The 576,716-nt window shown below is 39.1% G+C and overlaps 1 protein-coding gene and 1 pseudogene across 3 annotated transcripts; one reads left to right on the forward strand and one right to left on the reverse strand.

Moving 5' to 3' along the window:
• Nucleotides 1-80,149: 80,149 nt before the first annotated feature.
• Nucleotides 80,150-446,428, reverse strand: KCNN2 (potassium calcium-activated channel subfamily N member 2). 2 transcript variants are annotated; one of them, XM_079760741.1, is made up of 11 exons: nucleotides 446,390-446,428; nucleotides 336,618-336,703; nucleotides 223,329-223,531; nucleotides 221,227-222,497; nucleotides 220,483-220,578; nucleotides 178,261-178,679; nucleotides 111,618-111,759; nucleotides 97,568-97,678; nucleotides 89,458-89,585; nucleotides 83,223-83,292; nucleotides 80,150-80,711 (listed from the first exon to the last, which is right to left on the reverse strand). In XM_079760741.1, exons 3-11 carry the CDS (start codon nucleotides 223,348-223,350, stop codon nucleotides 80,424-80,426), a joined length of 2,547 nt encoding a protein of 848 aa, XP_079616867.1. In that variant the 5' UTR covers nucleotides 223,351-223,531; nucleotides 336,618-336,703; nucleotides 446,390-446,428; the 3' UTR covers nucleotides 80,150-80,423. The 2 variants fall into 2 exon arrangements, with proteins under 2 accessions (XP_079616867.1, XP_079616868.1); XM_079760742.1 differs by lacking the exons at nucleotides 336,618-336,703; nucleotides 446,390-446,428 and having other exon boundaries at nucleotides 223,329-223,535.
• Nucleotides 446,429-546,110: 99,682 nt separating this feature from the next.
• LOC307110745 (ragulator complex protein LAMTOR5-like) lies at nucleotides 546,111-546,648 on the forward strand (annotated as a pseudogene). Its single transcript has 2 exons — nucleotides 546,111-546,374; nucleotides 546,581-546,648. The product of its transcript is annotated as a ragulator complex protein LAMTOR5-like (transcript).
• Nucleotides 546,649-576,716: the final 30,068 nt, after the last annotated feature.

A 576,716-nucleotide genomic window follows, 5' to 3' on the forward strand; every position in this document is an offset into this window, starting at 1 on the left:
TATTTATTCTTGAAGCCCACATGCATCTCCCTGTAGTACTTTTAGTAATGTTTGCATTTGTAACCTTTGTATCCTCCATGTAAGCCACATGATGATGGAAACTGGGTCGCTTCTTTCTCTACTCACTATTGTATTCTTGGCACATAGCGGACATTCAGAATTACCTACCCGTTGTGTAAAGAGGACAGGCACACACAAAGTGTTAGGTGAATATAGAGGCAATAGATGATTCTGCCCAGAGATTTCAGGCAAACTGACATTCGAATAAGGGTTTCAGATGCAGATGGTGGGAAAGAGCTCTTTAGGTGAAGGTTATTGGTATATATAAAAGCACAGATGCACATAAGCACAGAGCTTGCCTAGAGTATTCTGGGGTGCTTAGAGCATGACGTGTGCTGAATGGGGAGAAGGCTGTGATATTGGAGTGTGGGGATAAAGATGAGAAGATAGACTGTGAGTTAAAAGTCCTCAGATGCCACACTAAGGAGTTTAGTTTTATCACCTCTAGATTGAAAGTCATTCATTCTATCTATTAATAGGAAGTCATTAAATCGTTTATAGCAGTAGAATACATTATTAAATTTGATTTTGTCAAAGATAATTGATGATGATGTGGAGTTGAGATTGACAGGGTCAAGGTGGGAGGTTTTTGGAAAGGTTTGCTTCATGAGTACATGACTGGCCAGGGGGGTGGAAAGGAAGAGGTGGATTAGAGAGGTATTTAGAACTTGGCAGCTCCTGGATGTGGCTCCCAAAGTCTTGGAATGTGGGGATCTGAGGATGAGGAGAGGATGATAGATATATACTAGAGGCCTGATACACGAAATTCGTGTAAGGGGCTTGACCCTGGCAGCCACAGCCGTGGTGGCTTGCCTCGGCCCTCGCAGCCCTGGCTTCATCTGGAAGGTTGTCCAGAAGGTCATTCAGCTGTCCGGTCTAATTAGCATATTATGCTTTTATTATTATAGATGTTTCTGCTTTATTGTTCCAGTTCCCTAACCCTGGTACTCTTTGCCTTGCCAGAGTGTAGAAGTAAGTTCTTGGAGTATACCTTTCTTAAGCCCCACAGTTATAATACTAGCGCAATCCACTAGCTGATTGGAAGTAATGATAAAATAGTTATGCTTTATCCTTTGGACATGATGCACATCTTTATCAAAGATCATTTCCTCTAAAGAATAATAGGCAATGGTAAAAGTAGTCTCTTATGGCTGGATGATGATCGGATACTTTTACATCGATCTATGGCTCCACGGCCTCTAAAGTGTCAGCATCAGAGTTGCGATATTGTACCTCCCAGGTTTTGGCGAAGTTGTCTCATGCCCCCCAGATCTCATCTTAGCTTGGTCAGTCATTCTATGCTGCTCCAGGAGAACTGGTGGTGACTTTCACCAGCCATGGGTCCCCAGACCAGAGCTAGGATACCACCTAGAAAGGCAGACTGGAGAAAGGCAGGGTGGAGCGGGCATCACTACCTCTGTGTGCTGCATTCCTGAGCTCTCACATGTGGTTAATAATGCCTGCCTCCAGCCCAAATTGCAAGATGCTATTACCACCTATTTCTGCTGCCTTACTATAGTAAAAGTTGCCTCATACTCTCTTCAGATGTTTGGGAGAGGGGTGTACTTTATACATAAATATCTTCACCATCTTAATCATCATGGATATTGCGTATAAATAACACTGCATCCTTTGACATAATCTGATGTACTGGCTTTTTAAGGAAAGAGCTGGTGTTATTCTAACTCCCACCTTTGATACCTTTCATGGGAGCTGGAAGAAATGGGCTGAAGCTAAACCAGAGACATTTTTAGGAAATTGTTGTGGAAAAAATTGGTAGACACTTATGAGCTGGTTCAGTGTGGTGCTCAGGGAAATATTTGCTGTGCCTTGCCTAAGTGATGCTCACTGCTTCCTGATGCACTTCTGTGTCCTGGTGGAACCAGACCTGAGTTTGCCTCCCTAAATGGGAACTGCCAGGTATTAAGATAATGAGGTGAAGGTGGGGAGAGCTAGGGAGAAAGCCTAGGATCCTGAAGGGTAGGTAGGGTCTCCAACTCTTTCTTATTTTCACTACGTGGATTTCTGTTGCCTAGGAGGAGCTTATATTCTGGGATTCTCCCTGCTGCTGCCCCAGTGGATCCTTTAGCTCTTTTTCAGATTCCCTGGCAGCTAAGTGAGGCTTTTGCTTTGATGCCCTATTGCTTCCCAGATGGAGACCAACCCTGAAAAGCAAACCAAGCAGCTTCTCCAGCCTTGGGAGGCAGCGGAATTCTCCTTAGTTTGACATCGAGGAAGAGAGTCGGCAGATTGCGTCCTGGTGACTGCTGTGGACTCGCACTCCTGTTTGGGAAAAGTCAGGGGTGAAGGTGCAGAAAGGCCCTTCCTTTCTCTGTAGCAGCAGGTTTCTGGGAATGAAGGCAGGCAGTGCTCACAAGGTATTAAAAAGAAAGTCACAGCTGCCTCCCTGCCTGTTGCAGGGAAGTATCCCAACTCCTCATTCAGCTAACCTGAGTTAAATCGTCCTCCTAGTAAAGTAGCATTTCGCACACAGGTTTGGACAAGAATATGGAGAATCCAGACTCAGTTTAAAAAGTCAGATCTTTCGGCCTGTTTGGTGTGGCTCAGTGGTTAAGCATAGACCCATGAACCAAGAGGTCACTGGTTCAATTCCCAGTCAGGGCACATCCCCGGGTTTTGGGCTCAATCCCCATTGGGGGTGTGTGCAGGAGGCAGCTGATGGATGAAGTTTTTCTCTCATCAATGATTCTATCTATCCCACCCCCTTCCTAACTCTCTAAAAATCAATAAAAACATTTTTTTAAAGTCAGACCTTTTGTCATGGGATAGTCTACTAAAGCAAACAACATTGGATGTCTCTCTGTCTACCAGGAAAGGCTGAAACAAGTTCTCCATCTCGTTTGCAATCAGATAGTTATCTCAGAACACAGTGCCGGAGCAAGCAGTCTCTTCCTCTGTGGTCCCATGATACTTGGCCACTGGGTTCATGTGACACATCACATTGTATGATCAGATCTCCTTCTTCAACTGGGGCCCCTTGAGCTGCTGCGTAGTCATCTTTGTGTACGCACAGGGAGCAAGGCCCAGAGTTTGCATTCTCTAAGCATTTGTGGAATTAGTTTAATGATACTGACTGTTCTTGAAAGCCCAAGGAGTGATCTCAAGACCACCTTTGTTGTTGATAGTGCTGTGGACTCTCTGTGGGAGGGGGTCATTAAGACTCTATCTGGAAGTAGGGTCACTCATCTCTGATGACACATTCTGAACTGAGTCATATTTAAGTGCTCTGTTCTGGAAAATCTACAAGGTTCTCCTCTAACCACTTAGAGCCCACATTGTAATCCAAGCCAATGTGCATTTGCATGCCTCAGAAAAGATGGGGTTATTCAAGTTCTGTGGCTCAGGAATGGAATTTAGGAATTAAATGACAAAGGTAATATTCGTCTGGTGCTCCTTGCATCTAGAGGTAATGCAACTAACAATCACATTGGTTCTCATTAATTAACTTACTTGTGTGATTATTTTATTAATGTTAGCCTCCCACAATAGCATGTATACTCTGTGAGAGTAAAAACCATGTCACTTGTTGTTCATCATTGTTCAAAGTGTCTCACGCAATCCTGACAAGATAGCAGTCATTCAATAACTATTTTGGGAGAAAGGGGAGAAGGGAAGAAAGACATATGATAGCCTACTTTGGCTCAGATCTTTGTTTTTATCCACTGCCTCTTTTCCAAATCCAACCACTTGATATCCTCCTAAGTCACAGAATTCCACAGGTATTACTTGTGCTTAGAGAAGGATTTTCTCCTAGTATTCTCTATTCCCCAGGTTTACCCATCACTCAAGTAATTCCTCTGATCCCTTTGAATGGGACAGGGTAGAGTTGAATTGCAGACTTTCACTTAATTAAAAATGAGGAGGAGATATGACTTTCCAATATGGTGACTCAATTTGTTCATCCAGATAAGCAGACAGCTGTCTAATGTAGTATCATTCCATAAGGATGCTCTCAATGCTATTTCAGTTAGGAAATTCTCCACTATGCAGCACCCTTCTATGGCTCATTGCAGAACATTTAGCAACACTGGCTAAGAGTCATTAACGCCAGCAGTACCTCTCAATCATTGTGAGCACTCATGGAAGCTCCACGTGTATTTCTAGTCGCCGCTTAGTGGGAGGAGCATAGTGCTGAGCTGGGTTGGAAACCACTAGAGGGCAACTCTACAGGAGGTGAAGATGCTTTTGCTTCCTCTGGATGAATTGCAGAGGAATTTAGGGTTACCTTTTGGAAACTTCATTTCTCATTCCGAATGTATGATTTGCTTCAATTAACTCAAAGCCATATCGTAGGGCAGGAAGTTCTCTCACTGGATTTTAAATGCTGAATACTACAGTTCCATCCCAATAAGCAAAGCTCCTAATCTTCAGACTTAGTGCTTTCAAGCATTAACAATTTACGAATAGAGATTGATGATGGTACATTTGTGATACTCCTGCCTTCTCTGGCTAAAATCTAACTTTGATTTCTATTAAATTAGTCTAAGTGGCTAGATCTAATGGTGGCAATCGATGGAAGTAATTTTACTTAAAGTTTTGAGCTCTTCTCTCACCTAAGCAAAATGACTGAATCTTTTCACCATTTGAGGAGAAGGTTGGTTGGTCAGGGGAAGAAAGGGAGAGGAGTAGTAGAGAACCTGATAGATGAAGATTAAACCTCATCTCTGGCATTTATAGTTGACCAAATACCTAACCAACAAGAAATAGAGAGAGGTACATTTTCAGAACTGGCCTTGGGTTCTGCTGTGTGTATTGCTCTCGCCCTTGCCAAGAGGCCTCCTGAAACCCAGCCAGGTCAAACTGGTCACAATCCATGAGGTGCATTGGGGTGTCAAGTATGCCCAGGCATCAGGCAGCTGGACTTTGTGACACAACCTTTGGTTTAAGAAAATAAGGCAAGCCCTGGTTGGGTGGCTAAGTTGGTTGGAGCATCATCCTGTACACCACAAGGTCGTTGGTTCGATTCCCAGTCATAGCACATACCCAGATTGTGGATTCGATTCCCACTCGGGTACAAGAGGCAACTGATTGATATTTCTCTCTCACATCAATGTCTATCTCTATATCTCTCTCCCCCTCTTCCTTCCTCTCTCTCTAAAATCAGTTTTAAAAATCCTCTGGTGAGGATTAAAAAAGAGAGAGAGAGAAAAGAAGGGAAGAAATGATGCTTCTCAGAGGTGGAGATTTGATTTAACTTTCTAGCAGTTTTTTCATTATTGACCATGAATTTTGGGTCACTTTAACTAAATATTAGAAAAGTAATTTATAGAAAAATATTGTTATTTTTGAAGGAAACATTATGTTAATATTACTTTTTATTTTATAAATGTAAAACACACCCAATAAAAATTCTAATAATACTAATAGTAATTCAATAAGAAATAACACCAGATTCAAATTTTTCTTTTCTCAGAGGGAAGAACTGACAACAGTTCCTGCATATGTAAGCACTTGGATACATTATGGTCCCTGGCAAGCACACAGTGTAGTGATAAAGGGAGATTCTGAGTTCTAGCTGTCCAAATGCCTGGGTTCAAATTCTGGCTTTACTATTTACTAGCTGTGACACCCTGAAAAGTCTGTTTGCTTTCCTGGCCTCAGTTTTCCCATCTCAAAAATGGGAATAGTAAGAGCGCCTACATCACAGGACTTTTGCAATGACCAAATAAACTAATATGTATAAAGTTTACAGAATATAATATGACTCATGGAATATATCATATAAGTATTAGCTTTTTGGTTTACAATCTTTTTTGCACTTTTCCTGTGTGGGGATAAAGCTTAAGTCAAAAATTCCTCTTTTAATTCTCTTTGCTATGCACATGGATTCCTTCAAGTTTTTCGTCATGGTTTTAACAATAGTGATGGAAAATAGAAAATTATTGAAAAGGTAACTTTGGGAGAATGTACTTGCAATGTACCCTTTTAATTTTCTTTCCCTTCCTCTTCTCTCCTGTGCCTTCTCTTTCCCTCCCACAAACAATCTTCAGAACATTTTGAAATTAAGGAGGCATGCCCTGCTTCTTCATCCTTCTTTACCCTTGGGGTGCCCCTGCCTCCAGGCACATTTAGCTTGTCTAAGGAGACACACCCACCTTTCTGGCCCTCACAGACCCCCAGCTCTTCTTGGGTTTTCCTCGCTGTTCAGAGGCCCTGGTTTAGTCATTGACACCATGTTGGGAAGCTAATGCATGATAATGATGCCATGTGTTCCCATATCCTAAGGTCTTTGAATTCTGTCCTTAGATCGCAGGAGAGTCAGTACCATAACTGAATGAAATAAATCTCTGTGGTGGAATATCAGGCATCATATCTCGGCAGCTGTGAGGATTATTTTTGGGTAGGGCCCTTTCTTTGCATCTATCAAAACAGACTACATGGGCAGCTCCCCAATCTACTCAATCTTTCCCTTATCCTTCATATCATGAATGAGGCAAGAAGAAGAGCTGGTTCCTTTAAGGGAAGGTGATAATACTATTAAATCAATATTTAGCTTTCTCCCTTGGAGCTGTCTAAATCCAGCCTGAGAGGTCACTTGGACTCTATAAGGAGAATACTTGCTTATTCATTGGGAAGGAGTGTAAGTGAGGCATGAAAACATGAACCAAATTAGAAGTTTAATTTATAATTTACTGAGTAGCCAGGAAATACAATTTTTCCAAAATGGAATTTACTGTTAATCCAGGATAAATTATTCTAGTCACCTCTTAAGGAATTAACTTTAGAAATTGAGAGAATAGAATGAATTCGGTGCTCCATTAGTCTCTACTGGAGGGGTCAGTCATGTTTTTTCTTTGTCTTTCTAAAGGATCATCTAGTTTGATAAAAAACGACCAAGTTTTGAATTTGCTTTAATAGGGCCCTCTTTGTTGGAATAATGTTGACTTTTTTTTTCCTGTTTGCTACCAACTGAAGCTGTGGAATGTGAAGTGTTGGATGTTTTGATAGATGGTCTTCAAACCACCCACAACCTTCGTATCCCTATGTGAATGCTTCTCTCATATCAAGAGGTGAGGTTTGGACCCGTAAATCTGGGCTGGCCTTGCAACGTGCCTTGGCCAATAGAATGTATCACAAATGGTGTTCTGCAATTTCTGAGCTGAGGCCATAAGATAACTGGGAGCTCTTACCTTCTCTTGGAGCCCAGTTGCCCTGCTATACGGAAGTCCAGACTAGATGAGCAATGGTGTGAGAGACCTGGAGGTTAAGTGGATACCTTAAATATTCCAGTTCCAGGTGCATGCAGCCACATGAGTGGCCTCAGTTATACAACATGAAGCAAAAGATTTGCACAGCTGAGACCAGCCAAGTCACAAAACTGTGCGCAATAATAAATCATTGCTTTACACCTCTAAGTGCTAGAGTGATTTTTAATGAAGCAATAGCTAACTAAACAGAGCTTGATCTCCCCCAGTTCCCCACATTTCTCTTGCACTTCACCCCAGGGACTTGCCTGAACTGAATCATAAATCCTTTAGGGTCCAGCTGAAAGGTAACCCAAGAAGGTGGTGCTGGGCCAGTGATTCATCAGGAAGGGACTGCTGTTCAAGCCAGTCAGAGCTGAGTTTTTCCAATGGGCCTGAGGGATGTGAAAAAAAGAGCTCTTCTCTTGTATGTCTGGGGATCAGCTATAAACTGTCCAGTTATAAATCTGTGTAGTGTGCTTCAGCCTACTAATTTCTGGCATGTTTGGCTACTCAATCATAACTATAGTCATTCACACATAGTAGCAATAAATTGAATCTCTCAGATGTGCCTATAGGAAAAGCCCTCCATTCTCCTTTCCTACTCTCCCCTCTCCATCAGCATTTGGGATAGGAGATGAGAGTCAAGTCACCCACACATACTTCCAATCTCCTTGTGCCTATAAAGCTACAGGACAGATGGCAGAGGGAAGAGGGGAGGGACTTGGTGAAAGAAGGTGAAGAGATTAGCCAAAGAACATATATACATAACCCATGGCCACAGACAACAGAGTGGTGAAAGCCAGAGTGGGGGTCAGGGTCAGGTTCAGCATCAGGGTGGAGGTTGGAAAAGTGGATGAAAATGGGGGACAGCTGTAATAGTGTCAACAATTAAAAAAAGCTACAGAATAGAGTTTTCCAATATATGCCCCTCTCAATGTGCTAATATCTGTTATGTGGAAAAGAGATATTGATGGGCACTCAGGCTTCAGGAAACACTAAGTTAAAATTATTCATCAGATGTTTTGGGGTTTTATGGCTATATTTTTTAAAGCCTTTGACATATTAACATGCCTTGTGAATCTCCAGGAGGCGTTTGTTATTTTGCTTTTTCAAATTACATTTGACTATTGCAAGCTTTCTCTTCACCTCAAAAAAAAAAAAAAAAAAAAAAGACATCTCTAGGGACAAATATTTCACAGAAGATCCTTTGGGCCCTGCCCATTTGTAACAGGAGATAGTTGATGGAGTGTGGAGACATACTGTTGGATCCATCTCTGATGTCCTCCACTGTAGCTCCTCCCCTCCCCCTTATAACTTATAACTGAGCCTAGAGCTAGGAGAGAGTTGTAATCAATGGAGATCAAGGACAGGTTCACAGAGAGCTTACTCACAGAGCCTGTCTGTCGTAGGTTGGATGCCTAATCTTGGGCTGGTCTGTATCTGCTGAAAGCTGTTCTGTTGGTTCTGTCCTATACCATGGGAGTCCATTCCCACAGATGATATGGGGGAGGGTAGAGTATTTCTAGTCGGTCTACCTCTCATATAAGAGAGGAAACTATTTCTTCAATGGAGGTGAGCAAAAGGCTAATGGAAGCGTAATGGAAAGTCCCAGCCTTCCTGGTAGCTTCTTATAAAACTAACCTTAAAAGGCAAAAGGGAGAGTGAAGATAAACTCTTCCAGCTTTGGGTCTGCAATTGAGGGTCTGTCACACAGAAGGCCTGGCAAGTACAAAGTTAGTTCATTGTATTTATTTTCTTTCTCTGTGATCTGGGATCAGTGAGAGGTGAACAGAACCACTTGTAATTTGTTTTTCAAAACATATCAGACTTTGATGGAGACACAAAGGAGCAGGATATTCTTTTTGAAGCTTCGATTTTAAAACCTGTAATTTTAAAGAAAAGCTAAAACAAACTCTCCTCATTTTGCATGATTTTCTCACACAAAATTGAAAGGCTTATTGCAGATATCATATTTTGCCTTGGCAGGGAGCAGAATGAGAAGTCTACTGAGAAGGAAGAGCTTTATAGCATTTTGTAAAAGGTGTTGGTAATTATGTGGGTTAAACCATCCTCTTGGTGAATCAGATCCCAATTCCAGATAACACACGTATTTTTAAAGTACTAAATGATTGAAAGAGAAAAGTATAGAGTAAAACAATGAACTCTTTCCTCGCCATTATCAGAGTCTACCATTTTTCCATGTTTATTTTGGTATAATTTAAAATAAATGAAACATTACAGCGACAGGGAAGTCCACTGGTACCTCTCCCCCTGTACAGTGCCCACGCTCCTTTTCTTCAATGTGCCAGTATCCAGAAGTGATTGTTCATTTCCCAGTGCTTGTTGGATTTTTGGGGGTAAACCTTTTCATTGAATCACACATAGAGAAGTGCGTAAATTGTGACATATGTTGATATATAACATATACCTCATGGTCATATCCATCTCAATCAGTGTTTACTAAGTGAATATACCCATGGAACTTGCACACTAAGATACAGAATTTTGCCAGGACTTCAGGAGCCTCCCTTGTGCACCCTCAAAATTAGTATCCCTTCCAAAACTAATCATTATTCTGACTAAAATTGATTAGCTTTGCCTATTTTTAATCTTCTGTGAATAGAATCATGTACTATTTTGTGACAGGCTTCTTATGATTCACATTATGTTTGTAATACGTGCCATTGCACATTACTAGTCCATTCTTTTCACTGCTATATAGTGAATTTTATAAACATAACACAGTTTACTTAGCTATTGGATGTTCTGGCTAGTATAAATACTGCTGCCAGGACCAGAACAGAGACTAGGGGGAGGCAAAAATGGTACCTGAGGTACAAAATTTAAAGAAGCACTCATTCTCATGATCACACTGGCACTTTTATCACCCTGACAGTGAGACCTCCTTAAATTTTGAGCATTACCCATTTCTCTTATTTATCCTCCTCCTGTTCCTGGCCAGGAGCACCCTTGCCTATGTCTTTATATGCCTACATTGCTGTTAGTAAATAATGGAATGGAATTGATAGATCATTGGACCTGTGAATATTTAGCTTTTAAAGTGAGAGTTCCACAGTTCCACATCTTTGCAACACTTGATATTGTCAGGGATTTTGTTGCTGTCGATTGGTCATTTGGGTATTCTTTTTTCTTTTTTTTTGAGGTGTCTAAGTCCCGCCCCCTCCCCCCACCCCCAATTACTGTTATTCATTTTTTCTTATTTATTTGTAGGAATTCTTTATATACTTTGGACACTAGTCTTTCTTTTTTCTATTGTTCTATATAGATTTTAATGTCATCTTCCTCTCCTTGGCTTGGCTTTTCATTCATGAATGGCTCATTTTGATGAACAGAAATTGTGTATTCTTAATAAATTCTAATTCTCAGTCTTTCATTTATGGTTAGTGTCTTTTTTTCCTGATAAGGAAATCTTTGCCTAACTCAAGGTCATGAGAATATCCTCCTATTTTAGCTTCTAAAACCTTTTTTCTTTAATATTTATACGTAGAATCCATGTGAAGTTAACTTTTGTGTATTATGTGAGGAAGGAATCAAAGCTATTTTTTTCATGTTAGCCAATTGATTTAGCATCATTTATTGAAGAGATTAACCTGTAGTAACTTTGTTATAAATTAGGATGTTTCTAGACATTATATTTAGTCTAAATGGTCTATTTATATTTGCACCAATTAAAGAAAATTTGACTTTTTTTTCTGTCCAATTTTTCTTTCTTTTTATTTTTTCCCCTCTTGCCTAATTGCAATGGCTACCCCTCCCTGCACACTGCCTGCACACTAATACAATGTTGAATAGAAGTGGTAAGAATAGGCATCTGATCTTAGGGAGAAAAGTGTTCAGTATTTCAAAGTTAGGTATCTTAGTAGCTGTTTGTCTTCCTTAGATACTCTATTTTGTTGAGAAATTTGCTTCTAAATTTGTAAGTATTTTTTATCATGAATGGATGTGTCAAATACTTTTTCTATACCTATTTAAATGATAATATAATTGTTCTGTAATACATTACTCTGATGAATTATATTGTTTAAGTTTCATAAATTAAGCCAATCTTTATTCTTGAGATAAGATCCTATTGTTCATTTTATCCCTTTTATACATGTCTATATTCTATTTGATAATATCATTAATCACTTTGAGTCTGTTAACGAGGGATACTGGTCCTTAATATGCTTTTGTAACTCTCCTTTGTGGCCTTGATATCAGCATTATGCAGGTAATAGTTATACAACTACCCCTCACTTGTGGAGCCAGTGACAATGAAGCCATAGCTCTCTCAGGAGGGATTTTTCATGGTGGTAAAATTCTGTCAAAAGTTCTTTGCCTTGCTAAAGATGAGGTATTTCTCCTTCATCCTTCTAAATGTACTGGCCTAAAGGATCCTTAAGTTTCTCCTTTAATGGCTTAAAATCAACATAAATACCAAGTTTATATCCACTATTAACCTTTTCCTCGTATTTCTTTTCATGGTATTTTTCAGGGGCTGATCAATAAGATCCCTGACTAAGCCCCTTGAGTAATCCAAGAGTTGTTGCTAATTATATCAATTAATCTTCCAGCAGAAGAGAAATGCCACAGCTTTGACAGGGAGTTGTAGACTTCTTGGAATCACTCAGACAAACTTGCTAGCCAACAAATACTCTTCTCAAGTTCATAGACATCATTGATTTGGGTAGGGGTGAGTTTTTGAGCAATAACAGCTGAAAATGAGAACTAAATTATTTACTATCATTAAGACTGTGTCTACTATGGTCAAAGGAGACCATCAGAACTAACAAGTGCCTTAAAGGCCTAAATTTTTATGCAGTAAGAGATTTGCTGAGGCTTTCTGCCTAAGAAATTCTCAGCAATAACCAATCTGGTCATATCAGTATTTCCTACTATGTGCTGGGCAATATGTCAAGTACTGGGAATAGAATGGTGAACAAGACCATAATAATCATGGAGTTCATGGAGTTTTCGGTGCATAGGGGATAGAGACATTATACAAGTTATAATTTGTATATGGTTTTAAAAGAGCATAGGAAATTTTGCAAGCATTAAGCAGATTTCTCTGTCCAATTTTGGGGGAAAAGATTAGCTGAAGGATATTTCATGTTAGTCTGAGGAGAAGACAAAAGTGTTTTAGGTCAAAATAGCATGAGAGAAGGCCATAGAAGGGTAGAAATGGGCTTGGTACATTCAGGAAACTGAAAGGTAAGAGTCTTGGTATATGGTGTGGTAAAGGAAAGGGGGGGGGGGTTACTATATGATTTGGGGAGAATGTTCAAGGTCCATTTATGTTTAAGCCATTTGGTACAGCATTATCAATATTAATAATAGCCAATTGAGACTTTTTGGAGCTGGCTGAATTGGAAGGACGTGTGTTTGATAGAGCCATGGATACTCTAAGTTATGTAAACTACCTGTGCTTTGCTCCATTAAATATTTTTTAAAGTGTTATAATTAAGCATATTAATCTAAGACATGTTGTTTGTAAGTGCTATTAACTTTTAAGATTATTTTATGCTGGGGCTGAGATGGGGGCTCTCTTGGTAAATGAACTAAGGGTTAATGCCTTTGGTTGGTAATGGTCTTGGCTTGCGATTAACTTTCAATGAGAAAGGGACCTGACACATTTCTAACATGCTTCTTGGCACGATGAAGTAGTCGCCTTAAGCACACAGCATGGAAAAGTCTTTTCAGAATGGGCTTCTGGGCACTTGTTTATTCTGAGACTCACACTTTACACCATTTTTAGTGGTTTGTATAGAGAAAAGTGTTTGTTTCAACCCAGTAGGTTAAGCTCTGGTCATCATTATAAAATTTTATCATTTTTAAAGACTAACACATAGATTAAAACTTTCCACTGGGGAAGAGGCTCTGACCCCAGCTTCATCTGTTTGTTCAGGCCAACTTATTTTGTTAGAGGGCAATGGACCAACTGGAAAAGGCTTGAATGTTGGGCCCAGCAGTGTTATCAAAACCTGCTTGGATGCATTTCCTTTGAAGTATTCTAATTCTTTGTTTTCTAACTCTCAGTGCCTCTCAGGTTGCTAGAAAAAGATCTTAAATGTGGAAAGGTAAGACCAATTGCCCAGGCTCTTCATAAGACAGCAGTATGCTGGGGATGCAGTCCTGTGTCTTTAAGTCTCAGAGGAGACTCCTAGCTAGCAGTCACCACAGTCAGCATCTTCTTAATGGCCTTTCTGCTTTCGCTTTTTTGTTGTTGTCATTATTGTTTGTTTTTGCTTGGATGTCTAAAATGTTATAGATGCCATAATGGTTATAGAAAAGTGCTTTCTAAAACTCCATCTGCTTTCATATGTGTCAGGATAGCCATTTTAGTATGTGCTCCCAGTTATGAAGGGTGGGAGGGAGAAAGGCAGATAATGCAGTCTATTCGGGAAGAGTCAAGATGGGGTGAAGTATGGTATATGAATTGAAAACTTTGCTTTGAGGAGGTTGGAGGAGATGGACATGAGTGTATTTGTGTAAAAAGCAAATAATTGGTGGACTGGTAGTGAGAAGGTGGAGCACAGAATTAATCATCTTAATTTTCTCAGTGAACTGTTGGCAGGATCATCTAGGTGTGAGGTGAGATTTAGGAATGATCAGAAATCTTGAAGAAACCAAATGTCTGCAAGGTACTTTCATTTAGAGTCATTATAATTTATACTAGAGGCCTGGTGCACAAAATCGTACGTGGGTATGGTCCCTAGGCCTAGCCTGCGATCGGCCATCCTCGCCAGCAGCCAGCCCTGCCCCCTGCTGCCACCCACCCCGGTTTCCCATTCGCCATTGACAATCGGAGCCTGCTGGCCGGGGAAAGGACCAAGAGGTGGTCAGTGCACCTCATAGTGACTGGTCGAGCAGTCGTTCTGGTAGTTCTGCAGTTAGTGTCTCTGAGCTTTTATTATATAGGATATTTTGAGATATTACTAGTAATCTAATATGTAAATATTCGTATTGCTAGGTATTAACTGATGTAAACTGCAGTTTAGATATTTTTTTGATTGATTGTAAAAGAGCTCTTTATTATTGCAAAAGCTATTTATTATTACCCTAGAAAATATGCATGTATATTAGAAATTCTACATTGGATCTTTTCTTATCTACATTATAATTCCATTATATATTCTGGCTGATTGATCTTTAATTGACGGTGACTTCTATCTAGCACACTAGTTTTAATTTCACTTTTCATGGCCCCCACCCAGCATTTCTATTAAATATGTAAGTGTCACTAAGCAAGAAAGTATTTTACAAGTGCAAAAACCTGAATTCTACCAATAATCTAAATGAGCTTGGAAGGGGACCCCATGCCTCGGGTGAAATTACAGCCTTGGTCAGCACCTGATTTCAGCCCATTGAGGCCCTGAGCCAGAACACCCAGCTCACCAATGCTTGGACATCTGACCTACAGAATCTGGGAGATAACACATGGGTATTGTTTTGAATCTTAAATAAGTTTGTGGTAATTCTTGCCCAGCAATAGAAAACGAATATGGTACTTAAACCACAAGCATCTTATTCTACATTTGAATTATGTCCATATGAAGTGGGATCTTAGGAACTTCTGTTTCACTCTTTGAGACTCCTCAGATGGGGTATACAGTACCAAATGAAGACAGGGCTTCTCATGAATAGACTTACATTTTGGCAGACTAGGAAGTACCCATAGGATGGAGTGCAGTGATGGCCAGCCCAGCGCCAGCAGGAGTGAGAGAAGAAATGGGGCACGTGTAGGGATTGGAGAAAACTAAGTGAAACGACTTGGTAGGCATACGCCTATCCTGTCTGTAGCTGAGAATATGAAAAACCAGTTTACAATCCCAGGCTGGCTAATCAAGTTCAGTGTTTCTAACAAAGGTAGTAATTAGTTCTGGGAGTGTATAGTGTACACAGTGTATACAGCACAAGGTAAACATGGTCTCTTGATACTGCTTTTAGATAAAGTGGGCACATCAGGCTTAAGAGTTCCTATTTTATAGACTACCACTCTGAATTTAAAACAGAAATCTTGCCCCAGCCAGGTGGTGGCTCAGTTGGTTGAGTGCCATCCCCTGCACCAAAACGGTTGCCGGTTCCATTCCCAGTCAGGGCCTATACTTGGGTTGTGGGTTCGATCCCTGGTTTGGGTGCATATGGGAGGCAACTAACTGATCAATGTTTCTCACATAAATTTCTCTCTCCCCCTCCCTCAAACTGGCAAACACATCCTCAGGTGAGGATTAAAAAAATATATATATATATATAGAAATCTTTAAAATGCCAGTCTATTTTGCATTGTAATTCCTGTTTGTTTAGAAGACGGAGGCAGAGCTGCTCTTTTCTTTCACTTTCCTCCCAGCACTCAAAACGGTTCAGGGAGCCGCAGCGTTGGCTCTCCTGGTATCGGACAAGGGGCAGTGGGGTGTTCAACCCCTGCCAGGCTCTTCTACGAGCCCAGCTTGGTTTTGTTTCTCAGCCGCCCATTCCCGGGGCTGGCAGTGGACCTTCCTGCCAGGAGCCACGGTCATTGTCCTGGGAGTGATTCCATGTCACCGTGTTCCTAGACTTCCTGCTTCCCCTTGGCACTGTTTTCACTAACATGTCAGCTCTGATTCTCACACAAGTAAAATGACAGAAAAACAGAAAAATTATTGGGATTAATTCATCCTGATGGTGGCATCCTAAAAACAGTGCCTATTAGTTTCTGTCTTGTGGTTTCACGAAGCTGATCTGGTTCCCGGCCTTTCCGATTAAAATTAAAAATCTTAATATTGTCTTCATTTCTGTGAACTATTCTGTAGCCTTCCAATAAACTCACTTTTTGATCAAGTTGGCTACTTGCCTGGAGTCCAGATAGCTTCTCTGACTTATGTGATCCCTTTGCTCCCAGAGGCTGGATTCTGTGTCTTTCCATGCCCCACTCTTCCCAACAATGGATTTCCTCATCTGGCTTATGTACATGCTGCACGTGAGCCCACATTTGTTCTCTTTCTAAGTGGAAAGTGCTCCTCCCTCACCCTGCACCCCACATCATTTCCTACATGAAGCAGAGCTGAACACATCTGTTGAATACTACACCTGGGAACACAGGTGTCCCACTGTACGTGGTCTCTGCATCTGAGATGGTAAATACAGCCCTCACTCTGTCTCTTGTCTATTAGCTCTTCTGCATTCCAGTCTCAGCTCCTTTATAGCTCCTATCTCATGTGAGAGAGAGAGAAAAAAAGAAAAGACTGGGGTGCTTATGCTGACAGGAGGGTAAAATGAAGGGATAATAGAACTTTATAGCAGGGCAAATTATTTTGGATGAGAGAATGAGATAAAAAATAAGGAGACAAGGAAAACTAGGGGCAGGAGGATGGCGGGGGGGGGGGGGAGAGTATACATGGGATATTGGGTAGAAGGATATGTAAACAAGAATTTCAGAAATAATTTGCTTTCTGACTTTCCTGTATGCTGCCTTCTTAAGAAAACTTCAATAAAGAAGGACTTTTCAGGGTTTAGCAAGTGAGATTTATTTTTCTTAAAGTGTTTCCATACTGGGATGGACCTGAGGAGAGAGCATATAGGGCTAGTTTAATTGTTGATCCATTTCTTATGGTGCATTCTTCCCTCCACGACTGGAAGGTGGTAAGGATGAAGAATACCTGGCCAAGGTTGAAGTGGCAAGAATTCTGATATTTTATGCTGTTATTCTGCTCAGGACATTGCATTCTACTGAAAGTTATAAATGAACTCCTACCTCCTTCCAAATTATATCCAACTAGAGGCCCAGTGCACGAAATTTGTGCACGGGTGAGGGTGTCCCTCAGCCCAGCCTGCACCCTCTCCAATCTGGGACCCCTAGAGGGATGTCCGACCGCCCGTTTAGGCCTGATCCCAGTGGGCTGGCTCCCAACTGCCCTCCCCTGCAGGCCTGGTCCCCCCCAACTGCTCTCCCCTACAGGCCTGGGTCCCCCCAAACTGTCCTCCACTGTATGCCTGGTCCCCCCCATCAATAGCCCTCCTCTGCTGGCACGGTCACCCCTAACTACCCTCCCTGCTGGCCTAATCACCCACAACTGCCCTCCCCTGCAGGCCTGGTCCCCTCCAACTGCCCTCCCCTGCAGGCCTGGTGCCCTCCAACTGCCCTCCACTGCAGGCCTGGTCCCCCCCCCCCAAACTATCCTCCCCTGCATGCCTTGTCCCCCCCGCCAACTACCTTCCCCTGCAGGCCTGGTCCCCCCCCCCCAACTGCCCTCCACTGCAGGCCTGGTGCCCCCCCCCAAATGCCCTCCATTGCAGGCCTGGTCCCCCCCCCCCAACTGCCTTCCACTGCAGGCCTGGTCCTTCCCCCCTCAAACTATCCTCCCCTGCATGCCTTGTCCCCTCCACCCAACTACCCTCCACTGCAGGCCTGGTCCCCCCCCCCCCCAACTGCCCTCCACTGCAGGCCTGGTCCCCCCCAACTGCTCTCCCCTGTAGGCCTACCCTCTCCACTGCCCTCCCCTGCAGTCCTGGTCCCCCCAACTGCCCTCCCCTGCAGGCCTGGTCCCCCCCAACTGCCCTCCCCTGTAGGCCTGGTCCCCCCCAACTGCCCTCCCCTGTAGGCCTGGTCACCCCCTGAACTGCCCTCCCTGTAGGCCTGGGTCCCCCCCAACTGCCCTCCCTTGCTGGCCTGGTCTCCCCCAACTGCCCTCCTCTGCTGGCCTGGTCACTCCTAACTTCCTACAACTGCCCTTCCCTGCAGGCCATCTTGTGGTGGCCATCTTGTGGTGGCATCTTGTGTCCACATGGGGGCAGCCATGTTTGACCACATGGGGGCAGCCATCTTGTGTCTTGGTGTGATGGTCAATTTGCATATTACTCTTTTATTAGATAGGATCTCAGAAGTATTTTAGTTTTAATCACACACATATATGCAGGATCTGTGGTGAACATAGGCCCAGGCAGGGTGCCTCAGTGCTCTAGGAAGGAAACCCACTTGGCTCCTGCCTCACTGTCCTCAGTGAATGTCCTAGAGAACTCTAAGGGTACAGCACTGCTGGGAGGTAGACATGGGCATTACGGTCACCTCTGCCTTTCAAAGAGAAGAGAGAGTTTTAGAATTTGGCGCATATGGTGGGTGGCCACCGGAAGTGCCTGAGCACATGCTGATGTGGAGAGTGGTGTTAGGAAGGCCCAGAGGCTCTCCTGAGAGAACCAGTCCTGAGCAAGACCCTTTGCTATCATTATCCCTGAATAGCTGGGAGCCATGAAAGGTTTCGGTAACCAGTGTTTTAGCGATGGTTTTATAAATGCCCATCTTGTAATGATTAGGGCATGAAATAATTAGATTCATTCGTGTGGTGCTAAACTTAGAAACGGAAAATTAAAAATCTTAAAAAAAATTTAAGGCTCAGAAAACCTTCCTGAGAAGACAATTTTCCATTTTAGTGAGAGAAAAAGGTACAAAGAATGTCAGTTAAAAATTCATAAAGGCTGCATTATGCTCACTGAAAACATTTCTTTGAATAAGAGAAGAGGTTGGTACTTAGAGATACAGGCATGAACATTTTATAGAGCCTTTCCAAGAAACTAGATGAAGCCTTTCCCCAAATGGAAAGAGTTTTAAATAAAAAGGAAGTGATTGATTTTAAAATAAGTATATGAGCAAAGCAGGAGTTTTCTAATCAAAAGCAGGGACATTTTTGATAAAAGAATGTGTATTGTGCATTGCCATTCACTCTTAGTGATGGTTATTTGAGGGCATTCTGCAGACATGTGAACAATTCCATCCATGTGGCTGTAGTTCATCATGAACAGTCACATCAGAATTTCCTGGCCCCTGCTTCTCAACAGTTGTGCAAAAACACTGCAGGGAGTTGGAATGCATTTTAGTTCTACATATTGTCATATGAACAAATAGATACCTATAAGGTCACCTCAACTTGTGTGCCATTGACCTAAGTTGAAACTGGGGTGCCAATGCTCAATATAACCAAGTAAAAACAAGGCAGGTAGGACTGAATGATCAACTCTTCCTTGATTCCAAGTCTTTCATGGGGAAAAACACACCCACAGGTGCTTCCTGGTAACTCTCACCCAAATTTCTTCCTATGTCAGTAGATGAGCCTTTCTCAGACCGTGATGTAGCCCGGGGGCCTGTCTCACAGATTCTGCTTGAGTGCTTCACTATTTTTACAGCATTGTCTCAGATGCTGGATGCAAGTAAGTCTCCACCAAATCCAAGAGCTAAACATAACTTAGGGATAATTTTTGATGTTGACCTCTTAGTGAAGATGAGAGATCTGAGACCTGGGGGTGGGAAAATTATTACCCTAGGTCCGTGGTTGGCAAACTGTGGCTCGCAAGCCACATACAGCTCTTTGGCCCCTTGAGTGTGGCTCTTTCACAAAATACCATGGCCTGGGCGAGTCTATTTTGAAGAAGTGGTGTTAGAAGAAGTTTAAGTTTAAAAAATTTGGCTCTCAAAAGAAATTTCAATCTTTGTACTGTTGATATTTGGCTCTGTTGACTAATGAGTTTGCCGACCACTGCCCTTGGTCATACAAGTAGAAGAATTGGTGACTTGGGCTAGAACTTTAAAGATTGTTTTTCCTATTTTGTCCTACATGCTAAATCTTAAACTCTTCACTACCCATTTTTGGCTGTGATCTGAAACTGATTTAGAAGAAGAAGGCCCTTTGTTATTGATTTAAAGACTGATACAGGATTGGAGAGAGGCAAAGCTGACCCGAAACAGTATTTTGCAGATTGATTTTATTATTATCTATCCAACAAGAAGAGCTATCTAATAGCTGATGATTTTGTTTTGGAAGAGCTTTATCCAGTGGAATATTACCAGCAACATGATAATTTTGTGTTTATATGTCCAGAAGCAGCACCACCCCTGCTTTTATGCAATGTGCCTCGTAAGGGGCTTTTTTAGAAAGCCATTTGGAGGGGCTCCCTTTTCATAGATAACATTTAAAACAACAAAACAAGAAAAACACTATTTTCCTGTCCTTCTGTCCTAAATCAAACATAGTTACAGAGAAAGTAATTATGTTAATCTTCAGGAAACATTAATATTTCTCTTTTAAGAAAATAAACTCTTGTCTACATTGAAGATATTTGTTCCTTGTAAAAATTTAACAGTATTGAAATGTAGTTAGGATCTAGTGTTCAGATCCTAACTACAAACTAGAAATACCTTTTCTTTTTGAGCTTTTTATTCTCTATGATACAATCCCACCTAATCCTGACATAGCCTAAGGATCAGTGTGCTTTTTCATGAACCACATTTCCTTTCTTAGGGTTTTGCCTAGAGATATTTCTGTGGAGTTTTCAAAGTACCAACCTCTGACTCCTCCCCTTGTCCACCTTTATTGATTCATTCATCAAACATTTATGGAGAGCCTAAGCTGCTTCTATTGTTTCTCAACCATATCTGTCTCTCTTATAAGATCCTAAGAGAATGGATTCTGTGCCAGGAGAGTACAGTAGGGGTATAGTAGGGAGCAAAGACAAGTAAGATTCCTCCTGCCAGTGAGCTTACATTTTAATGAGATGAGACTCATTATACATAAGCAAACAAATAGGTAAACAACACAATTTTGGGTAGTTATAAGCTGTAGAAGGAAATAAAAGAGTGGCCTGTGTGAGGAGATGACATTGACACAGACATGAATGCGAAGAAGGAGCTCATTAGAACAAATTTGGGGAAAGAGGATTTGGGGTAGAGGCGACAGCAAATACAGAGATCCCAGGGAGGAAAGTCCTTCCTAAGTTCTAGTTATTAACAGAGACCCTGAGCACAGGGGAGTGTAGTACCAGATGAGGTCAGAGAAGCAGGGGGCAGTCAGATCAGGCTGGCTTTGTAGGCCATGGTAAGGATTTTAAACTTCCTTCTAAGGCAGTGAGAAATCTGTCAGAAGGATTCTGGGAAATGGGCATTTGTAGCTAGGCATGCTACAAAGGGAAGGCATATGCTCCTCAGGAACACCTGGGTGGTGACCCTGCTTTCCCCCTCTGGAATGAGTGAGTTTTGCTTTGCTGATGCAGATTCAAGAACTAGGCAGCTTGATGTCTGTGGATATTACCTTAAATGGAAGCCTGTAGCTGGGGCATTTAATCTAGGGGTTAAAAAAATCACTCTGAGTGCTATGTAGAGTGGATTATAAGAGAACAATAATGGGAATACTTAAAAGGGACTTGCTGAAGATTGAATGGGAGGAGACAGGGATAGAGAAGAATCAAATTTGGCTCTTAGTTTTTTGGTATTACCATGGGCTAAGGTAGGGAAGAATTGGGGAGGAGCAAGTTTGGGGTGGGGGTGGGGGATCATGAGTTCGATTTGATGTAGTAAGATTAAGCTGCCTGTGAGAGATGCTGTTGTTCCTTTACTTTGAGACATGTTTGATTGGCTTGTTCTGAATTCCTGTAAAGCCTATTTACACAGTGCCGATTCTTGTTCCTTCCTGTCTCCATATATACCCATTAGCATGTATCCAATCCCTTAGAAGCACATTAGCAAGGTTATTGACAATATCTTAAAACTAAGATTTTGGTGATCATGCCTCAAGTAGAAACTGACTCTCTAGGTTTCATTTCAGAAAATTAATTTTGTTCTAAATGCTTTCAAATATAATAAATGAACCCCTTGTGAGCATCAGTATGTAAAGAGGGAAATAACCTAACTTTGCAAGGATATTTTAAGATTTAGATTTTAATTATTTACCTAATTTAAATTGAGATGATCTGGAGTGTGAAGCTATGGTGTATGATAGGAATTTTAAAATTGTAGCAGGTGATGTAATGAATGAGATAAACTTCTGTGCTTTAATTAATGATTATATGTATGAGTGAGAGGAGCATAAGAGAGGAGGTTCTGAGTACTGTCTAGAAAATATTTTTACTATTTAGTGTGAGTACTTACTGAAGATAATAGGGGCATATGATATAAAGCTTTCATTGTACTGGTCACTATGGATCAGAAGAAGCTGAAGTAAAATGTATGAAATCATATTTTAAAGGAACCAGCACAGAGAAATAGGGAAAAAACAGGGTGGACAAAGACTAAGACAAGACGAACCAAGAATACAGTTGCAGTTTGACCAATTGAAGACCAAACTGTTCCTAGTTGCCCAGGAAATGGGACTCTCTTCTCATGACAATGACATAACAAGAAAAACCACATGTAAATGGAGTAAATTGTAATTAGAGGAAGAGGCTCCACTTTGGTGGAAATTCTAGGGAGGATATTGGGAAGACAGATCTAAGTAATCATTTGAGCTAAGACTTTCTGTGTAGAATAATATGCCTTTTGTTTCCCTTACAATTCAAAGTCTATGTAAATTACACATCATTTAGATGCATATCTACTTTGTCACCTTTTCTACTTCTCAGCCTCATTGCCTGGTGGAAGTATGGACTGGGGAATGTTGGGAGTTTACTCTATTGTCTTGGTGACTGTGCAGCCTGCTTCATAGATTGCTATTTTTGCCTCTTATACCATGAGAGAATTAGGGCAGGTCAGAGTGGGCAGTTAACACAGAACAATACAGGGAGTCAGAGTAATGATTATTACAATGTTATTGAAAGAAAATTAGCCACCCAGCTTCAGAATTGTGATCTTTCCAAACCTGGATGCTTCTAGTGTCCTGTTTTTGTGGTTTCAGGAGGCTCCGGGAAAGACAGCTTTCATGGAGGACAGCATAGTCATGTGATTCAGAACTTGAAAAGTGTCTGGCTGTTCCAGGCCTCCTGTAGCTCCATATGGTGTTCAACTGATAGCTTTGTTTCTTCCTGATTTTTTTTTTTCCTAAAGAAAAGATATAAACAGGGTGATGCCTGATTAATCTTGGCGCACATTTAGAGTTTCCTTACAGTTGGTCGTGTTGTTTTTTAAAGCAGAGAAATTCAGTCTTCTCACACTCATTACAAATAAAATCAATAGAGATGTGGGTTCAACTGAAAATACCAGGTTCTTGGGATTTGCTATAATAGTTGGAGATACCATGGTTAAAATCATCACTATCTCAGTGTTTCTGGTCCTTTTAGGATCTTCATAGTGAGATTAGTAGAAAGTTAGTCTATCGAAGACTAACCAATAGAAATAATGTAAAGTCATAGTTAATTCCTAACCAAATAGTATTTATTTAAATATGTATTAGCATTAAACAGGAAATAGAAAGATTTAGAGCAGCTAAAATACCCAGGAAACATAATCTCAAAAACCAGTACAACCACTCACTGTATATAGTGGTCAATAAATTGCAGCCCCTGGACCAAATCCAGCCCTCCACTGTTTATATATGATCCCAAAGCCAAGAGTGGTTTTTGCATTTTACATGATTGAAAACAAAATAGAAGGATACTGTTTTGCAACATTAAAATTATACAGCATTCACCTTTCAGTGTCTATAAACAAAGATTTATTAGAGTACAGCCATGTTCTTTCATTTATGTATTGTCTGTCTATGGCTACTTTCACACTGCAGTGGTAGAACTATCCTGTGTCCTAGTTGTGATAGACACCATCTGGTCCACAAAACAAAAAATGCTTACTACTCAGCCCTTGACGGGAAAATTGGTTTTCTGACCTCTGCTCTAAGAGCAAGACAATAAGTTGAAAAGCATGTTTAACCTAAAGTAGAATTATTGGAACAGAGCTTAAAATAACTATAATAAATATATTTAAGAGATAAAGGAGGCTATAAACAATATGAAAAAACAATGAGTTATATTTTAAAAATAACTGGAAATATTAGGTATGGAAAACATAATAGTTAATATGAAGACCTACTAGATGAGATAGTTACCAAGGTAGACAGTGCTGAAGAATGAGTCAGTAAGTGATGCTCACAACTATTGGTTAACCAAAATAAATGCTTGATTCTTTTATTTATCAATTTAGTAGATGATTAATTGATTCCTTATGATCCTCTGAGTTAGTGAATTAGTATATTATCATTATAAGCTCATGTCTATACACATATTTGATGGGTGTTAATCTATCTCAATTATTATCCTTATTGAAACTCAAAATTTCCCATATGTATATTTATATACAGAGCCAGGAGAAGCCTCTTCAAGTTGGCTCTTAAGTCTTTTGACATGACTGGAATAGTCTTAAGGATTGCTTCCTCCCTATGTGCTATGACAAGATTTTCAAGGGTCATCTTGTCCACTTTCTGCTTTATACCTGGAATCAATCCTTGTCCAAGAAGCCCTGTTTCCTTGTGATTGGAGCTAGGATTTCAAGACTATCATCTGTGTCCTAGGGATGTTCAGTACTACTGTGTTGATCATTGTCTTGAGGGTATTCCAGTGATCAGAACTACAGTGTATGCAAGTGTGCTTGTATGAGTACATGTGTAAAATAGATTGTGAAAGAAAGCTACTTTTCCCAGTTCACATTCAGGACTACAGAAATATTAACATCTTCTGTATTACTTATGTATCTCTTTGTTTCATGATAGGAATATTCCAGAAATGTTCAGTTGTTTTATCTCATGTTATATACAAAACATGATAGTCTCAGAATAACAGTACAAATACTTCACCATCAATGTGGTTAATGAAAATATATGTATATGCTTTTCCTACTCTCCCTCTATTTTATATAGTTTTGCTTAATCTGCACTGTTGGAGTATATAACCATTAATTGCTAAACTTTCACCTTTAATGCTTATTTAGAATAATATTTAATATAGTTAATACTTATCACCAGACTTTATGTTAATGTCTCTTTAGATATTTTGGTTGTTTGAACCTTTTTCTCTAGTTGATTCCTCACAAAGTATTCATGAGAATAATAGTCCCTGAGTTCATAGCATTAAGTTTATTTGTTCCCTTTATACTTGAAAGTACTTTTGTAGAACATGTTCTCTGAAGTTAGATTTCCTAGATTTGCATTTTCACTCTTTTCCTTCATAGCTATAAGATACTATGCATATATTTTAATTTTTTGACCCCCAGTCTCTTCATGTATGAAGTACTAATATAGATAGAGTATTATCTATACTAATAAAAGCCTAGGTGGTGTCACGCCCTCATGTGTGACATTGTCACAAGATGGCCACCACAAAGATGGCCACCACAAGATGGCCACCACAAGATGGCTACTTGCACAGCAGAGACAGGGCCCAGTGGCCGCTCTTCACCGTGAGGCCTGGGGGTCCCATGGCTCTGCGCAGCGCAGAGGAGGCTTGTCCCGGCGTCTCCGCCACCTCGTGTGGAGGAGGTGGGTCGCAGCAGGGGAGGGCAGTTGGGGGTTATCAGGCTGGAAGGGGGGGCAGTTAGGAGTCCATGAGGCTGGCAGGGGAGCGGTTAGGGGGTGATCAGGTTGGCAGGCAGGCGAACCGTTAGGCGACAGTGGTCCTGGATAGTGAGAGGGATGTCCGACTGCCGGTTTAGGCCCGATCCGGGATCAGGCCTAAACCGGCAGTCGGACATCCCCTGAGGGTTCCCAGATTGGAGAGGGTGAAGTCTGGGCTGAGGGAACCCCCCACCCCCAACCCCCATGTATGAATTCTGTGCACCAGGCCTCTAGTGTCTCTATAATATACTTATAGAATACTCTATAAAATTGTTGCTAGAATGAAATTAGAAAGGGCACTTATAAAATACTAACAAAATGACTGGTACATAGAACTAATTTTAATGTTAAGTACAGCTATATAGTAGATATTTAAACCCACTGGCTTTTATTTTTATTACTGATGTTTGGAATAATTTCAACCTATTAAAGGTTTCTCTTCTAGTAATTGTACTAGTGAATAGACAACTCCTAAAGTAGCAATAAAATGTGCAGGTAAAATCTTAGATATATGAAGCAAACATTCTATGTCCTAGATCTTTGAGAGGTTCCCTGCTAATTTGTTTCTTTTCTTATTTGAATATATGAAAGTCTTTATTTTGTTCTCACAACTAAATAATTCGTTATTTGGCATGAAATTCTAGGATCAAAACCAATTTTCCTTCAGAACTAGGCAAATTCTTGCTTCTATTATAACTGATAGAAATTATGTTAATCTACTTCAAATTTCTTTTTAAAAAGAGACTTTCCCCCCTATGCTAGAAGCTTTTGGGGGGCTTCTTTAACTGCTGGTAACCACTAGTCTCTCCTCCATTTCTGTTATTTTGTTTTTGCCAGAGTGTTATATAAATGAAATCATACAGTATGTAGGTTTTTGAAATTGGCTTTTTTCATCCACTCAGCATCTTTCCTTTGTGGTCTATCCGAGTTGTTGTGTATGAATCAATGGTTCATTTTCTTTTATTGAGTGGTATTCCATGGTTGGGATGTACCACCATTTGTTTAACCATTCACCTGTTGAAGGACATCTGAGTTGTTCCCAGTTTGGGACTAATGGATAAGGCTGTTATGAGCATTTGTATGCAAATGGAGGGCAGATCTATGGCAGCCATCTCCTTAGAATAATTCCACTCAAAATTGATGGAGTGTTCCAAGTTCTACTCTTGGTGATCAAATTGGTCTAGTTAATGCATTTTCCTCATTGTTCACTTAGAGTGCAGTGTTTTTTGCTCTATCACACTGAGACACCCTCTGAAAACCCTGCACTATTTTTTTGTCTTAGAATGTGAAACTTTTCCTCAGCTTCCTTGTTCCCAAACATTTTGTACATCAGGATCAACCAGGGAGAATGCTAAGTCATGGGGTCTGGAGTAAGACTCAGGCATTTGTATTCTTAACATTCTCCCAGGTGACTCTTACTAATATTGAGAGGCAGCAGCTAATCAAGATGCAGGGGTGGTTGTCTGATCCCCTAAGAAAGAAATAAAACTATATATTAGGAAAAGGGGTTCATTTCTCTCTTTATATAAATCCTTGCCAGAGCATTTTGGCTCTAGCTTGGTACCTTCTGTGTGCTCATTATCCTGTTTTCCTGTCAGACATATAATCACAACTCCTCTTAAGATTCTTTTAACTTACTTTGGGATCAAAAAGGGCCACAGCTACTGAAAAGGATAAGCAGTTAACAGAGCATAAGCATCAGAAAGAGCAATAACGTTAAAACATTTCAGAAAGAGTTTCTGAAATTAAACTTTCTGCTGAAAGGAGAGGAGGTCCACTGCATTGTTTTGTTCTTTGTCCTTCCCCCTGCCTTTCCACGCCCCCCCACCCCCCCACCCACCCCCCGCAGCCACTCTCAGCTCTCATTCCTGTCTGCCAGGTCTAAGTTTTCTGTTATCCATACCTAATCTTCATCAGCATGACTAATCTTTTCCTGGGCAACCTTGATTAGTGAACATATGAGATGGAAAGTTCTAAAATGCTGGGAGAGGCTCAGGAGAAAATTACTGTGCCAGGCGAGCTTGATGGTAAGATGGAATTAAAAAAAAAATTTCACCTTTGAGCACTCCCCAGCCCCTTGGGTCATATTGTGAAAGATCCAGGAAGTAGACCTCTTAGAAGCTGAAGATTCATTGAGTACTTTCACGCAAAGAGAAGTGTGTGCTCACCTCTGCTCTTCTTTCCCTGAGTGGCAGCGAGTGGCATTACTTTGTTAGCACACTGCATTTCCAGGAGAAAGGCTATCAAGAGCCAAAAGAAAATGTTTATGTGATTGAGATAAAGGTTATGTGACAAACAACATTAGGAAGATGTACTAAAAGGAGAGGCCCCGGAAGACAGCAACCTGGTTTCTTGCTCCTGATACTGACTAGCCCTGTTTCTTCTCTTGGTATATTTTCCCCATCTGTGAAAGCAGTAGGTAGACTAGAGCAAGGGTGGAAACAGGTGGTCCACAGACATTTTTGTGTTTGTTTCACAATGTTTCTTTCTTCCCTTCCTTCCCCTACCCCTGTCCTTTTAAATTTATTTTTCCTCATTCTCCATCAAATTAGAATAACATCTAAATATTGGGAAAACCCACCTAACAATACATGTTGTTTAGGTTCTCTTAGGAAATGGGGAGGGATGGTGGCACCAGATCTGCTTTCTGTATGGCACCTGCCTCCCGTTAGAAGTGGCATAACCAGTTTTGTGACGTCTCCATCACACTCTACTGCCTCCCAACACCAACACCTAGTGCCAGCATCTACTCATCACTACATTGTCCTGCATAGAGAAGTACTATTCTGTACCCATGTCCCTATATAAAGGGCGAAAATGAAAGATAGACCATACAGTCTGCATTAAAAAAGGAGTGGTGAGAGGGGGCATTCCATTTGCTCTCTTCTCTATTAACTTGATCACATTAATGTTTTCCTCAAAAGAAACAAATGTTATGAGTATGTCAAATTTGCCATTTTAGTTTAGCACATGTTATATATGTACAGTATCATTTTAATGACTAAGATGAATTCTGTGACTTGATATCTGTGAGAACATTTGCTATGATCCCTGCCCATGACCATGAAGCATGGCTCCAGTTCTTTCCTGTTGGCATGCTGTTCTCTCTTCTCTCAAGAGAACATTCTTGGCATCTTGTTCTGTTCCCGTGTTCTTTGCCTTTGCTTCTATTCTTTCACTGAGTAGGCAAAGACATGTGGGCTCAGGTATTTAATTTCTCATTAAAACAAACTGCAAACTAAACTGCAGATGCTACATTTTAAATCTCCCAACTTTTAATCTTGAATAAATTCAGTCACTTAATAAGCATTTAGGGTCTACTACATTCCAGGATTTGTGCTCCCCTTGGTGCTATAGAGAAAAATTGAGTCATAGGCTAGTGAGAGGGAGGGAGGGAGGGAGGGAGGGAGGGAGGGAGGGAGGGAGGGAGAGAGAGAGAGAGAGAGAGAGAGAGAGAGAGAGAGAGAGAGAGAGAGAAAGGAAGAAGAAGGAGGAGGAGGAGGAGGAGGAGGAGGAGGAGGAGGAGGAGGAGGAGGAGGAGGAGGAGGAGGAGAAGAAGAGGATGATGACGAAGAAGAAGACGACGACGAAGAAGAAGAAGACGAAGACGAAGACGACCAGCAGGGAGGCCCACTGATCACGCAAAGCTGTGTTTATTAGACTTGCTGAACCAGGAAGAGCATCACTCTAACAGTCTCAACCTTGTCTACAAAAGGCAAAGTTGGAGAAACATTCTCACAGAAATGGTGGTGGTGGGAGGGGGGACAAGGACTTAGCTTTGTCATGAGGTGGTTTTAGGGCAGAAATTGTAAGTAAGATCTGAATAAAGATCAGTCAAAATTTGCAAACTAGGTGAGTGCTGGGCCATTGAGTGGTCTTACTTTTTAGAATTCATGTAGTGCAAGTGATCAGCCAGCATCAGCTAGGCCAGTGGTCAGCAAACTGCGGCTCGTGAGCCACATGCGGTTTGCCGCTCTGTTGCCGACCACTGACCTAAACTCTCGATTCCAATAATTACAGGCTGTTGTTGTTCCTTGTGATTAAGCCCCTATCCCAGTGGTCGGCAAACTCATTAGTCAACAGAGCGGCAAACTGCGGCTCACGAGCCGCAGTTTGCCGACCACTGAGCTAGGCTGATGGCTTTCATTGCTAGCATGGTTGTGAAGCTTCTGATTTTCAAAGCTACCACAGAGCTATGGAGAAGAGTAGGGAGCCATGAATCTTGCTGTTTCTGCTAAATAAATGCTGCTTGGAGTTATTGCAGATCATTGGTTAATTTCTAGAGTTGTAAAGGAGTTGATTTGGATCATTGCTTTTATATAGGAGTAGATTTTTAGAGTGGATTTCCATTTTGAAGTGTTTCTCTTGGACTTTTAAATCTGTTGGTCTGGGGTCTTCTCTCATAACATATGAATCTGAACGAGTTGATGTTAAAACGTTTTCAGCTTAGTTGTTTTGACATTTTGTTTTGGTGCAGATCATCTGTTTTGTGAGTCACAGTACATTTTGAAAGTTGTGGTCTATTTCTTTTCTCAGCAACCAGGTGCTATGATGGAAAGGTAATGAACTGAGCCTGGGTTTGGAGGGGGATAAACGTGAAAAGGCCAGGCAGTGCTTCCTGGAGGAAATGATGTTGAAGAAGAAGAGGAACAAGTCATGTGGAAGTGTTAGTGATGTACTGTGGTGTTGCAGAATCATCCAGGCCATGATGATTGAGCAGCTGCTATGTGCCAGGCTCTGTCACAGGCCCGGAGGATACAGCAGTGAACAAAAAACCCCTACTTTTGTGGAATTGACATTCTGGTGCTGGGACCCGGTAGGGGACAGAAAGTAAACAAATGTGACAGGTAGTGAAATGTGCTATGTAGAAAATAATCTGATGGTTGATGCATACTGAAGGGGGTGCTATTCTCACAGAAAGATCGGGAAATTCCCCTCTGATGAGACATTCCAGCAGAGACCTGAAAGAAGTGGGCCCCATGATTTTCCAGGGCAGAGTTTTCTGAGCATAGCAATGGTGAGTGCAAAGGCCTGGGGTGGGAACTGAGGAGTGAATAATCCTGGTTTTAGAGAAGTGGCAAATTGGGGGCTTGAGGATTTGGGGGAGAGGAGAAATCCTCCAGAAAAGAAGCTGAGGCTGTCAACTCGGGCAAGGAGAGACGAGGATGAGCACAATTCAGGCGTACCTCAAGAGATACTGCACTGCGGTTCTAGAGCATCGCAACAAAGTGAGTATCGCAATAAAGTGAGTCACACAAATGTATTGGTTTCCCAGTGCACAGAGAAGTTATATTTACACCATACTATAGTCTAGTAAGTGAGCAATAGCATGGTGCCTATAAAAACAATGTGCATACCTTCATTTAAAAATACTTTATTGCTAAAAACTACTAACCATCATCTGAGCCTGCTGGAGAAATGGCGCTGACAGATGTGCAGAAGACAGCGTTGCCACAAACCTTCAATTTGTAAAAAGAAAAAAAAAAGGGCAGTATCTGTGGAGCATAATAAAGCAAAGTAATACAGAGGAGTATGGGTGTAGTAGGAGCTAAGAGTAAGGAGTGTAGATCCTCAGAAAGGCTTGTGTTGCTGCATTTAGGAGGGACCTATGCTTAGAAGTGAGAGACAGTGGAAGCAGTTGCTACAAGGTTCCCTAAGGTTTCTCGATCTGAAGTTGTTAGTCACGTGGGTGATGGCTCTAGGAGGGGCTGGAGGCCTGACCACAGTGCTTAGGATGCCATGGCTTTTGTAACCTAAAGACTACTCTGCCTTTCTGAAACAGAGAAAACTTCGCAGCATCAGGTTTACAGAAACTTCTCTTCTAGTTCTATTCTGATATCCTAATCTTAAAGTGGTTCCTCTGCTTGGTCTGAGAGGACCCAGAATTCCACTGCCCCCCCCCCCCACCCAAAAAAAAAAGGAGGCCATTAGTGCCTCAAGGGACAGGTATTCAAAACAGCCATAGGAATATACAGGGGTGGGCACAAGTAAGTTTACAGTCGGGAGTATGGAAGACATGGAGTTCTATTCTTGTATTATGTATTAAATCTGTGTTATTTATTTGTATTACAACTATAACTATTATTCATGGGGCTTCTCCACTGAGATAACGTCTAAGCTTTTCCAATTTTCCTAGCAAGATCTACAGTTTCTAGAACTGTAAGTAAGAGATATGTATCATTGATTTCTTATTAGAATTAATTTGAGTAGCCATAATGTTTTACTAGAAAAATAGTGTTTATCGGTTTATTCCCTGCTATTGACCCAGGGTTGCAATAGTCCACTCAAACAATTTTTGTTAAATTAATTATGTCTATCAGAAGTGACTTTAAAGAAGTTTACTATATTATTAATTGTGATTATTATCTCCTCTCCTGTTGTTTTCAAACCTCTTTTATCTCTAAATGCTCCGTCTGTGCAGCCTATACAGATGCTTGGGACTGCCAATCCTCTAAACCAATGTCCCCTCTTAATCCTTACTCCCTCTGGCTACTCTAATGTCTCTAGTTCTCAATCTCTAAACTCGCATCATTCTCTCCTGAAGCCACTGTTATCTTTCTTTCACATCTATAATGCCAGCTCCCATTAAATAGTCTATTTTTTATTGCTAAAATGAATTGATGACATCGGAACCTCATTTTATTTAGTATATACTACTCTCTTACTTTAAATATGTATTTCCTTAACCTTCATGACATATTTCTCTTTTGGTTCCAATATTTCTCTCTCTGAACATTTTTTTCCCCTGTTCATTTCCTTATGGTTGAGTTTTTTTCCTTATTCTTTCCTTCTCTCTTTCATTCTCCTCCTCGAGAAAGATGTTAAGTCTTGGGAAGCATCTGAGCTGAACGCCAAACACAGACTCAAACAGGAACTTCAAATGTAACTGTCCACAAGCTTGGATTCATAATCTCTCATTTCTCCCCTGGAAATGTTGTCCTTTTCTCCTTTACCATCTACATCCAGTCACTAGCAGCTGCTAATTCTGCCTGTTACTCATGTCTTAAATTACACTTCAGCATTATTCTCTCTGTATTGATTCAGTAACTTAATTGGCTCTAGTCTGTACTATTTAGTCACCTTCTCTTCTGTTTCCCTCATGCCTCTGATCCAATAAGATAAAAAAAGATTATCTAGGACAGATCAGGTTGATATCTACTATACTATTATTTAAAAATTGTTTTACTAATCTATCAGAAACTGTAAAGAGGCAGAAATCATCTTGGTATTATACTTAATTTGCTAAGTATGCCCTTCTAAGATAATGGCAAATTTGAGCAGTATCCAATTTTATAATAATGGATCATTGATCTAGCTAATTCCTATAAAGTAATGTATGGTTCGGAGACCTTCCCTATGTAGCGATTTTGGTTCCCCCTCAAAAGAAGTTCCCCCACTTCTTTCCTAATAGCACCCATTTCCCACACAGCAATGACTTTAGGGGAAGCCAGCCACATTTCCAGGACCAGGACTGGGAATCTATAATTGCACTAAGCCAAACTTCCTGGCCCATTTTTACTTTCAAACGGGTGGTGTGAGTAAAGGCAAATGTCAACCTTTTTTTTTTTTTTCTTTTTTCTTCTGAGACTTGAATGAGAATTTGCTTGGAACTTTTGGGAATTTCTTCTTTTTGCTGATATAATGAAACACACCAAAAAGGGAAAATGTGGCTCCTGTTTTTCTACTGGACATTGTCATGAGGATGTGATTCCTAGAGCTGCTGTAGTCACCTGTAAGCATTAGAAAAGCTAAATGGAGTAAAAGGCTCATTTCCTGGGGGTGACAGTTTGGCAAAATGTAAAGAATGTGGGTCTTGGGTAACATTTTTCAGTTGCACTAAATTTTTTAAATCTTCTAATAAGAGAGGAAAATGTTTTCCTCTTATTTAATACAGTTGCATTGAGGATATCTATTTCTTGAGGTCAAACGCATCCTGATATCCTAATTGGTGGCTTTGCTATGGTGGCATTTGCTTGGTGACTGAGAATCTCATTTGTCATCATAGAAGTATTGTCTCAAGAGCTATTATTCTCACTTAATTTGATTTTGTTCAAAAGAACAAAATCATGTAAGAACTAAAAGTAAATTTAGAAATCCTACTAGTTCAATTCCTTTTCTGGAGCTGGTGAGGTGTAAAATATAACTAAATCAATACTAATAGTTCAACTTCTTTATTTTTACACATTAAAAAACAGGGGCCCAAAGAGTTTAATGACTTGCTAGTGATCTCACCACAGTAGCAAACCTATAGCAAACAGTAGCAAAATCCAGGTTCCTTCTTTATTCTCCACTGTTCTGTACACTTGATTTCACCCAAACTTCTATATTCTGAGTAATCCTGTGATTAATCCTGCTTTGAATCAGGAAGGGTCCACTTGTTCCAAGTGCTGCTCCTCCATATATGCCTACAGATGGCCACTCTCAATCTTCATGACACCAAGAATGCATATGTGGAAGTGGACTTGACCCACACACAAAGCCTTTTGGATTTTTTGAAAAGTGACATCTGAATCACTCCGAGTGAAGGTCAAGCACTGACACCTCAGAGTTTAAGAAGGTTGCTAGATTTACTTTAAATTAGTCTATGCTAGATTTACCTTAAATTAGTCTATACACGTAAGTAAACTAGCCAATCCAGGCAGTTGTCCAAAAAAGTATATCCAGGAAAAGTAATTGGCTTTCATGTTTTTGATGTTAGAGACTGGGGTTTTATTTTTGTTTTTGTCTCCAATATCATATGCTAGTCTAGTCCTGGATCCATGCTTGAATCTCCCTGGAAGGTCTCTCATGGAGATATTTCTAAAATAGATGGGACAAAAGTAGTCTGACGACATGAAGCCAGGCTGGGCCATGTGTATGGCCAGGGAAGCAGGCTCCAGCAGTATGGCCCCTGACCTCCAGGCACAAGCATGGAGTTTGGCCTATTCAGTTTCAGTCTGATTCTTCACTGGTTCAAGTTTCATGGAGGTCCCAGCGAGCCTTGATTAGCAGCTGCTGTGCTCAGAAAGAAAGAGGTCTTGCTTCTGACATTCTCTGAACTTTCCCTCTGATGTGCTGACTAAATGCTCCATCTAAATACTCACGTAGCATTCCATCATTACCTCCTTTGCTCTAGGGCTCGTTTTCTTGAATAGGGAGTGGAGTGAAAAAAGTTATGGGGACAGTGTTGGTGTGAGTAATTGAATTGTACACATATTTAACATTGAGATCCTGGAGCAATCTAATTTAAGCTTTCATTTGTTCAAATGGATAAGACGTTCATTAAGTTTCAAGATGTACTTTGAATTTTGCTGGAGGTACAATTTCCTTGTCCGGAGATGTCTGTGTTGAACACCAGCTTGCCAACTGTTGTGACAGCTTGGTGACCAAAACTAACGTGTGGAGGATTGGAGCAGGAGTTGGGGTGCAAAGAAGTAGTTATGTTTCCTGAGATGTTGCTGCCTTTGGAGTGTTTATAACCTAGAATAGTGTTTATAACGCCCCCCCGCCCCCCCCAAAAAACACACAACAACATTCAATAGTTTATAATTAAATACATCAGAATGTGTTATTGGGTCTAAGCAGACTTTAAGTTTATTTTGGTATAAGGTAAAAATTCCTTTGATTTTTATTGCTAATAGCATTTCCCTTTCTTAGTCACATGACAAAGACATTTGTAAGACAGAAGTAGAAAAGAAGGTGTCACATTTTAATATTTCTATTTCCTAAGATGAAAGCTGATATCATTTTGTTTGTGGCTATAAATGGCAGGGAGTGGTTTGCCTTTACGAATTACATCTTAAGATGTTTTTTCTTCTTGCTTTCCTGTGCATAATAACCCACTGCAGATCTCTACAGTTATGCTAATACTTTGAGAAATATAAACTAAAGTTTTAAGTTCTTTTTGCTTTGTTTTTAGTTTATAAAGGGTTTTCTTATGCAAATTCTGATACCAAGGGATATGATGGTGGAGAGTGTTTAGCTTTTGTCAGGTCCAAATTTTGTCCTGTTCCCATTAAACACACTCTTTAAGGAAGAGGACAGAAAGTGATTGTGAGTTGGGAGGAAAGAATGAGGACTAATTAGCTGTAATAGTCATGGTTGGAGTCTAAGGGGAGAAGGAAGCTTAAGATGCTTATATAATATTGTTAAATATAAGAACCCCTACCCCTGAGAAATTACCAGCATGTCAAGGCCTTAGCACCTTAAATGAGCCAGGCCAGGCTGGATTAGTAAGTATTTTTATTGTCCTCTCATATATGGCAGGTCATTTCTTCTCCTTCAAGCCCCATTTTCTTAGTGATCTGATCATTCTATTGAGTGCAGTTCTTACTATGTTCATAGTTCCAATACTTAGGAGTTTTAGTTCCCTTATGGAACTAGATGCCATCTCATGCATTGCTACATATGCACCCATGTGTATATTGTTAACTCCCTTTTCCCCCTCAGTCATTCATTCACTCACTCACTCATCCATCCATCGATAAAGACTGCTTGTATTTGCAAAGCAGACAATGTGTATCAGGGATAAATAAAGAAGCCCTGGTCTACCAAGGAAGATAACATTTGTATTCATATAATTATTTAATAGTATGGAAAGTGATGTGGGCTGTGTGAGAGGTAGGAGGGCCAGCAGGAATTGAGAGAATGGAGAGGCCTCTTCTAGTAAAGGAAATCAGGGAAGTCTTCATGTTTTTGCTTAGAAGTTGAAAGGTTTGTGGCAAAGAAACATATAATTGATTTGAATGGGAAACACATCCAGAGCTGGAATCTGGTATCCTGATGGCCTGAGATAACTTGCCCTTTTCTTTCTACTTGATTTCATAAGGGGATTTTTGACTTTTTATTCTTTTATTTAGACCAAACTATCCCAAATTGCAATTAATCTATATAAATAAAGATTTGTTGTAATACCCCTTTCTCTACTATAAATATTTGCATAACATCTGTGAAAAGAATTCCAGGTGTTCTAGTAGAGAAACACTTCTTAAGACTTTTCTTAAAACCATTGGAATGTCTCTAACTAGTACCATAAATTTTGGAGTCACAAGGGTCTGCACAGATTATTATCTAGTACAGTGGTTGGCAAACTCATTAGGCAACAGAGCCAAATATCAACAGTACAATGATTGAAATTTCTTTTGAGAGCCAAATTTTTTAAACTTCTTCTAACGCCACTTCTTCAAAATAGACTCGCCAGGCTGTGGTATTTTGTGGAAGAGCCACACTCAAAGGGCCAAAGAGCCGCATGTGGCTCGCGAGCCGCAGTTTGTCGACCACTGATCTAGGCTAACTGCCTCTACTTCATAGATGAAGAAAATCAGGCCCAGAGAGGCAAAGTGACCTGGTGTCTTGTAAATGACCTAGTTAGAAGCAGAGTGTAGATTAGAACCAAGGGGCCCTGTCTACCCTTTCCACTTTACCAGTTTCCTCTGTTTTAAGCTTCTGTAATTTGGATCAAGTCAGCATGAGTAATACATAAAGGAGAACTAGGAGAAAAGGCAGCTGCAGGAAGATCATTCATTCATTCATTCATTCATTCATTCATTAGAATTTCTATGACTGCAGAAAGGGTAGACAGTTTTTGTGAAAGTAGCTTCCTTTTTTTCTTCCTTTGCTTAATGTTATTCTTTCACATTGTTGCCACAAATTGAGAAAAAGGCTATTCCAGTTATCAAAATGATACCCAACTAGACAAAGTTGTTTTGCAGTATCCTAGGTTGTTTTCCACACTCAACACTTCTCATTTACTCAAGGTCTAGTTTGGATTTTGTTTCACCTTCACTTATTTGTCCTCTGATGCTCTTTCTTTATGTAGGTCTGAGATTCTGAGCAGTATCATTTACCTTCTCTCTGAAGAACTTATTTTAACATTTCTTGCCAGACAGCATTTCTTTTTGGTTCTTTCTCAATCTACTGGCAAAAAAATTTCCTCAGTTTTTATTTGTCTAGGAAAGTCTTTATTTCTCCTTTACTTTTTTTTATTTTAATATATTTTATTGATTTTTTACAGAGAGGAAGGGAGAGGGATAGAAAGCTAGAAACATCAATGAGAGAGAAACATCGACCAGCTGCCTCCTGCACATCCCCCACTGGGGACGTGCCCGCAACCAATGTACATGCCCTTGACCGGAATCGAACCTGGGACCTTTCAGTCCGCAGACCGACGCTCTATCCACTGAGCCAAACCGGTTTCGGCTATTTCTCCTTTACTTTTGACAGATAATATCACAGGGTACAGAATTCTAGGTTGCTTTTCTTCTTCTCAAAAATTTAAATATTTCACTCCTCTCTTCTTGTTTGCATGGTTTCTGAAGAGAAGTTGAACGTAATTCTTAACTTTGTTTTTCTAAAGGTAAGGTATGTTTCTTTCAGGATTTTTTTAATCTTTGATTTTCTGTAATTTGAAAATGATACAGCTCAGTGTTATTTTGGGGCATTTATCCTGCTTAGTGTTCTCTGAGTTCCCTGGATCTGTTTTGGTGTTTGACATTAATTTTGGGAAAATTCTCAATCATTATTACTTGAAATATTTCTTCTGTTTCTTTCTCTCTTTCTTCTTCTTCTCCTAGTATTCCCATTACACATATATTACACATTTTTCAATTGTCCCAATATCCTTATATTTGATCTTTTTTTCAGTTTTTGTTTTTTCTGCTTTTCAGTTTTTGAGAATTTTTATGATATAGTTGTACCTCAGGGATTCTGTCCTCAGCTGTATTCAGCCTACTAAAAAGCCCATCAAAAGCATTCTTCATTTCTGGTACAGTGTTTTGATCGCCAGCATTTCTTTTTGGTTCTTTCTCAATTTTTCTCTTTGCTTACATTGCCCATCTGTTCTTGCAGGCTGTCTACTTTATCCATTAGAACCCATACATATTAATTATATTTGTTTTAAATTATCTGTCCGATAATTTCAACATTCCTGCTGTGTCTGGTTCTGATACTTTGTTGCTTCAAATTGTAGATGTGTTTTTTTGCCTTTTGGTATGCTTTGTAATTTTTTTTTTTGGTAGCCAGACATGATGTACCTGGTAAAAGTAATTGCTTTAAATGTGCCATCAGTAATGTGATTATGAGGTGTTGGGGGTGGTAAAGCATTCCAAAGTCCTGTAATTTCTCGGTCTTTTAGTGATTTTTGTGTGCTGGACTGTGAATTTCACAAGTATTTCTAAGTTTTTTCCTCCTTTAGGGCAGACAGGATGGCTAGAGGGAGCTGGAGTTGGCCTTTTCCCTTTCCAGTTGGTTAAGCTCTGATAATATTCTAGTAGGTTAGGCTCTGGTTAAATAGTTTATCTTGAGGCCAGGCCTGGTTAAGAAGAATAGAGTGATCTGGTATATTTCAAAATAGTTCCTTTTCTCCACTTTCTGCCCGAAGCTTGAGAAAATTTTTTCCCCTCGATATTTCCTAAGGGAACCTGGTTGAGCTGCTGGAAATAAATCTCACAGTATTGCGAAGGCCCCATTATGACTGGGTTCCCCTGAAGTTTTTAACTCTGAGAGTTGTCCACACTGAACCTCTGACAATTCATCAATTGCAGCTCAGGCTTCCCTCTCTCAGCACTGCTTCCCATGGTGGTTTCCCCTCGAGAGTCTCTGCGGTGGTAAGCCAGGGCTCCCTACATTTGCCTGTCTGTTTCTCTAATCTTGGGGGCAGTGGTTTGTTCTGTGTCCTTTCTTTAATGGATCCAAGAAAAGTTGTTGATTTTCTTCAGTGTGTTCAGCTTTTTACTTGTTCTTAGGACAGAGTGGTGATTCCAAGATCATTACATATAGAACCAGAAGCTAGAATATTAAGTATGGATTTTGAAAGTTTCTTCTTTATGGCTTATTTCACTAAGATTATAATAGTTAGACCCAGAATAAGTACAATGAACTCCCTCCTGATATACTAATATGTATGTGTTTATATGTATATCTATTTTTATTTAGAAGCTCAAAGGGCATAGCTGCTTCATCCCAGACCAAATTTATTGAGCAGTTATTTTCTAAAGTAATAGAATTATTTAGAAATATATTTGTATTCACCAGCACACATTGAATTAAGGGTCATGCTGTAGCTTGGTGATGCAGCTGTAAAAAATCTAGGCACAACAAATAATAGGGGTGAAATAAACAAGGAACTTGGCATATATATTTTTGTGTCAGAAATAATTTTTAACTTTGCTGGTCTTAAAAGTCTCTTTGCTTTGAGAATATTTAGAATAATTGGGGCCACTCTTATGACACTTAGAGAATGCTTGGCCTGGAGAAAGTGTTCAGGATTCAGCTCACAAAATTTAGTAAAATGTGGTAAATTTGTTCTGGAACTCAAACCGTACTGAGTATAATGAATGCATAGCACTGTTAGTAGGCATTATGGCAATTTCGCCAACTACAAAGAAATGAAGTCTTCCGCAAGGATACAAACATCTATGTATAATGGTGAGAAAATAGCAAACCAAGCTCTGACTTTTGGACTAACGTAAGTAAGATGCTGTGGTGCTCAGCACTTAGCAAGTTCTTTCTTATTATTTACTGATTATAAGCTATTCTTTGCTGGATGGGTTGGTCTTTTATTACTTAGAGTCAACAATCTGGGCTTCATCACAAATTTTCTCCTGTAGTCAATCATTTCTGAAGATTCTCAGATCCTGACCCTTTTCTTTTGTCTATGGCAACTACTCGAGGCTAAGTTTTTCTACTTATTGAGCAGTTCTTACCCTTTCTGGTCACCAGCTTAGCCTGTATGCTATTTCTAGCCTAATCTACTAACCCCCGTCTTAATTTGCTCAACATGTACTCTTCCAGGGGCATCTCTACTGTGCCCTTGAATTAGAACAACATCACACCTCGCTGACCCAGCCCTGTCTTTTCCTTCATGTGTGAGTCTTTATAGAGCCACCTCCTTCACAGCGTTTTTTTAAAATACAACTGACTTACAATATTATGTTAGCTTCAGCTGTACAACATAGTGAATAGACATTTCTATAGCTTATGAAATGATCATCCTGGTAAGTCTAGTACCACCTGACACCATACATAGTTATTAAATAGTATTGACTATATTACCTATGCTGTACTTTGATTTTTCTTTTTTCATGCACTTCTTCCATTTGCTCCTGAGCACATGATATCTTTCCATCATATAAAGTGAAAGCTTCATTTAGTTAATTATCTTCATAGTTGATTGTCACAGTAGCTATTTCTCTATGTTTTTATGTATTTGATTATGGTAAAATGGGTAGTTACAAGATTTAATATATTTTTTTAGGGCTGGTTTTCTTTTTCTTTGTATTTTTTTCTTTATTGATTAAGGTATTACATATGAATCCTTATTCCCCCGTTGCGCACCCCCCCCCCCCACTCAGACCCTCACCCCCCTGGTGTCTGTGTCCATTGGTTAGGCTTATATGCAGGCATACAAGTCCTTTGGTTGATCTCTCCCCCTTCCCTACCTTCCCTCTGAGGTTTGATGGTCTGATTGATGCTTCTCTGTCTCTGGATCTGTTTTTGTCCATCAGTTTATGTTGTTCATTATATTCCACAAATGAGTGAGATCATGTGATATTTATCTTTCTCCGACTGGCTTGTTTTGCTTAGCATAATGCTCTCCAGTTCCATCCATGCTGTTGCAAATGGTAAGAATTCCTTCTTTTTTTACCGCAGCGTAGTATTCCATTGTGTAGATATACACAGTTTTTTAATCCACTCATCTGCTGATGGGCACTTAGGCTATTTCCAAATCTTAGCTATGGTAAATTGTGCTGCTATGAACATGGGGGTGCATATATCCTTTCTGATTGGTGTTTCTAGTTTCATGGGCCAAGATTTAATATTTCAAAGATTTCATTTGTGTGGAGAGGTGGAGGGGAGTGAATTATTTGCCCAGCAATTTATTAACTAAATTACAGCAGTTACTAAGAACTTCCATGATACACAGGAAGGACCTCTGTCTAGTTCCAAATCCTTCAAGTATTAAGGCCTGGGTCAAATTCCATTCTCAGAAGGGTGCATGTGATTCTATGGCTATAACTCATTCTCATAATAATTAATGACCCTCTTTGTAGCCAAACTCAACCAAGTGAGCCAAAGATATTCCCTATTTTAATGTATTCTGAATTATAAAATTTTCTCACCACAATTTATAACTTGACCAGTACAGCAACACCTATAAGGTATTAATTTTTTTTTTCCGGTTGCAACTATTTTTAACAATCTCAGGATGGGAAAGAATTCTAAAAGGCAGAACCCATAAGTTTTAATATTGATAAATTTTACTAAGATGAAATCTAATTTGGTATTAATTTTCCCAGTGGGGTGTTCCAAGGAGGCAAAATCCTGTTGGAGTCAACAAAAGTAAAAATTCTCATTAGACCATTGCCCTTTTATACTCAGGCTTATATCACCGTTTTCAAAAGTGCTTACAGCAAAAATTATACACTCCTGTTCAAGGAATATTTAACACATGGGGCTGTCCTTGTTCTTGAACCAAACTGAGCACCAGGAAGGCCATGTACTTATCATTGGAGGGGAAAGAGACAAGGATAAAGGCAGCTTCATTGTCTCTGGATCATATTTCTGCCCTCAACTTTCTAGATTTTTCATCTCCCTAAAGTCTTCTATTTCCAATTTAATTTTATATGAGATTACTTCTTTATCACCTCAAATACAGATTTTATTTCTTTTACTATTACTTTGTTTTAATCCAGTCTTTTCCATTTTTGTTTTTTTTTCAATCTTTCTCCTTCCTTCCACTCTCCCTTCCCCATGCTTCCTTTCTTTCTGACAACCTTCTTTCTTTCCTCCTTTCTTCTCTTCCTTCCTTGGTTGCAGATGGTTGAGTCAATCAGATATTTCAGATATTTTACTTATCACTTCATTGCTCCATGAAAATCTTCTGTATTTATTCTCCACTCTCATTTGTCACCTCTACCCCATGGGAAATGCCTTTCAGTATATATCCTTTATATGTACAAATTATTGCAAAATCTAGACTATTTTTTGTGTGCATGTGGGAGGGGTGATAGCCCTCATTCTGCTTTACCTTTTTTTCATACAGTTTTGAATATTTATGATCTATTTTACATTTTTATCTTAACTATAAATTACTTAAGACTTCTTTGGATTCAATGAATCCATGTTTCTTATATGTCAGGGATTATGGATCCACATTTCTTCAGGGATCATATTTGTCATGCAAATGAAATAATGAGCTGTGATAAGATTCTATGGAGTGGTGTGGGGTATCATTGAGCTCATCTCAAGGGCTGGTTTTTGGGTCCAAACCAGTGGTCCACATTTGGGAACAGGGAGTAAATATTGTCAGATAACTCAATTTATTAAAAAACAAGGAAATCCAGAATTTTTAAAACAGGGAACACCTATAATTTACATATGTCACACACATTATTTTGTAAAGCCAAATAGCACACTCCTATGGACCCTATTTCACTGACAGGTCCCTGACTTGTATCTCTTATTAAACACTAGGGTTCCAGTGCATGAATTCATACACCTTGAAAGGAATGGTGGGCTGTGAGGCTGCAGTAGGCACAGGGGCGGTTCTCAGCCCATCCTCCACATCCCCGCCCATCCCCTCCCGCTGTGGCCCCCCCACATCCCCTGTCTGCCAGCAGCCCCACTCCCACTGCTGCCACTCTCACGCGCCGAAGGCACTGGCCCCGCTCATACCCGCTGATGGCACGGAGCGATTGGGGCTGGCGCCAGCAGCCGGTGTGAGTGGCAGCTGCTGCCCCAATCACCCCTCAGGAGCAGAGGGAGGTGGAGAAACCCTCAGGCGCTATCAGGGCTGGCAGTCACCACTCGCACCCACTGATGGCACTGAGTGATTAGGACCGGCGCCAGGCACTGGCAGTGGGTGTGAGCGCTGGGCAGGACCACGGCGTGCAGGAGCAAAGAATTTTCAGTAACCACCAGATGCTCGCCCTGATGATAGTGACCGGTGCCCTGCCTTGGTCTGGTGTCCCTGCTCACCTGCTCCGCCATCCTGCCACGGCCAAAGCCCACCATGTTCTGCACACACACCTTGATGGTCAGCGCACATCATAGCGATGGGTTGTTCAGTCTATTTGCATATTAGCCTTTTATTATATAGGATTAGTGATGGTATGCACTAGGCATTATCCTCACATTTAGTTTTTGTTTTTAGTTTTTAATCCTCACACAAGGATATGCTTAGAAAGAGGAAGGGAGAGAGAGACATTGAGGTGGGAGAGAAACATTCAATCGGTTGCCTCTCGCACACGCTCCCACCATTGAACCCACAACTGGGCATGTGCCCTGACAGGGAATTGAACTGGCAACTTTTCACTGCATGGGAGAACACTCCAACTAACTGAACTGCTCTGGCTGGGCCGTATTTATTTGTTCTTATAGAAAATATTAAGTTACATGCTTTTCTTTAGAGTGATTGTCGTCTTTTTATGTAGGAAAAAATTTTTTTATAAGCCCTGTATTACGGGTTTTGTTTGTAACTCATTTTTTTGTTTGTTTAAAGTATTACAAATAGTAGAACATATGTCTCCTTTTTCCCCTATTGATCTCCTTCCCCTGGCCTTCCCCAGCCCCCCCAGCACATACCTTCACCCCACTAGTGTCTGTGTCCATTGGTTATGTTTATATGCATACAAGTCATTTGTTTGATCTCTTACCGTCCCCCCCCCAACCCTCCCCTGCCTTCCCACTGAAGTTTGACAGTCTATTCGATGCTTCTTTGTCTCTGTATCTATTTTTGTTCATCAGTTTATGATGTTCATTATATTCCACAAATGAGTGAGATCACGTGATGTTTATCTTCCTCTGACTGGCTTATTTCGCTTAGCATAATGCTCTCCAGGTCCATCCATGCTGTTGCAAATGGTAAGAATTCCTTTTTTTTTTTTTTTACAGCAGTGTAGTATTCCAGTATGTAGATGTACCACAGTTTTCTAACTCATTTGTAATGAGGAGTGGTCTACCCTTTTGGAGTTTCCTGAGAGGCCTCATGAATTGCTTATAAATAACTTCCTTTCCATCACTCCTACCCCTAGGACTCTCTCAATCTGATCTGAATGTGTAGACCCGGGTAGGATTCTGTGTGTCTTCAGCAACAAAGTACTTAGTTCCAGATGATGATGATATGATTCTGATGGGATCTTGAGTGTGAGCTGCCCTTTCCAGCCAAAGCTCTCCCTGCTGAAATATTCAGTGCTTAACTGCAGCCACAACAAAGGACAACACCTCCTGTAAAGAAAATAATTGGCAGGAAGGTTCTGCTTTCTTTGTATTTAACCAGGACCCATTTAAATAATCACGTACCTAATAGAATGTTTTCTGGGCTTAGTTCAGTCACTAATTCTAGGAAATGGTAAACATTGAGCTTTGTATCCCTGTCAAGTGTGACAGTTTTCCCTGAAACCTTGAGTATTCAGAAAAGACAAGCAGTTGGTTTTCATTCTAATCTAGGCAAACGAATCCCTACCTTGCTCATGCTAGGGATTCCCTGTGTTAGTCTTTATTATGTTGTTCCTTCCTTTGGTCAGTGCCATTGCTCCCGGACAAATCTCCTATAATCTTCTAATGAGGCATTGTAAAATAGGAATGACTCTCCGTTCTCTTCCCTATCATAAGTTTATGCGTTTCTCTGTAGGATGCATGGCCTTAATGCCAAAGTGATCTCTCTTTATGGCCGTCCCACTAATAAACCTTAAGAGAGTATTTTGCCATAAAGTCAAATAATAGCTGAGCAGCTTGGGGTATGATATGCTTTCCAACTCTCCTAGTTATTACACACAGAAGTCAATTTATTGCTGATCTCTGGCAAAAATCAGTTGGATGCCAAAACCTATCAATTTTGAAATGGGTAGGAAAAGAAAAAATGAAATGGTTGATAATAAAAGAGAGGAGCTAAAGTTTTAGCCAAATTAATTTATGAATGAGGTAATTTTGGGGTGTATAAAATACCTGTCTTTCTGAATGGGGGAGGATCCAGAAAATCTTTCTCCTAGAATAATAAATTGGGTAGATGTGCACCATCACTGAAGAGACAGACTACCAAAAAATATCCTGTTCTCCCAAACAAGCACATTTTTCTATGAAAAATAAAGCTCAGTGTGTCAAAGTGTGGAAGCAAACCATGTTCTGGGAGAAAATATTTGCAAAAGACGTACCTGATAAAAGCCTGTTATCCTAAATACACAAAGAATTCTAAAAGTTGTTGAGAAAACAAACCCAGTTAAAAAATGAACAAAAGTTCTGGACAAGCACCTCACCCAAAAGATATACAGCTGACAAATAAACATGAAAACATGATCAACATCCTATGTTATCAGGGAATTGCAAATCAAAATAACAATGGAATACTCCTACACACCTATTTAGAATGGCCCTACACACCTATTTAGAATGGCCAAAATTCAAAATACTGACACCAAATGCTGGTGAGGATGTGGAGCAACAGGAACATTCATGCAGAAAAGTACAGTCATTTTAGAAGGCAGTTTGGCTGTTAATTAAAAAAATTGACATATTCTCACCACACGATCCAGCAGTTGTACTCCTTGATACTTACGCAATGGAGTTGAAAACTTCATCCACACAAAATCCTGCATTGGATGTTTATAGAAGCTTTGTTCATAATTACCCAAACTTGGACGCAACTAAGATGTTCTACAGTAGAGGAATGGACAAATGAACTAGATGTGGTACATCTAAACCAGGGATGGGGAACATCTGGCCTGCTGACTGTATAAGGCCCATGAAATCATTGGTCTGGCTCTGCCAAGGCAACCGCAGGCAGGTCTCAAAATTCAATAAATCTAGGAGCTTTTTTTTTATCATCTATATATATACTAGTGGCCTGTTGCAGGAAGATTCCTGCAATAGGGCTTCCTGCTGCAGTCACTGCCCCGCCTGCTTTCCTCCCTTCTCCCCCGGCTCTGCCTGCTTCCCTCCCTTCTACCCTGGCCCCGCCTGCTTCCCTCCCTTCTCCCCCGGCCCCACCTGCTTTCCTCCCTTCTCCCCCGGCCCCGGCTGCTTTCCTCCCTTTTCCACCAGCCCTGCCTGCTTCCCTTCCTTCTCCGCCACCCCGCTTGCTTGCTTTTCCGCAGCTTCACTCCCTTCTGCAGGCTTGGCTTCTTTCTACACTGTCTTGATAAGCAAATTAACCGCCATCTTGGTTGGGTTAATTTGCATACTCGCCCTGATTGGCTGGTGGGCATGGCTTGGGCATAGCAAAGGTGCGGTCAATTTGCATATTACTCTTTTATTAGGTAGGATAAAAGCCTAAGCGACCAAATGACCAAATGACTGAACAACCGGTCGACCGGTCACTATGATGCGCACTGACCACCAGGGGCCAGATGCTCAATGCAGGAGCTGCCCCCTGGTGATCAGTGCACTCCCACAGCCAACCTCTCTGGCGGCTGGCCCCGATTGGCCCCATTGGGACAACTGGCCAACCTCCGCGGCCCCTCCCCGCAGCTGGCCAACCTCCCATGGCCCCTACTCTAGGCCGGCCCCAATCAGCCCGATCAGGACTGGGCAAGATGCCATGATCTGCCCTGATCGCTAGCCAGGCCAAGGTACTGCACCCGTGCATGAATTGGTGCACTGGGCCTCTAGTAGCATTATAAATTTAAATTAAGTGACTTATATAAAGCGAATGATGCTATAAATATCCAAATGGCCCCTGGCAGAAAAAAAGGTTCCCCATCCCTTATAAACAATGGAATATTACTCAGAAGAAATTTATAAGCTTTCAAACTATGAAAAGATTTGGAGGAACCTTAAATGCATATTATTAAGTGAAAGAAGCCAATCTGAAAAGGCAACATATTGTGTGCCAACTATATGACATTCTGGAAGAGGCAAAACTATGAAGACAGTAAAAAGGTCAGTGGTTGCCCAGCGGGTAGGGGAAGGGAGGAGATGAATAGGTGGAGCACAGGAGACTTTTAGGGCAGTTAAACTATTCTGTATGATATTATTGTGGGTACATGTTGTTACACTTTTGCCCAAATCCATAGAATGTACAACTGCAAGAGTGAACTCTAATTTAGACTATGGACTGTGAGTGATTATGGTATATCACTGTAGATTCATTGTTATAACAAATGTACCACTCTGTTGTGGTTATATTAATAATGTGAGAGGCTGTGCATATGTGAGGGCAGGGGTATATTGGAGCCCTCTGTACTCACCACTCTATTTTGATGTGAACCTAAAACTGCTGTAAAAAAAGTTTTGTTTTTTTCCCAAAAAAACTTTAGTTTGTAGCATGAGGCCGTGTTGTTATACACATTTCAAAAAATTAGAGAAGCAATTATCAGGGGTGAACCAATCATCTAAAAGCTTGTTTTTGTCTTTATCCCAAATTGTGTTAAAGTTCAGAGAAAACTGAAATAATAAACAGAGTCGAGCAAATGGGCAGGAAGTATGATAAGCAACTTTTGAATGAAAAACACTAAGTTCTCCCATGTGGCATTTGAAAAGGTTCCTCTTCTCTCCTTTCAGTCTTTAAATGTGAGTACATTCATCATTCTCTTTTATTTCTTCACATTTTCTATCCATGTATTTTTTATAAAGGTAGTGGTGCTAAGAGCAAAGGCACAGATCTATTGGTAGCCTGATGTAGGACAATTAATTAAAGCTTTTAAGTTAGGATCAATGTCTCAAAACCCCACCCTCAGTGCTGGGCTCTTTTATTTCACTGGAGTTTCCATGGCCTGAATCTGCCCATTAAAAACAACAACAAAAACAAAACCCAGTATGTCCAGCTTCTGGTTATAATTAGGTGCCATTAAAATGGGGGATAGCAATCCTAGATGATATACAGAAATCCTCTGTGAATGCTTTATTTTACTCCTTTAGTTGATCAGAAAGGAGCTTGGTAATAAATCTTGTATAAATCTTTTTTTTTTTTTTTTAACATCTCAGAGGCAGAAGCATTGCAAGATGTTCGTAAGACCCCTTGAACCAAATATATCTGAAGTTAGAATGATCCCGGTATGCTCTCTTCTAACCCCAAGCTGAAATGCATCTGCTGACCCTCTCTTGCTTTACTTGTCACTTTAGTTACACTTGAGGCCCGGGGTCTAGGAGGTATATTCTTGGTACATTCAGAGTTAGCCAGACTGGCACAAAAGATTGGATCCATTCCGGCATCCCGATACCCAGGAAAGGATTTAGATTCCTTGATGTATTTTCTTTTCTTTTTATTATTTTTGTTGTTGAAAGTATTACAGATATTCCCCCTTCCCCCCATTAACCCCCTCCGCCTGCCCCTTCCTAGGCCTTCACCGCACTATTGTCTATGTCCATGGGTTATGCATATATACATGTAAGTCCTTGTTGTATTTTCATCTCCCGCATAAAGGAGATAAAACAGGCTTGGGAAAGTTCTAGGCACAAGACCTTTACAGACTGTCACCAGAATGGGAAGGAAGGATCCTCTGGTTATTTTCTAGATGGCTCTAGACTGGATCACACATGGATGATTTAAAATAAGATATTTAGACACAACATTATACAACTTACACTCTGGGTGAGGATTCACTTTGTATTTAGGTAAGCCTTTTTGTTAGGCTAGCGTTGAGGTCTTGGTTGCATTTGTCTCTCCAGTAGGGCAGTTTCTCTCCACTTCCAGTGAAGATGTGAGAGCATTAGTCGTTCTCTATTTTCAACCTAGCACTTTGAGTGACCTTGAAGAAAAGAGATGTAGGAACAAAGTCCACAGTAGTCACCATTCAGATACTGACACTCTCGTAAAAGTTTTGTAGCATAATCCCTGGAATAATACAAGATTTTAAAATAAAAAATTATGGCTGGAATCTGCTTATTAAAATAACTACAGAATCTTGAGGCTATGTCTTCCTTAATATTTTGGGTGTCTGTACATTTATGACTTGACATATATAATTGCTGGTGACCACCCAAAAAATGGATGACAGCTTAGGAAAATAGGTGGAAATGTTTACCTAGCTCATGAAAGGAAGAAAAGATAGATAAATATTTACTTGTTAGTTATAAAATACATCAGGCCACACATTTCCTGGAAACTCAATCCTGTACCACTATTTAAAATGCTTGTTAAAATAATAAAAATTATTACTATTTTAATAAAATACTAAAAGTATTAAAGTAGTGACCAGTCAGGGGGTGGTGGGATTTGAGGGTTTTTGAGAGGGTGATATATTTCTATTAGTGCTTCACTCTGTGAATAAACTGTATGTTTTTATTATTATTTTATTTCTAGCACCTGAAAAATTGATACAAATACTATTACCTTTTACCTATTTCACCAAATCATTCTCTATTTTCAATCTAACACTTTAAGTACCTTGAAGAAAGGTGATGTAGGAATATAGCCCTATCCCTTTCCCCAAATCTAGTATTTTTTTCTGGGTTCCTGGTAGGATTCTTACCCACAGTGACTAAAGCCAGGGAAACACCCACCATACACATTCTGCTCCAGTGTGTTTGCCACTGATCATTTCACATATGGTTGAGCCCAACCAAGGCAATTGTTTCCCTCTCTCCTTCTTGATGGCATATGTGCTGCTGTATAAAAGAAAGAAATAAATTCTGTATTAGGATTGGAACCATATTTTTAAGAATTATTTTAAGTGGGAAAGCTTAAAGAAAATGTGAAACTTTATTTTTATTTTTTTTTAGTTTCTGACCTTTGGATAGAGGCTTAATGGCCCAACAATGTTTGATTTGGGTGATGCTAGGCAAACATTATATGGTATGCATTCCCTTTTTGTTGTTGTTTTGTTAGTCCTCAGCTGAGGATATTTTTTCCATTGATTTTTAAAGAGAATAGAAGGAAGGGACAGAGGGGGAGAAAGAAAGAAACATCGTCTTTAGAAAGACACATTGGTGGGTTGCCTCCCACACAAGCCCCGAATGGGCTGGAGTCGAACCTGTAACCCAGGTACATGCCCTTGACAGGAAATCAAATGTGAGACCCTTCGGAGGTGGGCTGACACTCTAACCACTGAGTACCACCGGCCAACGCTGTACATTTCTTTTTAAGTGATACTCTTGCTCTTTCTCTTCTTGCTTTTAGCAAATGTACCTGCAAACATAATGGATTTCCTCATTCTCAGTCAACTAAGACTAGAGCTCATACACATGATTCTGAGACATGGCTGCAATTTCTTTTCTGTGGAGGTGCCAAGAATTTCCATTCTGTGAACCTCTGACTTCCCTTTCTCTCCCCGATGTCCAGTCATTCCCCCAAAAGATGATGTTAGTATTGTAGATCTGAGGAAATCTTTACGGTGTTGTTACCAAAAGGTTGAGACTTGTTATAGATGAGAAGGGTGAGGAAGAGAATGGCTCTTTCTTTATTCTGAAGAAAATAACTTTCTAGGAATGGAATGATACCTTCCTGCCACATTTACCCACCTTTTTGCCTATAGGACCTCTACCTTCAAGTACCCTTCACTGCTGTGACCTGCATCTGTCAGAGACTCACCTATTCTTTGTATTCAGATAAAAGCATACTAAAATGGAAAAAGTTAGCCTAAACAGAGCTCAGTCATTATCTCTTCAATAAAGCATATTTTGAACTTGTAGGCTGGGTCCTTCTAGCCCCTGGTATGTATCTCTGACTTAGACACTCACCATTGAAGTGGTCTGATGATATGTTCATCTTATGTATCAGTTGCTAGGATGTTGTGTACTTTGGACACTGCACAGCGCCAGAGCAACCATTCATATCTGTAGTCATCTTAGATTTGTATATTTCTCACAACATTTTTTTTTAGGTGGATGGCAGTAAATCATCTTGAGAAAGGAGTGGCACTTCCTATTTCTCAAAATGGCAGCATTTGGGTTGGTGACAGGGCTGGTCTTTTCATTGCTTTATCCTTACATCATAGAAGTTGACAGTGTAATCTGAAATTTAAATAAAAGGTTTGTAGGTTAAATAGGTGAAGGAACATATTATGCTCTCAATAAGTAAGTTTCAAACCAAATTAAGAGGTCCAGGTTTTTGTTTTACTCCAAATCTATGTCCTCTTTCCAAATATTTCTCCAAGTGGCTATATGTTGTACATCACCATTTATCATTTCCTATTCTTCTGAGTGTGCCTCAATGGAGTCAGATCTTCTCAAGATGTGGCTCTTTTCATCATATTAATTTATCTCATTCCCAGAAAATCCCCCATCTACAACCAAAAGCCACACCTTGAACTGGCTTCTGGCATTGCTACAAACTGATCCAGCGTGGCCTAGAGTTAGGAGAACATCAATGAAGATTCCCTTAGGCCCATTAAGCTGTTTTAATTAGCTTCCATCAACAGGATTGATTAGAAGTCAACAAGAGCAGCTTTGGTGAACTCATGGGCAGTACATATTGCTCTGAGTTGTGTTATGAATGTAATGAGTATAAACATGCATTTGTTCAAAAGCTTTTTTTTACCCTTCATTATAAACCTGTAAATTACGGCATTTAATAAAAACAGCATGGGTATAAAAATACATACTAAATATTGAATAGGCATGCATTTATGATTACCAGAAAATAAACTTTCCCTATTACAAAAAAAATATTTTTTTTAATAGCAAGTAATAAAAGTAATATGTCAGACCCTAAAAATATGTATGCTATTTCTTGCTATTGGAATAAAAATCATTTTAATGTCAGGTTTTTTAATTAGAAAGAAATATATGGTTAATATAACAAGTAAAGGAATATAAAAATATGTAAATAATTAAGTAATCTCCCCCTTTACCTCCATAAGATAACCTAGTGTGTACTTTTTCCATTATTCTTACTCATTCAAAAGTAAATCCAGATATAGAGATGTTTATAAAAAATGAGATTTTATTGTACATGTTTTCTACTGCTTGAATTTATTTTAAATTCATTTTTTATTTCAGTTGACATACAATATTATATTAGTTTTAGGTGTATAATGTTGTGATTAGATAACTTATAAAGTGACCAGTCTGATAAGTTTAGCAGCCATATGACACCATACATAGTTATTACAGTATTGTCGACTATATCCCCTATGCTGTACTTTACATCTCTGTGACTATTTTTATTACTGGCAAATTGTAATCTGTAAGTTTCCAAACCAACTGTCTACCTGTTTGTTGTTTTGTTTTGTTTTTTTTCATATAATCATAGTCTCATTATCTTTCATGAAAAAAATTGTACTTAAATTCTTCACCTTTTTCATTCAGCTCCCCAACAACCCTCCTACTTCACAACCATCAGTTTGTCCTCTGTATCTATAAGTTTGTTTCTGTTTTGCTTGTTTGTTTTTTAGATTTCACACATATGTAACATGATATGGTATTTTTCTTTCTGTATGACTTATTTCACTTAGCATAATACCCTCTAGGTCCATCTATGTTATTACAAATGGTGAGATTTCATTATTTTTTTATGGGCAAGTAATATTCCATTGTGTATATGCACCACCTCTTCTTTATCCAGTCATCTATTGATATACACTTAGCTTGTTTCATATCTTGGCAATTATAAATAATGCAATGACTTAGGACTGTATATGTCTTTTCAAATTAGTGTTTGGTATTTCTTTGGATAAACACTCAAAAGTGGAATTGATGAGTCATATAGTAGTTCTATTTTAATTATTTGTGGAATCTCCATACTATTTTCCATAGTGGCTGTACCATGAGGGTTCCCTTTCTTCCAGATCCTCACCAACACTTATTGTTTATTGGTTTATTGATAATAACTATTCTGACAGGGGTGAGGTGATATTTCACTGTGGTTTTAATCGGCATTTCCCTGATGACTAGTGATGTTGACTATCTTTTCATGTTTATTGGCATCTGTATGTCCTCTTTGAAGAAATGTCTTTTCAGATTCTCTGATCATTTTTAAATTGGTTTGTATGTTTTTTTTTAGTGTTGTCTGAGTTTCTTATATATTTTGGATATTAACCCTTCTCTGATGTATCATTTGCAAATATCCTCTCCCATTTTGTAGGTTATATTTTTGTTTTGTTGATGTTTTCCTTTGCTGTGCAAAAACTGTTTTTGTTTGATGTAGTCCTATTTATTTATTTATTTATTTATTTATTTATTTATTTATTATTTATTTATTTATTTATTTATTTATTTTCTTGTTTCCCTTGCCTGGCGGAGATACCCAAAAGATATGGCTAAGAGTGACATAAAAGAGTTTTCCTACCTATATTTTCATCTAGGAGTTTTATAGTTTCCAGTCTGACATTTAAATCTTTAATCCATTTTGAGTTTATTTTCACATAAGCTGTAAGAAAGTGATTCAGTTTTATTCCTTTCTTCACCTGTATCTGTCTAGTTTTTGCAACACCATTTATTGAAGAGACTATCTTTACCCCATTGTATATTCTTTCATCCTGTGTCATGAATTAATTGTCCATATAGACGTGGGTTTATTTCTGGGTTCTCTATACTATTCCATTGGTCTATGTGTCTGATTTTATGCAAGTACCATATTGTTTTTAAAAAATATATATTTTCATTGATTTCAGAGAGAGGAAGGGAGAGGTAGAGGGAGAGAGAGAGAAACATTACTCGCTGCCTCCTGCATGCCCCCTATTGGGGATCAAGCCTGAAACCTGGGCATGGGCCCAGATCAGATATGGAATGGGCAACCTTTTGGTGCACAGGACGATGTCCAGCCAACTGAGCCACACAGGCTGGGCCGTGCTGTTTTGAGTACTGTAGCATTGTGGTATAGTTTGATATCAGGTAGTGTGATACTTTAAACTTTGCTCTTCTTTTTCAATGTTGCTTTGGGTCTTTTGTGGTTCCATATAAATTTTATAATTATTTGTTATAGTTCTGTGAAAAATGCCATTGACATTTTGATAGGGATTGCATTGAATTTGTAGATTGCTTTGAGGAGTGTGGGCATTTTTAATTATTTTAATTATTCCTATTCATTAGCATGGTATATGCTTCCATTTATTTGTATCTTCTTCACTTCATTTTTCCAATGTCTTATAGTTTTCTGAGTATAGGTCTTTTACCTCCTTGGTTAAATGTACTCTTAGGTGTTTTACTCCTTTTGATGCAATTGTAAATGGGATTGTTGTTTTAATTACTCTTTCTGATAGTTTGTTTATTGGTGTACAAAAATACAATTGATTTCTGAATATTAACTTTGTACTTGCTTCTTTGCTGAATTCATTTATTAGTTCTAATTGTTGGTAGAATCATTAACAGTTCTCTCTTTGTAGTATCACTTTATCTGCAAATAATGACATTTTAAATTTTTTCTTTCCAATTGAAAGGTAACAGATATTAATGAAATATCTCAGATATTTAACATTTTAGTCTGTGATAAGAGGAATAAAGGAAAAACATACAAGAACACAATACATACATACATAGGACTTATATAGTGTGGTGAAATGACACACGAGAATTAGTTACACCTGAATTCAAATCCCAACTCTGCTTCTTATTGACTATGTCATTTTGGACATATCACTTTGGACCTGTAATTGTTTTCTCTTCTGTTATGAGAATTGTGAAAATTAAAATGCAGTGATACATGAAGTGCCTGGCATAAATAAACAGTTAATGACAATGACATTATGAAATTACTGAAAAATACTTAGTAACACAAAGTTGTGATTCACTTTATGTAGCAGATAAGGACCTGTAAATTTGGGGTAAAGCAACTTCAAAGGTATTTCCTTACTTTATGAATCATCAATCTGATTATCGTTACAAATTTCACTCTAAGATATAGGAATTTTGGCTATAAACGAACTTAACTCAGGATATTGTATTGTCTATGTGCATATATGTGTAATTGTAAATCAGATAACATTTTCTTATTGACTTATCCTGTAATTTTAGAGAATATTTAACTCTTTTACTGGTTGATTAATTTGTAGCTTTTATCTTACCTCACCCCAAGTTTTTACTTCCCCTTTTCTATGTAGTGTCTAGTTATCTACTCTATAGCAACACTTTTATGAAATTGGGAAGTTTTCTGTTAGAGTAGAGAAGATTCATGTAATGCAAACCATCACTTTATATCCACAGATTTACTTAAATCAGGGCACACCACTGTATATTGCAAAGCAATTTTTCCTTTACTCTGGGGTATGCTTAAAGCTGTGATATCAAACAGAAATATATTTAATGTATTTATTGCAGTTTTTCTTAGCATGGTGTTATTTTTGTGAGGAACATAATGTTTTGCTTTTTCCCTTAAGATGTGGTTTTTCTCTCAAAAGACTTGACAAGTTATTTTTTAAATCTGGAGTAGGGAGGCGGGACTATACATTGGAAGAAGTTAGGTATATGGGAAAGGTCAATAATCAAACTGTTTCATTGCTTCTCATATGAAGTATCAATAAAGATTTTTAGAGATTTGGAAAAAATAAAATATATTTTAAAAGTTGGGGAAAATATATATATACAGGTTAGAAAGCAGTTTTATCTAAAATAGTCTTCATTTTTTTTGTTCTAAATTAAATATAAGTGATAAAATGGCTTCTTAGGAAATACAGATTGTTTTTTAAATCCTCACCAGAGGATATTTTTTAAAATTTTTGATTTTAAAGAGAGGGTAAGGGAAGGAGAGAGGGAGGGAGGGAGGGAGGGAGGGAGAGAGAGAGAGAGAGAGAGAGAGAGAGAGAGGGAGAGAGAGAGAAAGAAAGAAAGAAAGAAAGAAGAAAGAAAGAAAGAAAAAGAAAGGAAGGAAGGAAGGAAGGAAGGAAGAAAGAAACATTAATAGGTTGACTCCCTTATGTACCCTGATCAGGGATCAAACCTGCAACCTGGGTATGTGCCCTGACCAGGAATCGAACCACAACCTCTGGTGTATAGGATAACCCTCCAACCAACTGAGCCATACTGCTCAGGCAGGAAATACAGATTTTTCTTCAATACATATTTATGTTTGTTGTTTTTTAAGCAAAATATTTATTTTATTAATGATAGGGGATTCTCTATGGTTGTCTTTATTGGAAAATCTTTTTAATGATGTATTTTATCATCTTAGAATACAATAACTAAAATAATTGAGATAATTTTTTAAGCAATCAAAGGTATTTCCGTACTTATGAGTCATCAATCTGATTATCACTACAAATTTCACTCTAAGATATAGGAATTTTGGCTAACAATGAACTTAACTCAGGATATTGTATTGTCTATGCAAGAGGGTCACATCAGCTAAATTCTTAGGTGTGGAATTACTAGTGTAAAGATTACAAGTGTCTTTATAGGTTGTGTGTTGTTGTTTTGTTGTTGTTGTTTTTTTACAGTAGAGTACCTGTATAATTCCAATAATGTCTAAAAGCAAGGTATTAAATCTCTCTCAGACTTAGTTTCTTTTTCTGCAAAAGGAGGAGGCTGGAAATAAAAGCATCATATATTTATCATAGGACATTGGGGAACAAAATAATCTGTGTCAAAGACTCTGTAATGCATGACTCAATGTAGGAATGTTAATCATTACTGAAAAGCTATTTGCAGTTAGGTCTTCAATGTCTGGACCTCCATGACCACCTTTATGAATCTTTATAACATGTTTGACACTGCTATCGCTAAATGGTCTTTATTTGTGAATTTATCTGCCTATTGAATTCTGTACTCTTTGAAAGAAGTAACTTTCTCTTTTTCTTTATTCATCTTTGCATCCTCACCTTAATTTGATTCCTAGTTCTGCAAATATTTGAGTAAATTAATAATGTTAAAGTAGAGGATAGAGGATTTATGCTTACACCATTTTTGTTTCTGTCACTGACCATTTACCTATTAATTGTTTTACATTCTCCAGCTTCCAAAAGGAATTGTGTAAGTGAGGATGAGCTTGTATTTTGACCTTGATAGGAGGAAACAACAAGTTCCTAATTGGAGAGCTGTAGAATTTGTTTAGGAAATTAATTTATGAAAAGAGGATGAGAAGGAACAAAATGTCCCTTTTAAGAAATATTAGTACCTCTCTCCTTGTCCAGGATCCTGTAATGGTTGGGTATTTATTTCCCAAAGCTTAGAGCATCCACATTTGGCACTGCATCATACATTTATCATGGACTCCATAAATTTTGAGATGATTGGAAAGAATCATGAAAACTGTTCAGTACAATTTTATACAGATCAGAAAATGGAAGCCCAGTGATCTCACATCTCACATTAACTTAATGGTAGAACCTAACTTGATTACTCACCGGCCATTTCCGGTGCTGTGCTCCAGCGTCCCATCTCATTCAACTTGATGATTTCTGGATAATTGCTTCTGTCTGTTGAGCTAGAATGATCGGCTATGAGAGCCAGTATGTACTTATCTAATTTTTCAGAGCCTTGAAAATTGACAGCATCTTGGATGTACACATGTCCTATTCTTTCACCTTCCTGATGGATAAGGAATAAGAGGAGCAAGAGATGGTAGCTATTGCTAGAGAGACTCCTCTCTGTTGGACAATATCCCACTTGAAGGACCAAAAATAAAAATAAAAAAATCATACAGCCGGTAGGTTTAGGGAGATTATATGAATCCAGATCCTTAAACATAGAACATAGAGTGCAGGATCCTGATGAAATGTTTCAGTGAGACAAACATGGGGTTTTCCTCAATTATCAATAAAAAGTGGTTTATGCAGCTTAGAAGTTCATTAACTCTGTCCAATTGTTTTGCTCTTAAGGAAATGTGTACAGCTGTACAGCTCAGGCTGTACTCAGTGGCTTCTGTCTCTGTTCCTGTTGCCTGTCTCCTGCCTGGCTGAGGGGAGAGTGAATGTTCTATAACAGACATCAGAAGAAAAATGGGACTTGTACATAGTTTGGAAACTTCTTAGCCCCACTCTTATGCAATCAGAGTACAGGGTTAGAGACAGGAATCTCAGAAGAAAACATCAACCAATCCACCACTGTCTTTACTCTTATCTATTGGCCTTAAATGCTTTATAAAAGCCAGGTAACTTCAGCTTGTGATAAAGTTCCTCTCCCGTGGTTCTAGGAAAGACACTGGAGTGTAATGTGGCAGGTAAAAAGCACCTACCTTGCAATGTAGGTGGTCTCATTCATGAATTTCTCAAACGTGGTGGTAATTGTTTGCCATTTGAAGAGCTATAGTTGATTTCATCCTTCCTGTGTTCAGGTGCTTTGCCATATGACATTGCAGCTCCTTCCACAAAAGATGTTTTTCTACCCCTTAATTTGAAATTCCTATGTGATTTCCATTAGTCAGTGGAATATTAGTGGGCATGATGTGATAAAAAAAATCTTGGGAAATATCATGCATTTGGTCTTGCTCTCTGCCACCACTATGAGGAGATGATGCCTATGTTAGCCACTGAGTCTGAGAAAAAGGATGAGAGAGAGGTGAAAAAGTCTACCCCGGCTTAACTTAGCTAACCAGCAGCCAGTGCCCATACTTGTGAACTAAACAAATACTTGTATGCCACTGACATTGTGTGGTTGTTACACAATATTATTGTGGCTATGGTTAGCTGGTACAAAAACATTTCTTGAAGTGGAGTAACCATTCAAACTGCTGTACAAACTGGGAATGTAAGGAAAATAGAAACTATTAATAGTTACATGGGATAAAACATGTAAACTAAAACTGTCCTATGTAACCCAGGGATATATGACCATCCTAAACCTAAGGATCTCTAAGCTTTTGTTAGTCCGAGGAGAATTCTTCATGTGTCACAATTAAATAAGTTAAAAATAAATAGGCATACTCTATTTTTATTCATTTGCTTATTCTATAAAAATTATTTATAAGTAGCATTTTAGAAAAATGAACCTAATACAATACTGTCACAGCATATTATATCTGATTCCAAGAAAAGACCTCAGTCTCACAGGAAATACTTTACATTTTGAATACCATCATCTTGCCCAAACCTTATTTTCTATAAGCATCCCTTATTATAGACTTTGGAATCAGAAGTATTTTGGCTAATGGGCTATTCCCAGTATTTAAGTTATGTTAAAAGTCAAATAACCATTGGAGAGAGAGGCTATTGCTTTCTTACACATTGGAAAGCTCAAGAGTCCTGAAATGTATGAACTCTAAATCTGATTTTGGACTCCTGCTATCTGCACGGTGTTTAATGATTTTAAAAAAATTATTAAATCTTTACAATGCTTAATGCTCCCCTCCTATGTAAATAAAGTCATTACTTGTATTTCACAAATTCCTTCTTTCATCAGAGAAATTACAATGCTTTGGAAATGAGAATTTCAGAGACATAAGGAACTTCAGAAATTATCTTATTAGTTCAACCTCCCTAATTTACAAGTCTGGAACTGAAGCCCAGATTGTGTATGGAACTCATCCAAAGTCACACAGCTGATTAATGGTAGAGCTAGAAATATAACCAATATAATTTGGATAGTAGCCTTCTAGAGCATTTTTCATTCCAAAGCAAATTTTAAGAGATCTGACAGGCTAAATAGCAGATTATTAATTTATAGACAAGAAAATACATATTAATTTTAAAACTTTCTATATAAAATTAATATGTAGACCACAGAATGAGCTTCACAGTATCCCTAAAACAGTGGTCGGCAAACTGCGGCTCGCGAGCTACCGTTTGCTGCTCCGTTGACTAATGAGTTTGCCGACCACTGCCTTAAAATTACATGCACATTACTGCATTATATGCATTTGTTTCTGGTAAAGATAAATTTTTTCCAATGAGTTTATGAATCAAAAAGGATTAAGAACGACAACTTATAACTCTAGATAGTTGGAGTTAAATGCATCTTTCATTCATTCAACAGTGTTAATTTAATGCCTGCTAGTGCTAACACTTAGATAGAGGTGGGGGTTATAAAGATAAATGATGCATTTTCCTCCATGAATTACCTCATGTTGTAGTTGGGAGGATAAATAGGATGTGAAGTAGCAAGTAAGTGATATAAAATACTGGCTAGATGATCTGATTCCCAGTTCAGTGCTTTATCAGATCAAGATCACACCGAATAGAGAACTGAAGCACTTACAGAACTACTGGAATTCTAAGGTGTCTACATATACTTTGAGACATGTGGATATATTTGACATTATCCACATACATTTTTACTTGAATTCTGCAGAGACACTGGTAGATTCCTACAGAAGAGATCATGCCTTATTTATTTCTGAATCTCACACCCCATGGAATATCTGGCATATAGGAGATTTCTAATAAATAGCTATTAACTTTTGCCAATATTTTCTTTAATCAATGACTCATGGACTCCATCTTACTGCCATACCTGAAAGTTGGTGAATTAGTTGATTTTTCCTTAGGGATCATGAAGAATTTTTATTTTTCTCTGGATATACTGTGGCAGTAAAGAAACTGATGACTTGAATAGGCAATCACAATGTCAGAATGGTCATTCAGCAAAACTTACATGCTTGGACAATTTTTAACAACACCAAGTACAACATTTCTTAAATCCACAATCCCAGAGGCTATTGGCTTATGTAGGTGCCACAGTGTCCTAAATTACTAGTTTTATGAAGGTAACAAAAACAACATTAAAATCTAAACACTTCCAAGGCTTTTCACTGTTACTTTAGAATACAACGAAGGACTATATAGCAAATGTGGGTTTAATAATTGGAGTCCATGAAATTGCGAAGTATTTTCTCTGACTAAAAGTGACATTTTCCTTTATCCTTAAGGGTAAAAAGTAAGTAGCATAAAAAGTAAAATCTCCACTGATGCTTTTAGAGAAAATACTTTTCTCCAAGAATGGCATTGAACTTGTAGTATTTGTTTACTTTGAACAGAATTGACTGTAGTAGACCCATTAGAGAATATGTATAATCTTATGGAGAGAAAAATATTTTTTGACTACCAAACCCCATGACATTTTGGAAAACCAAAAACCAGTGCCCTAGTTTCGTTGATGTCATTTAACATCATGTTAAGTAAAGAGCAGCTGCTCTGATCTACCTTTAAGTTCAGCATGAGTCTGGCTCATGTAACAAGCATCCATTGAGTAGTGCTAACTATGAACTCAAGGATAGGAAAAAAAACATATGTCACCTACTTTTAAGACTGAAAATCCAGTAGAGATAAAATGATTTCCTCAGCTCCATCATTAGATTGAACTGCAATGTGATTACACTTTTAAAAATCCAATGAAATGTAATTTGTATACAATAATACATATTCATTTTAAGTGTGCATATGTATGTTGATATATGTATGCACTCATGTAACCACCATCCAAATCAAGATACAGAAAATTTTCATCACCCAGGAAGGTTTCTTCATGCCCCTCGGTAGTCAATTCATCTCCTCTCTCCCTGCCCCAGGCAACAACAGATCTAATTTCATCACAGTGGATTAATTTTGTCTCCCATAAGTGGAGCCAAAATATGAACTCTTTTGTGTCTGGCTTTTGTTGCTCTGCCTACTATATTTGAGAGTCATCCATGATTCTGTGTATGTAGTTCATTTTTCTTTTCTTGCTGAGTAGTATTTCATTTATGAATATGTGACAATTTGTTTAACAATTGACCTGTTGGTGGATTTTTTTTCCAGTTTTTAACTTCTACAAACATCCATACAAAAGTGTTTTCTAGACATATGCTGTCATTTCTCTTGGGCACAGTACAATTTCTGCATTATTTGATGAGTATCTATTTAATTTTAGAAGAAAATGTCAAGATGTTTCCCAAAGTAATTATACATGCATTATAATGTAAAATGTGACAATAGTGTCTTGACTACCATAAATTTTTTATAAAGTCCAGTTTATCAATTTTTTATTTTGATTCTTGCTTTTGTGTCCTGTCTGTGAAATCTTTGCTAATTCCAAGGTCAGAAAGACTTTTTACTGTGTTTTATTTTAGCAGTTTTATTGTTCAGTGTATGATCAATTTCTAGTTATTTTTTGTATGTGGTATGAACTAAGTCATTACTTTTTAAAAATATGGCTATCCAATTGCTATATACACATACACACACAAAACATATTATATATATGTGTATATTTATTCATATTCTCTCTGAATATATATTTATGAATTCTCTTCCATTTTTGTACATGATATATCATTATGCCAAAATCACACTAATTTTAAGTAAACCTTAAAGTCAGGTGATTTGATTTTTTCATCTCTGTTCTTATTTTTCAATGTTGTCTTAGCTATAGTAGGTTCTTTGCATTTTCATATACATTTTAAAGTCAGCTTGTCAATTTATATAGAATTACCTGCTGAGGTTTTGATGGGAAATCATTGAATCTATAGCTTAATTTAAGGAGAATTAATGCCTTAACTCAGTGGTCGGCAAACTCATTAGTCAACAGAGTGGCAAACCGCGGCTTGCGAGCCGCATGTGGCTCGCGAGCCACAGTTTACTGACCACTGCCTTAACCCAATATTAAGTACTGTAATGCATGATCATAGTGTACTTGAAATATTAGAGAACCAGAAGAATGCCCTGGTAGTTTACACAGTCAGTTGATGGCACAGAGGGAGAAAGTCAAGTATGCTAGACAACCTGCAGACTGTAGGAACTTTCAGCCCAACACACTTAAATGTGTGCGGACCATTCAATGCCTTTCGCTGGTTCATGTTTGAATGTATGGTCATCTCTTGCCTTTCAGAGCCACTTCCTTACCTCTTTGAGCCACTTCTGAATCATTATTTTAATGACAATAGAAAGGTATTCTCATTATGCACTACACTGCCTGATATCTAAAGGAAGGAAAATATAGTTATCAAATGAAACGTTTCCGAAAACATTGATACTAGAATGTTTGCTATGATCTTAACTTGATCCAGAAATGGATGGATTAGAGATAGCTGATGAAACAAACAGTAATGATTCTATGCATTAGTGAAGCATTTTATTGGGTACATATGTTTTTCAGGCATTGCTTCCTTTGCCCTTCCTTGATATTAAAGGGCAGGGATGCAGCAATTGATGGGATTACAAATCCCATCAAACAGAGGAGCAACCTTCTTCCTTCTTCATGGATGAAAATTTCAGTTTTCACTCAAAGAATTTTTTTCTTTAATTCACCATGCTTATAATTTATTTCTTAGCACCCTGGAGGATCCTAGCTCTTCATTCTATCTTTAGGTGGCTCTTGCTCAGCATCCAAAACAAACTTTTTTGGGGGGTAGATTCTTCTCTGACTTTGTAAGGAACTAAAAAGTTAAGTAGTTTCTCTCAACTGCTGCTTTAATATCTGATGATTCCTAAGTTTGATAGAATATGGAATAATAGGCAATGATGCTACCAAAAATGACCCTGAGTCTTTATATTGTTATTTTGCATAACACTGTGACACAACCCAAACAACCCCCAAAGTGACTCCTATGGCTTGGAGGGTTCACAGAGCCTCCCATGGTGAAGGCCTTTTTCAGGGGAGGAGTGAGGCAGGAACTTAGACAACATCACGTAGAGCAAAATTTTCTCAAAATTCTTTTGAGCCATGTTGTTCACCAAATCCGCTATGACCCAGTAGATTTTCTTCCCATCTTTTTACTTCTGAATATTTTCTTCTCTAGGTGCCTCCAGTTATTCTCTTAAAACCATCAAGCCCCTCCTTTCAGCTGATTTCTTCATTTCTGCTTCCTTACATTGCCCTCTGAAGTACAACAATGGACCGACAGCTAATCTCATTAGAAGGTGAGGGAAGGAGAAAGTTTGGGAATATTTATATTTTTTTGCCATTGTCTACACCACAAATGTCACATGGAATTAATCGATGTTTTAGTTATACCTCCCATGATATACAGACCCAGCTATACTCAGTGAAGATGGTTGACTAGAATAAATAACTGGTGGTTGTTTGGGTTCTGTGGCTCTGGGAGTGTATGAACCTCTGAAAAACCTGGTGTTAGAGTTAGAAGATAAGGACTCAACTTGAGGTGGTGCCAGTTACAAGGTCTATGCCATTGAATATGCTTAACCAACTCGAGACCTGGTTTTGCCACCGCCTGTAAAATGGTGATCATTGATCCAACAAATGTTTATTCAGTCCAGCACTTTGCTAGTCAGTGTGTATGTAGAAATTTTTAAGATTGACTTTTTCCAAGGAAGCTGACAATATGGTGGAGTAGAGGGACATACACACTAATTATCACTGTTTCATCCATGCTATTGTAGAGGAATGAAAAGAGGGGGAGGAACACCAGCAAATGCAGCAGCCGCCTTACTGGGCAAGCCATTCCACATTTTGAATTGGTAGTAATATTTGCTCTAGGTTACGAAAGGTGGGGATTTAATTACCAGGAAGGAAATGCTGTTCCTGTTCAAGAGATATGAATTAAATGCCTTTAGGGGCCAGGCAAATGATAAAAATATGCAGAGTGGAGGGAGGGAAGCAGAATACTAAAGGGGCCTGTGTCCAACTAGAGGAACATGCCTGTTTAAAGCTCTTTAAGCTCGAAATAATTGTTTAAAAGCTTTTCTGCTCGAATAAAAATCTGTGGCCATATAATGATAATTCTGTGCATAATGTTTGAGGAGCACACTGTAGGATGCTGTGGGGAAGGGGGAAGGCGCAGCCAGCACTGTCAGGGGAATGAGCAAGGAGGAAAGGACATTTAGAACTAGAAGTAAAGGACCTTCTATGTTGTCCTAAAGAGTTTGGATTTTATCTTTTAGACAGCAGGGAGGCAGTTGAGTTCTTTAGTTAGGCGGAGTGACATAAAAAGGTTTGTTTTACAGGGTAATTTATTGCCCTTGAGAAAAGCAAAAAAGAGTGGGTTAAATGCCCAGGGATTACAGGCACATTGCACAAATTCATGTGAGCAGTGATGAGGCCTGAACCAAGGCAGTAACAGTGAGAATGAGGAGGGGGCTTAGTAAAAGGAGAGACTTCTGATGTAGAATGAAGCCAGTCTCCTTGGAGTTATTTGTAAGAGATAATGTGAGTGAAAACAATTTGTAACCAGCAGTGTGGTGCAGATGGTGATGTCAACCTCTTAGATGGAGAGTGGCTGGGGTCAGGGTTGTAGAGCCTGTTGATACCTTATTTCATTGATGCGGCCTCACTGGGAACTCAGAGCTCTGGGGGAGGAGACCTGGGACTAGACACTTCTGAGACTGACTTATTTTTCTACAGAAGACAGATCCTAACACCAGCCTAAACTCAACCATTTCATCTGGGCCTGGGTGCTCAGGACTTCCTACTATCCCCCTGGATGGCTTCTTCTATGAGTATTCCATTTTCTTCACTAAGAGAAAAAGCTAAAAAGAGCAGACACTTTTATCTGCAGGAATGTTACTCCATGTAAAAAAATACACTAATACATCTTACAACTTCTAGCCAGAATCTGCTAGGCTGCTGCTATAGCAACCCCAGCAAAGAGGACGCAACGAACCCCCCCACCCGCTCCCCTCCCGAATCCGTATACCTGACAGTCACCCTCCTAGTAAGGCTGTCTCTCTTACATTACACCCACTAAGTGAAGATCCAAAGCAAAGAGACAGAAAATAACATCTAACAATCTGCTTGTCATTTAGAAAAAGCTCCCTGTCTAAATGTCATGGAAACAAGCTGCTCTTGCAGAAAGAAAAGAAGAAAGCCCTGCCTCACTTGCTTCCCTTTCAATTTTAATCTTTGGAATAAAAGGGTAACACAAAGCAAATGTTAAGTGTTTGAAAGCAAATATCCCTGGCACTTGGCCATAATGTGGTTCAGCCACATCCAGCCTGCTGCTTGGCTCCACGCAGCAGAAGCGCCAGATCAAGCTCTCAGTGTGAAGATAACTGACTGCTCAAGATGCCATCCCGAGAACACAAAGAGCTCAAAACAGGCTGATCTGAGACGATGAGTATTTTTCTTCTAATCAAGACCAAGGACCCTTGCTAGGATACTGGCTGCAAGGCCAACACACTTCTGTTCAGTTAGTAAACATTCATGGGCACGTACCATATACAATTCATTGTTTGTTGATTCTCCGAGGGAAGCCCTAAATAAACACGACTCTGTTCTCTGTTCGTGGGTGAGGGGTCTTGATTATCTCACCTGCTGCAGGAGGCAGGGTATGTTAAGAACTCAAGGAGAATGTTGTGGAAGCTGTCTGAGAGCCTGAGGAAGAAGCCCTTATTTTCAGCTGGGATTAGCAAGGAAGGCTACAGAGGAAGTAGCATTGGAACTGAGCCCCAGACAAAAGGTAGGAGTATAACAGCAGGATTAGGGGAGGAAAAGGGAATTCCAAGGACACATTAAAGGAAAACAAGGTCAAGAAAGTGAAAGTGTTAACTGCTCCAAAGTTCGTGTGCCCGAAGCTGCAAAGGCCAAAACTCAAAATGTCAGAATTTGGAGTAAGGAGAGGTTTATTGATCAAGAAGGAACCAATTGAGAAGATGGGAGACTTAGTGGTGCCTCAAATCCATCTTCAGAAAGTAGAGTCCAGGCTTCTTTTATATCAAGGGAAGGGGGAATAGGAAGTCCAAGAGGTGATGGATGACCACCTCCAGCACGGGTTTGAGGAAGATTGTGCTTAGTCTGTTGACCTAGTTGATGTGAGTCCAGTCAATAGGTTTCTGAAGAGGCAGTTTCTAGTAACTGACTATTTTTGTAAAATTCAAGCCACAAGCAGAATTCCTCTACTGATTAATATGTTTATATGCAACAAGCTACAGGTTGTGGGAACAAAGCAGGCTTGAACAAGATGGAGTGAGAGAGGCCAAGCATTTCATTCTGCTACAAAAGGGCAAAATTGAAGAAAAACATGGAAGGTCTTGAATAACATATAAGCATCGTCCTATCTGGATGGGATTCAGATAGATCTAGGGTACTTGTGGTTAGTCAATATCCATCCCAGAATCTCCTGATTTGCTTAGGAACAAAGGAGTTTCCTGGACAAGGAACTTGAGTCATGTCACTGCTTGGGGTTGACCTATATACACATGCATAGCCAAGTGGTGGGAGAGGCCATAAGGAACTAAATTATATAAAGAACGTGCAGAGCCTCTGAAGAACCTCCAGAAAGTTATTGTAATTGTTCTATTTTATTATTAATTATTGTTAACCTTTACTTGCCTAATTTATAAATTAAACTTTATCATAGGTATGCATGTATAGGAAAAGCATATAATATATAAGGTTTGGTATATTCCAAGGTTTCAGGCATCCACTGGGGGTCTTGGAATGTATCCCCTGTGAATAAGAGGGAATTACTATAAATAAGATGTCTATGGTAGATCTTGTAGAGATTCCTTCAATTGGATTAAGGAAGAAACTTTCTCCTCCTAGTTTGCCAAATTCTTTTAATCAATAGATGTTTAGGTTTATCAAGTGCTTTTTATAAATCTATTGAAATAATCATATTTTCCCCTTTATTCTGTTAATGTGATGAATTACTCTGGTTGAATTTCAAATTACTCTGATTGAATTTTTAATGTTAAACCACCTTTGCAATTCTTGAATAAACTCAGATAGATGGGTAAATAGATACATGCATAGACTTAACTTAGATTTAGTGTGTCGATATATTGTTTCATAATTTTTGAATTGGTACTCATAAGAGAGATTGGTGGATAGTATTTTTTCTCGTAATATACTTTGCAGGTTTTAATATGAAGGTTTTTCTGTCCTGAAAGAATGAACTAAGAAGTATTTTGTATGTCTATTCTTGTTATTACTTATTTAAATGTTTGGAAGAATCCATTGGTAAGTTTATCTAACCTTGGACTTGTCTATGGTGAAATTTCTAATTATAAATATAATTTCTTTAGTAATATAGGCCTCTTCATACTTTCTATTTTTATTTTAGTGAGTCTTTGAAAGTTATATTTTTCTAAAAACATCATTTTGTCTAAATTTTCAAATGTACTGCTTATATATTTTTTATAATATCTTAATATCTTTTTAAGGTCTGTGGTATCTTTTGTGATTTCTTCTTTATCATAAGTTATGTTGACTGTTTGGTTTTGTGTTAGTCTTAATCACATTAACTAAAGGTTTATTAATTTTATAAACATGTTTAAAAACCCCCCACATATTTTGGTGCTGAGGAACCTCCATACTTGTTTACTACCTCATTAATTTATGATAGTCTGTCTTTCTAATATCAGCACCCCCCCAATTTAAAACCATATTTTCGTTGATGGTTTCTTTTGCTGTGAAAAAGCTTTTTATTTTTATGTAGTCCCATTTGTTAATTTTCTCTTTAGCTTCCATTGCCCTAGGGGCAGTGTCAGTGAAGAAGTTCTTTTGGCATATGTCTGAGATTTTGCTGCCTGTGGATTGCTCTAGTATTTTTATGGTTTCCCGTCTTATGTTTAAGTCCTGTATCCATTTTGAGTTTATTTTTGTGTATGGCGTAAGTTGGTGATCAAGCTTCATTTTTTTGCATGTATCTGTCCAATTTTCCCAACACCATTTATTGAAGAGACTGTCTTTATTCCATTGTATGTTCATGCCTCCTTTGTCAAATATTAATTGAGCATAGTGGTTTGGGTCAATATCTGGATTCTCTATTCTGTTCCATTGATCTATATGTCTGTTCTTGTGCCAGTACCAGGCTGTTTTGAGAATAGTGGCTTTGTAATACAGCTTGAAATCTGGTATTGAGATCCCTCCTACTTTATTCTTCTTTCTCAGGATTGTTGTGGCTATTCGGGGTCTTTTTTTATTCCAGATGAATTTTTGGAGAGTTCTTTCAAGGTCTGTGAAATATGCCGTTGGTATTTTAATGGGGAGTGCATTGAATCTATAGATTGCTTTGGGTAGTATGGACATTTTAATGATGTTGATTCTACCAATCCATGAACATGGTATGTTCTTCCATCTGTTTACGTCTTCCTCTATCTCTTTTTTCAATGTCCTGTAGTTTTCCGTGTATAGGTCTTTTACCTCCTTAGTTAAGTTTATTCCTAGGTATCTTAATTTTTTTGGTGCGATGGTAAATGGGATTGCCTTTTTAGTCTCTCTGTCTGTAAGTTCACTATTGGTGTATAGAAAGGCCATAGATTTCTTGGCGTTAATTTTGTATCCTGCTACATTGCCGAATTCATTTATTAAGTCTATTAGTTTTTTGACAGAGTCTTTTGGATTTTTTATGTACAATATCATGTCGTCTGCAAATAAAGACAGCTTTACTTGTTCTTTTCAAATTTGGATGCCTTTTATTTCTTCTTCTTGTCTAATTGCAATGGCTAAAACTTCCAGTACTATGTCAAACAGGAGTGGTGATAGTGGGCATCCCTGTCTTGTTCCTGTTCTTAGGGGAAATGTTTTTAGTAAAACCATATTTTCTTTTAAGTATAGATTTAACTGCATAATACAATTTTGATGTTGTATTTTCATTATTAGTCACTTCTGAGAAGGCTACACTAAAATTGAGGCCTAAATGATGAAGAATTAGCGGTACCCAGAGAGCTATTTTCTGTGTCTGCGAGACAGAGCTTTCAAGTAAAAGGCAGCAGCCTGTGTAAACTCTAAGGCAGAAAATAGCTCAGAAAGTTCCAAGAAGATAAAGAAGGCCAGTGCTAATGAAGAAAAGAGCAGAATGTTACCTAAAGCACAGATTAAACACTAAAAGAATTACTAAGCTTCAAAATAGAGCTGAAGAGAATATCCAGAATGCTGTATAAAGTAACAAAGTGAGGTTAAGAGAGAGAATATAAAATGCGGATGTCTAATATTCAACTAATTGGAATTTCAGTAAAAGAGAATAGAGAGACATGAAGAAACAATATTCAAAAATAAAAAAATACTTTTCAGAACTGCAGAAATTATGATTTTTTTAAATTCAGAAATTATATCAAGTCTCAAGCAAAATACATAATAGAAATTGATACCTAGATAAATCATGACACTGCAGATCATCATAGAATTAGATTCAAACTTAGCAAGAGAAAAAAGTTGAATTGTATTTTGAAAAACTGACAAAAAGTTGCCTTTTAATTGTAACAATATAAGTCAAAAGGCAATGGATTTTTACTAGTAACTGGCATGTATAAAAGAATTCCAACAAATCATATATATATATATATATATATATATATATATGCTTAACTTCACTTTTAATCAGAGAAATGTAAATTTATACTAAGCGATTGCTATATACCCACCAGAAATAGCCAATATTAAACAGAACAACTATAGCTAGTATTTCTGACAATGTAGAAGAATTGGAATTCTCATATACCACTTTGGGGAATGCAAATAAATACAACCTGTTTGGAAAATTATTTGTCAGTAACTACTTCAGCTACTGAAGTTGAACATATTCACGTGCCCCATGTTTCAATAATTCCATTCCTACATTTATATCAAACAGAAATGCATGCATATGTTCCCTAAAATACATATATAGGAATGTTTGTGGTAGCACTATTCTTAGTAAAAAATTCAATACAACCCAGATGAACATTAACATTAGAAAAGATAAGCCAATTGTGATATAAGTATATAATGGAACTACTATAGCAATAAACATGAACAAACTCCGGCAACCAGTACACCATAGATGGATGTCACAGACATAATGTTGGATGAAAAATGCAACTCATCAATGCATACTTACTCTATAAAGTTCAAAATAAGCTAAAGTAATCTCTGTTGTTAGCAGTTGGAATAATAATTACCTTTGGAAAGGAGAGGGAATAATGTCTAAAGAGATAGATCATGATGGGAGTATCTGGACTCCAGTAAAATGTATCGAGTTGTAATTTTACGATTTGTGTACCATTCTGTGTGTCTATGATACTTCAAAAAGGTTTATTTAACAAAATGTAAACACAATTAACTAGTTCTTGAAGGGGGAAATTTTAGGTTGAACATTGAGCTAAGGGTCCAACTTAGAAAGTATGAAAAAGAATACCATTAAAAAAACCCACAAAAATAAAGATGAAAGAAAATACAGATAGAGGAAGAAATAGATATATAAGGTGGGGCAAAAGTTGTGAGTATGCAAAACAAAGTTTATTCTTGTATTATTATTTATTAAAGAGTTTAAATAGAAGTTATGCCAATGGACATAGATTTAAAGAAAAAAATTAAATGATACCATGAGAAACTTTATTCAAATAAAACCGAAAGTATAATGGAATTGTTGTTAGAAAATAAAAAATTTTAACTGACTCAGAAAAGAAAACTCTTCAGTAAACTCAAAACTAATTTTTTAAAAATGAATCAATTAGTCGTAAATTATCTTCCCATAGAAAATTGGAGCCTGATAATTTTCTATGCAAGTTCAAGTAAACTCTCAACTATTTTTAAGTGCAATTTAACCAATTTAAAAAGAGAAAATCCGCCCTAACTGGTTTGGCTCAGTGGATAGAGCATCAACCTGCAGACTGAAGGGTCCCAGGTTCGATTCCAGTCAAGGGCAATACCTTGGTTGCGGGCACATCCCCAGTAGGGGGTGTGCAGGAGGCAGCTGATCGATGTTTCTCTCTCATCGATGTTTCTAACTCTCTATCCCTCTCCCTTCTTCTCTGTAAAAAAACAATAAAATATATAAAAATAAATAAAATAAAAAGAGAAAATCCTAAAATAAGACAAAAGGGGTCACTTCGGTTCTCAACAGTCACAATGTTAATTCAGTATAAGAAAATAAAATTATAGGCCAATATCATGTAAAAACATAAAGCAAAACTTCTAAATGAACTATTAGCAAATTAAAGCCTGCAATGAATCTATAGCTTAACAATCATAACCAAAATTCAATGAGGAATTTCAAAACATATGAAGACCTGTAAATCAGTTAAACAAAATACTGCTAAATAGGAAAAAATGAGCAAAGGAATGAATAGGCAACTAAAAAGTAGAAACCTACACATCTAATGAACATGAAAAGGTGTTCCAACTCAAAACCACAAGGGATAGAACTTCATGCCTATCAGATTGCAAAAGTTAAAAATTGTACCAATACTAATAGTTGGTAACTATATGATATAGTGTGAACAGTTTTCTCGCATCAATAGGATGCAAATTGGTTCCAGTACTTTGAAGAGTAATTTGACCAAATTAGTAAATTTGAAGATGTGCAAATTCTATTTGCACAGCAGTTCAACTCCTAGGTATATAATCTAGAACGGTGCTACTTGGAGTGTGGTCCTCTTAGATAAGTAGCAATCTGGAAATTGTTGTGACCAATTTATGAAGACATCATAACAAAAACTAGGTGAAAGCATTTAGAATCTTTGAGAGGAATTTGATGCTGCCATGTCATCTATTTTGTATTTTATGCAAGTACTATCAGCAGACAATTAGGACTTTAAAATCCTTCTTTGTAGAGTTTCAGAAGCATTGCTCTAAATCAGCTCTTAACACTCGCACGTGACTTGAGAAATAGAGACAATGATAATAGTTCATGAAACACTAGAGTATATGGAGATGGTAATCTTACCCCAGGCCACACCTGGTCAACGTCAAGCCTAAGCGGGGTCACCATCTCATCTCACTAATAAAGCAGTCATGGCAAACGGGGGACCATATCGCAATGGCTGGCAAGCTGGGCTCTAGCAACCCTCACACGTATATGTACACGATATTGTGCACAAGAATTTTATATCAGCATCATGTGTAGGGATGATAATACTGAAATTGACTTAAATGTCCATCACCAAAATAAAGATATTATAATAAGCTATCCAACTTCCCACACACAGTTATGAATTTCATAATGTTGAGCTGAAAAGGGAATTAACAAAAAATAACACATAGTGAAATATATTAAACTAGATGCCCGATGCATGAAGATGCATGCAGAATTGGCCTTCTTTACCCTGGCTGCTGGCACAGCGTTTGGTCCGGCCCGGAGCCACCTTTCCGCCTTCCCATGCTGCCCAGAGGCCCAGAGCAGCTGGGGTGGTGTGAAATGCCTACGTTGTCTCCATGGGGATTATGCAAGCATCCCACCCCCGGCCGCTGGGCACCTGTGTATGCAAATTAACCTGCCATCTTTGTTGGGTTAATTTGCATACTCACTCCTGATTGGCTGGTGGGCATCACGAAGGTATGGTCAATTTGAATCTTTCTCTTTTATTAGTGTAGATACTATTTTTTAAAAATGTAAAGTTATAATAAGTCATAAAATAAATACAAATAGAGAATACATGTTATAAAAATATTTAAAAAGCAAGAGCAAGAGGAAGATAGACATTTAGTTAAGGATAACGATTAGCTCTGGTAGGGGAGATGGAGATGCAGTGAAAAGGGCGTACAATATGAGAAATACAATGGATTTCAAGTTTGAGATGTTTTAGTTTTTAAGATAGGTGGTAGATAGAGTGTATTTTTAAATATATTTTAGTATCATTAGAAATAGCTTATAACCGTGGTCGGCAAACTGCGGCTCGCGAGCCACATGCGGCTCTTTGGCCCCTTGAGTGTGGCTCTTCCACAAAATACCACGGACTGGGCAAGTCTATTTTGAAGAAGTGGCCTTAGAAGAAGTTTAAGTTTAAAAAATTTGGCTCTCAAAAGAAATTTCAATCATTGTACTGTTGATATTTGGCTCTGTTGACTAATGAGTTTGCCGACCACTGGCTTATAATAATATTTTTAAAGATATGCATTCTGGAGTCAAGTAATTTGGCAATGGGAAGGCCTTACGATATAGCTTCTTCACTTCTGACAGAAAACTGGTGAGAGTGGTTGGACCATCAGCAAGAGGCAGAGACTTGACATATTTTGATACACACCGAATGTGGTCGATAATATCCTCAAACCTCTGCTTAAGCAATTCTGATGCCAGGGACCTATTACCAGTCAAGACTGCCTGTTCCATTGTTGGAAATCCATGATTTTGAGCCAAAACCTTTTAAGATCTAGATGGTTCTCAAAGCCTTCCAAGTATTTGTAGACAAACTATCATGTCTCCTATTCAGTTGTTTTCTTCAGACTATGTTTATTCTGAAAGCCCCCTCTTTAACTTATTTAGTAGTTGACCTTGTTTTCAATTGCTTAGAGAGGCAGAGGTCTTTAGATATGAGTTTCCCTCACCCAGACCTCCAAACATGCCTATACCTGTGTCTAGCTTCAGAAAACCTCTTTCTGGGGATTAGAACAAACATAATTGTTCTATTCAAAAGTAATCCTTTCCCAGTACTTGTGAGTCCATACTTTCCCATTTTCTCCTGTTTTATCCCTTATCCACTTTCTAGTATGTTTTAAACATTTTTCCTTTTATTTGGTTTTAATTACTACAAGAACACATTTTTCTTAAAAAAATTAAATGCCACTGATGAAGTAGATGTCTTCTTTGATCACTCCCTTTTCACTCCTGCTCAGAGATAACCAAGACTATATTTTTAAATATAGTCTTTCATAATTTTTCTATGCACATGGTTATATGAATGCAGAGACATATATGGTTTTGTATGTTACATATGTGGGATAATAATCCATTTATTTTCCAAACTTAAAAAGATCTATAATACTCTACATTGGCAAGCTTTCCATAACTGTATGTAGACCTATCCCATTCTTTTTACTTTCTGTAAAGAATTATTATATCTATCTTCTATCGGTGGTCCTTTATTTTGTAATCTTTTATTTTATATTATTTCAAACTTACACAAAAGTTGTAGGAATAATACAAAGAACTTATATGTGCCTCTAACTAAATTATTGTTAACGTTTTTCCCACTGCTTTATCATTCTCCCTCCTTCCATCCACCTTCTTTTCCACCTCATGTACAGGTGATATTTTTCTAAACCATTTGAGAGTAAGTTGAAGACAGTATGCTCCATTATAATAAATTCTTGAATGTGTATTTTTTGAGAACAAAGACTTGTCCTTTATAACTACAATATAGTTAGAAAAAGAAGAAAATTTGAGATAGAAAACTGTTGCCTAATCCATAGTCCATTTTCAAATTTTGCCAGTTGTCCCTGTAAAGTCATTTATGTATTTTCCTCCTGGACTAGAATCTAATCCAGAAAGATGATGTGCACTTAGTTGTCATGTCTATTAAGTTTCCCTTCATCTGGAACATTTCCTAATTTTTTGTTTTTGTCTTTTCTAAAATTGACATTTTTGAAGAGTAGGGCTTGTTTTAAAAAAATCAATTTACATTTTTTTATTCATTGTTGGTCTATGTCTTTGGATTTGTTTGATAGTTCCTCATTACTAGATTCAGGTTATGCATTTTTGGCAGGAATATGTTAGAAGTGTCCTTATTACATCATTTCAGGAGGCATATGACATAGGTCTACATCATTATTGGTGATGTTACTTGGTTTCCATGGGTAAAGAGCTGGTCCCTAGTTTTTCCTTTCCTTTTTCTTAAAAGTGAAATTACCATTAACCTTTAGTAATTAGTAAAATAAATGTATTGAAAGATATTCTGATACTATGTAAATATACATCGTGTTCTTCACAGACTTTAACCCACTATGCGGAAGAGTTTTCCCTTTTTATTTATTAAGCAAGGACTATTAGATATTTTTATTTTATGGGTCATAAGCTATTAATATTGTTTATGCTCCGATGATCCCATATTTATGATTTTATGATTTGTGAAGGCTAGCCTTTGTGTCCTCATGTCCTCATTTATATGTTCCTTACTTTCTGGTATACGATGTTCTAGGCTCATTTGAATTTCTCTGGTACACTCCTGAAATCTGCCATTTTTACAAGGAGAATAGTATTTAGCATCCAAGGACAAAGCAATAGGTTTGGGATATTTTTGCTTCTAGGTCTTTTCAGCAAATGAAATTAAAATAAGTATACAAACATACATTTATATAAACATGCATCTGTATCTATTTCTATATCCATGAGTTCATACTGATGCCTTCAATTCCAATTCAGTACCACAGGATTCTTCCTAGCTTAATTCCATTCTGCATTTGTAACCCCTTCTCCAACAATTATTCCCCCCTCCCCCCAATTAATACTTATGCAGTTGGGCTCTAAAGAGAGAGAAGAGCTGCTTTCTGAACAAGTAGAGGAGTCAGGTTATTATAAAGTTGGAAGGTGGGAGAAAGCATCCCTCTGTTCAGATCTTTGGCCACAGTCAGCTGACCATGGCCTTCCTCACACTCAGCTTTTAGCTGCTCCAAATATTGAGCGAACTCCAATCTGGTGCTCCTAACACCAGCCGGTAGGCATCTAGTAATGTCTTTTAAAAAAAGTTTTATCTTTATTGTTTAAAGTATTTTAGATGTCCCCTTTTTTTTCCTCATCCCCCATCCCATTACCATCTGGGGACTGTAAAGATTGGGGCAGAAGAAAATACATAAGTAGAGAAAAGACAATTTTCTGGGGGGAAAATTCAGAGTATTTCTAAAAATTAAGAGGGGACATATCTCTGAAGTTATAATACATATTTTCTAATTCTGGATTCCCTGATTCAGGACATATTTAACAGAAGCACTAGAAAGCAGCCTTGACAGGCTTTTTTCTTCCTCTTTCTTTTCTTCATTGGCCTAAGAACCCAACTCTAGCAATAGTGACAGTGAGATGGGCAGAAGTTCCTGTGGTCATGGCCCTTATTCCAGGGGACTCCAAGCCCAACAACATTTACTAGGATTCTATTAATCAAACAACCAGTTTGGTACTTTTTTTCTTAGTGGTTTAACTTGACAATTCAGTTAAAACACACAAACTGGACCACTGTGTTACTCAGGCTGGGAGAAGTACATGGAGGCTCATGAACTTTAGGGATGGATATGGAAAAGGAGTTGAGCCCTTTGGTCCACTTCCTGGGTGACTGTACCAGCACATCCCCAAGTGAGTACCCCAAGTCCTAGGCACAGAGGACAAGAACCCGCTACATTCCCAGATCATATTCATGAACAGATCTTGTGAGATGCCAAGAAGAAGAAAAAGTATGTCAGAATCACAAAGACAACACATACCTATTGGTATTCTAGATCACATTAAACAAAAATCGGTGCTAGGACCAGGAACTGAACAGCTAATCCAGAATCCAGTCACTTGATTTAAGAATTAGATAGGTGAGAGAGAGATAAACTATACTGCCAGCTGTTAAAAGGTATAATAAAATAGGCATGTAATGGGGTATTTAATGTTTGTCGCCTTATACTGGAAATAGTAACAAAAAGGATCTACCATGATTTGGTAAAACATCAGGTTTTTCAAGAGTCTCACTGATACTATCTTTGAATACTCATTTTGTAGATGAGAAAAAGGGGCAGAAGGATTAAGGCTGTTCAAATACATAGAGCTATCAAGAGGCAGAACTAATTTCCAAACCCAGACCTGACTTTTAACCTCATATTTTTTCCCTTCATCATTCTATTTTTCAAGACTGGGCAAAGTGGCAAAATAGGAAGGCTCTAGTATTTTAATCCATCTTTGAAGATTCATATTAACTCTAATTGGTTTTTCTCCAAATTTCATATTCTGTTTGGAATAAAATTGATTATTCCAGATGCTTTGATGGGGAGTCTCTGTAAAACAGTCACCAAGGGAGGAGAAATTAGGGAGAAATCATGTGAAATTTAGTAGATCTGCTACCTGTTATGAATTTGGTTTATTTTTATTGTAATCTTCTGTCAACTGTGAACAAGAAGGGGAAATTAAGAAAATTATTGAGGAAGGTGGTGTCACTGTAATTCAAAGTGATTTGTTCTAGCCATATGCTCTTGTACTGGCTGTGGAGAAATAGTGAGGCCAAGGTGTGGTAGGCTGAGGTGTAACAAGACAGTTATTATTAGAAAATTTGAAAAACAAAGTGCAAATTATAGCAAGGCATATGTCACCACAAAAGAGGAGTCATTTTAGGAGACTTCAGAGGATTTTGCGTAATGTTCATGGAGGAGTCTTGGTAATGTAGGGTGAAGTGGGGTTCATTCAGCATATTGCCAACCATAATGTCTATGCAAAACATGGGTCCTCTCTTCCTCTTTTAAATTGTGACTTTCTTGGTACTTAGAAAAAAAATAGACAAAAGATCCTACACTTTTTTTGAATCTCTACTAGCCTTCATGTACTTTGCATAGAGGAACAGGAAAAGAAAGATCAATTTAGAAGACAAAGGAATGACATCTTACCTGAATTGCTGCTAATTTGGAAGAAGAGAATAAACACAAGATAATGACATCAAAATTAAAACGTTTTCTCCTCTTTCCTTCAACAGAAGAAAATACTATTTTTTCCTTAGTCTTCTAGTAGTTTGGGATGGTAGAGCTAATTCATCAGTAAAATGATAATTAGACTTAATTATCTGCTACTTTGCCTTTTAGTCACAATAGAGGTAGAATATACACAAGAATTAACTGCATCAGTTGCAGGAACAAATTATCTTTCAAAATTTTTCTTTCTTACATCCAATGTTTACACCAAATACTTGATGTATTTTTGTATGCAACCCAGAATACATAAAGGAAATTTTAGTTTCACTCATGAAGTAGAAATCCTGATAATGCAGGCTTTTGAAGCAGTATACTCCTATAAGCGTGCTCTAATAGTTTTTCTTTCACTTATTAAAGGACATTCCAAACCTTGTCCTCATCCTACATAGACATATAGAAGATGTGTAAGTGACCTTTATTTTCAGCCACTTTGGATGGGTAATAATGTTAAGTTATTCTCAGGCATTTGAAAGGAATCAGTTTTATATCCTTGATTTTGAGTGGAAATGTTAGATTTTGCATCAATTATGGAGACTAGCTATGAAAGTGACTTTATTTATTGAACTATGGAAGATGATGAAATATATCATTGTAGTTTTATGTTACAGAAGAAAAATACTTCGTATCCTAGCAACTTGCAATGTTGTAAGGTAGACCCTAAAGATAATGGTGTGAAATAAAGGGGAGGATGGCATAGCAGAATTCTCTGCAAATAAAGGGGTCATTTTTAGGTTTAGGGCAACCAAGCAGCTGGGTTTACAGCTGTGTAAGTGAAGCCTTATTTTTATAATGTGTTACCCCTACCACCACAGGTCAGTTCTTTCTGCAGACTCAGCAAGTACCACCATGTGAGGGAATCCCACATTGCTATCATTTCAAGGATGGTTGTTCTAAAACCAATGGAAAAGAGATGTGTTTGCAGCAGTAACTATCCAGATCTCTTTTACAGAAACCAACCTTAACCACTCATGAAACAAGTGTAATGAAGCTCATTAAATTTACCAGATGCCATTTACTTCCTTGTACCAAGTAAGGAAGTACAGACCAAATGGGGACCATTTGTTAGGTGATATGTACCACGTTAAAAGTTATGCTCATTTATGTGCATTAAGTTGTAGGAAGTATGTAAATGCATGTGTATAACCCCAACACGTAGAGTGTATCATGGGCCCAAATAAAAACAAATATATGGAAAGAGATGCCAACTAATTTAGACCTAAATTCTGCAATATCACTTCACAGACAATGGTGTACCCTGATAATTTCTTCAAGTTAAAATTTTTTTTGTAAACTTGGAATGAAATAATTATTGAAAACATTTGTACCTCTTATTTTTATATGTTTTGATAGAACCACCTCATTTTCCACATAATTTGGAAACAAAACTAGAACTGAGGCTATAAACTCAAATAGTAAACTGGGCTGGGTCAAATGATTGTGACTATAATATTTCATAATGATGGAACATCTGAGTAAATAGGTTATATAATAATTGAAAGTTTTTCTCCAACCTGCCAAACTTCCGGAAATCAAAATTATCAACATGTATCAGGTAATAATCAGTCATTTTACCTGAAAATAAGGAGAGACATGAATCTTTAGAAATATCAATTGACCAAACCAGTATGTGCAGAAATTAACTTTTTTTTTTATTATATATCATATAATGTAGTAGTAAAGTTTGTTTGAAGTGCATGAATAAAAAGTTAGTGAAATTACAGGAGGAACAATCTATATAGCAATAATAGGTGCATTCCCTGTGCATCTGAAAGAAAAAAAAAAAAGAGTTTTCACTCATTTTGGCCTAAAACTTAGTGTTCAGGTTCCCAGGATTCTGACATCAGAACCCGGATAACACTGATTAGAACCATAGGGGCTTTACAATAAAAGCTAAAATATTGACCATATGATGGCAAAAAGTCTTAGTTTGTGGTTAACGGATTCTCTTCTAGCTACTCTCTGATGAAGTTGGTGGCGCTGTGGAGGAGGACCGCCGCCTCCTGGACGAGGACCGGGACCGCTCGGCATTGTAGGCGACATGCTTGTCATAGTTCTCCATCTGAGCCTCAATGAAATCTCTCTGCTGCTGTCTGATGGTCTGGCTGATGAGCCCAGGAAGGGCGTGGATGCTACCAATCAAAGTCTCTAATTTCGTTTCCAGGGTAACAATCCTCTTCTCAAAGTCTTCACTCCTTTCATTTAAGTCGGAAATCATGTCATACATGATATTCTGGGTCTGGAAAACAGGATTGAGAGGAATAGAAAAACAAAGAACTAGGTCTTAATTACACGGGTCCTGGAAGAAACGGTCAATTCTGAGCTTGAGGGCTGGTCTCCTTTAAGGAACAATCAGTGCAACAGGAGTGGGGCGTCAGCTAACTGGACACTTTATCTTGCCAAGAAAATTTCAGGTTATGTGTGTGTTCGATGCCAGGACTTAGAGTTGTAATATCTTAGGCATTAATTAGATCCAGCTGCAGAAAATACTGTGAAGGTACTGTAGGTGGTATGCCCAATGATTTCTGGTATACAGATAGACAAACATGTTTTGATTTAATATTTATATATATTTAAACGATTATACAAACGTTAGTGCACCGCATTCATTTTGTAACATGTAATAGTAATTAGGGCAAGGCTAATTCTTAAAAACAGGAGATTTTAGAAAAATAAATAATAGTGTGGATGGTATTGGGAAGTAGCACAAATTCTAAGGGTGGGAAATGAAGTTTAGAACAAAACTGATTTGATTGTGTAATTTAGGAACTTAAAGCTGTAAAAAATTTCTGAATATCTTTTGCTGTCCCATGTTTCAAATTATGGCTCTGTGTGGGTTAAGGAGCATTTTTACAGATAATCATTGAGAGACTAAAAGTTGGCGATACTGAAGTTACCAGGCTAGCTTGTTGGCTATGGTTTAATCAGATGCTAAATGGTTTGAAATGGAAGATGTTTTTGGTATCCTAGTGAATTTTGCAATTGATTGTCTTGGTCAGAGGCTGTTCATGACTCTTGAATCCCAGTTATATTTCCAGAAGTATCCCAGAGGCTCTCCAGGATGATTGGCATAGAGGTAGAGAGGGGAGAGGGTGGCCAGGAAGGGAAGACTGGAGAGGTAAGCCTTAGGGCCATGCCGTTTTCCCCAAGTCTCAGTCCCCTTTCTTCAAGCCTCCTTCTTTTACCTCATTTCCCTTTGCAACATGTGCTCTTTTCCTGCTGAACCAGCCTGTGGAACATTCTCCTAATGATGATAAATGGACTGATTATATAAGGAAGTTACTATTCAGAACACATGCAGCTAGTTTGAGTTTGGCCATGGAGACAAAATGCATTAACTTTATGTTTACTATGTAGTATTGAGACTATGTGAGCAATATCCATTCATTCAGAAAATATTAAACCCTTGTGGCATAGACAATGCTGCAGTCATAATAACAAGCATGGCACCAAAGAATTAGAAACAGTATCTTTTCTCACAGATATACTCTTAAAGAATATAAAGTAAAATTATATAGCTATTATATATAACAAATATTATATCATAAGTAAAATTATATGTTATATATATCATGATATAACATATATATTATTTCCAAGTGGTCTGTTTTATTTTTTCATAAAAATATCTAATTTTATCATTTGACATAGGAGTGATAAAAGAGCTTGCCTCATCTTTGTTCATGAAGTATCCAAGCAAGGGTCATGTGTAAATATTAATCAAGGATGTTTCCGAGTCTCATATGTGTGCTTCCCAGCTTAAATGCATGATATTCTCCCAGAGGTAAGTCATTAAATACTTCACTTATATTCTATTTATGAGATATCAACTATTCATCTTCAACATTTATATCTTATGTGTTACTGATATACATTAAAGTGAATATACTTTAGATGTATTATTTCATGATACCAGAAATAGTATGTGTGGATTTTATAGATTATACTTGAGGCTTTACAAATGACATAGCTGATTTATCAAAAAACTGAACATACAGGTCCAATTGAGAGTTGCCTCTTTTAAAGCATTTGTATTAAAAGGCTGAACACACAAAAATGCTATCCTAATCCCATCTTTAGAATTAGTCCAAGAAAATGCAATGTTGTAATTGTTGACAAATATTCATATTTTAAAAGTGGAGTTTACTTGGAAGAACAAGGAAGAACAAGCAAAAATCAACCAGATACAGCTTATAAATATATCAGAAGAATTTGGGGACTATTAATTTTTAAATTATGAAATGGAGAAATAACCATAAATTATAAAAAAGTGATACTTTTTTTTGAAAGACAACTTTCATTTTAAGATGTAATTTCTGGTATTTTAATTTAAATTTACATTCTTCTGATTTTGCTTAAAATTCATTTAAAAATATTTATTGTTGAGTCCTACTTAGCCTCATAGTTAAACCCAAGATGTAGTTTTATTCTCATAGGGATGAGATTGAACTACAAATAACAATCCCAAGGTATTGTCTCCTATTCCACTTATGTTTCTTAATGTTGGTCCAAATCACTGCAAGTAGAAAAGCTTTTAGAATGCAATTGAATAATGTATATAGGCAGGAAAAGAACATAATAAGTAAAAGAGTTTTAAAAATTTTTTTCTAAGTTGGACCATCATTTTTGGGCAGTTGGTTGGCTGACTTATTAAATAAATTTAGGGTGGCCCCCTGTGTCAGCATTATTAATTATTGTGCCATGGTTAATTCCAACAGATGCAATCATGAGGGCTGAGACCCCAGCTTACCTTTGCCAGGTCCACCAAGGTATTTGCTTGGTCATTCAGTTTCCTCTGCTCCATTTTTACACTTCTTAATCTAAAAGACAGAATCTGAAGTCAGAAATGTTTCTTTCTTTCTATGGCTATCATATGTCTTCCAAAGAGCATGCACAAAATTGACAAAGGCGATAACTGCATGGATAATGCCTTAAATATTTGGGGGTAAAGTCCAAACTGGTTATGTATCTGCTACAATGAGAAGCATGCTTCCCCAACACCGCAAAAAGGAAAGGAGAGAGAGTAAGGGATGAGGTGTCCATAGGACAACTGTTCACCAGGTAGTTAACATTGAATTAAGAAAGGCTCATAAGGAATTAACCATATGAGAAAAGCCAAAACATTCCTTAAAGCCCCAGTATCGTGGCAAATAGACATAGGAAGAAATATGCAAAGCAACTGGAATTGCATCACTGTTGGAGCAGTGAGCACCTTCCTATGCCTATGTGACTAGATACAGGTGTTAGCCCTGTTTAGTCTGAAATGGATTGGGTTAGGTATTTGAACCTGATGAAACACAGTGATAAGTGAGATTCTTATTAGCAAAAATACAACTTTTATTCAACCAGCAGCAAGATAACTCAAAACACATAATTCTCTTATTCTTCACTTGACTTTTATCTTAAACTGCCATTGAACTTGAAGAGAAGCCAGACCATTTCCTTGGGAGAATTTCCCTTGCTTTTTATTGTACATAAAAGTCAGAGACAATTAAAGTGTCTGACAGATGGGATCGTTACTTATAAAGTTACTTTTAGATACTTTTAAATACCATTGCTCATAAGGAATACCTTTGACTATATCTGATAGTCAAAAAGCCACTGTTAAAAAAAATCACTCTGAATGAGAACTATTCCTTAATTTATTGTAATATTTTAACAAATACTTAATTCAGTCTTTACTATGGCACCAAGAAATTAAGATTTTCCAACAAAAAGTGCTGTTTTGTTTTTTAAGCCAACAATTCAAAGTCTTGCTCCAAAAGAGAAGCAGGTCTCTCTGAACCACCTAATAAAAAATATGTATCTATGCTAACCTTATTACTTTGCTTATGAATCACTTTACAAAGTGTAGCGGCAATGCTAGAGAGAATACTTTTTATTATTTCCAAAATTAATTTAAAGGTAATTACAAAGAAGGAAAAAATATTCACAGGGCAAGATTTTACTGCCAGGGAGATTTTTGTAACAAATGTTCACAATGCTCAGTGATTTTGTTCTGAAACTAGGGTATCCAATATGTCACCAAATCTGCTCTAGTGAAGATATAGTTCCTTCTGCCAGGAAGAATTTAACTGACACCTGCCTACATCACGCTCTTTAACAATCTAAAACAGTTTAAGGTTATAACTTGTCATTGCGACTGTGTTTATAAGAATGGCTCCTTTTCATGCTATTATAGAGATGGAATATGTCCTAGTTTAAAAGAGATTTACAAACATAGATTTAAATGTAATATATTGTTGAGAAATGTTTCCTTCAGTATTTACAAGGGTTTCAAGTCTTGATGTCTGCCTTTTAAAAAACAAGTCAAAACCAAAAACAATCCCCCTTAAAAAAAAAACAAAACACCACACAAACTTTAAATATGTGTGATTTACTATAGAGAAATGTAGCAGAGAGAACCACAATGTCAGACATGGATTCCATCCTTTCCCTAGCCCTAAACTGACCATCAATTTCTTCATGTATGAAATAAAGTGGGCTAGGTTATTGTAATGTTTCCAAAGTGCTGGATTTTTACCAAGAAGGTACTCTAGATGACTAAGTGATGCTCAAATAAGACATTAAACAATACTAAAACAGATGGAGAGAAAGTAATTCCCTTTAATTCTTTTCTAATTCCTGATTATTATAAGAAAAAGGTGTTAGGCCAGCCCTATACTGTTTCTATCGCTCTCAGCTCAGAGAGTTTCTACAGATAACAGCCTGAGGGCAGAATTCAGTACCAGTGTTTAATTGTCAATTGATACTGCTTTTACCTCTCTTGGCTGCGAAGGATATATGTCTTATCCATTTATGACAGGGATTTACACCAAGCTTTCTTTTCAAATGTAAGTAAGTAATCGTAGAGTTGGCACAGAATGCCTGAAGTTTGGGGTCACCAGACCAGAAACCTCCAGCAACTTATACATGCAGAGGAAGTACTGGTCACAGCAAGTCTGAAGGAGGGTCCAGAGCTGGTCCCTTGGCTGAGGTGAGTGCATCATATTCCAATCAATGGAGCCTAATTTTCTTCTCCTGGGTTACTAGATTATGTTTCTGACAGTAGAATTTTGCCCATTTTAGTTTCTACTAATCTGGAAAGCTGACCTAGAGTAGCCCTATTTGATTGGACTCCCTTTCGCTGCTCCCTGAACTTAAAGCATCTCGCTTTGTTGCTGCTTAGACTGCCTGTGATGGAGAACTGGTAGAAAAAGCCTACTTAAGCTGCAGCTGCCAGAATAAAAGGTAACACGCAGATGTGTATTTTACATTTTTCTCCCCCCACCAAAGGAATAAGAAACATGTTGATTTCTTCCTTGTGAACTTCACTTATCACAGGAAAATATCATGATTTTGGATCACATTTCCATAGCAGCAATCAGACTACTAAAATTCACAAATAAAGGATCCGCTTGGGTGCATGCAGCCGGTAGAGAATTCTGCAAATGTTGAAGGAGCGGCTCACACAACTTACTTCCGAGCTCTATTTTCATTTTGTTGAAATAAAAAGACAAAACAAAAGAAAAGAAACTGTGAAATACTCTGGAACAAAATAACACAGTGTGGTGTTCAGTGGTGCACAAGGGGCTCGATTCATTGGCTGGAAGATCCTGTTAAGATTCTGTAGGATTTTGGCATATTGATCAAAGAGAAACACTATTCAATATATTATCATCCCTCTTCATTGCTGCTATTCTTCCCCCACCCGAAAGCCCATAGTTTCCTCCAGAACTAGAGTTCGGAAGGAAGAACTTGTATCATGACATCTTGGCCTCTTTGAGACAGAATGTTTAAGTAAACAATAGGAAACATTTTTGCCTAATATGAATGCACAGGGTTAAAAAGACAATGTTCTAAACAATAGGATTATAATGATGTTTTTGTTTTTTTTTTGAAGGGGTATATCTTTTCTGAGGTGGGGCTGTTCAGAAGCCTGGCTTTCTGAAAGGTAGGTAATGCAACACTCTATGTTATAAAAACCATGTTTGTTGAATTTCTTGGCTCTGAGACAAGTTATACTGATTGATGGGTCTATAGAGGTGAGATAGAAGAATGATAAACTTTAAAAGTTAAAGCTGCTACCAGACAAAGGGTGAAATGTTATAGAAACAGATTGCTTCGTGGCACTGAGTGACTATCCACAAAGACAGATACGTTACTGAGAAGAGGACACAGCCCACAGAGTTCGGCTTCCATCCGAGACTAGAGAGGGCACGTGTCGGGGAGAAAGGCTATGAAGCTTGGAAAAGAGAAAGATTTGAAGTAGAGGGGGGCTGGCAGAAGGGGAGAGAGAGAGCTATTGACAAAGCTCTCAGGACAAATCAGAGAATAGGAGAGGCCAGGAGAGCTCTAGCAAATGAATTTGTCAATTTTTCCTCAACTAGCAAAGTCTGACTTCACCCAGTGCTGACACACAAGGCTGACAGTCTCACTGGGTGGGGACAGTGGGCAATAAAGGCCTTGCCCTTAGGAATCGAGCCCTATGTGCTTTCCTGTGTGACTTCACTAACTTAAAATGAAAGATAGTTAGTGCATGGTTAGAATAAACTAGCCAAACCCAGCCCACATAAGTTCTCAGGTGCACTTCCTCACAAAGGACAAGGTCCCTCCCACCTCAAAGGAAACCCAATCACCCAAAGACTAATTTATAAAACAATTCAGAACATTTTTGAGTTGCTTGAAGCTCATCTGCTTTAGAAGTATACACTGCCTCAGAAGAAACAGAGTAAGAAATATCTGCAAGAAGCAGAGGAATAACATGTTTTTCTCCTCTATTAGTCTATCTCTATCCAAAAGAAGTATGCTGAAGGAGCCACGAAACGCTTACGATCAGGTCAATGCCCCAACAGCTTAGGGACAGTTTTTAAACTTAGTTCACTGAAAGATATTTCTCCTAACATTTGACTATGAAAAATTTCAAACCCATAGCAAAGTTGAAAAGATTGTATAGTGAATACCCTTAAATTGTCCCCCAAATTTTTGAGTGTGAATATATTCAGACTTAAGAGCTCTGTGACAACATAAATACCCACCATTTACACATGGCTACAGAATTATATTACAAAAAAAAACCCTGTCAAAGCACTTTAAAAAAGAATATGAAAATTTATCCAAGGCATCAAAGGCAAATCACATTTAATTATACATTTAGTAGGTCACAATGACAGAGAGGGACACAAATACAATCCTGGAGGAAAGGGGATGTATGGCTGCTGGACACGTACAGTGACTGAACCCGCCCACTTCCATGTCATCTCACTCCCACACAGGTGAGTTTTCTTTTTAATATATTTAATATATATTAGTATGTGTTAATCTTAGAAAATTAAGAGTGCAGAGAATGATTTCTCCACAGCCCACCATGAGAGTCCCTTGTGCGAATGTTGGAGTTACTGTGTTACATGGTGACCCTTGGGGAAGAAGCTTGTCCTCAGAAAGGATGAAAGGCCTGATGAGAGCAGAGGTGACGGCTCAGCATCCGTCAGGGGACTCACTCTCTTAGCTCCAAGCTTCAGGGAATGGAGATGTCTAGGCAAGTGCTCCTAGATTGTGGGACCCAGTCATAGACAGCTGTGAGCTCCAGGGAGCAACTCCCTCTCGGGAGCCACATCAAATACACTGTTCCCTCTTGCTCTTCCCTTTTACTCTTTCCCAGATGTTAGAGGAATATTATCTTTAGTATTAGCTTGACTGGGTAAATAGCGTAGTCTGTATCTAGTTGAGCCACAGAGCTAAAAGAGGAATGATGTTCCTTTGGTGTTGGTGGCAGCAAGGAAAAGAGTGTGAGAGACTAGCACTGAGGGCCAACTACTCCACCATGTGTGCAGGCTCCCTCTAGTTTAGGTCACAGAGTACGTGAACTCTCTTTTCATTAAGAAAGCTGCAATTTCAATATAGTTCATATATGACCATAATTATAGACATAGTCCACATTTTCAGTGATACTTAGTTAAAAGGGGAAGTTGATTGGACAGGTAATATGAATGCTTAGTGATTTCTCACAGAATGTTAGTGAAATATAAGACATATTATCTAAATATAGAAAATGAGAACTCTAGCCTCAGAGATTTCTCCTCTGCTGTGCTAGTTAGCTCTCAAAGACATTTCACTGAATAGTCAAGAGACCTAGTATTTCCCCACCTTTCTATGATTACCCCGGGAGGTTGCATGAGGACAGCCACTTTGCTGACCCACAAATGTAACCATGTATGCTCTTCCCCTTTTGGAAATGGCATTAAGAGCAAATCTGTGGAGCATCATAATGGACACCCACGTGAATGTACTTACGGTAAGGATGCCGCCAGCCTGGGAGAGAAAGACCTGGTGCTTTCAGATTATCACTGAGACTCACTAGATATAAATCTGTACTTTAAAGTCTGTGATAGTGATATAATGTATCAATGAAATGGCATGAATGACTTGAAATCTGGTGGCCTGAATAAAGTCAGGACAATGATAAAGAGCACAGGGTCTATAGGAACTATAAAATCTACAATGAACACGTAGCACAGAGAAAACCCCCCACATCCTGATTAAAAACTCATTTAAAAATTCAAGTAGTGAATCAACTATAGTACTACCTTCATATAAAGATGCCTGGCAGAGTATTAAAAAAATCCAGATAATAAAATGTTAATTTTTTTCAAGATTTTGCAGTAAATACAAACTAAACATGTTAGACCAAACTATATGAATAAGTTAAATTAAGAAATACAATTTTAACTGCAATTATTGCTTCTAAAGAAACTGAGAAGACATTCAATTACTATATATATTAAATGACTATTCTCCCAATAATAAATGACTTTTAATCATACAAGAACTGACAACTTTGCTCAGGATTTCATTTATGAAATTATTAAATTGCCAAATACCGTCTTCTGGGAACAAGCCTGACGACGTTTTCTTTTTGTCCTCCCTCATGAGAGAAGAATAACCAAGTGCTAGAATTAAAAACCTAGATATACAAAAGCAGGAGGAAAGTGAAGAATGGTACTTACTGATGAATAGCTTGCAAGAATTTTCGTTGATGTTTTCTTACTTTTGCATGATCTATCTTTTTTACTAGCTTTGTATTTTTGTAAATTAGCCATGTTTCCCTGAGTACATTGGCAGCTGCGTTTTTCACCTGTTAGGAAAACAAACAAAAAAAGCAGTTGATAAATTCCAAAGCAGAATCCTTTGCAACTTGGCTGGGGGTCATATTCTTCACCCCAATGATTATGATAATTTCTAGCTCTGTTTAGTAACTATGTCTCAAAAATTCTTTTTTACATAAATCTAAACATTTAAAAAACCGAATTTGCATGGATCTAAAGGTTTTAAAAAGTACCAGTATCTGAGTGGGAACAATATTGAAACTGAAATATTAGGGAGCTACTGATCTCTTCCTGGGCCAAACTCTACCCTATCAGGGACTTCCTTTTCATTCAACTACTTTAAAAAATCAAGAGGTGTTTAGTTCTCCACCTTGTATTGCAATTGTTCTCTTGGTGTTCTTCATTTCCTTGGAGAAAGGCAAAATGCCAGAAGGCCAAGGTTAATCTTGCCTTTGCGAGCCTGCGCGGCATGTCTGGCTGCGCAATATAGGAAGAAGGGCAAATTTCCACTGCTGATTGTACCGGGGACCCAGTCTCCTAGCTCCCAGAGTGTCTTAGCAAACTATGTTTGTAAGCTCACTTAATTAATTGACAGGCTGTCTATGTTGTCATGATTTTGTTGGTAATTGAAATATACTGCATTTCAAATGAATGGGACCAACCTAAGGATGAAAGCTTACAGTGACACTGCCGAGACCTGATGGAAGGTGTGAATACTTCCTAGAGATGTTCAACCTGAAGACCCAGAGCCTTCGTGTGGGCTTCCTGTTGTTAATCACCTGCTCTCAGAACAACCATGTGAGTGATGCATAAAGATGTTCACATGGAGAGCTGCTGGCTAGTGGGGGACTGGGTGGAGGCAGACAACACTTTAAGGACGGCATCGTGGTGGGGAAGACGGAACAGTGAGCTGGGCTGGAGTACATTCTGGTCTTTCTACTAACCAAGTCCAGTCAAGGGGGCTAGCTAACCTTGTACAACTTTTGTTTCCTCATCATAATGTGAGGTTCAAGAGAAATATTAGTCAAGTCCTTTTCAGCGCTTAAATTTACAATAAGAAAGAACCTTAGCATTACACTAAGATTATGGGCTCATGTCTGTATGTTTATTTTTTCATGTTAGCCAGGAAAACACCCTATTTCATGGTGCTGAAGAGTTTTATTTTTGAGTGAAACTGTATCCCTAGAACCTATTGTAAGAAAATAACTGGTTTCCTAAAACTACTTTTAGGAGTGGCTTTGGTCACATCCTCTGGACATTCATCAGCCTCTGCATGGACAGCATTCTGAAACCAACAGGACAGCGACTGATACGTTAGAGGCTGAGCTGCAGCCATGCGGATGAGGAAAATCACCACCATCCACAGGGACGTTCAAAGGTGTTCCAGGTAATTCTTGACTCTTCGTTCTTATAGAAACACATTTCTCTTCCTCACAGAGGTAGGAATCACCTTTCGGAAGGCTTTTCCATCTGACCCTTGTATGACCTTTTCAGAGGTAAGGAGCTGGATGCAGTATAAGTTGTTGACTTCAATTTCAGAATTCAATGGGGTGAGTGATGCCTGAGGCCTTATGTTGCAGTATTTGTATTCACTCATTTTAGCTGACAGGCTGAAACTGAAAATGACTTCTCATTTGAAAGTAAAATCCCTACAGTTGCTTTTAAAAACCTGTTAAATATACATATGTATGCATTCATGTTGAAACATCCCCTTTTATAATTCTCTAATAGGTTTTCAAACATAGGAATTAACCTCTCAAAGCATCAAATTTAACTGATACTTTTCAAAAATAGGAGCCACAAAACAGTATGTCCACAAATAGAAAAACGTGTCCTTTGCCTAATGGTCAGGTGTGTTTCTAGTAGTTTTTTCCAGTCCCTTGTAGGGTTGAAAGGGAACAGCAGACAGGGAGACGACAGGGTGGAAAGCACTTCAGTGTTTTACAGGTTTGATCTGTAGGGGATTGTTACTTGAAAGTGATCCGCAAACTTACAGGAGAAGCAGGCTCTATGCACTTCTGATCATTAGCATGAAAGAGAGGTGCATCGGGAAGAAAGTGTCCCTTGTTTGCACAATTAAGAGCCCTAAGGCCAGTCATCTAACAATGTAACCCTGGAGCCCCTACTCTAGTGGTTCCCAAGGTGGGGCACATCCCCCACGGGGGAGAGGGGAGGCAATTCAAGAATGAGTTAACAGTGAATTTTTTTGCATTTCTTATGGTTCTAGGGGCCTCGTATACAGTATATAAATATATATTGTGATATATTTGTGCATTTTAGTTCTCTAGTACATGTTTTGAAACTTTACCTCAGTACTTCAACTGTCCTTTCATTCTCTTATTTTTCTACTTCATGGATGCTATGTTCTTTGGAAGCTTGTTTAGACCAAGTTAATGGCCTTTTAGGCTTCCTCCATGTGAATAGGAGTTCACGTTTTGAATAATAAGAATTATATGTCACGGTGGTGGGGGGTGGCATCAGGATTTTAGAGATGCTTAGGTGGGGCATGGCCAAAATAAGGTTGGGAACCACTGCCTCACTCCTTTTCCCAGGATGTTCACAAATGCTTGGAGGGCAGGAGCTGTGTCATGAATCTTTGTGTCTCCCTAGCTCAGTGCCTTGGCCCTAGAGATGGTATGAAATAAATGTCTCCAGGGTTAAATTTGGCACCAGAGTGTGTATAATTTGCATCATAACCACTTCTGATCATGAAGCAGATGCATATTTATCAGCCAAAGGATCCTCTTGGAAAGAAGGTTGTACAGGTTAGAGAAGAGATCTAGAATCTAAATGGGTCAGTGCATTTCCATGTTTATTGAGTCTCCACCACATGCTAGATACCATGATAGTTCATATGAGGAATTCACAAATATACCTCAGAAATTTAGTGCCAGTTAATGGGCCAATAGCACTATGACATCTAACTTATTTCCTATATTTCAAAAAATAAGGAGAGTGAGAGGAGGATTCTTTCTTAGCAGGAAAGGACTCTGCCTCCTCTCTCATCCCCTCTCCACACACACAGGGGAAAAAGGAAATAACATTTGTTCTGTCTCACTAATGCTCAACTCCAATTCACATCTTTTATCAGAAATACTGAGAGGCAGATTAATAATCAGATAGCTTAATAATAATTTGAGAAAAGAAAGGCGCTAAAAATAATTTATACTACTAAAAGTAATACCACTTCCCCAGAAGCTTTAAACCCACTTTCATGGGTATAAAGGATATGAACTGTTATATTGCTGACTTATAGGTAATTATAAAATATTAAAGCCATAAAGTGTAACAATACTTTATCAACCACAAAAAGCACTTAATGCTGATACTTTTAACTGACAATTTGCTTTGTTCAACCGTAAATGACACATGTAATTAGAGCACTGTTTAAAAGAGTACTTTGTTTATTGTTTTCCTTTCCTTTATATTACCGTGACTCTTTTCAACATACATTGCTTTTTTTTCTTTCTTCTTCTTGCCTCTTCCTTCTGAGGCTTAAGTGCAGTATTTCTACTCCTCCCAAATGTAAGGGAAAGGAACATAATCTCTGATTTAAGGAGGAGGACAGTTGTTTTTTAAAGAACCATTTTTTTAAAACTTACTTTCCAATTACAGCTGACATATAACATTAGTTTGAGGTGTACAACATAGTGATTAGACATTTCTATACTTTATGAAGTGATCACCCCAATAAGTCTAGTATCGACCTACCTGGCACCAAATATAGTTATTACAATATTTCTGGCTATATTGCCTATGCTGTACATTCCCATGACTGTTTTTTATAACTGGCAATCTGTACTTCTTAATCTCTTTCATCTTTTCCCACCCCAACCAAGCAGGAGAGTTTCTTGCTTCTCAAGCTGGAAACTACAGTAAAATGCTGCCACATATGCTGAGGGTGATGCCTGGAACAAATACAGGCAATGCTACTGAGCCTGTGCACTGGGATGTCACGTGCTCCCAGGGCTCTCACCTTGCCCACCGAGCTCTCCTATGGACCAGGTACGGGGTGGGTGAATGCTGTGACTGTGGAACAGGGCAAGGTCAAGGGATCCATTCATCGTGTGTTTCAAGCCACTGGGCTATGTAGCTAAGGACAATGTAAGAGCCACATAGAGTAAATCCTCTAGAATTTCTGTTCCCGTGTTAAGAGAGAGACAAGAAACAAAATTACATAACCACATAATAGTGTTCTTATTATGGATCTTATTGAGAATTCTTAATAGGATTAGAAACACCCACAGTGGACATTAATATGTATAATTATCCTTCGTGGTACACCCAGCTATTTTAAAAATTTGTTCTTTCCAAAATGAAAGAATTCAGAGAGCTGAACTCTGAGATTTCCTCTTGGTTCAGACCTAAATGAACAGTAATAATATATTTCCAAAAAATACAGCATGATAAATACTACTTCTGTGAGGTGATAAACTTCAAGTCTGTTAGATAGCTGGTCCTCTCATACTAAGCCCAGTGACATGTTATGGCTATGATGCTTTCGTTTTGAAATCATCAGATTATTCTGTGTACATGTACCTATAGGCCACTTCTAAATCGCAGAGTGTCATGTAAACTTTTGGACTTATATAAAACATTCCTTCATGCTGCTGCCCAATGAGTAGTGTATCCTACTTTCAAACACACAGTATTTTATATGGTTGAGGTAGTCAAACAGATTGTTCCTCTGAAATTTATATGTGGTGAATCATTTTTATAGAAATGTAATTGTTCAGGTAAGACACAGAATACAATGCAAGATTTGGAAAGGGCATTTCTGCTTGGAAGAATAACCTATCTTTTAACATGCAGATTGCGTATCCTTTACAGACATATTCTGACTTCAGAATGTCTGTGCCCATTACCTCTGTTGACCATCAGAGAATAGGATTTCTCCTATGTAGTGTTTTCAGGGGATAGTTGGATTTTATATTTTTAATCTTTCATCTTAGCAACTATGTAAGTTTTCTAGAGCCTCGTCTACTCTTGGTTATCCCCCAGGAGTCATTCATTAATGATCATTAAGTATTTTAGACTTTAAATAGTTAAAAATTCTAAATGGGCCCATTCAGACATTCCACAAATAAATGAATGAAATCAAGTTTCAAGTAAATAACACTCATTAAGTTGATGACTTTGTATAAAATAACTATTATCTTCGAATATTGTATTGACTATAATATTATCAATATTGCAGTAGCCTAAGCTAGAAATTTACCTTTGGTTCTAAGGCCATTTAAACATCTGTACCTGTACTTAGTGACATGTTGCCTATAAAAGTCAATCTGTCAGCAAGCCTGCTGGATGGAAAGTCTTCTCAAACCTATAAGAGACTGGTCCACAGAAATATGCAGAGTAGCTACCCTTTTAAGTAGGAATGAGATAAACAGAATTGATGAAGCACTGTGGAGAATTTGAAACTAGAACAGTATTTCTTACAAACAATCTGACTCATAAGAGAAAATTACCGATAGGGAATTTATCTAAAGTATCTAAGAACTTAACTGGACTTTAGGGGACTCACGAGAAAGAACACAAGTGCATTTTTTTTTTTTTTTTGCCAAACAGAGAAAAAAATAACCAAAACAGAGCCTTCATCCGATTTGCTTTAAAGAACAGTACTATAAAAGCATAACACTGTCTCCTGGAATATGATATTTCAGCTGTCTATCCTCAGCAGTTAACACAGAACTCCGACTATGGTAGGTACACAGTATATTTTTGTTAAATGAATATTAGTCCCAGGAAGGAGATTACAATAAATTCAGTACACTTAAAGATTATCTGTTAAAAGGAATTATCTCAGTCTCTGAATCCTTGGGCAATAACAAGCTAAAGCAGTGGTTCTCACTGTTGCAATTTTGTCCCCTTAGGGGACATTTGGCAATGTCTAGAGGCAGTTTGGGTTGTCACAAATGTGTGGGGGGGATATTTCTGCTGGCAGCTAGTGTGTAGAGGACAAAATGCTGCTAAACACCCAACAATACACAAAGTCCTGCAAGGCAAGGTATTATTTAGTCCTAAAGGACAATAGTGCTGAAATAACTAAATTAAAAAGCCAACCTGGAATGGGAAGATCTCTGAACGTCACAAAATTCTTTAATAATAATGTTACACTGTAGGTTTTAAAAATCAAAGCCTTTGTCTTTTCTAAAATGCTTCAATAATATGGATATGGAGCATCAATATCCCAAAGTAAATTTAAAGGAGTTACTTATTTTCTTTAAGATAAAACTAAGTGCCTGCTTGTGAACCAGGGGGAAATCTGCCTAAGCGTGACAGCTGGTTTTCTTATTTGTGATTCTGTCACATTTTTTCTTCACTGTTGAAAATACTTACATATGGTGTTTTAAGATATTGTTCTGCCTAGTATCTTAAGTGTAGCATTAACTTAATTCCTGTGAAAGAACATAATATCATCATGGTAAAATTATTTGAACTATGCTAGCACTTTATGGAAGGATTCTTTTGATATTGTACAACTTCTGTCTCTTAAACACAAACTGCACAGTACAGAACTCATCCAAACAAGTACATGATGAGATATATAAAACATCTGCTACAATTTTCGAGTAGGTGTGGACACACAATAATCTAATGTGTGTGTGTTTTCATTTCCCAGTATGGCATATCTTTGAAAATGACAAGAACCTAATTCTCCATTCAGCTCATTTACTTCTCCGTCTACTCTCCATGTGCTTTTCTATAACATTTAGAAATTAGTTTGGAGAATGAATTCAGGAGTTGAGCGAAAATTGTGTAGAGTGATAAATCCAGTATGAAAGCATGACATCTAGATATTCATGGATTTGATCATCTAGAATTTATGTGGACTTGCTAACTGCAATGAAGTCTCACAATAGTGTCTGATAGGTGAGACATAATTTATCAGGGCAATTGGAATTCATCTTTCCATTTCATAAATATCCAAACAAATAAAATATGCATTAAAGTGACTGACTTATTAGGAATTATTTTACCAAATTAAACATGATTACTTTTATACATAGAACCAAAGTCAAAAGTGAGCAAAAACTTTGAAAATGGAGCCCTGCTTGGAATCTCTATTGATCCTTTTATGAATGAAGTTACCAAATGACCATGTATTTTGTTATTTTAATGACAACCTGATTGAATTCTACTTTGGGAAGTGGTTATATAGCACGATGACACTGATATAAAGTAAGTTTTAGTTATTTTTGACCTTGGTATTTCAAGTGGCTCTAAAGGGAGGCTAAAAATTTAGTGTGATAAAAATCATTTTCCTTTTTATATGACTTTCCTCCTTGATGTAAGTTACCAAACTTCTCTGAATCTTGGCTTCCATCTTTAAAAGCAGGCATAATACCAGCACTTCCTCATCAGGTTGTTGTGAAGATGAAACAAGTTTTTACACATGACAGACTTAGGGCAGTGGCTGGCAAAGGGTGAGTACTCTGTACACATGTGATTACTGTTTTCCTTGAGTCTTTATAATTGGACATTGATTTCCCCTCCAGATGCTATTTTCAACATCTCTCTGACAGCCTTTAAGTCATGGAAAGAGTCTGTATCTGCCCTCACACCTCGGAGTCCTAAACATGAAGGGTTGTTGCTTATTTGTCTTTGCAACCCCAGTCTTTAGAACAGTGACTGGCTTATGGAAGGTCAGTAAAATATTTGTTGAATCACCTTCCCATAAAATTTCTGTATTACACTGACACTGTGTTCCTTCCTGTTCAATCCGATATTGGTCTCTTCTTCTATACTGCCAACTTAAATGTTAAGAATGACTATTTTTAAGATTTATGTGGTATATTTTTATCCTTGAGTAAATACCAAGATTGTCCAATTATTTCCTATCTGACCTAAAGTTAGGAAGAGTCTATTCTGGAAATGTGAAAATATGGAATTGGTTCTAAGACTAAGCCATGCCGTTTTGGCTTTGGAGGTCAAAATAAAAAGCATGTTATCCAACACTGAAAACACCCAAAATAATATTCCCGTTGCAGATACTGGGGTGGCGACTTACTCTTTTTGTCAGCTGAGTATCCATCATGAAGTTGTGCACGTGCTTTTCTGCTTTGGTAAGTTCTAGCTTCCTTGCCACTACAGCCACCACCAGGGCTGTGCAACCAGCACCCTAAAAACCAGAGAAAAGAGAAACCCAAAGAGTTATTACTTCTGGTCTTAGCCAGAGTAGAACATGTTTAGCACAAATTACATAAGAATCTGAAAGTAAAAAACACCCCACTATAATATTCAGTATCTTTAATAAATACTATAAAAATACATGGTCAGCAAGCAATGTGTCTTTATATTGGGATTAAAAAAACTTAGTTCACAAATGTTAAGAACTAAAGCATGATGTGTGAATCAGACATATCTTAATTATAAAATATAGACGGTAAAAAAGCAACTTGCTGAATTTTCAGAGACTTCGTAAAAACAGAATAAATGTTGTATACCTATACATATAACAGGGATGGATAGATTAGATGAATGCACAGAGTAGAAATAAGAATTGTCTACAAATAATATTTCATAATCTTCTCTCAAAATAAGACCGGCACGTCTTTAGGCCAATCAACTTTGATATACCGGGAATGAAAAGAGAGGCATTGTACAACTTCCAACTGTTCTACATGTATAACAGAAAGGTCACACTGATGTATTACGTGCTGAAGGTAAGAGAACCATTCTACTACTAGAGGGGTTTACCAGCACTAAGAAAGGTGTGGACTACCTTCTTTTTAAATTATGGTCATGGTGTTCTCTGTGTACCCCTGCTCCATGATCAAAATCATGAGATGTGGGGTCGTCTTGGCTCATTACGTACAGGGTAATGAGGCCAGGCTGGGGCACCTATGGGGGAGCCTAGGTAAGGTCATGCTGCAGCCACTTCCCTGGACCTGCACACAGCCCGCTTTTTGGTAGGTAGGGAGGAGGCCACTGAGGAGCTACCTGGGTGCTATGAAAGGGAAGTCCAGAGCGCCACACAGAATCTCATCCCTGAAAGGACCACAGAGCAGTCGAGATTACCAAGCCATCTTAGTGGACAGATAATGAACAGGAAGGTTAAGGCAAGAGCCCAGTGAAGAGGGGCACAAACAATTAGATGTTGGCAATACTTCTGGGTCTTTCAACAGATTTGAATCTTTTTAAACCAGGTTTTAATAGCGTTCCCTTTATGTGAGTCAAAATGATAGCAGCTCTAAAAATCACTAGTTAGAATAGCAACTCTGTACCTTAAAAATGTGGTGGTCTACATTTTAAACATCTAACATTGAGGAATGGTTATTACTTACAGCATATCCATAATATATTACTGTATTACAATTTTATTTCTAGAATATTTAAAGATAATATAATGTTTAAATAAGCTTAAGTTAGAAAACTATTTATAATTTGTTCCTAATTTTATTTTAAAAAAATGATCCATATTTGGAAAACTAAAAAGAAGTAGTTAGCCCAACTGTGAAAAGTTTATTTCAGTGGTTGAAATATCAGTAACTTATTTTGTTCTTTGTGATTTTCTGTATAGTCTGCATTTTCTATAATAAATACATATTACTTATGCAAAAAATAATTATACGTTTAAAAAGTGACAATTTGTGGTTTTAGAAAACATTTAACCTAATCTTTACATATTAATCTTAAAAAAAATTCAACCTAGGAAAATGATCCTTTTGAATCACTTATGTTTTATTATACAATCAATAATAGACTCATTTTATTTGAATTAATAAATGTAATTTAGCTATTCAGTTACAGACCAAAGAAGGCATTTTTAGGCTCACTGGGATGAGTTATTATTACAACAAAGCTGGCAGGAGAGACAAGTTGAGAATGAAAAAAAAATAAATACACTTTCCCTGTCTTCTACAACCTGATAATTATGACCAAGACATGGCCTTTTTAATGAGCTGATATTGTTTAATACAATATTTCCAGAGGGTTTGAATATGTACGTCTTTCATATAGCTCTATGAAGAAATCAGTATCCTCAGAAACAAAGTGATATTGGTCATATGATCAGAGAAAGAGACTAGAAGGTATTTAGACATTATGTGGTTTAACCTCTGATTTCAGAAATGAGACAACTAAAATGAGTGATATTATTCAGTTATTAACTGTAAGTGTCACTGATATATTCCATCCTTTATCTCATCTGATAATACCTTTCACCTATATTTTTATTTGTGGTCATTTCCATATCTATGAAGCATTGTATTTCAAAGCAAAACAAGAATATCAAATTCACCTTATTTTATGATAAACTCTTATAGTAGGAATGTTAAAAAAAATTGAGCAATATATTACCAAAATAAATTACCAAAATAAATCAATATTGTTCCTATTTAAAACTGGTACAACTCTGAAATAAGTAGTTCTTAACCTTGACTAGAATCACTTGAACAGTTTGTAAAAATTCCAATGCTGAGAGGCTATGCCCCCAACCAATGAAATTATAATCTCCAGGGATAAAACTCAAGCATCAGACTGTTTTAAAGCTTTCTAGGTGATTCCAACAGAGTCACCGCTTTAGATGAGAAAGGATATTAAGGGAAAATACTACTTTCTATTTTGAACAAACAAGCTAAAGGTTTTTATCAGAGCCATTTCATCATAAAGACATTTAGGAAATGATAAACAAGGGAAGTACAGGGAGATGACAGACAAGTCAGAAATGCCTGGCTGGTGGATGGTTTTCCTGATATTTTGTGTGGTATGTGGACAATGGAAGCAAGGTGACTTCAGAGCTGGGTACCAGTGAAGGAAAAGAATGGCCTTTGGAAGCAGCTATACCTATTTTGTTGACTTGAAAACATCTGCCACAGAATCTAAATAGTTATGTTATACTATGAGGGGTTATTCACGATAGCCATTTGTATCAACTACAATATGACAGTTGCTTGACAAGTACAGCAGGTCCTTGAATAATGTCATTTCCTTATCATGTTGATGGGATGCCTGAGGAACTTAACTCTTGTTTATATCCATTAGCCTATGGTAAGATTGGTTTTGTTATACGTTGTTTCACTTACAGATGATGTTAAGTGAGGACTTTACTGTACTGGATCACCTGCTGCATGTATGTGCTCAGGTACTCCTCAATCAAAGAGTCATGGGAAATTCAAGGGTGGGGATGATTCCTGAATAAGCAGAGAATGTAAAAATCTGAGGGACTTCTAATCGCTATAAAGATAGCTGTGAGCGGCAGCTGGCACTCTAACTTGAATATTGTTCTCCCCTGGCAGGTGGCCACTGCTGAGATCCTTCTGGAAAGAAATCAAAATCCTAACAGTGGAAAATCACTGGTATCAAGAGCCTTTGGAAACCTTTAATTTGTTTTTATTTCTGGGCTCTATTTTTCCTGCCGCTGGCCCCTTTCTTGCTGCGTGTTCTCTAGCTCACCCAAATCTTGTGCAATAAAATGAGGATCTTCGTTGCAAACTGGAGAAACAAGTGAATCTGACAATTAATATTACCTTTATCCCTCATTCCATTATCCTAGATGTATCCTTTAAATTGTACCTCAAGGGCCTCTTTAGTAGTTTAACCTTATGATTGTTCAAATGCGAAGTCCTTTACTCCTTATCTGCCTTATTTTAATTAGGGAAACCATAAACTCCCTAGGTTCTTAATAAATCATAAGACGGTTTGATATAGATAGAATTGGGTTTCAAAATAACTCACTCTTTTAGTTATGCAAAACTGGCTCACCTCCAAAGCTTTCTAGGTTCAAGGTAAATTCCTGCCAATACATTAATTATTATAGTAATTTAAGTAATGGTATGATGTTAATGTCCACTCAGTGTTAATTTCCATGACCATTTTGTTTCATAAAGTGAATAAGAATGCAAGTAAATATGCTTTCATAACATTTTTTCCAAAGCTTGTCATCATCACAATGGGTACAGAAACAGTTGGGGCTAACATATGTTATGAAATGAAGATCCCCGTATGCCTTAACAAGATGAGTCATATTCCTTTCAGCAAAGTCAGAAAATGTATCCTGATTACTGGTCTCCCATTTCACTTATGTTCTCAGGAAAAGCTAAGCAAATCACTAACCTGCCACTTCAAGATGCTCAGGCCACCAAAAATGAAATGAAGACAATATATTAAACTAGTCAAGGAAAACATATCTTTTTTTTAAATCATCTTTCTAACAAATTAGATATTGCAAGAGGGAGAGGAAGGGTAGGGAAGAGGCCTTGTCCTTAGAAAATATAGTTATTAATGCTCATTACCCTATGCCACACCAAAGTGAACTGATAATCAGACAGCATATTTGACCCCAGCACCTAGAGAGTCTTATGTAGGGTGTCTCCCCCAAAAATGTATATGTATACTTTGAATAATTATGAAGGCAGTGTTTATTACAATGCTTTTAATTTTTAAAATTGAGCTATCAACTGTTAAAATGTGTATACATTTTTTGGACACCTTTTATATTGCCAAATTAAAATGTAGTACTCTCCTCCATCATAACACTGAAATTGTAAGTCATGTTGGTCCCTCGTTTCCCCAAGATCATCTATCACATAATATTTCAAAAATTCAAAGAAGTGATATTTTTACTTTAGATCACTTGGTTATGCAGATCCTACAAATACTTCCAGGGATCATAACTTAAGACTACAACCCTATAGAAAAGGGACATTTCTTTAATAGCATACTGACTGATATCAAATTATAGTACAGGCCATAGTAATCAAAATAGCATGGCGCTATCATAAAAACAGACACGTAGATCAATGGAACAGAAGAGAGCCCAGAAATAAACCCAAGCCCATTTGGTCACTTCACCTCTGACAAAGGAGGTGAGAACATACAATAGGGTAAAGACAGTCTCTTCAGTGGATGCTCTTAGGAAAACTGGATCACTTTCTTACATCATATATAAGAATAAACTCAGAATGGATTAAAGGCTTACGTAAGACCCAAACCATAGCCAGTAAGCTTTTTAACACTGCTCTTAATAATTTCTTTTTGGATATGTCTCCTCAAGCAAGGAAAACAAAACCAAAACCAATGGGTCTAAAAAGTTTTGCACAGGGAAGGAAACCATCAACAAAATGAAAAGACAGATAATGAAATGGGTGAAGATATTCATCAATGATACATCTGATAAGGGGTTAATATCCAAAATATAAATAAGGAACTCATACAACTGAGCACCAGAAAAACACCCCAAAATATCCTATTAAAAATGGTCAGAGGACCTGTAGAGACATTTCTCCAAAGACCACATACAGAAGGTCAATAGACATATGAAAAGATGCTCAACATCACTAATCATTAGGGAAATGCAAATTAAAACCACAAGGAGATATTGCTTTCTACCTGTCAGAATGGCTAAAATCAACAAGTGTTGGCAAGGATGTGGAGGAAAGGGAACCCTGTTGTACTGTTGGAGGGATTGCAAATTAGTACAGACACCATGGAGAACAGTATGGAGATGCCTAAAAAAAAAATTAAAAATAGAACTACCATATGACCCAACAATACCATGGCTGAGTATCTGTAGAAATTCAAAACACTAATTTGAAAAGATAGCATCCCTATGTTCACTGCAGCATTATTTATAATAGCCAAGATACAGAAACAACTCGTGTCCATCAGTAGACAAATGGATAAAGGAGTGGTACCTTTATACAATAGAGAATGAAAACTTACCATTTGTGATAACATGGATGGACCTAGAGGGTATTATACTAAGTGAAATAAGTCAGACAGAGAAAGACAAATACCATATGATTTTACTTATATGTGGAATCAAACAAACTGATGGTTGCCAGGACTGGGGGTAGGTGGGATGCAGGTATGGGTGAAAAAGGTAAAGGGATTAAAAAGTGCAAATTACCAGTTATAAAAACAGGTTCAGGGAATATAGTCAATAATATAATAACTATGTATGATATCAGATAGGTACTAGACTTTGTAGAGTGATCACTTTGTAAGTTATATAAATGTCTAAGCACTATATTGTACACTTGAAACTAATAAGTTTTATGTAAACTGTAACTGAAAAATAGCGATTTTTTTTTTTGAAAACACACTGAAAAATGATATCTGGAAAAGATTTAACAATATTTTTGGAAATTCCAGAATTCTCACTCCAGAGAATGACTGCTAAAAAATGATAATGTTCAAAATATTTCCAGCATTAAATTAATTATCTTCCTATGTACAATGCCTCCTAAAAGATCAAACTTGTTTGATAGCCAATTTATTAGGCTCTCAGTAATTAAAATTGCTCATAGTTAATTTGAAAAAAGTATGCTTTTTATTTAATATACACCTAAATTAATTAAATAACTTTAAGATTAAATTTCATTTTAAAATATCAACTTGTCCTCCAAACAAAAGGTAAAATGAGTATTTGCAACTGTTGCCCGTTTTTCTGTCCCTGGGGTTGACTGACACAATATCCTGGAGCAATAAATACATTTTCACTGCATCTGCCTGACATGTATAATTATTCTCTCATAAAACTATGTAAAACAATTCTGGCAAATAAAATTCTATACAACACTCAGCTTTAATATTATATCCCATTAGAGTTTTGCAAGATCTCTGTAGGTCATAAATATAAACAACATTCAAGGGTATTTTGAAGACAAATTCCCTCATGCCCTACCTCTGAAGGTCTTCAAATACAAGTTGATATTTGTTGATAAGAGGGTAGAGATCAACTCAAATGTCCTTATATTAAGGCGAAGGGGAGGAGATATGTGTGGTTTTTTAATTCAGTGATAAAACCTGGGCTTGGGAAACCCAAATCTTTAGTTATTTGCCTGTTCAGCTCATTTATGTTCTTTGGCCCAGGAAAGAAGGAAGTGCCACATAAAACTGGTCATCAGTAATGAGTAATCCCTAGGTTTATCTCTCCTTATAAGCAACAATGTTAAAGTGAACATATGTATTTTAGAGATAGGAAGGGCAGCTCTGCCAAGTAAATATGCTGACAGTTTAGAAAAATTAGGTGGATTTGTACAAACAAGTCAAATGCTAGAAGGCCACAACAACTCCCAGCTACACGTGCCTGAACCTGGAAGAAAGCAGCTGTCATATTCCCTCAGACATTCCCGAGGGGAGAAGAGAAGGTCTGCTTAGGGCACTGGTGGGGAATTGAGCCTTAAGTCTGCAAAGGCCCACCCTCCTCTGCTGCAGCTCTGCACAGAACAGAAGCTATTATAATAACTTAAAGATACTCTCTCCTCACTGGATTTTATTCGATGAGATTCAATGAACACACCAGAGAAAGCCCAAAACAAAAAGTAAAATAACCTCTTCCAAATTACTATTTGGGATTAACCACCTCATGTCAAATTGTATAAGACATGTAAAAAAGACCCTGGGTTTCCTTTTCTTTTTCTATTTTTTTCTTGCTTATTCACACATGCAACACCCAGGCTGACTGGCTGTAGTCTACTTTCTCTACCCCCACTGGCAGAGGAAAAAATTCTTAAAAGCAAAGACAGAAAGTAGCAGAAAGTCTAAATCACACATGTCTAGGGGTTTATAGATCACTTTAGAGGTCTGCTTATCAGATCATCTGTGTCCCGAAGAATGGGCAGATATTACTCTATATTTAAAGATAATTATGCCAAAGAATTCTATCATCCATACCTATATGGTAAGAGCTGCTATAATTTTACAGAAGGAGAATAAAAAATTACTCTTACCAATGAGGCTATACACTTGAAATATCATACACAAGTTGGGGGTCAAAGTAGGTTTACAGTTTGTGTGGAGAATAATGCAATAATTAGTAATATTAAGAATAAACTCTTTTGTATACTCACTCACAGTTGTAAACTTTTGCCCCACCCTGTATATTTATAGATAAGAAAAACTAAAACTTTCAACATGTTTTATACCTATGTACAAATATAAAATGGTAGATAGGATAACTTTTTAAGTGTTAAGCAAAACAATTACTTTCTCTGTTATAAAGTTGGAGATACTGAGCAACTACCCGCTGCTCACAGAAAGCTAAGACACCATGCTGGAACAATGTTAGTTGCCTACTACCTTAAAATTGAGCCTATCACAGGTTATCATGACATTCACAATAATAAATCTTCAAGTCCTTGGTACCTTCTTAAAGAGAGGAAAGATAGAAGAAACAGGAAAAGAAGAGGTAAATACAACCTTTATGGCTTTTTCTTGAAGGTTAATGAGAGACTTGGTCTATTAGGCAAAATCCTATGTTTTTAAATCCAGGAGAGAGGAAGAGATCTTTGTTTCTTAAGTAGGTTAGTCTTGGTAAAAGGAACATTTATTCTTGCCTTGTTTTATCTATCACAATGGAATTTCTGTGAAAGCATTCAGTATTTAAGATACACTTATCTTAGTATTTCCATTATCATCTATGTATAAAATTATAAACACAACCTAAAAATTATAAGAAAAGCTTAGCATGATGGTCTTGGATTTTCAATGGTATTTGGATTCACAATTTACATTTCAGGTGAAAAGAGGTTATTTTTGATAAGGCCGTTTGTTTCTTTTTAGAAATATTCTGTAAAACTCTCTCCTAATGGTTTAGCAATACATTTTTGCTCAGAGCACTGCAGGTTAATATTAATGTCCTTGGCTCCACAGAATATAACTCATGGCACAAATTAAGCTTTAAAACTATTAAATTACAATTTAATTTTGAGTTTTACTAATGAAATATGAACATCTACGATGATGCTAAGAAATAATTCATTACTTTTATTAGCTATATGAAGAAAAGTAGCAGAGCTAATTTCTTTACATGTACATTTTTGAAATGGGAAAGCTCTGTAGGTATTAGCATTTAGATCAATTGTATTTTACTCCAAAGTGAAAAAAACACACAAAGGTATAAATTCTATCAAAATTTCATAAATGAGAGGATGAGAAAATCTAAATGTAAAAGCACAAAGACACAGGGCACTTCAGAAAAAATATACAAGAGGATTCAGGAATTACCCTGGCCTCTCTCAGGAGTGTTGTAAATTGAATTTCTTTTTCACAATTTACTAAACTAAAGGGCACAAGGAGAGAGAGAGACAGAGACAGAGAGATGACTCATGGGAACTCTGACAATACACATTTTACCTAAACATGCACTGCAAAAGTCCAAGGGGGAATAGGCAAAAAATACCCCAAAAAACGCTAGAAATAAAAACAAGTCCTATCTGGCTTAGATAATTCAAAAGTGATAAACTGCTATTTAAAGTTCCTGAAAACAAAAGCAAACAACATTTGTCTGATAAAACAAATCTATTTCATCTAAAGGAAACTAACCTTTGTATGAACTATAAAAAAAATTATTTTTTTTTAGAAATCCATACTGTCAGCCAATACTCTCCATACTAGTTTCTAGGTAACCTCCATTTGTAAGCTCTTGCTCCCCAGGAAATTATATGGAATAGAGTCAACTCCCAGAAGACTGTTTGTCTCCATGTTTTGGCTCAGGGATAGAGACAATCCAACTCTATACAGTATTTCAAATAGGCTAGTCAAAGATTATTGCATTTCTCTAAAAACACGCAAATGATCTTTGATGGGTCAATTAGGAAAATGTCTATTCTTTATGAGGGGGATGGGATGAGCTCCTTAGCCCAAGGAGTGAAGGACTGTTTCACCATGAGCTTAGAAGACAGGACCACATCACTGTAAATTTAACTGCACATAACATTTTTCTGCCCGTATCAATTAAGATTGCTTTTGCTTATAACTTCTATTTTCAAAACAAAGTAAGACTACTAGTAAAACCTAAGTAAGGAAGTAGTTCAAGCACTCAAAAGATTTGTGCTGTCAGATGAAATTTTGAAGGAACTGTTCTTGAGACATTAAGGACAAAGAAAAAAACAGAGGAAAGATAAAAGTACCACAAGATCCTGGCAAACTTAACTTTAAATTTGGCTCTGATCCCATGGCAAATGAGGCTGTTTGCACAAATCCTGACTCATACCTAATTCAAAAATAAAGTGAGGGACATCTTGCCAAAAAAGAACACCAAGAAAGTTGTTTCTAAAAAGCATGGGGGGTCGGGGGGGGGGGGGTCGGATACTGCAATTATTGGTTCTATTTTTTATAAGTAGCATCATTCTTGTCTCTTCTGGGCTTGTTATGGACCCTCCAAAAATATATCCATGCAAATTTTATTTTCCAAAGCATTATCCTCTCTAATAAAATGGTAATATGCAAATTAACCATCACTCCACTACATAAGCCACGCCCACCAGCCAATCAGGGCGAGTATGCAAATTAACCCCAATCCAACATGGCTACGGCCACAGAGAGCAAGGTTTCCCAGGTAACAGAGCAAGCCAAGCTTTCCATAGCCGTTGCAGGCCTAAGCCTCCACTCAAGCTACAAAGTTTCAATTATAGAAGGTAAATTCAAACAAATGGTGGCAGAATGGAGCTTGAGAGAGCAGGCCAGGGTTGCCGGCGGCAACAGGGGAAGCAAAGCTTTCCGCACACCCTGGCCGGGCTCACGCGCTTAAGGCTACAAAGTTTCAATTGTAGAAGGTGAATTAACTGCCACAGAAATGGCTGCCGCCCCAGAAATGGCTGCCGCCCCAGGCTACAAAGTTTCAATTGTAGAAGGAAAATAAATTCCAGATACCAGGGCCTCCCCTTGGGTTGCCAGGAGGCATGGCCGGCCTGCAAACCACCACAGGCCCCTAGCTCAGGCCGCCCCACACCCCAAGGGAACCCCCACCCTTATCTGTGACACCCTTCAGGGCAAACCAGCTGGCCCCCAACCCTGTACCAGGCCTCTATCCTATCTAATAAAAGAGTAATATACAGATTGATCATCACTGCAACACACAATATAGCTGCCCCCATGTGGTCAAAGATCCTGCCCCCATGTGGACACAAGATGGCCACCACAAGATGGCCAGCAGGAGAGGGCAGTTGGGAGGCACCCGGCCTGCAAGGGAGGGCAGTTGTGAGGGACCAGGCCTGCAAGGGAGGGCAGTTGAGAGGGACCAGGCTTGCAAGGGAGGGCAGTTGGAGGTGATCAACCCTGCAGGAGAGGGCAGTTAGGGGTGACCAGGCTGGCAGAGGAGGGAAGTTGGGGGCAAACAGGCTGGCAGGGGAGCAGTTAAGCATCAACCAGGCTGGCAGCGAAGTGGTTAGGGGGTGATCAGGCTGGCAGGCAGAAGCGGTTAGGGGCAATCAGGAAGGCAGGCAGGCAAGCAGTTGGGAGCCAGCAGTCCTGCATTGTGAGAGGGATGTCCGACTGCCCGTTTAGGCCCGATCCCACCAGGATCGGGCCTAAACGGGCAGTCGGACATCCCTCCAGGAGTCCCAGATTGGAGAGGGTACAGGCTGGGCTGAGGGACAACCCCCACCGTGCATGAATTTCGTGCACCGGGCTTCTAGTACTATATAATAAAATGTTATCTTTTCAGGAAATAATCCAATAGTAAACACAATGGACCATAACAATTGTAATGAAATAAAAGTTCTCTAAAATTCACAAAACTGTAATTTTATTTTTACAGTTAAATTATGACCCCAAATCATATTTTCCACAATTGGGACTTGGAATGGTCATCTTGTTACTACGTGTGACCTTAACATTGGAACTGGATTTTATTTTCACTGCCAGCTGCCTTTTCCCAGTTCAATACTACCAAGTGGGAGAAGACTGTTCCCACCTCTCGATGCCATAGACTCAGTCCTCGTAGCTAGTTCTGACTCTTGGAACAACCTTTGGGCAGCTGCTGGGAGGGTACATGCTGCCCTGGCCACCATTCAAAAGCCATCATGTGGGAGTGGGCAGGAATGTCTAGCCTCAGAAATTCTGGGAATTTCCTGCCTTAGCAGTTCCCTTCCTTGTGTAGGCAGAAACCAAACAAATATCAAGATAACACTCTTTGCTATAATCAAAAGCAGATAAGAAGAATCTAAGTCACTCAAAATGGTGCAATAATTTGAAACTACCTCTGGCTTAAACATTTAAGAGTTCATATCACGTTAATAAATTTTAGATGGTGTGTTAGCCTACAATTGTCATATATCTAACACAAATAGTATATGTGTAAGGGGCAAGGGAGGTATCTGAGCCTGCTAGGCATCCCTGATGAACAGTGGCCACTCCAGGCAGCACACCTTTCTCAGGTGATCCCACAAGATCTGTCCCCACCCTCATGCCTTGATATTTTCCCACTTACTGTGCACACTCCTGGCCTAGTAAACTTGTTCAAATGTATCGTACTCCTCCTTGCCTCATTATCTTCAAATAAACCATTTCTTCTTCCAGAATGCCCTTCCTTCTTCCCCCTTTGCCTGGCTACCCCCCTTTCCCACCTCAGTGAAAATTTAAAAGGCAACTTCATGGAGATCTATTTCTCTGAGCTTTACTTCCTCATATATTTGTCACAAGTGTGATTAACAATTATTTGTTAACTACAGACCCGGTGCACAAAATTCGTGCACGGGGTGGGGGGTGTCCCTCAGGCCAGCCTGCACCCTCTCCAATCTGGGACCTCTCAAGGGATGTCCGACTGCCCGTTTAGGATCAGGCCTAAACGGGCAGTCGGACATCCCTCTCACAGTCCAGGACTGCTGGCTCCCAACTGCTCGCCTGCCTGCCTTTCTGATTGCCCCTAACCGCTTCTGCCTGACAGCCTGATCACCCCCTAACCACTCCCCTGCCAGCCTGTTTGCCCATAACTGCCCTCCCCTGCAGGCCTGGTCACCCCTTACTGCCATCCCTTGCAGGCCTGGTCACCCCTAACTGCCCTCCCCTGCAGGCCTGGTCCCCCCCAACTGCAATTCCCTGTAGGCTCGGTTGCCCCCAACTTCCCTCCTCTGCTGTCCAGGTCACCTCTAATTGCCGTCCTATGCAGGCTTGATCGCCCCCAACTGCCCTCCCTTGTAGGCCTGGTCCCACCCAACTGCCCTCCCCTGCTGGCCTGATTGCCCACAACTGCCCTCCTTTGCAGGCCTGCTCCCTCCCAACTACCCTCCCCTGCTGGCTATCTTGTGTCCACATGGGGGCAGCCATCTTTGACACATGGGGGCAGCCATATTGTGTGTTGGAGTGATGGTCAATTTGCATATTACTCTTTTATTAGATAGGAGAGAGGCCTGGTGCACGGGTGGGGGCCGGCTGGTTTGCCCTGAAGGGTGTCCCGGATCAGGGTGGGGGTTCCCTTGGGATGGGGGGTGGCCTGGGCGTGGGGCCTGTGGTAGTTTGCAGGCCGGCCACGCCCCCTGACGACCCAAGCGGAGGCTCTGGTATCTGGGATTTATTTATCTTCTACAATTGAAACTTTGTAGCCTTGAGCGGAGACCAAGGCAGGCCATGGCTGCAGGAGCTTGGCTTCCTCCATTGCTGGGGAAACCCAAGCCTCCTGCTTGCTCTGTGGCTGCAGCCATCTTGGTTTGGTTAATTTGCATACTCGCTCCTGATTGGCTGATGGGCGTGGCTTGTGGATGTAGCGGAGTGATGGTAGTTTGCATATTACTTTTTTATTAGATAGAATTATTTTACGTGCAGGTTCTTCCCCTACATGTTTCAAGAAGGCAGGGCAAGAACAGTTTCTGTCTTTTTTTGCTGTATTTTCAGTATATGGGCCAGTGCCTGGCACTCAACAAATATTTGTTAAAATAATAAATCTAATCTAATCTAACTGATAAAATGTCATGTAATTCTTTAACCCTTTTGACACACTTCAAGATTCTTATTATGATTCACATTTTACAAATGAGGAAAGTAAGACTCAAAGAAGAGAAACTTACTCGAGTTCACACAGCTAGCAGGAAATAGCAGAACCCAGACTTACACAAAGAACATTCTGACTCTGAAGCTGTAACTTTAAGATATTTTGTTCATCAAATTAGTGCACCGCCCACAAAGAGCAATCTAGGAACTCTATGTCCTCAGTAGAGCTGCATGATGAGAAGAATAAGATCCAAACTGATGTCCTCTCCCAACACAGAACTGATTTATTACATGGATTCCCTGCTTGGGAACCCAAATAGCTTACAATGATTTCTGCACATTGACCCAACAGTTTAAGTGCCTTCTTGAGTATAAATAAAAGAGATGGAAAGTAAAAAGACACTTACCATAATTCCAGTAAGCAAACAGACTCCTTTCCCACAGTATGTGTTAGGTACCATGTCACCATAACCAATGGAGAGAAAAGTTATTGATATCAACCACATTGCTCCAAGGAAGTTGCTAGTAACATCCTGTTGATCATGGTACCTGAAAAATAGCAAACAAAGCCAGGCCTTTATAATTAATCTACATTGTGGTTGCTAAGGCCAGTTTGATTCAATTCAATTAATTCACTAAGTATCTTCTATAAACTGCTCTAGTAAGAGGTTTTCAAAGCTCTCGATTATAAATTTGAGGTTCCACCTATGCAATCTTAAGGACATCAGGATGTTCTGCAACTTTAAAAATAATCTGAAAGAGAAACTGTAAAATATAAAACGCTATTTTCTCACTGGTGTAAGTTGATAAATACATATTTATCCTTGAGCCCTGCCCTGGCCCTTGGTAATATCTCATCATTACTTGAGGCTCACTGGTGTGTGCGACTTATAGGTTAATATGAAGCTGCTCAATATCAATCCACACCTTTGTAACAGAAGGAGCCATGCTGTTCCCTTTGCTTAGAGTGTCCTTTGCAAACTTAATTTCCCTAATTGGCCTACTTTTAGTCATTTTTCAATAGACATTCAAGTGGGACCCTTTCTATCTACTCTTGTCCCAGCTCCCTCCTGTGTATTTCTTCATCACAGTATCATGTGTATTTCTCCCTCAATATCCTGTGTATTTCTCCATCCTAGGACTATGCTGAACTGTTGACCTGGAGGTCCTGCACTCGCTGTACAAAAACTGTACCTTTGATCACAGAGTCCCTGCTAAGAACCAGAGCTTAATAAAAGCTGTTGCCTTAATAGTTGCACACACGGAGTTACAGTGAGGGAAGGGATGCAGTTTATCCTGATTATTCTCTGAAGTATCAAGTTTTTCTAGTGAGGAGGAAAGTGTTTATTTCAGAAACATATCCTATAACGTTCTGCGTGAATTAGCAATACTAAACAGTAACCTGGTCCACCCTGTGGACACTGCCATCCACTGCGTACCACCTCTGGGTTGTTTCCTAGAAGAACGTGCTCTGCATGCATGTTCTATGAAGTCATGGGGCAAAGTGGCCTTCTTTTGTCTCCATGACAGTCAGACCCCAGACTCTGGTCACTAAAGGCCTTTCTTGCTCATCACCCCACTTCTTGTATGGATCACCCTTCCTGCCCAGCTTTCAGATGCCAGTGCGGAGGACTTTTTTTTCGTTTCTTGTTCTTAACGCAATCTGATCATCTCCAATAACTTCCTGGCTTGCATGCACTCAGTCCTGCCTTTTGATTTGGCTCACTGTGCTGCCAGAGCTATCTGGTAAGGAGGCTGCCCCCTGGCCTGAGCCCAGGCTTGACCCCACATACAACCTACACTGGGCCTATGGATTCTGTGTCTTTCCCCCTGTCCTTCAGTTAATGGCAAGGCTCCTGCTGCTATAACCAGAAGTTTAGAAGGTTCATAGAATATGGGCTTTCCTCTGTAGTATTAGTGGATCTTACTGCTGTTTTTGGATACAGAAAGACCCATGCTTATTACTTCTGTACCTTTGTTTTTCCCAAATAAGTAAGAGAAGCTAAGAAATAGTATTTCATGCTACTCTGGTCTAGGGAAAGAGAAAACCTGTCCAGAGTGGTAGATTCCCAGAGTAAGTAAGAGAGAAAGCAATCACTGTATCTTCTGAAAGAAAAACCAACCCTTGCTGATGAGCATCCTGAGAGTTTCTGGTTGCAGAAGGACAGAGTGTTCCACCATTCTACCCCAGGGACTGCCATCATGTCCTAGCTGTGGACTCCCCTCTCCCAGAATGGCTTGGTAGAGAGACTTTCATTACCAAGAAGGAGGCCAAGAGGTATTTCTAGCTTTCCAGGAAGATAAGTAAGTGCATTTCCCCTGTTTAATAACAGGTACATACGAGTAGGGTGATGTGGTCCATGCTATCCTTGAGCTACAATATGAGCTCACAGGCTCTGTGAACTGCTCTGGGAGTCTGCCAGGCCTGTGTAATGGGGCTTCCATGGCAGAATGTGGTTTTCATTTCAAACAAGACCCTTAGATGTAAGCTTTGGATTCTAACCCATTCATGACCTTGAGGCTCTGTCTAGAGTATTCCTCATTAGGCAGTTGCCTAAAACAGGGAATGAACTTCCCTGGCATGGGTGTGGGCAATACAAAAGAAGTGAGGCAAAAGAGTTCATACCCTATTACAGTGATTTCAACCTTTTTCGTCTCATGGCACACATAAACTAAAATTCTGCCATACACTGATTCATTCATACTGGATGGGTATTGGATGTGTTGGCTGTTGTCATTTTTTATTTTATTTTTTGACAATCTAAGGGAAAAGAGATCAGTGCCACTGACTAAATAGGTATTATACACGGGTTGAAAATCGCTGCCTATTCAGTATTTAATTGTGAGACAGTTTCTTCTTAACAAAGCGTGATTTACATAAAGATCTGATGCATTTAAGAGTTGGTGGCCTTAATTTCCTGGTGCATATAAAATATTTGTTGAGTGCTTAGTATGTGCTCAGTTCTTGACTTGCATTCATTCTCATTTTACATTAATGTTTGAAGACATGGGAAATCTGAAACATGGCTGAAAAAGTCATAGTCTTCCACCCTTTCTATTTCAACAGTGTTCTCAATCACTAGACAGAAAATGTGACCATGTCTGAATGAAATCTTTAAGTTATTTCTACTCCTGAGTGACTAAAACAAATTGGCGGGGCACATGGTTGTCCTTTGGTAGAGCAACTACAAAGAGGAGTGCAAGAGCTCATATATAAACACAGGCCGCTGGGGGCGCCTTCAAGGCTGGGGCCCAAAGGAAATCTTAGTTTGGGCACAGGTTTGGGAGTCTGTTCTTCCTGCAGCACTTCTACTTTTCAAAGTTGGAAGCAGTAAGTGCTTTAAAAAAAAAATAAAAGCATTCACTAAAACATTTAGGGAAACTGACTCCTCTTTAGTTGCTCACCTTTAATTAATACAGAGTTTTAAATACACAAATTTCTTCCATCATCATTTGACTCTTTGCCAAACACTGTCAAGTATTGTGCCATAATTATCATTTAGTCAATATTTATTATATGCTAAGCATATTACACTGGGTCAGAGATTGTAATCCCATATTGAAGGGCCTAATTAGAAGTAAATATCCTTTTAGGAGTTGATATTTTAGAATTTGGGATCCAGTGGTAAATTCTCTCTCTCTCTTTCTCTCTGCTTATGAAATAGTAAACTTGCCTGAAAAATAGCTCAGAATGGAAAAATAATATCTTATAATAACGTTGGTGTTATATTCAGACATACTCAGTTGAGAATAGTCAAGAAGAGGTAGGTAATTAGGGACCTTATTAGATACTATTAGAATAATCAAGATTTCTTTCTTGGCAACTCAGGCATAAATATTAGACTCAACAACATGATATTATCATGTATATTATATAGAAAATCCTTACACATAATTAACATGAGATTATCATTTAGAACACTGCCAGGCTTTGAATTTATGTCAGATTCACACCATTGCAAATGATTAATATGTATAACTTCAATGGTTAAAATATTTCAAAACATTTCTTCTAGAATTTCATATGACACACTTATTCAGACTATTCCAATCCTCTCCACAAGGAGAACTGTTCTGGGAAAGACATAAAGAAATGACTCGGATGACAAATTTCCAATTCTGATCAATATGAATGCTGGTTTAATTAAAAATACATTAAATAAATCCTGTCTGGGTAGCTCAGTTGGTTAGAGCATCATCTTGATACACCAAGGTTGAGGGTTTGATCCCTGGTCAGGGCACATACAAGAATCAACCATGAATGGGTAAATAAATGGAGCAACAATTCAATGTTTCTCTCTCTCTCTCCCTTCCTCTCTCTCTAAAAGCAATAAAGTAAAAAATACATGAAATAAGATTAAACTTAGTGCAAGAAATGCCTGATAACCTCAAGTTTTTAAAATAAGGACTTTGGGGTTTGAGGAGAAAACTTAGTGAACTGTTTTACAGCACTGCATGACTCATAGACTTAAAGTCTGTGAGATCAGCTTTAAGGATTTAAAAGAAGCACAATGTTCCTTTTCTTAGTTTCCATTCATTTCTTCATTCATTGCTGACTGTGCGTCTACCACTATCCCTTTTCTTAGATCACAAATATGACAGCTTTCCATAATATTTGTTTAAATTCACAGAGATTATCTTCCCTCTGAATGAGGCAGCCTCTGCCCAGCACTCCTGTACCACCCTCAGTACCTTCCATAAGTAACTGGACCTTTGGCTACACTAATGGCTGGCAATGACGTCATCCTCTTCCATGGCTCTCTCTGCAGATACACTTCCCTCTTCCTGGAACCATCTTCCCAGCTCTGATTTGTACTTTAAGAATCTGCTCGTGGATCCCTTTCTCAAAACTTTACATAGCTTTTGGTCAGCATGACCACTAGTACTCTCTTTGTATGCCAGGAGCTTCTTGGATATTCCTAGCACCACCAATCAATGTTCTCTTGGGTCATAAGACATGTAACATATAATTGGCTCATCTAGAATACCCCTAGATTCTAAATTATAAAAAATTTGAGGACAAAGACTGTGCCTCTTTCATTGCTGTATCTTCACACAGTGCTTAGACGAATATAGGAGGTAATTGGTGTGTTTTTAATTAATCAGTGTGACAATGTAAGACATTTTTTCTTAAACTGACTTGCCCTTGGCCACATGCTAGGCCTGCAATATCACATATATAGATACAAAACGTGGATAGAAATGAGTCTTGGCCATTGTTTGACATGAATCGAATTTGTCATGTTATATCCAAGATCTGTATGCAACATATATGGTATTTTTACACTTGAAAATAATTCAACACTGGAGGTTAATAGCTGACAAACTATGTTCATTAGTGCTTTTCTACTAAACTTACTATTAGCATTATAAATGGTAAAATCATCTCATCTTAATTGTTAGCTCGGATCTCAAATATTAGCCTTAGTTATATAGTAAAAAGTATTATGAGGATTTAAATGCATGGGATCAATCAACCATCAGCTCTCTTTTCAGAAATACACTAAAATTGTAGTAAGGTTATAAAAAGAGAGGTATAAACCCACAAGACAAAAAAGAAAAGAAAAAAGAAAGAAAAGGATAAATAAAGAGAATAAGAAATAACACATTTTTATACAATGAAAGTGCACAGGGAATTCTGTTTCCCGCTATGATGGAACAAGGAACTGGATTTACGCATATTGTTAAGACAGCTACAAAACCAGAAAAAATATTTGTAACAATAGTTAACAAGACATACATAATCTAGTAACAAAGAACAGTGACTCCTGAGAGATGGTAAACAACCAAAGTGATGAGAATCTCTGGAGGTAGCTCATGGGGGAAACCAGATAGACTCAGTAAGGGTTCCCCAAGTTGAAGGACAGAGCTGGGAATGCGGGGAGTTCACAGGGCCAAAAACCAGAGAGGACAAATCTGCACACAGAGAGATCCAGAGACCCACCAAGGGGTTTTGATTATCCAGCTGAGTACTAACTGATCAGTACATGCATGTAAAACTATCCAAGGATGGAAAAGTGGAAGTACTATATCTAAAGTGCTACAGAATCACTTGAAGATAGGCTGTAGTAATTGGTACTGGTGTAACTTTTGGGCGGAGATAAAACTGATAATTTAGTTATAATATGCCTTAGTATATAGGTATGTTATAAACCCTAAAGGAACCAATAGAATAATACATAAGAGTAATAACTGATAACTAAATAAAGAATATGTGATGGAATAATAAAGAAATAATCCAAAAGGAGGCAGAAACAGAAAAAAAAATATATGAATAAAGAACAGATGAGACAAGTAGAAAGCAAACTGCAGGAGGACTGATTTACCAATATCTGTAACCACATTAAATATAAATGGTCTAAATACTCCCAGTTAAAAGGCACTGATAGTCAAAGAATCCATGGAAGATTCACAAGTTGGAGATCCCATGGTGAAAACAGGAGAATTGATTATATCTAAATATGTGGGATATTAGATGCTCAGGTTCCTTCCCCTACCTGATATGCCAGATAATTAACAAGAGAGAGAGGTTTTTTTCCTCTAGGGATAGACTGGAGATTCTAACCCAGGACACAGCTAAGGTCAAGAAAGATGTTTGAGGCTGAAAACATAGGCTATAAATTCAAGTTTCCAAACTGAACAGTAGCATTCCTATTTTCCTTTCTTTATTCCCCATTCTCAACCCTATATTAGAATTAACTAGTACAGAGAAAGAATACTTTTTCTCTGGATAAACAGAACAGCTTCGATGAAAAGACAATCACATACTAATAACAAGAATTCTCTATAAAAAATGCAGCTTTCCACCTAGCCACCTTACAATGAATTCATTGTACAATAATAAGCTCACCAAAAGAACAGCAAAGGATCAGCACACAAAATAAAAAAAAATAAACAAACGTGACTAAACCAAACTAAAAAGTTTTGCACAGTGAAAGAAATCATCAACAAATTAAAAAGACAACTGATAGAAAGGGGGAAGATATTCAACAAAGATACATCTGATAAGGGATTAATATCCAAAATATATAAAGAATTCATACAATTCAATAACAAAAAACAATAAAGAATCTGATTTAAAAATGGGCAGAGAAGCTGAATAGACATTTCTCCAAAGAGGATATGCACAGGGCCAATAGACATATGCAAAGATGCTCACCATCATCAATCAGAGAAATGCAAATTATACTATAATGAAATATTACTTCACACCTGTCAGAATGGCTATTATCAATAAATCAACAAACAACTTGGTGAGAATGGGGAGAAAATGGAACCTTCTTGGACTCCTGGTGGGATTGTAAATTGGTGCAGCCACTATAGAAAACAGTATGGAGGCTTCTCAAAAAATTAAAAATAGAACTATCATATGACCAAGCAATCTCACTTCTCGGTATTTGAGGAAATCCAAAACACTAATTCAAAAAGACATATGTACTCCTATATCCATTGCAGCATTATTTACAATAGATAAGATATGGAAATAACGTAAGTGTTCATCAACTACTGGATAATATATATATTCCCATAGAACAAATTGATGGTGGCCAGCTGAGAGAGAGGTTGGAGGGCTGGGCGAAAAAGGGAAAGGGTTTAAAAAGTACTTATTGCTAGTTATGAAAATAGTCACAGAAATGGGAAGGGCAGTTGGGAGCCAGCAGTCCTGGATTCCAGTGGGATCGGGCCTAAACGGGCAGTTGGACATCCCTCAAGGGGTCCCAGATTGGAGAGGGTGCAGGCTGGGCTGAGGGACACCCCCCCCATGCACGAATTTCGTGCACCGGGCCTCTAGTATTATAAAAAGATCTGAAAGGTCTAATCAGCGTTCAGCTCCTCTTTGATAATGGGGTTTAGTGAAATATACCCAGATTTAGGGGAAAACTTCCAGGTCAGAGAACCATGGTAATAAGTCTGGCTCCTAAACGTGAGATGGAGAAAGACCACAGTGTGTATGTATCCATCATGAGAGATTCCCCTGAATGGAAAACTCCATGTAATCATCAGTTCTCAATCCTAGTAGACCTAATGTCCTCTTTTAATATTTTGAAATGAAATTCAGATAATGTAAGTTATCTATATATATGATTTATAAAACAAAAATCAATATACTATCTTAATTGTGATTTGGAGATGTAAAACAGCAGTAATCTATCTATATATATAAAGAGGTAATATGCAAATTGCACATTACGGCATCACAGCAACCACCGTTCAACAGGCTGCGCACGCATAGAACAACTCTAGGCCACTCCCCCCACCCGCTCTCACAGGCAGTGACTCCCTCCAGCCTCCCTCCTGAAGCGGTGCGGGTCCCTCCCACCAGCTCCCACGGGCGGCCTACTGTGCGCAATATCACACACTGGGCCACTAGTTTATAATAAGTTGTATTTCAGTATCTAAATTCTCAGGCAAGGTTAACCTGGAAGACATAAGAAGCATTCCGTGGTTAGCACCTACATGTAAAAGCACTGGAATAAATTTAGTCTGATGGCTGGCAATTCAAATGTCACAGGGGCACTTCCATAGCTGATGGGATTTTCTGGGATGGGAAAAACTTTTGGTCAAATTACAAATAAACAAATGACAGTTTTCCTTTAATTCACACACTATACATTATAGCATCATATAAAACTTGTGTATATTACAACTGAGCAAAAACATTGTTTTTATTTAAAGTGGATTTATGTCTAAACGAAGAAAATTAGAAACAAAATTTTGGTACAGAGAATGTTCAGGAGGTCAGACCACGGTCGAGTGGGATGCAGAACAGTTCTTTGTTGAATGGGAATGTGCAATGCAGTACAGAGTACCCCTGGCCCACCGAATGACAAGCAAAAAACAAAAAAACAAACTAACAAAAAACCCACACCTCTCCACAGATTAACAAAATGGCCCACATGACCAGTACTACCGCCATTGAGAACCACTGGTCTAGAGTCTCAGGGCCGCTGGACTGGCCATCAGAAAATCTGGAGAGCAGTGAAGCTAGAAAACTTGGCGTTTTGGGACAAATTATATTCTCAAACCTTTGCTACTCCCCAGGGAATAAAAGAAATACCAACTTTCAGAGCAAGGTAATAACCAGGGCTAGCATTTCTGACCAAGTTTTTCTCCCCTTCTGTTTCTTTACTAAATTCCTAACCAGTAGTTATTTTAATTATCTGGGGCAGCTAATTCCTCCAGCTTCTGCTCTGTGCCTGCATCTTGCACATACTGTGAGCTCCTCCAAGGGGAAGGTGGCGGCCAAGAGACAAAGATGGAGCCATGCTCAGTAAGAATTCAAGATTCCCTTACCAAAAAGTCAATTTTTCAAAGACACTTAGTATAGTTCATGTCAATGTGTGCCAGGCTCAGCTGACTGCAATAAGCTAAAATAATTAGAGCGTGTCTGCACTGGCCTGGCAGCCTGTGGTCTTAGAAGCTTCCTACTAAAACTTACCCTCGGTGATTTTCTACCTGGGTGGCAGTAAGCAGACAGGTTCACTTCCCTTCTGGAGGCCAACAAAAGCAGTGGGGCAGGCAGTCACTAGGTGGCAGTGCCACACCAGTTTATCTCCAAGGCTGCTCTGCTGAGTTTGGCTTGACCAGTGCCAGAGTCAGGATTCAGAGGGGACATTGTTGGGAATACCTTCAAGGGAAAGCCCCCTCTCCTGGCCACCTGGAAGCAGGTGTTGCTCCATGTGGGAAATAGGAGTAATTGCTGAGGCAAACAAGCCAGGGCTACTCCTACACCCAGCAGCGCTCTTAGGGACACCCTTGAGGCATGCGTGCATATGTCTGGACCCTGACTCCATTCTGAATCCAATCTAACATAATCTGAGGTGGCAGCATGTCTCCATAGTTCACCCCCCTGAGATTTTTCTAGACCGAAGACCAGGCTTTGTTTCCTAAATCCGTAAGAAAAAAAATATTCCTGTGGATTTTTCTAACTAGGCCATGTTGGAATTGAACCAACATTTGAAGATACAAAAGTTAGGGTCTTTTTTACTTACTCTGAGATCGAGTCACAGAAGGACTGCTCTGGATTCAGAGGTCCTGACCCACCTCTTAATTCCGCTGTGACCTAAAGCAGCGAGTCCTAATGTCTGAGCCTTCCTTTCCTCCAACGGGAGGATCACACCAGATACACAAAGGATGGCTGTGAGCATTGAGCTCACGAAGCACCATCCAAATGCTAATAGACTGTTGAACCTCAGAGGGAAGGCAGGGGAGAGTGAGTGGGAAGAGACCAACCAATGAACTTGGATGCATATATGCACAACCCGTGGACACAGACAATGGGGTGGTGAGGGCTTGGGGAGGGGGAGTGGGCTGAAAGAGGTTAATTGGGGGAAAAGAAGGACCAATGTAATCCTTTCAACAACAAAGATTAAACAAACACAAACAAATGCTACTTGGTCAGTTCTCACCTTTGTGTTCTCCATGGTGTAAAAGTAGACAAAGAAAAGTCATTACTTTTGTGAGTGTACCTTCTAGCACACAGAGAAGGTGGCAAATGTTAGGGCTTTTCCGAGCATAGGCAGCTTTTAGTTTTTTTGTTCCTTTCTACCTGCCCCACATCCCTTTGTCACTCACTGTCAATGAACACAGCACCACTCAGATGTAAAAGAGCAAAAGGACTTCAGAGAGGAAGGCGGGCCAGGAGGCGTGAGTCAGGAGCTCTCTTGGCAGAGCAAAAGCACCATGGGGTGAGGGTGCATCAGTAAGGCGAGTAGGAAGCAAAAGGGATGCTCACCAATAAGAAGTCCAAATGAAAAAAAAAGAAAAAAGCTTGCAACCTTTCTATGCATTTCGGTCTCCCGCCTCTTCAGTGCCCTTCCTCCCACCAACACCCGTACTTCCATTCCTAGGGGGAAGGTGGGGGAAGGAAGGTACATCTGTGTCTAGTGTCTACCATGTATTTCTGAGAAACTTTTGACAGGGCTCCTGTGTAGGGCTGAATACGCCCCAGTGATCCAAATCAACCCAGCTCCAAGGTGCAACACTGACAGTAGGCACTTATCATAAATGATTTCTAAATATTTAATTTTCCAAGTGCAGCAAATGAAAATTCCTACTTAGAAGTCTTAGCCTCCAGCACTTCCCATTCCAGGCTATGCTCCAGGGAAGCAAAACATTCCTGAATGTCATCATTTTATTCCTCGGAGAGGAAGAAGCAGAGTCCGAAAACTGAGCCACCACATCAGGAGTGCAGAGGGCTGTCAGGGACACCGAGCTGAAGGTGACTTCAACAAGGCTGAGGAGAAGGACCGCAGAGTTCCTGAGAAGACAACTTTCGAGGTTTACCAGTTAAATTTCCCACTTAATTTCTAAAATTAATCATAGGTTGCCTACTAATGGCACCTTGCTTGACCCAGCGTAGGTCAATTACTGCAATGCCACACATCACTCACTGAATTAAAGCACAAGTCTCGGCTCACGAAGGAGGAACAAGAGCAGGGACAGAGCTTCCTTGAACCCAGCCCAGCACCAAGGGCCTATCAATTCCCCACTGTGTAGAGTCCTCAGAACAGAAACAATCAAAATGAACTGCAGTTGAAACAATATGTTTTATTAAAGGTAGAAAAAAACATTATGCAAGCAGAATACAGGAAAGAATGAAGGTAAGAGGAGAGTGGAGTAACAAGAAAGAAACAGAGAGGCTGAGCATAATGAAAGTGAGTAAACAGTTGAAATTCCTACAAATGAAAGTTTGAAAAAATGTAAACAATGGTGGAAGAAAAATCACCACATAAACCATGAATAATCAAAAAGCTTTGATTCTAGCCAACCTACTAACAAGTTAAAAAAATAAAAACCACCCTCCTTGCTTAGCATCATGCACAAATAGATCACATAGCTTTCACTAGTTCCGACTGAAGTTTCCAACTACTCTGGGAAAGGAAAAATGAGAACAGGAAAACAACTAAAAATTCCTTCATTATCTTTCATATTTTAGTATTTTAAGAATGTAAAATGTTAACAAAAACACTTCCGGGCTGAATGTTCATCACCTGGAGAAGCAAAGCAGAGAGTGTGCATTCTTAGCAAAGTGGGCTACATACTCAGCTCCCCAAAATACACAGGTAAAATGATCGATGATGCCACATACAGCGACATTCCCCCCCAAGGATCACAATGTTAGCTTGCCAATCTGGTGAGATTAACTTTGGTGCACAGAGAATTCAGGAATCAATAAGAAAGAATACTGCAAAGGGAAACCTGGATGGACAATGACCTCCGCACTGTAGCCGCTTGCAGGCAATGGAAAGCCACCCAGGATCAGAATTACAAAAGTCAAACAAACCCATGAGCTTAAGCTTAGTTGTGCGATGCCTGTCAGTCAACTCTGCAGTACGACCAACATGGCAATGATATGATCTCTTAAATTCTATGCCTGTTCAATTGTACTAGCCAAAGGTGAGCCTTCCAAGCCCAGAAACATTTCCTGCCATTAAAAAGACAAAATGGGAATCATAGCAGTCAAACCCTTAGCCAAATGCAACAGCTGGATCTAAAAGCACAAAGTCCTCTGTGTGGTGAACTTAGATGAAGGGCTAGCTAGCTATGCAGGTGCTAGCTATGCAGGTAAAAGTCAACAGGATCAACACTAGCTTTATCCTCCAGCTACCAAATCAGGTTAACAATTAGGATGAGCATAGCTTGGCAAACACAAGGTACCTCAGGGGCAAAAGTATTTGTATGTGTTCTACATAGGCTTTGAGGCAGCTTATAGAAAATATTTGACCTGAAAAATACAATTAGAATAGGAAGTATGAACTTCATTACAGCATTGTCCAGAAGAACGTTCTGCAAAAATTATGAAAATGTTTGATGTCTGTGCAACCCAATTCAGTAGCCCCTAGCCACATGTGCCTATTAAAATTAAAATTAAATAGCCATGTGGGGTGACTAGCTGTCATGTCTGACAGCAAGAAAAGCAGAGGCAGGAGAGCCACAGAACCCAATAATCATACCTGAAAAACATGGCTATTTTAATTTGACCATCATGTTCACTCTCAACTTTCTTTCCACTAAAGTACAATGGGCTAAAGGACCTTAAACGGCAAACACATTTAGCATGATAATCCATGCTCTATTATCATTTGGCAGCTTATTTTGTTGTTATGCTTCTTGGGTAAAGGAAGAAAAAAGAATTTTAAAGAAATAAATTGAATTTTGATTACTTTTGTATATATGAATTCATTCAAACATGCAATGCTTCCCCAGTCATGTGCAGGCTAAGGCCACCAGGGAAGGCCAAATACCCCTCCCCAACAATTCTGCAGAACAATGAGTGAAGGAAAATGTAATCTCCACAGGTAGGCCAAGCACCGCCCCCCCCCCCCCCCCCCGCCCCATTCTTCCTGTTAGGCCTGCTCTAGTCACTTTCCCATGTCCTGCCCACATTGTGGGACACAGCTGGTGCTCAAGGAGGGCACCACAAACGTTATTGCAGGGCAGGTGTCTTTAGGGTTGACAGCTTTCCAAATCAAACAACCTGAACCCCAGAGTGCTTCTCTCATTATCAGTATTCAAACTCTGCTCACTTGGCATCCTATTGAAAAAAAGGACAGAATCAGGATCCAACAATTCATACATTTATAAGATAATTTTGTGTATTGTTTAGTGATAAGTATATTGATAGCAAACTATAGAAAGAAGTCATGGGAATGGGTGCATAGATGACCTTTTATATTCTATGTTTTGACATATGTCAAAATTATTTCAAAAAAGATGTTTCAATGGTGTGAATGAATACTTATTCAGCCGCGTAGCTTATACATAGCAATAACTTTGAAGCCGTGTGAAGAGCAATGCAGCCCACAGTGGCTTTCCTTTGCTCCATTTGATTTAATGAACATGCTTGCTTCTTAGCTTGTATGTTTTTCTTAAATAAATAATATTTTCAATCTCCTCACAACTGCCAGAATGGTTACCATCAATAAATCAACACACAACAAGTGCTGGTGAGGATGTGGAGAAAAGGGAACCCTGGTGCACTGCTGGTGGGAATGCAGACTGGTGCAGCCACTGTGGAGAACAGTATGGAGCTTCATTATGCTAAACAAAACAAGCCAGTCAGAGAAAGACAAATACAATATGATCTCACTTATATGTGGAATCTAATGAACAAAATAAAATGACGAATAAAATAGAACTAGAGGCAGGGATGTATGGAACAGACTGAGAGCTGCCAGGGGGGAGGGAGGAAAGGAGACTGGATAAAAGAAGGTGAAGAGATTAGCCCCTGGACACAGATAACAGTGCTGTGAAGGACAGGCAGGGGCAGGGGCTGGGTGGAGGTGGACAAAGGGGAGGATAATGGGGGATATTTGTAATAGCATCAACAATAAAAATTTTAAAAATAACATTTTCATAAAGTCTCTCACTGACATAAAGGCAGCTGAACACTTTATCAAAGTGTTTACTTCTAAAATTAAAGAGGGGACTCAATAATAACTGCCACTCATTTTTTCTTAGTCACCAAATGGAGATAAAGTATGTTGTAGGGCATTTTTGTTTCTACGATATTGATTTATTTGATTCTCAGTTTATACACACATATTACAAGGGGTGCTTAACAGGCAATCCCTTGGCAGATGTCATTTTATATATTGTCCAGGGCATATGCTATGATATGCTATGTTACTAGTGCATTCAGAATTGTGATCTCCATCATATACAACTTAGGGACCATCTCCACTTTGTTTTCTGAGAATGACCAGGATCAACAAGGATACCTGATGGCCTTGAAATGGTGGCTTAGCAACAGAACGTAACTCATAGACAATGAAGACGCACTGTGCAAGTCATTGTGCTTGGTGCAATGTGGGGTGCGAGGAGTAAAACTATTTCGGAGCAATTTGAGGGTTAACTCAAAAGGGCAGTGGGCTTCCCCCAGGTCTGAGCCCTAATACGTTGACTGGAGGTTGAGACAGGAAGTATGGTGTTCACCACAGCTGGTTACACACAAGGGCTCTGGGGAGTCTCAGCTCAGGGCAGCACCCAGACATACCAATGGTCCTGTCTCCAATCAGTGCCATTTATGCATCACATGGCTGTCTTCCCTCCATATTCCTCTGCTCTGTTAAGGGTGCTTCCAGACACTATGCTGCCCCAAATCAGACAAGTTGGCATCACCTTTAACTATGCCTTCATCACTAAAATCAAGGAACCTTGATGTTCTGGGGCATCCACTTTCAAATGTTTCCAAACTGGGCCATTTCTTCTTGGCCTGGATTCTGCTTGCCTCTCCAGTCTTAATTCTTGCTTGTCTCAAACTTGCATTCTAAGTTCCAGCACTTTCAGTTCACGGGGTACAGTTGTTCTGACCCCTCCAGGCCTCTACACACAATGTCTTTTCTTCTTATACCTAACTCCCCTTTAACCTGGCTTCCAGTTCTCCACATTCCACCTTCAACACTGTCACCCCCCCTCCTCCTAAGAGTGCGTCAGGCACCCCCTTCCACATGTTCTCTTGGCACTGGTAATCAGCCCTACTGCATTCTTACCACTGCCACAGGGGTGCATGCTGTGTCCTCTTCAAAGCTATGTGCCCACTGCTAGTTAGTGCCATGACTGTTGCATGGTAGATGTGCAAAAATAGATTTTTAGTGAATAAATAACTAAAAGAATTCCTACTTCCACCTTATTCTAGGAGTGAGATGATGGAGGCTTAGTCAAATGCAACAAACATTTGACCAGCGTCCCAGTCTCCTGGTCTCAGGCCTATCACTCTGCAGCATCCTTTGCCTTTCTAAAACATAATTCTAACAATGTTACTTTGTCTCATAATGTTCAATGTCTCCTATTGTCTCATAACATTCAATTTTCCTTAGAAAGAAAATTCCTATCACCTTAGCAGAATATCCAAGGTCATTTACAATTTGGTTCCAACCCATCTTTTCTGTACTTCTTCCTATCACCAGCTACCTGCCAGGCTCTGCTAATTGTCCTTACCTCGTTTCCCCATCTTCAACACCCACCCATCTGAGAAGTATTCCATACTTTCCTTAGACACAAGTCCAGGTGTATACAGTAGCATCTGTGTTAAATTGCAATTTCATTTTGTTTTTTGTTTTTGTCTCGTTCATGGTCATTGAGCACCCAAGGGGGGAATGCCTTTGAAACACCACTGACTGGCTTAATACTTGGTTCCCAGTCAGCCCAATAAATGCATAATGAATTACAAGAAGTTCAACTCCTACACACTTAATCACTAAAGAAATTCTAATTTTGGAAGTTATTTGCTTGTAATAGGGACATAACAGCAGGATAAACAAAACTTAACACACCTGTATTTTTGTCATGTAGCCCAATAGTAAGATAAATATGTTACTTAGAATATTAATGTTCATGCTCTTACTTACAGTTTTTACTGTTTGTGTTGTAATATGTTGTAATTTGTTGATTGCTAATGTGTCTCAACTTTAACAAATTAACATTTAATGAATTCTGTGAAAACCTGGATATATTAGTTTTAGTTCAATAATTCTAAACCTATCAAATTAAATACAATTATTATTAACTCCTTTCCCCAAGATAAAAGGACAAACTCCTCAATGTGTAGGATACTATATATTTTAGGCATGTGCTAATTTGTGATTCTTGTGTTTTTGTTCTTTTTTTAACTCTTCAGTTTGATTTTGACTCTAAAAGAAAGGTAATTCTTATATAATACCAATGAAAGAGCACCTAATGATTTAAAAATTCTTTCCATATGTGAACAATGAAGACTATGTGACAAAATTCTAGAAATAGCCTACAAGATTTACACAGCGAAACAGCAAACAAATTTTACAACTGTATTAAATACCCCAAGTTATTACCACGTATGTGTGTCACAGATAAATAGCAACGGGCCTCAGTTCCAAAGGATCTAATGACTACAAAATCCTCAAGACAAAAGGCAATCCAGGGCTCTGCACAAACAGAAGGGGTTGATTAGGCTAGGAAGTACCATAGTAGTGGATTTTAACGTCAATCAATAAATCATTCGTAAATGAAACAAGATAGAAAGATAGCTTAGAAAAACTAGAAAAAAAATACCTTCTCCATCATGTTTAGTTTAAAGAAAGAAAATTGGATAACTAGTAATTAAAACTTACATTTCTTCTCCCCAAAGTTTTTTCTCTGCATATTCACTGTCTTATTTCCCTATACTTATAAACTGATAAATGGGATCTTAGAAGCCATCTATTTTAACCTTCTCATTTAAAAGCTAAAGAAATTAAAGGCCAGAAGTATGAACTGAATGTCCAAGGTGAGAGAAGTAATCAGTTGCAGACAAGAATTACAACCCAGGTCTCTCTACACTCCCAACCACATGCTCAGGCTTCCTCTTCTTAGTAAGTGAGATGCTTGCCAACTGCATCAGAGTTTCAATACTTGCTACTCATGGATCTACTTCATGTGTCTTCACATATTATTTCTACTATAAAAATTTTAAAAGCTTCTAAAATCAGTATCCTTCATTAACTGCTTTCCTGAGAGGCCCTGAAGCTGAAAAATAATTTTAGTGAAATCCACTTATTCATAAGAAATTAAATATTTTATGCAATGGATAATTTGAGATCCTGTGTTCTTGTTCTTTTTTAACTCTTCAATCCAATTTAGACTCGGGAAGCAAGACATTCCTTACATAATCCCAATGAAGCAGCTTCTAATGATTGTAAAGTTCTTTCTACAAGAGAACAATGAACATTATGTGACCAAATGCTGAAAATAACTTACAAGACTTTCACTGAAGCAGCAAAAGTGTAAATCAACTGTTAGTACTGAATTAAAGACCCCCATGTTCTCAGGAATTTAATCAGGCATTCTCTTGTAGAAAACACTTAAACGCTCTCTTATGCTGGCATTTGGGGGTTCTCTAAATGAGGTTCCACTCTGTTCTCTGACCTCACCTTTACACACTACGTTCTCGAACAGAACTACCCACTTGTGTGTTCTCTCTTCAGCTTGTCCCCCATCTCTCCCTTGGTTCACAATTGTGTAATCGTCTCCAGGTCTTGTTCAAATGACACATATTTCATACTATCATAACATTTTCTGTCCCTCTCTTGGGCACTTATCTCTAACATGCACTATTGTTACTGGTGCACCTCTTTCAGCTATCCTGCTAGCCTGTGAATTCTAGAGGCAGGTCCATGATCCCAGTCTTTTTAAATGGCCACCCATCAGCCCTGGCAGCATCTGGCAAGGTCTGTTAGAAAGCGCAGGTGCTCAACAGAGATTTGCTGAAAGAGGGCAGGGAGGAAACAACTGTACACAGTTGAGGTCCTAGTTGGTGAAGGGTCTTGTCAAAGTTTAGCTCACATCGGTGAATTTCTGATCACCAAATCGCACATAACCAGGTAACTCTCTACATCAAACCATTTTTACTGCTTATAGTCTCCCCCCTCCAATTCACTACATACATGTCCTTGTCCTCCTGAGTAGGTACAACAGAAGATACTTTTTTCTTCATGACAAAGATTGTCTCTCTATATTTGACTCTAGATATTTGTTCTGCTGTGACAGAGATGCTCCACTGGGGAGGGAATTTGTCCTCAAATAAAAATGCGCTAGACTGTGGTTTCTAATGTAGTGACATTTTTGCTGCTGTATTTGTTTATCTGACTGCCATACTGTCAGGCTGTCACTAACTGCCATTATCCCTACTCCAGCAGCTTCCTTCCCTTTCTAATTTTCGGCCATTGGAGAAATGGTATTTTGAGCAACACAAAAATATTGTCTAATGAAAAGGAAGAAAATGCTCGCTGAAACCACCAATTATTTTTTTCTATGAATAAAACCCATCACAGCTTTAAAACCTATATTTTTGGCTACTCATTCATAGTCTTCTTTCTTAGTTGAATTCTAGAAGGACAGGCTATTGAACAACAGACCACTGAGAGCAAAGTGAGGAAACCCAAGGTCATGTGCCTCTTTTATTAAATTGTTTTAGATAGAAGGCTATATTAGTTATCTATTATAGAAGGACAGCTACGTGTACTACCACGGAAATACTAGTATATCTGTGATAGCCTGCTGAATTAAAAAAACAACAACACACAGAATGATGTAATCATAAGAATGATCCTGATTTTGAAAAAAATTCTGTATTGATTTATAGTTTAGAAGAATACAAGCCTCATGATCATGGAGCTTTTGTCAGGGAAAATAGTGGTTATTGCTAGGTACTAGGAAGCCTAAAGGGGGATATTTTTAGTTTAGATTTAGTTACCTTTGTAATTTTGATTTCTAACTTCTCTGCACTGTTGTCCAAGAACATAGACTATACTTTGATACTAATTATATAGCATCTACTGAGACATTTCATGAATCATGGGTAACTACTGAATAACTCTATGAATGCCAGAAAGGAATATATATTCACTAATTTCTGGCTGTATCATTAAATATATGAATACTAGATCAAGCTTGTTAATTTTGTTATTTAAATTATCTATAAGATATCTATATATATAAAAGGCTAAGTGTCCGTTCATCCAACCGGTAGCTATGATGTGCACTGACCACCCTGGGGCAGACGCTCAACTCAGGAACTGCTATGACCGCACACTGGCCATTTAAAAATAAATGGCACCACGGACCTGGTGCCAACAAGCCAACACTAGGCTTCCCCCAAGTGGGACACAGGCCCCACCACCATCTCGGAGCAACACCCCACCAAATTGCAGCCAATACTACCAGGACCCCATGGCGCAAAATGTGGCCCACAGCCCACCCCAGCCCAGAAATGGTGGCTGTGGGCGCCAGGTAATGATGTTACGTAGCAATGCCTGGCTTCTTTTCCCTAGTGACTAGCCTCCTTGGAGTTTCTTCAGTCCAGTAACCTGACTTGCTTTATAGCCAGGTGCAAACATTTTACAGTTTAACCAAATGTTTGTGCAATGTTTTCCCCTGCCTCATCTCATTTGATCCTCACAGAAGTCCTGGAGTAGGTAAATAGGAGACTTGGTAGAATCCTATTTTCTTTTCATTAGCAAGACACGAATAGCAATATTAAAATATTTCTTCTAATTAATTTCCTTTCAATGTGCACGAATCCATGCACTGGACACTAATATATATATTACATACATATATATCTTTCTAACTTTTTATCTGCATGACCCACTAAATGTTGATTGTATTAATCTCACACTATGATGGTGCATGAGTAAATTACTGCTAATAATTTCCTTATTGTCTTTTTTAATGTATTTTGAAGCTACAGAGTTCAATATATACAGACAAATTTAGAATTCTTTTTTTAAAAATTTTCTTTATTGATTAAGGTATCACATATTTGTCCTCATCCCCCCATTCCCATCCCACACTCTTCCCCATATATGCCCCCACCCCCCTGTTGTCCTTAACCACTGGTTAGGCTCATATGCCTGCACACAAGTCCTTTGGTTGATCTCTCCCCTATATCCCCACCCTCCCCTACCCTCCCTCTGAGGCCCGACAGTCTGATCTATTCCTCCTTTTTTCTGGGTCTGTTCTTGTTCATCAGTCTATGTTGTTCATCATTTCCCCTAGATGAGTGAGATCATGTGCTACTAGAAATACACTTATAAGAACCAAAAATGAGACAAGCAATAATGGTTATGCTGAAAGGCAAATGAATCAGTCTGTAGTGAGTTTCTTTCTGGGCCAACAGTTCTTTTGAGACCCAATTTCAATGTCAAACAGTTCCTTATGTGCACATGTCAGCAATGATATTTCAGTTCTGGATGGTGGACAAATGGTGGTAATGCAGGTCCGACCCTCTCTGGTTTGGTCCTGGGCAACCTGCAGTGACGCACAGCTGCTGACTGCTAGTATGGCAAGGCGACATAAGCGTCTTCCATCTCTGGACTGCTTCTTTTCTGTCTTCATGGCTGGAGTAGTCCTGTCGATTCCTCTCTGTTGCCGGAATTCACATGGTCTCGGAGTTGTTTTCGTACATCTGATGATTGCTAACATGGCTAGAAAGGCGTTCTCAGGCATTCTTGGGTTTCTGGTTACCTCACAATTTCTTCCCTGAGGTTTGACGTTCTGATTGATGTTTCTCTGTCTCTGGATCTATTTTTTTTTCTATCAGTTTATGTTGTTCACTATAATCCACAAATGAGTGAAATCATGTGATATTTATCTTTCTCTGCCTGGCTTAATTCACTAAGCATAATGTTCTCCATCTCCATCCATGTTGTTGCAAATGGTAAGAGCAAATTTAGAATTCTTATATGTTTCTGATGAACTGTAATTTAGTTACATAATGGTCTTTTTTATTCCTAATAAAGCTTATGCTTTAAAGACTATTTAATATTAACAAAGCTATACCAACCTTCTTTTGATTAGTATTTTCCTACTGCATCTTTTCCCAATCTTTTATTTTCTTTTTTAAAATATATTTTTATTGATTTCAGAGAGGAAGGAAGAAGGAGAAAGAGACAGAAATATCAATGATGAGAGAGAATCAATCGGCTGCCTCCTGCATGCCCCCGACTGGGGATTGAGCCCACAACCTGGGCATGTGCCCTGACCAGGAATCAAACTGTGACCTCCTGGTTCATTGGGTGGACACTCAACCACTGAACCACACCGGCTGGGCTAATCTTTTCATTTTCAACCCACTTATGTACTTAAGTTTTAGATATATCTCATAAATTTATATAGGTAGAATTTAAAAGAAAATTACTAATCTCATTTGTTGTAATTACTAGTATTCTTGGGTTTGTTTCTAACATATTATTTTAAAATTTCTAATCACCTATTTGCTATGTGCTTCCTCCATACGATAAATTTTTTATCCTCTATTTGCTTGTTAATTGTTATTTAAATTATCAATAATTTAAATTATTCCAGTTTTTATTATTTTAATGGTTATCCTTATAACTTTCAACAAAACATACTTGACTTTAGATTTCAGGTCAGTAAGTCTCCTTCTCCCTGAGTAATATCTGGCCTACAGAAGGCTTTAAATCTAATCCTTTCTGAAGGACATCATTTAGAAGTCCATTTAGGGAGGATCTGTTGATGAGAAACACTCTCACTTTTTGATTGTCTAATAATGGCTTAATTTTTACCTTGTTTTAAAATGAAGTTTAGGTAGGGGTAGAATTCTATTTTGAAGATATGCCGCAGTATTCCAGCTTCTGTTTTTATTTATTTATTTTTTTAATTGGGATATAGGAATAGCAATCATTGTGACACATTTATCTTTTCTGATTCCTTTTAAGATATTTCACTTGATGTTATGTAATGTTACTACAACAAGTCTACAATATGTAGATTTATTTTTCTTTGCCTTGCTTGAGATTTATTGGGCTTCCAGAATCTGAGGCTTCATCTCAATTTAAAGAGAACTCCAAGTCATGTACCCCAATTTCATTATTTTCTTCTTCTGGAAGTCCCATTTGAGGTATTTAAACCTTTTCACTGTTCCCTATGTCTCTTAATTTCATTCAGATTTCCCATCTACTTCTAGAAATAAAAAATATGCAACATTCGAGAAGTATTTCTTTGGCTTTATCTTCCAGTTTACTAATTCTCTGTGAATTAGCTGTGTCTAATCAGCCACTTAACAGTGGGATTCCTGTTTGGTACTTTTAAATGATTTTTTTGGGTCTTTTGATAGTGTAATTCTGCATTTTATTTGATCTTTCTTCAATCAGTTTAGGGTTTTTTTCTCCATATTTGAAGCTCTGCAGGTGGCAGTTGGGGCGGGGGTAGGGGAGGGTTGGACATCTTGTTCAGTTTTTCTGTATGTTATTTCTGCTTACTCTCTTGGTGGTTTGTATCCTCATCCATTTTGCAGCTTTGGCTGGTTGGAGAGAGGCTCATGTCTTAGGTTGGGAAAGACGTCCTGCTGGACCTGGGTTGAGGTGTGTTCCTTTACAGAGATTTGTATTTGCTTTTGCCAGATAACTCAGGGTGTTACCTACCAGGGATTCAGATGTTGATGTTGCAACATGTAGTAGTATAGATCCAAAGACAAGTGTGAGCAGGCCTGTGGTTACATATTCTTCCAGGAGCCCACTTTCTACATCCAACCCCACCAAGCACACGCACCATTCCGGCTGGGAGATAGCTGTGTTTTTTGTTTGGTTTCCTTCTGGGTGGGAGATTTTATTAGTCTGTTCATTCATTAAAGGTGTGTCCCCTTAGAGCAGTGCTTTTCAAACTACTGTCATGTCCCATTAGTAGTGAAATAAATTTAGTGCTGTGGTTCTCAACCTTGGCTACCCATTAGAATCTCCCAGGGAGCTCTTAAAGCCCTGACTTCCAGGCTACAACCCAAGACCAATTAAATCAGAATCACAGAGGATGGGATCAGCAATGTAGATTTTTATAGCTCCCAGGTGACCTGAATGAACAGGCAAGATTGAGAATCACCATCACGACCAGCGTTTTAGAATCAAAACAGAATGGAATACAATATAACAGACGATACTTTAACATGGACCCTCAGAACTGCGCATGTTGCTACAAACTCTGCTGCCTGCTGTTGTGCGTGTATGTATCATGTTCCAATATAAATTACAACCTTTACTATGTTTTTTTTCCTTTTAAAAAAACCTATAAAAGTTAAACCTCTTGGGTACTATGAGTAGAGGAGCTGAAGCCTGAGAGCCAGTTTATATCTGCATTTCTACTGACATCTATATAATTTGTAGTTAGAGGTTTCTCTGACTTTCTTGCATGTTCAGCTATGCATTTTCATTTTCTCTAGCCCCTTTAGGTGTTTTGTAAAAGGTAACCAGGATTATCAAATTTACCATATTGCTGAATATGGAAGTCCAGATTTCTTTATATACATTTTTTCCCTTGAAGTGTATTGAAAAACAGGTACTATAATGTCTAAGTTAAGTTTACCCTTAAAATGTGTTGTAGTTATATTCTGTTGATACTAATATATCCTACAAAGACACCACAGAAAGTTATTAAGCATGCCTTTCCACACACATTCTTCAAGATAGGGGCTTTGAAAAGAGTTTCTTGAAGACCAGGGCTTTGACGTTTTCGTTGCCCACTTCACAAGAACAACAGTTTCAGGCAGGAAAGTAAGAGAAAACAGCCACAACTCCAGGGGAGGAACCAGAGCAGAATTCCCTTTTTGACCATCTGCTAAGATAAGATGACCAGTGAGCCAACTGACAACGTGCTGGGGACATGTCTGAAGCATGGAAACATCACCGACTTCTCCCAGCGAACTGGGACAGGAGGAGGCATCACAGAGACTGTGTTTGCTGGTGTTGCTGTTGTTGGCATGGCTAAACAAGCCACTGGGGACACCCAGGCACATTCCCAAAGCTCTTCTGAATAATTTTTTTTTTTTTAGAGTGAGGTGTGAGATTAGGAATTCTAGCTGTTAAGCCCATTTTCATCCTGTCCCCAACACATCAAAAGATGCAACAGAAATATTTTTCTAATACTGCCATGTCCCATCTCTGGAATTCAACACTTTCTCCTATCTTAATCCTCCCAAATGCCACTGACCAAAATTCCATACAGGCACGTGGAGTAATGGGAATCAGTCCACAGGGCAGTTTGTCCAAACTAGGCTGGTGCTAAGCATTTCAGTCTCCAAAACATTCAACCTCCCCTGTGTTACCATTGTGGCATGACCACATTTTAAACCGTAAACACAGAAAGGGTGTTCTCCTGCAACCATTATGTTCAGAACGGTCACACCCTGGCCACAACCCTGAAACTGGGCAGATTGCTACCAATCTGTTTTCTTTCTCCAAGACAGGAAACAGCTGCACAGTTGCTTTAGAAACACTAAGAAGGAGATAAAGGTGAAATGAAATATATTAACAGATTGGCTGAGGTAAGGTGGGGCTTTGTGTTTTGTTTTGGTTTAACTGGTCAAAATATGTTACCATGCCCACCGAACTGGATGATAATCTTTTGGGAGAGATTTTTTTTAAAAGCAAGATAGATGTAACTAGAGAAAAAGAAATGTTTAATAAAGAAACATAATAGAGAAATAAAGCTTCAAAGAGGAAAAAAATGTTTTACTGCCCAACCAGACAGTCTTACTCCTCAAACATTACCAGGCACTGCTACCTGACCCCTCCCTCACTCCCCAGACTCACAACTGACCACCTTCTAGGACAGAAATCCTCTTATACCAGGTAGTCCGACAAGAATGTCGGCTTTTGAGTTTCAAGTGATACCACAGGATCACAATAGTTAGAAAAAACCCTTTGCGTTCATCATCAGCATTCTGAACTACTAGTATGTAATACTTTCAGTAGCCTCCAAACCTGCAAATTTAACACTTTTTTATTTTCTACTTTTAGCTTTTTCTATCTTTAATCTGAAAGAAGGTTATCTCTTGTGAAGAATTAACAGACTGTGCAGAACACTGTTTATTTTCACTACAGAAAGCAGCCAGATGAAATTAGCTTTTCCCCTACCGTATTAGAGAGCCAGTGCAGTAACATTACCTCAATTAGATTTAAAAAATTTTAATAAATAACTCCTACATCCATCCATATCCTCACTTCCCCTCTCTCTCCCACTGTCCCCTATTCTCCTTCTTTCTAGCAGACACCCTTTTCAATTCCTAGACTGCTCTCTCATTGTTCTGGGAAGATGTCCATTTAATGCTGAGTACCAAGTTTACTATGTTTTAAATGATCTCTTGGACAATTCTTAATGATTCTATATATAACACCAATTCTATAGTTTTTTGTGCCAATTTTTCTTCTTGATAGTTTTCTTTGGATGAAAGGCTTAAAGTTCAACTTTTTTACAGTATATGTACAGAAGCACACACAGTTTTATAGATATCAAAAGAATAACCAGCCAACAAATATTGAAATCTGTGCTATCCAATATGGTAACCACTAGCTGAAAGTGCTTGCTTAAATTTAATTAAAATTAAATAAAATTTTAACATCTTTTCCTCCATAATGCTAGCCACATTGCAAAGGCTCAGTAACCACATATGGCGAATAGTATTGAATAGTACAAACAAACAAACAAACAAAAACCCACAAACAAACAAACAAACCCGGTGCCATCACTGTGGAAAGTTCTGCTGGGCAGTACTGTTTTAAAATAACTATAGAATATGAAAATAACACTGGAAAGTTTAAATACATAATGCACTGTATCTTTTTTTCCTTTCTTGTTTACCTGCTTCATTTAACAAATGAAAAATCTACCACCAGTATTTATTAAATGTCAATGTGAGATGCAGTCTATTAAAAGATGGAGAACCAAAGTATCAGGAGAATGAAAGACAAACAGCTCTCAGGTGTGTGTGTGTCCAGGTGGAGTTCCAGAATAAACATCAAGTCCGAAAGCCAGGACTTTCTATGCTGACTTCATGGGGTTGATTTTCTAAGGGCTTATCCAACTAATCACATTACATACAAGTAAAGCCACAACTGTTCAATTTAAGGCATTCTCTGCCCTTCTAATTTATGATAGGTTAATGGTTCCACAGGGAAGAAGAGAATCACCCGAACTAGTACCACATTCACACAATCAACTCCAAAAGAGTGTTACCTCCAGGCTGACAGAAAACCATGCCTAAATGTATTATACCTGTGAAATACCTAAAACCTAAAAAATGCTACAAAAACCAATGTAAATATCCTAACCACTTTGATAATTATAACCTAAGCTGGTAGAGTCTTTTCTTAGGAGTATTTCCTTATTTTGAAGTTAGAGGATGATGAGCTGCAGGGTGACATTTTATATTTCAACTACGATGAGATGACCTTGACAATTTCTTTAGAAACAAGGTATGCAGCTTTTCAAGCACCTGCAAACAGATTAAAACCAACAAGCTACATTGCTAACCAGTTTCAGAGAGAAAAACTCACACCTGGGATTGAAAACAATGACAAGCAGAATGTCAGGCAATCCTTACAAAGAAGTTTAATAATAAAAGTAAAATAAACGTTCAAATACTCATTAATTTATCTAGTAAATGAATTGTGTGTGCCTTCCTGAAAATAACCCCAAGGAAAGAGAGTTTCCTTGTAGAAGAAAAGAGTAAACTTTGCCTTTATATTCATGTACAAATTTAAAATTATAGATTTAAAAATGATTATTGTGTAATATACCACATTTATTCCTAAAGGTGTGGAAGGCAAGATTTAACTGAGAAGAATCTAAACAGCCTGCTAATCAATAAAATTAAAAACATCTAAAATAAAATGAATTCCTTGGTTTAAAAAAAACATACAATTCTGTGATGCTTTTGCTAACATGAAAATATTTTTTCTTCTCTCAAAAGAAAATTTTAACAAGAGTTAGACATACATCCAGACAATGCAGAAATTAAAAATAAAACTTCTAGACTTGCGGGTTCTAGTCTGCCATATAACGAGGTTGGAAATTGTCATTCTCATCCTCACAACAAGAAAACTTAAAAATCAACAACTGTTCTTAGATCCAGCAGAGAACTGAAACCATAGGACAAATAAGCACCCTGAAAACCGAGAGACAGAAGCAGACACTGAAAAGCGAAGCTTACCTGGCACAGAGACTGCCCAGAAACCACCTCTGAGGCAAGCAACAGGTAAGAATATTTAAAGGGTAATCAACTGACTCATTGCGGGAGACTGAGCAATTAGCTGGAGAAAGGAAACTCCTGGAGGCCTGAGCCTCCAGCCGTGGAGGTATCAGCCTTTTGTGAGTTTCACCTCCAGGAGCCCCATTAGGACCGTAGGGGGAAGATCATAGAAAAATCCCATCCTGCTTTCAGAATCCACACGGGAAAAATAACAGTTTTACAATAAGCCCAGAGCATTTCGTTCCCTTTAACATGAGCCTGCTCTCGTAGGAAACTATTTTAGCAGAGCATAACCAACTGGGAAAAGGGAAATAGCCAACTCCTGCCCTCCCAAAATTGGATAAGGGGGAAGGAAATTAGCCAAACTCTAGTCCCTCTAGCCATCCTATCTCATCTCAAGGGAGGAAAAACCTGAGAAGCCCTTGTGATGATCACAGGCCAGGGGCATGGATTCACTGAAAGACCGAGACCTAATGCTTAGGACACACATCAATAGGGCTCCTGTGTAGTAACAGAGGGTTACAGGTAAGCAGTCTACCTCAGTTACTCTTACCCAGTATCTCATCTCTGGCTTTCAAATAATAAGAATAATACATACTTAAAGGCAAAACATTTTTTTTGAAGTGATGAAGAAAGCATCACCCAGACTCAGATATGCAGGGATGTTGGAGTGAAAGGCATGTCAAGCAGTAGGGAAAGAGTCATGAACCAAAAAGATTCAGTCCCTACAGCAGGGGTGGGGAACATCTGGCCCACCGGCCATATAAGGCCCACGAAATCATTTGGTCTGGTTCTGCCAAGGCATTAAGGGGTGATTTAATTGAATGTTTGACAAATATAGCAGGCTAATTTTTAAGTTGATACTTTTGTATGGACAGCAAATGATGTTATAAATACCCAAATGGCCCTTGGCAGAAAAAAGTTCCCCACCCCTGCCCTACAGTCAAAGAGCTCACAGTCTGGTGGGAAACACCGGCATCCATTTAAATTGACCCCTGGACAGGTATGAATTGCATGGGTCCACTTACACACAGATTTTTTTCAATAAATATACAGTTGTCCCTTCATATCCCCAGTTCCCTATCTGCAGATTCAACCAACTGCAGATTGAAAACAGTATTTTCAATCCGTGTTTGGGAATCTGGGGATGTGGGGGGCTAGCTGTATGCATTATTCTATGCCATTTTGTATGGGGGACTTGAGCATCCACGGATTTTGGCATCTGTAGGGAGTCTTGTAACCAATTTGCAGACACCTAGAAATGACTATAGTGTTTGGGGATTCCAAATTTACATGCAGATTTTTGACTGTGTGGGAGTCAGCACCCCTAACTCCTGTGTGTTGTTCAAGAGTCAACTGTATCAATATTTCAAGAACTGTCTCAGAAGCCCACCATGGGGCCTAATTTAGATGGGGAATGGGGGTAGGGTGTTAATAAGGCCAGGCAACGTGACTCTGGGGAAGTGACATTAAGGACACATATGTAACACCTTAAGCAATAAAGAAATTAAAATTAAATTAAATTAAAAAAAGATCTAATGAGGAGTTGGGATTAATCTTGTGAAGAGACGGGTGAAAAACCTGTCTGAGAATGTTAGTCATAGCATGGCTACAGTGCCCATCACTGGGAGGAAAGTGAAGTACGGTGATGCATGCACTGGAGTACTACACAGCACTCAAAATAATAAGCAAGATTTGCAAACAGCAACACAGATGAGTCCCAAAACAGTATTGGAAAGGAAAAAGAAACTGGATAAGATCTATTAACACAATACCATTAATAAAAATTAAAAACACATGCACCCACAGAAAACACTATATAGCTTTTAAAGACAGAACATATCTCAAAACATATACAGTTGAACTTTAAACAACAGGATTAGGAGCACCAACCACCCACCCCCTGTACAGTTAAAAATCTAAGTATAACTTTTGACTCTCCAAAAACTTAATTACAAGTCACCCCTTGTTATCTGTGGGTACCAAAATCTGCTGATGCTTGACTCCCTTATATAAAACTAGAGGCCCGGTGCATGGATTCATGCACAGTAGGGTCCCTTGGCCTCTCCAACATCCCCCTAGGGGTCCCGGATTGTGAGAGGGCGGTTCTTGGGTGATGCAAACCAGAATCAGGCTCCCTTCTCTCTTTTCCCAATATTATGTCACTTTCTCTCTGTATATGTCTCACTTCTTTCATCTCACTTTACCCTAAGTTTGGTAGTAACTGATGACTTGAGGGCATTTAGCTGCAAAATGTAATTACTTAGCAAACAGGATTTACTTAGCCTGGAATCTAGTCGGCCTAGGGCAGGACCCTGCTAAATGTCAGGCTCCCAGCCAGGCACTTCTGCCCAGGTGGAGTCCTGTAGTGGCGGGAACCTCCTTCTTCCCACCTGAGCTGCTCCTTCACCTCCTTCCTTCCTTGGAGGTTGCCTGCTGGTACTACTGTCCACCCGCCTGGAAGGAGGAAAGCCTCAGCCGGTTTCCCAGCCGAGAGTGGTAGCGGGAAAATTTGCTGCCTCCACTGGAAATCAATACTAAGTGGATGGGCCAGCACGGGTGCCAGACATTGGGGCTGCAGCCAGTTGGTCCTGCACATCTCATCAGTTAGCTAATCGAGTCGAAAAGTTTCTGTAAGGGCCAGACCCATGACCACTAGGGGCCCAGGCTAGAGGCCCAGTGCATGTGGGTTCCCTCGGACTGGCCTGCAGGGATTGGGCTGAAACTGGCTCTCCAATATCCCTGAGGGGTTCCAGATTGCAAGAGGGTGGTTCTCAGGTGATGCACCCCGGAATCAGGTTCCCTTCTCTCTGGTTCCAGGTGCATCACCTGAGAACCACAGCTGCCAAGTCACCGTAGCTCGGCAGCTCCTGCGTTGAGCATCTGCCCCCTGGTGGTAAGGGTGCATCATAGCTACTAGTGGGACGGGCGAACTGTTGGTGGGTCAGCCAGTCACTTAGGCTTTTATATATATAGATGGCATAGAACAATGCATACAGTTGGCCTTCCAAATCCCCGAATTACCAACCACAGATAAAAAATACTATTTTGGTCTGTGGTTTGTTGAATCTGTAGATGTCAAACCTGAGGATATGAAGTGTCAACTGTACATTTATTGAAAAAATATGCATATAAATACAGCCATGTAGTACAAACCCATGTTGTTCAAGGGTCAACTGTACTTAACAAAACTGAATGGCTACCTTTCTTGGGGGGAAGGAGAGGAGAGTAGGCAGGGGATTTGAAGAAGAAAAATAATAAACTACTAAAGACTAATAAAGATTATATGAACTGCAGAGTATGACAAACTCAACACTGCAACTAAGGTGCAGAAAAGGGACAGATGACATTGGAAAGGAAATATTCTGGTAAAGAAACATCATATTCCGAGGCACTGAGACAAGTGAAGTCTTGGCTTTTTGAGGGGCCCAAACAAATGAAAGACTTGTGTGGTATTTGGAACAACAAAGTTGGGGAGGGGAGGAGAGAATGGCTACAGATGAAGTTGGTGAAGGAGGCACAATGCATCCTCAAGACCTCGCGGACAGCTTTGGATCCTATCCTAGTTACAGTCTTCATCTTCAGAAGGGAAAAACCAACAAACAGAAATAAAGTTTAAAAAACATGCATTAGAAAAGACAGAAGTATTAACATTGATTATACCTGGTTAATTATTTAGGCGATGTTGTAAAAATTCTACCTATATTTTAAAAATACTTTTATATTGAAGACATGTTTTTCTAAAGTGTTAAAAGTGTTCAAACTAGCATTTTGTAGGTGCAAGGAACAGAATTAGAATTACACTTTAGGAGATATCAAGTATTCCATGAGTATAATGTATTGCAAATAAGCCCCGAAAAAACTAATATCTCCCTTAAAAGGATGTAACAGATTCATTTAATACTTATCTCTTTAAAGCACTTATTACTTTATATTTGTTATTAAAACACATTCTTTCATTATTATAATGAGAAAATCCCCATAAAATTGAGACAGTGAAATGAAAAACCACATTCTAACAAAATTACTTTGTAAAATTTAGACTGAAAACAGATAAAAGAGCTATCATCTTTTCATTGAATAAATATGAAAGATATAATGAAACAGAGGAAGAAGGAATAATCATTGACCAGCCCTTAAGTGTTCTGAAATGAATATGGTTTATTCCTATTTGTGACAGAATAAGGCCTGAGGTATTACATTAGAACTTCTTTAATCTTCTTATGCATATATTGCCCTTTCATAAAAGCAAAGGCCCATTATGATGTGTTTCAATTTCACAAGCTAGAGGCACATAAAATTTAGGTCTGAAATAGCACTTTTAAATTAATGCTACTAATTTATTTAGACATGTCTATGATGGATTCACTCTGTTATGGTGCAATGCTAAGTAGGTCAAAAGGCATCATTAAAAGATTAAACAGAATAAAACACTTGAGTGTCCAAAGGCCTCAGATCATTTAGGCCATTCCCCACATTATTAATAAGGCTAATCCTTAGTGTTCCAAACCAATCTTCAAAGATTTGTAAGAAAGAGACTAATCAGGAGAAGAACCCATTTACTGAAAGCTGTTAGGAAATACTCCAGGAGAAATCAGCATATATAAGAAATATTCTTCTATAGTGCTTTTATCACCAATTGAAGTAAAATAGCATCAGATAATAGATTCTATAATCCTTGAGACCAATATTAACATGATTTAGACTTTAATTAACAAGAGTGGGATGGGTTTGATGAGAATTTACAAGCCAGAAAAATACCCGAATGGCCACTCGGATGGCCCTTGTCACCTGTAATCCACCATCCCCACCTCTTGAACAATCCACACGGTGGCCAGTCATACTCACCATCCATCTAGCTCTATTTAATATCTCTCCCTTTTCTGCTTTCTCCCCTGCAGTTTGAGCACTCCCATTGCATCCAAGTGTTATTTTTTGTGTTATTATTAATTAGAAAACATTTCAAAGAAAATAGCAAGATTATGAAAGTACTTGGTGAGCAGAAAAGAAGAAACCTCGGAGACCTAGAATTCAGAGGAAGTGCCAGGCCATGTATGCTCTGGGAAAAGATAAAAGGTAAAAAGGAAACAAGTAAGGGAAACATGGGGTGTGATAGTGGCAAAACAGAGATGACTTCAGGATCTGTAGGGTGACAGGCAACATGTATGTTCCCACTTGGTTCATTTAGAAGGAGCCATTAAAAGTTTCCTACCCTATAATAAGCAAAATTCTCTTACAGTTTATGATATGTGAAACTTACCTTTCCCTCTAAGAATCTTACAGTGCTTCAGCACATAGAAAGGTTTCAGAAAGTTAACTTTTTATACTTCCACTACAGAATATATATAAAAACTGAGGGGAAAGATTAGAGAAGTAAAACAAGAAGCACCCTACTAGACATTATGTGATATGAATAATCCAGGTGATTCTGCCCCTTCCCCATATGAAATCATTGAATACACAATTCTATAAAAATTTTCATTTGAGTGCTCTTCATTCCATAATAGCAATAAAAAGTGCTACCATGTTTTAAAAACAGTTCAAGTAACCACTGATGTTATAGATATTCACATTTACTATGAATTTTAAGAAGTGAGATGGAACAGACAGCCAAAGGAGAATTCTAAAAAGAAATCAATGAATTCTACCAAAAAATTTAAATAATAATTAATACCAATTCTTCATAAACACTTCCAAAGTAGAGAAGAAGAAACACTTCTTATCTCATTTTAGTAACTGTATTTACCTGATAACAAAACCAGAGACATCACACACACACAAAACTATAGACCAATATCTTACATGAATATGGAGGCAAAAATTCTCAAAAAATACCAGCAAAAAAAATCCAGATCATATATATAAGTGGGATTTATCCCAGGAACACAAGTGTTTGATTTAACATCTAAAATCAAGTAATGTAAAATATGCCACACTGACAGAATAAAAATCACCTGATCATCTCAAATAAACACAGAAAAAGTATCTGACATAATCCACCACTCTTTTATGATACAAAATACTAAACTAATTAGGAATGTAAGGGAACTTCCTCAATCTGGAAAAGGCCATCTATGAAAACCCCACAGTTAACATCATGCTTACTGGTAAAAGACTGGACACTTTTTCTCTAAGATCAGGAACAAGGCAAGGACTCACCACTTCTATTCAACATTGTACCAGATGTCCTAGTATCTCAATAGGCAGAAATAAAAAGGAAGAGAAAGAATGAATGGAAGGAAGGAAGGAAGGAAGGAAGGAAGGAAGGAAGGAAGGAAGGAAGGAAGGAAAGAAGGAAGGGGCATTCATATTGGTTACAGAGTAAGAGTGTTCCCTCTGATAATTCAAGTGCCCACCTAATACCATAGAGAGTTATTACAATACTAGAGGCCTGGTGCATAAAATTTGTGCACTTGTGGGGAGCAGGCCTAAGCTGTCAGTTGGACATCCTTAGTGCTGCTGCGGAGGCAGGAGAGGCTCCCACCACCGCCACTGCACTCACCAGCTGTGATCCCAGCTTCTGGCTGAGCAGTGCTACCCCTGTGGGAACACACTGACCACCAGGGGGCAGATCCTGCATTGAGCGGGATTGGGCCGAAACAGGCTCTCTGACATCCCCCGAGCGGTCCCAGATTGCAAGAGGGTGCAGGCCAGGCTGAGGGACCCCACTAGTGCACGATTGGGGCTGGGGAGGGATGCAGGAGTTTGGACAGCCAGGGAGGGACCGTGGTCAGGCTCCAGGGCTTGTCCGGCCTGTCTCGCTCAGTCCCAATTGGCCGGACCCCAGCAGCAAGCTAACCTACCAGTTGGAGCATCTGCCCACTGTGGTCAGTGCACGTCATAGCGACTGGTTGTTCTGCCAGTTGTTCTGCTGTTTGGTTAATTTGCATATTAGGCTTTTATTATATAGGATATTCCCTATACTGTACCTTACATCTCCATGTGTACTTTGTAACTACCAATTGTGCTATGCTATACACTTAAAACTAATACAAAAAATGTTGAATGCAAACTGTAATTGAAAAATGAAATTTAAAAAAATGCACTTGTAAATGAAGTGAAACATCTATATTCACAGATGACATGATCTTGCATATAAAAACCCCTAAAAATCCACTAAGAAATATTAGAACTAATAAAGTCAACAAGGTGACAGGATTAATGATCAATATACACAAGTCAATTGCATACTTGTAATGAACAATCTAAAAATAAAATTAGAAAGAAATTCCACTTAAAACAGTTTCAAAAACTGAAACATGAAGAAACAGAAAATCTGAACAGACAATTAATAGTAAGGTGATTGAATCAGTAATCAAAAACCTCCCAAGAAACCAAAGTCCAGGACCATACAGCTTCACTGGTGAATAAATACCAACCCTCTCAAACTCATCCAAAAAGAATAGAAGAGGAGAGAACTCTTCCAAACTAATTTTGTGAGGCCAGCATCACCCTGCTACCAAAACCAGACAAAGACCTAGTAAGAAAAGTATAAGCCAATATTGCTGATGAACATAATCCTCAACAAAATGTTAGCAAACTGAATTCCACAACCCATTAAAAGGATCATACAACATGATCAAGTAGGATTTATTCCAGAGATGCAAGAATGGTCCAACATCTGTAAATCAGTTTATATGATACCCACATAACAAAATGAAGGATAAAAATAATATTATCACCTCAATAGAGACAATAAAAGCATATGACAAAACTCAACATTCATTTATGATGAAAACTCAACAAAGCAGGTACAGAGGCAACATACCTAGACATAATAAAATTCATATATAACAAGCCCTAAGATAGCATCAAACTCAATGGTGAAAAGCTGAAACCTTTCCTTCTATGATCAGGAACAATACAAGGATGCCCATGCTTGCCATTTTTATTCAACATACTACTGGAAGTCCTAGTCAGAGCAATTAAGCAAAAAAGAGAAATGAAAGACATCCAAATTGAAAAGGAAGAAGTAAAACTGTCACTATTTGCAGATGACATGTATTATATAAAGAAAGCCCTAAAGACACCATTAAAAACTGTGAAAACTGATAAACAAATTCAATAAATTTGCAGAATGCAAAAAACCTCTTACATTTATATACACAAATAATGAACTATTAGAAATAGAAATTAAGAAAATCTCATTTATAATTTTATCAAAAAATAAAATAAGTAGGTATAAGTTTAACCAAGGAAATGAAAAACTTGTATATTGAAAATGACAAGATATCAATGAAAGAAATTGTAGGTGATACCAATTAATAGAAAGATATTCCATGCCCAAGAATTGGAAGAATCAATACTGTTAAAATGTCCATACTACCCAAAGAAATTTATAGATTTAGTGTAATTTTTGTCAAAATTCTAATGGCATTTTTTACAGAAATAGCAACAAATCCTAAACTTTGTAAGGAACCATAAAAAATGCCAAATACCCAATGCAATCTTGAGAAACAACAAAGCTAGAGGCATCATGTGCCCTGATTTCAAACAATATTACAAAGTTATAGTAATCAAAAGAGTATGGTCTTAGCATAATAATAGACACATAGATCAATGGGACAAAATAGAGAACCCAGAAATAAAACCATGCATATACGATCAATTTCTTTATTACAAAGGAACCAAGAATATACAATGGGGAAAAGACAGTCACTTCAATAAATGGTGTTGGGAAAACTGGACAGCAACACACAAAAGAATGAAACTCGACTACTGCTTATACCATCCACAAAACATAGCTCAAATGAATTAAAGATATGAAGGTGAGACCTGAAACCATAAATTGCTAAAGGAAAATATCAGTAAGCTCCTTGACATAGGTCTTGGTGATAATTTTTGTATCTGACACCAAAAGAAAAAGCAACAAAAGCAAAAATCAACAAGTGGGTCTACATGAAAATAAAAACTTCTACACAGCAAGTGAAACCATTAGCTAAATAAAAAGGCAACCTACTGAATAGGAGAAGATATTTGCAAATCACAATCTGATCAAGGGCTAATACCTATACTAATAAAAGCCTAGGTGGCGTCTCGCCCTCGTGTCATCACAAGATGGCTGCCCCCATGTTGTCACAAGATCAGGGGAGGGCAGTTGGGGGCGACCAGGCTGGCAGGGGAGGGTAGTTGGAGGCGATTGGGCCGGCAGGGGAGGGCAGTTGGGGGTGATCACGCCAGCAGGGGAGCAGTTAGGTGTCAATCAGGCAAACAGGGGAGTGGATAGGGGGTGATCAGGCTGGCAGGTAGAAGCAGTTTGGGGCAATCAGGCAGGCAGGCAGGCAGGCGAGTGGTTAGGAGCCAGCAGTCCTGGATTGTGAGAGGGACGTCCAACTGCTGGTTTAGGCCCGATCCCTTGATCCGAGGGGTCCCAGATTGGAGAGGGTGCAGGCTAGGCTGAGGAACAACTCCCCCCTCCCCCCAGTGCATGAATTTTGTGCACTGGGCCTCTAGTCTAAAATATAAAAAGGATTCATACAACTTAACTGCAAGAAAACAAACTATGTAATTTAAATATAGGCAGAAGATCTTAATAGATATTTTTCCAAAGAAGATATAAGGATGGCCAACGGGAAAAAAAAATGCCCAACATAATTAATCACCAGAGTAATGCAAATCAAAACCAAAATGAGATATCAGTTGACACCTATTAGAATTATTATTATTTTAAGAAAATAAACAAGAGATAACACATTGACAAGGATATAAAGAAAAGTGAACCCTGTGTACAGTTTGTGGCAATGTAAATTGGAGCATCCAATAAGATAGGGAATATTTCCCAAATCAATGTACAGATTCAATGCAATCCATGTCAGAATCCTAGCTGGCTTCTTTGTGGACATGGATAAACTGATCCTCAAATTCATATAGCATGCAAAGTACTACAAATAGCCAAATTTTTCTTGAAATAATGAACAGCTATAAAACTCCTACAAGAAAACATAAGTAGTAAATTCTTTAAGATCACTCTTAGTAAAAAAATTTTTAGATATGTCTCCTGGGACAAAGGAAACAAACAAAAATAAACAAGTGGGACTGCATCAAATTAAAAAGATTTTGTACAGCAAAGAAAAACATCAACAAAAAGAAAAGACAACCTAAATGGAGGAAGATATTCACCAATGATACACCCAGTAAGGATTAATATCCAAAATTTATGAAGAACTAATGTAATTCACCACCAAAAAACAAAACAAAATACCCCAAACCAATTAAAAAAAGGCCAAAGGACTGAATAGACATTTCTCCAAAGGGGACAAATGGCTAATAGACATAAAAAGATGCTCAATGTCACCAATAGTTAGAGATATGCAAATTAAAATCACAATGAGATATCACCTCACACCTGCCAGAATGGCTATCATCAATAAATCAACAAACAAGTGTTGACAAGGATATGGAGAAAAGGGCACCCTTGTGCACTGTTGCTAGCATTGTAAATTGGTGCAGCCACTATGGAAAACAGTATAGAGGTTCTTCAAAAAATTAAAAATAGAACTGCCATATAACCCAACGATTCCACTTTTGGGTATTTATTCAAAGAAATCCAAAACACTAATTCCAAAAGATAGATGCTTCCCTATGTTCATTGCAGCATTATTTACAACAGCCGCCAATATATGGAAGCATCCTAAGTGTCCATCAATAGAAGAATGGAAAGAAAAGATGTGGTACTTATATACAATGAGATATTACTTGGCCATAAAAAAGAATGAAATCTTAACATTTGGTACAACATGGATGAACCCAGAAGGTATTATGGTAAGTGAAATAAGTCAGACACGGAAAGACAAATACCATATTATTCCACTTATATGTGGAATCTAACAAACAAAATAAATAAACAAATGAAACAGAAACAAACTTATAGATACAGAGAACAAATTGATCTTTGCCAGATGGAAGTGGGATTGGAGAGCTGGATGAAAAAGGCGAAGGGATTAACAAGTAAAAATTTGGAGTTATATAATAGTCATGGGATATAAAGTACAGCATAAGGAAATATAGTCAATAATATTGTAATAACTAAGTATTTTGCCAGGTGGGTACTAGATTTATTGGGTGATCACTTCTTAAGTTATATAAATATCTAACTATTATGCTATACATTCAAAATAAAATATTGAATGCCAACTTTAATTGAAAAAGAAAAGAAATAAGAGGAATGGCATTGTGGACTCCCCAATTTCAAAACTTACCACAAAGCAACTATAATCAATACAAAGTGGTAGTGTCAGAAGAACAGACATAGAAGTCAATAGAATAGATATTGAGAATCCAGAAATAAATCTATATATTTATGGTCAACTGATTTTCAATAGGGTGCCAAAAGTATTCAATGGAGGAAAGGACAGTTTTTCAAAAATGGTCCAGGGACAACTGAATAGTCACAGGTATAAGAATGAATTTGACTCTTATGTCATACCAGGTATGAAAATTAACTCAAAACTGGATGAAATATCTAAATATAAGAACTAATACAATACAACTCTTAGAGGAAAACTTAAGTGTATAACCTCAAATTTAGAAATGATTTCTTACATATGACATAAAAAACATGACTACCAAAAATAAATACTTAAATTGGGCTTTATTAACAACTTCTGTGTTTCAAAGTATTATCAAAAAAGTGAAAAGATAACCCACACAATGAGAGATATTTGCAAATCATATATCTGATATCATTGGCTGCTAGGGAAATGCAAATAAAGACCAGTTAGATACCACTTCACAACAAATTGAAAAATTAACCCAGTGATCCCACTTCTAGGAATATATCCTAAGAAGCCTGAAACACCAATCAGAAAGAACATATGCAGCCCTATGTTCAAAACAGTGCTATTTACAAGAGCTAAGATCTGGAAGCAGCTAAAGTGTCCATCAGTAGATGAGTGGATAAAAAAGCTATGGTACATTTATGCCATGGAATACTATGCAGCCGCAAAAAAGAAGGTTCTCTTACCCTTTGAGACAGAATGGAGGGACCTGGAGAGCATTATGCTAAATTAAATAAGCCAGTCAGAGAAAGGTGAGTATCACATGCTCTCACTCATATGTGGAATCTAATGAACAAAATAAACTGATGAATATAGAAGCATGGAACAGACTGTCCAATCTCAGAGGGAAGATAGAAGGGGGTGGGTGGGAAGAGATCAACCAAAGAACTTGCATGCATATACATATATGCATAACCTATGGACACAGACAACAGTGTGGTGGAGGCCTGGGACAGGGGGTGGTGGCAGGCTAGAAGGGGTCAATGGGGAAAAAAGAGGACATATGTAATACTTTCAACAATAAATATTTTAATAAATAAATAAAGAAGAAAGAAAGGAAAGAGAGAAAGAAAGAAAGAAAAGGAAAGAAATCATTCATACCCTTATATACTCCTGGTGGCCATGTAAAATGGTGCAGCCACTTTGGAAATCTGTCTGGAAACTCCTCAAATGATTAAACGTAGAATTGCCACACTGTCCAGCAATTCTACTCCTAGGGATATACCCAAAAGATTTAAAAATGTATGTCCACACAAAAATTTGTGTTAATAGCAGTATTATTCATAATGGGCAAAAGTTGTAAGCAACCCAAATGTCCATCAACTGACAAATGGATAAACACAATGTGGTATATCTATACAATGCAATATTATTGGGCCACAAAAAAGAATGAAGCACTGATATATGCAATGTGTACTGATACATATGAATTATACCTCAGTAAAGCTATTAATTAAAAAAAGCAATTAACTGAAATACACAGAGTTCTACAAATGGAGACTGTCATTACTATGACTCAAGGATGTGAGTCAGAGCAATGGGAAAGGATACAGAATTCAATCACACAGTCAGGGAGGTAGTTGCAATGAAGTCTAGAAGTTGAAGAAAAAATTACAAAAGAATTGGGTAAGGAAGGGATATGAAGGTGAGACTTGGAAATGAGAATCGATTTCATCTGAGGAAGGATGCCTGAGAGCCCTCTTTGCAGAGCAACTAGAACAAAAGGCCTAGCATGTTCATTTGCAGCTCAGGTACATCTTTTGATCACATGAGCACAGCCTCTATGTCCTGTGCCCACCCCCAGTGAGCAGCTGGGTCAGTGCTTCAGCCTGCCTAGGAGGCAAGAACTCTCCGAAAGGCTGGTGACATTTAAATACTAACTAGGCTTAAAATTTAACAGAAACAATGCCGTATGTCAACCCTTTTGTATGTTATTTTTAGGTTAAGTTAAGGAATAATCTATTTTTTTCTACTAAAGCTATGATTTTATGCTGAGATTTAAACAATTTGATTAAGTTTGTAAAAAAAGTGTTAGAATATTTAAGTGAATTTGATTGGCTATAAGCTAGGCTTATTAGATTAGTAAGAGCAATTTAAGTTTTTGAGAAGTTTGGCTTGTGTTTTAAATGTTTCTTATCAGGCATTTGAAATGCATAAAAAGAAAAATGAATACATTAAAATAGAACTTAAAGCAAAGTCAATTTAATTAACCAAGTTTGTAAATGAGACTGTTTAAGAATTTAGTCTGGTCAACTTGAATTAATCAACCATTAATAAAAGGAATAGTAAAGCTGCTTGTTTTTTATTTATTATATTTGTCAACAGTACATTAAGATTTACAAGTTGAGCTTAAGTTCTTAAGAAAAGCTAGGTTCTAAATATGTAATGGTAAGTAGTTTTATTAAAAATTTATGACTTAAATAACATAGTCTTCTAATATAAAAAAGGCCCCATTCATACTTTCATGAAAATACTAATATTAACATATGTTTCTTTAAACAATCAAATGGTGCTTTTAAATACAGAGTAACACCAGCAGAATTCATTTATCCAATAAGTGTTCTGGGTGCCTACTATGTGCCAAGCAGGGTTCTAGGTGCTGGGTCAACAGCAGTTAACTAAATGAAGTAAGTCCCCACCCACATGGAGTTTACATTCCATTAGGAGAGCTAGGCAATAGCAAACACATATTTATATATTAGATAACATTTCTAAAATATATAGTTATATCTCACAAAGAGTGGAGGGCAGAATAGCACAGGGACTTAGAACACGGATTCTGAAGCCAGACAGCTGAGCTCCAATTCTGGCTCCAATATGAAGTAGCTATTTGGTCTCAATAAGTGACTTAGCCTCCTGGTGCTCCAGCTCCTTAATTTGTAAAACGGGGATAACAAGGGGTATTAAGAAGCTGAATGAATTAATATTTGTAAGTACTTAGACATCACCTGGTACCCAGAAAGTATTACAGATATTTTGTTAAAGAAAATGTCAGGTAATAAGTGCTATGAAGGAAAATAGAGCAGATTAAGTGGACAGGCAGTGAAGCCTCTTGGGAAGGAGGGGGACAATTTTCAATTATGTTGTCAGGACCCATCTCCCTAAAGAGGGGACCTCTGATCCAGCAGCTGGGAGTTGTAAGGAAGAGCCTGTGCGAAACTGGAAGGGCATTCGGGAGGCCAGGCCCCGAGAAGAGGCAGGATTGATAAGTCAAGGGAGAGCTGGAGGGTCAGTGTGGAGAAGTAGGCAGAGGCAGATCATGGAAAGCCCCTTGGATTTCTTCACCGTGTGATAAAAGTCACTGGTGGGTTTTGATTAGGAAAGTTATATGATCGTGTTTACATTTTTAAAGGATCGCTGGCTGCTGGCCGGGGACCTGACCATAGGGACAGGAGTGAGCTCAGGTAGAAGGCAAATACAGGAGTAATTCTTTATGACCTACTTTCCCTTAAGAATGAGAGATGGGGGTTCTTATTCTCCTTACATTAACCTGCGACTGGAGTGGCAGTGAGGAGGTGCTGCGAAGTGGATGGACACAGGATATAATTTTGAAGGGACAGCCAATAGGATCTGCGGGTGGATGCTTTTGACAGTGAAGAGAGCCTTTCTTATTCAAAATATGGTCCTTGGACCAGCAGCACCAGTATCACCTGGAAGCCTGTGGGAAATGCAGGATCTCAGGCCCCATGTCCAACCTACTAATTTTAAATTGCACCCTAACAAGAACCCCGGTGACTTCTAAAGGTTGAGAAGCACTAGTCTAGGGTAGCACCAGGGAGGTGAGTGGATGAGGTAAAATAAAGAACAAGGACAAAGGCTTGATGACCTTGGAGCCCAGGGTGATGGATGTGCTGTGTCCATGTGGGTATCAAAAGCATCGGGAAAGATGACTGAAATGATGGGAAAGCCGGTAAACATGTAATGTACCAGGTGGAGTGGCCAAGTGGCAAGTAGAATTGCAACAAGGAGGAGCATCTGCAGCATGTGCTGCAAAAGTGCTGGGGTCTTTAAGGCATAGGGAGAGAGATCACTGGCCTGTAAGCAGAAACCAGGAGCATTAAGGACACAGGCAGCACCTCCAGCACCACCGGAGAGAGCTTCCAGGAAGCAGTGTCCTCTGAGGCAGCCCTGCGTAGGTTACCGAATGTAACTAACACACCATCTGACCCACAGCTGTCAAGGTGCCAGAAGCATCAAAACAGAGGAAGGTTTTATTCATTCGGATTCTCTTGATAATTCAAACATACCATGCAAATACCCGAATCTTTAAACTTGAAATGCCTTCAAAGCATGTAAAGGTTTGTTTAAATAAAGTGCTTCTAGATATGAGCTCATAATATGTGCATACAGCTTTAATGGCACTGGTAAGAGCCTTTTGCAGTTGTTAAATAAAGATGACAAAGCCTTGACTTAATAAGTCTTTAAAAGACTTTATTTTAATAAATCTTTATAGGGCATTTAAAAAATATCAACTTATTGAATCCTCATGACACCTATCTCACACGTAGGTACAATTTTACCCCGCTTTACAGATGAGTAAACGGAGGCACAGAATCTAGGTAAGATCCGCAAGATCTCTAGCTGCGAGGCAGCAGAGCTGGAATTCAAAGCCAAGTCATCAAGCTTTAGCCTCAATGCTACAACCACTGTACTGCTTCTCTTCAACTCAATATATAAAGTTACTGTGAACAAAAGGAAACATCAGAGACCCACTGGACATAGGAAACCAAGGCAAATTGTGTTTACTTTCCAAGTAGACTTATCCCAACATCATTCCAGGCAGATAAGAAATCAATCTTCTATTTAAGGAGCCACAGAGAAGGCCATGCCAGTACCTCCCTGGATAACTGGTTCCAGTATTGAATGGCTCTCACTCCCAAGGTACTTATTCTCCTTACATTAACCTGAAACGTTGCTGCTGCAATGTAAACACATTTTCCCTTTACAGTTCTACTTTCCATTTTAGGGAAACCGCCCTCCCTCCTTTTTTTCTTTTCTCACCCTAGAAATTTCCATGCTGAATCATTACATTCATTAGACTAAATCCAAAATGCACCCACTGTGATACCTTTGCTAATCTTTTCTTAACTTGGAGCATGAGAAGTCAGGAACATCAAAGGTGTTTGGCAGAGCGTCCTTAGGTGACTTGAATGGAAAATACCTCTGTGTTGAGGCTCTGAGAACGAGCACATGTCACCAAGGAGATGTGCTGTACTTGGGTCTCACTCTCGGTAAACACCCACCTCCCCGCCCAGAGCTTCTGGCTAAATTCATAAACAGGACCCAAAACCGCAATGCTGTTCTTACAAATCATCTCAATCTGTATCATTCACTCACAGCACAAGAAGATCTAAGTTATCACAAGATTTCAATGATAATCCAGTGGCTCCTACATTTGGGTGCATTCTCAAGTGCTGAGAAGAAATGAATTTGCTGCCAGAAGGCAGCAAATAGGTACAATGATTTGCCTGTGTGGATTTAACCTATGCCAATGGCCTAGGCCTTAAATTTACAATGTCATATTTTTTCAGAATCCCTGAAATTCCTTTTAAAATACACATTTAAAAAAACTCCACTGTGGCTGCCATAAAAATAAGTAAAATGAATTTAGAACAAGCACCAGTACAGGACGCTCCTCTGCACGACACAACAGCCTGTTTAGAAACATAGGGAGCTTAGCCCTCTCTGCTTCCGCAGTAACGCCATCAACATTGTGCTAAACTTTATGAACATAATACCTAAACCAAAGTCTCTAAAGCCTGCCTGCCCTGCTGACCCCTCCCAGCCAACTATCAAAGTCAGCTAGTTTGCAATGCACAGTAGTCTTTGGAGTCAGTCAGGGTGGGTCCAAGGGCCAGCCATGCCACTTGCTTGCCAGGTAACCAAGTCAGGCCACCTTTCTGAGCCTTAGACTCTTCAGCTACAACTTTGAGCATAATCTGTATTTCTATTTCTTAACCTTTTTTTCACATCACCCCCCTAAGGAGCCTTATTTTTTTATTACCTAATCACCCCACATGATATTATACCACCATAGGATACTATAGATCAAATTTTATATTTTATGTGTATTTAAATTTTATACAAAAGAGCAAAATTTGTTCATTCCCTCAAGGCCTATGTTCATCCCCTTGAAGGTGCTATCTCCCCTAGTTAGAATGTATGGGATACTGATGTCTATTTTCCAGGATAGTCCAGCAAAGAGTTCATGAGCATGAGCAGGCACCAGGCATACCAGTAGTTCAGATCTTTCTCTCATGAAACTCACGTCTTAGTAGTTTATCTAAGTACGTGCATGCCTCCCCTGGAACAGGAAACTGTTTTTATCATAGTGCATCACTATATCACAGATTGCTAGATTGGACTAACTGACGTCAATGGCTCAACAAATCTTAATCACCGGAAGATTCATCTCTAGAGTGCCTACCGGCGGCCTCCAAACCATCCCAGAGCACAAAGAACAGAATTCCAGCGGGGAGGGCCTGGACTGGTTAGTCCAACTACTTCATTTTGCAAATGAGCAAATCAGATCCATTCTTGATTTGTGTTTTTTTAACCTCAGTTCTTAGGAAGGAAGCTTCCAATAGAGCTACAAGCATATTTGGGTTTTGACAGGCAGTAAAGACAAATCCTTATAAAAATGTTTACATCCTTTTTAATTTGTGAAACTTGAATAAAGGAAAGGCAAAACATAATATTCAACTGTGCTTTAACTGGGTAACATAATTCCAGATTTTTAAAAACTCCTTTATGTTAATTATTTAATACAAAAGGGTCTGGTATACATTTAGAAATATCTATGAAACAGGCTTTCTTAATTTTTCCAATTCTCTTAATCTCTGAGCTTTTCAATGAAGTTTTGGAATCACAGAAGCTAGAAACCAAAGCTCACATGCAGTCATATACAATTGTGTCATGGGCATAACTGAAGGGAATGTCATCCTCTCCTTTTTTCTCTGCCAATCAAAGTTCAAGGCTAGTTCTTAACTGACAATAATAAAAAAAAATCTATTTTTCCCAGTTATTTTAGGAAAAAACCCCACTATTTGCTAATTTCTGTAGAGGCTAACTGAGGATAATGAAGATTTGTTCTCAAATCACTGTAAGTTTTCCCCTCCTCCTGTGAAATAAAGCAAAACTATGCCCTGAGGAACCAATAGGCAGAATCTATTGCTATTGGGACAATGAAGCGAGAAGGCACAGGGTAGGGAAGGGACACTGGGACAGGGTTGAATCAGGTGCTATTATTAGAAAGTACAGCCCTCCCTGGAACCTGAACTATGACATGCTGCCTAATGATACACATGTATCCATTTCCCCCAACTTCCCACAAAACTGAAGGACAGTTCAACCCTGCACTTATTCACACATGCGCCACCCCCGTTCAGCCGTCCTTTCCAACATTTTTTGAGAATAAATGTTTTACCACTAGCTTTCCTTCTTTGTAACACCAGCTGTGCTGGCAGCCAAGGCAGAACCATGTGCTCATCAGGCACATAAAAGGCTACACTGAAAGGGCCTCCGATGCTTGGGGAGGATGGAGAATGAGACAGTAAGCATTTGCTCCTTCAACTGCTTTCTCACCCACCCTTCACCTCTGTGGCACTTAGATGTCCTGGGGGCTAGGCACAGGCACATATTTTGTTTGTTCATTTTTTGAATGTATTTCAAAACACTATTTGCTAATTTGCTAAGCCTTAAATTCTACGAGGCATATGCCTCACCCTTCTTACCTTAGCTGCAAAAGACCTTACCACCCTCTAAGTCACTATCCAACACTTTCCACTGACTTATCAGCTATTTATGGAACAGTTACAGTGTCCCCAGCACTGGGCTAGGCTGCTGATTCATTAGTTACAGTGTGCCCAGCACTGGGCTAGGCTGCTGACTCATCTACAGAAGAGTCCAGAGAATGTAGGCAACCTGTTCCTGTTCTCAACCAAGACCTGGAGCAGAGCCTACCACGGTGCAGTGGACAGATGGATAAATGAAGTAACGCATGAAAGAGAATGCTTTAGATAGCTTGTGGTCTGCTGGGTCCAACACAAACAGACAGAGTGGTATGTGTAATCCCAGGTAGATGTGAGGACAGATGCGTAAGCAGGTTAGAGAGGAAAGTATTTTAGAAGCTCTACAGAGAGAAACACGATGCATCTTCAAATCTGTATTCGAATGGTCTTTCACTATAAGTATATAATTAAACTACTCCAAACATCATCAAACAGAAGCAAACCCATATTTGCATTAAGTAAACCCTGTGGCCATCAACCAAGGTGCCAGCATGATTTTTTCTTATTCCAATGGGATTCATTAGGGCAGGGAGGTAAGGAAGCATCCCCTAGAAACTTGGGCTCAGCCAGCCAGTAATGCACTAAAATTTTTATTGTACATACTACTCTGAGGGAATTTCAGTGTATTTAAAAATAAAGTAAGTTGGCCCAAGGAAAGAATAGGCTTTTGCAGGAGTTGGGCGTCGTTTGAGGTTCCAAGAAGGGCGTGAATGATACTTTGTGAGGTTGACATGATTTAAGAACTAAATTAATAGTTGGACAGGTCACCTTGAGAATTCCTCCCATCCCTAAACTTGAAAATCCTGTGACTGACACGTTGATCTGTGCATTGTAGGACTGTAGGTATAGGTCACACAGAATTGGGAATCTCACATCAGAGTATATTAGTTTCTAGCTGAACTTCCTCAGTAGGTGTCAAGTGAATCTGAAGTTGCAATATTTTGAGATTTATGGAGAATTTTTAATATTTAAAAGCATGACAGTTTCTTATTCATACCAAGATCTTGGGTAGAACAGATTACAATATCTTTCCTTTACTGAATTTAGATTACCATGTCTTCACCAAGCTTGCTTTGCATACAAAGCTTTATCATTCATTTCAGAGAGACTGAAGGTCATCTGATGGGAATCTTCTTAACTCCCTTTTCTTTGAGCCTTAACCTATTTTTTCCTCTTCCTCTCTTCCCATCTCTTTAGATAAAGGTGGCATCCCAGTGGCTTATCTTAAGGACCTTATTCTCTTTTTTCAACATCTTTTTGGCATCTCCAAAATAAATCCCTCATTGCTCCCTTTTCAACTCTCTCCTCCTGTGTTCAGTATATCTTTAAGTCCCTACAACCTTCACCACTTCATACAAGTTAGAATCTCAGATTCCTCTTCAAAGCCTTACCTCTGAGCCCCATACGTCACTGGTACCTGGCATGTGGAAAGATCATCCCTTCGTCCAGGCCCCTCTCCTCTGGTCTAGATCCTGTGATAGCCTCTCAGCTGATTTCCTGTTCCCAGATGCCCTTTACAATAACACTGCCAGGATTTTCCTTCTAAAGTACTGGCAGCTTTTAAATTACTCATATGCCTAAAACCCTTCAGGCTCTCTCCAGTGCCTGGAGCAAAGTTTCTGAAAGTATAGGATTGGGGCAGTGGCCCAGGCCAAGGTTGTAGGAGGTATTTGAGGTGAATTTCACTAGCACAGAGACTCAGGATTTAAAAATATCATATTTTTAATAAGTCATTTGTTTTCATTTTGCTCCTCTTTTGATCCTTCTGACAGGGCTAAGAAAAAGCACTAGCTTTGTGCTGCTAGCAGGTCAGGATCAACTCTTAAACATTTGTTGACCTCCCACCGTAACAAACCTATAGGCTCAGCTCAGAGCAGTAGAAAGGAAACAAGGTCAAATTAGAATTTAATACCAGTATTGGGTTTCTGGATTTATTTAGAGCAGGTAATATAGGGTTATTATTTGCCATAGTGATAGTAAGCTCCTTTTAAAGTGAATGTGTTCCAGAAAAATAAATGTCAATTTAATAGAAGTTGCACTAAAATAATAACGCAGGTAACACAAACATTACGAAGGAAGTCTTTGGGAATAGATCTAAAAGCCACATTCCTCATTGTCCTGCACATCAGCCCCATTTTAGCTAATCTCCAACCACATCCTTTATAAATTGTTTGCTGTGGACACAGATGCCCCTTTACCATGCCCTGTACTTTCCCTTCTCCATACCCCTTATTTAGGCTGTTCCTCAGAAGGGGCTAGATTTCCTCACTGTTTGGCCTTCTGACATTCTAAGTCCCAAGTCAAATGTATTCTTCTATAGGAAGTCATCTCCTAAGTTTTAAAATTATGATTTATGATCTGTGTGCTTGTCCCTCAGCTATGGTGGTTACCTTATTCTTGCTCATATTATAGTTTATTTACACATTTACCCTACTATATTGCAAATTCCTGGAGGCCAAAGACTATGCCATTCTTATATTTATGCTCCCCAATGTATATGTATATTAGTAAATGAGATAATGGGTGGGAATTTTCTTTCTCATCTCATTGCCTGCTCCAGGACCCACTTGTAGCATTTATTTTTCTCTTAATAAATGAGTATCTTTGGAAATAGGTCTTAATACTAAAAAAAGGCAACTCTAACTTACAGAGTAGAAAACACCGTATGAAACACTTTCTAAGTCTCTGAAGTGGTTAGATTTTTATTTGTCTCCTCATTTAAAGTCATTCCGTGATTCAGTATTTTTGCCTGTATTTTGGGGGGGATGGGGTGGGTGATGAGTGGGTGGGAAGCTCTGTTCCAGTTTAATTAGGTCTGAGGACTTAAGGACAAGACCTTAAAAATTAGCAAAACATCCAGAATTAACCAGTGATTCTCTTATGTAACAACTCTTTATTGATTGCAGGCTTTGTTCCAGGGTTTATGTCAGGAGCACCTGAAAAGTCAAAGCCACCACCCTGCCCTGCAGGAGCCACGCTGTGAATCACCTACATAGTACTTCTTGTAAATGGATGTGTGCCTTGTTGCTTTGCTTCAGGTGACTCTCAACTGGCAATTAATGAACTTACTGAGCACAGGCTTTGCGCCAGCTCATCTGCTGGGTCCTGGGGTCCAGTGTATTTCCCTGTTTTAACTTTATTTGCCACAGTATATGATTTCTGACTTTTACCTCCTAAGACAGTATCTGGCTAATCAATAGTAACAAGCCCCAAGGCTCATAAAACTATGGACTCTATCGACTATAAAAGTGCTAATCATTTGCCAGGTGAAATGCCAACTGACCTAAGTAGAACTTCCTTTCTGAGCAATTCCAGTCAGATTTGTGTCTGCCAGTTATCTATAAGTCTCTGACGATGGCCGGTTCTATGAGGCCCATGTTTGCTCAGAGAGAATAGCTTATAGCTGTGCCCAAAGCAAACTGCAGGGACAATGCAGCCAGACTTACTGGCTTGGCCTCATCACCACAGTGTCCATGATGACAAGAAGGATTCCCCCTTGATCCAATGGCATTCAAATTGTTTATAATATAATAATTCTATATAATAAAAGGTTAATATGCAAATAGACTGAACAGTGGAACAACCTGTCGCTATGATGCACATTGACCACCAGGGAGCAGACGCTCAACACAGGTCAGTGCACTTCCACAGGGGGAGCACCGCTCGGCCAGAAGCTAGGCTCATGGCTGGCAAGCACAGTGGTGGTGGTGGGAGCCTCTCCCCCCTCCTCGGCAGTGCTAAGGATGTCCTACTGACATCTGGGGAGCGGGCCTAAGCCATCAATAGGATATCCCCTGAGGGCTCCCAGACTGTGGGAGGGCGCATGCTGGCTGAGGGATTCCCCCCCCGCCAACCCCAGTGCACGAATTTTGTGCACCGGACCTCTAGTATTATATATACCACTCTAGTTATATATACTGTCCAGCCATTCATAGTCCTTAAGAGACTTGCACATACAGTCTTTTTCTGGTTTTATAGAACACTAAGACACATATAAATAATCTCCTTAATATGGAGATGCCACTTAGAGCAGCACAAGTTCTCTTTTTTCCTTTGTGCCTAGTGGTGATTTGAGAAAAGACAAATTAGCAGAATGGTTTTAGTAGAATACCACTGACTAAATACTGATCATGAAAAATTGGGAAACATAAGGATGGTTCAAACACAATGCTTCCTTTCAAATCATGCCAAGATTACTTTCAATTTAAATAAAAGCAAGCAAATTGCAGATACACTCTTTTAAAATTTAAGCTACCATAACAAAGTTTAACCCACATGTTGGCTTTTATTTTTCATTTATTTTCCTTTTTATACAATTTCACCTAAGTACATTGGTTCACTAGTAACCATTACCCAGATTTCTTCTTTCCCAACAAAGACAATCTATAAAAAGCAAATGTAATATATGCTTAAACAAGAACATCCAAGGCTATGTGCAAAATCGATTGGAAAGTGGTTAAGACAACTTAAGGCTGGGTTGGAAAGGTATAAAAATCTGTAGCATTCAAAAGATAAACTCAGTTTGAGAAAGAAGCAAATTGCAATTTCACATCGCACCTATCTGTCTTAAGTATGAGAAATGTGGCCATCAAAAACATTGGGGAAGGAAGAAAAACATTATTTTTACTGAGTATGAAAACTGCCATGAAATGATAATTCTTTGGGGTGAGAGCAGGCCTCGCCAAAATGAGATAGATCTACAGTCAGTCTGAAGGGTCCGATGAGAGGAGGCAGTGAAGATGGAGGAAGTTGTGATGCGACAATAACATGAAATTCTTATCAAGCAAAAATGCCATTAAAGCTCTGAATCTCCTATAAAACATGTTCTCTGAATGCTTTCCTAAAGTAATATAAATAATATTATCAACATCCATGATATTGTCCCAGATATCTGGTATATTAACCAAATTATAGCTTCTCCCTTTATACTTCTCTGAGGAACATTGTGTTTATAGAAAAGGCAGTAATGCTTAAGAGAAATAGCCAAAAAAAAAAAAACCCTCACAAAGGACTTACTAGAGATTCATACTAGAAATCAAACAGGAATTATTTTAATCTTTTGCTGGTCAATTTGTCCCATATAAAGTGACATAAGCTGACTTGCTAGAAACAGTTCTGCGTTTGGAAGCAGAGACCATAGGACAAAAACAATCATGGTATTTTATGCTGACACTCCATTAACATAACCACAATAAAGACTGTTTTACCCTTAGAAGTGCCAACAATAAGCATCATGAAGCCACTGTTTTATCCATAGCTCAGCTACATATTGTGGAGAACAACATGGCAAAGGATACTTTAGATTATCTTCCTAGTCAAAGTGAAATCATTCTGGCAATGGTAAATGACTATGTTTGGAAGGCTTTAGTTCTAAATCCATCCCAAGATCTGCCCCTCCACAACGTCCATATTAGATTTCGTTTTTTCTTAATCTTTTTTTTTCCATTTATTAAATTGATTGGGGTGACATTGGTCAACATGAACATATAGGTTTCAGGTGTGAGTTTCTATGTTACAAAATTGCACCATGTGGCTTAGTGGTTGAGCATCCACCTATGAACCAGGAGGTCATGGTTCCATTCCTGGTCAAGGCACATACCCAGGTTGTAGGCTTGATCCTTAAGATGGGGCATGCAGGAGGCAGCCAATCAATGATTCTCTCTCATTATTGATGTTTCTATCTCTCTCTATCTCTCCGTTTTTCTCTGAAATCAACACAAATATATATATATATATATATATATATATATATATATATATATATATATATATATATATATATTGCCCTAGCGGGTTTGGCTCAGTGGATATATTTCTTTTTTTAATGTTTATTGTTGACACTATTACAGATGTCCTCCATTTGCCCCCCACTTTGCCCCCTCCACCCAGTTCTTCCCCAGCCCCTCAGCCATGACCACATTGTTGTCTGTGTCCATGGGGCTCTGCATATATGCATATATGCATATATGTTCTTTGGCTAATCTTAATGATTCAGTGTTTCCACTGATGTTACTCAAGGTCAATGAGGTCAGAACCCCTGAGACTAGATCCCTCAATAGATCAGAGCACTTTTCTCATATATCGCTGCATTATATTTAGGTGGACAAAGGATGTAGTTTTTCTTTTATTTTTTAGCCAAAACAAATTATACCAGCATTTAGTTAGTACTAGTCAGCATAGCTTAGGTCACTGATAACATCCTTATGACACCTGGACCTATCACTTAAGCCAACATCAATGATTGATCCTTGGTCACAAAAAGTTTATATTTAGTCCTAAATATATTATAATGATCATTTGAAAGAAAGAAAAATAAAATGCCTTATTTAAGCTGTGACAAATATCAATTCATTATGTGAAACTCAAAATAAAATATTTTATAATATCACATTGTGCTTGAAACAAATTTGACAAAAATGATGCTACTTTCAAATCAGTTAACTTGTTCCATAAAATGATAATAAATATTTTAGGCTTTGCAGACCACATATGGTCTCTGTCACAATGGTTTTAAAAGGTAAAAATCATTCTTAGGTCATGGGCTGTCCAAAAACAAACAGTGGGCCAAATTTGGCTCATAGGCCATAGTTTGAGATCCCCTGCTATAGAGAGCTCAGTACACTGGAAAGAATATTTTTATTCCCTCAGTTCTCCCTGGTATTTGTTCCTAAAAAATGATCAATAAGATGCACAGATTAAGACAAAGACTAAACCAGATAAAAGAAAAGACCACAAACACAAGTCTTATGTCATATTTCAAAAAACCTACTTGGACCCCTTCAAAACTGTGGTTAAGCGTATGATTGCATGAGAAAGTTAAACTTCCTGGTTTAAAACTCACGATGCTTTTTTCCTTTTCTCCTGTGGCTAGGATTCTCAGGAGTCCTGCAGAGCACGGGAACAGCCCTTGCTGTGTGCATTTCTAACAGGAGCACGGCTAGGTTGCTTATTACACCTATTCTACCATTAAGGAGGCTTTCAGGAAGTACCCGTGACATTAAACACACCACAGGACCTAAGTTGATGGCAGAAGGGACAAGAGCAATGAACTCAGAACATGAGACATTTTGTGAAAGAAAGATGGAATGCTGCCTTAGGGCCACCCCCATCTGTCTGCACGTTTCTCTGCTCTGTGGAGGGCTGTCACAACAGTCCCCGCAGGGTGGGGTTCCCTCTGCCCTCCCTCTGCTCGTCACAGTCAGTGACTGTAGCCACACAGAAGCTGAGAGCCCACAAAGTAAGATCCAAGATAAAAGACCAAGCAAGTCTGTCAGAAGTCTGTGTGCTCCAGCAGAGTCAATGAAAGGCCTTGCAGAGGGACGCTGGGAGGGTGTCATGCAGGGCTGCGCTGCCTGTCATGCTCCTGTGAGGCTGAGCCTGTGGGGCCAGCGCATAATGAAGGTTTCAGGTTTCCTAGACCAGTGTGCCTGCAGTCTTCAAAAATTCAGCCAGGGCTGTCTTCACTCCTGCTTCAAAGAAATGTTAAATGAACACAGAGCTCCCCATTAACCTTTGTTAACTTACTAAATAGTAAAACTCTAATTACTTGCAAATGAACCAGTTCCTAGAAATAAAGACGTAAGAGTTTTTTCCACATTTATCAAACATTATTGCATTAGTAGTGTTCCTTATAATGACTCTTATTGGGTTGCACTTTAACATATGATGTAATTCACGAAGTGCTGCTAATTAGCCTTCTGTTGTTCTGACTGATGGTGCCTATCTGTGCAGAAACATTCACCCCACAGGTCCACTTGGAGCGCTGGTGGTTGGTGTTACTCTTGACCTGATAGAGTTAGGTGACTTGTAAGGTCTTATCTGACCCAGTTATTAAAGGGCTCTGGGCTGTGGGGATCAAGATGTACAGATATTGTCTTTATCCTTGAGAAGCTGGTTCAGGCGGGGCTTTTGTACCTCCATTTGCACAGCGTGTAGAATACCATAGGCACTCAAAGAATACCTTAAAACTGGAGAACTCATCCCCTAACCCAGATCAGATATAAGCTCTGAGCTTACTATACCCATGATTAATGACTACAATAGTCTTCCAGGTTCTTCTTCAAGACCACATTAAATCTGCTGGCATCTTAATTTATTTTACCATCTAACCCTCCATCATCATGCACCTAGCCAAAACACATACTCCATCATGATAAATGCCCATGACCTCAGTAAGGCCGAAAGAACAGAATCCAGATGATAAAGGAGGTGAATGGTGGATGAGAAGAGGAATAAAAGCTATCAGGATATCAAAAATGAAGTATCTTTAAACTGGAATACAGAACCTGACAGAGTGGCCTCTCACTTCAAACTGACACCCCCGAGCTTCTTAGAACCTATTTAAAACAAATCAAAAACAAGGCAAAACACTTTAATAATCAATAGAAAGCACAGTAGGCAGACTACCTTAGTAACTAGTACAGCTAAATATAATCATCTCTTTCCAGACATATAGAAAGTCAGAAATTCTAAGGGCTGGCCACCACTAAACAAAGTTAAATTTCTGACCAAAGTGATCTTTCTGTACTGGATGCTTCATTTTGTAATACAACTGCCTCCAAAATAATCATATGTGGAGATTCTCCATAGATACCTAGCAAAGCCGTACTTTTGTCCAAAAACAGAGAACTTATGATCACCAATATACTGATTCACATGAACTATTAGGAACCATTTCTTTAAATCAAGAAAGCTACTAAATTTAACTTTGCACTATGATCATTGGCAAGAGATTTCCTGCCAAGTCCCCCGATCTAAGTACATAGTACCTTACTTTGTGGCTTTCATATTTACAGACAAGGATACTTACATGAAATTTCATAAGAGGTCCTATGCCTGCAACATTAGATACCACAGAATCTGCAAAAATTTATTTTACAATTGCATCTTCTTTTGTTAGAATATTAAATGCAATTCTATAAATGAAAATAGTATATATTATGTAACACAGAAATCTTTGAGAATACTAAATCTATGAGAGGAGACCTGAAAGCAATGATATTAGGCAGTAATCACTCAGAATCTTTTGCCCCTGAGCCACTGTGAGATACTGAATGGCAAATATCAATTGCCACATCCTTGTGTGCTGTACTATGATATCCTGTCACTGTGATATGAAGCGCACCATGAAGAACAGTCTAATAGTGGTCATTTGGTCAGGAAGCCCATGGCCTGATTAATACTCTTCCAAATTCATGTGGGTGGACCATCATAAAATCTGGCCAGGCCACACAAAAGGGAGGTGGCAGCTTGGTTTTTAACAATCTTTATCTACATACCTAAAGTAGGGTCGGACATGTTACAAATGTTTGCCCTTGGTCATGAAGAAAGCTGTGGATCTATGAAAACAAAGTATTGCCCCAACGGGGAAAAAAAACCACCCCAAACAAAAAAACAACAACCAAGAATTTTAAATATCCCCATTGGAGGCAATTCAGGAACTTCTTTCACCCTCAGTGTAAAAATGACATGCTTTCTGCACTTCATTCTTCATAGATACTGCAATTGTAAAAGCAATGCAAGAAACTAGAAAGATATTTCTCCCTTGCTCCTTCCACTCTTTACTATTACTGAAAAATAGGGTTTCCTAGAAAAGCAAGATGTCAGGGTAGGAAAAGGCCAGCAAAGAGAAGCATAGAAAGCAGAAAACTTAAGAAAATCAAGTCTCTTCAAAAAGTTCACATTCCTTGGGTATAAGTAGCTGGCTTTTTTTCCTGTGTGACTTTGGGAGGTGAGGCAAACTGATTTAGAGAAAGGCAAGTATATGTAGCTTCCACATGTACAAAAACACGAGAATGAAAATGACAAGACAAGCCACAAAAAATATTTGCAAATCATATATCTGATAAAGAATGGGCGACAAGAATAAATAAAGAATTCTTACAATTTAATAAGACAAATGACCCAGTTTAAAAATGGGCAAAGAATTTAAATAGATATTTTGCCTAAGAAAATATACAAATGGCTAATGATCATATTAAAAGTGCTCACCATCATTAGTCATTAGAGAATTGCAAATTACAACCATAATAAGATAGTACTTTATACTCACTAGGGTGAGTATTAGATTATATAAATAAATGTATGTATATGTATATGTATATGCCTGACAATGTGTTATATCCATATATATGACAATGTTTTCAAGGTTGTGATAAAAATGGAATCCTTATATATTGCTGATATCTGGTGGGAATGTAAAATGGTGCAGCCACTCCTATATGTCTACTAAAAACAAAAACATATATTCATACAGAGACTTCTGTGCAAAAGTTCACAGCAATTCTATTCAAAACAGCCCCAAACAGGAAACCTTTTAAGTGTATATCAGCTGGTGAATGGATGACTGAAATGTGGCACATCCTTACAACAGAATACTATTCATCATCAAATAAAGAGGAACAAACTATGATACATACTACAACAAGTATGTACACCAGAAATTTGAGCTATATAAAAGAAACCAGATGCAAAGCTATATATTACCTAATTCCATTTCTATGAAAAGCCCAGAAAAGTAAATCTATGGAGACAGTATATTAGTGGTTGCCTGCAACTAAAGGGAACAGGGACTTAGCACAAATGGGAAGAGGGATATTTTGGGGGTGATGAAACTCATTAAAACTCAATAGAGGTGATGGTTGCACAGCTATAAACATTCACTGAAAATTATTGAATTGTATATTCACAACGTATGTACATAACTTATGCCTCAATAAAGTTGTTTCAAAACCCCACAAAAATGACAAGAATCCTCTTTTCTTTTCACACTTAAGTTAAAAAGTATGGTGAAACTGCACATGAAGTTTTTTTATTCCTTTGTTTCAATAAATTATTGAAAAATGACCATGTTCTTAAAATGGCTTTGACTTTGCCACCATGCTAGGTTTAAATATCTGATGATTGGGCCTTTCCCAATATCCCTAGGAATTTGGCAGTGATCAGATTATTTATTAATCCATGGGTTTTGAATCAGGGACACTCAGGGCTGGAACTGGCAGAGTTGGAGAGTTCAAGGACTGACAATTCTAAAACCCACCTTATTCACTAATGAATTGCCATAGCATTAAATGAGCCCATTAATGTGTGCTAAGGGTAGGAAAATGTAACATTATAATACAAGGAAGACTTGTCTAAGCTGTTTGCATGTTCCAAATGTGTACACTTTACAGCACATAAAGCCACTTATCTTAAGTTTCTTTTGTTATTTTAATGCTTTTGCAATAAGATAACATTAAAAATAAAGGATATAAACTTTAAACAAATAGAAAATCCTGCAGGCAGGTAGGAAAATTTTGAGTTTTCTCCAACCAAGCCCCACGTATGTCTACTAGTAAGAAATGTACTAATTTTCTTAAAGACAAAATGTTAGAGCATTGACATGTTCTTTGCTTTTATCTGAAACCAAGGTTCTGAGTTGCATGAGTTGCATACATGCACCCTGTTTAAAATACTATATGGATGATCAAAGGGATTTTCCATATTCCAAAGGTGCTCCAGACCCATTTTCCACATGTGTAAACATCAGCCTGGGTGTCAGGATGGGGAGGACTAATGTACTCTGAGATCAGTGAGGTTGAATTTCTGAGCTGTCTTTTCTGCTTGCATGTAATCACTGCTGATATTCTCAAACTGCACTCTTCAAACCAGGATTTGAAAGCATCTTTCCAGCAAATATTAATCCTCATTGTCCTCTCAGGAGGTAGACAAAAAACATATCCTATGTATGTAAGAATGAAGAGAAAATTGAGCTTGAGAGAGTACTGGCTTTTCTTTCTGGAAGACGTCATGGCCAATTTGCTTGGAAAACATTATACTGAGCACTGATGCTTCGCAAGTCACAGATGCATCCTGAATGCTTTCAAACTGCCAGTTCTTATACCTTGAAAGAGCCCATTTTAAAGTTGTGACTCACTTATGAGCCTGAAAATGCTATGTCTGAATGTATGAATCACACCCTGGAAGTATTTAGTTTACAAAGTATTACATTACCATCAACCACCAGTTACAAATCCATTGATGAAATGCTTAGAGTTTACTTAGCAACAGCTGAAACCTGAAGTGGTGAGAAAGAATCAAATGATTCAGTATACTGTATGAAGAGAAGGTGCCAGCAGGATGTTTCCCTAGCCCTGCAATGCATGTTTTATGACTACTTCTATGACTACTGAAGAAACTCAATCCCAAGTCATGTGTTTCCAATGAAAGTAAATAAAAAAGAAATAAAGCAGCTCCGATGGGCAGGGCTTGAGAATTTGCAGGCCTCGGAGCCTCCTAAAAATATAAAATAAAACCATGAATGGTAAATCAAGAAAACAAGCTAGTGTCTGAAAATGTAGCTCCTGATTTCATATTCTCCTACATTTTATCCGATATAAATAATAATAACAAAATAGCACAAATGAGAATTTCAGATCCCACCTATCTCCCCCTCCTTGCAAAAAATGTTTTCTATCATATAAAAAATGAAAACACACTCAAACGTTTGAAATGAGAAACTTGAAAATTAGAACCCAGTTCATTTAAGCATTCTAAATAGTTTACCACATATTGAAACTCACAGTTCAGTTTTACTTAAAATCCTGCTCTACGTAGAGGAAGTCATCGGGTATGATCTCAGAGTAACTGATTTATGCCTAGCCACAAAAAGGTGACCACAGCAATGCTGAAGTAATTTCCTAGCTGCAAACAACTACCATTCGATATTTGGTTATTGGTTCTCAGGAGTAAGGTTATTCATTTTACCTTAGTAGGTAAGAAAACTGAGGTGACATTCAAGGCCCATACTCAACAGAGTGGAACCCCAAGTCATAGAGCCTCCATAAATCGTGCTTCAAGGATGGAAACATGTGTAGTTATAAGATATTCTTGTCCTTCAAGGGCTTTCCTTACCATCTTCTATGTAACACAGTATTGGTGTCAGAAGACATAACCCATTCTTGTGTTAAAAGTAGCTATTTTATGGGCAAAGGACCTAAATAGACACTTCTCCAGAGTGGACATACAGATGACCAATAGACATATGAAGAAATGCTCAAAGTCACTAATCATTAGAGAGATGCAAATTAAAACGATACTGAGGTACCATCTCACACCTGCCAGATTGGCGATCATCAACAAATAACAACACGTGCTGGTGAGGATGTGGAGAAAAGGGAACCTTAGTACACTGCTGGTGGGAATGCAGACAGGTGTGGCCATTATGGAAAAGAATATGGAGTTTCCTAAAAAAAAAAATTAATATGGAGCTGCCATTGGACCCAGTGATCACACTTCTAGGAATATATCCTAAGAAAATGAAACACCAATCAGAAAGAATGTATGCACCCCTATGTTCATAGCAGTGCAATTTACAACAGTTAAGATCTGGAAACAGCCCATCAGTAGATGAGTGGATAAAAAAGATGTGGTACAGTTACACTATGCAGCAGTAAAAAAGAAGGATCCCTTACCCTTTGAGACAGCATGGAGGGACCTGGAGAGTATTATGCTAAGCGAAGTAAGTCAGTCAGAGAAATACAACTATCACATGATTTCACTCATATTTGGAATCTAATGAACAAAATAAACTGATGAACAAAATAGATCCAGAGACACAGAAGCATGGAACAGACTGTCTAAACTCAGAGGGAAGGTGGAGGTGGGTGGGTGGGAAGAGATCAACCAAAGAACTTATGTGCATATATGTGTGACCCATGGACACAGACAATAGTGTAGTGAAGGCCTGGGGCAGGGATTGGGGGCAGGCTAGAAAGGGTCAATGGGGAAAAAGGGGACATATGTAATACTTTCAACAGTAAAGATTTTTTTTAAAGCAGCTATTTTATATGAGATGTATGTTATATAAGGTTTTATTTTGGGCCATGATTTGACTGTTATACTTCACAATATTCTATGTTATAAAAAAGTAAGTATCAAGTACATTTCAGAAATCATCTTACAGGCAATATAAAAAAGTGCAATGTAGGAGATTATTTGTGAGAGAGTTAAAAAAACAGAGAAAAGCCTAACTTGATTAATGGAAGAAATGAAACACACTTTTAATAAACTGTATAACAGATGCTAAACACAACTGAAGCACCTGGCTGTCTGATAATTTAAAAAATAAATACCATTAATTTTCATCTATCAGTTTTTAGTGATAAAATATTATTCTAATAGATCTAAAATGCAGCTTTGATGATCAGAGTCTATTCAAAACAAGTTCCATTTGTTTGTTTCTCCAATTTTCCCACTTTGAATAAAGCAAACCATTCTTGTCATTTTTAGAAAAACTTTTCTCTTAACTAATGCATCTCCTTAATGTATACTGAAATGTTCCTAGAGATATAACAATGAGATAAATAAAAACAGTAAGTTTATGTAATGTAGCTGCCAATGTCTTCACTAAATAAATCTTTTTTCAGTAAGAGAAATGGTTCTGAGCATCTCCAGTTTATTAGAGATGATTACAGAATCTGCTTTTGTGCTTGGTAATTGCCACATAGTTCCCAGCTCCCTTTTCTTTCCCCCTTTTTCTTCTCCATCCCAAACTCGCCCTCTCTTCCACGTTATGGAACTTGGAGAAACAATAGAATATGTTAAACAAAGAACTATTGTGGTTTTTTTTAATCTAAATTCCCAAACTGTGTAGAAAGCTACCATCCTTTTCTATTTCTGAAACTTCAGTACTGACATATGCTAACTGGGTTTCCCAGAAGATGTGCCAAATAAAATACTTTTTTCCTCTTGGATATTCCCAATACACATTCACATATTAAATGCTCAGAGAACTTTTATAGTAAAAAAGAAAGAGACACAACAAAATGCTTTCTTTGTGTAACAAAGCACTGACCCATGATATCCAGTCCTGCTCCTTGCAAAACAGCTACTAACCTTCTCCAGTTGTAAAGATAACATGCTATCTTTATAGAACCATCAAAACCCACTTTGGGTTGAACATGCTATCTTTATAGACCCAGTGAACCTCAAAACTCCGGATAGTTTAATTCCAAATTTTCAGGACCCCAAGCCCTCGAATTTGGACTTCTTCAAAGACAGGTTTCTGAGGTTTCTTCTGACTCACATATCTGATTAAATGCCTGGACCTAGGTCTCCATGGCCATGAGAGCCCTTATCAGCATCAGACAACACTCCCCAGGCTGCTTCACAAGAGAGTGCTCTTTTCAGGCCTAAAATCCATCGAAATACAAGGAGAAACTAGAACCAGAGAGAAGACATACTGTGGCCTCCTCCTGACAAATGTGGGCCACAGAAATAAGACAAATACTTGCCACTCTGCTTCCTCCTATCATTCAGAGGAAGAAGGAGGGTAATTACTTATGGGTAAATCAGAGGTGTATGAGCTACCAGGGAAAGTAATAGCACCAGGAATAGATGCCTCCTACAGGATGCCCTCCTCCTTAGGAGCGAACCTTTCCCAGAAACCTCTAGATGTGCCGTGCTAGAAGGCTAGGGATAGGTCCAACTTCTCTAGAAAGCCATCTGCTTCCCCACCCACCCACCCATAGCTCTCTCCTTTTAAAAATATTCTTAGACACTCTAATTAACTAAGAAGAGAATTTCCATCACGTGTGAATCCTCTTTTAATATGGAGAAAATGTTTGCATTGACCAAAGATGGAGCTGGTGGGGTTCATTCAAATCCAAATTCCAAACCAAAGAAATACGAGAGTTGTGTGTAGTTTTGAGTATTATGAACTTCACAAAAGGGAGGGAAGGAAGTAAACATCTAAAAAAGTGTAAGATGCAGAAGACATCATATTTAAAATCAACTTTGTGAAAAACAAAGCAATTTTTTTATACCTTTGTCTCTTACAAGCCACATAATGGAGATTATGTGCACCAAAATGGGAAGTTTTAGGAAAAACAAAATGTGGAAAATCTACCATCACAAAGCTGGTTAATGATTTTCTTTTCTTTTACACATCTGTACAAGAAATTACAAAATGTTACCTTGGGAAGCTGAAAACTTATCAATCCATTTAGTTTTCAATGAAGAAACAAAGGCAAAGAGAAGTTAGCTGCTTGGTCTGAGGACACTCAGCCTTACATGGTACCACTAGGACTCAATCCCAGTGTGCCAGTCCAAAGTTGGCTGTTTCTCCCTTCCCCACCTTCACAGATTGGGTCCCTTTTATGTACCTGCTGGAAACACTCTCATTCTTGATAGGAAATAGGTAATTTCCACTTTCTAGTGCCTTCTAGACAGAAACAGGAATGATCCCTCATCTAACAATTTGAGCACATTAAAAAACAAGCTTCTAAGAAGATTTGGTGCAACTTACTTTAGGCTTACTGTATGTGGCAACAATGGGTTATGATAACAGCTAAGATGAACTGTTTCTGAGAAGAAAATGGAAAGCATGTGCACAATGTTGAGGCTGTTTTATTTAATTGGCTCTCGGGAAGCAGATGTACAAGGGCCACCCATTTAGATATTCATACTATTAAACCGCTTTCCCTCCCACTGTTACATGGTTATGCATACCTTTTAATTAAGATAATCTCCATAAGCTAAACAGGTATGTCAAGTAAGTTTTTTGATACTTATTGTTCAAACTTCATTGGTACATCTGCTGGAGAAAATACAAGCCTCTAAATACTGTGATTGCTAGGAAACAAAGCATTGCCATAAGGAGCCTACCTTTCTTTAAAAGGAAACTTTAATCCTTCACACGCCATAGTTATGTAGAGAAGTGCTAAAAAAGGTTCAGATACATAATATCAAAAACTAGACACTTCAGAATTTCTGATAAGAGGAGACCAAGTCAACAAATAACACTGATCCTACATCCCCATAAAATGATTGTAAATCATTTTAAAACAAAAAAGGAATGAACAAGTAGAAACCCATAAGTGAGGCAGGAAAGGGATCAGAGGGAACAGAGGCCCTGGTTCTATTCCTCCCCTCCTCTTCTAGGTTAGAACACTTTGGATGGGACTTGTGGCTAGATACCTATCCCCTGGCTGCCCACTCCCGATTTTCTGGGGTAAAAAAAAAATAAAAAAAAATAGTTGCGACAAACAAAAACTGGTCTCTGCCAGAATTGGCAGCTATGCTGACCTACTTTCCAGTTTTGAACCCGCTCGGCCCTCAGTTCACCATGCCACCATCCAGAGAGGAGGGACTGAGATGAGCTGCCTGGAAGACCACCCCCCCCTCCCCTGTGTCGGAGACCATGAACCACCCCCACTCCCTCCCCTTGTCCATAGCTGATCTAAACCTCCACCCAGATCCTATCAATGTGACTCACTACTTGTTTGCCAGCACTCCCCTCCTCGAGTGTGTACTGCCACTTTAATAAATCTGCTTGCTTTGTTGAATCTCTCTGTCATGCTCTTGAATCCTTTCTTGTCTGGTGACAAGAACCTGGACACAGCCACTCAGTGGAGGCCTCCCTTGGCCTCCGCGTGAGCCCTCTGGCATTATAAGGACAACAAGAATGAGTGACAAGACAACAGTAAAGAAGCTAGAAAGCCAACTGACAGCTGATGACTGACTTACCTGACTTGAAAAAGAAGAATTCTAGAGCGGCAGTGGTGAAAAAAATCAAGAAGCAACCAAATTTCCACTGAGAATCAACACCACCCACCCCATAAAGACTCAGGAATTTTAGACACCAGTACCTCTGTAAGTGGAGACAATGGCAGAGCCTTAAAGGTGAGCACAGGTTCAAATACTACATAAAAGCAGTTAGACACCTCGTTTCCCACTGGTAATGCCTTTTGCCAACCTGCAGGAGTCTGGAAGTTTATTGTCTGGAGGGGGTAAAACACAAGGTTTGTGGGCTGACTACAGGGCATCAAACACTGTAGAGAACAGGCCTACTGTGCTGCAACTAGAAAAATATAGACATGTTCACATATTAACTGTTGAGACCTTTTTTCACCCCTTCAATTCACAGAGTGCTATCATCCAGGCTTCTATTATCATGGCAGGACAATAGAACAGGCTTCCAAAGGAGCAGTCAGATTGCTCAGAAAACCCCCCCAGAAAATATGTAAAGATACTAAATCAGTGCTCCACGCCCCACACCCAATCACCCTTTGGTGAAGCCCCGCTAACAAGTTCTAGATTTGCATAGAAAGTATCCAGTCAGCTCTTTAGTAGCTCACTTGTCAGTTTGGACAGATAGTCACCTAAACAGTTAGAAGCTTCTAAATGCGAAGCCAAAAACAAACAGAAAAAAAATGAATCTTTAGGGAAACAAAAATATACAAAGAGAAAAAAATTATCATTAACATCACCAGAGAAATAAAACGGTACATCTATAAAAGACAAGTATAATATGACTTTTAAAAAGTAGGCATTTAGAGTTAAAAAATGAGACATTAAAAATAATGCATAGTAAAGAAGAAATAAAATCCCCATAGACAGTTTAAAGATAAAATTAAGATTATCTCCCATCTATAGAGCAAAAACAGAGATGAAAAACAATGCAGAAAAAAAGTTAAGAACTAATGCAGGAGAGCAAATATCCACACACCAAAATACAGACACAAAAATCATTAAATAATTCAAGGAAATTTCCAAGAACTGAAGGACACCAATCCCAAGATTGAAGAGGCCCACTAAATTCCCAATACACTGTATTAAAATAGATTCACACCAAGATACATCCTTGTGCAATTTTAGAGTATTAATCCTAAAAGATTTCAGGATATAAAAGATCAAAAATGAGAATAGCATAAGATTGTGGGACCCTGGATGCCAGAGGAAAATGAAGTCTTCAATATTCTGAAGGAAAGTGAGTTCTAATCTAGAATTTTATATCCAGCCTGGTTATTACTTAAACATCAGAGGAGAATAAATACTTGCCATAAAAGTTTCAAAACCTACATCTCCACCCACTATCGTTTCTTAAAAGCTACTAGAGGATGGATCCTGCCAAAACAAAGGAATAAATGAAGAAAGAAGGAGAACCAAGGTTCAAGGAAAAGGGTTCTCCACATAAAAAAGACAAAGGAAATCCCCAACATTATGGAGAAGCAGGTCCAAAAGCCCCAAGAATCACTTATTCAAGGTTAAATTGATAGGCTGCCCAATGTACATGAGTCTAGTATAAAAAGATTTACATGATGTGGGAGAATTTAGAGATGATTTAGTGGAATGTAGATAGGAAACTAAGCAAATAAAAAATAAAGAAAACTTAGCAAATAAAATGAGGCAATTATCAATTCCAGAGAAAATAAAAAAATATGCAGGAAAGGCAAAATGATTCTAATATACTACATTGTTCAACTACAACTGCAGTTCACGTAGTCATAATAATATAAACATGGAATATAGGTTATTGGTGTTTACATAACTTATTGGGAAGATAGAAATTACTTTGGGGGGGTAGTCATAAAAGGGTGGGTACATGTAAGTGAAAGAAAACTAAAACCTCAGCTTCCATAAAAATGTAGATGAAAAATCTAGATGTAGCAATATAAGCAGTATCATTTATAAATATGAAAAGCAATCACCAAAGAAATGGCTAAAATAATTTAAAGTGATTACTTTTGGAAAGTAGAAATGGGGAGGGGTATTATGGTTGTTTTTTTATTTTTTTTTGCAGCAATCCTCATACAGATATTTTTCTTCACTAAACTGTGTGTATAAAACTTGTATTTTCAAAAACTAAATTAAAAAAAAACCACACCTTGTTACAACAAAGACCAACACCCTAATATTTAAGAGTGCTATACATTTTTAATTAGTTCCTGTCTATTGCTAATTTCAACTCGACTTTCCTTAACCAAGGTCACATGAGATTCCCCCTGTCATGACAGAGTTCCTCCCATCTATGTAACAACTCCATTTTTGTTTGTTTGTGAAGTAGTAAGGTTAACATCACTGATGCCATAACTGATTAATTTGGACTCACTGAGCAGCTCCTATATTCTGAGAATGTGTGTCTAGTTCTAGAACACCATAGCTCTTCAGACACAAAACAAATACACACTGCTACCTTTCACTAACTGTGGAGAGTTCGATAAAACTGAATATTATACCTACAAGCTCCTTATTAGTAATCACATGAACACTATTATATATAGGCATTACAATCAACAAACCACTTCGAGATATTCCCTAAAGTTCAGACACCTTGCAATCACCATTTTCCCCTTGGATTTCTGTCTCAACAGTAATGAATGCTATAACCAATGAGGCACCAAAATGATTCAGTATATCCTTTCAACAAACATTTCTGATAGAAGTCTCCTATTCAATTTGTAAGTCTCCAAACTTTTTCACAGATAATAAAGGCACCCATCTATTGAAAACTGATCAAATTGAAAAGAAATATACATAATCAAGGCATTTGATGTATGCAGAAATCTTAAGAAAAGTTTTGTCGTACTCATTTAAAAGAAGCCCATCTGAGAATCCAGAATTTTCAAGAGCGAGTCACTGTGGGCCTCTAATCTAAAATGTGTTCTTTCTCCCGCTTTCAAGGACACCATATGGCAAATTATGTTCTCAGGAAAAGAAACAAACTTACCTTTCACAAGCTCGGACAGTCCATGCGGCAATTATCCATAATGAGATACTAAAAACCAAGAGTACAGTTCCTGGGCATATAGTCATTAAAGTCTTCATAACAAAACGCGTATTGAAGTTTATCTTATTAAGTGCTCCAATGCTTCTAGAGGAGGCATCAGTGAAAAGTTTGCTATGTAAAAGCATGACTCTGGCAATCAGATAGAGTCTTAAGAACATTGGTATAGATAAAATAATATCCACATCAGCGGTGGTTGTGGATGGGGTATAGGAGAAGGCAAGCCGGGCCGTCCATGTGAACGTATAATTCCCAGGTATGGGATGAATAGCACACACCAGTATTTCCAAGCAGATGAAGAAAATACGCTCATAAGTCATGGCTATTCTCCAGTCATCTGCTCCATTGTCCACCATGAACAACTGAAAAAATAAAGTAGAAAATCAGCTTCAGTATGGCATGAATGGTCCACAAGTGTTAGTGCAGATTTTAAAAATACATAACAGATGACTTCTAGCAATCATGGCAAGCTAGAGGGTATGATTTTAAATGCTAGCCAGGTACACTATTTTTAGAAAGTGGTATTGGCACAAAAGGAGAATTTCATTTTGTAGAAATTAAAAACGTGCTACCCAGGAGCTGAAATTATTTTGGGGTCCATGCTCCTGGCCAATCATGTAAGGAACATCATTTTAAAATAAGGGGGCTGGGGCCTATCCCAGTAAAGCACCCCCCTTAGATGAAGTCGGATGAACTTGCCTTATGACAACCTGTTTTCCCTTGAAGGGTTTGGATCTAAATCCTTACACAATTCTAACCACATTTTCAGTGAAATCTATTTATGGTGCCTCTGCAATCAGTTATACCCTATAATGCAACTACACATGAGCGTTCTTACAGGAAATCTTATTCTTGGCTTCAGAGAGAAAATCACAAGAGACTACAGTCGAATGTGGCAGAAGCCTTTCTTCCAGTATCCTCACCCTGCTATATGTTCTATCTCTTCTGCTCTCCCTTAGCCTTCCCTGGGATTATTTGTTTTCAATCTTTCTTTCTTTAATAAATATTCCTTTTTTTCCTATTTCTGTCATCTGGGATTATTTGTTTTCAATCTTTCTTTCTTTAATAAATATTCATTTTTTTCCTATTTCTGTCATTCCTCACACCACGATGAAAGAAAATTTTTAAAAAAGAAAGAAAAAGGAGACAGATAGATGGATGGATAGATTAGATATATAGACAGATGGAGAGGGAAGGAGGGAGGGAGGGAGGGAGGGAGGGAGGGAGGGAGGGAGGGAGGGAGAGAGAGAGAGAGAGAGAGAGAGAGAGAGAGAGAGAGAGAGAGAGAGCGAATGAATGTTTCCTGGCTTCCCTGTCTTTTCACTAAACAAGTCCACCATGCTCTAGGAGTCCATGAACAACCAGAAGCATTTGCAAACGTGTGGTGACATTTCTGACGGCCACAATGACTTTGTGGGGGCTACTGGTATTTAGCATCAGGAAGCCAAGGGTGCCAACCATGCTGCCAAATTCTGGGAGTCCCACGCACCAGAAAGACCTGTTTGGCCAGAATGCCGATAGTGCTCCCCCACTAAGAAAGATGACATATTTTTTTTTTGCCTTCTGGTAAGTAGCCAGCTTAAATAGAAAGCATGAGATGAAAGCAACCCAAATAAGAACCGAGCGTTCTCAGGGAATTAAACCTTAAAGGTTGGGAAAGCAGGTTTCCCCTAGGGCTGGATTCTATGTTCTGTTCCTCTAGAGTCAGGAAAGTACCCCCCCCCCCCATTTTAGATGATTGCAAATTCCCATTCTAGGTGAATTTTTCCGCAGCTCGTAGTTATTTCTCATGCTGTCATTAAACACTGCCATCAGTGTTACTCTGTAAGGGCAGACATCTGAGGACAAAATTACTCCTCTTTTCTAGTATCTCAAGAAGATGAAAACTAGCAAAATCTCTCAGAAACATATCCAAGTTTTAACAAATTAAGTTATGACAACATAATGGCTTATAGGTATGCCTTTATCATAACTTTTCATGTAGGGACCTTAAAGTGTTTGACAGATGCTAATAGATAACAAAAATTATGTTTTTTTCCAGTGTCCAGTAAAGAAATAGATCATAAATAAAGCATCCCAAGCTGGCTATGAAATATTCCTTTTCAATGTCTCTACTTTGAATATCATATCGGCATAAAGGATTTCAATAATTTATACAAAATATTGTATAGATGCAATGGCAGGAGCCTTCTAAACTTCTTATCAGTCAGTAATTTACTGAGTACTGTGTAACTCTGAAGAAATGTGGTCCCCAAATCTCCTAAGATGTTTATATCCAAAATAATGTGTCCCTCAAACTAGTTCCTTTGCGAGGCTTTATACACATGTTCCAAAAATGTGGTACCCGCTCTCTTCGGAAATTGTTCTTAGGTTCTGTTACAAATCACAGAAAGAAACCAGTATTGTTACTTAGATCTATATTTCCATTTCTACTGAAAATGGTATTACCCAGTTTGATTGTCTACTTTCTTCACTGAACTTAGCTCTGAATGACTTGGCAAAAATCAAATCCGCCCCCAAAGGGGCTAAGAATCAACACTCCAGATAATCAAAAGCTGTGCCGCAGATTCTGAGCTCAATTCCAAGACTTCTCAACACCATCTTGGGCAACAGCAGCATAAATGCAGAATAAGTACTTTCCCAGGTGACTTGGAAAGCAACTCCAATTTAGATGTACAATTCCGGGACTGGCCCACCTTCGATCATTCACGGTGCGCTGGCTCCTCTGACCTCACTCTACTTTCTCTTTTCAGGGCCCCGTTCATTGTCCCCTCTGCTTAGTTCCCTGACTAGGCTGGTTCTCTATTCATTCCCATCACTTCAACTGTTATCTCCCTGGCAGCCTCTACCCGCTAGACCTTCTGGTGGGCCTGCCCACGTAACCTCCAAAAGTGGGACCTGATGCCCACGCTGCTTCGGGTGGACTGGGGCCACCACATGCCCATGCCTTCAAGCACAGCTGAACCCTCCTCATCTTTTCCTGTGATCTTTTCCTTGTCTCCATAGCATCTGCTTCAAACAATCAGCTTTCTTCCCAAGGGCTATCTTTGTCCCTTGTTCTCCCAGCACACTTTCTCCCCAATATCAGAAATATCCTCTATTTTATACTTCAGCTGCAAACTTACCTACATTTCACCTTTCTCTCCATATTTCCCTTTTCTCTTGCTCTACCTGTCTAAAGCAATTTTACGCCAAAATCTAATTCTCCTGTAGTGAGAGAGACTATTTTCTTTTTTTTTTCAATTACAGTTGATATTCAGTATTAATCTGTACTAGTTTCAGATGTACAATAGAGTGGTTAGACAGTCTTGTACTTTACAGAGTGGTCCCCGATATTTTAAGTACCTACCTGGCCCCATACATATAACAATATTATTGACTATGTTCCCTATGTTGTACTTTACATCCCCTAGGCTATTCTGTAGCTATCGATTTGTACTTCTTAATCCCTTCACCTTTTTTCACACAGCCCCACAATGCCCCTCCCCTCTGAAAACCACCAGTCTGTTCTCTGTATCTATGAGCTGTTTCTATTTTGTCTAGTTTCTGTCTTCTTCTCTCTCTCAGCAGACTACAAGCAAGTTCAAATCTCTACTGTTCACTGGAAACAGAGACTCTCAAACAAAGAAGAACCTCTATTGGCTCTATGTATGATCTAGGTGGTAATGATTTTCTGAATTCTTTTTTTAAAAATATTTTTAATTTATTTTTAAAGAGAGAGAAGGGAGAGGGAGGGAGAGAGAGAAACATAGATGTGATAGCAAAACATCATCAATTGGCTGCCTCATGCATAATATTGTAATATGTATGGGGCCAGGTGGGTACTGGAGATGGAGCCCACAACCTGGGCCTGAACCCTGATCAGGAATCAAAGGCAACCCTTTGGTGCGTGGGACAACGCCCACCAACCAAGCCAGACCTGTCAGGGCCTGAATTCTCTTTTATCCTCCCAAGACCCTGAAGTGGCTTTTGCCCCATCACTCTACCAAGACTACTCTTATAGAGGTTGTTAAAGACACCTTAATTACGAAGTCACTCCTTCAGCTTAATTTTTATCTTACTTGATATTACTCCTTCCTTCCTAAAAAAGATACCTTCTCTTAGCTTGTGTGACATATTACTTTTTTCCATCTGCTGGCACTCTGAAGGCTCCATCTCAGTTTCCCTGAAAACCACCTTCCTCCTCCCCAACTAAGTGCCCCTTCTCTACTGAGGTCCATCTCTGACTCCTCTCTACTCTCCTGAGTGATCTCTTCATGCCTTCTATCCCCACTATCACATTCCTCCTACTGGAAGCTACCCTCCATCCTCTAATAACCCTTTTCAAATGTGGAATTACATAATTCCATGGCTGTCAATATTAAAACCATTCAAAGGCTCCCATTCCACAATCCAGTTGGATTATCTCTTTAACCTCATTGCCTATGACTCCACTTGCATTTCCCTCTGGTTGCAGATTCTGGAGCACACCACCCTAATCATGTTTCTAAGTCTTTGTACATATAATCCTATGGACTGGAACATCTTTCAAACAAAACTCCAAAGTCAGCTCCTTTAGGACACTGTCCAGGCCACAGCCAAATCTAAAAATCCCCTCTTTTGTTCTACCAAGCCCCTGTATATATCTCTTATAGCTGCTGTCACAGAGGACAATAAGGATTTCTTTGTAAGTATGTTACCCCTACTTGACTGTGAGGCTCGTTGAAGACAGGAGTCATGTCCACTTAGTAGAGGTAAATGTTTATTAAAGAAACTGCCTTACTATTTCTCATTTAATATTGAGTATCCTGATCACTGGATAGGCCCTAATGTGAATTAAATATGCTCACAGAAGGCCCTGGCCAGGTAGCTCAGTTGGTCTTCCCGATAAAACAAGGTTTCAAATTTGATCCTTTGTCAGGGCACATCCAAGAAACAACCAATGAATGCATAAGTGGAACAACAAATGGATGTTTCTCTCTTTTTCCTTCTCTCTCATCAATCAACCAACCAATTAATTAATCAATCAATAAAAATGCTCATGGAAGAAAAGAATCCTAAAGCATAACACAAGTGAAATAAATATATGACATTTTTAAAATTTGTAGGGAACACATCTTACTAAATGCTAAGTCACTGCAGCAGCATAATTTTGCAATTCCACTGGAAGTCCAATAGAATTCTTCTTCAGTATCTTCCCCCCCAAAAAATTTTACTATTACACAGTGGCTTAATTCTATCAGAGATTTCATCAACACCTGTAATAATTTTACCACATTATATATATATATTTCAATGCTAAAGTTAAGAAAGAAATATTTTCTTCTACTCTTCACATAATCCCCATTCTTAATTGCTGCTTATGCCTTTGTTTATTCATTTATTTACTAAATACGCATTATACTGCATAGTCACTATGTGCTAGGCACTGGGCTATGTTCTAGGCATACAATAGGATTTACAGCCAACGGAGTATCAGCTTCATGAAACTAACTTTACCATCAGAGAAGACAAAGTCAAGAAAGCAGACTTAGAGCAATTTAATAAAGTAATTATGTCTGTAGACGCTGCTATAAAGGAAACAAACAAAAGATGAAATACAGAACAATAAATTAGAGGTGACAGCAGATGTGGTCATCAGGGAAAGCATCTGGAGAAGTACCATTTAAGATGAGACCTGGACAGGTCATGAGAAGAGCCAGCCATCTAAAGAGCCAGGAGAAGAACATGTTAGGCAGAGGAGCTAGCACATGTAAAGGCCATGGGCATTGTAAAAGCTTACATGCTAAGGAAAAAAAAAACAGCACCAGAGTGCTTGAAACTTAATCATCCAGGGGCAGAGTGAAAGGAGATGAAACTGAAGGGACAATATGGACAAAACATTCAGGACCTTGTTCGCAATGGTATAAAGACTGATTTCATTCCATGTGCAACGGGAACCCAGTGAAGGGTATAATCATGCCATCTGACTTATAGCTTACATGGCTTATCCTTATTGCTATGGGGAAACCAGAGCACACGAGGAATGAGATGTTAGGAAGTTCTAATGCATCTGATTGGTTGCAGTTAGTGTCCCCATGACCTGGATAAGGGGGTAGGGTAGCGATAGAAATGGAAATAGTGGGTTCACTAGAGATAGTAGTTTGGAGATCTTGCTAGAACTTTCTGATGGAAGCTCTAAAGTGGAAGTGATTTTAAAAAAGGTAAGAACCATACAAAACTGAGTTTCTACTGGGAGAAACACAGCGGGTGACTTTGCCATTTCCTGAGTACAATGAGTTGGTGTGGGGGGAAGGGATGGGAGAGAGGAAAGAAAGGTTCAATTTTAGCTTCTGTCATCTGAGTATAGATGCCATGTAGGCAGCAATATATACCAGTATTCAGAGGAGAAGTCTGAACTATTGAAATAAATTTGGAAGGCTTCAGTATTTAGGTAGTTTTATGAGATTCAAAGAAAAAATGGCCAAGTGCTGTGGAACCCCAAATGTGGAGGGAATGGGAAGGCCAAGCCAGTCTGTAAAGTAGGAAGAAAAGAAAGTTTTGTCCTGGGGGTCAAGGGAGAGGGCTGTTATTCAAACTGTATAATAATATTTACTAGATGTAGAGATATGTTAATGCACTTGATATTCTATATAGAAAATGAAAACATTTTAAACATCATAGTTATCTAAAACTGGTTCCAAGTCAAGTATTAAAATCTAACTATAAAAATATTCCTATTATATTCTACATGACCAATATACTACATATGATCTGTTTTATGATGACTTGGGGAGTTAAAATAATTGGCATGACAGATATTAACACATCTCTATATTCATTTTTCACTTTGATGTTGCTAAGAGAAGAAAGATTGTAGAGTGAAAGCATGGCAGTGTGTTTAATCTACTATAATTCTTGAGCTATGGTTAATGGTTTTGCCAAAGGACTAAAGTAACTTGCAGTAAAACAGAATGTGCCCTCAGCATATATCCCATCACAACTTGAACTTTTCAGTGCAGCTGTTTGATATTTGCTCAGATACCCAACACATACTTCAAGCTTGTTGTCCAAGACGAATGGGCAGTGAGAGTGATCAGCAGGAAGGGAGGGGGTCTGGAGTTTAGTGGGAGGAGTACAGCCACATGATCAGATCAACTGCTGGTGTGGAAACCTCTGCTCAGCCAGCCTGGGAGAGCGAAGATCTCCGCTGCAGAAGCCCTGGCCACTTTCTACATGTGCTTTTCCTCCTCGATGAGGCTGTAAGCTTTGTGGTCTGATCTGGAATAGTGTCTTATACATATTGGTTTTCCTTTCTAGTAGAATCCAGGGCAGTGCTCAGCACAAAAGTGGTTCTTAAAAACTACACACTGAATGACATACATATGGCCAATAGACATATGAAAAGATGCTCAATGTCACTAATCATCAGAGAAATGAAGAGTGAAACCACACGAAATATCTCGTCACACTTGCCAGAATCGCTACCATTGATAAATCAACAAGCAACAAGGATTGGCAAGGATGTGGAGAAAAGGAAACCCTCATGCATTGTTGGTGGGACTGTAAACTGGTGCATTCACTATGGGAAACAATATGAAGGTTCCTCCAAAAATTAAAAACAGAGCTACTGTATGTCCCAGCAATTCCACTTTGGGGTATTTATCCAAAAAAACCCAAAACACTAATTTGAAAAGATATATACACCCCTATGTTCACTGAAGCATTATTTAGAATAGTCAAGAATAAAGAAGATTTGGTACATATATAACAACAGACTGTTAGCCATAAAAATGAATGAAATCTTACTATTTGTGACAGCAGAGATGGACCTAGAGAGTATCATGCTAAATGAAATAAGTCAGACAGAGAAAGCAAATACCATATGATTTCACTTATATGTGGAATCTAAAGAACAAAATAAGCAAACAAACAAAACATAAACAAACTCATACTGATAGATGCAGAGAGCAATCTGATGCTTGTCAGATGGGAGAGGGTTGAGGGGCTAGTTGAAAAAAAATGAAGGCATTAAGAAGTACAAATGGGTAGTTACAAAATAGTCACAGGTTATGAAGTGCAGCATATGAAATATAGTTAATAATATTGTAATAACTATGCATTAGTTATTACCAGATGGGTACTAGACTTATTAGGAGATCAGTCATAAATTATATACATGTCTAACCATTATGCTGTACACCTGAAAGTAATATAAAATAATATTAAATGCAAACTGTAGCTGAAAAAAACACATACTAAATAAAATAACTGATTAAGAAAGTAAGCATAGGTAGAATAACCAGGAAAAGTCCAAAAAAGAAGAGTAATAAGGGAGAAACAGCCTGTATAAATTATGAAACAAATTAATAATTAAAGCTAAGTGAACTGGCACATAAAATAATGGAGAGTCCAGAGTAGGAAGTCCAAAATAAACCAAATACACTAGGAATTTCATACTATTATAAAGGTAGACAATCAAATCAGTGGGGAAACACAATTTATTAAAAAATAACTTGGAGACAACTAAGTAACCATCTGGACAAATATAAAGTTGAAGTGCTGTCTCATATCAATATGTCAAGAAAAATTCTAGGTGAATGAAGATTTAGATATGAAAATAAATCGACCAACATATTAAGAGAAATCATATAAAACTTTGTAAGTTTACAAAAAGGAAGGCCATTTAATTGACAAAAACAAAACAAAATAGGGCTTTAAAAGAAAACAGTGATACATTTGACTACATTAAGCTTTTGTGTTCTGCACCTGGCCAAAAGTATAGTAAAGAGAATAAAAAGACAAACACCAAACTTTGGAGAAAATGTTCACAACTGTTACTACAGAGGTCTAATTTCCCTAATAGATCAAAGTTCCTACAAATCCTTAAGAAAGGTGGGCAGTGCACCTGAAAAGTGAGCAGTTAATGAAAAAGGAACTAAAAATGGCTCTTTAAGAAAGCTCAGCCATGAGAAAAATGAGATCCATTTTTCTTGACCTGTCATATTGAAAAAGACCTAAAACTTTTATAGTACATATGCTAGTGAAGGTATAGGGAAACAGTTACTTTCACATATTGTAGGTAGAAATATAAGTCGGTAGGACAATTTATCAGGTTATAAATGCACATCCTCTTTGACCATGCAGTTACACTCCCTTACGTGAAATTTGTCTTACTGATATATTTGCACCTCTAATCGTGAACCTATGTGATCATTTGTTACAGCATTGCTTGCATATTACCAAAAGACTAGAAATAATCTAAATATCCACTAATAGGGAAAGGGGTTAAACAAATTAGGGACATCCACAAAATGACCATTAAAAAAAAACATGAGGAAAATTGTTACGTACTATTAAAGAAAGTGGTCTAGTAAGTATTAATGCAGTAAAGTAATTTAAAAATTAGTGCAGAAATCTTCTTAGGGGAAGAAATATATTTGTATTTGTACATGTATAAGATATCTCTGAAAGAATATACTAGAAATTAATGACAAGTTTTGCTTAGGGGTGATAAACTGAGTGGGGATCAGAAATGAATGGAAGACTTTTAATTATATTATCTTTATTACTTTTAAATTTTGTAACCATGTGAATAAATAAGTTAATAATAACTAAGTTAGTAATAAATATGCTAATAATAAATATAAGAGAAAATAATTGCAAAAAAGAGAGGAAGAAAAAATTAGAATGAATGAGATCATTAGACATTCAAATTCATCCCAACAAATAGTCCAAAATGTACAAAACTACAAAACTAGAAAGAAATAACTGACATTCATAAGGACAACCCACAGGACCAAACATGTTGAGTCCAATTTGTATCTAAAATATTCTGCTTACTAAAGCAAAACCTTGAACCATTACATTACATAACTGTTTCAACACAAAGAACAAAAATAAATATAATTTCTTGGTTAACGTTTAAACCAAATATTCAAGAAAATGGAGCCCTTTTTTATTTCACTTAGTTGTTGCATGCTTCTATTTGTAAGGTTCTATAGATACAAAGTTGAAGAAAACCTCCTAGTGTGCAGTGAAGAAGATAAGTATAGATGAATGATCACAGTGCCTGTGGAAATTGCTGTAACAGAGGAGTGAAGAAGATGCTGAGGAAAAGCAGAAAAGGGGTCGGGGAGGCTACACCATGGAATGGTACCTGGAGCCCACCCTTTTTTCTCACAGTGGTTGCCTTAACTCTATAACTCAGGACTCTGAACCTCCAAGTTGAGTTCTAGGATATTTGGGGAATAATGGTTTAAAAGAAAATTCACAGAAATGTATGCACCCAAAAAAGAGGCTCTTTCCTTAGAAATCAGCTTTTGGATGAAAGAGAATGAAAAAGCCACTAAAGAGGCAAGCCAAAGAATGAGGTTTTTCTTAATTAAGGCATTGCCAAGACTCAATCAACAAAGAACTTAGACCTCCGTCACAGACTAGGTCAAAGGACAAACAGGGGAAGAGAGAAGACTTTTCAATGGTCTCACAGGGATTTCCTCTAAGACCATCAGCACAGAATTATGGGGGTGGGGAGGAGGGTGGAACAGGAAGGCTATGTTTAGAATTCATACTGACTGTCCAGTTCTGAGCAAAACTGGGAGGAAAAAAGCAGAGCTGTTTGTCTGTCATCCCCTCACCACACATCCTATAGCCTCTCTGCTTGTAGAGCCTCTTGCCCATTCCAGCAACCCTGTGCACTCACCCTGTCCTGAGAATTTTCTGTGTCTAAGGAGGAGAATTTCAAAAATTAGTGCAGTAAAGTATTCATCTCTGGATAGCTAACTGTTCCTTGGGTGAAGAACTCTAACTATCCACTAATAGGGAAAGGGGTTAAACAAATTAGACCACTAAAAAAGAGAAAAAATGTGTACTATTAAAGAAAGTGGTCTAGTCAGTAACTGAGTAAAAAAAAACAACAACACAATAACAAACAAACTATATGCCACTACTTGTGTAGTTTTGTTAAGAGATAGACATACATTTGTATGTTAATGTGCATAAAGTATCTCTGAAAAAATATTCTAGAAATTAATGATAAGTGCTACTTAGGGGAGGGGAACTCAGTGGCTGGGGATCAGAAATAAAAAAGAGACTTTTATTTATATAATATCTAATGCTTTTTAATTTTGGAGCCATGTGAGAAAATAAATATTTTAATAAAGAAAAGGGAAAATGAGGGGAAGGCACCACATACCATTCTATGATGTAGCCTCCCCTGACCTCTCCCCTGGCCTGGAATGCAGAAAACCAAGGATCAGATTCCAGATAGTCTAGCTTGTTATATGACCTTGAGAGGTCATTTAAACTTCATGGGCCTTATTTCCATCATCTATAAAATAGAAATGACATTTGCTGTCTCTGAAAGTAATTACAATGATGTACACATACCATATGTTGTGGACAACACTTGTTAACTCTCTAACCTAATTCCCATCCCTCATCTCTCTTGCCCATCTCCACTACAGAAATATCGCCTTTCTCAGAGTCTTTTGCAGGTATGTGTAGCCATGTACTTCAATTCAGACTGGAAGTCATAAACAAAAGGTTGCTGAAGAACTAATTAGAATGTCTTTGCTTCTTTGGATAAAAAAAAAAAATACATCTGGCTAGCATAGCCCTCTTCCTTCCTTTCCTCCAAACTTTAACAGAGGGGATGCCTGAGTCTGTAGCAGCTAGCTACATTGTGACCATGAGAAAAAGTGCAAAAGAATCACAGTAATTCCAGCGTGATATCTTAAGTCAACTGAGCCAGCAACAACCACTTACCCTATTTTTTTAAAGACCTTGTTAGTTAGCTTTCCTATTATTTGAGCAGCTAAAAGTATCCCTACATTTAATTTAATGTACATTAAAGTACTGTGTCAAGGTCTAAAAAATAAAGAACAATTATTAACTTAAACACTTCAAGGAAAGAACATCCAACAAGGGAACAATCCAAAAGGGGTGCATCTCGAATGATTTAAAGCACAATAACTATTGAGTGGTGGAGTTATTTCTGGGTGGGCAGCGTTTGTTCATCCTTTTTAAATATCAACCACCTGCTCAGAATATAATGTAGTATGACTCCTAGGAAACACACACATGTTTTGGAGACAGAAAAACTTGGATTTAATTTTTGGCTTGACCACTTACTATCTAAGTGGCTTTGAGCAAGATACTTAATCCCTCTCAGCATCAGTTTGTCATCTACAAACAAATTAAAATAATTTCAACCTTGTATGATTATTACAAGACAACCACCCACGCTAGTAAAAATTACTCCATGAATAACTAATAATATTCCATGGATCCTCAGGAGGGGCAAGTACATGAATTAAATATTAACCTGTGATATGAAAATGTGAAATTTAGCCATGGAAAAGGAGGAAGGGAAATTGGTAAGGAAAGACAAATTGGAGCAAAGTCAGAATTAAAAAAAGAGCTCTAGAAACTTCGACTGTACCTATTTTTGAAAGAATTCTAAACACTTGCTGAAAACTATGCATTTCTGAAATTCTCTTCTGACTTAGACAAGAGCTTTGTCTATAGACAAAAATCCTAGAATTGTCTAATTCTAGGTAAGGTTGTCATAAATTCATGCCCTGCTGATCTTAAAACTTATTTAGAATCTTAACTCCCTTTCTTACAAGTGGGCCCTACCTTCTGTTGTTCCACTCAGGCATTTTATACATGTTGATGTATTATCCGTTAACCAAGCTCACATTGCATTGGAATTTGTGTAAATCGTCTTTAAAAATTACTTTTGAACTTCTTCCGAAAGCTAGAAGTATTTTATTCCCTTTTAGGTTCTCTCAACAGAAGTGATATCATAGAAAGCAATATGGTACAATGCTCAAGAGCTTGTGCTCTAGACTCTAGAATAGATCTAGATTCCACTCTGACATCTACCACAGACTAATTCTGTGATCTCAGAAATATTATTTAACCTTTCTAAGCCTCAGTTTAATCATTTGTTAAGGCCCGATTAGAGTATTTCTCTCCTGGGGCTGAAAGACAATTGAATGACAGCAAAGGAAAACAACAACAAAATGAAAAGACAAATGGAAGAATATATTTAGCAATGATACATCCAATAAGGGGTCAATATCCAAAATTTATAAAGAACTCATACAACCCAACACAAAATAAACAAACAATCCAGTTAAAAAAAAAATAAGCAAAGGACCTGAATAGACACTTCTCCAAAGAGAACATACAGATGGCCAACAGACATATGAAAAGAAGCACAATATTATTAAACATCAGAGAACTACAAATTAAAACCACAATGAGATATCACCTCACACCTAACAGAATGTCTATCATCAATAAATCAACAAAAAACAAGTATTGGCAAGGATGTGGAGAAAAGGGAACTCTCATATGTAAAGGCCATATATGGCAAACCCTATGACCCAGCAATTCCACTTCTGGGCATATATCCAAAGAAACCCAAAACACTTACTTGAAAAGATATGTACACCCCTATGTTTATTGCAACATTATTGTGATAGCCAAGATATGGAAGCAACCCAAGTGTGCATCAATAAATAAGTGGATAAAGAGGTTGTGATACATATACATACTAGAATATTACTGAGCCATAAAAAAGAATTAAATCTTACCATTTGCAACAACATGGATGGATCTATAGGGTATTATGCTAAGTAAAATAAGTCAGAAAGAGAAAGACAAATACCATAAGATTTTACTTATATGTGAAATCTACAGAACAAAATAAATGGACAACAAAATGGAAAATAGTCATATATGCAGAAAACAAATTGATGGTTGTCAGATGGGAAGGGGTATTGGAGCTGTGTGAAAAGGTGAAGGGATTAAGAAGTACAAACTGGTAGTTACACAATAGTCACTGAGATGTAAAATAAAGTATAGGGAACATAGTCAATAATATTGTAATAACTATGTAGGGTATCATGTAGGTACTTGAATTATTGGGGGAAATCACTTTGTAGATTATATAATTGCTTAACCACTGTGTTGTACATGTGAAACTAATATAAAATAATACTGAATGTCAACAGTAATTTAAAAATAAAATAGCTAGCTAAAAGGCAGCTCACATTTTTATCGCATTTGCCCTTATAACAGTCCAATGAAAGCCAGAGGCAATTGAAAAAGTTTGGTCATGGTCACATTGTGAGTTACTGAAAAACCCAAGGCTAAAGTTCAGGTCGTCTAGCATTCACAATATTTAATGGGGGCATCAGGTTGAGGTGAAAAGTTGGATGCAAATAAAGTATTTATAAAGCAAATAACCACTTACCCAGTAATTTACATTATTCTTTCTAAAATGTCACATCTTTACTCCCTGATGATCTTAGATGACAGTAGCACCTTGGACCTTCTGCTTCTCTGGCAGGAGCAAATACTTAAATAAACTTGCACATTGGCATTTAATGCCCTGTGGTAACAGAAATAGACTACTTCCTAGTTTAGGCTTTCTCCAAGTTAGATATTCTTCATCCTGAACAGTGTAAAACTTTGGTTGTATTGAGTTTCACATAATACCTGAGATAAAACTTGAACTTTGTTTTAAAGTGTGTTGAACTCCCACATGTGAATAGGGCCAGCAGCTGCTCCAACCGGCTACATGTATGATTTCACATAAACACACAACCACTCAAAAAGGTAGATACTATTTTCTTCCCTATCTTTGGAATGAGGAAGCTGAGGCTCAGGGGTTAAGAAATGAGCCAGGGTTATATGGTATTAAAGTATGGGGTTAAATATGAACACAAGCAATCCAGCTTTAGAATCTATGACTATAATAAGTTTACTGCTACTCATCAATACTTAGCCAGTTATAAAACAATTTTAGGAAGAAAACAGAGACAATGCTAGTAAGAACATCAAATGAATCCATGTGTTACTGACAAGTTTGGTTATCTAGTGCTGTAGCATTCAGCAGTGGGGAAGAAAACAACAAACTGAGAGAACTGTTATATTCATGATATCAGTCATAGTAAATCAGCTATACTTCCTACCACTGACACAGAGGAAAGACACAACACACAACACATAACCACACACACTCTATAAAGCAGACACAGGTCTAAAAAAACCCAACAGTCTTAACTCATTGAATGAAAGACCAAACAATCTATCCATGCCAATCACCAAAATGGCATCACCATATTACAGAACAATGCAAAATCTCCTGGTCCAGGCAATGGTGCTGACTTTAACAAAGACTCTATGAGACTTAACTGATTCTCTTTTTTAAGGCAATGGTATATAGAATCATTACATTACACCTATGTGTAAATTTTAGAAATGTTCTGCTCTAGATTGTTAAAATAAAACTTGATGTAGAATAATGGATTATAATCTTCAAAGTTCTAAGGTTTATTCTAGAAGTCTACACACAGATACAGTATATTTCAGGAGCAACAGGTGCAAGACATTTTCAGACATAAAGTGAAGAATAGAAGTGACTCCAAGGACATACTACAGACTAGAAAGAAACAGAATCCAGAAGGAAGGAGTGGGAGGAGCAAAGGAACAAGTAAGCATGCTAGTAAGTCTAAGTGAAAATTGACTGAGTCCTAGCTGGTTTGGCTCAGTGGATAGAGCGTCAGACTGCAGACTGAAGGGTCCCGGGTTCCAGTCCAGTCAAGGGCACATGCCTGTGTTGTGGGCTAGATCCTCAGTAGGGGGCATGCAAGAGGCAGCCAATCAATATTCTCATCATTGATGTTTCTATCTCTCTCTACCTCTTCCTTCCTCTCTGAAATCAATAAAAATATATGTAAAAATAATATTTAAAAAATAAAATTGACTATAGATAATTATAAGCATCAACCTCATCACAATGACTCACTTGGATAAGGTTGGAAAAGCAAGATGTAAATAAAATACTGGACATCATAGATGAAGGGAGGAAGGGAGATTAAATGAAGAGCCTCAAGAGTCCTTATACTGTGTGGAAGAATGATAGAATTTCTGATTAACTTCAGACACCATTAAAAATATATATTTGGTAAAATTTTAAGTGTAACCACTAAAAAAGCAAAACCAATTGTATAACTTCTAAACTGTTAGAGGGAAAAAAGTGAATTTTTAAAAATCCTCACATCACAAAACATAAGGAAAGAAAAAGAGAAAGATAGAAGTAGTGAGAAAGCACCATGAACTCAAAATGAGTGTCAGAAATAAAGTATAAAAAGAACAGTTGCTATAATTAATGTAAATGAACTAGACTATACATCCAAAATATAATGTAGAGTAAAAAAAAATGCAAGTTGTAAAATGATAGATATGGCAGAGCATCTATGAGAAATTTAAAGAAGTACAAATACTATAGATTGTTTACAAGTGCATTTCTATTTTGTGAGCATATGCAAGCATGGACTGGAAGGATACACATCCATTTCTGAATGGCAGGAGCCTCTGTAGACAGAAGGAGAAAATGAGACTTGGAAGAAAATGAAGAATATTTCACCTCTGGCGGTAATGTTCTTTTTCACCCATGATAAATAAAATCTGGGGTGGGGGTGGGGGGGACAAAAACCCTCTACTGCTGACAGGCAAAAAGCTGGCTAGCCTCTGAGAACAAATACTTCTGAAATGTCATGAAATCTAGTCTCAGAGTCTCCCTTGCAGCACTGGGCTGGGGGACTTCCTTCTTCCCTTTCTCATGGACAACAAAAGGCTGCTGGAGCTGAACCCACTGAAGAAGCTGTGAAAGAAGAAGGTCACCAGAATGACTCCTTAGCTCAGCTGCTCAGAGTCTTGGCAACCGGGAACACATCCCAGAAGCATGTGATACAAGAGCCTGAAGTCTAAGCACAAACCACAGGGAGAATTTTTTTCGTTGTTTTATTGTGTTGTGTTTTATGTTTTCTAAGCGAAGCCTTCAAAGTTAGTTAGAATAGAGCATTATAGAATATGTTAAACCCAGTCTGATGGCAGTCAAGGTTAAGTAAAATGCACTAACTTCCTTTTAAAAACATTATACCTGACTATGTCATGGCTGCCATGAGTTGTTATATTAATAGTTACTTTTCTGGTTGAAAAAAACAACTTGATAAAATAGACAGTAAGTGCACATTTGCCACAACTAGCCATGCCTGAATTAATGTAATGAAGTCCTAATCATGAGGACTAGTTCTGAATACCGACATGGTAGATGACCAGTCAGTTGGGGCTGGTAACTTATCACTTTATTTTCTTTGAATTCAAATTAGACAAATAGCCTTTCTCCTTGTTCCATTAACGAAGAAATAATCAGATGGGTCATAATCAAGTTTGATTTTCTCCAGAACCCATGTTAGGTCCACTTTTTCTATCCTAATGGCCTAATATAAAACTACTGTATCCTAAAGGTAGGGTGCAGAAAATAAGGAAGGTAGAAAGTACAGTATGTTAATTTATTTGTCAGATGGGAGGAGGGTTGGGGACCGTGTGAAAAAGGTGACGGGAGTAAGAAGGACAAATTGCCAATTATAAAAACAGTCATGAGATATAAAGTACAGCATAGGGAATATAATCAATAATATTGTAATAATTATATATAATGGGTACTAGACTTATTGGAGTAATCACTTTGTAAGTTATATAAATGTCTAAGCACTATACTTCACACTGAAACTAATATAATATAGTGTGTCACTGTAATTGAAAAAAATTTAAATATTTTAACAAGGGAAAGTAGAAAGTAAAACGCCACATACTTCTTAAGGAAGGTTATGAAAAAGAAACAACAATCTTGTGGCGGTAAATAAGGAGTGAAACCTATCCATGGCAAAATAATTCTGAGAGGCAGAAAGAATGTATTTGTTATAATTTTAGTCATCTAGTTCTTTACCTTATTCAGAGCATCATCTGTCCCTCCTTCTGTTCCTGAGGTTAATGCTAGTGACACAGAAATTTAGAATGAGAGGAAGAAATCTTGCTCAATCTTTCAGATGGCAGAATTTTTAAAGTTCCATATTTATTTTGAACATATTAAATTCAAAACTCAGGCTACTACCAAAGTGTGATACTGAGGATATATAATAGTTAAATTGGTAGAGAATATACAAAAACCTCAAGGAAAATAAATAAAATCAGTTGACTCTATGTTGCTACATTCTAAATTCTGGAGAAGTGATAGAAAGACTGGATAGTCTATTGTAAATAAAATTTCAATCAAATTTAATGGAGCAATGTTTTGAGCCTATACCACAAGTGAGCCTTTAGGGGAGATGATGTCAAGGACTTCACAATACAGGGGAGAAAAATCTGTACAAATCACTGGTTAGAATTCCACTGGAAAGGCTCCACCACAGTCAAACATTGTGATATTGGGCAAGTCACTTAACTTCTCCATACTTCACATTCCTCAATGAGATAAAAATGCCTACTACTCTAAGTTATTTATGATTACAGGGCAATCTAAGCATGGCCCTTTGCACACACCCTGGCACACAGAGAGGGCTAAATAAATATTACCCATGTGCATCATCATCATGACAGTATTATATTAGTACCAGAGGCTAGTAAAGGAGGAAGGCAAGTAGGTCAGCCTGTGGGATCAGGAAACTCCTGCCAGAGAGGGAAACCTGAGCAGGTCCAAAGGCAGATGGAGGAGAGTATATATATTTCAGGTAACAGGTGCAGCACAGACAGGCACAGAGAGCTGAGAGAATGACATATAGCTTTGGCTCTTCAAGTGGTTTAGAATGGTTCCAATAATGTGTGTGTGTGTGTCTGTGTATGTGTGTGTGTGTATGTGTGTGTGTACAGATGGGAGGGTATGCTGTTAATGATTAATGAGGCTGAAGGGATAGGAAAGATCAGATCACAAAGAAACTTGCAAGTCCAAGGAAGGATATGACTTTTCTTCAACAATCTATCCTATCTAATAAAGAGTAATATGCAAATTGACCATCACTCCAACACACAAGATGGCTGCCCCCATGTGGTCAAAGATGGCTGCCCCCATGTGGACACAAGATGGCCACCACAGGATGGCCAGCAGGGGAGGGCAGTTGGGAGGGACCAGGCCTGCAGGGGAGAGCAGTTAGGGGCAATCAGGCTGGCAGGGGAGCAGTTAGGCATCAATCAGGCTGGCAGGGGAGTGCTTAGGGGGTGATCAGGCTGGCAGGCAGAAGCGGTTAGGGCAGTGGTTGGCAAACCGTGGCTCACGAGCCACATGCAGCTCTTTGGCCCCTTGAGTGTGGCTCTTCCACAAAATATCACAGCCTGGGTGAGTCTATTTTGAAGAAGTGGCGTTAGAAGAAGTTTAAGTTTAAAAAATGTGGCTCTCAAAAGAAATTTCAATCGTTGTACTGTTGATATTTGGCTCTGTTGACTAATGAGTTTGCCGACCACTGGGTTAGGGGCAATCAGGAAGGCAGGCAGGCGAGCAGTTGGGATTCAGCAGTCCTGGACTGTGAGAGGGATGTCCAACTGCCTGTTTAGGATCGGGCCTAAACGGGCAGTCGGACATCTCTTGAGTGGTTCCAGATTGGAGAGGGTGCAGGCTGGGCTGAGGGACAGCCCCCCTCCCCCTGTGCACGAATTTCATGCACCAGGCCTCTAGTATCTATCTATCTATCATCTATCTATCTATCTATCTATCTATCTATCTATCTATCTATCTATCTATCTAGATATATACAATAGGGAAATATGCTAATTAACAGGGACACCATAACGGGTCAACCAGACAGGAGGAGGCTGTCGGGGTGGGGTGGCAGGGGCCTCCGTGTGCCTGCGCTGGGGGAGGGCCTGATCAGCAATGGCCGGGGCTGCTTCAAGGGCTGGAGAGGGAGGCAGGGCCAGACCGGCAGCGGCCATGGCTGCTGCGGGGCCCAGGGAGCAAGGCAGGGCCGGACCGGCGACTCGAGGGTGGGCGGCACCGCATGATTTCAAATCGCGCGCAGGGCTCCTAGTATTCACTATATGCATTGAAGGTGATCCTCATGGATGACATAAGTAATATACATAAAAACAGGTAGGTATTTTTAAATTTCAAATATGAAACAGTACAAGCAAACAATGTAAGGTTTTAGTGTCCAGGGTCTAACTTAGGTTCCATGTTATAAAAAAAAGGGAGAAAGTGTAAAAAGAAAAAGGGAGGGAAGGAATGAATGAAAGAAAAGAAGAGGAGGAAGGAAGGAAGCAAACATGTGCAGGCAGGCAGGAGAGAGAGAAGATTGATGGCCTGACAGTTCATAAAATCTTCACAGTCACCACTTTTAACAAGGAAGGGGTCACATATCTGCTTAGCTTTCCTGTTAGAAGGTAGAGCATTTCACCACACCAAATTCATTCCATGTTTATTAAAGTAAACTTCCTAAGAGAGGGACAAATCTACACATGCAGAATTAACATGACAGTTTCCTTAATGATTATTATTATTTTTAAATATATATATATATATATATATATATATATATATATATATATATATATATATATATATATAATTTCAGAGAGGAAGGATGAGGGAGAGAGAGAGATAGAAACATCAATGATGAGAGAGAATCACCGATCTGCTGCCTCCTGCACACCCCACACTGGGGACCAAGCCCGCAACCTGGGCATGTGCCCTGACTGGGAATAGAACCGTGAGCTCCTGGTTCATAGGTCGACACTCAACCACTGAGTCACGTCTGTCGGGCAATGATTATTTTTTAAATTGAGTACCTTCCTTACTCAAAGATTCATAGTTTATACCCTTAGAGAAGTTAAGGTAAATTATATATTTACGGTAACAGAAGAGAGATAGGCTGCCACTCACTTCTCTGGCCTATACCCATGGTTCATACGATTAATCAATCAAGGTCCTTGCCAGTACAGCCCTTCTGTGGTCTAAAAATCATTATCAATGCTACGCTATAGTCAATTAAAAGTCTCCTTTGAAAGAAATATTTCCTTGGACTACCAAGCCACTTGGTTTGGTTGAGTATATTGCTACACTAGGGAAATATGTGAAGGTAAATGTCATCAGACCTGAATGGGGGGGTAAGGTGGGAATTCCAGAGTGGAGCACAGTTATGGCACAGACTCCGATACTGTCCAAATTTTATTAGTCATTAGCATTCTTTCCCATCCTATACTTCCCCTTCAGGGATAATTGAGTATTGGTTTCTATGCTTTCACTTGCAGCTCTTTCTGAACAACTCATAGAGACATAGGAAAAAGACTAAATAAGACATATTTTATCAAAGGATTAATTATGAATATAGATTGTTCTACCACAGTCTCCTTAATCAACTATGGTGAGTTAAAGGTAACATAATGTAAAATTCAGAGGAAACCATCTCCTTCATATATATTAAAGTGAAGCCAATGTTTGAATATCATAGCTTTTCAGGAAGTCATTACTTCACTTTATATTTTAACTGACATGGAAAATTGTACTTTTCTGATATATTCCAGATAAAATTATACCTAACAGTAAGGGCCATGTTGCAAAAAGAAAAGAACCTTTGAGGTCATAGATTTGAATTTGACTCTCAGCTTTACTATTCACTAGCTGAATAAGAATTATAATCTACGTTAAATGAGACAATGTGTATAAATAGACTTAGCACATTGCCTGTCCACAACAGATACATGACACATATTGGTTATTTTAATACATATTAGTTATTTGCCTTTCCAAAGAATAAAGCAGGTGGCTAACAAACCCTGACTTCTCTTTTACATTGCTCAACAAGTTTCCACATTAATCATGTTGCTGGTCTTCTATTTCTTTCCCACATCTACTGAGAAGCATTATGTGCTTCTTAGTATGTCTTCTAATATGTCCCCTTTGCCTGATCTTCTCTTTTAAGAACATAGTTATCCTCAGGCAGTCAATATTTTAGCATATTCCTTAAGAAATATCACTTTCATCTCAATGTTACCTTTGTCACCACACCTAATTTTTAGATATTCACTAAGTACCATAGGAGTGGGAGAGTAATAAGAAAATACAGGGTCTACACATACATTCCCCACTGTAGCCTACAGGCTCAAATTCAGGAACCAGAGATTTAGACTAAGAAAACCTGTCCAAAATCTTCTGAAAACTGCACAAAACCTAGCTAAACAGTTCTTCCACTAACAGTCATAGATTGGTTATTATAGCCATGGGCAAATTAGAAAACACTTTTATAAGAGACTCATTGTTCCTATTAACTTCATCTTCTATACTCAAGAAGGTTCACACATTCACAAAAAGTTCACTCAAACAGTCTTTAAACCAGGAACATGATATTAAACACAAACAGTCCAGAGAGAAGTTCTCAGCAGGACTAGGTCCCATCACATGTGTTTAACACAAGCAAGTTGCTAATCCTGGGAGTGGCTGATGTCCAGGGATGACAAAAGGCTGCACAAATGGACAAGAGAAGTACTGTTGTTGTTTTGTGTGTTTTTTCTGTGCTAACATGCATAGAAAGAGGTGTCTAAGTCAAATGCCTCAAAACAGAGTAACTCAAATCTCCTAATGTTATCACCTGGACACAGAGAACATAAATGCCAACACATGAGTAAACATGACTACAGATTTACTATTTCCCCCAGAGGCAGCAATGATCTCATGCAGATACCTATATATCAAACCATTGTAATTCAGGTTCAGGCTGGCCAATATGCACTGCCAACAACAATTGGCTTTATTTACTAACCTCAGAAATGGCTGTCTATCATAGAAAGGATCAGTGGCACCAGCTGACTTGGATATATTATGGATGCTAGAGGCGGTCACCTCTTAAGACTAACTGAAAAGCTAGAAAACCCACTGTAACAGCCATGGAGGTCAGGACTGCACTGCAGATTATTAATAAAGTAAAACAAAGAGAAAACATATGCCATGGCCATCTAAGTTGCTCCCAACTGTGCAACCATTTTCAGCCTATTTCTGAACCATGATTAAAATATGGGAAAAGTTATATACATGAGTGAACATTAAACTCATGGCTCATCTAATAATAGGATGATAATTTATCATTCTCTTACAGGTACAATTATCTAGATCCATGAATATTATCATATTCTTCCAGGTTAAAGAGGAAATTGTACAATCAAAAGGTAGGTCTCCCACCCAACCCTTAACGCCCAGCTCAGTCCTGGCACTGTCAGAAAGAAAATATGGACAGGAGAAGAGGACTTGCTCCTGCCATGGCCCCTCCCCTGGTAAATTCTATAGAGTGAGGGATGGCAGCATACAGTGGTGCAGCTGGTGATGCTGCTTGGGGGCAAAGAGATGTGTAACGGCCCTTGAGGGGATAAAGCATATCCACAGAAAATAACTCCAGGAGTCTGACCTAATTATACAGAATGGCAAGAACTACAAACATCAATCAGAAAAGGAATAGATTAAGTGTTTGAAGTAATCAGGTGAGGCTTCGTGGAGAAGGTGGTGGTTGAGATTAGCTGAAAAAGGCAGAGAGTATTTTCTATGGATCAAGAAGTAGACGGGGACAAGCACAGTGGGAGACACCGTCACGATCATCTTGCAGCAAATGAAGGGCGGCCCAAAGAGGAGGCTCTGCCATCAGACAGAAGTGTTGGAAGCCAACCTACCGCCTATCAGAGCCACTTGCATCACAACCCCCTCCTAAAACGATCAGTGCTACACGAGCATACACTGTTGTGTCTGGGTCGATTGATTTTCACATTTCTTTCAGCCCAATCTACAAAATTTGTCTCTTTTGATAGAGCTATGAAGAGTAGAAGCAAATGCACCGCCATAACTATAACCAATGATATCTAACTGTACTTTCACTCATTTTAATATCTAGATTTAATAATTCAAAGTCAGGCTGAATTACAAATAGTGAAAGCTAAATTTCTTTAGTGATAGGGAAATTATGGTAGAAAAATACAACAGCAGAAAGAGCTTATGCTAAGATAAGGCACATTAATGAAACTACTGTCTGTGTTAGATTGCCATACCATCTCCACTAAGACAAGTTGTTTTACACACACGGTCAGTTACCTTTCAGCAAACTGAGAAGCAGAAGTAGCAATGGCTGTCCCCATTTCACAGATGAAGACATGGGGACTGTTAAGATGACTACTTCAGTTTACTGTCACAGAGATAGATGGCAGCAAGATGTATGAACCCCAGACGTATCCACTTCAGGTCTGTTCACTGGACTGCTCAGTCCTGGGAATGTACAGAAGAACCAGACATGACACCTGCCCTTAGAGAGCTGACAATTGAGGTGGGAGTCAGCCTAAATAATGCTATTGTAATAATGGTCTCCATTAATGAACCCCAAAGGCCATATGCTGTACCAAGCACACCACCATTCTCTCCTCCCTTAACTGCCCCCTAAACCCATCATGCAGTTGTAACAGAACCCCATGATCCTTATCCCCAGTTACATGAAAAAAACTGAGGATCACAGAGTTCATGATTACTAATGGCTAATGCAATAAAGACAAGAATAATCACACTGTCTGTGTGATTACCATGTGCTCAGCACTGGTCTAAGCGTATAATCTCAGTATAATACTCACAGTCACCTCATGAGATAGGCCCAATTCTCCCCATTCCCCATTTTACAGATGAGAAACTGTAAAGTTGAGAGCTGTGACTAGGTTGCCAGAAGTCATTGGTAGGAAGTTAGGAAAACCTGGGTTTGAATCAAGTTCCATTTCATGCCAGGGCTCTTTACCACTATGTGAAACTATCAGGGCAGCCAGGAAAAGAAGGAGAGCAGCTAAGTCCAACTGAGTGAGGTGGCTGGCAGGGAAAGCTGCCGGGCAGAGATGACTCTGAAGTGGAATTTTCATGCAGCAGCAGAATTTGGACAAATAAAGGGGGAAAGGTATTCTAGGCACAGAGACTTGGAATACTGAACTACTTGGGGAACTGCAAGAAGTTCAGTATTGCTAGAGCAGAAGTGGCATATTGGGGGGCTACGAACAGAGCTGAGAGGGGTGGACAGGCAGACAGGGCCAGATCATGAGAGGTGTGTTGTGAATCACCTACATTGAAGAAGGTCACCCTGACAACAACAGATGGCCATGAAATCACTTCAGAAGTGATGTGACAGAAGTAGATTTATGTTTGGGTAGATATTCTTGCAGCAGTGGAAGGCTGGGCCACCAGAAAGAAGTGGGGGGAGGAGCGAGGTGGGGAGAAGAAGATTGTCAAACTGGAAGCAGGGAGAATACATTCATACACATTAAAAACGACAAGGGTAAAAACCAAGACAACAATTCCCAAAGGGGCTTTGCATGCATCTCTTAGAGCATTCTAGAAGGAATGGTGTTTACTTACCATTGTAATTTATTGTACATTAGAAAATATATGCAATTATACTAAAACCCATAATATTACAGGTATTGTTACTTAAAATGAGGTTTAAAAAAGTTGAATTAAAGAAAATACTAAATATAGTATAAAAAACATAAATATTAAAATATAACATATGCTATAACATGATACTAACATTATAACATATTTTAAATAAATTTGATATAAATATATATTTTATATAATATATTAAACATATTATATAATACAATCTTTAATTATATTAGATATTATATTATACTATAACTAGTAGCCCTGCGCACGAATCCATGCACCAGTAGCTCTCTGCAGTGCCTGGCAGCTCCATGCCCACTGCCCAGAGGCTCTCCGTGGCCCAGAGGCCCTCCGTGGCCAGGGCAGGCTGCTTGCTTTGTCGCCGTGGCAACGAAGCAAGCATTCCACCAGGCTGCTCACGCTGCCCACTCTCAGCGGCCGCTGAGGGGACTGGGTGCCGCCATCTTGTGGCTATGGGCACCGCCATCTTTGTGACGGAGTGACAGTTAATTTGCATATTACCCTTTTATTAACTAGGATAGTGTATATGTAATCTCTATATATAAAAACCTAAGCGATCAGCCAACTGGCCAGTAGCTATAATGCGCACTGACTATCAGGGGTCTGACACTCAACACAGGAGTGGAAACCATAAGCATGGAGGCATGGAACAGACTGATGAATATTGGGGGGAAGCGGGAGGGCAGGAAGAGATTAACCAAAGATCTTATATGCATACTAGAGGCCCAGTGCACGAATCCCTCTACTGGCCTGCACCCTCTCGCAATCCGGGACCCCTCAGGGGATGTTAGAGAGCCGGTTTTGACCCGATCCCCATAGGCCAGGCCAAGGGACCCCACTGATACACAAATCCATGCACCGGGCCTCTAGTATATAATATTGTCATAATACATAAGTATATATTATATAAGTCTCAATATATAATATGTACAATGTATGTATATATAGTTACATATTACATATTGCATATTATCTTATCATAATATACAGCATAGCATATAATATGGCATAATCTACACTAATAAAAGAGAAAGATGCAAATTGTACCTTCGCAATGCCCACCAGTCAATCAGGAGTGAGTATGCAAATTAACCCAACAAAGATGCCGGGTTAATTTGCATATGCAGGCGCCGAGTGGCCGGGGGCGGGGCAGGACACAGGCATCGACACAGGCGTTCCACACCGTCCTAGCCACTCAGGGCCTCTGGGCAGCATGGGAAGGCGGGGCCGGAGTGGAAAGAGGCGGCTCCGAGGCCGGAGCGGAGAAGCGGTGCTGGCAGCCAGGGAAGGAAAGGCCCATTCTTGCACAAATCTTCGTGCATCGGGCTTCTAGTATAAAATATAATTAAATATAAATATAGTAGAGATTATAGGAGGACCTGGGAAAAGTCAAAGTTCAGAAATGCAAAACTAAGGCTTTTGAGAATATTGCCAGGAAGCAGAGGTAATACCTGTAGGACCCAGTGACTCTGGGGGGGCGGGGGTGAGGAATAAGGTGGGGAGATGAGTGGGAGAGGAGAAAAGAGCAAGCTTCCCCACTGGGGCCCTGGGTGGATAGCAGAGCTGGAGTCCTTTGCTTAGAGAGCAATCCTTTGTTAAGAGAATGGATGAAAGAGGTTGAGGAGGGGCCTGGGGGAATGGAGAGTGCCTACGGGACTTCCAAGGGGCGTTGTCCATGAGGCAGCTGAGAGTGAGTGGAGATTATCTATATAAAATAGAACTTTAATCAGTAGGGAACATAAATAAGTAAATTAATAAATTATACACACAGTCAGAATCCCAGACCTACAAAAAAACAACAACACTCTACTACTTTTCCAACTTAATTTGTGATTTTTTTTAAATGAAAAGTTATGGAATTAGAGAACAGTCAACTATAAAACACTTTCTTCAAAATATGAAACAAATGAGCCCTGCATCCTGATGGAGGCCAGCTACACCAACAGTGTCATGAGCCTGTAAGGCACCCCCAGACTAATTTTCCTGACACTCAGCTACAGAACACAAAGGGTCTGAGACAACAAGACTCTTGTCATTGGCCTTCACCAGAAGACTCTGAGCCCCCCGGTTCCCGCTTAGACTCCCAATGAAAGTAGGTCCTACTACAGCCATTCTACTCCCACATGATGACATAAGTCTAATTCCAACAGGCCATTTCACCACAGACCCAGAAGCGTAAGCTCCTACAGGGAGACTGAGGATTGGGGTCATAGCAGAAATCTTCACTTCCCAGGCTGCCAGCAGGTCTGCCTGAACCTCCACAAAACACATACCTTAGGAAGACTAAAATCAGAGCACAGAATAAAAATTACTTTTCATGCAAAGCAGAAGAAACATTTTTGTGCCTGTTTCTCCCTGCCTTTCTGCACCATCCTGGGCTCTAACTCAAGGGTCAGCAAACTTTTTCAGTAAAGCACCAGAATAGACACTTTTGACTTTGTAGGCCACATGGTCTCTGGTGCAACTACTCAGCTCTGCTGTAGCGGCAAAAAAGCAGTAACAGACAGTATGTAAACAGGCATGACAGTGTTCCAATAAAACGTTATTTGTAAAAACAGGCAGGCTAGATTTTCCCAGGAGACCAGATATGACCTGTGGGCTCCAGTTTGCCAAGCCTTTGCTCGAACTAATCAAGTATCAGACTTTTCTGGCCAATTTGTGTCTCTCCAGAACTTGGATCAGCTTCCTTGGAATATAGCGCATTATTACCCCCCACCTCCCTACCATGAGATCCTCCTACACTCTAGGCTCTGCTTCCCTGCGAGGGCTACAGTACTTACTTATTAACAATAATGATGAAAGCGTTAACATTTACTGAATGTGCCATGTATAATGTGCCAGATGTCATGCTAGGTTCTTCATAAACACTGTCTCATTGAATCCTCCAAACAATCTAATGAGATAGGCATATTTATCATCTCCACTGTACTGATATAGAAAATGAGGCTGAGAGGGATACAATTTTCTTCTCATGGTCACCTGGGTGAAGCTGAGCTCTAACCCCAATCTGTCTAGATCCAGAGCCAGAGTTCTTAACTGTCCCCTGGCTGCTTCCCAGAAGCACATGTGCCTGAACAGAGAGAAGGTGTATCTGTCCAACTGCTCGTCCTACCCTGTCCTCTGGGCGGCTATCCTTTGTGTTGCCTCCCGCACCCTGCTGGACAGTGACAGGCCCCACCAGATGGCACCCATTGCCTCCAGGCTGTGTCTCTTCCACTTTTCACAACGTTTTACCACTCAACATAAATACAAGTGCCAAATACCGGCCACCAGGACCAGAAAACGTTATGTGTATGCCTATTTGTCCTCCCCCCAGCAACAGTGACGCACCCAAGGGGATCAGAGAGCTGCACGTATCCTCCACGTGTCCCTCAGGATCAGAGTCAGCTAGGGAATCCTGACATGGCTAGCAATCTCAGAACCCAGCGTGTGTTTCCCCAAACTATTCCCAACTGAAAATAAGGCTGGGGCGCTGAGAGCAACGGGCTATGTAAACACACCCAGTAGGGGCCTCAGAGATTGCTGGGTAGGGAGGGCCCTCCTTAGAAGAAAGGATCCAATAGGCAAATTTAAAACAAAGTCAATGAAATGATTTTGAAATCCTGCTCTTACCTTGCTGGTAAAGAGGACCAGATTTGTCGTGCTTTGTTGTAATTCCCCCCATTGTGTTTAAGAAAAAAGGGTAAAAATCAACTGTTTTAATCCTACTGTGAAGGTGCAGGTCATCATTATACCAATAGAGGAGAAAGGAATGAGAGAAAATGAGAGAAAATTCGTATTCAGCCTGGGAATCACCTTGGTGTCTGAGCTAATCACCTCTACCCCTCTAGCCTCTCAATCCTATTCCCTTGCATTTGCTGAATAGGTTCCCGTGTGGCAGCATGTCATAATTCAGGTCTTGAAGATGAGCCTTCATCCCACCCTCCAGCCCCCTGATCATCTTGTTATGTGCATTCCTGCACAGTGCTGCAGAGAAGACCGCTTGTTGCTGGGCAAATGGTGCAGAGCAAGTGCTTACCCACTGATTATGCTGTGTGATTTCCATGCAGGATGTTCTGACATGGGCTTGTGGGACTAAGTCCTTAACACATGTTCGCTTTCCCTCTGTGGCCAGTTGTAAAAAAGAGAGAGAGAAAGAGAGAGAGAGAGAGAGAGAGAGAGAGAGAGAGAGAGAGATGCACTTGATGGATACATTATTTTGAAATAGCTGCCACTGAAGCAATCTGTGTACACAGTATCAGACTTAGAGAGACAGTGACTATGACAGCGTGTGGGCAGGATCTTCATCGCCCAATGCAAGGAACGCCCAAGGGGCAGATTCCCAGACGTGAAGCAGTACGTGGCCAACACACAGCCACTAAAAAGTAGGCATAGCTCTCCAAAAGGATAAAAAAGATGGTGGAAGATAAATGTACTGAAGGAAGAAAAGAAAAGAACACAGATTGAGTTTTTTTAAAATGATATAAAAAAATCTATACAATCCCTGACCGGTTTGGCTCAGTGGATAGAGCGTTGGCCTGCAGACTGAGGGGTCCCAGGTTCGATTCCGGTCAAGGGCATGTACCTTGGTTGCAGGCACATCCCTAGTAGGGGGTGTGCAGGAGGCGGCTGATTGATGTTTCTCTCTCATCTATGTTTCTAACTCTCTATCCCTTTCCTGTCCTCTCTGTAAAAAATCAATAATATATATATATATATATATATATATATATATATATATATATATATATATATATATTTTTTTTTTAAAAATCTATACAAGCCAATGAATTCCAAATCAAGGAAATTTTTTTAAAAAGTAGTTTTCAATCCTAATTACAGTGTTGCTGCTTCCTCCCCTGCCTCAAAACAGGCATATTGGATACTTCTCTTTGTAGCACTACTGTTTAATTTTTCAAAGTCTGACCAAATGCATTTTCACTATAAGTATCCTCTTTGACATTGGCAAATAGAAACAAATAGTGACGATCTTAACTAAAAGACTAATGCAAAATGTATAATGCTATTCGAAATATTTTTTAAAAAGAAAAATAAAAGAGAGAGAGAACTCCTGGACATGGACAATGGTGTAGTGATTGGTGGTGGTGGGGGGGGGGGCGTTTCGGGATTGGGGGAGCGGAGGTGGAAGAGGGCATAGAGGGATAAATGGTGATGGAAAAATAAAATATAATAAATAATACATAAAAAAGAGTATTATAATTTTGCAATATTACTCACAGGTTTAGATAGCAAACTAATAGCATATTTAACTAAATAAATATATCTTAAGCTATTCTCACTCCCAAGGACAGATATAAGAACATTTCCTAAGTATGGGAGGATTCACCAATATGAATATTGACCTAATGTCAAGTTTCTAAAAGTCAAGACTCAGTTTAAAATTTTCATAACTAAACCCACATAAACTGAATTGTTATCTGTCAATAGCTTTGCATATATTCTAGAAGTACTAGATATGCCTTTGAAAAAGCATGAGGTGACTATTATAAATCACGCAGCCATCACTTTTATATCACATTATATGCAAGCACTTTAATAAATATTCAGCTTAATTATTATTTTTGAATGTTTTAAAAAAATCCATGACCTTAATGTTAAATCCAATACCAGAATATAATTTCCTTTAGCCACTCATTAAAAAATTAAGCAATTTAGAAATGAGTACCCATATTTTTTTAACCCTCATGACAGTAGACACTATTCTCAGAAAAGCACTATCCAAGGTCAAAACCAAGAAAAGAGTACTATAGTGCCTAATGCTTCCTCCCCAGAATTCAGTATGTTTCTGTTGAAACTAATCCCCAAATGCTGCTTAGAATCTCCTGGGAAGACCAAAACTTCCTGGTAGAAAGAAGACCACCTCAGTGACCAAGCAATAAAGCCTAAATATCCAAATTTCAATAGTCAGGTTGCTTGGAAAAACCCCATCATAACACCTGTTGGAGAACTATTATAGATAAGTACATAATTGGGTAAAAATACTCAGAATATTCAAGAGTGCAAAGGACAAATTATTGATGTAGAATACTGGCTGTTAAAACTGGTCTGTCTACAATGGTTCAGTTCAAAGTTTGTGATGTCTGAATCCCAATGTGTTTTATAAATTCAAAAAGCCAAGTCCAAAACTCACACAACAATAACAAAAAGAGAGGCTAGCATAGTACACATTCAACTAGTGAAATGAAAACAAAAAAGAGGATGCAAGCTCTCTATAAAATATCTAGTCACTGGCCCAAGAATACTTTGAGACGCTACTTGTCATGTTAACACATAAAAATTCTTCTCAATTCTTTCAGACCTGTACTTCAAGCACTGTGGTTGGGGTGGTGGCATATGAAACAAAACTCTTACCAGACATAAACCCTGTCCATAAAAAAAAAAATATTATTTCAATATCCTATAGGCTTTCAATACGGTCAATAACAAGCTCTTGTCTTTGGCTTGAATACCAGAGGTTGAATACCAGAATTTTCCATTATCCAAATGATTCCCTTTGCTTACATTTCAGAGTGCCTCACGTAAGCCCTTTAAGTCACCAAGGTCCTAATTAGTGATGAGGAGATGCTGTCAGCCTTACCACCAGCAGGAAGCCACACCTAGGGAGGTTTATAGGGGAAATGGCTATTTTGGTAAGAACTGTTAGTCATAACATTATCGTTCTGTAACACTAGTTTACAGACCTGAAACACCCAGAATGAACATTTATGTCTTCAGATAGCCAATTTGCCTAAGGAAGTAACTCAGTTTAAAAAAAAATGGCTATCCTCAACATAGAATCTATAGATCAAAGCTTTTTTTTTTTCCAAAAAGAACACACACATATGCACAGTCTAGATTATTAATAAACTAATGGTCACTGTTCAAATGCCCACTTTATCTTTTTGTTCCCTCTCATAAGACTTGTAAAAAGAAAAAAAAATCATTACTACTAGTATTTCCCAAAGACCAGAGAGGCTGGGCTACAATTCTTCCCCTTCCATCCCAGTTAACCCCCAAATAGCTAAAAATACCCAGCAGTTGACACCTACGTAGCCATCACTACATGCCAATCAGTGTTCTAGGTACATTGTGTGTGTGTGTGTGTGTGTGTGTAATGTGTGTATATACATATATGAGCATATATATACACTTTCATTTATATACATACACATATTGAGTGTGTGTGTGTGTGTGTGTGCGTGTATGTGTATACATACACACTCAATTCTCATACCAACTCAATGAAAAAGGTTCTTTATATTTCCCATTTTATAGACAAGGAAACTGAAGGACAGAGAGACTAAGTAACTTGCCCAAGGTCACACAGCTAATTAGTGGCAAAGCTGGGAATGAGCCCAGACCCAGTGGCTCCAGAGGCAGTGCACAGAGCCATGAGGCTATGCTGCAGAAAACAGCTCAAAGGAGAGTCTGATTGCTCTGCTCAGCAGGAAAGTTTTAGAGAAACATGTCAGAAATTATAGTTTTTACAGCTTCTATAATAAAAAGAATTGGGAACATTTGGGGACAAAGTTATCTTCCAAAACTGCTTTCACACTGTTTCTACATAAACTTTAACTATTAAAAACGAATAGATCCTCTTTTACCAATCTGGTTAGGCAATACTGAGAAACCAAGGTGATGGAGAAATAGAAAGGTAGAGAAGACTACCCAGACTTACAAAGTACTCAAAACACTAACCGGTAGATTAGACCTAGACATTCCAGGAAATACCACATCTGTCATTTAATGAACTGGTCTGTAAGTACTTTAAAAATGAAAGGAGTAATATAAACTTTGGGGAGGACAATTTGACAAACTATCAGTTTGTCTTAAATAATATCCTTTAACTCAGGAATTTCTTGCTTGGCAACTTATCCTTAGGAAATAATCAGATATGCTCACAAAAGTTCATCTGCAATAGTATTCATGCAAAAGTAATTTTAAATAGGTTCTTTCTAATTTTTCTTAAGGTCTAAAAATAAGGGAAATAATTAAATTGATTACATCTATATGATGGGGGAAAATGGGGACTACTGAGAATGTTTAATAGCATGGGGAAATTAATAGAAAGTTACATGAAAAGAAGACCAAATTTCTTACACAGCTATATAGTAAATACTATGACCATCTACTTTATATAAAACATTATAACATAAATAATAATCACCTCTGGGTGGTGGGATTAAACTAACATATTCTTTTTTTAAATGTTTTCTATGTTTTATAGATTTTCTAACTTGAATGGTTATGAAATTTATAATCTGGAGAGAAAACCAACATGTTTTAGAGGAAAGGCATGTAGTCATGAAGCCTGCATTGCATCGGTCTTGTTTTCTTTTTGGATATCATTAATAGATGATGAGATTGCCTTTCACAGAGAACATGCGGATTTCAGCAAGGGATGGAACAGTCCTCATGACACTCCTGTGAGAAATGTGGGCTGGATAACAGTCAGGGTTCACAGAGTTGTTATTACTTAAAAGGCTGTATCAAGTATCATAGATGAGCGGACAGAAAAGTCCTGCTGAGTTCTGACTGGCTCATGCACACCATCACTTTTCAAACTCGTGGTTAGCGTAAAGCTAGGAAGAAGAGTCAAATGTGTCATTGGCAGATGTGCAAAGCAGGTAGCAGATACTAACGTTGACTCTGTTTCTGGAACAGAACTTAACACTAATTTGAAACCTTGGGTCTTACCAATCCCCTAGCCAGTCCACACACAGCATTTTCCAAAACGAAAAAAAGTGTTTGTCAAATAAACATCAAAATTAGGACTCAAATAATTCTGACAGGATGAAACCTTGGTCTTAAACCAAGATGCTATTTAACAAGGTTAATAAATATAAAACAAACATTCAGTTCAATTACAATTTTACAAGTGTTACTTGGCAACAGTTTCCTGTGAAGCAATGACCATTCTAGACTAATAACAGTCAATATCAGGGAGCATCTCTAATGAAGGGAGGTAACAACCCCATAGGCATCTGAGAGTACTGCGTACATTTCTGACCTTCTTCTCTAAAGAGGGAATTCAACAAAACAGAGTAAGCCCAGAAGAATGTGATTGGGGACATTCTATGTATGATGAAGAATATTCAAAGAAACTGGAACTATTTAATTAGGAAGACATTGAAACGGACTTACCCAATATTTAAATGTTTGCTCTGTGATTCTGTAAAAGGGGGAATCAATTTTTTTCTTTTATACTGGAAATTACAGTCTGTCTTCTGTCTCTTATCATTCAACTGAAACAGCTCATCAAGGTCAGCAATGACCTTCAACTTTCCAACTTCAAAAGGCACTTCTCTACCCCTTATTAACAGATGTCACAGTATTCCATACACAGCACTGTGCCTCCTTACAACACTCCCATCTCCACCTCGGGTACAGTTCACTCTTATCTCTCTTTCCTAGTTCTTCCTTTACTCAATCTCTAGATGTCAGAGGTTGATTGGCTGTCGACCTTCTCATCTTTCTATTCTCTCTCAGCAATTCTATTAATTCCTGTGGGTTTAAATAGTCCCTATGTTCATTACTCCCAAACTTAAATTTAAACAGACCTTTCCTCTGAACTCTAGTTTCTCTTATAAAGTCAGAGGCATTTCAAATGTATTATGCCAGTGGTCGGCAAACCGCGGCTCACGAGCCACATGCGGCTCTTTGGCCCCTTGAGTGTGGCTCTTCCACAAAATACCACAGCCTGGGCGAGTCTATTTTGAAGACGTGGTGTTAGAAGAAGTTTAAAAAATGTGGCTCTCAAAAGAAATTTCAATCGTTGTACTGTTGATATTTGGCTCTGTTGACTAATGAGTTTGCCGACCACTGTATTATGCCAAAACATATTTCTGATTCCACGTCTTACCCTTCAGTTTGAGTTTTCCCCTCCTGGCACCATACATTCGATTGCTCCAACCAGAACCCTGGGAATCATCTTTGTATAGTCCCTTGCTCTCACTTGTCACATCCCATCCACTAGGAAGTTCATTCTAACGCCAATATAGATCTCAGATCAGACCACTTCTCCTCACCTCCACTACTGCTCCGAAGCCAAGTAATCATCTTTCACTGTGACATGACTTGCCAAGGGCCTCCTAATAGTCTCCAGACCAATCTCCTCAGAACATCAACAAAAGGTCTGGTTAAACATAAGCTGAATCATGACTCTCCCATGCTTTAAGTGTTTCAATGACTTCCCTACTGCATTTTGAAACAAATCCAAAAATCCTTACCATGCCCTATGACCCTTCAATATCAGAACGTTGCATCCTCTCCCACCCCATCCAGGACCATTCTCCCAGTGTGGGCCACACTGGTTTGCTGTCATGTGTTTGGGTGCAGTAAATTCAGTCACCAGGCCTTTGCACAGACTGTTCCCACAGATTCTGCCAAATTAGCTATTTCTTACCCTTTATGTCTCAGCTTAAAAGTCACTGCCTTAGGGAGTGTTCCACTGATCATCAACCTTGCACCCCCAATTATTTTCTGTCTCAGCCCTTATACATCCTTCATGGCACTTATCAGAACTAATAAGGAGTTTGTTTCTTTACTTAATTTGTGCTTCCTTAACCCCACCAGCTTGCAATGTCAGTTGCAAGAGGGAATGGACTTTACTGCCTTATCACTACTGTATTTGCAGAGCTCAAAAACTTTTTAGACTTTGTCTCAACCTAAGAAAAATCTTCCTAAACATAAGAGCTATCTGGCAACGGGACAGCCTTGTAAGATGAACTGACAATCCTGGGAAGAGGGTTCAAGCTGAAAGTGGGCAACCACTTTTATCAAAGTTGACATAAAGGGAGTTCCCATGCTGGGTGAGAACTGGGCCTGATAACAATTCAGGTCCCCTCCACGCCGTTTCTAGTTTTATTAATAGAATGCTTAGGGAATTTCAGATTAAGAATATACTTTTAAAGTAGCAAACATCAAATAATTTCCTCATCAGCAAAAATTCCCTCTAAAATGGCCCCATTAGCCCAGCTGGTGTGGATGAGTGTCGACCTATGAACCAGGAGGTCACAGCTGGATTCCCAGTCAGGGCACATGCCCAGGTTTCAGGCTTGACCCCCAGCAGGGCACTTGCAGGAGGCAGCCCATCAGTGATTCTCTCTTTGCATTGATGTGTCTATCTCTTTCCCTCTCCATTCCTCACTGAAATCAATAAACATATATTTAAAATGGCCCCATTAGACACCTTCTACCCTGATGAAAAGTAACTCCCCTGAAGTTAAACCAGTGCAAGCTCCCTCAGTGTGCCCTGCCAGAGGTGGTTGGGACAATAACAGCCCACAGTGCCCTTCTTTCCAAGCTGTACAAAATGTGGCCCAGAAACAACTTGGCAGATGAAGCAAACCCACTTGTGGTAAACCTAAAGTTCCACTCTTCATTCATTTGTGATGCTGCTCTGTAAACACACCAGGATCGTTTTATTTAGCGGCACACCCATTAATAATGCAGAGATCTTTGCACAGACAGGCGGAGAAAATTAGTCCCGAGTGATTTCGTTACGACAGAGTCTACATTGAGTCAAAGGGACCGAGAGTCTCATTACAACTGATGTAGAAGTTGCTGGCAATACAGACCACCACACAGCAAAGCAATGCATGCAAGTTTTCCACTCTCTCTTTTGGAGTCTTACTGTCCCCCAGTAATTCTCATCTACCTCGCAGATAAAGCAGAGACTTAAAGACCAATCTAGGACCATTCCTTCTAGGTTTTTAGCTTCCTTCATCTTCACCAACCTTCTCCAAGTTTTTTTTTTTTTTTTAAGAAAAGTAAGTTAAAATTTGGCAAATATTTTATTCTGATGGCAACTTTATGATGATTATTCTATTTATCAGATTAGACAATGCACCACTAGATATTAGGGAATGTTGCAAATAAGCCTATGAGGCTATGCACTTTGTCCTTAAATAAGTTTTCTCCAAAAAGTTTTTCAGGAAGGCAGAAAACATTTTAGAAGCCGAAGATATTTAAAATTCTGTTTTATAACATCCAGTGTTAACCATGCTATTGAAGAATATGTGTGGAAAGCAGGGAATGTCAACTCTGAGAACCTTTTTGAAGGGCTGGTGAACAATACCTTTCCATTTAAAACACAAACTCCCTTTGATCCAGAAATCTGACTACTGAATACTTACCATATGCATATATTCTAATAAGTAGATTAAAATAAGTATACCACGGTGTTCATTTTTAGCATTGCTTATAATAGCAAACACCTAGAAAACTCAAAGCACCTATCAGCAAACCACAATACATCCAAAATGGGATAATATGCTGCTGCTACAAAAGAATGAGACAGATTTCCATGTGCTGATGAGGAAAACCTCCAAGATATATTACAAAATAAAAGCATGTATGTTATCTCAACACACATAAGTGTTCATTCTTGAAAATTCTGGAAGCATATATGAAAAACTTCAAAGTGGTTGTCTCTGAGAAACAGGACTGAGAGTATGGAGAATGTGAATATACCACTTATTTTAAACTCTTCTGTACTATCTGTTATTTTTACTGTGTGTATTTATTATTACTTCATTAATAAGAAAAATGACTATATGCAGTATATTCTGCATGGTCTGGAAGTGTCTACTTGCTCTCTGTAGGAGTAGGAAAGAGAGCATCCTTTGTGTGGCCTAGATGCAGAAGCAAAGAGAAATGTTAATTTATGATCTTCCAGTTTTAGATCTATATTGTCCATCTCTGAAAAGCTACCTTGAAAGAGAATGAGTAGAGTTATTCCACTGCAAATGATCCCAAAGAAAAATGAGTGTTTCCTCTAATGCTATTTATTATATAATTATATTATTACAAAAATGAAATCAAACAAAAAATGTTTTCAACTTTAAAGTATAGTACTTTCAATTTTTCCAAATCCCACCAGAACTAGAAAGATCAGACTCCAAAGAGCTTTCTTTTCCAACCTAGAATCTTGTGTTTGCTTAACTCAGAATACTAAACAGCTCTTTCAACTAAAGCTACTTCCCTAAGAGAAATTAGAACACGTTAAAGTTGAAAAGATGAAGTGAAATCTACAAAACATTTCATGTTGAAAATCTTAAAGAGTATGTGAACTTTGTTTAGTATTTATTCCATCAAAGAAATACTTCCAACCCCAAAGAAAAAGTGGTGGTGGTGGTGGGGTGGTGGGCAGGGAGAGACAGTCAAAAAGAAAAGTCATGGGATATCATGCCTCTGGGGTTTTCTCCCTATTAGTTAGTATCAAGTGATAGTAACTAGCTTATAGTATCTTTCCTTTGTCAGAGGGTTGTGATACACAGATAGGCATTTACCTAGGTTATTTTATTTATACATTTTGTGCTGTTTTTTTTTGGGGGGGGGGACGGGGGGCTTTGCTGAAGACTATATGAAGTAAAGCCAAATGTCTATTTGAAAAAGTCTAATATCTTTGTAGCTGAAAACTTGGCCCACTAAATCTGATTTTTATATAAACCTTCTGATAAAAAAAATTGTGATTTCATTTTTGATTGGAGGGGTATACAAGTAATCAATTAAATGAACAAGCTATAGCTTGATGCATTGAGCTGTCTGTGGTACTGAAAAATGACACCAAACTGAAATATACTGAGCTCTGCTCTTCATTACACTATATTAATTCAAGCACTTCCGTCCATGACTCACCTGAACCATCTTATTTTGCCAGTGTGTATATAAACATTCTACAAAGGTCACAGTGACTTGCTTTCCAAGGTTCTCCTTGGAAATGTCAAGGTCTCCCCATGATTTGTTAATCAATTTTGATATACAGAGCCAGAATGTTGGCTATAACATTTACTTTTCCTGAATGCAGTGAGAAATCATACCATGCACCAGAAACCGACACTAGTTAGGTCTCTCTCCCATCATCATGCTGATATGCTAAAAGGAAAGAAAACATGCCATTTTAGACATATGCTACATCCAAGAACATGCTCTGAATGGCAACATAACCCCTGCATTTAGTTCCTTAACTCAAAGCTAATAAATATATTAAGAATTCTTACAAGTAAACTGAGATTGTCTATTTGCTTAAGAGTTATGAAAGAACTTAGAGTAGTGACATTTATAAGTAAAAATTAAGTCTGAGAGCTTGGTTTCATTGAGCTTCAGAAGTATTTGGGCAGTACCACCAACTCTATCCTCTGAATCTATTAGAACAATCCTGTTTTTTTTTCTGGTTCTTGACTTCTAGGTCAGAATTTTCACATTCATGTGGTCGATTTCTATTTTGTTTTTGTTTTTTTAAGCATTTCAGGTAATAATATAGAGCTTCAGCCTGAGGAAATTCCTCTAGATCAGAAATTTTCAACTGGCGTGCCGTAAGAATTTTTGAAACATGCAATACCTGACTATTTAGTCAGGGGCACTGACCGCTTTTCCTTAGATTGTCAAATAAAAACTATGACAACAGCCAATACAACTATAGCCATCCAGTGTGAATGAATCAAAACTACCTATTTTTTTTTTGTCAGATTGGCTAGCTATATATATATTTGGTGTGCTGCAGAATTTAGTAATTAGTTTATGTGTGCCATGAGATGGAAAAGGTTGAAAATCACTGCTCTAGATAAAACACTGAATGTAAAATCTATATCCAAAACAACTGATATTACACAAGCATGTATTTTAAAATTCTATTAAGTGTGATTATTTCAACAGAAGCCCTGTCATGTAAATAAACCCAATTTTAAAAATCTAACATTTTGTAATGTTTTATGACTTCAACAGTAGAGAAGCTCGCTGTGCTTATCTTCATTTTTCTCACTCATGCCATACATAACCAACATATCTATGCACTTTTGTAACAGAAGTTGTCCTCAAAATTAGTCAATGAGTAGAATTCTTTCAAGAGTGACATAATTTATAAAAAAATGATTTCCGATATTTTATTATTTCCTGTAAGTTTCAAGAGTTCTAACATGGTATCAATTTTTTTACAACATGTAATTAACATTTGGTAGCTCCTCTCACACTCCTATGTTATTTCAAAAATAGCTGAATAATTCTTAAAAAGTCACTGTCTTTAGGAAAACACTTGTTTTTTGATGTTAATACCATCAAGTGTCCTCCCTCATGAATGCTTGTGTAGCTGTGTGCTTTTCAGAAGGAACATGTAATAATAGGAAGGCTGATGTTTATTAAAAAGTAAAAACAACAACAACAACAAAAAACACAGCAAATGGCAAGGTCTCTTTCTAGAGTAAACTGAGTAAAACCACTCTGATCTCCAAGAAAAAAAAAAAGTTACTTGATTTTTAAAAATACCTAAAATGCTCTATTATAATCTTTTAAGTTTAACTCTCTTCATATACCAAACATTTGGATGTAGAGAGAAACCAAACGAAGTGTCCACATTTCAGGGCTGCTGGCAAGCAGTAGCAGAATACAGCAGGAAGAGCAGGAAACATTCTGGACCCCACGCTCGGAGGACAGGGCCTGGTCACGCTCTGTACTGTCTAGCTGCGTGATCCAGCAAGCTACTCACCTCTTCTGACTTCAGGTCCTCATCTGAAAATTGAGTCAAAGAATCCTTAGACCTATTTTGTTCCTTCCAGCTCTGTCTATTCTTCAAGCCAAAATGAAAAGATACACTCATAATGTTTAAATTACATTTTAGTATCACTTTAAAATGTTTGAATCTCCAAAGCCTATGACCATTAGTACCTAATTAAAGAGAGATCTATGTAAGTTATTAAATTTTAAAGAGTTCAAATATGTATTTGCCTGGTTTTGCCAGTGCACTTTTACTACTTACTCTAAATATTCTCTCTCTTTCTAATTTTCTTTCTCTAACCTCATTCCTTCAAAATCACACTTGTAGAAGTTTTTACAAATTTGAACACAAAATGAAGTAATTTTCCCCTCCTCATTTGAGGTCATGTGCATTTTTATTTTGTTTGGACAACTGTTAAAATTGGGTTCTTCCATAATTAGTGTATGTTTGCTAATTACTAACTTAAAATTAATTTAATTTCTAATTAATGCTAAGTTCCTTAAATGGCACGTTCTATACAATGTTTTCAAGTCAAAGGCCACTCCTAAAAGACAGCAGGTTAAATATGATGGTTTAATAGTTCCACCAAATGTCTCACAACTGCTCCCAAAATATCAGAAAATATATACGATTGTAAATTCTACACTGGAAAAGCCCAATCACTCCTCATTTTTGAAAACTCTATTTTAATTCACAAATCTTAATATATCTTTGACTAAAGGCTACAGCAAAGTAAACCACTCAAAATACAACACATGAATTTTGTAGAGAGGATTCTGAAGTTGTCAGCAACAGCCAAATCTAACAATAGAGCTCCTGGCTGCATTTAAAACATTTTCCTAACAAGACTGCTCACAAGGGCAGTAGCCTTTGCTCTTGACTGACATTTTTGAAAAATGATGTAATGATTGTAGCGCAGAATCTATCACATACCATATATACAGAATTTGTATTCAAAACTTACAATTATTTTTTAATGATGGGGGATACAGAAACAGAGATTTCTCATGCCTTATTTATATACATTAGCTAGTAATATCACCAGCCTATTTTCTTCCCTAGGCTACATAATAGGAGATGATCCAAATGGATGTAATCTTCCATAATGAGGCACCACTAGGAAGAGGTGGTATCAAACAAGAACACACGTTTACCCTTCAGATTAAGGCTAGTGCATAACTGACCTTAAGGACAAGAAGTGCAAAAGTGGATAGATCACCTGCAAGAAGACAGGGGAAAACCTGAAGGGCTTGATAAATACATCCCAGAAATGACTGCCTGCTGACAGGCTGCACTGTTTTGTTTTTAACTTCTTGAAGGAACAGGCCAGGTGGTATGTAAGAATGCAGCGTGTTTCTTCTGTAACCTCAAGCAAGGACATGAGGGGTGGGAAAAAAGCTCCGCTGCCTTGAGCTTCTCCAGGCTGGAGGCATGACTCTGGGTCATTCATAAACAGCAGAACCTAAGTTACCTGTATTTCCCTGGCGTGGTACACGATGATCAGACCGAGCAGAATGATCGTGGAGAGACTGATAAGGCATTTCAGAGCTAAGGAGTACAGCGACGCCTGCAACACAGTCAGACAGAAGCACTTTTAAGAAAGAAGCACTTTCAACCACCCTAGGCCCCTGAGTGGTGAGGGGTTGGGAGGGTCAGCGAGTGCCCCACCAAGTGGGCCTGAGTTCCCAGCTGGGTTTGGGGGACCCCTATCTTGGCTCTGTGATCTGTCACATCACTTAGCCTCAAAGGCAAGCGAGAGGATAGGAGAGCTGGGAAGGCGGGTGACCAGACAGCGGGGCAGCGGGGTCTCACCATCACAGACCCAGGTGCAGCTCCTAGCTCTAGGAACCGGAGAGGAAGTTATTCCTGCGTTTAAGCTCTCCGGGTTGAAAGGGCCTCCTGAATCCCGAGCACCAGAAGGGGAGTAAAGCATGCTTTCCCACACACTCCTGGAACCACTTATTTAATCTACCCAAACGCGCTGGGCACTCACTGTCTCCAGAACTTTGCGCACGGAAAGGCTTCCTCTCCGGAGTTGCCTGGCGGACTAAGCGTGCGCTTCGGAGCCGCGTTCACTGTCCCAGCGGCACTGCCCTCCGATGGCCCCGGGAAAGCTCGCAACTGGCAGGCGGGGAGTTCCCGCCAGTGCCAACCCCAACCACCTGGCATCCCGCTCTGCAGCCCCGGAAGGGTGGGCAGGGGTTCGAGCGCGTACCTTGTCGTAGGCGCCCCACGACAGCTCGGTCTCAATGACCATAACCACGATGCCGAACATGCCGAAGATGAGCGCGTAGTCACTGAGACGCTTGCGCTTCTCGAAGAGGGCACGCCGGTGGCCCAGCTTGTAGCCGATGTTCTGGTTCTTCTTTTTGCTGGACTTGGTGCCACTGCTGCTGCCATGCCCGCTGCCGCTGCCGCCGCCGCCGCCCGTGCTGCCGCCGCCGCCGGTTCCATAGAGCGCCAGGTTATTGGAGTTGTTGTGCTCCGGCTTGGACACCACGATCTCGGGGGCTGAGGACGAAGCTGCAGCGGCGACTGCAGACGGAGAGGACGCGCCGCCACCTCCTCCGACGGACGCGGGTGGCTGGAGGGGCTGCGCCTCCGAGTCCATCTCGTGCAGGTTTCGGCGGGACGCGCTCAAGTTGCTCAGCGGCCGCATGACGCCCCCGTTGTACCTGCAGCTGCTCATGGCTATTTCGGTGAAGGGGTTGCTCTCGCGGCGTGCCTGGGGCTGGTGGTGCTGGTGGTGCGCCAAGTGGGGGTGGTGGTGGTGGTGCGAGAGCGGGGGCCCGGAGCCCAGGCTGCCGAGGCTGCCCGTGGGGCTGGCGGCGGGCTGCAGGCTGTGGCACTGGTGGTACTGGGAGGCGGACGCGGGCTGCTGCGCGTACTGCTGCCGGAGCGCACTGGCATGGCTGGACGGAGTCAGCTCGCTCACATTGAGCTGGCTGCCCCGACGCGACGAGCAGCAGCAGCACGACGAGCCCGACAGCGGCGAGGAGGTGCGGGTCCGGAAGGCGCCGCCGGGCGAGGAGGTGCGGAGCAGAAGGGACAGGTTATCCCCCGCCCCCGCCCCCGCCCCGGGGGCACCGGAGGAGGCGCAGCTGTTGCACCGGAGGCATGGGCTGCTGCCGCCGCTACCCGGCTGCTGGTGCGCGGGGTGCGGGTGGTGGTGTGCGTGCGGGAGGGGCGCGAAGGGCGGGCACGGCTTGTCCTGGCTCTGTGGCTGCTGCTGGCAATGCAGGTGTGAGGAGCGCGGCGGCGGCGGCTGCTCCGAGAAGAAGCCGCGCGGAAACTGCAATGGGGTTTCCATGTCGGGGCTATTAAAGCTGCAGGGAGACCAGGCGGTGGTGCACCCTGCGCAATGCGTTATGGTCGGGAGCGGGGACTCCTGCTGCTGGTGCGAGGAAGGGCCCATGCCGGCTCCGGTAGAATCCAGGCGGCGAGTCCGATTGGTTGGGCGCACCAAAACAATGGGCATGACATCACCTGCGGGGACCAAGACTGAGTTTGCGGCGCGCGCGGCTTAGGGGCGCGTGTGTGTGTGTGTGAGAGAGAGGGAAAATAGGGAGAGCGATCTGCAGGGTGACAATCCAAGGGTGCGCAGGACAAGGTGAGGGCGAGGATTCCGCCTGCCGATTGGGAGCGCCCGTGAGCACCGCTAAGGATGGGGAGCCCCCAGGCAGTGCAGCCAGGCTGCAGGGGTAGGAGAAAAGAAAGGGGTGTCCCTCCCTTCCTTCCGTGTCGCGCTCCCCTCTCCCCCACCTAACTACTGCCGGACGTGCGGTCCGGATCACCTGCGCCGGGTACTGCAGCACGTTGGGCCACCCGGCCAAGGGTCAGGCGCAGGGACAGTGCGGAGCCCGGCCCCTCCGCCGCCGCCGGGCACGCCCCAAAAGGCTGCAGCACAGCAGCCCCCTCGCTCCACACCCACCTCTCCCCAACTGTCCCGCAGAGAGTGGGCTGCGGCTGCCGGGCAGATAACTGTGGGGGACCCGCTTTGGAGAGAAAAAGTTTGGCGACTGGCTACACGAGGGCTCGGGAATAGCCACGGGGCCCGAGCCTAGGTTTGTCCTTAAAATCAGCGCGGATCTTTCCCGGCCGCTCAGCGCCAGTGCCCGGGAGTCGGGATGGGTGGCGCGGAGCTCTCGCCCTAGTGATCTGCGGCGCGGGTAGGGTTAACGGTTTGACACACGGGCCCGAGGAGGATGGGGGCGGGGCCGGAGAGGGGGATCCCCGCCAACCGCGGGAGGAGCCCGCGCGGGCTTCCCGGGTCCCCCTGGCGGGGGCGGAGGGCTTTCCCCGCTACCGCCTGCTCACATTTGCGCCTTCTGCGGAACATGAGGGGCTGGCGCCCCCGACCGCCGGGTGCCGGGCTCTCGCGCTCAGGCCCTCTGGCCGCCCCAGTGGGTAGGTCCGTGGGTTTCTGCGGCCGTGGAAAGGAGGCTTGCTCGAGGGTCTGGGGGGCTGCTCAGCGACCGCCGGCCGCCAGCTCCTCCTCTGTTCCTCTTCCTCCGCCCCACCTGCAGCACAGACACAAAGCAAAGGCGGGTCACCTATGCGCAAACCCCAAGCATCTTCCTGGCCAAGCCCTGACTGCTGCGGCGGGCGCGAGAGGGGCCTGGCGCGGGCTGATTCACACCGGTAGTCACAGCCGGGCTGGGAAATTACTAATAATGATAACTCGGGCTGAATAATAGCTGCCCGAGGACAATGCTGGATTTTTGCTGGAGTTAGGTATAATTATTTTACTCCCCCAATAAACCAATAAAAATTGCATTTTGTGTTTCACAAATTCCCTGTGATGTGTCCTTCTCTTAAGCAATGTACCAGAACAAAGCAGCGGCGGACCCTTTCGAGGATTCTTTGTTACTGCTCCATCTGAAGTCTTTATCGTTTGTTTTTCTTTGTAACTTGAAATTTCCGTCTCCTCCACCCAAACGAAAGAAATCGGCCAGTTGAATATTTATTTCCGTTTTTAAGTGTGATTTTAAAGCATGATTTTTATACTAGAGATAATAATGAATTAGATACACCAAGAAATTAGAGTGAAAGCAGATCACCCTCATTAGGTAATTAGAATTCTCAGCTGGATCCAATTTCCTGATATTCTACTCGCACTGCACCTGCCCTGAAGTTGCTTACCACGTACCAGCTCCGTGTGTGTGTGTGTGTGTGTGTGTGTGTGTGTGTGTGTGTGTTTTCAAAGCCATGGAGTGAATAATTCATTTTAGGTTATCCTTTGGACATGGCTTAAACAATTTTAATTTTTTGTACGTGCAAGTAAAAACATCCAGAAGAAGGGGGAAGGGAGGAGGTTTGCTTTTATTTCCACAGTCCTCAACTTGACATAATGAATAGTGTCAGAACTTGCATTTCTCAATAGTCAAGAATAGAATTCGTATGGCTAAAAATTGGAGACAGCGTTTCATTTTTATAATCTATTAGGATTTTTGGCAGTTTAATAGAACTTGTTTGGAATTATGAAGCTCATTGAATCTTTGGGGTGGCTGAGTAGATACCGCATGAATTGTGTGGTGAGAATGACTATTAAAAACAATTCTTTAAAAAAGAAAAGGAAATAAAACAATTCTAATGAGTAATTTGGAATTACAATGAAAACTTCCAAATAAAAGTTATTCACCTGGTGTGAAACAAAATCCAACTCAATCACAATATTCATCACATTTATTTTCACTTTATAACAAATTATACAGCTGCCTTCTAGTTGCTCGATGATGCTGATTGAGAAGAAGTTTGATTTATCCTTACAAACCTAAATACTTCAAAGAAATGTTTTCATGAAAATTAATTAGCTTTTCATAAATTTAGATGGAAAATTACATAGACCACCCCCAAAATATGTAAATATTGTTACCAGTATTACATTAGATAGGTTTCTAGGGTTAACAAAATATCCTAGAAAGGTAATGGCTGCACCCTCTGTGTTGAACTGACTTTCTCAATTAGCAAAGTCAAGGCTTTCAAAGAGGTTCCATAAACAAAATAACAGGGAAAAATATTGTATCATTTTTCATGTATATTTCCATGCCTTAGGATGGCATTAGGTGCAATGCAATTGATCATGTAGAAACAAGGAGTGTTTACTGAGATTCATGGCATTATGTGTGGGATTCCCACTGCTCACAAAGGGGGCTCAGGGACGGATGGAATGCACAAGGTAAGGAAGAAATAGAGATTTGCACTACAGCTTGAGGAACTGTCAGAATAGCAAAACTCAGATTAAAAATGCTTGCACCTAACCAATATTTTGAAAAAGCTCATGACGTAATAATGTGAAACCCACTGTGATTGGAGGGGGAGAAAAGTCCATCAGATATTTATCTTTCTGTTTTCAGGAATCATCTGATCACACACTCAAAAAATCACCTTGCTAATAGATGTCTGCATTTGGGGAGTTTGATAACCCTCTATTAGTATGATGATGAAAAATCACAAGATGTCCCAGCAGCCGAGCCAGCATGGCTCAGTGGTTGGGCATCGACCTATGAATCAGGAGGTCATGGATCGATTCCTGGCTAGGGCATATACCCGGGTTGCAGGCTCGATCCCCATGTAGGAGGCCACCCATCAATGATTGTCTCTCATTATTGATCTTTCTCTCTCCCTCTCCCTTCCTTTCTAGAATCAATAAAAATATATTTTTTAAAAAGATGTTGTAGCAATTTTATGTTTCATTTTTTTGTCTGAATCCTCCTGACTTTATTGTTTGTGGCATCTTACACTATTGGGTTATGACATGGGGCACACTTAAGAGATTCTTGTTTTCATCATTCTTCTTTTCTTTATAAAATTAACAAATGAATTTTAAGCTAAGATATAAACATTTAAAATATGTATGCTATATGTCTACTGTAATCTTGCTCCCCCCCCCCACATAGGATTGCAGAAATACATGTAATATATAAAGTTAAGCAATCAGAACAACAAAGACGATATTCTTCCATGTGGATAGTGCCTAGCACATAATAGGCACTCATTTATATTTGTAAGAGTGAGGAGGCGAAGAGAGAGGGAGGAAATGAAGAAGGGTTGAAGGAAAGGTCGCAAAACAACGGCCCACAACCTCCAATGATAAGCTTTTGGAAAATTACATTTGCTTCTCTTTCTGCCAGTAAGATATATAAGTTGTGAACTTTCTCTAGTTTAACACCAGAGGTCCTACTCATCCATGAAATGCATTTCAAAACTAATCAATTAAATACCTTTATTTCCACCAGTATAGCTATTTTGTAAAAATTGTCTATTTTTTCCTTATATACTAGAATAATTGCTTTCCCATATTTGTTGTATTTCAAGATTGTGAATATGCAAATACACATAACACTCTCTCTCCAACCCCCGCCCCCCCAGACATACATACTTAACAGTCTTAGAAGAATAATTTTCTCAGACTTCAGGGACTTGGGGGAAAAACTGGTTGTTTGCACTCTGGTTCCTTATTTTATTCAGATTTATATTATGCCATTATTTATAATTCTCCTATTCATAGGAATTTTTTTTGTCAGTGTTCCCTCTCTTTGTTGTTCCTTAAAAAGTAGGACTCTCTTGAATTTGGAAGTTTCAGATCTATATCCAAAGGCAGCCAGAGCAGTAGAGGCAGGGGTCCAGGGCATCTGTGCCCCACACTGCAGGGTGAGGGAAACAAAGTAAATGTTTTCCTGAGATTTTCTTTTTTCTTTGCCTAGGTGAGTAAGTTATTTGGTGGTGCCAAACACAGACGTGATAAGCTTCAGCCTCTCTGGACTTAGCCGGCTTAGCAGTCAATGCAAGTGGGAGTCAGGGCACTATCCGAGTTGTTTTCTTAGCTAAATTTCCTGGAGCATAACAATTTTTTTAAAAGTCATCAAACGGCTGTTATTCTTAAACCACATATTGCCCTAGCTTCATACAAAATTTACTACATTTAAAGAAAACATTAGAATAATATTTATTATAGTTGTTCTCTATTCTTCTGCATTGTGATTAGAAAGTATCAAGACCTGAATAAGATTATTGATGATAGTCTTGCTAATTTTAGTAATACTACTCTTATTTAGGAACTGATTATCATGTTAGGGCCTATTCACTAACTTCATTAACTTTCCAAATTTATCTACTCTCATCCTTGTCCCCTATTACTTCTCTGCTAACTAGAGTGTCTAAAAAAGTCTCAGCAGTGCTAGAAGAAAAAAAAACAGAACCTATACTAGTTTTGCTAGTAGAATTGATCTGTTATGTAATTAAATAGGTGAATAGGTTGAAATTATTGACTATGATGTCTTTTAAAGATAGTCTGTGGATTTCATAAACAAATATCCCTTGGCACTTAGAAACACGCATCCATTCTCATAAAAATATTAATGGACAGCACATTGTAGTTTATAAAGCAGTTTCTCGTGTGTTATTTTTTTTTGAATCTCATTAAGAACCCTTATGGAAGGTAGAAAAAGTTTTATTATCTTTATCATAGGTGATGATAAATAACACTTGAGATGTACTGCCTGAGCTGCCACAGATCACATAGCTAGTGAGTAGCAAGGAATAGCCAGACTTCAAACATGGTCTTCTGATTCTGTCTGGTGAGTCTGTTTAACATTCTCTTAGCCTTTCCTTCATACAAGAATAACCTATTACTCAATCAACTCATACAGGCTTGCACTTTACTGATAGGCCAGGAATGGACAATAGTGACTTAACATTACCATTCACTGCATTTGAATAGCCTAACTGACATTTCCTCACTGGCTTGATTGGGATTCTGTGATCCTTAACTATTGTCCTCTTGTTGATTTCATTTGAAGAGTAGAATAATATATAAGGATCTAATACAAGTGTGGATGAAATGGCAGGAATGTAATCATGCAGGTCCAAGGTGCCTAATTAAGAAGTATTTTTAGAAAAACATATCCTGGTCTATTCATACACAGTATTCTGTCTGCTTTGCTGGCAGCTTATGCATTCCTTATTTTTGGCAACATCCATAATACAAGTTGAAGGCCAACAAAGTGTACATATTGACACATGCAATGTCCATTTTGTCTTTTTATATAATGAGGGAGAAGGGACAGACTCAAGCTCCCTGCCCAGGGGCTTAGAGGACCTTGTTTGCAGTCTTACAGAGATCCAGCCTGCCTCCCTGGCTTCTCTGTGCCCTGGAAGAGTTGTCCTCTCTTGTTGTTTCTCCCTATATTCCAAGAAAGGAAGTCAGGCTGTGTGCCATAAAGAGAGAGAAACCCCTGTGTCTCACAGCTGGGGTCAAGAGTTAACACATGTGGGGCCAAAGATATGCAAATCCATCCCTAAATAATGAGGTCATATCGACCACCTGGTGATCCCAAAAGTTCCATGGTTGCTCAATACTAAAATATAATGAGGCCACAAAAGTTCTCCAAGCTTTATTTCCCCTGAAATCCAATATATTTTCCCAACATTGTTTTCTTCTCTTTTAGGATAAGGACATGCTATTCATTATCCCTTTTTTTTCTCTCTTCCTGTTAATACTATTCCCGTTATTCATCAGTTCTCTATGGTTTTCTTTTTTCTTTTCCACCTCTTTCCAAACAGGCTCAAGAAATCTATCACCCTTTGTTTATTTTTATCTTATTTTCTCCCTATCAGAAACTATTTGTAAAACCCCATCCCCAAATAATTGTCTTAGGGCAAGGAGAGTTGGTGCCTACTCAAATAAAGAGAAAGAACCACAATTTTCTAATTTGAATTAAACATAACAGTGTCATCAGCAACAAAACACTCTAAATACTGATAAATTTTCTTCAACATTTGCCTATTCTTCCTCACCTAATATACCAGGTTTTTATCCAGCATAGTATTTTAGGGCTGTAAAACTCAGTAGCACATTTTCTATACCATTTTAATTATTAATGTACAATAATTATCCATATGTACCAAATGATATAAATAATACATCATACTAGGAAAAACACACAACATATATATAGTAGACAAATGTAATGACAAAACTCAATATTTGACACAGTGTTTTGCCCTTGCTACATGTTTAATTAGTTAAAACTATTAAATACTTTCATTCACAAGCCAAGTTCTCTTAACAAGGGGTATTTCTAGGCTCATATAACTGAAAATATAATTAGGGAAGACTTCAGTGCAGATTTATTCATATGTTAAGACACCATCAGCGTTCCAACACTTTCCTTGGATCTCTTCCCATCATTGTCCTCCTTTATATATATTGGCTTAATCCTCATGTTATTTTACCTTAAGGTAGGAAAAATGACTCAGGCAGTTCTAGGCTTCTAAAGCACACTCCATCATTCAGAGGAAAGCAGATCACCCAGTCTCAAAGCAGCTAAGTTAACATACTAGGCCCTGAACCATACTTAAAGAATGGTTAAAGGGAGGTATAATAAGAATGACTCATGGAACAAAGAATACTGATAAAGAGATAGAAATTATTTAAAATAATCAAATGGAAATTCTGGAGGTGAAAAGTATAGTATGCAAAAGAAAAAAATCATTAGAGGATCTCAACAGTAGATTTGAGCTGGAAGGAAAATAAATCATTGACTTTGAGGACATCACAAATGGACATAATTTATGAATATAGATGCAGAAATCCTCAACAAAATATAATCAAACTGAATACATCAATATGTAAAAAGTATGATATATATATATGTGTGTGTGTGTGTGTGTGTGTGTGTGTATATATATATATATATATATATATATATATATATATATATCAAGTGGGGTTTATCATAGGAATGTAAGGTTAGTTTAACATCAAAATTCAATTTGTGTAATATAGCATGCCAAGAGAATAAAAGACAAAACCATATAATCATCTTGATAGACAAAAAAAACACACACATTTGACAAAATTCAAAACCCTTTTATGATAAACATAGCCAACCAACTAGAAATAGAAGGGTATTTTCTCAAACCTATAAAGGCATCTATGAAAAATTCACTGCTAATATCATAGTTACTGGTGAAAGGCTAAGCTTCCCTCCTAAGATCAGAACCAAGACAATGTCTGATCTGTCTGCTTCCATTAAATATTGCACTGAAAGTTCTAGCCAGTAAATTAGGCAAGCAAAAGAAATAAAAGGCACCCAGAGGGAAAGAAAGAAGTAAAACTATCTCTATTCACAGACGACATGATTTTGTATATAGAAAACTCCTAAGGAATCCACTAAAATTTTATTAGAACTAATAAGTTCAGCAGATTTCTGGATACAATATTAATATTTAAAAATCAACTGTATTTCTCTACACTAGCAATGAGTAATTTAAAAATGAAATTTAAAAACAATTTAATGTGCAATACAATAAAAATATTTAGAAATGCACCAACAAAAGTGCAAAACTTTTGTACAAACTAACAAATATTGTTGAAAGAAACTAAATAAGTCCTAAATAAGTGTAGAGACATGCTATGTTCATGAATTAGGAGATTTAATATTATTAATCTACTGAGTCAGTCAAATTCTTAACAAGATCCTAGTTGATTTTTTTAAGAAATTGACAAACTGATTCTAAAATTTACATGGAAATGCAAGTAGCCCAGAATAGCAAAAACAATCTTGAAGTATACAAACACATTTTAATTACTCACATTTGTTGAATAAAAGCTTCCTACAAAGCTATAGTAATCAAGATAGTGAGTAATAGCAGAGCTCATAGGAGCCTGGATTGTGAGATGCCTTCTAGAACATGCCTTCTGGGCAATGTAACCCCAACAATTAGAACAATTCCAGGTACCTACTAGGTGCTACATAATGTGTAAAGACCTGAATACATGCCTCATGAATAGTTTACTCATAATAAATACTGATTTTTTCTGAAAGACATCCTAGCTCTTTGGAATATACAAGCTGCTTGATCTCAGCATGTTTTTCATGTTTGTTAAAATGAAAGGTGGGGTAGTCTAAAATTCTTGCATTATGGCAGATAACTTGACAAGTGTCAACTTTACCCATGTCTATGCTATAGACGTTACAATAAAAACCTATTTCTACTTTTTAAAAAAAGTGTGAAATGGAATAAGAATAGAGATCAATGGAACAGAATTGACAGTCTAGAAATAAGCCTTTACATTTATGGTCAATTATTTTTAACACAGGTGCCAAGATAAGTCAATGAGGATAAGATAGTTTTTTCAACAATGGTGCTAGGAAAACTGGATATCCACCTGTAAAAAAACGAACTTGGACCCCTTCCTTGCACCAAACACAAAAATTGATTCTGAATGGATTAAACACCTAAATGTGAAGACAAACAAACAAAACAAAACAAAAACACACTGTGAAACTATTTTTAAAAAGCATATGTGTATCGTGACTTTGAATTAAGCAATACTTTCTTAGACATGACACTAAAAGCATAAGTTGTAAAAGAAAATAGCTACACTGGACTTCATCAAAATTAACACTTTGGTGTTTCAAAGCACATCAACAGGAGAGTGAAAAGACAATCTAGAGTGGGAGAATATATTTGCAAATCATAGCATTCTCTGAAGATGACTAGTAATGGTTACTCATGGCCAGTAGTTGTCTCTGAACACCTTCGCTCTCTCACCCTTTGGTAGCACAGACATATACTTACAGCACGGTGAGACTGAAGCCTTTGTAAGAGGTTATCAGTGGCAATTTTGGAAGTACTATGTATGCTCTCATTTTGAGGGTTGGCAACGAGAGTGCACTCCACAGCCAGCCTGCAGCATGCGGTTCAGCTACTTGAACACACATCTTAAAGGACTCAGCAACCAAGAAGGCACAGCACAAGGTGAGCACCCGGTAGGTGGCAGGACACTTATTTGACATTGACAAGTGACAATAGCACTGGGATCACACTCATGCTCACTTCAAAAGAGAGACCAGGCGAGTCAGAGGCCCTGTTAAGAAGGCAGGGCCTACAGCTCCAAGCCCTCTCACAGATGTTTATCTAAGGGGGTGTGGAGGTGGGTATTGTATCAGAGGAAAGCAAAATTCCTGACCATTTCCCATTCTTACACAAGGAAATAATTTGCTCATGAAGTTTTTTGTTTGCGTTTTTAGCCAAGATAAAAGCCATGTTTTGTTTAAACTTATTAAGTACTTTGCTAAGAGTAAAAAACTTTTTTGTTTTTTTCAAGTTTTTAGTAGTCCCATAGACAATGCAAGAAAGATGTAGGAACAGAACACTTTGTTCTGGAAGATAAATTACATGACGTGTACCAAGCCATTGAAATCAGATTAAGCAAAAAGTGTTTTCTCAGTTATTAAAGGGCGCCCCAAGATAAAGGACTCTTAGGTTTCCTGTTCTAGATTTTTGTCTTTTGCTTATCCCCAGATCAGGACTTTGGAGAACAACAGAGAGAAGGCGGTCTTGAAACGGCTTTTGCTACAATGGTACATGGAGGACTACTTTCCCCTTAGCGGGCCTGAGTGTTGACCTTGCGTGTTAGAGCTCCATGCAGAGGGACGGAAGAAGTTAGCCTCATAGGGATTCACATAAGACAGGGCCAAGAAAGGGCCTTTCACTTCTCCTTTGTGCCTCTCTTTAACAAGTTGCACAGAAAATAGCTTATGTTTACATGTCTCAGGCTTGTAGTCCTTAGGAGGCTCTTAGGATCTATTTCCTTTTTTTTTTTTTTTCCTTGAGAGGAATCTCTGGATTTTCCTAGGAAGCAGCCTTCATTCTCCCAGGCTTAAGGAGATTCTTGGTTTCCCAGTCGTTAGGACAGGTCAGGGAATGAAAGAAGGATGAAGTCTTTCAGATAACTAACTAGAGAGAGCCCAGTTATCTGCAGACTGGAAGAGGAAATAGACAAGAAGAGGAAACATCAGGGTACACTTGAATACATCAATGGATATAACACAGATAATGTCCTCAACAAGTTCAAAGGACAAGGCACTTTGTTTCTTTCTCATCCAATTTCTAAAAACTTGGAAAATTACCTTAAATAAATGTTTAGAAACCTTTCTAAGTCTTCTTCATGTGGCTGCTCTGACTAATCCTTAAAAACACAACTCACTATATGGATTAGCTGTGATCAAATAATTGAATAGATACCCCCTCCCCTGGGAACTGACCTTTAGGCCACTTCACAACGGATATTCCACTTGCTTAGACCAGTGGTCGGCAAACTCATTAGTCAACAGAGCCAAATATCAACAGTACAATGATTGAAATTTCTTTTGAGAGCCAAATTTTTTAAACTTAAACTTCTTCTAATGCCACTTCTTCAAAATAGACTCGCCCAGGCCGTGGTATTTTGTGGAAGAGCCACACTCAAGGGGCCAAAGAGCCGCACGTGGCTCGCAAGCCGCAGTTTGCTGACCACGGGCTTAGACCACATTCCACTTGCTAAGACCATTATCTCTCCCCTCTGGACTTTCCCAGAATCCAGACCTGCAGAGAGAATTCTCTGCCCAGAAAAAGCCTGCTTAGGGTTCTTTAAAAACCTCTGACTCCCCGTCTTTGGGGACTGGCGCCATTTTGGGGCTCAGCCCATCTGGTATCCAGATTACCTAATAAATTTATAATCCCTCACCACTTTGGCCTTGTGTGTTCCTCCTTCAGCAACCCTAACAGTAAGAAGCAAAACTAGAGAAGTATGGAAAAATGTAAAGGAGATATAGTTTTATGAGCTTAAGATGGAGAAGATTTTCCTAAGTAATTGACTAAATTCAACAGACATAAAGGAAAAGACAGCTGATTTGATCTTATGGCAGGATAAGACATCCACAGGGACCAAAACCAAAAAGATGAGTGCCATATTTAACAGACCAAGGATTAATATCAAGCATGTTTTTAAAAAAGTCTAAGAAATTAAGAGTAAAATTTTAAAAACTGGATGGAGGAATAATAAAAGGATACAAACAAGTAATTTAAAAAAAGATGAGCCCTAGATGGTTTGGCTCAGTGGATAGAGCGTGGGCCTGTGAACTGAAAGGTGCCAGGTTCGATTCTGGTCAAGGGCACATGCCCAGGTTGTGGGCTCAATCCCCAGTGGGGGGCTTGCAGAAGGCAGCCGATCAATGATTCTCTCTTATCATTGATGTTTCCATCCCTCTCTCCCTCTTCCTTCCTCTCTGAAATCAATAAAAACATATTTTAAAAAATTTTAAAAAGATGAAATACAAATGGTCAAAGAAAACCTGAATAATCAAGGAAATGCAAACTGAAATAATTTTTTTTCTATTAGATTGAATGATGATACAATATAATGCATTGGTGAGGCTGCAAGAAATCAGCTTTCTCATACACCATAGATAGGAGTATACATTGGTAAAGCCTATTTTGTAACATCAAAATGTTAAATATACAACTTTTCACTTAATAAGTCCACTAATAGAAACCTATTCTTTAAAAATATTTTCATGCATATATTTATAATGATCTTCACTGTAGCATGATACATTACAGAAAAAAAGCAGAATAAAATAAATGCTCATTAAAAAGTATCCTACAATAATTTTTTAAAAGGATGGCTAGGACATATATGTAAAGAATTGGAATGACCAACATTTATCATTAGATTAAACCAAGTGACAAAACCATTCATACAGCATGATTCCACAAATAAAAATTATGTGCTTCTATCCCATATAATAATCCTATATAATAAAAGGCTAATATGCAAATAGACCAAATGGCAGAACAACCAGAACAACTCAACAACCAAACAACTGGTCGCTATGATGTGTGCTGACCACTAGGGGGCGTGCACAGAACATGGCAGGCATCGGCCGCAGCAGGATGGTGGAGCAGGTGAGCGAGGGCGCTAGACCAAGGTGGGGCACCGGTCACTGTCATTGGGGCGAGCCTCTGGTGGTTACTGAAAATTATTTGCTCCCGCATGCCACGGTCCCGCCTGACACTCGCACCTGCTGCCAGCGCCAGCCCCAATCACACCCACTGCTGGCACCAAAGTCGCCACTCGCACCCACTGGCGGTGCCTGGTGCTGGCCCCGATCACTCAGCGCCATCAGTGGGTGCGAGCAGTGGCTGCTGGCCACGATCGCCCCTCGGGGCTTTTCCACCTCCCCCTGCTCCTGAGGGGAGATTGGGGCCAGCAGCTGCCACTCGCACCCACTGCCAGCACCGGCCCCACTCACACCTGCACTGGCACTGGAGCCACTGCTGGCACTCACTGCTGGTGCCCGGCACTAGTCTCAATCGCTTGGCGCCCTCAGTGGGTGTGAGCAGCGGCTGCTGGCCCTGATCGCCCCTCAGGGCTTCTCCACCTCCCCCTGCTCCTGAGGGGCGATCAGGGCAGCAGCTGCTGCTCACATTTGTTGACTGCCCTGGCCCCGCTTGCACCTGCTGCTGGCACCAACCCCAATCGCTCCACACCTTCAGTGGGTACAAACAGGGCCAGCACTGTCAGCTTATGGGAGCAGTGATGGCTGGAGCGGGGCTTCCAACAGACAGGGGATCGGGGACTGCGGTGGAAGGGGCCAGGCAGGGGCCGAGACCCGCCCTTGTGCATACGACAGCCTAGCAGCCCACAGTTTCTTTCAAGGTGCACGAATTCATGCACTGGGCCCCTAGTTTGTATATAAAGTTATAGGAAGGAGACCATCAGGTTGATAATGGTAAGTACTGAGAAGTGGATGTGGCTGTGGGCATGAAGGACAGCTTTTAGCTGTTGCTTGTGAGGTGAGACTTGTACAATAAATACATTTTTAAAATACAATGAAAGGGAGGGGAAAAAAACAACAACATAAGACTCAGGCATGCGAACATACTCTGAGCCTTTTCGTGATCTCTTACATGCCCAGTTCTGTGTTTCCCAGCATTGTAACCAATGGTTCCTAATCCCCACTAGCATCAGGTACAGGGGAGATATGCAATAGGTGTTTGTTGAATTAATGTTGAATTAAAGTTAAATTAATACGAAGTTGTTGCTTTAGGCAAAAAGAAAAACCTAGAGGCTACACAAACTTCCAAAGAATCAGTCTTGTTACTTTATTTATTGATGTATTGAGTAAATTACTGAACTCATAGATATGGACTTACTTTTTCTTTTTGCTTTGTTTTGTTTTGCTTTATGGAAATGTATCCATACTGTGGTCTTTCTCCAAGGTTACTAAATACTCTCTGTTGGTTGCCCCTAAAGTCCAGATACCAATTGCCATCCCAGAGTTAATTAGGCCTCCAATGAAGTTTTTTTTTTCCCAAAATGGAAATGATTGGACACATAAGAGCAAGAGCTATGACAGAATCAGATTCTAGGAATCAGATTTTTATGCAGGTAAGAGGGAATCTAGAGATCAACCACAGGTTGGGTCCAGTTTTACCAATAAAGTACCTATTTACCTTTAGGAGGTAAATGATCTTTGGACCATTAGACGAACTAAAGTAACAATTTCCTGAACTTTACTATAAATAGTTAATTCCACTTAACTCTGGAACTATTTCATCCATCACTGGTTGAGGGGTGGGGGGTGGAGGTGGTTGTGCTCATGTGGCAATAGTTTTTCTATAACGTTAAAAACCCTATGCATTTATTTTATGTGGACAGAAAGTATAAAAGATAAATAATTTTGTATAATCCATGCTAAAGGAGAACTGTGGGCAAAAACACACCCATTAGCTTTTAATAAAATAAACAACCAAAAACAATACACGATTTGAGAAACTTTTAAAGAAAATAAAATGGGTAAAACTAATAGTTCAGGGAGCTAAAAATAGTAAAGCCACATGCAATATCTTCTGTAGCTAATAAATAAGTAGATTTTTCAAAACTATAATCATTGCAAATTAAATGTTTCTAAATAATATTTGTGAGGAACTTTGCAATTGTTAATTTAATACATATTAAGCTTTTTTTTCCTTCTCTAACTTGATTTGCTCATCAATATCTTCCTACATCAGAGGACTTAGAGAAGTTTAAAATTCTGTAATAATACAGTTCCTATTCATGTTCTCATCACCACTCCAGTGAATTTTGATGTATGTGTTTGTATATACACTGAGTGGCCAGATTATTATGATCTCTGAACGCATAATAATCTGGCCACTCAGTATATATATATATATATATATATATATATATATATATATATATATATATATACACACACATATATATATATTAAAAGCCCAGTGCATAAATTCATGCATGCATGGGGTTCGGCCAGCCTGGCCAGGGGGAGGGGACATGGGCAGTTGGCCGGCCTGCCTGCTGGTCAAACTCCTGGTTGAGGGGACAATTTGGATATTAGCCTTTTATTATATAGGATATACAATGAGTGGCCAGATTATTATGTGTTCAGAGATCATAATAATCTGGCCACTCAGTGTATATATCGTATATAAATATAATTCATTGCTTATCACAATTTCTTGTATTCTTCGTCATTCTTTATTTCAACGATGTTTTAATTCACTTTCCATTTAGTGGGGCATACTCTCAGAATCCTTACATCTCTCAGATGTCCTTCTATTGTCAGATGAACAATATATTAGGATATCTGGTTATAGAGTTCTTGGAATGGACTCATTTCTTCTGAGAACCCTGCATATGTTATTTTACTATATTTTAACTGCTAGTGTTGTCACTGGGAATCCAGCTGCTAGTTTGATTTCCTTTCAAATGAAAATAACCTTTGATCTCTGAGATGGAAGCTTTTAAGATTTTCTCTATATTCTTGGAATTGAGAAACTTTTGTTAGGGTCTACTTCAATATATTGGAATTTTTTCCTCATGAATTCTTCTACAGACTTGATGAGTCAGTCTAACAGCTCTCTTCTTTCTTCATGTCAGGGTATTTTTCCTCTGTATATTTTATTATTTATTCTTCAACTCTTATTTTTCCTTTTTTTCTAGAATATAAATAATTCACATTTTTTTGTCCTAGATATGTCTTCCAAATATTTTTTTTTCCACTCAGGATTTTCATTTCTTTGTATTTTTTGCCTGTGTTTTGAGATACAATTTCCATTTAATCTCCTAGAATGATAATGTGGTCCTAATTGTACACATTATTTTAAGTCACTTTATGAAATTATTATAATTTGAGAATCATTCCTTAAGTTTCAAACTCTTTCTGGAAGGGTTCTCACTATTTCTTTAAACTTATATTTTGCAATAATCTGAGATTTATAAAAAATAATATAGAGTTCTATTTAGTCTTCACTCAGCTCCCCTTCATGTTACCATGACTTAATATAAGAAATTGGCTCACATGCTGTGTAGTTTCAGGCTGAGTCCAAAGGCCTCAGAACTAGGGGAGCCAACAGTGTAAATTTCATTCCAAGATCAGGAGACTTGAGACCCAAGAAGAGCCAATATTTCAATTCAAGTCTGAAGGCAGGAAAAGATGGATGTACCAGTTCAAGGCAGTCAGACTGAAGAGTTACTTCTCACTCAGCCTTCTTGTTCTACTCAAGTCGTGATTGATAGGACCACCCACATTAGGCAGGGTGATCTGTTTTACTCAGTCTTCAATTAAAATGTTAATTTAATTCACAAAACTCCCATAGACACACCCAGAATAATGTTCCACCAAATATCTTGACAATTGGCACACAAAATTTACTGTCACAGATGGTAATCCTGAGGGAGTCAAGAAAACTTTAAACCATAGTCTATTTACTAAAACAGAGAAATATATCTCATTTTTAAAGAATTGTCTCAAAAATTATTAAAATAAATATTCTAGTTATGTGACCTTTATCTTAGAATATTGGTTTTCTAAAAATAATTCTAGTTTTCCAAGAAATCAATGTAGTCGGGTTTGTTAAGGCTTTACTATGGAGTACCTATTTGCAGGTCACATATCTTGGTTTGACTGTTAACTCTGAAGAAATCTTTCTGAAGGGAATCTTTCATCTACATCCCATAAAAACAACCAATGTCCCCTCCCTCCCCACATATACTACATGATTTGTTTGAGATGAGAAATTCTGTAATTCTTGATATTCTGTGTAACTACATCAATTCAGCATTTATTTGTTAAAATAAATGCTCTACGGGAATATGTCAATTTAACTTGTGTTTTATGACACTCCTCACAATACCTTGCCTAAGGATGTATTTTAACATGCTATTTGATTAAGTGATTACAAGGATTGTAAAAACACCATTCTGGGGATATAATCTAAAAAAATACATTATGTAAACTTTTTAATTTCTGTTTTATGTCTTATTTTAAACCAATAGCAGGCTTGTGCCATTATCAAGTAAAATTGAAAAGACTAAAAGTTTTTAAAACTTATATAATTTGGCCATAAAAGTAAACCTAAGAATAGAAAAATCTATAAACCTTTGTCATTAGTATTTTATGATTAATGGCATATTTTTATAGAAATTTACATTATACTCTGGTTATTGATCATTTTAATGAAAGATACCTGCTTGGGGAAGCAATATCAACCATGTTGATATTGATGTATCTCTCTCTCTCTCTCTCTCTCTCTCTCTCTCTCTATATATATATATATATATATATATATATATATATATATATATAAAATATATATATATAGAGAGAGAGTTATAGATATATACATATATATGTGTGTGTATGTTTGTATGTGTCAATATGCGTGTGATATACATTATAATATATATATATATATATATATATATATATATATATATATATATATACACACACACATTAGCAATCCTCAAATCATAGTTGTTTGGCATTTAATCAATTCGCTACAAATAGTGAAAATATTTGTACAATAATACATTGTAATTTGGTTGTAAAGTGGGAGGTTGGGAAAACTTAAATAGAACACAATTAAGCAATGACAATCTGCTCACTCTTTTGACAAGTGATCACTTAAATTTCTCTTTTCATAGATGAAGTTAAATATTTCAGGGTGGAATCAATAAACTCTCCTTTTGGGGGAAAATATTAAACTTTTGCTCTATTTCATAATGCTCTTTTTCATTATGAATTGGAAAAGATTTGGACTTTGAACGCAGAAAGTCCTGAATTCAAATCCTGATTAGAATTATGTATCCACAGGCAAGTGTTTCATCTTTTCTAAGCAAAGTTTCTTCTGTTGCAGGTGGCAGAATGAGAAAAACGTCAATTTGTGTTTTATTTTTCTCCTTTTCTCCTCCCTTTCAAGAGAAATCTAGAACTAGAACTTTGTATCCCAGACTGGGGCTCTCTTTATTCAGCAGGGAGAGGCTAATAAATTTGGCTCTGTGGTGTGGTCTAGGTAGAGGTTGCAGACTCAATGCCTACAGGGGACTTGTCTGAAATGAGTAAAGCCTTTTGTGTGTAAGACAATAGGAGTGGTGGGGGTTGTGCCAACTGAGAAGTGCCTGCCCCACCGGAAGGAAACTGACCCAATTCATCTCGAGCTAGCTGTTGCCATCCACGTCTGTGGGGCCAATATTGCCAGCTTTCCTGCATTTTTAAGAGAAGCATGAAATCCAACGTTTTATGTTAGCCCTTCTAATTTTTAAATATTTGTAGCTTTAAAGATGTTTCAAATACAAAGGCAGAAGTCAGAGTTTGTTTAACACCACACATTTGCAACTTGGGGCCAGGGCCATGAAGAATTGAAACTGTATTTTCTGACAAGGGTGCAGTAGAGGTTGGGACTAACCGAATATGACACCTCGGAGGAGGGCCTGAGTGACAGGTTTTCTGACTGGCGTTCTCCAAGATGGTACTAGGGGGCAGCAAGACCTCAGCAAGAGCTGGCTGTCTAGCTGACGATGAGAAACCACACCAAGCACTGTTAGTTAGGGATCCTTCGTGAGGACCAGCCTTACCTGGGTTGGGCAGAAAAGAAGAACCGCCAGTCTGAATGGGCCAAGGGGCCTACACACCAAAGAACAGCCGGGGCTGTCACCAAGGACTGACCCCATAAATCCCCAGGTTCTTGAATGGCCCAGGGCCATTCTGATTTTTTTCTCCCTCATATTGCTGGAATACCTTCTTCCGTAACTTTTAAGAAAAGGTGCACTGGAAATCAACAGATGCCTCTCAACTCATTAGCCATCTCTCCACTTCACCTTCACCTCCAGTGGAACCAAGGCTGCTGGGGTCACCAACAGGGGCTGGGGACAAAAAAATGTCACCTCTCCCACAAGAAAATCCCAAAGCCAGAAATAATGCTGGGTTTTCCAACGCTGTAACTGTAGTATGTACTATTCTTCATTCTCCTCATGGGTTATATTTAATGTGATGGGCTGGTTCTGGTACCTAAGCTCCTTATATGGTGATATAGAGTAGTTGAAAAAGCTATAGAGGAAGACCTGAATTTAAATCCTGCTCCACCCATTTTCTTGTCAGATTACTTGATCTTTCTAAATTTCAATACTTTATTCTGTAAAGTGCCTACCTTTCTGGAATGTCCTGAGAATGAACCCATGCGTGGCACTTAATTAAGATACCGAAAGGACCTTTCCTTGACCCTAGTTATGGATGCATACTTACAAGTGTTCAGTGACAGCTTAGGTCTACTTTATCATCACCTCCCTGTGCTTATTACTAATTCATGGAAGTCCTTTTTGGCTTTAACCAGTTTTTAGTATTAGGATTTCAGGTGGAAATAGAACTTGAATACTTTGTGTTCACCTGCTAAATTGTGCATGAAAGATAAAAGGAAAGCACAACTTAAAATACAGAAGTGAAAGTACTACAATGTTGGCTTAATGGACCTTAAAAAATCCTACTCATAAAAAGTCCTGCAAAGGTACTCAAAGTGCATAGCTGGTTGATTTTTTTTCAAGGAAATGACTTGAGAAAAATGAAAACATAACCAGATTCTCTAACTGGTACAAATTCAATGCATCAAATCTTTTATTCCCAGTGACTGGTTTTTATCAAAGGTGCAATTCAGACTTGCAGCCTTAATTTTTCTGTCTAATGACTGAAGGCAAGTCAAATGTTAAATAAAACTTTTAACATGTTGGCTTATTTGTCCCAGAAAGAAAAATCTAGTTAGACTGAAGCTAGGAATTCATGCTGGGCTCTGTATGTTAAATTTCCGCACTAGCCAAATGTGGATTTTTTTTTTTTCCTGGACGAAAATACTATTGACAGTGGTCATTCAGCAAGAGCAACTTGAAATTATCACAAATCAGTAAACCTTGTTATGGCAATAAGGAAAGCTCTGGCTACATTCTCAAACTTTGTATATCTGTTCAAAGGAGCCATTAGCTATACTGCCACAGACCATGCAAGATAAGAAACCTTTCCTGATTCATTCCACAAAAGATTAACTGTGTACCCTTGGTACTTAAATAAGTTGTGTCCACTTTTTCATTTGTCGACTTATTATTCCATGAATAATGGTAATTGCTTCTTTATTGTATTTATTACTGTGTGTTCTTTTCTCTAACTCCACAGGACACCCTTTTTATTCTTCGGTATGACAACTTGAATGTATTCTAGGCACTTCCATCTCAGTGAGTGCAAATACTAACTTATTAATTGCACACTTCTCTTAGACCTTATCCACCTGATTTCCTATCTCAGTTTATGGCACCCCGTAAATATATTTTCCCCAACTCCCTCCTTCATCACATCCAATATTTCAGCAGGTCCTGTCAATAGTGTCTCCAAACTCCATCTTGTCTCTCCATCTTTGTTCTGGTATCCATCCTCTCCCCAGTATTTGAACTCACTGAGAGGCATTCTTAAAGATCTTTGAGAAGTAGCCTTCCCCAGGGCCCTTAGGTGTTCTGCACTTCTGTCCCCATATTGAGGTTCTTCATAACAACTAATAAATTATAATTATATTATTCATATGTTTGTTTACCTTGTAATATGTCTCCCCCATTAGGATGTAGGGGTGTTGGTATAATATCTTATTCAATAATTTATCCTTAGTACTTAGGACAGAGGATGCTCATAAATTTTGGAATGATTGAATGAATATCTAGAGCTGGTGACAAGATGTCTAATATTATCTGAGTACTCTTTATATTCTAGGAATTCTTCTTGGCATTTCAGATACATTATTCAATTCCTTTACAAGTAAGAACAAGGCTTTTAAAAGAACCTAAATATCTCACTTTTCTGTTTTCCTAAAAAGATGATACATACATAAATTTATAATGATTGTCTATGGTCTTCTTAAAGATACTTAAGGTCAGATACTCCAATAGTTCTCAAGATGTTCTTCTCTATATTTAATGATTATTTCTTGTACGTGCATGCTCTAAACATATTTGCTGTCATTAAAACATTTTGCAAAACATGGTAAACAACTAACTTATTCATATACTTAAATGCAATTATGACCCTATTTCAGCCTTGAACAGTATAAATTTGTTCCTGTAGACTGTCTTCAAGGGGTCAACTTACAATCATTCTCATAATTTAGTTTTTGAGAAAGTAATTTAACGGTAATAACAGGAACATGACTTGAATAAAAACCAGTCCTCAACTAGATTCTTTCCAGTTAAATCTGAATACTTTTTCTCATTCCTAATTTCACATGACCACTTAGTTCTTTGAAACTATCCACCAGCCTCCATTAAACTATCTAAGAAGCTCTTTCCATTAGTTTTCATGGCTCCATGGGATCCTGGATCTTCTCCCGTGTTTCTAACTACATTTGCTATTTCTTTTGCTTTTTCCTTCTCTTGATTCTTGAACTTGGGCAACACTTAGGGTTCTATAATTTGGTCTGCTCATTTCTACATGCACTCATTTCTTTCATTGTTTTCTAATTTTATTAAAAAATAATTGACATATTACATTCTATAAGTTTAATGTGTACGATATGAGAATTTATATATGTGTATGTATATATTGCAAAATAATTGCCATAGTAAGTTCAGTCAACATCCATTACCTCACATAGTTACATTTTTCCTTGATGAAAACTTTCAAAATCTACTCTCTTAGCAACTTTCAAATATACAATACGGTATTGTTAACTAAAGTCATCATGCTATATGTTACATCCCCAGAACTTATTTATCTTACAACTGTCAGTTGGTACCTTTGAACCCTTCACACATTTTTCCCCACCCCATCCCCTGCTCTGGGAACCGCAAATCTGATCTCTGTTTCTACAAGTTTGTTATTTTTAGACTTTGCATAAAAGTGAGATCAGACAGTACGTGTCTCTGTCTATCTGTATATATTTTGTTTATTTTTCTTTATTTATTCATCTATGGATGGAAATTTAGGTTGTTCCCATATCTTGGCTATTTGACTGTTGTAAGTAATGATGTAATGAACATGGGGACACAGATATCTCTTCTGCATAATGATTTTGTTTCCTTCAGATATGTACTCAGAAATAGAATTGCTCAGTCATATGTTAGTTCTATTTTTTTATTTTTTGAGAACCTCCATATTGTTTTCCATAATGGCTGTGCCAATTTACATTCCCACCAACAATACATTCATTCCTTTCTATGGATACAGGCTTCATCTGCATTTTATAAAGACTACCCAAAATCTCTCTCTCTAGATTTGTTAGTGGAATGACTATTTCGATGCGTGAGGTATGCACAACTGAATGGATGGCATTGAAATGCTTAGAGATGGGCCTGACAAAATGATTTGGAAAATAAAGAAAGAATAGGGAATTCAGAAGGCATTTGAGGAGGTTTGTGAGGCAGTTAACTGTCATGCTAGAAATGCAGGCTTCCTTATACACAGAAGAAATATTAAATGGCCTTCAAGTGTTCTAAAAACTAAAAACAGGCAGAATACAATGTTCTGAATACTAAAAATAGGCAGAATCCCATCTAGTAGTGAAGGATATTTGCTGCGACCTCTGTGGGAATACAGTGGTACAGAGGGGAATTTTAATCCAGGAGAAACCAGACTTAGCTGAAGAGGATAGACTCTGAGTCCCAGTGGCCATATTGACCATAAAAAATACACAATGTGTCTATCTGCAGCCCAGAGGAATTACCATGAAACCACATAGCTCTCAGGACCTCTGTCCTATTCAAACATCACTGGTTAATAATCAACCTCTTGTTATTCACATGGATTCTCTTAATGAGAGCTAATTTTTACCTATGAGAAAATTTAAAATTAAATATAGAAATGAAATAAATTAAGTGCATTATATTAGTACTTTAGTGTGAATATCAAGATAATTTGTGTATTTCACTTTTATAATGCCTGTAATGTGTGAGAAAATTTAGCAATATTAGAATATCAGACATACTAACCTTGAAATCCAGTTTCAAATATAAAAATAATTTTAGACTTGTGATTTTAAGTTGAAAGTTATAATAAATTGTATTAAGTCTATTAAATTATTGATATATATATGACTTAAAATTATATATAATTATAAACTATGTAATATTTGATATAATAAAAGCCTAATATGCAAATCGACCGAACAGCAGAACGACGAGTGGAACAACTGGTTGCTATGATGCGCACTGACCACCAGGGGACAGACAGACAATGCAGGAGCTGCCCCCAGCCCACAGGCCCCAGGCCAGCCAAGGTGGGTGCCAATGGAGGCCTCCCGGTAGCCACACAGGTTGACCCGCAGATTGGCTCTGATTGGTCCCCAGGGCTAGGGACCCTACCCATGCATGAATTTCGTGCATCAGGCCTCTAGTGTATTTAATAAAATACATATTAATAAAATACATATAAATTATAATGTAATATAATATTCTGTAATACTTTATACATATAAACTTTATTAGATTAATAAGAAATTACAAATTCATATTTAGAAGAATTTGCACATGAGTGTTCTAAGTGTTCCAGATCAGACATGGGAAGTATTTAAAATTTAAATGAATTCTATTAAATTTATAAATGCAATTTAATGTTTAAGGGGATTTAATTAAGATATAAAATAGGACAAATTATTTAATGGATTCATACTGTTGAATTCACTAAAAATTATTCAAAGAATCCCTTGAAAATAATTGTTTTCATCTTACATGATCTTCTAGATTTATAAAGAACAATATTTATAAGTTTATATTAAAAATTAAGGAAAATTACATTAATATTTTTAAAAATTAATAAATTCAATATTAATTTCAAATTCAAATGGTACTAAATAAGCAAAAAGTACCATTGCACATAAAAATGTCATTGTGACTGGTTTGACTTAACCTTCTACTTATAACTGCACCAACTATACACAAGTGAAATTGAATGTATTATTTTTCTCTATAGGCTGGAATCATTTCCCAGTTTCCTTGAATGATCCTAATATTATCCTCATCATTTGGGGTGGAAGACTTAGCTTTTTAATTGATATTAACCTTTTTAGCCTCTTATTATAGGTCTATCAACCAGTGCTGTCAACTATGAATAGATGGTTCATATATTAAATTCTTTCTTTCCATTCACAAATCTCCTGCCATACTTAAAGTTCATAGTATCTCACAACTTAATTAGGAAATAATCTGCCAATTCTGGTCCAATCTTCTCACCAGTCCTAATGACAAGTTAATTATTACTTTATGTTTTTTATTTATTTTTAATTTTTATTCAATTTATTTAAACTAAAATGAAACAACAACAAAAACACACATCAGGCCATCCATTTCTCCCATTCCCCAACTCTTACAACCACCAATATGTTCTCTTTATTTTGAGCTTGAGTTTTGTTTGTTTGATTTGTAGATTACATATATAAGAGAGATCATACAATATGTATCTTTCTCTGACTTATTTCAGTTAGCATAATGGCCTTGAGGTCCATCCATGTTGTTGCAAATGGCAAGGTCTCATTCTTTTAATGGCTGAATAATATTCCATTGTATACATATATACAATTTCATTATCTATCATTTATCAATAAATACTTAGGTGGTTTACATATCTTGGCTATTGTAAATAATGCTGCAATGAACATGGAGGTGCATATATTTTTTCTAGTGCTTTTGTTTCCTTTGGATACATACCCAGCATTGGATTACTGGATCATATGATAGTTCTATTTTTAATTTCTGAGGAATCTTTATACTGTTTTCTGTAGTGGTTGCACCAATTTCATTCCAACCAATAGTGCACAAGGGTTCCCTTTTCTTCACATCCTCAAGTGTGCAGATAATGACAAGAGCTTTTGGCCAGCTGGCTATAGGCAGTTTTGTCACTATGGGGTAGCTGTTCAGGAGACTAGACTTCCTCAGAGCTCATTCTCCTCAAATCTGGTTGAATAACAACCCCAAACAAACTACACAATCCTTATCATGACAATTAAGTCATTTTATAGTTTCCTTTCAGCTTTGCCTGTCAAATCACCACTCTCCTCATTTTCCTATTATTTAGGCTTACTAACTACTAAATTATTCTGGAATCTTCTGTGCTATTTCCTTTCACTTAATTCTTGCTCCTTGTTGGGGTTGCAAAAAGTGGAGGAGAATTTTTATCCATTATCTTATAAGCTCTCTTTCCCTCAAGTCACACTTGTTGCTGCTGATGAGACACCCAACTGTAGGTCATCCACTTCTCCCACTAATTAACTACCAGTCTGTCTCTGTCACATGCTTTCAGTCTCTTCTATTCAACCCTGCCCTGGATTATAAACTCCTGAGAGTAGAGAATATTTATTCTTTTAATCTGCATGGCTCCTGAAATTCAAAATCCTGGAATTAAAAGAATAAACAAATGAAATAACTAATACAATATTTGCCTCCTCTGAGCTCCCAAAGAACTCATGCATACTCTTCCTTGTGAAAATTTTAGGTTTTCCATTTTTGTGTTGTAGACATTTTTGCATACATTAAAAATCCCAACTAAACTCTTAGCATCTGTGAACAGATTTGAGGTTGGTTTGCTGGTAGTCCCATCTGGGGAGCACAAGTCCTGTAACTGAGCAGATGCTCAATACACTAGACTAGTACATTCAAACAATGAAGCGGGGGAAACCTACCAATGGGTGTTATTTAAGTAGAAGATCATTCTGCTTTGGGAAAAGGAATTCTTCTTAAGAAATGCAGTTCTGTTATTTACAGACATTTATAAATTAAAATATGTTAACTGAGCCTGGCTGGTGTGGCTCAGTGGTTGAGCATCGGCTCATGATGCAGGTCACAGTTTGATTCCTGGTCAGGGCACATGCCTACAAGTAGGTTGTGGGCTCTATCTCCAGCAGGGGGCATGCAGGAGGCAGCCAATGGATGATTCTCTCTCATCCTTGATATTTCCGTCTCTCTCTCCCTCTTCTTCCTCTCTCTAAAATCAATAAAAATATTTTTTAAAAAATATCTTAACCAAGAATAGACTGATAGATGTTTATAGAGAAAATATTTGGTCACTTATTAGAGAAGAAAATAAATCATTATTTTAATGTAAACAGTGCATCTGAGGGTACTTGAAAGCAGTTGATTTTCTTAAGTAGATTAATTATTTATACTGTAAATTTGCATAGTAAATTCTGCAGGGAGCAAAAAGCTACATTTCATCACATTCCCTTAAAATACCAAAAATTGTATATTAATAGAATTCATATTAATGAGGCTTCTGTGTCTACTGATGTTTTGTTAATATTGATAAAATACCAGTATGTCTTCTTGGCCTGCATGTGGCTGATTCATTGCTGAATGAGCCTTATCCTACACCACACTGCCTTCTTCAGACTGTGAGGGTTAAATAAAACTTTCATGGAGTAGCTCAACTTCCATCTCTCAGCGCCCTTTCCCTGTGGCCCCCCAGTCTTCCACATCCAGCTCATCCACATGCAGCTTCTTACATCTCCAAGCTGAATCCCTCTAGCCCTTTCCCCCCTCTCAGACGCTCTTTCATTCATTTTTCATTTCCATCTTCTTCCTTCCAAGCCAACCTTTAGCTTGTCTTCCATGCCTCAGAATTCTGTCATGTTATTGTCACAAACTGGACGGCTTCTCCAACCGCTGGAGCACAGCCATCGAGCTACCTGATGGCTCTGCAGCACTTCAGCCAGTGATAGAGGAGAGCAAATAATCCACCAGAGAAGCAGGACATTTGGTGAGGAGTTAATTCAGGACAATAAGGTAGGTCTGTTTTGTAAATAAGATGTGTATATAATCATAGCATTGTTCTTTTCACACTTTACCATCATGTATGAACACTGAGCACTACTGCTAATTTTCTCTGCAGTCAAATGAGGTATAAAATTAAGTCAAGGTCATCCTATCTGGAAGGGAAGTATTGTTTAATGTGAGAGGGAGATCCTGCTCATGGATGATTACCCACACAAGTAGCAATTCCTTCAGTGTGGACGAGTGCCCCCAGGAATCAGAAGAGGAAGTAACTACAGCCACCAAAGGATGCTTTCCAGAGAAGTGACTTTTGAACTGCACCTCAGTAGTTGTGTGGGCATCTTCACGTAGATTGAGGACAGTTTGCTCCCAGAAAGGGAACAACCCTTGTAGAGGGTTGGAGATGTGAAAATCATATATGTTGACAAAGACCCACAGGAAACTATTATCTAGAGAATGGGGTGCTTAAAGGTGGCAGGAAATGAGGCAAAAAAAAAAAAAAAGAATTATCTGTAGGATTATAGGGACCATTCTAGGAGCTCTGACATGTTGTATATAATGGAAAGTCTTTAAAATATGAGGTTACACAATCCAAATTTTCAAAATGTGATGAATACTTAACTTAGGCCTGGGAATTGCTAGGAGTTAAAAAATGGTTTGGGCACGTAAATAGAAAAATGTATGGAGTACTCCATTAGAAGTGTGTGTGTGTGTGAGTGTGTGTGTGACACTCAATGGGGAGTGTTGATAAGAAGTACCTTGGGATAGAACTCACTCTATGAAGTCCCTGAACTGGCACAATAAGTCTGATGCAATGACCACTCCCTAGTTGAGAGGATGGAAGAATCTGAGTGCAACATCAGCTTTACAGCTCATATAGAATTCACTTCTGTTGTAGGCAACTAGAATAGTTGTAGTCAAGTTCCTCATAGGAGACTGAGGTATACTAGTAACTAAATGGGCTATTTCAACATACCCCATAACACAGTTGGGCCTTGGGATCCATCTAGAGAACAGTGCCCACATGGGACAGGGTCAGTTTTCCTTCCTCTGCTGCAAACCCGTGCAGAGGGTTATTCTCACAGGGGGGTATAGGGTTGCTGCCCATAGAGAAAGATTATGCCCAGCATAGCAACAGGAGAAATGATGGTACCCTAATGAGCAGGACAGAGCAGCATCAAGGCCACACCACCCCTGGCAGAGAAGTGGCAATAGGTGGGGGCTGAGCAGTAGAAAATATGGGAAAGAAACCTTCTGGGGATTCTGGATTCTTGGGGGAGCTAGACTTGGTGGGAGCTGGGCATTCTGCATCAGCATATGGGTGTAATGTGCTAAGGACATCAGGGATGGATAGATATTATCAGTATCCAGGAAGAAGAAAGTCATAAGGGATATTTGGTCTACAGCAAGAACATTTAGCTGGTAATATTTTTACAGGTAAAAGTATATATAGACACAAAGAGGCTGTTGGAACATTCTAAGAAAGGAATGATGAGGACAAGCATGAGTTGAGGATAGGGATGTGGGAATGTAATTAAGGACTGCATCAGGCAGAAATTCAGAGTCTTTTTAGCCATCTGAAAGGACTGTTGATGATTGTCTTGTAGCATTTGCTACCCTAGGACTGGCAGTGTGAGGTGCAATGATCAGTGTCCTTATTATATTTTCATCTATCTCTTTGATTTATAAAATTGAACAAGATAACCTTTTCTTTTGGAAGTGAATAACACAGACATCTTTGCCCAAATGCTGCCTCATCTTTGGTCCAAAAGAAGTCACAGCACAGAAAAAGAAAGAACAAATTGAGACAATTCAAATAACAGTGATGATCATTGCCAGTATCAGAAAATTGCCCCTTTGATTCTACAAATTTAGTTTGATCTGGATTTCAATAATTTATCTAATTCCAAGCCTCTGTGTCCTATGAAACTTTGTTGTTGTGTTGTTGTTTTTTTGGCCAGTTATTCCTCAGTTCTTACAATATACCTCACTGAAATCAACTCAGGATAGACTTGTGACTTTGGTCTGTGCTTTTGAAGCCATGTAATTATGGCAGCTGGGTTATAAGATCAAAAAAGCACTGCACCAAACATATTTACTCAGATCCCATTGTGAACTGGAGGACATTCCAGAGAACAGCTTGGTTCTGGGATCTGTGGGACTCTACTCCCACATACACCAACTGAAATTAAACCAACTTTTACATCTATTTCAAGTGAGGAAGCTGAGAAAAATTAAAACTGATGATGCTTTAATAACCACCAAGACTTTGTTTCAAATGACTGTTCACAATGTCTTGCAGGGTGAATGCTGGGATCCTTTGTCTACTTCTCAGAGTATCAAAACTAAGAATTGCTCTCTCATTTGGGCTCAGGAAAAATGTGACTTTTTATTGAGAGCAAACACATTGGTCTCATTTTTTTTCTGCTTTCATCCCACTTCACCTCTCATTTGTGTGTGTGTGTGTGTGTGTGTGTGTGTGTGAGAGAGAGAGAGAGAGAGAGAGAGAGAGAGAGAGAGAGAGAGAGAGAGAGATTTGCTCTTGGACCTTTTAAAGTCTGCTTTTTTAACAACATATGGTGGGAGGAGCTAGATGGGGGAGAGAAAGCCAGAAGGCAGTGAAGGCAACCAGCTGCGGGAAGAGAGCTGAACATGGGCCACAAGGCAAGCTCATGAGAGACCGAATTTTGTGTGGCAAGACTTGGTCTCTCATGAGCTTGCAGAGCAATTGTTGAGAAGCAGTTTTCCAGATGCCCCCACTTTTTAAGATATGGCCGCAGGCAGATATGACCACAATACTCTCTGTTAGAGGCCTCTGGTGGCTCATGTTGTAGACAATAAAGCACACTCTTCGCACACTTCTTCCCAGCTGGGCAGAAGATCCATCTTCCCCTCAGCACCCATAGTCCAGCCTCATCATCCTTCTCACGGCCCTCAGATTGTACCTTTCACTTTCAGCTTTTAGCCACTTTGTCCACATTGCTTCTTTTACTGGAATGTTCCCTTACCTTGCATTGCCTCTCTGTAAAACTCTACCCACCAGTTTGGGTGCAGTTCAGACTCTCCTAGGCATAATCAACTCTTCCCTGCCTGTGGTCCACGTTCAGCTCTCTCTCCGCAGCCGGTTGCCTTCACCGCCTTCTGACCACACTAGGCGTTCAGTAAAGGGTCTTTATGAAGGAGCTTTCATTTTTAGGTAAATTATATTTTTGCAATCTGTGTGTCCAAGTCCTTGGCCCTGTCCTTGCCATTCCATTTGGCAAGTTTCGACTCTAACTGGGAACATAGGAGGGTGCTTTCTTCTCAGTCTGTCTTAATATCTGTCTCTTTCTTTCTACACACATACATTCTCTCTCTCTCTCTCTCTCTCTCTCTCTCTCGCTCTCGCGCTCTCTCTCTCTCTCCAAAATCTTCCAAAAGCTAAAAGTGTTTTTCATGGCTACACCAGAATTGAAGTTACTTATAATCTTGTTTTACCCCCACTATTATGAGAATTATAGCATTTTCTGGGGAAAAAAAAAAGTATACTGTGTTTGACCTGAGTTAATTTATATTAGTGAAATAATATAATTCCAGTGCCTGTCAACCAGTGAACAATAATATGGTATAGCAATTTATATATAAAAATTGATTATCACATATGTGTTCTCATATTATATTATAATCTCTTATATAAAAGGCCGTGGCCATCACGCCATAATGCTGTCACGACCAAATGAGCAGAGGCTCTTGCGGTGGGCGGGGCAGGGCGCAAGCTATTAGTGGCTGAGGGAGAGCTATGAACGTCGGAGGGTGGGGCAGTGAGCTACCAGCAGTGATGGGCAGGGTGGCCAGCTGAGGCAAGTGGAAGTGAGCTACTTGTGCATGATTTCGTGCACACTGGGCCTCTAGTTGTTATTATAAGTATATGATTTTGTATAGTATGATGATATATGGTATACTACAGCTAATTTGTGTATTGTTTGAAGTCTTAACTCTTTCAGATCTGGAGTTATAAATACAGTAAACAAAATATATACTCCACTAATACTACATATGTGGCCATTGTCCAGATTTTACTAGAAAAGATGTTCCATGAGGACATCAAACAAAAAATTATGAGTGATTATAAGAATGTGGCCATGTACTTCAAATGTTTCAAAATGAATTCAAGGCAATATCTGCAGATAGGGCATGTAAAGAGCCTGTCTTTAAACTGTATTGCCTTTTCTCAAAACACAGCTTTATTCTGACTAGGCAAAAAGTAAACGGAACTAACAAGCATTTCCAGAAAGGAGGAATGTAAAAAGTCCAACTGAAGAGTAGACAGGTAATGAGCACATCAATGTCGGGAGCAGAGTAGTATAGTGCCTGATGTAGCAATGCAAAGCAACTTAGGGAGGTGCACGCTGGTGTTAGTTCTGATACACTGGAGCTAATGTCCAGGCGTATGGTTTCTCTGTGGTTTGATCTGCCCATTAGCTCTGTCCCCTCTTGATTCCTTTTCTCCTTTTCCCTCATTGTCTTACAACCCACTTCATGGCCACACTGTGTTGCTATAAAGATCAGCAGGCAGTGGGCAGCTCCTTGGCAACGCTTCATGCCCATTTTGTTCAATATGTGATTATTGTAGAAATTAGTATAATAGCTAATGTGTAAGCCACTCTCATTTCTACTGGTATTTCTTCTTTTTGTTCTTAACCATCCCTTCAGTTCTCTGATATTGGATCTGCTTCTCTCAGTACTTCACTTCCATAGTGATACCACCAATAGCCTCCTGCCTTGTAAGGCACTTTATCTCCCTGAGCTCCTACTACTCATTTGAAAAATGGCTTGAAGATCAATCTCCAAAATGCTTGCTCCCTCTAAGCCTTGCTGTTATGCATCATGGAGAGGCAGGACATTTCAGACTAGTTGCCACCTCCATAGCATAGGTAAAGCCAAAAATGGGGATGGGGTAGTGTTAGATATGAAAGTAAAATTCCAAGAAGAATCAAAGTCAGAAACAAGTTATTTCAAATCAAAACAGGTGTGAGTCTAACAATTACAGTCTAAGGAAGAACAGGTGATTTTCGCCACTGTTGCAAGTTTAAACAATTATTTATATTATTGGCATCAGCCATTTGGGATCCTTTTATTTTGAGGCTGGGATCTATGAAGTCAAAATTACCTGGGCAAGTGGGATTAACTGAAAGTGTATTGAGAAATGATGCTCTAGTAGGGAATTGAAGACTGGGTGATGTAAGCTTTGTAAAAAGTGTGTTCCTTTAAGCTGGATTTCAGACATTATACAGCTGGCTTCCTGGGGAAAAAAAGAGATCAATAAGCTTCAAAATTTCTGCAGTCCAGACAAGCCTCTATTTTCTTTTTATTTCTATAAGATCTCTAGAGGCAATGTCTCAAAAGCAGAGAGTGATGGAGCAGCCAAGAGCCAGTAGGTGTTCACTAGGAAGAGAAATGAAGAAATGCAGCAACAAAACAAAATCAAAGCAAAATGATCTAGGAAGAAGTTGCAAGGATGCTACTCTTCTGAAAAGGCCCCTTCTGGAAGGCAGTTGCTGATCTCAAAGGGCTTTAGCATGAGCTCAGAATCTGGAATTTATTCCGTAAACATTTACTAAGTGACTTCAATGATTCACAGAGCAGCCTGTCCTGCTCTTTTCCCTGCCTTCTTTTTGTGCATGTGTGTATATGGAGTCAGCTGTTACTACTGTTCTTGTGTGTGAATATAAATTTACATATATAAATTTACTATATATATATATATATATATATATATATATATATATGGTACTATGCTATTTAGACTGGACGTCCTTCCAGATGAAGCCAGGGCTGGAGGGAAGCCACTGGGTCCTGGGTGCCTGCTGGTGGGGCCGAAGGAAAGCCCGGGTCCCAGGTGCCAGAGGGAAGCTGGTGCCGGCAGCCGGGGGAAGGAAGGCCTACTCTTGCACAAATTTTCATGCATCAGACCTCTAATATATATATGGAGAGAGGGAGAGAGAGAGAGAGAGAAAGAATCTTAATATAACTTCATGCAGCATGTTTTAAATGAGTGGGCTAATTAGTGATATGTATTAAATATTTATACACATTTGTTTTCTTAACATGACTGGCTGTGGTATGTTTTCTATATGGGTTTATTTGTGGGCCCAGGTTAAGAGCTTACCGCCATCATTCCTGAGGACCCTTGGCTTGTTAACCCAGAATAACACGGGGTCACAGAAAAACTACCATTTCTACTGGGGGAAATTATTCAATCGTGTATCTGGAAGTCTACTTGGCAATTTTGACCAGGATAGGTAACCTCTCTGAGCCTAGATTTTGGTATCTACAGTTCTAAGGAATCAAGCCAGTCCAGTGATTTCCAAAACTTGTTTTCTGAAGTCCTAAGTTTCCTCAGAGGTAATTTCGGTGTCACCTTGAAGGCCAGGAGGAGGCTCAGGTGACCTTATTCTAGGAGAGCAGTTCTGATCTATGTGTTTTATATGTTGAAACTCTGCATAGAATGTCCTTCTTGCTAAAAAGGAATTTGTAATAATACAGACCTGTACGTTCTGTAAGGTACCACGCCACACCTCCTATAAGTCAGAAGATCCCCTGGCCACTTCCATTTAGTGGGCTCTTGATAGATGAAGAAATGCTAAAAGAACTCACAAAAATGGCAAGCTATAGAAGGTATGCGATGGACATATTTTTGTGCTGTCAGTGTTTCTCATTGCCACGTGCATAAACTTATTTGAAGACAGCCTCTCAATTTGAGGTCCTTGGTAAATATAAGGCCTAGGCCAAATGGTTTTCCTATTTCCCTCCAAATGCCACCTTCAGGATGATACCTGATTTCCTACTCTATGTATCTGCGAGTCTTAGATAACCCTTGCTTCTAAGATAGGAATGTTCCAACAAGATCACTCCACAGAGAAGCTCCTTTATCAAGGACCCGGAGAACTCCTGAGTGTTCTTTCCCTGTTTCTATTATATATTTCTATATATAATTTTATTAAAAGTGTTAACGTGGTTACTTTATTTCAAGAAACAAATCATTTCAACAATCAAAATATTTGTTTAGTCCATATTAAACAAAATAAAGAAATTTGAATAGTTCCCTAAATATGCAGTAATGGGAGTTGACAACTACTGCAATCTATATTTAATTGATGCTGCTTATTTCATGGAAGGTGAAAATATAGTAAAATATTTTATTTTTAAACCATCTCAGCACTAAAGGAGCAATAAAATATGAGTATGAATGATAAATCATAAAAACAGACAATTCTTAAACAGATGTGGTATATATACATATATGTGTATATATATTTATGTTTTTACTAATTTGAGAGAGAGAGGAAAGGAGTGAGAAATATCGATCGGTTGCCTCCCGTATGTGCACCTATTGGGGGTTGAACCCACAATCTGGGTATGTACTCTGATTGGGAATCGAACCCACCACCTTCTGGTTTATGGGACGATGCTCCAACCATCTGAGTCACACCAACCAGGGCTAAGATATGTTTTTTTTTAAGTTTCTGCCTTGCAAGGATAGTATAGTATTGAGCTGTTTAATTTAGTCATGTTCCGCGGCATGCATTAAACTTGCCTTTTTTAAAAAAAAAAAAAAACTTGCCTTTTGATAGCTCTGTAAAATAGATGCTGGTGCTGCATCTGACAGGATAACCAAAGAGCTCAAATTACTAGGGGCCTGTAACTGGTAACTGTGTTGCTTGAATTAATTGGATTTGCCAGGTACCATAGTTTATGAGAAACATAACTCACAACACCACATACACAAAAACAAGAGAACGGAGGTGCTCACCACTTGGTGCAATGATGGTTGAGATCAATTATTATTGTTGAGAGAATTCGAATTCCTATTTGTTCCTATTCTAAGACACTTGTGTTGTGGTCACTGATACCTTCTGATTCCATTGATTTAATAGCCTACGAGTCAAGCTAAGCTGTGGGTGAATTTGAGGATTTAACTCTCAGGGTTTAATCCAAGAGCACCTGAAGGTCCATGCCACATAGCAATTTATCATGTTGTTAAGGAATAAATTAGACTCATATGCTTCAAAGCTTCATATGTAAAAGGGCGTAACTTAGCAAGTGAGTGGGCCTCTCTGAGGTGACCTCTAAATACTATACCTCAAGCTGGTTATTATTGTTCTTCACTTTTGCTACTTTGATACTAACCTTTTGGCAGTAAAATTCATATTTTTCTTAAAAAATATCTGGTAGTTCAGCAATGAAAATGAAGGGAAAATAATGTAAGTCAAAGGCATGGTTCTTAGCCAGAAAATATTTGTGTGAACAGGGAGCAGTTGTACAGTGAAACCTGGATATAACCAACTAATTCAGGCAAGGGGGTGTCCATTAAAGATAAAACATTATGTAATACATTATATAATAAAGTAGGTTGTCCAAATGCATCTGTTAAAAAATTAACAAATTTGTTTACCTGTTTTTACTTATGTAGACATGTTTGTATAATTAAAATTAAGTATCTATGAAAAGTTTAATTTCACAGAAAAGTTTTCCGTATGTATTACAGTAATTATAAATTTATACTGAATAGGTCTAGTTAGTAAATGCATGCATTCACTAGTCACCGGGAGTAAATAAATGTGCACAGCTGGGGACACTGGCTGGCCCTAATTAAAACTGTTTCAAAGCCTAGCCTGTTTGGCTCAGTGTCAATCCATGAACCAGGAAGTCATGGTTCGATTCCCAGTCAGGTTAGGGCATATGCCTGGGTTGCAGGCTCAATCCCCAGTGTGGGGTGTGCAGGAGGCAGCTGATCAATGATTCTCTCTCATCATTGATGTTTCTATCTCTTTCTCCCTTTCTCTCTGAAATCAATAAAAATATATATATATATTAAAAAAATAACTGCTGCAGAAAGTCATGCCACTGCACAGCATTACCAATTACTGCTGGTAATGTGGTGTGGTCACATGCTAATCATTCACCAAACATTATTTATGAGCAGTTGTCGGAGACCTGCTCAGACAGAGAACAGGGTAATCCTGAAAGTAGGAGACGGTGACGAAGAAAAAGAAAGAAAGAGAAGCAAAAGCGGGGGTCAGGAGGACCAACAACAGGGATGCTGCTGAAGGCAAGTTTATTCACAGAGAGCAGTACATTTATATCCCAAATTTTGGCTCCCCTCCCGAACTCCCGGGCATCGTGCTATAAGTCTGGGCAGCGAGCCACACGCACCTCCTTGTGGAGACAAAGCAATCCTTGAGTCATGGACTCTCAATCCAATCTTCCTTGAGCAAAGTTCACTCCAAGAACACTTAACCTCTACATCTGTTACTATTACAGTTTGCTTATAACATTCATGTGACCCCTTTCCAAGGACAGGCAATCACGCAGCTGCCTTGAAATAAGAACACCAGTTAGAGACAGACCCTTTTCAAGGCCCGTCTATCCAGTGCCCTTATAGGGAGGCCCCATGAATTTTTCCCACAAGCAGTGACTCTTGGATTTAAGTATGTAGACTATAGTAGTAGACATGTAATATTTATTTATGTCGGCAAAATTACTCCAGTGTTTTCCCCAACATATGGCCTATTCACTAAAATTTGTTAAAAATAACAGTGAATTAATAACCAAAAATAAACAACTGTTAATTTAATTATAACCAAATAATGGTTAAAAGCATTTTAAAATTAACTGGATGTTAATTTTCACATATGACATAAGGATCTGTAATTTTGTCTGTTAAATCCGAAGTCTCTTAAATCAAGGTCCACAAGATCGAGGGTTTACTATATTAGAAAAGGCAATACTCTTGAGCTGGTAAAAAGATCAGTGGTTCCCAGGGGTTGCTAGAGGGTGGTGGGTGGGGCAGAAGGGCAAGAGATGAACAGGAGAACAGGGCATTTTTAAAGCAGTGAAGATATTCTATATGATAATATAACGATGGATATATGGCATTACTTGTTGGTCTAAAGCCATAGAACTCTACTATACAAAAAGTGAACAATAATGTAAACTATGGGCTTTAGTTAATAATAATGTAGCGATACAAGCTCACCAATCTTAGCAAATGTACCACACCAATGCAGATGTTAATAGGAAAACTGTGTTCAGGGGAAGAGGGTTATGTAGGAACGCTAGTTTCTGCTCAATTTTTCTATAAACATAAAACTGCCCTAAAAATAAAGTATATTAATTAAAAAATTTATTAGAAGGTGGCTCATAGCTATAAGAATAGCTATGTAAATACTGTAATGACAAAAAAACAAAAATGATCCATGAGACCATTTCAGCAAGAGTGATAAAATTTCCAAAAAAATCTAATAAGTAGTTATCTGGTTATATAAACAAACAACAATACCCAAAACCTTTTAACTGAACAGTGATATTGCAAGAAGCCAACACCTGAGCAAATATTTCTACGAAACAACTTAGTAAGACTGGACTGGGCTTTTCCATGAGTAAGTCTTAGGAAGTGTTTTTGGAAATGTCCCATGTTGTAAAATTAATAGGAGAGGGCCACTGAGCTGCAAAAACATGCCTTCAGAGGTTAAGAAAGAAAATGGACATATATTAAATAAAGATGCCTCTTGCAAATGTGCATATCCAAGAAGGAAGTCTAAAGAGTCTGAGGGCAGAACATTTCTGATATCTTACAGATACAGCCCCAAGCTCAGGGTCACCTTCCCGCGCTGCTGTGACCTACTTCACACTGCTGTGTAACACATTTCATCTTCATCTTCATCCTTGTCCACACTTCAGCACATTTTATCATCACTGTAGCAGTTTTGCTGATTTAGGCTACTAGGAAAAGATTATAAATAATATTGGATTGGGCTTATTTTAAGTGTGTCTTTAACATCTAAATACATAAAAATGACTTCTGCTCATATACCTAGAATTGTTAAGGGTCTGAGTTCAGTTAAAATTATCAGCTATTTCTAACTGTTTTGTGGAAGGAGAAATGAAATGCCCCTTGGAATTAATCAGTTGAGGATTGTTGAAGGCCTTGAGATGGCCCCCTTGGGAATGAGAAGGTCTACTTTAATGTAAAGGAATTGATAATATTCAATGTCCCAGCAGAAGGAAAACTAAAGCTCTATTTATTTCAGAATAAATGTTTGAATGATGAAGCCAACTACAGGAGCGATGTAAGTGGAAGCCAAATGAACAAAAACAAAGAAAACATATAACAACCACTACTCAGGCCAGTATCTTCTTTTCTGCAGAGATCAAAACAAGATTCCAGAGGGGCAGTACAGCTTATAAACACAATAGCAATACAGAAAATCAGAAAAAGACATGCTTCTAGCTCAAAAATATAATTAACCAGGAACTTTTCAATTACTTATAACTTGGGTTTTTCAGTCTTATAGCTCTTCCTTGAGCTACATACGTTACTGAGAAAATTCGCCATGTTTAGCAATAACATTAAAGGCATAGCTTTGAATAGCACCACATAAAATCAACATTGCCTTGAAAACTGGGAGGTTGCTAGGATATTATGTCAAGTGCAATCCTTTCCAGTTATATCTGATTTTTCCATTTTATATCTTCCTCAATCATTAGGGCTTAACCCTTACAGGAATTTACATGAGGATAGCTTACATACCGCTGCAAATACAAATTTTCCAGGGGTTCCATTCGATCCTTAGAAGGCCTTCGGCATTAGTGCTAAAGAATTTTGGACAGGGTCAGCTGTTCTGGAAAAGGGCATCGCTTGGGTTCTTGGCCATATGGGGGTTTGTACAGAAGATGGAATTGGGCTGGGTCCATGTGGACATTTTCATTTCCCGCTTCTATTTCTACACAATGAATCAAGGGGGAAAAGGCCTAGTGGCAAGCCAAATCAAATTATTTGAGTTATTATAAGAAGAAGCAATTCATCGCATTGGTTGCCAAACTTAAAAATGCCTGGACAGCCTGTTCAGAGAGCCAGCAGCAGGAAGAGGAGAGAGGCTGTGCCAGAGACTTCAGCCAAGAAGCACCGAGAGAGCTGGGGCAGCCCGCCCGCCCCACCCCTCCTGTTCATTAGCATTTCAATGGTCCTACTCGCCAGGGGGCTGAGAAAGCCAAGGAGATTTCTCCCTCCTTTTATTTCTACAGTGGGCTCCTAAGATCTTTCTTTCCATTCATTCTCTCCACTCTTTGGAGATATGTCCCTGATTCACTGATATAAATAGAAGTAGATAACACAGGGAATAATTCATTGTGAGGTTTGGATCTTTCTGCCTCTCAATACTAATACTATGTGTACTGTGCTCACAGAATCCAATGTATTATTGCCTTCATCTCGTTAAACATCAGAGTGCTCTGTGAGATGGTACAGACTTTTCTCATTTGTAGGCCAGGAACTGAGGCTCAGGGAAATTGTAACTGGCTCAACATATCAACATAATAAGTGGCAGAGCAAGAACTTGGACATCCGAGTCAAATGTATTGCAAATGAAACCAAAGGTTCATTCCTAATCCATGAGGAAAGACCCTATTAATTACAACAGTAACAAACTAAACACCTAGTAAATATTTGGCCCTGGCTATGTATTCTGCATGCTTGACTCCCTGAATCTTGATAAAACAAAACTGTAAAAGAAAAAAAAAAAAACCCACAACAATGCAAGGCACAAAGAGGATAGAAATTACTGTGGCATGATTTTCCAGGAGAGAGGGAGTCTGCCAAAAAAAGTAAAAGTAGACTTTAAAAAAAATAATAATTTTCATCCAACTATAAATGAAGAAGATGTTGCCAAAGGGTGCTGGCCAAAAACAGTCTCTCATTGGATAGATTCCACATTCATGGCCAATGGCTAAATAAACCATTGAGACTCTTATTTTATAAATCAGTGCTTGCTAATAGAGTCCCTTTAATTTGCTGAATCCAAAGAGTATCTTTATCTGCCATAAATGAGACAGTAAATTAAATGGTACTTTATTTACATGTTTACCTCGTACTTCAATAACCACAAATATGTCTGGGCAAAGTCATTTCTAGTCAGTGCCAATATCTTTTTAGGAGGAAATTTACCAATGCCTAACATTTAAAAAATACAGAGACAGAAGGTCACTTTAAATAAAGTCCACTTAGGCTTAATGTTAATGTGACCTTCTTTCAGCCAGCGATTGCTCAAGTTTATAGAAAAGCAGATTCTCCAGCTCAAAAGTTTCCCTGTTCCCAAGCTTGTATGAGACAGGAAACTGTTATGTGACTGTGAAGGAAAATAGACTTTGATTGATGAGCAACTCAAATATTACAATATATTGGAGCTTAGATAGTGCTGTCCCTCATTTCCTGGTACACATTTGCCTTCAGGCAAGGAAAATGAGTTTTGCTTTAAAACCCGGAGCATTTTAGTTGATTCAGGCCACAGTTGATGAGCACAGACTCCTGTTTCACATAGGTCACTTAGCCCTCCGCGTCCCACTACACATTATTAAACAGGCAAGTGCAATTTTATCTGCCCATTTGCATATGCCAACCCTTCAGTAACTTATTAATTTGTGAAATATCCATGTCTAATAAAGGCACAGTTGCGTGTCCTATCCCTCTGTTCATACTTTTCCAGTTTTTTTCTGAATACATTTTAGTGAATGGTCATTGGGGAAAAAAAATAACCTTGGGAGTAGTTTAGTGAGGAAACTGTACAGTCCCCCCTGGAAAATGAGTTTCTAAGAAAATGACATATTATCAAATGTTGGTTATTAAAGCCACACTTCTTTTAGTTTTTTTTCTGGCCCTCACTCCGCTGTTTTTTAAAACTTATTTTTCAATGGAGGAGAGAAAACGAAACATCCCTTCTGCACTGCCACGCTGCTCTTCCACAGCTGAAAGGCCGCCTTGAGTTTGCACAGGCTCATCCATGTATCACTCGGGTGCTGTCATGGGAGCACTGGGGTGTCTATGCAATAAGGCGGATCCTCTGTCTCTCACCCCCTCCTCCTCTTTCTCTCTTGTGTTAGTGTGTAAACAGAGGAGGGCACTCTGCCACCGGGCAGAAAGGAGGACTTGGCTAGTGAGAACATAATAAGGTGAATAAAGAAGTATTCTCAGAATAAGACCAGAGCAAGATCTGCTCGCTGTGCTCCTCATTGCCTTTCTTATCCAGGCCTTGGTTTTACTGCATAATTACCCCACCTGGAGTGCTGTGCAGGACACTGGTGCTCCATGCGAGAGTCGGACATGAACCCAGCTTTCAAGCTGTGTCCTCACTCTGGTAAGGGCAACCGAGACATGCATGCAGCAATGATCTAAGGCAGTATGTTTTAAATGCGAGGGAAGTGGTACAGAAAGCTTGACGAGAAGGTGATTTCTGCAACTTGAATGGACTAAGGAAAGGCTTCGTGCAAGGAGCTGTATTTGGGTTGGGTCTTAAAGGATAGCAGAGGTGCCATTCCACCTCACTTTCACCTTTCAAAACCCAATCTGTCCCTTCAAGGTGCGGTTCAGACTCTGGCCTATTTGCAAAGACATTCCTGCTGCCACACCAGAAGCTGTTCGTATTTTCTTTCCATTTTTTGAACCAGAAGTCACTTTGAACTTGTCTTGTAGCATTTCTTGTTTGACATGTGTCTGTGTAGATAGTCTTGGTTCTACTGGACAGCTAGCTCTTCCCAGCTTCCCATGTCCCTTTTGGCACCCAGCCTGGTAGGTATCATAGATCTGAAGTGGTTCTCTGACAAATAAACGAATGACTTCACTTGCCTTTCCCTTTATTATGTCCACTGACCTGTGGCATCAATTGTCTGCCCTTTTTGCAAAGGACTAATCCAAGCAATGGTTGCCTCTTCTTTCCTAATAGTTGGGAGAAAATCATATATAATAAAAGGCTAATATGCAAATTGTCCCCTCGGGAGTTTGACCGACTGGGAGTTTGACCACTTGCTATGACGTGCACTGACCACCAGGGGGAAGCATGGAATGAAGGAAGGCCCCGGCTGGCAGCCAGCAGCTGGCAGACAGTGGAGGGAAGGCCCCGATTGGCCCTGATCGCCAGCCAGGCCTAGGGACCCTACCCGTGCATGAACTTCGTGCACCGGGCCTCTAGTATATTAATAAGCTTCAACTTATACAAATGAAAGATGGAATGATAGAATGAGGCTGATTTGCATGTTGCTCTTTCTTCTGGGAATATATGTAACATTATATTGTTACATATAAGACAGGGGGATAATCCAGTCTATAAACATTGATTTATTATTCCACTGCTTCCATGAGTGATCAAGCTGAAAGCTGAACTTGGCTTTCATGGTTTAGTCTGTTATGTTATGTTATGTTATGTTATGTTATGTTATGTTATGTTATGTACCCTGATTTTAACTTTGAATTGCTCTTTTCCTCTGTAACATACTACTCCAATTTTGTCTGCCTCAGGGAAAACTCTTGGCCCATATAAAGTGTTTTGAAGGTAATATGAAGTCTCTCACATGGGCATAAGTGAGTGAGTATAATTGCGGACATCCCCCAAATGAAATATATTTTTAGCTAGTTCACTAATGGTAAGAAAATAAATCAGACAATAACATTAAATGTTCAGCTCCTTTGGGCCTACACCAAGTGTTGGAATTCAACACTCTAGTTTCTTGAATCTGGAGTCCTAAGGTAAAGCTAGCTATAAAATTAACAAATCCTTTGACAAAGAATTGTTAGAACATGAAAACAAATGTTCTCTCAATTACAATTGTTAACGAGTTTTCACTTTCCTCTTCACAAAGGGAATAATTTGGCATCAGATTTTGGTTCTATAAATTAGTATATGAAGCAAAGAAATAGGGATTCATTTATTTTTCATTAGTCCCAATCATCCATCCATCCTGGTGTGAGCCACTGCCGTGTGCTCTCGTAGTGGGCTGGATAACTATTATGCAGTATTTCACACCCTTTCAGCCCCAACTCTTACTAGAGCCATTATCTTCCTGCCTGTTCCGCACTATCTTTGGCCAGCTTCACACATGCTATGACAATGCCTCAACTGTGCTCTTGCTCCTTATTATGGGGGTTTCCTGATACTGGCATGTGGGACATTTGTGGAAATACATAGCCTAGAATTTCAGGGGAATTAATGACCACGAAGCTACTCTTAACAAACAGAGGCTCAGACATCAGTCATCTGCAAGGTGGCCAACTTGATAGTGCATTATCACATAATCTTTCTCTCATTTTCTGCTTTTCTTCCCAATTCCCTCACTCCAGCTCTTGCTCTCTAGGGATATCTTCTCAAATAAACTACTTTCACACAAGTCTATCTCAATCTGGGCTTTCAGTAGAACCAAGGATAAAATAGTTGGTATCAAGACTAACTGTAGAAAGATGCTATGGTGGGATATTAGAACTGGATCACTTACCAGTCAAATAGCAGTAAGGGCCCACTGCTGGTGGTAAGTGGGGTAGTGAGTAAACAGCTATGGTACCCACAGAGTCCACTGATGTAATTGCTTGCTCGCAGACCCTAGAATTTGAGGGTGAGTCTTTCTTCTGGATCTGAACTTCTATACTGTTTGCATTTTGACCCTACCCAGACTCGATTTAGGATCTAATTGAAGACTTCATCATTTTCTGGTTAAGGCCTTGTTTTGTATGTGAGTACTTGGTCGGCACTTGGGCCTGATTCTTGAAATCAGGCTGTTCCACTGGAACTGTGCCAGCCCAATTCCTTTTGGAATCAGACTGTTCCTATTAGAAATCCATTGTTCAGCTTTTGATTCAATTCCTTGTTGGAACCAGACTGTTCCTACTGAAGCTATGCTGTTCAGCCTTGGGTCCAACTTTTTGAAATCATACTGTTTCTAGCGAAACTTTGCTGGTGTCTGTCTTGCAAGCTTTTTAGGGTTTTTACAAAAATGGGATCCTAATTATCACCCCCTCCCCTTTTTTGGACCCTGGCAATTTTATGTTTAGAAACTGCAGTCCTTCCTAATGCACATTTCTAATTAAATGGCCTGATTTGACCAATATCAGTCCATTGGACAGTATACAGAACTTTTGAAGTCTCCAAACTTACTTTTCTTAAAACCAAATTGGACAACCATCGAGCTAAAACTGTCAAAACTGAATGGAATGCCTGCATTGATTAGTATTTTGAGGCTTCCAAACATTACCAGCAGTCTAAATCACTTCTTTGCAGAATAAGATTTTAAAATTAACTGAGACAAACACTTAAGGAAAGGCAACATGGTTCTTCAAGCCTTATGCTCTGTTCCCTGGTTCCTTTGTCTCAGGCTCCACTTCTATGCCATCTTCTTCCTCCTCTGAACCTCCCCCTACCCCCTCTTCCTGTCCCTTTAAAGTAAGCCTTCTGAAGATCAAAAGGCTAATTCCCCAATTTCTTATATTCCCTGGACTAAAGCTGAACTGTGAGTCATAGTGGACGCTTTTCCCAAAGTAACTGAAGATCTCCACAGATTTGCTGAGGAATTTAATGTAGTCATTCAGACTTATCAATCTGATTTATATGAGCTAGTTTATATGCTTGTTGGTGAAGGCCAGGCTCAACAATGGATGAAAACTGCTGAATGGGAAAATCCCAAAAGATCATTAGGATTACAACCATGAGACTATGCTGCTGGCTGGTTATATAATCGGCATTGGGAAATCCTTGACTTCATCGGGCAAATCCGAGGGCTTTCCCAAAGTCTGCTGAATGGAACAAAATTCTTGCTTACTCTCAAAAGTCTGATGAAGCTGTCCATGACTGTTACAACTAACTTCAGATTGTTTTCAACTAAAATTCTGGTCTTCCTTCAGATGTTGATCCCACTCCAGTAGCTTTTAACTCTGTTTATAATGGGCTGAACTGAGACCTTTATTTTTAAGTTAATAGGACCAGAATTAAAAGTAGATTGTGGCCACTTTAAATTTGGTCAACTTGGCAAGTCAGTTTGCTCACACCCTAGATGCATCATCTGAAGGGAAAACCACTAATATTCTTATTTCATAACTCCGGTCGATAAATGTCCCTATATGAAACCAAAGACCTCCTAATTTCTGCTATTATGGCAAAGAGCCAGGATCCTAGGAAAGAGATTGTCACAAACTTACGCACTTCGGGGAACTTTTCTTTTTTAATGTACCTTTATTGATTTCAGAGAGGAAGGGAGAGGAAGAGAGAGATAGGAAGAAACAAATGATGACAGAGAATCATTGATCAACTACCTCCTGCACACCCCTACTAGGGATGGAGCCCACAACCCAGGCATGTACCCTGACTGGGAATCAAACCATGACCTCCTGGGTCAATGCTCAACCACTGAGCCACACCAGCCTGGCTAAGGAACTCTTTTTACCAGTCAGGTGTTTTGACAAGTCTGTGATTTTTGGCTGATTTTGTAACACATTTACTGCACTTACCACACTCAGGCCTCAGGTTTAGTCAAGCACATTAATAGCATTATTAAGACTCAATTGGCAACATTTGTAAAAACCCTCCAAATACCACGGTCAAACACAATGCCATTGGTCCCTCTAAATCTCAGATCTGCCCCCTTTGGAGTTCATAAACTTTCACCCTTTGAGAAAGTCGCAGGGTGGCCAATGTACCTGGCCCTTTTCTCTTGATCTGCAGCTGATAAAAGGAGATGTACTTCAATGTTTTAAAGGCCTAATTGCTTCTACCAAAATTAACCATGTCCTGATAGAACAATCTGTACACAGTGTGTTCTGTGGAGATGACCTTAAGCCAAACACATTGTGACCTGGATATTGAAAAAGACACCTCTAGCAAGACTCTTCAACCTAGCTGACAAGGCCCTTTCCAGTCCCGCTAAGCAACCCTTGTGCTGCCAAACTCCAGGGAGTAGACTTTGGGACTCACATGAGACATCTAAAGAAAGCACCCAACCCTGACTGGACCTGCACACCATCGATGACCTGAAGGTGAAGATTTCCTGAAATTGAAGCAGATGACACCTGATGAGACAGCTTTCCCAAGATGTTTAGACCAGGCAGTTAGGAGGTTTAAAATTCACAGAAGTCTCTCTTTCATCTGGACTATGAACTGACTCTGGATTCTTCTACAATTCATAGTATCTGAATTTGCAAACTACCTCCCAGCTGTATTATTAATGACTTTTTTTCCCCCCAAACAATTTTTGTAATAACATCCTATCTAATAATAGACAAATATGCAAATTGACCACACCTTCGCTATGCCCAAGCCACGCCCACCAGTCAAGCCACGCCCGCCAACCAATCAGAACGAATATGCAAATCACCCCAACAAAGATGGCGGCTAATTTGCATATCAAGACAGTGTAGAAAGAAGCCAAGAGCTGCAGAAGGGAGCAAAGCTGCGGAGAAGCAAGCAAGCCAGGGGGAGGAGAAGGGAGGAGCAGAGGCGGGGCCGGGGGAGAAGGAAGTTGAGCAGGCGGGGCCGGGGGAGAAGGGAGGAGTGGAGGCGGGGCTGGGGGAGAAGGGAGGAGTGGAGGCGGGGCTGGGGGAGAAGGAAGGAGAGCGGGATGGCGGAGAAGGGAGAAAAGCAGGGGGGCTAGCAGAGAACTCGGGGCGGGGGACAAGGGAGGAGAGCAGGCAGGGCGGGGTAGAGTGCAGCAGGAAACCCTATTGCAGGATTTTTCCTGCAACGGGAACGCTAGTACTGTATAATTGCTCAGGTTTTATCCTACATTGTGTCTTTCCAAAGTGCTTGTTTAATTCTTTCAGTTCTGAATGTACCTTCTCCCTATTCACTATTCTACGATACAGACTTTAGATGGGAAATGCCTGAGAGATCTCCCTCCTACCTCTCCTTGTGACTCAGATGTGATCACAACAGGTTTTCAATCTGTACACTTTCCTTGCTATGTGAGACAGGACACCAGGAAAGGTCCTTCTTGGCATCAAGGGACAAAAGGCCACTGAACCTAGAAAAACCTGACTCTTGCTCAACAATGCTTTTGGAGAACAGTCTTGATCAAAAGGGGAGAAATGTGAAAATTAATAAACAGAAACTTCATTTAAAATGGAGTCAGGAGGCCAGAAAAGAGAACTCTTACCAATTCACTCAACACAATTACTGGACCCCAAGAGGAAGAGGCATAACTTACATCTGCAATAAGAAGTGATACTATTTTACTATCTAAGTAGGAAGAAGAAAATATTCCTTCTTGCCTGGTAACAACTCAGCCAATGGGAGGCTGCCATAGCTCAGCCACTGAAAAGTCACTATACTTTGAACTTTCAGTTTCCTCCAATGGATTCTTCATTTACAATAGCTTTTTCCAAGTCTATAAAAGAGTGTTCCTCTCTTTCTCTGGACTAAAACATAGTTTGCCATTAGACTGTAAGTCCTGAATTGCAATTTTTTTTTTTCCTGAATAAACCCATTTTGCTAGAAAAATTTCTGGTGATCTTTTTGTTTAAGGTCAACATACAAAAAAAACCCAAACAACAACAACAACAACAACAAACAGACATAGCACATAGTGGGTCTCATTGGATTTTTGAAGGTTCTGTGTACAGCTTTTGGCATGCTATTCAGCCCTCATAGCCAATAGCCCACCCAATCCCTAACCTCCAGGTATATAGCTTTCCTGGTTGTCATTCTTCATCACATTATATTTCCTAATGTTATGGTGATTTCTTCATTCACTAAAATATACAATGGTGTTAGCTTCCTCAAACTGTCTGAAATATTGGTTTTATTGATGGTCCAATTCCTCCCTTTTTACTACTGGCCTCTGAAAATCAGTCTTCTTTTCTGTTTCACCACCTTCTCTGACCAAACCTTCTCCCTTTAGGGATCCTCTTCAATGATCTAATGTACAGAGAGGCATAGTCCTCATCCCAATTCTATTTTCTAAATGCATTTTCCTTCTTAAACCTACCAGACCTGAGGCCCTGAACCTAACTGTCCCCTATACCTGGGCTCCTGAGCATTAAAGAGAAAAAACCAACATGATATAGAAAAAACCAACATGATATAGTTACATGCAAACAAGTGGTTAGAGTAAGATGGAACTTGGAGACATTGTAGAAAATAGGTCTACCGAAAATTAGGTACAGCGGTATAGCGGCAGATTCGGAAATTACCGAAAAATCGGTACAGCGGTCTGGTAAGGTTAAGTAATTTTATTCAAAATGAAGTATGTAACAGTGCTTGGCACCATTTCTCATTACTTTCTTTTTTTAATGTAAATGACTCCTAAATCATATCTCAGCCAAAACTTTTTCCAAGGGCAAGTCACAAATTTCTGTCTACCTGAAGGATGGCTCTGCTTGTGTGTACAATTGATACCTCAAATTCTAAACATCAGGAATATAATACATCCTCCTCCTGAATTCGTTCTCTAGAATGGCTTCTACTTCACTCAATAACAACACTGCCTATGGACTGCTCATTCTATCTCTTTTAAATCTTTTTTTCTACCTATTTGTGTTGTAACCCTAGTGAAGTTCTTATTTCTTACGGATCTATTGCAATAGGGTTTTAACTGGTCTTGGTAATGCACACTGACTACAAGATTAATTTTCTTAAGGTACTGCCACTCTCTTTTTCCAATGATTCAGTGGTTTCCTGTTCTCAGGTTTAAGCTCATTGGGTTAGCATTCAAGCTGTGGCCCCTGACGGTGCTTATCAACTTCTTTCCACCCATTTCCCTTCATAAACTCTACTTCAATAGAAACATGGGATGTGTGTTGAAGCAGGAATTACAGGGCATTAAAGCCAAGCAAATCTGTGTTCAAATCACAGCTCTTTAAGTAAGTGACTGGGATCTTGGGCCCTCACCCTATGACTATAATGTTTTTCTCATCTGAAAAATAGTATAATTAACTAGAGGGGGTACCTCAGCCTGGCCTGCACCCTCTTGCAGTCTGGGAGCCCTTTGGGGGATGTCCGACTGATGGCTTAGGCCCACTCCCTCCAGAGAGTGGGCCTAAGCCATCAGTTGGACATCCTTAGCACTGCCATGGAGGTGGGAGAAGCTCCCACCACTCGCCAGCTGTGAGCACGGCTTCTGGTTGAGCAGCGTTCCCCCTATGGGAGCACACTGACTACTAAGGGGCAGCTCCTGCATTGAGCGTCTGCCCCCTGATGGTCAGTGGACGTCATAGTGACTGGTTGTTCTGCCATTCGGTCAATTTGTACATTAGCCTTTTATTATATAGGACTAGAGGCCCAGTGCATGATTGAATCATGCACGTGTAGGGTCCCCTACACGCTTTCGCTTTCGATCGCGGGGGAGCTGGGTACCTGTCTGCTGGTGCACCAGGCCTTTCAGAAGCCTCCGGCTCGGTGGAGGCTTCTGAAAGGCCTGGTGCCGGAGCAGACAGGCACCCAGCTCCCCCGCTTTTGATGGTCCATGGTGGGACGTGAGCTCGCTGCCCCAGAGGCCCCTTCTGTGCCACAGCACAGCCATGGCGCAGACGCTGAGCTCGCGCCCCGCTGGCCCAATCAGCTACCCCGGCCACCCCGAGTCCCGCCCCCTGCACCTCCCGCTGGCACAATCGTGGGTGTAGCGGAGTGATGGTAATTTACATATTACCATTTTATTAGGTAGGATGCCTATCAGAAAGCTTTGCTGAGAAAGTGAAATACACAAAGCACCAGTAGGAGAGCAATAATGCATTTTACTCATCTCTTCTTTTTTATATGTCCTAAGATTTCCAGAAGAGGACAATTCACCAAAAGTCAGAGGCTAGTATGCCAAATTTAATTGACTTTTTGGCAAACTGGGTTCAGTACACTGGCATATATCCCAGTCCCCTGCCACTGTGCTTTGCTTAGATTGTTACATTTGCCTGCACGTCCTTGTCTATGGAGCCTTTCTGGTCCTTGCCATCAAGGAGAAGTCTTCTCTCTTACATTTGAACTTCTACAGTGGCTTGACTATGTCATCCCTTACCTTCTGAGTCTAGCCAATGTGGCCCCTGAAATGCAGAGTGGCACATGCTTGGGTAAGTTATTTAACCTGCCAGTGACAACTGTAATACTAAGCTGCATCAGAGACACCTATTCTAAACCCAGGCTTGGTTGTAAATAGTCTGCCATGACCTTATGCCAAAATTCACCAAACCATCCAGAATATTCTACTTCAGTCTAATTGCTTCAGAACTTTCAGATGCAAGGGTAGAATCAAAGGTGTGAAAAAGACTCCTCTCTTATTTTTCCTTTTCTCAGAGGAATGTAATGTAAAATAAATACAATAACATTCTATTTGCATCTTGTTATTTATTTGGTTTTCTTCTTTTTTTTTTGCCAACCATCTAATCTCATTTTTCTAATTACTTCCAAAACACCAATATCCATCATCTCCTTCTATTTCTTCCATGATAACTAGTATTACAGTTGTTTTAGCTCTGCTATTAAAGAGCCTCCTCACAGTTAGAGAGCTCGTGATTTTATATTTTCCTGCAGCAGCATCTATCTAATATGGTTCTTTGAAAGTAGTAGGTTGTAAATAAATATTTTTGGAATGAACAAATGTTCATGCTAGATATGACAGGGTATTGTAAAGAAATACAAACAAGATCTCAATCCATAAGCAATTTACTCAGTGGAGACATACATTACTTACAAATAAACTGTTGATAACTATGCAGGGTTACACATGATTACAAACAAATTCAATAGTACACAAAAGAGGTGCTATGGGAGACATTATCTCTCAGCTAAGAGCACTTTCAATTAGCAGCTTGCTCTCTATCTAAAGTTCTGATGGACAAGTTTCAATTCTTAGGAAGGTAGAATAATATAGTAGAAATGATATAGTGAAGTTTGACAGATGTGAATTATAATACTTCTTGGTGTCACTTAATAATAGGTATCAGTAGTTTCACATCTAAAATAGAAATAATTATTCATACATCACAATAGTTTTTTGAAGGGAGTGTTAGAAATAATATATGTAAAGTGTTTTATATTTACCAGCGACTTAACAAACCTTGGGTGTTACATTGCTTTAGTCAAATAAGTGAATTCGGTCTCACCTCAGCATAAAAATGTTCTTATCCTGTGAGTTCAAATCTTCCCAGTGCTGAGAGGATCAGTTCTGCCCTCCTGTAAGTTTCTATGGGGTAACTTCTTAGCCAAGAGGTTAAATAGGACTCAGAGTCCTATCAGCTGGGAAGTGCTGACTGCAGCCAATGTTAAGCCATGTCAGTTTGGCTCCAGCACTGACCTTCTCTATTGCTCAGTGCAGATGTCTTAGGAGGAAGACTGTGAAGAAAGCATGGTGTATGGGGAGCTGAAACAGTTCCAGCCTCTCAGAAAGGGTGCCACCAAAAAGACGAGGAGAAGGGCAGGCCCATGTACAGCTACTGACAGAGTATTCATGACACCAGCATTCGAGTAAAATAGCTTATGAGGGTTTTGTGTAAATGGAGAAAAGGCCGAAGAAACATGCCCTCAGCAGACCTAGGATGAGGGAAATGACAATATGGAAATTGCACTTGTGCTAGTAGTTAATTCTAATCATAATGAAAGTAGCTGCAAGGTTTTATATCGTTTTCTCATTTAATCCTTACAGAGAGATGTTTACCATTCCCATTTTACAGAAGAGGAAACAGAGAGCTTAAATAAATATCCAAGATTATAGAGCTAAAAAACAATGGAGCTGTAATTCAAACTTAGGTATCAGTAAGAACAGGTTCTGGTAGAAGATACTCCTTAGAGAATTTATTTATGGTAGTATAAGAACTCTTAAGAACAATCTATAGATTCTAGTTTAAAAATAAAGTAAATAAATACAAACAAATAAGAACACTAATCAAAGAAACTAAAAATTTACTATTTGAAAATATTTTCCATTGTGAATCATCACTAAAAGTAAGAAATTTGTCTTTGTTATTTGTTTGTTTTCCACATTATCATGTAAAGGAAACTGAACAAAGATCTCTTGCGACCCCATTGTGAGAGGCACTGCTGCAATCCAGTGCCTTCGTGTAAACAGTACCGGACAACCAACTGCAGCATGAAATTTAAGACAGTTAAGTGAGCAAATACATGCTCTCTAAACACTTTCTGAAGTTGAGACTCTGTGAAGTACTGTTATACGTTGGATGTCCCTCCAAAATTCATATGCTGAAATCTAACTCTCAGTGTGGTGGTATTTGAAGGTGGGTGCCTAGGTCAGAGAGTGAAGCCCTCCTGAATGGAACCAGTGCCCTTATAAAAAAAAAAGTCCTCAGAAATTGACCGAAGAGCAGTCCTCTCCTCTATCAGAGAAGCTGTCCCCCTCCACCAAGCGCATAGCTTCAGGAGGGATGCATATGGAGTTCTGAGGGAGAATGGGGACTGAGAGCTCTCGCACCCCTTCTGCTCTGTAAGGACACAGCGAGGAGACAGCCCTCTCTGAAACAGGAAGCAGGCCTTACCAGACACCACACCGGTTGGCACCTAGATCTTGGACTTCCCAGCCTCTGGAACTGTGAGAAGTAAGTTTCTGTTACTTGAAAACCACTTAGTCTGATATCCTGTTATAGTAGTCCAAATGGACTAAGACAAGTGTCCTCTTGAGGGAAATGATATTTGTGATAAATAATTATAGCTACAAATATGCGGATGAGTTCCTGTCTCAGTTTGCTAAAGAAGTAGCTCATCATAGAATATATTCTACCATGTAATTTACTACAACAAAGGAAAACCACCAAAAATACTCCATTTCTTTTTTCCTTTTATTCTTCTTCTTTTTTAAAAAAAATATATTTTAATTGATTTCAGAGAGGAAGGAACAGGAGAGAGAGGGATAGAAACATCAATGATGAGAAAGAATCATTGATTGGCTGCCTCCTGCATGCCCCCTACTGGGGATCAACCCCACAACCCAGGCATGTACCCTTGACCGGAATAGAACCTGGGACCCTTCAGTCCGCAGGCCAACATTCTAGCCACTGAGCCAAACTGGCTAGGGCTCCTTTTCTTCTTAACAAACTTCTCATTCTTTAAGAATTAGATCAAGTCCCACTACTTTCATGAATAATATCTGATATGCTCTGCTAGAACTTAATTTCTTTTTTCTTTGAACCCCTGTACTGTTAAATGTAGGCATGATTCTGGGCATTTATTATGGCAGAAAGACAATGTTTTCAAATATTCCTCAATGCAATTACTTGAAGGCTGTATTTTACCCTAAAGCCCTTCTGTAATTAAAACTAGATGGGGAGGTCTCTTGCCCCAAGGAAGAAAAGACAGAAAATAACTCAATGAGAACAAAGAGTTTATTCCCAGGCTTTTGAACTCCAAAGTAGATTTAAAAATTTTTATAGTATAGGTAATAGTCCTGAAAATCACTTTTAAATGAATGGAGCTGGTCATGAGACTGAAAAAGTGTGGGGAATTTTAAAAACTTTGCTTGAAAATCAAGAGCTAAACCCTGAAGGAAGAGGTCATAAAGTTTAAGTGGAAAATAAATTATAAGAGAGAGAACTAATGGCATTGTAAGAAGGGGAAAAATGTTGACTATGAAGAGAATAGGAAGGCTGAGTACTGGGTGGACAACAAAACCCCATTTGGGGATGATTTACCACCAGACTTTCAAGGGTGTAGCCCAGGAACCTGTGAGCCTTGTAGTGGAGGTTACTTTCCAGCACGGTCCTGTGAACAGTGTAATGACTGAAGGGGGTGAATGACTGAGCAGGTTTGGACATACTAGTAGGTTTACAAAGTCCCAAACAACCTACTTGGGTCACCACCACTTACTCAAAGGGGCACAGAAGTGGCAGAAAATGAAGTGGAAGGCCCCAAAACAGTGAAGTTGCAACAAAGTCCATGGACCTCATGCCTGGAGGTGCTGGGCAAGACCAGAGATATCAACTGTGGTTGCCAGGGCACAGTGATGGAACCATATGCGATAGTGTCTCAGTGGAGACCAGTAAAGACAGAAGACACAGATATCACAGCCTTACCATAGGATGGAAGGACACATCAGTAACCATCCTCCCTGAATTTGAACTGAACCCTGAGGAGAAGCAGCAGAAGGAAAGGGAAAAAGAGGCAACTCTTAAGAGCTGGGTTTATGCTTTTCATTTAAACAGTTTTTTAAAACAAATTCTGATTGTGCTCTGAAACATTCAGGATAATCCTTTCTACTTTGGCTCAGTCATTGATTCAGAAATGAGCAAAAAAAAAAAATCAGGCTTATGCCAAATGGTGTATGACATTCTCTTAGTCAAAATGATTGGTTCAAAAATAATCATGTGACTTAAGTTGCCCAATCAGGACCTTTGTGTATGTGTGAATGAGGAGGGCTATAGTCTTGGTTGCTGCTGACAAATACAGAGGAAACAGGCTTAGTATAAAACTACCTTCAGAGAAGCTGAGGTAGAAAGAGCAAGAAAAGAAGACAAAAAAGAATGAGACAATGGAAGAAAAGTAAGGAGGGAGCAAGGAAGGAAAGAAGGAAGCAAGGGGACAGGGTGGGGTGGGGGGTAGATGGGCTTCTTGATGACATTATTAAGCCATTAAATTAACCTTTACCCTCTGTATTGATTATTAATAAATTACCTATATTTGTTATTCAGGTTTGATCAATATTTCTGATACTTTCAAATGGAAGCATCCTAATTTATACTGATACTGATCAAATGTGGCTTGGCTATATTCTTGTCAATCTATTACACAAATTCCTCATGAAAAACACTGTACACTGAAGTGAGTCCACCAGATAGAGGTATTACACATTATAAAGAACTTAGTCACTGTCGTTCCTTTAGTTTATATATATGACACATTTTAGTTTATATATGGTACATTCAAATTATAGAATTTTAGAAAACAGAAAATTTGAAAGTGGACAAAATAATCGATCCATGGCCTTACTACTCAAGAACAACTTCTGGGTACATTTTGGTTTCTCTAATTTGATTCTTGATTTGTACTCAGGATTATTTCTTATAGTATTTGTGATGATACTTAATATCATCATTTTTATCCTAGTTTATACAATTAACATTTAATTTCAAATATGTTTCATATTTGCTGGGGGCAAGGTATGCCTAAAAAACTGACCCAAATTCAACTTAAAAAAATTTATCTTGTTGAAAGTGTTACAGATATCCCCCCTTTCTCTTCATGGACCCATCTACCCTGCCCTTTTCCCCCCGGACCTACCACAGTGTTGTCTGTGTCCATGGTTATGCATATATGTATATAAGCTCTTAAATTCAACTTTTCCTCTCCTGGTGATCACTTAGGAGTGTGCCAGGATTGCTACTGTGGTTTGCAGTTGGTAAGCTGGTGGGCACTGGACCTTGTGGGGTGGGTGGCAAGGGAATCTTGGTCCTCTGACTATGAATACTGTGTCTCTTACCCAGCAGAACATCTCTCTGCAATAAGTTGGATTCTCAGACAAGGAAGTAGTTAAGGAGAAAATACTATTCACAAAGAGCCACTGAAATAAAATGACCTAAACCAAGACCACATGTAAATAGCATAATGTTTAAAATGCTTTATTTTACAACTCTCAATAAAATAATAAAGATTATATGCAAGGTGGAAAAGAAAGAAATATATAATACCACATTTCAATGTCAAAGTAGGAAATGTTTTCAAAAATTAAAAAGACAAACAATACTCATTAATTCTTTGTACTGAGTCACTTGATGCTTATTTTAATTTGTAAATGCCCTTTCCAGTTGGTGACCTAAACTAGAACCTTGAGAAGCTATAGATAGTTCCATTCTGTACCATGCTCTCCCCATGCCCTTTTAGTGCTTTATGGCCTGCCTTACAAATGTGCTTGGGCCAGATGGCCTTCAGTCCAATTTCCTGTAAATATTTATTTTTAATGATAATAATTAAAAACACTAATTTACTCTTCCCAAGGCAATTTTTACTGAAACCTCTTGGGACTTCATAAATACTAATTAAGCCTCAGAAATAAGACTTTCTTTTCTGGTCTTATGAAATGTCTAAGGCTTTGCCCCCAAAGCTATATTCTAAGCATCAGCAGCAGAAGAAAAATTTCAGCCTTTTCCTTCCATCAAGACACCAGGATGAACTTTCATTATTTGATTCCAGTTTGGGCCTTGCCATTAGGAGGAAGCATTAGGCTGGACATGACTTGTTGTAGGGCTATTTGGATGTTGCCCATTTCCCTTCCTTTAATCTCAGGAGAAAGATTCATCCAATGGCAGTGTTTTTTAAACAAGGGATCTTAACCTGAAGTCCTTAGGCCTCCTGAGGGTCTGAGGATAGAATTCAGTGTCAATGAGCTTGAGTGGGAAAAACTGGTACCTTTATTTTCATTAACCTCTAACTGAAATGCATTATTTTCTTTAATTACTAATACTACAGTAGTATTAGTAGTACTTATGACTTTGTCACCAATAGAAATGACATATTTTTATATCACATTAGATTATGCAGATATTTTGAAAATTTTGTTCATATGCATTATTACATATTTAAGATTATGGTAGATTATTTAAGGTTTTAATTTAAAAGCCATATATTACTATATTACACAAATTAAAATATTTTAATAACTGTATTCTAAGTTTTCCTTTATAATCTGATGTACCTTATTTTATGCATAAAAAATAATTATAGCAGGATGCACGTTTTTCTCAAGTGCATGTGGAACATTTTCTAGGATAGACCATATGTTAGACCACAAAACAAATCTCAATAAATTTAAAAGGATTACAATCATATAAAGTATCTGTCCCAATAGCAATGTAATAAAGCTAGAAAACAACAACAGAAGAACTGAAAAATTTATTATTGTGGAAATTAAACAACATAGTCTTAAATATCAACAGGTCAAAGAAGAAACCACAAGGGAAACAAAAAAATGTAGACAAATGAAAACAAAACAACAATATTGCCAAAACATATGCAATGCAGTACAAGCAGAGCTCAAAGGGAAAGTTATAGCTGTAAATACCTACATTAACAAAGAGAACTATGTCAAATCAATAACCTACCTTTTCACCTTAAGGAACTAAAAAAGAAGAGCAAATTAAAGTCAAAGCTGGAAGAAGGACGGAAATGATAAAGATAAATAAAATAGAAAATAGCAAAATATAGAATCAATGAAACCAAAAGTTGATTCTTTAAAAAATATCAACAAAGCCCTAACCAGTTTGGCTCAGTGGATAGAGCGTTGGCCTGCAGACTGAAAGGTTCCAGGTTCGATTCCAATCAAGGGCAAGTACCCCAGTTGGGGGTGTGCAGGAGGCAGCTGATCGATGTTTCTCTCTCATCGATGTTTCTAACTCTCTATCCCTCTCCCTTCCTCTCTGTAAAAAATCAATAAAATATATTTAAAAAATGATAAAAATAATAAAAATTTAAAAATCAACAAAATTAATGAAACTTTAGTTAGACTGACTAAGAAAAAAGGAAATAAATGCACACAACTAAAATCAGAAATGAAAGCGGGGATATTACTACTGACCTTATAAAAACAAAAAGGATTATAAGAAAATACTATAAAGGATTATACACAAATTATATGACCTGGATGAATAGAAAATTTTAGAAATGAACACATTATCAAAACTGACTTGAGAAGAAATAGAAAATCCAAATACACTTATAACAAGTACAGAGATTTAATTAATAGCCAACCACCCAACAAAGAAAAGTGCAGAACCAGGCTTCATTCACTGGTGATTTCTACCAAACATAAAAATTAATTAATACCTATCTTTCTCAGACCATTCTAAAATAATAGAGCAGGAGGGAACCCTTCTTAACTTACTCTTTAAGCCCAGCATTACCCTGATACCAAAGGCCAAATATACTACAAGAAAACTGCATGCCAATATTCCTTAATGAATAATAAACAAATTCAGCAAAATACATGGTAGAAGATTAATACACAGTATCAGCTGTAATTTTATATACCAGCAATGAATAATACAAAAAGGAAATTAATAAAAATTCTATTTACAATGACATCCAAAAGAATAAAATACCTATGAATACATCTAACCAAAGAAGTGAAAGACTTATACACTGAAAATTAAAAGAAACTGTTGAAGGAAATTTTTAAAAATTGAAATAAGTGGAAAGATAGCCTATATTTAATATTTTAAGATGGCGATATTACCCAAAGTGATCTACAGATTCAAAACAATTCTATCAAAATTCCAACAAACCTTTTCACAGAAAAGAAAAATTAATTCTTAAATTCAAATTGCAAACCAAAAATCTTGAAACTGATTAAGTAGTCAAAACAATCTTGAAAAAGAACCAAGTTGGAGGACTCACTTCTGATTTCAAAACTTATTACAAAGATACAGTAATCAAAAGTGTGGTACCATTATAAGGATAGACATATAAACCAATGAAACAAAATTGAGTCTACAAATAAACACAGACTACTATGACCAATTGATTTTCAAATAAAGGTGCCAAGACTATTCAGTGGGGAAAGATTAATCTTTTTAACAAATGGTAATGGGATAACTGCACATTCAAATGCAAAAGAATGAAGTTGGACCTCTACTCTAAAAATAGATTAATGACCTAAATAAAGAGCTAAAACCATAATATTTGTAGGAAAAAAATGTAGTAGTAAATCTTTACAACCTTGGGTTTTTGTGTGTCTGTGTTTGTTGGTTTTTTTAAATCCTCACTGGAGGATATTTTTCCATCGATTTTTAGAGAGAGTGGAAGAGAGAGGGAAAGACAGAGAGAAATATCAATGTGAGAGAAACACATTGATGGGTTGCCTCCTGCATACTCCCTGACCAGGGCCTGCAACGGAGGTATGTGCCCTTGATCGGAATGGAACCCAGGACCCTTCAGTCTGCAGGCCAATGCTCTATCCACTGAGCCAAACTGGGTAGGGCACAACCTTGGTTTTTAATAGATTCTTAAATATGACACCAAAAGCATATGCAAGAAAATAAAAAAATAGATAATTTTTACTTCAATAATTTAAAATTTTTGTGCATCAAAGGACATTAGCAAGAAAGTGAAAAGGCAACCTACAGATTGGATTAAAATATTTCCAAATAACATATCAAACAAGGGGTTAGTCTCCAGAACATAAAGAACATGTACACTCAATAACAAAAAGCAAACAACCCAATAATAAAATGAACAAAGGTTATAAATAGAAATTTCTTCAAAGAAGATATTCAAGTGGCCGACAAGCACATGAAAAGATGCTCAACACCATTAGTCATTAGGGAAATGCAAAGCAAAACCACAATGAGATACACTTTATACCTACAAGGTTTGCTATCACACACCAAAATAATGTTGGCAAAGATGTGAACAAATTAGGACCCTTATACATTACTGATGGGAATATAAATGATTTCACTTGCTGTGGAAAACAGTTTGGTGAATCCACAAAAAGACAGAATTACCATATGAACCAACAATTCTTCTAGGTATATACTCAAAATAATTGAAAACAGATATTCAAACAAATATATGTACATATTCATAGCAGCACTATTTGCAATAACTATAGAGGTGGAAACAACCCAAATGTTCATCAATGGATGAACAGACAAATTATGGTATATACACAGATCAAAATATTATTTGGTTATAAAAAGGAATGAAGTACTGATACATGGTATAACTTGGATAAATCTAAATACCACACAATATTATGCTAAAAGAAGCCACATTTGAAAGTCTCTAAAATATATAGCATCATTTGTATGAACTATCCAGAATAGGTAAATCCATAAAGACAGACAGCAAAATTGGTGACTGTCAAGGAGTTGAGGGAAGAGGGGATTAAGAGCAATTGCTTTTAAGTTGGCTCTTCACCTTCTACTTCCTTGGTGTTTGGTATTCTCCAGGATGCTGTCTGTGGGTATCTTCTGAATGTTTTTCCAGTAACTGCCCCCACTCTTGAAGCTTAGAATACCACTAATTGCTGATGATTCTGAACTCACCATCTGTAGGAGCACCAGTTACCATGCAACACTAGACAAGTGATAAAACATTTTGGAACTTCTTTACATTGGTAAATGAAGAGATTCAACAACTGCTGACTGTATTTCTAACTACTAATAGATATTTGTATCATGATATCCTAGAAGCACTTCAAATTAACATTTTTTCCCTAAACCTATTCTGTCTGACTTCCCATATTAGAAAATGACAGTTTCACCTACTCAACTTGCCCAAGCACTAGAAACTCATTATCATTTTTATTCCACATTTCTGTTTTATCCCTTCATTGTCAAATTGTTCTTCTAGTCTTATTAGTCAACTAAAATTTCTGAAACAACACCCCTTCTCTCAGTTCCATTGCTAGGTATTAATAGTTCCGTGGCCATTAATACCTAGGCCACTGAACTATAATATTACCTGGTTCTGCGCTGAGTCTGCTTACACTAAAATGTTAGTTTTCCTCAGTATTTCATACTCACTCTTTTCCTTTTATCAATCTTCTCATCTTCTCCAGAATGATATAATTATTTTTCTTAGTTTCAACTTGTACTTGTTTTCTTATGACTCTCAAATTAATTCTTGAAATTCAGATTTCAAAAACTTCAGACTATTAAATCCAACGCCCTTTCAAATGTTTTTACTTGCTTCTCTGATGTCTACATGAGGATACCCAAAACTAAGCCCACAATCTTTCTCCCTAATTTTGCCCTGTCTCTATCACTGTTAGCTGAGTTAGTGGCACATGCTCTACCCTCATATTCAAACATAAAATATGCCAATGGAGGTGCATTTATCATGAAGCTAAATTGGGTGGGGCTGAGCAAATTTTTATTTTATAATTTTGCATTATTTTCCATATTGTATGCTTCAGGTCCTTAAAAATAGGGATCCATTTCTACCTGCAAGGACCCTTATATTTCTCTTTCACTTAAAATTTATTTCAAGGAGAACACTTGTTATTTTGCCTACACAACAGTGTTTAGATCTATTTCATCCCTTTCCATCTTTATGTCTAATGTAGTAGCTTAAGTCTTCATCCTTTGTTACCTGGAAGACTGAAACAGCTTCCTAATGACCTCCTCAACCTCAATTTATGTCCACAACAAAGTCATCATTCACACAACTGCTAACTGCTAATTTAAAATAATAATTTAAAAACCCTCACAGATATAACTTTGTGAATTCACTACTTAATTCTCATTTACTTTTTTAAGAATAAATTCCAGGTTCCTTAGTATGATGTTTAAGGACTCCTAGGAAATGGTCTCATTTCTTTATCATTATTTTTATTGCTATTTTTCCTCATTTATCACAGTCCTGTTTTTTCACATTCTAGCAATATTAATCCACTTGGATATACCCGAACAGACCACACATTCTTTCTTTCATGTGTTTGTTTAGGTTTTCTCCCCCAATTGGCACTGCCGGTGTCTTTTATCCCACAGTATGAGTCTGCTTCAGCTGTCTTAACCAAAAAACAAACAAACAAATAAACAACAACAAAACTGGGTAGCCTAAACAACAGACATTTATTTACTCAGAGTTCTGGAGCATAGATGCTCCAGATCCTGTGTTGGTCAATTCACTTCCTGATGTGGGCTCTCTTCCTGGCTTGTAGACAGCTGCCTTTTCACCATGTCCTCACATTGGTGCTTGCATGTGGAGATAAAGAAAGCAAGCTATGTTCATAGCAGCACAATTCACCATAGCTAAGATTTGGAACCAGCCTAATGCCCATAGCAGATGAGTGGATTAGAAAACTATGGTACATCTACACAATGGAATACTACGCTGCTATAAAAAAGAAGGAATTCCTACCATTTGCAGCAGCATGGATGGAACTGGAGAGCATTATGTTAAGTGAAATAAGCCAGGCAATGAAAGAAAAATACCACATGATCTCACTCATTTCTGGAAAATAAAGAACATTATAACCTGATGAACAAAAAGATAGATACAGAGGCAGTAAAGCATCGAACAGACTGTCAAATTACAGCGGGAAGGCTCGGGAGTGTTGGGGAGAGGGGGAAAGAGATCAACCGAAGGACTTGTATGCATGCATATAAGCACAATCAATGGACACAAGACACTGGGGTGGGGGTGGGATGAGGGCATGTGACAGGGGGTAGGGGAGGCTGGGGGAAGGTCAATGGGGAAAAAAAAGGAGATATATGTACTAATATATGTAATACTTTAAACAATAAAATAAAATTTAAAAAACTTTTAAAAAATAAACAATGGTATAAGAAACAAAAAAACAAACACACACACACACACACACACACACACACACACACACACACACAAAGAAAGCAAGCTCACTGGTGTCTCTTATAAAGACCTTAATCCTATTCAATCCAGGCCCCTACCCTTATGACCTCATTTAACTTTAATTATATCTTTATTTAATTTCTAACATTTCTGTTTGATTATTCTTAAAATTGCCTTCTCTGCTGATATTACCCATCTGATTATGGATGGTGTCTACCTTTTAAAAAATATATTTTATTGATTTTTTACAGAGAGGAAGGGAGAGGGATAGAGAGGGACGAAAGAGAAACATTGATCAGCTGCCTCCTGCACACCTCCTACTGGGGATGTGCCCGCAACCAAGGTATGTGCCCTTGACCAGAATCGAACCTGGGACCTTTCAGTCTACAGGCTAATGCTCTATCCACTGAGCCAAACCGGTTTCGGCTGGTGTCTACCTTTTTGACTACAGCTTATAACATATAAATCTTCTTATAACTGAATAAGTGATTAAATATTTCCCAGGCTTCAACATTCTCACCATCAAAAGACAAGGATAGCTCTTTCTGTAGATGCTAAAATGAGATCATTTCTGTTGAACAGAAAGCTTTCAAGTGCCAACTATCTAAATTGATTAAATGTAACTTTATTAACAAAAGCCAACAATAAAAATCTTAAAGAGAGCCCTGGTCGTATGGGTCAGTTGGTTGGGTGTCATCCTGTGCCCCGAAAGGTTGCCAGTTCAAGTTCTAGTGGGAGCACAGGCCTGCCCAGGTTTCCAGCTGGATCCTAGGTGGGGGGAAGGGAAGGAGGCAGCCAATCAGTTTTCACTCTCACATGTTTCTCTCTCCCTCTCCCTTTCTCTCTCTCTAAAAATAAACTAAAATATTTAAAAACTTTTGAAGAGAATATTTTAAAGTATAATAATTTGACATAAAAATATAGATTAAAAATGAAAAATTTTAGGATTGTGGTTCTCAGGTTATTCTAATACTCTGCAGAAATAAAAATATTTTGTTCTATTTTAGACACTGATGAAGAAAAAGGAGTTTTAAATATATGTTTAAATATATGTGGATATGATAGCTAACGTTTATTATGAATTATGTGCTATATATAACTCTAAATGTTTTACACATATTAATTCATTTACTCCTCATAATAACTCAGCTAGGTAAGTACATTTAATACACTTAATAGATTAGGAAATGGAAATATAGAGAGAATAAATTGCTTACCCAGATTACACAACTAATAAGTGCAGAACAGGCATTTGAACTAAGGTAGTGTGGCTTCAGTGCCCACTCATCAATCTTCAAACATCTTTGGAGAACATACATTTGAAAGTGATACATAGGGAAAAATTGCTTTTATTCAAAAGCACAACCTATGTTCACACTAATAGCTGGAGTTAAGAGTTAACATTTATTAAGTACCAGGTAATGCACTTAACTTTACATGTATGAATTCATACATTTCCCATTAGGAAAACTGTCTCTCTCTATGATGTTGGTATGACAATCATCACCATTTTACAGGTGATAAAGTTGAAACAAAGGAGAAATGCAAGTTGCTCAAGTTCACCCAGCATGAAAATGGCAGGGCCAAGCTTGGAATGGAAAGAGCTGACTCAGACGCCTATCCACTATGCTATCCTCACTTTAAATTTTAAAAAGTCTTACACATCATATATACACTACAAAACGTTTACCTATTAAAAAACAGAGATTAAAAAGAAAGATCATGTTGAAATGAAAAAAGTAAAGCATAAGCAAACATGATAGATGACTGAGGATTAAAATTTCTGCTATCATGACAGAGGTTAAAGTTTCCTATGAGAAATCACTATCATTCTATAGTCACTCTGGTAATAGGATTATGGCACTTTAAATTTCCTTTGCTTTTTCCTGTATTTTTAAGATTTTACTCTGTTCTGTGCAACTTATTTGATATTAAAACTGTTACAAAGTGTTCTGAGTACAGTCTTATCAGATCTATCAAACATAAATTATCAACTTGCAAATACTGGGAGTAAAAGATGGTACATTACAATACAACATTTGTGAATATAATTTAATCCTTAATGGGTCCCATTGTACTTCAGTTTCATATATATCAATTGTTTTTGCATTAGTGGTTTCGAATGTATTAATAAGTAGAGAAAAATCCTGATAAGATGCCAGATAAAATGGCTTTTACAATATGTTATCACATTCTTGTCTTGAACACTAAAATTTGATGTAAATGCCAGGATTATTATCCATATTTTCAACATGTTCTCTATCTAAAGCAAATTGCACTGTACAGCCTGATTTGCTTGAAGTCATTAGACAGTAAAAGCACTTCACATTTGAATAAGAGTTAATATAATTTTTTATTATGACCCTTCACATGGCCACAATTACCATAATTTTTTTCCATCTCAATAGAAATAAAAAGTAAGGTAACAGGACCAAACTGTATGGATCAGATGCATTTAAAAAACAGCAGAAACTCTCAAAATATTAAGACTAAAGAAGCCCTGATAGGTTGCATGCTATTATAAACATCCTATAGGTACCCAGGGGAAAAAGTAAACCAAAATTCATCAGAAAAATAACGTTTGCACATGCTATTTTGGAAAAGTCTGAGAATGACCTTCATTTTATTACTTTGAATCCATGCTGATTAAAAAGTAAGAAATATTAATTTCACTATTACTAAAATAAGAGTTGAAACAATCAAATTATTTTCCACTATGAACTTTGTGTCTTTATTTTTATTTATTTAATTTTATTGCTTATAAACAACAGAAGTTTATTTCTCACGTTCTGAAAGCTGGAAGCAAAGAGCCCTCTTCCAGGTTGCAAACTGCCATTTCTCCTAGTATCTGCACACAGAGGAAGGCCTGGACTTTGTGTCTTTATATTTTAGAATCTGATGGGCAGGTTTTCATTTTCATTGGAAGGTAAGACTTCCTTCTAGTCACAAGACCCTAGCTTAGGATGGATGGATGGATCTGGGTTAATGGATACACTTCATGGAGTTGTAAAATAACCTGCAAGTGTGAATTTGTTTGCATGTGTAATTATTTTGGTGAGAATCGATAGCATTCTGTGATCTCCATTCTCCAATCCTAGAAAAAAAGTTAAGAATCACTGGATGAAAACCTGTGATTTTGTCAATCAGCTAAGAACTTTAAAGAAACTACTTCATTCTTGCCCCCTTCAGGAAAGTTCATGTGTTAGGCTGATAGTGAAGAGTTGGAGATTAGGAAAGAAGACTAGAAAAATGAATTGAAACTTACATCATGCTAAATACCTTTAGAGATACTTATGTTTAAGATTACGTGTAGGCCATAGTTTTAGGTTATATAGTCACAGACAATTCAAGATAACCATAAACATATTAGAGGAATCCACAGGCAGCAAAATCTCAGACATATGCCAAAGCAGTATCTTCAGTGATACAGCTCCTAGGGCAATGGAAACTAAAGAGAAAATAAACAAATGGGACCACATCAAAATAAAAAGCTTTTGCACAACAAAAGCAACCATCAACAAAACAACAAGAAAGCCCACTGCATGGGAGAACATATTTGCCAATGTTATCACCAATAAGGGTTTTATCTCCAACATTTACAGGGAACTCATACAACTTAACAAAAGGAAGATAAACAATCCAATCAAAAAATGGGCAATGGACCTAAATAGACACTTTTTGAAAGAGGACATAAGGAAGGCCAAGAGACATATGAAAACATGCTCAAAGTCACTAATCATCCAAGAGATGCAAATCAAAACAACATTGCGGTACCATCTCACACCTGTCAGAATGGCTATCATCAACAAATCAACAAATGACAAGTGCTGGAGAGGATGCGGAGAAAAAGGAACCGTTGTGCACTGCTGGTGGGAATGTAGACTGGTGCAGCCACTGTGGAGAAGAGTATGGAGTCTCCTCAAAAAACTAAAAATGGAACTCCCATTTGACCCAGTGATCCCACTTCTAGGAATATATCCCAAGAAACTAGAAACACCAGTCAGAAAGGATATATGTACCCCTATGTTCATAGCAGCACAATTTACCATAGCTAAGATTTGGGAACAGCCTAAGTGCCCATCAGTAGATGAGTGGATTAAAAACCTGTGGTACATCTACACAATGGAATACTACGCTGTGGTAAAAAAGAAGGAATTCTTACCATTTGCAACAGCATGGATGGAACTGGAGAGCATCATGCTAAGAGAAATAAGCCATTCGGAGAAAGATAAATATCACTTGATCTCACTCATTTGTGGAATATAATGAACAACATAAACTGATGAACAAAAATAGATACAGAGTCAGAGAAGCATCGATCAGACCGTCAAACTTCAGAGGGAAGATAGGAGAGGGTGGGGGTAAGGGAGAGAGATCAACCAAAGGACTTGTATGCATGCATATAAGCCTAACCAATGGACACAGACACTGGGGGCGGGGGGGGGGGTAAGGGCATGAGTGGGGGGTGGGGGGCAATGGGGGATAAGGACACATATGTAATACCTTAATCAATAAAGAAGAAAAAGCGGGGGATGGGGGGAGAGAGAGAAAACCGAGCATTTAAGATCTAGTTTGTGAACCTGGAGAATATTGCTTCTGATCCTTGGAGACACATGGGTGAAATGAAGAGACATATTAAGGAGGAGAGGGTACTCTGTGTGTGCAGTTATGCCTTATAAAACTAGCTTCTAGGAGGAGCCTATACGTTTTTCAAGGCCTTATGGGTGAGCTCATGATTTAAGGTTCAACCTTGTCAGTTAGAGGGTCTCATGTGCCTCCAGTCTGGGGATCTGCAGCGGACCCCCCACAGATGGCGGGGAGTCCTGAGAGAGGATGTCTTGCTTCTCTTTCTTATTCTGAACCTGCTGCCCTGGCAATGGGAACAGCCCTCTGTGCTGCACTCATACTCTTGAGTTGAGTTTCTCACCTTGAGCTCTAGGACAGTAAAAATAAAACAACCCAGTGTTGTCTAGCTTGGCAGCACTATTCCCAAGAGCTGTAGCACAGGGACTAGATCAAACGGTTCTCTCTGGTAGAAAAATGACCCCTGAGACCTGCCGTCAGAACTCCAGGCTGGATTCTGGAGAGTGGTTCCGGTTTTGTAAGTCCCCAGGCTCCTAGGAGGCACCTCTGATCAAGCTCTCCTTCCTCTGCTCTTTCTGTTCAGGTATCCCGACACAAGCCCTGACCCACCTGTGCACAGTGGAAGGAGTTGGGTTGGTTTTTGCACCAAGGAGGCTTCATATTAACCTGTGCGAGTGCAAAGTGCTGCAATAAAAGGCTGGTGAGGCAGAAGGTGAGAGACCTACCACAATCAGCTCTGCAGCTCTGTGGGCTGTTCTGCTTTTGTATGAATCATTGGTTAATCTTGGGAACAGAGAACTGGACTCCAATTCTAGAAATTCGACATAGAAAGAATAATAACCATAAAGATGCATATTAATAATAAAAGCTGGCCCTGGCTTTCATCACCATTAATAATAATAAAATACTACTAATAAAAATAATAATAAAGGCTGATGACAGAAATCAGGAAAATGAGGGTAGAAAGGCAAATGAATGCATGATAAATGAGTTAGTACAATGGGTCAGACACTTTTCTCCATTCATCAGCTCTTGCGTTTTCCTCTAATTTGGCTTTGCCAAGATACATGAATTTCCGGGAGTGTTAGTGAACACTGTGTGCAACTTGGGGGCGGGGCAAACAAGGCAACTTGGGAAATATCAAGAAGTGGTGGGGGTGGGATCAACAGGAAGTGGCATTTCAGGTGTTTTGGCACAACTCCAGGGAGCTCCTTGTGAAAAAAACATGCATTGTCCCAGAAAGAAACAATGGTCATAGAGCTTCTGAAGAGAGGAAAAGAAAGACTGGTTTCAGACATCAAGGAAAAATAATTTAACTATAAGTTCACTCAACACTTCTGCATCTAGATCAGTGGTTCCCAAAGTGGGGCACATGCCTCACAGGGGGGCAATTTGATTTTTAAGGGGGGGGCAATTCTAGAAAGAGTTATTAACTGAATATTTTGCATTTCTTATGGTTCTAGGGGATCTCATATATAGTATATAAATATCTATTGTGACATATTTATGCATTTCAGGTCTCTATTATATGTTTTGAAACTCTGCTATTTTTCATATCACTTCATATTATTATTTTTTAAACAATTTTTTAGTGATTTCTTCTTCAGTACTTCAACTGTCCTTTCATTCTTTTATTTTTCTCTTTTGTGGATGCCATGTTCTTTAGAAGCTTGTTTAGATCAAGTCAATGACCTCTTAGGCTTCCTCCACATGAATAGGAGTTCACTTTTTGAATAATAAGAATTATATGTCATGGGGGCATCAGGATTTTAGAGATGCTTAGGTGGGCATGGCCAAAAAAAGTTTGGAAACTACTGATCTAGACCCAAGTGCCTGAATTAGCTACATTTACATAACTAAGTCTGACATTAATGTAAATGTTAATAGGATATTAAATTTTTCCCCCTTCTTTAGGGAAAAACCCTTTAATGGCTATTCAGGGGATATTGTTTTATTATTTTCTTAGGGAAAATAAAATAATCTTTATCTAAGAGGACAAAGGGGATTTAAAAACTTGTTCTCTGTTTTATTAAGCAAATTATAACTTAAAAATACCATTATAGAACAATAAGCACTAGATTCTAAATCTATTCTACCTCAAAATTCAGGGGCATCCACTACTTTCTGTGGCCCTGGTTCCTTGAGAGCTAAGAAGATTTTCCCCTGAATATGTAATATCAATAACATTGTCCACCCTCCAACTGATACAAAAAAAAAAAAAAGCCATCAAAGGCAATTTCATGAGCTGGAAGAGAATCAGACTATGAATAATGAAATGCCCTTATGGAAAAGTCTGCCTAAGAAAGATTTACCGAGAAAGAAAGAGGAGAGTGTTCCTGTACCATCTTATTATCAGTAACCCAGTGGTACAGGAGAAAGGTTGATTGGAAATGGAACTCTCTCATTATCTTAAGAGTATGTGTGTGATATATAAGGTATCCTCAGGGGAAACTGCAAAACTTTATCTAAAAGGGGGCAGTTGGTGGGAACTAGAAATGAGAGAAATGCATAAATTATGTAAATTTCATGGAAATCGGTAAAATCTTGTGATACTCTAGTATTCTCACACTTGATTGTTTTGCAATATAAGAAACTTGTATAAAGTGTGATTTGGCTCATTCTTTTGCACACCAGGCCCAGGCATTTCTCATGTGGCATAGAACAGTAAATGAGACCCGAGAAGGAAGTGACATGAGTAATGCAGAGCAAGAAGTAATAGCTATAAGCTTGTTAGTTTGATATAGTCCCCATTCATTTATCTTTGCCTTTACTTCCCTTGCCTTTGGAGTCAAATTCATAAAATCCTCTCTAAGACCAAGGTGCCTAAGTTTAGTACCTACATTTTCTTCTATGTAATTTGTTGTTTTAGATCTTATATTTAAGTCTTTGATCCATTTTGATTTAATTTTATATATGGGAAACAACAGCAGTCTAGTTTCATTCTTTCGCATGTAGCTTTCCAATTTTCCCAGCACCATTCATTGAAGAAGCTTTCTTTTCTCCACTGTATGTTTTTGGCTCCTTTGTTAATAATGATTTGCCCATATACATGTGGCTTTATTTATAGGCTCTTACTTCTGTTCCATTTGTCTGTGATTCTGTTTTCCTGAGTGGTGGACACAAAATGAAATATACAATTGATGCATCATAGAATTGTACAGTTGAAATCTATATAATTTTATTAACCAAAGTCAAATCAATAAATTTAATTTTTAATTAAGCAATAGCTAGAAGCAGGATTGCCCAAGAATAAGCCTATTCTGGTCTAAAAAATAATAATAAAACCAAAAAACAAACAGATAATCAAGTAACAATGGAGTTCTGGTAGTTTGTAGATAGACAGTAACTGCCAATAACCCAGGTCTGATCTTCCTAGGAAGCTTGCCCTGAGAAATATCATTTAGACCTCTCTTGTGTTTATAGCAAATCCTCCAAACAGATGCTCTTTCCCCTAAACCAGGGGTCCTCAAACTTTTTAAACAGGGGGCCAGTTCACTGTCCCTCAGACCATTGGAGGGCCAAACTATAGTTTTAAAAAAAACCTATGAACAAATTCCTATACACACTGCACATATCTTATTTTGAAGTAAAAAAACAAAACAGCAAAAACACCCGCATGTGGCCCGCGGGCCGTAGTTTGAGGACACCTGCCCTAAACCCTCAGTCACTTGGTCTAAGAGCCACACACAATGAGAAGTAAGTAGAGCACTGACAGCAGGTGCTGTGGCTGCACTGCCAATCAGCCACCACTAGTCAGGTGTGGCTGTGGAGCACTTGAACAGTGGCTGGTCTGAACTGAGATGTGCTGTAGCTGCAAAATACAACCTATTCAAAGACTTAGGACAAAAAAAATAGAGTGTAAAGTAGCTCATTAATAATTTTTATGTTGCTTACTCATTACAAGATTTTGAAATATAGGGTAAAGTATATTATTAAAATGCTTTTTAAAAAGGGGGCTACTGGGAAATCTAAAACTATACATGTGATTCATGTTTATGGCTCACCCTCTATTTCTAACAGATAGCACTGCTCTAGAGGCCTAAAGAACATTTCCTCTTGATGGTAAGGTCAGCCCTGTCTTCTCTAATTCCTCCTGGGCAGATACAATATGCTCTGATTTGTTGAAATCTTTTCCAGTGCCTGTCAGGGAGCTGAGCACAGGTGGGCAGTCAATAAACACTGTGCTGATTGCCTAAAAACCATATCCTGCATGTGTGATGGTTAAGACTTTGGGTCAACTTCACTGGGCCATGGAGTATCCAGACATTTGGTCAAACATTATTCTGGTGTGTCTGTTAAGAGTGATTTTAGATGAGATTAACGATTGAATTGGTAGAGTGAATAAAGCAGATTGCTCTACCTAATGTGAGCAGGTCACACCCAATCAGTTAAAGTACACCAAAGGTGCTGAGTAAGAGGGAACTACTCCTGCTTGACTGCCTAGATCTGGACTCAAACATTGGCTCTTCTTGGGTCTGGAGCCTGCCTGATTTTGGATTAAAACTTATACCATTGGCTCTCCTGATTCTTAGGCCTTTGGACTCGGACTGGACCTACATGATCAGTTCTCTTGAGTCTCTAGCTTGTGAACTGGTGATCTTAGAACTCCTCAGTCTCCATAATCATATGACCCAATTTCTTATAACCAATCAATCAATCTCCCTGTATATACACACACATATGTGTTCATGTGTATTTATATGTATACTAGAGGTCCAGTGCATGAAAATTCATGCACTGAGTGGGGGGTCCCTCAGCCTGGCCTGCTCCCTCTCACAGTCCGGGAGCCCTCAGGGGCATTAGGCGACCCGGTGATCAGGGGAAGGTGATGTCCTATCACACCTATGCTGCTGCCACTGCTGGCAGAGCAAGCCTCAGCTGGCCCTGGTTACCTGAGCCTCGGGCGGCCCTGGGCGGCTGGGCAGCCGCCATCCGAGGCTTGCCTGTGCCTCGGGCATCAGCTGGACAGGCGCCATCTGAGGCTTGCCTGTGCCTTGGGCCAGCCCTAGGTGGCTGGGGGTCTGAGGGGACTGAGGGACTCTGGAGGCAGGTGTGTGGCAGAGGGGACTGGGCGCCACCATCTTGTGGCTGTGGGCACCACCATCTTTGAGGGCAGGGCAGTCAATTAGCATATTCCCTCCTTATTGGCTGTGGGCACTGCCATCTTTGAGGGTGGGGCAGCAATTAGCATATTCCCTCCTTATTGGCAATGGGTGCCACCATCTTTGCGATGGCATGAGGATCTATTAGCATATTCCCTCTTTATTAGATAGGATGTGCATGTGCATGTGCATGTGCATGTGCATGTGCATGTATATGTATATGTATATGTATATGTATATGTATATGTATATGTATAAACATGCACACATAGATCCTATTGTCTCTGTTTCTCTGTAGAACCCTGACTAATACAACATGTGTAACACTGATTGATTTTATAAAATAATCTTTCACAATATCACAAAGGTAAAAGGTAGCAAATAAGAGGATAGTTTTCTGAATATATTTTACCAATGGTTCTATGACTGGCTAGTTCAGGGCCACAGAAAAGTTACTCATTCTGAATCTCAACTTTTTCCTATAAAAACAGTACCTCCCTTACAGGGATAGTGTGAGAGTTAAAGGAGATGATGCAGAAGAAACTGCTTGGTCCCTTAAAAGCTGTCTATGATCTCTAATTAAAAATCATTTAGTCCTAGCTCCCTTCTGTACAAAATACTAAAAATCAAGTGGTTGATAAAAAGAAAACATATATCCCATTAAAACACGCATATACTGAATTAGGTTTCTAAGCAGTTGGTAGAGTCCATCTGACATGTGTCTATCCCTGGGGGCATTCGCTCCTCTTGTCATCAGGAGGGTAGTACACTTCTGGGGACTAGACGGTAAAGACACGACTTACAGAGCAAAGAGGCAGATGGGTTCCTGTGGGGGTACTGATGCCATTTGTGGGTGTCATTTGTGTGGGAAGTTCCATGAACCCAAAGAATCTAGCGGCATTAGCTCAGCTCCCAATACCAGGCCTAGAGGTAGAACTCTTCTCACTTCACTGAGGAGACCAACACTTTGCAGTCTGCTTTTCTTGAAAACAGTTTCCAGTTTCTCTTAAAATCTTCAATGTTCAAAAATAATAACCTAGAGTATTTTTTCTAGGTTTGGTAGGAGGGCTGCAACCATGATGGACAGAGAAACATTGGTACCAGGAGGGGGGCCTTCCCTGTGCTGTCAATAGGGAAGAAGTCACTTCCATTTCCTTTCTTGTTACCACTACGCTGTAGTTCAGAGTTATCTGATGAAAGCACCAGAACTTTTTAATTCATATTTTATGAAGTTTTGCTTTATCTAAAGAGACCAGTTGATTTCTCTAGTTTGCCTCACTTTTTATACTTGTATAAAGTAGGTGCTATGCAAAGAAAAGCTCAAAAGGACTGGGATTGTGGCTCATGAAAGGTTGCTAATACAAAGCACACATTACAATTATACACAGAAACAGTCACAGAATGAGTATTGTTAATGATCATGTCCCAAGCATGAAGAAAGTGCATAAAGGTATAGAAATAATGAAAAGGATAGGAAACTTCAAGCTCTTGGGGAAAGAAGATACTAGTAAACCGTTTCTAACTATAAAGGTAGAGTGGATCATTAAGGCATATTTAACTGGGAGCTTAAAGCAATCACCTAATTGGAAAGATGTTTTCTAGTCCATAAATCAGGCACACATACACTTCCTCACTAAACTGCACTGCACAGCTGTGGGGTAGAGAATGTTCCGCCATGTCCTTGAGAGAGTAGCAGCTCAAATGGCCCTGCTTGTCTCTGGGTCAAGCTCAGGGTGAGTGAGGGGATCTGACTGAGAATCCCCTGCCCTCAGCTCTTGACCTTCAGGCACCATTTGGACAAATATCCCTTTGTTGAGGAGACTCTCCCTGAAGTTTCTAACTCCTCTGGGAGAGGAAGGGGTGATGGAACAGTCTTTAAGGTGATGGTCAAGTTGGCCATTTTATTGTTTGATCACTTAGTATTTTAACAAACAGGATCACTTTTCAGAAAAGGCAGGATTCCCTATATGAGAAAAACCTTGAAAACAGAAATTTGTGTATTTGATACACAAAGATCTTAAGAACCAGAAATAGAGTTATCTTGTTGGGACAGGAGAGGCCCGATTGTGGATTATACTGGCCACTGAGTTGCAAAGGTGTCAAGATAAGAACACAAGTTGAATAGGGCAACCCATCCATGGTGTGGTAAGGAGTGAGAGCTCTTTGCTATACAGGAGAAAGTCTAATTGTATATCATGGGGTACATATTTTTAAATAAAAATAACAGCTTTCTCAGTTCCAATCCCATGAGGTGCAGGAATCAATCTTTGCGATAAGACCACTGGCCTGACTTTCATACTGTCTCTGGATACTGAATTTTTCAGGCTTCTTGGGACAAGATGTGTGCCTACACATACCCCCGACCACACACACACTCATCATACCCATCTGTAAATCACTTAACCTCAATCAAAGCATTTTCCTTTTTTATCTTCCAATCAATGTGCTTGCCAAGAAACAGACCAGACCAAAAAGAAGAAGAAAAAGTGAAGGTTGGAACAGATTAGGAAAGACAAGTAAGTAGCCAGCTCTGGCCCCAGTTGGTTCTGCCTCCAAGTCAAAAGAAATTTAAACACACTCTCTCTTTTCTATTTACCTTATTATTCTTATGTCTTTTTGTGGCTCTCTTTTAAAATACTTCCTTTAAACTTCAAAGGAGAATGATATAGCAGAATTATACTATTCTAGTATTACAGGAAAACATGGAAATTATCAAGGCCAATCTCTCTCTTTATAAATAAGAGGAATAGAGCCCAGAAAAGTCAAATCACTTTATTTAAAAGTCCCAGAGATGGTTGGTTGATATGCTGCAAATAGGACCCAGTCATTCTTTCCATTACAACAAGCTTCCTGTCGATCAAAGTTATAATTAAGGATGATTACGAAAGTATTGATAATTTTTCAAAACATAAGTTTCAGCCATATTTTAAGCACTTCTCAGGCTTTACAGAATTTAATTTTAAATCAATCCCATTAACAGCTGATATTCTTTTTTTTTTTGTCACTTTATAAGTAGGGAACCTGCAGCACAGTGAAATAAATTTTCCAAGTTCATTCAGGTAGCCAGCATCAGAGCCAGGCTTCACCCCCAGGCAGTTGGGCTCAGAAGCCATGCTCTTATCCACTCTGCTAACTCGACTCTCTTGAAACATGTTGGTAAGTCTTATATTAACTTTGGAAGTTATGTAACACTTTTGCATTTTAACTGCAATTTGCTTTAATGAACCAAAATACTAATTTTCTAAATGGCTGATCTTTAGATATCATTCTCCCTTTTCAGAGTCAGAGGCTATTAAATTTGTACTTTTGCAGGATCAACTATGAAGAAAACTAGTTGAGCCATTAATAGCAGGAGACTGCTTTCTTGCACAGTTATGTTTGAATATGCTGTATAAGAAAAGGCTGGTTCAGGAAAACTGGATGAGCATGGGAATGAAGTCAAATCAGAAAATACAGATCAGCGTTAGCAACATGCTGATGCCAGGACATATAAATTGAGACGCGAATCTCTTTAGGTTTGGGTATATATTACTGAAGCCCCACACTGAGCTTTCTCTTCATAAAAGCCATGCCACCATGGGGATTCAAATGTATAACAAAGGGGTACACAGCGCTCTGTGCTTGTTTTGAATGAGCCTTCCTAGTTTTCCCAGGCAAGATGTCCAGATGTGCAGGTCATTAGTGACCAACCAAGGCAATCAGCACTATATGCCCAGCTCCCCCAGGCCTTCTCTTCAATGGCAACTGCCCTGTCCAGTGGGGCCCGAAGGAAAGCTGGTGGGCCCTCAATTGCTGGTATCTAGGTGATATGAGGGAGCTGAGCACATCCTAAGTCATCTTGCTATTCACCAGGACCAGGATCTTTAATAAATGCCGACAGTGTCTGACATTAACAGGTGCCTTCTCCCCCACACCCTCATGATTAGTCGTACATTGAGGCAAAAAATAATTATCAGAGAGAATCCTACATCACGTACAAACATTTCTTACGAGGCAGGTGCAGAAACATTACACATCCTGCTCCCATACTTTCAGCCATGTTCTGGTTCTCTGCCTGTGGGCACTCTGATTAGAACTTTATAGGAAAGATTCGCTTGTAGGCCAGCACGCAATATTCTGATGGGGAGATTAGCCTGCCTTCTCACGACCTCGTGTTCCCAGGGCCTGTGGGGAGGGATGAGTGGGCAGTAGGACTAGGACAAACCGAGGTCTGAACTTAAAGTGCGGTGAGACGTGCGGGCCTTGCCACCTGCACGGGTCACAGAAGGGCAGATATCCCAGGTCCTTACTCTCCTCGTGAAAGGGCAAACGTGCCTTTGTCATCTTTCCAGCCAACTGAGTGTCTTGAACCCGACTCATTTCACCAAAGAAAATGTAATTCTCTAATCTCTGCTGCTGGCGAATGAGTCTGTAGATGTCGTATTATTTTTAAAATTTATCTTTATTGTTGAAAATATTACAGATGTCCCTCTTTTGCTCCCATTGACCCCTGCACCACACACATACCCACACTGCACTATTGTCGGTGTCCATGGGTTGTGCATATATGCATATATGCTTGTCATTTTAAATCATAATGTTGTAATCATTTCTGTAGAGATCTTTGGAGAGTAGATTCCTGAAAGGGGCACTTCAAATGTTAACAAAACACCTGAGAATGTGTTATTATTAATTTAGACCCCATATATTTACCACACGTTTATACTTGAACCATTTAAAAATAAATCCCAGTTAGCATAATGACGCTGGGAAAATCAAGGGCCCAGGGTACTGAGTTGTGATAGACCTATGCCACATGGTCTTGTAGGGAAACAGTCTCCATGTCTTTCCCCCTCCTTCTGCTCTCCAATCTCAGCTGGTAAGCTTGGAGCAGATTTGTGGCTTGCCTTACTCCATGCAAACACTGTAAGAACAGAAAGGGGAGAGGGTTGCCAGTTTTCCATTTGCAAACAAAAGCCAACTACCAGTGTCTCCAGAAACACTCAGCTGTAAGAGGAGACTTCAGGCTGGAAGAGGAAAGCAAACCAGACAAAGAAGGGAAAGGGATTTCCCTAAAATGTTCTCCTGGAGAAAAAGCAGTTAAAGGCACCAAGACAGAGCTCTTTTCTTCCATTTATTCATTCATTCTAAAAAGTATATATCACATTCTGCTATGTCCCAGGCACTGTGCTGGATACTGACATACAGCAGAGGACAAGATATACAAGGGTTTTGCTCTTAAAGAACTAAAACTACAACAAGGAATAACACTTGGTCTCTGCACATATAAATTTATACAACCACAAACACCTATAGATGCTTATTCGTGCAGCACGATCCAAAGATCTGATTGACAAGAAGGGGGTAAAAGCATGAAAGGATCTGGAAGAAGAATACTGCAGACAAAGGCAATGAGAAAAGTACAATGAAGCTGAGTTGTCATTTCAAGATTAGGTCAGACTCCATTTTGTAGACCAGGGAAAGGCTTTGGGATTTAATTCTAAGTGGAAAGTGAAGGTGCTAGCAGGGGAGTGATACAGCCTGAATTGCTTTTTAGAAAGATCACTCCAGCTGCTCTGTGGAGAATGGATTATTGAGGGACTAGAGAGGAAGGAGGAAGACAGGGAGCTCTTGCATAGTTATACAAAAGATGGTGGTATCTTGTAGTAGTAGGGTAGAAGAAATATAGGTTAGGAGACAAATTTAGAAAAACTTTTGAGAAAAAAACTGAAAAGACTTGCTGAAGAATTGGGTGTGGGCTGGGAGGGAAAAGGAGGAAAAAAAGAAATGATATCTAAATATTTTTCTTCTTCTAAAACTTTGAACAACTTTTGAATCAGAGTAGGAGGGCAACCTAAACCCTTGGTTTTACTACCTCCTAAGTTTCTATGTATCCCCATGGCCTCCAAACACTCTAATTTAAGCCTCTATCATCTCTGATTTGACTGTAAATATAACTCCAAATTGCTTCCAATCTCAGTCTTCGGAAACCACTCCCCTGCTGCTGCGGTCATCTTTCCAAAATGAAAATCGGATCATTGCACAATGGTTCTTCTCTGCCTACAAGATAAAATCCAAACTCCCTACAGGAGCATACAAGGCCTTTCCTGATCTGGCTCCTGCCTGTCTCACCATCTCTTATCTCATCGTGGGTTTCTCTCTCACCTCTACAAATCCTCCATAAGGCCACAGAAAGTTCATTACATTTCCCAGAACACACCATGCCCTCTTTATATTGCTGGCTTACTTAGAAAGCCCTCCTTAACTCCTAACTCACCTGAAAAAGTCCTCTTTACTTCCAAGAATCACTGAAGTTCCCTATACCCTGTTTCATTCAGTCAAATGGTTGGCATTGCGCCTTGTGTATAGGTCTAACCCAATATTACACTGCACTCATAAGGTCTTGTTCACATACTTTCCTCCTCCTTGGATTGAAAACTCCTAAGGGCAGGCACAGGCAGGCATCTAATGTTTTCCTCTTTGTATACCTACTAGTAATGTGCCTTCACAGTGACTGATACATACAAATGATCAATAGTAAGCAATTAAGTGAAAAACCTCTATCTCTATCAAACAGTCATCTAGCCTCTGCATAAATATCTTTACTATTAACTCCATATACCCACTCCATTTTTTGTCCATCTCTCTTTATCTACTGGTCATAAGGCCTCCATGCTTTTCTAATTCTTCATGTATTTACAGTATTAAATGCCTGAATTAAAGGAGTCAACAAACTAGATAGGATCTCTGTTTTCATATTATAGTCTAATGTGAAAGAGAGACAGAGTGACAACAATTAAACAGGGAAATTATGTGTGGTAAGTCCTATAAAAATAATATAGGTTGAGTTGATAAGGACAACAGAGTTCTTAAATTGGGGTCAAGTATTGGGAAGAGTGGGGTAAGAGGATTCCAGACAGAAGGGATCATTACTTCAAGAGCTCATAGATAGAGATGCACTCTCTCTGGGGTACTCAAGGAATGGAAGTGCTATGTGGCTAGAGAATCCTGAGCCATAGAGAAGGTGGTAGAATGTGGGCTGAAAGGATGGGCAGGGGCTGGAACACAGAGGGTGCTGAGGGCACGTGATTAGTTTGGATTTTAGTCTACTTAATGCATTTGGAGGACTGTAATCAGGATAGTGGCATGAGCTGAACTACATGTTTAAAAGGGTGCCTTAGCTACTGTGAAGAGACTGCCTAACTGGAAAGTAAAGAGTAGTAGTAATGCAGATAGAAGTAAATAATTGCTAATATTTTCTGGAGGCAGAACAAACAATAACAAAGATGGGGAAGCCTGGGAGGATCCTCTTATATACTTGAATCAGCATTTGGCCAAGACATATCCAGTTCTTATTTACAACTAGAAGCCCGTTGCACGAAGTTTCGTGCAATAGACCTTCCTTCACCTGGCTGCCGGCACCAGTTTTCCGCCAGCACCAGTTTTCCTCTGGCCACCCGCCGATCGGAGCGCCTCCCACCAGCGCGATGGGCCACCCTGAGTTCCTCCAGCACCAGTTTTCCTCTGGCCACCCGCCGATTGGAGTGCCTCCCGCCAGCACGATCGGCCACCCCAGGAGGCACTCCGATCGGCGGGTGGCCAGAGGAAAACTGGTGCTGGCGGAAAACTGGTGCTGGCAGCCACTCATTCGGCCACCCCGAGTTCTGCCACCTGCACCTTCTGCCAGCCCCATGGGTCCTCCTGCAGCGCTGGCCATTGGGGCCAGCGGGAGGAACAGGGGGCGGGGACTCGCTCCTCCCGCCAGCCCAATCATCCACCCTGAGTCCCCCCCCCCCAGCCTCCCACCGGCCCAATAGTGGGCATAGCAGAGTGATGATTATTTGCATACTTCCCTTTTATTAGGTAGGATGGGATTTGCTACTGGCCCTGGTAGTCTCTTCAGTAACAGTTCCTAGACCAGGCACAATTCAGGGAGTGACTGAATCAGGCAGACTATTCTGTTGCTCAGCCTAGACAAAATTCTCCTGTTGTGCAGCCCTGATCACATCAGCTTTTCTGGAAGCCACAGGGCCTTCTGCATATCTACTGATCTAGAGAATAAGCTGTACTTATGCCATTGATTTATTGAAGCTAAGAGCAGGACTTTACTTTTACCTATAATATATTCTTCTCATTAAATTTACCCATCACCCACAAGGTCTCTCTGCTCCTTCCGTCTTTTTATCTTTACTTTTTCCTCCCCAGCCACCTCCTAAATCTCTATGAATTAATCATTATATTCATTAAACAGCAGGCAGCCCAAAATGGTCAACAATGGTTCAATCTAGGACTAGGTATTCTTTAGAGAGAAAAAGAGACTACTTAGATTTTTCATTTAAAAACAGAAAGAATCTACTTTGATCTTGTTATTAGTGAGTAAAAGTATTTTTACATTTTATAAGTCATTTGAATATCAAAGTCTCCTCTTTCAACTCAGAAGTTAAGCTAAAGAAATAACGGATATGCTCATGGATACACAAATTAGAAAATGAGAATGTAAAAAAAACCAAGCACAACAGTGTTTGAAATTTACTAAAGATATTTCCCAATTTTGACCATTTAACTTTGTTTTTTAATGAATGCAGATACCCACAGAATGATTCTTAGAATAACACAGGTCTATGACATATGCCAGGGAGAAATGTGAAAGCCTTCCCAATCACTGTTGAGGACTTTCAGCATTTCCTGGGGTTTCCACCTCTTCTATAGAACCTGTCTATAGAAGAGGACTATTTTTAAGCACCACATTTCCATGGCACCTCTTCAGCTGATCCGTCCATCTTTCTCCTTTAACTCTGTAACATCACCCTTACCCCAACCATGTAAGAAGGGCATGGCTAACTTAAAGCAAACTGTCTCCCGAACTTTAGAGCTCTGTATTTGGCAACCTATGCTCTGGAAACAACCCGCTTTTTAAGTGGCAGAACAATAAATTCTTATTGATTTACCAGAATGTATAAATCCAAATTCATAAATTCATCAGATTACTTAAGATTTATTTTTGGCAAAGCCAAGCCTATAGATAGTCACTGGATGGTAAGATCAGATCTTTCAACACAATTGTGTGTGAACCAAGTAAAATGAACACATTTCATTTAAATGTGTGTGTGTGTGTGTGTGTGTGTGTGTGTGTGTGTGTGTGTGTGTGTTTAAGTTAGAGTTTCAGGAGATTAAGAGATAGAATAAGCACTGGCAACATAGGGTAAATAATTAACTGTCTTAAGGCATGAATATGCTAAAGAAAAGGCTTAATCCAAGTGCAATATTAAAATACATAAAAAACAATATAAGCTAAAAGAACTTAATACTTATTACGATTGCTTACTTTTCTCTGAAATATTTATTGTGAAACTTCTTTGTAAGCCCCATTGTGCAGACAGTGGGAGCTGCTTCAACTCAACCGCTCTGCTCTACCAAGGGTTCAGACCTCGCTGCAGAAATTAGATGACCTACACTAAGGTGCATTTTAGCTACAGCTGCCTTGATAAATCATTTTCATTTAAAGAAATGAAAATGATTTATCATTTCAGAGAAGCTGCTATCTGCTCCCTATAATCTCAAGATCAGTACAGTAAACATTTCTAATTTGCACGTATACAAGATTCAGATATTGCATTTGGAAGATTTTCTTTTTCCTTCATGTAGAAACATATAAATGTCTTTTAGAATACATTTCCTTATATCAAAAAATAAGTAAAGAATAGATAGAAATACTGAGTATGTTTTCTATTTTCTATCTTTCTGTATTGCTTTTTCAATAAGATGAAGCCTCTTCTAAATAGTCTATTATAAAATATTGCAATATATTTTCAGGGTTTCATATTTTCCCCCAGAAGTGTTTTCATTGTATATAAATATTTTTTGTCAGCAAATCTCAGAATAAAAGGTCTATAAACTTTATAATTAGCGAAAACAGTGTGAGCTGTTGAGTTCCTCTTGCTGAGCATCTGAGAGCCTTCCACAGTGACCATGCTGATGAAGTACACCTACATCCATTTATTTATGAAATAAAGCTCCTTAAAGTACAGTTCCAAGCCTCACAGATTAATTGCATAATAAGAATTCAATAAAGATTTAACAAGCATTCGACAATCTAATACAGCCATGAAACTCTTTCTGAAAAATAATTATAAAAGATGCATAAGCTGTAAAAAGCCCATGGTATAAATAGGGTAGAGATGGAATAGCTATAATGAGAAGAGATAAAGATAGATCTTCTCCTCCTTTTAAAGTATCATTTTTAGAAGCCTTCCAATAAATGAGAAAAACCACATTGTCATTGTTTATTTCTGTGGGCTTTATGTGAGCATCTAGATAAAAGCTCTTTCATTTATCTGTTGCCCATCTTGCCTCTGTTACTGCCTCTGTCCTGGCCAAATAGAAAACGGGTTCTTCTCTTTCTGTGTACTCTACCAGGTGCTCTGCTCTTCCCATCAGATAGGCATTCCCACAAGACAGCCTCTTCTATCTGATTATTAATTCCAGAGCTTCATTATTTAGGGGTTGAAGGCATTAGGAAAAATATCTAGGCCCATAGCCCCAGCATCCCAGATGGAATGGAAGGCAGTCAGTGGGTTTTAACAAGGGGGAAAAAAAAAGGAAAAAAAACTTTTACTTTCCTTTATGAGCAAAAATGGAAAGCATCTTATTGACCGCTCAAGATGTACAGAAAGGGTTTTCAAGAAGTGCTACCCTGCCCCCCTGGAGTGGCTCAGTTGGTTGAGTGTTTCCCTGGGCACGGAAGGGTTGCTGGTTCGATTCCCAGTCAGGGCACACACCTGGGTTGTGGGTTCATCCCCAATTGTGGCATGTGCAAAGGGCAGCTGATTGATCTTTCTTCCTCGCTCTAAGCATGTTCTCGGTTGAGGATTGAAAAAAAGTATGTGCTACCCTTGAAAGAGAGCTCCTTGGGATGAAAGCAGTTTTTAACAAGCCAGGGGAAAGACTCTGCTCATGAAAGAGATGCATGTGACAGCAAAGCGGCTTGTTGGAGTGGTGGGATGGATCAGGGAAATGTCAGTGAGACGGATAGCCCTGCCTCACTCCCCACTTCCTTCTTGTGTGGCCATTCACAAACATCATCACATTATCTCACCATCTCTCTCCTCCCCCTCTCCCTCCTCATACACACACATACAGTACAATGGAAACACGAAAATATTTGTAAAGTAGTATAAGAAACAGAGAAAAATTGTATATACCATAAACTATGTTACTATATTATTGTATTTCTGCAATTAAATATAAGAAAATAAACTCAGAAGTAAAGGAATCTATACTTTAAAGGAAATGTAAGGAAAAAACAACAACAAAATAACCTGTAAGTACAATATAATTGTGAGAAGATGTAAAATATAACAGTGACCGATGGAATGCAAATGTTACCATATCTAATGCACAGTTATTTTTATTTTAGAGTTTTTTTAATGTTACAAAAGAGAAGTCTTAATGAAGTAATTTATTCTATTAAATAACAATGTAGAAAGAACCAAATAATAATTAGCACTTATTTATTATTCTATACAACAGGCAACATGGCAATTTATATACTTATATATTTACGTATTATATATTAATTTTCTTAAAATATTTTTACTATATATTTTCTTGGATCCTTAAAACAATCTTGCAAAGTAGGCATCAGGCCTTTCATTTTACAAATATGTAAACTGAGACTCGAAGAAGTAATTTTTTCAAAGCTATACAACTAATAAATGATATAGAAAGAATCTCAAGATCTCTCTGTGTTTCCCAAGCCTTTGAACCTTTCATTAAGCCATGGTGACTTCTCATTAGTCTAGATCAGGGTTACAAAGCCAAATGTTTAGAAAGGCTAAGCAGACATACTATAATGAAATAGCAGACACCACAATTCAGCATTGAAGAAAGGCCTGTGGTGAGCTGAGAGCACTTTCCCCTACAAGGAATTCATGCGATAAGGGGTTGCAGTGATTGCTACCAGGATGCAATGTGGAGCCAGTATTACAGGAGTTTGCAATTATTCAGAGAATTAGAAATCAATATTTGTGTGTGAAATTATTCTATTTTTAAATATTGGCACTAATGTGGCTGGCCAGTCAAACTGCATCTGCATCCTGGATATCATCTGGTCTGGATATGTCCTTAAAACCTTAAAGCCAGAGATAACCTGCTTACAGGCAATCACAATCTACTCAGCACTGTGGATGGGTAAATGGTGTCTGGACAGCTGGAGAGAAGTATTCATCTCCTTTCAATTACTACAAGGCAGAGACTCAGACAGTAGTAGCAACTCAGTCATACCAATGGGGCTCTATGTGTGGCCCCAAATAGACCATGGTGTGACTCACTCTGAATCGTGCTTGCATATTTCACACTCATGCCTGCATTCCTTCAGAGGGCAGAGACTTCGTTATATCATTTCTGGTATCCAATTACCAGCCATCTCCTGGATGATATTTTCATCGGACTTCCTGAGATGTGCCCTGTGCACTCTACCTTTTCATATTATCAGCTGACATTTTCATCCAAGTACTGGAAATGTCTCTAATTTTGTTTGGACACATCAAAACACATACAGCAACCTTTCATTTCTAAGCCTCTGGTATCAGAGGACCTTTGAAAATAAGCTCAACACTAAGTGAGTGATCTCTTTACTCCTCAATAAAAGAGGCACTTCCAATTCTCCTGAGACCTTATGTGGGTGGGCTTAGAAATCCAACAAGATACTAGTCATGATGTCAAGGTCCCTGATCCTAAATCCACACCCGCTACGATAACAGGGAATCATGCTGACTTTGGGCAGAGGCATCAGTTAAGAAAACAGTATAGCTAGTTTGTAATACAATATTCATTTTACTAAAGGTTTACCCAAAATGCTCACCCTAGACTTGGTATTTTTAGTCTCTTTATAAGAGTACTAGAGGCCCAATGCATGAAATTCGTGCAAGAGTAGGCCTTCGCAGCCACAGCGGCTGCCTCGATCCCTCCCTAGAACTTACATAATGCTTTGCTAGTTTGATTGTCTACACTTTACTCCTGCTTTATTTATGCAAAATCCTTATCTCTATAGCACTTTACTCTTGAATACTTCCTAGCAGCGTAGGTCTGAACAGGATAGTGTGGAACATCCTGCGGTCTTCACCATGATAGTCCTGGTTCTCTCCTCCTGTCCTGGCACAATTGTCAACAGTGCTGCCTTCCCTCCCAGAACTGATCCAGTTGGAAAGATTGGTCACTACATGTTGTGATTATCTCAGAGAAGGTTCTGCAACTTCCAGGTTAATGGGAGCAACATAAGTGAATTTGGTAATAATATATTCATTATCATGGAAGTGAACCAGTAATATTATTTGGAAATGCTTGCATTATATAATGTACAGTATATCTCTCAATGATCAGAAATCAACATGATAGTTGCTTAAACTAGTTTCAAAGATTGTTTTTTTCTCTGTAAATAAATTGATATCATTATGTATTTGATAAATGAGATTACAAAACCGTGTACACTTGATTTTGTCGTTGTTGTTAATCCTCACTCAAGGATATTTTCCCCATTGATTTTTAGAGAGAGAGGGAGGGAGGCAGGGAAAGAAAAGGAGAGAGAGAGAAAAAAAAGGGAGAAACATTGATATGAGAGAGACACATTGATTACTTGCCTCCTGCATGTGCCCTGACTGGAGCAGGAGATTGAACCTTCAACGCAAGTATGTGCCCTTGGCCCAGAACTAAACCCCACGACCCTTCAGTGTATAAGTCCACACTCTAACCACTAAGCACACCGGCCAGGTCTACACTTAATTTTTACTTATACTGCTAGTAAATAAAACCCAACTTATTGCATAAGCTACACAATCTTTCACAAAAGTGCCTAGAAAATTTACTAGTATACCCTCTACTTCATTCAGACAGATACTGAGCTCTTTGATTCAAAAGTGTCTTACCTTTTATTATCATGCACCTCACGTATTCTTTTGGAAGTTGGTCAAGTATATATTTTATATTAACTGGAATATTCCAAAAATAACTAAACCAGTCATTAGCCTTGTCAGTTCTAACTGAGATAAATTAAAAGTGGTACTTGAGGTACCATTCGGCTGTGAAACTACCTTTGGTCAGCATTCTACTGAGGTTGATGAGTTTTCTTAATATCATTTTGAGGATAACAACTCCTCGCAAACTGAAATCATGTGTATCCAGATTACCTTGAGCCCCTAACATTTCTCCCCTTTCCTGCCCATGTAAGAATTTGAATGAAAGAAATGGTATTATTTATACACGAATGTCTAGGACTGAGATTATCAAGTTAAACAGCCATGACCCAATCCAAATAATGCAGGAAGCATGGAGAACCCTTCTATATAGTTATCCATCTGGCGAGGAGCCTAGAGTTCTGCTCTAAATCGAGATGGAAAGCAAAAAGAAAGGGAAATCCAGAGTCTCAGGTGGAAAACATAGAAAATTAATACTCAATTCTGAAAATAATTGTGCTTAGTGAGGCACAAGGAAGGTTTCAAATTAAACTTGGAGGAGGTAAATATTATCAAATCTGGAGACACACATGAAACATAATTCCTCCCCTGAAAAAAAGGAAACAAATCAATAATAGCTACTCTCTTTAGGACTTGCTACGTGTCAGACACTGTATTAGCAATTTCCATGGATTAAATAGTTTACCATATTTCATTAAATCTAAACTTCTGTTAATTGTAAGAAGCCATCATTATGTTGTATACCACTAAGAAAGAAAAAAAGTGCCCCAAACGATATTATGACACAACACTGATTTAGAATATACTTTGAGATATGGTCACTTTTACAACTACATTATGGAAATAGGTACTATTTATTATCTCTAATTTAACAGATGAGTCAACAGTATCATTGTCACTTACCGAGGATAGAGAACTAGTCAGTGGAAATGTTAGTATTCAAACTTAGGCAGTGTAGCTCCAGAGAGTCTATTACCACCAGGCTATAGACTCATCCATATTCAAGTTTCATTACAGTGATATCAGCATCTTCAAGGCAGCCCATTATATTTTCTGGGCAATTCTAAATGCTGGACTATTCTTTTCTTTATTGAAATGAATAATCATAAAGAACAGCAACTAATGTAGCATCAGTAGCAACCATTTATATACCAGGTAGAATGCCAGGTGCTTTATAAAATTCTAGAATTAGTTCCCAAATGCTGGCCAAGCAACCCATGCTGGGCCAAAAACACAAAGTCTCATCCATTCCTTGTTAAGAATTGTCTCCAGGGCCCTTACCTCAACATTCCGTGGGTCTAGGATAGAGCCTAGATGTCAGATATTTTGGGGGGCTTATTAAAAATATTTTATCATTTAAACACCCTATAAAATAGATATAATTTTACCAACTTTGTAGGCATGTCTCACCATTGGATCACCTGATTCAACTGGGCTTACAGAACACCTGCCATGCTTTCTAAAATATGCAAATTAGCACAGTGTGGCTAGTAGGAAGCTCACAGCTGTTCCAGCATCAAAACTCACTGAGTAAAAGATCATTCTGCCAAATTCCATCAGGGAATGGGCTGTGAGTGAGCATGGTCTTAGCAAGTATAGGCTACTGAAAAAGATTACTCAGGTAGTAATCTTTTGCAGGTTATGTAAGTATTCAACAGATAACTTGAAAGTAAGTCCTAAATCTGTTTTCAAACCAAGTCCTTTCATTAAAAATCCCCGCAGAGGGGCCAGCACAGCTCAGTGGTTGAGCATCAACCTCTGAACCAGGAGGTCAAGGTTCAATTTCCAGTCAGGACACATGCTCCGGTTGTAGCCTCGATCCCCAGGTGGGGCGTGCAGGAAGCAGCTGATCAATGATTCTCTCTCATCATTGATGTTTCTATATCTCTCTCCCTCATCCTTCCTCTCTGAAATCAATTTTAAAAATATATTTAAAAAATCCTCCTAGAAGTTATTCGAGAAGATTCTTTGGGCCACATGTCCAGCATTTTGCTAGCTTTTTGGTGCTTGTAAATAATAGAACCAGAGTTCAAAATCTAACTAACTGAACATGTTGATACCTTTAAATCTAAATGAACCTTTGGAAATGTTTATGGGAAGATGGTGACCAAGATTAGTCCCTCAAGTGAATAACAAGAGGATATAAGCAGGTACAGAAAACTGTTCATCATAGACAGTGTCAGCACAGACATTCCTTCTCCTTTTAGTTCACATCGCTTTTTGATTCTACTCATTAGCCAGTAATACTATCTTACTATTGCCAGGTAACATATGTTTTGTTGGATTTCTGTCCTTGAAACAATTAGGCAAATCAGAGGATGCAGATTCCAATGAAAATGTTATTTTCTTCTTCTTTATCAATTACAAGCATTCCAATAATTTATTAATTTAGATTTTAGAAATTACTATTACATTATGTTAGATGAAAAAGACATTATTTATTAAGGCTTACAAATGGAGTAAAAGTAACATTGTGTTTTTCATTTGAAAGATAAAGACCAACTGGCTTTGGAAATTCTCTTGGAAGGATGACTTTCACAAATGTCCTCCTATTTGATCAACTTAAAAAATGTGCAATAAGACTCAGTAGTATGATACAAAACATTATATTTTTTTAGTTTTATATGATGATAATGGTGATTTAACTTGGCATAATCGTTATATAGCCTTTCTGGATTTTCAATGATTTTTTTCTACTCTATAAACAATTCAGCTCAGAGGCCAAAATACATCATTTAAATAGGTAGAAAATCATAGACAAGAAAAATGACCTTGACATTAGCTACCTTTTCTAAAATTTCAAAAACACAATCTATCTCTAAAAGTTTAAACTGTTCTTACTGCCTAAAGCAATCACAAATAATTTTACTACCTAGGGACATATAATCATTCCAAATTACACATATTCGGTGCTTTTTATAAGTATAAATAAACAAAATTACAGTAGTCCTTGGCCTCCTTAGTATTAGAGACACATTTTGATCTCAAAAAAGTAGTTGAGTATTTATCAAGGCAATTTTATGGAGAGAGCTACTTCTGGAAGTACTAGTATAGAGAGAGCTTTATAGACAGAATTACAGAGAGAGCTTCACATTCTTGAAGGCAGGAATTAAATCCAGAGACAATTCAACCAACAGATCGGTGGAAACCAGCAATCAAAATCACAATGCTGGACTGAAACCTGAAGACCACCCTGATGCTGCAAGAAATCATTTCTATCCTAGGAAACCTCTTTGTAAGCCTTTATGTCCCTGAGGGATAGGGGCCAACAACTTCACTGATCTTCAGAACGAATGCCCTATGAGTTTTAATGGGGTGGGGGGAGGGAAAGGGCAGGGGGCACATGGGGTGATGAGCAAGGCAGAGCAGCCCAGGAGACCAGAAAGAGTACTCCCTGGCTCAGTGCGTCAGGTGTGTTAGTGCATTTCCAATGCTCCCCCACCTTGCAGAACGACCCTGTCAGAGTGGTTTTGCTGTCTAGGCCTCACTTTCTTCATTTGGGAATGAACAGCTTGAAGTTGATAGTCTCAGGCAGCTCTATGTTTTTTGGTTTCTTTTCTTTTCTTTTCTTTTCTTTTCTTTTCTTTTCTTTTCTTTTCTTTTCTTTTCTTTTGCCTTTTCATTTCTTTTTTTAAAAATTTCTTTATTGATTAAGGTATTACATATGTGTCCTTATACCCCCATTATTCCCCACCCCCTATTCATGCCCCCACCCCCCTGTTGTCTGTGTCCATTGGTTAGGCTTATATGCATGCATATAAGTCCTTTGGTGCATCTCTCTCCCTTACCCCCACCGTCCCCTACCTTCCCTGAGGTTTGACGTTCTGATTGATGTTTCTCTGTCTCTGGATCTTTTTTCTTTTTCTTTTTGAGAAAGAACTTGTCAAGAAAATTGCTTATATTGTTATGTTACAGTCAGATAAGTTGTTCTAGAGCAAATAGTCAAGCAGCTCATCAGGGCTGCTCTGAACAAAAAGACAGCAGCTATAATGTGGCTGAAAGCATGCTGTGCGGGAAATTGGAAAATCTACTTTTGATAGAGTTTCCATGTAAACTTCAGGCAATTCATCTTCCCCCATTGAACTGCTTGTTCCTAACAGCAGTTTTGAAAAGATTCAATGAAATAATATATGTGAACATATTCGGTGAAGTATAAAATGCTGCACAAATGTGAGGCATTTTATTATGCACCTAGAGAGAGCCTATCCATCAGTAATCCTGCCAATATCCATGTCATTTTAAGTCTGACCAGACACCCAATTCCTCTTCATCTCCCTCACCTGCATACCAAAGGCAAGCACAGTGACAGCAGGGACAGAGTTTTTTGATTAAAGAAAATTATCCTGCGTTTTCCATGGGACATTTATTTTCATCAACTTTGACACCTTAGTCTTCCTTTATTATTTTAAGGATTTAAATATTTTATCAGTTCGTGCTTCTGTCTGATGAATTTGTTTGCAACTGACTAAGCACTTTAATTAGACAATTCTTTTTAAACAGTCAATGCATTGTAAATTTATTATTTCTTGGCTTTATGCTAAGTAATTAGAAGCCATGAACATTTTTGGCTTTATTTTATTTAAGGGTTTCACCTGCATTATTATCATTGAGTTACAGGATAATCCAGCAGTTCTAGGTGATCCAAAATGAAAACACCAGTTTAAGTGATAAGCAAACCTTCTAATAAATGAGTTTAGATTTATAACTTTAGAGACCCAAAACCTGTGACATTAGACTCAACGAGCAAAGCTTCAGACAGCACAGTCAATGAAAAACATAAACATAAAACCAGGAGGCTGTTGTTAGCATCCTGAACTTCAGCAAGGAAACATGTCTGGACAAGTCCACACACTTCCTTTTCTTTCTTGCTTACTCTCTTTCTTTTTAAGGAAACAAGCAAAAAAAAAAAATCTTTGTAGTTATTAGGTCTAAAAATTCTACTTGACGCTACTGCCTGAAATCTGTTTACCACCTGCTCCAACAGGAAAATTGTGCAGTCACTTTAACCTCCCCTTCCTAACTTCAGGAAATTCTGGATTTGTGGGAAAGTCCTAACTAGATGTGGATAAAGCACCTTGAAAAGCTGCCCTTTAGTTCTGGGTTCTCAGGACCGCATCATTCAGGAGCAATCTCACCTGCACTTGCGTATTAGTTGCCCAACTGCTGAGGTGAGGTTTGCTGGGTGTCACTGAGGTTCAACAGTAACCACACATCCTGAAGTTACTTTCAGTGAATCCTGGCTTTTGTGATCCAGTACTTGTCACTGAAATGGTTGAAGATAGGGGGGTAAGAGTGTTTTTATAACAATAAAGGACTCTGGATGGGAGCTTCCTCATCTCCTGTTTACTCCAGCCCAAAGTACTGCTCTGATGGTAACATAAATGGGCATATTTATGAATTGTTGTTTTATGGTTGAGTTGACTTCAGATGTCATTGTAGGTTTTTATTTATCTTTTCCTTTCCACTTAACAGTGAGAATTTACAATACCTTTCTCCAAGCCATAATCCAAACAAGTTAGATTTAAGGTATTTTTTTTTTCAGTATGAAATATACTACATATTTTCTGAAATCTCCACAATAATAAAATTTCCATGAGGTGAGAAAAAAATTTTTTGTTCACTGCTATAGTCACAGAAGATACTCAATAATATTTGTTTAATGAACAAATGAATGAATGAGTCCAAACATAACATATTGAAACTCATTTACTATTAAAATAACAGTCCATTTTATGTTTTCATTTTTTTATTAAATAATTTGTAATAGAGGAAACAACAAAAGATGAACAGCATTTTAGAAAAAGTTAATAGCTACCCCCCTTTGTTGCACTCCCCCTAAGGAATCCAATATAATGTATTTTTTTATCCCTTCCTCCATGTTCACAAAGATATATAAATATATATGTATATATACATACACACACACATATATATATATATGTATATGCACATACACACATACGCAAATATACACACTTTCTTTTCTTCTATTTTCCCCTCATTCCCCTTCACTTCCTCTCCCTGTCTTTCTCCTTAACATATACTCTAAAGTTCTTTTATTCCACCTAATGTTATAACACAAATCTCCCTCCAGTTCAATAGAAATTATATCTAACACTGGCCTTTCTAATAACTGAATAGAGAAATATTTGAATTAATGTAATCATTCTTCTTTTGATGGACATTCAGGTTGTATCTCAATACCTGTCACTATAAACAATGCTTATGTAATCTACACTAATAAAAGAATAAGATGCAAATTGACCATACCTTCATGATGTCCACCAGCCAATCAGGAGTGAGTATGCAAATTAACCCAACAAAGATGGTGGGTTAATTTGCATATGCAGGCGCTGAGCGTCTGGGGGCAGGTGTTCCACACCGCCCCAGCTGCTCTGGGCCTCTGGGCAGTGTGGAAAGGTGGAAAGGTGGCTCTGGCTGGAGCAAAGGTGGTGTCGGCAGCCAGAGGAAGGAAGGCCCATTCTTGCATGAATCTTCATGCACCGGGCCTCTAGTATCCTTATAAATAAGTACTTATGAAGACTGGATTTTTGGGTCAAAACTACACATATTAAATATATATATATATATATATATATATATATATATATATATATATTTACACACACATTAAATACACACACACACACACACGCACACACATGCACACACTCACATAACATTGTGTGTTAAAAGTGATCTAGCCCTAGCCTGTGTGGCTCAGTTGGTTGGAGCATCATCCCATGCACTGAATGGTCACAGGTTCCATTCCAAGTCAATACCCAGCTTGCAGGTTCAGTCCCTGGTTGGTGTGCATATGGGAGGCAACCAATCGATGTTTCTCTCTCACATCAATGTTTCTCTCTCTCTTGTTCCATTTCCCTTTCTCTCTATCTAAAACCAATCAACCACTAAATAAATAATTGCTTTTTAAAAAAGTGATCTAAATATCTGTATAAAATTTATTTTACTTTTGTTTATGTTAATTGTCGGCCTTCTGTATGTCCTCTTTCAAAAAGTGTCTATTTAGGTCCTTTGCCCATTTTTTGATTGGACTGTTTATCTTCCTTTTGTTAAGTTGTATGAGTTCCCTATACATTTTGAAGAATAAACCCTTATTGGATGTAACATTGGAAAATATTTTCTCCCATGCAGTGGGCTTTCTTATTGTTTTGTTGATGGTTTCATTTGCTGTGCAGACACTTTTTATTTTGATTTAGTCTCATTTGCTTATTTTCTCCTTAGTTCCCATTGTCCTAGGAGCTGTATCAGTAAAGATATTGTTAAGATATGTCTGATATTTTGCTGCCTATGGCTTCTTCTAAGATTTTTATAGTTTCCAATCTTACATTTAAGTCTTTTATCCATTTTGAGTTTATTTTTGTGTATGGTGTAAGTTGGTGGTCTAGTTTCATTTTTTTGCATGTATCTGTCCAATTTTCCCAACACCATTTATTGAAGAGATTGTCTTGACTCCATTGTATGTTCTTGCCTCCTTTGTCAAATATTAATTGAGCATAATGGCTTCTCTGGATTCTCTGTTCTATTCCATTGGTCTATGTGTCTGTTTTTGTGCCAGTACCAGGCAGTTTTGAGAACGGTGGCTTTGTAATATAGCTTGATATCTGGTATTGTGATTCCTCCAGCTTTGTTCTTCTTTCTCAGAATTGCTGTAGTTATTTGGAGTCTTTTTTATTCCATATAAATTTTTGGAGAGTTTGCTCTAGGTCTGTGAAATATGCCATTGGCATTTTAATGGGGATTGCATTGGAGTTGTAGATTGCTTAGGGTAGTATGGACATTTTAATGATGTTGATTCTACCAATCCATGAACATGGTATATTCTTCCACTTGTTTATATCTTCCTCTACCTCTTTTTTCAGCTTCCTGTAGCTTTTCAAGTATAGGCCCTTTACTTTCTTAGTTAAATTTATTCCTATGTATCTTAATTTTATTGTTGCAATGGTAAGTAGGGTATTTTTTTTAGTTTCTCTTTATGTAAGTTCATTATGCTTGCATTCTTGAAGTAAGTTTCACTTACTCACAGATTATTAGATTTTCCATACGTGGCTGAATTGGATAAGCTAACATCTTATTTGAATTTTCACATCAATATTTATAAGTGAAAATTATCTTTAATTTTCTTATGGGGTACTATCTCTATAAGGTTAAAGTTATGCTGGTTTCTTAAAATGAATTAGGAAGTTTCCAAATTTTTTCTACTCCTTGAATTCTTTAAATAATATAGGAATTACATTATTTATAAAGGTCTAATTAAAATTCAGCTATAAAAATCATCTTAAGTCCCATTTACCTTTCTAATATCTCTTATGGCTATTGTTTTTTGGTATTTACAGGTGATTGAAAGGCTTTGACATTAAATAAAGATCTCAGAATTTTTCCTCAGTAAAACTGTCAAAAAAAAAGTAAATGGTTGGGAGGAGCAAAGTCCCACCAGAAAACCATTGTAGAGTTACTTCATTAAGTCATACTGCCAAGAACCATCTTTACTACTTGGATTTCAGTAACCATTGGAAGCAGCAGGACAAACAGTTATCAAACTATTCAAATTGTTGAGCATAAATAAACAGTTTTTTTGCTCCTTTTTCAAGTGTGCCTTCAACTGAGAGAGACAGGGTGAAGAATAACATAGTTGTATACCATTTTCTTTGTTCCTAAATCTGCCCTGCCCCAGTTAGGCTCCATTTCAAAACAAGGTCAGGAAACAAAATTGTTTTTTTCTTTGCAAAAGTGATTTTCTTAAGCTCCTAAATATATTTCTTCAAATATTTCAATAAACATCTGCTCCCAGGCCTCTATTTCTCATACCAGCAAACTTTTCCTCTCTTAGTTCTCATAGCAGCTGAAACATGTCCCATAAAGGCAGGCATTTTCTACATCACTGGGTTTGTAATTTTATCTTTGCTTCTAGAGCCGAACTATTTTCCAATTCTCCTTCGGCTACACCCCCACACTGGCATGGGCTTCTTTTCATTACACTCTTACCATTGCTTTGAGTCACCAGAATCACCCTCCAAAGAGCAGACTAACTCAGCAGTGGCCCCTTCCTGAAATGATTTAATTGCTTCTGATGCAATCTTTGAATCTCTCCAGATGAAGAGCAATATCAAAATTAAATAAGTTGTTTCAGAAAGTGAACCACATATGAAGCATGTGTACCACTAGGAAATGGCAGACAAAACTAGATGGTAAAGATGTGTCATCAAGCTCAAGAATGCCATTAACACATCAGAGATGGTCAGAAAGAAAGACTATGTACTTTTTGTTCTACTTCATCTCAGCACGACACACACAAAAGACAAGTACACATTTCATGAGAAAAGGGCCTTTGCATTTCAATCTGTATAAAAGAAAACAGATTGCTCAGGCTGATAAACCATGGGTTGGGGAATTACATACTAAATTAACATAAGTTACTACACTTACTGCTCATGGTAGAACCTGATAAATTTGCTTTCTTAAAAATTAAATTTTAGTTCAGTAGAGACAAGCAGGCCAATTTTTTTAAAAATAATTTATTAGGGTGACATTGGTTAATAAGATTATATAGGTTTCAGGTAGACATTTCTATGATAAATGATCTGTATATTGCATTGTGTGCCCAAAGTCAAATCATCTTCTGACACCATATATTTCCCCCCCTTTGCCGTTTACTATCCACCACCTCCTTTCCCTCTAGTAACCAGCATACTATTGTCTGTGTCTATTCATTTCAACTTTATATTCCACATATGAGTGAAATCATAAGGGTCTTAGCTTTTTCTGACTGTCTTATTTCACTTAGCATAATATTCTCAAGGTCCATCCAGTTGTTGCAAATGGCAATATTTCATCTTTTCCTATGGCTGAGTAGTATATATGTACCACATCTTTTTTAAAAAAAAATATTATGTTTTATTGATTTCCTAGAGGAAGTGATAGAAACATCAGTGATCAGAGAGAATTATCCATTGGTTGATTCCTGCACACCCCACACTGGGGATTGAGCCTGCAACCCAGCCATGTACCCTGACCAGGAATTGAACCATGATCTCCTGGTTCATAGATCCAGCTTAACCACTGAGTCATGCTGGCTGGACTAATGGGCAGCTTTAAAAGGTGCTTCATTTACATCTAGTTAGGACTTGCCCCCAAATCCAGAATTTCCTGAAATTATGAAGGGGAGGTTAAAGTGACTGCATCTAATCTCCATCCTCTTTTGAAAATTCAGATCTTCACCACCTCCCCTTTTATGTGTTTGTTGTCACAAATTATCTCTATTTAAGTTGTAAGTTTGTTGGTGATCTTACTCATAGTTTTGTGACATTTTGGTCTTTGTTTCACGTGGAATAACCCCCTTGAGTATTTCTTTCAGTGAAGGTGTTCTGATGATAAATCGCCTCAGCTTCTCAGAAAAGTATTTCTCTTTCATATCTAAAGGATAACTTTGCTGGATATATTAATCTTGGCTGGTAATTTATCTCACTCAGTAGTGTGAATATTTGGTTCTGCTCTCTTCTAGCTTGTAGAGTTTCTGCTGAGAAGTCACATAACTTAATGAGTTTTCCTGTACAAGTTACTTTCTTCTTTTCCCTGGCTACTTTGAGACTTTTTTCTTTGTCATTTATTTTTTAACAGTTTTAATACAATGTGCCTTGGAGAAGGCCTCTTTGAATTTAGGTAATTAAGTGTTCTGTTTGCTTGTTGGATTCAAGCATATAGCTCTCTCAATAGGTTTAGGAAGTTCTTGTCAACTATTTGTTTGAATAGACTCTGTTTCATTCTCCCTTTCTTCTTCTGGTATATCTATTATCTTTATATTGCTCTTTCTGATTGAGTCAGTTCTCATAAAATTTTTTCACTTTTTTTTTTTTTTTCTCAAGTCTCTCTTCTTCCCTATGTCATTTTCATCTATACCAATAAAAGGATAATATGCTAATTAGACCAGACATCTTTCTAACGTCCTTCTGAACAAAGTCATGGTGGCAGGGGTCAAGGCAGAGGTGGTTAGGGGTGATCAGGCCGGCAGGGGAGCAGTTAGGGGCATCAGGCCAGCAGGCAGAGGCAGTTAGGGGCAATCAGGCAGGCAGGCAAGCAAGCAGTTAGGAGCCAGCGGTCCCGAATTGCAAGAGGGATGTCCGACATCCCCGAGGGGTCCCAGATTGGTGAGGTGCCGGGCTGAGAGGCATCCCCTCGCCCCCATTCACAAATTTTGTGCACTGGGCCTCTAGTATTTCTATCTTTGAGATCACTAATCCTTTCCTCCACCTGGTCAGCTCTATTTCCTATGCTAGCTAGTTAATTCTGATCTTTTTTATTGAGTTCTTCATAACCAGAATTCCTATTGGGTTCTTTTAAAGTTTCAATCTCTTTGGTAAAGTACTAATTTTGTTTGTTGATTTTTTGTTTCTGAGTTCATTAAACTGTCTGTTTTCTTGCATTTCATTGGTACTTTTCAGCACTGCATTCTTAAATTCCCAGTCACTTAAATCATATATTTTCATACATTTAAGTTTATTTTCTGGAGATTTTTCATTTTCTTTCTGAGCTGCTTTGTTTCCTTGGTTATTCATGGTATTTGATGGAAACACTTCTCTGGCTGAAAGATCTCCATGGTGTGGTAAAAAATGGCCCGTGTCCCCTGGGAAGGTGCATGCCTTCTTTGTGATCTGGTCACCCCAGTCCCAGGGTTCCAACACCACAGGGAAATGTGGTGGGCAAGGGGGCTTCATATCTGTGAAATCCCAGTGCTGTTCCCAGCAGCCAGATGCCACCTGCAGGTACAGCCTTGATGTGCGGGTGACCCAGCCACCTCTTTTGTTGCTTTGTCCTCCTTGCCATGGTAACCAGTAGACCTCTGTGGCATCCCTCCTGCACTTCCACCTGACCCTGGGATTAGTTGCAGAGTGTGCGCTTCACCCAAGGAACAGTGCTTTTGTAGTACCAGCTCTTGGGTTTGTAGATAATGAGCTTTGCAACCTGACACAAAGGGTAAGGGGAGGCAGGCTCTGGGAAGTAAGTGGAGGTGGACAGCCTCTGTGGCTTTGTCTATCTGTCTGGTTGCCAGACAACCGTGGCTGCACCTCTGTGCTTTATCCCTGCCCAGGTCATTGGGCTCAGTCACAGCTTGAACTGCCCACTCCTGCAGGAATGCTCACTAAATCTCTTTGCTCATTCTGGCTGAAGGGAGTGCTAGTCACAACCTAATTCCTCCCCTCCCCAGGCTCAGTGAGTTCCTAGCTAGAGGGCTGTGTCCAGGTATCCTTTGAGCTCTTCCCCCTCCTTACCTCCCTGGTTCATTGCCACTTGCCTACCTTTAGATGTTTCAATGTGCAGATCTCTCAGATGCATTTAAGAAATGAGCAGGGAATCCTTTGTTGAATTTTATCTGTTCAAACTGTTGAAAATTCAAGGGGAGAGACCAACGGGATTTCTCACTCCACCATTCCTCTGACATCATCACAATATCCCAATTTTTTATATTTTACCTTTCAACCATAAAAACAAGAAAATATGGGTCCTTGTGGGAACATTGTATATTTTCTAGAAAACACATTGAAATCTTTTGAAAGGGATAACTGTATGAGGATAATAAAGCACCTTTCTGAGGAAATCTCTGCAACTATATCCCACCTTGTCTGTGATCACTCTGCCCTTTTGCATCTGATTTATGCTTTTTGTACATGGTCCATGCACTAGAGTTAGTATGTGCCAAATATTTGATGTGTTCCCCTATATGTCACAGCCTCCTCTAAGGTGAAGTTGGGGCAATGTGACTTGGTTTGGCCAATGGGCTTTGAGCTCGTGTCACTTCTGAGCTGAGTCAATTGAAGATGGGTGTGCTTCCTTCATTGTTCTTTACCTCTCCTGCTATAACCCAACAGGCCACAGGGTGAGAGCACAGCATCACCAGACTGAGAGACCTGTGCTCCGTGTAACCTAATGGAAAAGAGCCCCTGCTAGCCCCTAGCAGGCTATGTCTGAATTAAAAATAAATCTATGTTAGCTAAGCCACTGGGATTTGGGCTCTATCAGTGTTAGTAGCTAGCATTAATTACCCAAATAACACAGTGAGCAATCACAGGACATTATGGGAGAAAGGGATATAAGAGATCACCTATATCAGTATGTTTCACACTTTTGATTGGTCTCAACAACAGAAGACCTTTATCACATGAATATAAAATAGTTACAGACAAAAGTAAAACTGCTTTGTTAGCAGTGTTGGTGGATCTCCTAGAGTCCTAAACAAGCCTCTTCTTCCCCTACCTTACCTCCACCTTCAGCCACCAAATAATCTCTGACATCCACAGATATACTGAGCAAGGTCACCACAAGATACAATTTGAAAAGTACCAATCTAGTCTACCTCCCTCAATTTGCAGAAGTTCTAAGAGCTTATAAGGCTTGCTCAAGTTCTTTCTCACACAGACAGAACAGATCTCTCTTTCTCTTGTATCGTTATCACTATCTCCCTTTCTCTGAATTTTTTCAACCCACATCATGAAATGAAGATGTGAATCTACCAGATGGAAAAGTTTTTGAAAGGAAGGTTTCTTGGTTTGCCTGTAGGACAAGCCTAGCCCACTGTCCACCAGTTGATGCTCAGTGAATATCAGTGGTTGGATATTCATCAAAGGATGCATCAATTTTGTATATACCCAAGGTAACAATAAACAACTCAAACTGTAAGTGGGAAGTGGTACATTCATATTAGAAATCAGTTTGACATTTTGACATTAATGTTGAACTCCTACAGCTGAAAAACCACATAACTTCTGTGGCCCAGAGACTCCTGTCTTATGAATATATTCCCAAGAGAAACACATGCACATATACAACAGATCTTTGTACTTTCAAGAACATTTTTAACAGCCTTGTTCACTATAGAAAGAACCTATTCTGAATAGTGATTTTACTTTGGAGAGTTGATACCATGATGTGGTATATTTCACAGATGTTAAAATGAATAAACTACCATAATAGACAAAAAAACAGATGAATCTTGGCAATGTAATATTTTAATAAATTAATTTACAAACATTACATATAGCATGGTATTTTTTCATAAAGTTAAACAAAAATAAGTGTGTCTATATATGTATATAAATGTATTTGTGTAATATACACAGAAGCAATAGATATGTATTTCACATACAGAAAGGAAGACAGGCCAATAATAAACACATGATTCAAGATAATACTTAGCCTAGACTGAGGGAGGCAAAAGATGCCAAGGTCTTAGCTTTTGCTTTAGGTTCTGGGTTCACAGTTAGATAAATATGGAGCAACAAAGAGCATGTGATTTGAACCTAAGGCTGTGATTAATTCAATTCTGGGTCTTAGGTCTAAAGGAAAAGAATAATAGTGAAGAACCCCAATAAATTTTAGGACAAAAAATGGAGGAAAAACTTGTTTGTCTATCCCTCCATAAGCTCACCACATAAACACTTACCTATTCTTGGTTTAAATATTGAAAGGAATATTAGCAATTATTTGATAATATTAGTAGCTTTTGTAAAGATAAATAAATAACTATTCTGCTACCTAAAGAGTACACATGATGAATGATACCCAATTTCAAAATAACATGGGCTTTCATGCCCCCAAGGAACAGAAAAATATGTATGATCCATTCAATGATGGGTATTGCATACTACACTCACATACCCCCTCACCTAAAGAGGATAAATTGGAACCAGAATAGTTTAAATTAGGCAGCCTTAGAATGCATTCCACTTCTAGTTTCATATCCCTAACAATGCTAGCATGGTGCCCTCTCACCACATTCACTCAGTTTTCTCCTCTGACCAAGTGGGTGATTTGAACATATCACCCAAACAGTTTTTATACCCCAGTCTTCCCAACCATTGTTGTGAGCATTAGAAAGTAAATGCAAATATTGTTAGTACATGATCTAATACTTAGTGGTATTCCAAGACATGCTGATTGAATTTTAATCTCAAAGTCGACAACAAGAAAAAGATTGTTGAGATGCGCATTCAGTAATATTTCAAGCAAACTACAGTGTGATGATACAGATGTGTCCTTTAAAAATGAATAGCTAAGTCTCACTCCTCCCATTTTCCTAAATCTGTTTATCCAGATACATAGCAAAAGAAAAATGCATACACATTTGTAGTCTGTATGTGTAATTTAGAGACTCTCTATTAAATCATCAATTCTCATTTATAGAATATTTTGAGTTTCAGAGTTATTATTTTATTCTATGTGGCACTACTATAATGAAGGTAATGAATTTCTCCTTCATTTTTGTGCTAGAATTCCATTAAAACATGTGCTACAATTAGGGAATTAATAAACCATGAGAACTTAATTGCATTAATTATCCTTTCTCACCCTCAATGTTTTATAATGAAACTAAATAATGGATACAATAATGAAACAAAGGAAAAGTTGGATTTTCACATTTTATAAGCATGCTTACGAAAATAACTGCTATTTTGTTTGGAATAGTAGTTAGGTTAACCATGTGCTGATGAAAAAGAGAGCCCTATTATCTGGGGGCAGGCAAGGACAAATCGGGGTGACTTTGAAATTATATACTGGGTGTCCTTCTTTGCTCTTATATGGGAGAAGATGAGAAAATAAAGCTTTCAAGAGGATATTCATGTTTACAGATAATTATGAAACTTAAAGCAGATCTCCATTGCCTCTTTTCCAATGTGGCACATAAATATGGTTAAGTTTCTGAGTGTAAGTCTGCACAGATTAAGAAAACCATTTCCAGGCTTTAATTAATGAAATATCCTGAACTTGATTCATGATCTAAAGACTATTTCAAAAAAGAGTGGAAAAGGCCAAACTAGAACAGTCTTTGCTCCTGGGAGGCACACTACTCACTAGCCTGGGAGCCATCTGCTACAATCCCTGGATACTACCACTCAGGGTAAGTAGAATGCTGTCCTTGGAAACTTCCTCACTCCCCTGTCTTCATACCACCACCTCCTCAACACAACATATAACTGAGACTTTAGATCCCTGACAACTGTGAAGTAAGTAGCACAGTGCATTTTTGGATGAGTGTTTCTCCAAACAATATCTTATTGAGTGAAGAATCTAAAATCTAAGAATTTAAGTGGAAGCTATATATTGGCTTCTCAGATCAATTTGTCTATCTGAGAAGGAAAACTTTACATCACACATCTGAACAAAGGGCAAGATCAAGGTCAGTCTTCTCTCTCCGTTTATTGAAAATTTTGATCTTACATTGTTTGAGAATGAGAGAAAAAATACATGGAACTATGAAAAATATGGTCAAATAAGGTATAAATTCAGAAGATAAATTGTACTTCCTATAATTCAGAATAGGAATCAGAAGAAAACTTCCAAGAACTGTTTGATATCTTCAATAAAGTTCAAGAGACATGGCCTCTATGATATAAAAGACTGACATAGCTAGTTGAAAAGTCAAATAAATGGGATAAAGATTGGTTGCTAAAAATAAATGCTATAGCTAAGTTAAAATTCATGTTGGAGACTGTAGTAAGAAGTGTCAATTCTAAGGAGATGTATATCAGTGAAGTGTGTGAAAACTCAAGAGCTTCTCAGTACTCTGAAGAATGGGATAAAATTAAAATAATGCAAGTGATGCCTGATGGAAAACAAAACATGCAAACAACTATGTAGTTTTCTTAAATGTAAAAGCAGAAGCATCAGAACAAAAGCAATCAGAGATAAAGCACAATCCATATTTTCTGAGCAAATTGAAAAGACTTGTGTTCTGAGAATGACTGATTTACATAAACCTATTAGCAAATTTTGAACTATAAGAAAAAAATAAATTTCTGGTATGTTTTAAAACTATAAAAATAAAACAAAAAATCTGCATATATTAGTTCACATTAGAGAAAAAAAAAAACAAAACAGTTTCTAACAAATGACCCAAACTAAGTGAGCTCTAGACATGTTCACCATATTATAAAATACAAGGACTCCAGGAAAAAACATGCAAATAATGATAAGAGAAGATTGTGACACAATTTTCAAAAAATTCTATACAAGCTGTTTTTCATGACTAAGGCAGAAAGAAATAAGTTCTCAGACATGTGAGTGATCATAATATATAGCATTTGCATGTTAATATGTCAGGAGCTACTCCAATTGACCCACACATAGAACATGATCAAGGATTCAGAGCTGCCTATCATTGTTATAAGAAGGAAAACTAGTTTTAAAAGGCAAGAGACTGGCATTTCCTCTCCTGCCTTCCTGCCCTCTGGAATGTTTGGTCATGACTGGAGCTTGACTATAAGGAGGAATTAATGTACTAAGGGTAATGAGGCAACAAGGCAGAAGTTGCTGACATTTCTAACTCTCAAAAGGCTTTTCCATCCCTGGGCTTTCTAAAAGGAAAGGGGAAGGGAGGTAAAGAGAAGAGAGGAGAAAAGTAAGGAGAGGAGGGTCCATTTTCATCCAAATTGGATCCCACAACTATCAATCTCAGTGAGATGATCTCTTCAGAATAACCCTTGTCAGACTTCCGGTTAAGATGGCAGTGTAGGTAAGCAGGAGACTCACATTCTCCCACAGTCACATCAAAATTAAAACTAAACTACAGAACAACCGTCTGTAAATTTCAGAACCGCTTGAAATTTGGCTGAATGGAAGTCCTACAACTAGGATCTTAAAGAAGTCACATCAAGACTGGTAGAAGGGATGGAGATGCAGAACAGGCTGGTCCACACCCACATGTGGTGGACAATTGGGAGGTATATCTCAGCTACAGAGGTCTCCCCAGAGGAGCAGCGGTCCCAGCCCCACACCAGGGTCCCCCAGCTCAGGGTTCCAGTGCCAGGAAGAAAAGTCCCCATAACTTTGGGTTGTAAAAAAACAGTGGGGATTGAGGCTGAGGAAGAGAGAGGGCTGCTGGAGTACAAGGCAGTTCCTCTTAAAGGGCCTGTGCATGGACCAACTCAGACTCACTCCCTCTGCGCTCCAGCACTGGGGCAGCAGCTTGAAAGGGACCAGAAACATATGAGGAAGAACTGAATTATCTGGCATCAGGATGAGAGCTGAAGGGGTGGCTTTCTCCAAGACATAAGCACTGGCAGAGGCCATTGTTCCTTTGATGAGCCCTCCCTCCATAGAGCCAGCAGGTGAGCACCATATCTGAGGCTCCATCAACCTGGCTTACCCTGTTGACTCCACCCTTATAATTCCCTGAGATCATGCCCCACCTCAATTGCAGGCCCATTCAAGCTATTTCCAGTGGCTTTTTCATATGAATGGCCTGTCTGACTCATGCTTCAGATTTCTCTAAATATCTTAAACAAGCAGCAGCTGGCCTCAGCATGCCCTTTATCTCTCCCTAAGTGGCCCCAGGCTCTGCACTGGCAGTAGCTGGCCTAGCTTTGTAGCTTGGCCTGGACTGGGCACCTCCAAGCCCAGCACAAGTAGCAGCCATCTGCAGATCACTTTGTAGCTCATGCTGGGTGTCCTCATGAAGAACACAGGTGGCATCTGACCTTGGCCTGTACCTCCTGGGAGGTCCCAGAGCCAGAGCACCTAGTGGACAGCTTCAGACCATGTTGAAGCACCACCATCCAACCACCTCCATAAGTGACACACCTAAGGGACAGACTCAGGAGACAACAGAGCCTGCTAAAGTAAGTATTGCTCTTTGGAGTGGGCCCCTGCACAGCTGATTCTCCATGGTGGCCTGCAGTCACAGCCAGTCCTTGCAGCTGATTGGCCTGGGGGTAAATCCCTTACATTTATCTGCCAACAGCAATCAAGGCTCAACTACAACAGGGAAGTGCACACAGCCCACAATGAAGATACACCTGGAAGGCCCAGCTTGGGTGATCAGGAAACCTGTTCCACTGGACCCTACAGGACACCTACCAACTAAGTCCACTCTACCAAGCCTGGGAGATATAGCAGCTCTACCTAATAAACAGAAGCAAACCCAGGGAGGCAGCCAAAATGAGGAGGCAAAGAAGCATGTCTCAAATGAAAGAACAGAACAAAACTCCAGGAAAAAAACACACAAAACTAAACAAAATGGAGACAAGTAATCCACAAGATGCAGAATTCAAAACACTTGTTCTAAGGATGCTCAATGAACTTAGGGGATGAGTAGGTGAACTTAGTGACACCTTCAACAAAGAGATAGGACACATAAAAATGGAAATAGAAAACATAAAAAAGAGTCAGAAATGAAGAATATGTTAACTGAAATGAAGAATTTACAGGGAATCAATAGTAGAGGAGATGAAGCTGAAAATTAAATCAGTGATTTGGAATCTAGGGAAGCAAAAACACCCAATCAGAACTGAAAAAAGAAAAAATAATCCCCCAAATATGAGGATAGTGTAAGGAGCCTCAATTTTAAGCATACTAACATTCACATCATAGGGGTGCCAGAAGAAGAAGAGAGAGAATAAGAAATAAAAAAACCTATTTGAAAAATAATGACAGAAAACTTTCCTAACTAGGTGAAGTAAATAGACCAGGAAGCACAGAGAATCCAAAGCAAGATGAACCCAAAAGACCCACACCAAGACACATCATACTTAAAATGTAAAAAGTTAAATACAAAGAGAGAACCTTCAAAGCAGCAAGAGAAAAGCAGTCACTTACAAGGGAGCTCCCTTAAGACTATCAGCTGATTTCTCAACAGAAACTTTGCTAGTGAGAATGGAGTGACAAGAAATATTGAAAGTGATGAATCGCAAGGACCTACAACCAAGATTACCCAGCAAAGCTATCATTTAGAATCAAAGGACAGATACAGCTCTTCCCAGACAAGAAAAAGTTAAAGGAATTCACCACCACGAAACCAATATTATATGAAATGTTAAAGGGTCATCAGCATTTGAATCTAAAAAAACAGACAAAATAAATGAACAAGCAGAAAAGATACAGACATTTTGATGGTTGCCAGATGGGAGGGAGGTTGGCAGGATGGATGCAAAAGGTGAAAGGATTAAGAAGTACAAATTGGTTGTTATGGTATAGTCATGGGGATATAAAGTACAGTATAGGAAATATAGTCAATAACATTCTAAATCTATGTATGGTTTCAGATGGGTGCTAGATTTCTGGATGATCACTTAGTGAGTTATCCAATGTCTAATCAATAAGGTATACACCTGAACCTAATATAATAATGTATGTCACATGTTATTGAAAAAATAAAAAAATGATTAAAAAATAAAGTATTATCAAACAAAGAAAAGGGCAAGAGAATTATTTTTGTATCTGGTAAGAAAACTAAATAGAATGCAAAAAAATACCTCTGAACATTAATAATAACCGTTCTCTTCTTCATAAGAACCTCTTGCTTCCATGAGCAGCACTGCTAATCAATCATTTGTTAAAATATGAAGACTCAGAATCTTTCTGAACACAGTGTTCTTTGATTTTATTATCAATTTATTAACATTTGCTTTAAGATAAAAGTATGTGATACCACAGGGTTAAAAAACAGGACTGTATGCTAGAGAAGATAATAGAATGGAAAATTTTTATTAAAAACTTAAACAAAAGAGATTATCTAAAGATAAAATTTTGGAGAAACTTTTAGTTAAGACTGATTTATTTTGACATATTCCTATTGTAAATATAGTTATGCATCTCATGAATACATAAAAAGCCCTCCTGTAACTAGGATGTTACAAGGCTGATATACATATGGACAGATTGGAAGGCAATATGCAAATTTGAAATGATTTTTTATGGTTACCAGTGACCATTTAGTTTTCTTTCTTTTAAATGTGATTTTTATAATTTATAAAGGAAGAGAAGAAAAGACTGCATGAGTTAAAGTAGAATATTAATTTTATATATCTTCACTAATTTAGAATTAAATTTATGTAATAACTTGTAAATAGTATTGATAACATGTTCTGATTCTATTTCCAATTCATACTATTCCATTATTTCTCTATTTAGTGAAGCCTCTCATCTTAACAATTTACTTCTTTGTGCCATCTTTTATTTCAACTAAAAACAATAAAAAGTATGGCCAAATCACAGATTCTTTGTGGAATATAAAGATACTGGGATTCCCATAGCCGAAACCGGTTTGGCTCAGTGGATAGAGCGTCGGTCTGTGGACTGAAAGGTCCCGGGTTCGATTCCGGTCAAAGGGCATGTACATTAGTTGCGGGCACATCCCCGGTAGGGGGTGTGCAGGAGGCAGCTGGTTGATGTTTCTCTCTCATCGATGTTTCTAGCTCTCTGTCCCTCTCCTTTCCTCTCTGTAAAAAATCAATAAAATATATATTTTTTAAAAAGATACTGGGATTCCCATAGTTTCTGCAATCTTATTTATCTTTTGGATATCACTACAAGTCTTAAAAGTAGAAAAATAAATTGAAATCAGTGGATTAAAATTGCAATTTTTAACTGAACTTAATACGTTGAACTCAATTCACTTAAACTTATTTTTGCCAACTCAGATGTTAATGGCCTCAAGTCCAATTATTCTACAGATCTATCTACCTGTAACAGCCTAATGCCAAGTTTAAGGTTTTAATAGAAAAGCAAAGTATTTAATGGAATTGAGGATAAGATGTGATTAAGTCATCCACTGATGGACAGGGCTCTGGAGGATTCACCTTTCCTAATTACACAAATTTCAGCCAACCAACTCAGCCTAAATTTTCTCTAATTGGCTGTCACAGTTTTTAAACTATAACTGGCAAACTTAATTTACACTTGGTTAGAGAAATATTAGAAGTAGAAGGCTAATAAATGTGACCATGGTGGTCATTATCTGCATAACTGATCACAATGTCATCTACCATCATATAAAGAAACTAAATGTCAGACAGCAGAACAGTTTCCCTGGGCAACTTTAAAATAATGCCACCACATATCTTTTGGTCTACCATTGTCAATATTTATCAGAAATGAAGACTCCTACTTTAGCTTCAAACTTACCTCCCATAATTCTTCTTTTAAAATAAATATATTTAAAGGACAAAACTAATTGTGAATCCATCTCAAGAGGAATGCAATCTCTTATTTTAAGTCAAACTCTTTAATTTCTATTGTGTTTGAGACATTTTCCAATTTTAAGTCTATCCTATATAATAAAAGCATAGTATGCAAATTGTCCCCTAGACCAGGAGTTTGTCTGGGAGTTTGACCAGGGGGCAGGGCCAGCCAGGGGAAGGGAGGGAGGCTCTGGCCTGTGGTGTTGGCAGGCAGGCAGCCAGCCGGGGGAAGGGAGGGAGTACCCGGTCGGCAGCCAGCAGCTGCTAGAGACCCTACAGTGTACAAATTTCGTGCACTGGGCCTCTAGTTTGTTGTAACAACTTGGTATCTGACATTCAATCCAAGCAAAGACAAGATTTTGTGAGGTGTGCTCCAGCTGTGAGGAGTAATCACTGCAAGTTTAAGTCCATTTCCAGGGCTCAGTCCTCTTTCAACCTCTGCCTACCCCCCACCCCATTTTCTGGCTCTAGAATGGGGGCTTATTTCACTGTACCTTCATCCCTAGATTGTCACAAAGTTTCAAAGGTCCAATTGCTTCTATCTTTCTTAGTAGTACCCACAATAGTAATTAGACTTTTTCAATAATTAAATCTGAACAAAACAAGGCTATTTTTGCTTTGTGTGTGTGTGTGTGTGTGTGTGTGTGTGTGTGTGTGTATGTATATATATATATATATATATATATATATATATATATATATATGTCCCCTATCTTCATCTCCTAAATTAAATAATGACAAATATAATTTTTAAAGAGAAAGCTTTTTATAAATGTACAATATTTGAAGGAACTTCAGGAATGTACATATAAAACACAAGGGTCTATAGGTGGTTAACATTAAGATAAAAGGAAGGGCTTTTTATGAAAAAGGAGGAGGTAACTATGCCAACGGTGCTATAATTGTTCTATTTGAATACTAAGGAAACTTGAAAGCTCTTAGACACAAAGAAAGCAAAAAGCAATTGTTGAAATGTTACTAGATGATAAAAGACAACAAACTAGTGGTTCGTATTTTCCAGGGCTCAATATTCTAAAAAAAAAAAAAAATCATTATCACATGAATCTTTTTGAAAATGAACATTGAGTAATATAATGAAAAAATCTTCACCCGAAGTTCTAAAAAAGGATAAGTAAATTTGTTTTCATTTCTAGGATAATCATATATTTTTGAAGTTTCACTTTTCTTATTAATTAATGTAATTACTTTAAAATTTAAGGAAATCAAATTAATTTAACTGAACTATTTTTATATTTATATTCAGAAAAACCTATCCTAATGTTCTTTTTAAATATTAGGGGCACTAGGTAATATTCCATGAAATTGATCATTTATTGCTATTACTGTCTTTTCTTTTTGAAAGTAAAAACAAAACCACAAAACAAAAAAATGTAAATGACAGATTTTATGTGTAAAAAGAGAAAGCCATAATAAAAAGTCTAAATCATATTAATCCAAAATTAACCTTTTTTCTTGTAATGATTGACAATATTCTCCACTTTCTGAACCATAATAAAATAAAGGCATGGGGTGAAAAATGATGAACATATACTTTTCAAGAAAGGAACTGACTCAGAAAGCTCCATTTACATACCAGAAATGGAACAACATAAAAAAATTACTGAACTTTAAATTTCAGGCATTATACTACTATTTGGTCTTTGTTCTGATTAAAGAAAAAATTCCAACCATTTACAATTATTAATAGTTACTGCATTTTTCCCCAGAAGCAGAATACAACATCATGGCTTTATTTAAAAGACAGATAGATACTTTTAAAATTACATATTTCAAGCTGACTGCTTTTTAAATTTGTTTAAAATGTGAAATGCAGTCACCAAACTTAGTTTTATTTTGTTATTTTGGTAAATGCCATATCAAGATTTTCTCTTTTGTTCCGCATGTTATTTTTTATATATATTTTGTATACTTCACCTAATAGAACCCCTAATTCATATGCTCTTCATTTTATTTTGAGGCTTATATTGAGAAGGGTCTCCATGGGGTTACTAATTGAGAAGGGTTACTAATTTTTCAATTTTATTTATTTATTTTTGGTTAATCCTCATCTGAGGATATTTTTTTCATTGAGTTTTTAGAGAGAGTGGAAATGGAGGAGGAGGAGGAGGAGGAGGAGGAGGAGGAGGAGGAGGAGGAGGAAAAAAAGGAGGAGGGGGAGAGAGAGAGAGAGAGAGAGAGAGAGAGAGAGAGAGAGAGAGAGAGAGAACATAGATTTTTTCCCACTTATTTATGCATTCATTGGTTGATTCTTGTATGTGCCCTGACCTGGGGATCAAACCTGCACCCTTGGCATATTGGGAAGATGCTTGAACCAACTGAGCTACCCGGCCAGGGCTTATGACTTTTAATGAAGCATAATTATATGGACTTCACTACCCGCTTTATTTATTTACCTGCTCACAAGTTTATATTCTTCTTCAATCATTTTTGTCTTGCCAGAGCACAAGTTTAAATACTTATTTTACAGTGGGTCTGTAGTTGATTGTATTTCTGAGTCTTAGCATATTTGTCAATGTCTTATTTTATACTCACCCTTAAATGTTTGTTGACTGGCTATAAGATATTAGGTTCAAAATAAATATCCCGCAGAATTTGAAATTTTGTCCCACTTAGTATCTCCTATTGTTAAGTCTAATGCAAACCTAATTCTCATTTCTGTCTTTTTATTCACCCCCCTTTGGGGTTTTTTTTTTCTTTATCCATGGTGTTCTCAAAATTTACCATTTTATGTTTAGCTTCATTCATTCAATAAATATTAATTGAGCACCTACTATGGGCCAAGCACTGTTTTATATATTATGGATATAACATGATGAAAAAAGACAGATGTCTTTTATTATTTAATCCACTGGCCACTTGCCCTTTGAATTCATATTAACTTCAGTTTGAAATTTTTCCTAAAAAATTTATTTGATTACTTCTTCCATTTCACCCTCTCTATTCTATGTGCTTGGAATGCACATAAGACAGCTATATTGCACATTCTGGACCCATCTTCCATATAACATAGTTTTTAAGAAATTTTTTACAATAGCCATTTGTAATGTCTGTCTTTTGTTCCCTGTATTGAAGAAACTCTTGACTCTTTAAATTCAGTCTTTATCTATGTCTACTCTGCCATTAAGCTAACTAATGAGATACTGAAATTTCTACTGAGATATTTAAATTGGTATAAGTACTGTTGTTAATCCATGTTAATGCATGAATCAAATTCATCTGCTTTCTTTTTTCCCATCTGCTTTCTGTCATGAATTATTTTATAATTAAGATTATTTTAAAATTACCAATCTATAATAATAAAAACGTAATATGCTAATTAGACCAGACAGCTGAACAACCTTCCAGACATCATTCCCGATGGCCTTCTAGATGAAGCCGTGGCAGCTGGGGCCAAGGCAGAGGTGGTTAGGGGAGATCAGGCAGGCAGGTGAGCACTTAGGGGCTATCAGGCAGGCAGACAGAGTGGTTAGGGGCGATCAGGCAAGCAGGCAGGCAGGCAGGCAGGCAAGGGGTTAGGAGCCAGTGGTGCCGGATTGCAAGAGGGTGCAGGCTGGGCTGAGGGACCCCCTATCCCATTTGGTAATTTATAATTACCAAATAGATATCTTGGTAATTATAAATCACTAGAGGCCCAAATTTTGTGCACTGGGCCTCTAGTGATTTATAATTACCAAGATATCTATTTTTCTCCCAATAATGGCTTTTTAAAATAGACATCATCTCTTTAATATCAATTATAGCTTCTTTCACTATTTTTCTTTATGCAATTAACTGAATTTTCAGGTGTCAAGTCATCTATTTGGTGAATGTACTGACTCTCTGATAGAGATAGATTTCCATATGCGATCCTTGATTCTCTGATGATCCAGAGTCAATGCCTGACTCTTGAGATGGATGCTCCTTTCTTGGATAGCTCCCTCGGGGGCTTGTGGAGAAGCCTGGGCATGTTTTGTGGGTGAGTTTGTTTGCAGCTCCATGCTCCTCCTGGAGGCCACTAGCCACACAAGGGACTACCTCTCTGGTCTCACAGCTACATACAATCATCACTTTATCATGACAGTGAATTGTTATTGCTCCCTGCTCAGCACCACTAGAGACTGGTTTTTCTCCTCAGAAAGGAATTACACTACTACAGACCCCCATGTTTCAGAGGCCGCACCCGCTTCTTGCATTCACCGACTTTGAGGTTGCAGCTCCCTGCGAATCACTCCCACATCTGCAGTGGTGTGCGCCTTCTTCCGTTTGTGTTCTGCCTTTTCTACAGTGTCATTCTGCATGAATCAAATTCATCTGCTTTCTTTTGACCTCATGTCCCCTCTTTCTGCCATGAATTATTATTGTTTTATAATCAAGGTTATTTTTAAAAATACTGTTTCAGCCGTTTTAAGAGATTTGGGGAAGCACAAGCATTTGTTCAGCCAACCATCTTTATTCAATGACTTTCTCTTCATTATCATTGAGCTAATTCAGCAATAATAATATTTTTTTGAAAAATGGTTACTTTTACCTAAAAATATGAAATCCAAAATATTGAATATAACCTTCATGAAATAAACATATAAAAGACAAGCAAGCCAAGTCAGTTTTTTTTTCCCTTATGCTTGATATTCAACTATTGTCTCTTCACTCCAAATCTACTCTTCCTTCTTCACTGTTTTTGTGATTCTTGAGGCTGGGGCTCTGCAAAGCAGTTTTTTGCTAGTTAGATCATTTTTAGGTTCTGCCAAAAGGGTGCACTTGGGAGAGGGTAGACAAGAAGAGATAGAAGATGTACTTTGCTACTAGGTTATTTCCTGGTCCTGTTTTCAGTCCTTTTGCTGACTATTCCAGTAGTGCAGTTAATTCCAGTTAGACTTTTTTTTTCCAGCACTGGCAGAACCAATATCACCGTGGCCCTTCACAGGACCCCCATGAAGCCAACTGGTGCCCCCTCCTCAAAGGTTTGGCTCCCAGTCCCATGCAGCACTTTGTGGCCTTCCTGAAGCACTAATGCAGATCCCCAGAAATCAGAGTCTCAAGCACTGAGCCCCTCGTTCAAGCTTCTACATTTTTACTAATCCTAAACTCTTCCCTTTATTTAGCCCTAGGGATGTTCTGTGAAACCTTACTTCTCCCTTTTATAGGTTTTGACTTCCTGGATGACAACTCATTATATTAAATCCTGTTAAAATTGCTGTGGTTTCCATATCCTAAATGAAGTCTGAGTAATACACTTCCCTCCTCATCACGACTATCTTCGAGTACCCAGTGTGACTTCTGTCTGTCAAAATGACTATTAATTTTATTACATGTGCAATGTACTCTACACTATTGATATATTTTATTGAAACATTTACAAATATGGATAAAGAAAAATGGAATGGATCCCCTCTTCCTCATAATTTCAAAGCAGTTCATTCAAGTTGATTTTGAAGGAGTAAATAAATGTTTTTCCTTGAGATTTTTCTCCAAACAAGTTTTTCTGAAGCCCCACAGCTCCAGAGTTCCCACTATATCTCTTTGTAAATCATTTCATTCCAGTAGATTAATCATGGTTACCAAGCCTGGGAAAGTGTTAATGTCAAATAATGAATGCTATTAATTGAAGTATAATTGTGTCTATGTATTTACGTTTCTTTAACTGTTGATCCAAAGTATACATCTTCTTTTAAATATGTAGCAAAAGATAGGAGAAACTATTGGATATTTACTAGGTTTATGTTTTATTTTGGTCGTAAATCGGTAGATGCTAACGGCTTTTCATGGGAAGACAGAAGGCAAGAAAGCAGAAAATACCTCAATATGGATTGTGAGCCCTGGCATCCATCCTGCTGCCCTAAGTAATTAAATATCTGAATCCAAATGTCCTGTCCATGGCAGCTCACTCTCAGCAGGTAGCCACATCACCAGTTTTAATAATCAATAACCTCAGATTAAAAAAAAACAACACCCACATATAAGACCTAGACATTTTCATAGTTGACTTGCCAACAAGTACCAAGTAGGTAGATATTTTGAGACCAGGACCACCTGTTTCATGAAAAGTCTGGCTTTTAACGTTAATGTCTCACTCAGACTCAGCCCGGAGAATGTGGACAAAAGCCATGTCTTTCTAAGGTAATCACAGAATTAACAAAAGGAATTTGACTATTCGCGCCAGTACCATAAATGTACGCAACTACTGACTAGCAAGCTGAATATGGAGCAAAAGTGTAGGAAAATGACCATTATTCTGCGAAGATGATAATTTTACCACAAGGTTGGAGCTGCCAGGCCATTGTTTGAAAATGCCCAAAATTAATACTAGGGTAGCCATGCAGCTTCAATGTAAAAATTGCTTCTATGCTGAGCAAGTCAAGGTGAAAAGCTTATGTCTCTCTGTTCCATATAAAAATGACGGTGTGACATATTCTGAAAGAAAATTTCACTAAGAACTTTATCTTTGAAAATGTTTCTGCTTTCCAAACAATAACCTTTTTTGTTGTTGTCCAAAGAAAACCAAGTAATTTTTTAAACCTAAGATTAATTTAAGGAAAATACTCCACAGAAAACTGCCTCTTCAAAAATTACTCTTTGAAGATTGCTATACGTCCTTTAAATATAGACATTGTAACACGTTGTTAGCCAGCTGCATTTTTATCACTGTCTTCAGGTAAGAAGAAATCAATTATATGATCCTATAATCCCACCAAAATACTGTCTCTTAAAATTTAATTAAGAATATATTTATTAACTTGAGAAATACTTTTTGAACTTCTTTTACATGGTAGTCACTTCTCTAAGCAAAAGATGAGACTTCCCAGGAATTACAAAGTCAAATAAAAAGTGACTTTCTTTTTTTTTTCTTATATTATTGAAATTCCAACTGTTTATCTTTTCTTAATATAATGATGGTCAGCTACTAAGAGAAAGAACAATTAATTGCTGAAAAAGAGTGAGTTCCTACATTGAAAATACTTGAAACCATAGGCAGAAAGGGGAGTCCAATGGAAGTAAATTCAAGCTGACCTAACTTGATCAGCTTTTTCAACAAAATCACCATGTTTAAACGTAAAAGGTATCTATTAGGTTTTAATTAAATGCACATATTTTACTACTGTTTTTACTCACCGCTATTGCTTATATCCCACTCCATTCCTTGGATTCACTTTTCCACTTTCTGGAGTCCATCCTTTTATAGTTCTCTCAGCAAGAATCTGTAAGAAATAAATTTCATTAGACTTTGTTTGTACTTACTCTTGAATGATAATATAGTCTTTCTTGTATACCGGGAGAGCCTCCAGTTATGATTCCTTTTCCCTCATCATTTAAAGATTTTATTCTATTGGCTTTTAGTATTAACACAAGGGGTAGAGTAATCTCAATGTAATTTTTGCTACTTTGTAAGAAGTCTGTAAAACAAATTCTAATTTGATTCTCTCATTTTTTACTTGAGGCCACACTATGTACATTTCTGCAATTCTTGTTCCATTCAAAGGAATATGGCTAAGGGAACAAGTTGGGGCTGAAAACTAGGCTAAAGGGCGCTCACTCAAGTCATGAAATTAAAGAACAGCATTGTCAGAGGGTACTGTTTTATATTTCACAAAAAAAGGTGTCATATAGCTTGGTGGTGTCATCATACTGTATATAGGATTTTTACTTCTCATATTCACCACTTTGGTCACTATATGTCAGAGGTTCTATTTCTTTCTTTGATTCAGGAGATACTTTCTCATTTCTTCAAATCTAGCCTCTTTCCCATTGTTATAATTTTCATTTTTAGAACACATATTAGGCATATTTTGGAACTTTTCAATCTATTTCCTGACCAGGTGTAACTTCACTTTTTAAAAAACTCTTAGTATTTTGTTTTGGGTCTTCTAGTTTATTAATTATCTCCTTAGTTATGTCCATCTATTAATTAAAAAATAACCATAGTTTTCAGTGCTGGAATTTCTAATTGGTTCTTTTTTATTTTCCCTGTTCTGGAAAACATCTGTCTGTTTGTATGTCACGATTTCTTTTTCTTGTTTTATGAATGATACTCATTCTTTGACCTTTTAGGATTTCAAAAAATACTTATTTTATAATCTGTTTTGAAAGATTGCCTTAATATTTGTATTTCTTCAAATGATAGTTTACTCACGTACTGAGTTTATTGACCATCTTTCATTGTTTTGTGTTCATCTTCTTAAGCAAAATTTTTCTCCTCTTCCCTTTTGCCACAGAGATATAACATCTAGATATTTTAAATATGTATTTTAAAATATTTTGTCTAGCACTGTTATGTCAGGGATGTTGAGAGAGGTGGTCAATACCTCATTAGCAGTAGTATTTTAGCCCTCGCTGGTGTGGCTCAGTTAGTTGAGCATCATCCCATGTACCAAAAGCTTGCTGGTTTGATTCCCAGTCAGGACACATACCCAGGTTGTTTGCTTCGTCCCCAGTAGGGGGCATGCAGGAATCATGTTTCTCTGTCTCTCTCCTCCCCTTCTCTCTAAAATCAATAACATATTTTTTAAAAAAGAACAATAGTATTTTAATTTAAAGTTTTAAATATACATTTTTACTGTACTATTTATTAAACCAAGAAGTTCTCAAAAATATTTTATAGGTTTGTAAGGTTAGTAATTTTCCACAGGGACTGTACTATTTTCCATTCCAACCAGCAATAAGTAAGAGTCCCTCATTTCACATCCTCACCGGTTTTTGGTATTGTCAGTGTTCTGGATTTTGGCCATTCACATAGGTTTGTACTGGTATCTTACTGTTGTTTTAATTTGCATTTCCCTGATGACTTATGATATGAAGCATCTTTTCACATGCTTATGTATCATTTGTACATCTTTGGCAAGATACCTACTATGGTCTTTAGCCCATTTTAAAATCAGGTTGGTGTTTTCTTATTTCTGGGTTTTAAGAGTTCTTTGTATATTTTCGATAATAGTCGTTTATCAGATGTCTTTTGCAAATATATTCTCCCAGTCTGTGGCTTGTTTTTTCATTCTCTTGACAGTATAAAGAAGAAATTTTGCAGAGCAGAAATTTTAATGTTATTAAAGTCCAACTTACCATTTTTTTCTTTATGGATTATGCCTTTGGTGTTATATCTAAAAAGTCATAGCCAAATTCAAGGTCATCTAAATATTCTCCTATGTTATCTTCTAGGAATTATTAGTTTTGCATTTTAGATTTAGGTCTGTGATCTATTTTTTATATTTTTTATAGATTTCAGAGAGGGGAAGGGAGAGGAAAAGAGAGATAGAAACACCAATGATGAGAGAGAATCATCAATTGGTTGCCTCCTGCATACCCCCTACTGAGGATTGAGCTCACAACTCAAGCATGTGCCCTGACAGGGAATCCAATTGTGACCTCTGGTTCATGGATTGACACTCAATCACTGAGCTATGCCGGCTGGGCTGTGACCTATTTTCAGTTCATTTTTGTTAAAAGCGTAAGGATTGTGTCTAGATTCATTCTTTTTTGCATGTAAATGTCCAGTTGTTCTAGTACCATTTGTTTAAAAGACTATCTTTTATATATTATATTGCCTTTGCTATTTTGTCAAATATCAGTTGACTAAATTTATGCAGGTCTATAGGCTCTCTCTTCTGTTCCATTGATCTATTTGTCTATTCTTTCATCAATATTATACTGTCTTGATCACTATAGTTTTATAATAAGTCTTGCAGCAGAATAGGCTAGTCCTCTGTTCTTCTTCAATATTGCGTTGGGTATGCTGGATCTTTTGCCTCTTGATATAAATTTTAGAATAAAATTTTCAATAGCCACAAATAACTAGCAGGGATTCTGATTTGGATTGCATTGAATCTATAGACTCAATATTGACCTCTTGACAATATTGAGTCTTCCTATCCATGAACATGGATTATCTCTCCACTTATTATTTGATTCCTTACATTAGAGTTTTGTAGTTTTCTTCATTTCACTTGTATATATTTTGTTAGACTTATACCTAGGTATTTTGAGGGGTGCTAATATACATGGTATTGTGTTTTTTATTTCAAATTACACTTGTTCATTGATGGCATACAGGAAAGTAATTTACTTTCATGTATTAACCTTGCATCCAGAAACCTTGTTGCAATTGCTTATTAGTTCCAGGAGCTTTTTTGTCAATTCTTTTACATTTTCTACATAGAGAATCATGTCATCTGTGAACAAAGTTTTATTTCTTTTTTATCATTCTGCATATCTTCTTTTCCCTTTTCTTATTGTAGTACTTAGGACTTCCAGTATGATGCTGAAAAAAAGTAGTGACAGGAGACATCATTTTCTTCTTCCTAATCTCAGTGAGAAAACTTTCAGTTTCTCACCATATTGTACATATTTTATGAATCAGAAATGAAGCACAGGCATTTATTTTCACATAGGACCTCAGATTATTCTGATTCAATGGTCCTAAGACCACACTTTGAGATCTTCTGTCCTAGGAAGTGCAGACATACTGGTTTTAGGAACATGGAGATCCAGCAACCTAAGTTTTCTCAAGTGCTCAAAACTGAATTAAATCAATTGAGCATCCATAATTGTCATGTATTACAGGGCCCTGTGCTAATAGCCAGTTATCTTCTATGTTAGCTCAACCCAATACTAGTTGTTCTAGTAACATTTGTTAAAAAGTACAGTCTCCTTTCTTAGACCAAAGCTGAGAAAATAAGTTACTTTCTGGTTTTCATTTTTCACCGGTTGAAATTTCAAACTATTTCTTTTTTCTTGGTATAGTAATGTCATACTGATGAAAGAAATGTAGTTATTGGTTGAAAAGTAGTGAGTCACTAAATCAAGAGCATTTGAAAACCATAGCCAGAGAGTAGAATCCCAGTTGAAGTAACTTCATCAAACCAAACTTAATGTTCTTTTCAATAAAATAACTGAGTTGTATGTTAGAATTTAAAATAACCAATATTGAATCATTATGTACATCTTAAACTAATGTTATATGTCAATTATACTTCAATTTTTAAAAAAAGAATTAAATGTTACATTTGTACCGGAGTGTAACTTGGATAGCAGGCCAGTTAATAAAAAATGCCTCTTATTCTAGGTGGTAGAGCACTAAAACTTGTTAATTTCTTGGTTTTATTCTAGGAAATAAAAGCTGCTCAAGAATTTTGGCCCAAACAGAAATGTTCCAAGGCAAATTTACATCCACCATCTAACATAAAAGTGCAAAAAGCATTTCTAAAATGTGAAGGCTACAGGTGATTCTCAGTTGATGATGAGATAACAGTCCATCCTTCCCATTTTATCTCTTACCAGAGGCACGGGATACAGGAACTGGCCAATGCAGAAATACCTGGTGGAAATTTTGATGTGAAGAGAGAGTGGCTCAAGGAGAGAATGCAAAGGGAGGTCTGATCTGTAATAGTTTTGTGTCTTGAGTTCTAATCAGATTATTGATTTAACTATAGTGACTACATTTGACTATTTTTCAAGGCCTGGGTCCAGCATGACCCCTTCCTGCCTTAGAAGTTTAGTTCATAATCATGCTGGAAAGGGTTTAGTGTAACTGAGTATAAGGAATATGCTCTGCAATGAAGAAAAGTAACTCTTTTTTACTATTCTTTATCTAGCTTCTGTCTCCAAGCTGAATATAAAGTATATTTTCCACTTCAAAATTACCCTCTAGAAATTTTCTTTTTATTCACTGTAGTAGAGAAGATAAAAAGTGATTACAGTTTCTATCCTCAAACTAGACCCTGGTTATAGCTGACAAGTCTATATTCCAATAGGAATAAAATTTTAATGATTGCTATCTTGCTGGCTTCCTACACAATACAAAGACAAACTGTGAACTGTGTCCTTTTGAAAAATGAAAATATTTCATTAAATATATCCAAGTTATTTTATTGGCAAAATAAACTGTCACCAAACTAATACATCTCTCCCACTTCCTACGCCCTTGGTTATGTGAAGGTGATAAGTAAACCTTTCCTCTGATCTCCACTGTAAACAATAAGAGAGGTCGTGTCTAATTATTCATTTGGAACTGATGATAGGTACCATCTGTTTCTTGTTACCAAAACCATGTGGCTGTAACATAGAAGTTAGTTGCCGATGACTACGAAAATTACTCCTTTGAATCAACATTGAGGTTGCTTTTAAAATCTTCCTTCACAGAAAGTTTTTATTTTTAAGTGTTGGAGGGTTGAAAGGCACTCAGGTTGTAGCTTTGCCTTGTCTAAATTACAACTGCTGCCTCGGTACCATGAATCCATTCTCATGGCTCATTCTTTGAAAGCAAGCATTTGGCCCCTATGGGGATTACCAATGCGCAAAGGAACACAGTGATGAGCACAGGAAGAAGCTGCAGATGCTGGGAGGAATCCCCCACCTCTTCTCCGTCAGTGTGCTGCTGGTATCTGTCCTTACCTGTGTCAGCTTCCTCTTCCTTTACACATGCTACTACCTCACATAACTCGAGGGCATTTATATAACTTACTAAGAAAAGTTTTGAGGATAAAGGGGGCTATTATTATTTAGGCTAAGACAAGAGGTATGAGCTGATAACAATCATTCAGTCTTACTACTACAGGTAAATATATATATTTAATGCTTATCAACCTGTTATTACACTAATATCTCTCCAGTAATTTTGGTTATCTGAAGCCCACTGTCTAATGAGAGCTCATGATAGCAAGATACCTAGAGTCTTTGCATGTTCTTGAAAGTTGTATTCAGCCTTTATACTTGCAGTTAAGGTAGACAAAAAATGAAATGTGACTCACATTTACTTACTTTTAGTACAATTTTTATAACAGCCTATAGAGATATAATTCATATACAATATAATATACCCGTTTAAAATTTACAAATCAATGCTTTTTAGTTTATTTGCAAGATTGTTCCACCATCACCATGATCAATTTTAGACTATTTTCATCACTACAAAAAAAATCCTCATTATCAGTCACTACACATTTCTCCTCAACTCCTCCATCCCTAGGCAACCACTATTCTCCGTCTCTATAGATTTACCTGTTATGAGCATTTCCTATAAATGGAATTATGACCTTTTGTAACTGGTTTCTTTCACTTAGCACAATGTTTTTAAGGATTAGCAATGTTATAGAAGGTATTAATTAGTATTTTATTCCTTTTAATGTTGAATTATAGTCTACTTTATATGTATAATAAACAAAATTAACATTTAACTGGAAACAAGAACTGACAAAACCTTTTAAGAAATAGTTTGACGAAATTTTTTTCACTATTACCATTATACTTGATATAGTTATTGTATTAAGTATGATATATGGAGTTAATGCTCATCATAATGTATTTAATAAATATATACTATTTAATATAACAATAAAACATTTGCTATTTTAATAGAAGGAAAAAATTTTATACTTTATTTAATATAAAATACTTTATATTATCAATATGGAGACTTTATCAATATGAAAAAGTAATGGGCCCTAGTAGAGGTTCAGGCATACATACAAGTGGTAAGGATAGAAATATGGTTCATAGCAAAAAAAAGAATAAATGAAGGTGAACAGACTCATAAATACAGAGAGGGGAGTGAGATTGGGGCACTGGGTGTAAGAAGGGAAGGGATTATGAAGTACAAATTGGTAGTTACAAAATAGTCACGGGGAAATAAGTAAAGCATAGGAAATGTAGTTGATAATATTGTGATAACTATGAATGGTGCCAATTGGGGTAATGGAAATATCAAGAAGAACACTATGGGAAATATGATTGTCTGACCACTAAACAGTATAACCAAAACCAATACATAATAAAATTAAAAATATATATAAAAAAATAAATGGTTCATGGAATTTTTTTTTCTGCCTATGTGGGCAGTAACATATCATCTTTCAGTGTACAATCATTATAACACCTTAAATATTACTTTTTTTCCCCTAGAACAAAGTGCCATTACATTCAGTAGACAAAGCACTAGCAGCAAGTTTTCCAAAGGACAAATGGTTAAAACTCCTGAGGTGAAGAATGTGCTTGAGAAATAGTAAACATATCAATTCTAATAATCGAGGCACAAACTATTCACCTCTTGTGCTTCTCTTATCACCACCAGTAACTACAATTTTTTTTTATGAATGTTCAGGTGTTTCTCTAGAACTTAATTTAAAAATTACTGCAGTATTATTCATAATTTTTCTTTGGTTATATGAACAGTAAAATTAACTCAAGTCAGATGTAGTAATGGTACGTCTGTGCAGAAAAACATAATTCCATGATTGTTGCTTGATGTAGAGCTAGCAGAGTGTTCAGTAGAACAGTTTTCCACACACATAAGATGCTTGCCCTTGTGAAGTTTTAGGATAAGGGCTGGTTTGTAAGCCTGGCTGTTCATGGGATCATCTCGGGCAGTGGTTCTCAACCTTTCTAATGCCGCGACCCTTTAATACAGTTCCTCATGTTGTGGTGACCCCCAACCATAAAATTATTTTCGTTGCTACTTCATAACTGTAGTTTTGCTACTGTTATGAATCGTAATGTAAATATCTGTGTTTTCTGATGGTCTTAGGCGACCATGCTAGCGGTTCTCAACCTGTGGGTTGCGACCCACAGGTTGAGAACTGCTGCCGTAGAGCCTAAGACCATCGGAAAACACAGATATTTACATTACGATTCATAACAGTAGCAAAACTACAGTTATGAAGTAGCAACGAAAATAATTTTATGGTTGGGGGTCACCACAACATGAGTAACTGTATTAAAGGGTTGCGGCATTAGAAAGGTTGAGAACCACTGATCTAGGGAGTATTTAAAATGTACTGATACCTAAGCTTCACCCTCAGAGATTCTGACTTTGTTGGTTGAAGGTGGGATTGAGCATCAGTTCTGTAAAAGCATGCCAGGTCATTCTAACATGCAGCCAAAGCTGAGATCTACTGCTGTAGAGAGGGATGGTTTGACCAATACACTTCAGAGCCATATGTCAGATCTGGCCTTGGACATTGTTCTCCTGCACTTAAACAGGAGTGAAAGAAATCAGTGTGGGATGGATCAAACATTGGGATTTAAGGGAATTATCACTTAGCATCCTTTACTCTCTCTGTGAAGTTAAAGGTAAAAATCTTCCACTTGAGAGTGACAACAAAAGGAGACTTAAGAAAACAATGAGAATCTGGATGGTTTACCCCAACAGTTAGAAGAGGGAATTGACACAGATACATTGTCAGGGAAATTTGAGGACTCAGATGAGGTCAGAAACTGATTTGTATCTATGCTTGATTTTCTGTCATAGATGGAGAGAAGTGTGTATGTACTATCTTACCAACAAAATGTGAATTATTTGCCCTAACCAGTTTGGCTCAGTGGATAAGAGCGTTGGCCTGTGGACTGAGAGGTCCAAGGTTCGATTCCGGTCAAGGGCATGCACCTTGGTTGCAGGCACATCCCCAGTAAGAGATGTGCAGGAGGCAGCTGATTGATGTTTCTCTCTCATGGATGTTTCTAACTCTCTATCCCTCTCCCTTCCTCTCTGTAAAAAAATCCAATAAAAAATATATTTTTAAAAAATGTGAATTATTCTCATTTTTGTTTTAATATTTGAGATCGTGGTATGGTGTTGTAATGCTAATCTGTACAGACTGAATAAGCAGCATAAAAAAAAGGCTGGAACCCAGTGCCATTCCAGCCTAGTGCCAAAATTTCTATAGGAAAATTTGGTTCCTATATGCACGTTGCCTGCACACCAGCCCTTCTAGACTTTAAGTCACTTGTGACTACAATGGGGCCTTTAGTTTAACAACAGAATTTGTGATAAGAAACTGCATTCTGTTTTTACATGCCTCTCAGCATGTAAATGGCAGAGCTGAGTAACTTTGGTGTATTGGGTATCACTGGAGAGATGAGTATCATTTAAGAAAAGGGTCTAATGTTTTCTTTCCTAAAACTGTCCTCAAGTGGTAAATATAAGCAAACTTAATGTTCCAGAAAGTCATCTGTGACAGTCACACTGTATTAGGAATGTTCCTGTTTGCCTTTATTTCAAGAACACAAAACAACTCCTACAATGATTTGAAAAGGGGAGGGAGGAGAAACAATAATGTCCCCAAACAAGAGCTATAATAAAAATGCTTAAGATGCTGGAAATCAAGCAACACACATCTATCGAGAATTTATAGGTCTTTCTGCAAAGACCATCCATAATAATAAAAGCATAATATGCAAATCTACTGAATGGCTGAACAGCAGAATGACTGTCTGGACGACCACACTATGACATGCACTGGTGCCAGGCCAGCCAAGGTGGGTGCAATGTGATTGGTCGAGGGGGCCCTGCCATCACCCCACAGAGGGAAGCCCAGGCCACAGGCCAGCAGGGCGATCAATTGAGGGGGAAAGGGGGGATGGCAGCAGATGCAGGCAACGCCAGGCCAAGGCGGGTATGGGGGGGGGGGGTGGCAGGGCTGGATACCGGCAGCTAGGGTAGCCCAGGTGCCAGCAGCCAGAGGGAAGCCCAGGTCCCAGGTGCCGGCAGCTAGGGGAAGGAATTTGCATGAATTTCATGCATCGAGCCTCTAGTTCAATATAATAAACGGGTATAGAAAGTTGACCAATAATTCATGGCCATAGAAAATACATTGTACAATGATGAGAACCATGGAATTGCCGCAGACTAATTTCCAATTTCCCCTTCCTGGTTCAGAAAGTTGCATCCTAGGAAGGGTAAGACCTCTCTAAGGCACAGTTTACTCAACAAAAAATGTACTGAGTACCCTTTTAGCTACTGACACTGTGAGGTGGCAATAAAGTAAACAGAATGAGGTACTCTCTATTTCAGAGAGCAGTTACTCTGAGAGGTCTCCTCACAGCCCAGTATTCTTCCTGCTACATGTTATACAAAACAGGAACTAAGTCACAAGGGAGTTAGGCACAAAGACACTTTCCTCTGTTCCCATCAAGATCGCCTTTGGAGACGTGATCCACTGCCAATGCCCACAGAATAGGTGGTGACTAAAGGAAAGAGTCTATAAAAAGAAAGGAATGTGGTAAATATGCACTAAAATGGATATAGTTGGGCACACAGTAGTGAGAAATATAGAAGAAAGGGCTCAAATCAGAAAGGGGAACTATGATTTTGTTGTCTAGTCCAAAGATTGGCTTGGCTGGAGTGGAGGGACTTTTAGTTAAGATGTGACAAAAGATGAGAGGGGAAACACAGAATGGGACCAGACCTATGTAAATCCTCTGAAGCTGTCACCCTTTTACTTTACTCCATGGACCAAAGAGGAGCACCAGCGTGTTATGCAGGTGAAAACCATATGAAAGGAGTATTTCAGGAGGCTGCTCTGGTCATGTGGAAGATAGACTGGAATCAAGAAAGGAAGGCAAGACCAGTAAAGGAGCCACTACCCCAGTGCTGGTGAATGATGGAGGATCTGGAAGAGCTAAGGAGGAGGATTATGGGAGAGAAAGAAGGAGCTAGTTGAGAGAAATTCAAAAGAAAAAACAAGGGCCTGAATTTGGTACTAAAACGACCTTAGGAACTAATCCTGGAAGAAGGAGGAAAGTCTTAATTTAGAACTCTACATATGAGAGTTCACATATTTTGAGCTGATAGCTGAAGTCACAGAAACAGGTATCTTAATTAAGCAAGTTAGCAAATATATTAAGAATTTTCTCATTTCAGATTGGATTTAGGAATGCTTTCCGAGTTGTCTACTTTGTAAAAATAAAAAAACACACAACCAACAAGAAATACAATTAAGAAGAAAACAAACCCAACTAACTAGCATTTATGATAACTATGCCAATTTTTATGAACTTTGGTATTGAATGGAACTGTAGAAAATAGTTACAGTGGGAAGGAAACCACTATTGAGTACGAGTTAAAGCATTAACAATCCTACTTTTGAAAAATAACTGGGTAAATCTGTCCTTTATACACCCTCCCCTTTCTAACTATAGTAGAAAGCAGATGCTTTTGAAAAGAAATGATTTAGATAATTTTTAAAAGCCTGTAAGTATCATCACTTATGGTTTATGATATACTGCTGAGCAGTTAGAATATGGACAAATTAAATTAGGTGTAAATATTAATAAAGATGTATTGTTTGTAAAATATATATTATCCTTGAGTTATATTTATTTCCCTTAATTCAGATTTAAATTAAGTCCCCACTGGTCTATTTTGGGATTATTCTATTGTTTTGCTCCCCTATACCACCTGCAGTGACCAAGGCTCATTTCTTTTAATTCACACTATTTATTTTATAGGTTATTTAATACTACAAAATAAGGCAATTAGGTCACAACCCACTGCACTCTAAGCAGTATTAGAATGATCCAAAAAATACAAAATGACGTTATGTAACATAAAAATAACTGTGAAACATATAAAGAAATCAGATCACTGGTAAATACTTCAGTGCCATTAGGATCCACTGTAAAGTTACTTCAGTGTCTTCCTTACTGGGTGATTTTAACCAGACTATTCTCAAATACATTTTTAAATATGTTTTTTAAAGTTAAAACTTCAAGTTTAAATATATGTTCTATTAGCTCTTCATGTTGCACAACTAAAATTTAGTCAATTTTACTTACACACAGGGATATTTTGCAAAAGCATAAGAGTAACCTATTGAATTAGAAGAAAACTGAAGAATCCTCTCATGTATTTGTCTTCATTTAAGCTTGCTTTTTCCTACTAGTCTGCAACTGACTGAATAGATGCTATTTCCTCCTTATCAGACAATTTAGCACATTGTTTTCATCAAAATGAGTCTTTTATGCAACAGTGTCTTGAAATGCTCTTTTCTCCTACTGAGTTTTGGAAATTAATATTAATAAGGACAAAGCAGGTTATGCTGTGGTAACAAAATGGCCCTGAAATCTCAGAGGATTGACACAACAAAATCTACCTTTGTCATTCTACTTGTCTAAAATTGGTACACCCAGAGTTCTGCTCCACAAAGTCACTCAGGCTTTTGGAGGCTCCACTATAATGTGACACTGCCATCCCAAAAAAGAAAAAAAAAGCAACTATAGGGTATTTGTGGCAAGGAAGGAAGAACATGAACTCTCATTCTCATTTTCACTGTTCCTTACCTGGCAAGGGAGTCTAGGAGACTTCGGCAAGGAAAAGAAAAGGATATAGAGACCTGTCTTTACGTCCTGGAAGTTACCTCTCCTGGGAGGCAGCACTGTAAGCTCAAAAGATCACACTTGGAGCAAGAGACCGGACTGATTTGGATTAGTCACTGAGTTTTTCTGGGCCTTAATCTACGAAATGAGAAATTTTGATGAGATTGTGTGTGGGAAGAGGAACATTAGGATGTGAGAATCTTGTCCTGTCATGGGAGGCCAATGGGTTGAGATAGTGAGTTTCACCGTGTTGTTAGAGTAAACATACAAAAATGAACAAAAGAGTTCCAATACTAAAATAGAATTAGACATTAAAGCCAAAGTGACCAAAAAACTTAACACTCTCCTTCCTCCCTCATCTACTGCTCCTGAACATCTTCCACTCAGCAAAATAGCCTTGAATAGTGGGGCAAAAACACAATGGCTTCCCTTTACTATTAAGTTGGAATTCCTCCGTTAAACAAGGATGCTTGCAGAATTTGGACACAAATTGAGTGCTCACAAAATAAAATAGGAAAGGTAAATAATGACTCTTCTTTATTTTATATATAATATCTGATATTTATGATTTCTAATACCAAATAATCTATCTGATAAAACCAGACTCTTCATTTTTTTTCAGATTATAACTGAATAGCATAAAATAGCAAGAACTCACAATGACAGGATGATTTTCTAGAACTCAGAATGAAAAGGAAAGTGGGCTCCATTACACTATTTCTCTTGTTAAGATTTCCACTCCCCAGGATCATGTCTGTTGACAATATATAGACATGAGAAAAAATTGTATTAGAAAATAATTAAAATTAATAGGAGACACATGGAAAATTGTCTTAATTTGGGGGTTTATACAATATTTGGGGATGCATCTTTCTTTGAGGCATAATTAGTCTGGTCTTTGCTTAACTTTCATGATAGGGGCAAACCCCTGTGTCCAATAACATCGGTTCTGTCATGCAAATGATTTCTGCCATAATTTAAATTATACCAGGTCCATAGTGATAAGTTGTTACAATTGTAAAGCTATACACTATGTCTGGATTGGGATAATCCTTAAATTCAGTCATAAATCCAGGTTATATTAAGAGGCCAATATCAGGTTTGGTCTGAAATTTAATGCCATGTAACAAGAGATTGTACAAGTGATCCAAAGATGTGATGGTTTGCCTGAATAAGTTCCAAGATTTTGTCCCCATAGTGCTGCATGAGGGAGCTCGCAGACCCAAGAAAAACAACACTTTAACTGGTGCAAATTATAAAAGCAGTCATTAATTATTCATATTCTATGATGTGTGTTCTATAGCACATGGTGAAACATTAATTCAAGAATATCTACCAAATCTCAGTAAGAAGAGTGGGAGTCCAGGGCACTTGAGCTGCTATCGAGTCGATTACACCCATTCCCTAGCTCCTGGGAAGCTCTACCCCAAACATGTGCAGTCAAGAAGACAAACTCCCTCTCCCTCCAGCTCCCAATTTGAAGCTACAATTGCACCTCAGGAGATGTAGGCTTCTGGAATTCTCATCTGCAAAAGCTGTATTCCAGGCAGGTGAGGCCAAAAGGACTGGGTCTGTATTCCCCGACCCAGCGGCTACTATAGTGCAGAAGCTCTATTCCAGGTGCAACAGGCTGAAAATACAGGAGCCCTGATGGCCTCTGCCTCTACACACTCAAAGGGACAAGGTGAGAAGAAGCAAAAATCACAGAATTCAAAGGTAAACATAGGCAGTTCAACAGTGAGAGCTGAAAACTACCACACTTGTAGGAATGGATAGAACAACCTGGCAGATGATCAACAAGGAAATACAAGACTTGAACAATTTTATAAACCAACTAGAGGCCCGGTGCACGAAATTCTTGCACGGAGGGGGGTTGTTCCTCAGCCCAGCCTGTACCCTTTCCAATATGGGACCCCTTGAGGGATGTCCAACTGCCCGTTTAGGCCCGATCCCACCCTAAACGGGCAGTCGGACATCCCTCTCACAATCCAGGACTGCTGGCTCCCAACTGCTTGCCTGCCTGCCTTCCTGATTGCCCCTAACTGCTTCTGCCTGCCAGCCTGATCACCCCCTAACCACTCTGCTGCCAGCCTGTTTGCCCCCAACTTCCCTCCTCTGCCGGCCTGGTCACCCCTAACTACCCTCTCCTGCAGGGTTGATCACCTCCAACTGCCCTCCCTTGCAGGCTTGGTCCCTCTCAACTGCCCTCCCTTGCAGGCCGGGTGCCTCCCAACTGCCCTCTCCTGCTGGCCATCTTGTGGTGGCCATCTTGTGTCCACATGGGGGCAGGATCTTTGACCACATGGGGGCAGCTATATTGTGTGTTGCAGTGATGATCAATCTGCATAGTACTCTTTTATTAGATAGGATAGAGGCCTGGTACAGGGGTGGGGGCCAGCTGGTTTGCCCTGAAGGGTGTCCCGGATCAGGTGGGGGTTCCCTTGGGGCGTGGGGCGGCCTGAGCGAGGGGCCTGTGGTGGTTTGCAGGCCAGCCACGCCCCCTGGCAACCCAAGCAGAGGCCCTGGTATCTGGAATTTATATTCCTTCTACAATTGAAACTTTGTAGCCTGGAGCGGAGCAAAGCCTGGGGCTCCCTCAGAGGCCGGCAGCCATTTGTGTTGGGGTTATAATTGAAACTTTGTTGCCTTAAGCGGGTGGGCCCGGCCAGGGTGTGCAGAAAGCTTTGCTTCCCCTGTTGCCGGCGGCAACCCTGGCCTGCTCTCTCAAGCTCCATTCTGCTGCCATTTGTTTGAATTTGTTTACCTTCTATAATTGAAACTTTGTAACTTGAGTGGAGGCTTAGGCCTGGCAAGGGCAGGCAGAAAGCTTGGCTTCCTCTGTTACCTAGGAAACCTTGCTCTCTGTGGCTGTAGCCATCTTGGTTTGGGTTAATTTGCATACTCGCTCTGATTGGGTGGGGGGTGTTGCTTGTGGGTGTGGCTTGTGGGTGTGTTGGAGGTATGGTCAATTTGCATATTTGTCTATTTTTAGATAGGATTAGAACTGACAACTCTCTCTAGAACACTTCACCAAACAATGGAATACACATTCCTTCCAAGCACGCACACACACACACACACACACACACACACACACAGAACACTTCCAGAGTAGACAAAATGCTGAGCCATATAACAAACCCCAATAATTTTAAAATAATGAAAATAATAGAATGAATGTTTTCAGACCACATACAAATTAAATTAGAGATCAGTAACTGAAGGAAATTTGGGGAATTGACCAACATCTGGAAATTAAATGCACTAATAACCAATTGGTCAAAAAAGAAATAACAAGGTAATTAGAAAATATTTTTGAAGCATAGCAAACCTTATGGGATGCAGCTAAATCAGTGATCAGAGTGAAATATCTATCTGTAAATGAGTGTATTAACAAAGAAGAAAGCTCTCAATAGATAACCTCATGTTCCAGCTTAAGAAACTAGAAAAATAAGACCAACTATATGCAAAGCAAGTAGAAGGAATGAAATAATAAAAATCTGAGCAGAAATAAATGAAACAGAGAAAAATACAATAAAGAACATTAATAAAAGCAAAAGTTGGTTCTTTAGAAATATCAACAAATTTGACAAAACTTTCGTTAGAATGATAAACAAAAAGAGAGTAGATATAAATTACCAAAATCAGGAACAAACCAATACATAAATATCAACCTTAGAGAAATAGAAAGGGTTATAAGGGACTATTATGAATAAATATATGACAACAAGTTAGGTGAAATGGATAAATTCCTAAAAAGGCACAAATTAACAACACTGACTTAAAAATAGAAAATTTTAGTAGACCAATCATGAATAATAGATAGAATGAGCCATTTAAAAACTTCCCACAAAAAAACCCCTATCTCAGTTGGCCCTTTGATGAATTCCAAGTATTCAAAAAAGAATGAAAGCAATCTTCTACAAGCTCTCCCAAAAAATAGAAGAGGAGGGAACACTTCCCAACTCATCCTATGATACTAGCATTACACTAATACAAAAGATGTCACAGGAAAGGAAAACTATTGAATAATATCCTTTGTGAATATAGAAGCAAAAAAAACAACACCTAAATAAAATACTAACAAGGTGAATCCCACACATATAAAATATATATGTATACCAGCGTTGCCGTTGCAGGAAGAATCCTGCAATAGGGTTTCCTGCTGCACTCTACCCCTCCCCGCCTTCTCCACCAGCCCGCCTGCTTTTCTCCCTTCTCCCCCGGCCCCGCCTGGGCTCCTCCCTTCTCCCCCGCCCAGCCTTCTCCGCCAGCCCGCCTGCTCTCCTTCCTTCTCCCCCGGCCCCACCTCCGCTCCTCCCTTCTCCTCCCCCTGGCTTGCTTGCTTCTCCGCAGCTTTGCTCCCTTCTGCAGCTCTTGGCTTCTTTCTACACTGTCTTGATATGCAAATTAACCACCATCTTTGTTGGGGTAATTTGCATACTCGTCCTGATTGGTTGTGGGTGTGGCTTGGATGGTGGGCGTGGCTTGGGTGTAGCGAAGGTGCAGTCAATTTGCATATTTGTCTATTATTATGTAGGATTATATACCAAGGCCAAGGGGAATTATACAAGGAATGCAAAATTGGTTTTACTTCTGAAAATAAATTAATATAATCAATATATTAATATAATAAAGGGCAAAATCATTTAATCATCACAATAGAGTAAAAAAGGGTATTTGACAAAACTCAATACTCACTCATGATAAAAACACTCATTCAACCTGATAAAAGGCATTTTACAAAAACCTGCAGCTAACATATTTAATGGTGAAAAAATATGAATGCTTGGCTTCCCCTAAAATCAGGAACAATGTAAAAATATCTGGTCTTACCATTCCTATTCAACATTGTACTAGAGGTTCTGGATATATTAATTAGACAGCAAAATGAAGTAAAAGGCATTTAGAATGAAAAGGAAGAAGTGAAACTATCTCTATTCATACATGACATGATCTTGTATATACAACATCCTAAGGAATAGACTAAAACATTAGTAGAATAAAGGGATTAAGCAAAGTTCAGGAAAATGTAATTGAAAACCACAATTAGATACTACTTCACTAGGATGGCTATGATAAAAGATAGAGATGACTTTAAGGATTAGTAAAACTGTAGAAAAACTGGAACTTCCATGCTGGTATGAGTGTAGAATGATGCAGTCACTTTTGTAAGCAGTTTAGCAGTGCCTCAAATGGTTAAACATGCTCTAAAATTATATGGTAGTGATGATTGCACAACCCAGTGGGCTTACTAAAAAACATTGAATTTTACACAACGAATGACTGAATTGTACTGCAAGTTAGCTACATCTCAATAAAGTGTTGTTGTTTTTTTAAGTTTTAAGTGAAAAAATTCATGGCCATAACTTGGTAGCTCAGTTGGTTAGAAAATCATTCTGATAAGCAAAGGTTATGGGTTTCATCCCCAGTCAGGGCACATATAAGAATCAACCAATGAATGCATAAATAAGTGGAATAACAATCTCTCTCTCTCTCTCTCTCTCTCTCTCAAATCAACCAATAAATTAAAAATTCTAAGTAAAAATCACACAAATTTTCATGTTGCAGACATTCCTAAAAAGAAGATATCCTTTTCATTTCTGTGTTTTCTGTGTTTCCAGATCTTGAATCCCAGGACAGCAGCAGTCCTGAGGCAGAGAGACTGTTTGCCAAAGAGGATGATAGGTTTTCAGCATTTAGGGACAAACCCCCAAAAAGTGTATTTATTTTTCACTGCAGACAAAACAGACAAAGACTACCACCCCACATACCACTGCCCCCCAAATTTACATATTTCTGAAGAAATTTCCTTGGTTACAGCTTTGGTTTGGAATCGGCTAAGGAGAGGCTATTAAGAGAGGAATCTGAACAGCACTAATGCAGAAGATTGTCTTGTTATGCTGGAACATATTGATGAAGGCTTGGGCTCTCACTCTGGGGAGTGGGAGCGTTGATGACTTTGAGGCAAGAGGAAACAGAGAAAATGCTGGTACTGTGTGAGGGTCTCAGTACTAACGATGTGTTCTCCACATAACCTGGTTCTATTTGCCCAGAGACAATTTCCCGGCAATGTGAAAGCAAACCTGAGGACATGATTGAGCAAAACAAGCCCAGTTCCCTCTTCCGAAGAATCGATGACCCAGATACTGAGCTGAGATTATTGTAGAGTCTCAGAAAATGCAGTTAGTCACGGAGGAGAGTTATTTCAAGAGCTGGGTGACATGGGAAGGAGCCAAAACTGGTTGCTGACCTAAAAGTCCATCATCAGATGGATAAAGAAAAGTGGTATATGCATACAATGGAATATTCTCAGCCCTTAAAAAGAAGGTAATTATGCAATAATCAATAACATGGATGAACCTTAAGGACATTATGCTAACTGAAATAACCAAGTCATAAAGGACATGACTCACTACTACATTAATTCCACGTGAGGAGGCATCTAATGTAGTCAGATTTATTGAAACAAAGAGAGGAATAGTGGCTGTTAAGAGCTGGGGGAAGGGGAAATGAGGAGTTACTAATCAATGGGCATAAGTTTCAGTTAAGCAAGACAAATAATTTCTAGAGATCTCTGTGCAACACTGCACTTACATTTCACACTTTTAAATTTTTTAAAATAAATTTTTATTGATTTCAGAGAGGAAGGGAGAGGGAAAGAGAGATAGAAACATCAGTGATGAGAGAGAATAATTGATCGGCCTGCCTCCTTCATGCCCCACATTGGGCATGGAGCCCGCAACCCAGGCATGTGCCCTGACCAGGAATCAAACCATGACCTCCTGGTTCATAGGTAGACACTTAACCACTTTGCAACACTGGACAGGCAAGTTTATTAATCTTAAATACTTCAATTATACAAATATGACCCTACTTATGTATCTATTCGTCAGTTTAATTCCCAATGGTATATTTAGGTTGTTTTCAATTTGAGGTTATTATAAGAAGAGCAGCAGTGAAAATATGCAGGAATTTCTCTAATACATCTTCCTAGAAGCAGAATCGCTGGGTCATAAGGCATGTACACCTTCTTTTATGAGGATTAGTGAGTTAATATAGTGTTAAAGTGATTCGTAATGCATAGCAGGGAATAAGCTCCTGCTAAACTTTTAAGAAAGAGTAGGTATAGGTATTTTATATTTTGATGCAAACTATCCATCTTTTTTTGTTTATTTGCACTTTGTCTTAGAAAATTTCTCTCCCACCATGTTGTCATAAGGATAATCTTGCACATTTTTTAAAAAGTTTTAAGCTTTTGTTTTTCACTGAGATTCTTTTATTCATTTGGAATTTATTTTGGTGTATGCTGGGAGCTAAAATAGTAACCTTTCATCAAGGATAAGCAATTGTTCCTATACCATATTTTTTCCAATCAATTGTCAATGCTATCTTCATCATACTCCAAGACTTTATGTATATGTGGGTATCGTTCTGGAATCTCTATTCTATGCCATTGGAATAAATGTTGAGGTTTTTCATCTCAGTGAGCATCTGTTTCAAGTATGAATTGAAGATAAAATCATACCTATTTCATAGGTTGTTGTTAGAATTAAATAAATAGCTTATGCAAAGTGCTTAGAATAGTGCCTGGTATGTAGTAAGTAAAATTTAAAGTTAGTTATTGTAATAGTTAATTTTATGTGTCATTGTTAATTTTGTGTGTCAATTTGACTGGGTCATGAAGTGCCCAGACAATGAATGTGTCTGTGAGAGTGTTTTTGGGCAGGATTAACAAGACAGGATTAACATTTGGATCAGTAAATCGAATACAGCAGGTTGCCTTTCCTAAAGTGTATGGGCCTTGTTCCATCAATTGAAGCCCTGGGTAGAAGAAAAAGACTGAATAAGAAAGAAAATTTCTGCCTGACTGCATAAGCTGGGCCGTTGATCTTCTGCACTCAGCATGGAACTTATTCTGTCAGCTCTCCTGTTTCTCAGGCCTTCAGATACAGAATGGAAATATACACTGACTCTCCTGGTCTCCAATTTGCTGACTGAAGATCTTGGGACTTCTCAGCCTCCATGATTATTGTGTGAGCTAATTCATTGTATTCATTATAATAAATCTCTATCTCCTCCTCCCCTATTTCAACATTATACTGTATACACACACACACACACACACACACACACACACACACACACGCACACTCTAATAAAAGAGTAACATGCTAATTGACCATACCTTCATGGCGCCCACCAGCCAATCAGGAGTGAGTATGCAAATTAACCCAACAAAGATGGCAGGTTAATTTCCATATGCAGGCGCGAGTGGCTGGTGATGGGGCGGGATGCTTGCTCGACAATGAAGGTGTTCCGCACCACCCCAGCTGCTCGGGGCCTCTGGGCAGTGTGGGAAGGCAGAAAGGCGGCTCCAGGCCAGACTGAAGGCAGTGCTGGCAGCCAGGGGAACGAAGGCCCATTCTTGCACGAATCTTCATTTGGGCATCAGGCCACTAGTGTATATATAAGTTCTAAGACCAATATGATTATCCTCTGTGGACTTCTAACTTTAGTACACAGGCACCTGCCTGACTTTGCATTAAATTTTGTCTCTGGGATCAACCAAAGAACTTGTATGCATATATACACATAACACACAGACAATAGTGTGGTGAAGGCCTGGGGCAGGGGGCAGGGGTAGGCTAGGTGGGGTAAATGGGGATAAAAAGGGGGACATGTGTAATACTTTCAACAATAAAAATTTAAAAATTGTCTCTGGGATTTTTCTTTTTTGCTTTTGACATTTATCTACTATTGCTTCTGTTTCTCTGGAGAACCCTAAGTTTATATTACCTCTTAATTTTTGATAGAGCAAGCTTTCTTTAGTCTTCAAAATTTTCTTCCTTGGATCATCATTCATTTATATGACTTTTGGAATATTCATCAAAAATTCCCTGGGGATTTGAGATAGAAATGCAGTGAGTTCACAGAGTTAGGAGAACTGATATTTCACAATACTGAGACTGACCTCCAGGAATAGGCTGTATTCCCCATTTCCTGAGTCTTCTTTTATTTTTTAATTAAATATTATAATTTTTCACATGATGGATTTATATTTTCTATAAGAATTATGCCTAGTTCCTAGTTTTTGTACTATTGTGAATAACATTTTAGTTTACAAATTTTTTAAAAATTTTTACTGCATAGGAATTCTGCCAAGTTTTATATAGGGATCTTGCCTTCAACAATCTTGCTGAATTTTTTATTAGTGTTAATAATTTATTTGTGTGGTCTCCTGAATGTTCTGTGCATACATGGTTTAGACTGAAATTGATGCCAGAATTATCTTTTTTTTCCTATGAGAAATAAGTCTGCAGCCATTCATCTATTAATTGTTCTGATAGGAAAGCATCAAGTTTGTCAAATGGTTACAGCCTCGACTAGGACCCTAAGTTAAGTCCCCAAGGTTTCAGAAAGACTAGAGCCCTATTTTCCTAGGTATTTACATTTCAAGTGATAGGAATGCCAGATCTTGAAATCATCTCTACCTGTATCTTAAAAGCCAGAAACACCGGCCATTGATCTAACCATCAGAAAGGCACTTTTACATTCCAAAAGGTTTAAACTGAGAATCCATGATCCTTTGCATCCCCTCTCAAATGACTAAATTTTTTTTTTTCATAAGGAAATGAATGTGACTAACTTCTACGTGTAAAAGGAAGGAATGCACTGTTCTTCATCCCTCAAGTCAAGGTGCTCAAGTTGGAGAGGTTTTTCCATTTGGCTTTTCTTGTATTACACCAGGGGTAAGGCCTGAGGTGAAAGAAGATGGAGAGGTGAGGTGCTTATTATACACTATACGGTAATTAATAAAAAATTTGTCTCTCATCCAGAACATCTCATATGCCATTAAGTATAAAATTAATAGACATGAATATTTAAAAAACTCACCACATGTATAGATCATTCTAATGTTAAATCACTTCAGCCTACCCAATACAAAAACCTAATTGATGATGATATATTTAATCTTAAACATTTCTAATGTTGGGTATACCAACATTATATTTGGAACTTCTGCATCAATGTTGATATAGAGATTGCCTTGTGATTTTATTGCCTTATTCTATCAAGTTCAGTATTAAGGTTATACTGGTTATATAAATGGTTGGGTAGTTTCAGCCTCTTTCTCTGTAAGAGTTTGCACAAAATAAAAATCATCTCTCTCAAAGGATTGTTTAATATAATCTGTAATACCACCTGAGTCTGATAGGGGAGGAGGAAGGGCCACCAGTTCAAAATCTTTAATGCTTAGAGTTTATTTCTTAAGTCAGTTTTTAACACTTACAGTTTTCAAATAAATTGTGCATTTCATTTATGCTTTTAAAGTTATTGTCATAAAGTTTTATAGTAGGTTCCAGACCAATATGATTATCCTTTGTGGATTTACAATTTTATTATAAGGGCATCTCCCTGGCTTTGCAATAATTTTTTGTATCTGGAATCTTCCCTTTTTTGCTTTGAGCTCAGATTATCTATCTATCTATCTATCTATCTATCTATCTATCTATCTATCTATCTATCTATCTATCTACCTACCTACCTACCTATCCATCTATCTGTTTACTTACACACACACACACACACACACACGACCTATATAGTAGAATGGCTAAAATTAAAGACTCACAAAACCAAATGTTGGCAAAGAAGTAGATTGCCTGAAACTTTCTTGCAAATGATACAACCCCTTTGGAAAGGTTGGCAGCTTCTGAGAAACCACTTTTATTAAAAATAGAAACCAATATATGTCTACTCTATGGCTAAGCAATTTCAATACTAGGTATTTAGCCACGAGAAAAGATGTCCAAAAAAAGATTTAGATGAAATCATTCATAGCAAGTTTGTTAATAGAAACAAAAACTGGAAATGGCCAAGGTGTCCATTAGTAAGAGAATGGATAAACTTATATCCATATAATGGAGTACTACTCAGCAATAAAAAAGATAAAATATTACATTGGCAACAACATGGGTGGATCATGAAAGTGTCATGTTAAGTGAAAAAAGCCAGATGAAAAAGGATAAGAATCATATGATTTTGCTCATATGTGGCATATAAAACAAAAAGCAAATGAACAAACTCATAGATACAGATAATAGTATGGTGGGTATCAGAGGGGTAAAGGGTGGAGAGAGGATAAAGAGGATAAAGGGTGTCAAATATCTGGTGACATGACAAAAGAAGACTAGACTTTGAGTAGGGAACATACAATGGAATATATAGATATTATATCATAAAGCTGTATACCTGACATTTATTTAATTTTAGCCAATGCTATCCCATAAATATAATTTTTTAAAAGTATGTTTTACACAATTTCTTCTGTTACTTCATTGTAATATTGCAGTTTTAATATCATGTCTACATAAAAATAATTGGAGAAATAAAATTGCTTTTATTTTCATGTGACATGTTCATGTACAAAAATAATCCTAAGAAATTACAAAAAACATAAAACCAAGGAGTCAATATGGGAAAGCCAGAAGATATAAAGTCAATCTACAATAACATATTTTATATGGTAGTAATAGATAATTAGAAAATGAAATTAAAATCCATTCAATTTATAATAACATGAAAACAAAATGCTTAAAAATAAATTTGACAAAGTCATGCATACCTCTACATATTGTTAAAAAAATGGAAGAAACCCAATAAATGAAGAAATATATAATGTGTATGTATTGGTAGATCTAATGCTATTCCTTCAAATCAATATCCCAGCAGATACATTTTATAGAAATTAACTAGCTTATTTAAAATAGATATAGACATGCAAAGGATATAAAAATTTTAATAATCTTAAAAATAAAAACAAAAATAGAGGACTTATATGGTCCAAATTCAAGACTTTCTATAAAACATTAATAATCAAGAAGTTGGGTATTCACAAAATACATGATAAAAGAAAATACAGATATAGATGCAGTAAATTGATTTTCAACAAAAGTGCCAAAGCAAAATCCTTTCAACAAAAGATATAGGAACAACTGGATGTAATATGAAAAATAATTTTTTGATCCCTACCTTATACCATACAAAATATTAATTCATGGTATATAATAGACTTGCTTGAAAAAACAAAATCTATAAAGACTTTAGGAAAAACATAAAAGAATATCATCTTGAACTAGGAATAGGCAAATTTCTTAAGATATAAAAAACAGTAATTATAAAAGAAAAATATCATAAATTATGTTTCATCAAGTTAGAACTTATCTAAGGATGCAATTAAGAGAACGGATAAGGTGACTTCATTTAAAATTGTACAATTGAGATTTGTGCATTACAATGTTAGTACATGTTACCTCCAAAGGGCCCATTTGATGACATAGTAAATGTGGAAACTTAAATAACTGAAAGGTGTCACTATAGCTAAATGTTCTGAGAGTTTCCTGCCTAGCCTTTCCCCATCTTAGGTTTCAAGCTCAAACTGTAAATTCAAGTGATATATATTTATGAGGTGATTTTCCTCTGTATGTGTATCTCTTTGTCCAACATTCTTGACCATTTTTCATTTGTCTACTTCATTTATGTACAAAGAGGGGGGGGTAGGGAAAGAATTCTAACAATTACCATTGAACATTTACTTAATTTCTTCAGGGAAATATAAAGTATTAACTTCATTTCTTTCTTGATATATATTAATTTTTTTTTAAATTTTTAAAATAAAGTTTATCCTTTTTTTTTACTGATTTAAAAAAAATCCCTTAAATATTGTATTGGTTCCAATACAGCATCCAGATAACTACATAGTATTTGAGATATAATAGTTGTGTGCCTACCAGGCAGGTTAAACTGAAGGGAGGAAAAGAGTACATATAAGCTTTAGTCTCTTTAATAAAAGTCAAGTGTGTGAAGCTAATTTTTAAAAAATATTTTATTGATTTTTTTATAGAGAGGAAGGGAGAGGGATAGAGAGTTAGAAACATCGATGAGAGAGAAACATCAATCAGCTGCCTCCTACACACCAACTACTGGGGAGGTGCCTGCAACCAAGGTACGTGCCCTTTGACCGGAATCGAACCCGGGACCTCTCAGTCCGCAGGCTGACGCTCTATCCACTGAGCCAAACCAGTTTCGGCTAAAGCTAATTTTTTAATGTAGAAAGAATACTTACTTGTTTCTCTTTCATTATGTACCAGTTATGTTTCAACATTAATTACAAAAACACTAAGAAATATAGTGCAAAGGTTTTCATCATCTATGAAAAGTAAAAAATGGTAATTAAAATATACTATTAATTAACCAGAGTAACATGAGAGTTCTAATTCTATATTCTTTTGTATTAATTTTAGTCTTATAATGACCAAATTTTATCATGATTTAATGATTCATGTTTCCATCATAATGAGGAAATACATTCCCATTACTAGTTTTTTTTTCATAAAGATTCTGCTCTATATTTATAATTTACAGCAAACTCTTTGAAACCTCTTTACCGTTACCTAATAAATCATGCCTTTTGGTAGCAATTTGTTTTTTTCTATTTTGTTTGGCAATCTCTTCAAAGTATTTGTGTCAAATTTATTAAAATGGATTATAAGTTTTTGACATTAACCATAGCTGACAAGTATAATAGTTTTTAGTGTAATATTTTTCAAAAATTCTAATTTGATACAAATGCTAACCAAACTGTTGAAAGATAATACATTTAAAAAGAGTTTTTTTAATTACCATTTTACACCCACATTTGGGCAGATACTAACCCTCTCTACTTCAGCGAAGACTGCCCAGCGTGTCCAGGTGGCCCCTGCCTACATACAGACCGTTCTGCTGCCACCCTTTTAGGCTTTTAAAAGTGCAAAGCTTTAAATTGCTTATTTAGTGTGTTTATAAATACTTTATGTTATTTTCTCAATTATCACATTCTGTTCAATAAAAAGTGAATAACATTTATTCTATGCAACAGGGTAACTCATTCTACTGATCACTCACACCTGGGTGTATGTGTAGCTGGCAAACAAAAGCATCAAACACAGAGAGTCATTTAAAAACTACTGTGACTATATTCTCTATGCTAAGTCAATAATATATATATAAAAGGCTAATATGCTAAGTGTCCGACTGTCTGACCAGTCACTATGACACACACTGACCACAAGGGGACAGACGCTCAATGCAGGAGCTGCCGAGCTACAGTGACTTGGCAGCGGAAGTTCTTGGGTGACGCACCCTGAAACCAGAGAGGAGGGAGCCCGATTCCTCGCGGGGCCATGCGATTCCACCTTCAGCCGTGGGTTATGTTGTTGCTGGGGCACTGTTGGCTCCGAATCTGGTTTACTGCACACCTGTGTTTGCGTTCCACACCCTGTACGACAGCAACTTTGCAGAGTGCCCTCTCTCACTCCGAGACCCCTTGGGGGATGTCAGAAAGCCAAGTTTCAGCCCAATCACACAGGCCAGGCTAAGGGACCCCCCTGCCAGAGGGACCCTGCTCACTCCGCAGACGCTGGGGAGGGACCGCGGGAGGTTGGCTCCAGGGCATGTCTGGCCCATCTTGCCCAGTCCCACTCCACCGGCCATCTTCTAATTAATTTCCTTTCAATGTGCACCAATCCATGCACCAGGTCACTAGTATTGTAATAACTACGTATGGTGTCAAGCAGGTACTAGATTTATCAGGGTGATCATTTCGTAAGTTATATAATGTCTAATCACTGGGTTGTACACCTGAAACTAATATAATATTACACATCAATTGTAACTGAAAAAAGTTTTAAAATATTTTTTAAATCATCAACCTTAGAGGTGTGGGAACAGCACAAATGCCAGAGACCTTTCCAGTAAAAACTCTGAAAGGCAACAGAACTTCAAACCTGGCATTTCTTCTGGTCAAAACGCCAACAACATTTTATTTATAATATTTCTCCTGATCAAGACTCCAATAATATTTTCTTTATGAATGGTTATTAATAAAGATGGATTCAGATGCAAGTATTCTGTTTTATTCATAGTTTTATCCTTTCAAGCACTGAAGGAGCCTTTATATATGCATATATAATAATGCCAAACTATCCACTGATATTAATACAGTAGCAGCTTATAAAAAGCATTTTTACATGAAACTTAGATTTATTTCAAAAATTGCCAGGATGCTCTAGCTGGTTTGCTCAGTGGATAGAGTATCAACCTGCAGACTGAAGTCTCCCAGGTTTGATTCCATTCGAGGGCACATGCCTGGGTTGCAGGCTCGATTCCCAGGAGGGGGCATGCAGGAGGCAGCTGATCAATGATTCTCTCTCATCAGTGATGTTCCAATCTCTCTCTCCCTCTCCCGTCCTCTCTGCAATCTATAAAAATGTATTTAAAAAATAGCTAGATGAAAATGCTATTTTTCTTTTTAAATTGTTATTAAAATAATACATGCCCTTGTTTCAACTCAAAGCATCCCAAATTCAGTATGTAGTATGGTTAGCCATAAAGATAGAAGCAAGGGATTGAAGGAAGAATATACTTGTTAGGACTACAAATACTGTCCGAAATGTATTGCCAACTGTAATTGGGACAATGAAGGAATAAAGTAAATCTTAAATATAATAAAATGTCCTTCCTTGTACAAAATGAGACGTGGTAGAAGTGACTGACTAAAGTTTTGTGTGGAGAAGATCATGACCTCAAATTGAGGCTTGAAGGGGAAAACATGGCCAGATGAACCTGGGAGGGGAAACAACAGCACAAGAGTGATGAACTTGTCAATGACCACTAGCTTACCATTTCTTATTCAGCATTTAACTTACATTCCATTTTGTTTTCTTGTATTTGTCCACAGAGTGTACCCAGCCTGGTACTTTAGGCAAAAGACTTATGGACATTGACCTACAGTAGTCACCTTCCATTTTCTTAAAAATATATTTAATAGATTAAAGAAAAGGGGGGAACCTTGCTTTAGTCAAAATGGACAAATATGAACGGTTGCAACTGTTTCTTATGTTTTAACTCTCTAAATATTTTGAGTTCCTTGATGGTAAAATCCATATCTTCTACTTCTTTGCATAACCGCTATCACATTGTGAGAATGTAGTATTTGATTTTTTTAAAGTGTTCAAGAAAACAAATTTTTTAAAACTATGGTATGACTGAGCCTTATTTGAATGTGTACATGCTCTGCTCTGAGGAACTCGGCAGCCAGCATTGCTGTAGGAGTGGTGACAGTGCCTAGGGAGATAGAGATGAACCAAGGAAAGCCTGAGTGGGAAATGTTGGACATTTTCCTTTAGAAGTTTAAACACTGTCTAAAACTGGACAGGGCAGATTCCCAAGGTAAAGACATTATAATATAGTGAACAGAGCATGGACTGTTTACCAACTTACTGGCTCTATGACCTTAGGCTAGTTATCAATCTCCTTTGAGCCTTTATTTTCTAAATGAAGATAATATTCTCTGCTTGAAAGCATCATGTGGAGGAAGGGAAGAGGTAATTTCAGTACAGCACTTAGTAGGCATCTACTAAATGAGAGTGTAAGATTTTTGGTGCCAATTCAGGAGTCCTCGTGTAGGACTCTCTTGCAATGTATAAGAGATGGTCTGTGTGACCATCTACTATGGCTGATGTGATGTTATGTCCCTTCTGTAGGTTATTGGATGGTGGCTTCTATCTTTGGCATTGTCTTGTTCTCTTCTCCCTCTCTTGTATCACTCTGGGGGGAGCAAGCTCCCAAGTTATGGTCAGCCCTGTGAAGAAGCACATTGCAGCCTCGGACAATAGCCAGCAAGGAACAGAGGTGCGCTGACATTGAAAAAGAGTGAGTTTGCACACAGGCTCTCATGCTCCAATGAAGCCTGAGGACTGCAGATTCAGCCAACAGCTTCACTAAAACCTATGAGGGAACCTGAACCATAGAGTTAAGCCATGCACAGATCTCTGATCCTAGAAACTGTAAGACAATGTTCATTGTTTTAAACTTCCATGTTTGGGAACAATTTGCTACATAGCAATGGGTCGTTAATACAGTTCCTTAAGTCTATGTTCCATCAGATGAATTCTCTTGAAGTAATCTCAACAAGCCTACAGATGCTAATGTCTTCACATTCAGTCTCCAAGGGCTAAACCATTCCCATACTCCCTCTTAAAGTATTACCAGAATTAGAGGAGATAGAGGGTCATAGAAAAGAGACAGAAAAGATAATTCAGTTGCCAAGTACTTCTGGTATTAACTCAGAAAATACATCAATCCAGAACATCAAAGTACAACTTAAATTTAATACAGCCACACGGTGTGACCTCTTCAACAAAATGACAAATGAAACCCTACCTCCATGACTAATCTAAATGTTAGAGTGAGATAAAATGCAATGAGAAATTAACTGCTGTGTTTTTGATACTGTTCAAAGGAAGCACTTAACAATATCAGAAGAATAGTGTTACATAAAACCAGGAAGAGCCCCACTAAAAGACTAAACGAATTGAGGTGGGAAGGCTATGCATCTAAGAGGGACTGCAAGGGAAATAAACAGAGATCAGGCTTTGGAGAGAAAAAGGGTAACTGTACCTGAAACTTTTCATCTAGAGCTTCTGATAATCTCCTAACAGATTTGAAAATATTTTACTTCCATAGAAACAGACTTATCTTTAACAAGTTTGACCACATACAGTTTCTCCTGAAATGTGACATGATTACATAGCTATCCTCTGTCTGAATTCATTTATCTTCAGATGGACCCATTCTACCAACAAATTAAGCAAATCAGACCAAAGTGGAAAGCAATTGCAGATGGCAACTAGTTTATGGAACTGTCATTTGGCCCCTTCCCACCTATTTATTACAAGTTTTAAGTTATGGGGAAAGCTGAGCTGTTGTAGAAGTCAAAAGGAATACTTCAGGAAGTCTGTATATTTCTTATTTAAATACTAATAAAATGTAAGAAACATTTTACTGATTTTAGTGTAGTTGTAACTTTCATATCTTCCATTGCGGAAGAGAATGAGGAATGAAAAGGAATACAAAAGGAGTCACATTTAAGGTTAGGGTTATTGCCTTTCACAATGTCGTGCATTAAAACTGTAAGGCAGTCTAAGTTTAAGATGGGCTTATCTAAAATAGACAGGTTTTAGCACTTGAGTCATAATGTATGCTGTTTTACAAAGACCTCAAAACCATAAGATTTTAAGAGGCCTTTATTTAATACAATGTCTAACTGCTTAGAATTATTCCTTTCCTTTTCTTGTCCTTTCTCTTTTTCTTTGTTTGAGGAAAGAATATTTTAAATAAAATAAAAAACCAGAACACTAGGATATTTAAGTTTTGATTAATTACTTCATTTTCACTTGATTTTTTATTGACTTTTAGAGAGAGAAGAAGAGAGAGAAATATTGATGAGAGAGAACTACATCGATCCGCTGCCTCCTGCATGCCCTTCATGGGGGATCAAGCCTGCAACCCAGGCATGTGCCCTGATCTGGAACTGAACTGGCAACAGTTTGGTGCAAGGGAGGCTGCCCAACCAACTGAGGAACACTAGCCAGAGCTCATTTTAACTTTAGAAATAATTCTAGATCTTCATAGAGTTAGAACAATTTTAATTAAAGCACTCATGAAAAGGTACTCTATTGTTTTTAATTTCTTATACTTATGAAATGTTTATTTTTTGGAACTATTTTAACACTTTGTATATACAGTATATATTCCATATAGACTAAGTAATATACCAAAATTTACTCTAGGTCCTCAACAATGCTATGTTATTATTTTACATATTAATTATTATTAACCCATAATTATTTTCTTGTGCAAGGTGAGATATATAAAAGAATATTATTTGGGATTCAATAATTCAAAGATATTAGACACCTGATTTTACGGGGTGGAAAACAGATGCAGTGATGGTAGACCACTTATTCAGTGAGACTTTCAGAGAGAGGATGATTTTTTAAAAAGCAAAACACCTGTTTCCACTTGAAGGAAAAAGAAAGAAGAATGGAGAAGAGGAGGTTGTACATGGGAGGGAAAGAGATCTTCTGGTGGTGGGGAGATTTACCTTAGAAAAGATAAATATCTCTGTCAATGAATAGATGTCTAAACACTATTAAGAATATTGACTAAAGTTCTAAGAGTTAGTGAAATTCTATGTTAACTTGTAACCTTTATCTTGCAGAGATGTAAATCATTTCTGTTTGGTGGAAAATAAATCTCCCAAAGTTATTACTGTCCTTAGAAAACATTAACCAGTTCTCTGTCTAAGATTTGTTTATTCTATTGCCTACAGATACCCAGATTCTCAAGTGCTCTTTGGGCCAGATTAACATCTTACTGGTTCTCTCATTAATTAACATGTTGAATGAAAGAAATCTTTGACCTGTGTCAATTTTATATTTAAATGAGAGTCATGATTAGTGACTAATTATTTCTAGTAATAATAATAATAGCATGGCCTTATAAATACATCATCACAAGCAATTTCATTCTTCTCAGTCATGTGTGCAAAGTTTTCTTCATGGTATTTAAAATGTAAAGTATTTGAGTAATTCTGGCCCATGAGCAAAATGTTTGATAAGCTAAACTTACATGTTCAGCCTCCCAAAGTTTTTCAAGCCCCAGGAGAAGCAGGCTCAACGTTTATTTCATTATTTTCTTTGACATAAATGAATGACAAATTATTTCCAAGTGAATAAGGAATTAAGAAATTGAATAAAAAAATTAGAACCAGACATAGTGTTATTGCTTTGTCTGCAGTGGTTCTCAATCCCGGGGCAATTTTATGCCCTAGGGGACATCTGACAATGTCTGATGACAGGTTTGACTGCCACAAGTTGGGGGAAGGTGTTACTGTCCTGTGGTTACAAGGCAGCGATGCTGTTAAAAATGTTACATTGCATAAAACAGGCCAAGAATTAAGTATAATACAGCTCAAACTGTTAATAGTCTTAAGTTTGAGAAACACTGGTCTACATTAGAAAGCAGTCAGTTGAGGCAAAACAAGGGGGAGACAATTACAGAATAAAAGTAATTCTCCACAATAAAATATATGGATGAGCATGCTATATTAATCTAAGAAATAATAGTATCGAAATTACCTTTGAAGCTCATTCTGTTTTCAGGTAATAAAACTGTGATTCATTTCAGAATTGACATCAAACATTAAGAAGAGCGAATTCTTTTCATTGTTCACAATAACTTTGGCAAAGTGGCAAATTATACAGCAATTTAACAAAAGAACAATTGCCACTAATTTTATGGACTATGTTAACCCTCAAAATAAATGAACATATTTCATGGATTTAATTTCATTTTTGGTCATTTACTACATGAATTTTGGGGTCTCTGGAAAATATGTAACCTTGTGTGTACCTATAATTATGTCTCCTTTCATCATTCACTATTGGAATTGAAATATTATTTGATCTATAAAACTAAACCTATTTTTTACCAGGGTTTTCATAATAGAAAGAATCCTACCAAGCTTTTCTCTTTGAACAAACTGACAAACTCCTCATCTTTTAAAAAGCTATGCAGATCCCACCATATCCAATTATAAATCTTATTTGCCTTTGTACGTACACCTGACTTTTCAAGATTCTGTTGAGGTATTTATGAGCACATTATTTTTTAGAAGAAACAACAGTCGCTATGTCTAAAAGTATACAACTTAATATGGCAGAGACCCAAAACCTATAGAAGTCATTATGAGCAGGAACAGACCTCCACCCCTCAGGGAGAGACTTTGTGAAACATGTAAGTGGCAGGATATAAGAGTTTCCTTATGTGTTAGAAGAATATTAAAGTAAGAATTCCCCCAAAACCCTAGCCTAAAGAGAAAATAGTTGTTAACATGACAATGCTAATCATTTCTAGTCTTTTTAGAAAATACTTCTAGCCCTAACCAGTTTGGCTCAGTGGCTAGAGTGTTGGCCTGCAGACTGAAGGGTCCCAGGTTCAATTCTGGTCAAGGGCAAGTACCTTGGTTGCGGACACATCCCCAGTAGGGGGCATGCAGGAGGCAACTGATTGATGTTTCTCTCTCATCGATGTTTCTAACTCTCTATCCCTCTTCCTTCCTCTCTGTAAAAAAACCAATAAAATATATATTTTAAAAAAATAAAAATACTTCTAAAACCATAGCTATTAACTACCCCTCTCCCAACATGCCCAAGTTGATATTACATGCTGAGAAGAAGAAAAAAGAAAAGCACCCAGTAGTAAAATGGTATTAGACATCAGAAGTGAAGCAGTGTTAGAGGGAGCTGAGAATTTTAATTATTTCCTGAAGTGAGGATATAGCAAGACTCACATAGCCCATTGAAGAGGCTTTGATTTCATATACTGAGGGTTCAAATAACTTCCCAATTCCCTGCCTTGCCTTAGTCAGAGAATCCAGTTCATTTAATTGACATTTGGCCATTTTTAGAGCATCCAAAATCATCTCAAGGATGAAATATTGTATATTAATCCATGACCAGAGGAAGCAGGCAGGAATTAAATTTCATGAAATGCTGTTTCATTGTAAAGGGAAATAGACAAATTCATCTTCAAGGGCATGCCAGACAAAGGTTTTCCATTGCATCTGAGCAAACACAGCTTGCCTGGCAGTGGCTGAAATCTTTGAAATATACATCAAAGCACATGCAATACAGAATAAATTCTTCCAGTCTTGTTGGCTAGAGGGTAGTCCATTTCAGGCAAAGGTCAGTTAAGAAGTGAAATGTGCAATACTACAAAACTTGTGTTTTATGCAGTTAAAATGAGACAATGGACAGACCAATTCCTGTAATCTAATTGCTCTGGTCGAGACGATTCTAAACTCTATAGGGAAGCCATTCACATCTGTTGTGGGTCTGTTTGTATCACTACTTGGCTAGAAAATAAACTTATTGCAGGAAGCAATTCTTCAGAATCATTGTGTGTGGTGTTTTCTAAGGCAGCACAAAGTTTCCAACAGAGTTTACGTATCTTGTGAAGCTGTGGCAACCACTAATAGGTTATACTGGGACATAAAATTTGTCAACTGTCCTTGGGTTTTCTAAAATCTTTTTCTGTTCAACATTTATTTCAGCTGCCCTAAATTTTAAGTCACCTGAAGAGATTAAGAATTATACTTAGGTTGTAAGAAGAATTTTGCTAAAAAAAGAAATTTGGGGCCATAGCCAGTTTGCTCAGTGGATAGAGCGTCAGCCTGTGGACTGAAAGGTACCAGGTTCAATTCTGGTCAAGGGCACATGCCTGGGTTGCGGACTCGATCCCGAGCATGGGGTGTGCAGGAGGCAGCCAATCAATGATTCTCTCTCATCATTGATATTTCTATCTCTCTCTCCCTCTCCCTTCCTCTCTGAAATCAATAAAAATATTTTTTAAAAAATTAATAAATAAGAAATTTTGGGAAAATGTAGAATTTAGAATTTGTTTATGAAAACTAGATATATAAAGGTTCTTTCCTTAAAATACTTTGCCATAGAGGCATTTCAGAAGCATTAAAATATATTTCATAATTATATTCTTATTGAATCTATCATCCCATTGCCAGTAACATTGATGATTTTCTTAGAGACTTTTGAATTTGTACTTTTAGGCATGGTCACTTATGGAAAATGAGGAATCTATACTAATAAAAGGGAAATATGCAAATTGGTCGTGACGCCCTCACAGTAACAACTAAACAGCAGGCTGCGTGGGGCAATCAGGCTGGCAGGAGGGTTAGCGAGGGATGACCAACCGACTGACCAGCAAGCTGTGTGGGGTGACCAGGCCGACAGTGGGGGCAGTGAGGGGCAACCAGGCCAGCAGGGGGTACAGTTGGAGGTGACCAGGCCAGCAGGGGGCAGGGCAGTTAGGGGCTACCAGGTAGGCAGGCAGGTGAGCAGTTAGGAGCCAGCAGTCCCAGATTGTGAGAGGGATGTCCAACTGCTGGTTTGGGCCAAAACCAGCAGTCAGACATCCCCCAAGGGGTCCCGATTGGAGAGGGTTCAGGCTGCGCTGAGGGAACCCCTTCCCCCTGTGCACAAATTTTGTGCTCCGGACCTCTAGTAATTTAATAAAAATATTCTATAATATTTTTAAGCATTCATCTATCCACACAGGTGAAGTGTTAATATCTGAAGGTAATATACTCGTACACACACAAAAATTGAAAATCCCTCTTCTGGGAAGTAGGCCATGTTTCCACTGGAATTCTTCAAAGTTCCTCTTTTGAATTTCTGGCATATTAAATACCAATCCCTAAAAATCATGTTACAATTTCAGAAACCAGTTTGTGCAAAATCTGAAGTACGTCATACAAAATAGTGTCTTTAAATATCTCATCCTACCTATAGGTCCCAGATATGTTCTTATACATGTTATCTAAGAGAATGTATATGTTTTTAATTAAAGCACTGTTGACAATAAGAAAAATTGGAAATAATTTCAATGATAATTAATAGAAGAATGATTAAATAGACTATATTATAAACTGGAAAAGTCATTTAAATAGCCATGTACATGTTGGTTTTGTGCCAAAGTTAAAGTTGCATGTAAACATTTTAATATACAATAAAATGAACCAACTAAAGGGGAAAATTTTATAGACATACACACCCCATATGAGCTTATGAAGCTATGTATAAGTCACCCCTCTATATTTTTCCCAGTTGAAGGCTTCCTTTATGGAATATAACTTTCCCACTCACTATATTTCTCCTAATCATCAGAAGCCCAAAGTCATTTTCTAGTTCTTAGGAACCTGTGAACATCCCAGTGGTAGATAAAAGAGAGTTGAGAGAGTATAAGCCTAATCTTTCTGTTCTATAAAAATCTGTGCAACTTTTATGCATAGATATTGATTACTGGGAAAAGTCAGAATTAAATGTGTTGGTAGGTGATAGGAAGGCTGGAATAGTTGAATACTTTGTTTAATAGGTAAGACTGTAAGTCTTAGAATTTCAAAAACAAGATAGGACTGATGAATCTCAGAGGGAAGAGGGGATGGGAAGAGGTTAACCAAAGACCTTATATGCATATATGCATTGCCCATGGAAATAGACAATAAGATGATGAAGACTGTGGCTGGGTTGGGACCTGGACTGGGAGGGGGCAATGGAAGAAATGGGGGAAATCTATAGTACTCTTAACAATAAAAGTAAAAAATAAAGATTTTGATGGCAACCACACTCTATTTAAAATCATCAAATTTTAGAACTAAAACACCAATATCCTGGAAATGGAAGCACCTTTTCTATCTCCTTTGTTAATATTTATTGGGTACTTTGCATGATGCCTTGCCCGTAATAGGCATTAATTAAATATAGTATTTGTTGAATTAATGAATGGTGCTAGTAGGTCACTTTAAGGTGTGAATTGTTCTGTTGGGATAAAGTGATGGTTGTGCAGAACTGTGAACCAACTGAAGAAGTCATTATGACCAACTCCTAGGGCTTTTACAAAGTCTTAGTAAAAGTTCCCTACCTCCCCCAGCCAGCAACCCAATTCTGGTGTGGGGTGGGCAGGAGGCAGCTGATCAATGATTCTCTCTCATCATTGATGTTTCTATCTCTCTCCCTCTCCCTTCCTCTCTGAAATCAATATCCTACCTAATAATCCTACCTAATAATAGACAAATATGCAAATTGACCGTACCTTCGCTATGCCCGCGATTGGCGAGGAGGCGCGGGGGGGTGCGACTCGGGGTAGCTGGGGTGGCTGATTGGGCTGACGGGAGGCTGAGCTGTGTCGCCAGTGGTGGCGCGAGCTCAGCGTCTGCACCATGGCTGTGCTGTGGCACAGAAGGGGCCTCTGGGGCAGCGAGCTCACGTCCCGCCGCGGACCATCAAGAGCGTGGGAGCTGGGTGCCTGTCCGCTCACGCACCAGGCCTTTCAGAAGCCTTCGCCGCGCCGGAGGCTTCTGAAAGGCCTGGTGCACCAGCGGACAGGCACCCAGCTCCCCCGTGATAGAAAGCGAAAGCGTGTAGGGGACCCTACACGTGCATGATTCAATCATGCACTGGGCCTCTAGTATATATATATTAAAAGTTCCCTAACCCTTGGTCAGGCTTGGAATGGGATGGCATCCTAAGATTCATAAGATATTCTAAATTCCCAAGATCTAAACCAGACTCCATGTTTGTTTTTTAACTTTATTGCTTTACACCAAGCATGTCAAACTCAAAGGCTAACACTGGCCAAATAAACAAGGTTTAAGTTTATGTGGGCCGCAAAAAAACACAAAAGCTTTAATTTTCATAGAAACGTAGGTTTATTTCGATAGAAACATGCTGAATGCAAAGGGCTGAAATAAATGAGTAATTGTTAACATAAAGTATTAGAACATTTTAATAAAATTAATATTTTTTCTTGAACATTAACATACCAGACACTGAATAACTGTACAAATTAATAAGTGTAACACAAATAAACCTATTTTTCTTGTTCTCCGAAAGTGAAATATTTTCTGTTGTGTACACCAAACAAGTCAGTACAAGACTAATGATGTGGCAATCAACTGCTAAAATATTCGCTGCTAGTATTAGTGGAGAGAAATGGTGTGCCTGTGCCTAAGGCACATAAGGGAAATGAATGAAACATGATTTTAGTAATCAGTCATTAGAAAACATTGTAGTTCGTTATTAATAATTATGTATAACAGAATATTGTAAAAATTGAATTATGAAATTTTTATTAAAACATTTCTTACATACCGTTATATTGGCTGGGCTGCAAAAATATTTGTTGTGGGCCACATGTGGCCCGTGGGCCATGAGTTTGACATGCTTGCTTTACACCACAACTATGGTTCCCAATACTATACACACTATAGTTCCCAATACTATACACCCTGCAAATTGGAATGCTTATAATGATAAATTTTTTCCACTCCACAATTTAGTTTAGTTTCAGGCTACATGAAGTCAGAGAAGTCACAGACATGGCCAAGCAGCCATAAAATGACCTTCTATAGATCAAAGAGTACATATGTAATCATTGTGTAAAGTCTTTAGTGAGTAGTCACAAATATATTGATTCATAATTAGGGTTGGGTATCAGGAAAAATACGAAAATGGAGATAACACAGCTCCCCCAAAAAGCATTTAAGAGCAAAATTCTGGAATTCCAGAATTTTAGATAAGTTTTAAATCTAGAGATGGGATTCCATAGGGCTGTAATAATGCATCTCTATATATGTAATGAGGAGAGTAATAAAAACCTGAATCTAAATAGTGGATTTGTGCCCTGCCCCCAAGGAGCAGGAGAGCTAAAGGGAAAATGGTGGGGTGCTTTTGAAAGAACTTTTTCATTGAATAATTTTTAAATGTCATTGAACTCCTTCATTGATTTTCCAAAAATGGTTTAGTCAAAGGAATAGTACTGATATTTTGCAAAGCAATGAGAAACAAATTGAAGTATCAAGTTTCTGCTCCCACTCCAGGAGCATTCCCCCTGTGAGGTATGTGTTATAAATAAAGGAAATGTGAAAGGTTACTTTCTGTAGTTGATGTTATTTTTAAATATCTGGTGTGACAAAGCTACTGACGTGCCTACCTCCTTCCTAAAAATAGCTTTTGTATTAATACTTTTAGATGTGGTCACTGATGCCTATAACACAAGAATATTAAATAAAAAATAAAAAATTAGGGACCAGTGGGATATCAGAATTGAAATGTAAGGAGTAGTACTTGAGAGCCAGACCACCACATCTTATTCAATTGTTAAACCTGGGTAACAAACATGAATTTGACTGTCCATGCAGGCCTAAGCAAAAAAGTAAAATGATAAAAATAAATTAGTTCTCAGGAAAAGATTAGCTTGAGATCATGAAATATTTTTTTGTAGAATTTCATAAAGAGGACGCTGATGTAGCCCAAGTATGATAGTTTGTAAAGGTCTGAGTTTAAGAATACAATTTAAGACATATGTTGTGTGAGTGAGTGTGTGTGTGTTGTGTGTGTGTGTGTGTGTGTGTGTGTGTGTGTGTTGGGAAAAATAGGAGACAGATTTTGAGTCTGTATTCTCTGATAAGACATGAGGTATAAATATTTTATGTTATCATTTGAAAGAAGAGCTATGAGTTTCAACTTTCAGCACATGGAAAGTGGGATATGGTTAGAATCTTCTTATGAAAATGTGTCCATTTATGTGCAGGAAAATGTAGCCACCCCAATTTTGTGAGGAGGTGTGACATTTTATCAGGCTTCCACAGATAGGGCCAGATTTGTCCTTTGAAAAAAAGTTCTGGTCTCCTAGCATGCAGACAAATGAGGCTCAGTACTCTATACCATAGAATATGACCAAAATGATTTTTTCATAGAAAAATTTCAATATGGTCATTAACATTATTCCACTATTGCCTGAATACATTTTTAATAAAATCCATACAAGGTCTCATTTTATGCAAAGTAGCTTCTTGGTGAATTATTTAAGATCAGTTAGTTATAAAATGTATTGTCAGGTAATTGAATGGTTTGACCTGCTCTGTCGGAGTGTTGTATGTAAGTTATGAAGAAAAACTGCCAAAAAATGATGCTTTGGGATTAATGTAGTTGATCTTAAGCCAAATTTTTGACAATTATTAAATAACAATAAATTTTCTACTTAGATGGCTCCTAATAAATGATAACATAACATACTAAGTAGGAATCATCATTCTTCTACTCACCATAGCAGGAATGTGTGCATCTCATTGATCTAGAAATAATACAAGCCATTAAGGTTCAGGTTAATAAGAAGGGGGCCTAAACCTATTCCTGTTTCATAGTGATTAAAATCATCTTATCTCAAACAATTTTATCAATCCTTATCTTTGACATATTGAGTAGTGAGTTCTATAAAACATCAGTAACCTGGGATCTATATTAAGCTTCTACGACTTAGCCCAACAGTCCCCAAAATATGGGAAAGAACAGCTAAGTCCATATTCACTATTTCTTTCCACCTCACTTCTCACCAAGAGGGGAAAATATGAAACTGATTGGTCAGATTGGACCCACATGGCAAGCGAGAGAGGTCAGAGTGCATTAGAGGATAAAGCACAAGATAATAGTTCTTTGATATTCTTCCTATCTTTACCCAGCTACAGAGGATATAAGAGATCCAGCATAAAATCCTCAGAACATGTCCACTCATTTCCCTCACTTGCCCCTGCTTCATCCTTTGCAGTCAGAATGTCTTTTCCTATGTGAAATCCAGCATTCATTTTCATATACTCTGGCCTATTCTTCTCTCATTCTGACTCTTACCTTTTGTTGTGGGCTTAAAGTTTAGTCTGAGAAAGGTGAAGAGTCTCCACCCCCATCCTCTGGGTTATACTCATCTTCCAACCCAGAGGACCTGAGTTCCAGTGAGAACATTCCCATTTGACATTGTTCCATGTATACATATTTACATATATATGTACCCATGTACATATATATGTGTATGTATGTGCATATATATATATTGTTACACACCCTACAGAAAACCACAACACATCATTACATCATCCACTGAAGCTGAGAACGGTGAGCTTAGTCAATAGAATGTTCCTATCCACAGAATAAGATACAAAGAAAATAGCCCAGACTATTTTGAAGTAGATGATTAAGTATAAGGGATTTTCCAGCTATATGGCTATATTAAAGAAAACATGGTATTGGCACAGAGAAATATAAATAAGCCATTGACAACCAATAGAGAACTTATAATCAGACTCATGTATATGTGGAAACTCTTGAGAGAACATGTGTGTGTGTGTGTGTGTGTGTGTGTGTGTGTGTGTGTAGCATTTATAATGCTACCTAGATTATGTATATATCTAAAAAATGGAAACAACTCAAAAGTCCATCTATAAGTGAATAAAATCAGGAAATACCTATACAATGGTATAATACTCAGCAATAAAAAGTTACAAACAACTGATGTTTGCAACAACATGAATGAATCTCAAAAATCACTATGATGAGTGAGAGAAGGCAACAAGAGTACATACTATATGATTCCATTTACATAAAACTATCTAATATACAAACTAATCAATAGTGACAGAAAGAAGGTCAGTGATTGCTTGGAATTGGGGTAGAGCATGAGGTGGACTACAACTGAGCACAAAGATACTTTTGGGTTAAATGTTCATTCTCTTGATTGTGGTGGTGGTTTCTCATGAATACATAAATGTTTAAACTAGCCAACTTGTACATTTTCAATATTATAGTTTATTGTACTCCACTTATATCTCAATATTTTAAAATGAGATGTTCAAATGGAATGGTTCAAAATATAATAAAAGAGATAATTGTTACTACTAGTTTATTGGTTAGCTGTTACAGAATATAGGTAGATGAGTCTTAAGTAGGAGAATTACTCTTCTCTAATAGGAGAAAAGAAGAGAATGAGTGCATATCGAGGTAGATTTGTATGTTCGTTAGTTCAAAATAAGGCAGCATTCTCATCTGACCACTTCTTGCTCTGAAGTAGATAGCAAGGTTATCTGCTCAGAATGAGATTGGGGGGGAGAAGGGGAGTTTTAAAACAAAAGACTGGAGATAAGATATTTCACCCTAGCCAGTTTGGCTCAGTGGATAGAGCATTGGCCTGTGGACTGAAGGGTCTCAGGTTTGATTCTAGTCAAGGGCACACACCTCTGTTGCAGACTTGATCCCAATCCCCATCCCTGGTCAGGACGACTGTGAGAGGCAACCAATCCATGTGTCTCCCTCACATGGATGCTTCTCTCTCTGTGTCTCTCACCTCCCCTTCCACCCTCTCTAAAATATCAATGGAAAAATATCCTCTGGTGAGGATTAACGAAAAAAATAGAAAAGGCATTTTAGTTACTATTGCTGTATAACAAATCAATTTTAGTGACAAAAATAATAACCATTTTACTGTCCTCAAGAATTCTGTGTGTCAAGAATTTGGAGAAGGCATAACAGGAATGGCTTACTTCTACTCCCGAATATCTAGGACCTCAGCTAAGAAGATGTGAAAGCAGGAGGTAAGTGGGTGACTGGGGCATGGAATCATGACAATTCACTCTCTCAGATGTCTGAAGACTGATAGTGGCTGTGGTTAGAATCCCAGCGAGGGCTGCTGCCTGGAACATCTCCATGTATTCTGGAGCCTTTCAAAAAGTCTGCTTGGACTTCCTCACAACACAGTACCTGGTTCTAGACCCTTAGAAACCCTCTCAAGAGAACCAAGTGTAAAGTATATCACCTTTTAGGACCCACTTGAAAGCCACTTCTTTAATAATACAGCTGCCTAGATCCAAAGAGGGGTAATAAACCTCCCCTTTATAACAGAAGGAATAGCCAGTTCACACTGTTATATTAGCAAGGGGGATATTGATGTGGCCTTCTTTGGAAAAACACAACTGGCTACAGGAAGTCTGGAAAATTCATTATACATTGGAGAGTGTGTTGGTTAGAGAAATAGAGCCAGGCCGCATGTAAGACCCACCTGAGGTTGGTGGTATCTAGTATATAGAACCATCTGCTCTCCTTTGTACCGGTCTCCAGCCGTTCTCTGTTGCTATGGAGTAAACACCAAGAAAGCAAAGAGTTGGGCTCATCAGGAGCAAGGGTTTGCCAGATGCAAAAGACAGGAAAATGAGATTTCAGGGTATTAGCTAAGAGTGTTTGCATCATAGAATTAAACTGAATAAAAAGGAATTATTTTTAAATTGAGGATGAAAAAATCATGAGACAATACAGACTGCTTCTTACCAATTGGCAAAGTTAACAAGAAAAAATAAAAACATATTCACAAGAGTCAGAACAAATATAGAAAGTAGATAAGAGCATGGAGCCTGAAGCCAGACTACCTGGGTTTGTATCTGACTTTTGCCACTTACCAGCTTTGAAAGTTTAAGCGTGGTGTACTTTCTTGGCCTTAGTTTTCTCATCTGTGAAATGGGATAACAGTACTTTCCTTGTGGAATCATTAGAAACATTACATTTATTGTTATATGTAAAGCACTTAAAACAGTGTACCTGGCATGTAATAAGCTCTAAGTAAGTGCTATTATTAGTATTAGAAAAGGCCAAAATAATTCTTGGCATATAAAGTCTTTATTAGATGCTTTATTTAACCACAGTTTTAACATTGGCTATACAGCTTGTACCTAACAAAAGAGGAGGCTACGGTAGCATAGTATTCCATTGTGTAGAGGGTGAGAGATCAACCAAAGGACTTGTATGCATGCATATAAGCATAACCAATGGACACAGACAACAGGGGGTGAGGGTGAGGGCATGATTGGAGGGGTGGGGGGCAATGGAGGGATAAGAACACATATGTAATACCTTAATCAATAAAAAAGAGGAGGCTAAATTATTCACAACTCACAGGCTCCTTGCATTACTAAATTGAAATATGTACACCTCAAATGTGTACCCACAATCTCAAGAACTTAATTCCAGTCACAGAATTCCAGTTTTAATGGTCACATCCTGGCCCTTAGAATGTATTGTACTTTACTTTTCTTAGGGGCACTAATATTGTTGGACAACTTTAATTTGGTGAATTTTCAAGGTTGCTATTTCCATTCCATTCACATGTAACCTCAATAAGTTTAGTTTCCAATAGTCCAGGCTATCCATATTAGCATCCACATGGAGAGGACATAGTCAGTTTTGTTTATCAATAATTGTTTTGATGGAAATGACTCTAGAATTTAGTCTTAATGTTAAAATGGAAAGATAATTTTAAATTATTTATGACTGAAGTAAAAATAGATTGTTTTAATACAGTTAAAGGCTGCATTAGTTCTTGCTATCACATGGTATACTAGTAAGTACTTCTCATCTTAATTTTAGGCTCATCCTGGTCCCAATGACGTACTTTAAAAAACAGATTTCCAACTAAGCCACCCAGCCAGGGCTTTCTTCTCAATCTTCACTGTCTCCCACCTCATCCATTCCCATGACTCAGTGAACTTGGTATCATTCAGAATTATAACAGGAAACAGATGGCACACTTAAGTCAGAGCACAGACGCTATTTACAAAGATGTGGACAGGATATGAGGGAACTTCATGGGGTAGTGCAGAAACCTGGGACTAGGGGAAATGAGGAAAGATTACCATCCCTAGACACAAAGGAACTAGGATAGCGTGTGATAACTGGAACTTTGAGAGGGTTGTATAGAGAAGGTCACCTTGAGAGAAGTGATTTCCTATTGAGGGACATGACCAGACCTAAGCAATCTCCAACGGAGGAAAATAGATGCATTTGACCTCACTCTCCTCACTCCTCCCATTGACTGCCTTCCACGGATTGTTGGGAGAAATTCTCCATGGATTTTTCACATTTCTACGCATGTTGAGAGCAGAGACCTTTGTTCTGGACTATCTTTTCAAGAATTTGGGCATAGCACATGGTCTTGGAGGATAAAGGTACTGTTCCCCTCCAGAGCCAAGGGGAGACATGCGTTCTGTCCATTATAAAAAAGTCAGGTTCCCTAAGCTCAAGGTACTTCTCCTGTGCAGGTGTCACCAGGCCTTCCTCACATTGCCCTGAGACATCAGGGTTTAAGAAACACACACAAGAAAATGCTGATACTCTAGCTATTTTTATTGTTGTAAATATACAATTATTTGTCTCTGATCAGGAATCCTCATGTCTTCTGTTAGCTTCTGTGGTAAGCTAACTCATTTGCTTAAAAGTATTGTAAAACTTCAGCCCCTTCTCAGTTCTTGTCAAGGGTCCCTATTAGCAGAATATAATCTGAAGACAGAGGGCAGAAATATCTGTTGATTAATCCATATAGGACTGCTCCCTGCTGCAAAGGGTGAAACATGGATCTGAACAGGCAAATGAAATATATCTGCCACATCATCTAAATGCTATTGGCTGTCAAATCTGTACTTCCAGTTCTGATTGGGTACAACCCGAGCTTCTACTCATACATGACTCATACATCCACTGCCTACTGTCTGTATCATGAATGTCTCAAACTTCCAAGGTTTTCAATTTCAGGGAATGACATCACCATATATCTGTCCAACTGTGTTATATATATACATATATATTAGATATATGAAAATATAAGAGAACTATTTATTTAAAGATGTGGTGAAAGTATTTTCCAGGAAATTGTTAAAACTGGAATCATAAAATTATAGCATCAGACATTTCATCTGGCTAAAATATTCCTGAAGTTCTAGGATTAACATCTAATCTGTACCTGGGCACTTTTGGCAGTAAAGCCCATTCCTGTGCACTCACAGCACATTTTGATAAATATATTTCAGTATAATTGGTTTTCTTTGAGCTCTTATGTATTTTATTTCATGGCTTTGCGCTATTTTTTATTTTTTAAAATTATTTGATTAAATTATCACATATGTCTCCTTTTTTCCCCACTGACCTCTCCCCAGCTACTCCCACCCCCAGCACATGCCCTCACCCCCCTAGTTTCTGTGTCCATTGGTATATATTTTTTATTGTTGATAGTATTACAGATATCTCCCATCCCCCCGCCTTTCCCCGCCTCCTGCCAACCCCTACCTACCTACCCCAGGTCTTCACTACCGTATTGCCCATGTCCATTCTTGACTCATGACTCTCACTTCCAAAATCTCATCTTGTCAATACGATTCAACTCTAGTCTATTTCTCTTCATCCCTACTATTATCAGCCTCACTCAGGCCAATACCATATCCCTTTTGGATTATCATATCATCTTGTTATATTTTTTGCCTCATCCTGACTATCTCCTTGAGTTCTTTCAACACATGAGCCATATTGATCTTTTTTCAATTCCTCTTATTAGCCATGCTCCCTCCCATCACATGTCTTTTATTCATACTGTCCTCTCTTCCAGGAACAGGTTTTCTCTCCTCGTTGTATGGGTAACTCCTGTTCATTGTTTAGATCTCCTATCAAATCTGAAGCTACACTAATACCTCAAGCTATACCTATGTCATGTCTTTATTTTTCTCACCACACTATGCTCTCTATGAGAGTAGGGACCAATTTGTTCTTGTTCATCATGATAATCCTGGTTCTGAGCACCATGGCAGCCACAGAAGAGGCTCCCATAGAGATGTGTCACATGAATGAGTAAAGTGAAGCACAATGGCCTAGGCACAGTCAAATAAAACACCCTTCAAATATGCCTATTGTGTAGGTACTCACTAGATCAATAAAAAATTATATATGTTAATTCACCTATACATGATGTTGGTCAGAGGGTTTTTAAAAAACTGTTTAGGGATTTTGGCAAAATGGGAAAAATACCAAAGAAATACTTTTAAATGTTTGTTTTGCTGAAATGAAAATTATTGCCCACTTTTCATGATCTTGCTAACATTTTTTTTAAATCCTAAAACATCACTTTTAAAAAATGACATTTTCTCTGTAGTAATAACTTAAGTAAGTCGATGTAGCAGAAACAAAATGCTAATTAAAACTATAACTGAGACATTCTCATTCCTATTCCAAAGCATTTATTCTCAGCCATAACATCTGAGCTTTGACTTTCTGGTTTTAATATCTATTTATATTTAAGAAGAAATGAATAAGCTAAAAAATAGGAATTAGCTCCACATGAGTAAAAACAATATAATTTATCTGTCACTATCTTACTGCTCTGAGAACAAGAAGCGTTTAATATCCTCATTCTTATCTATGAAGCTATAGTGTTAACATGGCATGAACACAAACATTAGTATTTTCATTTCCTATTTTAATGAAGAAATGGGATAGAGAGCACATTCCCTATTACACCATGCAGAGATTTTATTTGTCTAGACAATCCCACCAATTTCAAAGCCAAATATATTAGAAATATATCCTTCCACCTTCCTTCAAACTCATAAGTTCTGTGCCAGCAGGAGCTGAGGCGGTGACTCTAGGTCAACATTACCACCAGTTAAAAAGTAAAAAGCTTCCATTAAGCTTTTTATTTTGGGGAAAAACTATCCATATATCATCATATAATCAATTTGATTGGACTTTTCATTGAACTGACTTTTTTTTTCAGGATATCTATCTATATCTATCTATCTATCTATCTATCTATCTATCTATCTATCTACTATCTATCTATTCTTCTTTGTTGCAGCTGAAACAATAGTAAGAGGAGATAAGGGAAACTGGAGTGGCAGAATGATATCATGAAAACTCATTGGATGTTCTCAAGGCACATCCATGTTGTTGCAAATGGTAGTATTTCATCTTTTCTTATGGCTGAGTAGTATTCCATTGCATATATGTCAGTGAGAAAAAGAAAAGCTCAGAACCATATGATTTCACTTATATGTGGGATATAAAACTGAAACTCACCAACACAGACAGTAGTATGGTGATTGCCAGAGGGAATGGGAGTGAGGAGATAGTAAAGGGTGACAAAAGGGGATTTGACTTCAGGTGGTGGGCACAAATGCAATATACAGATCATGTATCATAGAAGTCTACACTTAAAACCTATGTAATCTTAATAACCAACTTTGTGCACTGTGGGGGGGGGGGGGTCCCTCAGAGTGCCCTGCCCCCTCTAACAGTCTGGGAGCCCTCAGGGGATGTCCTAAGCCGAAGTCTGGCCTCCCTCTGTGGGAGGCGACCAGGCTAATCAGGGGAAGGAGATGCCCCCATAACCCCTCTGCTGCAGCCACTGCCAGCCGCTGCAGCTGCCTGAGTCTCGGGTGGCCCTGGTAGCGGCAGCAGCCTCCATCTGTGGCTTGCCTGAGCCTCAGGCAGCCGCTGTGGCTTTGTCCGGAAGGACGTCCAGAAGGACATCCAGAAGACATCCACTCTAATTAGCATATTACCCTTTTATTAGTATAGCTGTTACACCAATAAATATAACTAAATTTTTAAAATATAGATGAGCCCAGCTGGTGTGGCTCAATGGTTGAGTGTCAACCTATGAACCAGGAGGTCATGGTTCAATTCCCGGGGAGGGCACATGCCTGGGTTGCGGGAGGCAGCTGATCAATGATTCTCACTCATCATTGATGTTTTTATCTACCTCTCTCTCTTCCTTCCTCTTTGAAATCAAGAAAAATATATTTTTAGAAAGTAGGGGAGTGGGTGGTATCTGAGTTTTGTCCCTGACCTATAGCCATTTAATCTATCTTTAACTCAGTTCCCAAAATTAAAAAAAAAAAAAGAGTGATTGGGTTAACTCCAAAGTCTTTTAAGCCCTGTGCATTTTATTACGAGAGAGATAAAAACTTTTTTTTTCTCAAACTCTACTCAGATGGAACTTATTAACATCAGTTTACAACTGAAAGTTTCTTATTGATATTTTGTTTTCAAAAATAAAGATGATGACAGTAACTTTTTGCAACAGACTAATCTGTAGGCATCAATAAAAACATTTTTAGTTTTACTTTTTAAATAGTCATTAATAGTACACAAATACAAAAGCAAACAAATTCTAGTTCTAAAATGCTCATAAGCCAATGTTAATTTATAGAATTTGAATTATCTGTGTAATTTTGTTCTTCATAAGTAAATTTGCTTATTGTTATCAAAGTAGAAATTTCTACCTAAAAGTTAGGTGGTAAAATGTTAGTGCATTTATGTAGATGGCAACAAATATTCTAATCAAATTACTTATAGAATCTTTTGGGGATTACTTACTCCACTTCTAAGCATTACTTTTATACCAAAGTATATTTCTGAGAAAAGTAGTTCAGAGAACACATGGGTATTGGATATGGAAAGCAATACCACAAAGCCCCTAAAACCACAAAGATCCCTAGAGTGTATCAGGCACGCATAGCACTTAGCTAGTGAGTAGTCTTAAAAATACTAGTAAGTCTTATTCTGTATGCCAACCAATCTCCATATTTAGTCTCAAGATTTCTTCACAATTTCAAAAATTACTGGGGATCCCCAAAATCTCTCTGTCTATATGGGTTATATTGATTATTATTTGCCATTAGGAAATTAAAAGTAATAAATCTTTTAAAACATGCACTTATTAATTTTAAAACAATAATTAAATCATTTTATGTGAAAATAATATACTTATATGAAAATAATTGTTTTATGAAACAAAAATGCATTCAATCTGCTGAAATATGTTGCTTTGGTTGAAGCATCTGAAAAAAAAAATCTGTTGTCATCTTGATACATAGTTGGAAAGCAGGAGTATTTTAATTGCCATTCATTTAATTGTGGATATTCTACATGAATGGCTATCTGAAATAATCTAAAAGTTTATAATGTATAATTAGATTTTTGAAAAAAGCAAGTCATTGACCAATATGTAGAGCAACTTCTGACTTTTGAAAAATAAACAAACAGTTGAATATATGAATAGGTGTATAGGCATAGGGGAAAGTTCATAAAAAAGTAAGTACTATATTATTTAACTTCTATAACATGTATCATGTATTATTGCATAATAGATATTATATATATTATTTATTGTTATTACTAAATATCTATTTAACCTCTATAATAAACTCTGGGGGAGTGTGATGCCAAATATGACACATGAATTATGTATATATTTTCCTTCTTTGTAGTGTGTGTATATATGTGTGTATCAATGTGTATGTTTTCCTTTCTTTTTCAAATTTAAAGTGGGGTGGGAGGAACTGGAGAGGAAACCAGGCCAATTTCAGGCCTTTCCTGAGCAATACATAATGCCAAAAGACAATGGAAAATTTACAGTCTGTAATAAAAATGGTTTTAGTCAAAATTTCATATCTATCCAATCATTTATTCATATGTGAAAACCACACAAAGTTCTCAGATAAGCGAAGTACGCATAAAAATCACTATTCATGTTTTCTTTTGAAAAGTACTTTAAGATATATTCTAGTCAGATAAGAGAGAAAGTTCCAAGTTAGAAAGTGAAGAATAGAGAGGTTGTCATGTAAAAGGATTAGTTATTAAATATGCTGTTGTCTATTATAAGATGCTGTACATTTCAAGTAATATCACAGCAGCCCAATTAGTCAACTTAAGCATATAAAACAGATGTTGGCACAGGCAGAACTTCTGATGTAGAACCTATAGTATTAATTCCTTTTATTTTTGGAACTTTCCACAGAACTAGTGTGATTGTCAAAAAGTGTGACCAAAAATCAAACTGTAACCCTTCCAACAAGTGAAAATGCATAAAATAAAATCTAGAAACAAAAAATGAACATTGGTAGCTTCTGGCCTGTGTACCTCGTTGCACCTGTGCTTCAGCTTTATCTGTGATACTCTTCTCCCCGCTCTCCTCCTCTTCCCTCCCTCACAGATGGTCCCAGGCCCAGGGATCCGCATTTCTTACAGTTTATCTTTCAGGTGTTAAAGAACCACAGCTTGAAGAAATAGAATAAGTAAGTAACACCATTGTTGACTATTCATCTAAAAATATGCATCCCAGCTTCTAATTCCAAAGAAAAAGAGAGATTTGGACTCTGTGTTTGGTTACTGAACATTGAAAGAGAAGCATATAAAAGGTAAAGAAACCTTTATTTTCTGACTCTTGAAGATGTATAGATGGAATGTCAAGTACTGAATCATATAAGCTGTTCATTTACTCAAAAATAAATTTATTGAACACCGCTGGGGACCAAGAACTATGCTTCATGCTGGAGATATGATGGTGAGTAAAATAGACATGTGCCATGCCCTCCTAAAATTCACATTCCTTGTCATATTTTGTCATAGATAAAAGAATGAATAAAGACAACAAATATACTTGCAGAATATTCTCTTGAGATATAGCGTGCATTAACAACTTTTCTTTAAATAAAAAACCAACAGAACAAAACCTTCACCGAATTCACTGTCAATCTGTTTCTAACAATAAATATAGAGTTTGAATAGTTGGTCTGAAATTTTCTGCATATGCATAAAAATATTCATTAAACTTTTTAGTTATGAACTGAATATTAACATAGTGAAAAATATGAACTAAAGTAAATTGGAAAGATTATTGCAAATTTTGACTTGGTAAACATTTAAGATAGAAGCAATAAGCAAAATTAATTTATTTTTTCTAGAATTTTATTTTTTGGAAGATTACATTTAACTTGGTTCCATTAAAGTTTTCTTTATTGTTTCCACATACCCTTTATAGCAATTGATTTAAAAACAATGCCTGGTCTGTGAGGCTCAGTGGTTGAGCTCAACCTGTGAACCAGGAGGTCACAGTTCAATTCCTGGTCAGGGCACATGCCTGGGTTGCGGGCTTGTCCTAGACTGAGACCAAATTCTCTAAGCTACTCAGGGCAGCTAGAGTAGTCAGACCAAAGCACTGAGCCTTTATGAAAGGCTACTGTACATTAACTTATATGAAAACCTGTGCCTCACATGCAGAGAGGAGGCTCTCTGCATTTATCCTGGTTATATACTTGCATGGATTCTGTTAGTTCTGGGCTGTGAAAGACAAATGCTGCAGGGTACATAAGCTTTCTTATATATTGAGTAGAGATGAAGAGAAGCAAATCTTGGTAAGGAGATCCAGATGGACCATAGGTATAAAACCAGACTAAATCTACACCCAACTCTGCAAGTCAGAGGTGACAGTAACTCTATAAAGCTGATCTGGCAAAAACAATCTGTCATTTGGTCAAAGAAGCAGAATTACAGGATGTTAATCCACAAGAGCTGGGCAGGAGAACCACATTTTGGTAGACAAGAAAAGGAAAGCTGGATCCTGTTTGAGTAGCTCTAACAGGAAGATACAAAGTCCCTATTTCCCTCTATGGTCCTCAACTTCCTGAATGAATGAAATAATGGCAGGAGCCCACATTTTCTCATCCTGCTTAAGTGACTAGTGCCTAAATAACAAGGAAAGAAAACTAAGAAAAATATACCACTCTATTATTAGAGAAACTGTAGGATTAAGTGGCTCTATACCAAATCAAGAATGAATAAACAGAAATTATTCACATAACTACAACAAAAGAATAATATATATGAACTTATATATAAGTATGCTAAAAAAAATTTAAAGAACCTCCTTACTAAACTTTATATCAGAAAATAATGAAATTATAAGCAGAAACTTCTTTGCATTCTTAAATGATGGCAGCAGCTGATATACTAGAGAGCAAGGTCAAGGTGATGTCTTACAGGATGAGATATAGGTCTTAAGTTTACAGCTAATATTTAGTGCTGTCTCCCTCATTATCAGAATGAATGGGTCTGGGAACAAGAATAGAAGTAAGAGTAAGTCTTCTCTAATAATGCTCACAAAGAACTTAGAGCTTGATGCATTTGGAAGCTCTAGGGTCCACAGGAGGAGTGATTCTACTAGGAAAGAGATTTATGAGAAATAAAATGGAAATAGAATATCCCCAGATCATTTTGGGTTCCTCATGCCACCAAACCAGGAGTCTGAGAGGCAGGTCAAGATTATTGACCCTGACAAGGAGGAAATTGGGCTGCTGCCACACAATGGAGGACTCTGTGTGAAACCCAGGAATTCAGTGAGTCACCTCCAAGCATCTCCTTGTCCAGTAGTAGCAGTCAATGGGAAACTGCAGTGATCTAGCAAAAATAAGACCACTGAGGACTTGGATCCTACATGAATGAAGTACTAGGTCACCAACTGGGGAAAAAACATCATCCAGCTGAGGTTGTGGCGGAATTAAGGGGAATATGTTTGGAGAAAAAGACTGTTATGATTAACAGTGTGACCTGATACCGAATCAGAAACTTTTGCAGCTATATTTCATGTCACTAAATTGTCTCTCTAACACTCTTACCCTTTCTTTTTTCTTCTTGCTATCTTATATGAAGAGCATCAGTGGCAGCTAATGTGTTAGGTAAGAGTATGACCATATTGGCATCAACCCTAATAAGGTAACTGATGGAATTTCTTGTATTCCCTTTGTTGAGTTTCAATGAGAGGAAGGAAAAAAATGGAGACTGAAGTGCAAAAGGGACCAGTTGTGTTGGATATCTTCCCATGCACTTCATATTTGTTCTATACCCTTGCTAGCCTGATATGTATGGACAATACCAAAGGGCTCTCTTTTACTGTGGATTACAATTGGATTTAGCTCATGGAGAGACACAGCAGGAGTGAAGAACAAGGAGAGTAAGGTTAGGGTATCTATTTTCCTTGCTCCCTCCTGTGTCCACAATTAAAGCTCATTGCTTCTCTTTCCTTCAGATGTAGGGACAGTAACAGCTCTATTGTTAGTCCAAGACACCAAACCTACACCACTGCAAATTACCTTTTATTAAATCCTTGAATTATTTTAATCTGAGTGTGTCATCTGTTTTCAGCTAGGACCTGACTAATACAAGTTAACATAACACAATCCAATACACTTTTATTTATCTAGAACAACACATAGTTTTAAATTACCTAGGCAGGGAAATTAAATATTACTCTGGATTTGGAGTAGGCTTGGGGGAATTCATGAATGCAGGAAAGCTCATTAAGATTTAGATTTACTGGAATTGCCTTTGATATTTTTCCATTTGATTTCCTGTTTTTAAGTATTAGAAAGAAAATAACCTGAATAAGGAATCCAGACTGACTTAATTTTAAGGATCCCCTTAAGGAAAAGCAGGCAGACTCTAAATAGAGAACCACAGCTTAATCTTAACATGAGTCTCAGAGAGAACATGAACCAATAGAATAATTGTTATACATAGAATTGTGTCTCCCAAAGAGATATGCTGAAGTTATAACTTCCAGTGCCTCAGAATGTGATCTTATTTGGAAATAGGGTCTTTACAGCGGTAATCAAGTTCAAATAAGTAATAATGGTAGGCCCTAATCCAATCTGACTGGTATCCTTGTAAAATTTGGGGAAATTTGGATAAAGACAGGAAGGAGGAATGTCATGTGAAGACAGACAATAGGAGTGATGCAGGTACAAGCCAGAGAATGCCTGGGGCTACCAGAAGCGGAGAGTTAAGGAAGGCTTTCCCTACAGGCTTCCGAGGGAGAATGGTCCTGCCAGCATCTTGAATTTAGACTTCTGACCTCCAAAACTATGAGACAAGAAACTGTTGTTTTATTTCACCGAGTTTGTGGTACTTTGTTATGGCAATTCTAGGAAACTAATCCAATTACATTTCATTTTCTTAGTAGGAGTTCTAAAAAGAAAAAAAAAAGCCCTGAGTTTTAGTTAATAAACCACCAAAAACTATATCTGGATTACTCGGTTTACATATCAAACAGATGTTTCTGACCAGGTGTAAGTACACTTGAGCTGTTTAGCCCACCTCTCAAATCCCTTACTAACAGATGTGGTCCTGATGTTCTGAGAAGTTATAAATGTCTAGTCACATCCACAGGCACAGAGAGATGCAGAAGTACCATTTGCACTAGATACCCTTGCTCCTAACCACAATACCTTCTCTACTACAGTGTGGAGTCTACCTTGGCTCTACCACTGACAGTTTGCCACTGTTCAAGCCACAGAGCCATTAATTAAGTCTATCACTTAATTAATGGCTCTGTGGCTTGAACAGTGGCAAACTGTCAGAAACTCAGAATTCTACTAGTATTTGCAGAGTGGGGTAATAATATTTCTTAACTTTCGGGATTTGTGTGACAATTTACTAGTCATTACACATAGAGTGCATGAAACCATAGATGGCACATGGTAATTGTTCAACAAATGTGACCTGCTACGAAAATACCCCAGGCTGACTCCGGGTTGATTTCAGGATGCTGTTTCTGGTTGTCCTGCAGATCTACAGAGAAGGAGAGAGACCATCAAATATAAGTGAACTCCTCCCTTTTGAGGAGCTGTAGAGTAGAAGACACTTGGAAGTGAACATCTTTCCTATTTAGTTCAAAATATATTTGGGAGCAACAATCCCTACAATTTCATGTTCACTAGTTTATTGAGGTTAACACCAGTAATATTGATTAGAATAAATTTTGCGATGTTAATACTAATGTGACAGGGTATAAAAATGAACCTTTCTACCTCAATTTCAGCTGAGATCCCAAGACAAAATAGAGGGCAATCGTCCCACTCTATCAGTAGAGGTACCAGATCACTTAGCATGACCTTTGAAGAAAGGGAATAAAAATAATTTGTTTTTGGGGGCATTGCTTTTGTTTTTAACCTATAGCCTAATACCTACCATAAGGGTATAAAAAGTTGATTTGGTTTCTTTTTTGTATCAAACCCCTCAGTTTAACATATTCTGTGATGACACTCTTTGTTTGATACATAAAGATTAGAGCAAACTTCTCAGTAGCCAATTGTCCCTTTTAGTTGAGTGTTGGGGACACAGAAGTGATCAGAATAGAAAAGAAGTCTTCATCCCCAAAGCTTACATCTGGTGAAGGGGAAAGACAAGATACAAGATGGATGAGTAAAATATTTACAGTGATGCATCTGATCATGCTGAGAAGAAAAATAAAGCAGGGAAGACAAAGTGTGTGTGTGTGTGTGTGTGTGTGTGTGTGTGTGTGTGTGTGTGTGTGTTGGAAGTATGTGCCAATTTTGTGTAAGAAGGGATGAAAGGCCACAGTGAGCTGGAGAGATCTGGTAGAAAACTGAAAGGAAGTGAGGAGACAAACTATGTAGGTTTCTCGCAGAAGGACATTCAGAACAGAGGAAACAGTGATTGTACCTTCCTGGGGCAAGAATGTTTGCTGAAGACCAGGAAAGAGGACATTGTAACTAGAACAGAGAAATAGGTGGACAGTAATAGATGAGGTCACACAGGTAGCTGTGGCTGGGCTAGGGGAGTTATTTGAGGTTTTAGTTTCTTCTTGTAATAATTTATATTCCCCAAAAGCCTGCATACACAATGTTCCTTACTTCCCTACCTACAGTACATTCCAAGGGGTAGGTCATGTTTTTGAGGTTGTACTTTCTATCTGTAATAATTTAGATTCTCCAAAGTTGCACAGTGTCCTTTATCTTACTGCCCACAGTGAATTCTGTTTTGCATAGCTCCATGTAATTGGTTCTGTGATTCTTCTTTTCTGGGTTTCTGAAGAAAAGTTACCAATATTCATGAATTATTTGTGATATTGAGGGAGAAGTTGGGGAAGTCATTTAAAGGTCCTTTTATTTGAACATCCAATATCTTTGAAGTCAGACCTTTGGTGATTTCAATCTACTTATCATCCTTGCCTCCCTATTGTCTTCCTTAAGATAGCCATCTTAACTGATCAAACTAACAGAAAATTAAGGAATTCAAAAAACTACATACTAATAATGTATATTTTATAACTATAACAAGCATGAGGTATTTGTAACATCTTATTTATTGAGAAATAGACCTTTCAATATGAGAGAACATTTCTAAAGAAGATAGGTAAGGACCAGATAAGTTGAACAAGCAGCTGTATGACTGGTGTAGCCAAAAATTCCAATTAGTAAGAACAAGAAAAAATATATCAAGAAATTGAGTAGCTGCAAGGGAGTCCCTGAAGGGGGCAACATTTTACAGGCATTTACTGAAAACTGGAAGTAGGAGCATATAGACTAGGAGAACTACAACAGAATCTTTAAATGTATCCAGAAGTCAAGGTGAAAAAAGAAAAAGGCCACAGACAAAATGACTTTATTAGACCTGACTAAAGGCATTAAGGTAATATACCTTATTGAGTATTAGAACTCATCTTAGTATAGACGATGCTATGTCCTGAATGTTTCCTCTGTTCTGAATGTCCTTCTGCTTGTTTTGAATATATGTAAACCTCTAAATATAGATTTAAAATGGGCAAAATAATAGCTGCTTGCAAATGTGATTAAAGAATTTGTCAATAATTATTTGGAAAATTGTAGTGAATTAGAGGTATGACAGATCCCTGGACAAAAGAAAACATGGCCTCAATTAATAGGAGTGCTGCCTGGTTCCGTTTTAATCAGGATTTATCTTTGTGTCACATTATTCCTTTTATGCTGTTCTTATACCATGTCTCTCACACTGTTCTTTGTCACATAAGCCTGCTCTATGATGGATAGATATATCCTTCTTCAAAAGTTCTTAATTACTAGTTGCCAAAAATGGTGACTCTGTGTCCCCAAACACATACAGCACATATTTTAAAAGACAGGGGGGTTCATCTCCTACTTAAAAGAGATTATTTTCCCCTGATGTTCGTAACTAAATATCTGCTGCCCGTAACTTCTCTCCCCAGGGGCGATTTCTCTTTCTAGTATGTCTGCAGGCTTCTCCTCTATGTACTCCCATCCCTCTTTGGCTCGCATTCTCTACTGGCTCTCATTCTCCCTCTTGGCTTCTCCCATTTATTGAAGAGAGTCAATTCCAGCTTTGAGTCTAAGCTCAGCATGATTCCTCCAATGGGCAGTGCAGAGAGCTTCTTATATCCTAAGGACAACTAACAGATACACGCTCCAACTGGGCCATCCCTAGAGTGTAAGCGGCCCTTGGCAAATCATTTTGTGGACCCCACGTCTAATATTGGCAATTTGAGTTTTTCAATGTAATACAGAATTCATAGGCTCATGTCAGGTACAGTGATTTTTCAATGAAAAGATAAAAGGTAGAGATATATGGTGTTTATTTTCCAATTATGCATGTGAATTTTCCTCTTAGTGTCCAAGCACCATCTCTTCCTGCCCAGGTTCAGGACTTATAAATGGATGCTCTTTATTGCCACAGGCATCATTCCTGGCTAATTTCACATCACCCACTGTGAGAAAAAGGTAGCAATGCTACTATCACTCACAATGCCATGCCTCTTCAGAATCTATTTGTATTGGGGGGGAAAGGTAGGTTTTCTTGCCTCTGCAAGTCCCTAATTTCATTTATTTAATGCTGGTTACATCATTACTCCTGACTCTACATCATCTATCATGCTGCCCAGGAATACTGGCTTCCACTGAATAAAAAGTTTTTATTTCACTTCACTGACAATGTCCACAAATGCAAGTCTTACATAGAAGATGCGGGAAAATGCAAATGATCATTTGTTTTCTGGTCATTTCAAGTGTGCTGTTGAGGAAAGTATGGCATAAATATAGAACAACATCCTCCAACCCCATGTCTTTTTTTGAGCTCTTATGATATAGTCACAGCATTCCTAGAATGTGATCCTTTTCAGGTTGACCTCACCCTTGCTTTCCACACATTACCACCAGTGAGGAGAATAAATGGAGAGTATGACATCACCACATCAATCTGAAGCAAGAGGGGATCTCATGCGGAAGGATCCATTTGCACCGCAGAGCAAATCTTAAAATACCTGTGGGGATATAGGCTCAGCCACCCACAGGGGCAGCCCAGCATGGTGCCTGTGGAGGGAATGGAGCAACTTCCTGGATGCAGGAGATCATGGGTAAAGGACACCTGCCTCCAATCCCTCGGATGTTGCAGACTGGAGGTAACAGTCACTACATGGACGGGCAAGAGCCAAAACATGGGTCCCTATAAATGGCTCACACCCAAAGGATAGTGGTGGAACATAGATAAACTCCTCCTATGCCCAACATGTGTGAAAGTTACCCAAAATGCTAATATGAGTGCCATTTTGACAGCCTCACCTTGTGAGAGCTCTCAAAAGAAATACATAGTTCACTGACCAGCAATAGTGACAGGCCCCAGGCATATGAGCCCAGCAAGGAGTCCTGGGATGATACCATAGGTGCAAATTTCACCATTATATCTGGTCAACCCGTTCCATGAGATAGAGAGCTGCAGATACTCCAAATGGGAGAAAATGAGACTGGGTCCCACTCATGTCCCAGTCTAGGCCCAGGGCACCCTGAACAGATAGCACTAAAAGCCCCAGGGACAGCTTCAGGCATCAGAGAGGGATTCAGAACTTTTCAGGGCAGGCACAGGGCACCTCAAGGCATGAGGCCTAGGACAGGGACCCCACATGCCCAAGTCTGAGTGTAGAACTGATCCCAGAGACAGCAGCTCATACTTTTAAGTATGCCATTCCCAGAATCATGTAGTGGGCACAGACATATAATACATATCTCCTAGTTTACATTAAATCAAACTAACTTCAATTAAATATGTCAGTATCTCATGACACTCCACAAAATGGCAAGGTGTTTCACAATCTGAACCAATATGAAAAATCATTATTATTTAGGCTCATTTACTATTTACATTATTATGGATGGTACCAAAGTCAAGTAAGATGTCAGTCACTTGCCATTTGACCTCCTCCTTCGTACCCCACCACTCACTCTCTGCCACTGGGTCCCAAAGTACATAGTGGCCTCTCCGACTGCATCCAGTGCAGTGGCCTTGACTTCCTCAGCACCGTGCTAGACACTGCTCCCCCTCAGTCCTCAGTGAAAACTCCCCAAACGCATGACCAACATTCCCAAACCTGGACGGCTCTGAGAGTGTTCATTTTGCTCACTTCAACAGCCATGGGGCGATGACACAGCAGACGTTTCATTACATTATGAACATTACACACTGGGTTTCAAAACCAAGAGAATCCTGAAGTAAGAGCATTGACACTGACCGCAGTGATGGAATAAACAAATAGGCAGCTGTAATCAATCCACTGTAATCCTATTAATCACCAGGATAAAATAGGAGACAACCAAGACTACTGCAGCAGCACTAAATGAACTTCCTCCACCACTGTCACCCTGGAGGAAACGATTCATCATACTGAAGCCCGAAGCTCATTTTCCACATGAAAAATGAACTTAAGTGTAATTTAATGAGACCACAGGTACATTTCCATAATGTTTGGGGATTTATTTAAAAAAATCAAGAGCTTCCTGGCTAACTGGTGATCAAAGAGAGTATTACTGCCCTAAATAAAGTTCATTTAAAAGAGATCTTGTTGACCTTCCCTGGCATAGATTCCATATATGCCCTTGATTGGGTAAAGAAACAATTTTGCCCCTGTGTGTGTGTGTGTGTGTGTGTGTGTGTGTGTGTGTGTGTTTCTTTTTGTTCCTGGTGACTTTTTATCTCCTGAAGACATAGTAATGATGATCTCCATTATCTCAAAACTTTATACCAGCCCTAACTGGTTTGGCTCAGTGGATAGAGCGTCGGCCTGCAGACTGAAGGGTCCCAGGTTCGATTCCAGTCAAAGGCATGTACCTTGGTTGCGGGCACATCCCCAGTAGGGGGTGTGCAGGAGGCAGCTGATTGATGTTTCCCTCTCATCGATGTTTCTAACTCTCTATCCCTCTCCCTTCCTCTCTGTAAAAAAAAATCAATAAAAAATATTTAACAAACAAACAAAACAAAACAAAAATTTCTACCAGACACCAAGACATCATAAACATGCTTCTGTCTTCCCCCTTCAGCATGGCCACCTGAATAGAATGTTTGGGCCATAGTACTTTTGATTAGTGATGAAAGCTTCTTGGAGCTCTGTGGATTTCAAGGACATGTATGCTTTTCTCAAAGACTGGAGCAAATGCAGTCTATGCTTTTCAAAATGACTAGAGGGGAGAAGGAAGGTATCAGTCCGTGTGGACTGGGGTCCATAATGAGGGCTTCTTAAAACATGCAGATCTTAAATTGGGCTTTGAAGAAAATGGGGGATATGATGAGACACAGGGGAGGAAGAAGGGTGTCCCAAGAGAGTAGATTAGAATGCTCAAGGCATAGAGGTAAGACCTTCACAGAAAATAGAGGAGACCTGAGAGATTGGCAGCATACCTGCATCAGTTGGTGTGTAAAATAATAGTGGTTAAAAATAACATCAGCTAGATATAGTAAAGCCAAATCAGAAAACTGGTGTGTGTGGATTCATGTTATGTAAGCTGAAAAAAATTAAAGCACAAAGACTTTTTATTCACAGGTAGCCAATGGAGAATATTTTGTAAATGAGAAAATTCAAGAATACATGATTTCTCCAAATTTATCAGATTTTGATATGTCAGTTTTATATCTGATTTGATTGTCTGAACACAGTATCTCTCCATGGTACTTATTAATAATGGAGTGTTAGGTAGTGAGACCAGTCAGTGGTGTGCAAGTCACTGAGCTGTAGGACCAGCTCCTGGGCCAAACAAATGAATTGCCAAATCTGAAAAACTATTGTAACCCAAATTAAAGAAGAATAAATTGATCCCCTTGCCAATGTGGCTTTTAATAATATTTAATGAGCACTTAATGTCTCCATGTTAACGCATCAACAACTTTTGGGTGTTTTGCATGTTACTCATCACACCACCTTGTAAGATCACCATTATTACCCTCATTTTACATATGAAGAAACTGGGGCTGTGAGATCAGATCCCAGGTCTGTCCAACCCCAAGGCCTAAATCCTCAACCCTTCCACCATCCTGCAGAAGTTTCACTTTTTCCAGACATTTCTGAGTGTGGAAACTGAGAAGGATGCCTTCATCAGTGGCATGGAGAATGTGGTTTTGTTTGTGCTTCACAAACCAAGATTATCCGGTAAGTATGCATGAATGACTTTCTCTTGCATGTCAATATTTCCAATATAATAAGCTAGGGGCTGGTGTACGAATTCGTGCACCTTGAAAGGAACTGTGGACCACAAGGCTGCTGTGGGCATAGGGGCAGGTCTCAGCCCATCCTCCACACCCCTGCCCGGCCCCTCCTGCCTCGGCCCCTGTCCCCTGTCTGCCGACAGCCCCATTCCCACAGCCGCTGCCGTTCCCACACGCTGATGGTGCCAGCCCTGCTCGCACCCACTGATCTGACAGCATGGAGCCATTGGGGCTGGCACGAGCAGCGGGTGTGAGCAGCGGCTGCTGCCCCGATCACCCCTCAAAAGCAGGGGGAGGTAGAGAAGCCCTCAGGGGCAATCGGTGCCAGCAGCCGCTGCTTGCACCTGCTGATGGTGCCAAGCGATCAGGACCGACGCCAGTGCCAGCAGCGGATGCGAGTGGCAGCTCTGGCGCTGGCAGTGGGTGCATGCCAGGCCATCACCAGCAGTGGGTGCAAGAGGCAGCTGCTGGCCCCGATTGCCCCTCGGGAGCAGGGGGAAGTGGAGAAGCCCTGAGGGGCAATTGGGACCGGCAGCCGCTGCTCGCATCTTCCTACAGCACCGAGCGATCAGGGCCGGCGCCGGGCACCAGCAGTGGGTGTGAGTGGTGGCTCCAGTGCCAGCAGCAGGTGCAAGCACCAGGCGTGACTGCGGCATGCGGGATCAAAGAATTTTCAGTAACCACTAGAGGCTCGCCCCAATAACAGCGACTGGTGCCCCACCTTGGTCTGGCACCCCCGCTCACCTGCTCCACCATCCCACCATGGCCGACGCCTGCCATATTCCACGCGTGCCCCCTGGTGGTCAGAGTACATCATAGCGACAGGTTGTTTAGTTGTTCCGCCATTCAGTCTATTTGCATATTAGCCTTTTATTATATAGGATGTGTGCATCAAAGGTTTAGCTTTCACCAGGCTGGGGAAATTCTATGGAGTAAACCCTCCCTTTTACAGCTCTCCAATTCCATTGCTGTACTGTTTTTTGAGCTAAAGGCTAAGGGTGCAGAGCAGCTTTATAACAACATAAACCTCTGGCTACAGCAGGGCCAGCCTCTCTTCCTCTTTTCAGTTGTATCTGTCTGATGTACTTGAGCCTCTACCACTTAATAGCTCTGTGACTTTGGGCAAACCAATGCACCTCCCTGAGCTTCTTTCCTCAGCACTAATGCAGGAATGATAATAGTACCTATCTCTGGAGATTAAATGAGATAATGCATGTCAAACATGTGGCAAAGTGCCTTGCACAATAAAGGCTCAATAAATAATAGTAATGTTGTTATTCCCAGTTCTTTATTGGTTCATATGGTTCTTCCCACCTGGAAATCTTTCCTTCTCAATGGCCTCCCTCAATGTCCCGCTCCTTCAGGACAGGTAAAGTCTTATTTCCTCCAGGCTCTTTGGTTGGTCTCTTCTCTGAACACCTGGGTCCACACATACTAATGAACAGTCCCATAGGTTTAAGTACTTCACTGTTCTCCAGTCATCTCATCGGCAGCAGGTGTCCCCAGAGCATTTTGGCATTGCTGAAGAAACACGATCCCAGGCACTGGTGCTGGCTACTCCCACGTGTGAGGGACTAAGCTGAGACTTTCACTGTTTAGTAGAAAAAGGTGAGGCACTCAAAGGGTTTCCAGAGCAGTCATAGTGAGTTAAAAAGGAGAATGGGTAGGAAACAGACTGCCTTCCTGAAGCTTCGTGAAAATAGCTCCTTGGGTTCTGAGTTGTCACACAGTGTAGGTGCAAAATCGACCAGGTTAGAAAACCTCCAGTGGGTCCTAGGTCTGATTCTCTCTGCTACTGTTCAGCAAGCTTTTCAATATGCTTAGTCATGTCCTGAAATCTCCTATAAAAATAAAGCCAGAAATTAAATTCCCTTCTTGGCTCTATGTGCTCATGCTTTCTATTCCCATTGTTTCTATGGCTGAATGTCTACCATTGTGAAGGTCACAGAGCCTTCCTAACCTTCTTAAAAGCAGAGAAGGCAATGAAAGACCACTATCAAGCAAGAGTTGTCTGCCCTTCTCCCTACATAATTTCTCATACTCATGGCAACAGATGGTAATTTTATGATGAATTGAACAGACTGGTGAGTAATTGTCCAGGGAAGCAAAAGATAAGAACATGTCCTCATCTCTCTAATTCAAGAACAACTTTTAAGCAGCATAAATTAATTGACAGTTGTTTGAGACCAGTCTCCTAGAACTTGCCAGAGAATTACAAATGGATGAAGTCCAAGTAGATGCTTACCAAATTTGAATGACAGGGAACTATCATCTCTACATCTGAATTACTCAATGCTGTTTTAAGTTTCAAAGTGGGCCTGGGAAACATGTTTATAATCATCAGCAATGTTTGCATGAAGTATTTGCCTTCTAAAGTATTTGCTTATGTGGGTAAATAGCAACTCTCTTCTGACACAATTAATATCCTAGTGAACCTTTCCTCACATATTACATGAGCCAAATATCAACTGAATCCTGATCAAATGATCAGAAAAATCAATATTAATGGACATAAATAACATAATATTTTGCATGTTCTTAATTCTTTTAAAAATTAAAATACAATAATGATTCCTCCTAATTTTGGGGTTACTTTGATCAGGTAATCAAAAAACTTCCAATTGGTGAATAATTCTTTCTTTGACTCTTTGACCACAGAGGTCATCCATTGTTTTGTTTTCCTGATATGTATTCTCCCTTCCTCTGACAATGACCTTCTGGTTTTCCTGTGGGGATTCACCTCTCTCCACTCTCACTCTGTGTGAGTCGAGGGAGCTTGACCTTCCATCTGGGCTCCTGGGTAAGCATTTCACAGCCACTTCACTGGAACCACTGGAACCACTCGGACTCTCCCTCATCTCTTATCTCTTCTATTCTCTACTTTCTGCTTCATTCCTCTGCCTCGACAGATCTGCATCCTCCATCCCTATATTCACAGGGCAGAATAGAGTGCCCAGGCACCACAGCTCCCAAGTTCTGTTGTTACAGTGCCATTCTCATATAAACACCTCCAGTTGGGTCCTAGGTCTGCTGCTCTCTGGTTACTGCTAAGCAAGTGTGTCCAACATGCTTTGTCTTGTCCTGAACACTCCTATAAAAATAAAGCCAGGTATCTTTATATACCAATTCCAAAAGACCCAGAGATTCCAACAAGCACATATTTATCTACTACTGGACCAAGTAACTATTGCCCAGAGTGTTGGGGCTTATATTAGCTCAAAGTTGATTGGCCCACTCCTCATAAATCTGGAATCGAACACCAAGAGAAAGCATATTATTCAGCTTGGTGATAACCCAAAGGTGGTCTACTATAATCTCCTTATTTCCTTTTAGTCACAATGTGTGTTTTTTACCCAAAATCACCCAGAATGGTTATCTCTCAAGTGACAGACAGACTACCATGACTCAAACAAGGTGGTAAAACTTAGGAAATCTGGATAGTAACATCTATTACAAACAGAATCTGACATTTCCACAGCTCAATGGCATTGGTGTCATCTTCCATAAAGGATGATGAAAATTATCTAACTGATTAGGTAAGATTTTCACAAGGGCTTTTTCATCAGCCATATGTATTCAGATGCCTTCATACAGGTTTTTTGATGTTTCCTCGAACATCTAAAATTTTGTCCACATTTTGCTACTCAGAAGCATGCATTTTACAAACTTAACCATATGGAATAATCACTAGGGTTAGTGAATTTACTGCAACCCTGACAAGTTACTAAATTGCTTCAGAGCAAAGAGATTCCCAGCATGAGGAAGGAGAATTAGAATTTCTCCACATCATGCTATTAGTTGATAGAATACAGGCAGACCTCAAATGATTTTTATGCTATGTATGTTCCACCAACATGGTAAATGGAAAAAATACTTTATGATATAATTTAGCAAACATCTCCTCCAAATCCCAGCCACTTGTTCAGGGGTTAATTCTGTGTTATGTTGCAATATCTTTTGATTGACTGAGGTTGTTTATGTGATCTGTGTTTTGACTTCCTCTTCCTGGCTTCATTAGAGCCAATGCCTGGCATATGTGGACACTCAATGGATATTGTTTGAGTGGCTGATTGTAAAACCAACAGTGATGTGGTATCTGAAGACACTAGATTAGCAAGAAACAGTTGGTTTCCAATATCCAGAGTCACCCAAATGATCATTCTGTTTTATGGTCCTAGAGGGGAGACATGTTTCAATTGTTCATTTTATTTCTCAGCTGTAGTCCTAGAACCATAACAGTGCCTGGCACAGACAGGAGACTGCATAGCATTTGTTAAATGAGCAAATAAGTTCCACCAATGTAGTCCAAGTCAACAGGAAGGGTCTGTGTCAATTTAACTTTTCACACGCACAACTATCATTCTACATATTTACTTCTAATCTAAACAACTATAGAGAAACTGGAAGAAAAGCACACATATGTTAAAGGTTTGGAAAAGGGACTTTTGAGAAAAGGCTTGGTTGACTGAAGTTGTGGGTTGTCACTAACTGGTTGACTATGATACCTTCACATAAAGTATAAAATTACGCACTGCTATTTTAATTTATTTTAACTTAGATGGAGCTAAGGCTAAGAACTGATTTCATTAATCTCCTCACTTATATGAAGAATTATTATATGAACTATTCTATGCAGCTGCCAGTCATTCTGGATGAGAAGAAATGTGGAATCTAAAGAACAAAATAAAGACAAAAAAGAGAAATGATTCATAGATACAGAGAACAGCTGATGAGTTACCAGATGGGAAGGAAGAGGGGGCTGAGTTAAAAAGGTGAAGGGATTGAGTACAGATTGGTAGTTACAAAATAGTCACAGGGATGTAAAGTACTGCATAGAGAATATACTGTAGTCAATAATATTGTAATAACTGTGTATGGTGCCAGATGGGTACTAGTAATATAGGAGGCATCACTTTGTAAATTTATATAATTGTCTGACCACCATACTCTACAACTGAAACTAATATAAAATAATATTGGCTGTCAAAATATATAAATAAAATATTGTATTAAAGTAAAAAAGAAATGACTTAAGGTACAGTGAGGAGTTTGGCTAGACATGAAAAAGAACTTTAAAACTAGTTAAATATTGAAAGTCTCCCAAATAAGAAAAATAACATGGTCCTATTTAGAGATCTTTAAAGCAAAAAAAAGCAACGTTTTTTCAAGTTTTACAAAATCCCCATGGGAGACCTGCTTTCAGTGGTTTCATGAGATTTCTTTCTGTTCTCAGAATACTGATTCCTTCTCCGTCCTTAACAAGGGCACCCCCATTTCAGTATTTGAAGTCAAAGCCTAAAGCAATTCAGATTTTGGCTAATTGATTAAATTAAGTTCTACCTTTCAAGTTTCCATTTATATAAAGTTGCCCAATCAAAGGAATTATTTTCTCTAAACTAAGAGGATGGAGAGAGATGCCATTACCACATACAGACATATACATTGTGAAGTAATATGTCCTCACTCCCACGTTCAAACTGGTCTTATTCATCTTTCCAGAAATTAATTCAGTCTGGAAAATAAAACACAATTTAATATACATACTTCCTGTTGCTCTACCCACTTACTTATTTGCATTTTCAGCTTTTAATTAGGTTTGTAATATAAATCCTTTGAGATTAACTGCTTTATTCAGTTTATATAATTACTATACTATCCTCAGGCCCAAAGTCATCATAAGTAATTGGTGAAAAAAGTCAAATTAGATCAGTGAGTTTTTGCCAAAGCCTGTGCGACCCAGAAGCTTTTCTAAAGTATTATGGAATTCTGGTCTACTTATTTCTTATTGTTATTTCCATAAACTTCTCCTTCTATTCCCTTGCCTGGGTCATATCATCTATGCCCAGGAATTGCCAAATACCAGAATTACATATGGCCCAAACTTTTACTCTAAGTTATAGACCCATCTAGCATCTTCCCACCTGACATTCTCTTTTGAACATTTCAGATGGTTCTTGGAATCCACAATTCCAAATCTTAACTCAGCCTGCTCTTAAGTTCTCCTCCCCTAAAACATGTGGACCTCTTCCAGGGATGTCTGTCTCGGGGACTGGAACTACCATCCATTCAGTTAATACAAGCCAGAAAGCACTGTCTCAGCAAGGCCTCCTGATTTACATCTCTCAAAGTATCTTTAAAACTCATTTTCTGTATTTCTGTAGCCCCACCCTAGCCGAACTGCATTGTCTTTTACTGTAATTTCCATACTACTGATCTCCCTGAACCCATTCTGGCCCCATCTTCAATCCATTCTGGACTATAGGCAAAGTGATCTCTTAAGATTAAAAAAAGCCCTAACTGGTTTGGCTCAGTGGATAGAGCATTGGCCTGTGGACTGAAAGGCCCCAGGTTTGATTCCGGTCAAGGGCATGTACCTTGGTTGTGGGCACATCCCCAGTAGGGAGTGTGCAGGAGGCAGCTGATCGATGTTTCTCTCCCATCGATATTTCTAACTCTCTATCACTCTCCCTTCCTCTCTGTAAAAAATCAATAAAATATATATATTTTAAAAAAGACCCTTTCACCCTGATAATGTTATAGAAAATAATAATATCCTAAACCTGTTTTAAAATGGTCCACATGACCAAGCCTGTTCCTCTATGATGACCCATGTGTCTCTGTTTCTGGGCCCTACTAGAGCCCCAGCTTTGCCATGTGTATGTGAATCACTGATAAGTCTGACACCTCACTAGACTAAAGATCTCTAAGGAAAGAATAATGCGCATTTTTTTCTAACAGTTTTATTCCAGCACTAACACAGTTCATAGCACCAATGGGTGCTCACCAAATAATCGTTCCATGAGTGAATAGACAAATGACCTTTTATTGAAAGATAGGTAGCTATCTGTAGATATAAGTTCATAAAGATATAGATAAGGACCACTTTCCTATGTAACTCTTCTACCTCTCCCAGAATGTTTGAAATTCAAAAACTAAGCCCTGGCTGGTGTGTTTCAGTTGATTGGGCATCATCCCATGCACTGAAAAGTTGCTGGTTGGATTCCTAGTCAGTGCACATGCCTGAGTTTCAGGCTTGATCCCCAGTAGGGGGCATGCTAGAGGCAGCCAATTGATATTCAGCTCTCACATCCATGTTTCTCTCTCTCCCTTTCCCTTCCTCTATTTCTAAAAATACATTTTAAAATATTTTTAAATTATTTTTTTAAAAGGACTAAGATATAAGGTATTTTATCCCATCATTTGAAAAAGGCTTACAATAGAAATTCCTTTGGGAGCTAAAGGGAAATATTTGTAGACCCTGGAGGCAGTGTGTCAAAGAGGGGAACAAAGGGGGAGGGGGGAGATGAGAGCAAGGCTGCTTTTGTTGCCAAAGTCTCTGAGGCCTTGGAGGAGTCACCTGACAAGAGATCCTGCACTGTTTTCTGTTCTAGAGCTTCCTCTTCTCATAGCTGCAGGTTTAATTCCATTGCAAACCCTAGACACAACCCTGCCAAAGGGCAAGGGAAAATTAATGAGTTAAGAACCTTAAATGCTCTGGGATTCACCTGAGCTGGTCTTGACCTTGTAATTTAGGTGTGACGTCTAGGTTTCTTATCCAAAGCCGTCTCCTGAAATACTTGTTGGAGTTCTAGTAAAAACGTGTGCACAGTTATTCCTTAGACCTGTATCTTTCTTTAGATTTTTGTCCAGTATTGGCTCCTTCCTCACATTCTTGCAAGTCCAGGAGCTGGATTACTGCTAGAAATCCCCATACCTTCACAGGGACATGCTGCTGACAAATTCCCCATCTGCCTTGCTCACCTGGATTCTCTATCCCTGTGCTCTGTCACTGTTGGGCCCACTTTTGGACCCCTTCAAACTGTAATTGAACTGTTACCCATTGTTTGTCTATTTTTTCAAAACCTTCCCCCTGAGAGTCTGCTTCACATGAGTGGACAAGTCTAATTATGAAACCTGATCCCTCCCTGCATGTCCCATGCCACTGCATTTATTTGGTCATATTCAGTTGTGTCATTACACTCTAGGATGTATGACTAAGAAAATTTTAAAAAGTTGTGCTTCTCTGGAGAAGGGATGTAATTACCTCTGACATTAGTTACGATGGACAGATATTATTTCTACTTTCTGATACCCCACATTCTTATGTAATCAATCCCTTCCCCTGAGTGTTAGCAGGGCCTGTGATTTGTTTCTAAACAAGAGAATAAGGCAAAGTTGATGAGAAGTCCCTTTCTTAATTATATTACATAACACTGTCATTCCCTTCTTGCCCGAAGACTTTCTGAATTGCTGGCATTGACCAAGAAAGGTGCCCTCTGGAGTAGCCTACATGGCAAAGAACTCGGGGAAGATTTTGGCCAAAAATCAGCAAGGAACTGAGGCGCTCATTCCAACAACCCACAAGGAACAGGATCCTGCCAACAACCATGGGAACTCTGAAGCTGATCCTTCCCCAGTCAGGCATCAGGTGGGACTCCAGCCCTGGTCACACCTTCACTGAGCTCTGTGAGAGACCCTTAGAGCTAATCTGTGCCAAGATTCCTGACCAACAGGAAGTGAGGTGAGAAATGTATATATGTTAAACCACTAAAGTTGTGGTAATATGTTATGAAGCAATAAATGACTAAGTTCACTAGTTATTAAAATTACAAATGCCTGGTGATTTTAAAGCTTAAACTATTTCCCACTACACAGAAGATATATTCAGCACAATCAACTGGGTAAAAGCCTAGGACAATTTAAAAAAAAACAAAAAACACATTATGATCTGGAAATCATAAATATGCCTAATTTTAGTTATCTGTGTAAATTGCTCGTTCTACCCTATTTGGGCCTCTATTTCCCTGTTTAATAAATAGTAAAAGATCACAAATAATGGCCTATGGAATTCTGACAGTCACCAAATTTATTGTTTGTCTCCCTGAATTCAACTCACTGTGCTTGTTTAACTAATTACCAACATCCAAAAAGAGGACTATCTCACATAAAAAAAAATATTCTTAATTATTCTTGGAATAAAAAAGACCAAATCTCACCCTTATCTTGAGAAGAATGGCTACTGACAATTTCTGTGGGCACTTACTTTCCAGCTCAGCGTAGTTGTTGCCAGTTTCAATGAAATCCCTGAGACTAAGTGTTGCTTCCAGTATTTATGTGTGCATAGCATTATTAAATAAAAATAGAACATGAAATATTTTTAGCACAAATGTGTCTTTCAAATGTGGGAAAAGAAATCTAGATAGGATTGGTTCCTATTGAGTTTCCAATTAACTCCCAAGACATTTTGGGGTTAACAAAATATGTATAAGATCTGTACATAGAAAACACAAAATACTGATAAAAGAAATCAAAAAGGATCTAAATAAATGGGGAACTATTCCATGTTCATGTTGGAAGACTCAGTATTATTAAGATGTTAATTTCTCCAAAACTGATCAATAGATTCAACAGAAAGTGATCAATACCTCAACAAGCTATTTTGTAGATATCAACAAGTTGATTCTAGAATTTATGTGAAAAAAGCAAAAGACCTAGAATAGCCAAGATTTCCACTATCCACCACCTTGCCTCAAAGAGAAGTTTACTCCTGTATTTTACAATTGCATTATTAAGCTTAAAGTGATTAATTTTTCTGAAAATATGATGGATTCATTTATTATTATTATTTTACTATAGGTTATTTTATGTAGACTTACATAGTTCTAATTTTGAATCTTGATGGTCAGACCATTGATGTTCTAAAGTAAGGGCCTAAGATACCATGGTATTAAGGTATCATTGTAATTGAAGCAAGTTAAATACTTATTTCCAGCTCAAACTTTTGAAGCATTTACTTAATAAAATGAAATAATGTCTCAACCTTGGCCTTATGGTTCTGGGAAATGAATTCTATTGTTGATATTTATATTGATTCTCTACATCTATGTCTACATATATACATAAAGTGATCGTTAATTTTTCTTCTACTCTTGTTTCCACCATCTGCCCATACCTTCCAACTTGTATTTTCTCTATACAAATTAGGCTTCCAAGGCTAGTCAGACAAATTTGATGCTTTCTGAGACATCGTGGTTTTAATTTTGGCAAGGCTACAATTGTACAGTGGTGTTTGGAAAAGGGATGTAAAAAATAATTAGCTAGGCTTTACCAAGTGAGGTTGTCAGAGTATCATTCTCTTCAACTCTTTTCTTCTGAATAAAATTGCTATTCTTTATATATCAGCAGCAACTTGAAATTTTTTATAGTAAAATGTTGGGGGGGGGGATATTGGAAATATATTTCATTATAATAATCAGTTGGAAAGAAAAACATAGTTTGAGTAACTATACTATACCCATAAGAACTTTGGAAAATAATAGATGAATGATCACATTTGACTGATAAAAAATAATATAAAATATCTTAGAAAAACCATAACAAAAAATGATAAATGAAAATTACAAGTTCTGCTTTTAATTAACGCAGCTGAGGACTAAGGACTAAGGCTTTCATGAACTTCTTTCAGGACTAACTTTAATCCCTACAAATTTCAAGAACCTAATTTAAAAAGAAAGTAAATATGATATTCCATTAGCAAAAAGTTACCCTAGTATTTTGACAGCAAAAAGTAATGTAAAATATATTTAAAATACAATTACATAATAATCTGATTAGATGAAAGCAGTGTTACATAAACACTGTTAAAAATAGGAACATAATGTATTTTGATTTTTTTATCGCTCTCTTAAGATTGACTCATATCATTTTATCAATTCAATTTCATTTGACTTAGAGGTGACATGATTTACAGATGACTGCTAACAGGAAACATACCAGAAGCAAATGGAACTAGCAAACACAATGCTGTCAGAGAAGTTGATATGCTTTTGCTTTTAGCTTCTTTGTTTTTGCTTTTAGCTGTTGAATATGCAGATACCGCATATCCAGGTCAAACATCTTTCTGTAATAATTATTTATATTTCTGTAATTTTTTATTAATAGCGGCCTCAACAACTCAACAACCAGAACATCTCCAAAGATGAACTGTGAGCAAACAATAAGGACTATGGTGTGTTAAGATAAGCAGGACATGGTTGCCGCCCTCTGAACAGACAAGCTCTAGTCTAGGGTGAGGATTTATCTGAGATTACACTGTAGCATCATTGCTGACAGAACATTGCCACGGGTGTGTAATTGTACTTGTGATGAATAAAGCTGTTGTAATTTAATGTGTTCATTAATGAATCCGAGGAGAAGATAGTGTCGGTGAGACTCAGAGGCTGCTGGCTTTGAGTATTTCTTTGCTTCTGCAGCAGGGCTATTTCCACTCCCTTAGCGCCATCCTCTCTCTTCATCTTCGAGAGCATGCAGTTAAGTCGGCCAGAACATTCCTCCTCCAACTCTCTCCATTTCCTTTGCTTTCTCCAGCCTGTCTTTTTCATTCAGATCTCAGCACGATGTAACGTTTTCTCAGAATATCTCCTTTCAACCTCCTCTTCTGTGATAGGGGCTTCTCCTATGAGCTCCCATAGAAACCTGTCATGTCGCTTTTATCACTTGTGTATTGCCCATTTGTATGTGTATTTTTCTTCTCTAGACTGAAAAGTTTCAGAAGTCTGGACTGTCTTGCCTTTCCCACTGTTTTATCTCCAGGAACCAGGGTGTTGCAAATAATTGCATCACATTTTGTGCCATTGCATAAACCATTAAGTAAATGGCGCCCCCTAGGGATGCATAGTATGCAGCCTGTACCAGGTCTAGTATAATTCTGTCCTGTAGTCTTAATAAAAACTACTATTTGTGAGATGAATGAATACCAAACCAAATATCCCCTAAAATTTTCCCTAATTCTAAAATTCTATGGCTATTCATAAAATTTACAAACTAGATCTCAGTATAAATTACAAAAACTGCCAAACTACACGACATAATATTGTTTCATATTTATAGGCATACTCAGTTTTAATACACAATCATATAAAATACAAGTTATAGCAATAATAACAGTGAAAGACATTTATTGAAGAACTTAATGTAAGATATATGTGCCTGTATATACAATAAATACATTTTGAAAACTATCTACAGGGTTGATATACTTATAATTATGTATAGATGTAAAATTGTGTATCACTGTTGACTTGTGGATTCTTTGATATTGTTTTTAACACTTTTTTATTGAAAGTATTCTTTCAATCTTTAAATTATGCAAGTTTTCACAGTGGGAGTGCTTTCTTGAACCTTCTGACATTTCCATACCAGTTTTGGAGCACTTCCTACTTTCTGATATAACAAAATAGTTTAGGCTTAGTTTACACACCCAAAATCCCAAATTTCTGCAAAGAGCCCTCGTCCCTTCCATTAAGAAACAAAAATCTGGGCTCTAGGTATCTCAGTGCCACCAAGGGTTCATTGCTTCTAGGCCCTTAAGGTGCACAGAACACATAGATACACACACGTGCAACATACATACATACATTGTATTCATACATCTAAGGAGAGACTTCCCCCTCATTTATCATTCCGTAATTTATTTTTTCTCCTCCACAGTGAGAATACTGGTTTCCAAGAGCAATATAGTTAGTTCTTTGATTAATCTTATAAATACAAAATTTGGGAATACATTCATAGCAGTTCCAACAAACGTACAAAATTAATATTTCTTTGGAATTCATTTTGCTCTTAGAATATATCACACCAAAGGGATAAAGTCAGAGAACCACATATAAAAGTTACTTAGACTATTTTTTCTTTTTTGTTGTTATAAAGTTGATAAACATTTGAAGTCATTTTACTTTTGTAGTTTCTCCATCCTCTTAAATTCAACTTTCCCTTTAGAATGTGTAAAACATTAACATGGTTCAAGAGTCAAATTTTATTAAAATTATATTCTGTGATGTTGCATTCCTTTCTACCCTATTTTCATCCACTGCTTGTAGATCATTTATTTATGGTCCATAATATTGAGATTTATAGAGATGTTTAAGTTAGGAATAAAGATAAAATCATAGATTGTAATTTGTGAAGTAGTACATTGGGTATCTCATATTCTTATGGAGTTAATACAAAGGAGCACATTTCAGGCATGATATTTTATATTTAAAAGCATAAATATATTTAATGACTTATTTGAATATTGGTTTTAATGTTATATAAATCAAATTTTCTTTAAATATATTATTTAAAAGAAACCTTTTTTATATCAATGATGGAAGTCAACTAGAAAATGATGATATCTATGGTCATAAAGTGTCATTGGAAAGGTAGAGGCTACTGTGTTGACAGAAAAAATACTATAATCTGGTCAAAAATTATTTTTCCAGAAGAAAGACTTAAATAGCTACTGTCAATGAGCTCTAAATATGAAGTCAGAAGACTCAATTTTCAGTCTTAACTCTGCCTTAAGTAGTTATTGGACTTGGGCAAGAAATTTCACCCCTCTATGCCTTAGTTTTCTTATCTGTAAAATAAATACAGAGGTGGGAAAAGGAAGTAGAACAAACATTTTTAATTTAACAATTTATGATTTTTATAATGCTATAAGTTGTTACCAAAAGTATATTTTTCAGTGATTCTCAAATTTTTTGTTCCAATGATTAACTTAGAGTCATTCATTACAGTATATGCCAACTATCAGCCATTATACCATACTGAGCTGGGGCCCAGAACTGTCCATTTTTAATGAATTAGTGTCCCAGATGATACAACTGCAGAGATCCATGGACCATATTTTGAAAAACCTGGCCTGCATATTGATGTATGTGACTGGCCTCAAGTTGAACAGACCTTAATATTGAAGAACTTAGTTACCTATGTGGCATGATTCCAGTAGCTCTGAATATGTTTCTTTCTCTTTTTTTTAATATTTCTTGCTTAAAGATAATACTTCTCACATCAAATTTGATGAACCATTATTTTCAGAATAAAGTCAATCCTTTGGAGAAAAGCCGAATCACAGTAAAATTGCTTCAAGTCATTTATATTTTAATATAAATAATTTGTCAAGTTATGCAATTTTATAGCTTGGAGGGATATTAGTGATTGATTCAAAGCCCCAATTATACAACTCTATCTGAGAAGTGAAGTGCTTAATTCATGGTCTGACAATGAATGTAATGTCAAATTCAACAGTGAAGTCAAATCTCTTTGCTTATGTCATGTTCATTAAACCTCAGAAACTTTCTTTTCTTTGAGAAGTCCTGCATAAGAGTGACATATGGTAAATTGAACAATGCCTTCCAAAGCAATACAGACACTTCCTAATCCCTGGAATCTCTGAATGTTACCTTACCTGGTAAAAGGGACTTTGAAGGCATGATTAAGTTAAAGATCTTGAGATGGGGAGATTACCTAGGTGGGTCCAATGTAATCACAAGGGTCCTTTAAAAAAAAGGGGGGGCGGGTGGGAGGCAGGAAGGTCAGACAGAGAGGGCCAATATTGAATCCAAGGAGAAAGATGAGGAACCAAGGAACAAAGACAGCTTCCGGATGCTGAGAAAGGCAAGGACAGAGTCTCCCCTAGAGAATCTAGAAGGAACCAGCTCTGCATTAATTTGATTTTCTCCCTATAAAACTCCTTTTTTATTTCTGAACTCTAGAATTGCAAGATAATAAGCTCATGTTGTTTTAAGTCACTATGTTTATAGTAATTTGTTGCAGCATCACAAGAAACTAATACAGGAGGTTGGAGGAAGCCTAGGGCACTGGAAGCCAGTAAGCAGAAAATTAAGAGGAGGAACAAGGAAGGAGTTTGCATGACAAAAATGACTCATTGGATGAACCTCAGTGGAGCTAGTGGCCACATTCAGAGCTTAAGGCAGAACAGAAGTTCTAATCAAGTAGTTTGTACTCCCATACTTTAAATAGATGGGAAAATTTATCTGCTTTATCCATGAAGCATGAACAAATGCTAAACATATTCTAATGACACTTGTGACTCACCAACTAGAGGACACAGCCAGTTTTCCAGCAGTGCTAATGGATTTGCACAGATATTGCAATACTCTGCTTTTCATTCTCCTTTTAAATGCTGGGACTCATTTGTAGGTCAGACAGTCTGTAATCCAAACAGATTACAATTGACTGGATTCTGTTGGAACTACCTCCCCAACCATAGCCAGATCCCCTCATGTAAAAACCAAGTTAGAAGCATTAATTAATTTGTAATGTCACCAAGGAAAAAAAAAACTTTCTTAAAAGATAATTTCCAAAAGAATCTTTTATCAAATCTAACCTTTAGACTAAGTCTCCTCTTCAGACTTAATACATACATTCAGGACCCCTTTACAGCAAGAGATGTAATTGCCAGGGCACAGCATCAAACAGACCTGAGTTCAAATCTTTGTTCCTCTACTTACTTGCTGGGTAACCATGAGCTAGTTACTTGGTCTTTATGCATCTGTTTCCTCATCCATAGAATGGAAGTTAGAGCAGAGCCTGTTCTATTAAAGTCATGGAAAGATAACATGGGATATAGTTTAGAAAGTATGCTTAGTTCAGTTGCTATTATATTGGGCCACCCTCTAAAGGATTCACAATGAATGTTCTGTGGCTTTGAGCGTTTTTTCTCTGTATCTATGGTTTTCAATCAGCCTGGTGGATCCCTACAGTTTCTGAGGCAGAGTCTCGGGGACTTCCCTGTGTGGAAGAATGAAACCTGTGGGGCTCTGGATCCTCCACACCATCTTCTCCTAGAGCTGTGCATGCTAGTCCAACGGAAAGGCTAAGTGACTTTCCTACATACAAAGGGGAACTTTCCTCTCCGCCATTTCCACGTGCCCTTCCCCATCCAGTACAGAGCACATCATATTCTCCCCATCCTGGTACAGGTTTGCACAGACTCCACAGAAATAGCCTACAAGGGCTTCCTGGCTTTTGTGATAGAAGCCTAAGCCCTCAGGAGCACTGGGGGTGAGGTAAGGATGTGGAGGGAGTCAAAGGAGAAGGTCTGTGGGGAGGAGCAGAGCTTGGCAGTGCCTGGAGGGAGAGAAGGACTGTCCTGAGGCTACAGTGGTACTACTCACACCAAGAGGAGATGAGCAAGGTCTGAAAGTCCAGGTCTGGATTCTGAACAATAACTCTTGATAGAAGGGGCAGGGGAGAGGGATGGTACCTAATGGAATGACCCTGAGAGGTGTGGGCTATCGTTACATAACTTGATTATAAGGCTCTTCACCAACTACACAAGGCAAGTCCTTATTCTGATTTTATTATGTAACACAGCTTGTAATTCCTGATTGTGTTCATTCTCTGCTTAACCTCCTTTTAACTCCAAACCATGGATGTCTGTACAGGAATAGATTGCTGCCTTGATAATATGTGCTCAGCACTTTAAATGCCTGATCTCATCTGAATGTGACAACAAGCCTTAGAGAGATAGTTTTGTGAGGTGGTAGTTGAGATTCATGGCCAAGATTGTGGATTTTAGAGAGTTTCAGAGTCATGGTTTGAACCCAAGTCTATTTGACTGCTCTCTGCCATTAAATTATGCTGCTCTGAGGGAATGATCACAACCTGTAAATCCACACCCAGAGGCCCATCAACTTAGGGCCAGGGGTTTATATACGTAGTGCTGGTGTGCTTGATAAAAGATAGACTCACTTATATAAAAAGAAATTTCAATAACCTGGACAACTAAACTCTTTTAGGCACTATGTCAAAATGATATAGCAGGTACATATATAGAGCCCCATTTGAAAGTCAAGTAGGGATTCTTGGGGACAGAGGGAGATAGCAGAATCTCCCCCCAGGGAAGAAGAGCCAGGAGGAGTCAGGCAGATGAAGCCCTCGAGGCCCCCTGCTGTACCAAGCAGAGGGAAAAGAGCAAGGTATAGATAAGGAATTAGGACCATGTGGGTGGTGGTTAAGAGCATGACCTCCGAAATTCGGAATTGAATCTCATTTCTGCCACTTGCTTTGTAACCCTGGGAAATTGAACTTGTTAATGAGAACCCTCTAGGATAGAATTTGTAATTCCATCATGTTGCCAAATCTGCCCCAGGACCTAGTGCACTGAGGTCAAAGTTTATGCTTTGTTTCACTTTCCAATTAACCTTCCTCCTTTGAGATGCACAGGGAGTTTTGAGCACTAAGTGAGTGAATACGGGTAAAGCTTCTAGCACAGAACCTGGCAAATCCTGCGGTATGCCTTGTTGTGTGGTTTAAATGAGATAAGGCAAAAAGCCAAAAACCTTAAGTGGCCAGCAAGATGCCCATTACTGAGTAGGTCTTTGGCCAAGTTCTGCTTTCTTTCTCTCCCTGGGACCCGCGGTGCTTTGTGTCCAGGCCTGCCTTGAGACAGAGAGGTAAATGGAAGAGATGTGTATGTGGCCAGAGATAAAATGCTGCCACAAGTTCTTCACACTCTACTCCCCAAGAGAAAACTGGCAAAATCTCGTGCAGAAGATGTATAAAATCTGACAGAAGATTTAAAGCAACAACAAAGGACATATTAACAGCCATAAGAAGAAACAGTTGGTAGAGAATATTAGGAATATTAGCATTTAAAAATGTATAGAAATTTTAATATAAATGAAAGCAGAATTAAATCGTTTTTAAAAGCACAGAGTAGTCCATAGTGTGGTCATCAGAAATAATCAACAATGAGGCCCCTAGGACTCTAAGGAAAGAGTTTAAATTCAGAGAGCAAAGCAAGAAAGTATGCAAAAATCTTAGAAAGATGTCAATCTTATAATGGTCAAAATATGTTTTTTGTAAAATTTTTGGTGCTTTAAAGTATTTCCTTAAAATTCACTATGGAGAAGCTCTTTCTCCAGCAAGATGAATTGTGAAATGTTACTCTACTTAACCTTTAAGGAATCACATTACTTGTTCCTTTTCTGATTCAAAAAATGTAGAAGTGTTTTTTTCTCAAATCGAAGCCCATTTGGTTCTGTCTTTTGGGCTCACAGGATGACAGGGGGCTGTCTAGGGCCAGGTAAGGCAGCCAATACATGTTGAAACAAATAGGAGAATCCTTTCTTCCACCTTCGCCTGTCCTCTCCGGGGTACCTTTGGAAAAAATGCAAAAGTGCAGACCCATTCTAAGGTAAATGGTCAGCTTGAATCCATTCCAGTCATCTTCAGAAGCAGATTTCAAATAACTCAGGCCTGGTAGATGTGATCACCTATTTTGAGAAGAAAACCTGGAGCATGGGAATTGAGGAAGCTGGGGAAGCAAAGAGTGTCACAATGGAACCAGGCAGCCACACAGATATGGCCCACCTGCCAGGGTGTGAGCAGAAAAGCTTACACAGTCAGTTCAGCAAGCTCTCTTTAGGGAAAGAAAAAGTTCAGCCAAGCCGAAACCGGTTTGGCTCAGTGGATGGAGCGTCAGCCTGTGGACTCAGGGGTCCCGGGTTCGATTCCGGTCAAGGGCATGTGCCTTGGTTGCGGGCACATCCCCAGTGGGGGGTGTGCAGGAGGCAGCTGATCGATGTTTCTCTCTCATCGATGTTTCTAACTCTCTATCCCTCTCTCTTCCTCTCTGTGAAAAATCAATAAAATATATTTAAAAAAAAAAAGAAAAAGTTCAGCCACAAAAAAAGGACAAAACAACAAAAACAACTAAAAACAAAAAAAAACACTACAAGATGTTTATTATTGAGCAGCATGGTAATCTGCAGACAGAATGATTAGTTGAAATAAGAACTGGATTTATTCAAGCCTCCCCATTATATATGGATATAGATTGGTTACTTACCCCACAATACCTCAGTTTTTCATCTGTAAAATGGGGCAAAAATATCTATAATAAGGAAAACTCTTTAGGTTGCAAATGATAAAAATCCACTGTTAGGGATTGAATGTTTGTATCCTCCCCAAGTTCAGAGGTCGAAACCTTGCTCTCTAGTGTGGTGGTATTAGGAGGTGGGGCCTTTGGGAGATAATTAATGCTTAGATGAGGTCATTTTGGTGGAGCCCTCAGGTATGCTATAGTGCCCTTAGAGGAGTCAGCAGAGCCTGCTTTTTCTCCCTGCTCTCTGCCATGGGTCTGTACAATAAGAAGTCAGCAGTCTGCAGCCTGGGACAGGGTTGTCACCAGAATTCAGCCATGCTGGCACCCTCATATCAGTTTTCCAGCCGCCAGAACTGTGAGAAATAGATTTCTGTTGTTTACAAGTCACCCCATCGGTGGTACTTTGTCATAGCAGCCTGAAGAACCTAAGACACCCATTTAAACTACCTTAAGGGAAAGGAAATTCAGGATTCGCTCATAAAATGCAGTTCAAACATGGCTGGATCCAGGGCTTCAAGCCATTGAGTAATTTTTATCTTTTTATTTCATTTGGGCTCACCTCAACATTTTGACCTCATTCTATCCTACTCTAGACAACTTGGATTTTCAAAGCAACTCCAAATGTGTATCCATCTAGTAACACGAGCCCAAAAGCAAGAGAGCATTTTTCCCGACATCAGTTTCAGTAGGAAAGTGCCAGGGAGAACTTCTATAGGGTCCACGGGAATCACATGTAATTTCTGAACCTTTCACTGTGAACAAGACGATGGGGGGGGCGGGGGGAGGGTGGTCATTTTGACTGACCAGGATCGGTCACAAGGGGGAAGCGGGGGACTGTCATTAACTGGAACCATGTGAGCAGGGCAGGCATTCCCCTAAGGCAGTGGAAGGCAGTTATTGATGTCAGAAGAAGGGAAGCAGGAAAAAGCACCAAGCAGAGAAAACTAGAGGTTTCGCAGACCCCTACAAAATCTTTCTCGGAATGGTACTAGAAGGATGAAAATAATGTGAAAAACTCTATTCAAATGTTCCTTATTCAATTTGTAAATGTACCATATCTATATTCAGAAACTACAAAGATATACGAAGGGTAACATAAAGAGAAAAAAATATTATGAGACAGTGTTTAGATTTTGTCACAGTGCCTGACTATGGTGATGGGTTTGTGGTTCTCAATACATCTTGAGATTTGGGGTCTGAAGTATCACAATACTTGTTCAAGTTTGACTAAGGGAAGAATTCCCTCTGAGAAAAGGTTGAGAAGAATATGATGAAGTATATACATTCTTCACTGAAGAAATCTAATAAGTTTAGGCACAAATATACTGTAATGGTTATGGATGCAGTCTTCCCTATTCGACATATAAACCTGTGAAGATTTTATCCAGCCTTCCAATTTGAGGTAATTATTCAGATCTGTCCTCCACAAAGCAACAAAACTAGCTTTTTCTATTTACGTTATACATTCATTGATGTATTTTTTTGTGGAAATACTAGTATTAGCTCATTGTTATGAAATCTGAGTGTATCATGGAAAAAAACTTAAGAGAATCAAAATATCCTGATTTTTCTCTCCCACTTAAGTCTTCTTGACCACTGTAAAAACTTTCCTAAATCCTTACCCACCAACTTATATAGCACTCTAAGATATACTGATATAGTTATAACTAGAGGCCTGGTGCACGAATTCGTGTGCGGGTGGGATCCCTTGGCCTGGCTGGCAATTGGGGCCTGTGGGGGCCTTCTCTCCCAGTCCTGATCTGGGCCAATCGGGGCCGGCCAACCAGGGCGAGGAACCGCAGGAGGTTGGCCAGTCGCAGGAGGTTGGCTTGGGAGCGCACTGACCACCAGGGGGCAGCTCCTGCTCTTGAGTGTCTGACCCCTGGTGTTCAGCACACATCAAAGCGACTGGTTGTTCAGTTGTTCGGTCGTTCGGTCACTTAACCTTTTATATATATATATATATATATATATATATATATATATATATATATATACACACACACACACACACACACACACACATACATATGTGTGTGTGTATGTGTATATATATATATATATATATATATATATATATATATATACCCAGTTATTAATAACAGGAAAGGAGCAAAGGGAAGGCCAGGTAATATAGGCATGCCATTTATGCAGCTTTGCTAGGAAGCTGCAAAGCCACTGGCCTGTTGCCCACAGATCCTGGGGGAAGGGACTGGACAGGGGAAGTTTAGATGCATACCCAGTAAGGTCTGGGTGACAGCAACGTAGGGAAGGTACTTGTGTGTCAGTCACACTGGGAACAGGTCATTGACCCAAATAGGCTTGGCCACTGCACGCATGGGAAGATTTGAGATACTTAAAAACTCCTACACAAAAGAGTTCTCTCTCCTCCTCTCTTGCTCTCTTGGGACTCTTGCTGCAGGCAGCGTGCTCTTCTGGCTCCCCTGCATTCACCCACATGGCCCACAGCCATGTGGACCCCACACACAATGGACTAATGGACTAATGCTGTACTGGATGCAACTCCACAATGGAACGGAAACTCTGGACACTGGTTTTGCTTCCAGTTCTGCTAAATCCTCAGTTGCACCTCTTCTAGGACTGATTTCAGGGAAATGGGAACTTTTCAAAATCAGAGATGAAATTCCACACAAATAAAAAACACTCATCCTCCTGAGTGTTTGGGTTGGGTCCTTACAAAAGAAACCTCTAGATCAGTGGTTGGCAAACTGCGGCTCGTGAGCCACATGCGGCTCGCGAGCCGAGGTTTGCCGCTCTGTTGACTAATGAGTTTGCCGACCACTGCTCTAGATAGACTGATCAAAAATAAACAAATAAAAAAGACATCACTATGGATCCTGCAGAATCATACAGACAAAAGGGTACCATATTACAAATAATTTTATATCAATACATTTATCAAAATAGATAAAATAAGCAAATTCCATGAACGATTTAAAACTTACACAAAAGAAACTGATAATCTAAATAGTCCCATTTCTATTAAATAAATTGAATTCCTATATAATAAAAGGTTAATATGCAAATTGTCCCCTCGGCCGGAAGTTTTACTGGAGTTTGACCAGGACGTGGGTCCAGCCTGCCAACCGCCTGCGGCCCCTCCCCCTGGCCGGCCCTCCCCCCATCAGTCCCCCCACCCCGACCAGGTCCCCTCCCCCCCGCTGGCCTGGCCCAATCAGCCCTATCGTGGCAGGCTGGCCAGACCCCACCTGTGCACAAATTTGTGCAACAGGCCTCTAGTATTTAAATAAAAACCTTCCCACACAGATATCCCCAGGCCCAGATGGCTTCACTAGTATATTCTATCAAACATACATAGATGATCTTATGCAAATTCTTTCAGAAAATAGATGAAAAGAAAAACGTTCCCAACTCTTTTTTTGTTGCTAGAAATCCCTTGATAGCAAAATCAGAATATAAATATGCAACAAGTGCTGTTTGCTAAATGTGTGACCTTGAGCAAGTTGCTTTATCTCTCCAGCTTTCAATTTTCTCATCCATGACCATTCAGGAGAATATTCTGGCTTGGAATGTGGCATGTGGAGAAGAGCCTGGAGGAGAGACCAGCATCTGGCTCATTTCCTGCCCCTGTCTTCAGGAGAGATGCTCCCAGTGGCAGATATCTCATCTCTTCTCACTTCCAAACAATAGCAACTGAATGTGAATGGACTAGGGTTCTTCCCTTTTATGTTTTCTTTATATAAAACTAGAGGCCCAGTGCACAGATTCGTGCACATTGAAAGTAAATTAATTAGTGGCTGGCGGGACTGGGCAAGATGGGCCGAATATGCCCTGGAGCCAATCTCCCGTGGTCCCTCCCTGGCCAGCCGCACCTGGGGCAGCACCGGGGCTTGAAGGGGATCTGCGGATTGAGCAGGGTCCCTCCAGTAAGTGGGGTCCCTTGGCCTGGCCTGCGGAGATGGGGCCAAAATCAGCAGTCCAACATCCCCCAAGGGGTCCTGCAGTGCAAGAGGGCACTCTGCAAAGTTTCTGTCACTCAGCAGCTCCTGTGTTGAGTGTCTGCCCCCTGGTGGTCATTGCGCATGATACCTACTGGCCAATCGGCCAGTAAGCCACTCCCTTAGGCATATATACATATGTGTGTGTGTGTGTGTGTATACATATACATATATATGTATATGTGTGTGTGTGTGTGTGTGTGTATACACACATATATATATTAGAAGCCCAGTGCATGGATTCGTACACCAGTGGGGTCCCTCGGCCTGCCCTGTGCCCTCTCGCAATCTGGGACCTGAGGGGATGTCAGAGAGCCGGTTTCAGCTGGATCCCTGCAGGCCAGGCTGAGGGATCCCCACTGGTGCATGAATCCATGCACCGGGCCTCTAGTATGCATATAAAATCTTTGGTTAATCTCTTTCCACCCTCTACCCTCCACCCCCTTCCCTCTGAGATTCATCAGTCTGTTCCATTTTTTCATGCCTGTGGTTTCTGCTCCTGCACTGAGCATCTTACCCCTGGTAGTCAGTGTGCATCATAGCTATTAAACAGTTGGACAGTCAGATGGTCAGACAGTCGCTTAGGCTTTTATATATATTGATAGGTAAATTTCAAACAAAGAAACTCAGGAGAGCAAGGATGATCCTCTTGGAAATGCAGGTATGCATTATAGGAGAGAGAAAATAGATTGAGACAATCTGGGCTATTCAATTTTCTATCCTCACCTGCTCCTTCCCTCCCCACCCCCTTTACCCACCATTAAATAACTATTTAACTGTCTCTGTCTTTGCCTCTCTCACTAAATAACTGTTGCTTATTGATTTGCCTCTTAGAAGTTATGGTTGTGGCAAGAAACATTTGAGAACTGCTTCATAGATGATCCCTCCCTCCACTTGGTTGGTGTGGCTCAGTGGTTGAGCATCAACTATGAACCAGGAGGTCACAGCTTGATTCCAGGTCAGGGCATATGACCAGGTTTCAGGCTCCATCCTCAGTGGGGGGCATGCAGGAGGCAGCAGATCAATGATTCTTTCTCATCATTGATGTTTCTCTCTCTCTCTCTCTCTCCTTTTCTCTCTGAAATTAATAAAAAATATATATATTTTTTAAAAGAACCCCTCCCTCCAAAAAATACTGAGAGCCTACTATATGGCATACAATGAGGTAAGCAAAACCAAACGTGCCATTTGGCCTCATGGAGTGGATAGTCTATGGTCATTACAGACTGGATTAAACAAAGACAACTATATGCTAGTTGTTCCGAGTGACTCTATATGCTAACTATTGTTATCCCTATTTTATAACTGAGGTAGTTGAGACTTGGAAAAAAATAACTTGCTGAACTTAGGAAAGCTAGAAAGGAGAAGAGCTACCATTTGAGCTTGAGTCTGTCCTACCCCAAAGTCCAAACTATATGCTGTGCTGTGCTGTTTAATTAAGAAAGAGTTTAACATGATTCTGATTACATTTTATATATCACTAGCTGAGTAACTGATTTGTATTTTATCATGGCTAACAGTGCTATATTATATTCACTGCTTGTCAAGTTTTTTGAATGACTTATGTTGGATTTGAAGTTTGTATTAGAATAAATTTAAAATTCTGCTAGATTGCATGAAATGCAAAAATCCTTAAAATATTTCCCCTTAATTTTGAAATGGAAATTAACTTAATAGAGAGTGTCCTTGACCTCACCCAGAAACCTAGTGAGTGGATGCTTCTGCAAAGGTTTGCATACAGGCTATTAGGGGTTTGTGTATGTTTGAGGCTGGGGCTAGTAAGGTGGTCTGAGAATACCTCAGCAATAAAAGTCAACTCCAAACCCAAATCTCCACACTGCAAAGGGAACTTCTGAGTGAATTTCTGATGTCAGATAATAAGGTTGATAGACATACACACACAAAAATGACATTCTTTCTCACTAATAATTCTGATGAATACCATGTCTGCTCAGGATGTTAGCAGGTACTCTGCAGAAGAGGTAACAGAATATAATGCATCAAGTCCAAATCCTGATTCAGAATCTGAAACCCCTGCCAATATGTCCCAACTCTACATCTTCTTGCCTAACCATCTGCCACCAATCCCTTCCTCTACCCACCTATACTTCAGCCATAACAGGAAGCAAGCCACTTTCTAAATATTCCTCTAAGCCTCTAAACACTTTTCTATGGAAGATCTATCCCTCTCCACCTTTTAGAAGCCTGTAAGGCCCAATTACCTTCTCATCTAGAAAATCCCATTCCCATGGGAATTGATCTCTCTTTCCACTGAGTTTACAAAGAATGTTGCACACTCTTTGGTGATCTACTCATCACTGGTCCTAACCAAGGCACAGGGCATGAGGGAAGGCGCCTCGGTTATGTCCTCTCTTCTTAGATTCCTAGTGTCCAGTTCAGCAATGACCCAAAATAGGCACTGCATTGAGAATACATGAATTAATGTGTATGTAGAGGAAATCAAGCCAAGAATCAAAGCTCTACTTGGCCCTGGCTGGGTGGCTTGGATGGTTGGAGCATCCTCCCATACACTGAAAGGTTGCAGGTTCGATTCTTCATCAGGGTGCATACCCAGGTTGTGGGTTAGGTTCCTGGTCAGGATGCTTACAGGAGGCAACCCATTGATGTTTCTCTGTCACATGGATGTTTCTCTCTCCCTCTCTCTGCGTCTCCCTTCCTTTCTCTAAAATCGACAAACATATCCTCGAATAAGGATTAAAAAAGAAGCTCTGCTAATTTTCATGTCAACAGGACAGGGATGAGTCAGCCCCCATTCTGGAGTCATGACCAAGGTCATTACTTTGTAGGGCCTGTGTGTTCCATATTCTAATTTACCTCAAATCATTGATGTGATTCTCAAATTCGATTTCCAGTATAAAGTGAGATCCTTAAGATATTTTTCATTATTTTAAAAATACCTTTTAATCATTTTTAATGCCCATCAGAAGCTTGAAATTGAAATGTCACGACAAGACGGCCCGATTTTTCTCTGCTACATTTGCACAATGGACCGTCTCCTCAGACCTATACTGTAACTGCACCAATCATTTTCCTTAAGGAATATGCACTCTGTTTATTTGAAGCAGTACTATTAATCCAGTAACACGGATAAAAGAATATACTCAGAGAGAAAAGCTTTGGAATATTTTAAGAATATACCTAAGAAATACATTTGTCTAAGTAAATAGTCTCTCCTGATCTCTGCTTCCGAGGTGGGCAGGTGAGGAGAGGGGCAGGCCTTCACCATGCTCCTTCTCTGACCATCCATCTCCTCGAGAAGACAGAGAAATGTCCTCCCGTTTTCACACACCTGCTCTGTGTGGAGCTGCTTTTTACAGATGATGTGTCAGAGTGACTGCCCTCTGGCCCCAGTGCTGGGCAGGCATGGAGCCTTTCTGGAGAACACAGATCTATGCTCCCTCAGCGGCTCCTGCATCTTTGGTTTCCCAAGGACTGGGAAGGAAAGCCAGTTGCCATGATCATAGTGAAGGTGGAAAGGAAAGGGAATGCTTATACTGGCCACCTGTCACCTAAAGGGAAAAGGCAGCAAAGGAGAGTCACAGGCCCCTGAGATTCAGGGCAAGGCCCTTTCCCTTTTGAGCCTGGAACACAAATGCCCCTGCATTTCCCCGGTATTTTTAGTGCCCCACATCCTCTATGCCTAGCTGCCCATACTGTACAGTAGAACCCCACAATCTAGGATCCAAAGTGGCAACTGTGGTTTCCTGCACTCTAGGCCTCTCTCTGCCACACGGAGCCCCACCTCCACATGAGGTCTTGAGAAATGTCAGGGTAGTTCTGGGGTTCCCCATTCACACCAAGTTTGCCCCAGGCTGGAATCAGTGTCTTAGCTATGGCAGGTCCCCACTGAGTGGTGGCAGAAGTTTCCACAGAGTGCACCACTCAAGCCTCCTGAGACCCTGGCTGGCTGGGAGAAGATGCTTAAGTCTCCAAACACCACAGGGCCTGCCTAAGCTGTAGCTCCATCTCCAAAGCACTTCTAAATGGAACAGCCATTTAAGTAGAATAATACAAATTAAAAGGAAAAATGGGCCTCTTTCTGCCATTACAATCAAATTATTTCCTAGAGGTAATTCATCATACCCCAATACGCCAGACCCATGGTCGGCAAACTGCAGCTCGCGAGCCACATGCAGCTCTTTGGCCCCTTGAGTGTGGCTCTTCGACAAAATACCATGGCCTGGGCGAGTCTATTTGAGGAAGTGGCATTAGAAGAAGTTTAAGTTTAAAAAATTTGGCTCTCAAAAGAAATTTCAATCGTTGTACTGTTGATATTTGGCTCTGTTGACTAATGAGTTTGCCGACCACTGCCCCAGACTTACTCTTATCACTATCAATGAGTTTTCCAAAAAAAACTACACTTCTCTTTTAGAAAATCTTAAATGATATAAGAAAAGCAAAAGTGAATAAAATGGAAATAATTTCCAGATTTGGTCCCAGATCTGACATTCATACCATGGGAGCCAATGACAAAGCTCTCTGCAAGGATCTTCTTTGCAAAGTAAGATGTTGGAATAGATGGTCTCTAAGGTCTCTCCAGCCCTCAAATCACATCCATGCTGTTTTTGTCCCAATTATCCCTCTCATTTATCCTAACTGTGATAGAGCAGAGGTTCCAACATGAATTGGACTGCATGTTAGAGTGTGGGCACCTCTGGCAAATGCCAGGAGGAATGTCATCTCCATGGTCACCAGCAGAAGAGCTGCCCCTTTGGGCACTGACAACTGCCCACAGACACCAGCAGCGCAGGGACCCTGAGGCGAAGAGGAGGAATGTAGTTGAGGCATCATGGCCAAGAATATTCTGTCTCAGAGAAAGAACATCAGTGATATCCACTGAGGACCCTAAGAACTGTGCAAGAGGAAGTTAAGAAAGGGTGGGATTGCTATACAGCAGTACTGGGATATTAATTATCTATGGCTAAAGAATAATTCCAAACGTAGTGGCTTTAAACAACTCTCTAGCTCACAACTTGAGCTGGATACAGCGGGGTGTGTTCCTCCTGTTTGTGTCACGTGAGCTCAGGCATGCACCTATTTGACCTAAGTGGCTCTGCTTTTGTCTGTAGACTGGGCCATGAGCCTTTTCATCACCCGGTAAGCTAATCTGGGCTTCTTCACGTAGAACCAGCGACATGGGTCTCCAAAGCACCAAAACACAAGCCCAGTATGCAAGCATTTTTCAAGACTCTTCTTCAGGTATGTTTGCCAGTGCCCCACAGGCTAAAGTAAGTCACATGTAAAATCTCAATGAGAAATGAAATTTGTGAGCCTGCAGATCAAAGAGGAATTGGTAAATTTTGCAAATTGCCAGCCTCCCTTAACCTTTGGGACTCTGTCCAAAGTTATACATGGGAATGCAAATGTAGGGAATTCCTCATGAATGATTTGCTTTTGTGCCTCATATTATTCTTGCCCTTCCAAAATCTAACCCTCTGAACTCATGCCTTCAGATAAGTCCCTCAATGACATCTTTAAGAATTTCATGAGTAATCAGTCGATCAGAATTTTTAAATCTCTGAACTGCATGGCTATGAAAAGTATACCACTTCTTCCAACCTGCAACCTGTGTTTTGCAATTAAACTGATCATTATACCAGTTTCAGTCAACAGTTTCTTACCAATTGACCTTGCAATAAGCACTGTGCTAAGGGTTTAGATTTAATAGAGACAGGAAGGAGGGAGGGCGAGAGGGAGGCAGGAAGAAATAAACCTGCCTTCTTATATCTTGTGATTCAGTGGGAAGTAAACCAGCAACTTTTGCAAGGAGTACAGTTCAAGAACTTCATTTTCAAAATTAAGGTGAATTTCCCATTTTAAACAACCTCCAATGAATCACTTTTAATTTTCAGGGAATCTGTCTTCTCGGAAGAAGGTTTAAAAGTGCCTGACTTTCTTCTTTCCATTGTTAAATTGTCACCAAGTTATTTTTAATTCCGACAGTGTCCTCAGACTCCTTCTGAGGACATTAATTTCTTTGGGCGGTTGAAAAAAAATCTGAGTCAATTTCCTCTTACACAGAGCCAGCCTTCCACTTAGACAACACTTCAAAGGAAGCTTGCTTCTCAGCACTGAGCTGGAGCCTTGTGAAGAGGGGCTGAAAACATGGGCAGTGTCATTGCCCCTAATGTTTTTCTTTAAAAATCCACACACACTGCTCCTCAACTAATCTGAAATGAGCAAAGTTTGCCCTCTGATCTGTTCATCCTTTCAAATGCTGTTCTTGGTGTTTTCCTCTTCATTTTCACTACATAAATTGTGAGGATATTTTTGTTGGTGTTTTTGAATAACAACTCATGGTATTTGTCTCCTTTCAGAAGTTTTCATTTTAATAAGCTACTTAAAAGCCTCCCCCTCTCCTTCTCCCCCTCACACACACCACAGCTTTTAAAAATTCATGAGAGATTAACTCTACTGATGAACTTTCAGACAATAAGGTAAGAGGAAGATTTTTGTAAAGCATGCCTACTCTCAAGACAGATCCCATCAACTCAGAAGCCAATTTTAAAGCAAATTAATTTTACCCAGTTTTGCTAATCAGTTTTCAATTCCTACATTTTTCCAAATAGGACATACAGATGGCCAACAGGTACATGAAATGGTGCTGAACATCACCAATCACCCAGGAAATGCAAATCAAAACCACAATGAGATATCACCTCATACCTGATAGAATGCCCATTATAAAAACAACAAGAAATGGCAAGTGTTGGTGATGATGTGGAGGAGAGGGAACCCTGTGCACTGTTAGTGGGAATGTAAATTGGTGTAGCCACTGCGGAAAACACTATGAAGATTCCTCAAAAAATTATAAATGAAACTTTTAATTCCATTTATGATCCAGGAATTCCATTTCTGGGTTCTTACCTGAAGGAAATTAAAACATCAGTGAAAAAGATATGTGCACTGCAGCATTATTTACAATAGCCAAGATATGGAAATAACCATAAACAGATGAATGGCAAAACAAAATGTGGTACAGGGAGAGGGAGGGAGGGAGGGAGGGAGAGATCTATATATAATGGAATATTATTCAGCCATAAAAAAAGAAAATCTTGCCATTTGTGGATAAACCTTGAGGGTGTTATGCTAAGTGAAATAAGTCAGACAGAGAAAGACAAATCTATAATAATAAAAGCATAATATGCTAATTAGACAGTATATCCTTCCAGACGACCTTCCATACAAAGCCTGGGCTGCGAGGGAAGCCTGGGTCCCGGGTGCCAGAGGAAAGCTGGTGCAGGCAGCTGAAGGAAGAAAAGCCTATTCTTGCACAAATTTCATGCATCGGGCCTCTAGTATATAATCTCACTTATATGTGGAATCTAAAAAGCAAAAAACAAAGCAAACAACCAAAAACCCAAAGTCATAGATACAAAGAACAGATTGGTGGTTGCTAGAGGCACAGGGTGGGGTGTGGGAAAAATGGGTGAAGGGGGTCAAAGATATAAACTTTCAGTTATAAAATAAATGTCATGATATGTAATGAACAGCATGGTGATTATAGTTAATAATATTTCAAAGTTGCTAAGAGAGCAAATCTTAAAAGGTATCATTAAAAGAAAAAAATGTGTAACTCTGTGGTTACAGATGTTAACTAGATTTATTGTGGTGATCATTTTGCAATAAGTGTAATAGTGACTCATGTTGTACACCTGAAACTAATATAACATGTCAATTATAGGTCAATAAAAATCCCTTTCTTAGATCCTCACAGAAACCAAAAATCAATGAGAAATTTTTTTAAATGGAAAGATAATTTTTCACTTTAAAAGAATAAATAGGGACAGAAGAAGAAGGCTCAATAAATTTCCAGCAAAATTCTGTAAGTTGTAGATATTATCCTATCTTGAAAAACTTGAAAGAAAACAATGTCCACTTACCACCAGCACATCCTATCTAGTAAAAGAGTAATATGCAAATTAACCATCACTCTGCTACACCCACAAGCCATGCCCACCAGTCAATCAGGAGCGGGTATGCAAATTAGCCCAACCAAGATGGCTGCAGCCACGGAGCGAGCAGGAGGCTTGGGTTCCCCCTGCAATGGAGGAAGCCAAGCTTTCCGCACACCCTGGCCAGCCCTGGACTCCACTTAAGGCTACAAAGTTTCAATTATAGAAGATAAATAAATCCCAGATACCAGGGCCTCCCCTTGGGTTGCCGGGGGGTGTGGCCAGCCTGCAAACCAAAGCAGGCCCCTCGCCCAGGCCGCCCCACGCCCCAAGGGAACCCCCACCCTGATCTGGGACACCCTTCAGGGCAAACCAGCTAGCCCCCACCTGTGCACCAGGCCTCTATCCTATCTAATAAAAGAGTAATATGCAAATTGACCATCACTCCAACACACAAGGTGGCTGCCCCATGTGGTCAAAGATCCTGCCCCCATGTGGACACAAGATGGCCACCACAAGATGGCCAGCAGGGGAGGGCAGTTGGGAGGGACCAGGCCTGCAAGGGAGGGCAGTTGGGGGCGATCAAGCATGCAGGGGATGGCAGTTAGGGGTGACCAGGCCTACAGGGGAGGGCAGTTAGGGGCAAACAGGCTGGCAGGGGAGCAGTTAGGCATCAATCAGGCTGGCAGGGGAGTGGTTTGGGGGTGATCAGGCTGGCAGGCAGAAACGGTTCGGGGCAATCAGGAAGGCAGGCAGGCGAGCAGTTGGGAGCCAACAGTCCTGGATTGTGAGAGGGATGTCTGACTGCCGATTTAGGCCTGATCCCCGGGCCTAAATGGGCAGTCGGACATCCCTCGAGGGGTCCCAGATTGGAGAGGGTGCAGGCTGGGCTGAGGGACACCCCCCCCCCCATGTGCACAAATTTCATGCACCGGGCCTCTAGTATTCAAATGAAACCCCATGTTATAGAGTGCAAAGTAGGGGAACTATATTTTGTTTACTGATTTGAGTGTGTTAAAAGAAATGTACCCACGAAATATGACTGTTTGTGATTGAACTGTAAGTGACTTAGAATCACAGGGTGTATTGATAGATATGTGAACTTAGATTTTTAAAGGAAATAAGTCCTTAGGATATATAAATAAAATAAGTGATTTGAAACCACAGGGTAGATTGTTGTGTACTGAAGTGTTATTATTTCAAATCCATGCTTTGAAAGATTGTTTTGGACAAAATTGCTTGCACTTGTTTTGATGAAATTCTTTAGAAGCTGGAATGCTAGGGCTTTCTTCCCTGACTCTCGGTGTGGAGAGGACCATTATGTCATTGACACCATAGTAACTGCAGTGCTGTCCATCATGTGGTGTACTTTTAAACTGTAAAAACCAAGAGGTTTGAACAGCAGCTTGAGAGTGTTCCGTCTGGGCAAGGCTACTCCTTGCTGACTTAAATAGCTCTCCTAAGATCTTGAGACCTTTGTGCCTGCTCTGGCCAAGTTACTCTCGGTGGGTAGTGGTATTAAACTGTATGGCAGTCTCAGGAAGAGACTTGTTGAGGCCACTCCTCATAGGCAGCGGCTCGAGCTGTATAATAATCCCTAGAATAATCATCTTCAGACTGCCCACCTTGCCTGCCAACCCAGGTGCCATTGACCAATAGCTACTTGCCCATCAGCGAGGGACCTAAACCAGCAGCTGATCGTTGGAAGGGCTGGCTCTCTTAAGAATACTGATAGAAAGGTACATCTCAACTTAATTTGGATTTTATTTCTTTCATTTCCCCTTTGCCTGGAACCATAGTGTAATTAATCTAACATTGGTTCAGACTATATTATTCCTTTATTGGCTTATTAAGAGACATTATCCTGCATGCTACTGGCTTGTGAAATATTATTATGATTTATAATTCACACAGTGAACCTGTGTTAAATAAATTATGGGCAAAGACAATCTCAGTCTCTGAGCATAATTTTGCCATGAACAAAACAGTATGTAAATGAGCTGGCAATAGTTTCACCACAGACAAGTTTGGCTGTGCAGTCTTCCATGTCCATGCAGGCTATATAAACTCCCACTTATTGAAATATTCCGGAGGTATGAGAAGAAAGGCAAAGAGTTTATCCATGGGCTCTTCCTCTCTGATCCCTCTTTGGTCAAAGTCCATTCATTATGCATTAAATCCCCCAAACTCTAGATCATTACCTGGCCCCTCCAGCATCACGAGGGAAGGGGGAGCCTCTAAAATCTCTTCATCTGTGGGTGTTGTGTGTGGGGACTCTGAAATGTATGCCAACAGAAGCAACAACAGCCGGGCTTTCACCCAGAGAAACAGTGTGAAGGGACAGTCAGGCAGCTCCAGCCAGGAATCTGAGGCCCAGGGTGACGGGCTCAGCTGACCTGGAACAGTGAATCAATAGGGTCTGGTATGACTGCACACCATTATGGAGCCATAAAATTTTGATGTGGTCATAAATTTTCTGTGAAATCCTTAATTTTTTTACATCTTATAAGCTCAAAGTTGAGTTTCTGCCCAGACTGGCTTCTAAAAGGGGGAAAAAAATCTTTCATGTATATTCAGAAATTAATTTAATAGTTATCTTCCAAGGATGACTGACCTTGAAATTAAGTACAATTGTTACGGAAAATACATTCATTAAAATATTTCATGTAACTTTAGTTTTTTTCACTTAAACTTGTAAACAACTTCGCCAACAGGAGGTTAAATGTATTTAACAATCTTGTGGCAATTAACCATCAACCATGACCTCTGTGACTTTGTTAAAATATTCCCTTATTAAGAACATATCTCAAAATCTCTCTCCTGGAAAAAGTTAGCTTTTGTTTGTAAAATAAATCTGTGATTCTATCTGCTTAATTTTAAAAGATACATCTCACTCATTTTTCCACACTTGGTAAAACTAATGATCTGTGGGAATAAAATTCTGGCTGTATATACATGAATGAAAATTTTGAGAATAGCCATTTTATCATGTGAGTGAAAACTAACAATATGGTGAGAGATGCTCTCAAATTAAATTGGAGTAAATAAAGCAGGAATCAAAGACTATATGTACACACCCTTGGGGATAAAAAAAAAATCATCTGTTTGGTGCTTGGAGACAAACGTAACACATCTCTTGATATTTTAGAATTACAACAGCATAATATACAATTACCCCAAGCAAACTTACAAACTAATTCTTTGAATGTCTGGCAGCAATTTAAAAAGGACATATAAGGATTTAATCCCTTTCATTGTGTAGATGGCCACCTGGGAAGGCACCTGAGCATTCTATATTGGTCCCTCTTGCCCTTTAGGCCAAGAGGGACCCTCTTCTCACAATTCAATTGCTCACAGCTGTTGCCTGAGCTCTCTGTTCATGTCGAGGTTGAAGTCTCGTGATGACTGGTACCATGGATCGTCTCTCGCCCAGTGGGGCAAACTGAGCCCTCCCTGGAGAAGAAACCCGGGTTCCACAAGATATGTGATCAGTGCTGGGGCCCCGCCAGCAGGCGAGGGGATCCCAAGGCAGGTGCTGGGCATGGAGGCCACGGGGGCATAGGCTACCAAGGAGACAGAAATGAACCTCACATCACCCTGCTTGGCCCCAGAGGATGGCTGGTTAGCCAGAGACGGGTAAGATTTCTCAGGGAAGGAACAACCTAAGACAGGCACAGTCACAGAGGGGCCATCAGGAGAGAACCTGGGGGTCAACAGAGGTGGGGCACAGACCCTCACCCCCCAACTTTGCAGGGGCCTGAACACTCACCCCTTCTGAAGGAAGTCTCCTGCCCCCAGGGCTGCTTAACGTCCCATGCCCAGCTCAAATCGGGACCCGGGTAACAGACAGAGACTTGGCCGAGAGCAGCTGCCCTCTCACTCCAACAAGAATTGTTTGAGTTGTCTTGTACCCATGGTGTGGGGAAGTGGGTTTATGATATCTAAGTCCAGCCTACCACCAGGAATGCTCAGGACCTACTCAAGAAGGCAAATAATTCTTTCCACTAATATTTACAGGGTAAAATAAGATTGTTGTTAGAGTAATAAATTTGACAGTAAAATAGTAGTCAAGTTTTCAGGCAAATTTAAATTGGCTAGTTGAAACAAGCAAATATTCTAGAAAAATTAATTGTACTGGACAAAAAGGTGTTCCTAAAGTGTTAACTAAAATTTTTATTGGTAGTTCATCTCATGATAAAATTGCACACCATGTAATGAACCTAAAACAGTAATATTATAGTGCAAAAAATTAAAATTTAAAAGCCATCAAGACTACATTATAAAATTTTCAAAAGCCTCCTAATATTTAAATCAAAAAAGGGGGGGATAGTAGAAGAATATCATGTAAGGAAAAATATCCTGTAAGTAAATTACATCTAGAAAATTAATACTTTAGAAAATTAATTGTAAGGCTAAAGCAAGACACCCATGAAAAACACACAAGGTGTCAAAACAAACCAGAGGAAAATCATTTGGGCAAAAAATGAAATAGGATCCCAAGTCAAATTTATAGAAAATATTCCTTTATTAACTTTTGGTCGAGAATATGTTTGTATATTTTCAGAAAACAACTCCGAGACCATGTGGATTCCAGCAACAGAGAGGAATCGACAGGACTACTCCAGCCATGAAGACAGAAGAGAAGCAGTCCAGAGATGGAAGACGCTGACGTAGCCTTGCCATACTAGCAGTTAGCAGCTGTGCATCACTGCAGGTTGCCCAGGACCAAACCAAAGAGAGTCGGACCTGCATTACCACCATTTGTCCACCATCCAGAACTGAAATATCATGGCTGACATGTACACATAAGGAACTGTTGGACATTGAAATTGGGTCTCAAAAGAACTGTTGGCCCAGAAAGAAACTCACTACAGACTGATTCACTTGCCTGTCAGCATAACCATTATTGCTTGTCTCATTTTCGGTTCTTATAAGTGTATTTCTAATAGCACATGATCTCACTCATCTAGGGGAAATAATGAACATCATAGACTGATGAACAAGAACAGACCCAGAAACAAGGAGGCATGGATCAGACTGTCGGGCCTCAGAGGGAGGGTAGGGGAGGGTGGGAGTAAAGGGGAGAGATCAACCAAAGGACTTGTGTGCATGCATATGAGCCTAACCAGTGGTTAAGGACAACAGGGGGGTGGGAGCATGCGTGGGGAGGGGTGTGGGATGGGAATGGGGGGATGAGGACAAATATGTGATACCTTAATCAATAAAGAAATTAATTAAAAAAAAGACTATATGTAATATACCCAGCCCCCTGTGTGGGAGGTGTAGGGTATGGATCCCCTCACACAAAAGAGAAAAACAACAAATGGTAATGAAATTACAGATGGTTTAATTAAATCCCTTATTATATTTTCCATTCTTGACCAACTTTCTACATAATTACTTTCTAATCAGAATTTTGTAATTTAAATGAATCTAAAAATACCTTAAATTGAGAGCTATGATAGGTAGTCTAACCAAAATGTTCAATAATTAAGCAGAAATCTAATCATTTATATCCTGTTAGAATAAAGACTGTGTGAACTGAAGGGTTTAATTAGCTTAGAGGAGTAACGCTCATACTACAGAGGGAAAACCAGGGGAGTTTGTTGAAAAATAGAGGTTCCCACAATCCAATACAGCAGGCCTGGGTGAGACCAAAGATCTGCATTTGATCAAGCTTCCTGGTGTTTTGTATGCTGTTAGTTCGAGCTACCCTTTGATAAATTCTAGCCCAAAGAAATGTCCAAAGAATCAAAATTTCACAGAGACTCGCATATTCCATCCAAAAACAATGCTGCTCTGTGCCCGGGAATGTCAGTCCTCTGGTTCCTGGGCAGGTCCTCCAGTGACCCATTAGCAAATTGTTTATGATTAACTTCCTTGTGGTTTGTGTAAGGGGAGAAAATGGACTGCTCTGTCAACAGTGGAATTTGAGGTTGTCAGAATGTCCTTCTCATCGTGAACTAATAAATCGATACTCAGTTTATACATCAGTCTTTCTGAGCTCAGTTAATGTGAGTCTACTCCTAAAACCTGGGTCATTTTCAGATAACTGACAAAACTAGACAGGTGAGTTCTCTTACACTCGGCGGAAGTGAGCCCATTGCCACAGTAGTGGATTTTGTTATTTTTGCCAGCCTGGCATCCTCTCCATTTTTCTGGTACAGCATCTTGAATTTCCCCTGGGAACACCCCTCTTCCACTCTCAGATTCCTTACAAATATGAACACGCCTGTCCATTTGAACTCAATTCTAGATTTGTTGTTAAAACAAAATGAAGCTTTAGAGATAATGCTTAGATCTGTTGGTGTGAGTCATAGAGCCATAAGAGAAAAGTGTGCCTGAAAACAAAGTGATAATGGACCAAAGAAGGATCAAGAGTTAGAAAGAAAACTAGAGAGAAGAAAAGAAAAAGGAAGAAAACTCTTTACAATATCACTGATGGTCTTATCAGCAGCTTTTGTCATACATGAGCCAACCAATTCCCTTCATTTATTTGAGCCAGTTTGAATTGGATTACTTTCATTTAATAAAGAAAGAGTATGAAATACAACAACACCTCCATCTCCACATTCAGAGCATAGCTTCCATTTAAGAGCAACAGTTAGGTCTAAAGGAACATTTAGAAAATCCATCCTCACAGGAAGTGGAGACTAGCTGGACATTACCTGCTTGTCAAATTCCCTTCATTTGAGAATAAGATGAACCTAATCATTGTCATTAGAAAACAGTGACACAAGCTTAGGACTCTTTTTTTCCAAAGACCATTCCATGTTGCAACATGGCGTGAGAACAAAAGGAGGATATGTTTCACAAATCTTTATGTCTTGCTCTATGCCACAAAAGTATTCCTATGCTTACTACTTAGAATATTTCTGTAAAAATGAGAGGAAGACCACCACCCCCACCTTTGGCGCCCCAAGTAGAGAAGGGAAACTGATGGCTAGATTCACCTCAGTTATGAATATCATCATAGTCAATCAGTCAACACAATAATAGGAAATAGGAGGGGACGTTACCTGTCCACAGGACAAGCAACTGCAGATAAATTTTTTTTCCTGCCCTTTCAACTTGGCAATCTTCACTGCTTATGTACATAGACAATTGAAAGGAAAAAAAATCTCATTAGCAGATTGCTGAGAAACCAATAAAAACATTTCTTCCAGAAAAAAGTATGCGGCAACAATAAATCCTTCAATTTGTTAAACAGACTTTTGATTCTCTTACATAATGGCTCCTATATACAGGGTGTGACTGAGTTGCAATATATAATGGCCTCAGTCATATAAAGCATTGATATTTAGGAATGACTCAGCCTCATGAAATAATTAAACATGGCAAAATGTTTATACTCAAATTCTCTTTCCCCATTGCAAAAGAGACTGACTAATTAAGAGTTAACAGCTCAGCAAAAAGGATGGATGCTCAGAAGTGACAGCTCATTGATGTCCTGCTTCTCTCTAATGGCTATAAAGCATGCCCACTCCATTCTATGCCGGAAGAGACTTGACTGCAAAAACAGTAAAATAAGAACCAAACCCGTGGAGCCAAGGATGAAGGCAGAGCTGCTGCAACCACTTTTGCAAATGTCCAGGAAGAGTGTTGTGTTTGGTGGGATGACTGGAAAGGAAAAGACCAGTCAAGACCACTATTGCATTTATACTGAGCATTTGTCTAACATCAGAAGGGGAATCTACACCAATGGATAAATTCAGCCTCAGGGTGTAGCTTGTAAAAGCAGAATCAACGTAAGTGACCTCATAGTGTTTGTTTTGGTAAAAAAATAAATTTCAAAAATCAAACAAAAAACACAATAGCATTCTGCACCTTCTCAGATTCCCTCAACCTCTTCCTCCTCTGTCTCTTGGTCAGCATCTCTTCCATGAACAAGTACCCCTCCAACTTTGGACTTGGGAAAAATAACCTTTTTGGCATGGTGCCTGATTCCCAAGCAGCCACTGAGGAGCCAAGAGCATGTGGAGTTAGCTTCCCATAAGGCAAAACTCCACCAACAAGAAATGACATTAAGTGGGAGCTGGGAAGCTAAGCTCCTCTTTCTCTTTCTCTCCCATAAACTACTCCAAGGTAGAGTTCCTCCTTGCAACCCTTCTGGAAAAGCCCTAAATGCACGTGGAGTGACACAGTGCATCTCGCCCCAGCTCCTTGTTAAACAGCAGCTAGTGTGGTAATACATGGCATTATACTGCACCACATGGAATTTACTCTGGCCTTGTCACCTTTACATTCCAGGTAGCACATCTATAATAACAAAAGGGTAATATGCTAATTAGACTGAATGTCCTTCTGGGCGTCATTCCAGACATCCTTCCAGACAAAGCCGGAGCCGGAGCAAAGCCCAGGTCCTGGGTGCTGGAGGGAAGCCATTGCCAGCAGCCAGGGGAAGGAAGGCCTACTCTTGCACAAATTTTCGTGCATCAGGCCTCTAGCCCCAAATAAATGGACAACAGTCTAAGCACTGCCTTGGGCTCTGCTTTCTCCAAAACTCAAGAGGAGGCATGTTGAAGCTACTTGCTGACAGCAGTGAAATCTCTTCGCTCACTATCACTAATAATTTTATTAATAAAATAATTTCCCTTTATATATTCAGTGATATGGGTTTTATTTTGCTTTGTACTTTGATCTGGAGATAACAAAAAAAGCACTCCTCACTTATACAGAGCCTTTCAAAATGCCCCTTCATATTGTTATTACCAATCAGTGCAAGGAATACACTTATATATACACTTGTACTTCAGCTGTTTAGTGTTCCATAACTCACTGCCCCAAATGAAATGACTTAAAGCAAAGATATGGAGGGCTTGCCTGCATGGTTCCGATCCTGGTGGCACTCGCTGGGTTACTCACTTGGCCAAATTCAGCTGTTAGCTGAGCTGGACTAGAAGGTACAAGAAACCTTCACTGAAAAATCCGTGTTTCACTGCTGCTTCAGGCAATGGCTCGCTCTCCCCCAGGCAAACTGAAGGTTCCTCACACGGGATGTGCTGACTTGACCCCTTCCCTGGGGGCTGGATTCCAAGACGGAGGAAGCCAAAGATACCAGTCCTCTCGTGGCCTGGGCTCAAAGCCCCAGAACTGACTTTCTTTAAATTTTATTGTTCAAAGCAAGTCACAAAGGCAGTGTGACTCGACCCTACCTCCTCATATGAGGTGGCACAGGTGCAGAAAGAGGGAGGTATACACAGCCGCCACCTTTGGAGACTGTGTACCAGGGTCATTCTAGAGTTATCTACAGATTAGAACTATCTGGAGACCTTTTAAAACTACAGGGGCACAGGCCACACCCTAAACCAATTAATTCGCAATGGGGCTTGGGAGTATACACACACAGGCATCTGTTTCTTTGTTGCTTGTTAAGCTACCCAGGTGATTGCAATGTGCAGACAAGTTTGGAAACCTTTGATTTACCACAACTTGTGAGCAAAGAGGTTTTAAAAAGCTCTAACCAGCAGTGCCTCCCTTACACTTGGTTACAAGTCATTTCACAGTATGCTCAGTGGCTTGCCTTGAAACCCACTATGGGTTTAAAATTTAAGGGAAACACTAATCACTTCAATGCTTAATAAAGCTGCCATGATAAGCTAGCCTAGTCTGCCTTACAGGGTAATTTGCCTGGTACTGAGTGGTTTCCTGGGACACAAGACTTTCAGTGCTAAAACCATGTCAGTCTGAGCCAAACGGGATAGTAGGTGACCCTGGCATTGCCTTATCTCCCCTCTGCTAGACTGGACATGTTAAGGAAACCTTTGGAGCAGCGGTGGCCAACCGGTGGTGGTCCGCAGATCACTTGTGGTCCATGAAGTCAGAAAGGTGGGCGACCGCTGTTCTAGTGAGTTCTGTTTCTGCAACATGGTTTCATTGTTACCACCTGAGTTTCCTCAAGATTAATGACGTAGGCCAGTGTGGCCTGAAGTGTGTTCCACATACCTGCCCCCTTAGCATTACCTGGACACGGGTTAGAAGTGGAAATTCTGAGAAATTCTGATGCTGAGTCAGAATCTCTGGGAGTAGGGCCCAGGGATCAGCATGTTTTAAAAAGCAGACCTGCTCTGGCCTGCCAGGTTCTATTTTCATCGATCTCCACCATCCCACATAAGACAAAATCAGGTTTCTGATTTGCAATAGAAGTAGAAAAAAACATAGCAGGAAGATCCAATCAATGCTAATAGGCCAGAGATGCCTGACCAAAAGCAGCCAGCATCTCCAGACACATTCATGATCATCATCATTTGGGGCTTAGTTCTGGTCAGTCATTTATTTGAGAAAATATATTAAAAATATTATATCCACAGTCAAGGCGGGAGTGTGGAGTCAGGAGTTCACTGAGCACAGCTGTCTGCTTGGTAGAAGGCCTGTCTCCTTCCAGAACACATCAAAGCGATCAGTGTAAATCAGGTGGTAAATTTTTCTCCAACCTGAAAGGAAAAAAATGAAAAAAAAAACAAAAAAACCTCTCCCTTAAAGTTAAGTAGAAAATCAATATTTGTCTGTGACTGGATGCTTACTTTTTCCATTTGAATTTATAGTAAAAATCACTGAGGTTTCAGTAATTTAGAAAGTATGCTCTGTTGAGCTAGCTCGGGCTGAAGTTTACCTAGATGTAAAGAAGAGTTCTGCCAAACAAATTAATACCTAAAAATGTAACCACTTTAGAATGAAAACAGCTCTTTTAAGAACTTACCTATTTACGCTGAACTGATGTTAATAAACTAATGTTAACCTTTTGCACTCGGATGTTGAGTGTAACTCGACACGGTTAGCATTAGAATAAAGGAATCGAGAAAAAAGCAAGCGAGTGCAAAGGGTTAATAATTACATGAGTCTCATCCATACATGAAAGAAGAAACTCACATAAAACACTTCGTTGGTACCATCACTGTGTGAATTGAAAGTAAAATAAAGGTATTTCTTAAAACACACACATTGTAATTTAGGCTTTTTGCTACTTCGGATTAGTCTCCCTGCCTACAAAATAAAATGTTGAGTAGGATTTCTTTACCAGTCAATTAGAATATAACTTAATCCCTAATACATGGATGCAAATGGAATCTCAAAAGCTGTTTTTAAAACTCACCTTTGATAAAGATGGTTTTTATTTCTCATGTTTTTCTCAAACTTCATATTTAAATTAAAAGAACAAACAAACAGTTAACCAATTTCCCCCATAAGATAACAGAAATAGTCAAAGGTACTGTGGTAATGGTGGAAAGATCTGTGGGAGGAAGTCGCTCTTTTGGGATTTCTGAGCTGCTACAAGCAGAATACTCCTGCTGCTGCACTGCCGGTCTGGCAGGCGGCGGCTGAGCTGCCCCACCCAGACATTCTGTGGGCAGCACACACACCGATAATACTGTCTTCCACAAAAATAAGAAGTACAGGATTCGATTGGAAAACCACATGTTTTTGGCCCTGGCTGGTGTGGCTCAGTTGGCTAGATGTGCACCGAGAGGTTGCCTATTCGAGTCCGGTTCAGGGCATATGCCTGGATTTTGTTCTTGATCCCTGGTAGAAGGGCGTGCAGGAGTTAGTGGATGGATGTCACACTCTCATGTGGATGTTTCTCTCTCTCTCCCTTCCTCTCTCTCTAAAAACCAATACACTATTTTTTTTTAAAGTATAGGATTAGATTTGAAAAGCACATGTGTTCAGCAACAAACTCACTTTTCCATGTTATTATCACATCACAAATAAGTCTGTGAGCTTTACTTTCCCTGAATTATACATTTTTTAAAAGAAAAATATATACTCCTATGTAAATAACTGTAAGCAGATTTCAATCACTGATGTATTCTGTATCAGACTTCTGCTGAGAAAGGGTCCATACGTCATTCCATTTGTGAAGCGGCTAAGGTAACTTTTACATTCTTTCCCCGTTCAGGGTGAACATCCAGCAATACTACTGACTGAGCAAGCATTGTGAAACTCAGGACTGAAAAGATTATTCTGCCACGTTCTCCACTTCCCAGCTGCACAGGTGTAGTTTATCAACCTCCTTCTCTCTCTCTCTCTAATCCTTCCCCCTGGGCATCACCCTGTCCCTCGCCCGGGCTTTGCTTCATGGCCAGTACCAAGATGGAGTCCTGGAGGGCGAAATAGTAGCACAAAGCCACATGAACAGCATGAGTGGTCAGTTTAAGTTCACAGAGAGCAAAGGTCCCAATAGAAAAGCTAAACTTGGCCATCAAATCCAAGGGGATAAACTCAGAATGAAAACTAAACCTCAGCCCCACAAGGGGCTGACCCCTGAGTAAGAACGAAGGAGGGTAAAGATATTGCTACGAGAGATGTCTGAGATTTTTCTGCCTATGGTTCCTTCTAAGGTTTTTATGGTTTCATGTCTTACATTTAAGTCTTTTATCCATTTTGAGTTTATTTTTGTGTATGGTATTAGTTGGTCATCTAGTTTTATTTTATTTATTTTTTTTGCATGTATCTGTCCAATTTTCCCAGCCTCACTTATTGAAGAGAATGTCTTGACTCCATTGTATGCTCTTGCCTCCTTTGTCAAACCTCAGGGAAGGCAGGAAAGAGATCAACCAATGAACTTGTATGCATATATGGACACAGACAACAGGGTGTTGAAGGCCTGGGGTGAGGGGTGGGGATGGGCTGGGAGAGGTCAATAGGGGAAAAGGGGGACATATGTAATACTTTCAACAATAAAGATTAAAAAAAATACTCTCAAAATAAAAATTAAAAAAAATATAACAATGGAGGGACAACAGAAGAGGCTGGAAGACAGACCCTGGCAGTGTCCTGCTTAAGGCAGTTTGCCTGGTTTAAAAGCATCTGCTCAATGGAATCTTAGATTTAATTCATAAAACAAGGGAAGTAATCACTACCTTATTCACAAAGCTATTATGAAAACCACATGAAATGACTGGAGATGAACATGATTAATATATTGTAAATGTATGTGCAAACACAAGGGGCATAACTTCTACTATGTTCACTGGGTGGGGAGGGCCTTGGACTCTGGGCCTGCAGGAGAGGTGATCCCATTAATAGGTAATTGTAATTGTCTGCTTATTTATCTGTCTCCCCCACTAGACTATGATTTCATTGAAAGCAGGGACCGAGTCTTAGTCATCACTGTGTCTCTATTTACATAGTAAGACAGTCAGGCACTGTTTATAGAATGTTGAACAAATAAATTCTGACTGCTCAATGTTATTCAGGCAGGAATACGATGTGGAGTGATGTGAGAAATGAAACAGCAATTGCCCATGTGCCCAGGAACAGCTCCCCATCTGCCAAAAAGGGTTCCTACCTACTGCCAGAGCACTGGCTCCTCTGGATAAGGAGCCCAAATTCTCAGAATTAGAAGCATTCCTTGAAGCCAGTCAAGAAAGGAGGAATTGACAATTGAATGCCTTGGAAATTAAGAACAGCTAAACTTAACTTTGTTCTTATCATATGCCGGGCACTGTGCTAAGCTACACATTATTTTATTTAAAATGTACTAGAGGCCCGATGCATGAAATTCATGCAAGGGCCTTGCTCCCCCACCCCCTGCCACTGCCACCGTGGCCGCCCACCACTGTTTTGTCTGGAAGGAAGGACGTCCAGTCTAATTAGCATATTACGCTTTTATTATTATAGACAACAACATAAGCAGGTTTTGTGATAATCCACATTGACAGATAGCGGAACTGAGAATCTGAGAAAGGTTAGGTAACGTCATCAAGCTCGATGTGGTAGAGCTAGTATTGAACTCTAGGTCTCTTTTATTCCAGAGCCTACATTCTTACCCAATATTTTACCCAGCTTTCTGAGAAATGAGAGGTCCTTGTGTGTTTACCATGCAGAATGTAGGATGGTCTCATCTTCATCATCTTAAGGCCAAGTGAAAAAGGAGAATTCTTTCTCCTCCCCACTCTCTTCCTTTCCCAATTCCTGCACACAGACCTTAAGCCGGTCACTGTGCTGGCTCTAGAGATACACCAGCGAAGAGCCAAGGTGCTGCCATTTGAGGGAAGGAGACAGACAGGTTCAAAAATGAACTGCAATCATCGTGTGGTGTCAAGGGAGCTAGATGTCAGCAGGGTGATGAAGTGTGGTGGCATTTGTAGGAGGACAGGGCCAGCCCCTCAGGCCGGGCACCAGGAGGGTATTGTGCAGGCAGGTGCTGCAGAGTAGGCCTAGGAGAGTGGTGAGATGGGATACCTGGCAAAGGAAGGGGTCAGCAGCCATTTCCTAAATGAGATGTCACAACAGACAACACAGCCTGAGGTCTTGTGGGGATGGTAGGTCCCAAGCTAGATACCTGGAGATGATCAAATAGGCTTGCAATTCACTCCCTTTAAACCAAACCATGTGACTCCATTTGTACCGACTGCCTTCGATCCTTTCATTCAGCCCCTTGGTCCTCTCACCTCTTTCTGATTTTACTCTATCCCGGCACCTACAAAGCAGGCCACATTCTTGGGTGACTTGCTGATCTAGCTCAGTGCTCCTTCATCTTCCTTCTCTGACCCTCAGGACTCTCCTGGCCACTCTTCTGTCTTCACTCTCTAGTTCTTGCTTCTCTGAATAGCTCTGGGTGCCCACCTGTGACACTGGCCCCAAGACGCCTGGTCACATCCTCCAAATGGGTTGGCACCACCATTAGACGTGCTTTGGCCTCAGAGGGATTGGAAACTTCCTGGATGCACCTGTGGACACTAGCAGGACCCAGACACTGAGGACACCTCCTCCATCCTCCCCTCTATTTCTTCACGTCTATATTGTTTGTGTAATTTTCTGTCATCTACTCACCACTATTTATCGACGAACTATTCTAGTTTAAACTCTGCTGGGAACAAAAAGTGAAGGAACTTGAACTGTACCATCTCCACACAAAGAGTTCCCACATTTATGTCTCTTGCCCCAAATTCTCCCTCAAGCTTCAGGCCCACATCCTGCTCCCTGCCAGACACTTTTACTTGGCTGTCTAATGGCATTTCACAATTAATATATCTAAATTATGATTTTCTCCCCTTCCTGTTCTTCTTCTTCTCTGTAACAGCCTCAATAGTCTCAGAGTCAAATAAAAATCCAGGAGTCACCTCTGATTCCTCTCTTTCCCTACAGACACCGATTTATAACCCATCAATGCGTCCTGTGTATTCCACCTCCAAATCATGTCCATCCACAGCTCATCAAGTCCATTCTCGCCACCCTGACTCACCACTGGGCCGCTGCAGGCCTACAGATTCCTTTATGCGTATTTGAGAAAAGGGGCCCTTCCTCCAGACCTTCACTGCCAGAACCAGGATGTGTGCTGACAAGCAGGGCATGGGCTGGCTTTCAACTTCCACTTGATCTCCAGGCTGGTGCCCTGTGCAGTAAATAACCTGCAGAAACACAGTCACACTCGTGCTGCCATTTTCCTTCTACGACTGCAGGAGCCTTGTAAGTGCCCCTCCCGTAGTCTATTCCCCACATAGCATCCAGAGTGGCCCTTTTGATTCTAAAACCCAATCTTCACTTCCCTCCTTAAAACTCTTGGTTCTTACCTTGACTTCCAAGCCCTGACTGATCTGGCCCCAGTTTACCTTTCTGACCTGATGGCCCACCCTTACTCTGACCACCTTTCTCTTCCTTAAAAATATAAAACATCAAGCTACCTTCCCTCTGACTGAGGTGTCTTCTTTCCTACCTTCCAGTTTGAACCATAGTACGTATAACAGGGTTAGTCTTAGTATTTAGTTCATCATATATTCTCATACTTTAGTCCATGGAGGCCCTGTCATATTTCATTGTTTAGCTATTATTTTTAATGTAACAAGCATACCTGGCCCTACCAGCCAAAACACAGCTGGGACTTTGCCAATGACTTGCCTCTAACCATATGGTCCCCTGTTTCTCCCATCTAAGGTAACCATAATACAAATCTCATTTCTCATTTTTTTTTTATTTTCCACTTATATAATGCTATTGCATCTACATGTGTTCCTATATATATAATCTTTTAGACAATTTTCACTTAACATTATATTGCTAAAATCCAATTCTATTATGTGTCACTTAGTGTATTCATTTTGACTGCTTCATAATATTCCTCTGTGTTAGCATATGGCACTATTCATCTAGTCCAGTGGTCGGCAAACTCATTAGTCAACAGAGCCAAATATCAACAGTACAATGATTGAAGTTTCTTTCGAGAGCCAAATTTTTTAAACTTAAACTTCTTCTAACACCACTTCTTCAAAATAGACTCGTCCAGGCCGTGGTATTTTGTGGAAGAGCCACACTCAAGGGGCCAAAGAGCCGCATGTGGCTCGCAAGCCGCAGTTTGCCGACCACGGATCTAGTCACCAGTGATGGGTACTGGAGTTCTTTCCAGGTTTTCATTATTGAGAACCAGGCTGTTACGAATATATATATGATGTATCCTGTTGAACATGTGCAAGAATTTCTACTGGTATAAATCTAGAAAGAAGTTGAACTATTGGATCCCAAGTGTACAAATGTTCAAGTTAGGATATAATGCCAAACTGTTTTCTAAAATCATTGTGCCAGTTCATAGTCCCACCAGCAATCTTAAGTCCTATGGATCCACATCCTCTTCAAACACTTGAAATTACCAGACTTTCAAAATTCTGGGCCAAACATACCAGTGTAAAAAGATATCTCATTGTGGCCTTGATTCATATTTCCATAATTACTAAAGACAATTACTTTCACTTTACATGTTCACTAGCTATTGGTATTTCTTCTCCTCGGCGCTTCAAGGTCTCAATATGAATGTTTCCAACACAAAGAGAACTTCTCTGACCACTCACCGGGTGAAGGTCACCACTCTCTAGCGCATTCCTCTGTTTTCTTTGTGGCATCTACCACTACCTGAAACTACCTAGTTTGTTTGCTGATAGATTGTCTGTCCCCCTCAACTAACATATAAGCTCCAAGCATCGTGGTTGTATATTCACTCCTCCATCACTAGGGCCTGGAACAGTGCCAAGCACAGAGCGGTTGGATGACTATATGATGACAGAGATATGTATTAGGTTAAGAGTTGTGTTCTAGAATCTGAGTTTCAGACTCAGCTCTCCCACTTGCTAGCTGTGTTGTCATGAACAAATTACTAAAATCATCTGTTCCTGAGTTTCCCCATGTGTAAAATAAGGGATAATAATATTCATTACTTCATGGGGTTGTTATGAGTTTTAAATAAGTGAATACTTGTGAAGTTCTTAGAACCATACCAAAAAGCACTCCAGAAATGTCAGTTATTATTATCAGTGTGCAATTTTTGTTATTGCTGCTCTATGGCTTGAGAGCACAAGGCACCAAACCAGCTTGGGCAGAATGAGCTTTCCCTTCTCCCACAGACTCTACATCCTCCTCCTCCCATTCCCACCGCCTAGAGAAAAGTAGAGGGGCACTTGGGGAAAAGTTTGGGGGGGCAGTCTATTTTCAAGAGAATGGTCTGGTCATCCCACACAAGAAAAAGTTAAATAACAGCACAGAGTAGGTGCTCAACAATGCTGATGAGCAAATGATTCATAAACCATCAATCCATGCACCCGATAACCCTGTCACACACGAAGTCACGACATTGTCCCCGCTCTCTCCTTTTTTTCTGGTTCATATTTTCAAAGACAGGAAAGAGAAGTTAGAATGCGGGAAGGCAAAGAAATATAAGTAAGCTGGATAAGGAAAGGGGAACAGAGAACTGAGACAGGGAGCAAGGATGAAAGGCGGGGGTTGGGAGAGATGGAAATTTTCAGATCGCACTGTGGCACTGGCCTCTAGTGTAGAACATTAAAATGCTGAGAATAGGAACGTAAGGGAATCCCTCAATTATCCACACACCCAGGGAATTTTTTCTTTTTAAGGCATGAATAGGGGTAGGGGAATGATAATCCAGGAAGAGGGGTGGAGAGAGGACCAGAGGCCCAAAGAGGGAGATGAGGGAAGGTGAAGCCCAAGGCAAACTTCACCTACCCATCTTGCCTGGGGAAGGATGGTCCCGATAAATCTGTGCCCTCCACCCCCTGCCCCCGTGTCAATGTCACCATCGCGGTGAGCTTACCTTGTTCTGCAACCAGGAGCCCTGTTCCATTTGGAGCCTTCCTGGCCCCAAAGTGGGAAATGCGGCCTTGGTTAAATGCACCAGGAAGCAAAGCCGAAGTGAGATTCCACTGAGAATTCCAGCAGGTTCACTGGGAGAAACTGTTTCCATTTGAGAAGGATCAGGAGTCCTGGCCAGGGACCAGCTGCCTCTCCAGTGTCAAATTCCATGACAGCTCTGAGCCCGGGAGAGCGCGCGTCCCTCCCCCCCTCCTCCAGGCTCCGGGAGTCCCAGGGCGGGTCCGGGCAGGGGGCACATGGGGCTAGCCGCTCTAGCCGGTCCCCCACTGCCCACTGGTGGCTGGTTGGGTGGGATCCACCTTTGAAGAGCCCAACTCCTACTTGCCTGTCCCTGCTTCAGCATCGACAGCGCAAAATTCCGAAGCTGGTGACAGGATGCCCTGCCGGGATTGGGGACTCCCTCCTTCTCCAGTCCTTGGCTGGCGGGGGACAAGCCCGGTTGTCAGGGCTCGGAAGGCTCAGGGTATTGCATACCTAGAGGCTACCGAGGGGGGTGGGTGCATGCGCCCAAGTCTCTCTCTCTCTCTCTCTCTCTCTCTCTCTCTCTCTCTCACACACACACACACACACACACACACACACACACACACACACACACACCACACACACACCACACTCCGTTTCCCCTTGATCGACCCTCCAGAGGAAAGTAACTGTCCTTAAGCAGCTTACAGCAGCACGAAGGAGGGAACGCCGCGCTGAAATGTGAAAGCCAACGTTATTCCCAAGACCAAATTTGGGGATGGTTGTAATTTTAAGATTTGGATTTAAGCCACTTAAAAGAAAAAGACATGGAACAAATTCAGAGAGAGAGAGAGAGAGAGAGAGAGAGAGAGAGAGAGAGAGAGAGAGAGAGAGAGAGACGAACTGAATTTCAGGTGTTAACCAGAGCTTAAGAGACGAGAGGGGGAGGGAGAGAAATCACAGATGGTGGTTTTCCCAGTGCAAGGTTAGAAACGTGTCTTCACTTCCACACCCAGCGTGTTCCATCGCGCCCTCCCCCGCAGCTCCACGGAGCCCCGAGGTATCGCAGGGGTTAATACCGCCCTCGCACCAGCCCGCCTCCCCCGCACCAGCCCGCCTCCCCCCGCACTGGCATCCCCGGGCCCTGAACGCGCCAGAGGCGGGCGGAGGGAGAGCCGGGAATCTCCGCCCGCTCGCCCTGGCGCGGAGCTCCCCTCCCGCCCCGTTCTATTTATAGCTCCGCTGCCAGCTGCTGCAGGGAACTCACCCGCCGCGAGGAGCATTTCGGCTCAGAGAGCCTTCCAGAAACAGGGATGTGCATAAATTCTGAGAATGGCAGAAATGTCTGTAGCCTTCTGGATTTTGATTGCTACTGCTCACTGTTTCATATACTCCATTTCGGAGGAGAGAGAGAGGAGAGAGAGAGAGAAAGAGAGAGAACAGGTTTTGAGACAGGTGAATTTCAACATTTCAGGCAAGCAATTAGTCTTGCTGGGGACCTTTGGTTATCAGATACTGGGGTGAGGGTGGGGGGAAGGCGTCCTCCATGAATTTTCAGGCTCCAGGCTCATATCATTTTCTGCAACACTCCATCTGTTTGGGTTTTTGCCTGTCAGTCACCTGTTCAGAGAGGTATGAAGCCATATCAAGAGCAATGCAAAAACCACACCCTCTGGCATGTGACTGCCTGCTTCCTGGGGGTCTCAGGGCTGCCTATCCGCATAACACACACATCTGGGTTGTCTCTGTGTCAAATTCCACACCAACCCCTCAAAAACAACGACAACAAAAAGCAGGCTATTTATGGTGTCACTTATAGGCTTCTGGCCCCAGGAGGTCCTGGTGACACAGGAGAAAACACCACCTGAGTCTTACATAAGCCTACTACTGCACTAGTCTAGAAGGTCCTCAACTGATACCTGGCTCCCAAGCCCCTTCCTTCAAGTCCTCCTTCTGGAACAAGTTCTTGAGCCCCTGTGCTGTGCAAATCCCCTGAAGGGCCCCTGGGTGCTGCAGAGAAACACCAACTAACAGCATCAGCCCTCACAGAATTTAGCCCACAGGTGTGGAAGCAGCCAGGACTCCATCCACCAAGGGCACTCCTGCAGGTCCGAGGTGGGGGTGCTAAATCCATCCACCTCTGCCACTCCTTCCCTGCCCTCCACCTTCTGGCCTCCGGGTTTTTCTTTTAGAGCAGATCCTAATATAGTAAGAGGTTATTATTTAACTGTATTTATTCAGAATGATCCTAGAACAGGGCTTCTAATTCATTTAACTTTCTAGTTACCTGTGGGCTAAGCAGAAACCCTTCTGGTTTAGGTCCTTGTTGTTGAAAGGCTTTTTCCCTGTATTCACTTTCCCGCCCTCGTACAGCGAAGCTTCTGGACGTACTGTTTCTGAGATGAGTCAAGATCCAGGGATGCATCCGGAAAATGCAAGTGCAAAGCTCTGGAGCCCTGTGTCCTGACTTCATTCTGGCTATTTATATGATCTTGTTGAAATTATTTGTGCATCAGCGCATTGTCTGTAAAATGTGAATAATAGTAACAGTAGATACTTCATGGGGTTCTTCTGAAATTAAATGTGATAATCTACGTAAATTGCTTAGACCAGTGTCTGGCCTCAAGACATTAAGTATTATTGGTACTGCATGAATGTGAGCTGGAGTTGATTTGGTTGAATTTGTGGACCAAGAGGCATTTAAAGAAAATCTATTCTACTATCTATGTAAATTTACAATATAAGTGGGTTTCCTTTTCTTTCCTTTATAAAAATATTTTTAAAGTATAGTTGACATACAATATCATATTAGTTTCAGGTATACAACATAGTGATTTGACCTTTATATCCCTTATAATGTGAGCACCACAATAAATCTAGTAACACATGAAATCTAAAATACACAACAAACCAACCAGAAGCAGATTCATAGATACAGAGAACAAACTGAGTGGGTTTCCTTTTCATTGTACTAGAGGAGATCCCCAAGGCAGTCCGTGTGTATGGGAGGTCCCTGGTCACTGGCCCTGCATTTTCTTATTTTAGGGAAACGAAACATCCCCTCAAACATCCTGCTGCTAATCTATAAGATCCACTCTGACACCCAGGGTAAAGAATTGCCAGCTTATAGGGGTTCATTACTGTCCTGAGGAAAATATCTCGATATATGAGAAGTGCTTTAAACATAAAAACACTTTGTGAAGTTTTCCAAGAGACTATATATGAAGGGGAAATATTTCTACTTAACTGAAAACTCAAAGATCAACATGGCTTTGTACAGTGTCTAATTTCCCCTCCTAAAAATTAGGCTCTAGAAGGAAGGAACTTGGTCCATAAGACTAACTCTCTGACACAAAGGATTAGTCATCAACCCCATGTTCATCCTCCCTCTCTTCAGAAGAGAATCCCTGATTTTTAGACTTGCAGCCCGATGTGGTCTGCACACTTGTGCCAATGAGCTATAAAATAAGGGGCTATGTGGGAGCCCCCCCCCCGCCGCCCCCCAGAAACCTCGCCCAAGAGACCTGGCCGGGGGGTGGGGGGGCGGGTGGTTTGGTTTGGTGTCAACCTACATAAGCTAGAACAATGTTTCTCAGAATTTCCCTCCCTGTTTGGTTCTGGACTAGGAGAAATTTGCACAGTTTGGAAGGTGAAGCAGCAGCCATGTTTATACCCGGAAGGTCACTGTGAAGTCAGGTGCTGTTGCCGCTTCTGCGCCTTGTCACGATCTGCTGGCTCATCTCATCAGCATGGCAGCAGCTGAGCCTGCAGCAGCTCCTGCTGGATCCTGCTGTTTCTCCAGCTCCTGGACAAAGTGCCTGTTCGCTCCACGACAGAGGGCCCCAGCTTTGCCCACAGATCACCAGCTTCATCGGCATTGTAGGTTCGGAGATGGTTCGAGATCAGTGCAGGTTTCACTGAGTCCTCATGGGTTCTAGGGTATCCTTGTTCTCTGTCTGTATCAGTCAGGATTCCACCAGAGAGACAGAACCAGTAGGAGGTAAATAAAGGTAATTATTACAAGAAATGGGCTTACCCTGGAAGCTGGCGAGGCAAGCCCACAATCTGTCAGGCAGGCCATCGGGAACAGCAGGCGGGACCTGCCCACGCACAAGGTGAAGCTGCAGTCAGAAGGGGAAACTTCATCTTCCTGGAACCTCAGTTCTGCCTTTTACTGATTGAATCGGTCATCCCCAGATTATCAAGGATAATTTTCCCTACTTAAAGTAAACTGATTATAGACTTCAGTCACATCTATAAAATACCTTCACCGCAACTAATTTAATGACTGTGATAATAGCCTTGCCAAGTTGGCACAAAAGCCTGACCATGAAAATGTCCACCTTTCCTACTAAGTGTTCTGTCCTGTGGTCTTCACACAGAACCAGCATAGCAGAACATAAACCATTTGGAAGGTCAAGTTCCTAAGTTAATCCCTTATGCTGCTTCCTTCTTAGTGGGCCTGCTTTTCTGGTCACACCCTGACTAATGCTGACACCGTGGCACTCATGCTTTGCCACTCTCTTTCCTTTCCACCACCCTGCTGTCTACAATACGGTTATGATGGCTAGCCGAGCAAACTCAGACCTGGGGACAAGGGCCACACTCCAGGTATGGTGGAGAGGTGGGCTGCAAAGACCTGATTCAGGAAGGTTGCAGAACTACCATACGACCCCTGAGAAGCCCATCTCTATATTTATTTCACATGAGAGAGAGATCAATTTCCATTTTACTTAAGCCACTGTTGTACTGGTATTTACTGTTGCTCATGACAAACCCATTTCTGGCTGATGTGTAATAGAAATATACTATAAGCAAACATCAATTGGAAGACTCGAAAATTGGAGCATCATACATTAGGGTGGAAGAAAAAGTCCCTGGACTACTTTATTTATTCCTTTTCACCTAATTTTCAGGGGGAGATCTGGTACAAGTCATCTTACATCTGACAAAGGCAGCCACTCACTCTGAAGACTTAAGCCAAGTTCCTTTCATTTTCTGGGCCTCAATTGTCACATCTAGTCTAGAAGGTCCTAAACTGATACCAGGCTCCCAAGCCCCTTCCTTCAAGTCCTCCTTATGGAACAAGTTCTTGAGCCCCCGTGCTGTGCAAATCCCCTAAAGGACTCCTGGGTGCTGAAGAGAAACACCAACCAACAGCATCTGCCCTCACAGAATTTAGCCCACAGGTGTGGAAGCAGCCAGGACTCCATCCACAGTTGTTGAATGAATGAATGAATGAATGATGCAGGTATGACACCCATGCTTGATCTGAAGGACAACTTCAGACTTACTGAGTAAACCAGAGCATAGATTGGTGATTCAAGTCCTTCCAATATCCAGCCAGTACACTCTGTCTCATTAAACACTGTTTTACTTCCAACTCAGAATAACTGATTCGTGAACTGTGGTTTCCCCATCTAAATGGTAACCTATGAAGATGTTAAAGAAAATACCAAGAAAATGTCACTTTTAGGGGAGTTTCTGACTCATTGACTCATGAAGTTACTGTCATATGAGTATGCATAGTGCCTGACACTGAAGGCATTAAGCCATTTAGCAGATGGCTATGTAACTATAAAAAGGCATGGACATATTCAGTATTGTACCCATTAACTTCTTTTTATTTCCTGCTGTGCTCATACAGGGAAGCCGTTAAACTCCTCTATTTTTTATCTATCTTTTTTTTTTCTTGACCCCTACTTCTGTGCTTTCATTGAACCTAAAGATAAGTAATAATTATAGCTTATGCTTATCTAAAGCTTACTACATGCTGGCCTAAGTGCTTTAGATGTATTAAATAATTTAATCCTCACAATATCTCAATGTTATAATTAGTATACTGTACCCATTTTAAATATAAGTAAATCAAATCACAGACAACTAGCCCAAGGCACCATGATTAGTAAATGGTAGAGCCAATGTACCTCACCGATATTTATTACTTTCATGTAATTCAGAAACACCAGTTATGGCAGCCCAGCATCCTGGACTGGACCCTCTGCACATCACTGGCAGCAACTCAGTATCCTAACCACCCTGAACCCTAGAATAGGAGAAGAAAGCTGGTTACCTCCTGTTCTTCCTGGGACTCCACCAGTGAGCAGCCAACATGGATAAACACCCCTGAAGGCACAGCCACGTGGCACCTTGGGGCACAATCTGACTCTCATCAGCTCCATCATCAGCATTTCCATAGCCATTGTTTCCTGGGGAGGGGGGGGGGGGGAGGGTTAAGCTACACTGATCAAGAGGACAGAAAGCCAGCAAAGGCAGAGGGTGGGGAAATGGGAAAGAAAGAGACTGCTTAGGACGGTGGATGCAGTGCGCAGATGATATTTTGTTGAGTTGTCCACTTGAAACTGTATGGTTTTGCAAACAATGTCACCCCAGTAAGTTCAGTTTTAAAAATTGTGAAATAAACACCATCCAAGCTCAATTTTATTTTCTCTCAGGCACTCTCTAAATACTTACATTCACTCCATGGCTTTAATAACCATCTTTGTGCTATTAACTCCCAAATTTATCCTCAGCCCATACTGTTTTCTGATATGCAGGCTTTATCAGACCAGCAACTGGACAATATTTCTGATATTTTAGAGACAACAGATCTAAAATTCACCTTATATTGTTGACTGCGTGTTCCCCTTTCTCATGCTCCCCATCCTCTCCCCCGTCACATGCAAACACCCAGCACTAAGTGTTACTGGCTTTACCTCCTTGATAGCTCTTGAATCCATATGTTCTTTTCTCCACTGTAATTAGTTGGGTCCAAGCATGATCTACTTTTGTTAAATAACTGCAGTAACCTTCTCACTGGTCTCCTTGCTCCCACTCTTGTCCCAGTAATAATTTATTCTTCATTTAGTAGCCACATTTTATCTTGTCACTCCCTTCTATTTTCACTAAGAAGAAAAAAAAAATATTTCATATAGCCAATAGCCCCTGCATGGTCTGGCCATGTTTTAAATCTCTAGTTTCATCTCACACCAATTGCTCTCTTCACCTCCAACCAAACTGAACTTCCTTTAGCTCCTTGCAAAAGTCCCAGATTTCTTTGATTCTGGCCTTTTTTACCTCAGAGAATTTCTCCCAAAATTTTTCCTCGGTTTGAAATGCTTTCCTCTTATTATTTTCAACAGTTTGACCTTGAAAAATCATTCAGGTGTTTGCTGCAATCATTTCCTCCAGAAAGCCTTTCCTGATTCCTTCAGATTAGAATTAGGCTGGCAACTATAGAGTCTGTAGCACCATACCAGTCTTCTGTTTAATACAGCCTTTCTGCCACAAAGCATATTTCTGCAATTATATTTATAATAAGCTCACATGTCATTGTTAAATAGGGGATAATAGTGTATTGTTGGTTCCTATATGATGTTTTCGCTCCAGTATGCTAATATTTTACACAAATAATAGCAGTTGAAAACAAACTAATACAGCAAAATACAGAAAGCCACAGAGGAATATAAGTCTGTACGTGACAACCATCTAATTACATTCTGGTTGGGTTGAGTTTTGCTAAGTGTCCTCTCTTGGAAGGACTTATTTCTTTTGGTCCCATAACTGATCAGCTGTAACTTTCCTCATATTAACTCCATCAAGCCATGCTAACCTTTTAATTTTCTCAAATAAAGGCCTGTGTTTATTATAGAATTTATGCCTTAAACTGTGCAAGATTGTGTATTAGGGTTGTAATTGCTCTTCTTGGTGCTCTGGTTGTAGAGTTGCATAGGTTTTAAGTGAGGCCCTAATCCAATATGACTAGTATCCTTCTAAAAGGAGAGCGAGAGGGAGGGAGAGAGAGGGGGGGAGGACAAATGCACAGAAAAAAGACCATGTGAGGATCCAGCAAAATGACTATCCTCTGCAAGCTAAAGAAAGGAGAAATCTCCCACACTAGCACCTTATCTTGGTCTTCCAGCCTCCAGAACTGTGAGAAAATAAATTTTTATTCTTTAAGCCACCCAGTCTGTGGTGTTTTGTTATGGCAGCCTTAGAAGAATTAGGCCATATTTGACAAGGTAAAATCAAAGAGTTGAGCTCATAAAATAATTGGCTGGTTTTCAACTAAAAGTAGAACAAAGTAGGAGAGAATACAAAACAGTCAGGATCTTGCAGAGCTAGAGGGCAACTTCTTGACTTTGAAGAATAAAAGGTAAACTGTAGCATGCCTTTAAGAGACAAATGACCATGTTTTTAAAAATCAACTTTATTTATATATGTAGCCAATCAAAATATAGAACATTGTTAGCTCCCCAAGAGATTTTCTTCACATCCCTTCCCAATCTCTGCTCCTGGCTACAATTAGTAACTGATCTGCTTTCTATCACTATAATTATATGTGTCTTCCCAAGGATTTTCATATAATAAAATCACATAGTATCTGCTCCTTTGTGTCTGGCTTCTTTCACCCAGCATAATATTTTAAAAATTCATCTATGTTGTTATGTGTAACAAAAAGTCCTCTTGTTTTTGGCTAAGTAGTATACTGTTGTATGGATTACTATAATTTTTCATCCATAAATTTTCATATACTGATGAAAATTTGGAATACATGCAGTTTTGGTCTACGATAAGTAAAATTGCTATGAACAATAATATACAGGTCTTTGTGTAGACATTGCTTATTTCCCTTAACTATCTAGATGTAGAATTGCTAGGTCATGTGATATGTATGTGTTTATCTTGATTAAAAATTGCCAAACAGTTTTTCAATGCTGTACCTTCCCACTGGCAAAATGTCAGTTCTAATTGCTCCACGTACTTACCAACAGTTGGCGTTGTCAGTCTTTCCATTTTAGCTGTTCATGTTACTGTGGTAGTGGTATCTCATTGTGAATTTAACTTGCATTTCTCTGTGGACTAATGATGTTGAGCAATGTTTCATTGCTTAGTGACTCATCTGTGTGTGTCTTTTCAAATCTTTGGCTTACATTATATTAGATTATTTGTCTCCTTATTATCTACATATATATAAAACCCTAATATGCAAATAGACCAAATGGTGGAACAACTGAACAACCAGTCACTATCACATGCACTGACCACCAGGGGGCATGTGCGGAACATGGCAGGCATTGGCAGCAGGCGGCAGACCATGGAACATAGTGGGCGTAGGCCGCAGTGGGATGGTGGAAAAGGTTAGCAGGGGCGCCAGACCAAGGCGGGGCGCCAGTCGCTGTCATCAGGGCGAGCCTCTGGTGGTTACTGAAAATTCTTCGCTCCACACTGTCAGCGGGTGTGAGTGGCGGCTGCCAGCCCCAATCGCCCCTCAGGGCTTCTCCACCTCCCCCTGCTCCTGAGGGGCAATCAGGACCAGCAGCCGCCTCTCACACCCACTGCTGGCGTTGGCCCTGCTTGCACCCACAGCCAGTGCCAGAGCCGCCGCTTGCACCCGCTGCTGGTGCCTGGTGCTGGTCCTGATTGCTTGGTGTCGTCAGCGGGTGCCAGCGGTGGCTGCTAGCCTGATTGCCCCTGAGGGCTTCTCCACCTCCCCCTGCTCCTGAAGTGCAATTGGGGCAGCAGCCGCCTCTCACACCCACTGATGGCACAGGCCGTGCTCGCACCTGCTGCTCGAGCCAACCCTAATTACTCCGCACCATCAGCAGGTATGAGTGGGGCCAGTGCCATCAGCGGAGCTGGGCTGCTGGCAGACAGGGGACCAGGGGGGGGGGGGGGACTGCAGTGGGAGGGGCCAGGCAGGGACACGGAGCATGGGCTGAGACCCACCCCGGTGCCCACTGCAGCCTCGCAGCCCACAGTTCCTTTCAAGGTGCACAAATTCATGCACTGGGCCCCTAGTGAGTTATAAGATTTCTTTATGTATTTAGGATATATAAAGAACTCTTACATCTATTTTATGTATATGCTAGAGGCCCGGTGCACGAAATTCATGCACGGGGTGTGGGTGTGTGTGTCCCTCAGCCCAGCCTACACCCTCTCCAATCTGGGACCCTTCGAGGGATGTCCGACTGCCCGTTTAGGCCCGATCCCACTGGCCTAAACGGGCAATCGGACATCCCTCTCACAATCCAGGACTGCTGGCTCCCAACTGCTCGCCTGCCTGCCTTCCTGATTTACCCTAACTGCTTCTGCCTGCCAGCCTGATCACACCCTAACCACTCCAATGCCAGCCTGATTGATGTCTAACTGCTCCCCTGCCAGCCTGTTTGCTCCCAACTTCCCTCCTCTGCCAGCCTGGTCACCCCTAACTGTCCTCCCCTGCAGGCTTGATCGCCTCCAACTGCCCTCCCTCGCAGGCCTGGTGCCTCCCAACTGCCCTCCCCTGCTGGCCATCTTGTGGTGGCCATCTTGTGTCCACATGGGGGCAGCATCTTTGACCACATGGGGGCATCCATATTGTGTGTTGGAGTGATGGTCAATCTGCATATTACTCTTTTATTAGATAGGATAGAGGCCTGGTGCATGGGTGGGGGCCAGCTGGTTTGCCCTGAAGGGTGTCCTGGATCAGGGTGGGGGTTCCTTTGGGGCGTGGGGCGGCCTAAGCAAGGGGCCTGTGGTGGTTTGCAGGCCAGCCACACCCCCTGGCAACCCAAGTGGAGGCCCTGTTATCTGGAATTTATTTACCTTCTACAATTGAAACTTTGTAGCCTGGAGTGGAGTCAAGCCTCCTGCTCTCTCCGTGGCCGGCAGCCATTTCTGTTGGGATTTGTGTATATCTTCTATAATTGAAACTTTGTAGCCTTACGCGGAGGACTGGGCTGGCCAGGGTTTGCGGAAAGCAGGGGGCAACCCTAGCCTCCTGCTCTTTCCAGCTCTGTGGCTGCCGCCATTTCTGTTTGGATTTGTATACCTTCTATAATTGAAACTTTGTAGCCTTGAGTGGAGGCTTAGGCCTGCAACGGCATGCGAAAAGCTTGGCTTCCTTTGTTACCAGGGAAACCCAAGCCTCCCTTTCTCTGTGGCTGTAGCCATCTTGGTTGGGTTTATTTGCATACTTTCTCTGATTGGCTGGTGGGTGTGGCTGGTGGGCGTGGCTTGTGCATGTAGTGGATTGATAGTTAATTTGCATATTACTCCTTTATTAGGTAGGATTGGATATTTTCATTCAGTCTGTGGTTTCTATTTTCAGTTTCTTAATGATGTCTTTCAAAGAGTGACAATTTTAATAATGATAAACTCCAATGACATTTAAGTTACTTGCTATTTAGTTTGATCCTTCACATTTTGCTTTAAGCTTTGTTAGAGTCTAGAATGGCCTTTACTTCTAGATTTTGGTTAGCCCCAATACTAAGGTATATTCCTTCTTGGTGTCCACTGGGTGAGTAATGAGAACTCTTTACTGTGGCTCTGGATGAATTCTAGGAACTGTTTAGTTCACAGCTCCCTAGTTGCTCTCTTGCTTGAAAATACAGAATTACATCCTATGCATGAGCATATCATTATGCAGATAAAGAGTCTAGGGAACTCACATGCAGGTATGTAGAACTCTTTTCTGTGACATTCTTTGCTCTCTGAAACTCTTTCTCACAATTCCTAGCCACCTCAGACACCTTGAACTCCTACCTCTGCCTCCTCAACTACAAATATGCCTAGCATTCTCTACCTACCTCTGCATTCCAAATGTGTCTCCAGGCAGAAACCTGGATAGCATTAACACTAAGTGAAATAAGGCAGTCAGAGAAAGACTAGTACCATATGATTTCACTCATATGTGGAATCTAATGAACAAAATAAACTAACAAACAAAATAGAAACAGACTCATAGAGAATAGACTGACAGTTGTCGGAAGGGATGGGGGTTTCAGGGCGGGTAAAAAAGGTGAAGGGATTAAGCAAAAACAACAACAACTCATAGACACAGACAACAGTATGATGATTGCCAGAGGGAAAGGGAGGGGAAAGTAGAAGAGGGTGAAGATGGGGTTAGTGGTAATGGAATGAGACTTGGGGTGGTGAACACACAATACAATATACAGTTGATGTATTACAGAATCATACACTTGAAACCTATACAATTTTATTAACCAATGTCACCCCAATAAATTCAATGAAATTTTTAAAATAAAAAAAAGAAAAAGTCCTAGGAAAGCACTTTTATTGACTCATCTCTAAATCAGTCACTGTGAGCTAGGGAGATGGGACAATCTGATTGGTCACCCTGGGTCATGTGCCTGCCCCTGTATTTAAGAGGGGTGAAGGAAATGGTGGGGAAGAAACTAGCCAGGCAGACAGAAATAGCACCTTTTACAGATACTAAATCCTGGGCTTTGAAGTTGTTTCAGTACTTGGCTGTGATTGATACTTTAAGAACACTTTCAAGGATGCTACTCCTATAGGATTTTTCTTTATGAAAAATTCTTTGGAGTGGATTTCTTGAATCAAAGGGCATCACATAGCCATTCCTATGATTCTTGCTATGTATTTCCTTATTGTTTTCCAAATGAATTGTGCCAAAAACATAGCTTATGAAAAAATGAGATTCTATTAAATTTTTTAAGTTGATTTGTTAATTTAAAAGATACTATTAGCTGTAGCTTCAACTATAGATATAGTGTTGCGTGGAGAGAAAAGCATATACATACTTTCTTATATTAGAAGAAAATAAATGGCATAAGAAGTTAGAGAAAGAAAAAACAGAAAAAAAGTCAAAATTAAGTAGGAGAAATAAAATAATAAGATCAGAAATTAAATACAAACATATAATAGAAAAGATCAACAAAATCAAAGTTGGTGCTTTAAAAAGCCTAATTTTTAAAAAAATATCTGTGAAGATTAATCAAGGGGAAAAAGGAGGAGACATTTCTCTATATAAAAGCCTAAGCTACCGCCACAACTGTTACAACCGAACAACCGGAATGACTGGTCAACCAGTTGCTATGATGTGCACTGACCACCAGAGAGCAGATGCTCAATGCAAGTGCTGCCCCCTGGTGGTCAGTGCGCTCTCACAGCCAACCTCCTGCAGCCCCCCCCCCCCCGTGGATGCCCCCCCCCCCCCCAGTAGGCCCCGATTGGGGGACTGGCCAACTTCCTGGGGTCCCTCTCCCCTGGCCAGCCAGCTTCCCAATAAGCCTCAATTGCCGGCCAGGCAGAGGGACCCCACCCGTGCACGAATTCGTGCACCAGGCCTCTAGTATACAATATTAATAATGAAAAGGAAGATAAAACTACAAATGGAACATAGATAAAAAAAGAAAAACTTTATAGCAATACATTTGAAAACTTGGATGAAATTCACACATTCCCATATACATATAAATTACCAAACTGATTCAAGAAGAAATAAAAAATCATTAGTTTTTTTAAGAAACTAAATCACTAGTTAATATTCATTCCCACAAGGATAGAATCAAGCCTAAATAATTTTTAGTCAAGTGCTATTAAACATGTACTTAATAGAAATAGTTATAATAATGATAAATAACTCCTCCAAAGGGAGAGGGGAAAAAAGAATACAACCCAACTCATTGTATGAAACAAATATAAATCTGATACCAAAATGTGACAGATACAATAAAAATTTTTGTCTATTGTTAATGATAAAATATATACAAATATTCTCAACAAAATATTAGTAAACCAAAGAAGCAGTATAAACATATATATCATGATGTTGTGCTATCCCAGAAATGGAAAAGTGTTTAATCATTAGATAATTTATTAGTTTATTTTTAGTCTCTGCTTTCTAATTAACATAAAAAAAATTTAAGGACATAAAATTTCTTCAATATTCAGCTTTAATCATGTTCTACTAGTCTTGGTTGGATGTTTTTCTTTTCTCATTTTTGAAAATTTGAAGATAATATTTAATTTCAGTATTGGTTTCCTCTTTGATACAGGCATTTTCTGATGGTAAATTCTTACTTTTCACATGATTAACATTATGATAGTTGGCTTTACTGGATTATGGTTAGGAAATATAACCTATAAAACTTCTACATTTTAGACTTTATGAAGCTTTATTTGTCCAGGTACATGACTGGTTTTAAAAAAATAACAGGTCTATGAGCATGAAAAAGCTAAGTATATTTTATTATTCAGTACAAGATTTTGTATCTATACCATGTTCTTATCTCTCCAAATAACTATAAAAATATAGATATATATTTATGTTGGTTGTATTATTTACATCCTCTACTTCCTTGATTCATTAAATTCTGAGGGATGTATATTAAAAGGTATCATTTTGTTTTCATCTTGATTTCTTTGTATTTTGAGGAATTTTTGCTTTATACACTTAACAGTTTTTATTTGGTGATTAAAGTTTGTGGTTGTTTTATCTTCTTGGTGGATTGTATCTTTTATCACCACATAACATCCCTCCTTGTCTCATTAAATGCTTTTGGCTTTGAAAGTCCCTTTATCATCACATCGGATATGTTTCTATTTTCTTTTAGTTTGCATTCACCTTATATATCTTTGCTTAATATTTTATTCTTAACATTTATTATTTTGTGAGTTTTGCTGAGATAATTCAGAATTTTAAGTACCAGTCTAACTCATTAATATTTACAGCTACCTCAGTTACAGATTTCTATTATTTTTATGTACCTGTAACCTCTTATAATGAAAGCCTCATTGCTTATTCCTGTTTGCTCTCCATTTTTCCCCTCTATCTTAAGATTTCTGTATTAATGCAATGAGAGTATGGTGTTTCTTTCAGAATAGGACATGGGATATTTTGCTCTCTGAAAATGTATATATTTTTAAATACATTTTTATTAATTTTCTATTGCTACATAGCAAATGAACAGAAACCATACAGTTTTAAAAACCACAATGAGATATCACCTGATGACTGTCAAAATGGCCACCATCAAAAACACAAGCAGTAATAAACGTTGGCATGGATGTTGAGGAAAGGGAACCCTTGTGCATTGTTGGTGGGATTATAAATTGGTGCAGCCACTATGGAAAACAGTATAAAGGGAGTTCCAGTTAAGGTACCAGTCTGTCCTAGCATCCTACCTTGATCACATCAACATTACAATTAAATTATAGATCAATCAACAGTGAGAACCACTTGAAGACTAGGGAATAGAAGTTCTATAAGGATATCAAGAAGAAGCCACACTGAGACTGGTAGGAGGGGCAGAGACATGGAATGAGCAGGTTGCAAATCAATGGTGTGGCGATTAAGAATTGTGAGGCATAAGTCCCCCCTGATGAAAAAGGGTTCCTACCCTCACTGAGCTCCCCAACCCAGGGCTTCAGTGCTGGCAAGAGGAGTCCCCATAACCTCTGGTTCATTCAGCAGGAATTGCATCTAAGAAAGACAAAGGACTGCTAGAGGCTGTAGTTTTCTTTAATAAATAGTGCACAGACTCATTTTCTCAAAAACTAACTTGCTCTAAGCTCCAGTGCAGGAGCAGCATCTCAAAAAGAAACAGAGACATATGGGGAGGAACTAAATTGACTAACTTCAGAGCAAGGACTAGAGGGGCAGAAGCCAGGGCAATTCTGTCCATGGACAAAAGCACTGACAGGTGCCATTGAAATTGGTGTAGCCACTATGGAAAGCAGTATTGCAGTTTCTCAAAAAATTAAAAATAGAATTATCATATCATCCAGGTATTTTATCTGAATAAATTAAAAAAAACTAATTTGAAAAGAATATGCAACCTCTATGTTCTCTGCAACATTATGTACAATAACCAAGATATGGAAGCAACCTAGGTGTCCATTAATAGATGAATGAATAAAGAAGATGTGATATATATCACACAATGAAATATTACTCAGCCATGAAAAAGAAAAAAATCTTACCATTTGCAACAACATGGATGGACCTGGAAGGTATTATGTCAGATAGAAAAACAAATATCATATGATTTCACTTATCTGTGGAATTAAAAAATGAAATAAATGAACAAGCAAAACAGAAACAAATTCATAGATTCAGAGAACAAACTGATGGTCACCAGATGGGAGTGGGTTGGGGGACAGGTGAAAAAGGTGAAAGGGATTAAGTAGTACAAATTACCAGTTATAAAAATATTCACAGGGATGTAAAGTACAGCATAGGAAATATATCTGTCAAAATATTGTAATTACTATGTATGGGGTCAGATGGGTACTAGATTTATTGGGGCGATCTCATCATAAGTTATATAATGCCTAATTTCTGTGTTTCATACCTGAAACTAATATATTATTGTATGTCAACTGGAATTAGAAAATAAACTTTAAAATAAATTTTAAAAATAAACAGTATGAAGGATCCTTAGAAAATTAAAAATAGGACTGCCATGTGATCCAGCAATTCTCCTTCTGGGAATAGATCCAAAGGAAACAAAAACACTGACTCAAAAAGATATCTGCACTCTCGTGGTCATAGCAGCATTCTTTATAATAAGATATGGGGGGGGGGGGGGGAAACGAAGTATCCATTGGTGGGTGAATGGATAAAAAAGGTATAGTATATATACAATATAATATTATTTAGCCGTTCAAAAATGAGCAAATACAACCACTTTTGAAGACATGGATGGACATTGTGGGCATTATGCTATGTAAAATAAGTCAGGCAGAGAAAAACAAATACTGTATGATCTCACTTATATGTGAAATCTTAAAGGAAAAAAAAAAAGGACCTAACTCAGAAAACCATATAAGTCTTGTGGTTACTGAAGGTAGAAAGTGGAAGAGGGAGAACTGAGGGAGGTGGTCAAAAGGTCCAAACTTTCAGTTGTAAGGTAAGTAAGTACTACAAATGTAATGCACAACATGATGGCTATAGTTAACAGTGCTACATAGAAAAGTTGTTAACAGAGTTAATCCTAAGAGTTCTCATCACAAGGAGAATTTTTTTCTTTCTGTTTTCTTCTCTCTTTACTTTTTATTTGAGACAATGGGAATTAGCTGAACCTGTTGCAGTAATAATTTCACAATATGCTTAAATCAAACCATCAAACGTAAAGTAAGTCAAACTTAAAATACAGTGATGTCAATTATTTCTCAATAAAACTTAAAATTTAAAACAGCCAGTATTATCTCAAAGTTGTATGGGTCAGAAACTCAGGCTGGAATCTCTGCTTAAGGTTTCACAAGGCTGAAATCAAGGTGTTAGCCTAAATTGATTCTTATCTGGAAATTCTGGATGAAAATTCACTTCTAAACTCACTTGGAGTGGTGCTCAAATCCAGTTCCCTGTGGGTGAAATGGGGTCCTCATTTTCTTCCTGGCTATCAGCCAGGGGCCTTGTCAGTTCCCAAAGGCTGCCCACATTCCTTGGCATGTGGACATCTCCATCTTCAAAGCCAGCAATAGCATGAATCTCTGACTTTATCTGCTGTTACCATGTGGATAATCTTCATATATTAAGGTCATGTAACTTGGATCTTTAATTGTATCTGCAAAATCCCTTCACATCAGTATCTACATTATTATTTAACTAGAGGCCCGGTGCACAAAATTCATGCATGGTGGTGGGGGGGTGTCCCTCAGCCAGGCCTGCACCCTCTCCAATCTGGGATATCCCTCTCACAATCCAGGAATGCTGGCTACTAACCACTTGCCTGCCTGCCTTCCTGATTGCCCCTAACTGCTTCTTCCTGCTAGCCTGATCACCCCCTAATGGCCCCCCTACCGGCCTGATTGACACCTAACTGCTCCCCAGCTGGCCCGATCGACCCAACTGCCCTCCCCTGCTGGCCTGGTTGCCCCCAACTGCCCTTGTCTGCTGGCCTGATCTCGTCCCCAATTGCCCTCCCCTGCTGGCTTGATGGCCCCCAACTGCCCTCCCCTGCAGCCCTGGTCACCTCATGCAGCCTGCTGTTCAGTCATTTAGTCATCCCTCACTGCCCCCCGCCCCCGCCAGCCTGGTCAACCCACGCAGCCTGCTGTTCGGTCACTTGGTCATCCCTCACTAGCCCCCCTGACAGCCTGGTCGCCCCAGGCAGCCTGCTGTTTGGTCATCTGGTCGTTTTGGTTGTTACAGCCCCTGACTTTTTATATATTAGATATCCTAATATGTAAAAGATTACACATATGTAATCTTTTCCCCCTGCTGGAATCTATTAAGAATTTCTTTGATGCTTAGAATTCAGGATATCCCATATAACTCTCCTAGAGTTATCCTCTAAGCCTCTTGTCCTTTTCTACATCAGATTTCCCTCTCTGTGTTCTAGCTCCCCATTGTGAGATATTTCTTTTAAGTTCTGTGCTCAGGAGAAATAATTTTTTTCTTAAGTTCATCTATTCAAATTTCAATTGCAGAAAAGATGGTATCTTGTTCCCTAAGTACTTTTAATACTAGTTTTATCTTCTTGAGAGTTCCCACAGGCAATTACTTAAATTTCCTTCCATTAGTTCTAGTTCATTTGGAGCCATCTGTCCCCATCAGCTAGGTCCTGCTCTTCCAAGTTAGAGAGTCCCTTGAAGGAGCTGTAAATTTCCTTCACTTGCTCATGGACCTGTCTTCCTTCCACATTTATGCAGGTCAGGCTGTCAGGATCTCTCTACTGTAGCCAACCCTCAGGCATAGCATTTTCCACATTTGCAGGCCAGGCATGTAACACGGAAACCTCTTACCTTTCTGATTAGGTACTGGGAAGCTGCCTCCATTCTCTACACCTCACAGACAGCCGTTCTCTCCAAACCACAGAAAAGGGGAGCAATTAATGCATCCTTCCTCTAGCTCCCACTGAGGTCAGAAGAATCAGGAGGCCCCTTCAAAGATCTCAGTGAGAGCAACAGGATTTCATTGCTATGACCCTTCTGTCATCGGCACTGTCAACTCTACCTAGCATCTCTGCTTCAAGTTGAGTCATATCTGAAAGGAGAGTTTCAAGAAGAAACCATATCAGGATCTAGAGCAGGTTTAGTGTTTTACCTTAAATTAGAGCAGTCAAGTTGAAACACTTTAATAAATACATTACTGATTTTTTTAGCCTAGCTGATAATAAACAGAGAAAACATTCTATCAAGACCCCAAGCCAGGTTTCTGACCCTGGAACCTCCCCACTCCTGACTTTCTGCTGCACATTTAGGAAAGAGATCTTGGAAGGGGCTGCATTCTTCTTGGCTCTGGGAAGAAGCAAAAATCAGCAATAGAGCAAAAGGCTGCCTTACCAACAATGTTGAAGTACAATTCCCACTTTTTAAGGCTCCCTGGGGGTGAAACAGAGGGCAGGTGACAGTAGATGACTACAGAAACAGCAGCACCTGGAAACAGTCTGCTCAGACCTCAAAGAGAGGCAGTCTCTCCACATTTCTTATCTCGTGTTCTGGTTAAGGATGAGGGATGGTTGACCCTTTACACCCAAGGTATACTTTAAAATAGTACACACACGCAGAATGAGAGAAAGAGCAAATTTTTTCAGATAAATTTGCAGTTATCTTCCATGGTTGGAGTTATATAGGTCATGACTACTTTCTTTAAACATTTTATATTGTCTAAAACTTATTTCATGAGCATATATTTCTTTTACACTAAAAACGATATTTTATCAATATTACGCCTGCTACTGGTCTTATTTTTTCTAAAGTGTGCAAAATAATTTGAGGTTCCTAAAAGCTTTTATATTTTTTGTGGGATTGCTGATCCAATCATTTTCATGGCAAAACCAAAAGATCAAGGTATTTGGAAATACCAAAGATCAAAGTATTTAAAAATACATAGATAGCTGCTTTGTTGTTAAAATATTTAGTTTGGTCCTGGCCAGTGTGCCTCCATGGTTACAGCATTGGCCTACGAACCTAGAAGGGTCACAGGTTCCCAGTCCAGGGCACATACCTGGGTTCATTCCCTGCCAGGGTCCTGGCACATGCAGGAAGCAACCAATCGATGTGTCTCCCTCACATTGACGTCTCTCTCTCCCCACCCCCTGCTTCCTCCCTTCTACTCTCTCTAAAAAAGTCAATGTAAAAAATATATCCTCGGGGAGGATTAACAAAAAAATAATATAAAAATAAAATATTTAGTGTTTGGTGAATATAGCCTTTCCTAATTTACAGCTCTTATTACTTGGATTCAAAATACTCAATTCACTGGGAAACTGGCTAGTTTACTTCCATTCATAAAAACAATAATAAACATAAAAAAGAACATAGTCTGATATATCAATATTTTTTCCTCCTTTACCCACCCATTCAGCAAACCAGGTGCACAGTTACCTGCAAATTCATTCATTCAACCTCCCATCCAGCAATCAACCACCTTTTCACTCATCTATCTCTTAAACAAAGACTTTGAGCATAAAGCACTGTGCTATGCACAATGAGGGCAGTATCCAGACAATGCCCTGACTCTGGAGGATTTTACAGTGTAATTGGGGGAAACAAATGGTATAAATTGAAATCTAGAAATAAAACAAGTGTATAATAGATTGATTTTCAGTCATAATGGATTGATGAGTGGTAAAGCATGTGATATTAATTGAGAAGACAGAAATAATATGGAATCTCTTTATTTAAGCACTGCAAAAGAAATAAAAATACAATTTTTTAGAGGCAGATAGCAACATAATTTGAGAAAATAGAAAACAAGCAAAACACTGCAGCCGGGGTGCCTAGCCCTCACAGGTGATACCTGAGGAGAACAGTATTTGCACCTGCCCCCCTAAGTCACTAGGGTTTGGAGCCTTCCCAGTGAGTCTTTATATGTTGCCTCAAATTCATAACAATGGCACCTTGCTGAGCAGAAAATTAACGAGGGGATAGTTTGTAGTTGATTTACTCTTTAAGGTGCTACCAGACTCATCTCTTCTAGTCACTGTTCATTATGTATTCATGAGCCAGGCTAGCTATCTTTCATTCTTTATTGTATTTAGGAAGGGGGAAAAAAACCATAAAACCATTTTCCTGGCTGAATGAGTGAAATAATTTAAAAGCCAATATGTTAGCCTGGCAGCTTGTCTAACAACTTTGAGAATCTCTTCAGTGCAATAATTAAAAGTAGCTCTTTATTATATAAATTATTCTCTTACTTTTTAACATCCAGGTGAATGTTTATGTTTATATGAAATGAGTACTGAAGACAGTTTGGCCATTCAAAAAATCACCTCCCATTAGCTCGTCACACTTTCACCATGAAATGGAGTTAGTGCACAGCTGCTTTCCTCTGGAATGAATAGCTTTAACTTACATGAATAGAAGATTATACAAAAAGATTAATGTTGTGTTTACACAGTCTAACTGACATTGTAATGGCATACATCTACTCAATGGGAACAAAAGTATCCTCGAGGGCAAGAAAGCATTTTGAGGATATCTCCTCCTATACGTCCTGAAAACACTGGATTTAATGTCCCTGTGTGCAATTCGTGGTGACAAGATGAAGAGAGATGGGAGCGATAAGCACAAGCAGTGAGTTAAAACACCAAAACTTCTTTAGGCACATGAGGTCCCATCACAGATCTTTTCACTTTCCATTCCCCTGCCCCCTTGGGTACTCATTCCCACTTCCCTAGCTTAGATTCCATGCTAAAATCACTTCTTGGTCCATGGGCTCAGTTCCCTTGCCTCTATACCTTTGTAATATTAAACTAACTAAACTTCACTAGGTTAAGTCCAAGTCCCCATCGACACTTGTTATTGTCAGTCTTTTAAATTTTAGCCATTGTTATTTGGGAGTAGTGGCATTTCAATGTGATTTTAATGTGCATTTTTCCGATGAATAATGATATTGAGCACTTTTTCATATGTGTTTAGCCATTTAGATATCATTTTAAGTCAAATGCCAGTTTGAGTATTCTGTCCATTTTTTTCATTGGGCCATTTATCTTTTTCTTATTTATTTGTAGGATTTTATATATACTGGATGTGTATGCTTTAATGGATGGATGGATGGATAGATAGATAGATAGATAGATAGATAGATAGATAGATAGATAAATTTAGTTTCTTCTCTCTCTCTTATTGTCTTTTGATAAACATATATTCTTAATTTTAATGATGTTCAAATTATCATTTTTTTCTTTTGTGGCTAGTGCTTTTTATGTACTGTTTAAGAAGTCTTTGCTAATGAAGTTACATTTATTAATTCACTGAGAAAGTAAAAGTAACCAAAAAACAGCTTATGTACTCTAACAGCAGATCTATCAACCTAACCTGTATTTCTGCTCATATACTCTGCCCTCCCTCCTACTACAATGGATACTTTTGCCCAGCTCCTTACTAAAACCAAACCTGCCAATGCTCCCATTCCCTCTGATCCATGAAAGTCCTGCTCTCTTACAAGTATCTTTTTATTTTTTATTTTTTTGCCTCTGCATCATCAAGTTTTCCCTCTCTACTTCATCATTCCCATCAGCATATAAACATGCTGTGATAACAACCATAGTATCTATCAGGGTACCAGCAGGAAATTGTTGGCACCAAATTAGAGTAATTTGAGGAGAATTCATAAAAAGACCAGTTTCAAAGGCAAAGGCAGCATGTAGAGGAAACATGAAAGATAGGGAGTACCACAGAGTTTGAAGAGTGGCATTGTTTCAAGCCTACATCCCTAGTGAAGGAAGAGATGACTAGCACTCAACAAGAGTCAGTCATGCAGAATGACTATTGAGAGAAGTAGTAAAGGGAATCAGCTAGCCAGAGGCTCCCTCCTACAGTGATAGGGCTAGAGGAATAAATATTATACACTTATTTTCTTCGCTTCCTCCAATCTCTGACTGGCTAAACTCAATCTGAAGGCAGAGGTTAAGATAAGTTTGTTTATATAATCCACATAGATCAGCTTCCAGCTGCATAGACAAGGGTGAAGAAGGATGAAGATAGCTCTGAAATGGCAAATGCCAGGTACACAGCAGAACCCATCTTTAATCCACTCTTACTCTTCAAAAGTGAAAAGTTTATGTCCCCAATATAAGGGACACACATTTCCTTCAGCTTCCAAATTGGCACACAATGATGTTAATTTGGCCATGCTCTCATCTGAAACCTCTTGAATTCCAAATACAGGGTCTGAGCCACCACACCACACAGTTTACTTCTGTCTTTTGGATCTGTCAGACCTGGTCCCTATATTTAACTTCCATTTTATAATATGTAGAGTGTTTCTGTGCCTCTCCAATTTTAAGGTTCAGTGGCAGTTGAGGTCACAGAGTTGGTGACTCATAGCCATTCATTCAGTCTCAGCCAGGATCCAGCGCAAGCCAGGAGCTGTTTTTACGTAGATAATAGTCACTGGCAAAGGATGACAAGGTCATCTCCTGTTCTCCAACTGCAGGTTAGGCAGCATACAAATTTTTTTAAACTCACTTTATTTGTTTATACTTAGAATTTTTTAAGTAAATTAATGACATCTTAATAATACACTCCTAAATATCTTAGCATGTATTTCCAAAATTAAAAATATTCCTCTGCTTAGCCAAAATAGCAACATTGGACTTAAGAAAAATTAAAATTTCTTAATACTATTTGATACTCAGTCCATATTTAAATTTCTTTAATTATGCCAGAAATGTCTCTTTCAATTAACTTAACAACACTTGCAACTTTTCTCTTAGCTTGACACTTTTTAAATAAAAATTTTGAAAAACAAAGTGCAAAATAGAGAAAAATAGACTGCCTAAAATCGCATCCATAAGTAGCAGAATGTCAAAGAAGCAAGTGAATCTAGGACAGTGGTTAACTTTGGGCAAAAGACTCTGATTGTAATCTGTTAGATACAAACAGGGAGTCTGGGCATGCTGGCAGCACACTATTTTCTTGTAGAAGAATTTCCCTTGACTATTAATTAAATTATAACATATGCTTATGCATTTGAAAATAAAGGTGTGATATAACATATGAGTAATATATTCAAGTACTTTTGGAAAGCAAACTGATATACAATTGTTAAGTAGTATTTTTTAAGGAAATGAAAAGAATAGCACTTTCAAGGGATTCTTTTGGTTTTAGTGACCAAATCTAAATAAAGGTGGCTTTTGCAATGTGAAATGTTCATTTAAGTTCAGTTTATCAAAGGTCATTATTAAGAATTGAATTTTGAGGATAGCATTATACTGATGCTATTTTATTTTTACATAAGGCAATTAGTTGTCTTATAACTATGGCCATCAATTCTAAATCGTGTTCTGTCCATTATGCTAAATAATTCCCATGCTTTATAATGTTATTTCCACAGGTTGTTTTGATAAATGTTCTAACAAATAGTATTTGAAAATCTTACAAGAGGACTCAAAAAGGAAGTTTTACATGTATAAAATATTATTTTTCAAAACTAAAAATGTCCTTTTATTGTCAAACACTGATGCATGTATTAAGCCCTAGGCCCTCCCAGGTTATAAATAATAGATCATTCCAACATTCCCATTTCCCTGAGTCTTCAGACTCACCTTTATGGTATTCCAGAGAAACTTCAGTGTTTCAAGTGCTTAAAAATCTAGGCCATCGTTGAGTTATGCTTAGATTTTCTAACCCTGCAGATGATAAGTCACTTCCAAGTGCTTGAACCAGCACATCAAATCCTGACTCCTTGGTGGTACACCCTAGCAAAATATTTGGCTATTTGAGCCTTTTGTCTCATCCCTCTTGTTCAAACACCCTTAGACTTCACTCCCTTATGCTCCCCATACTGCTGTAATTATAGATGCTGAGGTCTTATATGTTTTTAGTCTATAGGCTACTGCTGCTCTGAGAAGCCTTTCTATTTAAGCCTCTTAACAAAGTTGGCTTCTAAATCTTATAACTTACCTGGAGGCAAAAAGAGGTGGAAAGGATGGGTGCTGAAGAGAACTGGCATCAGTTTGGGAGGCTAGTGACTCAAGTATAGTCACTGAAAGGCTTTTATAAAAGTTTTCAATAGGCAAAGGGAATTTAGGAGAAATTCAAGACTTTTGGGCCTTATCCAAGACAGCCCAAATGTGTCTGTCCTATTTCTTGGCGTCCCACTTAATCCCCACCAGTGTCCTTACTGAGAGACTCCATGAGGTCTTCAACTCTACAGCCCTGATCATCGTTCCTGGGATGGGTCCATAGTCATATCTACCCTGAAACATTAGGAGACAATCATTCCTCCAAAGCTTTCATAGAGACCTTTGAGTTTTCCATGTGTATTCTTGATTAGATGTCCATGGCCTTTAATTTTTCCTCTGTATGCTCTCTAGGATCATTTTAAGAAACGTGATGATAACACCATCTTTATAATGACTTTGTTGCTACAGTAATAAAATTTTACTCTCCACTTAATTCTTTCCTACCAGTGATAACCAGAGTAACTATGGTCCTATTGCATGCTATAGGTTACCCTATTCCTCACACCCCACCCCCACCTGAACAGGAGATTATGCCCTTGAACATATGAGAAATGTTATCCAGGAAAACCACTTTGAGCATGTTCCTGAAGCCACTTAATTAACTCCTCTGAGTTACTATAAAATTGTGTTGTTTAAAACCACTACATTTCTGTTCATTTGTTACAGCATCAATAGAAAACTAGTACATCAACTAACAATTGTTTTGGGACAGCCACCTTCCGACATTTCACTAAATGGCTGGAGTACAGTTACCTAACAGGGCAATTTAAGTATATTTTTATGTTCATTTTTATTTGGTGAGGATATGGCCCATGGAAAATTCTAAAGGAGAACAAATGAGTATTTTTCATCATCCAGTTGTTTACAATTTTTATTGATTATTATGCACTTACCCCCCTCTCTCTCCTTCTTAAAAAAGAAAACACACACATTTTAATTATAACACTGGAAATTGTTACCATGGAAAATTAATGCTATTATTTTTCAGTTTAATACTATACAAACTAAGTCTTAGAGTGGTGAAGATAGTTGCTTAAGGTCATGTAGTTAACATGTGCGAAAACCTGAAATTAAATTCTAGAAATATAGGAATTCAAAGTCCATATTCACTTCATGATGTAATATGGCTTACAATGTGTAACAAAGCCAAAAATATTTTACCCTAAGCCTCTTAGCTAGCTCATACTCATCCTTATTTTAATACAGCAACCAGAAGATGTATATGCAATATTAAAAATTAATGCCTATTGAATAGGATTTGGGGGGAGTGGGTGTCAGTGAGCATAGGTCCCATTCTTACCCTAGCCCTCAGTTTCTATTTGCTCACCTCAGCTTGCCCTAATAGAGAAACCTTTAGGGAACCAGAGAGTTGCAGGAAGAACAGAATCCAATCTCTTAGTCACAGCCCTGGATCATATGAAATCAGGTTAGATCCAATACTGGGGCTTCCAACCCGGCTTTATGAATTTCAGAAGGTCAAATGATAGATGTAAGAAGTTGAAATGTGTCTAACCTCTTGACAGCAGGCTCAAAGTATTATTTTATAGCTATTGACCATGGAACTAGGAATGTACATTCTAGAAAAATTAATATACATGTTTACCAAAAGCATATTTCTACCTGTGAGCCCAGGTAGACATCAAGTACTAACTAACATCCAGTTTGATTGACTCCTTCCCCATCTATAGGCTAAAACTTAAAAGAATGAATTATAATGCCATACACTACAGCATCTTGTCATTGAGATTCTGTGCTTCCTTGTCACAATACATTTATTTCTCCATAGTGTGCTCTATATATTTTGCTTCTGTAAATGGCCTGATATGGGTAAGAAAATGGAGTTCACAATCATTTTCTACCCCTTTCAAATTACATGGTTCTGTTGCTATAAATAACCAGCATTTCATTCCTATTAACAGGAATCTACATGTGACTGACTCTGAATGGTCACCTGCATAGAGGATTGTCAGAATAATTTCTCCAAGATGAGAAATGAGCTGGGCAACCCAGTGGGCCCAGGTGAGTGGGACACAAAAGCGCACATCCATCATATCCACACACCATTGCTATTTCCTCTTTATGCCATTAACCCACACAGCAGGACCCAAACTATCAGCCCTAAGTTGCTAAAAGTGATGTTAAACAAGAAAGCTGGTTTCATTAGAACTAGACTCCATGAACCAGGACTGGGATTAAGGGTCCTTTTGTCAGTAAAAATATTTTTTCAATAGCAAAAAGAGCAAGAGTGACACTTGGTGGCCAGTACAAGGCATCACAAAGGACTGAGCCAGAGGGAACATTTCCTCACCAACTTTGCTCTGGGAGTTTTGAACACAGGGTAGAACTATGCTGCTTATAGAGAAACAAGACCCATGTTTGCAAAAATGGTATTATTCTTGCCCTGGTTAGTAGCTAATATATCGGCAGTGACACCACACCACAGATGTTTGGAATGAATAGAAGTTAGTGTGTCCAAAAAAGGACATTTCAGGAAAACAGAAATATTGGTCATTAGAACACTAATTCTGATAGCCTTTAAGAGTCTAGGCAAAACCTTATGTGATAAATAACTTTAAATAAAGCAATCATCAGCTACACAGAACTGCACATTCTACAACTTACCGCTCTTCCAAGGCAAATGCCTCTAACCTTTGTTCAAATCGCAACCCCTTTTGTTATGATTTCCTAGTACAACCAAGTTACTCTCCAGTCACTTTTAACCATCTTATCTTTTCTCAGTTAAATCCCTAGCAAAGAAAAAACCCATTTCAAATAATTTATCAAATAAATACTTTCACAAGTGAAAGGAAAAGTTGCAAGCTAGTAGAAATCAGAATGATTTATGAAAATAGCACCCCAGTAAAGAAAAACAGATAAATTAAAAACTCAGCTTTCCATGAGCAACAGGGAACAAGAGGTTCTAGGGTTCATCCCACTCTACTCTGGAAACAGATGCTGGGAAATGAGTTTCTACTGGGTTTGTGAGTATCCGTGCCTAAAATGATCATCAGGCACTCAGACCAGGGCAGTGCTTGTCAACCTAGGCTACACATTAGATTCACCAGAACAGGTTTTTAAACCCCTTTCCTTAGGTTACAACCCAGACCAACGAACCGGAATTTCTGAGGGCGGGACTCAAGCACTAGAAGTGTTTAAAGGTCCCCAGATGAGTGAATTTAAAAACTGTGGTACATCTACACAATGGAATACTACGCTGCTGTAAAAAAGAAGGAATTCTTACCATTTGCAACAGCATGGATGGACCTGGAGAGCATTATGCTAACTGAAATAAGCCAGTCAGAGAAAGATAAACATCACATGATCTCACTCATTTGTGAAATATAATGAACAATATAAACTGATGAACAAAAACAGATCCAGAGACAGAGAAGCATCGATCAGACTGTCAAACCTCAGAGGGAAGGTAGGGGAGGGTGGGGGTAAGGGGGAGAGATCAACCAAAGAACTTGTATGCATGCATTTAAGCCTAACCAATGGACACAGACACCAGGGAGGTGAGGGCATGAGTGGGAAGGTGGGGGGCAATGGGAGGATAAAGACACATATGTAATACCTTAATCAATAAAGAAAAAAAAAGAAAAAAAATCATGTGTATTTTATATTTTAATAGGCATTGGCAAGATAGGAATATAGAAAGAAAAAAAAAAGGCGCCCAGCTGATTCTAAGGTCCAGCCATGGTTGAGAACCACTGTTCTAGAATGGTGTCTCAAACATTGTGGTCTCAAGATCTCTTCACATTCTTAAAAATTACTGAGGCCCTGGCTAGTGTTGCTCAGTGATCAGAGCATTAGCCTCTCTGTTGCACTGAAAGGTCACAGGTTTGATTCCTAGTCAAGGGCTTGTACCTGGGTTGAAGGTTCGATTCCAGGCCCAGTCAAGGCGAGTGCAGGAGGCAACCAATCTCTCTCTCTCTCTCTCTCTCTCTCTCTCTCTCTCTCTCTCTCTCTCCCTCTCTCCCTCTCTCTCTCTCTCTTTCCCCCTTCCCTCCCTGCCTTCCACTCTCTAAATATCAATGGGAAAAATATCCTCTGGAGAGGATTAACAAAAACAAAACAAAACAAAAATATATTGAGGACTCCAAAGAGCTTTTGTTTAGATGGGTATTATTTATTGATATTCAGCATATTAGACACTAAAACTGATCATTTAAAAAAATTACTAACTCACTTAAAAATAACAATAAACTCATTATACATTAACATATTTTTATGAAAAATAAGTATATTTTCTCAAACCATTTAGTGAGGAGAGTGGCAATGTTTTACGATTTCGCAAATCTATGTAATGGCTAATGTTATAGGAGACATCTGGATGCTCTTGTCTGTGTCTGTTTTCCCTCTGCTTTAATATGCTATTTTGATTAAAGTAGGTAAAGAAAACCTGGCCTCCTGCTGATTGATAGTGGAAAATATAGTATTTTAATGACCTTTTTCAGACAACTGTGGATATTCTTCTTTGATATTACATTAAAATTCAACAAGTGAGAGTTTCTTGAAGAACAGTCGCAATGTGGAATCTGAACCCATATTAATGAACTTTTTGTTCTTTCTCACATTAAAATCCTTTGTTGAATCTTGCCATTTGAATGGATCTTTACCCATGCATGAATTAGTAAAATTATGCTTCATTCATTTAGAAAATATCAGTTCACTAATTACCCAGATCCTTTAAATATTGACATTTTCATTAAACATATATGTTAAATTTAGATTCAAAAAATATAACATATACCACCCGATCTCATCAGAAAAGTCTTTGAGAACTAAGCAGCTGTCAACCTCCCAGTGGCAGCACCAGTTTCCCAAAATTCTAAATTTCACTTGAAATTTCCAGTATCCTAATTGTCAGCAAATGCTATCAGCTGTTTTCCTTAACATGAGAGAATCACATCAATCATTTTTAGGAAAACATCTGTCAAACATCCCAGTCAGAGGAACCACCGTTAGTCTGTCAATGTCCTTTCAAGTACAAATGTGTTCCAGGGGGTAAAGAGTCATACATGTGCTTTTCCTTGAGACAAACATCCTAGGTCAGTAAGGACCAGACGTGCTGTAGGAGTCCTTCCCGTTTGTCACACAGAATGTTAGAAAGCATCTACTTGGTGAAACTTAATATAATCATAAATGTATACTGCTTTATCACAGCATTCCTTTTTAAATATGTTTTTATTTATTTTAGAGAAAGAGGAAGGGATAGCCGGCCAGGGCTATCAAAGACATTCTTAAATGAAGCTGGCATGTTACCAACTGTCAGTACCTGACACGGAAGGAAACCATGGCTACTATTAAGTTCTTTTGTACCGCAGTGCAAATGTCAGCACAGTAAAAATAATATATTATTATTATTATTATTATTATTATTGTTATTGTAAAGGTGGTTTTGACCTCACAGGCAGCTCTGTGAAAGTCTCGGGGACTTGGAGAGACACGATCGAAGATTAAAGAGAAGAAAAACTGCAGGAGCATCCAGCTACCCCTTCAGTTTCTCCAAACAGGGTAAAGGAGGGGCCAAGCAGGAGCTATTTTCCTGGGGACTTTACGTCCATGTATAATGAACAACATAAACTGATGAACAAAAACAGATCCAGAGACAGAGAAACATCGATCAGACCGTCAAACATCAGAAGGAAGGAAGGGGAGGGTGGGGGTAAGGGGGAGAGATCAACCAAAGGACTTGTATGCATACATATAGGCCTAACCAATGGACACAGACAACAGGGGGGTGAGGGCATGAGTGTGGGGATGGGGGGTCATAAGGGAATAAGGACACATATGTAATAACTTAATCAATAAAGAATAAAAAAAGTTTGAAGTGATATTGAGGAAAATGGGAAGAAATTGTTTGTGCCCAAAGTTACTATCTATTCTGAAAATCCAGTCAGGAAAATCTCAAATTTCCTAATGGTGATAAAATAACCCATATTCTACATTATTTTTAGGGCGGGCAGGTATTAGGACTGTGTTTCTTAGACTTCTGATATCTGTGTCCCGCTCAAAATCTTACAGAGTGCCTTCTATAAGATACACATCTCCGGGGCACCAAACCAAGGGATAAATCAAGGACAGGATACTACATTCATTTCAATGAGATACCCTCTCTAATAAAATGGTAATATTCAAATTAACCATCACTCCGCTACATAAGCCACGCCCACCAACCAAGCCACGCCCACCAGCCAATCAGGGCGAGTACGCAAATTAACCCCAATCCAAGATGGCTACAGCCACAGAGAGCAAGGTTTCCCAGGTAACAGAGCAAGCCAAGCTTTCCATAGCCGTTGCAGGCCTAAGCCTCCACTCAAGCTACAAAGTTTCAATTGTAGAAGGTAAACAAATTGAAACAAATGGCGGCAGAATGGAGCTTGAGAGAGCAGGCCAGGGTTGCCGGCAGCAACAGGGGAAGCAAAGCTTTCTGCACACCCTGGCCGGGCTCACCCGCTTAAGGCAACAAAGTTTCAATTGTAGAAGGTGAATTAACTGCCACAGAAATGGCTGCCGCCCCAGGCTACAAAGTTTCAATTGTAGAAGGAAAATAAATTCCAGATACCAGGGCCTCCCCTTGGGTTGCCAGGAGGCGTGGCCGGCCTGCAAACCACCACAGGCCCCTCGCTCAGGCCGCCCCACACCCCAAGGGAACCCCCACCCTTATCTGTGACACCCTTCAGGGCAAACCAGCTGGCCCCCACCCGTGCACCAGGCCTCTATCCTATCTAATAAAAGAGTAATATACAGATTGATCATCACTGCAACATACAATATAGCTGCCCCCATGTGGTCAAAGATCCTGCCCCCATGTGGACACAAGATGGCCACTACAAGATGGCCAGCAGGAGAGGGCAGTTGGGAGGCACCCGGCCTGCAAGGGAGGGCAGTTGTGAGGGACCAGGCCTGCAAGGGAGGGCAGTTGAGAGGGACCAGGCTTGCAAGGGAGGGCAGTTGGAGGTGATCAACCCTGCAGGAGAGGGCAGTTAGGGGTGACCAGGCTGGCAGAGGAGGGAAGTTGGGGGCAAACAGGCTGGCAGGGGAGCAGTTAAGCATCAACCAGGCTGGCAGCAGAGTGGTTAGGGGGTGATCAGGCTGGCAGGCAGAAGCGGTTAGGGGCAATCAGGAAGTCAGGCAGGCAAGCAGTTGGGAGCCAGCAGTCCTGGATTGTGAGAGGGATGTCCGACTGCCCGTTTAGGCCCGATCCTGGTGGGATCGGGCCTAAACGGGCAGTCGGACATCCCTCCAGGAGTCCCAGATTGGAGAGGGTACAGGCTGGGCTGAGGGACAACCCCCCGCCGTGCACGAATTTCGTGCACCGGGCTTCTAGTATTTATAATAAAACATTACTTTTGGTGCTTAATAATATGTAGTATTAATAATATTGTTTTGATCAAGTGTGCATTAGCAATTGTAATAACTCATTCAAGAAAAAGGTTTTAATTCTTAGAACTTTATGGTGATACATATTTTGAAAAATTAAAGGCACATACACACAGTTGCAGAAATGTATGAAAGGACAAGCAATATCAATAAAAGGCTTCAAAAATAAAGTTATATTTAAAGTGTGAAGGCCATTGAATCAGAGTATTTCTAAACCTTGTCTTCTTTTCTATCTGCCAACTTTAAAGCTTTATAAAATAATGCAAGTATTGTATGGGGTTTTTATTTTTGTTTTGAGAACACATGATTTCTATGCAGATTTAGAAAGTGTATATTAGGATAAAATTCTCTGTGGGACTTGAAATGGTAATGCAATGTCAAGGAGAAAAATGGAGAATGCAAAATGTATAATTATTAGATAGTTTTTCATGTATAATTTAAAGGCTGTTGCTGGCTACCAAATGTCTGTTGTATTTATATTCTATTGGATACATGAAAAGAATGATTTTTTATTTTTAAATGTCAATATTTGCAATTGCTCTGGCCGGTGTGACAATCAGAAATTATACTCTTAGCATTTATTTAACCTTATGACAAAAATTATGCCAATCTAAAAATACGTTTTTCAAAATTCTTTTAGGGGTTTGTGAACAAAGTTTGAAGGCCACTGAATTGGAGTATTTCTAAACCTTGCCTTCTTTTCTATCTGCCAACTTTAAGGCTTTATAAAATAGTGCAAGTGTTGTGTGAGATTTTTGTTATTGTTTTGAGGACACATGATCTCTACGCCATAGATTTAGAAAGAGTAGAACTCAGCCCCCTGGGAAGTTTCTAACTGCCCAGGCAGAGACTCTAAGCACATTACTCCAAGCAGGTCTTCTTCACTCAAGTACACCAAGAATACAATAGAAAATCACAAATTCATACACAGAAAGGAATAAAAATTGTTAAAAAGACTATTCTGGGCTCCAAACACATTACTCCTAGTCCCTCAAATACCAAGTCCAATGCCAGAATGATAAGTCTTTCTCTTCTTTAGTTACTATGAAGAGATAAACAGTTATAGCAGAATAATCAAATTGTAAAAGCATTTTTACTAATAGGTCAGTTTTTATATCATAATCATTTCAGAAAAAGATGACTAATAATTGGTTTTCAGCATGAAGAGGTTCTAAATACTTTATCTTTTTTATTCATCTTTATCTCAACCTTCATAGAATTTAGGGACAGGCAGTCTTTGTGTTACCAGATCCGTGGGGTTTGTACAGAGGAATGAACTTCTCCTTGGGATCACTGTCAAATGGCTGTTTGTCTGGTTGCCTGAGGAGTTAGAAATTTACCACTGGAAATTAAATCAAGTGTTTTAGACCTCATAGACATTTGTCAGCCAGTTTCCTGGAAGGGATGCAGCTCTGCCTTCTAGCTCTCTGAGATGTTGGAAGGGATAGGAGAGGACAGTAGACCAAAAGGAAAAGTCCAGTTTCTCTAAGGCGTGGATAGTTGGGGAGTAGGAGATGATTGGATGTGGAAATAGAGGGGACTATTTAAAAAGGTTTGGAGAAGTAGAGTGAGATACTAGAAGTGAGTGTTCACTAAAACAATAAACTGTGACAAGCTATATAATAAGAGATTGGTTACATGTTTCCCAGCGAGCCCAACGGTCAAGAACTGTGCCTTGTTTATCTTTGTATCCAGGTTATTGAGTACACAGACTGGCGCAAAGTCAGTGTTCCATCAACTATGTTTATTTCTAACATACCCAGCTCTACGTGTCACAGGCAAAGTGTACCATTCTAGGTCCTGAGTCCTCTGTAAGTCTAACTCGTACAGAATTTTTGCGGGCATTTACAAAACTGCCTGAGAAAATTTTACACGGCATGACTTAACATTTTACCTAAATAAGGAATTTGCCTTTGATAATTGGTCTTAAATCTTTAATGTGGCAGGAGAAAACAAACTTACAAATACGTTTAAAATGGAAATGACCTGCCTAGAAATGAATGGGAATCTTCATCTCAAATGATATTTAATAATGGAAGAGTATCACAGTTGCCTGGGTTAGAGTAAATAGGTATTCTGCCTACCGACAGTAATAAAGCTACAAATTATTGAGTATTTACTACTGGTCCAGCACTGTGCAAAATCTTTATAAAATCTTATAACTTTTCTCATCCCCTTTAATTGGAGATGAAACAAGGTCATAGAGGCTAAATGACCTGCCCATGGTAGAGATCTAGTAACTGGTAGAACCAGGATTCAAACCCAGAAGAAAACCTTGATGGATTCCAGAAGAATCTCTAGCTCTGAGCTTCAGTGGGTGCATGCCAATCTCCCAAGAGCCACAAGAATGGCTTGCCCATAAATGGACTGGGTAGCAATGAAGAGAGCTGGAATGAGCTGTGCGGGTGTCAACCATGTGCAGCTGAGCCCTGTGCAGTTCTTTGTGAAATTTTACTGCATTATGAAAGTCCAGCATCTTGTAGTGTGTGGGATACTAACTGATTAAGCATTTTGATAGGTTTCCCGCTGTTCAGCTCTCCACTAAAAGCACGTTCAATATAAATGAACCATGCTTGGTTAAGTCCATCCATAATTTAAGACCAACCCAATTTGACCCAAAAGATTTTAAACTATTCAGTTGCCAGTTTTAAAAAATAACTATGTGGGCAAAAACCTAGGGTAGTGCAAAGCATTTTCTGCATGAAGAAGCACATGTGACAGCTGGGATTTTAATCCTATTTATAAAGTAAATTGCTTTTCAAAGAAATCCACAGTTAACGTGTTCAATACATGTTTGATTTCTCAAAGATTTAGAATGTAATGTCATAGTTTTCTATGCTTCTGTCTAGTGTTTTTACGTAAAAGAAAGCAATGAAATTCAACTCACCAAAAACAGTTGTTGTTGCCACATTGCTCAACTGAAATTCATGATTTAAAAATGTATAAATACTTCTTTATGATCATAGGCTTGCAGGATCTCCTGAAAGTTTCAGGTCAGCAAGTATTATTTAAATGTATGTGCAAACACCAGGCCAGATACTCAGGTAGGGGAAGGCCAATTAGCAAATAACTAAATTGGAAGAACCCACATTTGGTACTCAAATAACCTGGCTACCATGGCCCTGTTTTTCTCCTCATAACAAATCAGATCTGGTCAGAGTCGGTGAATAAAGTGAAAAATTTTAATACAGCTAGGTCCCTTTTTAAAACAGAAATACCACATTTATAAAAATACACACACTGTATAAATTTGCAGTTGTCATTTGTCCTTCATTCTTGATGACAGCAGTCAGGGTCATATATGAATATGTCTAATTCTGTGCATGAAATATATCCTGGAAAATTGGCTCAAGATTTAGCATCTTGTGGCACATGACTCCAGAGCAATGCTCTGAAGCATTGCCATTTACTACCTGTGTGACAACAGGAATGTCACTTAACCTCTTCAATGAAGTGTTTATACCTACTGCAGGTGATGGCTGTGAGAATTCAGTAGAGTAATATATACGAAATACTTAATATCATGACTGGTGCACAAGAAATGCACAATAATGTATAATATTAACATGTCATTAGACTTCATAGAAAACTAATATAATGTAAATCTGTGAATTCAAAAGATTGTTCATTGGAGTTAAATAGATCTGCATTCAAATCTAAACTCTACTACTTAATGGTGGTTTGCTATTAAGAATGTTATGTAATCATTTTTAATCTCACTTTTTAACCTTTTTATTGAGATACAATGGAGATAACATGATATTAGTATTGGGTATACAACATAATGATTCAATATTTGTATATATTGTGAAATATTCACCATGATAAGTCTACTTAACATCCATCACCACTTTAACTTTTACATTCAGATAATTAAACCTACTATTTGTGTTACTGAAAAAAATGAACAGATAATAAATATCAAGTGCCTAACATTACAACAGCTACATATGGAAACCCAATAATAGTCTGTTACTTGTTAAGGTGAAAAGGGACTGAAAATTGATGGAAGAAATATCAATAACTTAAGATATGCAGATGACACCATCTTACTGGCAGAATGTAGAAAAGATGAAAGTGAAAGAAGAAAGTACCAAGGCAGGATTGCATTTGAACATCAAGAAGAGAGAAATTATGACTACAGAAGAAATTCACAATTTTAACATAAACAACAAAAACATTGAAATTATTAAAGACTAGAGGCCCGGTGCATGAAATTCGTGCATGGGAGGGGGTCCCTCAGCCCGACCTGCACCCTCTCCAATCTGGGAGCCCTCAGGGGATGTCCTACTGACAGCTTAGGCCCACTCCCCAGAGGGAGCAAGCCTAAGCTGCAGTCTGGCCTCCCTCGGCAGGAGGCAACTGGGCTGATCAGGGGAAGGCACCACCCCCATCACTCTGCTGCTGCTGCCACTGCCAGCCGCCACAGCAACCAAGGTGTTTTCATCAACACGGACTCCAGTCCCTTCACCACAAAACAATGACAATTTTCTTTAGGCATTTTAAAGATGTCTCTTTCATAGGATATGACATTTCTTTCTTTCTTTTTTTTTTATCCTCACCTGAGGATATTTTTCCATTGATTTTTAAAGAGTGTGGAAGAGAGAGGGAAAGACAGAGAGAAACATCAATGTGAGAGGGACACTTCAATTGGTTGCCTCCTGCATGAGCCTGTGGTTGGCAGGCCAAGGATCTACCCACTGAGCCAAACCAGCTAGGGCAGGATATGACATTTCTTAGCCCCTCCAGCAGTGGACCTTCATTTTTTCCTCCAGAAGTGTGGTGGAAAAACCCTAGATCACCTTCTTAGATTCTTATTACCCAAGTTACCAAGAACACTGCGAGTGGCGTCTGGAGAGCTTAGCCAATGAGTGGTCAAAAAAGGTGTTTCCTCTGCAGCTCACGCACAGAGGCAGGACTGCCGGCACGATGCAGCTGGCAGGCCTTGCTGTCTGTCTGCAGGCCGTGCCTGGCAGCCAGGCCCGGCCCTCTGTGCCTGCCTCGCCCCGCCCACCAGGCCACCAGCCTTGCTGTGATAGGAGCCTGTGGGCTGTGGGGGCAGGACCCAGAGGTGCTCCATGCACTTCTGGTGACCAGTCGTCCGTCTAGTCATGATGGCCCTAGGCTATTATTAGTATAGAGATTTTGCTTATCTTGATTAAGTCATCAATTCAAATGGAGACTGCAGCCAAGAAATCAAGAGAAAGCTGAGACTCAGAAGGGCAGCAAAAGAAGAATTAGGAAAGATCACCAAGAGCAAAGATGTATCATTAGAGGTGCAGGCTAAGGTCATCCACACCCTTGTATTCTCAATTACCATATACAGATGCAAAAGTTGGATAGTGAAGAAGGCTGATAGGAAAAAAAAAATGATTCATTTGAAATACAGTGTTGGACAAGAGCTCCATGGATACCTTGAGCCACCAGAAAGACGAAGAAGTGGGTCCTAGTGCAAATTAAGTCTGAAGCATCATTGGAAGTAAAAATAACAAAACTGAAGCTGTCTTACTTCAGGTACATCATGAAAAAGCAGGGTTCTTTTTGGAAAAGACAACAACGCTGGGGAAAATAGAAGGCAACAGGAAAAGAGAAACACCAAATCTGAGATGGATTAATAGCATAAAAGAAACCATAGGCATGAGTCTACAGGAGCTGAGCAGGGCCATTGAGGATAGGATATTGAGGACATGGCTTATTCATAGGGTCACCAGAAGCCGTAGCTGACTCAACAGCACATAACAACTACTTATAGTGGTGAGGCATGCAAAAGAATAATTAATGTCTCTAGCCCCAAAAGAGTTTATATCCATACCCTTAGAGGAAAACTGCAAAATAAAGGAAATAACAAAATAGGAAACAAAGAAATGCTAAAGCTTAGAGAAATAGAAAAAAAAAGAGAAAAGGATAAAAAAAAATAATAGAGAGTCAAAGTTATGTACTAGTGAAAGAAAGAAAACAATTCCAAGATGCTGAGCTGAATCAATTTCACCAGATACAGAACAATTTCTCTATAATATCCTCCAAAATGGGGGCAGTATCCCACTACTTCTTTGTGAAGATTTTAGTTTTTTTTTAAAAAAAAAGATCATATTATAAACCATCCTGTAAACGAAAGGTATGCTTAAATTATGCTACTTGTCAAAATCATACCTTTTCATTACAGAATGGAGGGTGGTGGGAGAACATCACTCAGATGTAGACACCAAGGGATTTAAAAACAATAACAAAACTAACTCCTTATTTCTCTGCCTTTTATTATCACTACTAGAAGCCCAGCATGCAAAATCGCATGGCCTCGCCCACCCACGCCGCCTGGCAGTGCTCTCAGCCCCACCCATCCGCACTGGTCTTTGGTCGTTATGGCGTTAGGGCCACTGGGTTTTTATAATATAGATGGTTAGATATTTAGAGCATTTTATGAATCACCAGATTTTTGACCTCTTAAGGATTTTATCATTCCATGTTTTATGTTTGCCCTTATGGAAAATGTGGGGTCAATTTTTTTTGATTAATATATTTCCTTTTCTCCAGTATTTAAAATTATTTCATGTGTAATATGTGAAGGTAGTTTTTAGGTTAACTGCTGAAATGTTACTATTTCCTCATATAAAGATATTTCCTTTGAATGGACTTTATATGAGCATTTTATACTAGAATGAAGACATTAGAGACACGAAGTGTCACAGCTTAACAAGATTGTCACCAAGAATCAGTCCAAAGCAGTTTACACTCTCAACCAGTCAAGCAGTTAATGACTGAGAAAATCCCCTAATTTGTCAGTTGAAGACTCGTGGTTAGGAGCTTTATATAATACATCTCCTTCATCCTCCTCAATTGTCTAAAAATCCCAGAGATGGCTGATGTGCAGAAATCCTCTCCCTCCTCTTTTGAAGGGCTCTTCCTATGAAAAAGTGTTCCTGTCAATGCTAATCCATGCTCCAATGACAAGTTAACAGACAACAGGCAGAGGAAGACCAACATCCTGCCAGTCCTCTAGTGTCATCCATAAGCCCAAAGTAGTGAAGCAGGATAGTACTGCCACCATGGTCAGGGACCCACTCCAGGGTGTATAAATGGGAACATGTCCATGCAGATTATTCTTACTGAACTCAAAATGGAAAAGTCAAAAGCCTAATTTAGCCATAAAACCATTTCTAGGAACTTAGCATGTACTAGTATAATCTTAAATATTACCAGGGGGGTCAAATTAATCTAGAGAACAATAAGGGATCTTTCTGTGATCTTCTGAGGGTGACATGTGTGCAATATGTGAGAAGCAGAAGAGTCCATAGCCACCAGAAATAGGAATGTGCCCACTGCTTGTGAATTATTCCAGGCCTGTGGTCGGCAAATTGCGACTCACGAGCCACATGCGGCTCTTTGGCCCCTTGAGTGTGGATCTTCCACAAAATACCACGGCCTGGGTGAGTCTATTTTGAAGAAGTGGCGTTAGAAGAAGTTTAAGTTTAAAAAATTGGGCTCTCAAAAGAAATTTCAATTGTTGTACTGTTGATATTTGGCTCTGTTGACTAATGAGTTTGCCGACCACTGTCCTAGGCTATTTCTCCTTTTGAATTTGGATGAGCAGGAAAAAAAAAAAAAGACATCAAAGAATATGTAGTAAAAAGTTCTTCATTGCCCAGCAGTGTGGCTCAGTTGGTTGAGCGCTGTCCCACGCATCAGGAGGTCACCAGTTCCATTCCTGCTCAGGGCACATACCTGGTTGCAAGTTCGATCCCCAGTAGGGGGTGTGTGGGAGGCAGCTAATCGATATTTCTCTCTCATTGGGGTTTATATCTCTTACTCTCCCTTCCTCTCTCTGAAATCAATAAAAAGTTCTTCATAGACTTGGAAAACGTTTAGATAAGCAATATATCTATTTTACTAAATATGTTTCTGAAATGTATGAATATGTGACTCAGCATTTTCTCTTGGCCATGATTTTCAGAAATTAAATTAGTTTAATTTTCAACTTGCTTACCAAACCACTTGGAAATTCCATAAGAATCACAAAATTTTCACATCAATACCCCACAATTCATTTAGTTTTCAGTTGAGTTTCAACACAATCAGACAATTTTCTTTTGTATTTACTTATTTTATCTAAGCAACCAATCCACTCTTTTTTTCTTTTCCATTTTACTACTTTAGTTTTGTGCTGGCACATTTTCTAACAGCAAAGCCATAGGTTGTTAAGGGAGTTTACTATACATACTTTCTATATTAGAATCACAAAAAAAGAGAATTTACTGTCACCGATAAATTAAATTTTGTCCTTAAAAGCATGCACGCTTTCAAATACCTAAAATGTGACTTACAAATGAGAAGTCCTTGTTCAGATTAAGCTCTCATACATTATATGTCAAAGTTAAAATAAGCAGTTGCAAATTACAAAGACAGAATAAAGATATTCTGTCATTTTGGTACATGTAGTGGGGAAAGCATGAAAGAAAAAGAGCTCATATATCAACCGTATCACTGTTGTATAGTTATTGAACCTTCATAAGCAGGAGTCCCCAAGTGATTACTCAGTGCTGAAGGTCTGGACTTATTACATAAAGTATCCATCAAAGCCAAGATGATGAAGGATAAGCAGATTCTTTGTGATTAATGGGTACAAGAGCACAAAACAAAGGAGATTAAGAAAGACAATGGGTTTTATTGATAGAGCCAACTTCAACTCTCAACAAGACAAAATACTCATTCAGCCAGCAACCCATTAAGCTGCTTTAAAAATACTTCTATGCCCCAGGTGAAGACCAAACATGAGTTTGTATATCATAGCACAATTATCAAAGTCATTCATGAAATTGAATAAGAAACATTTGCTTGAATTAGATATTATTTCTTAAAAGAGAGCAAATCAAGATAGTATTATACAGAAGGGGCAGGGTTTTATTTCATCTATAAAACCCCTCTTGAGTTCAGTTTAAAAATTACACTGCAGCTGCTATATGTTCAATTAAGAAAAAAGTGTATAGCCCTAGTCAGTGTTCTCAAGGGATATAGCATCAGCCCAAAGACCAAATAGTCTTGGGTTCAATTCCTGGTCAAGGGCACATACCTGGGTTGCAGGTTCCATCACCAGCCCTGGTCTGGACACATGCAGGAGGCAACCAATCTATGTGTCTCTCTCACATCAATGTTTCTCTTCCACTCCTTCTCTCACTTCCCTTTCCCCCTCCCTCCCTTCCATTCTCTCTAAAAAATGGGGAAAAAATATCCTTGGGTAAGGATTAGCAAAAAATAGAAAAGAAAAAATTGTGGAGACAATGTTATTCCAGAACTTGCTTGTAGTTCTTTCTACCCATTGACTCTTTCAGAGTGTGTGTGTGTCTGTCTTAGGGTAGCCATATTTAGCAAATAAAAATAAGGATACCCAGTTAAATTTGAATTTCATATAAGAAAATAATTTTACTTATTAGTAAATGTTATTTTTTATTTATATAAGATTCAATTTATTGGGGTTTCCTGTATTTTGTCTGGCAACCTACTTTACCTATGTATGTATGTCTGTGTGTATTCCATTTTCTTGCTATATTGTTTTTAATGCAAAAACAAATAATATTTACATAGGTGATACCATTAGAATTACAGAATTTAGAGCAGGAAGAGACTTAGACATAATATAGTTTAATAATTTTATTCTATAGTTAAGGAAACTAAAACTCAAAAAGATTAAAAGACCTGTCCTGATCCCAAGCTACTTAATATCTAGAGAAGGAACTAGAATATAGCTATCCTGGCTCCTAGTTCTTTCTCTTTCTAATACATGTTTTCTCCCTTAAATCTGAACTACCAATTGTTTTTTTTTAGTGACAAATTTGGGCCAGACTGATCACCTCATTTAGACAGACATACTTATTTACAAATCATTTGGCTTTTGTATATGAGATGAAATACACACACACACACACACACACACACACACACACACACACACACACAAATGCATACACATATGCACTAGAAGGAGAGTTCACAGCAACATGTTATATATAAAGAACATTTATTGTTTGGGGCAGCTGAGCATCCATCCTGCTTTTAAGCATCAGCACCCAAAACTCATTTTAAGGAAGAACCTTTCCTCCCACAGAGGGGCTGTTGACTAGGACACCCTTCTTAGCCAAGGAGTGGGAATATGGCCAAGTTAGGCCAATTGGTATTTTTTGTTTCCATCCCCCTCCTACCCACCATTTTGAATTGTGAAGCAAAAAAAAAAAAAAAAAAAAAAAAGAATAACCCTACCCCCACTCTACCCAGATAGCAACATGGTTTAAGGTCATTTATTTCAGGTCATTTATTGCCTGAGTAAGACAACAGAACAGTTCATACTTCCAAGACCCTTTGGAGAAAATTATTTCCTTCTATTTAAAACCTAGTTCCTCAACTTCTTCATTGGTTCCCAATAAATTATCTGTGTAACTCAAAGAAGTAGAGTTGGTTTCTATTGCTTGCAACCAAGGAACTGTGATTGACACACAATATTTGTAGATTTTAAAAAGAAACTGAATTATAATGCTGGCATGGAAAGAACTTTTAGTATCATGGGTAACACATGAATTAAGGAATGTTATAGAAAGAATACTGAGTCACTGAGAATTCAAAATATATATCTTTCACTTGTATGGACATAAAATTGGTCTGAAAAAAACTACAATTGCCAAAATCAAATATAAAATTCAAACTGTTGTATAGATTTTTGTTAAACTACCAAAGACCTAATTATAAAAGGCAAAATTATAAAGTTTCTAGAAGAAATGTAGAAGAAAAGTGCTTGAAAAGTCACAAAAAAGTATGAACCATATAAAGAAAACATTGATAAATTAGACCTCATCAAAATTGCAAACTTTGGCTCCTCAAAAGATACTGTTCAGGAAATGAAAAGACACTCTACAAGCCACAGACAAGAAAAAAAAAGCTTTGCAAATCATATGTCTGATAAAAAAGACTTGTATCCAGAATATTAAAAAAACTCTCAAAACTCAATAATTAAAAACGCAATAAAAATGAGTAAAAGATCAAATTATAACTAAATTACAGAACAACCATCATCCAGAACTGCCTGAAATTTGGCTGAATGGAAGTTCTATAACTAAGGAATTAAAGAAGAAGCCACATCTAGACTAGTAGGATGGGCAGAGATGCAGACCGGGCTGGTCCCATATGCAGGAATGGTGGATAAAAATCAGGAGGGATATCTGAGCTGCAGAGTACCCCCCTAGGAACAAGGGGTCTTAGCCCCACACCAGGCCCCCAAACTAAAGGTTCAAATGCCAGGAAGAAAAGACCCCATAACTTCTGGCTATGAAAACCAGCAGGGATTGAGGCTGAGGGAGTCCTTTTACTTGGACTTACTTGGACTCACTCCCTCTGAGCTCTAGCTAGCACTGGGACAGCAGCTTGAAAGGCTCCAGGACCATACAGGGAGAAACTGAATTGTCTGGCATCAGTGCGAGAGCTGGGGGGAAAGGGCAGCTTTCTCCAGGATAGAAGTGCTGGCAGAGGCCACTGTTCCTTTTCTGAGCCTCCCCCCACAGAGCCTGAAGTAAGGCATCATGTCTGAGACTCAATCAACCTGGCCCACACAGTTTGCCCTGCGTAGTGATTCCTTGAGGCCCTGTCCCACCCAACTTTCAGGCCCACTCAAGCTATTTCCAGGGACTTTTCTATATAAATGGCCTGTCATGGCTCATGTGTCAGATTTTCCTAAAATCTCTCTACAAGCAGTATCTCGCCTCAGTGCACCCCATACCTCTCAATAAATGGCCCCAGACCTGGCACTAGCAGCAGCTGTCCTTGGTTCTCAAGCTTGCCTGGGCACCTCCCCCTAGCACAAGTAGCAGCCATGTGCACATTACTTTGTAGCTCATGCCAGGTGGCCTAGGGCAGCACACATGCGGAGGCTGACCTTGGCCTGCATCTCCCAGAAGGCCACAGTGACAGTGCACCTAGAGGATAGCTTCAGACCACGTGGAAGCATCACCACCCAACAACCTCTGCAGGTGACACACTCAAGGAGCAGACTCAGGGGCACCAGAGCCCCACTGAACTACTAGTAAGCCATGTTCTGTCGAGTGAGTCCCTCCACAGCTGATGCTCCATGGTGGTTGGAGGTTAGTGGTCAGTGGTCGCAGCCAGTCCTTGCAGCTGACTGGCCCAGGGGCAAATCCCTCCCATTGGCATGTCGACATCAATCAAGGCTCAACTATGAGGATTTACACAGCCCACTTAGGGAGGCACACCTTGAGTGCTCATCTTGGTGAATGGGGAGGCTATGTCATTGGACCCTTCAGCACACTTACTACATTAGGCCACTCTACCAAACCTGGGAGACATAGCAGCTCTGCCTAATACATAGAAGCAAATATAGGGAGGCTGCCAAAATGAGAAGACAAAAAAAAATTTCTCAAATGAAAGAACAGAACAAAACTCCATAAAAAGAACTAAACAAAGTAGAGACAAGCAATCTACTAGATGCAGAGTTCAAAACACTGGTTATAAGGATGCTCAAACTTAGTGAGAACTTGAATAGCATAAAAAGAGACCAGTCAGAATTGAAGGATACACTAACTGAAATGAAGAATAATTTACAGGTAATCAACAGTAGAGTAAATAAAGCTGAGAATCAAATCAGCAATTTGGAATGTAAGAAAGCAAAAAACACTCAGTCAGATCTGAGGAAATGACAGTAAGCTATGGTGGTGAGGCATAGAAAGCAGTGCTAGAGACAGATAAGCTCCAAATTTTACAGCATCAGGTATAAAATAGGAGGTGTAGTTTTTCAGCTTACTAGGCTGAATGGACAGTGGTAACATCTAATGTAGGGGCACCAGGTTTGTGTGAGAAGAACATGTGTTTGTTCTTGGATCTGTTGAGTATGAGGTTCCTTGAGATCCTATGAGTAAAACAAGCAGGGCAATTGGAGAATTGAATTTAAACCATATGAAATTACAAACATTCAACCACTTTGACCATAAAAGGTAATTTTAGATCTAATAAGTACCTGGAGCTCCTGTTTAACCAATAGTGATATTATTGCCTTTAGATAAAAAGCAAACACCAAATATTCTTCAAGCTAAATTATTACACTATCCACACTTCATATAATAGAGGCATTTACAAAGAATACATAGCCCCAGCCATGTGGTTCAGTTGGTTGGAGTGCCATCTTACACACCAAAAAAGTTGTAGGTTCTATTCTTGGTCGGGGCACATACCCAGATTGCGGGTTGAATCCCCCGTGAGGGTACATATGGAAGGCAACCAATTAATGTTTCTCTCTCACATCAGTGTTTCTCTCTCTCTCCCACCCTTCCTCTCTCTAAAAAATCAATAATATCCTTGGGTGAGAATTTTAAAAAAAGGAATTATAAGTTTCAAACTTGCATATGGTATGCACCATGTATTTTTGGCTGTAGTTATTAATCATTTTCTTTCAAAACAAATTAAAGTAGTTATGATCTATTATAGTAGTTGATATAAATAACTAAAGGAATTTAAAAAGGAAGCAATTCACCACTGGAGATTTGCCAAGAAATAAATTCAAGTCTGACTCATGGTTACTCCTCTGAGATCAGTTAACTACTTCTACAACTCAAACTACAGCTACCATAAACTCAAATAATTTATCAAATTCTTCCTGTTGTAATATCGTTTTGTTCAAAATGTTACCAATTACTATTCAACTGTAGGTATGCAAATCCAATCTAATCACCACCCACATAACAAGAAAAGGTTTCAAGAGACTATAGAGGAGAAAAACAAATGTATGACCCTTGTTATACCAGAAGCAGGAAGACTGATCTATGAATATGCCATGTCCATTATAGTTTCAAAAATGGGGGGAAATATTAGCTTGCTCTCTCTCTATTGCAACTATAGTACTTCAGATGATTGCAAATTCGTAGTTAAAACTATCATGGCTAAAAAATTCATGATTAAAAGGTGCCAACTTATAAAATCAAATATGTTGTTCCTGGTATAACCAGCAATATCCATTTGAGTCTGATTTGAGATCATTTAGCTTAACCATCAACAGTAGCTATTTATCATACTATGCCAGGGAAGACTTTTGAATTTCTTTGAGAAATAAGTTATCTTATACCTGCCATTCTATAATTAACAAATATAATTATCAAACTAAAGAGTAATACTATAAAATAATATGTATAACTCTTTTTGCCATTGTTTCTAGCAATTACACACTTAATAGCATGGACTGGAAATCTGGACATCTGAGTTCTATCTCTGCCCAGACTGACTTTACGTATTGATAACTGTTTTATGCTCCAAAAAAAATTGGTCAATTAAAGGTTAGTTAACATCTAAATTTACTTTTATTTCAACAATCTATGACACTCTGAAAGTTTGAAAAATAGAAAAAGATAAACTCAAAATTATTGTGTTAGTACTGCTTTTCTATAACTTTTCCACCAAAGTGTCTCCCATGGCAAAGATTAAGATATACATTCCTCCTCAATGACACCCCATGGGCTGGGCTGGGGCAGCTATGCCTGAAGCAAGAGTTACTTTTTTAATTTCTAGATTTGCATTTAAATCCATTTCTCATTGCATTCTATAATATATCTACATTGGATTTAATATAACAATAATGTTTTCTAAACCTTAAAGCATAATTAACACTCCAGAAAGGTCCACTATGTTTACTGAGGGACATTGAATATATCCCATAGACCACCTTATAATCCACAGCCCATTTTGAGAAATATATACACACAGCAGAGTAAAGGCGTCTAAGCCACTGTTGGAAACTCAAATGTTATGAGGCCCGGGTAGGAAACACAAGGAAGTGGCATAGGGCAATAATGCAGTAGGCTATGGCAGGCAATCTTTGGATAACCGAAAAGAACTTGTTACACAGCTCCAACCAGACTGTTTTCCGGTGTGGCCAAAAATTCTGATCTGTAAGGGAGGTGAAAAGATGAATTTTATATAAAAGTCTCTACCTTTTGTAAAATACAATGCATACAAAATAAAACTGGTTAGCTGGCCAGATCTAGCACAAAGACTGTCAGGTTTTGAGTGCTCAGTTTTAAGCCTGCTCTAAGAAATGAGCTCAAGTACACAGGAGAGCGAGCGTCTGCATGGAGGGTGGAGTACAAAAACATTTTCAAAGGGTCAGAGGGAAGGTTATGGACTTCTGAAGGCAATAGTGGAATTTTCTTCCTTTCAGTTAGATCATTAAAAGCAGAAAAGACATCAATTTTTCAGTCATTATGGGCAGCCTAGCCTGGAGGCAGAAGGCTGGATCTGACAGGCTCTGGAGACTGACTTGTAGGATGATGGGAAAGTCATGCCTTTTATGTTTGCATTTAACCTTGGAGTAATGGCAACATATTTGAAAACCAGGTCAAAAAGCCGTGACATATAAATGAAATACACTTAAAAGCCACCTGAGTATTGCATATGCCAAGCAGTGGTCCATATAGCAAACAGTAGTATGATGGCATCAACATTTTTGTTCTTGTGAGAAAAGAAAAAAAAAAAGGAGCAGCCACTAACATTCAGAAGCTGGTCTGGCACCCACAGCTAGACCACATTATTGTTTTATTGAATTAACAATCTCACAGCTGCCAACCTCAGACCAGGTTAGTCTGAAACCATGGATTAAATGAGACAATAACGAGGCCGCTACATAATTTTTTCTAAGCAAAGACAAAAGTCAAGGTCACTGTACCATCCACAAAATACCCAACTCTTCTCTTGACTAAGATGAGTGATTGCTACTTCTTTATCCTCTAGTATTCTATGTGCATTCTCATCTCCCCTCTCTACATATAATATTGAGATACCCAATCATAGAATTGCCCTTTGTTCCTGACAGCTAATTTAGAGACAAGCCTAGCTTTTTCAGACCTTCTCCCATATCATCCAGTAAAAACCCTAATCCTATAATAGTCTCTTTCTACCACCATCTTACTAAGACACCCATAGCCTCCTATCGTGTGGTTTCTTCCTTATTGTCATGAGGAAGAAACCCAACCTACCGGTCTTTGGCCAAAGGACATGGAGGCATGAACGATCAGCCTGGTTTAACACACAATCAATCTATTCTGGTTCAAAGGTGATGAGATGGCTGTAGTGATTCTGCCCAGCTATAATACACCTGTCCTGTCAGGCAGAGTCAGGTCCTACTTCATTCTATTTCTGCTGCTTTTGTGTTGCTGGATTAGGCAATTTTTCTGTCTCTGATGAATGCAGAGGGTTTGCAGGCCTTGCTCAGATTTATTATTCAGACAGCAGATAACTAGTGTTTACACATTTACTCTTATGTGACCCTATTCAAAACACCAGTGAAGTATATAAACACTCCTCTTAAAATGATCAATATGAGAGTAAAAATAGTATTGCGGGGAAAATAAACAGGGACTTCAAGGAAGGCAATGAATGATGCAATGTTTTCTGCATTGTCTTAGCTGCATAAAAGACAAGCAATTAAACTCCAAAATGCTATTAGGCATGGCATTTAATAGGGAAATGTATTCTGCTTTGTGTGACTTCAGAAGACAACAAATGGATTCATGTCTAGAACGGGATATAATCTGGCAAATTTGTAGACACAAGGGAATCATTATATTCAGTTTGGGTAAATGAGTATTAAGACAGTGAAATGTAAAACCAGGACAGCCAATGTTATTAGAAGCCTGCAGCTTTTTCTTGACATTAATTCTAGTGTCAACATAGAGTGATATGTAGACATTTACTTCTAATTTGAAAAGTATCAGAATCATTAAACATTTATTATGGATTTTAAAAGAGAAATGCAAATATAAAACCAAAAAACAATGGCCCATATTCTTGCTCCTCTATTAAATGTAATGAATATATACACATAAGAAAATTCAAACCAAACAGGTTACAAATAAAATGTCTCTTTTTCCTCTTGCTTTTGCATGCGGTTTCCTTTAATATAACCATTGTTAATAGTATATATATATATATATATATATATATATATATATATATATCTCCTCTGAAAAATGTTTCAATGAGGTATCACTACATACTTACTAGAACAGCTTAAAAATATAGTGTAATTCCAAATGCTGGTGACTGCAGAGAAGCCGAAATGCTCATAGATTGCTAGTCAGAATGTAAAATAGTACAGCCACACTAGAAAAATTTTGGCAGTTTATTATGAAATTGTACTTACTACATAACCCAGAAATCACACTCTTGGGCATTTATCCCATAGAAATGAAAACTTATATTAACACACACATACATAGACACACACAAATAATCTGTATCTGAATGTTCTTGAAAGCTTTACTGATAATAACAAAACCTAACAACCTAAACATCCTTGGGTGAATAGTGAAATAAATTCTAGAACATCCAGATAATGGAACATTCTCAGCAATAAAAACAAACAACTATGTATACATCTAACAACCTGAATGGTTCTCCAGGGCATTATGCTAAGAAAAAAAATCAGTCCCAATGAACTGCACATTATGTGATTTCATTGAGAAAACATCCCCAAAATGACAAAACTATAGAGGCTAAGAACACATTAGTAGTGATCGTGGTAGGTAGGGTCTAGGGATAGTGAGAAAGTGTTCCTTTGTGCTGATGGAATAATTCTACAACTTGATTGTGGTAGTAGCTATACAAATCTGCATATGGGATAAATTGCATAGAATTATACACATATACACAGAGAAATGTATGTAAAAACACTGAAAACTGAATAACATTTGTAGTATTGTACCAATGTCAGTTTCATGGTTTGATATTGTACTATAGTTATTCAAGATGTTACCATTGGGAGTTGCTAGACTTTCTACACTATTTATACAACCTATTGTGAGTCTATAATGATTTGAAAATTAAATGTGTGAACAAAGTTACATATATACCAATTGTAAAAAAATTAGGATGTTTTTGGTTATCAGTATCAAAACATTCTAGTTCAATTAATTGACTTTAAAAAATACAAATATTTTACTATCTCATAAAACAGGAAGTATGGAGATAGGGTAGCTCTGGGATTAATTAATTAAGTGCTCATCAGCATCCTCAAGTGCCCAGGATTTGTCCATATTTCTGCACTGTCATCAATGGCACATAAGCTTGGCCCTTAGGCTAGCGTGCACCGTGGCCAGAAGATGGCTATCGAAGTTAGAGTTACCACATCCAGTGGTAGAGGAACCATTTCCTATTAGTATCTCTCTTTTTTTAAAAAATATTTTTTATTGATTTCAGAGATGAAGAGGGAGAGAAAATGGAGAGAGATAGAAACATCAATGATGAGAGAGAATCATTGATTGGCTGCCTCCTGCAACCAATGGGGATTGAGCCCGCACCCTGGGCATGTGCCCTTGACCAGAATTGAACCCAGGACCCTTCAGTCCCCAGGCCGATGCTCTATCCACTGAGCCAAACCAGCTAGGGCTGTATCTCTTTTAATTATAGAAGCAAACATTTTTCAGGAACCTTCCTGATAACTCTCATGTCTCATTGTCAGGGTCACATAACAACTTCTAAAGCAATGTTGGGGCCAGGGTAGTTGCTGATGGGGTTCGGGGGTGGGGGGTGGTGGAAGGGAGGATAGGCAAGAATGGAACCACCATGACTTATGCAGACCTATCATGATGCAGCCCATGAGCAAGAAAAGAAAAAATGTCTACAACTAAGAGTTAATGCATGTGCCTACAATGAAATAACCATACAGTCATTTTTAAAACTACATATTCATTGGCTGATATGGAAAAGTTTTAAAAATCTAATATGAAAGTAAAAATAAAATATAGAAACATATATATAACATCTTGCCTATTGGGCAAAATTTTTTAAACAGGTAGCAACAGCATTGGTATTATGAACTGAATGTTTGTGTCCCCTCAAAAGTCATAGGTTGACATTCTAAACCCCAATGTGACAGCACTAGAAGGAGGGGACTTTGGGGGGTAATTGGGTCATAAGAGTGGGGGTCAACCTCCTACCAGCCAGGAAGCAGGCCCTCTAGACACAGGTTCTGTTGGTGTCTTCGTCTTGGACCTACCAGCCTCCAGAACTGTAAGGAATAAATGTTTGTTGTTTAAGCCACCCAGCTCTATGGTATTTTTGTTACAGCAGTCCAAACGGACAAAGACAGTTGGTATATTCTAATTCCTTGCTTTTCATCATTTCCTTTAGAACCCCTAATTTATTCATGAAAATACATAGTAATATATTTAATCCATAGGGCAGCTTCCCATATCTTTTTAAAAATATATTTTTATTGATTTCAGAGAGGAAGGGAGAGTGAGAGAGAAATAGGAACATCAATGATGAGAGAGAATCATCAATTGGCTGCTTCCTACATGCCCCCCCACTGGGGATCGAGCCTACAACCTGGACAGGTGCTCTGTCCGGGAATCAAACTGTAACCTCCTGGTTCATAGGTTGGTGCTCAACCACTGAGCCACACCGGGCCAGGCTCCATGTCTTTACTAGTACCCAAACTATTCATTTTTGTCAAGCTAATAGATACTAATGGCATGTCATCATTGTTTGAACTTGCATATTTTAATAACGGGTGAGATTAATAATCTTTCCATATTCTTTTAACATTTGATTTTATTTTTAATCAAGTTGTTTTTCTTTTACTTATTGAATTATGTGAATTTTTCATAAACCTACGAAAATTAACTGTTTATCTATCTTGAAAGTGGAAAATATTTTCCCTCTGTTATTTTGTTTTATTTTGTTGATGATACAATTGGCTATGCAAAAGTTTCTAATTGCCATATCATTCAATTTATCAAAGTTCTCCCTTTTGTGGTTCTGTGACGTGCTTTGACAGGTGTTTTCTGTAGGACTGTAAATAAGTCCAGCCAGGCCGTCTAGAACTTTTTCCACAATGCAAGTGACCTGTACTACCCAATACCATGGTCACTAGCTAGAGGGGTAACAAGGTACTTGAAATGTAATAAGTAAAAAGAAATTGTTTTTTATATCTTATTTTATTTTAATTCATTACAATGTAAATAACCACTTTGCCCAACATATTCATACTTTTAATGAATGACTAAATTAATGAGTTAATATCCACAAGAAGACACACTGTCCATTCTGTTCCCTGTTATGTACCATGACAAGCACACAGCAGTGCAGTGCTGATAATGGTGCTATTTGTCCTGAGGGGGGCAGGGGAGTCCCTCAGCCCAGCCTGCACCCTCTCACAGTCCAGAAGCCCTCAGGGGATGTCCAACTGACATTCTTAACACTGATGCGGAGGTGGGAGAGGCTCCCACCACCACCGCTGTGCTCGCCAGCAGTGAGCCCGGCTTCTGGCTGAGCAGCGCTCCCCCTGTGGGAGCACACTGACCATCAGGGGGCAGCTCCTGCATTGAACATCTGCCCCCTGGTGGTCAGTGCGCGTCATAGTGACCAGTTGTTCCCTCATGGGGCTGAAACCGGGTCTCCAACATCCCCTGAGGGGTCCTGGATTACAAGAGGGTGCAGGCCAGGCTGAGGGATCCCACTGGTGCACAATTGGGGCTGGGGAGGGATGCGGGAAGTTGGCCAGCCGGAAAGAGCCTATGGGAGGACTCCAGGACATGTCCAGCCCAGCTCGCTCAGTCCTGATTAGGTGGACCCCAGCAGCAAGCTAACCTACCGGTCAGAGCGTCTGCTCCCTGGTGGTCAGTGCACGTCATAGCTACTGGTTGACCAGTCGACTGTCTGCCCCCTGGTGCTCAGGGCACATCATAGCAAGCAGTTGAGTGGTCTTAGCATATCATTGGCATATTATGCTTTGTTTGGTTGAATGGATGACCAGACACTTAGCATATTAGGCTTTTATTATATAGGATAATACACTCAAGCTCCCCATATTATCAAATTATGTATTTAATACAGAGTCTATAATTTTTATCTTTGCCTTGAATTCTCAGTTAATAATCATTCAATACTTCATTCACCACATTCTAGAAAACCTAGTCTATTATTGTCAAAATCCACAGAAACTTGATACTTTGTATTTATGCTATGTTGAACATGTAGGAAGCTTGAAAAGTTTATACTGACCAACATGATTTCAAACCATTGCTTGAGTGTCTAACATCAAAAATTACTGCCCTTTTAAAAGAGGTATTCAAATAGCTTTTCATCCAATGAATCAGTGGCTTGGTATGATCCAGCTTTCATTTTCAATATTATGACTTGGTTTAATTTAACACTGATTGAGCAAACTGAGTAAATACAAATTGATTTTCTCAGGAATGATGCTTTGATCATTCAGCTCTATATGTGACTTATTCCTATTAATCATTATGAAGAGAAATCAAGAAACATTGTTATACTCATGAGGAATCACTGATCATCTAATATGTATACACAAAGTGACAGTTGAATCAGCACAGGAAGTGATCAAGTATCAGAGCCATGGTCTAACTTAGACCAGATGGTTTAGAAAAAAAAAATGTTTACTGTCAGTACCTGGGTCCTTCCTTTCAATGTCCAGTTTACTTGTAAGAGTGTATTTCTGATGTCATTGCGTGGAAAGTGTGATAATACCATGATAATATGTTCTAATTAAAGCATTTCAATGTGCAAGAGCCATCAATAGCTGATTTCTGGAGGAGCCACAAGACATGCCAAAGGGTTTAGAAAGTGTGCCTTAGGTTCATACAACTGGATTATCTTTCTAAAAATATAAGACTTGCATTGTGCTTCCAATATAGTCAGTAGTACATACTAAACCTAATCTTTGCAGATAACAACTATAAACTCTTGACAAAATGCAAAAAAAAAAAAAAAAAAAAAAGCAAAGCAAACTATAAACATTCTAGCTACAGTAGAATAAATAAAAGAAGGCTGAATCTGGAGGAGAGTCACTTGGAAGAAAGGAATATCAGTAATTTTTAAAGAAAAACTACTAATTTAAAAATTACTAATTTTTAAAGTTTTTAGTTCAGAGTCAGAACCATGTCCTTGTAATCATACCTTTCTCTTGCTCATAGTATGCAGCAGTTCCCTATGTCCTATGTGATAAACTTAAAACTTTAAAAAATATTATTCAAAGCTCTCATCATAAGACCTGACTTTATAACTTACTAGAGGCCCGGTGCACAAAATTCGTGCACGGGGGAAGAGGGGGTCTCCTCAGACCAGCCTGCACCATCTCCAATCCGGGACCCCTCAGGGAATGTCTGACTGCCAGGATCAGGTCTAAACTGGCAGTTGGACATCCCATTCACAATCCAGGACTGCTGGCTCCTAACAGCTTACCTGCCTGCCTGATCGCCCCTAACAGGCCCGCCTGCCAGCCTGATCACCCCTAACTGCATCTGCCTGCCGGCCTGATGGCCCCTTACTTCCCCCCCCTGCCAGCCTGGTGGCTCCCAACTGCCCCCCCCCCCTGCCGGCCTGGTCGTCCTTTATTGCCCCCCCCTGCCGGCCTGGTCGCCCCCAACTGCCTCCCTCTGCTGGCTTGGTTGCCCCCAACTTCCCCCTTCTGCCGGCCTGGTCACCCCCAACTTCCCCCCCTGCTAGCCTGGTCACCCCACGCAGCCTGCTGTTCAGTTGTTTGGTTGTCCCTCACTAACGCCCCTGCAGGCCTTATTGCCCCATGCAGCCTGCTGTTCGATCATTACTGTGACAGCATCCTGGAAAATTTGCATATTCCTCTATTATTAGTATAGATATCTTTTACCCACCAAGTCTTAAACTCCCTGGGGTCCTCCAGAAACTCCTTCTCTGGAGCCCTGGAGCCCATCTCCATCTGCCAGCTCAAAAACATGGCTCCTCCAGTTGTCCCCTTTTTGCCTGCCTCATCCCTTTTACTATCCTATCTAATAAAAGAGTAATATGCAAATTAACCATCACTCTGCTACACCCACAAGCCACGTCCACCAGCCAATCAGGAGCAAGTATGCAAATTAACCCAACCAAGATGGCTGCGGCCACGGAGCAAGCAGGAGGCTTGGGTTTCCCAGGCAATGGAGGAAGCCAAGCTTTCTGCACACCCTTGCCAGCCTAGGCCTCCACTCAAGGCTACAAAGTTTCAATTATAGAAGATAAATAAATCCCAGATACCAGAGCCTCTGCTTGGGTCACTGGGGGGCATGGCTGTCCTGCAAACCACCACAGGCCCCTCGCCCAGGCCGCCCCACACCCCAAGGGAACCCCCACCCTGATCTGGGACACCCTTCAGGGCAAACCAGCTGGCCCCCACCCATGCACCAGGCCTCTATCCTATCTATCAAAAGTGTAATATGCAAATTGACCATCACTCCAACACACAAGATGGCTGCCCCCATGTGGACACAAAAAGGCCACCAGTTGGAAGGGACCAGGCCTGCAAGGGAGGGCAGTTGGGGGTGATCAAGCCTGCAGGGGAGGGCAGTTAGGGGTGACCAGGCCGGCAGAGGAGGGAAGTTGGGGGCAACCGGGCCTGCAGGGAAGGGCATTTCGGGGGGACCAGGCCTACAGGGGAGGGCAGTTAGGGGTGTCCAGGCCTGCAGGGGAGGGCAGTTAGGGGCAAACAGGCTGGCAGGGGAGCAGTTAGGCATCAATCAGGCTGGCAGGGGAGTGGTTAGGGGGTGATCAGGCTGCCAGGCAGAAGTGGTTAGGGGCAATCAGGAAGGCAGGCAGGTGAGCAGTTGGGAGCCAGCAGTCCTGGATTGTGAGAGGGATGTCCGACTGCCCGTTTAGGCCCGATCCAGGTAGGATAGGGCCTAAACGGGCAGTCGGACATCCCTCGAGGGGTCCCAGATTGGAGAGGGTGCAGGCTGGGCTGAGGGACACCTCCCCCCCGCCCCGGTGCACGAATTTCATGCACCAGGCCTCTAGTACTCCTATAATCCCTGTATCCCTCCAGCTATCCTATCCAACTGTATCCTATCCAACTCTTGGATCGTCTTTGTAACAAAAGTCCTTAAAAGAACTGTTGTAGTTTTTCCATTCAGTCTCTCTTGAACCTGCTCCAATTAAGCTTTATCCTCCCAACCCTTCACTGAAACTGCTCTTGTTAAGGTCACTAATGCCTTTCCAGTTACTAAATTTAGTGGCCAATTCACAGTCCCCATCCTAAATGAACTACTATAGCATTGTCACATCTGATCACTGCTTCCCCCTTAAAATCTTATTCTCCAGCCCTCTGGGATGCCACACTCTCCTAGGTCTCCTTTTCCTAATAGCTGTTCCTTCTCTGTCCCCTTTACTGGATTCTCCTTATCTTGTGAATCAACAAAGATTGAAATCCCTGAGAGAAATTCCTCAGAAACACTCTCTTTCTACATTTTCTTCCTAGGGGAGCTCATCTAATCCTGAAGTTTTAAATACAATCAATACAATCATGAATCATAAAATTCTATTTATAGCCCTGACCTCTTCCCTGAACTTCAATCTGTGATATCCAATTGCTTACTCAATATCTCCAATTTGGATGTCCAAAAGATGCTGCAGATTTTACATACTATATACTAAACTTTTGATTCGAACACCATCCCCTTACCTTGTTGCCCAACTTATTCCTTCTGTGATCTTCTCCTCCATCCCTCCACTCAGACTCATGTCCAATATCTTAGCATCACCTTTAACTCCATTCTTTCCCTCACACTTCAATATCCAACTAATCCAAAACCTACCTAGCTCTTCCTTCAAAATACAACACAAATCTGACCACTCTCACCACTTCCCTAGTCTGAACTTCATTATCCAAAACACCATGGCCAAATAAGCCACAGTTTCAATAAACACCTTCTACCAAAACAAAAGAGAAATGTCCTCTACAGAATAGATATAATGCAGGAAAACATAATAGTTGAACATTACAGAAAAGAAAAAAAATAAGCAAAATTCCACAGGAGGCAAGGCTCTAAAGTACAGACTGAGGAAACAGCATGAAAATGAGAAACAACATGTTATTCATTCACTCATTCATTCATACCTTCAAAAACATTTATTGAGCACCTGCTATATGCTGATCACTGTTCTAGTTACTTAGAATACATCCATAAATAAAACATACAAAGAAGCCTGCCCTTATGAACCTGATATTCATGATGGTGAAGAGGAAGGACATAAACTAACAAAGAATATAAATATATAAAATATGGTTTGTTAGAAGATTGTAAGTGCCATAGAATAAAAATAGATATCAAGAGAGATTGAAGGAATCAATATGAGATATTGGGTTGCGAATTTTTAATAGGCTGTCAAAGTAGAGCTTATTGAAAAGGTAAGACTTCAGGAAATGAGGGAATTAGCCATATGTATTTATGGCAAGAAGAAAAGATAGGCATAGACATGGATATACGTATATGGAGAAAGAGAAAGAAATTTTGTATTTTTTAGTATCAGAGAAATAAAAAGATAAATTAGCTGCTAGAGAAAAAAAAATACTGGTGCAATTTAGCTATATATTTATTGGTGGGAGGACCCAGGAAAAAGAATTAATCTCCAAAGAGCCACACTAGTGTCTCTGGTCTCAGTGTATTATACATATGTTAGCAGTGGGGTCATTGAAAGGTCACAGAGGCTCCACAATTAATAACATCTGCTCCATCAGTCACACCACCGAGAAGCTAAACATGTAGTTCAACGTCATTATTACAAAACAGTCAAGTAAGGAATTTCAGTTATTACTCAGGCACCCTTTTATTGATTCATTCAGTCAGCAACTTATTTGAAGTTAATTTACTCAAAATGTTCATGCACATAGTAAATGCTGCTTCTAGACTCACATATGAAGTAAATTTAATAAAATTACACACTGCCTATGGAATTCTTTCAGCTAAAGGCACCAACCCCATCAAGGAAAAGTCTGTCTAGATGGGTCAGGAGTTTTTTAGATTTCATCAGATCAAGAAAGCAGGGAGATTGAATACTTTACACCCAGTTTCTCACATGTTATGTTCAAGGGCCGTAGAGTGTGGCTTCCCATTGAAAATGGCTTCATTCTGGGCATACTAATGTACACTCAAAACTTCTCATGATGAAAACTTAAATTGCTACCAAAATCCACTGCAGAAACTGTGAGAAATTTCTATTAACTATAAAAAGTGATTGGCTCAGTAGATAGAGTGTCAGCCTGTGGACTGAAAGGTCCCGGGTTCAATTCAAGGGCATATACCTCAGTTGCAGGCTCTTCCCAGGCCTGGGCCCTGGCCAAGGTGCGTGCAGGAGGCAACCAATCAATGTGTTTCTCTCACATTGATATTTCTTTCTCTCTTCCCCTCTCTCTTCTACTCTCTCTAAAAATCAATGGAAAAATATCCTTGGATAAGGATTAAAAAAGAAAAGTGATAGAGTGATACTGACAAAAGCTGTTCTGATTTACCACCTGTCTGAAAGAAGGTAAAAAATAATCTATTCCTCCTCTATCAACTGATTCCTTGCCCAGAGACTCTGACTTTGAAAACAATTTTTAAATACAGGATGGAATAAAAGTAGGTTCACAGTTGTTCATGTGGAAAATAATACAATAATCTATATATATAAAAGCCAAGTGACCAGAACAATGGAACGACCGGAATGACCAGAATGGCCGGTCGCTATGACACACACTGCGGTGGCCAACTGACCGATAAGCCCCCGCAACCTCCCGCAGCCCCTCCCCCTAGCCGGCCTGCTCCTGATAGGCCCCCCTACCCCAGTCGGCTCCCCACACCCTGATAGGGTGGGTCTGGCCAGCCAACTGTCCACGGCCCCTCCCCACAGATGGCTGTGGCCCCTCCCTCCAGCCGTCCCTGCCCCCAACTGTCCTCCACCCCGATTCCCCCCCCAATTGGGGGTGGAGTCGGCCGACCTCCCACAGCCCCCCAACCCAGCTGGCCAGGTCTCAGTCGGGCTCTAATAGGGGATGGGGATGGCGGCTAACCTCCCGAGGCTCCTCCCTTCCCCCATCAGCCCCCATCGGCGTGGGCCGGACGGACCCCACCCGTGCACAAATTCATGCACTGGGCCTCTTGTTAATATATAATAATGCAAGAATAAACTCTACATTTTGCATACTCTCAACTATAAACCTACTTTCACCCCACCCTGTATCTGTCAGTTATTAATTACATTCCTCGAGTAGGCAGATCACTGCCCCCTTTGTCGTTTCTCTATCTTCATTGAGAGGCAACAAACCATCAGATCAAACATGGGAGTTGGGGGCAGGGCGGGGGCATGCACTGACAGTGGCACAGTTCAATCTAGGATGTGCAGACCCTACAGGGAGGTGCTCCAGTTGGGCATGGAAATTCCCTGGCAGAAAAAGCCCTGGCAGTGGTTTGTCCCTGTAATTATAGTTTCTCATAGGCTACATCTGTTCAGAGTGTCAGACAGCCAAGAATTGGGAATAAGCGAAGCTCCCACCTCAGTACAGCCAAGCTGTATTAGAGAAATGCCTGCTCAATGTTAGGAATTTGGCTGGATGCTTTTCACATCAACAGTAGATTTGACAAGGGGATTTGACCAGTACCTAAGTTGATAATGAGTGAAGCCAAATGAATTCCACACATATAGTCTTTTGACAGATACAGGGAAATAGTTCATGTCTTATCTGAATAAAAGCAAAAAAAAAAAAAAGATTTAGACATGTAAGAATAAATGCATAATAGGGGGGAAGGAACATTCTCCTAGAAATTCAGAGTAATAGTAGGTGAGTGGTTTTACTTATTATAAGAAATAAAGAGTTATTTTGGAAAACATGTATTCCTAAAATAATCCAAGAAGCTGTCATCTACATAAAGAAAACCATAAGAAGTAAATGGCAAAATGAAACTACAACAGGAGATATTAGAAAGGAGCTCACTGTATCACTAAAGAGTATAGAAAATGAAAATTTCACTAGATGAAGTAAAATCCTCATTAAAGGAAGGAAAAGCTGTATTATTACAGAATTTGAACTCATAGATGTGGAAAACAATCTTGGAGAAATAAGTCAAAGCCTAGGAATGGAAATACACCTTTGTTGGCAGAGAGAACATTGAAGTAGAAACTTTTACAGAAATTTGAGAGCAAAATCCAGATAGTTATCAAAATTCTACCCATCTTTGTATTCCTATATTTATTGCATCAGAGAAGTAAAATGGAAGCAACACCTCACTTTCATAGTATGATTTGGAGGAAAAGAGAAACGGACTTAGGTTAGGTGTAAAGGGCGCCGAGGAAAATTATCCCACATTATGGTCTGAAGAAGATCTGGAGAGAATCACTCAAATACAAGCAACTGAAAAAGCAGTACATGAGGGAAAAGAAAAAAAGCAGTACATGGCATTTCTGTAAGCATTCTGCACTGGATGTCTCCCTTTTACCCTTCTCTCTCTACCCGCTCCATGTTTCTCCTGTTTCCTCTATGCCCTGGAAGGTTGACCATAATGCATATTTGCCTTTTGACTTTCTCTTAGAGACACCTGCAAAAGTTGAGAGGAAAAAAAGAAGAGTAATTTATTCTCCATCTATCTCATATAATCTCATATAGCCATGGGTAAACTGTCTCTCTATGGAAGGCCACAGTTTCCATCAGATGGCCTTTTCTGTGGCTATTCTCCAAGCTCTAGGAGCCATGCCCTCTCCTTGCCTTTTTAGGCCTCGGGGTGGAAATGGATCCTGTTGTTGCTGGCTGAGGGATACGGCGCTAGCTTATGTTGGCTTGGGTACCTCTAATCCTGCTTATTCCTTTATAAACAGTTTCTTTATTAAACTTTCCTCAATTACCCCAGTTGTATATAGCATTAATTTCCTGCCAGTACCTGCACCGGAACATATATAGAAAATGAAATAGAGTTAAAAAAAATGGCATGCAAAAGAGAGATAAATACCCCAGAATTGAATAAAATATAACTCAAGTAACAAAAGATTCCTTGTATATTTTTGCCATGGATTGTGAAAGCGCTTAATTAAATGAATAAGAGCTCAAAGATAAGATTATCAAATAAAGAATGAAGTTTTAAAGGAAATTACAGAAATAAGACAACAAATTGGTAACCAAGATAATGAACTTTTGTCATTCATGGCCTCTGTAATAATTAAATTTAAGTATAAACAAAACAGAATGAATAGAGTTGAGAAACAAATTAATAACATTGAGAAAGTCACAATGAATGCAGAAGAAAATATATAAAATAAAGCAATTAGAGAAGAAATGAAGAATGTGGAAGACAAATACAGTAAAATATAAAGATGATAAGATCTCTGAAGTAAAGGACCCCACTGAAACATTCAAGATCTCCAAAAATGAAGAAAGAACTGAACCTGCAGATTAAAATGACATATCTTTTTAATTAAATAGATCAATATCAAGATTTCTGAGAAATACACTTTAATATAAAAAAGAATTCTCCAGACATCCAGATATAAAGAGCAAATTATCCACAAGAGTGGAGAAATCACATCAGCCTCAGTTAGCTCCACAGCAACAATCAATGCCAGGAGACATGTCTACATGACAAAGGGAACAAGTAGGAATGAATCAACAATGTCATATTCAGACAAGATATAATTCAAGTACAAAGGCAATAGGAAGACACACTCAAATGTGAAGACAACCAAGGACAATTAACACTCACAAGAACTTTTTGAAAAAAATACCCCATAATGAAATCCATCCAAACAAGAATAAAAATAGAAATAAAGTACAGAGCAAGAAAGAAGTTTTGGCAGAAGCCTAAGGAAAAGCACTGAATCAATTTAAACATACAGTGAAGACTGAAGGAATTAGTGTTCCACAAAAAACAAGTAAATGTTACAAACATTAAATAAATAAAACGTTTTATTTATTTAGAACGAAGTATTTTTAGAAGAAGGAAGTATAAGAGTTCTAATCAATTTGTCATTCATAGCTAGGAGTAATTATTTTCTAAAATGTAAATTTGTTTATTATGTTTTCTCTTAACATTATAGGAATGTTTAGAAAAGGATTAGGGTTAGGAATGTTTTAGAAATAAATAAATCTAAATAAATTTCATATTCACACGTTAGAATTTATTTCTAAATCTGAAGTTCAATAATTCATTTGGTTTTCCTTCAGTTTTCTTTTACTTAATTTCAAGTAAAACAAAATTTAATTTATTTTTTATTGTCCTCACCACTCACTGTTTTTTTATTGAGATATGATTGACACTCAATATTATATTAGTTTCAGGTATTCAACATAATGACTTGATATTTGTATATATTGCCAAATGATTATCCCAATTAAAATAGAATATTTAACAGTATTTTTATGATGTTATTCTTATGAAATTATTTATGTCCATTTATCTATCTGCCCATCTGCATATTTGTATATATGCATTAAGTCTATTTGGAATGATAATCAAAAGATGTTAACACCTGTTACTTCAGGGTAGTGAAATTAGGGTGACTATGATATTTTATATTCTTTAAATTATGCTAGAAAACTTCTGTAGTAAACGGGTCATTTTTTAATTTAAAAAATAAGAAAGTACTCGAAAGTCAACAGACAAAATTAAAGAAAATTTTATGGACCCAAAACATCATAAACAATTAAAGTGCATAGAAAATATCTATAAGTATTATGTCTAGAAATAAAAGACAGCTTCCTACTGAGGAAGAAACATTACTGTGGCTGATGACATACTTAATGCCTGAAAACATTGAAGAAATATCTGTAGAGTCCTGGGGTAGGGACAATGAGTTTATTATTCATGTTATAATAACTTAAACCATGTAGTTAAACATGTATGAAAGCAACAGAAAAATTTCAAGTGCACAAGGGCACAGAAAACATGCCATCCAAAGCCCTTATAATTTAAAGACATGTATTAAATTATCAATTGTTTAATTAGCACTGAGAGTTCATAAGTTGGAATGTGACTGTATAAAAAGAGCAGCAGTCCTTCTATTGTTGAAAGTGAATTCTAATGGCCAAGACTCAGCCATGTTAATGCTCACATTCAAAGACTTGGCCAACTTCACAGCCCAAGTAATATCTCACAGGTCCAATTTCCCTACCAGACCTAGGATTTCAGCAATTCTGGGAAACCCTGGCAATGTGGGAGAGCCAGGATGCCACAGTGAAGAAAACACTGTGCTGCAATCAAGGTCAACTTATAAAAATAAAAGTCCTGACATTTCTACTACTGGGTAAGATATAGTAAGTACTGTAACAATCACACTAAGAACACTTACGAAATCCAGAGCTTCAGAAGCAATGGAAACAATTGGCTTCCCAAAGCTGGGCTGGACCGGAAGCTAAATGCTAAGAAGAGAACCTCTGAAGACAAAGTGGAATTTTCTACATTCTTCTGGTGCTTAAGAGAAAAATACTTGCCAGGAAGAGGAGCCATGGAGAGTTAAAATTCCTAGAGAGAGTGAATAATCCACACCAATGAGCTGCAACTGACTTTTTGGTAAGAACACTCCTATCTGGGTTGATGCAGAAGCTTAGAATCCAGATTTGGGCCCTGGTAGAACAGAAAAACCCTCAGAGCTTTTGGCAGTTATATGGGCTAAAGTGACAAAATTGGAGATTCAAGAGACTGCAAACACCCTGCTGTTCTCCCCTTAGAATAATTGTCAATGTCTGTAGCTTCATGGGATGGGGCGGGGGGGGGGGAGGAGGGAGATCAAATAAAAGAGGTAAGCCTAATACTTCTAAAAGCAGAACAGAAATTCCATCAGTCTCTCAATTTCTGAGACAAATAACTGTCAAGCTCTCAAATAAAAGCCAAGGAAAGCCACGGCTTTGAAACGGGGGAAACAAAGCACTGGGCCCTACCTAGTCTACAGCTTGGGCTTGACTCTGATTTAGTCTCTGGCTGAATACAGGGAGTCATCTCCATACTCTTATTTTCCTGGCAGAAGAAAAAGTAAACCATCTCTAATGGAAATAAGTATCATCTGGTGTCTCTTACTTTTTTGCTTAATAAACAAGGTCCTACATTCAATAACAGATTACTAGGCATGCCAAGGCATAAGGTCCACAGGACAAATCCCAAAGGGACAAAAAGCCAATAAAAACAAACTCATATATGATTCTGTATTGGATACTGAAGTTAGCAGAATCAACTGTACATTGCACAACTGAAAAATATAATATTGGAATCAAGATTCCAATAGATAGGTTTAATAGCATTTTGAATCTAGCAGAAGGATCAATGAACTAGAAAAATAGTTTAATAAAATGATCCAAACTGAACCACAAAAAGAAAAAAGAATGGCAAAAACAATGACCTTTCTGTATGACAGTAATAGTTGATTAGAAAATGTTACTTTTTAAAAGATCCCATTCACATGACAACATAAATAATAAAGCATCTAAAAATAAACCATAGAAGAAATGTTCAAGAACTATATAGAGAAAGATGTAAGAATTTACTGAAGGATATAAAAGAAAGCATGAGTATATGTTGAAATATATCATGTCTGCGGCTAGAACAACAATATTAAAGTATATAAATTCTACCTAAATTAGTCTACATATACAAAAATTCAATCAAAATTCCAATAAGATTTGAAATTTCACTTTATAAAGAAAGTACTTTTCAAAACATTGGGAAAAGATGAAGAACTTAATAAATAGTAATTGAACACATGACTATACATTAGGGGGAAACGTAGGCTTCAGTTTCAACAACCGGTTCAGTCTCATTCCTCTATATTTCCATACAAATTATGGGGTAGAGGTGGGAGGAATAGAAGAAAATTGATGAGATCAGTTTGAACATTTTAATCACAGTAAAAAACATGGTCAAGAGAAAACTGTTGAAAAAATTGGAACCAATAGAGTTCTATCTCAAGAGATGGTAAATATAAGAAACAAGAAGGAGCCACGGGCAACTGACAGAATTCTTAGTTGTCATGCTGCTACAGGATCATTTGAGTGAAAGACATCCATACGTTTCCCCCTTATCTCCAATTGGATTAGGCACCAAAGAAAGTATTTGCAGTCAGGAAGGACAAGAAGCTATGAGAGATTATGATGGAGAGTCTATGTCTCCAAAGGGTTAGGAACACTGGGGAATTCCCAGGCCTTATAGAAGAGGTAATGAAGAGCCACATGTTATATTATGTCATAAGAGAGTTTTTAGCAAAGTTGAGGGGTAGAAGGTCAATGAATTAAAATAAATATCCAGTAGCAAAACCAATTAGAAAATGTAATAAGAAAAAAACTATCCTGTTCATAACAGAAACAATAACCATGATGTAACTAAAATTAAACATCATAAATAACTTCTTGCTGCTAAATTCCTCATCTCTCTCCTTGGTCTTTTCAATTCCTACCAACTTTAAGACACATCACAAGATCCACTTCCTCCATAGATGCCTTTCCTAATCATTCCAGCTTGCAACACCTATATTCCTACCTGATTCATATTATGCTTCAATATATATCCAAGGAGTCAATGAGCTTTCCTCTTGCCTGCTGCATGTCCTTTTTTTAATCTCTTTTTCATAGGTATAACAGGATTTGACCTGCTTTAACATCAAGCTGCCACTGCTTCACCCAGAGCCAGCAGCCCTCCTATTGAAGTCCTGGCTTCTCCTACTCCTTTGTATTTGCTGCTAGCAGTACGCCTACCCATTTGCAGAATGGACTGAGTTCCCTGGGCAGCCTATTTCACCTGCCTGACAGGTGGGGAATGCATTTCTCACTTAACTGCTGTGCAAAGGGCCTTTTGAAGTGCTCCTGTCCAAATCTGGATGGCTCAAAAAGGATTTCCTGTCACTTACTTGTGTGGGTTTTTTGTTTGTTTGTTTATCTAATAGCATCATACTTGAAAAAAAATAACATTAGTTCCACGTGATGATTTTTATAAAGAGTAGAGGAGGTTTCAGTTAAAGAGACCAGTAAATTTTTTTCTTAAAATCCTCAAAAACCAATGAACATATGAATGTGACTATGGACAGCCTAAAAGCACATGCAATATACTCAGTCCTGGCATTAATTTAGCACATTCCAGAATTCCTCCAGAAAGGGTCAAAACCAATGATTAACAAACTCCCTGAACACATAAAACATATTTCCTCTAAGTTATTTTTTCTTATGATTATATCAATAACATCTTCTATTGTGTCTGCATTGCTTATCTTTATTCCAGTCAATTCTCAAATTGGCCCTGTGAATTAGGTTAACCACCATTTTACATAAGGAGAAAATGATGCTTGGGAGGGAGAGAGAGAGAAACATCTATGTGAGAGAGGAACAACGATTGGTTGCCTGCCACACCTGTCCCAAGTGGGGATCTAACCCACCACCTTGGTATGTGCCCTGCGGAAGAATCAAACCCTAAACCTTTTGGTGTACAGGATGACACTCCAACCAATTGAGCCATCTGGCCAGGGCCTCGTGGTTTTTCTGTTAATTCCAATATACTTACAGTTCTGATACTATTATGAATGGAGTAGTTTTATAGATGGATATTTTGGAATAATTTCTTATTTTTATAAGAAAATCTTATACTCAGCGACCCTGCCAAACTCTCCTCTTATTGGGTACCTTTTCATAAGCTTACATTTCCTTTGTGAAATATCTGTGAAAGTCTCTTGCCCAATTTTAAATTAGATTGTTCATATTTTTAATTATTGATTTGTAAGAGTTTTTACATATTCTAAATGTAAGTATTCCTTTGTCAATTATGTAGAGTAACTATTCTAACTCTTACTTACGTTTTCATTTTCTTAAAAGTATTTTGTTATGGGCACAGATTATAATTTTTATTAAGTCCAATTTACCATTTATGTTATGGTTAGTGTTTTTTGTGTCCTATGTAAGAAAAATTTTGTTTTTTACTTGTTTTCAGTATATAATAATACTAGAGGCCCAGTGCACAAAATTTGTGCATGGGTAGGGTCTCTAGCAGCTGCTGGCTGCTGGCCGGGGCCTCCCTTCCCCCTGGTCAAACTCCCAGTCAAACTCCCAGTCGAGGGGACAATTTATATATTAGGCTTTTATTATATAGGATTATTTGCACTTAATAAATTTATCTTTTTTCTTCAAATTTCCTTTGAAGTCCTCATTTCACTTATGAATACTCATATGAATATAATAGAAGAGCTATCTGAATGGAATAACACTGTTAATTAAAAATAGTAATATATTATGATCAAGTAGGGTTTATTTTGAGAATGCAAAGAAAGTTGAACTTGGACAAATCTTTTCATGTAATTCACCAATTTGGAAGCTAAAAGGAGGAAAATCCTATTAATACTTTGATTTAGATGCATATTATCTAACATTCATTCCATCCATAAGAATGTTAAAAAGTTTCAGAAAAGTAAAATTAGAAGGGAACACCTTTAAATTGGTAAAAGATAAAGGATATATCCAAACAACACAGTCAAAATATTATTTGACGGACATGTTTTAGATACATTCCAGTACAATACAAGGCAGGTTATAACCATAACTTCGGTCGAGCACAGTAATGGAAGCTATAGCCAATTATATAAGGAAATAAATGAGATGTATGTTTAATTTTTATTAGAAACTGCCAAACTGTATTCCAAAGTGGCTGTACCATTTTGCACTCCCACCTACCCTTAGTCTTTTTAACTTTAGCCATTCTAGTGGGTGTGAAGTGGGACCTCATTGTGGGTTTAAGTAGCATTTGCAATATGATTAATGATGTTGTGTACCTTTTCATAAGCTTACATTTCCTTTGTGAAATGTCTGTAGAAGTCTCTTGCCCAATTTTAAATTAGGTTGTTCATATTTTTAATTAATGATTTGTAAGAGTTTTTACATATTCTGCATATAAGTCCTTTGTCAGTTATGTAGAGTAAATATTTTATCCCACTCTTACATTTTCATTTTCTTAAAAGTGTTTTGTTACAAGCACAGATTTTAATTTTTATTAAGTTCAATTTACTGTTTATTTTATGGTTAGTGTTTTTTGTGTACAATATAAAAAAATTTTCCTACACCAAGGGCATAAAGATATTCTCCCTTTTTTTTTCTCCTATAAGTTGTACAGTTTTGGCTTTCATGTTTAAGCCTATGATCAATCTAAAATTATTTTTTGCAAATTGTGAAAGGTGTTCTCTAATACCTGATTTTTTATATCTAGTTGTTCTATTGTCATCTGTTGAAAAGACTATTCTTTCCCACAAGTAAGATATTTTGCTGCCTATGCATGTGACTGTAGTGTTCATTCTCATTGTCATATAGTCTTCTACTTTCTGTCTAAGTATTGATGGACATTTGGGTAGTTCCCAGTTTATAGTTATGATGACTAGAGCTGCTATGCCCTTTCTAGGATATATATTTTGGTGAATACATACACATTTTTGTTGATATCTTACATAAGAGATACATCATAGGGAATGAATATATTCCACTTTAGTAGATACTGACAGTTTTTTAACAGTATTTGTACCATATCTTTGCCAATTGTTTATATTTGTCATTTTAGCAATACAGATGCATGTATGTTTAAACATATTATTTAAGCTTTATTTCTATTTAGGTGTTTTATACATCATATTTGGCCATTGGTAAAGCTCAATAGACAAGTCTCTATAACATTATAGATTTTTCACTAAAGTATTAATTAATAAGTGATGGTGTGTGGGTTAATGAATGGATGGTGAGTGTAATTTGTAAATATTGCGTATCTACTGAGTGCTCATGATATTAGTAAATATGCTAGACCATAACCCATCTGGTCTCTTCTCTTCCAAACCTCCTATCCCTAACATGTGTGCTCTCAAACACAATAAATCTAAAGGAATGCAGTAAATACATTACTTCCTGGCACATAAAATTCACATTTTAAATGGGAAGACATTTTCCAGAGGAGAGGCAGCTTTTATCATAAAAGAAAGCAAAACAAACAAGTAAAAGAAACACAAAATTTTTTCCTTTGTGATACAGGTGTTAATCTGTGATGCTTTGTCATTATCATCCAGGGCTACTCCAGAGCAGTGACAAGTAATCCTTATCCTGGGGTCACAAAGAGCATCATGGATGAGACTAGACTGGGAGGCATTCAGTGCATGACTAGAGTAAATACGATGTTTACTTATTTTCTTTTTACAGTGCCATGGATCTAAAATTTAAATTAATACTCTAATTAAAAACCTGTTTCTCACTAACTGCAGTCACTATTTCATAATTTAGAAAATATATTACATCACAATAAGACAACTCTGTGGATTCATCAAAGGTTCAAATAAGTTTGCTTTTGTTTTCCATTTAATTCTTCAGTCCTCGGCCTTCTTTTCTCAGTTTATACTCTCTTCAAGCAATTCCTCTCTTTCCATGAGTTTAGTTAAAATCTGTTCAATCCATATGAGGATGAATGTCAAATTCATATACTAGCCCTTGCATTATTCTCCACTTCATTCATAGTTATGCTGTCTTTTATTTAGTTCCTCAAAAAGGTAAAGAATATTACATTTTCTATAGCTAAAGCCTTCCAAAAAATGTTGTCTGTATCTGAATTGCTCTCACCTCCCTCCCCTATCTCCAATTTGAAGTTATCTGTTCCTCAGCAAAAACTTCCAAACCCACCTACCCCATCCACACTAGATGAGATTCCCTATTAATTGCTCTGGTGAGTAAAATTCATAAAGCTGCCAGGGACTGCTGCATTTTATTCAATTAAAGTAATGAAAGATTGTCTTCTTGTCAAAGACATAAAAATAACCTAAAATCTGTTATTCTCATAAATGAATATACTAAAATAACTACAGGGAGGTCTGCATAGCACAGAATATACTTCTGTTTCAGCAGTATGTAAGGGGACAGAAATTCCCTTATAGGTTTGAGATTCAGGGGGTGCTCTCAACAGCACTGTCCCAAATTTATATTTAAAAGGGTCTTACCACTTGAATATTCCAGTCCAAATCTATATCTGATTCTGGTTACATTAGGATCTTAGAGTACCTGCCTCTCCATAGATCCTAGACTATCTCCATTACATTGCTAGAGCATCTATCATTTACTGACATCTATTTCCAGATTAGTTAGTGTCTGAGTCAGAGAAGTCTTCAGACTTAGGGAGAGGAATACACATTAGTTTTTATTAATTATTACCAGTGAAAATTAATCCCCAAATTATTCTATCCCCCTAAAGCTGATTTTCATCATAATGTTTTCACATGTTTATTTTGTAAAAATAGCTTTCCCATTCCTAAAGAACTACATATGTCCTTTCAAATGGCCTGTATGATTTGTGCCTTATTTACAGTAAATGAATTGGATAATTAATAGCATTGAATTACAAAGCCCTTTTCATAGTGTATGTTTTATAAGTTTTATCACCCACAATTTATAGTTAATCTTTCTATATTTTTTTAACAAATAAGAACAATTTTATTAAACCACAAACTTTATGGGTGTATAATTGGGCCAGGGAGATAGGAAGGGATTAAATTTTCACTTTTTGGAATGGAATTAGAAGCATTGGCAGCTTAACACTATACAATGAGTATATCAGAGAAGGTGAGGTGCCTGGGCTCAAGTAGAGGTCTCAACATTTGGCTCTTGCTATGAAGTAAGGTAGCCTGTTGACTAGAACCCAGGACTTTGTTCCAACACCAAAAGTACAGATTTCCTGAGGGGGCCAAGCTTACATTGGTAAATATTAGAATGCCTTTCTTCACTCTCCAGGAAGGGAGACACTGGGTTGCTGGTGAGCTTGGCTACTTTTTTCAAAGGCAACTTCCCAGGTCTGGCTTGGGAACAACAGACTGAGGGAGGAACACGTAATGTATATTTGTTGTCAGCATTCTCTGGGAGCCTGCTACAGACCTCCTCTGTTGGGTAGGCTTAATGACTTCAAGTCCTCAGAGAGCTCAAGTTTGGTGTGTATACATACCTAAAATCAACTTCACTGCTCAACTGAATGCATCTCCACTACAACATAAGCTCATGAAAGGTGGTATAACGTCCATTCAACATCATATTCCCAGTGCCTGGAACAGTGTTGTGCATGTAGTGGGCGCTCTATAAATTTGTACTGGATAAGTGTTATTTAACTTAATCAACAAAGTATATATGTTGTGTTATAATTCAAAGAATACATTTAGTTTTAGTGGTATTTGTTTACTAAGAAAGGCTATAATTGCTTTCATGAAGTATAACTGGCAGCCACAGGCTATATTGCTTTGCTCTCCTTAGGAAAAGAACTTCCTGTTTATCTTCAAGTTCTACAGTTCTCAGAATCTCCAGGATTTTCCTCAACTTTTAAGCCAAGACCATGTTCTTTCCAAGCAGCCTGTACTCAATCAAAAAGCAGGTCTGGCACAGCCAGCATGGCTCAGTGGTTGAACATCTACCTATGAACCAGGAGCTCATGGTTCGATTCCCAGTCAGGGCCCATGCCTGGGTTGCTGGCTCAATCCCCAGTGTGGAGTGTGCAGGAGGCAGCCAATCAATGATTCTCTCTCATCATTGATGTTTCTATCTCTCTCTCCCCCTCCCTTCCTCTCTGAAATCAATTTTTAAAATATATTTTTTAAAAAGGCAGGTCTGGCTATTTCTTCCAAGTGCCAGATTCCTCCATCAAGCAGTCTTTGGTAGAGCTCCCTGTTGAATAGGCTGAGATATCAGCTCCAAGTTGTGTTCTACAGTTCATGCTGCCTAATCCATTTCTTCAATGCCCCTTTCCTTTCATATCTTCATGCAATTTGAAGCCTTAACTGTACAATCGTGCTTCTCCCCCATTTTTATTATTCACAGTTAATACCCCCTTTAAAACCCCCTTCCATCCTAATTGTCTAAATATCTTCTTCCTGGAGGACCCAGCTGACAAAGAAAAGGAGCCCAGAAGAGAGCCTAGCGGTCTCCTGAGTTGGGATGGAGTTGGGAGTTCAAGGAGGCAAGCTTAGAGCTTACAGAGCAGAATATCAGCGAGAAGTGAGCTGCACAGACAGAAAACTCTAGAAATCTGCAGCACCCTCTTTGAGAATCCAGCTAAGCACTGACCAGGACAGTGCATGTAAGGAAACAACCCAAGTTCAGGAAAGGAATCACCTGAAAAGATAAAGAAGAATGCATGCAGCTTAAACAGAAATAGAAGTAATTTCTGTTCCCATCAGCCAGAGTGAAAAATCTCATAAGAGATGTTTCATCAGTTAGAATTACCAGGAGGGTTTTGTCACAGTGGTGGGCTGATATTTTCCTCAATTAAATGCTGCTCTTATCCCACCTAACAAAGTTTTTCTAATTTATCTTTATTGTTGAAAGTATTACAGATATCCCCCTTTTTACCTCCATTGACCCCCTCCACCATCCCCCACTACCCCCAACCCCGCCTAACCCTAATGAAGGTTGTTTCATTGCGTGGAATATGGTCTATCTCTATAAGTGCTTCATATGCTCTTGAAAATGTGTATTTTGCTGTATTCAAATCATACACAGTATGTTTTCTTGCAACAACGGAATTAGGTTAGCAATTAAGAACCAGCTAAGGGGGAGATATCAACCAAAGGACTTATATGCATACGTATAAGCCTAATCAATGGACACAGACAAGAGGGGGGTAAGGGCATGAATGGAGGGATTGGGGGGTAATGGGGGAATAAGGACACATATATAATACCACAATCAATAAAGAAATTAAAAAAATAATAATTTAAAAAATCCAACTAGACTTTCTGTAAAAAAAAAAAAAAAAAGAACCAGCTATCAGACTGAATACAGAATGGGGACAGAGAATCACAGAATATCAGAACAGGGATGATCCTCGAAGAGTTAGCTCTGTAACCTGCCATGGCTGCTCAGTGACTTGGTGAAAATACAAGAGCAGACCCAGGTCCCTGACTCAGGCCCACTGATCTTTCCCACTCATCAACTCTCTACCTGCAGAGCAAAACCTGAATTCTGCTGCCCCTCTTCTGCTGTCCACTTCCGATTCTGACCCTTACCCACTGCTCCATCCCATTCACCACTCTAACCTCCAAAATTCCTTCAGCTTGAGAGAAAAGAAGCTATGAAGGCAAATTAGCAGCTTAAAAGTGGCACAGTTCCCCAGGGTGTCTGCTCTATAGAAGAGGAGCTTTGAGGCAATAACCCATCTCTGAAGGTGGATTTTAAAATTTATGATTCCAGGTTAAGGAAATTTGGAGGGGAGGGAGCTGAGCGGGCAGCTGGGTATCTTTCTAAATCCCCCAAATTGGACACAGACAGCTTAACCATTCACTCTAACGCTGGGACCCAAAGGCCTTCTCTTTCCCAGGGACAAGAGATTTTCACTAATGTGCTCTTTTTTATCTTTCTCCCACTCAGGGCCCAGAGGAGGCTAATGCTTCTGCTCCTGAGAGATAACTACCAGATGAGTTGGGGGGACAACTGGGGACCTTGGAACAAGTAAAACCTGCGGAGCTTCAAATCAAATGCAGTGTTTATTTTTTTTTTTAAAAAAAAGAAGGTCTTATATTCTTTTATTTCAATTAGTCCCAAAATGAAATTTTTCATCAGATTTATGGGAAGTAGAAAAACTAACAACTGTTGGATTTGTTTTTCTTTCCCTAAGCTTCCTTCTGCCATACAAGTACTAATGAGCCACCCAAAAGAATAATAACACTAGCTTTTCTACACTGATTGCTTAGCACAGCCAGGCACTGTGCTGAGTGCTTGACACGTGGTACCTCATTCTGTCTTCATGAAAAGCCTTCCGGTTAGGTGCTATTATTGTCCTCACATTGACTTGTGCAAGGCTTTGCAGAGCCGGAAAATGGGGTGTACAGCACCCTACACACTACACTACTGCTTATCAGAGAGGGCCCACAGCCTGTGGTACCACAGAAGGAAAGAGGGTCTGATTAAGTGCTGAATAAAGGAAAACTAACTGCAATTTTTATAGATTTCAAACTTTTTATGCTAGCAATATAATTTAAAAGGTAGAAACACAGCATTAACAGAATAGATTACCTTAAATAAGATTCTCTATCTTGATAGAGACAGTGAGCGTGTAATATATTCTCTGAGCCCCTGTTGGCTCATCCATAAAGCAATGACAGTAGCTAATATCTTAATTTGTATACAGAGTTATACAAATATACAGAGTTCTCCATTAACTGCAAGACCCATCCAAATGTCAGAAGTAATTACTTTTATACATTTGCTTATTTGAGCTGCAAAATACAAACTGTGTAATGTCCACAATTCAGCATACAAGTTAATGGCTCTTGGGTTTATATTTAAAACAGGTTTTCTAGCCCTAGAGAGTGTGACTCAGTTAGTTGAGCATGTCCCATGTACCAAAAGGTCACCGGTCCAATTCTAGGTCAGGGTACATGTCTGGGTTGTGTGCTCGATCCCCAGTAGGGGGCCTGCAGGAGGCAGCTGATGGATGGTTCTTTCTCTCCACCTTTCCCTCCCCCCACCTCTCACTCTGTCTAAAAATAAAAATAAAAATCAATAAATACATATTGAAAAAAATAAAGCTAGCATTCTACAATATAAAGATGAATGATAAAATTCATGTTAAAAAATGATTTTATTTTTTCTTTACTTGGAATTTTATTTTATTCATATTTTTAATATATTTTAGCACCTTTAAGTGTACTTTTTTCCCTGGTTTTTTTTAAAGCCCCATGTCTTTATTTTGTATTGGTGCAAAATGAAAAATGGCCCTAAAAAAGGTGCAACTAGGACTGAACTTATGACGGTTCTGCACTAAAGTGCAAAAGCATCCTCCAAGGCAGATTATACTATAATTACACTGATTACAGCTCCCACCCTGATTGACAGACAGTGCCAACAGTATATTGCTCTATGTTCCCACATCCCCCATGTGGTAAATCTACCACTAACATCATTGTTAGCAACACAGGACAATTCATTCCATGGCTTACTTGAGTCATTTATGATTGAAGAGAGTACACATAACAGATATGATTCAGAGAAGACGGTATAACGTCACAGTCTTTCTATGGCAGTCTATTCCTGCATTTCCTATTTGTTTCTATATTTATGAAAAGTATCTCCTTGGAAATGAGAAAACAAGTTTTGCACACTGACAATGTACAAATTTATAAAAAGCATTCTAACTTCAGTTGGTCATATTTTTTATTATCCTAAAGCCTAGTCAATATTTCTGGTAATAACAGTCTAGTTAAAATAACCATAGGATGAGTAGTGTGTGCTGCCCTATTGCTGATGGTACACAGCTCCGCTGCTTCACCCCGGGCTCCATTCTTCCTCCTGACCCTGGAGGCTGTTCTGCTGGGACTCCTGTACCGGAACTCAGTGATGCAGAAGCCACACTTCTTATCCCCTCTCCCGAGGACAGGAGAAACCTTTATAAGAAAAGTGTCTTCTCAATCCAATCACATTTTGTTCTTTTAGTAGTACCATGTCTAGCACCTGGATTCCACTCTAGAAAATTTGACTATGGATAAATGAATGAGTGAAATAGGAAGTTAAGAGAAGGTTCTGGAAGCCTCTAACAGAAAACCTTTTTTAAATGCAAGTAGGAGACAATCTTACAGAATATAGGAAGTTTGGAGAAAAGCTCAGTAAATCTCCATTCCCAATAGAGTCTGGAATTCCTTTGATACTAGCAATGTAACACATTCCATTTTTATTTTAGTAGAGAATATTATTTGTTTTTACTGTTGTTTCTTTAAAAAGATAGGTCAAAGATAATAACACTCTTCTGAATAAATATCTGTTTTTATTAAGGAAGGAAATGACATATGCAAATGCCACACAAGTTGTTGCTCAAGGATACTGCTAATTTGCCTTATTGCCTTATTTCTTTATTTAGAGTGAAAGGCGTTGCCCTGGTGTATACTGCTCAGAAAGGTAATGGTATAAAACCTAAGGAGTCTGAGTAGAATTCATCATTCAGCTATAAACTTTGGCCTCTCGGCACCAAGAAAGTTTACAAAAAGTAGCCAAGACAGCCCTCTGCCAGCACAGATGCAGGAGCCTTTGAATGAGATCTGGCTCCCACTTTCAAATGTCAGGCTGCAAGCAATGCAGGCAGTATCTGAAAGCCGTCCACACACTGCATTTCATCGGGAGGAAAACAGCTGTGGAACTTTTTCACAGTTTTTGTCCTTGGAGGTCCTGCAGTTAGAAGAATGAGTAAGGTCTGTCTCTGAGATGAGACTTACCACCAATCTGGGGAATAACCTGAGACTTTAGACATCTCTCCATGCTAAGAAGTCCTTTAAGAGTGAAACCGATGATATGCAGAAACAGGAAATTACTAGCACTGGCAACCGTAAACAGAGAACAATGAAAAGTCTAATACTAATAAGGCATAAAGAAGTAAATTGTGAACTAAGGAGGAACACCCTGGAATGATGAACATGGGAGAAAGAGAGGGTAGCACCAGCTTGCAAGGAAAGGTATGGCTTTACAAGGCTCACATACATGGCAGGTGAACTTAACCACAGCAAGAACCCACTCCAAGAACTTCTAGTGCAAATTGAAATCACCATGGAGGACACAACCAGGTCCTGTGTCGCAACAAGCATCAACCCAGAAAGTGCAAATTCAGCTCTTATAGAGTGTACTAGTGGCCCGGTGCATGAAATTCGTGCACCTGTGGGATTGGTCCTAAATCGGCCGTCAGACATCCCTCTCACAATCCAGGACTGCTGGCTCCTAACTGCTCACCTACCTGCCTACCTGATCACCCCTAACCACTCTGCCTGCGGGCCTGATCACCCCCAACTGCCCTCGCTGCCAGCCTGCTTGCCCCCAACTGCCTCCCACTGCTGGCCTGCTTGCCCCCAACTGCTCCCCCTGCTGGCCTGCTTGCCCCTAACCACCTCTGCCTCGGCCCTGCCACCATGGCTTTGTCCGGAAGGATGTCCAGAAGGTCTCCCGGAAGGTCTCCTGGTCTAATTAGCATATTACCCTTTTATTAGTATAGATTGCCTCCCTTAAGGGCAAGTGTAATATAGATACCTGTAACTAATGTGAGCCATAGAAATAGAGGCACAAATAACAAAGAAAGTAATCATGCCAATAGTGTTGATATTTTAGAACTGTTGTTAAGATGGGTTTAATTATAGCTTTTAATTTATTGCCATAATTACATGCATTTTAAAGGTGAATAAAACATTTAAGAGAAACTGAACTCTGAGACTTAAACTGTAATTGAAATATTTAGGCAAATTTTGATGAGCTTTGTGATCATCATTTAAGATTTAAATAAATATGATATATAAAGTTTATAAGCTTCAATGTATTAGCATTTAAATCATGATTAAATATTAAGAAAAACATCTTTAATAGATTTAGTAATAGCAACTATTCCTGCCCATGCAGAAAATTCTGTCAGATGTTAAATATTCTATTGGCTTATAAGAAACTTAAAACTGAATAATGTTAGTGTTGTTATGTTAATAAATGCAGGTACCCTGAGAGAATTTAAATCTAGTAGGAAGCAGACATAAAAAAATAACAGAGCCTGTGTGTTCAAACGAGAGGGAAAAGGCTAGAAAGAAGAAAGCAACTGATAATTATTTCTGCCTGGGAAAAGCAATTGAGAAAATAGATAAGCCGCTAAGTTGATTTGGGTAGATAACCAGTTCTAAATGTCTCTGTACTAGACAAATCACCCCCTCAAAAAAATACTTCTAAAAACAGTACACTCCTAAGAAATCAACATTCTCATATATTCAGTAAGCTTTACTGTTTTTATTCTCTTTTTATGCATGACTTTTACCAGAAAGGTATGTGAAAAATTTCCATAAGTGCACAGGGCTGCTAATTTTAAAAATCAGCCAAATAGCATAAGCCATTCCATTAAATTCTAATAGAAAACTGCTTTCTCTGTGTTATTTTAATCCTGTGTTATTTTAATTTCCTTTGAGCCATTTTAGTTTTACCCGATTAACTTTCTCCTCTCAGATACACTATTGAGAAGAGCTTCATACACTCCCTCCGGAGAAAAAAGTTAACCTAGTAGGTCTTCAGATGGGCCTGATTGCTAAGTTGACCCTTGGGTGGCATCAAGGAACTTAGCTTTTCGACCAGTCCCAATGGATCACTCCTGCTCATCTCTCATGCCCTCTTCCTGGCCCATGCTTGCTCACATGTAATCTGTCCCAGTGTTCTCTTTGTATCTATCTCCACCCCTGTAACCACAGTGAAGGTCCTAGCTCAGGACAGGGCAGTCCTGAGTGAAATATTGCACCATCTCAGAGCTCCCTCTTTCAGCACTACACATCTTCAGATTCATATGCCTCTTGCCCACTGCACTGCCTTGACTTACCACTTCAAAGGCTGTATTACCATCCTTCTCAATATCAAAACCTAAAGATGCTTCTTTATGATGCTCCCTAATTCACCCTGCCCATTTTCCTCACTCGCTAGCTTCTCCCACATGACTATATATTTCCACTGATATCCCACCCACCTCCCAACTAGAACTCTCTCACAATTCTTTTCCTTGAACTTCCCTATTGTGTGTTAATTGCACACACATTGCAAATATATTGCCAATTAGTGAATTTATTTTTCTGCCTATCTTACCCTATCTTTGTTGTAGTATACCAACAATTGTATTATTTATTTTCTGTATTAATATCATTAACTCTTTAATTTAAAAAAATGCACTGTATTTGACCCCATCTGTAGAGCACTCAACATACTATTACTATGTACAAATGAATTATTTTCTAAAGTAAATTAAATTTTTAAATTATACAGGGTAATACCAGCAAGGTGTCTTAGAGACCATCAAGCTTAGATTTTTCCAATGTATTTTATATTCTCAGGAGTACTTAAACATCACTATTTTAAAATCTTAAAAATAAAAACAGAGTGTTTTAATGGTCAATAATATTTGGCAATGCTGGATAAAATAATATTTGGTAGATTTCCTTACTAGAGCAATTCTCAATGCTAATGTGCTTTATGAATCTCCAAGAAAGGAAGGTTGCTTGCTGAGTTGTCCAAGGAACCATTCTTTGAAGGTGCTCTACCCAGGAATAGTGTTCCATGAAATATGCTTTCAAAGATGATAATCTATTCTGACTTCCCTTCCCCCCTCCACCCCACCCCACCCCCCACCACACACACACACACCAAGTAAAGGGATTTTCCATCCAACATGGCTGTAGGAAGAACCATGGCCAGCACCCAAGTCTCTTGATTCCCAGGTGGGGCTCCTTCCTTTACATCACAGGAAGCCATTACCTTACTAAAATCCCCATTATCTTTAATTAGTTTTCCCAATTTATTTACCTTCCCCCAGAAGCTCAGACTCCTTTTACTTTTTCTTATCACTTTTTCACAAATGAATTGCCATTTGTTAGAATCATATAAAAGACTTTTAATCTAGAACCATCTCTTTGGGGTCTTTTCACATCTTATCTATGAAGGCCTCCCTGCAAATAAACATCAAAAATATTAAAATCAAATAAAATTTGTATGCTTTTTCCTCTGTTAATCTTTCTTTTGTCAGTTCAATTAGCAGGCCCCAATCACTGAACATGAGAGGGGAGAGGAAAAATTTTTCTCTCCCTTACATCCCCCAATCAGGCTAGGCTTTCAAAAATCACCTCCATCTCATCTATGGGTGCTCAGATAATTAAACCAGATCAAAGAATTCAGGGTCTGAGGAGGAAGAAAGAACAAATCCAAAGAAAATATGCCAATTTAAAAAGGAATAATCCTACCTAATAAAAGAGTAATATGCAAATTGCTGCACCTTTGCTACGCCCAAGCCACGCCCACCAGCCAATCATGGCGAGTATGCAAATTAACCCCACCAAGATGGAAGTTAATTTGCATATCAAGACAGCGTAGAAAGAAGCCAAGCGCTGCAGAAGGGAGCGAAGCTGTGGAGAAGCAAGCAGGCGGGGCGGGGAGAAGGGAGGAAAGCAGGCAGGGCCAGGGGAGAAGGGAGGGAAGCAGGCTGGGCCAGGGGAGAAGGGAGGAAAGCAGGTGGGGCAGGGGAGAAGGAAGGGAAGCAGGTGGGGCAGGGGAGAGCGCAGCAGGAAGCCCTATTGCAGGAATCTTCCTGCAACGGGCTACTAGTATAAATATAAGACTAAGTCAAAGTATCACAGGACATAAACTTCCACTTTTCAAAAGATGTGTTAATCACTATAAGATTTTATTTACATACACACATCTTCATACCACAAACCCTCCTATAAAATTCACAATTTAGGTTAATGTATTCAGAGGAGTCTACATTTGTCTTAATTATACAGAAAGTATCCTCATTGTCTGTGGTTTTGCTAAAATATCTTCAAGAAGTACCATTCTCAGAATCCTTTAAAACAGCCTAGCATTTTGATTAGTACACTTGATTTGCCTCATATCTTCTTCCCTCAATAACTTGTTGATCAATCAATGAGCAAAGGTATCTGGTGAGCTTAGAGCACTTTCAATCTTAGAATATAGCCAGTTTGATATTTTTCTAAAGTGAAACATCATTTTACCTTGAAGATTTTTTATCTTTGTGATCCTTCCTTGAATCAAAATATAAAAGGTGTAGAACGTGAGATCAACTTATCAAACCTATTGAGATGGAAAACCCAGGCTTTAGCTAGAGATGACCATACACAAGTAAACCCCAGCTCTTTGCAAATTACCTCCATCTTTCCTTTCTTTTCTGCTCCTCCTAATACTTTCACCAGTATAGGTCAATTATGAGTCCAAAGACATAGTTATTTTTTATATGTAAAACAGTTACTCTGCAAGCAATCTTACAACGTAACTTCTACATTGTTATTAACTACTGCTGTGACAATAATCACTGATAAATTTTTAACCATGCAACCTCACAGAAAAAGATCATGCCCTAACTTGTCAAGAGAGGTAACAGCATAAGGTTAATGAGTGAAGATCCCTTCATATTCCTAAGATCTTTTGACTTAGTTCTTGCAGGACAAGATGTGAGAATATTAAGGCTGCCTGTTCCTAATGCACTTTCAGGTCAGGTCAGTTTAATAAGCATTTTTTTAATCTTTATATACACAGATTAAAAAGAATGGCCTCTGCCCCCAAGGACTTGGAGTTAAGTGAGAGGGAAAGAAATAGGAAAAGCATTTAGAAAGTAATGTGGCAAGTGCTAACCAGAGGCAAATTTACTGTGATGTTAATGAAGCATAAACTCTCACATCCACAGTCCTCTCTGAGGAAGGAGGTCCTTAACAATATGTTCACATGATCATATGCTTTTGCAGATTACAAAATTAAGATATTTGTGTACACTTTCTCTTAAAAATGGCATCCCAAACTGCACAAGCTCCAGAGCCTATGCTATTAGTAATCTGCCCCGATGTTGTCTTACTTGTATTTATAGGTTACAATGGGTTTTGACAGGTAGGTACATGGAAATCCACCCCAAACCTCTTTCAAACCAACCACACTATAGAGACCTTGTAACACAAATAATAAGGCCATGCCATAATGATTCTGCTGCTATCAGCAAAGACCTCAACCACAACAGGATATTTTTTCAATGAGGAATCAAAACAGAATTCAACAAAATAAATAGTCAAAGCTCAATGAGCCATCATTGAAGCTATTATAAAAATTGGGCATCTTCCAAAGGCTCTGAATATCACTAGCAAAGCAGCTTTTGTACAGAGAATTGTGTAAAGTGCAAGCTTTATGAAATGGAAACTTTGCATGTAAAAATGAGAAAAGGCAATTTATAGCACCAACTTGGATATTATGAGATTCAAAATCAATAAGCCTTGGGAACTCCCCAAATCTATCTATCTATACAGAAAGCACAGTTGGCTCTTAAACAATGTGGGTTTGAACTACGTGGGCTCACTTATATGTGGATTTTTTCCATAAATACTGTAAATGTATTTTCTTTTCCCTGTGATTTTCTTAATAACATTTTCTCTAGGTTACTTTATTGTAAGAATACAGCATATAATCCATAACGTAATATATGTGTCAATCAACCATTGATGTTATTGGTAAGGCTTCCAGTAAACAGTAGGCTATTAGTAGTTAAGGTTTTAGAGGGTTGCAAGTTATATGCAATTTTTTGACTGTGTGGCAATCGGTGATCCTAACCTCTGCATTGTTCAAGGGTCAACTGTATACTGATAGGTAGTTAGATATAGATTCTTCCTGAGACAACTTGCTGTCTTCCCATATCTCACAGAACCTCTGGTGGGGAGCTTAAGGCTCAGAACTTCATTCCCTCTTTAGCACCATACTTAAAATTCTTACTTGAAATATAAAGGATTGAGAACAAAAATTAGATATATTTCAGCTGATATTTGTTAGTTGAATGAAAAAAGTAGCAATGGCTATTGTGGATCAATTGTTAACACCTGCAGTTTCCAGTTTCCAAATATCACAGCCTTTTCTCCAAGGCTATAGTCCCATCTCTTACTAGGAAGTCACTCTTTAGAGTTACTGCAGGAGATGAAAGCTTCTGCCTACTGCTCACGGGACATTGGCAATTCTGAGAGCAGCATTTCCTTCAGAAAGGAAAAAAACACGTACTATTTTCTGTTATCTTTGTTGCTTTTAAAACTGGAACCAATAGCTGTTATCTCTGTTACCGTTCCCCACCATTCCATCTCCATTTCTCCTATTTCTTTTCCCTTTTCCCTTCTGTCTTCATATTTTTCCAGATTTAAGAAAACTACCTTGTAAAATGCTTTTGGCAATTTTTATTCATCCAGGGGGGAAAAATGCTTACTAAGAATCTTAAACTGGTTTTCAACGTTTTTGCCATTTTGTTTTACTCAGCAAAAAATTTTTAAAATTCTTTTTTCCCCCTAGATACTAGTGAGAAATACAAAGTGGAGTCAGACCCTTCCTTTGGATTCCCATTGTGTTCTTTCTCAGCCTCCCATGGGCGCCTGTCTATATTAAAACATGGCTATTGTGGGCTTGTCCAATCTCTACTGTGCAGGCTGCAAGCTCCTTTAGAGCAAGGTCACTGTCTGACTACCCTGTGAAACTTAGTTGATTATTTCAAGACTACCTTTGCCCTGAAGGTACAGGCTTTTGAAGACCTTGGTCCTAACATTGTGCCTTGCTTAGGTTTAAAATTTCATCTCTTGTCTCTGATGAGGATCAAAGTTCCCTCCACTCCACGGATGGCATCTGCCACATCAGTTCAAACACACTAACAATTGTTGTTTCCATCTGTTAGGGGCAAGCTCCTCAGCCAGGGACCTGACCCTTCTGGGTACAGGAAACTGAACCAACACTCGGGTATAAGCAGGCAAATGGGACATGCTCTATTACAAACAAAGCAGCCAGCCACAGGTTGGTTAGTGGCAACTTATATACAAGCTCAAACCAAGAGGCTTTGTGCCAAATACAGAAAGGCATGCTTGCGCAGTGTATAGCTTGCTGTGTCCTCGCTTTTGCACCTGCGTATAGCAAATTAGCCTGGAACACCCTGACCAGGATTCCTACAACTCAGAGCGGCCTTCAACATTAGGCACACTCTAAACAGGGCCCCCACACCATCTCTCTTTAGTTTTAAAAACTAAGAAATCACTGTTATGGGCTGAATTTTGTTACCCCCATCCCTACACCCCAAATTCATATTGAAATCCTAGTCTCTTATCCTCAGAATGTGATTATAGTTAAAGATAGGGTCTTTAAATAGGTAATTATATTAAAATGAGGTCATTGGGGTGGGCCCTAACTCAGTATGGCTGGTGTCCTTACAAAAAGAGGAAATTTGGATACAGATAGTACAGACAAAAGACCTTGTGAGGACACAGTGAACAGGCCGCCACCTACGAGCCAAGGAGAGAGGCCTCAGAAGGAACTAATATTTCCAACACCTTGACCTTGGACTTCTAGCCTGCCAGAACTGTGAGGAAATAACTTTCTGCTGCTTCAGCCACCCAGTCTGTGGTAGTTTGTTAAGGCAGCCCCAGCCAACAATGCACTCACTTTTTCTTGTTAATTCAACTTTGCATTTAAAACAGTATTTGTCCTTGAATACCCCCCACCTCCTAAAAAAAAAATATTTGTGATATTCTACCTAGCATTTCTAATTGTAGCTGGAGGGTTTTCAGATTAGTTAGAAAACATATTGTGGGAACATAAGTCCCAGGCTAATTTCAACGAATCAGATTGTGCCTTCTGGACTCTGCCAATCTTTATTAAAGGAGTCACCGGGTGACCCAGCCAGTGTCGCTCAGTGGTTGAGTGTTGACCCATGAACCAGGAGGTCTCTGTTTGATTCCCAGTTAGGGCTCAGTTGTGGGCTCAATCCCCAGGAGGGGGCGTGTAGGAGGCAGCGATCAGTGTTTCTCTCTCAATGTTTCTAACTCTCTCTCTCTCTTTTCCTTTCTCTCTTTGAAATCAATGAAAACATATTTTTTTTAAAAGGAGTCACCTGGTGTCTAACAGTAAACACTACACTAGGAGTCAAGAGCCCTAGGTTCTCATCACAGCTTTCCATTTACTGCCTGCAAGCCAATTAATTACTCCTTCTCAGATTACGGGCTCTCATCTGTAAAAGAGTGGTTTACAAATTGCCCTAAATCTCACCTGCTCAGAGGCCCCTTGGCATGTGCTGAGGTGTGAGTGAGGAGGGGGCTGAGGAGTGGGCTCCATGCAGTCAGCCCACTTCAACCCAAATGGCAGCTCCTGTGTGTGTTTTGCCTTTGAATTCTGAAAAGTAAAAAAAAATCTCATGTGAACAAAGCCTTGTGGGGCTAAAACAAGATTAAACACATTTTTAAAAGATAAAAATCTCAAGTTTCTGTGTCATTGTTATAGCCTGTTATATTTTCAACAGTGGTATAAGGCGAAGGCAGCGATTTTCAACTGATGTGTCACGAGAATTTTTAAAACATGCAATACCTGACTCTTTAGTCAGGGGCACTGACCTCTTTTCTGCTTAGGTTGTCAAATAAAAAAGTGACAACAGCCAACATAATAGCCATCCAGCATGAATGAATCAAAATTATACCTATTTTTTGTCAGAGTGGCAAATATATATATATATATATATATATATATATATATATATATATATATATATTGGTATGCTGAAGAATTTTAGTAATTAGTTTAGTGTGCCATGAGATGAAAAAGGTTGAAAATCGCTGGGCTAAGGGATCACACTTGGCATAGTCCATGATCTCTAGATAAAACAGAGAGAAAGTCAAGTGATTTGTCTGGGTCTTTCCAGGAGTCCCTGGCGGAGCCCGACACAGGACAGGAGGCCCGGAATTCCTGGCCCTCTCTTCTCAGTCCAGGGCTCCGCTATAGCACAGCATGCATATGTGAGTGAGGGCAGTGTCTGCACACAATTATGAGCAGAACACAGTGGGACTCGTTCAAAGGCTTTCCTAAGAACTGTGGAGAGAATGCTATCGATTCATTTAAAAGTGCTGGCTGCCTTTTACTCTCCACGTCCCTTCCACTCCCCTGCACCTGTGTCAGCTGCCAGGGCACCTGTCAACCACTTAACAAGTTGCTATGAGCAAATGGTGTCTGACCACATTCAGGGAAAGGTAGCTGCATAGCAACACGCTCTGAACCATCATTGCCTGTCAGAGAAATGGCAGTCCGGGCACTTCCCTGACAACATCTACAGCCCTGACATCTGGAAAGGACACTCAGACTCGCCCATTCTGTAGCTCTTTCGCATCCCTGAGCCCCAGAGGTACTGGCTAAAGGGAAGAAATGATTGTTTCAATGGGTTCTCTCTGAGCAAAATCTTTTTGGTGTTTGTATAGTACCCAAAAACAAACAAACAAAATCCCTTGGACCACTTTTGGGTTCTCAACATTTTCTTTATAATATCCGTCGCTTTCTTTTAATACCAACCTCAATCTCTTTTTAATTAGCCTATTTTCCTCCTCCATAAACAATTAGCTCTTAATTGCCTTAGGCAATTTTTCTGCTGAACAGTTTTATATCATGTTTGCTTTGCTGCAGTTGTTTCCACAGCAGTAACAGGGAATGTTCCCTTATATCTTTGCTTTCGCATGGAGTTTGCCTTTCGGTATCATAATCTTAGGATCTATCTAAGGTTTTTGCCTGATTTATTTATTCTAGAAGAATGCATATATTTACTATGCGTTTTCCTGGAGTTAGACTGTTGGTAACCATTACTTCACATCTTATCTCTACTCATCATTCACAAAACATTCGTTTTAATCACTTATCCTCTTGTTAAGAATCCAAGTTAATTTACTGGTGAATACAGAAGTAAAAATCCTACATAAAACATTAGCAAACATTATAGCAATATAGAAAAATAATAATAGAACTTGGTGAAACGAGGATTGTCCTAGGAATTTAAGGGTCATCTAACATTAGAAAATCTATTAATGTATTCAGTATAATTTCAACCAAAGTCTCAATAGAGCTTTTTAAAGAACTTGACAAGTTGATCTGTAACTCACTCAGTAAGCCAAGAGTGACCAAAACTATTTTTAAGGGGAAGAATTAATGAGAGCTCTTTTATAAATATTTATTTACTCTAAGACTATAATAATTTAAGCAATGCAATATTGGCTCAGGGACCCCGATACATATGGGTGCTAATAGATGATAGAGCAGGTATCACAAATTAAGTAGTGAAAAAATATATACTACTCAATAAATGATGCTAAAATGTTGGTAATCCACATAGCAAAACATAAAAGGCAAGTCATAGACTGCAAGAAGGTATTAATAATACATATACCAAATACAAATTTATGAAAAAAGATAATAAAATGTATAATTTATAAGAACTGGGAAATCATATAAGACAACATCCAAATGGCCAATGAATGTATAAAACAGTGATTAACATCACTAATAATCATAAAAAGTCTATTCATTGAAAATTCCATCCAGCTGTTAAAATGAATGAAAGTGGCAAAATAAAATCAATTTACCTTCATCAGAGTAGCAAAATATTAAAATATCTAATAAACCTAGTAAATAATGTGTGTGAAAGTGGGAAATTTTTTAAGAGGCTTAACTTCATATGGTCATGCTCAGAGAGTTTTTGAGCATCGGACACCACTAACTATTCAACTTGAATTGCCCATTAAGAGCTTCTTATTATACGATATACCAAGTCATAAGGTTAGAAGCATTCCATGATATTATAGAAGTGCTACCTTTGGGACTGGGCTTGAGAAGGCCCAGAGGCAAAAATAAATTACACGATCAAGTGGCTCAGACACTTCGGTGATGTATTTCAGGTGCACTGCCTTCAATCAATCCCCACCTATGACCTCATAGGGGCTTCCCTTTGGATTTGTCTTCCTCGTACCCATGAGCAACACAGGATCGGCACCAAAGAAACAGTGAGTACCTGCTAGCAAGTTAAAGAGGTCAGCACTCTCCTAGTCTTCTGTCCAGACTAATAAAACAGTCTCCGATTTGGCCACTGACTTCCACATTTGTCCCCTAATAGTCTTTTCACACAGCATCCAGAGTGAGCCTTTTTATGTGCATATCAGATCACGTTGCCTCCTCGCAAGCCTCTGATGACTGATCCCCATCACATTCAGGAGAAAATCCCAACTCCTCACCATCAACCAATAAGACCTGTATCATCTGGGCTATGACTAGCTCCCTGACCTCTTCTCCCTCCTTTACTTTTCCTGAGCCACTCTGCCTTCTCGCTATTCTTTGAACATATTGTTCTCTCTATCTGGAACCTTATTCCCCATTCCTCCCCATTTTCCAAGGCTTGTTCCTTTGCTTGATTTCAATCTCTACTGAAGTGTGGCCTCCTCAGCGAGGTCTTCCCTGACCATCATCCACATCCCCTGTTCCTACCTCTGCTCAGCTTTCTCCATCACCACTTCTCACTACCAGAACTATCAGTTGTTTAGAACCTGTCTCTCCCTCCAGAGAAGGCAGTAAAGGCATCATTAGCTGCTGCACCAGCACCTAGAACAATGCCAGGACAGTACCCGAGACATGGCCGTGGCTCAGTTGACATTTGTTGAATGAATGAATGAACACTGCTAGTTTTGTAGTGACATCAGTAGCAAGATTCCATCATCTTTTTCTGTAAGAAGCCCTCCTTCTGCCTGAGTTTTATAGTAAGCACAAAGGGATTGAAAAATCTCTGATGATACATTTTAATTTTTTCAAAATCCCTTCTCTAAAAATTACAATGTTCATGTGCTCTTTGTGATTATCAACACAAATTCAAAAAAATTAATTAATTATCCCTCTCCCGTTTCATCCTTGCTCCCCACACCTACCTCAGGACACCAAAATTAATAACTGACGTGTTTCATTTCAGGCCTTTCTCCATGAAAATACCAATATTTAGTAAATTTTTAAACTTGGTAATCTTTGCTTTTTTAAAAATGGGATCATACAATATATATTTACTATAATATACTTTTCTCACTTAGGGAAAACAAAACAAAAAGAAACCTTAGGACAATTACATGAGGAACATAACAATAGTAATATTTCTGTAAATTCATTACAAGATGATCTTCACAAGGTCCCCAGTGGCTTCCCCCTGGGGAGTGAGCACTTTACACGTTCTGTTTTATTTGCTGGAAATGTTTGCAAAGTGAAGCCCCAGCAGCCTTCTATGACGGCAGAAAGCACAGAGCTAAGGAGCACACAGGCAGGGACTGAACCAGCGAAATCTAGGGGCATGGTGGCCACAGTCATGAGCCCAGGAGCACGCCACCCTGTGGGGATCTGTCCTCCACAGTTCAGCTGACCAGGCTCACACTCTGCCAGCCATGGATGAGAGCAGGTCCCCACTGATGACCCATAAGCAGACTCTCTGACCAGGTTGCTGCCGCAGCTGCCAGTGACACCACCCGACTGTTGACTCAAATAGCTCTCCCCGGCCTCACACGGTCACAGGCCTCAGACTCCCTAATGCAAAGCACAGATGGAAACTGGAGAAATGCATCCACTTGTGGCAAATTTCATGCTCATTTTCTTCAGATTTCTCAAAGGTCAGTGCCTTGGCTGCCTTCCCAGAGACTTGATTTCATTGGTTCAGATATACTGCAGAGATGGTAAATCCTTGATTTTGAGGCACGTCCATGATATTTTCACCAATAACAAGGAGATTTTGCACTTTCCCAGGCCTGAATTCAGAGTGTTTTGCACATTTCCTCATGGAGCTTCCCTGTATTATCACTTTCCCAACTTAAACCTCAGCCTTAAGCCCCAGTAGGGGACTGTGTATGATTGAGTTCCAAAACACTTATACTGTAAACATCATCTTTCATTGTCCTATTCTTCTCATATCTGATTAGTGGAGGAATGGAGAACATTTGTAAGAATATATCTAGGGGAAATAATGAACAACATAGACTAATGAACAAGAACAGACTCAAAAACAAGGAGGCATGGATCAGACTGTCGGGCCTCAGAGGGAGGGTAAGGAAGGGTGGGGGTAAAGGGGAGAGATCAACCAAAGGACTTGTGTGCAAGCATATGAGCCTAACCAGCGGTTAAGGACAACAGGGGGGTGGGGGCAAGTGTGGGGAGGGGTGTGGGATGGGAATGGGGGGATGAGGACAAATATGTGATACCTTAATCAATAAAGAAATTTTAAAAAAAAGAATACAGTACATAGGCATCTGAGAATTTGTGAATCTTGGCATACCAGATTTTAAGTTTCATGGGCCTTAGACCAAATTGCTCAGTAACTACAAGTTGTCTCTGCCTAGTCTGGTATTTGACAGAAAGCTTCTGGTGAATATGTGTTATATCCTACTCACCCTGGCCTCTAGCTCACAGGAACCCCTTGAAGAGCACTCTATGGCTGGGGAAAATGCCAAACTACATTTGTATAGATTTATGACTCAAGTTATATTGAAAAAGTCATATTGTATTGGTTTTATTTCAAAGAATCCAGTCAAGACCATTCTGTAGGTTCCATCAAGACTGCCTTATCAACTTTGAGCCAGTCCAGCACAATGTCTACCAATCAGGGACCAATTAACCACATCAATGTAATTTTTAATTAGGTTGTGATAGACATGAAGAAATTCTTTATAACAATTTTAAAATGTGATATTGACCAGTAGTTATTATTCCTGAAATAAGTTTATGACTTTGAGATAAGTGGGAGGGGGGGGGGAGAGGTCCCAGAGCTATAAGTATAGAGTATGAGCCCATTTTTATAAAATTTTATTTCTATATTTGTGTTGTTGTGCTATACATGCATAGAACATCTGGGAATATGTACAAAAAACTTATCCATTCACTCAACAAATACTTTCAATACCAGAAATTGTTCTAAATGCAGAGGATAATGGCAAACCAATATCTTCATGGAGTTAAATTTTATGATAACAAGAAAACAAAGGCGGTCCATCTATATATATAAAAGCCTAAGCGACCGACAGGCTGAAAGACTGTTGCTATGACATGTACTGACCACCAGGGGGAAGACACTCAATGCAGGACCTTCCCCCTGGTGATCAGTATGCTCCCACAGTGGGAGCACTGGTCAGCTGACAGAGGGGCACCAAATGCAGGGCTCACGGCTGGCAAGTGCCAGGCGAGCGCTACTGCAGTGGCATGAGCCTCTCCTCATTGGGACTGACTGGGCACGAGCCCGAGGCAGGTGCAGCAGGGCCGGCATGAACGGGAGCTGTAGGCAGGAGCGGCAGGCGGTGTTGGATTTCCAGTTTCGGCCTGATCCCCGTAGGCCACACTGAGGGACCCCACTGGTGCACGAATCCGTGCACCAGGCCTCTAGTATATAATATTTCAGATAGTGATGGATAGGTGCTTTGGTGAAAAATAAAGCCAGTAGACTGGATTGATTTTTGTTGTTACTTTGACTAAAGCTAGAAACTACATTTTCTAGAATTTCTTTCCCACTGGGGATTCTGGTTAGAGTTAACCAAAAGAGGAACTTGTGTGATGTGTAGAAGGCAGAAATGAAGCAGTGGCCAATACTTCCCAAAGGCCATGGCTGTCACAGAAAATGACATATAGATGTATAGGGGCCTGGTGGGCTTCAGCTTCCAACTCATCTCCCCACTTCTGACCCTGCTGACCAACAGCACCCACAGACAACCCCAGCACTTGACTACAGCTCCCTGGAAGGTATTCTACTACACTTCCCTGAGCATTTACTATTCACCCACCTTTATCTGATCATCTCACACCATTCCCTCTTTCCTCCAACCTTTAATTTTCCTGCCTCCCCACTTCCTCACTTCCTATTTCACTGAGAAATGAAGAGAACATCCACACGTTTCCACAACTGCACCTAACAAGAGATCATTTGCATACATATGTCCTGCCTTCCTTCCTACGGCAAAAAACTGACTAGAAGCTCATTAGTTCTTTCTTTCCTTTTTTAAATAGGGGACTATATTTTCAAGCCTTCCTTGTCATTGGGTTAGAGCATGAATAGTTGTGTGATGTTTAGAAGGGATGTCGTGAAAATAATACAAGCCACGTCCACGCCTGGCCCCTAAAATCTCCCTTGAGATTTTGGCTCAAACTCTCTGTCTCACCTGCAGAGCCACACCGTGGATGGAGCTCCAGTTTTAGAATCACCAGCCAGAGGGGCACTGCCTAGGAGAGAAGCCTGCCCTGTGCTGGACTAGTACACCGGCTGTCTCCTTCCTAAAGCAAGCCCCTCCAGTAGTATACTCTACCCCTCTTGCCTTGCCTGCTCAAAGGCAAAGCTCCAAAGATTGCCCCTCTCTCACTCTGACATCATCAATTTCCCCCTCTCTACTGGATCAATCCCAACATACAGACCTGCTGTAATATCTACTGTCTTTAAAAATGGCAACTGAGCCCTGACCAAGTGGCTCAGTTGGTTGAGGTGTCATCCCTACACCAAAAGGTTTCAGATTTAATTCCTGGTCAGGGCACATTCGTAAGTTGCAGATTCAATCCCTGGTTGGGGCATGTTCCAGAGGCAACCAAAATGGATATCTCTCTCTCTCTCCCTCTCTCTCTCTCTCTCTCTTTCTCTTTCTCTCTCTCTCTCTCTCTCTCTCTCTCTCTCTCTCTCTCTCTCTCTCTCTCTCAATCCCTCTTCCCTCCTCCCTCTCTCCCTCTCTAAAATCAATAACCATATCCTTGGGTGAGAAGTTTTTCTAAAAGTAAAAATGGCAAACAGTGCTTTCATCTGGGTAATGAGACTTTTAAAGATGTTTTTACTTTTTGCTTTCTCTCTCTTGTAGTTTAAATGGATCCTTTTCACAAAAACTAAAAAGAAAAAAAATATATTACCTAAAGAAGTTCTGCTGGATGGTTTTAACAGTGATTTCCTCTTCCTTTCCCGTGCAAGGCATTCCCTGGGGCTCCTCCATTTATTCATCAACCTGCCAAGAGCCTGACTCTCAGAGCTTTCTTCCTGCAGTCTCTCCACCCAGCATTCACAACGAACATCAGGAAATAAAAGAGGCGCAGGCAAGCCACTTCCCTTCCGATGGTTAGTCTTCCCAGCTCACAGTATAAAGCAGGTGACATTCATCACTGATGGCTCCTTCTCCCCTAAACCAGTGGCGCACTCTCTTCACCTGCTGTCCATATGGATGACATCTTATACATACATATAAATATAAAATCTCAAGTAATCTAAATCTTATTAATTTCAAATGAATTTTATTTAATCCATCCAAATCAATGAATTCCCTCTCTCTTAGGTTTACAACCTAACATTCTAACACATCTAGCTCCTAAGGAGTTCGGGGGGTTGGGGCTGGGGAGAGGGAGGACTTCTTATTCCTCATGCTTCATTTTAAAAATCTAAAGAGATAGTGTTTTCTAAACAGAAACAAATTGATTTATTCACATTTCCATTTCAGTAATGGACATCAGCTGCCATTGTACACACACTTAATTCACAGAAGTGCTTCTTTGGGGAGATTTTTAAACTGCCTGCCAGTCCTGAAATTAAGCTTTTCTGCTCCATTTGGACAGGAGCTGAGGCTTCTAAATGTTTTACTACAGGTTGAGCAGGGCTGAAGGTACAGCGGATTGACTGGTTACTGTAGAAATTTGAAGAATGTCAGCCTGTCACCCGCCTCTACTTGTTATTCAGACAGAAGTCTATTTGCTGTCAGTCTTCTGGGCAATAGAAGAGCTTTTGGACAAAACAAGTCAGACAATACCCTGCTGCCCTGAAGGATCCTGCTGTCGGCAGCAACTCTGGGCCACTCCAAATGTCACCAACCAGAGAAACAAACAAGAACCCAGAGAGCAGAATGGTGGCAGCCTCTATTTCAATGGCATGCTTTTTCATAAGATGATTGGCTAAATGTTCTGATTTAAAAGGAAAATGGCCTATATAGTAATAACCCTTCAAAGCTTTTTACCACCTGCATTTAATTTGCTTTAATTTAAACACAGAACAGGGAGTTTAATTAGGACCATGGACTCTTCTCCAATATACATTTGGGGGCAAGAAATTGTGTCTTCGCCACCTGCCTCAGAGTCTGTGTCCAGCAGAGAAGATTACTCCAAATGCAGGGCAGGCACATTCTCATGTAAAATACCAGAGGAAAACGCCTACAGGTCTCTGGGTTCCTCATTAAAGAAAGTTAGTCATTTTCAATTCAGTCAGTCAACAGGTATGAATGAATTCAACACCTGCCAGGCACCTGGCACGAGGATTTGGAAGATACAAAGCTTTGAGTTGGACGTGAATCAGAAACAGCCAGGGGCATCTTTATTCTAATACCAGCAGCTGCAGGGGCAAATGCAAGCAGCACTGATTTCTCTCCTCCCAGGGTTTCATGGAATATGGTTATATATTAGAACAAAGAAGAAAAAGAGAAAAAAAACTAAAGAGGTAGGCATTTACAGCTATGTGTAATGTGGCATCTATGTTCCATAAAAGTATACTATTCCTTACAATCCTATATAATAAAAGGCTAATATGCAAATCAACCAAATGGCATAACAACCGGTTGCTATGATGCCCACTGACCACTAGGGGGCAGATGCTCAACACAGGAGCTGCCCCCTGGTGGTTAGTGCACCAGAAGCCAGGCTAATGGCTGGCAAGCACAGCAGCGGTGGCAGGAGCCTCTCCCACCTCTGTGGCAGCACTAAGGATGTCCAACTGCCGCCTTAGGGCTCCTGGACAGCGAGAGGGCACAGGCCGGGCTGAGGGACACCCCCCACACACAAGTGCACTAATTTTGTGCACCAGGCCTCTAGTAAATATGTATTATTCCAAATAAATACAATATGTTCTTTAAACTTTTGGATTTAAGACAAACCTTGGGGTTATGGGTCTACATTCTCCATTTAAGACAGGCCTTGTTGCTTTAATAAAACAATTTGACCTTAAGAATCTTTACTTCTTTGCATTGAATGCCAGGAAAACACCACGGAAAAAATCTCTAATTGGTGAGGAGACAAATTTCATCTTATCTAAGACCTCTTCAGCCTAATTAATCAATTATATGATTCTTCAACCTTCACCATTCTTATCAGCACCCAGAAAGGTCATTTAAAAAGCACAGTACCTGAATACATGAAGTGATTTAGCCCAAGGTGATTGCTTTCTTTGAAAACTGAAGTACCCATGTCTGTAACTGGCTTCTACTCAGGACTAAGTAAGAGGAGACATATACAATTTCATTTCGCATTTCTCTCAGATGAAAGGTACACATTTTCTGATGCCACAGATTCTGATGCTGTATCCTGAACAATACACAACTTCAGGACCTAGTGCCTAACCTCGAAGAGCTCTGAGAACTACCATATTTAAGATAATGAGAAATCAGTTAAGGATTCAACTGTGGGGCCCTGAGAAAAATAGGAAATTGAAATAAGGGGATTCCAGTGTGGCTGGAAAACGTGAAGAGGTGATTTGAGCAGAGTCTTATCTCAGTGGCTTTATTTGGTTTCCTGGCTCTCTTCATATATATCCATTGAACTTACTACTCCCCTCTTAGTAACATCTTGACCTAGTCCCTCTTTGGTAACATCTTTAGCAAGAGCAGAGGCATTGACACTCCTAAATACTGTTTAAGAACCTGCAATGTGGGCCAAACCAAATATTTTTTATCCTTCCTTCTTCTGTTGCCTCTGAATCCCTATTATTTGGGGCAAAATAAGTTTAGATTGTATTAGAAATTACAGTGAAGAGTTGCAGTCATGTTCTCCAAGGTCTGGGTTCTTGCCAGCATGGCTTGGACAGCCTCCCAGAAGCACCACCCAACAGCCACTTGTAAAGGAGGGGACCCAGTCTGATGATCTGCAGGAAGTGTGGCAACAAGACAACTTCTGTCTCCCTGAGTTGGACCTCTTCAAATGGTTGAACCATCCACAGAGCAACCAGAACAGTAAGTAAAGACCTGAGGCCTGTCCAGGGAGTTCACCAGTGGCTACAGTCACAGAGCCTACCCACGGTCACAGTGTCTACCATCACAGCCCACCCACCACCACCACCACGTGGACACCAGTCACTTCTGCCTGGACATCCTGGAGGACAAGTGGTCACTCCTGTGTGATGTCAGGACCATCCTGCTCTCCATGCAGGGCCTGCTGAGAACCCAACATCAATAGCCCTTTGAACACACATGCTGCTACGTTCTGGAAACACCCACAACCTTTGAGAACCTGCAAGGAAACTACTCAGAGCAGGTCTCCCTCCAAGAGCCCTGACTGGCTCTCTAGCCTGTCTCCCCGTGTTGTCTTTCTTTTCTCCTCAGATGGTCTCTCCTTTCTTTGGTTTCTGTACAGAAAATTAAGTCTCTGGTTGAGCCCTTGTGATGAATATTTTAAATAAATACATATAGGTGCTTTTTTACAAAAAAGGAAGTAATATAATGAAGTATATATACTAAAAACTTAGTGATAATTACCTCCAAGCCAGCAAAGAAAAGAAATGGAGGGGGTACAGAATACTTGATTAATTCAACCAAAATAAATTTTTTTAAAAAAAAGAAAAGAAAGCAAATACGTAGCAAAGAAAAAGAAGGCTTGAACAAGAAACCACTAAATTGTCATTTACAAAGAATATGGTTAGCTACATAGAAAATTCAAGAGACTGAATACGAAAACAGGTTCAGCAAAGATTCAAGATCAACCACATTTCTACAATACATTCATATATATCAGCATAGCAATAAGAAAATATAAAAGGAAAACAACATTGTTCACAACAAAGTCAAAATGTCTTAGGGACTTAACAATTAACCTAACAATACATGTGTACACCTTTACTGGGAAATTTACAAAAGTGTCTTGAAGAATATAAAAGAAGGCATGAATGAAAGATGTACACAGTGAATGGCAGCACCTCAGCTCCCTTTCTCAGATACAAACCACCCCCTTTCTTTCCAGAGCTATTCTCTGCAGGTACAATCTGCGAGACTAGATAGTTCAATATCTCTTGAAAAATCTGCCTCCATGTTTTGAACAGGCAATAAAATTCTAGAGCATATCATTATTTGTTGAATCTGTCCTCCTGATGGAAACTTAGGTTATTCCTCGGTTTTTCCTACTACACACAACTGCCATAAGCATCCTTGTGCATTTGGCTGGGTCCATAGTTGTTTCATTTGTAGACCAGATTCCTGGAAGTCAAACTGCTGGGTCAGAGCAAGTGGAGAGGGAGGAATTCCACATAGAGACCAGCATTAGAAATAGTCCCTGAGGTGTTTTCACCTCGTAATCTCACCTAACAAGATCACTGGGACTTTCCCAGGGATGGTTTAGAAGAGACAAGAATGGGAAACTGACTTCAGAGGACTTCAGGTTAAAAAGAAAAAAAGTGGAAACTCAAAATAGATTAAAAGGACAGAGCTCTCTCATAGGCTTCACAAATAAGGAAATAGAGGGAGACAGAAAAACATGTGCAAGCCTAGACCCTCTACATGTTGCTGGGAACCAAGGGTAACATTTATACTTTGTGAGATTCACTATAACTGGTGATTTCTTTTTTAAAAATACATTTTTATTGATTTCAGAGAGGAAGGGAGAAGGAGAGAAAGATAGAAACATCAATGATGAGAGAGAATCATTGATTGGCTGCCTCCTGCATGCCCCACACTGGGGATTAAGCCTGCAACTGGCATGTGCCCTGACCGGGAATTGAACCATGACCTCCTGGTTCATAGGTCAAGGCTCAACCACTGAGCCATGTCAGCTGGGCGGTTTCACCACTATTGTTATTTTAGCTAACCCTGTATGCTTCTATGTAGTTACCAGCTGTGAAAACTCTTTGGAAGTTTGTGTTGTGACTAGAGAGACAGAGGTAAGAGAGGGAGGAGAACTGGGGAGCATGTGCCTATGTCAAGGAGGGCAGCCCAGTGAGGTAAGAACCCAGGAGCTAGAGGAAGCAAAGAGATGGAAGACGTTGAAGACACCTTGCCATACTAGCAGTCAGCAGCTGTGCGTCGCTGCAGGTTGCCCAGACCAAACCAGAGAGGGTCGGACCTGCATCACCACCATTTGTCCACCATCCAGAACTGGAATATCATTGCTGACATGTACACATAAGGAACTGTTTGACATTGAAATTGGGACTCAAAAGAACTGTTGGCCCAGAAAGAAACTCACTGCAGACTGATTCATTTGCCTCTCAGCATAACCATTATTGCTTGTCTCATTTTCGGTTCTTATAAGTGTATTTCTTGTATCACATGATCTCACTCATCTAGGGGAAATAATGAACAACATAAACTGATGAACAAAAACAGACTCGTATGCATGCATATAAGCCTAACCAGTGGTCACGGACAACAGGGGGGTGGGGGCTTATGTGGGGAAGGGTTTGGGATGGGAATGGGGGGATGAGGACAAATATGTGATACCTTAATCAATAAAGAAATTTTTTTAAAAAGTGGATGGGAGTGCAGGTGGAGGCTGAGCTCCCTGTCTGCAGAATGAAAACTGGGCCAATGGGGAGCTGCACGGAACTAGAGAGGCCAATCCTCAATTTCTTCAACCAGTATTTATTGAGGACCTATCGTACTACATGCCCAACACTCTTTTAGGTGTGGAAGATAGAGCTGTGAATAAAGCAGACAAAAACCTCCCTTTAATGAAGCTAATATTGTGTTTTGGAGTGCAGAGTGGTGAAAGAAAAAGATTAATGATCACATTTTATAATCTGTTAAATAATCATAAGAGCTTGGGGAAAAAATAATAAGAGAGAAGATGGCAATTTTAGATGGGGTGTTCAGGGATGGCCTCACTGAGAAAGTGCCATTTGAGTCAAGGTCAGAAGGAAGCGAGTGGGTGGGCCATGTGATCATCTAGGTGACTAACAACCAGGCAGAAAAACTTAAGCACAAAGGCCCTGAGGTGAGAGCGTGGCAGGAGCGATGGAACAGGGAAGGCAGTGTGGCTGGGGCAACCAGGAAGGAGAGAACTGCCGATGGAGCTGAGCTGACACCAACCTGCTTCTCTGAATTCAAACTGTTTTTTACTCATACATGCCCTGCAGAGATTTTGCTGCCATTCAGTTTCAGCACTGCTGGCCTGGCAGCACAATTTCTAGTAGGAATCCGCCTCTTTTCCTGGAACAAATACACTGTCGAGTTCACTACAAAGAGACTTTATCTGTGTCAAGGCCCAACATTTTATTTTTATCTTTTAATAATGTTTTATTTTCAATTACAGTTGGTATACAATATTATACTAGTTTCAAGTATACAGCATAGTGATTAGACATTTACATAACTTACAAAGTGATCACTCTAATAAGTCTAGTACCTATCTAACACCATACATAGTTATTACAATATTATTGGCTATATCACTATGCTGTATTTCACATGCCTGTGACTGTTTTTATAACTGACAACATTATCAAATAGGAGAGTTTTGATATATCTCCATTCTTTGGGGCCAACCCAGATGATACCTCAGCATTTGCAACCTGGCACTTCCACCCCGCATGCCCTTCAACCTAGCTCCACTGGCTTGCGCAGGGGAGAAGAAAATATTTTTTCTTCTAACTTCTGAGGTTCTCTGGAGGGGCCCAGTGAAATCAGATTGACAAAAGATAGATCAAGAGAAAAACAAACACGTTTATTAACATGTACAGTGTGTATATATAGTACAGGAAGTAGAAAGACTTGAGTAACCACAGGGGTGGTTAGAATTCTTAGGCTTATTAGCATCTTAACAAAAGAACAATTTATCTGTAGAGAAGTGAGAAGACAAGGGAAAGGGTTGTCAGTTTTCAGGGACAGCAAACTGCGAGAAGGTAACTTTATAGGGGAAACTCATTGGATAAAGATTGCTTATGCAGGTCCATCCTGGTGCTCACTTTCTATCTTCCTCACGGCCATGAACCTTTGCCGGAAGAGGAGATTTATGGCAGTTCCCATTTTCAGAAGTTTCTGCTTTTAGTCAGATAATGGAAGATCTGGGAAGATGTCTTTCTGCATCTGTTGATTTTCATTTGCCTCCAGGTCAAGATAATCCTAATGCCAAATGGCATATTATACTGGCAGAATGGGAACCAGCAACCTGCTGCTCTGTCACTGCGCCTTTATCAGTTTCATACTCTCGCCTCTCAGACACGGGTGCTAGGTCCCCTTAGCTTGGTAATTCTTGCTGATTCTGCTCTAAGCTTAACAAGCTCTAAAGGCCGGGCCTATGGTGATTTATGCACTGACAACTTATTAAATGTTCCCTAGCATTTCTGTTCTTTCACCCAGAAGCTCTCTTAGGTCTTTCCCCATGCAAATTTAATTGGCTGTTAGACTCAGAGTAACAAGCATGAAGGTAGAGGAAGGTCATCCAAAATGTTCCTGGGTGGGGAGGGGTTGGGGGGGAAGTAAACTTATTTAAATTGTCACTGCCTTTCTCTTCACGTCATTAAATTAGGAAAAAGAGCTTTTGATGTTAGCAAAAGTGCTACTTAAATCCTTGGTGATTTTTAATGTTAAGACATAGACATTTGGGAGTGCTGGAGGCCTATGGTTGAGAAGAAAGCAATGTGCTGTGGGGTCCTGGACAGGGTGGATGGCTGGCGGATAGAGGCGACCTTGGAGTAGCACTGGGAAGACGCAGTGGAGCATCCATCCATTGTTGGTGTCCTGTGCACAGATTCACAAGGACTTAACCTGGGCTGCGATGGGACCCTGTCAGATGAGCATGCTGGGTGACATCTGTTCTAACCCAGCAAGCAGCTAAGCTGACCTCAGACCCCACTGATACTCCTGTGGGGTGTCTAGAATTAGATAATAGGAACCCTGGCCCAGCAGCTCAGTTGATTAGAGCATAGTCTTCATACACCAAGGTTGCGGGTTTGATCCCCAGTCAGGGCACATACAAGAATCAGCCAATGGATGCATAAATACATGGAACAACAAGTCGATGTTTCTTTCTCTCCCTCTTCCTCTCTCTCTCTAAAAGCAATCAATCAATCAATAAAAATAAAAATCAGATAATGGAAAAATTGCAATCCGGAAGCATAATGGTGTCACAGTGGCATTGCACAAAATGGCCTCTTAACATCTCACAGGGGCCGGTCAGAGGGACTGGATCCTACCTATGTTACTTTCCTTACAGACTATTAAAGTCTCAATAGTTAGGCCATTCATTTGATGTGCAAGGGCACTTTTATATTATTTTTAGAGTAAGCTGCTGTTTTACACTACCAACTAGCTTATAAAAGTATTAGTGAGAAGGGATCACATTTTGAGGCAGCAGATCCAGGTCACTTTGTATATAACATTTTGTTATGTTCAGTAAATGTGGCTGGAAGAGGGGAAAAAAGACATAGACATTTGGGGAAAGAACATTCTTTTCTCTCTTGTTATGGATAAATGGAAATTTTCCAATTATCATAGTGAGGGAAGAAAGCTGTTTCAATCAAGTTCTCACAAGTGGTTCGTTGCTCAAACTTTTAATTCATTTATCCAACATGTTTATTGAAGCTCACTCAACCAAAATGTCCCAAAGCGAAACTCAACTGAACAATAGAAATGTAAAGTTTTCCAACCATAATGAAATTTCTCCTGTCCTTCCTAAACTGCTTGGAGACTATTCCAAGCTTTCCTGGAACCTAAGCTAGAAAGCTGTTTAGATGGAGGTACTGATCAGAACACGAAACATTGTGGAGGAGGCCTTTTCTTTCTCTTCCCTCATCTTCCAGGTCTGCTAGCTTATAAATTAATTGGGCAAGTAATATATAGAAGCATAAAAGTTTATAAAACATATGCATACTAAATAATGACATAAGACAATATAATAGATACCACAAATTAAATATACTTCTGCCTAATACATGATTTTATACATTCCTAGGAGGGAGAGATCTTTGTGGGTTGGTACAGTCAGGGAGGGTATCATGGTAGAGGTGTGGGAAGATAGGGTGTTTGCAAAAAGCCCAGAAAGGAGTAGCAAATTTTCAGGGAGAATTGTCCTTAGAGGGGTGGGTAATGACCCCTCCCTCAGGGTTCTGAGGAAATCTTGGGGGAGTTTGGGGTTATTGCCAAAGAATGGGGAAGCCCCACTACCTTTGAGTGGGTGGAAGCCAGGGCTAACCCTCTGGTGATACCCAGGAAGCCCCACACCAGGAAGAATTGTCCCTCCCAAAACTCCACCAGCACCTCTCAGTTGAGAAACATTGCAGGATCAAGAGGAAACTCTAGGACGAAAAGTTTACATTTTAGACAATAACAAGCAAGCCATTAAATGTTTTGGAGCAATCAGGTAACTCCTTCCACCCAACTCCCCAAAAATACAAATCATTCCAAAAAGGCTTGTGGAAAACTAAAAGACTTTTCCTCAGTGGCACGCCAATGCTGTATCACCATTTAAAGGAGCTAAGGGTGTGAACAAACAAATGTCTTCTTAAAGCTGTGATCTCCAACTACCTTTAGCTTGTACCTTTCGTTAATATAGGTTAATGTATTATGTTTATAAAAATACAGAAAATTAAAAAATTAAGGATAAAAATTAAGGATAAGATAAAAAGTAAATAGACATTTCTAACTTTATCTTGACAGCTCAATAGATTCTCTTACCCACTCAACCTTGGATATCACTGCTGAAAACTATAAGTTAGCCTTGGTCTACATCAGTTGGCTCACACTTTGGTTCAACTGGTCATTCTAGTTTCATTTGAATGAGCAAAGTAGTAAAGTGGGAGAAGAGAGGGAACCCCAAAGCAACTTTTATTATCTTTTTTTCCCCCAGTGGAGAATTCAACAGCCCTTTTTTTCCTTTTAATTCTTTATTATAGACAGATTTACATATGCTTCCTTTCCCCCCATTGACCTCTTCCCACCCACTCCTGCCCCCCAGTACATGCCCCCATCCCCCTACTGTCTGTGTCCATTGGCCATGCTCATATGCATGGATACAAGTCCTTTGATTAATCTCTTATCCCACCCACCCACCCTCTCCTGCCTTCCCTCTGAGGTTTTATTATCATTTTAAAAGCAGTAAATAAAAAGAGGAGCACACCTTCCAGAACCTAGATCTACAAATTGACTTCCTTTTTAAGCAGAAATGGCAAAGCCCTCCCAGCATCCCCAGGGGAGAGCTAGGTGATTCCCCAGCAGGGTGAAATTTGGCCCACTCCCCTCCAGAAGTGTGAAGGATCAAGGGCACCATTGAGGTTATGACAGCAAGAAGCAGGACTGGAGCACCTAACTGGTGGTCTAGGAGATAGGAATTCAATGACCACACATATATTGACCACCACAAAATGATAAGTTGTTGTTTCTGAATTTCAGATGCTGAGAGTTGAATTAATCATGCTTTAGGCTTCTTTATTGTTCTTGTTTTTATAAAATCTCTCTATATTTCTATATTGTGAAGATTAATAAACAGAAACTGCATTTTATATTGGAGTTGGGAGGGCCAATAGGGGAAGCTCTCATACCCTACCACTCATCAATTACCCCAAGCAAAAGGAGCCCTACATGCCATCTCCCACAGGAAGATGTTTTTCTCCAGCAGGAAAAAGAAGGACCTCCCCTTGCTTAGCAACCACTATTACAACTCAGCCAATGAAAAGCCACTACACTTTGAACTCCCAGTTTCCTCTATCAGTCTCTTTGTTTGCAATAGCCTCTCTGAACTCCCCCTTTCCTCTATAAAAGAAAGTTCCTCTCTTTTGTTCCCTGAACTTGTGCATTCTGCCATTGGGCTGCATGTCCCGAATTATAATTCTTTGTTACTCCCAAATAAACCCATTTTGGTGGAGAAATATCTGGCTATTTGTTTAAAGTCAACAATATGAAGTTTTATTTTACACTAGAGGCCCGGTGCATTAATTTGTTCACAGGTGGGGCCCCTAGGCCTGGCTGGAGATCAGGATGGATTGGGGCTGTCTAGCCCAGTCCTGATCAGGGCTGGGCTGATTTGGGCTAGCTAATCAGGGCCTGCTGGATGAGGAGAGAGATGGGAGGGGGAGGGACCATGGGAGGTTGGCCAACAGGCCAGGGGGAGGGACCCGCTTGGGGGAGGAACAGCAGGAAGTTGGCTAGCCAACCCCGATCAGGGCGGATCAGGGTCGGTTGGCCAGGGGAGGGACCACAGGAGGTTGGCCAGCCACAGGAGGTTGGCTGTTGGAGTACATTGACCACCCAGGGGCAGCTCCTGCATTGAGCGTCTGCCCCCTGGTGCGTGTCATAGCGACTGGCCGACCGGTCGTTCTGGTCATTCCGGTCGTTCGGTCGCAACAGTCACTTAGGCTTTTATATATATATATATATATATATATAGAGAGAGAGAGAGAGAGAGAGATAAATGGTATTACTTTGCTACTTCTTCATGCATTAAAATGCTTTTATAATCCATACATGCTGTTATCTGAATACCTAGTCTATGACTTTTAGTGACATGAAGCATCACACATGTATATTTTGCCTGTCCAATATTCCAGTAATAGACTTCCAAGGTGCCCCCAACTCCCCATTGAAGGAAACCAGAATGTCAACCCCCAAAATGTCTCTTTGACCTAAAAATTAATTTCAAATAAAAGCAATTAGAAAGCAACAAACACAGGAAAAAGCTCCTCCTTTTCTGACTAAAGGCAAGGTGTAAATTCTCCTTTTACTAGAGATAGATCCTTAGCCCAGAGATGGCGCCAGAGGAATCTGCAAACAAACCTTCCTCCGTTAGTTCGCTCCCATGCATTACCTTCCCATGGTTTGCCACCCTGCAAAGCCAAAACTTCTTTCCTTTGTCCTGTCATTGCTCTACAAATGTATTGTTCCTTGTTGAACAAGCTTTACAAACTTAAATATTAAGCCATTGCATTGAGTTACTGTAGGGAAGCCTGGGAGGATTGGTTGGAAAGTCTGTAAGGAGGAAATTCTGAAAAGGGAAGTGAGCTGAAGGCGGCCTGCCTTGTTTGTCAGAATTCCGACTTAGGGGAGTTTGGCCAAAGGCGGCTGCCCCTAATTGTTCCTTGACCTTCCCAAACAAGTCTGTGTACGTGCAAACCCTCGGGTGTTTACCAGAATCTTTATGCTTAATCTTTAGGTGTCCTTGCTTAAAGGACACTGCACACACATGTGTCCTCCCAAGATTACTTACCCTACTGATTGTATCTAAAAGATAAACTTTATCTCAAACTGCTGTTACAATAAAAGTCTGAAGAGGCAGGTGATCGAGGCTGTCTGGTTCCTTTAGCCAGGCAGTCCCTTAACACTCTCTTTCATAGCAATCCTGCATCAGAGTAATCATTCATCCATCACTCAGGGTCTGCTGGTCAGCCCCATCAAAAGTTACTTTCTGCTAAAAATTTCCTGCATGATGTACTGCACATGTTAATGAGTTGTTTTTGCCTTGTGAATTTGTCACTTTGTTAAAGAATCCCAGCTGAAAATCTAAAATGGGTAGAGGTAAAGTTTTTGCTACAGAGAAGTAAGGAAGAGAAAGTAGGAACAAGTGGGACATGGAGAAAGGGGAAACACTGCTGAGATAAAAGAGAGGAAAAAAACAATCAGAGGCACTGAAAAGCTGAATGGAGTAACAGGGAAGAGGATCGTGTGCAAAACTGTCTCTTAAAGACAGCATTCCCCTAAGACCTAGAAAAGATGTTCCCCTGTGCTGAGCCCTGTGCTTCAGAGGGTCCCCAATCTTGCTCTCCTCTACCCACAGCCCTGCTCACAGAGACAGGGCCAAGGTATTGTGTCCACCTGCAGGCTGTGCTTCCCCTTCTATACAATGCGTGAGGTGCAGGAACTCGGGATCCCTACCCCCGTGGTCCTAATTCCAGTTCCAGGTCCTGCGTGGGCCCCTTCCCTGGTCCAGCTCTCTGAGAGACCACCACTCTCTAGAACTCTCAGCCAAGGGACAGGCGAGGGCAGCTACTGCCTTGTGCGTGGATAGAGCTGGAACCTACTGGCTGGCATGTCTGTCTACGTTCACATGACACCCTGTTTTAGGACAATGTCAGATATAGAAAGATAAGGAGAACAGACTACCTTGGGCTACATTGGGCCATAGGTCAGAGGGGATGTAAAAGCCTGGCCTTCCAGCTTCAGGTTCCTTTGAGAAACTTAAAGGGGAAATGTTAGTGAGGGTGAGGGTGTTGATGGCAATTTGCATTGAGGTAATTTGAATAAAACTAGGCAGGTGCAGAACAATCTTGAAGCTGCAACACTTGGAACCTCACAAATTAGCTGATGGTGGGGAAGGGTGGAGGTGGTAGGTGAGCAAGCAGTGCATCCTTAGGAGGGATAAAGGGGTCTCTCCAGCAGAAAGAGGAAGAGCAAGTCAGGGAGGATATAGGAGTGAGAATGGGCTGTCCAGCAAGTAAAAGAGAAATCCCTTCCCCTCCTTTCTTCCTGCTGCAGCCCAGTGGCCACTGCCAATGAATCTTCCACAAGGAATCACTGTCTTTGGCAAACTTGAAATTAATTTGGAGTTGCACTATCCACAGTTATTTGTTATATTGTCACTTTACACATAGTTTTGAACTTTTCACTGTGAAGGTATATTTGGCAATCTAGGACATATAACATATTTATTTAAATGTACGTTAGTTTGTTTTATAACTTTTAAGCATTAAGACACGTGGTGCATAGGCCTCCATTTACACTCTTGCCTGGACCCTATAAACATCAAATGATAGTGGCCTGTGATTTTCATCTGTGAGAAGTCAACTGTCCATCTGTGACTGTCCATGATTGCCAGGAACTGGGCTTTATTTACATCATTTTATATAAAACTCCTGGCAACGTTATGAGATTGAGGAGACAGCTGAACAAACTGAAAGCCAAAAAGGTTAAAATGTTTGGCCAGGGTCACACAACTAATAAGCCAGGACCTGGAACTCCAACAAAATTCTTTTCAACCACAAAGCCTTTTCTTTCCAGCAGACGATACCTCACTTTAATCCAGGGCTGTGATGCGGGTGCAATGGCAGTTTAGTTGCTCTTTGATTTTATTTTCATCTAGAATGGGGAAAATGAACTAACAACTATCTCCTAATCCAAATAGAGTGTTTCCTTAGAGAGACCAAGACTCCGCGAGCTTATCTTTCCCAGATGCCTCATAATAGTAACCACATGCCTCCCAAAGGTCCCAAGGTGCTCCTTTGGAAACACAGTTTGGCTCCTGGGAAGACCAGCAGATATTTGTTCAAGAAACTGTTCCTAACTCTAAGATAAAATGAAAGAAGGGGCATTAGTGGAATAGGGGGTGTGCTCTGAAGTCACATGTGCATGTGGCGTGTGTGTGTGTGTGTGTGTGTGTGTGCACGTGCAAGAGAGAGAGAGAGAGAGAGAGAGAGAGAGAGAGAGAGAGAGAGAGAGAGAGAGAGAGAGGAGAGAGAGAGAGAGAGAGACTGTTTGAAAATAATCTGCAATAGCCAAGTTTGTGATTCATATTTCTGTATGAATCACTGACCAGTTCCTTCTGCTGATAAAGATCAGAGCCCTTTACCAGTTTTGTTCTCCATATTTTAAAAGCAGCTTCTATTTTTGGATCCACTGAAAATGTAACTGTCAAGTAAATGAACACATCTCCCTATTACTTTTATTATCTTTCGAAATCACGTTCCTGAGTGAGCATGTTACCTCCCCACTTTAAAATGCTTCCGTGGCTCCAACTGCCTATTATGTCAAATCTCAGTTCTTTAGCATGATATCCAAGGCCTTTTAATATTTGAATCAAGCCAATTAGTTCGGCTTCAGAGGTTGCCATTCCCTGCATATACTATCTTTTTAAAATGTGCCAAAATGCAAGCCATTCCTCAAACAGGCCTGACCGCCTTACTAGTATATCCAGGGGCTATGCTGAGCCCCCTGCTTCTTTACTCTGCCTACTGAAATTGTATTTATTCTTCAATATCCATTACAGAACAGCCTTTACCTGAAAGCTACCCCAACCATGTCCTAGACAAGTGATTCCCAACGTTTTATAATGCAGATATTATTACTATTAAAAAATAAGGGAGTCCTAATATAGTATTGTCCATTTTTTACTTTGCCAAGTAAGACACCCCCCACACACACACACACATATATATGTATATGTATATGTATATATGCCTATCATAATATATAGGACCAGTTAAAACCAAAAGAAAAGGAAGAATATTATCTCAGACTACATGATAGTTTTCAATTTCGTGGGTTAGTTGCCACTGGCCCATTTCCCCCCGACTCTCACAGCCAAGGGCCTACGTCAGGTTTCAGTGGCCTGTTGCCTCCTGTTCTGCTGACTCCCTTTTGTATGGGAGGGCCAGCATCATCTCTTCTTTGTGTGCTGTGGTGTGTCTTTGTTCCCAGAACACAGCTGTGGCTCCCCAATTACTTTTTCTATAGAGATTACTTTTTTTTATAGAGATTTGCTATATTGAACTTTAATTATTTTTACTGGATCTCTCCCAACTTCTTCTTGCTTTTTGAATTTTTGAATATAGAGATGATGATGATGAAGCTCTGTATTCCAAGCATTTGGTACATAATAGGTGCCCAATAAATTAATTTTAATGCAAATGACTCTGCATGTAAAAGGAATACCAAGGCAAACTGTTCCCAGGTGAGAACAGTCCTTATCATTCTATAAGAGAGCATAGTTTCATTTCTGTATGTTTTTCATCATTACTTCCTATACCATTATATGTCATCTGCCAAGGTCCTCTTATACAAGGCTCTGCTAGAAACAATGTGTTAGACAAAGCTCCTCTCTTCTATGTTATAATCATCCTCTCTTTCATTATCATCTTTTAAAAGTATCCTCTTCCTCACCCTGGGGCCTTCAAGGGATTTTAAAAAAATGAGAATTTCATCTGCTTTATGAGACTATTAGTTAAGATGCTTTAGGTCAGTGGTCGCCAAACCGCAGCTCACGAGCCACATGCGGCTCTTTGGCCCCTTGAGTGTGGCTCTTCCACAAAATACCACGGCCTGGGCGAGTCTATTTTGAAGAAGTGGCTTTAGAAGGAGTTTAAGTTTTAAAAAATTTGGCTCTCAAAAGGAATTTCAATCGTTGTACTGTTGATATTTGGCTCTGTTGACTAATGAGTTTGCCGACCACTGGTCTAGGTTATGAACAATATAGCCCAATTCAAACCAGATTAAATAAAAGGTAAATTATTAATTCACATAACTAAGAAGTTGCTCGGGTAAAGCTTGCTTCAGCAGTTCACTGGTGTCACCTTGGACCTGATGTCTTCCTCTCTTGCCACTGCCTTCAGCATGGTTTTCTTCCCCTCGGGCTGGGCCCCTCTGTGGTCCTGAAAGAGACTGCTCTCAGCAGCTCCACAGGCTACATGCTTCTCCCTCCTCATCTTGCAGAAAATAAAATATAATTGTCCCTACATCCCCACAAATTCAATCTAATAATTCTAGTTTAGGTTACCTGCGCACTTCTGAACCGAGGCCAGTGGAATAAAATTCACTGATTGTCTGGCTACAATCTCCGGTTCTAGCTCCAAAGCTAGGGATAGAACCAGCTTTCCATGAAACACATGCATTTCCACATGGCAATCTGGGTTTGGGGGAAGAAACAACGTGTTGGTAGCAAATGTCCACGACAGTGTGTACAAGTAGTAATTTTCTGAAGACACAGGTATCCTCAACAACCATAGGACTTAAAAATATATATACTTATAAATGTTTAAAAATCTCTGCCTCAAGATAAAATGATGCCCTCCCCAAACTCTTATCCCAACCCCACAAAAAGCAGCCACATTATTCTTTTCTTTAACAAAGCAAATTTAAAGATGGTGTTTCTAAAAAGCTGGATGGTGATAAAGGAACTGTTTCAGGAGCTGACCCAGAAAGTAATGATTAATTTATTCTTGCAGGCTGAACCGTCCGGGGCACTAGAGGCATCCAGCTTCTAAAGAGGCCGAGAGCTTCTGTGCCTGTGGCCATGAGACAGGAATGCAAGGTTAGCCCCTTGGTCCTTCCACAGAAGCAGTAATTCACAGCCTCGAAGGCGGCGAGCTCTCCAAAGGATCCCCTTTGAGGGACTGTATCCAACCAATCCACTCAGCTAAAATGGACAGGTTTTCAGAAGCTGTTTTAGTGGAAGCCTGCTTTTACATAAAGAATTCAGATTGGCTGCCCATCTGGACTTAATTCCCTCGGGAAATACTTCAGATCATGATCTAAGAAATGACTTAGGTTTATAATCGTAAAGGGAATAGCAAAATTCAAATTGTATTTGTCACACAATTTTCGGTTAATTGAGATTTCAGCTCCAGTTAAATTTTTAATTACCCTTGAAATAAACTGATATAAAAATGACCCCAGTGGATTATGTTTTCCTGTATCCATGCCCATTGGGTATTCACACACACACTGACTTAGTTTGGCCAATGAGACATTAGAAAACATGATACAATAAAGGCCTAAAAGTGCTTGCCCATTAGGAACTCTTCCACCACCCTGTGGAAAAGCCTAGACAGCTCCTTGGAGAATGTGAGAACATGCAGAGTGAGGTCTCTGCCGTGTCAACCATCCCAGCTACCCCAGACACCCCAGCCATGTGTGAGCCATCACCATGGGGAGCAGAAATGCATTGTCCCAGCCCAAATTGCCAACCTATGGAATTATGAGCAAACAAATGGATGTTGTTTTGAGCCACTAAGTCTTGAGCTATATTAATATACAACAAACTATAATTGGCACAACCCTCAGATCTTAGAGGGCCTACACCCCCTAGCCTACATAGCAAATGACCAATAAATGTCCACTGAATTACTTAATTAATCTAATTAGGCTGGTCATTCATTTGAATTACATTAAATATATGTAAAATGCCTTTCTTTTACAGAATGTGAGAAGAGATATGATTTTACTGCAAAATTAATTTTAGTTTCTTTACTTTATTCTAAAGAAGACAGAGAGGATGCCATCCTCCAGTTAGTCTGGAGAAGCTATAAAATAGGACTTTGATAGTAAATGAAGTAATTGGCCTAAAAAGCCTAGTTCAGTTTCTGAAGCTCAATAAATGTTATTGCTGATGACATTGAGGATGATTGTGAATATAATGATTATGATGAGCATAAATTCTCCAAATATGGGGGCTATTTTAGCTGCTTTATTCATGGATGCAGTACCTGCAATATCATGGGTATAGTAAAATATGAAGCTTGTGATGAAGAGAATGATAATACTAGATAACTCTATAGAAAGAGGTTTTTAAAATTCTTTTCTGAATACATTGTGGTTCTTCTTCAATTTGAGAACTTACATCTCTTTTCAGTTATGAAAAAGTATTATCCCTTCAAATATTACCATTCTTTCTTGTGTAATTTATGTTGCATTCTATCATCTTTCTGGATTAACTGCTCTCTAACATTTCCAGACAACTCTAGGAATTTTTCTTTAGTTCAATTTCTCCATTTAGTTCATCTAATTGTCTCTTTTCCCATACCTAAACCTCTGTTTACTCATCTCTGATGTTTTAAATTCAATGCCATCTGAAAACCCATGATCAGTTTATTGGATCTCACAGGGGAAAAAAAAAATAAGTTGACATACGGTGCTTGTAAAATTCTGCAAAACCCTATCTGACAGCATCAAACTGCCTGGGATTGTCCACCCTAATGGGACCTGAAACCCCTGCCAGCGTGATTCAGCCCTGGCTCCTCCATAGCCAGCTACTGGCCTACGGGTCGGTCGACACATCTAACCTCTTGGGGTTCCCGCCTGCTGGTCGACACACGCGTCCAAACTCTCCAGGTTCCTGCCTGCAGAGTGAACAGCAGCTAAACCTTGATCCTCTCTGAAGCCAATCTCACCTGGATTTTACAAGACAAGGAGATCTTTAGGTTGCCATGTGCCTTCCTTTCTCACACTGCTCTTTGGGTGACAACATTCATAGGAGCTAATTTCAGTAAAACCGCAGAGCTATTAGCTCTGTCGTCTATAGGAATTTACTGGAGACGCGCTTCTTTGCTTTTTCCTGGATGTTCATAGCCTTGTCCTGCCCTCTACAACTTGGGTAAATGAGTATCATTTCTCTCCCTTAATCATCACACAGAAAATCTACAAATCCAAGCCCAAAATGGTGGCTCCTCAGAGATGACAACATACCAGAGTACAATTAGATGTCTGCAGTTTTGCATATTCCAAGTAAGCAATTTAAAATGTCAAAGAGTGAGCAATTTCTTTGTGCCTCATAAAAAGACTCCCCTTGGTTCCCCCAGGCAACCCATTTGCAGAATTTGCTAGTAAATCAACATAATTTGTTTACCCTGAGACTGTGTTCAGCCAGGGAAACCTCCTTCAAAACTGCTGAAGCTGCTGCAATTACATAAAATTATTGCATCTCACAATAAGGAACTTCCCTATAATTGGTCATGCAAATGAGAGACAATAATACATATTGAAAAGCAGTCTGTTGTTCCCAAGTTTGTTTAATTTCACCAGTGTTCCCATTGCTTCATGAACTCCCCAAAGTCTACACTTCAGCAGATATTAGGGGTCCCAGAGTCACACAGTTTGCTTGGGTAAATTTAAACATTTAGTATGTAATGCATGTCAAATATTTGCAGTATTCGAATGCCAATACACCATCACTGTGGAGTCTGAGGATAATTAGCCTTCATTTTTAAACAACTGACTGGCAGGTTTGTGCTAAAAAATCTAACAGAAAGCCTGCAAGCAATCAGTAACATCAGTTTCTCATACTGGGCATCAATGAAAACAGCTCAGAGCCCGAGGTGGGGCCCTCTGTGAGTCAATCTCCCTGAGAGAGAGAGAACTTCCTCAAGCCAGCAGCAGACTCGCCCTTGGACCATGTTGGTTTACAGATATGGACATAACTGGTCGAAGGATGTCCCTGGAATTTAAAGAGGCAGTTTATTCTGGTGGCCAAAAGAAGACTCAATGGAACCCCAGAAACCTGGATCCTAGCATTGCTTTTGAATGACTGGCCCCATGATCACTGTCAAGTCCATTTTCTTAACACTCAATTTCCTCAAGCACGAAGCAGTGGAAACAATCTCTGTGCTATCCTTTCACTCTAAAATAGTATGAATCTACCCATGATAACTGTTGACTGTCACACGAAAGGTCGCTTGGAGTTATGGCAAGGACAAGGCCTTGAGACGAACAGGTCAGGGGTTGAATCTCAGTTGTAAGGTATTACTATATGAATCTGTACAAGGCATTAGCTCTCTGAACCTTAGATTCTGCATCCATAACATGAATTTTTGGGAGAACTGAGTGTTTACCTGGTATAGAGTTATCATTAAAAAACTTAGCCCAGACCCCAGAATAATTAAGGCAACCCCAGGCAAAGCTGTGAAATGAGTCAAGATTGCCGAGAGCCCCTCCTCCCAGCATTTCTTCCTTTCCTTTAAACTTACACTCCTGCCTCGATGCTGCTTCCTTCTTGCAAACATGATAACCAAGCCACACTACGATTACGGAGATACAATGTATAAACAACATCGAACAGAGGCTAAGAGCACCACATCGACACTCAGGCAGCTCTGGTTTCAAATCCTCGCTCCATCCTTCACTAGTCATGTGACACAAGGCAGGTTAATTTCTCCAAGTCTGGAATGCTCCATTTATAAAATCGGGATAATATCTACCTATATAGAACTGATGTGAGGACTAAATGGGATGTTCATAACATGGTTAGTATTATGCTAGATACAGGTGAGCACCTACCAAATTACTATTTATTATCTTGTCCTATATGTATGTCTCATGTGTAGCTTGTACATAAATAAAATTCTTCTACCCTTATGCAGGAACTTGAACCACAGGCCTCTACTCGTGCTTAATTGGCTTCTAAAAGTCCATGGCAGGCTTCCGTTCTATCTTTCACTTTGTTCTTTGAGCCCTGCATTCGTGCCCCTGCCTCTTTGCAGCTTTCTGCTGGAAAATAGCAGCCCCTCCAGTCCTGCCTGCCTAGGAGTCCATCCTCATTACAGCACCACTAGCTCCTCTCATTCATTCCTCCGTCCACCCAGTCACGCAGCAATCTTTGAATGAGCACCTCCTATTTGCCGGTCTTGTTTATGAGCTGGGAACACAAAATTAGCAGAGACCACCTTTCAGCAGGTCCCTGCCAAATGGACAGGAGAGAGATATTTGAGAGACATTAAGGAGGCAACATGAACAGGACTTGAGGATTGATAGATATGATAGATTGGGAGTGAAGTTCACTCCCTGTAACTCCTCCCCAAGTTCTTTTAGAAATGTTGCATGGATATGCTTTTGTATGAATATTCTCCTCTGCTAAGTATCACTATAAGGTAAATTATGCAACATCAGGAATATTAATGTATAAGGAGAAATTTTTTTAACATCTGGAAGTTCACACACACACACACACACACACACACACACACACACACACATTTTCTTGGAAACAAATTTCCCACTAGCTGAAACTGGCAGAAACTGACTCAGTGAAAGGAAAGTTCAAGTACTTTGATGACACATCTGCTTAATAATTTGGTTTGGTACTTTCGTAGCCTTTAAGAATAATTCATCATCTCAAAAATGTAGAGGTTCTTTTAAGAGCCAGAGCTATACTGGTGAAAAATGCAAAACAGAACACTCAAATGTACTTTACTCTGAAGGGGAAAAAAAAAGCAAATGTTATTCTGAAACCACATAGTTGAGCCAATAAGTAGCTAAACTTACATTGTTCTGTAAAAATAATGTTAAAAGCGGAAATTAGGAGGTGCTTTATTGCTTCCTCATAAGCAGATAAGGAAAAGTGTTGGGGCCCTGAGACCCAGGTAAGTGGAAATGAGGAAGGCGTCTCTCATACAGGAAGAGCAACAGCCTCCAGCAACTCTGGAGGAGTCCGGAGCCAAGAGTATAGAGTGTAGGTAGGGGGCCCATCTTGCATGTGGATAGACTCCAGGGAGCAAATCTGTATAAACAGGTTTGTTTTCCTTTGGGGGAGTGTGATCCCCCTCTCCCACCTCTCTTTGCGGTCCTGAAACAGTAAAATCTGTGTAAAACCTCTTGTGTCTGCTGAGTAGGGAACATTTAAAGGAAGGGGTCCATTCACACACAGGGTGAGGGAGAGCAGGCAAGCAGACATTTACTGGATTTGCATGGGGTACAAGAAGCTTCATTCCTGGGGAATAAGTTGGTAGGGAGACCCACGCTACTTCCTTCCCAATGGGCATGCTCTGCTGTGCAACATTCACCCCAAGGTGTATGCGTAAGGGTGAGATCATCGCAAATGTTAGACCTCACTTAGAAAAATAAATTTCTTGGCACATTGGGAAAACCAACCACCTCAGAGGGCAGTGTTCTGCTCTAATAACAAAAATGAAAGCCCTTATGGTAGCTAATGATGTTATCGGACTACTTTGCATTTAGACAGCCACAGGGAGCAAAGGAGCTTTAAAAAGTCTGAGCAAATGGAAATAATCCTACTTTACTGTCAATGACACCCAGGTAGCTATTAAATATTCAGTTGTCAGATAAAAGGGTTGTCCCGTTTTAGAATAAACAGGGCAGGAGGTGCTTTTAAAATCTCTTTTATAGAAATCTGTCTTATAAGCTTTCAATGACATTGGATTTGTGCATTTATCTGGCAATCAGAGGTGATTTCTGTCAATCCCTCGCTGTAGTCACATTTCAATTAAAAACCCGAAGGAGTGCTCTTATCAGTCCCCCACATTCCTCAGAGTCCTCACTAAATGTGCTTCCCGGGAAACAGGATTTGTATTTTCTTTTTCATTGACTACAGAAGTTATTCCAGCTTCATTTGGCTTTGCTCACCAACTTCCTTCTCAAAGTGAAAGATAAGGTTCCTGGTTCGCAGGATGCACTGTCTTCTTCCACCAAAGTAACCTCAAGAGCGCATGATTATATTTCACACAAACTCCAGGGAAACTGAGATTCATTTACTAACTATTTGTTGAAATACATTTTTTAGTAAGAACATTTAAATGTTGGCCTTTGGAAAGTTCACCCGACCAATTAATAGAAATAATCATTAATGAGAGTATGCATTTGTCCTATCATTAGAAAATGAACCTAGTGTCTGTAATGTCAATCGTCAAAAAGTAATCAACATGCCGGAACCGGTTTGGCTCAGTGGATAGAGCGTCGGCCTGCGGACTGAGGGGTCCCAGGTTCAATTCCGGTCAAGGGCATGTACCTTGGTTGCGGGCACATCCCCAGTGGGGAGTGTGCAGGAGGCAGCTGAATCAGTGTTTCTCTCTCATCAATGTTTCTAACTATCCCTCTTCCTCTCCCTTCCTCTCTGTAAAAAAATCAATAAAATGTATTTTAAAAAAAAGTAATCAACATATTTCCTATCTTTTCAAGGAAAGCTACTGCTAATGACACATTGTGGAGGAGGCGGGTCTGTACCTCACAACTTCTAAAATATTGGTTAAGTTTCTAAATATTTAACACTAAAGGAGACACCATATACATCTATATTTACACACATGGTACTCCTTATCCACAAGGGATACCTATGTTCCAAGTCCCCTAGTGGATGCCTGAAACTGAACCCTATATATACTATGCTTTTTTCCTATATGTACATCCATACAATAAAGTTTGATTTATAAATTAGGCACAGTAAGAAATTAAGAAAAATAACTAATAATAGAATAGAACAATTCTAACAATACACTTTAACAAATGTTATATGAATGGTTTTCAGGACATTATTACGTTAAATAAATATTATTTGAGCACAAGCACTGTGATACCATGACAGTCAATCTGATAAACAAGTGTATACAGCGTGGATATGCTGGACAAAGGCATGATTTACATCTGGGCAGGGCAGGGTAAGATGGTAAGAGATTTCATCATGCTACTCAGAATGGTGCACAATTTAAAACTTACGTTCTATTTCTGAAATTTACGTTCAATATTTTTAGACTGCTATTGACCATGGATAACTGAAACCGTAAATGAAGGGTCTACTATACATGCTCACATGTAAATGAAGCTCTTTTTCTTTTAAAGATACCTACGTGACCCAGTGTATCTAAATCAAAAGTATGGATTCAAAAGAATTATATTTCTTTGCAAGGTTTTCATTAATATTAGAATTCATAAAACTTACAGAGTCTCAAGGCATGGAAATATCTTGGTAATCATATTATCCAGCTTTAGTTTAACATACAAGGACATGGGGACCCAGCAAGATCTCAAATGAGAGCAGAAGCTATAACCCCAAAAGAACCCTCAATAAAGAAGCTGTGTGTATGAATGGGAGGGTGTGCAGGTCAGAGAGGGAGGGTGTGCAGGTCAGAGAGGGAGGTTGTGCAGATGGTACATGGGGCTTGTGATGATCACAACCTGATTTATGGGTGTGGTGGGACATGAACAGGCAGAGAGGAAATGAAAAGCTGCTCCAGGTATGGAGAGGACCAGAAACATAAAATGCTTGATTCATGCTGGAGATGGGTTTGAGTGAGATTACAATATTAATTTTGCTGGAGTATCTGGCTGTGGACAGAAAATCGGTGTTCATTGTTATTAGCCTGGGGGAGGAAATGTGGGTCCAATCCTTGGGCTGCTGTCCAGAAAGTGATTTATTTGAAATGAAGGTTGTTCTCATTGGCGATGACAGCGTCTGAAAGTGGCCCTGGGCACTGCTCTGGTCTGAGCTCCGAGTGACAGCCTGAAAGCTAGCTGCTCAGTGGCACAGGGGCTGAAGGCACAGCCACACAAAGGAAACAGCACAGGCCAGGCAGGGAGGACATCCTCTCCGTCATTCCTGGGCCAACAGCCCTCAGCCCTGGAGTCATCGAGTCTTGTTCAAATGCCTTCCTGCCAGAGTCAGGGGGCAACTCGCAGCAAACACCACAGGGGTCCCGACAGCTGCTGCTCTTTGTGGATCTGCTGATCGGCGGCTGGACCATCAGCAAGCAAAGCGGACACTTCGGGGCCTGACATCTGCCACTGCGCCTGCCATCCACTTCCTGTCCGCGCCCACACGGGGCAGGACTCATAAAATAGACACGCCGCAGAACAGTTTCACCTGGCTTTCCCAACAGGGCCACACTGTGTTGTACTGTCCATAATTTCATCTTTGGGAGGCAAACTCACCCCTCTGCAGAACTGCTGTTCGATTTGCTGGAGTTTCCTGGCAAGAAGCACTTCCCAAGAAGAAACAATGTTCCTCTGTGGACAGCATGTCGCCTCTCCCAATTCCAAAACACCTGCTTTCTTACTCCCAGGGCAGCCGCCCAGGCACCCACATCACTCTGTCCCTGAAACTGCCCCTGGGAACCTCAAAGGAATCAGGAGGTCGACCTGCCCTCCAGGGTGTGGCCAGGCAGGGGGCCAGGTAGTGGGGGGTCTTCACCACCTTTTCCCTCTCCCCGAAGGCCTGCCGCCACCAGCAAACAGCACCCGAGTGCCCCCACTTGGAATGGCTGCAGTTCCTGGCCCCCAGGTAAATGAATGCCAACTCGAGGAGCTAAGATCACCAGGGCTGTCACAGCCCCAGGATCAGAGTGCCCCAGACCCATCAGAAGCAACACCATGAGATGAAGTGTCAGGAGCACCCGCGGGCCAACTGGCCACCAGAGGCCAGAGGGCCGGCCTGTGGGAGGACGGGGGACAGGAGGCAAATCCTGTGTGAGCTGGGTCTGCTGCCAGGAACCTCCCCCTCCTTCAGGCAGCTCACAAAGTGGCAACTGCATTTCTGAACCAAAAAGTGAAACACAGGCTTTGACCCCCCCAAAAAAATGTAAAGCATTTTTTTTTCCTTCGTGAATTTATTTATTTGGGATGTCCTAAAGAGGTTTAAGAAATCATACATATTTATATGTTAATAAATCGGTTTTGTTACAAAAAAATAATAAATTTACCCCTGAGCGGTTTGGCTCAGTGGATAGAGCGTCGGCCTGTGGACTGAAGGGTCCCAGGTTCGATTCCAGTCAAGGGCATGTACCTTGGTTGCAGGCACATCCCCAGTAGGGGGTGTGCAAGAGGCAGCTGATCTATGTTTCTCTCTCATCGATGTTTCTAACTCTCTATCGCTCTCCCTTCCTCTCTGTAAAAAATCAATAAAATATATTTTAAAAATTTATGAAATCAGACAGGAGCCCTGCGCTCCCAAACTCATTCAACATGTGTGTGCCTCCCCCTCCTCTGTGGCACTCGCTGGACCTGGGTCTCGGGGGCAAAGCCTTCACAGGTTACCTTTCAGGTGCTGAGAGGGGCTGGGAGACAGACAGGAGAACAAGAACTTTATTTCAGAAGATACTAAGAGCCATGAAGAAAACAGACTTAGGTGATGTGACTAGGGAGCAATAGGGATTATACTCTTTTCCACTGCTGCCCTAACAAGTGGCTTCAACCAGAGTGGCCTGCACCACCAAGTGTGTGATCGCAGGTGGTGTGGGTCAGAAACCCGAGGCAGCTCATCGGGCTGCGCGCCTCCCTGGAGGCTCCAGGAGGCCCCGTCCCCTGCTCAAGGGGTGCTGGCAGAATCCACTCCTTACAGGACAGTCCCCTTCCGTGTCCCTGCAAAGCCTCTCCCAGCTTCCAGGGGCCACCTGCCTGCCTTGGCCCGAGGTCCCCTCCTCCAGCCTCAAAGCCAGCAACTCAGGTTGTCCTTCCCATAGCATCTCTGACCCACGCTCCTGCCCCCATCCCACGTTCAAGAACACCTGGTTACCTTGGCCCACCTGGCTGACCTGGGATAGTCACCATCTTACCTGTGTGCCTGGTGCCACATGATACTCACAGGACTGGGTTGGGACCTCTGCAGGGTGACCCCCCCAGCAGGCTCAGAAAAGGGCTTCCCAAGATCTTGTCATACGTAAACTCATACAGCTGATGAGACAGAGCTCGCTATTTGGAGAACTGGGGAAACCACTCACAAAGGGACAGCAACTGCCCCCAGGGCAGAGAGCACCGGGCTGGCTGAGGTGCAGGGGAGGGCGGACAGATGGATAAAGGGCCCTTGGGTGTGCTGAAAATGCTATCAGAACCATTAAGGCTTTTAGGCGGAGAGTGACATGATGTGATTTATATTTTTTTTAAAGATCACTCTGTGATTTGACATTTGAAATGATATTTGAGATGTGTCTTGAGAGCACAGGTAGGATTTAGACAGATGAAGAGGGTGAGAAATGTGTTTCAGGTATGGAGAGTGAGCACGCGGCATCTCTGGGAGAGATGAAGCCTGGAGACGGGAGCACACGCCCCTCACAGGCCTGTGAGTGAGGGGGCAGGGCAGGAGGGATAAGGGACCATCCATGGAGGGGACAGGGCAGGGGGGTTTAGGAGACCTCTGGAGGGTCAGGGCTACGTATAACAAACCCATAGCCAACATCATACTCAAAACTACAAGTGTTTCCTTTAAGATTGGAAACAAGACAGGAATGTCTGCTTTCACCACTCTCGTTCAACATAGCACTGGAAGTCCTAGCCACAGCAGTCAGACAACAAGAAGAAATAAAAGGCATCCAAATTGGAAAGGAAGAAGTAAAACTGTCAGCATTTGCAGATGACATGATACTGTATATAAAGAACCCTAAAGATTCCACCAAAAAGTTACTAGAACTGATAAATGAATTCAATGAAGTAGCAAGATACAAAATAAGTATCCAGAAATCAGTTGCATTTTTATACACCAATAATGAACTAGCAGAAAGGGAAACTAAGAGAACAATCCCATTTACAATTGCATCAAAAATAAAATAAAATACCTAGTAATAAATTTAACCAAAGATGTAAAAGACCTGGCTGGGTCCTAGCGGCCATCACAGGCACAGTGCCTACTCAAGGTACTCAAGGAGGGGTGATGATCAGAGGGAAAGTGGCACAGGCAGGAGTGTGTGCTTTTTAATTATCTGCAGATCACAACTGCAGAAACGATGCTTATGCTCTGTCAAAGATAAGGGATGATTCATTTTCTCTGTGTACTTGGCAGAATGGTGCTCAGAATTATGCTAATAATAATACCTTGTCTTCAGATGCTCTCTCCTTCCAGGGATGGCTCCAATTTATCTTTCAGCATGGCCTCAAGAAGGGAAGAGTAATGCCGGTGAGCGAAATACACACACTCCATCGGGCAGGAGGTTAAACGAAGATGAGAGACAGAAACAGACTCATCAGAAGTCCGCCACTTACTAAGGTTGAGAAGCATAGGTGTTAATTCTTCTTTGAATGCTTGGTAAAATTCACCTGTGAAGCCATCTAGTCCAGGACTTTTGTTGGGAGTTTTTTTATTTCACTAGTTATAATCTCTCTGTCCATATTCTCTGATTCTTCCTGATTCAGTTTTGGAAGATTGTATGAAAAAAATTATATATTTCACCTAGATTGCTAGTCAGTTAAATCTATCCACCTATTAAGACAATGAAGTTAAAAATTTACTTATAAAACTGAAATCTGATCTGTTGAGTTGGTCAATAAAGCTTATATCTATGATACTGCCAATGTTTGACTTTGGTTAAATCAATGAGACACTAAATGCTTGAATTCCTCCTCCTGAAATGTGGAGAAAGTATATTTCTCTTCATCTTATTACATATTCAAGAGTCGTGAAATTACATCACACATATGGCCTCCACTAAGGGCCTTTAAATCATAGTTATCCTCATTCAAGTTACTATGCATGTGTGTACCTAATGAATGACATTTTGTCCTACATTGAAGAATGGAAGTCCAAGCCCTAGCTGGTTTGGCTCAGTGGATAGAGTGTCAGCCTGCGGACTGAAGGGTCCCAGGTTCAATTCTGGCCAAGGGCACATGCCCGGGTTGTGGGCTTGATCCCCAGTGGGGGGCATGCAGGAGGCAGCCGATCAATGATTCTCTCTCATCATTGCTGTTTCTCTCTTTCTCTACCTCTTCCTTCCTCTCTGAAATCAATAAAGAAATATATATTTTTTAAAAACCACAATGGAAGTCCAAGGACACCCACCTACTAAGTGCCCAAATTATCTTTTTCCAGAATCAGGTTTTACCCATGTTGTCATTCCAGAATGTGTTTAAATCACACATTTAACACCGTTAGTTGAATGTCATGAATTTCTAACATATTAATAGATATATGTTTGTTGTTATATAATTAAGAAGCTAAATTAAATTTAATGAACATTATTTTAGAAGCTTAAACTACTACATTTTTCAAGTTGTTTTCTCTTTCTCTCATTTGATAAAATTAAAGCCTACGGAAATAAAATTTTGGTTCTATTCACCTGAGGAATTATATGATCAATGTTAGCGCTATATGATAAGATTAAAAGAATTTTTTCTGCCTCATTCTCTTGATGGTATCTTTACCACGATAACACTTAACATCTTTCTAAGCAATTGTTCCTAAGTTCTCCTACCTGATAACCAGAGTAAATTGAGCTCTTTGAACATCTAAGGTCAACTATACAGGGAGAAACTGGAATGACTGCAGCTACTTCTGCAGCCATACAGCACAATTCCAGGTTTACTGGCTATAGCAGAAGGAATTGATGAAAAAGTTGAAAAGGTTCTGGATATTCACCATCACAGGTGATGGCTTAAGAAATCAGGGCACAGGAGAGAGAAAGGTGGGCCTAAGGATAATGGGTTGCAGGTCTAAAACAGTCATTCTCAACAGGGTGGGATTTGCCTGCCAGAGGACATCTAGCATGTCTAGAGACATCTTTGGCTGTTACAACTAAAATGAATGCAACTGGTATCTAATGGGCACAGGCAAAATATAAGGTGCCAAAACTGGTCCTAGAAAGGGTAGAAAATCTGAAGGGATTAATAAACATAGGAGGTATTGAAAAAGCAATTATTTAAATCTGTCATGTAAAAAAACAACAACACTTGCCCCAGGTTTTTCTATGTATGGGCTTTATAGCCATGTTAGAATAAAACTTGTAAAACAGATAGTTCCTATAATATTTAAACTGTTTCAGAACACAACAAAAATAGATAATTATTTATAAAATTAACATTACCCAAATACAAATATTGATTAAAGTATGCAAATTCCACTTACCAATATAGATACAAAAATTCAAAATAAAATATTAGCAAATTAAATTCAGCAGTATATTGAAATAGTAATACAGCATAACTAAGAAATATTTGATTACAGGAATGCAAAGATAGTTCCTTTAGGAAATCTATAAACATAATACATTCATTATCATATTGAAGGAGAATGAATTTATAAAATCCAACAGTCATTTCAAATAAATATCCTAAATCAAATAGTAATAGAAGAAAACTGAGGTACAACAAAGGCTATCTACCAAAATCAATATTAATATATCAAATATGTGTTAGTATTTCTCCTTAAATCAAGAAAGATTTGAATCAGCCACTCAAAAGGCTATCTATACTATATGCTAGTAACAAGACTGAAATTAAAGTTACTGAACTTTAAGTATATAAAAAATCAATACACATTTACACCATTAAAGCAAGTTATATAGAGTGAAAAAATCAGATTATTCCTAGATTTCTCCACAGCAATAATCAGAAAGAAAGTGTAATGATGTCTACAAAGTTCCAAGGAAAAAAAGTTTGATTAAGGATTCTAGCCCTGAAGACTCATTTCACAAACAAGCACACATGCACATTCTAATGCACACAAAGAAATACATTGCACAATGTGCACACATGCACAGGCAAACACTCATACATGCACATGCAAAAAAGGTACACATGCAAACACAACTTCATGCACACCACATGTAAACAGACATGCACATACGTGTACATCTTAACTTTTCCAAATCCTTTTTCTTAACTGTAGCAGGATCTTTTAGAAATTCCAAGTGAAAAAATACTTAATATTTACTGGATTGCATCAATTCTTTCAGTATTATTTTAGTATCTCTTTAGCAAAATCAAATGAAAGTCAAGGAAAGTTTTATTTATTTGATATATTTTATTTAAATTAGCATGTAACATATCATCTTAGTTTTCTAAATTATTTCTTCTATCCCATCTGAATATGTGGATTAAAATACCTATAGAATTGTGTCCACCAAATATTAAGAACACTAGAGGCCCGGTGCACAAAATTCATGCACGGGGAAGAGGGTTCCTCAGCCCGGCCTGCACCCTCTCCAATCCAGGATCCCTCTCGCAATTCAGAACTGCTGGCTCCTAACGGCTTGCCTGCCTGCCTGCCTGCTGATCACCCCTAACCACTCTGCCTGCCAGCCTTATCACCAGTTATCTGTGCTCTGACCACTGTTCTGTACTTCCTCCTGTCTTTTTTATTTCAGCATCTGTGTATGTGTTTACATAGTCAGTAGAGTTAGATTTATTAGAACCTACCTGGCAAGAACCATTCTACTCAAAAATAAGCTCATACTGCTCTCTCTCCCATAATGTTTTTTAAATAAACTGCCAAAAAGTCTGAAAATTAGTTGAGGAGGATTCTTAGGACTGAAGAGCACGCATCTGCAGGCTTTGCTGATTCATATTCATCCAAGTTTTACAAGTGCTGCCTCTCCTGTGTTTCACTGATAGCTGTTTTACAAGATCTTCATTAGTTCGTAATTATTCAGGCTTTTACATTAAGTTTTTCTTGTGAAGACAGATGGGCTGCCTGCTTCTAAAGTTGGAATAATAAAAGGAACTGAGAATCCTACACCAGATCCTCCTCCATCCCCTGGTACCAATAAATCACCACATTAAATGTTCCTCTTCTGGAGAATTATCAGAGTACACCCCCTCCGTGGGCCAACGTCTTATAAAATTCTGTAGGGAAGCAAGAGCCAAGAACAAATGATGAGCATGCTAGTCCATTTTAATTAACCAGGAAATGTGTCTCCCACAAAATGGTCGGTGCCATCATTTGTAAAAGGAAGCCATTTACTTCGGTCTGAAGCTTCCTTGAAGTCAGGCACCCACAGGATCATGAAGCTAGAAGCCTTCTGAGATGGACAGAGGCTGGAGAAGGAGGGGATCTATCTGATGATACAGAGGACAAGACGCCAACTTGACCTTGTTCGGGGCTGAATATCTATGTATTGCTATAAATATCCTTGAGCTTTTTTCTGGGATACAGTTAAGTTTCTTGGTAGCATTATGATCCTTTTGCATCTTACATTTAAGCATGGTTTGCCAACGTCACAGCAACATGTAGCCAAACTTAATTGTGCCCTATTATTGGGACAAGATCCTGCAGAGTACTTGATCCAAAGCCCCGTGACTTAGTAGGCACTATTCCCTGCCCTAATGTGAGCTCCAAGTTTTGTTCCCTCTGACCCTTTAGAGTGGTTCTTGTCTGGCCAAGATAGCTCCCTTACACATGTGTGCTGATCAGTACTCTACTGCACATTTAAGGGTAATTTTTACAGAGCTCCAGATATTTTTTCTGTGAAACTTTCTTGTTTTTAGCACTTTCCCTGGGAACTCTACCCTCTCTGAACTCACAGCTCCATCTCCTTAACTTAGGGAGACTTCCGGGCTCAGCCTGGGTACCTCTCTCTGCACTGCAACCAGGAACTGTGGGGCCCACCTCATTGGTTTCCTGTCTCTTAAGGATCACTCTCCTTCACTGCTGACATTTGATGTCTTCAGAACCATTGTTTTATATATTTGTCCCATTTATTAGTTGTTTCAGGTGGAAATGTAAACCATATCCCTTTATTCAACCTCGATAGGAAATGGACATTGGTAATTCTCTTTTAAAATTTCTATTTCCCAAGAAATCCTACATCCTGCCTTCCTCACACTCTATCTCTGTCTAGAAAGTCATTTCCCCTCATTTTTTCACATCTTCAGCTCCTACCTTTGAGATTTGACCCAGCTACAATCCCACTTACTCCATGAAGTCTTTCCTGCATCATACAACAGAAGTAATTTTCTGAACTCTGCTGACAATGTTCACCTTCTCATATGTCAAATACAAAATATGTACATGTTTTATCTGCCCACTGGACAGTAATCTCCTTAAGAGCAGACGTCACACCTTACCCATTTTCACTTCCTCAGCAATACATTCTACCTTGTTGATGTTAAATGAATAAACAATAAAATGGCAAAAATGGCATCCCATCACAAAGCACTTAACTCAGATTCCTTGGACACACTGGACAGAAAGTGAAGAGACAGACCACAATTTACATATGGCAGGGAGATCCCGGCCATCATTCACACAGTGAGCGTATCTCAGAAGTAAATATAACATGGAACATGTTACACGGTTTCCAGTCTATCTCCATTTCTGTAACTCTCAACACCTATGACCCTAATGTTAAAAAGTATCATATTATTATGTGGCTCCAATGTGTAAGCCAAATATGTCTTCAAGTTCTTTAACTAGAGAAATAGTTTCCGGGTTCGATGCTGGAAGAAAATTGTGTGATGTTGGACTGAGAGATGACATTAGAGACTTCCAATGTGCTGCCTTCCTAGGGAATTCTCAAGGGTATTTTGACCTCCTGTGTTATTTCACCATAATCACTGACTCTAGAACTTCACATTGGCAAAAGATATGACACACTTTTAATTTTTGAAAAATGGAACCCTGTGTTCCCTGTTCTCCATGCCTGGCAGAATGCCTGATACATTACAGGTGTGACTTTGAGCTGAACTGAATCCGACTGCAGACTAAGCATTTCTACTAGTGCAGGTTTTGTTTGCTAATTATGTCTCTTCCCACAAAGAATTCTGAAAAACCATTTTCCAAAATGAGACAAGTATTGATTAATATGTAATAGAGTTATTAGATTGCTACTATACTTTTTAAGTATCAAACAGCTAGGTAGTATAGCCTCGAGTTCTTTCCTTCAATTAGCCTTTTATTCTTTTTCTCCTGCCACTTCCTTTATACATTTTGGGTTCCACAAGGGAGTCACTTTCAGCTAATATTAATTCTTTCAAAAATTGGAACTGAACTAAGCTGTTACAATCAGCTTAGGTTCCAAATTATGGGATAGTATATGTTTGAATCTTTGTAATTAATATTGTTGACATCATTCTGATTTGTGTACTATTTAGATGTAAAAAAAAATGTCAAAAACCACTAAACTCAGGCCAACCATCAAAATATGGTCTGGCTGCCATGACAAATCACAAACTTAGTGGCTTAAAATAAAGACATTTCTTCTTTCACAGTTTTGGAGGTCAGAAATCTGACACCAGGCGAACATGAAGATGTCAACAGGTCCTTCCGGAGGCTCTAGGGAGAATCCACTCCTGCCTCTTCCAGCTGATGTTGGCTGCTGACACTCCTTGGCTTGTGGCCACACATCTCCAATCTTCAAAGCCAGCATCCTCAAATCTCTCTCTGTCTTGTCTCCATAACATCTTCTCCTCTGTGCCTGTGTAGTATAGTCATGTGCCACTTTATGACAAGTAAATTTTCTGAGAAATGTATTGTTAGGAAATTCAGTCACTGTGCAAACATCATAGACTGTATTTGCACAAATTTAGATGATATAGTCTATTGCTCAGAGGCTACAAGCTGTGCCACATGTTACTGTACAAAGCAACACGAGATTAAATCAACTCAAGAGAAAATGATGGAATCAAGAGATGCAGTAAATAGGAGATATATGAGGCTGCTGCTGGTATAACACAGCAAACAGTTTTACAGCAAACTTTTTTTAATAAGTGGAAAGAGTAAACTATAAAATAATGGTAAAGTATAGCATAGCAAATACATAAACCAATAACATAGTTGTTTAGTATAATTATCAAGTACTATGTCCTATACATAATTGTATGGGCCATACTTTTACATAACTGGCAGAGCAGTAGGTCTGCTTGCACCAGGATCACCACAATCACATGAGTAATGCATTGTGCTATGAGGTGACAATGTCATTAGGCAATCATCATTTTATGAAACCACTGTGATATATGCCGCCTGTTGTTGACTGAAACATCGTTATGTGGCACATGATTGTATCTCTCTCTGCCTCCTCTTATAAGGATACATGTGATGGCATTTTGGACCCACCTGGATGACCCAGGATTACCTCCCCACCTTGAGATCTTCAAAGTAATCACATCTGCAAGGACTTTTTTCTCATATAAGGTAACATTTACAGGTCCAAAGTTTAGGGCCTGATATCTTTGGAGGACATTATTCAGTATACTGCATCTTCTCTGCAAAAGTTTAGATAAAATTAAGATTATTCTGTAGGGTTCAAGTAATGGATGCTAACTAGAATCCCAAAGTAGCTAATGATATGCCTATTAAATAGATCAAAGTTGATTTTCTACTGATCTCTGACAAGATCAGGGGATTAAAAGAACTGACTTCCTTGACTATAGAGATATAGCTCATCTTCCACAAGCAGCCTTGGTTCATGGCCCCTCATGAGGCCATACTCAGCCTTTTGTCACATTCCCAACCAAACAAAATCAACTTCATTAATGAGTATTACAAGCTTTATGGAAGACTGGAGGAGTGAGAGGGAGGGAGGAGGCATGGCAGAAAAAATTAGAACACACAACGAAATTTCACATTAAAAAATCCTTCCTGAGACAATGCTTTCCTTCTCCTTCACATCTGCTCTGGTCACTAAACAGTTCATCAGCCTTCTCTCCTCTATTCTTCTAAAGTCCTCTCTATTGTCATAAGAAACTCAATTCTTGCACCAACCTTGCAAATTTCAGTGGGCAAAACAAAATCCCTGCAGTTCCCTAAACCTACCCTTCTCTGAAAGTAATCTGACCAAAGGCTCTAAGCCCGTGAGCACACCCTTTGGTGGCTTATACCCCAGCTCCAGTGCTTTACCAGCCTATTCACTCAACCAACACAGCTCTTCCTAGAATGGAATCTGCTGCTGAGTAAAACACAAATCCTAAGGATAAAATCCTGGCAGTTAATGAATCATCGCACCACTCTTCATAGTCCTCAATATCTTGCTCATTGAAGAAGGAAAATAGATAGGACTTTTTTGAAAACCTCCATACAAATGACAACTCTTCACAAAACTGAACCTTCTCTCAAAAAACTAACCTTATTACATCTTTGTTATCACAATCCCCAGTAATCATGTTTGTAGTAAACACATTTTCTACTCAGGCTTAATGAGAATTAAGAAGTTTTAAATGTGTAAGACATTTTTTTTCTGGAGATTTCCTTTCATCAGCTAGTAGGTTTCCAAGGGTTTTCACAAGTTCTTCCAATATGCCTGGCAAGTAACAGAATCTTGGAATCATCCCCTGGATCCAATTCTACATCTAGCTTATAACTATCTGGAAGGATTAATTTTTCCAATCAATATTTTAGTAGCTAGAAATCCATAAATGAAAAGGTTTTGCCCTTCTCAGTTGTACATGAGTCATTTCCCTCGGCTCTCATACACACTTTTTATAAGAATAAATTAAATTAGCTGAAATCCAATATGTCTTCTAGGCACCACAGAGGTTATAAAAATGAGTGAGACCACCCCGGCCACCAGGAAGCATTCAGGAGGGAAGAGTGCAGATCGTTTAGCAGTTTGCCCAATATTGGCAAAAGCACAAGCACAAAAAGTCATTGCTAACAAACGGTTGTACTGGGAGGCTCTTTTTATCACTTGTTTCAGGACCAAACTGCTGCCCACACATATTGGAAGACTGGTGTTCAGGTGGTGTGAGGATGCAGCCTGGCAGTTTGGCCAGATTCTCCAAACACCGACCTCAGAAATAACAATAAAAAGTGGGTCATTTGTTGGTTTTAGAATCCATGGGATGGACTGAAGATAGTCTCTTGTTCTCAAACAAAGAGCCTGAAGAGGAGACTCAAAAGATAGCGGAATAAAAAAGCGGGAAAGAAGGAAGAAAAGCGGAGAAGTTAATAGGATTATAACTCAAAAAGAGATAGCAGTTACAATGGTGTATATATAAGGTATTTCTAAGCCCAAATTCTGCACAAAAACAACCAGGTTTGGCTTGAATTCTTCATTAGTGTCTACTCAGGAGCATCCTCTGATCAAGAGCCATCAAGGCTTGAGAGAAACGTCCTCCCCCTCTACCCTTTGCCATGTGAAGGGGAAACAGGAAGGACACTCAGCCCAGGTTCACAGCACGGGCACAGGGCAAACCTGAGTGTGCATCATAGGGCAAACCTGAGTGCGCATCTTCTGAAGGGTGCTGACCAACTGCTCTTTGGTTTGGCTTTTTCTGAAGATTTTGGCCTCAGTTACTCCCCTCTAAAATCAGTGACCTAATCATATCTACCTCGCCTCATGGTTGTGAGAATTCACGGAAGAATTCTGGTTTGGTTTACACTTTCTAGTTGAACTGTGTGCAAGGTTCAAATGAAACAACTCAAGGTGATTACACAATGACAAGCCAAAGTGCAGGCTACTTTGTAAAATTTCAACAGTGACTGAGTTTTTCTTAATGTCCATTCTAAGTGTGTGAACCTTGTCAAATTGTAAACCTCTGCCCAGGGGAATTCCGGTCTCCACGTGTGGTACAAGCCTCAAGATAAAAAGAATGGGGTCAGCCACCTCAGGAAGGGGGTTCGTAAACAGGAAGCCCATGGATATTTCTGACAACCTCTAAAAATGAAAAAGCCTTTAGGTTTTCCGCTGGAGCATTTCAGAAGCTGCGCCTCTGAACAAAGGATAGGGCATTCTTTAGGGCGACAGCTTTGGGGAGCAGAGCAGAACACTGTGAAAATACAATTTCTATTCTCACAGAGAAAAATTGGATGCGTGGCGACAGTGAGACTGCATCCATCCAGGAGCGGAGGGGCGCCCGCGGCTCTGCTGTGTGCCGGCCTGCAGCGAAGGGCGCTGGGAAGATGAAAGGCATTTTCCGTCCTGCAGCACAAAGGAGCCCATCTGTCATCCTGCCCGGCACAGCGCCAGGGAAATCCTTCATGAAGGAGAAGCCTGCGGCCCGAGCTCCCTGGAAACTCCCCAGACGATCCCACCCACGCACAGGAGCAATCCTCTCTACCCAGCCTGCCTTTTTGTATTTTTCCTTTTTATTGCTCCTCAGAGCTAGGCAGAGAACAGGGCCTGTGATTTAAAAACTAGCAGGAGGACCTGCCTTCAGAGCTGTCAGAAATCCTTAAGATTTTAGCCCTAGAACAGCCCTGTCTGCCTCAATATAGACGCATACAACGAGGGGTGGTGTCTTGTAGACAGGCTAAGGGGAAGCGGAAGCCAGCCAAAGCTGTCCGTCTCCATGCGTGCACTGGGACCCTCCAAACATCACTGAGAACTGTGATCTGAATAGAAACAGGGCCTCCAGGGCTGATGGCAGGGCTGCTGCCATGTCCACCTG

The sequence above is a fragment of the Cnephaeus nilssonii genome (assembly GCF_951640355.1).
Source record: "Cnephaeus nilssonii genome assembly, chromosome: 2".
Taxonomy (NCBI): domain Eukaryota; kingdom Metazoa; phylum Chordata; class Mammalia; order Chiroptera; family Vespertilionidae; genus Cnephaeus; species Cnephaeus nilssonii.

What these genes read in the sequence shown, in the direction of transcription:
- KCNN2 (XM_079760741.1), bottom strand. Translation starts at nt 223,350, where the DNA reads ATGTTCCGCAGAAGGCGCAAAT. An exon ending in ACCACGCCAGGGAAATACAG is followed by an intron (nt 178,680 to 220,482) that starts GTAACTTAGGTT and finishes TTATTTTTTCAG; the next exon opens with TTGTTCATGGTGGACAATGG. An exon ending in ATACTCAGCTGACAAAAAGA is followed by an intron (nt 89,586 to 97,567) that starts GTAAGTCGCCAC and finishes TTTTCCTAACAG; the next exon opens with GTGAAAAACGCAGCTGCCAA.